This window comes from Podarcis gaigeae (genome assembly GCF_964106915.1).
Source record: "Podarcis gaigeae genome assembly, chromosome: 8".
Taxonomy (NCBI): Eukaryota; Metazoa; Chordata; class Lepidosauria; order Squamata; family Lacertidae; genus Podarcis; species Podarcis gaigeae.
Window position 1 is genome coordinate 79,977,894 of NC_139684.1, and position 570,821 is coordinate 80,548,714.

The 570,821-nt window shown below is 47.2% G+C and overlaps 15 protein-coding genes and 1 long non-coding RNA gene across 63 annotated transcripts in view; 6 read left to right on the plus strand and 10 right to left on the minus strand.

The window, feature by feature from the left end:
* The first annotated feature begins 1,483 nt into the window (after positions 1-1,483).
* ATP1A3 (ATPase Na+/K+ transporting subunit alpha 3) lies at positions 1,484-35,466 on the plus strand. Its single transcript, XM_083753668.1, has 23 exons — positions 1,484-1,723; positions 8,849-8,977; positions 9,185-9,244; positions 10,083-10,286; positions 10,412-10,525; positions 11,146-11,280; positions 12,196-12,313; positions 13,154-13,422; positions 13,620-13,818; positions 14,346-14,455; positions 15,030-15,164; positions 18,788-18,980; positions 19,925-20,100; positions 21,215-21,351; positions 22,395-22,545; positions 24,145-24,313; positions 25,408-25,562; positions 26,783-26,906; positions 28,311-28,456; positions 29,782-29,912; positions 31,585-31,686; positions 32,551-32,642; positions 33,877-35,466. Exons 1-23 carry the CDS (start codon positions 1,718-1,720, stop codon positions 33,903-33,905), a joined length of 3,084 nt encoding a protein of 1,027 aa, XP_083609794.1. The 5' UTR covers positions 1,484-1,717; the 3' UTR covers positions 33,906-35,466.
* Positions 35,467-39,114: 3,648 nt separating this feature from the next.
* Positions 39,115-49,762, minus strand: RABAC1 (Rab acceptor 1). 2 transcript variants are annotated; one of them, XM_083754399.1, is made up of 6 exons: positions 49,562-49,762; positions 46,731-46,841; positions 45,197-45,409; positions 44,440-44,537; positions 42,505-42,606; positions 39,115-40,306 (listed from the first exon to the last, which is right to left on the minus strand). In XM_083754399.1, exons 2-6 carry the CDS (start codon positions 46,808-46,810, stop codon positions 40,218-40,220), a joined length of 582 nt encoding a protein of 193 aa, XP_083610525.1. In that variant the 5' UTR covers positions 46,811-46,841; positions 49,562-49,762; the 3' UTR covers positions 39,115-40,217. The 2 variants fall into 2 exon arrangements, with proteins under 2 accessions (XP_083610525.1, XP_083610526.1); XM_083754400.1 differs by lacking the exon at positions 49,562-49,762 and adding an exon at positions 49,213-49,541.
* A 6,169-nt stretch (positions 49,763-55,931) lies between these two features.
* LOC310851792 (cornifelin homolog A-like) lies at positions 55,932-68,873 on the minus strand. Its single transcript, XM_083754476.1, has 4 exons — positions 68,852-68,873; positions 59,561-59,692; positions 57,638-57,774; positions 55,932-56,256 (listed from the first exon to the last, which is right to left on the minus strand). Exons 2-4 carry the CDS (start codon positions 59,682-59,684, stop codon positions 56,167-56,169), a joined length of 351 nt encoding a protein of 116 aa, XP_083610602.1. The 5' UTR covers positions 59,685-59,692; positions 68,852-68,873; the 3' UTR covers positions 55,932-56,166.
* Positions 68,874-79,388: 10,515 nt separating this feature from the next.
* ERFL (ETS repressor factor like) lies at positions 79,389-237,441 on the plus strand. Of its 5 annotated transcripts, none has more exons than XM_083754087.1 (6): positions 79,389-79,702; positions 215,368-215,449; positions 225,920-226,154; positions 233,897-234,086; positions 234,577-234,700; positions 235,228-237,441. In XM_083754087.1, the coding sequence occupies exons 2-6, from the start codon at positions 215,386-215,388 to the stop codon at positions 235,848-235,850; spliced, it is 1,236 nt and encodes a 411-aa protein (XP_083610213.1). In that variant the 5' UTR covers positions 79,389-79,702; positions 215,368-215,385; the 3' UTR covers positions 235,851-237,441. The 5 variants fall into 5 exon arrangements, with proteins under 5 accessions (XP_083610213.1, XP_083610212.1, XP_083610216.1 ...); XM_083754086.1 differs by lacking the exon at positions 79,389-79,702 and adding an exon at positions 156,580-156,817 and having other exon boundaries at positions 235,228-236,807; XM_083754090.1 differs by lacking the exon at positions 79,389-79,702 and adding an exon at positions 206,941-206,963 and having other exon boundaries at positions 235,228-236,807.
* LOC310851857 lies at positions 146,258-153,158 on the minus strand. The gene is made up of 3 exons (XR_014567887.1): positions 151,560-153,158; positions 147,212-147,271; positions 146,258-146,683 (listed from the first exon to the last, which is right to left on the minus strand). It is a non-coding gene; the product is annotated as an uncharacterized lncRNA (long non-coding RNA).
* Positions 237,442-238,101: 660 nt separating the features above from the next.
* On the minus strand, positions 238,102-308,465 carry ARHGEF1 (Rho guanine nucleotide exchange factor 1). 31 transcript variants are annotated; one of them, XM_083753655.1, is made up of 33 exons: positions 308,244-308,444; positions 289,120-289,225; positions 288,049-288,132; positions 287,459-287,578; positions 285,059-285,160; positions 284,060-284,102; positions 277,591-277,696; positions 276,719-276,859; positions 274,454-274,483; positions 273,210-273,312; positions 271,857-271,950; positions 271,146-271,181; positions 268,084-268,233; positions 267,847-267,949; positions 267,128-267,139; positions 266,114-266,302; positions 262,027-262,211; positions 260,318-260,464; positions 259,015-259,097; positions 257,044-257,169; positions 255,901-256,015; positions 255,330-255,430; positions 254,202-254,279; positions 252,771-252,843; positions 251,843-252,010; positions 248,451-248,538; positions 247,390-247,491; positions 246,464-246,531; positions 246,145-246,312; positions 245,009-245,179; positions 244,746-244,894; positions 242,910-243,007; positions 238,102-242,048 (listed from the first exon to the last, which is right to left on the minus strand). In XM_083753655.1, exons 2-32 carry the CDS (start codon positions 289,144-289,146, stop codon positions 242,930-242,932), a joined length of 3,240 nt encoding a protein of 1,079 aa, XP_083609781.1. In that variant the 5' UTR covers positions 289,147-289,225; positions 308,244-308,444; the 3' UTR covers positions 238,102-242,048; positions 242,910-242,929. The 31 variants fall into 31 exon arrangements, with proteins under 31 accessions (XP_083609781.1, XP_083609780.1, XP_083609779.1 ...); XM_083753654.1 differs by having other exon boundaries at positions 246,145-246,315; XM_083753653.1 differs by having other exon boundaries at positions 246,464-246,534.
* On the plus strand, positions 253,474-340,340 carry CD79A (CD79a molecule). 3 transcript variants are annotated; one of them, XM_083754214.1, is made up of 6 exons: positions 253,474-253,478; positions 321,251-321,309; positions 328,817-329,284; positions 335,463-335,581; positions 337,040-337,108; positions 338,711-340,340. In XM_083754214.1, the coding sequence occupies exons 2-6, from the start codon at positions 321,255-321,257 to the stop codon at positions 338,831-338,833; spliced, it is 834 nt and encodes a 277-aa protein (XP_083610340.1). In that variant the 5' UTR covers positions 253,474-253,478; positions 321,251-321,254; the 3' UTR covers positions 338,834-340,340. The 3 variants fall into 3 exon arrangements, with proteins under 3 accessions (XP_083610340.1, XP_083610341.1, XP_083610342.1); XM_083754215.1 differs by having other exon boundaries at positions 337,043-337,108; XM_083754216.1 differs by lacking the exons at positions 253,474-253,478; positions 321,251-321,309 and adding an exon at positions 308,444-308,528.
* A 2,105-nt stretch (positions 340,341-342,445) lies between these two features.
* PRDM9 (PR/SET domain 9) lies at positions 342,446-360,771 on the minus strand. Its single transcript, XM_083754695.1, has 10 exons — positions 359,997-360,771; positions 359,299-359,422; positions 358,350-358,454; positions 356,122-356,195; positions 354,300-354,417; positions 353,052-353,192; positions 350,698-350,969; positions 349,904-349,971; positions 348,747-348,928; positions 342,446-345,085 (listed from the first exon to the last, which is right to left on the minus strand). Exons 1-10 carry the CDS (start codon positions 360,480-360,482, stop codon positions 343,263-343,265), a joined length of 3,393 nt encoding a protein of 1,130 aa, XP_083610821.1. The 5' UTR covers positions 360,483-360,771; the 3' UTR covers positions 342,446-343,262.
* A 4,215-nt stretch (positions 360,772-364,986) lies between these two features.
* PRR19 (proline rich 19) lies at positions 364,987-376,242 on the plus strand. 2 transcript variants are annotated; one of them, XM_083752123.1, is made up of 4 exons: positions 364,987-365,345; positions 368,602-369,582; positions 372,427-372,596; positions 374,516-376,242. In XM_083752123.1, exons 2-4 carry the CDS (start codon positions 368,616-368,618, stop codon positions 375,692-375,694), a joined length of 2,316 nt encoding a protein of 771 aa, XP_083608249.1. In that variant the 5' UTR covers positions 364,987-365,345; positions 368,602-368,615; the 3' UTR covers positions 375,695-376,242. The 2 variants fall into 2 exon arrangements, with proteins under 2 accessions (XP_083608249.1, XP_083608248.1); XM_083752122.1 differs by lacking the exon at positions 364,987-365,345 and adding an exon at positions 367,246-367,916.
* A 9,581-nt stretch (positions 376,243-385,823) lies between these two features.
* LOC310851368 (uncharacterized protein) lies at positions 385,824-395,658 on the minus strand. 3 transcript variants are annotated; one of them, XM_083753689.1, is made up of 3 exons: positions 395,491-395,535; positions 390,121-390,190; positions 385,824-389,115 (listed from the first exon to the last, which is right to left on the minus strand). In XM_083753689.1, the coding sequence occupies exon 3, from the start codon at positions 389,073-389,075 to the stop codon at positions 386,178-386,180; it is 2,898 nt and encodes a 965-aa protein (XP_083609815.1). In that variant the 5' UTR covers positions 389,076-389,115; positions 390,121-390,190; positions 395,491-395,535; the 3' UTR covers positions 385,824-386,177. The 3 variants fall into 3 exon arrangements, with proteins under 3 accessions (XP_083609815.1, XP_083609816.1, XP_083609817.1); XM_083753690.1 differs by lacking the exon at positions 390,121-390,190 and adding an exon at positions 389,199-389,241 and having other exon boundaries at positions 395,491-395,513; XM_083753691.1 differs by lacking the exon at positions 390,121-390,190 and having other exon boundaries at positions 395,491-395,658.
* Positions 395,659-404,469: 8,811 nt separating this feature from the next.
* On the plus strand, positions 404,470-439,196 carry TMEM145 (transmembrane protein 145). Of its 2 annotated transcripts, none has more exons than XM_083753948.1 (15): positions 404,470-404,950; positions 417,368-417,442; positions 417,901-417,978; positions 421,810-421,896; positions 425,022-425,123; positions 425,211-425,295; positions 426,971-427,042; positions 428,251-428,319; positions 429,513-429,593; positions 429,912-429,990; positions 432,543-432,636; positions 434,450-434,622; positions 435,309-435,429; positions 436,535-436,735; positions 438,100-439,196. In XM_083753948.1, exons 1-15 carry the CDS (start codon positions 404,816-404,818, stop codon positions 438,319-438,321), a joined length of 1,674 nt encoding a protein of 557 aa, XP_083610074.1. In that variant the 5' UTR covers positions 404,470-404,815; the 3' UTR covers positions 438,322-439,196. The 2 variants fall into 2 exon arrangements, with proteins under 2 accessions (XP_083610074.1, XP_083610075.1); XM_083753949.1 differs by lacking the exon at positions 404,470-404,950 and adding an exon at positions 415,278-415,895.
* Positions 439,197-445,416: 6,220 nt separating this feature from the next.
* Positions 445,417-504,522, plus strand: MEGF8 (multiple EGF like domains 8). 2 transcript variants are annotated; one of them, XM_083753562.1, is made up of 43 exons: positions 445,417-445,514; positions 447,264-447,527; positions 448,794-448,957; positions 449,272-449,478; positions 450,693-450,873; positions 451,037-451,125; positions 452,301-452,523; positions 454,542-454,722; positions 456,272-456,417; positions 458,632-458,751; positions 459,253-459,419; positions 460,461-460,568; positions 461,122-461,269; positions 462,057-462,220; positions 463,581-463,772; positions 464,665-464,865; positions 466,304-466,543; positions 468,451-468,569; positions 470,407-470,538; positions 471,375-471,488; positions 472,986-473,234; positions 474,051-474,247; positions 475,532-475,742; positions 477,668-477,887; positions 478,589-478,721; positions 479,844-480,058; positions 480,689-480,799; positions 481,748-481,866; positions 481,955-482,159; positions 482,631-482,802; positions 483,103-483,266; positions 485,107-485,251; positions 486,458-486,692; positions 488,004-488,133; positions 489,575-489,785; positions 490,575-490,789; positions 490,947-491,154; positions 491,958-492,120; positions 493,735-493,927; positions 494,874-495,044; positions 496,471-496,601; positions 497,612-497,744; positions 498,976-504,522. In XM_083753562.1, the coding sequence occupies exons 2-43, from the start codon at positions 447,341-447,343 to the stop codon at positions 500,170-500,172; spliced, it is 8,211 nt and encodes a 2,736-aa protein (XP_083609688.1). In that variant the 5' UTR covers positions 445,417-445,514; positions 447,264-447,340; the 3' UTR covers positions 500,173-504,522. The 2 variants fall into 2 exon arrangements, with proteins under 2 accessions (XP_083609688.1, XP_083609689.1); XM_083753563.1 differs by having other exon boundaries at positions 486,461-486,692.
* LOC310851779 (cornifelin-like) lies at positions 501,290-503,060 on the minus strand. The gene is made up of 3 exons (XM_083754462.1): positions 502,930-503,060; positions 502,470-502,606; positions 501,290-501,786 (listed from the first exon to the last, which is right to left on the minus strand). The coding sequence occupies exons 1-3, from the start codon at positions 503,045-503,047 to the stop codon at positions 501,694-501,696; spliced, it is 348 nt and encodes a 115-aa protein (XP_083610588.1). The 5' UTR covers positions 503,048-503,060; the 3' UTR covers positions 501,290-501,693.
* A 22,833-nt stretch (positions 504,523-527,355) lies between the features above and the next one.
* Positions 527,356-532,312, minus strand: LOC310851559 (zinc finger and BTB domain-containing protein 26-like). 2 transcript variants are annotated; one of them, XM_083754101.1, is made up of 3 exons: positions 531,684-532,312; positions 529,257-529,381; positions 527,356-529,142 (listed from the first exon to the last, which is right to left on the minus strand). In XM_083754101.1, exons 2-3 carry the CDS (start codon positions 529,368-529,370, stop codon positions 528,189-528,191), a joined length of 1,068 nt encoding a protein of 355 aa, XP_083610227.1. In that variant the 5' UTR covers positions 529,371-529,381; positions 531,684-532,312; the 3' UTR covers positions 527,356-528,188. The 2 variants fall into 2 exon arrangements, with proteins under 2 accessions (XP_083610227.1, XP_083610226.1); XM_083754100.1 differs by having other exon boundaries at positions 527,356-529,381; positions 531,684-532,310.
* Positions 532,313-537,454: 5,142 nt separating this feature from the next.
* Positions 537,455-564,656, minus strand: LIPE (lipase E, hormone sensitive type). Of its 5 annotated transcripts, none has more exons than XM_083753723.1 (11): positions 563,978-564,064; positions 554,584-554,666; positions 553,882-554,414; positions 551,166-551,256; positions 549,861-550,006; positions 548,926-549,111; positions 547,031-547,325; positions 545,282-545,509; positions 543,626-543,796; positions 539,991-540,376; positions 537,455-538,784 (listed from the first exon to the last, which is right to left on the minus strand). In XM_083753723.1, the coding sequence occupies exons 2-11, from the start codon at positions 554,639-554,641 to the stop codon at positions 538,254-538,256; spliced, it is 2,625 nt and encodes an 874-aa protein (XP_083609849.1). In that variant the 5' UTR covers positions 554,642-554,666; positions 563,978-564,064; the 3' UTR covers positions 537,455-538,253. The 5 variants fall into 5 exon arrangements, with proteins under 5 accessions (XP_083609849.1, XP_083609848.1, XP_083609847.1 ...); XM_083753722.1 differs by lacking the exon at positions 563,978-564,064 and adding an exon at positions 555,677-555,894; XM_083753721.1 differs by lacking the exons at positions 554,584-554,666; positions 563,978-564,064 and adding an exon at positions 564,484-564,656.
* Positions 564,657-569,732: 5,076 nt separating this feature from the next.
* Positions 569,733-570,821, minus strand: part of LOC310851766 (uncharacterized protein) — a 9,898-nt gene continuing 8,809 nt past the window's right edge. The window contains exon 4 of the mRNA XM_083754445.1: positions 569,733-569,931. Coding sequence (XP_083610571.1) covers positions 569,816-569,931 — 116 coding nt within the window. The 3' untranslated portion in view covers positions 569,733-569,815. The remainder of the gene's footprint in view (positions 569,932-570,821) is intronic.

Genomic DNA, 570,821 nt, shown 5'->3' on the forward strand with positions numbered 1-570,821 from the left:
GAGCGGTACCTATTTATCTACTTGCACTTTGACGTGCTTTCGAACTGCTAGGTTGGCAGGAGCAGGGACCGAGCAACAGGAGCTCGCCCCGTCACGGGGATTAAAACCACCGACCTTCTGATCAGCAAGTCCTAGGCTCTGTGGTTTAATCCACAGCACTACCCATGTCCCTTTTGGAGGTTAAGAGGCTGTAAATCTCCCAGTCAGCAGCTATTTCCCCCCAGAGGGTCAGTTTGCAGGCTCTTCCTCTGTGAGTTTGGCCAGATTTGGGTCCTCGAGCACAGATTACATTCACTCTACACATGGCTTCCCTGCAAAGAATCCGGGGAACTGTGGTTTCTTAAGGGTGCTGGGAATTGTTGTTCTGCGGGGGGGGGGACTACAACTCCCAGGATTCTTTGGTGGGAGGAGCAATGTGCTTTAAATGGATGGTCTGGATGTGACCTCTGAATCTGAAGGGGTTACTGGTTTTATTTGTATAGCTGCCCTATACTAAATCAGAGGAATAGCCTCTCCAGCCGGGTGTGCTGCCTAATCTGACCTGCAGTGGCTCTCCAGGATTCCTGGAGAAGAGAAGGAGCTTTCCTCCCACGTGCTCCCTGATCCTTTTAACTGGAGAGGCCAGGGATTGAACCTGAGACCTTCAGGCCGGCAACGCGTGTGCTCAGCCACTGAGCTATGACCTCCCTCTCTCCCTTCTCCTCGAGTTTATTCCCCAGAAAATATATCTGAATGGCACTGGTTCCCATAGGGTTTGTTTGGGAGAGAGGGGGACACAGTGTGTTGGGGATCACGATTGTGTGTTCTTAGGATGTTTCGGCACATCGTGCATTGTTTTGAGGCGGTGTGGTGTGTGTACAGGTCGGGGAGGTGAATTGTGCTCCCGAGGGGTGGTGTGGAGCAATGCGGCGTCGGTCCTGGTGAGGGGGGGGTCCTCATTTCAGGGTGGCAGTAGCCCTCAGATATGAAAGGCCTCCGGTGCATGTTTGTCACCTGCTTTGAGAAGGGTTTGGGGATTCCGGCTGCCTCTGAGGGACTGGCAGATTGACACATTTGTGGGTCTCCGTATTCTGTTCAGTTCAGAAGATGCGTTGTGGTTTTGGCGTGTCGTGGGGGGTGGGGTGACACTTTGCCTTTGGGGGACAACTGGATGGGGTTTGAAGTGTGTGCCTACGGAGGCCTGTGGTGAACCGAGAGGCTGTGGGATTCTCCGGAGACTGTGATCCAGCAGAGTTTGGCATATTCCCAATAATTTGTGTGTGTGTGTGTGCTTTGATTTTGGGGGTCCCCATCAACCGGTTTGGTTTGGGGCAGATTGTGCAGGCCAGGCTTGGGGGATCCCCTGCCCCTTCTCTCCCCACCTTGGGCAAGGTGAATTCTGCAGTAAAAGGGGCGGGGCTTGCTGGTGGGTCGGGGTGGGTGCATGAGGGGGAGAGGAGCTGCTGATTGGCTGTTGTGCTGCCCCGGCTCAGACAGCAGCGGCAGGAGTGCGTCGAGTTCTGTCCTTCCGCGCCTGGCAGCCGTGGGCACAGCATCCCTGGCTGGGGCGCAGGCATCTCCCTCCTCTCCCCTCTGTCTGTCTCACTCTTTCTCTCTCCCTTTCTCTTTCGTTCTCTTTTTCCCATTCCATCCATCCATCCTCCTGCCTGCCTGCCTGCCTGCTAGACACCCCTAGGAGAGTCTGGGTCATCCAGACTGAGACGCCCAAGCCGCCAACATGGGGGTAAGTAGCGCATTCCTCTCTTTTTGTGTCTCTCTCTGTGTAGCGAAGCAATACCCCCTGATCAGCACACCTTTGGGTTTCTGTGCATCATTGCACCTGTGTATACCGATGGGCAGCCTTGCTGTGCCCTTGTGTTGCGTACTTGCGCTTCTAAACACGCCTCCGTGCCCGCATTGCATGCACGCGTGTGGCCGCGTGCGCACGACGCTGTACACCCGCATCTCTATCTCTCTCGCACACGCGCGCCATCCCTGTATCTGCCGCTGGCTTACCTCCCTCTCACCCACCTCCTGATGACACATACCTAGAATTCTGCTCGCTTGCGCCTTACATACACAGCAGGGAAATGTCTGTGCAATCCGCGCAGATGTGTCTATGCGCACTCGTGTACGGTGCCCGTGTGACTCCTTCATCCCGTGGATCGCTGTGGATCATGATTTTGTGCGGTGTGCCCCGGCATGTATTTGTATGTGTCTGCGCATGGGGGGAGCGCATGTGTCCCTCTGCAACGGAGGAGCTGGTACCCGTATGAAGCACCCTTCGCCCCCACCCTGCCGGTCACCTTCTTTTCCCCTCTGCCGGCTCCATGCTCACACGCAGCACATCTCTGTCCTTGTCCTTGGAGACAGCGAGGACTGCGAGACCATTTTTTCCCCTGCGTCCCTCCCTCTTTCCTTCTCCGCATCCGCTAGGATGTGCGGATCTCGTCCTGACAGTTCAGGGCATATTTTTAGCTGTGCTGCGATAAACAAAAAGCTTATCATTTATTGGAAAGTGGTGTCCGCGCAGCGAGATTCATGATTTGGTGATGATGATGTGAGATTCATGTCATAGGAACCGAGACTCTCCTTCCTGGGTGTATGTTTTTGGAGAGGGGTGTCTGGAATTTGGGGCGCTTTTTTTGACTTGGATTTCTTGGTGGGGGGCGGCGGAAGGGTATGATAAAACCTTGCAGAGGGAGGGAAAGGGGCTGGCAGGGAAATGGCAGGCAGATCTCTCCCTCCCCATGGGTGACAAGATGTCAGCGCCGGATGGAGAGATGAAGGAGAAAGGATGAGTCATTGGGCTGGAGGTGGGGGGGAGAAAGAGAGAGGGGGGGGAGGAATGGAGGATGAGAGATGATGAGCAAAGGAGAGGAAGAGGGGGAAAGGAGAGGCAGGTTTAGAGGAATGGAAAAAGATGGAGCGAAGAAAGGGAAAGCACAAGAAATGATCGCCAGGCACCCAAAGGCGGTGCTCGGAAGAGGAGGGCGCTGTTATTTCCCCCTCATTGATATTCAGGAGCTGTTCTCTCCTCTGGACGGGGGGGCAGGTGCTAGTGGGGGCTGCGGCATCAGAAGGCAGCAGCAGCAGCCCCCCTCTTTTTGTGTAGGTGGCGCCAGAGGGGGGGGGGCAAACAAGAAACTCACCCCCACCGGTCCCCCTATTTCTGAACTTTTATCATCAACATATGCTGTTGTTGTTGTTGTTGTTATTTAAATTTCTCACCCACCTAGAAATATACTTTGCCCATTTGGTGTCCTTTAGCAACACAGTCCTGGGAGCGTCCAGTGACAGAGAAATTCATTTAGGAAGGTCACCTTTCCTGTTCATTTTCGCCGCCCCCCGCAACTCCACCTTTCCTAGCCTTTGCAACACCCAGCAAAGGGATGTTGTTTGGGAACGGAGGAGGCCGGAGCAACGGAGCTGGGGTACTGTCTAGACCCCTTGCCGCTCCATCATCACCAGGAATGGGAGACATAAACGGGATAGGATTCCCTCTCTACGCGCAAATAAATTCTTGATGGTTCCCAGCGGGAGGAGAGTGGGGAATCTAGCATTAAACGTCCCTATCTTTGGCTGGGCTGGGGGCTGGGGAGAGAATGCAAGAGGAGAAAGGAACAGACTGGGGTCAGAGGAATGATGGCGCGGATTTCCAAAAGACAAGCACTCTTGTCTGTGTATGTGTGTGTGGCTGCGGGGAGCGGCGGGGGGGGGGAGAGGGAGGAGGGAAAGCATATGGGCAGAGAGCGGCTAATCCGCCTTCCTTTCTGGCAAGAGGGAGGGGGCACATCAAAGAGACGGGGAGAGAGAGGGCACCATTGCAGCAGCTGTAACCTTGCAAAGAGCAGGAAGGGGAGAGGTGGAACCGGGGGGGGGGGAGAGAGACAGGAGGGGGAGGGGGAAATGCATAGGACCATCGTGTGAGAACGGCGTTCTTTAGCTGGGGACGCACCATTATTAAGCTTTCTTTTCCCCCTGAAGAGAAAGCGAGGGGGAGGGATTGATGGCTTCTCAGCCTCCCCTTCTGTTTCCATTGCTTCCCCCTCCCACATGAGGTGTCCCCCCCCCCGCCGCCCTCGCTGCCTCCAGTCCCCTTTACAGGCTCCTATATTTGGTGTCTGCGGATAAGGAGAGGCAAGCTCTTGCTGCCAGCGTCTCTCTGCAGCAAAGATAGGAAGGGGTGGGTTTTTTTGTGGGGGTGGGTAGGAAATACTGGGAGAAAGAGAAGCTGGACACAGAGAGGGGGGGTGTTATTCTAGGCCTTGTTTAATATATTATGGGCCTTGGAAAAGGAAAAGGCAGCTGGATCCCTAGATCTGCTTCCTCACCTCTCATTTCTTGGCTGTGGGAGATTCAGGGCCTAGAGAGAAAGGGATTCCCAAGCCAGACCAATGTATTCCCTCTGATTTTTATAGGGGGGAGACACCCTCTTTCTTTCCTCTTCCTCCCCAGGCCAGCCTCTCCCCCCCTCTGCCTCCTCTTGCCTGGGTCACCCTGACCCAGTCACTCCCTCCCCAGGAATTCATTCTGGAGCCCTGCAAAGGCAGCCAGAGGGTGCGGAAGGTGCCTTGTCCCTTTGGCGGGGGATTTGCATTTGCTAGCCTTCTTCATCTGCCTCTTCCTCCTCCTCCTCCTCCTCCTCACTTGGCACAGGGCTCTGCGGCTGGTGAGCCTTGCTGCAGCGCTGGCACCACGCCAGGGATTTCTCCCTTCCTTCCGTCGCAGCGCCGCAGAATATGGGGGTGGCGGTCAGGCCTGATGGAGCTGGGGAGGCCGGCGGGCACCTTGCCAGGTGCTGGGTGCCCAGAGACCCTCCCCGCAAGCTAGGCACGCCCCTCCACAAAAGCCCCCTATCTCCAGCTCAGAGTAACCAATTGCCTTTAGTCATCTCCCAGAAATACATCAGCAGGTTTGGTCCACAGGGACATCCTCTTTTTATAACTAGTGTTATAGGAGGAAGGATGGGTTCCTCTTCTCTGTACTGCAGTATGCCACCCCCCACAAAAAAAAACCCCAAGGGGCAACTGTGGGAGCTTATAAACTCTCCTTTCTCAACCATTGAGCTTATCAAAGAGTAGGACATTTTGCTTGGGGAATACAGTATTGCATTCTAACCACATGCCCCACCAACTGCTTTCCAGGTCTCTTGGGGGGGGGGGGGGAAACACCTTGTGTGAGACTGCAGTATTCTCCACTGTAGGAAATCTGGTAGACATCAGTGTGTGCCACTCTCATGCACACAACTAGTCCGGAAATGGACATGTACCAGTATATGCAAACTGCATATATCTGCATACTGGGAAGGAAAGCACATTGGAAAAGCATTGAGGTGTTGGTGGTTTGGCGAGCATGCAGAGTGCATTCTTTTTCTTTCTCTGTGATTCTGTGCATATCTTGTTCATGGTTGCACATGCAAGAGAGAGACTTCTGTGGGCTTCTAAGTGTATCGCATGCCTGCCTTGGCCCTTGGTGGTTTGGGGCCTCAGTACATGTGAAAATCTGTAAATGTCAGCCTCGCCATTTTGTGTGTGTGTGTGTGGGATTCTACATGTGCATGTATACTGATTAGCATGTCTAAGGGTGTGCATGCTTCAGATACTCTTCTCTCAGGTTGTATACCGCTCTTTCCAAACATCTCAGCTTTCTGCCAACGCTTTGAATTGCAATGGGTGTTCTGACAGGGACATGGGTGAATGAGGACGTCTCTTGAGGTTCCCTCACCCTGAACGGTCATCTGATGACCGGCAGGAGGACAACCCCACTCTCAGTCACAAATCAAGGCCCAAGCTTTTTGCTCATCAGCACTTCTGGCAAAGGGCATCTCAAAGTCAGTCAAGGTCATGGAATATCCTCCTTGGGCCTTAGGAGCACATTTATTCCCTGCATCCTCCTCTTATGTGGATAATGGCCAGGCCAGACTTTAGAGATGAAACTGCATCACAAGCCTATAGATGCCCCTCCCTTTTTCAGAAAGCACACACCTTTTCTCTCACCCTGTTCAGTTCTTAGTGAATCATATTCTAGCATTGGGCCTGGAGAAGGAAGACAGTTTGGAGCTGCGTTCGGATAGAAGTTTTCAGAGATGTGTAAGGTGGAACGATGGGACCACCACTGTTGCTGGTGGTGGCCAGACTCCATCACCACCCTGTCCTGCCATGGTGCAGAGTCAAACAGGTTCTGCAGGTTTTTTGAAATGGGGAATCCTACAAAACCTGCTTCACTGAAGAATGCAGGTGGGCAGAAGAACTTTGGTCAAAAGAGTGTCAGGGGGCAAAAGTACAGTCTGCACACAACTGCAGGTCGCCTTCATTAAGTTCTGTCTCAGATGGGTCAAGGGCAGAGACAAGAAGCAAAGGGCGGAATAGGAGATCTCACAAATCTCAACCTGCTAGCAATGCCCTCGTGTGGGGAACTCCCTGGCAACTACCAATTCTGTTTGCTGAAGATATTGAAAGGATAGGATATTTATGTAGAAAGAGACCTTAGGCCTCAAGCTCTTCTTGTTGCTCCAAAAATCCATGTGCATTAGTTTCTATTCCCCAGTGAAGAAGGAAAGGCGCTTTGTGCATGCTCAGAAGCACCCAGTACTGCGCCTGTTCCAGAGGTGCACCAGGGCTTTTATTAAGCCAGAACTCTGTTCTGCCACCTCTTTCTAGCATACCAGAAGCTGTATATTGGCACAGCGGCCAGAGCTGTGTGACAGAGGCGATGTAATGTGGCTGCAGCGATGCCAGTGGTGGGGCGATCAGGTGGAGCTCCCCCCTAAAAATCTTGACATCTGGGTTGTCCGTCAAAAAAAGAGTGGGAGTTCCTGCACCTCTTTTTCTATATAAAAAAAGCACTGTCATGCATGTATGACAAGGTGCACAGGTTCTGCAGTTAAGGCTTACCATGAATTAAACCTGTGAAAAAGTGCATCTTTCTCAAGTGTTCAAAGCTCTCTGCATATAATATTTCAGTTATGCTCCTCTGTATTCTGTAAGGCAGGCTAGTCAGGCTAGTCGAAGATATGAGAGGTTGAGAGAACGTGTTTTGCCCAAGAGTACCCAGTGAGTTCAGTAGCTGAGATCTTTCCATCTCACAGCTCATTGCCATAGTCCTTGCATGACAACAGCATCAGACAAGCACGTGATGATCTGATCATGTGTATCCCCAGAAATGCATGCATGGAAACAGGCTCCTCTGATACACTGGGTTTGAAACCTGGCATGCAGCAGGTTACATTGTGTGCAGTTACCAAGGCACCTAACACGGGTGCGAATTCTGACACCGTCTTTGAGACCATGTGTGCAGGGCTCAACGGTTTGCCCTCAGAAAGCACAAACTAACCCCTGAGCGGGAACGCATGCGCAGCTCTGATTGCGCAGATCGGCATGATGCACAGCAGTGCGTATGTGGATCCTGGAGGGCCAAAGGGCTCAACGCTCATCAAATGCTGTTGTAGATGCAGTTGCAGTTGATCAGCAGGCAAAGCAGCATAATTCTGGGTCAGTTCATCCAGCCTAGTATTGTCTCAAGCAGAGGGCTTCCCCAGCTCTTTGTCCTGAGATAACCTTTAAGTGGAGGTGCCAAGAACTAACCATGAGGCCTTCTGCATGCCAAGCACATGCTCTGCCACTGAGCTTTGCCTTAGCCAGCTCCTTAGCAAGATGCCACCCTTCCGGGTCTCCTACTTCCCTTACAGGAGCCCCGCAGGGCTTCTTCCATCTTCTCCTGGTGGCAGAACTATGGCAGTCAAAATGTCTCGTCATTTCCCCCCCCCCGGGGGGGGGGAGAAAGCCACAAATTAAATGAGGAAGAAGGAATGGCTTCATTTAGTTAGCTGAATTTCTAGAGAGACAACAACACTAAAACCACAACCCAATAAAAACCAGTAAGTGGATTAAACAAAGGACAAAGATAAATATATAGTATTAATTGTTTTAGGCCAGTGTCTGCTTAAGCCCGTGAAGAATTGTGCTGCTGGAGCAGACCGTGGGAGCCGACTAATCCAGCATTTTGATCCACAGCCAGTGTGGTGTGGTGGTTAAGAGTGGTAGTCTTGTAATCTGGGGAACCGGGTTCGAGTCTCCGCTCCTCCACATGCAGCTGCTGGGTGACCTTGGGCCAGTCACACTTCTCTGAAGTCTCTCAGCCCCACTCACCTCACAGAGTGTTTGTTGTGGGGGAGGAAGGGAAAGGAGAATGTTAGCCGCTTTGAGACTCCTGAAGGGGAGTGAAAGGCGGGATATCAAATCCAAACTCTTCTTCTTCTTCTTCCTTAAAGCTCACGAGCAAAGCATGAAGGTGATAGCTTATTGTTTAGCTCTGGTATTTGAGAATCGGAGATATACTGTTCCTGAACACCAAAGTTCCATTTATCTGCCAGTGCTAACAGACCCCAATAGTTCTCTGTGAATTTCTCTAATCCTTCTGTTCAAGCTAGTGGAGATTACTGTGTTCCATAAACCAATTATGCTCTGTGTGAATTAGGTCTTGCAGAAGACCTTGTTGTTCTATGGACTCTTCCTATACAGCAGGGAGCCTATGGCGTGGTCAGTGGTCAGGGAAGATGGGAATTGTAGCCAAACCTACAGCTGGAAAGTCACAGGTCCCCCATCCTAACATATAGCCAGGAGAGATTTATTGGCTGGTCTCAGTGGTTGTGATGAAGCATAGGAGTCATTTCTTTTGATGATAAGGACTCTTGAACCTTTGGGTGCTAATGGGAGCTGCTTCCATACACAGATAGCTGGGGGTGGGATGCTTCTGCACTGCCGTCTACATGAAACAATTGTACCAATAATGGTGTTGGTTTAGGGGCTGACATTCTAGCGTGTGGCATTTCACCCCCTCGTCTCTGTTTCCTTCTTCCCTCAAACAGTACGGCCGCTCAGATAGCTACCGCGTGGCAACCACGCAAGACAAGCATGATGAGAACCCTTCGCCGAAGAAGACCAAAGCGCAGCAGAAGGTCCGAGATCTGGATGATCTTAAGAAGGAGGTGGCGATGGTAAGTTGATGGTCTGGCACAGCGTGGGGAGGCAGCGCAGATGTAGGAATGTGTGCGGCCTGCTCTTGACCAGTAGATGGTGCTGCAGAGGAGTTTGGGGCATCTAACATCACAGCAGTAGGGAGGACTTTTGTGGGGCAGAAGATCTGGGGCGGTCAGTGGAGACACCACCTAATTCTCTCTCTCTCTCTCTCTGGTGTTTTTCAGACCGAGCATAAAATGTCCATTGAAGAAGTGTGCCGGAAATACAACACAGACTGTGTGCAGGTGAAGGAAGCCATGGATTTCATCCAAGGCGTGATGTTCAACTTTGCTTCCTTAAGGGTTGGGTTGGCAAGTGTTGCCTCGCCCTCCTGGCTAGTGGGGTATTGACGTGGGGGAAACAGCTGGCTGGCAGAGGTGGCCAGCAAGGGACCTGGGCAGTAGCTACCTATGTGGAACAGAACGACCCTGCAGGATTGTGGGAGCTGATCTTTATTTTCTAGATAGAATTGAGGGGGCAGGATGAACAGAGCAGTATTAGGTGCTTTATCAATCATCCAGTCAGTCAGTCAGTCAATCAATCAATCAATCAATCAATCAATCAATCGCCAGCAGACAATAGCCAGTCAACAGCCAATAACAATAGCCGATTATTCAAAAGCTAATAATTTCAGAGGTGCTGCAGCCTCTAAAGCAGAACCTGACAGAAAAGTATGGGAAGCCCTATGCCAGGTATAGGCAAACTCAGCCCTCCAAATGTTTTGAGACTACAGTTCCCATCATCCCTGACCACTGGTCCTGTTAGCTAGGGATGATGGGAGTTGTAGTTCCAAAACATACGGAGGGCCGAGTTTGCCTATGCCTGCCCTATGCAGAATGAAGACAAGAAAAAGGATGCCTTTAAGGTACATGGCTTCTCCCAAAGAATCCTGGGAACTGTAGTTTACACCCCACAGAGCTATAATTCCGAGTAACCCTAACAAACTACAATTACCAGGATTCTCTGGAGGGAATTCATGTGCTTTTAATTTATGGTGGGTGTGCAGCAGGTGGCAGATGGGGGATCAGAGACACCTGTCCTCAAGGGAAGTGGAGATTTATTTTGTCTGTCTCCCCCTCTCAGGGTCTGACCCACAGCAAAGCCCAAGAGATCTTGGCCCGAGATGGCCCCAATGCACTCACCCCGCCCCCCACCACTCCCGAATGGGTTAAGTTTTGCCGCCAGCTCTTTGGGGGTTTCTCCATCCTCTTGTGGATCGGTGCCATCCTCTGCTTCTTGGCCTACGGCATCCAGGCAGGAACTGAGGACGACCCAGCGGGAGACAATGTAAGTTCTGGGGGAATGGCATCTGGGGTGGGGGCATGGAGGAAAGAACAGGGAGGCAAGGCAGAGAGGACGGGACCCCATGCAGCGTCTGAGACGCCAACATCCTGTTTCTGCCCATTGTACAGCTGTACCTGGGTATCGTCTTGGCTGCTGTTGTCATCATCACCGGCTGCTTCTCCTACTACCAAGAAGCCAAAAGTTCTAAGATCATGGAGTCGTTCAAGAACATGGTGCCCCAGGTATGAGAGGAGGAACAAAGAGTTGAGTGAATTGCATGGGCCCATCCTATGAGTCCTACCAACAGGTAACCAATAGCAGGGTGCGAAACCCTCTCTCCAACTGAACTCCAAACTTTGCCCATGGCCCATGAGATTTTGCCAGGATTGATGCATGAACTTCCAGCTGCAGTGATGGCTCCACCCTTTACACTCTAAGGTTCCATCCTGGCTCCACCACCCCTATCCCATCAGGCTTAGCCATGGCCCACCAGATTCCACTTTGTCTATGTCAAGTAGTGATAGCAGTATCTCACAATGAACTAGAAGATACACCTGCATTTTGGACATCGGGTCTCCCACCTGTGAAATGGTTAGAGAAGTAAACAAATAAACCTGCCCCAGTGTGAATAAAATGACACATTAATGACCCACTGCAGACTGGTGCTGTTTGTTACAGGCAGGGTCCTTTACAGGTTGCTACGTGTGTGATGAGTCTTAACGTCATGAGTGATAACCCTATTACTTCCATCTCTCTTGGAGACGATGCTCTAAGGTGGTGTGTTTTAGGGGATCTGTGTGCCAGTAGCCGAGAACCCAGAATGTCTGCCTACCTACCTGAGCCTGCCTCTCTCACCCTGCAGCAAGCCCTGGTCATCCGGGAAGGCGAGAAGATGCAGCTCAATGCCGAAGACGTGGTGGTTGGTGATCTGGTAGAGGTGAAAGGGGGAGACAGGGTCCCAGCGGATCTCAGGATCATCTCGGCTCATGGCTGTAAGGTGAGATCTCCCATACCCTCCACACCAGTGTCTCCAGCCCTCTGCTTCTCAACAGGCATCCGGGACCATCCTCACGGTGTCTTTTGCCATTGGTTTTCTCCCATTCTGAACCAAACATTACCCTGTTCTTGCACTTCCAGTGAGAGCTGTGCTGGTCCATTTAACAGCCTAGTCAATGAATTAATTCAATGAGCATAGATACGCATGAAGAAAAAGAAAAAGAAAACCCAAATGGTTCTGAAGAAAATTGCTTTATTTTAGATAATGCATGAGGCATCCTCTTAAAAAAGCACCCCCTTTTCTCCCTCTGTCTCTCTCCCTAAGGGGAATATCTGAAGCAGGCATCCCCAAACTCGGCCCACCAGATGTTTTGGGACTACCACTCCCATCATCCGTAGCTAACAGGACCAGTGGTCAGGGATGATGGGAACTGTAGTCCCAAAACAACTGGAGGGCTGAGTTTGGGGGTGCCTGATCTAAAACAACTGTGGCTCATCTTAGTTTGCATATGTATTTGCTGTAAAAATTATTTATTTATAAAAAATTTGCAACCTGCTTTAGTCAGTGGCACATATTTTGAGCCAATATTTTTAAATTGCTTAATCCACATTGCTACCCTAAAACCATGAAGGGAAGGTTTTTGGTTTGTTTGGGGTTTTTTTTTAAACATGAGAACTTCACAATGCATTGGGCTTTACCTTTGCCGGAATTTCATAATATATGAAGCAGCTGTGCTTCAGAGCCAAAACTTAATCTTAATCTTGAAAGTCAGACTTTGAGAGCCTTGAATTTATTACATACCACCTTTGAGAATTTGGAAATCTAACATGTGAATTTCCACATCGAAATTAGAACTGGATTTTTAGAACTTCCTTAGGGGGGAAAAGAACTAAATGTGCAGTGTTTTCTCTCCAGGTGGACAACTCCTCACTGACTGGTGAATCAGAGCCACAGACGCGATCTCCTGATTGCACCCATGACAACCCTCTGGAGACAAGGAACATCACTTTCTTCTCTACCAACTGTGTAGAAGGTACAGCCAGAGTTTTATCTGCAGATGTGAGTGTATATAGGAAGCATTTGGAGAAGAGCCTATGGAGAAACCAGCACAGGGTTACATTGCTATGATGGAGGGCATGTCCACATCGATAGCCCTCAATTAGCTTAATGGCCCCTCCTTTTCTCCAAGGAACCTTGGGAACTGTAGTTCTGCAAGGGGAAATAGGGATTTTTAACAGTACAGTTCCTGGTGGGAATGAGTCCTTGACTGGTTGCCCATCTGCTACTGGGCCAAGTTCAAGGTGTTAGTATATGGAGCCCTTAACAACTTGGGACCAGTTTACCTATGAGATCGCCTTGCGCTGCATGAACCCAAATCAGCTGCTTTGATCGGCAAAATGGGCACTACGACAGCTGCCACATTTGACCCCTTCCGCATTTGATCGCTGAGTGTGGCAGCACCTAACCTTGGGAACTCCTTGCCCACTGAGATCAACCAGGCGTCTTCACAGAACTCTTTTGGGCGCCTGCTAAAAGCGGTCTTGTTTAGACAAGCCTGGCCAGATGCTTAGTAGGTAGAGGCCATTTTAATCTGTTTTAGAATTTTAACTTTGGTACAGTTTAAAGCAGAGCTGCAATTTTTTCTTGTTTCAACTTTCTGGAAACTGTTTTGTGGTAGGGTTGTGTGTTTTTTTAACGATCAAGCAGGGTATAATTTTTTTGTTCTAACCAATTAACTCACTCTCTCCTGCCTAACAACAGTTCTCAAGATTCTTTTTTGGGGTGGTGGTGGTGTTGGTGGTAACAACTATTAAACTGGCAGAAACCTGGTAGGAATCCGTGGTGCCCATCGAGTTGTCTCTCATCTCACCAGGCACGGCACGCGGGGTCGTCATCGCCACAGGGGACCGCACCGTGATGGGCCGAATTGCCACACTCGCCTCAGGCTTGGAAGTTGGCAAGACCCCCATTGCAAGGGAGATTGAGCACTTCATCCAGCTGATCACCGGCGTGGCTGTCTTTTTGGGGGTTTCCTTCTTTGTCCTCTCTCTGATTCTGGGCTACACCTGGCTGGAAGCTGTCATCTTTCTCATTGGCATCATTGTGGCCAACGTCCCCGAGGGGCTCCTGGCTACAGTCACCGTAAGTAACTCGGGGCTGTAAATGTTCTATGGAGAAGGCAATCTAGGTCTGCAGCTGGAAATCTTGTGGGGAGAGAGATCTGGCAAGGGGTGACATTTTAAGTCCACGCAAAATGGCAAATCCCTACCTCCAGCTTGCCCTAGTATGTTTAAATCAAAGTGGTTTGACCACCTCTGACTCGTGTTTTTCCCCTCAAGGTATGTCTGACCTTGACAGCCAAACGCATGGCCCGCAAGAATTGCTTGGTGAAGAACTTGGAGGCCGTCGAGACCCTGGGCTCCACCTCCACCATTTGCTCGGACAAAACAGGGACCCTGACTCAGAACCGTATGACCGTTGCCCACATGTGGTTCGACAACCAGATCCATGAGGCTGATACTACTGAGGACCAGTCTGGTGAGGGCAGGAAGAGTACCCCTTGTTGGTCTTGGGGTGGGGTGTGCGATGAGAAGTTGGCACGATGCATCTTCATGTGTGAGGCATTGTGAAATGGGGCAGCTCCTCTCTCTCTAGATTTTTCTCCTCACCCCATTCTCCAGTTCTTCTCAGGCCACATCTGCACCATAAATTTAAAGCGCTATGAACGCTGCTTTCACAGTCATTCCCCAAAGAATTCTGGGAACTGTGTTTTGTTGTGGGTGCTAAGAGTTGTTAGGAGAGCCTCACAGAGCTACAATTCCCAGAGTTTCCTGTGAAGAGGGATTGACTGTTAATTCTGTAGCTCTGTGAGGGGAATATGGGGTGTCCTAACAACTCTCAGTACCCTTAACAGAATTCTTTGGGGTAAATCATGACTGTTGAAGTAGCATCGTCGTATTTTAATGGAGTGGATGTGGCCTTGGCTCTACAGCCCATTTCCATTTCCTCCCTCAGCTTAGAACGTCTCTGTTCAGTCCTTTCATCTGACTTCCCCTTCTTTGTAGGCACGGCCTTCGACAAGAGTTCTGCCACCTGGGTGGCTTTGTCCCACATCGCAGGGCTTTGCAACCGAGCTGTCTTCAAGGGAGGTCAGGAAAATGTGCCCATCCTCAAGGTGAGAGCAAGACACCGTGAGAGAATGTGAAGGACACCATAGTTGGGTCTCAACTGGGAGGTGAAAAGTCAGGTATTGGGGTGGCACTTGGACCTATGCTGAATATTATTTCAGACCAAGATGCCCTTGGTGTAGTTAGGTTTAAAGGTGGGTGCCCTCATTTCTCTCATCTCCTTACTTGAGTGATAATAATAGTAGTAGTAATAATTAATTCTACTATTATGTATCAGCTTCCACACACGTCTTAAGGTGATGTACGAGATTCGACAACAACACAGAAAATAACATCAGATAGATAAATTTAAAAACAATACAAAGCAGACACCCATGGCAGAGATCATTCAATTAGGAAAGCTTTTCAGAACAGAAATGTCTTTGGTTGTTCTGGAAAATAGCATCGTTCGTGGTTGACAGTTTGAAGTGTGTGAGATATGGAGGGTGGCCGTGAGGGAAAGAGATTACAAAAGATTGCTGTGACTTCTGCCAAGCAAAGGAATGTGGTAGATGAGGGGGGCACTGTGAGAGAGGGAAATGGCCGCCTCTCTGGTTTAAAAGAGCCTCCATTTCTTCACAGCGTGACGTGGCAGGAGATGCTTCTGAGTCTGCCCTGCTAAAGTGCATTGAGCTCTCATCTGGATCCGTCAAGCTGATGAGGGAGAAAAACAAGAAAGTGGCTGAGATCCCGTTCAACTCCACCAACAAATACCAGGTATAATGTCTCAGGGTGGCCCTGTCAACCTTCAAAATGGTGTCAGCCATGCTAAGAGGTCCAGGGCAAGGTGACATTCCACATTAACAGAATATCTCCCTGTACCAGGGCGCTTGAAAAAGCCAGTGGTATTCCTTGAGTGGGGAGCCGCAACATTAATAAAACTCCACAGCTGCTCTTCAAGATTTGATGGCATTTGCTAGAACCTTCTCTCCAATATTCTCTTCCTATTCATGTATAAATGCAAGTCATCCACACCCTAGAGCAGGCATAGGCAAATTCTGCCCTCCAGATGTTTTGGGACTACAACTCCCATCATTCCTAGCTAACAGGACCAGTGGTCAGGGATGATGGGAATTGTAGTCTCAAAAAATATTTGGCGGGCCAAGTTTGCCTATGCCTGCCCTAGAGCTTCATCTTCCCACGGTCCTGTCTTCTAGAATTTTCCTTCGTAGCTTTTCACCTCACTCCAAAATGACTGGTATAATACTTTCCCTCAGGCTCAGGCTCATTTTCTTTTGTCTTTGCTCATATTCAAAATTATCTCGTGACATTGCAAAACAGACCTTCACTTTTCATAACAATCCAAAAACTATTAAGTCAAATACAATAACATTCTATAACCTTCTCGTTTGTGGCAAGGCCGTGGCCATGTGACATTGAAGCCGGCGAACGCAGGATCTATCAGTGAGAACAACGATCAGATCTTAGCTTGTGAAAAGGGAGCTGCGTAAATGCATGGGACTTTGCCAGAGATTATAACTCTGGCTCCTCTTCAGCCGAAGGGAGGAAGTCTCTTCTCCTGTTCCCAGGAGTGATCACATAGCTGTGGTTGACATATGTATCTTCCAGCTCAGCAGAGCAGGAACTGCCCCACCTCATCCCACCCCTCCAAGATCTTAAAAGGCTATGATGACTCTTCCTAGCAACCTGACACTCCTCTGCAACGGGGAGTGAGGATCCCATTGTGGGTCTGGTTCTAGCCGCTAAATTGTGTTCCACAGTTCCCATGGAGAGGACTGAGTCAGTGTTCCCAATACAGTTCCTCATTCCAGGATTCTCAGGCCCATCAGCCTTAATCCTGCCTCTTTAAATGACAGCTGGAGAGGATTAATCAGGATTCCCTGTGGCCAGCAGTCCGGAATGATTGGCCTCACTGAACAAGTCCCTCTGGAGCCAGGAAGGTAAATTGAGGCCTGCCTCTGCCCAAGCCAAAAGTGGAACCAGCTATGCCCTGTGATGCATCTTACAGCCCATCACCATAATCTGATGCCCTACGTCATGTCGGCTGCCATGCCAGCAGGGCTTCATGTAAGCCTCGCTTACCCAGATCAGTTGAGTTTGGCCATTGACCGTCATGGTATCCAAATATAAATGAATGGTGGAAATCAAAGCACTTTCATCACCAAGTGCCTTGGGTGCCAAAGAGCAGTGGAAAACACGGACAGGTTTTTTATTATTATTATTACTTTTTTATTGATTTTCAAAAACAAAACAAAATTAAATAAAACTTTAACATTCAACCTTTTTTATCTTCTTATTTACCCTGCACAATTTCGCGCCCGAACTTTCCTCTTTCTCTGCTTCGGTTTTCCCAATTTACATCCATTCCTGCAGATTCTTAATTACATTCTATATACATCACAAGATTTATGTTAGCCCTGCTACAGTTTTTAAACTTCTACAGTTATTTCGTATATACACAACAAATTTACTCCACTCCTCCTCAAACTTTGTCACTTTTTGGTCTCAAATTTTATAACTCATTTTTGCCAATTCATTATACTCAAATAATTTCGTATGCCACTCCATTAGGGTTGGTAACTCTTGGGATTTCCACTTTTGAGCCACAATAATCCTTGCGGCAGTTGTGGCATACAAGAATAATTTGCAGTCTTCTTTTCTCACTTCATCTCCTATTATACCTAATAAAAAAGCCGCTGGTTTCTTTGGGTGGGAATGTATATTTGAAAATTTGAAAAACACGGACAGTTGAATGTTTGTTCCCCAAAATTTACATCATGGAATCACAGAACTGTAGAGTCGGAAGGGACCCCAAGGGTCATCTAGCCCAACCCTCTGCGATGCAGGAACATTTTGCCCAACGTGGGGCTTGAACCCACAACCAGCATTACCAGCAGAGCTATCCCAAGGATCATCAAACATGAAAGCTGTTTTGCTTCACACCGACCTAGTTCTCCTGCAGAAATTCGTAATGGATTCTAACCACACAGACAGGGTAAAAAAACCCAGCCACCGGTTGATGTATTGTTTCACAACCAGAATATTCCGAAATAAGAAAGGTCAGCTGGAGGCAGGTGGGCAACATTGGGCCCCAGGAGTGTTGTATGGGTAGGCTGAACAATTTATTAAAAAGAGCCACCATATATTTAAAGCTCTGTTATAACACTTTGGACAGCCATTACTTTCCCTGAAGAATCCCAGGAGCTATAGTTTGTGAAGGGTGCTGAGAGTTGCTTTGGAGACTCCTGTTCCTCTCAAAGAGCTTCAATTACTAGAGTTTCCTGTGGGGGGGGGGGGATTGATTGCTAAACCACTTTAGACTGTGGATGTAGGATTCAGTGTTCTCCCAATTTTAATTTTAATTTTAAATACAAAACCCTATCACTCCATTACTCACGGAAATATAGTACATAATTATAGAATTGTAGAGTTGGAAGGAGCACTGAGAATCATCTGGTCCAACTTCCTTCAATGCAAGAATCTTAACTAAAACACCCAGGACAGATGACCATCCCACCTCTGCTTAAAAGCCTCCAAGGAAGGAGAGGACACCATCTCCGGAGCGGGTCCGTTCACCATGAGAAAGTTCTTCCTGATGTTTAGTCGGAATGTCCTTTCTTGTAACTTGAATCCATTTGTTCGGGTCCTACCCTCCGGAGCAGGAGAAAACAAGCTTGCTCTGTTTCCCACATGGCAGCCCTTTAGATATTTGAAGATGGCTATCGTACCTCCTCTATCCAGTTTCTTCATAGCCCTTATTGCTGGAGGGACGCGGGTGGCGCTGTGGGCTAAACCACAGAGCCTAGGGCTTGCCGATCAGAAGATCGGCGGCTCAAATCCCCACGACTGGGTGAGCTCCCATTGCTCAGTCCCTGCTCCTGCCAACCTAGCAGTTCGAAAGCACATCAAAGTGCAAGTAGATAAATAGGTACCGTTCCAGCGGGAAGGTAAACGGCATTCCCGTGCGCTCTCTGTTTCGCCAGAAGCGGCTTAGTCATGCTGGCCACATGACCCAGAAGCTGTACGCCGGCTCCCTCGGCCAGTAAAGCGAGATGAGCGCCACAACCCCAGAGTCGTCCGCGACTGGACCTAACAGTCAGGGGTCCCTTTACCTTTACCTTTACCTTTACTGTACCTCCTCTCAGTCTCCTCTTATCCAGTTTCTCCATAGCCCTTATTGCTGGTGAACTAGCTTACTACATGCAGGGAACTTCTTTACACGGACGACAATTTAAAAACGTTTGAAGTGGTGCAGTCAATCATTTTGCACCTTACTTTGTGTTTAAGATACGGGCTGGTTCTACCTGGCGCACTGTCTTCAAATAGCACCTCGGGTAGGATCTGGGAATGCTACCGCTCTTTTTTCCTCTGTCCCACAGCTCTCGATTCACGAGACAGAAGACCCCAATGATAACCGCTACCTGCTGGTGATGAAGGGTGCACCTGAACGCATCCTGGACCGATGCTCCACCATCCTCTTCCAAGGCAAAGAACAGCCCCTTGACGAGGAGATGAAAGAAGCTTTCCAGAATGCCTACCTGGAGCTGGGAGGTCTTGGCGAGAGGGTGCTAGGTATGCATGGTTGCGGAGAGGTGTGGGGAATGGACTCCCTGGGTGAAGATGGGAAGAGGGCTGGAGAACGTGAGATGCAGGTGGACAGGGTGGGCTGCATGCCAAATTTCATTCGAGACCAAGAAGCCACTACAGTGCCAGTAAGAAGCCTGCTGAGCTCATCAGTAACCCAGAGTTTCCAAGCCCGGGTTTTCTGGGCACCAGTAGCTTTCAAGTACATAAAGAATTGTGCCCATGGATTTGGAAGTTTCAAGCTCCTTAAAAAAGAGACCGTATGTCATGGTCCAGTCTATGGGCGATCGAAGTCCCAGCTGAGGACGTTGGGACCGGGGGCAAGATGGCGTGGTGGGAGCAGGAATGAGAGTCCAGAAGCCAGGGGTCCGAGGGTCAGGAAGCAGGGAATCACAAAGTCAGGGGTCCGAGGGTTGAGAAGCAAGGAGTCTAGAAGCTGAGATCCGAGGATCAGGAAGCAAGAAACCCAAGGCAGGAAACGTGTCGCTGTGGCAAAGAGCCAAAGGGAAATGCTGACCTTATATCCCTTCCCGACTCTTGCCACCTGGTGCAGTGAGTTGCCAAGCGGCCTCACCTGTGCGGCCAAGCCTTGCCTCTCCAGAACAAACTTAGGAAGGCTCCAGTCCTGCGAAGCCCTACTGGTCACAGGGCCTGGCTCCTGCACGCACTCCTGACTCCATAAGAACATAGAAAATTGTCTTATACCGAGTCAGACTATTGGTCTATCTAGCTCAGCATTGCAGACTCCAATTGGCAGCAGCTCTCCAGGATTTCAGAAGGGGGGGGGTGTTTGCCAGCCCTTCCTGCAAATGACAGGGATTGAACCTGTGACTTTCTGCATGCAAAACACCTTCATTTCTCAAGTTAGCACCTGGCGACAGGGCATCCAAAGGGCATATTCCGAGAGGTTTTGCCTCCTTCTCACCCTCCAGGTTTCTGCCACTTCTTCATGCCCGAGGAACAGTACCCCAAAGGGTTTGCCTTCGACTGCGACGATGTCAACTTTACCACCGACAACCTCTGCTTTGTTGGGCTCATGTCCATGATTGATCCTCCCCGCGCTGCTGTGCCTGATGCCGTGGGCAAATGCCGAAGCGCTGGCATCAAGGTAATGCCGTGTCGCTTGCCTTGAAACTGAGTTGTGGGTGCCAGGCGCTAAAATTCAGCTACCCTTTGAGCAAACTGACTGGCTGCTGCGGGAAGGCGTCCTTGGCCCACCACGGAGTGCATCTCTGGAGTGCTGCAGCTCTTTTGAGATCCTTTTCTCTGTGGAGGGGAATCGTTAATATTAATATTATTATTATTATTATTAATAATAATAATAATAATAATAATAATAATAATAATATTTATACCCCACCCTCCCCGGCCAGAGCCGGGCTCAGGGAGCTAACACCAGTAAAATTACAGTAAAAACATAATAGGAAAATAAAAAAACCAATTTAAAATACAGGTTAAAATGCAATTTAAAATGCAGCTTCATTTTAAAAGTAGCCCATAGATCAAAACCATAAGTGTAGGGAAACATAAGGGTCAGACTGAGTCCAAACCAAAGGCCAGGTGGAACAGCTCTGTCCTACAGGCCCTGCAGAAAGATGTCAAGTCCCGCAGGGCCCTAGTCTCTTGTGACAGTGTTCCACCAAGTCGGGGCCAGTACTGAAAAGGCCCTGGCCCTAGCTGAGACCAATCTAACCACCTTGTGACCTGGGACCTCCAAAATGTTGTCATTTGTGGACCTTAAGGTCCTCTGCGGGGCATACCAGGAGAGGCGGTCCCATAGGTACGTGGGTCCTAGCCGCATAGGGCTTTAAAGGTCAAAACCAGCACCTTAAAGCTTAAAGCAGCTCATTCATTTCCCAAATCTCAAATTTGCCCGTAGGCTTCAGAATCAGAGCGCTTCCTTTGCCTCTGAGCAGTCACTTGATTAGCCTGAAGCCTTCCAGGCCTTTGGTGACGACAGAGCAGCTAATCCAAATGGCAGCCAGTGAGGCTGTGGCACCTTGGGTTTGTATCAGGGTTGAGATACATACTGAGAGAGGCACCAGGAAGGAACTGGTATCATGCTGGCAACCGCCCAGGCCTCCCCAGGGGCCCCTTGCTCTGCCCTGTAAACCCTTAAGATGGAATGGATTGGACCAGGTGAGTTTTGCTGGTTAGCTAGCCAGCCTCCTCCTTTGCCTACACTGGGACTCCTTTGATAACCATCACTCTTCCTCCACCAGGTGATCATGGTAACAGGTGACCATCCCATCACAGCCAAGGCCATTGCGAAAGGTGTGGGCATCATCTCTGAAGGTAACGAGACCGTGGAAGACATTGCTGCCCGGCTGAACATCCCCGTCAGCCAGGTCAACCCCAGGTGAGAGGGGTCAAGTTGTGTGGGGGTGTAGGGGAGGGGGCAGAGGCTGGAGCCAAACATAATGCGGCTGGGGAGATGGCGCAAGAAGCAGATAACTCTTCCAAGGCAGAGAGGAGGAGGGAGACTTGGAAGAACATTGGCTGGGGTGAGGGAGGAACAAAGGAAGCTGTGGTGGCCTTCCTTTGGCAGTTTTGCTGCCTATCGTGAGATGGTTCGCTCCATGAATTTAAGCAGATCTCGGCTTGGCAAATACCAGAATGAGAAGCCACATGGTATTAGGGAATCCAACTCTGTCTAGCTGCAATACAAATGTACCTTATTCAATTGTTATGGCTCTCTCCCCCTGCCCCCCTCCCTGTGCGAGGATTCTGGGACTTGCAGTTTGGTGGGAGTCCTCAGAGGACTACAGTTCCCAGGAGAGGAGTGACTGCTCAGCCAGATTAAGCCCGTAGTGGAGATATCTCACTGGAGCTGCTTGGAATGAGATCATAGCAAAATAATGCTAAATTGCTATCCCACAAGGGATCATACGCCAGCCTCCCCCAGCCCTTTTGGACTAAAACTCCCGTTGGCCCAAGCCAGCATGGCAAATGATTGGGTATGATGGGAGTTATAGTACAGGTCCCGGGCTGGCTAGTCACTTCTTACTTTTCCTATCCTGCCTGGTTTGTTGAGCTTCTATAGGATACAGTGGTACCTTGGGTTACATACGCTTCAGGTTACAGACTCTGCTAACCCAGAAATATTGCTTCAGGTTAAGAACTTTGCTCCAGGATGAGAACAGAAATTGTGCTCCGGTGGCGCGGCGGCAGCAGGAGGCCCCATTAGCTAAAGTGGTGCTTCAGGTTAAGAACAGTTTCAGGTTAAGTACGGGCCTCAGGAACGAATTAAGTACTTAACCCGAGGTACCACTGTATTCACATTTCTGTAACAGAAGGTTTCTGTCCAGGCGCTTTGGTTCCTCTCATGGTGAGGCCAGCCCTGAGTATGGATGACAAAGGTGCATCTTCTACCACCTTGACGCCGTCTTTTTGCCCACCCAGAGATGCCAAAGCCTGTGTGATCCATGGCACCGACTTGAAAGACATGGGCGCAGAGCAAATCGACGAGATTCTGCAGAACCACACAGAAATTGTCTTTGCCCGTACGTCCCCACAGCAGAAGCTCATCATTGTGGAAGGTTGCCAGAGACAGGTAAGGACATCCAGCGGTGTCCCAAACTGGCACCACAGAGCACAACCAACTAATCCGGCTGCAAGGTGTTGTTTGTTAAGATGCTAAGAGTTGTTAGGAGGTCACTATCCCCCTCACAGAGTTACGGTTCCCAGAGTGGTTTAACAATCCCTCTTCACAGAGAACTCTGGGAATTGTGACTCTGGGAGGAGACTAGAGGTCTCCTAACAATTCTCAGCGTTTTGGGCAAATTACAGCTCCCAGAATTCTTAGCGGGGAACCATGCGTTACCCAATCTCCCTGCGCATAGAAAGCTCAGGGAGAAGAGTTCTAGCCTAGCGTTTTCTTCTTTGGCTGGCTTGGTAATGTGGAGGGAGTTGCCACACGGGGAAGCTTTCAGCTCTATGATTGCCCCACCTGCCTCTATAAATCAGCACAATCCCAGGCATTTTAGCGCAGGGCTTGCCAACCTTTCTGAGCCACTGGGCACATTTGGAATTTTGAGGAAGGTGACATGGGCACCAGTCAAAAAATGGCTGCCATTGTGTGTGTGACATAACACAAAATGGCCGCCGCAGTCAGCATGTAGGAGAGGCCAAGCTGGCACAAACAGGGACTGAGCAGGAGTAGCGAATGGTCTCTCATGCCCTGTGTGTTTTTGAAGGGAAATTTGCGGGTGCCTTAAGAGATGCTGACACACACAGCAGGTGGCGCTGTGGGTTAAAGCCTCAGCGCCTAGGACTTGCCGATTGAAAGGTCAGCGGTTCGAATCCCTGCGGCGGGGTGCGCTCCCGCTGCTCGGTCCCAGCGCCTGCCAACCTAGCAGTTCGAAAGCACCTCCGGGTGCAAGTAGATAAATAGGGACCGCTTACCAGCGGGAAGGTAAACGGCATTTCCGTGTGCAGCTCTGGCTCGCCAGATGCAGCTTTGTCACGCTGGCCACGTGACCCGGAAGTGTCTCCGGACAGCGCTGGCCCCTGGCCTCTTAAGTGAGATGGGCGCACAACCCCAGAGTCTGTCAAGACTGGCCCGTACGGGCAGGGGTACCTTTACCTTTTACCTAAGAGATGCTGACACACACACAGAGGCTCCCATTAGTATCATTTTGGGAACGTCTGGAAGTTTGTGTGAACTTAAGGTTGCCAGACACCCTTCACCCCAAAACATCACCCAGCCTGCTCTTCTGCAAAAATCAGCAGGTAAAGCTTATATGACCAATTTTTAAAAGCCAGAAACCTGTCTGAGAAAGGCTTATGAAATACAGTGGTACCTCGGGTTACAGACTCTGCTAACCCATAAATAGTACCTCGGGTTAAGAACTTTGCTTCAGGATGAGAACAGAAATTGTGTGGCGGCAGCGGGAGGCCCCATTAGCTAAAGTGGTACCTCAGGTTAAGAACAGTTTCAGGTTAAGAACGGACCTCCAGAACGAGTTAAGTTCTTAAGCTGAGGTACCAGTATACCCCACTGCAGGCTCACAGGCAACACTTCCCTCTGCCATTATTTCCACAGAAATCATCCCTGGATGGAGAGGCTGGGTGATTGCCCATCTCTCTCTTCCCTTTTGGGCCTTCTTCTGGCTCTGAATGTGCATTTCTCTCTGTCTCCCCACACCAATAGGGTGCGATTGTGGCTGTAACAGGCGATGGCGTGAATGACTCCCCCGCCCTGAAGAAGGCCGACATCGGGGTGGCAATGGGCATTGCCGGTTCTGACGTCTCCAAGCAGGCTGCCGACATGATCCTCTTAGATGACAACTTTGCCTCTATTGTCACTGGAGTCGAAGAGGGTAAGCTCTGAGGATTGCCGGAAGCAGTGAAGAGGGGGACTGGATTCATAATCAGCGAGCGCTAAGGGTGTGAGCAGAACCTGGTTATATAGGCACAGCTTCCGTCTTGCTTCTGCTGTGGGTTGGCGGAGCCTCTAAAATGGCAGGGCTGTAAGCAGCTGAGCTTTACTCAGAGTAGAGCTGCTGGAATTCATGGAGGTAAGCTAGTCATGCCCATTCATTTCAACAGGTCTTCTCTGAGTAGAACTAGCATTGGCAGGATCCTATAAACAGGATTTTCATTACCTCAGCCAGGGGCAATGGCCCCCCAGGGGGTGTTGGACTATATAGGAAGCTTGACCATCTAGTTCAGTATTGTCTACACGGATTGGCAGCAACACTCTGGAATTTCAGCCAGCCAGTAATTCCAACAACAGTTGTTGTTGTTGTTTATTGTTAGAATTTATATACTGCCCTGCACCTGCAGATCTCATCCAGAAGGGACTGCATCTGTTATCCCTGATCTAAGCCATCCCCAATAAATGCCTGTGCAACTTTCATTTAAAATCTCCAGGAGGCAACTAGGGCAAATTTATTATTTAAATTGATTCAATAAATATTCTGTGCACATTACGTCCCTCTCGGTACCTAAAGGCAACACCTCTTAAACCGTTCTTAGTGGATTGGCTGAGGAATTGTTCCTTATTCTGCCTCTTCATTTCAAGATCCGTCTAAAGCAGAGCTTTCCTAACTGCGTGTCGCAGCACATCAGTGTGTCAGCTGCAATGTGTAGGTGTGTTGTGCAAATGGACCCCGTGCCCCTCCTGGGGCCGGAAAAGGGTTAGTTTAACCTTCCGGCTTGCTAGTAAAACTGAATTACCGTGTCGCGCAACGATGCATGTCTAAAAAGTGTGTCAGCAATGTGAAAGGTTTGGAAAGCACTGTTCCCAAAGGTGGAGAGGGCAGCAGCAGCAATTGAGTTGTGGGTGAGAGAGGGGAAGACGGGTGCAGAGATCTGGCTTGCTTTGACCTTTGGGAATCCCGTTCCCCTTGCCCCCCCCCCAGCTGTGCCCCCTGTCTCTCCCCCTTACGCCCATGTGTCTCCCTCTGGCCAGGACGCCTGATCTTTGACAATCTGAAGAAATCCATTGCCTACACCTTGACCAGCAACATCCCTGAGATCACCCCTTTCCTGCTGTTCATCATGGCCAACATCCCTCTGCCTCTGGGTACCATCACCATCCTCTGCATTGACTTGGGCACTGACATGGTGAGTCTCATCCCCCCATACACAGAAACACTTTTCTTCCAACTCAATCCAACCTGAGGGTCATCTAAGCCAGGGGTTGTCAACCTGGTCCTTACCGCCCACTAGTGGGCATTTCAGGATTCTAGGTTCTTAGGGGGTTCTACGGCACAAGCTGAATTCTCCTTCCATTGAGCACTGGTGGGCGGTAAGGAAATTTTACCATCAAGAAAGATGCATTAGTGGGTGGTGGATATAAAAGGTTGACTACCCCTTGCAATGCAGGAATCTCAACACGCTGGTCTCCCATCCAATTTGAAACCATACCAAACCCTGCTTAGCTTTGCAGATGTGCTAAGAGTTTTACTGCTGCACCATCAGGAAGGCATTAATCCAGTACCCAGATATTCCCAAATTCCCATTACTGCTGCTTCTTTGCAACCCATCTTCTGATTGGGCTCAGGCTCTGTGGAGGAGCCCTGGTTCACTTCTGTGTCAAAAGCCCAACTAAAGACTGGCATAAACCAAGTGTGAACTGCATGGTAGAAGTTACTCAACTGTGCTACTGTGTGTGAGGAAAGGTAGTATTTCTGAGTGCTCCTACCTGAAAGCAATACCTGCACACGGAAAACTAGTCAGGGAGAAGTTGAGATTCTAAACACTTGTCTAGAAATAGTCTCCTTTATAACTAGATTTCTGCATGCAGGGATTCCCCCCCCCCCAACTGAAATAGCTTTGAACCTGGGAAAGATTTTATCTTTCAGTGAATCCTGGGAGCTGTAGCTCTTACCAGAGTGCAGAGCATTCTGTCATTTCATTGCAGAACTACAGTCCCCAGCTTCCTTTGAGGTGAAGAAACCATGATGCTCAAACTGATTGATGTATCTAGGGAAGGCCTTCCTTAAAGCACTTTGTCTGCATGTTACTTTTTACAGTCTGAACATGGAGACAGAGGCTCAAATCTCCATGTTGCCAATTTGACAAAATGGCTGCCTCTGAACACCAGACTCATTCTGAGCAAAAGTACAGAGAAAAGTCATTCTGGAACTTCCCACGGTTCTGTCGCTGAATGCTATATCCCCAATGAGATGCTTGAACGGTTCTCATCATCCCTAACCATTGACCATTTTAGCCAGGGCTGATCTGTTAGCACAGGTTCCCCACCCCCTCACCTACACCCAAAAACTTCAGCCCCCAGCCCGGCGATCCTGCAATCCTGCTGACCCTCTCAATTCTTCCTCCAGGTGCCAGCCATCTCCTTGGCTTACGAAGCAGCTGAGAGTGACATCATGAAGCGACAGCCACGAAACCCCAGGACTGACAAGCTGGTGAATGAGAGGCTGATCAGCATGGCCTACGGGCAGATTGGTGAGCAAACGGGGGACAGCCATTGAGCAAGGCTGAGCACCCCCAGGTGCAGAAGGGAGTTGAGTGGGGATGAATTGGGCAGGTGTTGAAAATCAGGCCAACCTGCAGGTGCTTGGCTGCTGGTCCCAGTGGCGTAAGTGGGACCTGGGAATGCAAGCAACTTTGTCCAGTGGTATGTTCTTATTAAGTTTCACATGCAGCACACAGTACACAAGCAATACGTTTATTTACGTATCATCAGTTCAAGTATCGTCTCTACAGAGATTCTTGGGTTGTGGGTAGAGTCATATGTTGTTCTTGTATTTACATGAAAACCAATAAAAATTATTTGCACATTTAAAAAAAGGAATGCAAATAAGCTTTCGTCCCAAGGTAAGTCCTCTGTGGCAGAGACAGAAATATTTCTCAGAGTAGTGAGAATAGGACTTACTCACAAGTAACAGGATTGCAGCCTTATATAGAAAGCTGCCTTCTATTGAATCAGGTCACTGGTCCATCTAGGCAGCATTGTCTACACTGACCATGCAACCTGTAAATCTGGTTTATCCATCTTTATTTTATTATTACACATACGCCTCACCTTTCCTCCAAGGATCTCGAGGTAGCATACAGAATTACCCTGGCCCATTTTGCTCCCCACAACAACCCTGAGAGGTAGGCACAGCTGAGAAGGAGTTACAGGCCTAGTGAGCTTCATGGCCCAGTTGGAATCTGAACCCAGTGGTCTCCCAGGTCATTACCACACTTACATAAATGCCTCTTGCAATTCTGGTCAGCAGTTCACTACTCAAGGTGGATATTTAATTCCGGGTCAGATTCCAGATGACATGCTTGTGTTGCCAGAATTGTTAGGTCTGCGAATAGCTGCTCATCTGGTCTCCTGTGGTGAGTGAGGAGCAAACTGTGGCCAAGCAGACAGGGAAGCTTTGTAGCTGCTGTGGGTCTTGTGCGAAGGCATTTGTGTTGCGCATGCGGGCTAATGACCTGTGCCTTTATCCACAGGGCAAACGTGTAGGCTTAGACATGAGACTAAGGAGGATTAGAAGCGTTAAGGTGGCTGAAATGGGAACCATGTGATTGAAGGGCATGGACCAGCAGAGACTGGTATACTAGAGCAAGGGGGCATTGCCCCCCACCCAGCTTAGCCTGCCCCCAGGAAGCCCCCACCCTTCCTTATTACTTATTGCCACTCCAAGGGGTAGTGCTGTCTGACAGTTTGCTCCTCTTCAATCTCCGAGCTGTCCCTTGCAGAACCCAGCAGGGAGGAGGGTGGGGGAAAAGCCCGCCCCAACAATTAGTTGGCTCCGCCTGTCATTGGTTCTTGACTCCGCCTATCCAGGGCTCTGGCTCCACCCACTGTGGGTCTCCCTGCTTTCTGCCAACTCTTCACTTTTTTTTTTGCAGGAATGATTCAGGCGCTGGGCGGTTTCTTCTCCTACTTTGTGATCTTGGCCGAGAATGGGTTCCTTCCATCTATTCTCGTCGGCATCCGCCTCAACTGGGATGACCGGACATGCAACGATCTGGAAGATTCCTACGGGCAACAATGGGTAAGAAGAGGAAGCCCATTTTGCTTGCACAGCCGTGAGCGAGGCCGGGCATTTTGTGGAATTGCAGCAAATGAATGTTTCTGGCAGTGGGCAGATGCCAGAAATTCAACTAATATATAAAAGGGAGTGGGGTGGAGAATGATAAACTTTGGTCATTCAGGAAAATATGTTTTGTGACTCAGAACATTAGTCATAACTGGTCAGTGGCTGTGGTTGTGGGGAGGAGGAGCAGCTGCCACTCATGGCCTGATTTTTGGCTCTGGCTGGCAAACAAGCAGGTGGCAGGAATGACGTGGCAATGTGGGGCCCACACTGAGGGTCTTCTTGTTCTAAGGTCCCCACAAAGCCTGTTGCCACTGCAACACCACGGGGATGCCCTAGGCCATTTCCTCTTTCTCAAACTCAGTTCCATTTCTGTGAAATGGGAAGAAATGAGAGCCAGTGTGGTGTAGTGGTTAAGAGTGGTAGACTCGTAATCTGGTGAACCGGGTTCGAGTCTCCGCTCCTCCACATGCAGCTGCTGGGTGACCTTGGGCTGGTCACACTTCTCTGAAGTCTCTCAGCCCCACTCACCTCACAGAGTGTTTGTTGTGGGGGAGGAAGGGAAAGGAAAATGTTAACTGCTTTGAGACTCCTTCGGGTAGTGATAAAGCGGGATATCAAATCCAAACTCCTCCTCCTACACGGCAGAGTTTCTTGAGCAGTTGAAGATGAAAATGATGCCAAGCCCTTTAAACAATTCTTTAAACCCGGCTCAGACAGAGCAACCTTCAAATACTGTGCTCTGTCAAACAGGACTTATGGTGGTGCTGTAGAGCAGGCCTGTAGAATCCATGGCCCTCTAGTCTCCAACTCCCAGCAGCCCCAGCCAGCATGACCAATGGTCAGGGATGATGGGGGTTGGAATCTACCAGCACCTACCAGGCCACAGGTTCCCTTCCCACCCGTCAATCACCCGATGGCACAGTGGTGTCAGGTGACTGTTCTCCTTTGCCTGCGTGGTTTGAAATCAACCCACACAGGAAAAGGAGCAGCGCTTTGCAGTTGCTGACGATCAGCAACTTTGTAAATGGTGATGCCCCTGGTGGGCTTTGCAATCATTGCCGCAGTGCCTGCAAACCTCACTTTCAGCCAAGGTGCATTGTTTACCTGTCGCACACCTGCACCATTTATGATTTAATCCTAAATTTCAACAAGGCTGAGCGGGGATTGGTTTGGAGAGGCAGAGAGGCTGGCAGGTGAGAATGGTGGTGTTGCAGGTGAGAATGGTGGTGTTTCTGGTTTCCCCATGCTGCCCTATTGATTGCACCCCCTCTGCCCGCCAGACCTACGAGCAGCGCAAAGTGGTGGAGTTCACCTGCCACACAGCCTTCTTCGTCAGCATCGTGGTGGTGCAGTGGGCTGACTTGATCATCTGCAAAACCAGAAGGAATTCAGTCTTCCAGCAGGGCATGAGGTAAGGCTGCTTGATTTTCCATTTGCTCAAGGAAACCATAACTCTGTTTTGGAGCTAGAAAAAAAGGGGGGGGGGATTGTGGAAGAGAGACACATTTCAAAATTTAGTGCATGAAAGAGGGAAGAGTCTCAAATCCGCAGCTGAAAAATGAAGGCTTTGCTTGTTATGCATTTGTGATTCAAAGGCTGTGACCTCTGGGCAGGAACCCCTGGCATGCAAGGATTGAGGAATCCCTAGAGATTCCAACCCCCTCTGGTGGCTATAGGCTGCCCCACACATTACGTGGCAGCGAACTGGAACATGCCACAAAGAGTGACTTTGTTAGGAAGGTGCAGCCAAACTTGGCTCTGTGGTGATGACTGTACCTGCATGGCCAGTGTATTTTCTAATATGAGTTCATCTCAAGCATTTGTTATATTTTCTCATATATATATATGAGATATATATATCTCATGTTGAAGGACCTCTGTGCTGAACCTTGGATGTTGAACGGCTTAGTTGCTGAACGTTTCGGCTCCTGAACATCAAAAGCCCGGAAGTGTTTTTGGAAGCCAAATTTCTGACACGGCTTCTGTGGCTTCCGATTGGCTGCAGGAAGCTTCCTGCAGCCAATCGGAAGCCACACCTTGGTTTTCGAACGGTTCCGGGAGTCAAACAGACTCCTGGAACGGATTAAGTTTGATCACCAAGTTACAACTGTATGTCTGTTCCAGGACACAGTGAGCACTGCCCTCTGTAAGGTTGCCCGTGCTATTTTGGGCCTTACAACTTCATCCGTTATGAAAGCAGGAGGGTTACCACAGCGTGAGTCAGGATCTTACAGCTCTCCAGATGCTGCTGGATTGCAATACCCATAATCCCTGGGCTGGTGGGGACCCAACATCATCTGGGAGCCCACAGGATGTGAAAGGACCCTATGAGAATATGGAGTTGGTAGAGCATGAGACTTTTGATCTCAAGGTTGTGGGTTCGAGTCCCGTGTTGAACAACAGATTCCTGCATTGCAGGGGGTTGGACTAGATGACCCTCGGGGTCCCTTCCAAGTACAATTCTATGATTGGCTATTAGTGCATGACTCCTACATGTTTTAAGGATACAAGTTTTCCCTTCACACTGGATGAGTTTGCCATGTCTGGGTTTTGAAATATTGTATTTTTCATTTATTTAAATAAATTCCTCCAGGAAGAGCCCAGGAGAGCAAACATATCCATAATTATTGTGGGGGCTTTTGGCTAGATGACCCTCAGGCTCCCTTACACGCTGGTTTTTGTTTGTTTTTTAAATAAAATTTCTGAAAACACTTTAAAACTTTCTAAAAACATGGATCTCAGGGTTGCCAGGAACAGTGTTTTTTTAGTCATCTAGGTAAGTAGGATTGTTTTTAAATTTCTCCTGAGAGACAATAATGAGAGAACCAAGAGGTACCTCACGAGGGAAGGCACTCCACAAAATTGGGGCTGCTACTGGAAAGGCCCTGACGTGGGCCAACGCCAGCTGGGCAGCCCCCAGGGGGTGGCACTCACCTGCCAATCACAGCAGAGAAATGGGTTAGTTTCCAAAAACGGAGGTTCCAATGGCACCTCAGGGAGTTCTCCTTAAGCAAATGGGGGCGACAGGTGACTTATAACAAGAGTATTCCTCTCTTTCACGTTCTCTCTCTTTCCCCCTTCAGAAACAAGATCCTTATTTTTGGTCTCTTTGAGGAGACTGCCTTGGCCGCCTTCCTGTCCTACTGCCCCGGCATGGATGTGGCGCTGAGAATGTACCCCCTGAAGTGAGTACAGACGGGTGGCTCCGTGGCAGAGCATCTTGCTTGGCATGTAGAATGTCCCAGGTTCAATCCCTGCCTTAGGCCATGTTCACACCATACATTTTTAGAACTACGATACTGTGTTAGACAGGCATGGCTTCCCCCCCAAAGAATTCTGGGAGCTGTAGTTCGTTAAGGGTGCTGAGAGATTGCCAGGAGACCCCTATTTCCCTCACAGAGCTACAATTCCACAGAGTTCCCCGTGAAAGAGGATTGATTGTTAAACCACTTGGAGAATTGGAGAGCCAGTGTGGTGTAGTTGTTAAGAGCGGTGGACTCGTAATCTGGGGAACCGGGTTCGCGTCTCTGCTCCTCCACATGCAGCTGCTGGATGACCTTGGGCCAGTCACACTTCTCTGAAGTCTCTGAGCCCCACTCACCTCACAGAGTGTTTGTTGTGGGGGAGGAAGGGAAAGGAGAATGTGAGCCGCTTTGAGACTCCTTCGGGCAGTGATAAAGCGGGATATCAAATCCAAACTCCTCTTCTTCTTCTTCTCTCTGAGCACCCTTGGAGCAAACCTCAGCTCCCATAATCCTTTGGGGGATGCCATGACTATTTAAAGCAGTATCATAGTGCTTTAAATGTATGGTGCGGACGGGTTTCAGACAAGAGGGAGGAGTCCTTCCACCTCTGGCACAAGGACATTTCATTTGGGGGAGGCTTGATCACACCCAGGATGTCTGTTTCAGTCTTGGGAATCCTTGTGTGGGGGCACACGGACATACACACACACACACACACACACACACACACACACACACAGATGCACACTCACACCCAACCATCGTCTCTTCGGCTCTTGTGCTAATCTTTCCTTCTCTCCTCAGGCCCAGCTGGTGGTTCTGCGCCTTCCCTTACAGCTTCCTCATTTTTGTGTACGATGAAATCCGTAAACTTATACTGCGCCGTAACCCAGGAGGTGAGTGGGGCCGGGAGAGTCGGGAGTTCTCTGAGGAGCATGAGGAATATTTCAGGAGATGATGTTGAAGCGGGAAGCTCCCCTTCCCTGGGGCTGGGCCCACTATTAGCCTCACCCAGAATAGACCCACTGAAATGAGCGGGTATTACTAACTTCGATCCATTCATTTCCATGGGCCTGCTTTTGTGCAGAACTGAGTTGAGTTTGAAATAAGGGTTGTAGGCACCCTATTTTTATTTTAATAATATATTTATTTATAGACTTCACAACTTCATATAAACAAGACAGAGGTCCCCCCTCAAGGCGCTTACAATCTAAACTCAGCTTTCTCCCTTGCTGTCCTTTTTCATGCAGATGTCAAGGCAATAAACAACTATTTTACTTTTAAAAGGCAACTGTTTAGGGAAGTTTTTAACATCTGATGCTGCATTGTTTTTAATATTCGGTTGCAAGCCGCCCAGAGTGGTTGGGGAAACCCAGCCAGATGGGCGGGGTATAAATAAATTATTATTATTATTATTATTATTATTATTATTATTATTATTATTACTACTATGCCCCCCAGTTCCCACATCTCCCCTATGTCGATATTTTAGATTGTAAACCAGGCTTCATCAACCTTGGCCCTAAACTCCCATGATCCCTAGCTAGCAGGACCAGTGGTCAGGGATGATGGGAATTGTAGTCTCAAAACACCTGGAGGGCCGAGGTTGAGGAAGCCTGTAAACTATTTGGGACAGGGACTTCCTCAGTAAACACCATACCTATTGATAGAATAGCAACAACGATGAATAATACAGGTTGTACCCAATAATGGCATTGCACCATCAGGAACTTCTCATGTGGCACACTTAAATTTTCCTCTGATCCATCTCCTACCTTAATTCTTCACTGATCCATCTCCTGGCCAGTTCTGGAGATTCCCCAGACTTTATTAGAAAGAGCCTTTCAGAGAGTGCAGGGAGTTGCTGTGGCTTGGGGCAGGGAATGTGCAAAAATAAGGTGCCTTGCCTTGGAGCTTGAGAAGAGGAGCTTTGTGGGAGTCTAACACTAAGCCACCATTGAATGCGACTAATTATCCTAGTAATAAGGATTATCATCTTCTGGGTGAGGGGGAAAAGGGAGAGCGGGTGGGTGGGAGACCTGTGGATGGAGCCAGGGTTGGGGACGACGACAGGAGAACCGTGCCCTCCACTGCTGCCTGCTCATGTTGGTTTTTTATTTTGTTTTGCAGGATGGGTGGAGAAAGAAACCTACTACTGAGTCTCCTCCCTTGTCCGTGGCTGGTTGTCTCCCCTTAAGGGGGAGTGCTCTCCCCTCCAAAATTCTGCCTATCCTCCCCGCCTAATTATGAGAGAGAGAGAAAGAGCCTGATGCCAGGATCATAAGTTCGGACACAGAAACAACAAAACCACCTTCCCCGCCTTCATTTCCCCGGACCCCGGTGGCTGAGATAGGAACGCCATCCTGTCTCATCCTGCACCCATGTCCCAAGATGGAGGGGTGCGGTGGGGGAGGGAAAACCGCCACCCCACACACACCTCGACCTCTGCTCTCTGCCATATTCTTCCTTTAGTTTTTCGGAGCAGCCTGGTGGGGGGGGGGAGGGGGCATGGGTGCAAGACAGAGAGAGAAACGGGGTCATTGGGGCAATATTTATTTACCTCGGCAAAACCCATCTTCACCCACCAACTGTTGCCCCTGCATCAAATTTTCCCTTCCATAGCTGGGAATGAACCCGGGGACCAGCAGTACCCCCAAAAAACAACATGCCTCGGATTACGTGAGCCAAACGGGACAGGGTTTTGGGTGGGAGGGCACGGGGTTTACTGTTATCTGGTTAGCAGTAGTAAAGCTTTTGACCCCCCCAGGTTTGGGGAGGGAAACTCCTTTTGCTCCCCTACCCTTGTCATTTTCCATTTTCTCCCTCTCCCCTGCTCCTGTGGGGGATCTGTGTGTGTGTGTGTGTGTACATTTGTGTGTGTGTGTGTGTGTGTACGCACGAGAGGGGAGCAGAGGTCAGCCATGGGTGACCCTCAACTGCCCATCTACGCTTCCTTGGCCTCCCTCCTCCTATCAACTTTTTTTGGGTTGCGTGTGGCGAGTGTTGCAGCACAAAGGCGAACAACAACAACAACAAACCCTTCGAGAACAAAACGCGCCAGGGTTTCTCGTCCCCTTTCCTCCTGGCTCCCGCACCCCTCCCCTCTCGACTCGGACTCCCGCTAGATGTGTAAATGAAACCCAGGCGTCCGGAGTCCCTCTCCTCTGCATGTACAGATTTGCTCTCATAGGACCAAGACAGCAGCTTTCTCCTGCCCCCTCCTCTGTGTGTGTGTGTGTGTATATGCGGGGGCCAGGATGTTACCCTTCTGTCCCAAGGTAACCCATCAAGAGGAAGCGGGGACCCTCCTGGCAGTCATTCCCACTGGTGCTTAACACCACCCTCTCCTCTTGGGCAGCCGTTTTCCCATTTCCTTGGCCCACGACCCAGTACAGAGACCTCAGCCATAGCTCCCTTCCCAGGAAAAATTGTGCCCTTCCTCATCTACCCTGAGGTGGAAGGAGAGGGACCTCTCTGGCTTCTGACTGGGTGAGGGACTTCACCTCTGTGTGTCCCCACCCTCAATAAACTTTTATTTTCTTTGTGTTTTGGGTGGGGAGGGGAGTGGGGACACGAAGCGCCCGTGTTGGGGGGGAGATGTAGTCTGTCCTGTCCCATCTCCCCTTCCCGTTTTGGGATTGTGTTGTCGTGTGAACCAACAAAAACAAGGAGGAAAAAACAAACCGATTTAACAAATAAAAACAGAAGTGGAATATTTAATTATGAGATATAGCCGTCTCATTACATATATATATATATATCTGTGTGTGTCTGTGTTTCTGTCAGGAGAAATGGTGCACAATGAATAGCCCACCTACCCATTACGCAGAATGAAGTGGGGAGACCAAGGTGTTGAAATTCTGGGCTGTACCAATTCAGAGTGAAGGTGGAGACTGTGTTTGTTGTGTATTATTGCCCCTCTTACTAAGTACATGAACACATTGAAGAGCAGCGGCTCTCAAACTTTATTTGGGCCACACTTTCAAAATAAAAATGTGCTCGTGCCACACAATGAACAGAACTAGGGTTGCCCTCCGTATCGCTTGATGCTCCCGCTCTCATTTTGAAAAGGTATCTATCCATATAATGCAAAAAATATTTTGATACCATACCACTGCACCGCAATGTTTAAATGTTTCTTTAATTGTCTACCTGCCACCCTTGCCAACCAAATCAGTGTGGCAGAACCACTGCTGTAGAGAAAGTAGAGTAGCTCCATCCTTGCTCTGCTGGCTATAGCATTTATTTTATTTTTATTTTTTGCACGCACAAAGAACTGCCCCCTTCCCTCTGAAGCGATGCAGCCCAGAATTCTTCTACACTTAATGCCTCATAATGTGCCAATGAGCTCTGAGAAGAAAACCCAAGAGAAAGGAAAGGGAAATGTGGTTTATAGATGGTTTCAGCCAAAGCTTTTATAGGGCTGCTTATTAAGACGTCAGGCATTAAAGATCTCGCACGGTACATGGAGCAAAACGATCCATGCGCCACTGTTATTTGCATCTGACCCGCTGTGGCTTTGCTGATGGGGAGACAGCTACTCTCGCTTAGCAAATTAGGGTGGGGAGGAGCACACAGCTGGGCATCATGCTTGAATTAAATGTTGCCTACGTGGCTTCTGAGAATCAGCTGCAAAGGTGAGAGACAGAATTTAGACTCTAGCTAAGGGTGGATTTGTTGTTCTGCGTTTGGCCACAGGAGGGAGACAAGCAGCCTCTCCCAGCACTGCAGCAAACAGCTAAGTGAGGATGGCTGGTTGCAGGTGGCATTGCGGTGGGTTGGGTGGATAATAATATAGAGAGCGAGCCTTGGCCTGGGATGCCCTCCACTGCTCTTCCTCTCTTCCCCAAGTTCCCTTCTGAGGCTTCAGCTCTGTCCTGACCTCCTCCCCACTGTCTGGCACTGTCCTCTAACTCGAAAGATGCCTCTTGACGCAGCTAATTTAATCGGATTGCTTTTTCCATCTGGCTCCCATGGGGTGGGGAGTGGGGAGAGAGGAGGAGGTCATTGCCACAGCAACAGAAGGATGGAGAGAGAGAGAGAGCAGGGTATTGCCATGGTGACAAAGCAGGCTGAAGTTGCTGACGAAGGAAAGGTGGTGGCGAGGCAATCGGGAGACCCAGGTGCTTGGCTGGGCGGTGGCCCGTTTTCACAGAATTCGTAGAATTTTAGAGCCGGAAGGGACCTTGAGGGTCCTAGAACAACACCCTGCAGTGCAGGAATCTTGCACCAAACATGGGGCGTGAACCCACGACCCAGAAATCAAGGATCTCATGCTCTTTATCAACTGAGCTATAATTTCTTCCTCTCGTTTAAAAATTCTGCAGAGCATCGGAGAGGGCTTTTAGATGCTACTCTGCCACTGCCCCCTGGTTTATGGCTGCCAAATCTTTTAGCTGTCCTCTGCTCCTGTGCCTTTAACACCAGCAAATAGATAGATAGATAGATAGATAGATAGATAGATAGATAGATAGATAGATAGAGATTTAAGCATTCCCTCCCAGTGAAACCAAGCCATGGTGGTGAGAGGCAGCACTCTTTTGCTTAATCATCTTGGCATACAATGGCAGTCATTAAATGCAGCGGAGCCTCATCATCTAGAGATCTAGGGAACTGCTGGATAAAGGGGGCGGGGGAATCTGCCATTTGTGTTTCTTCATTCTAGCATCTTCAGGTGTGACCTGAAAACTACGTTAAGACCTAGGCGAGCTGCCCTAATTTATTAAGTCTGCTACCTCCTCTGAAAATCCATTTTAAGGCTGATGTCTGTTTGAGGCTTCAGCAAGAAAGCCAGTTTTAATCTCAGCAAACGCGACTTGAAACCAACAGCAGGGTATTTTGGGCTGCGTTGCATTTAGGGCAGGGAAGCAACTTTCATCCACGCAGTCCCATTTCTCAAAATAAAGACTTCGCAATCAACGTGTTTCGGGGCGACAACCTCTGGCAGCGAGCACATGGCAATGTTGTGGGGTGCAGTGAACAGGAACCGTCCTGCTGCATCAGTCCAAAGTTCCACTCAATTCACCCTCCTGCTTCCAGCTAAATCAGGGGTCAGCAACCTTTTTCAGCTGTGGGCTGGTCCACTGTCCCTCAGACCATATGGTGGGCCGGACTATATTTTTTGAGGGGGGGGGGGAATGAACGAATTCCTATGCCCCACAAATAACCCAGAGCTGCATTTTAAATAAAAGCACGCATTCTACTCATGTAAAAACACACTGATTCCCGGACCGTCCGCGGGCCGGATTGAGAAAGCAACTGGGCTGCATCCAGCCCACGGGCCTTAGATTGTCTAACCCTGAGCTAGATGGACCTAGGAATCCCAAAATGCAAGGTGTGGTAGCAGGAGTCCTTCCTTCCTGTTGCATGGCTGTAGCAACTGGTATACAATGGCTTCCGTTTCTATTTCAGTACTATGGCTAACAGGCAGGTGGCAAGGGAGTCCTGCAACAAAGTGTTGCAGCACTGAGTGTTCCTGCTCAAGGTCAAGTCACTCTATTCCAGCCAGGATGCTCAATTTTATCTCACCCTCCCGGTGTCAGGACTGAGCGTGCTTGCTTCGCAAGCTGCTTAGGTTTTCGTTTCCCCTCAAAAGATTTGCTTTTACTCCGCTGCAAACCTGGTGTTTTCGCAAGCCTGTGGATGCTTCCTTCTTGTGTGTAGAACGCACTTGGAAAGCTGATGTTACCATTAGCATGTATGAATGCAGACTCCCCCTTCTCTGTTAACTACTCCATTCCCCTTTAAAAGTCATTGGAAGTGATTGCCATTGCCACATCTTGTGGCAGTGAGTTCCAAAGTTATGCGGAAGCAGATTGTGTTTTCGTCCATCCTGAATTTACTGCCACTCGACTTCAGTAAGAGACCTGAAGTTCTAGTGTGACGTGAGAATCGGATAATTAGAAAGGACCTTAAAAGGCATCGAGTCCAACCCACTAAAGGTGGAGATGATATGCTGCTACAACATGTAGCCTTGCCTTGAAAATGTCTAATGAAATAGTCGTCACCACCACCTTCCAAGTCAGTCTGATCAGACTAGATTCAGACTAGTACTGAAACAGAAACTGGAGAGCATGTACCACTGGCTCAGGTGAAATCCCCTTGCAATTTAAGCTCGTTGCTCTGGGGCAGCTTTGGGCAACCTGCTGCCCTCCAGATTTTGCTGGGCTACAACTCCCACCTGAGTTGGAAGCTGTAGTCCATCAACATGTGGAGGGCCACCAGGTTGCCCAAGGCTGCTCTGGAGCAACAGAAAGTAAATTTGCTCCCTTGTCTCTGTGACCTAGAGAGACGCCCCCACCCCACCCCTGGGACCAGCTCCAATGCGAAATTCGGGAGAAGCCGGGCTGAAATGAACAGAATTAGCCGTCCATCTTAACCTGGAATTTATTAAGTGCTCCCAGAATATGAATCACTTGTAAATAGCATAGTATTAAGAGCCCTTGCAATTTCCAAATGGATGAATAATTGCTGGGGGGGGGGAGGGAGGACTTAAAATTGCACAGAACCTGTAACATTAAGAAAGGGTGTTGCCATTCCATTAGTCATTGGGGGATAAAATAGGATGCAAATACATAGAGAGACATGTAAAACTTTGCAATAATGTTGCATACTATGCTATCAGGCGCTAGGGGGCAAAAAAGGACAGGGCAACTCACATGCATTTTAAATTATCTTTGGCCACGTCAGGGCCACAATCAAACCAAATGAATTATTCTGACTGATCTGCCAGACCAAAGCACTCAAAAATGTGGAGAATCTGGATGATTCATGGTGCCACGTGTACGGAATTAGGTTCTGGAGTGTGGTTTTTTTTTGCCCTGACTGTAGACTCTGGAGTTTTGATTTTTTAAAAAAAAAAATTTTGGTGGTTAATCCAGCTCCGAGCAGCAATGACAAGAGGCCTCTCTGCTCGCATTTCCGACGGCCCGCTGACGGCCAGCCTCAAAGCAAGCAGGCGACCTTGAAAAAACGAAGGAACTGTCGTGTATCAACACACACTGTGTGTCCCTATGACCTCTTGGGCAGAGCAGAGTAGGCCCTTGGAGGACATTCCAATTAACACTTCTGCTTCTTTAATGTTACCGGCAGAAGATAAAAGGAGGCCGAACTAAAAGCTGTTCTGGAAGGCCTCCAAGGCCCGGCTACTGGGTGAAGTGTAATGGGAGTTAAATAATCTCACGAAGGCGGAGAGTGCTGGACACAGCCTTATCATGTGCCCGAGATGGGGAAATCCAAGGGCGAGGTCATTGGGAATTCAGGGCAGGGGGGGGGGTTCCTAAGGAATGGGGAGATGAGGGGTGGGAGGCATCCCGCACCCCCCAAAAGTAGGGAGAGCATCAAGGGTTTCTAAGATCTGGAGAGAGCTTCAAAGCCAGGACATGGCACATGGCAATGGAATGAAATAGCAGCGGTATTTACACAGGACAGGGTAACAGCGATATAGGGGGCGAAGGGCTGCCCCAGGCCATTCACACAGGCTCCATCTGCAGCTCATCGGTTTCGGCAGATTCCAATTCATGGAAGGCGGCATGTGAACCAATAACTACCAACGTGGCACCTGCAGGGGGCGACAGACCGGACAGGGAGAAAGCAAAAAGGTTAGGTTAGTTCTCTTTCCATAGTGCTGGGACTCTGACATGCTCTCTGTGTACGCTGCAGCTCCTCAGGGCACCTTGGGCTTGTGGGCAGGGAGAGAAAGGTGCCAAAGTAGAAAGGGAGTCACAACAGAGTGGGATGGAAGACCTGGAATCGCCACCTGGAAGTATTATTATTATTATTATTATTATTATTATTATTATTATTGGTTTGTACCCCACATATGTGACTGGGTTGCCACAGCCACTCTGGGCAGCTTCCAACAGAATGCAAAAATACAACGAAACAACATAACACCACCCACCCATTATGCCAGCACTATTCTCATTAATACAGTTTCCTTTTCAAACATTATTCACATAGCAGGCTTAACTCAAATAAGCCTTTTTCCTGTGCAAATGGCACTGAAAATGGCAAGGGTGGCATAGGAACGGCATGAGATGCTGTCGGAAAATGGAAATAGTTTGCAGAAGCAGATTTTCTGCAAGGTGGGAATAGTTTTGTTTTTTGCAAGTTTTGTATTTTGCGAGAACTAACTCAGGCAGAATGTGGTATGCCAACTTACAGTACTCTATTCCCTTCATATATTATTATTATTATTATTATTATTTGCTCTGATGGTTTAGGTGAGCCCACATCCCACAGAATTTAATTTTTTTTACTGTCCTCTTGCCTGGCGAACATAAGGTGAATTAGTTTTACACCTTATTAATTAGGTATACACCTCTTTCTCAAGAGAAAACCACACAGCTCCTGCTCATTTTTCATCCCCATCCCATGATCTGCGCCACAATGCAAAAAAAAAAAAAAAGAAAAGGACCAGGGTCACGTGCCAGGGCCCCTGAACTAGTGGAAGGCCACAACAATAATGGAGCAGCAAGTGAAGCTGAACTGTGCAACACTGTGGACTAAATTTGAGCAGGGCTGGGAGGGGCAACAGTAAGCAGAAGCTTAAATGCAGACCTTGCAAAATACCGTATGTGTCAGCTGAGAAGCACGAGAAGCAGACGGCCAATAATCAAGGCTTTGTGTATTCTGCAACTTGTAGGTGCAGGTAATGCACACACTCGGCTTCCTGAGAATCTCAGGTTGCACTTCTTAAAAACAAGTTTCCAGTAAGGACTATCACATCTAAGAAGTCAAACAGGGTGCTGAACAGGCGTTAGTGCCCTGAATTAGTGCCTTGCTGCAGCTAGACTGGTGGCTAGGAGCGACCGCCGAGACCACATAACACCGGTCCTGAAAGACTACATTGGCTCCCAGTACGTTTCCGAGCACAATTCAAAGTGTTGGTGTTGACCTTTAAAGCCCTAAACGGCCTCAGCCCAGTATATCTGAAGGAGCGTCTCCACCCCCATCGTTCTGCCCGGACACTGAGATTCAGCACCGAGGGCCTTCTGGCGGTTCCCTCACTGTGAGAAGTGAAGCTACAGGGAACCAGGCAGAGGGACTTCTCGGTAGTGGCACCTGCCCTGTAGAACGCCCTCCCACCAGATGTCAAGGAAATAAACAACTATCTGACTTTTAGAAGACATCTGTTTTAATGTATTTTTTATCTTTTGCTGGAAGCTGTCCAGAGTGCTGGTGGGAAACCCAGCCAGATGGGCGGGGTATAAATAAATAAATTGTTGTTGTTGTTGTTGTTATTTTCTGAAGGCAGCCCTGTTTAGGGAAGTTTTTAATGTTTGAGGTTTTATTGTGCTTTTAATTCTGTTGGGAGCTGCCCAGAGTGGTTTGGGGAAACCTAGCCAAATGGGTGGGGTATAAATAATAAATTATTACTATTATTATTATGCACAGCAACTCCTGACTAGCAAAAGCAGAATAAATTATGCAAACTACGAGGCTATTACGTAATGCAACCACATTTGCCTAAGTTATGCACATCACAAAATTTAGCTCTTCTTCCTGCAGGATTTATGCGTTTTAAAGAGAGTACGGGATACATTGTGGCACATGCAGTCATGAGCAGTGCAAGAGGGAAAGCTCTCCTCCCGAGTAACTCCACAGGAACACTTTTTACAACTTGCTGTTTGTGCAAGCTGTGGACTGTCTCCCAGATTTCCAGGAAACAAAAGACGACACACACCCCTTCTATTTTATTACCCAGAAATGGAAGGTGGTTTGTGTCTCACAGCTGGAATGCGGTTGTTCACTTACCCAGCACCCAGAAGACAGCGGAGCCGGCTCCCGCCAGCCAGAAGAATGGGAAGGAAACGCCCCCAGCCAGGCCGTATTGGTGGGCTGTGCTGAGCTCCCGCCCTAAAGAAAAAGAGGTTGAGTGAGAATACAGGGGGCAGGAATACCAGGCTCACGCTCTAACTCTCAGGGCCTTTCGAGACAAAGCTGGAAGCCCCGGTTGCCTGTGTAAATTGACCACCGGCCCAACAGCAGAGATTTGCCTGATTACTGCAAATGAACACAAGACACCTAGCGCTCTATGGTCTACTCTAGCTACAAACTACAGGGTTGAAGCCTAGCAAGAAAAGGGCATTCGCCAGTGATCTGCATCGTTCTTGTTGATGCACCGCCACCTGGTGGCTACTCTGGGAGCTGCAACCTTCGAGGACGCTTCAAGGCATGACAGAGCTTCAAGGAATGTCGTCCACGAAAGGGGCTGGGGTGTCCAAATCACATGGCCAAGAACTGCCCCCTCCCTTTTCATGACATGAGCACAGCAGCACTCCTCCTGCTGGAGATTCCCAGCAACCGGTAAAGATCCCTGGAAGATTGCCTTCTCCCCAACAGACCTACCCGAGTCCTATGATGGGATAGCTCATTCGGTAGAGACTTAATCTTGGGGTTGTGGGTGATTGTGTATTGCAGGGGGGTTGGACTAGATGACCCTCGTGGTCCCTTCCAACTCTACAATTCTATGAATCTAACCTCGGAGATCCTTTTCAGAGGCCCTACTCCAGATTGCGTTTGTTGTTGATTAGTCGTTTAGTCATGTCCGACTCTTCATGACCCCCTGGACCAGAGCATGCCAGGCACTTCTGTCTTCCCGCAATTTGGTCAAACTCATGCTGGTAGCCTCGAGAACACTGTCCAACCATCTCGTCCTCTGTCGTCCCCTTCTCCTTGTGCCCTCCATCTTTCCCAACATCAGGGTCTTTTCCAGGGAGTCTTCTCTTCTCATGAGGTGGCCAAAGTATTGGAGCCTCAGCTTCAGGATCTGTCCTTCCAGTGAGCACTCAGGGCTGATTTCCTTCAGTATGGAGAGGTTTGATCTTCTTGCAGTCCATGGGACTCTCAAGAGTCTCCTCCAGCACCATAATTCAAAAGCATCAATTCTTCAGCGATCAGCCTTCTTTATGGTCCAGCTCTCACTTCCATACATCACTACTGGGAAAACCATGGCTTTAACTATAAGGACCTTTGCTGGCAAGGTGATGTCTCTGCTTTTTAAGATGCTGTCTAGGTCTGTCATTGCTTTTCTCCCAAGAAGCAGGCGTCTTTTGATTTTGTGACTGCTGTCACCATCTGCAGTGATCATGGAGACCAAGAATGTAAAATCTCTCACTGCCTCCATTTCTTCTCCTTCTATTTGCCAGGAGGTGATGGGACCAGTGGCCATGATCTTTGTTTTTTTTATGTTGAGCTTCAGACCATATTTTGCGCTCTCCTCTTTCACCTTCATTAAAAGGTTATTTAATTCCTCCTCACTTTCTGCCATCAAGGTGCTAAATGAAGTGAAACAGGTGGCTACCAGAGACAGGGCCTTGCAGTGGTGGCCCCCCAGCTGTGGGAATGTCTACCTTATGGTTATTCTGGCATCAGGTGAAGACACTGTCATTTCTCAGGCTTCTCAGAAATCTGTGTTTTTAGCGTTCTGAAACACTGCTTTTATTCTGTCCTATGCTGCAGGTTTTTTACTTTATTTTATAATATTGTTTTGACTGTATGTCATCGTTTTATGCCGTAAGCCACTCCGAAAACAAGGTTAGTGGGTGGCTTTAGAGAAATATAGGAGTAAACGGGCAATGTTATGGCTTCAGTGATCGTGGTAGTTATGTAATCAGCATGCAATCTATGCACTGGTATGAATTTTCTCTATCACACACAGCTTGTCAATGCCAGCCTCCCTCTACGTACCAAAGACAACAAGTTGTGACTGCTGGGTCTTCAGGTAAATGATGTAACAGGCTCCAAAGAAGACAGCAAGCGCAATCAGGAGCAGTGGAGACGTGATGCTGCCAGGGCAGAGAGAGAGGGTTAGAAGCATCAAGAAAGATCACAGATCATCAACCCAACCCTCTCCCCAAATCACAGTAATAATCATAAAAGGGTTCCCAGCTTTGGGACATTACACAGTATTCCTCAGTGACCCTTAAGCAGCAAAAATCTGCATAAGAGCTAAAGCCAACCTGCTTGCAGATCCTCCTTGTTATTTGTCTGCTTATGAGAGCTACTGTTTCATATCGCAGGTGGCAGAACTGAATGTCTAAATGCCCCCCTGAAAAGTGAAATAAACGTTCTCGACTGAATGCTCTCCCCTCCAAAAAAAATCAAGGAAAATGATAACCTGAAACCTCCTGTCTGACATGCTAACTTTGACTATTTGTCTATCTCTGTTTGTATGTCATAAACATACAATCTACTGCTTCAGGGCAAACATGCAACTTCTTCGCTGCTCTCTCCATTCTTTCTTCCAGTGACACCTCAGTATCATAACAAACAAACATTGCTCTGTCAGAAGGGATATTTCCACATCTTGTGCCTAAAGCAGCCTTCCCCTGAGACCAGCTCTGTGGCTTATCCCAGCTGTGGGACAAAAGGCTCCTCAGTGCATGCTCAGTGATGCCCTCAAAGTTAAGAGGGTTCCTTCCCACGCCCTCAAAACCCCACTCACAGGCAATAGACGATGAGTCCCAGAAAGACAAAGACGTAGTTGCTCTGAAAATATTCCACGTTGCGCACCAGCCGCTTGCAGAGCTCCCCAAAGTTCCGAGGCTTCCCAAAGCGCCGCTGGTCGATGAAGTTGGCCCAGGGCCGGATGGTGGCCCGGCGCTGATCCAGCCACTCCTTGGCGGGTCCTTGGGGCAGGAGAGCTGGAATGTTGATCCTGGGGAGGGAGGGAGGGGAGGGGAGGGGAGGCCAAGAGAATGAGAAGAGGGCCAAGTCACAAGAGCCACATAATAATAATAATAATAATAATAATAATAATAATAACAACAACAACAACACGATCCCACCAGATGTCAAGGCAATAAGCAACTATTTTACTTTTAAAAGACAACTGAAGGTGGCCCTGTTTAGGGAAGTTTTTAATGTTTATTGCTGTATTGTTTTTAATATTCGGTTGAAAGCCACCCAGAGTGGCTGGGGTATAAGTAATAATAATAATAATAATAATACCTCACCCATCTGGCTGGGTTTCCCCAGCCACTCTGGGCGGCTTCCAACAAAATATTAAAATACAATAGTCTGTTAAACATTAAAAGCTTCCCTAAACAGGGCTGCCTTCAGATGTCTTCTAAAAGTCTGGTAGTTGTTTATTTCCATGACAACTGAGGGGAGGGCGTTCCACGGGGGGTGCCACTACCGAGAAGGCCCTCTGCCTGGTTCCCTGTAACTTGGCTTCTCGCAGCGAGGGAACCGCCAGAAGGACCCACGTAGAGCGCATTGCAGTAGTCCAAGCAAGAGATAACTAGAGCATTCACCACTCTGGCAAGACAGACTGCGGGTATATAGGGTCTCATCCCTATCTCAGCCCACATGCCCCCCCCCAAAAAAAACTCCAAAAGAAGAGGCCCTGGACTGAGCCAGCAGCCTTCTTTGCTGGAGCAGGGATGGGAGAACCTGCTCTCAAGACCAGGGCTACATTCCGTTGGAGCCAACTTTCCAAGGAACCAGATGCAGGCAGTGGGTGTGTCCAAAGGGTGCGTAGCTGCAGCTTGCAATGTTCCAATGATATATCAATATATCACCCACACCTAATAGGGAGGCCACCACACACCCTCATGTACACATGACCCTTACGTACAGCAGAAAACACAAACACAGCCTCCTCTTCACCACTGCTCAGCTGTTTCCAATTCGGTGGGCAGTAGGAGATGGGGAACGTGAGGAAGACTTATCTCTCTGCCCTGCTCAGCTGAGCGGCAGTCACAAGCTCATTGGGAAACTGCCACTTCTCCATTGCTTGCATGGCTCGGCCTACCTCCTGCTTCAGCTGGTGCCACAAGCAGCCATTTCAGAACGTGCTGCTGCTGTGGTTCTCTTTGGACCACCCCAAGGAGAGGCAAGGCCCAGGAGAGGCAGCAGGGCCTGTGCAAACAACTGGGCAAGATTTGGGCTGTGGGATGCCAGTTCCTCACCCCAATCTAAAAACTATAATGCTCCATCCCATTTAAGGGGCTTCCCACCCCCTCCCAGCTCCTTACTTGGTGCCCAACACGGTCCCTGCTGTCTCCATTTCAGTGGCAGGGTTGAAGAGATGCTCGGGTCCTGTTTTGTTTGCCATTGTGCTTCGGTCAATTACAGAGAAGGTAGCGCTACAGAGAGATGGGAGAAGAGGGAGAGAATCAGGCATAACACTCAGAAGCTGGTTTTATCACATGTGGTGGGAATGTAAAAAGGTGAAATGCTTCTGGGAGATGATATATAATGAGTTGAAAAAAATGTTGAAATATACATTTATAAAGAAACCAGAAGCATTTCTATTGGGCATTGTGGGGAGTGACATAAATAGAAAGGAATGTAAGCTCTTTTTATATGCCACAACAGCAGCAAGAATATTAATGGCCCAAAAATGGAAGAAAGAAGAGTTACCGTCGATTGAAGAATGGAGGATGAAGTTAATGGACTATGCAGAATTAGATAAAGTAACAGGAAGGATTCGAAACCGACGAGACCAGAAATTCACGGAAGACTGGAGTAAATTTACAGACTATTTGAAAAGTAATTGTGAAGAACAGATGACGTTTGTAGGGTTGCAAGAAGTTTTGTGAGGAGTATTATTAGAAGTATTGTAAAAATGGACAAGGGGGAGAATGATTTGTTAAGAGATGTAAAGGCAATATAAAGTTAAGAAATGAATAAGAAGTGGTTAAAATGGTGGATCATCAGTGGTGCTGATGGAAGTCTAAAAAGATTGTATAAGTGATAAGTTTTGTGGTACATTTTATAATTTATATGTTTAAATTAATAAAAAATATATATAAAAAAAATACCACTCAGAAGTTGGTGGCGGAGACAGGTGTGGAGATCAGAGTGCTGTCCGGAGAAAGCTAGGAAAGAAGACCATTGCTGGTTTAGGATGTAGAATCTAAGGGGCACTTCACACATTATAAACAGGCAAAATAAAATTTAATGATGCTCCTTTGGCTGCTTTCCAGTCCTCAAGTGTGGAGGCTAATCTTAGGGACATGTTACATGTGTCTGTTAAGAAGATCAGCAATTTCACATCTGATTTGTTTAAGAATCACATATGAGCATAGGAAGAGACTGCTGGATCAGGCTAATGGCCCATCTAGTCCAGGATCCTGTTCTCACAGTGGCCAACCAGATGTCTGTGGGAAACCTGAAAAGCAGGACCTGAGAACCCGCTGCTCCTGTGGCTTACGGCAACTGTTACTTCAGAAGTTAGCTTTAAACAAATATTTGCTGCCAGAGTGGCAAAGAGTTAGTGCAGACAGCCTCTGAGATGATCTCACCCACAATGCCTTGCTCAGAAGAAGGGCACTTTCCTGAAAGTGAGGGGTGGGTGTTTTGGAGAGCCTTCTTTGTGGGGAATGTACTCCAGCGAAAGTATAGAAATGAGGCACAGCATCCTGGACAAAAATACATCTGCTGTTCATCTGAACATGGCAGGGTTGCTTGTATTCAAAGCAAAAAAACTGCCCACAAGCTTTTCTGCAGAGGTACCCCAAATTCTAAAACACTAGCAATTCTGAGTCCTGGATAAAATCATGGAAGTTAACAATATTGCAGGACTTCTTCTCAATTTCTTTAACTTATTCAGCTTCTACTAGCCACTTATTCAGCTTCTACTAGCCACCAAGGGGGTGGCATAAGAGCATCTATGCAGTGTGTGGAAGTTCTACCCAGTGACTCCTGGAAATCTTAAAATCAGTAGCCCCTCCGATTTCAGTAATTTGATTAGACAGTGCACGAAGAACATTTATAAAGCCCCCAAAACAGAGAAAGATGATATTCTGAGCTTGTGAGGAATTGTGGGATACATACATCATTCCTAATTGGTTACTTCACTTGCATGTAGCCCCTCTAAATCCTGCTCCCCAATACAAGGAGCATTAGCCACCAGAATTTTTACAAATCATAGCTGCCCCTTGTATTTTGTTTTCGGCTGGTAACCCAACAATTATCTAGGCACCAAGGTGATGGTTCCAGACATCTTGTTTGCCTTTTTCTGCCCCTTTTGTTCTCCCATGCAAATTCCAAATAAAACCACTCAGCAGCAGAATCTGACCAGTTTTACTTTTCGGGAGGCAAATTGGCAGTTCTTACTTAGCCAGCAAGTGCCTTATAAAATCCACCCACAGCTCTGTAAACAAATATATCCTGTACAGAGGAGCCAGCTAGCACAAAAAAAGTGCCAAGCAGATCCAGAATAGTAAACTGGTTGGATTAGAAGAGTCACAACAGGAGGGTGATATATTACTGACAACATAATTAAATAACTAATTGGTTAATTATGCTTTTAATGTACACTGTGTTTAGGGAAGTTTTTAACGTTTGATGTTTTATCATGTTTTTAATATTCTGTTTGGGCAGTTCTCCTGCACAGGGTGCAGAGCCAAGAGGAAGCCTAATAATAACAATACCTATATTTATACGGATAAACAAGAAATATTGGGGGGGGGGGAGCGTCAAATTTTGTCCTCGCTCAGGGCGCCAGATTACCGAAGTCCGCCTCCTTATTAGCCAAGATACAAGGTTTAAGGAGAGAAGATAGGAGCAGTGTCCAATTTGGTTTACTACCGGCTCAGGGTGGTCACCTAATCCCCTGAGTACAGCTTGAGACGAGGCCTTCCCTCGCTAAATTCCTGATAGCGCAGGGTGTGTCTCACACATTTTAGCAGTTTTTGGCTGACTTGCAAGCGGGGAGGGGAGCTACAGGCTCAGCAAAAAAAAAATTAAGCCCCCTTCCAGGCGCCTCCGCCTGAGAGCGGCCCAGAGGATGCTCTGCGACCAAGACTCCCCCTGCATCCAGGGTTGCCCCTAGCAACAGCGGAACCCCACGCTCACTCACCTGCCTCCTTTGGAATCTGGACCAGCTCCTCGCCGGAAGCGGAGTGTGGCTGCGTGGCAGGGGGAGGAACGCGCGTTTACATTAGCAGGCGGCGGGGAGCATGCTGGGAAATGTAGTCTTCACGTGCTTGCAGCTCCCATAGCGAGTGAGGGCAAAGGAGAGTGCGGAAGCGCCACCTTCCCCGCATGGGCGTAACAAAGCAGCACTTGCCGCCCTCCCGCCCCCCTATTCTTGGACTGCAACTCCCATCAGCCCTAGCCAGCATGGCTGCATGCTGAGGCTGATGGGAGTTGTAGTCCAAAATCTCAAAGGCTGCAATAGAGTATCTGTTAACTGTGCGTGGTTAGCTCCTGTTTTCTGGCTGGCGCACCTCTCACCTTTTTCTCAATTGTTAGGGAACCTGTAAGCCTTCTGATAGATTCCTGCATTGCAAGGGATTGGGCTAGATGGCCATCAGGATCCCTCCAACTCTACGATATTGCTGGACTACAACCCCCAGCCTGGCCACACACACACACACACACACACACACACACAATATCTGGAGGGTGAGGGTAATAGTGGCTTTCTTGCTTATGCAGTCAACCAGATCTATAAGAATACTGTAGTATCTGATATGTTTGTGCTTTCTGCAGTATAAGTATTTCATTTTGTCCTTATTTGTATTACTTTTTTAAAAAGATATTTATAATTTTCATTTATAACAATAATAATTTACAACAATTATTTAACCAAGTTTTAACATTTTCAGTTTTGACTCCCTTCCCCCGCTTTTTCGTCCTTTCCTGCATGCTCCAGATTGCCTTAACTTACTCTTTTAATCATCTATTCTCATATACGGTATATATCTCATATATTTTTTAAGTTTTGAACTGCCCTGTGATCTTCAGATGGACAGTATACAAATTAAACAACAGCAGCAGCAACAACAACAACATATTTATATATATATATATATATATATACAGCCATCTTCTCAAGAAAACTCTTCACAAAGTTCAAGAGGTCAAGACACAAAGACTTTAGCAACTAATCCACACCTAATGACCCACCTAAGTGGTACTCAGGATATCACTCAAGAAATCACTCAAGGTATCTCTCAAGTAATTAAGGAACAAAAGAAGAAAAGGCACACTAGCCTGGGAACTTCCTCTCTGCCCAGAACATTGGAGGCTAGACACCACACCCCCTCTACAGTATTTATAGGAACTCAAACATTGAGATCCCGCTCTGTTCCAGTAACAAGAAGCCGAAAGCACCAGCCTGAAGATGACGAGTGAGACCTCCTCGAAACGTCGCCTAGACACCCCAACTTTTACACGGGAAGACACCCGAGGACACCAAAACCTGCATTCCTGTACCCGTGAAAATCTACGAAAGCAAATATCTTACCTCTACGGGGAGGAAACCTTCCAGCTGACAAGAACCTACGAGAAACTAGAAGTCCGAAGAGCCACCATCTTATGTGATCTCTTGTTCCTACGCAACTGCCGAGACAACAAATTAATTCCCACATGCTTCCAACTTAAATTCCATTCTAAAACCCCAGCCACCGAAAGGATCCTGAAACGAACTGAACTATCCCTAATCAGAAACGAACTACACAAGAAAAGATACCTACTAGACCAAACCAACAAAGATCTACTCACTCTTCACCTCAAACTCTGTAACAAAATCCACCCTGCACTCTGGGACAAATGCAAACAACTAGCCGTCTGGAGAGCTGAAACGGAGACCTCACATAAGACAGACACACACACCAACAAACTCCACAAACTAGAGAAACGCCAGAAGCCCGGCCACCCTCCACAGCAACCCATGAAACAAACAGTACATAACATATCAGACAGGATCCTCACCACAACTGAAACCAAAGTACTCTCCAAAGGTTTCAACTTTGCAGTCGCCCCGAGACGCATCCCCACGGAAAACATCATATGCGGAGTCGAAGCTAGCCTAACCAAATTCAACCCAGATGAAGCCAATAAAATCAGACTTGAAGTCACCAACATCCTCTGCTCCAGCAAACCACCCAGAAGCAATTTACACAAAGAAGAACAGAAAGCACTCACCAACCTGAGGAAAGACAACAACATAATCATTCTCCCAGCAGACAAAGGTAATGCCACAGTGGTGATGAACACATCGGACTACCAAGCAAAACTATCAAAGCTACTCCAAGATCCTGCCTACAAACCTATAAAAACAGATCCCACCACCTATCTGGAAAAAACCACCAAATCCAAAATAAAAGCCTCTCCTATCAGTGAAGAAATCCAGCTAAGAATCATCCCCAGAGAAAAATCATCCAGATGCCCCAAACTCTACGGCCTCCCCAAGATACACAAAGAAGGAACACCACTCAGACCAATAGTCAGCTCCATAGGCTCACCTCTACAAAATCTCGCTAAATTTCTCGCCAAGCAACTTCAGCCCTATGCAGAATCCATCTCTTCACACGTACCAAACTCCTTCCAGTTCATAGAAACAATAAAGAAGCAAAACCTACATCCTAATGACCTACTTGTGAGCTTCGATGTTGTATCTCTCTTCACACAAGTGCCCATTAATGAAGCCTTGACAGCTATTCAAAACAAATACAATCCCCCCGAATACATCTTGGACCTGACCAACCACTGCCTAACCAACACGTACTTCATCCACAATGGACAAAGATACAAACAGATAGAAGGAGCACCTATGGGATCACCCCTCTCACCGGTCATCGCAAACCTGTACATGGAACACTTTGAAACCAATGCTTTAGACAAGTCAGAACACAAACCCAAACTTTGGCTCAGATATGTTGACGACACCTTTGTAATTTGGCCACACGGGAAGGAAAAACTGGATAGCTTCCTCACACATCTCAACAACTTACACCCCAAAATACAATTCACTATGGAAATAGAAGCCAACAACCAACTTCCCTTCCTTGAGACGTCCTAATCTACAAAAAACCTGATGGCTCCCTAGGACACACTATCTACCGGAAAAAAACACACACCAACCGCTACTTACATGCACAATCACACCACCACCCTGCACAAATAAACTCCGTAGCCAAGACTCTCATCTCCAGAACCAAACGCCTGGCTGACAAAGACCACTTGACAACTGAGTTACAGAATCTCTCAAATGTGTTAATTGCCAATGGATACCAGCAAAACAGGATTACGAAGCTAATCCAAAAGGAAACACCCCCCAAAAACCAAGACACAGAAGAAAACAATGGCATGGCCCTCCTTCCTTATATCAAGGGCACTACAGATAAAATTAGCAAAATCCTCCATAAACACAATATCAAAACAGCCTTTTGCACCAACCAAAAAATAGCCAATATCCTCAGAAACCCCAAGGATAAAATCCAGTTGGAAAACCAAGGGATCTATGAAATACCCTGCAAAGTCTGCCCAGCCACGTACATTGGACAAACAAACAGACGAATAAATGCACGTATCGCAGAACACAAGAATGCCGTCAAAAAAGAAGAAAAAACTTCCTCTCTTTTCCAACACATGAAAGAAACAGGACACGAAATTAATTTTGCAGATTCCAAATTGCTCTTTAACACGGAACATCACCACAAGAGAATAATCATGGAAGCCATCGAGATAGAGAAACACCCTCACAACATGAACAAGCGTGACGACACATCCCGCTTGCCAGACATCTGGAAATTAGCCCTCCCCACAAAAACTGACACCAGATCCAGAGGCACACAGAACGCCAACACCAATCAACCACACCAGACCCAAACCCAGACCCTCTCCACAGATGAATTACTGACACCATCCAGTAGCCAATCCATGGTGGCACCTCCGGATGCTGCACCCCCCTGCAATCCCTACACAGATCTGGCTGACACAAGCCACAAAACCACAGCTCGCCCCTATACACGAAGCCAAGCCAAAGCACAACTAAGTGCAATACAGCCATCTTCTCAGGAAAACTCTTCACAAAGTTCAAGAGGTCAAGACACAAAGACTTTAGCAACTAATCCACACCTAATGACCCACCTAAGTGGTACTCAGGATATCACTCAAGAAATCACTCAAGGTATCTCTCAAGTAATTAAGGAACAAAAGAAGAAAAGGCACACTAGCCTGGGAACTTCCTCTCTGCCCAGAACATTGGAGGCTAGACACCACACCCCCTCTACAGTATTTATAGGAACTCAAACATTGAGATCCCGCTCTATTCCAGTAACAAGAAGCCGAAAGCACCAGCCTGAAGATGACGAGTGAGACCTCGTCGAAACGTCGCCTAGACACCCCAACTTTTACACGGGAAGACACCCGAGGACACCAAAACCTGCATTCCTGTACCCGTGAAAATCTACGAAAGCAAATACCCTATATATATATATATATATATATATATATAGGGTATTTGCTTTCGTAGATTTTCACGGGTACAGGAATGCAGGTTTTGGTGTCCTCGGGTGTCTTCCCGTGTAAAAGTTGGGGTGTCTAGGCGACGTTTCGACGAGGTCTCACTCGTCATCTTCAGGCTGGTGCTTTCGGCTTCTTGTTACTGGAGATCCCGCTCTGTTCCAGTAACAAGAAGCCGAAAGCACCAGCCTGAAGATGACGAGTGAGACCTCGTCGAAACGTCGCCTAGACACCCCAACTTTTACACGGGAAGACACCCGAGGACACCAAAACCTGCATATATAGGGTATATATATATATATATATATATATATATATATATATATAACGTTTTCAGGTTTTTACAATAATCCTGCCAATGTCTTGATCTGTTTACAGTTTGTTTGTAAATACTCAATAGACCACTTTCTATTCCTTTCTAAAAAGTTTATTATCTTGATTTCTTATTCTTCTAGTAACTTTCACCATATCTGAATACTCCATTAAGTTTCTGTATCCAATCTTCGTTCTTCGTGACCTCTTTGTCCTGCCACTTTGGGGCAAATAACATTCTTGCAGCTGTAGTCGCACACATGTATTTGTATTAATTGTTGGTGGATCGAGGATAAAGGACTAGATTTTTTTCTTGCTTATCTGACCAACACTTTGTTTTTAATGGGGTAGTTAATCTTCCCTCAGCTTTGCAAACCTTATCTGTTTATTTGTTATTTTATTTATATTTTAAACACCTTTTAGGGCACCCTGACCTCACATTGTGGCTGTAAGACACATGAAAATACAGTGGCGATAAACAAAGAGGTTCTGCTCTTATGCATGTTACCTCAGCCCAGCTGAACGCTGATGGACGTACTTCCAAGTATACGAACATAGGATTACACTGTCTCAGAAGGTAATATGGGATGGTTCAGTTGGGCCTGTTAATTTATAGCATTAAGTTCCTTTGTACTCAATTGAGATAATCATTTATTTATTTAGCTCCATCATTGTTGGTTTTCCTTGCCCCGAGGCGCCTGCGATCACCAGAGGTGAAGCAACAGAGGATAGGGAAGAAAGTGGCTGCATGGCTAAGCAGGCATGGAATGTGCAATTGTCTGTGTTTCACAAGTGCTTGCACTTGGTTGAGTTCAATCCTCAAAGCTGATCAAAGGATGCTTCCTTCTATCAGGCCAAACTATCTGTTCTTCCGGTTTAGCTCAGTAGGTCTGCTCTGATGGGCAGCAGCTCTCCTGGAGAGGTCTAGCCCATAGCTGTCACGCGTCCCTTATTTGGCAGGACAGTCCCTTATCCCAGCGCCATGTCCCGCTGCTGTCCCTTATTGATGATGTCCCTTAAATTTCCCAGGTTTCAAAGGAAGCAGCTCCTCTCCCTCCCTGCCGGCCAGGGAGGAGGGAGGCTCCAACTGTGTTGCTTGGCTGTGTTGCTCACCCAATAAGAAGTCTAAGAATGACTGGGGGGTGGAGCTTGCATGTCTTGTGTTGATCAAATCGGCTGCGTTGCCTGGGGACTTGCCTTTGCTCAGCGCTTCCCAACGGAGAGGTGACGGTGGTTTTCCTTGAGGCTTTGTTTGGCTGCTGGCTGGGCTTTCTGCCTTTGGCTCAGAGGGGCTCAGAAGTTGAACATACCTGTGCCCGGAAAATCCTTTATTTTGGCTGCTGATCCCTTATTTTTGAGGCTGCTGGTCCCTTATTTTCAAATCTGTAAACTGACAGCTATGCCTTAGCCCTAACCCTTTTAACTCAGGCTGTCAAGGATTGAACTTGAGAACTTCTGCCTCTCCCAGAAGTTTCCCTCCATGCCATAAAAAAAGCTTCATGGGCTGATTTCTGTATATGAGTCCTTGGTTAGACAGACAGGAGCAGGCCACGTTGTCTTTTCTTAACCCCCTGGCCAGTTAGCACCCCTAAGTCTTCTATCGGGCCAGGGGATCACACTCATTCTCACTTAACCCATTCTTCCAAAAAAACAAACTCATGCAGTTTGAGACAATGATTATTTTATTTTGACACAATTTTCAAGGTGGGATGACCGCAGGGGCTGAACAGAGGAGAGCTGTATCTTTTCCTCTTTCCTTGTGCAAGGACAATAGGTCTTTTGCTCTGCAGTTGATACGCTTCTGGGTTCAGAAGCTGGCCTCCGTCCCTCACTGCCATTGATCCAGCTACTTCGTTCTCCCTGCAGGAGTGAAAAATGTCTGCCAGCTTCCCTTCTGCTTCAGTTCTTGTTCTTCAGCTCTCGGGCGAGTTGACAGAGGCCGCAGAATGGACAGCAGGCCATGACCACCCAGTCCTCACAAATGGAGCCCTGGGTTTCGGAAACAAAGAGGCTGCGTTAAAATGGAAGGTCGGGGGCAAGTGAAGTTGTGTAGCTCCCAAGAGACAAAACTTGAGACAGAGGCTGAAATTCCTAACCATCTAGGGATTCATTTCAGCCAAACTCAGGCAAATCAGCCTTAGAGCTGGTTCAGCAAAGGCACACCGCCCACACATTGATTATTATAGCACTTTTAAAAAATTGCAAGAGCACTTTACTTTTGAATATTCAATTGTGTTTCCAGCTCTTATGAGCAAGGTTCATTTTCCCAATGAGTCCCAAAGCAATGATAAAAGTCAATTCAAAAGCAACATCCATCAGGAAAATAAAGGGCACTTAACTAGGGGCATAAGAGAAAACAACTTAAGTGCCAGGCAGGCCTCTCTGGGGATGATGGTATTCCAAATACAGGGGGCCACCACAGAAGAGGCCCTCCCTTCCTATTAATCTCTGCCATCAAATACTGCCAAATGACTAGAATAAAATGTCCCGGGATGTCCTCATGCATATAGTAGCAGCGTAATATGCTGAAGTCAGCAAATAAAGGTTTGAATGGAAAAGAAAAACATTGTGCCTGCACATCAAGCTGCTGCTAAAAGCCAGACTTTCAATGGTCATCTGAAAAGTTGGGCAGCCCTAAGGAACTCTAATCATGGTAAGAAAACCAGCAATGGGTAGATGATGATTTACTACTTATACCCAGCCCATCCACCCCGTTGTGTCTTCTTCCTTGGTAGGTTTCAGGTACATAACTAGCTTGATACCTACCAACATATTTTGAGTAAGGATGGGCAAATATGTCAATTTTGGTTTGTCTCATTTTTTAAACGTTCCCAGTCTTAATTTTTCCACATCAGTTTGCAGGGCTTTTGTTTTTTAAAGTTGCTATGAAACTAATTAGCATTTTGACGCAAATTTCTCTTAATATAGTTTGTATGCAGTTTTGCCTGATTTACACATTTTTTGCAAAGCAATATTCCCACACATAATGCATTTTTGTATGGCCTTTGCAGTAATATACGCATTTCAATTAACACCTTGCCCTAGTATTTGCATTTTTGTTCACATTGCTTGAACTGCGCTGCAACATTCAGAGAAGTGCAAATTTCAAAGGACGACTGCGTTTTGGTTCGTGCATTGTGTCAGAAAATGCAAATTGGTAAGGTTTGCTTTTAAACATGAGCTGAATCAGATTCCTCCTCCGTGCCTAATTTCGAACCTATAAAAAGGTATTCATTAAAACAGACTGGGCTTTTCTTTTGGAGCAGAACAGCAACTCCACCCCAGCTCCACGCCTGGCCAGCCCATCAGTTTAACTACCACCCCAACCCCTCTCCCCACACCCATCTTTATTTGACTCCCCACATCTCACCTCAATGTGGAATCTCTCGCGCACACTGGTCCGCAGAGCAACGATAGTACCAGGCAGGTACGGGAGGCAGCAGCACTCACCTGCCTGCTCTGACACACGGCAGGCAAGGATGCACGGAACGAAGGTACCACAGAGACCTGGAGGAAGGGAGACAGAAGCATTCTGCATGTATCCGGAGGAAGGCAAATGATTTCCAGTGAGGGCTCTGGAAACCAAGTCCTATAGGGGATATGGATATGTTTAGCTGGGAGAAAAGAAGGTTAAGGGGAGAGATTATAATCCAAAGAGGTTGTCAGGCAAAAGGTGGAGCAGATTTAAAACTATGGAACTTGCAATTGCAGGAGGTGGTGAAGGCCACCAATTTGGTTGACCACCGGTGCTTTCATAGAATCATGCATTACTTTAAGTACTGTATTTTTCCATGTACAAGACGATATTTCCCCCCCAAAATTTTTTAAGTTTAAAATTGGGGGTTGTCTTATACATGGAATGTTGCAGTTAATTATTTCTGAATTTTAGGCTCAAAAAATAGGGGGCATGGAAAAATCTTATACATGGAAAAATACAGTAAATGCATGTTTATGGGTTTTGTTGGCGGGCGGAATGGTCTGGGGGCTAGTTATTCAAAACATGTCTAGTTGCCGTACCGCTCTGACCAGTAGGTTGGGCCAGTTGAATTTAGAGAATTAAAAGGCTGTTTGGTGGAGACAGCGAGATAATAAAAACATCCACTTGGTGGCAGCAGTGAGGTTAAGTAGGAGGAGGGGTTAGCTAAGCTCATGGGCAGGCAAACTAAGGCCCGGGGGCCGGATGCGGCCCAATCGCCTTCTAAATCTGGCCCGCGGACGGTCCGGGAATCAGCATGTTTTTACATGAGTAGAATGTGTTCTTTTATTTAAAATGCATCTCTGGGTTATTTGTGGGGCATAGGAATTTGTTAATTTCTTTTTTTCCCAAAATATAGTCCGCCCCCCCAAAAAATGGTCTGAGGGACAGTGGACCGGCCTCCTGCTGAAAAGGTTTGCTGACCCCTGGCTAAGCTGGTTTGCTTGCCTCGCTTTCTTTGCACAGTGCAGGTCGCACTTGATCCTGTGCTGTTACACCCCAGTTGCAGTCTGTCACTCTGACCATTACACATCACTGTCTCCCAATGCCTAAGCTTCCTGCATAAGCCTAATGCAGAAGATTCCTTCCATCGGCCTGTTTCTTCCTAATGCTTCACCTCATTCTTCCTAATTACTTCTTCCCCTGTGTTTTCGTTTTCTCCCCCGTGCCACTCGCCATTACATTTAGATGCTGAATCTGATGGCAGGGCCCGTGCTATTCCTCATTTCTGCATTGCCCCAAGCAGTTTTAAGTAACAATATAAAAAAGGCACGCACTGTCCATGAGGGAGGCGCCATCTGTTTCGAAGGAACACCAAGTTTCATGGATATAGAAAAATCCTTGGGGGCAAGAGGGGGCCAAACAAACCAACAACAACTTAGTGCAGACGGTGCATGCTCAGTGGGAACAGAATGCTTTTTGACTAGTGGGCGGGAAACAGATCTTGGGAGAAATAGGTAATGGAGTATCCTGGGAAAGGGCGGGCCTGGCTGGGACTCTGTACAAGATCACTCCACACTGTAACGGTTTGCTGCAAGTGCCGGTAATAAAAATAGCCTCACGTATTAGCAACAACCGATCCCTCGCCCCTTCTAGGTTGGCTAACTTTTGATTTCAATAATCTTGCTCTTTTCAGGGAAGGCAGGCAGGGAAAGGGCTGCCCCGTGGATCGATCAGTGGCAAAATCTTGAGTTTCCTGGCTCTTCTGATTGCCTGACAGACAGCTCATTAGCCCTCCTTCCTTCTTCTCATGTACAGCCTACCACTTGAGTGGCAGAAAGGAACTGCTAGCTGCCAACACACACCCCAATTACTCACAGATGCCCATATCGGAACAGCAGTCACACAGGTCTGTATTCCAGGCCCCTTGGTTGCTCAAAGTGTAGCTGGCGCCAACAGCTTGTGGCTGGGCATCGATGATGAACTCCGTCTGATAGGCCATGTCAGCTCCTGGAAAGTGGAGAGGAGAGGCAGGAGAGCTCCTGTTATTCCGCACCATCAGACCCAGGCCCCAGCTGTGGGATTTAATGTGCTTTGGGTAATGGTGAGCCCTTGGAACCAACCCACTCACAGACCTTCCGGGTGTCCCCATTTTCCAGGGACAGTTCCAGATTTACAGAAGCCGTCCTGGTTAATGATTTGATCCTGAAATGTCCCGCTTTTCTTTAAAGGTAAAGGTAAAAGTACCCCTGACCATTGGGTCCAGTCACGGACGACTCTGGGGTTGTGGCACTCATCTTGCTCTATAAGCCAAGGGAGCCAGTGTTTGTCTGCAGACAGCTTCCAGGTCATGTGGCCAGCATGACTAAGCCGCTTCTGGTGAACCAGAGCAGCGCACAGAAACACCGTTTACCTTCCCGCCAGAATGGTACCTATTTATCTACTTGCACTTGACATACCTTCAAACTGCTAGGTGGGCAGGAGCTGGGGCCGAACAACAGCTCACTCCGTCGGGGGATTCAAACCGCCAACCTTCTGATCGGCTCTGTGGTTTAGACCACAGTGCCACCCGTGTCCCTATCGCTTTTCTTTAGGACGTCCCTATTTTCATTAGAGAGGGTATGGAGCTATGCGACCCCCAAGCCAAGGAGATAAGTAACTACACAACCTTTAGAAGACATGTGGAGGCAGCCTTGTACAGTATAGGGAAGTTTTTAAATGTTTAATGGTTTATTAAGTTTGTTGGAAGCTGGCCAGAGTGGCTGGGGCAACCCAGTCAGAGGGACAGGGTATAACTAATAAAATTATCATTATCATTATGGAACAGGACGTCCCTATTTTCTTTGGAGAAATGTTGTATGCACTCACCAATCCTGGCCTGTATTTTGAGGCTTTTTGCCAGCCCCCTCTCTTTATCTGCATTTAATTATAAACCATAGTTTAGCTTAATTGTGGTTGAAGTGTGAATATGAAGTTTGCTGGTCCATGGCGGCAGGGATAATGGTGGTTTCACTCCTTCCCTGCTGCTAAATGCACTGCATGGAGCTAAGCCATGGTTTGGTTTAGGATTACATGCAAACCCTGGCACATGGTTTGTTTTCCCCCAAACCATGAGCAGTAGGCCAAGAACAAACCATAGTTACAACTTGTGTTTTGCTTAAAGTGAGACATAAATCCCAGACCTGGGGTTCTGATGTAATACAGTGGTGCCTCGCAAGACGAAATTAATTCATTCTGCGAGTTGTTTCATCTTGCGATTTTTTCGTCTTGCGGAGTGCGGATTTCCTGGGTATTAACAAACTCGCAAGACGTTTTCGTCTTGCGAAGCAAGCCCATAGGGGAAATCGTCTTGCGAAGCAACTCAAAAAACGAAAAACCCTTTCGTCTTGCGCGTTTTTCGTCTTACGAGGCATTCGTCTTGCGAGGTACCACTGTACTAAGCTAAACCATCGCTTAGCACCCAGCAAGGGGAAGAATGAAGCAGCTACAATGTCTACTCTGTTTCCTACCCTTTAAATGATAGTTCAACGTAACTGTGGCTTTCAAATGCCATGCAAACCAGGCACTGCAACTGCGTACACACTCCTGTTTACTCTGCATCCGATTGGCACCCACTCCCACCACTTGGAAAGTGGTGTAAAGTCATGTCGTTCCTCAGGAAATGCTGCCTTTTGATGCATGCCCCCCCCAGAAACCACCTCCGATCCAAATTGAGAAAAAGTATGACCTAGCTGTGTTTTAAGCTGGTATTGTGTACACAGCCTGTCTTGCTGCACATCTCCCGCTCATTTTTGTGGGGTTTGGTCAAAGGGAGCCTTCCCCTGTGGACTGTGGTGGCTCGGTTCTATCCTGCTGCTATCTTTAATGGCCCTCAAAACGACTCCCTTTGCCTCATGGCATCTTGCTAGGGTGGAGGAAGATGGAGACCTGTTGGCATGGCAACAAGGTAGACTCGTGCTCAGATAGCCGATCTCTTGCGGAGATCCTTGTATGACCTCCTCAGGCTGTGTTCCTACAACCGCATCTGCTCAAACAGGCCCCAAACACCCGTTTTGTGCTCTTGTTTGAAGCCACGTTGAGATGGTCTTAGCTTTTCAGTTCTCCTTGAGGGTTGCATGGAGACATTTTAGGCAGAAATCTAGCTTGTTCCCAGACAATCTGAGTGAGCATTTTGGGCAAGGCCCCAAATACAAAGTGGAAGAACTATTTCCAAACAGTACAGGAAACGCCTTGAGAGGACAAGAAGCTCACACCCTCATAGCAAATATATATGCTCTGTGAAAGAATCTCTCTCTCTCTTTCTTTCTTTCTTTCTCTCTCCCTCTCTCTCTGCTGAAATCTGTGAAAGGAAGAGGTTGAGGATGAGGAAATTGTTCAGAGTCAACAGAGGATGCCTTCAGATTTTCACACAGAACCGCTGTGTACACACCATATATTTAAAACATATTTTTATCCCCCAAAGAATCCTTCTAAACCACTCTGAAAATTATAGCTCTGTGAGTGGAAGGGGTGTGTGTGTGTGTGTGTGTGTGTGTGTGTGTGTGTGTGTCCCCTAACAACTCTTAGCAAACTACAGTTTCCAGGAGTCTTTTGGAGATGTCGATTGTTTAAAGGGATATGAAAGTGTTTTAAATGTATGGTGTGGATGGGCCCTCTGAGTTAATTTGTAAGAAAAGCCACTAACAAATCCAATAAATAATAATAAATATGGGCTGCTTGCAAATAAACCAAAAGACTATGGCCACATTCAACCATACATTTAAAGCACTATGATGCCACTCGAAACAGACATGGTGTCACCCAAAGTATTCTGGGAGCTGTAGTTTGCTAAGGGTGCCGTTGGGTGAGACCCATTCCCCTCATAGAGCTACAATTTTCAGATTGAATTAACAATCCCTTTTCACGGGGAACTCTGATAGTTGTTGCTTTGTGAGAGGAATAGGGGTCTACTCAAAACTCCCAGCACCTTTAACACATTACAGCTCCCAGAATTCTTTGGGGGGAGAGCCATGTTTGTTTAAAGAAGCACCATAGTGCTTTCAATGCTGGGTATGAATGTGGCCCATGTCTCCAATGATCTTGCCTACAGGCGGCACATATACTTGGTAGTTCTAGCCCTGGGGAACATGTTACGCTGTCAGATAACGTGTGGTTTATCTGAAATGAAAAGGGACCAATGGCACTGGAGGAAAATTAAGGGTGGAACTATAGTGTGTACAATCCAAACATTATCAGGAGTTTCTGTCCACGCAGTTTAGATAACAGAACGGAACTTCCCTTTCATGAGAGCCGGATCGGCTTCGTTTGGGACTGGGCCCAGAACAAGAAAATTATGTGGGAGTTGTGGATATAGAAGTAATATACCCAACAGGACTGGCACGGAACACCATTTTTAATCTGCACGTCAGCAGTTTATACAGCAACACTTAGGGCATCTCCTCAAGTTACCTTTCTAAAAAGAAAGTGTTGGCTGGTGTCCCAAGCAAGGCAATGTGTCTAAATTATTTACTGTCACCAGAGTTTGCCCTGGCACAAAGGATATATTCAGGCCTGGAGTACTTTTTGTTTGTTTGTTTTCTGTTAAGGACAAAGCTTGTGATAGTTTCATCCCACAACTGACACTTTCTGAGAATCGCCGAAAAGCATATCCGTTTATATTTGCCAGAAGTTTTTGTATTTTAAACAAGGTTGCCAAATTTTGAGCAGGGTCTAGATGTAGCCATGCCTTTGACAGAGAAGTTTTATCACATTTAACTCCATGCTATTAAAAGCTACGGTTGCTGATCTCTACATGTCAAACCTCTGTTAAAAGGATAGTGGTGTTTCTGGCTGGATTTTTTTTTTATATTATTATTATTGCTCTGCTGGTAACCTCATTTTAAGAGATGTGGATTCATGAAGATGTATCTCCTTAGAGGAGGAAAAACCTCAGGCCACAATAAACTAGTTAGCTTCCAAGGTGCCACCGGATTTTATGGGAGAGAAAGTCCTGTTGAAATCAATGAGAATTAAGCACTTAACTGTGCTCAACTGCCACTGAAATCAATGAGCTTAAAAGTCCAATCCTAAAAACATTTACTTGAAAGTAAATCCCATTGATTTCAATGCAGCTTACTTCAAAGTATCTGTGCTTCAGCTCTGAACGCAGTTTAGATTTCTTGGGACTGTAGTGCAGTTCCTGACTTCTGTATGCTACAGGCAGACATGAATGTATGTGCTCCTGGCATTTCTCTTTCAGGGGCTAGTCTACATGACATTCATTTTATTTTTTAAAAAATAGCTTCTACTGCACAGTTTTAGCATGTATAAAGGTAAAGGTAAAGGTACCCCTGCCCGTACGGGCCAGTCTTGACAGACTCTGGGGTTGTGCGCCCATCTCACTTAAGAGGCCAGGGGCCAGCGCTGTCCGGAGACACTTCCGGGTCACGTGGCCAGCGTGACATTGCTGCTCTGGCGAGCCAGAGCCGCACACGGAAACGCCGTTTACCTTCCCACTGGTAAGCGGTCCCTATTTATCTACTTGCACCCGGAGGTGCTTTCGAACTGCTAGGTTGGCAGGCGCTGGGACCGAGCAGCGGGAGCGCACCCCGCCGCAGGGATTCGAACCGCCGACCTTTCAATCGGCAAGTCCTAGGTGCTGAGGCTTTAACCCACAGCGCCACAATCCCCCCCAAGCCTTTATTCTTTGCAATCAGGGCCAGATTTAGGTTTGATGAGGCCCTAAGCTACTGAAGGTAATAGTTTTATATGTCCAGCTGTCCTTTGTCAACAACAAATTGTCACTGTTTTTTGTGTTTAATATATGCTATATGGTAATTTATGGACCTAATAGGTATCTAAAGCCATTTGCACATGCAGAATGTAGGCACCCTATATATAGAGATGAGCAAACCAGTGATATTTTAGGGAGCAGGGTGGCAGGCGGGACCCGTTACTTACATCATAGGAGCCTAACACAACACAAAACAAAACACTGTTGCTGTATGTAGGTTTTATTTTATTTGTTTTTTATCTTATATTTTGGAAATGTACATCCAGTTTTTCCCCCTTTAAATTTTTGGGGGGACCCCCAAGAGAGTGGGAAGGGACGCAGGTGGCGCTGTGGTCTAAACCACAGAGCCTAGGGCTTGCCGATCAGAAGGTCGGCGGTTCGAATCCCCGCGATGGGGTGAGCTCCCGTTGCTTGGTCCCTGCTCCTGCTAACCTAGCAGTTCGAAAGCACCTCAAAGTGCAAGTAGATAAATAGGTACCGCTCCGGCAGGAAGGTAAATGGCGTTTCCATGCGCTGCTCTGGTTCACCAGAAGCGGCTTAGTCATGCTGGCCACATGACCAGGAAGCTGTACGCCGGCTCCGTCAGCCAATAAAGTGAGATGAGTGCCGCAACCCCAGAGTCGGCCACGACTGGACCTTTAAGAGAGTGGGACCCTAAGCTATAGGGCTTGTTTAGCTTATACATAAATATGGCACTGTTTGCAACCGTGTCAAGAAGGCTACACGCCCCCTTTTCAGATACCAAAAACTGAGAGGTTGTGCAAGGCACACCCAGTGATTCATTGGGTGGGTTACTAGCTTCACAAAGAAATTAAAGCAGTGACCTTTTCCCTCTGGGCATGCATTGGAATATTTCGCCTCCTTAGTTTGTGTGCCAGGCAGCCATTAACTGTGTAGGACCAGGGCCGGAAAAAGAGGTGGCAAACCTTTTCAATGGCTCAGCTGGGATTCAAACCCAGTTTTCAAGGAGTTCAGCTGCTGCACCCACCTTGGGGTGTTGTCCAGTATCCTTTCTATCTCACTGCACCCAATACAGCTGGGTGGCTGTTTAGCCATCATTTAAAAGGATATTCCAAGGGGGAAACAGGTGAAAATCTTGTAAATGGGGGGTCCACGGCACAAGACTGGGGGGCTACAGAGGGACGCGAGAAGTGGAGAAAAGAGAGAAGTGACCAAGAATCGAAAAGAAAACAGAATATCCTAAAAGTTTCCACAGCTTTGGGATAAAGTGAATTTGTTTTTCATGGCATTTCCTACTTCGTATTTGGTAGAATCAGGTTTCAGTCATGTGATTACCATATTTTTCCATGTATAAGACTAGGATTTTTTCCTAAAAAATAATGTCAAAAATTAGGGGGCATCTTATACACAAATGGCACATGGATGGCGCTGTGGGTTAAACCACAGAGCCTAGGACTTGCCAATCAGAAGGTCAGCGGTTCGAATCCCCACGACAGGGTGAGCTCCCATTGCTCGGTCCCTGCTCCTGTCAACCTAGCAGTTTGAAAGCATGTCAAAGTGCAAGTAGATAAATAGGTACTGCTCCAGCGGGAAGGTAAACAGTGTTTCCTTGCGCTGCTCTGATTCACCAAAAGTGGCTTAGTCATGCTGGCCACATGACCTGGAAGCTGGCTCCCTCGGCCAGTAAAGTGACATGAGCGCCGCAACTGCAGAGTCGTCCGCGAATGGACCTAATGGTCAGGGGTCCCTTTATACACAAATAGTGCTGAGGGTGGACTAGTGATTGGTTGTTGCTGCAAAAAATAGGGGGCGTCTTATACATGGGGGGTCTTATAGATGGAAAAATACGGTGTGTACTCAGTCTAACATGGAATTACCTTAACATAATGGACAGAGGTGGTATTTGGTTATCCCTCACAACAACAAAACTGGATATTTTAAAAAGCTTGTTTTTGGTCATCAAGCACAAGGGTCCCACTGATCAAGAAACTCTTAAAGTATACATTTTTATGTAATTGTGTATATTATAAAAATTATAAATAAAACATGTTCTATTTACAAACAAAACATTGAACTAGCTACCTTTCTACTGGTAGGACAGAGGGTTCACAGGAAGGAAACGAGGTCGGAAGGGAGACACAGTCGGAAAAGCATTGAGAAACACTGTTTTAAACAAAGGACAAAGCGGGCTGCAGATTCGCTTAAATTTTGCATATCCTAATATATTTGGATAAATGTAGCTGTAGAAATGGCTCCTCTAATTTAAGCAAATACAATGCATCTCTGACCTCCCCCCCCCCCCCGTCTTTCTTCTTTCCAGAGGCGGATTCAAGGTACCTGAAAGATGTTTTAAGAGCACTCTGGGGTCTAAATACCATCAGGAAGGAGACTGATTTGCGAAGTGGCCTTCACTAGGCAAAAAGAAGTGTGTCCTGGGGCAAAGTGTCCCAAAAGGGTGTCGTCATGGGAGGCCTAACGGTGCTTCCCAGACAGCCCACCTGAGTCACATTACATCTTCCTATGAAGAAGATAGCCTGAAGTCACTTCTGCAGGTGACTGGTCTCTGCCTAAATAGCCTGAGATAGCCGTGAGACTCCAGGAAACCCACAAAATATTCGTAGGACTTCCACCTTTACTAGAGCTGCTTTTTGGATTAACAACACAGGTGTGACTTGTCAGAGGAGCATTTTTCCTACTATTGCTTAGCTCTCAGCCTGCTATTTATTTATTTCTGTTCTTTTTCTATCTAAACCTTTCCCCATGGACTGCAAGAAGATCAAACCTATCCATTCTGAAGGAAATCAGCCCTGGGTGCTCACTGGAAGGACAGATCCTGAAGCTGAGGCTCCAAGACTTTGGCCACCTCATGAGAAGAGAAGACTCCCTGGAAAAGACCCTGATGTTGGGAAAGATGGAGGGCACAAGGAGAAAGGGACGACAGAGGACGAGATGGTTGGACAGTGTTCTCGAAGCTACCAGCATGAGTTTGACCAAATTGCGGGAGGCAATGGAAGACAGGAGTCCCTGGCGTGCTCTGGTCCAGGGGGTCATGAAGAGCCGGACATGACTAAACAACAACAAAACCTTTTCCCGAGCAGTCTTTTGGGGCTTGCAAGAACAGCTTCCTCCAAGGAAATAAGTTTGTTCTTATCTGCGGTTTCTTCAAGGAAGCCAGGAACAAAGATTCGTGCACTGCAGGGAGATGGACTAAATGACGCTCAGGATCCCTTCCAACACTATAATTCTATGATCTTGCCATAGTGGGGAAGACTAGCCAGTTCTTTGCCTGGGTGCCAGCTGTTGATGAGCAACAAAATTAAGATGTGATCTGGGCTGGACAGTTCTTCAGATAGAGGACTCCTTCATGTAAGAGGCATGGCTATTCCAAATGCAGTTCCACTGCTCTTTACCAGGCAATCCTGATCTCACCACTATTAATCCACTTTATGATACCTGAATCAGTTCCCACCCAGTTTTTCCAAGTGTCTTGAACTACAGCTCCCATCACTCCCAGCCGACACAGCTGAAGGCTGATCTACATGTTCAGGCTACACCAGGCACCTCTCAATAGTCCCTTTATATTCCCTTCCCTCAGGCACAGCAAACAACTGAGCAGTGCTTGACCAAACAGGAACATTGCCCTTCCACCCATACTGAAATGCACACATCTCCTCAATATTTGCTTGGCTCAGACATTTTGCAGAAAACAACAGGAGAGACCTGTTGGGTTGTGATCGCCTAGCAACTGCAGACAACAAGCAAGCAAGTGGGATTGTGGTTCCCAAATTGCATCCAGAATCAATCTCCAGAATCACCTTCCTTGGAACTTTCCCATGGCAGCTCAGCTTCCTCGGGAGATAGCTTGCTCACTGCTAGGACTCTTCTCCTGCAATATGTTCCAGGTGTCTGCAACTTTCATCCAATGTGGCAGTGATGCTCACTTAGCCAGCAGTCTGCATGCACCAAGTATGTGCCCTAAACCCACCCCTGCCACATACAAGGGTTACCTGGCAAGCCACACAGCACATATCAATGTGGAATCACAGAATTGTCACATTTGGAAGGGACCCACGAAGGTCCTCTAGTCCAGCCCCCTGCAGTGCAGGAATATTTTATCTCCCAACATGGGGCTCGAACCCACAACCATGAGATTAGGAGTCTCAAGCTCTACCGACTGAGCTATCCCAGCACTTCCCTCTTAAAGTAGAAAGTCAGAAAATGACTAGACTAGGGAAAGGGCATGTATGCATTTTCCATGTGCTTGGAAGCACATATAAGAAGTCTGGAGGGCAGCACAGAACGGTTTAATGCAAACCACCCCACCCCAAAAGCCATGCATTTGTCATTTAGGTCGCTAGCCTCCCCCCCACCCCAAACACCAGCCCGTCATGAATGGAAAGTTTGCTAATATTTCTGTGAAAGCTTTCCTTGCTCACCTGGTTTTTCCCCCCCTGGAACTTCAGGTTCTGTGTTGACCAGATGACTTTGGGTAAAGAAACAAGTTGGGTGGGGTTCTGTTGGCGCCTCTTATATATATATGTACTAGGTTGGAAGGGCGGGGAGTGGGGGGAGTAGCAATTTGCTGTGGGGAAGGAGCAGATAAGGGAGAAAACAGCAGCCTGCCTTGGAGCAAGTTATTTAAGGTGGAGGAGGGGACCTGGAAATTGGGACATCTGGGAGGTCGGATAAAGTAAGTGGGTGTGCTTTGGGAAATAACAGTCGCATACAACTTCACACTGGAAAGAGCTTTGGATATCATTTTCAATCGCAAAAAGAAAGTGAGAAAGCTGGAATCTCCCCCCAAATGTAGCGTAACAGGAGACCAACCTGAGAAGTACCAGGTTGCAAACCGTCGTGAACGTTAAAGCCCTTCCACCTTTAGTTCATCCAACTAGGCCTGCTAGCCCAATTTTAAAAAATAAAAATAACCAGGGAGTTCCTGATCTCTTCCATTCGCATCCCTTCTCTCTGAGTTGAGTCAACTAGCTAGTGTTAAGGAAAAAACTTCTCTAGGCCCAGCTCAAGGCCCAGCTCATCGGGGTGCAAGTCCCCCGCAGGTCTATGCAGTCAGTAAAAGTTCCAGCCAAGTAAAGGTGTAGCAGGAACACCCCCCCCAATCATTCAGCTTGTACAAACTTCACACACACTCACACTCACACACTACATACGCTACGCTTCTGTTATAAATTCATAGAAAATCAACCATACATCGGATTTGCACTGTTCCGCTTTTATTTTACTCCATGAAGGAAGGACTACAAAAGGAAGTTTTATTTTACTCCATGAAGGAAGGCCAGCCATAATCCCTTGAACATCCCAGCACATCCCAGCACATCCACATCCACAGGAGCCCTGCCCAGTTGCTATGCCAACCCTGATGGTCCTAGACAGAAGACAATCAAGATCACAAAGAACTTCCATATGGGAGTGGATTCAGCATGGACTGGAACAAAGAACAATGATCAGATCTCCCCCCAGGGGGCAGGAAAATGATTCATGGGGAGGGGGGAGAAGGGAATCAGCCAGGTGACAGGACACTCAGGTTACCACCACAACTCCTCCCTCAACCCCTCCTTTCTGTAATGTATGCATGATGTTTCTGGGGGTGGGCTTGACCTACAGGATGGGAATTTCAAAAGTTTTTATAAGGTCTTGCACATCATTTTTCTGTGTCTTTCCTCTCTCCTGCAAGTGAGGGGAGCACCCTGTTGCAACAGTTCAATAAAGGCCAAGCCTACAGGCTGCTGTTTTGCTCCAAGTTATCCTGGTTGGTTTCTTTGTTTTTGTCCAAGGGAGCCCTCGGATTTTTCCGGTAACAAAGGTAAAGGGACCCCTGACTGTTAGGTCCAGTCACGGACAACTCTGGCGTTGCGATGCTCATCTCGCTTTATTGGCCCAGGGAGCCGGCGTACAGCTTCCGGGTCATGTGGCCAGCATGACTAAGCCGCTTCTGGCGAACCAGAGCAGCGCACAAAAACGCCCTTTACCTTCCCGCCGGAAGATACTTATCTACTTGCACTTTGACGTGCTTTCAAACTGCTAGGTTGGCAGGAGCAGGGACCGAACAACGGGAGCTCACCCCGTCGCGGGGATTCGAACCACCGACCTTCTGATTGGCAAGCCCTAGGCTCTGCGGTTTAACCCACAGCGCCACGCCAAAACAGCAGTCAGTAGACCATGATCTTTATTGTTGCACAACAGGTCCCCACAGGAGTAAGAACCCTGAGCATGGGGTGACACCCTCTTTTAAAACTTCCCTCTTTGCCCCAGAATACACTTTGAGAGGCATCATTGATATATCATCACTAACATCACTAGCATGTCACAAATGGGGAGGGGTATATAAAGGTTACACAAGTTCAATATTAGGTCACTTGATCAGACACCTTTCCCAACACCAATTAAGTACCCATCACCAAAAGAACAATAAAACTCTTGACATATTCTTGCCCTCAGGACTTGTCTGGAGACGGGCTTGCAGAACACCTGACTCGCTAAAGTGCCTCTGCAGATGTCTAGTGTTGCCCCCTTGGTCACTTCCTGGGTAGGGTGCCGAGAATGTGATCTCACGCTTCAGGGGAATTGTGGCGGGATGCCCTGCTGCCCACGTGGCTTCCTGCTTCTTGGTTCAAGGAGGGAGGTGGAGCCCAAATTCACCTTTCTTTAAGGGTTAAAATGGCATTGGAATGAGGAGAGTCGGTTAAAGTATGGATTTTCTACGAATTTATAAAGCTAGGTATCTTCCCTGAGCTGTCAAGTCGAAAGGATACATTCAGGCATAATATTTAAAGATGTAAAAGGTAAAAGTAAAGGAACCCCTAACCATTAGGTCCAGTCGCTGACGACTCTGGGGTTGCGGCGCTCATCTCGCTTTACTGGCCGAGGGAGCCAGCGTACAGCTTCTGGGTCATGTGGCCAGCCTCTTCTGGCAAACCAGAGCAGTGCACGGAAATGCTGTTTACCTTCCCGCTGGAGCGGTACCTATTTATCTACTTGTACTTTGACGTGCTTTCGAACTGCTAGGTTGGCAGGAGCAGGGACCGAGCAACGGGAGCTCACCCCGTCATGGGGATTTGAACCGCCAACCTTCTGATGGGCAAGCCCTAGGCTCTGTGGTTTAACCCACAGCGCCACCCGCATCCCTATTTAAAGATGTGCCCCCCCCATGTCATTTCCGTAACACTAGCTTGTTTCAGATCCTGTTTTAAAATGAGCAGAACTTATTCTTAGGATGGAAGCACCTCTTCTCGCATCAGACTGTGGATCCTGGAATGTCAGGGGTGGAACTGTAGCTTAGCATTGGACCACAATGCCCAGTTTCACCCTCCAGGAAGTGTGGAAAAGTCTCCTCTCTGAAATTCAGGCCACCAGTGTTTCTGAAACTCGGCTCCCCAGCCATTGTTGGACCACAACTTCCATCATCCCTACCTAACAAGACCAGTGGTCAAGGGTGATGGGAGTTGTAGTCATAGAAACATAGAATTGCAGAGTTGGAAGGGACCCGTCTAAGACCCTGCAATGCAGGGATATTTTGCCCAACAACAGCTGGTGAGCCAAGTTTGAGAAACGCTGGTAGAGCAAGGATGGAGAACCCTTGCCCTCAGGTGTGGCTGGACAGGTAGGGGTGGGGCTTTCTGACCAGGCCTAGGCATTGAAGGTTATCAAGTCCTCACCATCTGTTTATGTTTCAGTGACTAATCTAACAAGCATGGCTATAGTCTGGAAAATGAATAAATAACATGCCCTACTTTTCCGTGTATAAGACTAAGGTTTTTTATTTAAAAATTACAATGGTACCTCAGGTTAAGTACCGTATTTTTCGCTCTATAAGACGCACCAGACCACAAGACGCACCTAGTTTTTGGAGTTTTTGGAGGAGGAAAACAAAAAAAATATTCTGAATCTTAGAAGCCAGAACAGCAAGAGGGATCGCTGCACAGTGAAAGCAGCAATCCCTCTTGCTGTTTTGGCTTCTGGGATAGCTGCGCAGCCTGCATTCGCTCCATAAGACGCGCACACATTTCCTCTTACTTTTTCGGAGGGAAAAAGTGAGTCTTATAGAGCAAAAAATACGGTACTTAATTTGTTCCGGAGGTCCGTACTTAACCTGAAACTGTTCTTAACCTGAAGCACCACTTTAGCTAATGGGGCCTCCTGCTGCCGCCGCGCCACCGGAGCACGATTTCTGTTCTCATCCTGAAGCAAAGTTCTTAACCTGAAGCACTGTTTCTGGGTTAGCAGAGTCTGTAACCTGAAGCATATGTAACCTGAGGTACCACTGTATGTCAAAAATTGGGGGTCGTCTTATACAGTGGTAACTTGAGTTACAAACACCTCAGGTTACAAATGCCTCAGGTTACAAACTCCGCTAACCTGGAACGAGTAACCTTGAGTTGAGAACTTTGCCCCAGGATGAGAATAGAAACCATGTGCCGGCAGCGCAGCAGCAGCAAGACGCCCCATTAGCTATTGTGTGTGTTATTGGTGGCTGTGGCAAGGGCTGTTGTTGATTGGCTGTCGCTGTGGCAATTGGGAGGGTGATTGGCAGCTTCTGTTGGGCGAGGGGACAGACGATAGCTGGCTTTTGCAACGCATGTGAGTGGCAGCGTAGGTCAGGCGGGTGAGCAAATTTCTGCAATTCCCCCTAAAAAAAGCGTAACAATTCTGGGCCACCCCCCTCCAAAAAAAAGCTCAACAACTCTGGACAATCTCCCCTCATTTTCTTAATTCAGAGTCGCCAGTAATAGGGGGCGTCTTATACATGGGAGCATGTTATACACAGAAAAATACAGTAGTTCTTAGTTTTCCCCTTTCGCACAACTCTCCCTTCTCACATTTCTCCCCCTGCCGTGAAATCATTTTGGTTTAAGTTTCCAATGTTAAATACTCTTCAACCACCCCTTTCTCTTTCCTTTATTTTAAAAGTGCATTTTTATTTTTATTTTACAAACCTGCAGAACTCTAGAACCCTTATTTGCTCTCGTCTCCCCATGGATTCCTGTGTTGCACCTACCTGAATGTTTCCTAGGAAAGTAATATGTTGGCAAAGTATAACAGCCTGGTATTTTGTGCCAATAAAATTGCCTTGGCAGAAATTGGAATGAGCTTGTCTAAATCCTGTCCTAAAACACTCCAGTTCACTCATTATCAAAGGGATGTCGCATGTAGCTGGCACCCACTTTTACCTCCTCCTTAAAACATGTGATTTCAGCCTAAGCCTGTGTACACACCTAGGCTGGATCTACACAGATATAAAAAAGTTATGAAAAACCTACTATAAAAATATAAATGCAATTTGCCATTGAGCTCTACAGCCTCATCTCGTTTCACATTTTTATAGCACACTTATAACATCATAATTGCAGTTGTGTAGCTGAGTCCCTACATTTAAAGCATGTGAATCCTAGGAGTTGCATTTTATTCATCACAGAGCTACAGTTCCATGCACTCCTAAACTGTGGGATAAATCAGCCTCATAAAACCAACATGCTTAACTCTTATTGACACATGAAGAGGTTAAGGCCATAGAGTAAGCTGACCTGCCAGGCTTAGCTAGGTCATAGCCCCTCACCTTGGGAGAAAGGGCTACCAGACTCTTTGTTCTCTCACTTCAACTATGCAAAGCCTACCAGTAAGGAGGTGTAAGCTGGATGCTCCAGGCTTCGACCACATGGCATAAGCAAACCATCTTTGTGCTTCTATACACACAATTTAGCAACTCTTTCTATTTTGGAACCTAATTTATAGTGCCTGTCTTTTCTTGCTGCTGTATGGACATGCACATGAACCTGACCTTTGAAGAGTTTGTAAGTAAACCAGTTTTAACTTACCAAACGTGTGGTCTGCTTCAATGCTAAGGGAAGTGAGGAACTTTGGAAGCAACTTAGAAGGGGATATTTTAAAGGTGCAACAGCTTATATTTCTACGCTTTACTTTGCTGCATGTTTTGTGATTTTAAATCTCTGATGGGGTTCTCTCACCAAAGAGTACTTGCCCTAAACCTGGATCTAGGCACTCAGGGAATTCTGCTTTTGTTCTTGAACCATATTAACCAACATAAATTACAATTCCCAGGATTCTTTGAAGGAGGTAAAGAGTTTTAAAGAAAAGGTTTGTACACAGCCTAAGAATTGAAAGGCCAGGGAAAGCCAAAGATAGATTTTGTCGAGGGTGCAGAGCACCCTGGGGCGGGTATTTTGTTGGGGCTGTGGTACTTGGGGAGGTGGTTGGGAATACTGTGGATAGCTCAGTCGGTAAATCATGAGACTCTTAATCTCAGGGTTGTGGGTTCAAGCCCCACGTTAGGCAAAAGATTCCTGCATCGCAGGGGGTTGGACTAGAGGACCCTCGTGGTCCCTTCCAGCTCTACAATTATATGATTCTATGATTCTCATGTGCTGAAGACTGGGTCATGGCCCTCCTTGAAAGTTTGTGTCCTCCTTCCAGGCATTCAGCTCCTCTCAGGAGGGTCCAATCCACAATTTGAGTGTCATGGGGCCTATCACTATCTCAGGGCAATTACAGATTTATTGAGAATGACCCCATCTGGAAGATGTAGCAAGGAAGTTCTGTGTCTCTGTGTTCCCTTGGAGATAAAAAAAATGTTTCTCTCCATGACCACCTACCCATCACCTCTAGATTTTGGATTTATGCACATGTTATGATGGCTGAATGGGGTGTTTACCCAAATGACGGAAGGAAAGAAAGAAAGAAAGAAAGAAAGAAAGAAAGAAAGAAAGAAAGAAGAAAGAAAGATGTGGGTGTTTGCTTCTCTTGGCTTTGTATATTGAATAAAAGAGCCGTATCAGAACGTACATTCAATTGAAAAATGACTTGCACACCTTCTGTTTTCTTGATCAATGATGGGAGCCGACTGTGAAGAGACCAAATGGTGTTGTTGGAGTTACTTGTGAAAACATAACTTATTCGGAGAATCTTTGGGTGAAAATGCTGACTTCTTACTGAAACTTTCCCCCCTTTCATCATCCCCAACCAAACGTACTACATCCACCATAGCCAAGTAAAATAAGTTTGAAAGAAAGAAAAGGCCTGTTGTTGCTACCAGAAGACTCAAGAAACATATGCACTATGTATTTCAAATTTAACACTGCTATTTTAAAACAAAAAAAAATCCTTCCAGTAGCACCTTAAAGACCAACTAAGTCAGTTCTTGGTATGAGCTTTCGTGTGCATGCACACTTCTTCAGATACACTGAAACAGAAGTTTCCAGACCCTTCTATATAGTGAGAAGGTGGGGAGGGGTATTACTCAGAAGGGTGGTGGGAATGGGTGATTGGCAGATAGCTGTGATGAGCCTGTTGACGACTCTTAACGACTGCAATAGGTCTTACAGGAAAAAGCAAGGGGTGAAAAGGTGAAAAATGGCTTTGTCATGTATAATGAGATAAGAATCCAAGGTCTTTGTTCAGACCAGGTTTCTCCATGGTTTTAAGTTTGGTGATAAGTTGCAATTCAGCAGCTTCTCTTTCCAGTCTATTTCTGAAATTCCTTTGTAGTAAAACAGCTACTTTGAGATCTTGTATAGAATGTCCTGGGAGATTGAAGTGTTCTCCTACTGGTTTCTCTGTCTTGTGATTCCTGATGTCCGATTTATGTCCGTTTATTCTTTGGCGTAAGGTCTGGCCTGTTTGTCCAATATAGAGAGCTGAAGGACACTGTTGGCATTTGATGGCATACACAATGTTAGACGATGAGCAATTAAATAGTCCCGAGATGGTATGTGTGATGTTGTTGGGGCCAGTAATGGTGTTGTCCGGGTGTATGTGGCAGCAAAGTTGGCATCTGGGTTTATTGCAGGCTCTGGTGCCAGTGTCCGTGTTAGGTCTGGTTGTAGTATTATTGTGGGTTAGGAGTTGTTTAAGACTGGGTGGCTGTCTGTAGGCAATGAAAGGTCTTCCTCCCAGAGCTTGAGAAAGAGAACTGTCATTGTCCAGGAGAGGTTGTAGATCTCTGATGATGCGTTGTACTGTTTTAACTTGGGAGCTGTATGTGATGACTAGAGGTGTTCTGTTATTTTCTTTTTTGGGTCTGTCTTGCAGCAAGTTCTCTCTGGGTATCAGTCTGGCTCTGTTGATCTGTTGTCTAACTTCATCTGTTGGGTATTTTAGTTCTAAAAAGGTTTGCTGTAGATCTCTTAGGTGAGAGTCTCTGTCTGTAGAATTGGAACAGATGCGGCTGTAACGTAGTGCCTGGCTATATACAATGGACTGTTTGGTATGTTTGGGATGGTAGCTAGAGGCATGTAGATATGTTTGTCGGTCAGTTGGTTTACAGTATAAGGTGGTGTCTATGTGCCCATCCTGTATTTTTATAGTAGTGTCCAACGTTTCCTAAACTCCTACCCACTCAAACCTCTCTTGTACCTGCGATACATTGACGATATTTTTATCATCTGGACACATGGTCAACAGACCCTGAACACCTTCCACCAGAAATTCAATGATTTTCACCCCACAATCAACCTAACTATGAATCAATCTATGCAAGAAATACATTTTTTGGACCAACGCATCATCAGAGATCTACAACCTCTCCTGGACAATGACAGTTCTCTTTCTCAAGCTCTGGGAGGAAGACCTTTCATTGCCTACAGACAGCGACCCAGTCTTAAACAACTCCTAACCCACAATAATACTACAACCAGACCTAACACGGAGACTGGCACCAGAGCCTGCAATAAACCCAGATGCCAACTTTGCTGCCACATACACCCGGACAACACCATTACTGGCCCCAACAACATCACACATACCATCTCGGGACTATTTAATTGCTCATCGTCTAACATTGTGTATGCCATCAAATGCCAACAGTGTCCTTCAGCTCTCTATATTGGACAAACAGGCCAGACCTTACGCCAAAGAATAAACGGACATAAATCGGACATCAGGAATCACAAGACAGAGAAACCAGTAGGAGAACACTTCAATCTCCCAGGACATTCTATACAAGATCTCAAAGTAGCTGTTTTACTACAAAGGAATTTCAGAAATAGACTGGAAAGAGAAGCTGCTGAATTGCAACTTATCACCAAACTTAAAACCATGGAGAAACCTGGTCTGAACAAAGACCTTGGATTCTTATCTCATTATACATGACAAAGCCATTTTTCACCTTTTCACCCCTTGCTTTTTCCTGTAAGACCTATTGCAGTCGTTAAGAGTCGTCAACAGGCTCATCACAGCTATCTGCCAATCACCCATTCCCACCACCCTTCTGAGTAATACCCCTCCCCACCTTCTCACTATATAGAAGGGTCTGGAAACTTCTGTTTCAGTGTATCTGAAGAAGTGTGCATGCACACGAAAGCTCATACCAAGAACTGACTTAGTTGGTCTTTAAGGTGCTACTGGAAGAATTTTTTTTGTTTTGACTATGGCAGACCAACACGGCTACCTATCTGTAACTGCTATTTTAACGCATGTGAAACTACACATTCTCTGTGACTATTTTATGGTTCCGTTTTTCATCCTTTAATTTTCGTCTGGTGTTATAATTGTTCTCTCTGTTTTATATACATTATAAAATGAAACAACAACAATAAACAACTTTTATTATTTATTATTGGTTTTAATAATAATAAAAAACCGAAATGACCACAAGATACTGATTGACTGGGGTGGTGTGGGGAGAGGGAGAACAGAAAACATGGGATGGAGTGAAAACGAAATGAAGTGGCTGCTGGACCCCAATACCTCAAGGACTGCCTCTCACCATAGGAACCAATCCAGGCCCTATATTCATCACTTAAGGTCCTTTTCTGTGTGACCTCTCGGAGGGACGTGTGGAGGGTGGCAACATGAGGTTGGGACTTTTTAGTGGTGGCTCCTTGCTTATGGAATTATTGAAAATCTAAATAATGTATACAAAACACTCCAAATGCTGTAAATAAACCCAGCCTGATACAATCTCACTTTACACAGCTTGCTTTTCAGAAAATAAGAACAAAAACAAATCAAATCAAAGAAAGGAAAATCCTAATAAGTCTTCCAACATAGTATGGTGAAGTTCAAATTTCAAATCATCATTAAAAAAATGTAATCTTACATACTTCCAAATACTTATATTTGTGGGCATTAAGGTGGACTGTCAGTTTAAAAGGTAAGCAACTAGTCTTAAGCTTGGTAGTTTTGAAAACTTATAACATTATTTGTTTCTTTTAACATTTATTTTCAACCAGGCTTTTGGCCTTTACCTTGAAGAGTTTTAGATCTTGTGGTTTCCTTTAGTGGGTGGGCTGGGTTGAGCTGCCCTTTACATATATGGATATGGATATTTTTTGTTTGTTTGTTTTAAATGTATGCTGATTTTAACATTTGTATTATATTAGGGTTGCCATATTTCAAAAAGTGACAATCAGGACAGAAAAGTGGTTGTTAAACATTTTTTGGCAAAGTTGTTGAGAATTTTTCTGTCTTGCCCCAAGTTGTTCAATTTTATTTATTTTTTTCAGAATCTTGGGAAAAATTTGAGGGGGAAAACCAGCAATTTCCACCCGGACACAGCTTCCGACGGCCGATTGCTGGCTTATGTCTGGGAAATTCCGGGTGTATGGCAATCCTAATTATACTGTAAGTCGCTTTCAGTTTACTTTTTTTTGGGGGGGGGACACCTAATAAGCACATTAATAATAATAATAATAATAATAATAATAATAATAATAATAATAATAATAATAATTTTGCAGTGCTCACGTGTACATGGCCTACTCTAGAAACTGGAGTATATTGTTGGATATCCTGTATTGCAAGATGCAGGTTGAGACCCTGTTTAAACCCCCTTGCAAGTACATTGATTTGGGGAGGGAGACAGTAGGAATAAGCAATCTTGCTCCTTCCTCTGAAAGAGTAGAACTGGGTTTGTGATTTGCATTTTCCGCAGTACAAGGAATGCAACAAGTGGAAGGACCCCCCAATGGTCAATTTCTCCTTGTGTTTAGTCATGCAATGTACATCACTTCCTTTTTCTTTTTTGTTATCCATTTTATTGCCAGTGCCCCCTGCTGGAGACAAAGTGAATGAGCGTTAGGAAGAATGCTGTCTCTCACTCAGAGCATGGATAGGTTACGAATTTAAAGTGCTGGTTTGTGCTGGACCGTCTTGGCTGTGAGTCCTGGAAGACCTGCTCCCTGGATTGGTTGGACAGAGCCCTGACTGACTCCAGCTGCAAAAGCTCAGGCTGCTGAAGAGGCCACAGACCACCTTGACTGTCTCTTAGGCCATTGAGCCTGAGCCGCCATTGGCAGAACTGGCAGCGACAGCGGCAGGTATGTTCTCTGCTTACAATAATATTCTATTCTGTTGTTAATTACACTGTTCTGAATGTGCATTTTATATTTGACTTCTTTTGGGAACGTTTTCTTTCGAAATGTTTTGATATTTCGTCGTCGTTAATTTTGCTGCGTTTAACGTGCATTCGATCATTGACCTTTGCAATGTTTTATTTTGAAATCTTTAATATATTTCAGCTTCTGGTTAATTAGGTTGCTTTGAATGTATACTTCATATTTTCATATTTTGTCTTTCTTTAACAGTGTTTTCTCCTGAATTGCTTTTTATGACGATTTCCTGCGTTGTCAACTGCTTTGAGATTTTTTTCTTGAAAATGTAAAGCGGTCTAGAGAGGAAACGAATGAATCAAAACATTCTTTTTCCTCGTGTCTGTAAAAGAGAGAGACAGACGCATTTCCGCCAGCGATAGCATACATTGCAAAAACTTCTGTCACAATGTGCTTGCTGGTCTTTTAAAGCACCTTGGGATTTTATGTTGCATTTGCAACAACAGACTTAGGCAGCCCACCCTGCTAGAAATCTGGAGCTGCTAATGGGAGATGGTGTTTGTGTACCTTATTAAACTTTCCAATGGGAGAATAGTTCCCAAAGAAGACACTGTGGAAGAGTGTAGACCAGGGGTCAGAAAACTTTTTCAGCAGGGGGCCGGTCCACTGTCCCTCAGACTTTGTGGGGGGGCGGGGCGGACTATATTTTGAAGGGAAAAAATGAACAAATTCCTATGCCCCACAAATAACCCAGAGATGCATTTTAAATAAAAGGACACGTTCTACTCATGTAAAAACGCTCTGATTCCCGGACCATCTGCGGGCCGGATTTAGAAGGCGAATGGGCCGCATCCAGCCCCCGGGCCTTAGTTTGCCTACCCCTTGTGTAGACTGTGGCTGTGGCGCTCTAAAAACACACACAACCCCTGTTAGATGCCCTGGCTTGTTGGACGGGACGGCGGATAAAGAGGCTTGGAGGATGGATGGGGAAGTAGGGCGGGGGGCTTTTGGTGGGAGCCAAAGGCATGTCAAGCTGTCAGAGATGCAAAAAGAGATAAATGAATGGCTGGGCTCCAGCATGAATAAATGAACTCTCCTTCTCTTGCTGGGCAAAAGGGTTATATGTGATCCAGAGAGAAAGAGAGCAACAGCCCCCACCTCCAACTCTCCCCATGGGTCCACAGAGTCGGGGGGGGGGGGTCTGAGTCTATTTGACAAGGGAAGAAGAAGAATGGTGGATGAAATGAACATGGAAGGCTCTGATGGAGGGGGGCCAGCAAACACCGCTTGAACCTGATGCTTGTGTGGAGGGGAGCCGTTGTGTGTTTGTGTATGAACTGATCACCTGCGCCCTCCGTTGTAGTTCCTTCTCCTTCTGAATCTGGCCTAGGCCTCTCCTTGCCCTGCGCATCCCATGGTGTTATCTATCCTCAGCGTCTAGCGAAGGATTAATTGTTGTTGTTGTTGATTACCAGCCCTCCACCTTAAGGTTGCAGTCAGGGCGGATTTCAATTAAGAAACAAAGACAGTCAAAAGCAACTTAAAAATCACAGAAATGAGGTGGGTCTTAAAATATAACCACGACCCTTTTTAACCCTTTCTCAGTGCATTACGGAGCAAAGTCTAGCCCACTCTCCCCACCTTGGTATAACTTGTATAAATTCCTCAACCAGAAGCCCTGTTTATTAACTAAGGAGAAGGGCTGCCCCTCAGTATTATTACTAATATTACTGTTTTTATGATTGCTGAGTCTGCTCAGCATCTTTCAATAGCAGACTAGTGTTTGGTGTTTCGTTTGGTGCAAAGGAGAAAAGGCGGCAGCGTGCTTTAGGCTGAGGCCTCCATCCTTTTGCGAACTCTGTGTGCTTTACTCCCAAGTAGACGTTACTGGATTGCCGTTGCTCTTTGAGGCGTATTGGATCTGTCATTCGGACTGTTCTCGAAAGTGAAGGATCAGGATCTGTAAGGTAAGAAGGTGGCCTTATAGCTCCTGGAGGTTCCTGATATCTGCAGCTTATAGGGGTGTTTTAATTCTCTCCAGAGCGATAGGTGAGGCAGCCCTCTCTCCCTGCCAACCACCCCCATAGTTAAATGGAAAATATCCATATTGGAGTCCAGAGGAGAAGGCACAGAACGCAGTGGCGGGCTTCCGGAAATCTTACGGACGAGAGCGGAGCTGGGGTCAGAGGTCGCCATGCTCAGGCATCCGCCAAGGGGCTGCCCCACTCCCACAGGGAGCCAACTAGCAAGAACTGTGGTGAGGAGGAGACGGGGGGTCTGATGGAGGCAGGGGAGGGGGGCACGGAGGGTGCCAATTTTGGCACCAACACTGGGCAAGAGCGAGGGTGTTTGTGTGAATGCATTTGCCTGGGCCCACCTTTGTGGATGCTGCGAGGGGAGGGGGAAGGTGGGATTGTGGGTTTGAAACCAATCTCCCCCCACTCTCCCCCAAGTCCTATCTATTTATCCTTCCATGTGCCTGCACATCTTTTATTTTTTTTCCACCCCTCCCTTTTCCTCTTTCTCCTCTTTTCTAATTCTTCCTCACTCACCCCCCCCCCTTCTCCCCTTAGCTCCCGGGCTCCCCCATGCATGAAAAGAGCCCTTATTTAATTTAGTCGCCACGAAAATCGATTCTGCCATTCGATACAAAATAAGAATCAAGCAGATTAAGGGACGGAAATTAACTCTGAAAATATTTTTGATGGAGTGCCTTGTAGTCTCCCCGCCAAATGGACTGCAAAGTGGAACAAATGACGGGCAGCTACTGCTGGCGACAGGAGCTTTCCATCTTCCCATTATCCACTAATGGGAAAGGTCCCGCTCTCGAGCCTTGGCCCACGGATTAATCACAACCCAGCCTTTATGAAGATTTATTTCTCCTTGCCGGCAGCCCGCGCCGGGATGAAGTCATAACGCTCGGGGGAGTGGAGCGCTCCCCGAAAGGAGGGGAGGAAGTGTTTAGAAAGGAAGAGGAGAGAGGGGAGCCGAAATAAATAAAAAATAAAAAGAGATGCTGGCTAAAAATAGAGGAGGAAGGGGAGGACGGAACAGAGTAGGCCCCGGAGGAGAGGGGAGGATGGACTGAAAGCCAGAAATTTATTTCATTTTAAACTTACATCCCGCTTTTCGTATAGACGTTTGCAAATCTCAGAGCGGCTCCCAACAGACAGCAAATGATTAAAAAAAAATTATCCATCAGTTAACACATCCACAATTTGAAGAGTTAAGAACCTTTATTGTAGTTCGCTTTGGAATGGCTTGGTTGTTCGGTTATTGTAATTTTTTAAAATCTGTTTTGATCATCGTGTATGATGTTGTTGTAACCGGCCCTGGGTGTTCATGCCGAAAGGTGGGCGAGAAATACTATAAATCAACAAACAACTGCAGGGGTTGAAATGGAAAAAAGAGGAAGAACTCTGTATTAGCCATCCGGGGGGGATTGAAAGGGGTTTAACTCAATGCAAAAGGAGCCCATCCTCAGAGCTCACAGGATCTCTGTGGGGAACTCATTCTGCAAAATGGAAGCCATGATGGAAAAGGCACTTCTCTCTGAACTCCAACCAACCAAACTTCAATAGATGGTGGTTGTCAGGAAGGCCCCCTGCCCCACATACTTAACAGTGACCAGGCCAGAGGGGCTGGGCTTGTATACACCCCATACATGGCTTCCCCCAAAGAATCCTGGCAGCTGTAATTTGTTAAGGGTGCTGGGAATCGTAGCTCTGTGGAGAGTGAACTACAGTTCCCAGAATTCTTTGGAGGAAACCACACGGTTTAAACATGTGTTGTTGATTCAGTTTGCTGGGGATTGAGACAGTGGCGAATGAGTTTCTTCAGGGTATTGTGGTGCTAGACACATCTTCCTCCTCAGACATGAGCAATTTCTTGACCTACCCCACTTTGTTTTGGAAAAACCCAGTGATATATTGGTGCAGTAGTAAAAGCAGGGCTGGGTGCCCACTTAGGCGTTGCCCCAAAGTGGACACACATCACCCAAAAAAAGATGTACCGGAATTGCAAAAAATGTGCATATGGTAATTTATTTGCCCATATGCAAATTTGGAAATATTTACTATTATTTAAATTGGAAACTAGCTAACCCTAGTGGGAAAGGCTGTGAACAGGTGAGGCCAGGTGTTGGGCCACTTGCTCTCAGTTCTCATCGTTCTTTATCTGTGGACCAAAGAGCCCATTTGCAAACAGAGGACTACCCTCTGTGAAGTAGGATATGGCCGCCCCAGGGTCAGGCAGTTGCAAGCACCTAGCCGTGAAAAGGACTTTACCTAGAGCAGGGGTGGGGGGCCTGTGACTTTCCATATGTCATTGAACTCCACCTCCCATCAGCCCCAGCCAGCATGGCCAAGGGTCAGGGATGATGGGAAGTGGAGTCAAGTAGGATGCTGCCCCCACATAAAACAACAACCTCTCTGCAGATGATTATTACTAATTTTTTGGAGGGGGCACACATTCAGGAGCAAGATTTTAGCCCAAGCCTCTCCCTGCTGTGCTGAATTTTTTAATGTAGGGGAGTAATAGAACAGTGAACCCCCATTTGTAGGCTATAGCAGCACAGTCTACTCTGTAATCACATAGCTCCTTTAGCTCATTTCTGCCCAATATTGAAGCTTGTGTAAACCAGGAGAGAGTTTGTGGTGGTGTTTCAAGGGCTGCCAGGAGTTTGCACTGCCTGCCTGGGCCTGGTTTGTGCATGGCTTGGTGGGACTGTTATGTTTTGTTTAACTTGCATGGAGTCCTGCAGTCCCAGTTCAGACAGCCTAATCAACTGTCTCAGAATCCCCATTCTGTTTCATATGTGTAGACCAGGCCCCACATAATACACACAATGAGGTGACGGAATTCTGCTTCCATCGCCAACACCTCCACCTCACCAAACCTCTTTCCCTCTAGGGAACCACTCTCCACTGACCTCATAGACTTTCCACCTCATGGTGCCTCTCATTATGCTATAGTTTGCAGCGCCACCTGCCTGTGGCTAAGCAAACTGCAGTGTGATGACGCGCTTACCATTTTATTATATGCAATAGATAGCATTTCTAACTGTGTATGTGTGAACGTGTTTGTATCGGCATATGCAAAATTTGTGCAGCTCTCTGTCTTTTTTTTGGGGGGGGGGGGTTGATACATGAGGAGCTATCTGATCTGTACCTGGGAAGTGTGTTGTTGCTGATTGGCCAGCAGTATTCTTCATGGGAAAAGGCCAACGATATAACTGGCCTACACAGGTCTCTGTGGGATGGTCAGCAGCCATATGGCAGCATGATGCTGATCTACTGCCTCCTGCGACATCTTCCAGTAAAGATGTGGGGTTTTCCCTGAGTCCTATCTGTTACATTACCTTGCAGACCTTTGGGGGCAAGGGAGGCAGATGAACCATAATCTCCAAATCCACAGCTTTCATTTAAAAAAAGAGTACGTTTCTGGCATTTGTAGAACCTGAGATATGAGGCAAAATGTACATTATTATTCTCATTCGGCTGCTTGTTTTACTATGCCCCCACCCCCCAAAAAATCCATGAGGACACCCATTCCCTCATTCTATGTAATGTTTTCAATTGCAGTTGCTTGCTCTGTTAGCAAATGCTTCCTCCCATTTTGCTGGAGAGTTAGGAGCATTCCCCCAGTTTTCACACCCCATTTCTCCGGAGGGGGGGTACTAAGACGAAAATAACTCTAGAATTAGAGGGCCCAAGCATTCCCGTACTCAGCTGATCTTGTTACCTACAACTGGGGCTTAGTTAATTTCTAAAACAAGGTGCTGAAACACATCTGGAATTCAGTGGTACCTCAGGTTACATACGCTTCAGATTACATATGCTTCAGGTTACAGACTCCGCTAACCCAGAAATAGTGCTTCAGGTTAAGAACTTTGCTTCAGGATAAGAACAGAAATCGGGCTCCAGCGGCGCGGTGGCAGCAGGAGGCCCCATTAGCTAAAGTGGTGCTTCAGGTTAAGAACAGTTTCAGGTTAAGTTCGGACCTCCGGAACAAATTAAATACTTAACCCGAGGTACCACTGTAAAGTACTTGGAACAAAAAGTCCTGCTCCTAATCTCATTACAGAGAACTGGTGCTGGTTACTTGAAGGTAAACTCTGCACATGCACAGGCTCACCCTTGGCTTGCTGTGCCTTTGAAAAGAGCTTGTTGTTCCTGCATTTTAACCCAGCCCTCCCTCCCAAGAAGCCAAGGGCACATGGATTCCGGCATGCAACAGTGTCCTTGCGAGGCAGGCCAGGCTGTGACCAGCCCAAGGTTACCCAGCGAGATTTCTGGGTGACTGGAGACTTGAACCTGGTTCTCCCCCATCCGAAGCGCAGTACCCTAACCACTATGCAAAACTACCTCTTGGTTTGCATGCGATCGCCTTGGTCTCGGCCCTTTTGCCTTTTTAAAGTCCTTCTTCACCTCCTCCCTCCTTTACCTGGTCAGAGCCTCTCCCCACTTTCCCTTCTGCTCTAAGAGCCTGTCTGCAGCCCGCCTGTAGCTGATCAATGGCTTATTGCTAGCTATTTGCTCCCCCTTCATTTCTCCATCCATCCCTCAAATCCCGCCAGGATCAGAGAAACGGATGGGTCTTTAAACAGATCCCGTAATGTACCAGATGTCCCCAGCCCTTGTTCCATACTCTATCATCCCTCTCTCCCCCTTCTTGCTCCAAGAACAACGGGTCATTTTTCTTGCAGGTGTCCTTCTAAATTTCCCCCTCTCCTGGACAGCGATTCCGCCCACTAGCTGTCTTCCAGGCTGAAACCTGCTAGGGCAGGGTTGCCACCTTTTCAAGCTGGTCCTGAGCTTCTGCCTTTTGCAGCCTGACACTCAGGGAGGCAGGGCTTGTGGTGCTTTCCTATCTCCTTGTCAGGAAAAACTTTGCCTTGCTTGTTATAATTTATTTAAAATACTTGGGCCAGGCCCTCCCAAGGCAGAATCCAAAATATAAATCCCTGATATGAAATCGATCGTGGTTTTAAAGTCATAGAACATCATAAGAACAGAATGGATAATACCAAGAAGCAGGAATAATATCAGGCTGCAACGAGGAGCCTGCCAGTGTGCGAAGATAACCTGCCCCCTTCCAGTTTATATACAGTGGTACCTCAGGTTACAAACACCTCGGGTTATAAACACTTTGGGTTACAGACTCCACTAACCTGGAAGTAGAGTGGTACCTCGGATTAAGAACTTAATTTGTTTTGGAGGTCCATTCTTAACCTGAAACTGTTCTTAACCTGAGGTACCACTTTAGCTAATGGGGCCTCCTGCTGCTGCCGCGCTGCCACCACACGATTTCTGTTTTCATCCTGAAGAAAAGTTATTAACCCGAGGTACTATTTCTGGGTTAGCAGAGTCTGTAACCTGAAGCATCTGTAACCCGAGGTACCACTGTAGTACTTCGGGTTAAGAACTTTACCTCAGGATGAGAACAGAAATCGTGCGGCGGCAGCGGGAGGCCCCATTAACTAAAGTGGTACCTCAGGTTAAGAATGGTTTCAGGTTAAGAACGGACCTCAGGTTCTCAGATGTGCAGAACCTCACTTCACTTCCAAGCCAGAGAAGAACTTCTGGAGGGGACTGTTTGTAATAGTAATAATAATAATAATAATAATAATAATAATAATAATAATAATAATAAAATTTATACCCCAGCCACTCTGGGCGGCTTCCAACCGAATACAGTGGTACCTCGGGTTAAGTACAGTACTTAATTCATTCCGGAGGTCCATTCTTAACCTGAAACTGTTCTTAACCTGAAGCACCACTTCAGCTAATGGGGCCTCCCGCTGCTGCCACGCCGCTGGAGCCCGATTTCTGTTCTTATCCTGAAGCAAAGTTCTTAACCTGAAGCACTATTTCTGGGTTAGCGGAGTGTGTAACCTGAAGTGTATGTAACCTGAAGTGTATGTAACCCGAGGTACCACTGTATTAAAAACACAATACAGCATCAAACATTAAAAACTTCCCTAAACAGGGCTGCCTTCAGATGTCTTCTGAAAGTCAGATAGTTGCTTATTGCCTTGACATCTGCTGGGAGGGCGTTCCACAAGGCGGGCGCCACAACCAAGAAAGCCCTCTTCCTGGTTCCCTGCTTCTCGCAGTGAGGGAACCGCCAGAAGACCATTGGCACTGGACCTCAGTGTCCGGGTAGAATGATGGGGGTGGAGACGCTCCTTCTTCTGACTAACAACTGAGGAAATTCATATTCTGAACCAAGTAATTACAAACTTCGTTGATGATCTCTACTTTCATTTCTGCTTAATGTGTTGAGGATCAAACCCACTAAGGCTATGTGTGTACTGTGATCAGGAGGGGGCCCAGATTGTGCCACTGGAGCAGAATTCAGATGTTTAAGAAACTCATTTTTCATTTTGCTTTAGCTGAGATTCCTGCATTGTTGGTGTTTGGACTAGATGACCCTTGGGGTCCCTTCCAACTCTATAATGCTATGATTCCATGATTATTTTTTTTAAAAAACCATGTTTTAAGACCTTATTGTTACAAATATACTCTTGAGGCTGTTTGAGCAACGTCGGATAAAATCTCACAATCCTGCATTTCTTCTTGCAGAATGGAATTTTTTGGATGGGTGGGTGTCATTTTGGGGTTTTTTAAGGGCACAACATTGAGTAAGTTTTCTACCCTGGAAACCTTAATTCCGAAACTCCATTGTGTTGGGAATAGCAGTGAGAGGTGGTGAAGAAAGTACTGTATTTTCTGGCGTATACGACTACTTTTTAACCCAGGAAAATCTTCTCAAAAGGGGGGGTCGTCTTATACGCTGGCTACAGCAGCAGCTCCTGCAGCAACTCCCCACCAAAGGAGAAAACGACAGCAAATTAAATCAGAGGACACCAAGCTCTCTAGATGAAGCAGAAATACGCTTGAAAATTGGCCCCAGAAGCCCCCGGCCACTTGGAAGTGGAGCGGATTTCCGAGTTGGACTGGAGACTGGGTTTTTTTAAAAAAATTATTTGGTGTGCGTTGGAAGAGGGGTAGTCTTATATGGCAAGTATATCCCAAACTCTATATTTTAATTGAAAAAGTTGGGGGGTCGTCTTATACGCCAGAAAATACGGTACTTGGAGAAATTCAGGGAGAAGAAGACTATTGAAAGCTATTACCATGATGGCTCTGCCTCCTCAGTTGAAGGCAGTAATGCTTATGAACATCAGTAGGGGAGGGGAAAGTGCTCTTGCACTCAGATCTTGGCTGCAGGTTTCCCATGGGCATCTAGCTGGCTGCTGTGAGAGCAGGATGCTGGACTTTAGATGGGCTATTGGTCTGATCCAGGAGGGCTCGTCTTAGGTTAACTCTGCAATGTTGAAGCAATGATTCTTCAACGTCAACTTCGTTGGACTGGTCATGTTGTGCAGATGCCTGATGATCGTCTTCCAAAGCAACTACTCTATTCCGAACTTAAAAATGGAAAGCGTAATGCTGGTGGCCAACAAAAGAGCTCCAAAGACTGTCTGAAGGCAAATTTTTAAAAATGTAGTATAAACACCAGCAATTGGGAAACACTTGCCTCCAATTGGAGAACAGCCTTTACCAAAGGTGTCATGGGCTTTGAAGACACTCGGACTCAGGACGCAAGGGAGAAATGTGCTAAGAGGAAGGCACGCTTGGCAAATCCACACAGTGATCGACTCCAGCCCGTAAACCAATGTCCCCACTGTGGAAGGATGTGTGGATCCAGAACTGGCCTCCACAGTCACTTATGGACTCATTGTTAAAACCGTGTTTATGGAACACAATCTTACTCAGCTGTGAGTGATCACCAAAGAAGAAAATATGCTCACACACACAAAAAACCTTTGCATATGCTCAACAGCATACTCATCTTTATTGTTTTGTTTTGTTCTTTGGCATCCGGTCAGGAGGCAAAGTTAACACACATACATAACCGAAAGCCATTTTATACAAAAGCGCTCCTTTTGAACTCCAGCCCTGGCAGAAGAATAAGGGAAAAAGCAACACCGCGCAGGTCATTAGCAAATAACTCCAACGGATATGTCTCCCAGAGATTGGGGCATAAGGAAGTGAGGAGCTGGTTTCAGAAGATGAAATAAGGAAAGCTGTAAAGAAAATCAGCATGTTAAAAAGAGAAGCCCCGGGGCCTGCTGGTTTTACAGCCAACTTCTATCGTGCGTTTTTTTATCTGAACCTCTGAAAAATATATAGAATAATGAAACATTTGGAAAGAGGGTGGTAATGGGGGGAGGGGAGAGAGAAGAAGAATAGGAACAGCAAATGCCCCCCAGGGTTGAAAGAGGGCAAGTGATATGAGAAGCTTCACTAGGGCTGCCAAGCGGCCAAAAGAGATCTGGGCTCGTCAGGATTTCTTTTTTCTTCGAGGCCAATGAATGGAAAAGAAAAGGCCAAGAATCTTTCATTTTTACTAAGCCACTTTTCTGTTGTTTTCCTGTATCGTAGACGAATAAGCAGCTGGGTGGGGGGCTGAGCATTGCCCACCCCACAATGAGATCTCTAGGCACCACGACAAGGCATGGCAAAAAGGCATGAGCCTGGGTAGAAAGGAACACATATCTGCACACGCTAATTCATCTGGAGAGGTACAGATTTGGAAATCGTCACTGTAACTTAAACAGTGTTCGAAACTCCCATTCTAGGCGCATTTTGTGACAGAGAATTTCATTAGTGCGTACAGTTTCTGAGCTATGGGCACCTAAGATTTCAGATTAAAACTGCAAAGTAGAAAGAAAGGAGGACCTTTTTCTGCCTCCCCACTTCCAGCTGTTCTCTGAAGACTGGAGAAGAGACCCTCAAGAATATTAGGGGGGTGGGCAGGGGAAGGACTAGACCAGGCACCCACAAACTTGGCCCTCCAGATGTTTTGGGACTACAGTTCCCATCATCCCTGACCACTGGTCCTGTTAGGGATGATGGGAGCTGTAGTCCCAAAACATCTGGAGGGCCAAGTTTGTGGATGCCGGGACTAGACCATGTGAAAAATGAACACAATATTTTAGCTGCCGTTCATTCATTTTCAGCTTTGTATTCTTGTTATAAAAAAAAAGTGCGCCTAGACATTCCGTTGTTGCGCTCATAACCTAGGCTTAAGGTGCCATTTAGTTCCTGGCTTTCATATCTCAGTGTCTAACATTGAACTTAAATAGAAACTCTGTGCTCGTCACTGTGGTGGGCAAGGCTGTGATCAGACGACCTATGTGCCTTCTCAAGTCTTCTGTCCAGAGACGAAGCATTGATGGATAACTTCAAGGCCCCTCCTGCTTTCCCCTTCTTATGGTTCCTTACCTTCAATAATAATATAATAATAATGATTTATTATTTATACCCCGCCCATCTGGCTGGGTTTTCCTAGCCACTCTGGGCGGCTTCCAACAGAACACTAAAATAAATAACCTATTAAACATTAAAGCTTCCCTAAACAGGGCTGCCTTCAGATGTCTTCTAAAAGTTTGGTAGTTATTTTTCTCATTGACATCTGGTGGGAGGGCGTTCCACAGGGCGGGTGCCACTACCGAAAAGGCCCTCTGTCTGGTTCCCTGTAACTTGGCTTCTTGCAGTGAGGGAACCGCCAGAAGGCCCTCAGCGCTGGACCTCAGTGTCCGGGCAGAACGATGGAGGTGGAGACACTCCTTCAGGTATACTGGACTGAGGCCGTTTAGGGCTTTAAAGGTCAGCACCAACACTTTGAATTGTGCTCGGAAACGTACTGGGATCCAGTGTAGGTCTTTCAAGAAGGACATCTGGTGAGAACAGAATGCTGGTCTAAGATGGGCCATTCGCCTGATTTGCCAGGCTCGCCTTAGATTCTCAGGATATCATCAAATAGAGAATTGTTCTCTGGCAGCTCTTCAAATAGAGGACTGGCCTCTGTAAAGCAGGGTGCATGGACACTGTACCCCAGACCCAATGCAAATGGCTGATATGTCCTTACACCAAGGGTGGATAACCAGTGGCCCGTCAGGTATTGCTGGACTACAATTCCCATCATCCCTAGCCATTGGTTGTACCAGCTAGGGCTGGTGGGGGCTGGAGTCCAATAACCTGGGACAGGTCTTAGACCCAGCCTAGACTCAGTGTTCCCAGGCCCTGCACATGCCTCAACTTTAAAAATAAATAAAAATCAGGTGTTAGCAGTCATAACTCTGTGCTTCAAGAAGACCTGTTTAAAACAAACAAAAGCAAGGATGAACATTGTAGCAAAAAATAAACACTGTAACAAAAAATAAAATAAAATAAAATACACATGAGGACCCCATACAGCCATACCTTGGTTCTCGAATGGCTTAGTTGACTAACAAATCGGTTCCCGGATGCCGAAAACCCAGAAGTATGTGTTCCGATTTTTGAACGTTTTTCGGAAGCCGAATGTCTGACGCGGCTTCTGCTTGAGTTCAGGAAGCTCCTGTAGCCAATTGGAAGCCACACCTTAATTTTTGAACAGTTTCGGGAGTTAAACGGACTTCCGGAATGGATTAAGTTCAAGAACCATGGTTCCACTGTATTTGCCAAATGTTAGGAATCAAAGAATGGGGTTAGATGATGAAGACTAGCATAAGGCTTAGACTAGGATTTGCCAGACTTGGGTCTCCAGCTGTTGTTGTACTACAACTCCCATCATCCCTAGCTAGCAGGACCAGTGGTCAGGGGTGATGGGAACTGTAGTCCAAAAACAGCCGGAGACCCAAGTTTGGGAAACTCTGGTTTAGACTGCAATCCTATACAAAAGCACACAAAAATGGGCACACGCACACACAAGATGCATGTATACCTGGGAGTAAAGACTCCCTGGAGGAAGCCCCAGAAAGCCACAGGTAAGCAGTGTAGACAATTCTGAGCTACATAGACCAGTGACCTGGCTCAGTATAACATTTCAATACTTAAATATGAATCCATGGCAGCGCTCAGAGCTGAAATCCAATCCTGTTAATGTATACTAAGAAGTAGGCACATCTCTGCTCACTTGGCCTTATTTCCAGGTAAGAATCTTGGGGACAATCAGTCAGGTCGTGTATCTGCAGCAGGGACCGGAGGAGGAATGACCGCTGGGAGGAGCACAGAAAGAAAAAACACCTGCTTCAGCATAACAGAACGGCTTCCTCTGCCCCAGCTGCAACAAAGCATGTCTCTCCTGTATTGGTCTCTACAGCCACGGCAGACGCTGTAACTCCCCAACCGTTTGACTTCACTCCTCCATTGTCTCTCGAGACAGACGGATGCCAACCAATTCCCAGGTAAGATCACAGCCTCACCCCTATCCCAATTAAAAATCAACTGTAAAAATCAAGAAACTATCAAAAATAGACTCTGTAGGCTGTTCATTTAAAAAAACAACTAGGGCCTAACCCTAACTCCCTAGAGCTATTTTTTCTTCCTACCCTGTGCAGCTACTAAGTCTGTTTTTCACCTTTCCAACCACATTTCTGAAGCCACTTCTCTCTCCAGTTTTTCAGACTGTCTTCATGGCCCTGCCAGCTTTTCACCAGCCACTATAAATGTGCCTTTAACTGAAGCTTTCTGTCTTGGCATTAGCAGGCATTTATCTCTTTGCCTTCTAAAGCTGCCTCTGCTTGACGATTTCTGCAGACTTCGTTGTTGTTGTTTAGTCATTTAATCGTGTCCAACTCTTCATGACCCCATGGACCAGAGCACGCCAGGTACTCCTGTCTTCCATTGCCTCCCGCAGTTTGGTCAAACTCATGCTGGTAGCTTCGAGAACACTATCCAACCATCTCGTCCTCTATCGTCCCCTTCTCCTTGTGCCCTCCATCTTTCCCAACATCAGGGTCTTTTCCAGGGAGTCTTCTCTTCTCATGAGGTGGCCAAAGTATTGGAGCCTCAGCTTCATGATCTGTCCTTCCAGTGAGCACTCAGGGCTGTTTTCCTTCAGAATGGAGAGGTTTGTTCTTCTTGCAGTCCATGGGAGTCTCAAGAGTCTCCCCCAGCACCATAATTCAAAAGCATCAATTCTTCGGCGATCAGCCTTCTTTATGGTCCAGCTCTCACTTCCATACATCACTCCTGGGAAGACTTAGGCTCCCCTTAAAGACTTGGTGATTTCCATTTGGCTAGTTAACAGTCTTGCCCTCTGGGGTAGCAGCCAGATAATACCTATTGGTCAAACATGGTCCCAGTTGCACCTTAGAGTTGCCATCATTTTTGCGTGTCATTTTGTGTGTCATTTTGTGTCTTTTAACAGCTCCCTGACAAACAGAAGCTGCTTAAGTTAAATGAAGGTTTCTGCTGTGCAGCTGCTGTTAAAGTCAGATATAGTTGTTGTTGTTGATGATGATGATGATGATGATTATCTGACTTTCACCAGCTTGCACAGCAGATTACAAAAAAAAAATCAGAATAAAAAAGATATATTTAAAACAGATTACATTCACAAGAATAAGGGTGGTCCTGGAAACACACATCTCAGATGCCAAAGGCTAGAGTAAAGGCTAGCATCATTCAGTGCCTTTGATGACAGTGGATTACTTGTTTTGTTCCTTTTCCACCTCCAATTAGTGCTATGCAGAGTCTGACCAGCTAGTGGCTGAGACAGTGTGATATGTTTTGGAAATATCCTCAGCGGAGAAAAGAAGAAGCCATACTTTTAAAATACACAGTCAAACCTCGGTTGTTGAACGTAATCCGTTCTGGAAGCCCGTCCGACTTCCAAAACTTTCAAAAACCAAGGCACAGCTTCCGATTGGTTGCACGAGCTTCCTGCACTCAAGCGGAAGCTGCGTCGGACGTTCGGCTTCCGAAAAACATTTGAAAACCGGAGCATTTACTTCCGGGTTTTTGGTTATATATGATCAGTAATATATCCAAAGCTCCTTGCTGGAAGACTATACAGCACTGAGCAAGTGTTTATATAGAGATCCTTTTGCCTAAGCATGAGGTGAGTTAGCTTTGGAGAAGGCGTGTTGCTGTCACACCCTGGGCTGACTACCTGTACACAGGTTAGGAAAACAAAGCAGAAATCTGCACAGGCTCACCAATTTTTTGTTTCAGGCCTTCGGGCCGAATAGGATAGTGTTGGGCTTTGCTTTCAGGAATTCCCCACCAGATATTCTTACAGGTTTGTTCTTACCGGTTGTTAAGGTCTCAAACAAAGACGCGCTCTTCCAAGCCCATATTCCCAGCAGGTTGACACTTCTGTCTTGGCGATGTATACACAGGCTTGGTCATATATACAGAATGGAAGATGGCAGGATCCTCAAGGATGTGCTGTACGGGGAGCTGGCTTCATGAGCCAGGCCCATTGGCGGACCAACTCTGCATGATAAAGATGCCTGCAAGTGTGACATGAAGGCCGGAAACATGAACCCGGCCTTGTGGGGTTAGAGACAACCAACAGTGCCTGAAGACAGTAGATCAAAGTTGTGTATCCACAGCTATGACCACATGCCTTCATCTACCCCAGATGCATCAAAACATATCTCTCCTGTACCATTCTCTGCAGCCACAGCAGGCGCCGTAACCCTCCAATGGTTTGACTTCACTTCCGAAGGCATACGCTTCCATTGTCTCCCGAGACAGATGGATGACAACAATTAAGGTCTCATGAGAATCAGAGAATCATAGAATCATAGAGTTAGAAGAGACCACAAGGGCCATCGAGTCCAACCCCCTGCCAAGCAGGAAACACCATCAGTGCACTCCTGACATATGGTTGTCAAGCCTCTGCTTAAAGACCTCCCAAGAAGGAGACTCCACCACACTCCTTGGCAGCAAATTCCACTGTCAAACAGCTCTTACTGTCAGGAAGTTCTTCCTAATGTTTAGGTGGAATCTTCTTTCTTGTAGTTTGGAACCATTGCTCCGTGTCCGCTTCTCTGGAGCAGCAGAAAACAACCTTTCTCCCTCCTCCATGTGACATCCTTTTATATATTTGAACATGGCCATCATATCACGCCTCAACCTCCTCTTCTCCAGGCTAAACATGCCCAGCTCCCTTAGCCGTTCCTCATAAGGCATTGTTTCCAGGCCTTTGACCATTTTGGTTGCCCTCCTCTGGACACGTTCCAGTTTGTCAGTGTCCTTCTTGAACTGTGGTGCCCAGAACTGGACACAGTACTCCAGGTGAGGTCTGACCAGAGCAGAATACAGTGGCACTATTACTTCCCTTGATCTAGATGCTATACTCCTATTGATGCAGCCCAGAATTGCATTGGCTTTTTTAGCTGCCGCGTCACACTGTTGGCTCATGTCAAGTTTGTGGTCAACCAAGACTCCTAGATCCTTTTCACATGTACTGCTCTCAAGCCAGGTGTCACCCATCTTGTATTTGTGCCTCTCATTTTTTTTGCCCAAGTGCAATACTTTACATTTCTCCCTGTTAAAATTCATCTTGTTTGTTTTGGCCCAGTTCTCTAATCTGTCAAGGTCGTTTTGAACCTGGGAGTGGAGGTGGAGCCTGGGAATTCAGGGGGTGCGTCCCGTGATTTATTTATTAAATTTGTATCCCCCTCCTTCTTCCCAAAGGAGCTCAGGGCGGCAAACATCGAAATATTAAATTAATACAATTTAAAATAAAAATGATAACTGGTACAAGCAAACATGGATTGCACCAGGCAGATCAGAGAGCAAAATTTGGCACAGGGGCATCTGAGGCGAACCACAAAATGGTGCCCCTCGCTCCCCACCAGGCAAGAATAGGTGAGTGAAGATTTACATCAGGAACAGGAGGGGAATGAAGATCTGCTGCCCCCGGGGATCCTGTTGCCTGAGGACAGGGCCTCACCTTGTCTCATGGGTGGGCTGGCTGTGGGCTGGCTATAGGTGTTGGGTTAAGAGAATGCTCACTAGGTGAGGACGCTAGTTAAGCTGTTAAGCAAAAGGGGTTTCAGCTTCCCCCACACAAATCAAACATGGGGGTCAGACCAGGAAGAAGCAGTTACTGCTACAGCATACAGGCTGTAGGTGAGATTCTATACATAGGTCATCCTATTCACTTCTGATAAAGACAGCCACTTTCTCTGTCAATAGTGGGACATGATTTATATCCTGGGTCACCAGGTTACTGGTTCCTCCACTTTTCAATGCCATAAAATGGAGTCTGCCAACTCCTTCCCTCCCCTGGCATTGCTGTAGTGCCTGTAACAGTTGCATGAAGCCAACGATATTCCTTTTACTTCATCTCCATACCGTGCCTCTGACGCCATGGCCAGCTGTACGACTGATAGAGCTCTGTCAAGACAAAGAAGCTGGCAATCCAAGATAAAAACATAACAATAAAGTTTAAAAAGAAGGCAGTCCCTCTGAGCATCTGCAAAGTGCCTTGTGCGTTTGAGATCAGAGAGAACAAATTCCGGAGGAAATGCTGTTGAGGCTGTGTGTCTTTAACAACTGCATGACAACAGGCCTAAATGCAGGAAGCATATTCCCCGAGGTGTAAGTTGCTTGACACTCAACCGAACCTCAGAGTAATCGTGCTTAAGTTTGGGCTACTGAGGGCCTTCTCGGTAGTTGTGCCCTCCCTGTGGAACGCCCTTCCATCAGATGTCAATGAAGTAAACAGCTATCTGACTTTTAGAAGACATCTGAAGGCAGCCCTGTTTAGGGAATTTTTTAACGTTTGATGTCTTACTGTGTTTAATTTGTTGGAAGTTGCCCAGAGTAGCTGTGGTAACCCAGTCAGGTGGGTGACATATAACAACAACAACAACAACAACAACAACAACAACAACAACAACAACAACTTATCCATGGAGAGTCTGATGCCTTATGTCAAAGAAGGTTCCATTCTGCTTGTTCTCTCTTTTTTTGACCCTGCTCCTGTACCTGAAAATTATGCAGGTGAATCATTTTTAAAATGGCATACAGATAAAGCAGGGGCACCATTAAGACCATGTTCATGGAAGACCAACTTACTCGGCTATGCGTGCTCTCCAAACAGAAGAAAGCAGGAACGGGGAACTTATGGCCCCTGAGATGTTTTTTGGGGGACCACAACTCCCATGAGCCCCACCCAGCTTGGCCAATGTTTAGGGAGTTGTAGTTAAGCAATGTCTGCAAGGCCTGTTCTTTGCATTGGGCTCAGAAACAATTTGGCAGCCCACGCAGTCAGGCCACGATTGGTGTGATGTGCTCAGACCGTCTTGCTCCAGCGAGCATGAGTACCAGGAGTAAGACTTAGGCAGCCGGATGCAAAAGGGGGCAGGACTGCCACTCCTTTAGTAGTTGTGTAGAAGAGAGGATTTTAGCAGGTGCAGCTTGCCAGATAAGCTACAGCAGCTGAAATCCTGCACAACTATTAATGTTCCCTTTGGTGCATCTGAGGACTTAACAGGAAGGAAGCCTGTGCATGGTGCGCCATCCTTGTGCAGTAACTATTAACAGGCACATAGTGGCGCTCCTCTCACAAGTATCAACCCTGGAAGCCCTCTGATTGAAGGAAGGCAAAAGGAGCTGGCTGTTAAACCAGGAGAGGATTAATGCCCCTTGCTGTCCCTGTAGAAATGTTGGTTTTGTAGAACAAAAAGATACAAAGGAAAGCAGGCTTTCCGTGGATCTCTGGAGCACGCTGACTTGCTAGCTTTTGAGCCAGCCTCTGCAGCAAACTGTCCCTTCCTCTGCAGCAATTAGTAGGTGATAGTATTTAGCTTAGTGACATTAAGAGTTTTCAGCTTAGCAAGCCTCTGTTAACTAGAAACAGGCCAGGCTGCTGTTCAAGGTTTTTTCACCTTGTCGGTAACACTAGGAGCAAGGCCCAAGTCTCTCTCGTTGCAATATAGGTTCTCATAGCAAGGGTGACTAGCTGCAAAAGGTTGTCCTCGTGCCTTTAACAGAGTTGGCAAACAGAAACCAGTGGTTTCATGGCATGGAGACAAGTGTGATTGCTTGGGAAGGTCTCCACCTCAAGCCGCCATGAAAGTCCACAGCAGTTGCAAGTAGGGGGGCAAAGGAGGACTGGGGCTCCTGCACCTTTAATAGTGCGTACAAGAAGGAATTTCAGTACATATGTACCTTGCATAACAAGCTTCCTGCTCCTTAGTTGCAGGGACAAGGGACATTTGCCTTTCATAGCTGTGCAGAAAACAAGGCAAACAGCAGCAGCTTTTCTCTCTTTTTCCTGTGTGACATTTTGGAGTGCCCTCTGCCACGTGCCAATTAAAGGTACAGTAGCTCCATTCCCCTTTTGCATCTGCTCATTCCAGCATTGAACAGGGGCTGGACTGGCTGAACTCTAGGGTGCCTTTCTAACCCCGAAACAATTAATCCCTAAAAGGTTAATTGACCAACAAACTGCAGCAAGATAGCACACTTAACATTAAACCTGTGCAACTGAGCAAAAACTAAAATAAGAAAACACTTCTTGATAGGCCGAGGAATCATTTTCAATCATGTTGAAAATACACCATAGATAGGGTTACCAGTTTTTGAACTGGCCTCTATAAACTGTTCCTTTAACACTGGTTTATATGGAGCAATTAACAGATTCTGATGTGTCTCTCTGCACTGGCTGATTTCAGTAGACTGGGCCTCTGCTACAGGCCCAGGAGTAAGCTGTGTTCCATCTAACCTTTTATGTGCCAGGAAATTTTACACAGCTAAGCGTCCAAAAATGGTATCCCCATGTGTTGAATGATATTCTTCTGCATGGATAGACCATGCCTTAGATATGCTATTGCAGAAGTCCAGAAAAGGTTTCTAGAGCCCATAAAATATGGCCCTGGTTTGCCTACATGTTAGTTATTTATGGCAATGAAAGGAAGTGGCGCCGAACGTTTTGCATATCTTCTCTGCTTGATCACTTGGGTGGGATTCTCACTCGCTACAGGTGACCAGATGAGGGCAGTGCGTTGGCAGCTGGGCAGGAAGCGGGGGTGCCTGGGGCAGAACAGTGTGGTCCGCTTCTGTACTCTGAAATGGAAGGCTGGTCAGCAGAAATCAGAGGCTTTTCATGGCATGGGACTGAAGGATAACATGCTGAATACTGTAGATGAGTTAGCCGCTTAAGGCACAGTTACAGGGACTGGTTCAAAAGTTGGCAACCCAAGACGGGCAGCTATGTATACACCCGTGCTAAACATGCCAGACAGCAACTAAGGGGTGTCTCCGAAGGGTTCCAATATCCTTTCTATACAATAAGCCAAGACTGGCATTTGAAAACAGTTTTGAACAAATGGAGATATGAATGGGGGCAATGGATTGTATGGAACAGTTGTGGTTTGGAAAAAAGGGTGTCTGTCCCATCCATTTCATGCCCTTAAACCAAGAGGGAGGATAAGGCTATCTAAGGTATCGAACTGTTGAAGATGCAACAGGGATAATGTTTCTCTAAAACAAACATTTTTTTTCATTGTCCTATATTGAAAGACTTTCGGCAGAAGGTAACTGTAACCATCAACAAAACTGTACGGAGCAACCCCACATTTACAGAGCAAAACATCCTCTTGAATTATATACCCAGCACATGGAACCTTACGAAAGGACAATATGAGTAGGCGCTCCATGCCCTTACTACAGCAAAAAGACGGATACTAATGAATTGGAAAAATAAAAATGTGGCTCCCTTCTATGATTGGATTGAAGACTTGTACAAACTCGCAACATATGAACAACTTGCATATAAATGCAGACTTGCCATGGACAAATTCAATGATATTTGGAATGCATTCTTACAAATACTGTAATAGGTTAAGATCTGGTGAAGTATAATATCAACCTTGTAAAATATACAGTTTTGGGTCCCGTCCCCCCTTTGTTTTCCCTTCTGCACGGGTTCTGCCTCTTTTTTCTTCCTTTTTTGTTTGTGTCTCACCATGTTTGGTGCATGTATGGTTATGTATTTTTTGAGCTTTCAATAAAAAAATCAAAACCAAAAATATTTTTTTTAAAAACCAAGAGGGAGGATGCATCTTGCTACAGCGTCACTACTCTCCTTTCCCCCATGCTTTCCCTTCTGACTAAGGCTTAATGTCTGCTCCTTCCTGCTGTCCTGCAATGTGAGGACCTTGCATGTTCCAGGAGATGGGAGAGAGAAATAGCAATGGAACCAGGCAGGAGCAGAGTGGGAAAAAATAAGGAACATCTTGCTGCAGGGATGCTGTTTGGGGTTCTTGGGGGAGACAGGAGTGCTCTCAGTGTCCGATTCAATGACATCTTAAGCAAGCAATGGTGCAAGGTCTCAGACTGAGGAGCCTCTAGCAGCACTTTTAAAAAATTAAATTTTCAAGTTGTACATAATCACACTGCTGTACATTACAGTAAGCTTAGGAAGAAGAGAAGTCATAAGGCATTTGCAGACAGGTTGCATCTTCACCTATGTACCTTATACATGCAAAGTTACATGGGAGGATAGCTCAGTAGAGCATGAGACTCTTAATCTCAGGGTCATGGGTCTGAGCCCCATGTTGGGCAAAGATTCCTGCATTTGCAAGGAGTTGGACTAGATGCCCTTTGGGTTCCGCTCCAACTCTGTGAAATATCATAGTGTATTATTTCTAAGCCCGTTGTCTTTTCTGTTAGAATGATGCATTTTTATTGGTAATGCAATGGGCCTCTTGACATATCTTAGGGTAAAAAAAAAAGGTAAAGGACCCCTGACAGTTAAGTCCAGTCACAGATGACCCTGGGGTTGCGGTGCTCATCTCGCTTTACAGGCCGAGGGAGCCAGCGTTTGTCTGCAGACAGTTTTTCCAGGTCATGTGGCCCTAGCATGACTAAGCTGCTTCTGGTGCAACAGAACACTGAAACCAGAGCAGTGCACAGAAACGCCGTTTACCTTCCCACCGGAGCAGTACTTATTTATCTACTTGCACTTTTGGCATGCTTTCAAACTGCTAGGTTGGCAGGAGCTGGGACAGAGCAACGGGAGCTCACCCCGTCGCGGGCATTCGAACCGCCAACCTTTTGATCGGCAAGCCCAAGAGGCTTAGTGGTTTAGACCACAGAGCCACCTATATCTTAGGGTAGGGAACGTTTTTAGCCCAGTGGGCCAGATCGTAATCCCTCTCCCCCAGCCAACTTTGACAAGAGGGTGGAGCCACCCACCTGTCAATCATCCAGCATCTTGATGACATTAGGTGACGGATAGCTGGGTGGTCCTGTACACTTGCAAAAGCTGAATTGTGGGGTGTGGGGAGGGGTCTGCCTTGCTAGTGCATTCGCTGCATTACCCCTTGCCTTCCTTGCAATTACTCCTGAAGTGAAACTGGCTGGTGGCGGGGGAAGCATGAGATACTTCCTTTTCAAACACTACTGCAGTGCGCTCTATGTGGGGCTACCTTTGAAGGTGACCCAGAAACTACAACTCATCCAGAATGCAGCCGCTAGACTGGTGACTGGGAGCGGCCGCCGAGACCACATAACATTGGTGCTGAAAGACCTACATTGTCTCCCAGTATGTTTCCCAGCACAATTCAAAGTGTTGGTGCTGACCTTTAAATCCCTAAACTGCCATGGCCCAGTATACCTGAAGGAGCGTCTCCACCCCCATCATTCTGCCCGGACACTGAGGTCCAGCTCCGAGGACCTTTTGGCAGTTCCCTCACTGCAAGAAGCCAAGTTACAGGGAACCAGGCAGAGGGCCTTCTTGGTAGTGGAGCCCTCCCATCAGATGTCAAAGAGATAAACAACTACCTGACATTGAAATACATCTGAAGGCAGCCTTGTTTAGGGAAGTTTTTAACATGTGACATTTTAATATATTTTTAATCTTTGTTGGAAGCTGCCCAGAGTGGCTGGGGAAACCCAGCCAGATGGGGAGGGGGTACAAATAAATAATAATAATAATAATAATAATAATAATAATAATAATAATTATTATTATTATTATCATCATCCAAGCAAGCTGGCTGGGGTTAATGGGAGTTGTAGTCCAAAATGACTGGAGGGCACCAGGTTGACCAAGGCTGGCCTAGGATAGTGGACAAGTAAAGTAATGGTAAAGGACCCCTGGACAGTTAAGTCCAGTCGAATTTGACTGTGGGATGTGGAGCTCGTCTCTGCTTTCAGGCCAAGGCAGCCGGTGTTTGTCCGCAGACAGCTTTTCCGGGTCATGTGGCCAACATGACAAAACCGCTTCTGGTGCAACTGAACACTGTGATGGAAGCCAGAGGGCACAGAAACACCGTTTACCTTCCCTGCCATAGCGGTACCTATTTATCTACTCGTGCTGGTATACTTTCGAACTGCTAGGTTGGCAGGAGCTGGGACAGAGCAACAGGTCATGCAGATTCGAATTGCCGACCTTCCAATCATCAAGTCCAGGAGGTTCAGTGGTTTGGAGCACAGCGCCACCTGCGTCCCGAGTGGACAAGCAGAGGAAGAGAGCTGGTATGTAGAGACAGGACACTGTGGGATTGTCATGTGGGCATGTTCTGAACTTCACACAGACCCCAGAGCTAGAGGAGAGCTTGTGGGAGTTCAAGGTTTGCAGGGGTGCCAGGGAAGGAGTCTAAATACACAAGAACAGCCAGATCGAATGCTTTATTGAAGAAGAGTATTAGGAACACAGGTGGCCAATACCTAAAACATGGCTGACGTTTCCCCTTTCTGTCCTCAGGACCCAGTATCTCAGACCCACAGATAAGGGTACCTTCAAGCCAAACTAATTCGCTTATATCAAGCAAATGTATGAAAGTATACGGGCTCATTGCTACAGCAACTACCAATTAATTGTGGGGTTATCTTGACTGCCAACATGCTTGCCCTCAATGCATTTTTTGGCAGCCCTTGGCAACATTTGATGCCTCCCTAGCCCTCGTGCTGCCTTACCAAAGCTGGGCAAGCGAGGCGCTGGACTATGGGAAGGAGGCATGAGGGCTCTGACAGGATCCTAGAGTCCTCTCTCCACCTCCCCAAAGCCTAGTTAGCACTTGCTCTGCTTTGGGATGGAGGTGGGAGGACTCCAGGACCTTGCCACAGCCTCACATCCATGCCACAGTCTCCTTCCATGTATGTATTTGCATACTATCAGCAATCTATCCCAGGGTTCCCCAAACTTGGGTCTCCAGCTGCTGTTGGACTACAACTCCCATCATCCCTAGCTAGCAGGACCAGAGGTCAGGGATGACGGGAACTGTAGTCCAAAAACGGCTGAAGACTCAAGTTTGGTAAACTCTGGCTTGGACCATTGGTCTTCAGCTATTTGGTTGGGACACGGTAGAGGGTCATCATGGCCGGATCCAAGATGGGTCACAGTGGGAGCAAAAGGTTAACAGAAATGGGTCCCCAAATACACATCTGTGTTAAACGTGGGTCTGAGAAGCTTGAAGACAACTGGCTTAGAGGAGCGGAGAGCACTGCCTCGCTAGAGGTTTCCAGGTTCGATCGCCGTAGGACTGAGCTGCTGGTGAACAAGATGAGGAAGCAGCATAGCTCCGACGTAGAGCATCTTTCTTGGAAGGGCCCAGGTTCCTCCCCCAGTATGTCCAGGTAGGGCTTGGACTCCTGGCTGAAACCCTGGAGAGATGCTGCTTAGATAATATTGGCCTAGGTGGGCAATGGTCTGTAAGGCATTCCTGTTGCTTCTGAGTTCTGCATGGCAACGGTCTGTTGTACTCCCCGAGCACAGAACAGAGGATGCTCTTTGATGCCTTCGCCACAGGCTGGGCAGGAAGGAAACTTTCTTCGTCGCCCTGCCTTAATGAGTGGAGACGATGTGCCGTCGTGGGAGGCTCGGTCGGCGCTGGCTGATTGATTCCTGTTTATTATCTATTAAGAACAGTCGGATAGTTTGCGTAACACATCAATTCATCAAATGGCACCATCATGCAAATTCCCTAATAAAAACATTTTACTCGTAAATGGTCCCGAACTAATTAACTAAAGTGTTAATTAAAGTGCGGCAGACAGGGATTGTAATCAAGACGTGCGGCTTTATCCATCTTCTGGGTTATTGATAACATCCTTGGCTCATTGATTGATTGGGACTTTCGGCTGTCGAGAAGCAAAGGGGGTGGGGAGGGGTGGGTGGGTGGGTGGGTGGGTGGGAGAGATGGAGGGAAATTGCAGGGGGGTAAAGGCAGATAGAGGGAGAGAGTGGAAAAGGAGAGGAAGAAGGCCTGAGGACTGGCAAAGTGAGAGGAAGTAAGTTTCAGGGATGGAGAAAAAAAGATGGCTATTATTTACTTGTTGCATTTATATCCCACCTTTTCCTCCAAGGAGCTCATGGTGGGATGTATGGTTCTTCCTCTACCCCATTTAAACCCCACAACAACCCTCTGAGGTAGGCTGAGAGGCAGTGAGCTTCAAGGCCACGTGGAGATTTGAACCCTGGCCTCCCAGGTCCTAGTCCAACACTCTAACGACTGCACCATCTCTGCTCACATGACAGAACATTGACAGAAGAGGGGAAATGGGAGCAGAGGGAACTGGATGTAATTTTGGAAAGATTTTGGGCCTATGAAAAAATAGAAGAAGTTGGTGAAAGAGTGAGAAACCAAAATCGGCAGGCGACGATGCTTTTCTCCTAAGCATATGCAAAAATCCAGGTGGCATTTCATTTCTATATCTTCTTCACCACCCCTGAGACTTCCTTGGGAAAATCCTTCTGCTTCATTAACTTTGGAGTGGCTCCATTTTCCCCTGCACCCTTTCAGTTTTATCCACTCCATCAGCTTTTCAGTTAAAGGCCCCCAGATGTTTTCACACTGAGGTGTTTGGCTGCACTGCATCAGGGATTTTGTAGTCTTAACACTGCATTAAGCAGCTGGCTTTTTTGTGCATAGGTAAGAATGGGGATGTTTTGGGTGAAAGAGTAAGAACATGACGACCATTGTAGAAGGATTAAAAAAACAACTCCATTGCTGGAGGTTGTGTGCCTTTGCATTACAGTGGTACCTCCGGTTACATACGCTTCAGGTTGCATACGCTTCAGGTTACAGACTCCGCTTACCCAGAAATAGTACCACGGGTTAAGAACTTTGCTTCAGGATGAGAACAGAAATCATGCTCTGGCGGCGCAGCAGCAGGTGGCCCCATTAGCTAAAGTGGTGCTTCAGGTTAAGAGCAGTTTCAGGTTAAGAACGGAACTCCAGAACAAATTAAGTACTTAACCCAAGGTACCACTGTACTAGCGATTTGCTCACTTGTAGATGAGTGTAGCATTGCAGCGTTGATCTTCGGGTTGGCAAGTTGATCTTTCGCTTCCCAATGCATTTCACAAATGTTCTCATTTCACAATGTTCTCATTTCACAATGCAAACTACTATTATTTCGCCTTAGGGTGTGTGGACCATTGCTCTAAAAAGAACCCAGCATGTTTTGCATACACAAGGATCAATCCATTTACATGTATTGGTTGGTTACTGTGGATGGAGACGTAACCATTGGCGATTGTTGGCTATGATATGAAACAGTTTTTTTTTTCAAGTTCTGTGTTTAATGCATGGAAATAGATTTGCTATGGGCCACCTTGACTTTAGCATTCAGAGGTTGTTGGTCAGAGAATATCTTGTTTGGGGCACGCTTTGGGACTGTGCTTGACATTACAGTGGTACCTCGCAAGACGAAATTAATTCGTTCTGTGAGTTTTTTCGTCTTGCGAATTTTTCGTCTTGCGAAGCACGGATTCCCATAGGAATGCATTGAAAATCAAACTTGCAAGACGTTTTTGTCTTGCGAAGCAAGCCCATAGGGAAATTCGTCTTGCGAAGCAATTCAAAAAATGAAAAACTCTTTCGTCTTGTGAGTTTTTCGTCTTACGAGGCATTCGTCTTGCAAGGTACCACTGTATCTCGCTATGGGGCTCCATGTGGGGAGGGGATACCAACAAAATCCTGATAAGCAAGGTTCAAACAATGGTGGGGTCCGTCCAGAAGCAGAGTTGGTGGATGGCGTTAAGGAGGCAAGGCCAAATCTTGACAGAGCCCAGAGGTAAAAGGACATTCCTCTCCAGATGCAATTAAAGCTGCTACTTGAGGAGGTGGAAACGTAACAGAAGAAATGATCAATTAACGCAGACAGATACTTAATTAAAAGAGTGGATTCAGGAGGGAGCAGAGAACAGATTGGCGAATGAGGTCTGGGGCCTTTCACTCTCTCTTTGCTATCACAGGTTTCAAGCTGAGGTCCCAGGCTGGTTCCTGATATGGAACATTCCCCTCTTTCCAAGAACCTCTAGGTATAAAGCTTTTTGGCTTAAATCTGACTATACAGTCATACCTTGGAAGTCAAACAGCCTAGTTCTCCAGCGTTTTGGCTCCCAAATGATTGAAACCCAGAAGTGACTGTTCTAGTTTTTGAACGTTCTTTTGGAAGCCGAACGTCCAATGGGGTTTCCGTGACTTCCGATTGGCTGCAGTAGCTTCCTGCAGCCAATCAGAAGCCGCACTTTGGTTTTCGAACGTTTTGGAAGTTGAACGGACTTCCAGAATGGATTCCGTTCGACTTCCAAAGGTACAACTGTATTAGCATTTGTCTAGCGAGAGTGGGGCACTTATTGTAGACTCAGTTTGGATGGAATTGTCAAATGAGCATCAAAGATATGTTAACAGCATTACTCCAACCATGTTAAATTATAAAATGTCCCCTCCCACATCATAGAATTGAAGAGCTAGAAGGGACCAAGGGCCATCCAATTTCAGCTTAAAAACCTCCAAGGAAGGAGAGTCTATGAGGGACTCTCAAAGGAGACTGCTCCATTGTCAAAAAAGCGCTTACTGTCAGAAAATTATTCCTGATGTTTAGTCAGACGCTCCTACCTTGCAACTTGAGGTCATTGGTTTGAGTCCTACTCTTCAGAGCAGGAGAAAACAAGTTTGTTCCCTCTTCCATGTGACAGCCCTTGAGATATTGGAAGATGGCTGTTATATCTCCTCTCAGTCTCCTCTTTTCCAGGCTAAACAAACCCAGCTCCTTAAGCCACTCCTCATAAGGCTTGGTTCCCAGACCCTTGATCATCTTGGTTCATCCCTGTGTTCAACGTAGGATTAGAACTGAGCTGGAAGAGCAAAAGGTGTTCAGTGGAGGCTTGGAACTGAGCTGGAAGAGCAAAAGCTTTTTCATGCAATGTGGATATCTGAGAAGATATTTATTGAGCCTCTTTGCAAGGTGCCACAAGAGGTACTGCCGGACATGCAGACACGCCCAGGCCCCAAAGCGGTGGCCCCTGTCTCAGAGTGTGGGCAGTGGCGTCGCAACGGGGGGTGGTGCAGCCTGGGTTCCATGTCTGTGGGGGTAACAAGAAGTCACCCTGCGGGGGCTTGCGGTGGTGCGAGCAGCCATCGCGCTGCCACAGCCACATGTGGAGGATCCTCCATTCGTGGCTACAGCTGCGAGCAGAGGATCCCGGCACCATCCATATGGCGCTGGAGCAGCGCCGGCAGCAAACCGCTATACAGCGCATGTGCGGCGTCACTACGTACTGCGCATGCATCATACTTAGTGATGCCGCGCATGCGCCCTATGTAGCGACGCCCACCCCGGGTGTCGCGACGCCTTCCTTCGCCCCTCAGTGCAGGGAGGAACCATGTAGCTCATTCCCACAGGAGGCAGCGACAGCCACCAACTTGGATGGCTTTAAAAGAGGGCTGGACAAATTCACAGAGGGTGAGACTTATCAACAGCTCCCAGCCACGATGGCTGTGCTCTGCCTCCGCAGTCAGAGGAAGTAATGCTTCTGGAGGCCAGTTTCTGGGAAACGCAGAAGGGGATAGCGCGGTTGCACTCAGTTCCTGCTTGTGGGATGTAATCCACTGAGAGCAGTCAAGTACAACATTCCTTGTTTTCCTAGAGTGGACATGCAAGAGAATGTTTGGTCCAGCCAGTCAAAAGTTCCTGTTCCTCCTGGCCTGGAGCATCCTTCCTTGCATGGGGCTAGTGGGTGGGCGTGACCTTTCTAGACCTGGTAAAAGGACAAGGCACTCTGCCCCCCTCTCTCTTTTCCATCTTCCTTTCGTCCTGCGAACTTCCCAGACTGCTAACTGCAGTCACTAGGTCACCCCCACATATGGGGCAAACCTGTTTGTATATGCTTGTAACTTTAAGCCTTGAGCCACACTGTGCTCTGCCTGATCGTGAGTAAACTTTCTTTTTATCGCTTACGAATAAGACTGTGGTGTCTTTATTCTTTTAGGAGGGATTTGAGGGGTCTTGCCAGGAAAATATTAGAACACATTTCAATCTGGACAATCTGGACAAGCCAGATTGAATTGCGTATTGTCTTAAGAAACTCACACGAGTTTGCAACTGGTTTTCTTCTGTGTAAAGGGGAATGCACTCTGCTAAGTAAAGGAACCTGCTAGCGCAAGTTAGGAAGGATATTAATAAACAATATATCCTCTCCTGCCACCCTGAACATTCCCACAGTGGGTTTTCCCCAGATTTGGGGAGAACAGAATGCTGGGCTCGAAAAGCCAATGGTCTACTCCAGCAGCCTCTTCTGTGGTTCCTGTGAACACTGATAAAGGAATAGGACAGGGATGGGGAGCCTCCAGATGTTGGAATACTCCAGATGTTCTTGATTGTTGGCCATGCTGCCTGGGAGTGACAGGAGGTTTCATCTAGAGGGCCTACGCTTCCTCCTTCCTGCATTGTGGTATGACATGCCTGTATATACACATCTCCTTGTACTGCCCATGCAGCTCCTGAGATTCCCAGATCTATACAAACTGAGGTACACAAAGCTGACCTCAAAACAGGAGCTGCAGTCACATTTCCCCGGTGAAAGAGGTGGTATTTGTGCTCTGAACCTAGCGCCGGGCTCCTGTGAGCAAACCTGTAGTTAAATTTAACTGAGGAAAGCGGTTACATGGAAGCATTGTACGCTTCGATTGATCAAGGCCAGGCGCATGTGAGGTTTGTAAGCAGGTTAATTAACCTGTATCGAAGGGGTGAATTTAATGTGGTTTTGTTAATCTGCGTTAAGCCCCCTGTGTAGACACGCTCTAAACAGATCAAAAGTGCCTTTTCTTTCCTATCCCTGCCACTCTTTTCAGGGTGCAGGGGGAGTTCGATTCCGAGAATTGCTTTCAGTCGGCATGGAGGAAGGCTTTAGAGTTTGCAGCTACATTCCTTGCCAACCTGTGGGTGAGTAGCCTGAATTATTTTCAGGAGTGAACTAGCTTTAAAAACCAGCGTTGTTAACCCACCTCACTATTGTCCACTTGGTGTCCCAGCAGAGTAGTGTACAAATTAGTACATAAGGTCTAGTTTTGTCCAGTATCTAAACAGAGTGCTTTGACTTCTGCTGCACACATGAATGGACCTCCCTTGAATCCTCTTTACTTGATTATAAATGCTTCATATAATCATTTGTATTGTATTTTAATATTTTGTTGGAAGCCGCCCAGAGTGGCTGGGGAAACCCAGCCAGATGGACAGGGTAAAAATTATTATTATTATTATTATTATTATTATTATTATTATTATTATTATTGCTTAAGAGTTGGAAGGGGCCCAAGGGCCATCTAGTCCAGGCTTCCTCAACCTTGGCCCTCCAGATGTTTTGAGACTACAATTCCCATCATCCCTGACCACTGGTCCTGCTAGCTAGGGATCATGGGAGTTGTAGGCCAAAAACACCTAGAGGGCCAAGGTTGAGGAAGCCTCATCTAGTCCAACCCCCTGTAATGCAGTGCTTCATGTAAATGGTCTCCATTGAAAAACATTGTGCTTGAGTTGATACGCCGATTTGAAAATTCCACCTTTGGTGATATATCCCTGATGGCATCATCATCATCATCATCATCATCATCATTATTATTTGCCCACCATTCACCATAAAGTTTCAAGGAAAGTTATAGCAATTTGAAAATCGTTATGAAAACCAGTTTAAAGCAAATTACAGTCTCAGGAATATACATCTCAGGTACATAAGAATTGCCTTCCAGTGGCCCATCTAGCCCGGCATCCTGCTCTCACTTTTCCCACATACAGTGGTATCTTGGAAGTCAAACAGAATCCGTTCCGGAAGTCCGTTCGACTTCCAAAATGTTCGGAAACCAAGGCGAGGCTTCTGATTGGCTGCAGAAAGCTCCTGCAGCCAATCAGAAGCCTCGTCAGACATTCAGGTTCCAAAGAACGTTTACAAAGCGGAACACTCACTTCCGGGTTTGCGGCGTTTGGGAGCCAAAATGTTCAACTTGAAGGTGTTTGGGATCCAAACTGTGTTTTCTCAGAGTGCGTGTGTGTATGTGCATACAGTAAAAACCACCTGATTATTGAACATTTGATGACCCTCAGCAGAAAGTGGGAATTGTCTCCACAGAAAAGCACTCCATGCTTCAGCTGATAGCATGTAATATGGAAGCTCTTTCTTCCAAGAATATGCTATGTTCAGTCATAGCCTAGGAAGCTCCTATATATTGAGTCAAAACACTGTGCCACTTAGTTTGGTGTCGTCTACTCTGACTGGCAACACCTGTTCAGGGTTTCAGATGGAGGCCTTTCCTGCCGTGTCTGGAGATGTCAAAGTATGAGCTCGGAACTTTCTGCAAACGCAACAAGAACTCTACAATTATTATTTTTTATTAAATCCGCCCCCCTTCATCCACAGATCTCAGCACTTGAGCTTTAGCCCTTGCACAATGGACATGGAAAGTTGCTGATTTGATGCTACCGTCATGAAAATTATTGAAATATACTGAATGAAAGCAGAAATATGTGAGCAAGTGAAGGTTGGAATGTGAAGGTTGTGTTTGCAAGAGGACCATGAGAGAAGGACGGCAGGACATGTTGCTACAACTGCTGAGGACAAAGAAAGGGGGGGGCGAGATAAGAGAGTTGCTTTGTGATTAAACCAGTAGAAACTATCAGAAGGAAGGGCAGCCTTATAGGGAATAGCTGCCCCTTCCCTTCCCTTTGTTTGTGTGTGTTTTTTCATATTTGGTGTGTCACCTCTCAACTATTTCCTGGCTGATGTTGTGTCACACCAGCCTTGTTTGACTGACAACGGGTGTCTGCATTTTATTGGCCATCCAGGCTGAAGCCACAGGATATTGAGTATTGAACCCCAATATTTCCCCAACACTGTGTTTAATGAGTGTTGGAAGCATATGCACAAACCAGTCCAGAGCTAAACCATAACCATGTTTTTAGTCGTACTGTCTGTGTAATGAAAAGCGTATGGGCAGAGAGGCACTGAGTATATACACTATTCCAGAGAATTGTTCATAGAACCATAGAATTGTAGAGTTGGAAGGGACCCCAAAGGAAGGGACCCCTGCAATGCAGGGATCTCAACTAAAGCATCCATGACAGATGGCCATCCAGCCTCTGCTTAAAAATCTCCAAGGAAGGAGAGTCCACAACTTCCCGAGGGAGTCCGTTCCACTGTCAAACAGCTCTTACTGTCAAAAAGTTCTTCCTGATGTTGGAATCTCCTTTCTTATAACTTGAATCCATTGGTTCAGGAGAAAACAAGCTTGCTCCATCCTCCATGTAACAGCCCTTTATATAGTTGAAGGTGGCTATCACATCTCTCAGTCTTCTGTTTTCCAGGCTTAACATACCCAACTCCTTCAACCATTCCTCATCAGGCCTTGATCATCGTGGTCGCCCTCCTCTGCACACGTTCCGGTTGTCAATATCCTTCTTAAATTGTGGCTTCCGATGAAGGGCACTGACCATCTGGGGCCTGGGGCTCTGTCACAATAGAGCGTTAAGGAGATTGGTGCAGGAGCAGCAAAATGGGGCACGCTGCCCCTGTTCACTGCCGGGATGGGAGACCTAAAAACCACATGTGTGCCACCTTGGCTGCCATGATGGAAGAAAGGGCAGAATAGAAAAGCAAGGGAGCTGACCTTTAAAGCCCTAAACGGCCTCGGCCCAGTATACCTGAAGGAGCGTCTCCACCCCCATCGTTCTGCCCGGACACTGAGGTCCAGTGCCGAGGGCCTTCTGGCTGTTTCCTCACTGCAAGAAGCCAGGTTACAGGCAACCAGGCAGAGGGCCTTGTCGGTGGTGACACCCGCCCAGTGGAACGCCCTCCCACCAGATGTCAAAGAGAACAACAACTACCAGACTTTTTAGAAGACATCTGAAGGCAGCCCTGTTTAGGGAAGCTTTTAATTTTTGATGCATTAGTGCATTTTAATATTTTGTTGGAGTTCGCCCAGAGTGGCTGGGGAAGCCCAGCCAGATGGGCGGGGTATAAATAATAAATTATTATTATTATAAGGGAGAGGAATAATTGTGTCAGGGCGGTGTTCAGCAAGACCCTCTATCTGCCCCTTGGGGTTCTCCTCAGGTCTCACCCCCTTCCCAGACACAACTGCTGCTGATCTTGTGCTCACCCTGAGAGTTTTTGCTTTGCTGCAATATGTCCTTGATCTCTGATCATGCCTCTTGCTTGCCTGGATGGAGGCCGTGTGAGTGCATGTACAAACTCACATGCCGCAGAAAGATAAAATTGGCGTCCAAATCTCCGCCCATTTTTGTCTCTGGCTCCACCCACCATTGGCCAGCGGTAGCCCCCCATAAGGCTGGCCAGGAGGGGGCCTTGTTTCCTCACCACATGGGGAACAGTAGTAATATAAGTAAACAAACAAACAAACAAAAATTAGCTCTTCGGTACTGCTGGCCCTCTGCTTCTCATTGCACCCATTTCATCTCCAACTTGCAGAAAGAAAATAGATAGGATGTAGTGGAATGCCTCTGAACACGTACAAAGTATTGTTCCCTTGTCAGTAGGCTGCGAGTGTTTCCTTCCATGTTTCCTTCCATGGGAGGTGATAGAGAAAGAGGGGAAGGAATTCTGGGTGGTTGAAGAAAGATTTATTTTAGTCCTGATGCATTTTGGAATATTCCTTCATCTGCACTGGGGGGGGGGGCACATTTTGACTAGCAGTTTTCGTCAAGTGCATAAACAGCTATCGTAGTTCATATTCCCCCGCTGTGAAAAACTGTGCTCCATTACCTCTTTCTAGAAGAGAATTACTGACCCCTATATCCCATTACAGGGCTTGAGAACACAGATCCCCATTCCACAAAGAAGTTTGGGATCTTTCAGAATTTGGAAGTGCTCCTTGCTAATATGTGCCCGTACCTGCTCACTTTCGCCACTGGCGAAAAGTATTTGATCCCATAGAATCATACTTCATAAAGTCCGGGTAGGCTGCAGCCTACACACAATTTGGCCCACACGGTCTGTATGATTTTTACCCATTATAAGAAAAATAAATAACAAGACAATCAGTGTTAATCAAGGCAATCAGTGCTAATCCAACCCTAACGTCTTCTTTTTTTACCATTCGAAACTATGCGTTCCACAGAACTCAAGTCGGTTCGCCTCCTGTGTTCTGGGGCTAAGATTTGGCCTTCAGAGTTCTGGGGTTCAGTCCCAGCTCTGCTTAAACCCCTGAAAATCCATTTTATCCTAGGAAGCTGGCTGCCAAGGCGGGCAGCCGTCGCTTAGCTCTCCTCCCGCAAGGCTAATGAAACCCCACTTGTATGATTAGAGCAGATTTTAATAGTAATTAAAACAAATTACTGGCGAGATTATATGCTACTATGTAAATCTCTCCCTCTCCCCCCTCCCCCTCCTCTTTTTGTTCTTTGAAGCTGCTTCCCTTCACTGGCTCTGATTGGAAACTGTCTGTTTATTTATTTTTGAAGAGTGGGGGTAGATTTATAGGTGGGGGGAAGATCCTTTCTTCCTAATTGCCTCTTTCCTTTTGGCATCTCTGCCGCTTTGACAGCCATCCTCCACCCTCTGCTTCCCCAAATCCATTTCACAAGGGGGGGGGCTTCTCTCGGCCCTCCTACTGTACCCCCATATTTTGCACGTCTTCAATTTATGACTAGAATAAGAATGTGCTCATTTGTATATGAAATGCAGGCTGGGGAGGACACACCAGTGCAAAAAATCACCGCCACCCAAAGCATCTCTCACACAATGGATCAATTGTACATTAATAACATTGTCCATTTTTTGCGGGGGGGGGGGAGACAGGAAGGAGGAGGCTCCCACCCCTCTATTCCCCCATCTTTGTGGGGATTTTTTTGGGTTAAAACAGTTACTGGACATCTTGGAATGACACATGCCGTGGTCACCCATCTGGGGGGTAGGGATGGAGAAGATGGAGAGGGTTGCAGCTTTCGATGTCCCTCTCTTTTAGGCACAATTTTTGAGGCCCCCCCCCCATTACCTGCCTGACACCAAGAGACAAACACCAAGGACAAAATCGTATCTGACCTAGGCCTACAGCTTAGCAAGGCAGCAGCACCGAAGGAGCCTCTTATCCACAGTATACTCCTTGGAGATTTCTTGCGACAAAATAGTTGCGGTGGGGGCTTAAAGTTGTTCTTGCTCCCCCTCCCCCGCTTTCATACCACCTTTCCACCCTCCGTTTCTCTCTTCCCCCCTCCAGTATTTCCCAAAGACTAACATCGCCACTGCCACCCACTGTTAGGACCAACCAACTCAGCAAATCAGGGTGGACTCTGACCTTTGAGAAAGGCGCATGGGTTGTGCGTTATTGTGTGATCATTACCTAGTTTTGCCCCCCATTCCTGTCCAGTCTTTCCCCACATCCTCCCATCCTCTTCGTCCCACCCCACCTTTCCTGGTTTTATTTTTTTACAAATTCTCACCCCAAACCGTCACCCCCAATTCCTTTGCCCGGGCGCTTCTCTAATGCAATGGAAAGGGGATTAAGTTGTCAAATCGGCGCTGGGTGGTTTGGGATGGCGTTCGGGTGGTTGGGGGGGGGGGGTTGGGGAGAGGAGGGCCAGGGCTTGATCAGCGCATCTCCCTCCCTCCCTCCCCACTCTTTCTTCCCCCACCCCACCCCTTTTCCCCGCGCCTTGTTGTCTCTCTCTCTCTCTCCTCTGTAGTGTTTGTTAAATTATCCAGCGGGTTGTTGTCATTCACGGGCCAAAGAGACATCACAAATAGACAACTCTTCACTTCATTCCTGGCCCCCCACCTCCCTGCGCGCCGCCACCCTTCCACCCCCCACCCACCTTCCCAGATCTCCGATCCCCCCCCCCCCGCGCGCGTCCAAAGTCCGAGCCCATAAATAATATTCAAGCGGCTCTATTGTTAACTTGCGGAGAAGGCTCTGGTTCCCGGCGACCCCCGCCGCCTCCCCCATACATCACCCGCTGACAGCTGCAGAAAAGCGGCGAATTAGCACCTAAATCGAATATTGATCAACTCCAGAGTCGGCTCCACTTCGCTGCCTGAGCCGGGGCGCACGGCTCGCTCGCCCCCCTTCTGCCCCCCACCCCGGCCGAGGTGGTGGTCACGCCAGCTGGAGACGAACCGGGGTCTCCCTCCCCCAACCCCCCAACCTGCCAGCGGGGTTCCTAGTCTGGGTCCCCCCCCATACCCCAATGTTTTAAGTTTCTTGCCCTTTTTTTAAGCTGGGAGGGTGAGTGGGACCCAGGATGTCTGGAAATGTCACCCTCTGGTCTGGAAGGCCTGACCCATCCGTAAGCATGTGAATTTAGTAACAGCTGTGTGTGTCTCTGAGCATGTGTGAAGCGCCTTATATTTACTACTGAGTAATTTCAACCCGGTGCCTGTCTGCACATCAGGTCTTTACAGGTTACAGGAGTTTGAGGAATTATGGAATTCTGCACTTTTTTTTTTTTGGACAGTTCCTCTGCACATGTGCTGAGTGTGCCCAGTGTAGTCGCAGATATTTGTTTTGTAATGCATGGCCGTCTTTATTACTGGGAAGGGAAAGACTTTGCATGTGTTAAAGGGAACCTTTCTTTTAAAAGTGCAGGGTTTGAAACTGTCTTGAAATGTCTGGTACTAAAGCCTCTTGCCCACTAATATTTATATGTCTGAGGAGACTGGTTGTAAGAAGGGAATGCACTCTGCACATTCTCAGAAGTGCTATATATATATATGTGTGTGTGTGTGTGTGTGTGTGTGTGTGTTCCGTTGCTGAGAATCAGTTTCCATAGTCCCTCTATTCCTCTACTCAGTGCTGTCAAAAATAAGTGGTGCAGAGACTAAAGACTGCTTGGAAGTCAACAATATGAAAGGCTTTCCTTCTAATCCCAGATGCATAGCCGATGGTTCCGCTCATCCAGGGATGAAGAAAAGGCTCCCCGTACAAATTTGGAAGCGTATTTCTAACGTCATTTCCATATTCCAGGAAAAGTGCATTTTTTTCTGCATTTGAAACAAATACCTGAACTCAGTCCTAGCAGGCCCTGGCTCAAAACCGAGACCTTGCTCTGTTGCTCGGCACTGATAGGGGTAAAGCAATATACATTTAGAGGTGATTGATATGTATATGTATAGGCAAGGACTGGCCTTTTTACTCCAGATTAAGTGAGGGTTCAACCTCACTTTTCTCCACAGAACCCTGGATAGCATGAAATGATCAAGTGGTTGAGGCCAGTTATACGGGGCTTTATTCAACATGAATCGTATTCAGAGTGGGACCATCAAAATTAATGGATGTGATGAACTTGGTTCCAGTAATTTCAGTGGGTCTACCCTGAGTCAGAGACAAAGAATGGTTCCTTCCTGTTCGAACAGCTTGGTGCCAGCTGTTGATGACATGGTTCAAATCCTCATTCACCCACAAAGCTCCCAGGCTGACCGTGGGGCGGTCATGGTGTCTCAACCTAACCTATCTCACAGGGTTGTTGTGAGGATAAAATGGGGAGCCAGGAGAGCCATGAAAGAAGCTCCCTGAAAGAAAAGGTGGCAAATCAAGAAATAAAAAACATAGCTCCCATCCAAGGGATGATGGGAATGTTAGTCTGATACATCTGGAGGGCACCAAATTGGGGAAGAACATTGTTTCAGCTGGAAAACCCATGATGCAATGCGACCGCAGCCAAAAACATACTCGCTGGGTGGGTGTGTGAAACATCTGGGAACTCTTGCTTAAAGCAAATTGATAATATTGAACAAACCGACATGGAGCTAGAACTAGTCGAAATACAGAGCAGCGGCCAGGTTTCTTTCCGGAAACCCCTCTGTTCGAAATGAGGAAATCCTCGAGTGGTTATGCAGCAAAAATGAGTGTTTCTGTACCCAGGACCAAACTACGCACAAAACCAATTGCCCAAGCACACTTTTCTGAACCCGGGTTGAGAAGAAAGGAGCTGTAAGCGGTGCCCTCGTGATCAGAAAAGTTGGTGGCAATTGGCCCTGACAGCGCTCATGAAGGGTGCTGGATCCAAGCTGACACCGGTGTTCGATTGCTTTGTGATGAGCACCAGATGGCTGGCCGGTGTGGCATCTTCAGCCATCCCACTCATGTATCTTGCACTGGTGTGATGGTCTGAAATCTTTGTTCATGGTGGGGGTGGAGGGAGACTGCAAAGACCACAAGAGCTGCCCCGCTGGAGGAAACCTAAAGTGAAGCTTGTTCTGGTGTGCATTGCCTTTCTCAACAGAAACCAATCTAATGCCTCTGGGACCACAAACAGAAACGGAAATGGTAGGTAAGGCGCTCGTATACTCAGAAGTAAAGGTAAAGGGGCCCTTGACCATTAGGTCCAGTCGTGGCTGACTCTGGGGTTGTGGCACTCATCTCACTTTCTTGGCTGCGGTGTACAGCTTCCAGGTCATGTGGCCAGCAGGACTAAGCCGCTTCTGGCGAAGAAGAAGAAGAAGAGTTTGGATCTGATATCCCGCCTTTCACTCCCTTTAAGGAGTCTCAAAGCGGCTAACATTCTCCTTTCCCTTCCTCCCCCACAACAAACACTCTGTGAGGTGAGTGGGGCTGAGAGACTTCAGAGAAGTGTGACTGGCCCAAGGTCACCCAGCAGCTGCATGTGGAGGAGCGGAGACGCGAACCCGGTTCCCCAGATTACGAGACTACCGCTCTTAACCACTACACCACACTGGCTCTGGCAAACCAGAGCAGTGCACGGAAATGCTGTTTACCTTCCCTCCTGAGCGGTACCTATTTATCTACTTGAACTTTGACGTGCTTTCGAACTGCTAGGTTGGCAGGAGCAGGGACCGAGCAACAGGAGCTCACCTTCTGATCGGCAAGTCCTAGGCTCTGTGGTTTAACCCACAGTGCCACCTGCATCAGAAGTAAGCAGCATGAAATTCAGTGGGACTTACTGGTACTCCCAGGTAAGTGTATGCAGGTCTGCAACCAGGAGATGCTCTAGGCAAGGAAAGGCAGCTGGGAAATCTTCCTTTGGCATGGCAAATTACAGGCACTGGGCAAGGGGGGGGGGTCTGGATTGGCAGTGCAGCAGGGGCAAAAGGTCTTGATCTGGACTGGGCATGCTGGCTGGCTGGCTGGCTGGCTGGCTGGGGGGAAAGGGAAGCCAGCACAGAAGTCAAGAGAGACTGGTTGGGGCCAGAGGCGGAGCCAGAGCAGCACACATGCTATGCACCCGGGGGCAGGGTGAGCTGTCCATGGGGGTGGGGTGGTGTCGCCCCCAGAGAGTGTCCCACAGGGGTGGGGGTGTCTGCGGCGCATGGTCCAGGAGGGTGCCATGGCAAGCGGCAAGCATTCCAGGGGGGCGCCACCTGCGCCGATGTCACCCCCCCTCAGCGATGACACCCGGGGCAGACCACACCCCCTGTACCCCCTTCCTCCGCCAGTGGTTGGGGCCAAGGAGGAGAGCCCCACTACAGAATTAAGTAGCCAAATCTGTACCCATAGGTCTCTCAAACAGTAGACACCTCTAGGAACAGATTTGACTACATAAAAATGACCATCTATAAAAAGTCCATCATTTCTAGCATCTTGGGGTCTCAAATTCCAGCACCCTTTGTGACGTAAAAATTCAGTGCCTGTCCGCCTCTCGCACTCCATTCTAATTCATAGTTGTGGTGCCACCCAAGGCTACGTGCCCAGTGTGACTGAGCTTTGTAGCCCTTCCAGAAACCACACTGAACTTAATAATAATAATAATAATAATAATAATAATAATAATAATAATAATTTATTACTTATACCCCGCCTATTTGGCTGGGTTTCCCCAGCCATTCTGGGCAGCTCCCAACAGAATATTAAAAGAACATCAAACACTAAAAACTTCCCTAAACAGGGCTGCCTTCAGATGTCTTCTAAAAGTCAAAACAAAATAAAAAAATTCCTTCCAGTAGCACCTTAGAGACTAAGTAAGTTTGTTATTGGTGTGAGCTTTTGTGTGCATGCACACTTCTTCAGATACACTGAAACAGAAGTCACCAGACCCTTCTATATAGTGAGAGGGTGGGGAGGGGTATTACTCAGAAGGGTGGTGGGAATGGGTGATTGGCTGATAGGTGTGGTAAACCTGTTGACAACTGTTAACGACTGCAGTTGGTCTTACAGGAAAAAGCAAGGGGTGAGATGTATAATGAGATAAGAATCCAATGTCTCTATTCAGACCAGGTCTCTCCATGGTTTTAAGTTTGGTAATAAGTTGCAATTCAGCAACTTCTCTTTCCAGTCTATTTCTGAAATTCTTTTGTAATAAGACAGCTACTTTGAGATCTTGTATAGAATGTCCTTGGAGATTGAAGTGGAATTCCTACTGGAATTTTAACAGGGAGAAATGTAAAGTATTGCACTTGGGCAAAAAAAATGAGAGGCACAAATACAAGATGGGTGACACCTGGCTTGAGAGCAGTACATGTGAAAAGGATCTAGGAGTCTTGGTTGACCACAAACTTGACATGAGCCAACAGTGTGATGCGGCAGCTAAAAAAGCCAATGCAATTCTGGGCTGCATCAATAGGAGTATAGCATCTAGATCAAGGGAAGTAATAGTGCCACTGTATTCTGCTCTGGTCAGACCTCACCTGGAGTACTGTGTCCAGTTCTGGGCACCACAGTTCAAGAAGGACACTGACAAACTGGAACGTGTCCAGAGGAGGGCAACCAAAATGGTCAAAGGCCTGGAAACAATGCCTTATGAGGAACGGCTAAGGGAGCTGGGCATGTTTAGCCTGGAGAAGAGGAGGGTGAGGGGTGATATGACAGCCATGTTCAAATATATAAAAGGATGTCGCATAGAGGAGGGAGAAAGGTTATTTTCTGCTGCTCCAGAGAAGTGGACACGGAGCAATGGATCCAAACTATAAGAAAGAAGATTCCATCTAAACATTAGGAAGAACTTCCTGACAGTAAGAGCTGTTCGACAGTGGAATTTGCTGCCAAGGAGTGTGGTGGAGTCTCCTTCTTTGGAGGTCTTTAAGCAGAGGCTTGACAACCATATGTCAGGAGTGCTCTGATGGTGTTTCCTGCTTGGCAGGGGGTTGGACTCGATGGCCCTTGTGGTCTCTTCCAACTCTATGATTCTATGATTCTTTTCTCTGTCTTGTGATTCCTGGTGTCAGATTTACATCCATTTATCCTCTGGTGTAGGGTTTGGCCTGTTTGTCCAACATAGTGAGCTGAAGGGCACTGTTGGCATTTGATGGCATACACAATGTTAGAAGATGAACAATTAAATAGTCCTGAGATGGTATGTTTGATGTTGTTGGGGCCAGTAATGGTGTTGTCCGGGTGTATGAGGCAGCAAAATTGGCATCTGGGTTTATTGCAGGCTCTGGTACCAGTGTCCATGTTAAGTCTGGTTGTTGTATTATTGTGGGTGAGGAGTTGTGTAAGACTAGGTGGTTGTCTGTAGGCAATGAAAGGTCTTCCTCCCAGAGCTTGAGAAAGAGAACTGTCATAGTCTAGGAGAGGTTGTAGATCTCATGATGCGTTGAACTGTTTTAACTTGGGAGCTGTATGTGATTACTAGTGTTGTTCAAGTTAGTTGTTTATTTCCTTGACATCTGATGGGAGGGCGTTCCACAGGACGGGTGCCACCACCGAGAAGGCCCTCTGCCTGGCTCCCTGTAACCTCACTTGTCACAGCGAGGGAACCTCCAGAAGGCCCTCAGAGCTGGACCTCAGTGTCTGGGCTGAACAGTGGGGATGGAGACCAGGTTAACTTGAGCATTCCTGAGTGCAAACAGGTCACACTTCCCTAAATGCGCCTCTGCTAGCATCTGATTCCAATAAATGCTTGTTCCCAAGAGCCAGTAGTTAAAAGATTGCAGCCTCTGAATATGGAGGGTCCAATCAGCCTTCGCTGAATATCTGTTGTCAGGGAACTGCCATCAGAGCCAGAGGGAGAGGGAGGGCTCCAGAGGGGTTCAGGAGAGCGTCCCGGGAGGGAAAGAAGCAGCCCATCTTCTGGGAAAGGAATTCAGCGTAGCACCAGTGGAGAAGGGGGGCAGATGGGGGAATTGGCTTGGTGGCTCCATGACTCCTCGCCGGAGACCAGCGGGGAGAGCACGGGTCCTCTGCTGCCCACACCCTCCCTGCGCAGAAGGCTTCCGCGCAGGGAGAGTAGGCGGCGACTAGGTGTCAAATAGCTTATTTGCTGCAAGAGGTTCAAGAAACGCCCACTGACAGATTCTGCCAGCGATTGAGACAGCCACGGGTGAGTGGCTGTCCGGACAGAAAGGGTTCACCCAGGTAACCCAGCCAGGTGTGACGTTGATTTACGCACGAGCAACCCCTAGAACCATTACATCTGTTGATAGACCTCTTCTCTTCCTCCTTTTCCAATCAACATTCATTATAGGATGGGTGTGATTCCTCTCTCTCCAGGTTTAGTCATCTTTTTGTCTGTTGGCCTTCCTCAGAGGGCAGCACTTCAAGCCCTGGGTGATTTTACAAAGCAGTGTGTGGGAGGAAGGTTGCAGGTACCCACCTTGATCAATTAGTAGGGTGCTCTTATCCATTATACCGCAACCCCCAAGGTTGTGCAAACCAACCTTCAGCTGGAATAGGAGCCTTTGGGAAGGGCCATGTTTCATACGCAGGAAGTTCCAGATTCAGCCTTTGGCATCTCTAGATAGACTAGGAAAGACTCCTCTCTTGATATCCTGGTGAGATGCTGCCTATCAGAATAGACATTACTGAGCCACATGGACCAATGGTGTGAGTTGGTATAAAATGGATCCACCAGATTCATCATCTGAGTTCGGACTCATCTGGGGACCTGTTTCCAGTCTCAAAGAGCCACACTAGAATCTGTGAAATGGTGGTAACAAAGAATAAGTGTGTTTGTGATTTTCCAAATGGATATATTTCTATGGACAATGAAATCACCCAAGGTACACTCAGCATTAGACCGGAATCTTACTGATTATTTTTTGTTGGTGTCAAATTGGATATTCATTGTTGCTGTTTTCACTTTCATTTTCACATTTGATTGCATTTGATAGCTGGCATGCAGTGGTAGTTAGTACATGACGGTGATGAAACTTGATATTTGATGCCTGTAAAAATCAGAACGTGAGTTGATGCCAACAAAACTTCTAAACACCCACATTTCAGACATGGAGGTTAGACATTCCAAATTGGTCTCAAATCTGGAATTTCCCATTCGTGCTTATGGCAACATTCAAAAAGTTCACAGATTTTTAAATACGGGTGAATACTTGGGATACAGGTGCAGTGTCATGGTTAGTGTCATGTCTGCACTAGTGCATCAACAAATCACAAATTTTGCCCTGGCCCGTGCATGGCCTGACCAGTGTTGGCTCCAGGTATTTTGGGTGGGTAGCTCAAGCAAGATGCCCTTGGTGGCCCACTTCCCCAGTGGCCTATCTCCATTCTACCAGGGATGCCCACTTGGTGTGGCTCCTCCTTGCCATCACTAACTGCTTGCTTGACAGCAAGAGAGCTGGAAGATGAGTGGATCAATAACAAGAAAATGTCTTCTTCTCTTCCTCCTTCACACTGACATTGCCCACTTCAAGGGTTTTAACAAGCTGTTTAGTTGGGGTGGGGGGTGATGTGTGCATTTGGGTAATGTGCAGTTTGAAAAATGGGTCAGGAGATCAGACATGTTAGGCGATTGTGTTTATTTTGCACTTATATGATGAGCAATATCAGTGACAACAGGCACACAAATTATGTAAGTTCCCATACTTAAATGAGTGGCTCCTGTCCAGGTTTGTTAATTGTCTTACTTTAAATGCTGTGAGGATCCTGTGCCCTTTTAAAAATGTTTTTTTTGGGGGGTGCGGGGGTTATTGGGTTGTGGTTTTTATTTTGATTATGTATTTTATGGTTTTATATTTTGATTTTGTTCTGTGAACCACCCGGGGACCTCTGGATATAGGGTGGTATATAATTTCAAATACTAATACTAATACTAATAATACTAATACTAATAATACTGCTACTAATAATAGAAAGTGTGCAAAGCATATTAAAACATCTTCTTTTTGGCTTGTACCTCCTCTTATTCACCTTCATATTTGGGAAGGTGATGTTTGGTAACATCCTTATAAATAGCCTTAAGATCAGGGGTCAGCAAACATTTTCAAGATGGGGCTGGTCCACTGTCCCTCAGACCTTGTTGGCGGCCAGACCCACCCTCTCCTGAAAGCACCTCCCCTCCTGAAAGGACCCGCCACCACTCACGCCGCCGCTGCCACCTCATCTTCGGCAGCGTCGTCGTCTGCCTCGGCCAGGGGTCCGCAGGGTGCAGAGCCCAAGACACTGGCCTGGGTGGCGGAGGCAGCCTCCCCACCGCCACTTCCTTCCACTTGGCTCTTGGCCATACGTGGACGCCTTAGCGGGAAGGAAGGGGTGTCGCCTAGAGGCGTCCGCACCTTTGGATTGGCTGCAGGAGCTTCCTGCGGCCAATCCGAAGCCGCACCAGTGTCGCCACCCACCCAGAGGTGTCTGCGGCTTTGGACTGCCTGCAGCCAATCCAAAGCCGCACCAGTGTCATGGAAGTCAGTCCCTACGCAGCAAGGCCTCCGCACCGTGCCAGTTTAGTGTGGGGACTGACTGAGCAGGCAGCAGGTTCCGCAAGGTTCGCAGGCCGGTTTAACGAGCCCAGGGGGCTTCATCCGGCCCCCGGGCCTTAGTTTGCCAACCCCTGCTTAAGATACTCCTGGTTTTCCACCTGTTGGTGTCCCATGAACTAATGCATAGATTCATAGAATCTTAGAGCTGGAAGGGACTCAAGAGTCATCTAGTCCAACCCACTGCAATGTAGGAATTTTGGCTAAAGCATCCATGACAGATGGCCATCCAGCCTCTGCTTAAAAATCTCCACCACCTCTCGTGGGAGTCTGTTCCACTGGCGAACAGCTCTTACTGTCAGAATGTGTGTGTTTTTATGTTTAGTCGGAATCTCCTTTCTTGTAACTTGATAAGAACTAGTGGCTCCTATGAGGAAACAGCCACTCATACAGAATCTAGCTACCAGGAAAAGTCCTAGAACAGATAATTTAACAGTTGGTCTGTGAGCACTTAGAAAAGGATGCTGGTGTTTCTCAAAAACAAGTCATGCCAGATGAATGCCATTTCTTTTTTTGATAGTATTGCAAAGCTTGGTAGATCAAGGGAATGCTATGGACATAGTGTATCTTGATTTCAGTAAGGCTTTTGACGATGTCCCCAATGATATTCTTGCAGAGAAGCTGGGGAAATGTGGGCTAGAAGAGGTAGCCGTTAAGTGGATCTGCATTTGGTTGACTGACCAAACCCAAAGAATGCTCGCTAACAGTTTCCCGTCATCCTGGAAAGAAATGACAAGTTGGGTGCCACAGGGTTCTGTCCTTGGCCCATTGTTGTTCAGCGTCTTCATAAACAACTTGGATGAAGGAATGGAGGGGGTGCTCATCAAATTTGCAGGTGACACCAAACTGGGAAGGGTATCTAATGCAGCAGAAGACAGAATCAATATTCAAAATGACCTTAACAGATTGGAGAATTGGGTCCAAACTAATGAAATGAATTTCAGTAGGGACTATTCAATTTCAATAGGGACAAATGTAAGGTTCTGCTTAGGCAGGACGAACCAAATGCACAAATATAGGATGGGGAACACCTGGCTTACTAGCAGTACATGTGAAAAGGATCTAGGGGTCTTGGTGGACCACAAACTTAACACAAGTCAACAGTGTGATGCAGCAGCAAAAAAAAAGCTAATGCTATAGAAGTACAGTGTCCATATTGGGGGAAGTAATAGTACCACTTTATTCTGCCTTGGTCAGACCACACCTGGAATACAGTTTCTAATTCTAGGCACCACAATTTAAGAAGGATGTGGACAAGCCAGAACATGTGCAGAGGAGGGCAACAAAGAAGATCAAGGGTCTGGAAACTAAGCCTTACAGGGAGCACTTGAAGGAGCTGGGTATGATTAGCCTGGAAAAGAGGAGACAGAGGAGATACGATTTTGTTGTTGATTAGTCATGTCCGATTCTTCGTGACCCCATGGACCAGAGCACGCCAGGCACTCCTGTCTTCCACTGCCTCCCGCAGTTTGGTCAAACTCATGTTTGTAGCTTCGAGAACACTGTCCGACCATCTGGTCCTCTGTCGTCCCCTTCTCCTTGTGCCCTCCATCTTTCCCAACATCAGGGTCTTTTCCAGGGAGTCTTCTCTTCTCATGAGGTGGCCAAAGTATTGGAGCCTCAGCTTCAGGATCTGTCCTTCCAGTGAGCACTCAGGGCTGATTTCCTTCAGAATGGAGAGGTTTGATCTTCTTGCAGTCCATGGGACTCTCAAGAGTCTCCTCCAGCACCATAATTCAAAAGCATCCATTCTTTGGCGATCAGCCTTCTTCAAATATCTTAAGGGTTGTCACATGGTAGGGGGAGCATGTTTGTTTTCTCCTGCTCTTGAGGGCAGGACTTGAACCAATGGCTTCAAGTTTCAAGAAAGATTCTGACTAAACATTTGGAAAAACTTTCTGACAGTCAGAGCTGTTCAGCAGTGGAACAGACTCCCATGGGAGGTGGTGAACTCTCCTTCCTTGGAGGTTTTTAAGCAGAGGTTGGGTGGCCATCTGCCATGGATGCTTTAGCTGAGATTCCTGCATTGCAGGGGATGGACTAGATGACTCTTGGGGTACCTTCCAGCTCTGCAATTCTATAATTCTATGTGTGATTCGAAACAGTTTCCATCAGATTAGAGAATGGAAGCCACAGTGAAGCTGAGGTGTGTACATTGGAGATAGCCATTGCACACCTGCAGGTGACCGTGCATGCACAGTTGACAGCTTCAGTGAATTTGAGCTCAGTGTGGGGAAGCAATTCAGGTAATAAGGTAAAAGGTAAAGGACCGCTGGACGGTTAAGTCCAGTCAAAGGCGACTATGGGGTTGCGGCGCTCATCTCCCTTTCAGGCCGAGGGAGCTGGCGTTTGTCCACAGACAGCTTTCCGGGTCATGTGGCCAACATGACTAAACCACTTCTGGCACAATGGAACACCAGAACGGAAACCATCTACCTTCCCGCCACAGTGGTACCTATTTATCTACTTGCACTAGCGTGCTTTCAAACTGCTAGATAGGCAGGAGCTGGGACAGAGCAACAGGAGCTCACCCCGTTGTGAGGATTTGAACCGCCAACCTTCTGATCAGCTAGCCCAAGAGGCTCAGTGGTTTAGACCACAGTGCCACCTGCATCCCTAGGAGAGCCCTGCATGATGCATGCACAAGCATTGTTGGAATGCCTTAAAATGCAGTGGGGCTGGGGAACAACCGTGTTGCGCTCCAGGCCACCAGTGTGTACATAGCCACTGTCATTTCCAGCTTATCCTGGCTGTGAGGAACCAAATGAGATTAGGATATATTGTAGACCAACTTGCGCCCTTGAGACAGGGCAGGAAAGAAGCCTAAATAATCAATCAACGATAATTACATTTGCAATCCATTGTGTTATGAGCTATTTGTTCGGGGCACAACAGGTGGCTGTGAGAGGAAACATAAACTCTCTCCCCCCCACCCCCACCCCCACCCCCGATCTGAGATGGAAGTGGGATCCAGCGAGGCCAGGATTGCTGACCTGTGGCTGAGAAGGGAAGGAGCGCCTAATTTGGGGAGGGCATCCCATTGGCTGTCAAAGAAGAGGCTGGAGCGGATATCATCTTACCTATTGCTACAGGCCTCAGGCCTTTCTATACAAAAGAGGCTTGACAAGCTCAACACACACACACACACATACACACACACCATGTACATAAACACCATGATCAATCTCTCCCTCTCTCCCACCCCTCCCTCTTCCTAAGCTCGTTAAGCACCCATGTAAATCAGCTGTCGTGGCTATGCTGGCAAATTGTAGTGCTAAATTTAATGAGGACGCACAGGATAAACAAAACGGGGACCATCGCTCAAATCCTTTCTGGTATTTACTACTACTGCTACTACGACACACAGACACACACAGAGCGCCTTTCTTTCTTTTTCCTTTTTCTTTTTTGTCCAATGCATCATTAAGTCTTGTCTGTAACTCCAAACGCAGCTCAAGGGGTTCGGCAATTACTTTTCTCCCCATCTTTTCCCATCCTGCTCCTATACCTTGCATGGGGAACAAGAAGGAAGGAGGCATCACCACCCAGACAGTTTTCTATCTTCTCCACCCCCCTGCCCCGCATTCGCCATCCTGTGCTTGTCAGAATTCCAGGTACATCTTCCTTCCTTACTCTGTGCCTGCAGTCTCATACCCGCCCAGATTTCTCCAATGAAAATAGGGATGTCCTATTCCGTTGCTCGGTCCCTGCTCCTGCCAGCCTAGCAGTTCGAAAGCACGTCAAAGTGCAAGTAGATAAATAGGTACCACTCCAGCGGGAAGGTGAACGGCATTTCCGTGCGCTGCTCTGGTTCGCCAGAAGCGGCTTAGTCATGCTGGCCACATGACCCAGAAGCTGTACGCCGGCTCCCTCGGCCAGTAAAGCGAGATGAGCACCGCAACCCGAGTCGGCCACGACTGGACCTAATGGTCAGGGGTCCCTTTACCTTTACCTTTATTCCAGAATAATAATAATTTTATTATTTATACCCCACTGACTGAGTTGCCTCAGCCACCCTGGGCGGCTTCCAACATATATAAAAACACACTAAAACATTTTTTTTAAAGGGCTGCCTTCAGATGTCTACTAAAGGTTGTATAGTTACTTATCTCCTGGGCTCGGGGGTCCCAGTCTGGCTAGTTCTCTCATGAGATCGGCCAAAGGTCATGGCCTCTCCCAAAGAATCCTGGGAACTGTAGTTCCTTAAGGGTGCTGAGAGTGGCTAGGAGACTTCCTGCTCTGCTCACAGATCTACAATTTTCAGAGTGGTTTAACAGTCCCTCTGGAATTTGTGGTTCTACAGGGGCAGTTGGGGCCATCTAACCACAGTCAGCACTCTTAGCACACTACAGCAGACAGGATTCTGCTCTCAGGCAGTTCTCAGTGTTTATTTGAAATCTTATTTCTTGTAACTTCAACCCTTTGACTCAGGTTCCCACCCACTGGTGCAACAGTAAACAAATCTGCTCTGTCCTCTGTGTGGACAGCTCTTCAGATATCTGGAGATGGCTAGCGTGGTTTCTTCTCCAGTCTAAACAAACCCAGCTTCTTCATTCTTTCCTCATACTGGCTTTGGGTGTGCATGCACATTTCATTATTATTATTTTTATTAAAATGGATATCCTCCCTAAAGAGCTCAGGGTGGTGAACAACAAGCAATAAAACAATAAAAACATATCACTATTGTTTCTAGAAAAAACAGGTTTTGCTGTAAAACTGTTTGGGTGGAGATGGAAGTAGGATGAATATACGCATAATGAACATCTATGGCTGTATCATACAATATTTGCTTTCACACCTTCGCAGGGAAGCAAATTAAATTATCATTTGTTTGCACCCTTAACTTCCTTTCAGAACGAGAGCTGGGATCCTGGATGTTCTGTTGTCCAGGTCACCTTTGCTTTTAAGAGTTACCCTCAATAGGCAAAGGAGAGTGTAGTGTAGTGGTTAGAGAGTCAGACAAGCACTGGGCAGAGAGGGCTTCACATCCCCCTACTCAGTCGCCAAGCTGAAGGTGGGCTGGTTATTTTGTTTTGTTTTATTTCTTACCTGCCCTTTCATGGTAAGCTTTCAGGGCAGGTTGCAGCAATGTAAAAACAAAATGTCCACCATATTAAAATAAGTTAAAGCAATTTATAGTGAGAGGAGGTATAGGGTTGGTCCTAAAAAAAACAAAAACAAACCCAGACGTATCTCAGGCATCAAAGGTCAGGACAGAGAGGTGCATCTTCAGCATGTGGTGAAAGCTATACAATGGTCCACCTCTGAGGGGAGGGAATTCGAAAGCTTGGGGTGCCACAGAAAATGTCCTCTCTGGGGATGCCACTCCCTGCACTTCAAAGGGTGCTGTGAAACTACCAAGAGGATGCTGTCTCTCTGTCTAACCTCCCTGATATGGTGGTTGTAATGGTAAAACTGGGAAACACACACACAGCAGATAGACACTGGATATAGCTCTTTAGATCACCCAAGTGGGAGATGAGTTGGTTGCAGCTTTTCCAGCTCTTCCCCTTCGTGTTTCTACCACTGTGGTGCCAGTGTGGTGTAGTGGTTAAGAGCGGTGGCCTTGTAATCTGGGGAACCGGGTTCGCGTCTCCGCTCCTCCACATGCAACTGCTGGGTGACCTTGGGCCAGTCACACTTCTCTGAAGTCTCTCAGCCCCACTCACCTCACAGAGTGTTTGTTGTGGGGGAGGAAGGGAAAGGAGAATGTTAGCCGCTTTGAGACTCCTTAGGGTAGTGATAAAGCGGGATATCAAATCCAAACTCTTCTTCTTCTTCTACCATCAACCCCACGTTTCGCCTGCCTCTGCAGCATACCTAGAGACCTGCCTATTCTTCCTTTCCGGCAGTGTGAAACTGATTCGGATTGATTGGCTAGCCAGGTTTGACGCCACAGCATGTTCACAAACATTCCGAACCCTCAGGGCACAATGTCATTGAGATATCCAGTGCACAATAAAAAGGACGTCCGGGGTGGGGGTCAACATGGGTTGGGTGGCACACCGTGGCCCCTAAAATGACACACTTTTGGTATCTGGATTCGTGAAGTGGCAACAACCCTCCATGAGAAGCAGCAGCTGAAAATGTTGTTAATTCTTTGGTGCGACTCCTATTGACCTTGACCTCTTTGCACACCTGCTCACCTTGTGCCAATTCAGGGGGCTATAAGCATTTGAGGCCTGATGAACTCAGCATTGCTTCTCTCCATCTCGTAGGTGACTTTCCCTACCTCCCACATTGGACAACAACTTCCAAGCCTCCCTCCCTCCTCGATCTTCCTTTCCGTTAAGGGAAAGGTACCCAATCCCTTTCGGTGACACATGCAAAAAAAGAGAGGTGCCGCTGGATCGCTGAGCGGTGCCTTCACCCAGCCGCTGCGGCCCCCTGGCGATATTGAGAGGGCCAAATTTGCAGCGGGGAGGATGCTGGGTGGCCCTGCTCCCTGCCTGGCAGGTGGGGAGGGAGGGGGGGAGGTGGAGTTTCCGCCGGTGGCTCCGGCCTATTTGTATATTCCGAGCTCATGAGATACATTATTCGGGAGAAAATGAATCTTTCATGACTGATTTGTCGCCGCCTCTTCTCCCTCCGTTGTTGTTTAATGTTTCAATTTGGAGGAAGCAAACATTCAATCAGGCGGATTAACTGTTTAATGTGTACCATCACTCAAGCTGTCTGCCGGAGGGCAACGCGCAGCGACACCAGAGCAGGCCGGGGCCTGCCACATTTAGGCGAGGAGTCAGCATTGATCCACCAGCTCCTTTGTTAAATGATACGCTCTGGGACAGGAGCGCACCCCCCCACACACCGCTTCCTTTCCTCAAGGGACGTGGGCAGTACGTTGGCATTAGCTGGGCAAAAAGGCGAGGCAGAATTGTGGGGGGTAGAGAGAGAACCTGGTACCTGGGAGACTTGGGTGGTCATCATCTATGGGATACCCCATGGGGAACCCATCTTTGATCGCTGTGGACCTGGGCGTTTAGGCCGATGTTTTCGAGCTCTTTCATGGGAGCCCACAATGCTATCTTAAACTGTGGGGGCTCCACCTCCGAATGTCCTCTTTATTGTGCACCCGTGATGATTTGTGCTTGTGGTGGTATCAGGGTGGTTTTAGGCGAACGTGGTTTCAATACTTTTCGCTCCTCCGGCAAAGGTTTTGGGGTTTTTCAATCAGTGCATCTTCCGTAGCTTCCCGCTGACACCCTTTAACTTTCCATGACATAAATGCTCCTGGGTTTTTTGGTGCGTATTTTGTTGCTCTTTAGTGCAAAAGTGCCCGTCTAGACAGCAGTAAGGCAGTAAAATTGGGGACGCATCGCAGAACAACTAATAACACAGAATGATGTGTGGACAGTCCACAATAAATCCGCCACTAAGGCGTGTTGTAGAATGCACCTGCAGAAACACTATTAGTCTGGAGTGGCCCTTAGCCAGAGCACTGATCCACTCCATATAAAGACCATGAATTATTATTATTATTATTATTACACACCACACATCTGACTGGGTTGCCCCAGCCACTCTGGGTGGCTTCCAGCAAAAAAGCACAATCAAAAAAGCAACAAACAAAAGCTTTAGGAGTACAGAATAATATTTAGGAAGGGTGAAATGTTAACATACACACACACACCCAGAAAAAACCTCCAAGAGCCCAAGGAGGACTGAGTATGCTTGATAGCCACAAAATCATTAATACTGATATTAATTAATAAATAATAATAATAATAATAATAATAATAATCTTAATTCAATTTATATACCACCCTTTGTCCAAAGATCCAAGGTGGTGTACAACATCAAGAACATAATTTATGCAGCATCATAATAACATAATACACATAATAATAAAATAAGCATAATAGCGGTTTGGTCCCGTCCCCGCCCCTCACATTTAACAGGTCATGGATTATTTAATGGCCAAAGGCCTAGGTAAAGAGGAATGTTTTTTCCTAGTGCCTAAAAGACATGCAATGACGGCACCAGGTGGGACTGTCTGGGGTTAGCAGGCCACAGACAGGGAGCCACCACAGAAAAGGCCCAATCCCATGTTGTTACCCTCTGGACATATTGGGGAGCAGAGACACAGATAAGAGCCTCCAATGATAAGCACAGGGTCCGAAGTGGTTCATATGAGGAGAGGTGGTCCTTGCGGTATTGCAGTCCTAAAATGCGTAAGGCTTTATAGGTCAGCTCCAGCCCTTTGAATTGGGCCTGGAAACTACCTGACAGCCAGTGCCAGGTTTGGCGCTATATGCTCAAACTGTTTCGTTCAGGTGGGCAACCTGACCATCAAATTTTCCACCAGCTGAAGTTTCTGAACCATCTCCAGAGGCAGCCCCACGTATAACGCATTGCAGTAATCCATGTGCACACTGACTGCTGGATGGGGAACTGGAAAACTGGGGAGGAGGGATGGAATGGAGGATCTTGGAAGCTGGCCTGGCTGGCAAGCTGGAGCCCCGAAGAGGAGCACTTCTGCAACATTTTGTCGCAAGTCCCACCTACCTGGTTTATTGCTATCTTGTCTGAAGGGCAAAGCTTCTCCAAGGGCTCAGGCCTATACCCAAATCTGATTTCCTAGCTCCTGCTCATCCCACAAGGTGGCAGTACAGAGAACCAGTAGAATTTGGCATCAGGTTCTTGTGCCTACCTGTGTCTCAGATGAGGAAGGCGGGGCCAGGAAGAAATCCCTAGGATACATTTTGAGATGCTGGGAGCCCCAGGGTGATGCTGGCTCCTCAACAGCCTTACATATTGACATCAAGGGGACTCCAACTGCAATCTTATGCCCACTTAAAGGTAAAGGTAAAGGGACCCCTGACCATTAGGTCCAGTTGTGACCGACTCTGGGGTTGCGTCGCTCATCTCGCTTTACTGGCCAAGGAAGCTGGCGTACAGCTTCCGGGTCATGTGGCCAGCATGACTAAGCCGCTTCTGGCGAACCAGAGCAGCACACGGAAACACCGTTCACCTTCCCGCCAGAGTGGTACCTATTTATCTACTTGCACTTTGACACTAGATATAGTGGGTCTTACTTCTGAGTAAACTTACAAGGGATTGCACAGGACAATAATCAAAGTGTTCAGTCATTCTACTACTTTTGCATTCAGTGACCAGCATAGTGGAAATCCATATTTTCTTTTATAAACTTCTTCATATATGTATATTTTTAAGAGACTTGCTTTAAAAACCCAGGGAAGGTGCCTAGAATATCTCTAATGCTGCTCTGCTACCCACACATCATTGGGGCTCTAAGCCCCATTGCAGAAAAAGATCTGGATATGGGGAAAGGTCCTATAATTAGCAAACAGAGTGCTTTACAGGGGAATATCCTGGGTGGGTTCCATATTCCTGGCGTCTCTGGCTAAAAGCAGGAGGCTGGTCCACCAGGGTAAATGGGGCAGTGCCCCACCAATCTCAGCCAGCTCCTGCCAGCCAGCCTTCTTATATTTTACAGTTTTTATTCATTCATGCATGCATGCATGCATTTCATAAAATGTATACACCGCTTGATTGTAAAAAGCCTCAAAATGGTTTCCAAAAAGATAAAACAAAGAATCGGGGGGGGGGGGATTCACAACCATACTTTAAAACATACACAAGTTATTTTTATTTCTGTTTTTTTGTTGTTGAGTTCCTTGCACACCGAGAAATTTGTGTTGTTGTTTTTTTAAAAAAACTAAAGTTGTATTATTATATTTTGTATATAATGCAAAGTCAAAAATGCAAAAAACAGAAAAGATCTTAATCCAAGTTGAGAGACATACGAGCAGTGCAAAGGTTATATTTTCCAAATAAATGAGATAGCGGGGGCGAGATTAAAAGCAGCAAACACATAATGAAAGCCAAATTTCATTATTTGGTAAGGGAAAGAGTTTTGCCTATCTGCATTTGACACATAAGAAATGAAATATTACAAAACACCATAGAAGTGTTCCAGGTCTTCCTTATCCTAGAAACACTTAACTTTTGAGTTAATTTCTCTGCAATAGACAGTCAAGTGATCTTTGTTTCCGTTGCATTAGGTTTCTTGTACACCATTAAGAAACAATTGTAACCAACCAATGTATAAATTGTCAAAACTTGCAAGTGTTGCCCTTGCAAGAGGGCAGCAGGGAGAAAGAGAAGAGACCAATTAATTGTCCTTAGCTGGCTATGCCGACATTGGCTCTGGCTCCACCTACTGTTTTGGTTGAAATTGTTTTATGTCTTTCACCAACCTGTGATTGTTTGATGAAGACCAAGCTCCAACAATGTAAATTGCTGCCATCGGGACTCAGAAGAATAGGAATGGCTAGGAAGTTAGGAGACTCAGGATGGCTAGTGGTAATGGAGCTGCTGTCACCACTTCCCTCTTACACCTGGTGGCTGAGGCAGCAGCCTCATTTTGCCTCATGGTAGGGCTGGCCCTGAGGGATGTGGGTGGCGCTGTGGGTTAAACCACAGAGCCTAGGACTTGCTGATCAGAAGGTCGGCGGTTCAAATCCCCATGACGGGGTGAGCTCCCGTTGCTCGGTCCCTGCTCCTGCCAACCTAGCAGTTTGAAAGCACATCAAAGTGCAAGTAGATAAATAGGTACCACTCCAGCAGGAAGGTAAACGGTGTTTCCGTGCGCTGCTCTGGTTCACCAGAAGCGGCTTAGTCATGCTGGCCACATGACCTGGAAGCTGTACACCAGCTCCCTTGGCCAATAAAGCGGGGTGAGTGCTGCAATCCCAGAGTCAGTCACAACTGGACCTAATGGTCAGGGATCCCTTTACCTTTACTAGGGCTGGCCCTGAGAGCTGATGTCAGGCAGAACTGATGATTCTGAGAGCTCATCCACACTTCTGCTGGCCCTGTGCTTTCTAGGTATGCGTCTGAGCGGTTTTCTGCTTGTCCCACACTTTCTAGACATGGGTCCGAGCGATCCAAGCAGTTTTGCCTTCGCTCTGCCACTTTCCTCCAGAAAACCAGCTCTTTAGCGCTAAATCAGAACAAATGGCAATCCATTGAAAACCCAATTGCTGTTTGTTCCAATTCAGTCCAAAAGAGCGGGTTTCCCTGGAGGAAAGAGGCAGGGCAAGCAAAGGTGTGGATAAGCCCTCAGTCAGATGCACGAAAAGTCAGTCCACATGTTTGTTCCATTTCCTTTGAGGTTGGTCAGCACAGGAGTGCACAACATTTGCTTATTAGCTTAATGTATATCTCTCTCTTTCCTATGAACTCAGAGGAACTTACAGCAATTTCCCCAAATGCAGATGCTTCTGTCCCTGAGGTGCTCACAGTCCCTTTAAGAGATTAAAAGGTTTGGAATGGAGAGTATAGAGGCTGAATGAATTAAGAATGACTTTTTAAGCAGAACATAGGCTATGTGCACACCATACATTGGTTTGTATCAGATGTTAGTCCTGCTCAGAGTAGACCCATTGAAATGGATGGGCTTGCCTAACTTTAGGTACATAAATTACACTCTTTGGAACTCAGTGCAGGATAACCAGCCTCATATAACCGTGCTTAAATCTAATTAATGCATGAAGGGGTTAAGACCATAGAGTAAGCTGTCCTGCCAGGCTTAGCTCACCCTGGGAGGAACTATGCAATCAAGACTTTGTTTCCCTTCAGTCTACCTGAGAAGTTCCGCTTGTGGAGAGGAGCTAGCTTAGCCACATGGCTCTCATAAACCACTCTTGAGTTCCTATACGAATAATTTAAGAACTTTCACAACTGTAACTAAGCCAAGTCTTACTACCTGTGCAACTTTTTCTGAATGCTGTATGGAAAAGCACATGAATCTGATCTTTGGAGAGTTTGTAAGTAAACCATTTTAACTTACCAAATGTCTGGTCTTTTTCTATGCTAGGGGAAGAGGGAAGTTTCAGAACTCTCAAGGGCATATTTTAAAGGTCTAACAAACTATATTTCCATGCTTTACTTTGCTGCATAATTTGTGATTTAAAATCTCTGCTGGGGATCTTGGCATCCAGGAATTTTCTTCTTACACCTATATTTTTTTTTTCATAGAACCAACACTTAATACAATACAAACCAGTTAAAGCACCCCTCCCCCAGGAATCCTGGAAATTTCTTAAGGATGTTGGGAACTGTAGCACTGTGAGGGATAAACTACAGCTCCCATGATTCTTGCAGGGGGCATGCCTTAAATTTGCTTCAAACATATGGTGTACCGTGGTACCTCAGGTTAAGAACTTAATTCGTTCCAGAGGTCCATTCTTAACCTGAAACTGTTCTTAACCTGAAGCACCACTTTAGTGAATGGGGCCTCCTGCTGCCGCTGCGCCGCTGGAGCACGATTTCCTGAAGCAAAGTTCTTAACCCGAGGTACTATTTCTGGGTTAGCAGAGTCTGTAACCTGAAGCATATGTAACCTGAAGTGTATGTAACCCGAGGTACCACTGTATACACAGCCTCAGGGCCGATCCATTTAAAGCATGTGACTCTCCCTTCCCACATCCTGGGATTTGTAATTGGTTAAGAGTGTTGGGAATTGCATCTCTGTCAAACTACAATTCCCAGGATTCTTAAGGGGCAAGTCATATGTCCCAGGTATGATGGCGATGGTGTCTCTGGAGCTCTACCCAGGAGTTAGGCAGTTCTTTACTTCCGGACTTCTCCTTTCCAGCACCAGCTGTCAACAGCAACGTATGCAAAGACAGGAACATACATTGACACAGACACATATAGATCTCCCCTGTGCTCATGCAGCTCAAACAGATGCAACAGGAAAGAAGACCGTATTGCAATTTGAGTTTCTGTTTCTTGATGCTGCCTGTATGTCCTACATCCAGTGGGGCAAAGAGACAAGTTTCTGCTTGCATGATCTCCACCTGCATCCACATGGAGTAGGCTGTTTAGTGTGCATTTATTTTTATTTTTTGATAATAATTTTTATTAGTTTTCAGTTACAATAATCCAATAGAGCGTGCATTATCTGAGTAGGCTCCACCCATGTAATCCTCCTCCTGCCCTTTTTTTTTTTTTGCAATAGGTTAATTGGCTTGGCAAGGCCTACTCTTACTAGCAATGGATGTGCCAAACCCAGGGTCTGACTGAGGCAGATATTCTCCTGTGCAGCTTTAACCCCTGCCAGGTACAACAGAGAGGTACAGAAGAGTCTGTGCAGACTACCGGCTAGACTTGCAGGGGTCAGCAACCTTTTTCAGCTGTGGGCCGGTCCACTGTCCCTCAGACCATGTGGTGGGCCGGACTATATTTTGAAAAAATATATGAATGAATTCCTATGCCCCACAAATAACCCAGAGATGCATTTTAAATACAGTGGTACCTCGGGTTACATACGCTTCAGGTTACAGACTCCGCTAACCCAGAAATAGTACCTCAGGTTAAGAACTTCAGGATGAGAACAGAAATCGTGCTCCGGTGGCGTGGCGGCAGCAGGAGGCCCCATTAGCTAAAGTGGTGCTTCAGGTTAAAAACAGTTTCATGTTAAGTACAGAACTCCGGAATGAATTAAGTACTTAACCTGAGGTACCACTGTAAAAGCACACATTCTACTCATGTAAAAACACCAGGCAGGCCCCACAAATAACCCAGAGATGCATTTTAAATGAAAGGACACCTTCTACTCATGTAAAAACATGCTGATTCCCAGACCATCCGTGGGCCGGATTGAGAAGGCAATTGGGCCACAGGTTGCCTACCGCTGGGTTAGAGTGCTGGAATAAGATGTGGAGAGCTGGGGTTCAAATCCCGACTCAACCACGAAGCCCACATGGGGGCAGTCCAGTGGCATAGCTAGGCGCTCGGGCTCCCGTGCACCCGGGGGCGGGGTGAGCCATTCATGGGGGCGGGGCAAGCAGGGCAGGGCACTCTGGGCAGAGCCTGCATGAAGTCTGCCCGCCCCTCCCCCTCAACCACAGGCCTTGTGGTAATGCTGCCCCCTGGGTAAGTGGTACCCAGTGTGCCCTGCCCACCCCCTAGCCACACTGCTGGGCCAGTCACTGCCTCTCAGCCTATCCTACTTCAAAGGATCGTTGTGATGAAAAAGTGGAGAGAGGGAGGATATAAATGTGACAATTAATGAATTAACCCGCACACTCGGTTGAGCATGTGGACCCAGTGCTCATCCCGGGCTGTGAGTTTTAAGAGCACAGATAACACAGTCTTTGGTAGCTGCTCACACCTGCATGCACATTGTTTATGTTCTTCTATGCGTTTGTATGCGTCAGGTGTGTGGAACGGCCTCATTTGCCCTTCCTGAGATGTTCTCCAGCGCTGCCCCCAACCAGTATGAACCTGCAACTAGAACTTGCAGCATGCACACGTTTTGTACGCCAGCATGGTTTCAGGACCGCATTTCCAAAGATTGGGCTGGACACACAGGCCAAAAATAGAAAAAGACGGGGAAGCAATGAAACTTCATCCCAATTGAAACATGTCAAGTTCTGGACAGGTAGGAAGAATTTTCGATGAAGAAATGCATTTGTTTCGTTGGAAAACAGGTCATAAAACCACTAATTGAGTCACGAGCTTTAACAGGGGAACTTTTTTTTTCTGTCCAGGCAAGGGCCACATTGCTTTGCAGATCATCTGTTGTGGGTCATCTGCCTGTAGTGAGCAGCACCTGACACAAAACCCCACTTCTCTCCCTTTCTGTCAATCTGTTCTATGCTACTGCTTCTCTCTCTCTCTCTCTCTCTCTCTCTCTCTCTCTCTCTCTCTCTCTCTCTCTCTCTCTTCCTCCCTCCCTCTCTGCCACCCCTTCCTCCTCTTCCTTCACACCCATCTGCAGGTTCCACACACCTACTTTTTGCCCATCCCTAATTCCCAGCATAAGGGACGCGGGTGGCGCTGTGGGTTAAAACACAGAGCCTAAGGACTTGCCGATCAGAAGGTCAGCAGTTTGAATCCCCACGGCGGGGTGAGCGCCCGTTGCTCGGTCCCAGCTCCTGCCAACCTAGCTTTACGAAAGCACGCCAGTGCAAGTAGATAAATAGATACCGCTCCGGCGGGAAGGAAAACGGCGTTTCCATGCGCTGCTCTGGTTTGCCAGAAGTGGCTTAGTCATGCTGGCCACATGACCCGGAAGCTTTACGCTGGTTCCCTCAGCCAATAAAGCAAGATGAGTGCCTCAACCCCAGAGTCGGCCACGACTGGACCTAACTGTCAGGGGTCCCTTTACCTAATTCCCAGCATGCACCTTGGCCCTGTGCAAAGGCTCGGAGATGCTAAAGGGCTGGATAATGTTTCAAGCATGTTTCTTCCTAGTGGCCCTGCTTCAAATCCTGAGCTTGATGACTGATCTCAGGTCTCCTTCCTTCTGCATCAGTAAAGGCCTGTGAGGGTAAGGGGAACAAGGTGCTGAGAGGCATTGCTAAGACTGTGGGAGTGCCATTGATAGCTGCATAAACTCTAGACTAGCCTTGATAACAGGCATCTGCCTTCAGTCACTTGCTGTTAGCATAGACAACAACCTCTGCTGGACGAATCTAGATCTGTGTTGACGGATATGTCAGCTGTTAAGGAAGAGTAGGTCACTTCACTGTAGGGGGGAAATCCTGCAAGGCCTAATGGCTAGTTTATGCGATTCAAGATACCTAGCGGTAAGCTTTTTGCTGGATACAACTTCAAGCTTCATATCTGAATTATCTCCTCATGAAAGAGAAGAAAATCCCTGAACATAGAAAGGTAACATGTCAGGGTAAAAACTGTGTTCTCTGCTTATGGGATGGATGGGGAACCTAGGGTCTTCCGGATTAATTTTGGACTACAATTCCCATCAGCCCCAGACAGCATGGCAAATGGTCAGGGATGATGGGAGTTGTAGTCCTGCAACATAGAGAGGGTAACAAGTTCCCTAACTCTGGCATAGGGAGTCTCCCCACCTAAAATGTACACCAGCCCATTTTAGCTGCCGCCAAAAATGGTATCGCCCGAGAAAATGGTGCCACTTGATAAGCACATATGATAAGCCTGCTGGATCACGCCAATGGCCCATCTAATCCAGTATCCTGTTCTCACAGTGGCCAACCAGGTGCCCCTGGGGGAAACCAGGAATCAGGATCTGAGCACAAGAGCCCTCTCCCCTCCTACAGCTTTCAGCAACCATTCAGAAGCCTTGCTGCCTTTAAACCGGATCACAACCATTCGTAACTTGTGCTGGCACTGATTCTTGGTGCCGGATTTCCTCTGGCAAATACATCATCATTGGTCTGTGCAGGTAGGTAGCAGGTAGTTTTGGAACACGTCTTATGTGTTTGTGTGCGAGTCTTCTCTCTCCCCGGTCCCCCGCCCCCTTCACCCTGAGCCTATTCCCTTGCCCCTGCCCCATGGGCACATCATGCCCAATTGAAAAGGGGAGGCAGGCAGAATTGTCACAGCTGATAGAGAGAAAGACACGGGAGACATGCTGGTGGATGGAATTATGGCACCCGGGAGACAGAGTGAAGGGAAGAAGGATTGGGGAGGGGGATCGGAGAAGAAAAGAAGGGGGGGAAATGGAGCGATATGGAAACATAGAGACAGAGAAAGGCAATTGCCGTGTTGATAGCCGGGCTTGATGGCCATGGTGACAGGCAAATAGCGTGGTGATTGCAGTCTGAGATATTGCAAAGTCCTCTGACCCCTCTAGCGCAACCGGTTAGAGAGGCAACGGCTGTGGGCCCTTGTTTCCAGCCTTCTCTAACACCCTCGCGCCCCTGGGAATGACCCCAAACCTCGGCATGCTGATGGAGCTGGGGGTGCCAGAGGAAATCTCCCAGCCATCCTTCCCTCCCGCCCCGCAAGGGCAGCAATGTCTTTGTCAGGAAAGGGCTGCTTTGCAAACAAAACACCCATTGGCTTTTTATGTGTACACCAAACCATGGGGGCTGCTTGGGGGTGGCCATGGGGAGAAGTTTCCCCTGTCTTCATCTGGTCATTCCCTAGAGCCGTTCTCTGCCTCTAGCCAGCTCATGGGCCCTAGATGTTGAAAGCCCCCTCCCCACAAGCTGTGGTTTTTATTGTGCATTCACGATGGTTTGTGCACAAGGTGATTTTGGGGTAGTTATACGTGATCCTCCTTTCAAGGTGGTTCACTCCTGGAAAAGTTTTGGGGTGGTCATACTGCCTTGTTTACAATCAGCGCTTGTCCTCTAACTTCCTGCCGTAACATTTTATGAAAGAAATGCTCCCATTTATGTTTTGTCCCTCTTTAAAAAATATAAGAACTCTGCCGAATCAAGCTGAAGGCCCATCATCTTGGACCTCTACCTAAAAACGCTCAGTGCGGTTATCGGAAGTTTTGGAGTACGTTGTCTGCAACAGGCTGGTAATACACAGCTTTTCGTCTCCTTTACAACTGCAGGTGAAGCAGTGGATGTGCTGGACTGTTGTATTGGGCCAGCACATACACCTTTACATAATTCTAGAGCTCAACAATGCTCGGTTCATGTGGAACAATGGTGCAACCCAACAGGAGGGCTTAGAATCAGCACCCAGCACCCTTGCTCAACCTTGCCTTAGGCTCTCTGTGCTGAGCAATGGAGTCTATGAGCCACCATTTTAATTCTGTACACTGCTCCCCATTGTGACAAGAGCACTGTAGGCAATCTAAATGGTGGCTCTCACAGCTGTCTGTTGTTGCTCCTGTGACAAGGCAAGTCCACAGATGGAGACCTACCAACAGAGTGGGGTCTCCACTAGAGAGAACTTTGCCGAGGGACCCCTCAAACTTGGAGTAGGCCCTACCAGTAGGCCTAACTGATGACCCGAATGAACTGTGTACACTCTGTGTATCACCCCAGATCCTCTGCAAGGCATTGTGGTTCTACGACAAATGCACACAAGTCGTTCAGCAGAGAAGCAGGGAAGTCCATGCAGAAAGCTTGAGAAGCGCTGTTATGAACTACAGTGGTACCTCGGGTTACATACGCTTCAGGTTACATTCGCTTCAGGTTACAGACTCCACTAACCCAGAAATAGTACCTCGGGTTAAGAACTTTGCTTCAGGATGAGAACAGAAATCGTACTCCAGCAGCACAGCGGCAGTGGGAGGCTCCATTAGCTAAAGTGGTGCTTCAGGTTAAGAACAGTTTCAGGTTAAGCACGGACCTCCGGAACAAATTAAGTACTTAACCCGAGGTACCCCTGTATTAGCAACCAAGACATACCGTATGTTGGTGTTTGGTGTTAAATTTGGAAGCTTAAATGAACATCATTGTTCAGCACTCTTTACCCAGAATATAATCACACTGAGTCCCAAAGTTTGGAGAATAATAAAACTAAGTTTATTAAAGGAAATACAAATTTGATAGGCAAGATCCTGTTGTTGTTGTTGTTTAGTCGTCGTAGTCATGTTCGACTCTCTGTGACCCCATGAACCAGAGCATGTCTTGGAAACTCACTTTCTTCTCAAAGCTTCTCCATTTTTATGTCCATGGAGTTTTCTTGGCAAAATACTGGAGTGGTTTGCCAGTTCCTTCTCCAGGTGGATCACATTTAGTCTAAACTCCCGGCTATGACCTGTCCGTCTTGGGTGGCCCTGCATGGCATAGCTCATAGCTTCATGGAGTTATTCAAGCCCCTTCACCACAAGGCAGTGATCCATGAAGGGGGGCAAGATCCTAGCTTTAGCTTATTAAGGTGGAGATTCTAAGAGCCTCCTTGCTCTTTGTCCTCAGCAGGAAAGGGATGCAAATATGTCTCCACTCCCAGTGTAAGTAGGAAATGAGGACAGCAACCCTAGGAAAGACCAATATGTCAGCACAAGGACAGTCTAGGAAGCTTGGAGGTTCCTCTTTATCTACCCTTGCCATACAGGTCCCACCAAGTTAAATAGGAGTAGCTCCCAGGTAGTGATGAGGGAGAAATTTCGTTCAGTTCATATATAAAGGCAAACTTACAGAACTCTCACTTTCTGAAGCAGTATGTGAACTGAAGCAACACCCCTTCTTTGAAATTTACTCTTCTCCAGCCAAGTAATGTGCACAAAAATGCATATATTAGGGGAATAAAAATGCATATATCCACATCTATAACATTAAAGAATACATTAGATTAGGAGCATTCATTTTGCGAAAATATGCATACATACAGGTACGTTTATTAAGACAAATTTGCACTAAAGTGCTGATAAATTTGCCTGAGGATTTTCCCTTTTAAAAAAATGCTGCAGAAATGTGGCAAAGCTGTATTTAAGATCAGAGAAATGAGACACTGAGAGAACTCACAGGTAGGTGTGCTTAGAATAGCAGCCTTTGTTCCTTAAAAATTATTTGGGCACCTCTTTTTCCTGACCCTATCCTCCTAGCAAAAATTACATTGCCAGTCACCCACCATTCTTAATTTGCCCAGAAGCCCTCAATAAATTTAAGCAAATCTGTACTGTGAGCTCGTACCCCCAAACCTTTATGTACTCAGAAATACCCCTGCAGCCCAGAAATCCTTCTTCCTCTCACTAGCTACCCACCTTCCAGCTTTAACCTCTGGAAACTATTCCTCCACTCCCCTTGCGAAACGAAAACAAAAGCAAACCCTAAGAACTGAATCCGGGTGGTTGGACTCCATGGGGCGGAGGAGGAGTTTGGAGGGCAGCAGCGATCCATTTTTCCTACTGCTCCTTTCTAAGAACCAGGCAATACCCAAGAGACCTTGAGGAACTGTATTAACTCTAATGGGAGAGCCTCATGCAGTGAACCACCCAGACCTCTCTTTAGCAGCTGTAGCTTCTTCACCCAAGCATCGATCCTGCCAGACCCTGCTTAGCAGACGGGCGGAATTCGACAGAGGCTGGAGGGCATGAATTGCCGGAGCTGGAGGATGCTCTGCACATTTTAAAGAGGTCCTTCCATCCACCTCTGCTGGACTCACACCACCTGGAACCCTGCAGCCCAAACGATGGCAGGCAGCAACGTCCTATTTCATTGGTACATGTATCTTGAAATATCTGGACTCTTACCAGTTTCTGTTTACACGTGTTACCAAGTGGTGAGAAGTGCTTGGGGAGACCCCAAGCCTTTTCATGACCACTTCATAATCCTCTCTTTGACCTTCCCTTCCCCACCCCCAACTGAAGTTATCTGGAATATCTTTTAGGGGTAGTCACTGTAAATGAGACATGTGGCTCTCCAGTCGTTGGGCTCCAGGTCCCATCAGTCCCAATGGTTGGGGGTGATGGGAGTTGTAGTCAAATGATATCTGGAGCACCACAAATCCCTTTCCGTCCTCTAGATTGTATCCAGCGTGACGACAGCTTTTCCTTTCTGACTTATGGCTGAGCTGCCACACAGTGTCAACAATGGTGTCAGAAGTGGACTGGTTATGGACAACGGACTTTAGGTTGCTAGCCTCTGCTCCTAACTCTTTTGTTGTGCCAATGGTCAGCTTAAAAGGTAAAGGGACCTCTGACCATTAGGTCCAGTCGTGGCCAACTCTGGGGTTGCTTCTCTCATCTCGCTTTATTGGCCGAGGGAGCCAGTGTACAGCTTCCGGGTCATGTGGCCAGCATGACTAAGCCACTTCTGGCAAACCAGAGCAGCACACGGAAATGCCGTTTACCTTCCTGCCAGAGCGGTACCTATTTATCTATGTGCACTTTGACGTGCTTTCAAACTGCTAGGTTGGCAGGAGCAGGGACCAAGCAACGGGCGCTCACCCCGTTGTGGAGATTCAAACTGCCGACCTTCTGATCGGCAAGTCCTAGGCTCTGTGGTTTAACCCACAGCGCCACCCGCATCCCACAATGGTCAGCTTAGATAATTCTGAACTCTGAATTTATCAGTCTTGCAGCAGCAACAACAGCACACAAACCCAATGTGGTAATTTGTATTACTCTGCAAATCTCAAAATGTGGCAAGCCAGCTCTGCTGACTTTGGGGTCCCCCTTCTGGAACTTCTGGCCTAAATTCCTACCCTAACAATACCACTCTGTGCCAGAGGATACCAATTGCAAATAGGGGAATGTCTCCAATATTCATGTTCTTGCATTTCTGGTTAAAGGAGCTCAGCTAGCGAGAATGAGAAAGATTTCTGCCCGAAAGCTTGGAACAGCTGTTTCAAGTTAGAGCAGATACACCTAGTTTACATGGGCCAGCGGTCTAGCTGAAAAAAAAATTGATTATACCTAATTTGATTTTGGCAATTGATTACATCTAAAGTATTGATTAGGAAGCTGGGGGTGAGGTGGTCACAATAAGTGGATTCCAATTTTGGGGGGAAACTCTGTGGCTGACCTGAATGTACAACAGGATTGACCAAGGCAAGCACCTTTGAGCTTATGAGTAAGTAAAGGTAAGGTACCCCTGCCCGTACGGGCCAGTCTTGACAGACTCTGGGGTTGTGCGCCCATCTCACTCAAGAGGCCAGGGGCCAGCGCTGTCCGGAGACACTTCCGGGTCACGTGGCCAGCGTGACAAAGCTGCATCTGGCGAGCCAGAGCCGCACACGGAAACGCCGTTTACCTTCCCGCTGGTAAGCGGTCCCTATTTATCTACTTGCACCCGGAGGTGCTTTCGAACTGCTAGGTTGGCAGGCGCTGGGACCGAGCAGCGGGAGCGCACCCCGCCACAGGGATTCGAACCGCCGACCTTTCGATCGGTAAGTCCTAGGCGCTGAGGCTTTAACCCACAGCACCACCTGTGAGTACTGCTCTGTAAAAAGAGTTATGTCTTTGATGGCATCAACCATGCACAATGCCCCCCCCCCAAAGGATTCTCTTGAACGACTTCTCTCCACTCTTTTTGGAACCATTGTGTTCCTTCCTGGAAGATATAAACTCCAATCAGTGTTGTAGTGGTAAATTTTGATGTGCAGGAGCTTCTAATTGCAGCCTTCATAGCCATGCCCCCAGTGATGGTCCAGAAACATGCTGGGGGGGCCAGAACTAGGATGTCATTCTTTATCACTTATTTAGCATGATTTCAATCCTACACAGTTGCCTGGAAATAAACTGCGTTGAACTCAGTGCTTACTTTTGACAGCATAGGTTCAACTGATTAAACACATTGAGCATTAGCAAAAGATCTTCAGGCATCTGAAATACAACATTTTGCTTCTAATCAGAAATGCAAACCATCTTGCAAATAAGTGTTGCTGGCATGAGGTAGGAACCCCGTCAAAGGAAAGAAGAAGCCGGCATCTTCTTTATTACAGTACTTGACTCATTTTCCATCTTCCTTTATTCTAATCTGTCACAAACAGTAAAAACTTGAAAGCTCAGTATACTTGTCAGAGCAAGGAAACGTCATCAGTTTCCTCTGCCAGACGATGTTGCTGCCCTTGCTCTTTAAAAGCCTTTGAACTATTCTCACACAAACACCCAGTTGCTGCTCCACTTCACCACTGGTCCTCATATCCTTTCTTTCCAACATGATCTAGCCAGTTCTCTCCAACCTGAGGAAGACATTTAGCCCATATTCACAGAAAGAAATGGGAACCTATACGAGTAATACTATCATTTGTTTTTGATATTTTCCCTTTTTCTTCTTTCTAGTTTCCTGTGGTGCAGACTGGTTTTCCCTCTCTTTCTGGGAACCTCAGTGAACCAAGATTAAGCATTCCACACCTCCTTACGTGCATGTGTGGAAGAATGAAGGTGGGACGTAATTTGAGCTAGGGCTCAGCCCCCTAGACCAGTTCTCAGTGCCTAGAATATATGAGAACATGATAAACATAGGCAGCGTCAGTGGAGGCTGGACCCTTAGGGCAGGCTTCCTCAACCTTGGGCCTCCAGATGTTTTTGGCCTACAACTCCCATGATCCCTAGCTAGCAGGACCAGTGGCCAGGAATGATGGGAACTGTAGTCTCAAAACATCTGGAGGCCAAAGGTTGAGGAAGCCTGCCTTAGGGGAAATGGGGCACTGCCCCACCAACCTCAGTCAGCCCAAAGTTAGCCCCCACCTGTCTGCCTGCCTACTTACGATCAGTCCAGTGGGTGAGTCCAGGCTTTCTGCTTCCTCCGTGTTGCACCTTGTGGGATTCTGTAAAAAGGAAAGTAGCAATGAATCTAGCATTAGTATCTTTCAGCCTCCCAGTGCGCCACCCTACACGTGCACCAACTTGCCCACCACAATGAGGGGGCCCAGCGCCATGTGACGCATCCCCCCCCTGCCTGGCACACCAGCACTCACCTGGTGAGGGCTGGGGAGTGGGGAGGGTGATCTTCACCCTCCATGCATCCTGCCCAGTGCATGAGAGCTCTGCCAGCAGCAGCGGGGGATTGCAACCCTCTCAACTTTTGGGGAGCTCAGCCCCTTCCCCACAAACATTGAGGGGGCCGAAGCCCCTTCCGCCCCTTAGAGTTGGCACCCCTGCCACCCTACCAACTTCAGTAGGCACCAGCCATCACTGGGCAGGCATGTTCTGGGCTAAGTAGTTGCAACCTGCTCTTCAAAAGCAGAATAGGGGATTGTGAAAATTTCAGCTTCCTGAAAACTGCACCATTCATTTAAACAAAAAAAACATGTTTCTAGTTCTCATGGCTGCAAAGATAGGCCTGGCAGTGTGCGAGCTATACTTGATGAATCTAGCAGTCGAAGTTTTATCTTGGTGCTGGCCAAGAGGCGAGGCCGCAGTGCTCTGCATAGCTCTTTGCCCTTCCCACTGAATGGTGCAATCTGAATAAACCATGCAAAATCATTCTGTCAATTCGTGAAGTTTGCAACCTGGTTTTTGTTCTGCACAGAACTTGAGCTACCTCGACATAGAATCGACGTATAAAATGTTTGCAGAGCGTACACAGCTTGGAGTGTGATTTTTCTCACCAGCTAAGCCTGGCAACTACATCATATCCAGAAGGCAACCCAACAGGATTCTGATAGGCCTGGAAAAATGGGCTGTTTCTAAAACTATGCATAGAGAATTATGTCTACAGCTCCCTGGAAACAGAACTTCAGGGTGTTAGCAATGTCTCTTACTTCAGTGGTCTTCAAGCTGGAGGTTGCTCTGACCTTCCAAAGACACTGGAAGGTGCCTTATTCAGACTGGTGCTCCATCAACTTAGTATTGCGTCCACAGTACACTGGCAGCAGCTCTCCAAGGTTCTGGAAAATCTTTTCCAGTACCCTATTTTTTGCTCTATAAGACTCACTTTTCCCCTCCTAAAAAGTAAGGGGAAATGTGTGTGCGTCTTACGGAGCGAATGCAGGCTGCACAGCTATCCCAGAAGCCAGAACAGCAAGAGGGATCGCTGCTTTTGCTGCGCAGCGATCCCTCTTGCTGTTCTTGATTCTGAGATTCAGAATATTTTGTTTCTTGTTTTCCTCCTCCAAAAACTAGATGCGTCTTGTGGTCTGGTGCGTCTTATAGAGCGAAAAATACGGTACTTCCTGGGAATGCCAGAGGTGGAACTTGGCACCTTCTGTATGCAGAAGATGTGCTGGTGTCAGATGTGGTGGACCTACCTTTTGGGGGTCCTGAAGCTTGGACTGTTATGGGGACCCCTTCACGACCAGCAACGAAGTCTGGGGTAACCACTGTTATCTTTTTGAGTGGGGCTGTTTACAGCATCTGTGCTACCGACTCAAAAAAAAAAAAAACACACCCTTGTGATTGTTGAAATATATGCAACAACAAAATTAATCAATTTTGAGTCTCAGATTGGATCTGCTAGACCCGATTTTTTAAGTGATGTGGGCTAAAGTTTCTTCTGGGAGCCTCCTGGGTTTGGAAGAGTTTCCAACTAAGTTCTGCCTCCAGCTGTGGCCAGTAGCCATTGATAGCCCTCTCCGCCAGTGTTGGGCATGGCCAAAGTATAAGTGGGATTTCCTACCCTTAAGGTGAGCAGAACATCAAGCAGCAGCCATAACCCTATAGCTGTATGAGCAAGGGGTTGCCCTAGCAGCTATGTCTTTCTGTTCTTGAACACCCGGTGTGTGTGTGTGTGTGTGTGTGTGTGTGTGTGTGTGTGTGTGACCAGATGCATCATGCCCCCCCTCCCCCAGTGGGGTTAAATAGCCTTCCTCCCACATTGTGGCTGGGGAAAGCTTATGTAGCATGACTTGTCCCTGTGATAAATGGGGAGGTTTCCTATTGCACGCCTGGCTAGCTGTGAGTAGATCCAGAGAGAATTCTTACAATGATCCCTATGGACAAAGCCACCAAACGACAACAACCCACTCTTGTCTGTGTGTGCACACTCCTGCACACACACTCTTTGTATTCTCTCTCTCCCTCTCTCATATAAGACCAGAGGCGATATTCAATAGCAACAGACTTTGTTGTGTCCGTGCTTACACTTACGTCCTGCACAATACAGTTACAGATAAGTAGCCGTGTTGGTCTGCCATAGTCAAAACAAAAAAATTCCTTCCAGTAGCACCTTAAAGACCAACTAAGTCAGTTCTTGGTATGAGCTTTCGTGTGCATCTGAAGAAGTGTGCATGCACACGAAAGCTCATACCAAGAACTGACTTAGTTGGTCTTTAAGGTGCTACTGGAAGGAATTTTTTTGTCCTGCACAAGCTGTCCTTCGTAGGGATAGGTAAGTACCCGGCAGATAGACATCAGCGCCTGAACGCACACTCAGAGCTTTGATAACAAATATACTCATACCATTAATCACATCCACCACAATATTTCCACAACATTGCATGTTCATATGCGCATTCCATTCTGTGCGCACTTTCTCATGTATGGGCTCTTATAGTCACTCACATATTTCCCCATTTATACTGCACATTTTCTATACAAATGCACATTTTTGCAGCTCCTATGTATTGTGCACAAAACAAAGGCCTGTGTAAATGTACTCTTGCACATAGTTAGGTGTTATTGTTTTTAAATCTGCCCATCTGTCTATATATCTTACTCTATGCACAAATCACTTTTAACAAGCAGAAGCACATCATGATAAATGCTGTTTACTAGACCTCTTTATAACCAGTGTGCTCTACCACCCCATCCCACTGGGGTACAGCATGGTGAACATTGTGGTGTACAAACTCTGTGAATCTCATCCTTTTCCATTTCAACACACATTGTGCCAAATCAACTGTGTTCACCCATCAAGGCCATGTACACATCCCATCCGTCACAAATTCCTGCATAAATCTCTGCCTCACACATTCATACCGAGGGGGGGGCAACAAGGTGCCCTACGGGTGTTCAGGACTACAAATCCCATCATCCTTGAATATTGGGGGTGGTAGGAGATGATCTGGAGGGTACAACATAGGCCACCCCTGCTCCACACTCTTGAGTGCCACTTCATGTTAACTTTTCCCAACATGAGTACTACTAATGCTTGTTTAGGAAGAGTCAGAGGCAGCCCACAAACAGTTCTGCTACACAGCTGGATTTCACATTCTCACACTCCTGCCTTCCTTTCTGTTTCCCCCCAAAGGGTCCTTGAAGAGAAATGTTGAATTCTCCCTTGTTGAATTAAGTCCCTTGTTTCTTCCTTTTCCAGCCTGAGGCATGCACACACACACACACACACACACACCGCTCACATTTATTTCATCCAGTGTTTATGCTGGCGTGAGAAAACAGTGGCCCTCCAGATGTTGCAGCTCCCATCTTCCCTGATCACTGGCCATGCTTGCCAAGGCTGTTGGGAGTTGTGTTTCAGCAATAACTGGAGGAGGTTCACAGATTCCCCATCCTTTCTTCATGCAAAGGGAATGGTAGGCAGGAAATTTATTGAGAGAAATAAGGAGAAGGTGAGCTGGGCTTTGGAAAAGTGTGGGGTAGTAACCTCCTCCCCTCCAGGATAGGGTAGGCATGGAACATTGCTCCCACATCTGATTCGCCAAGTCTCTGGATGGAGTCAGATTTCAAAAGTCGGGTGTTGATGGGACTAATAACTCTGATCCTGCATGCTCTGAAGCATGGCAGACCTGCTGTGGTCAATTCACTACCTCTTATCTCTCAGTGCACCATTCAGAAGGATCCCAACATCTGTAGAGCTCTGAAAGAGCATTCACACAAATGCTCGCACCACCAAATGCTTGTCTTGGTTTCTGGTGGCCTTTGTCAGAGATGGGGAACCTGTCACCTTCCCCATGTTGCTGGACTACAACTCGCAGAGTCCCTGGCCAATGACCACATTGGCTGGGGCTGATGGGAGTTGTAGTCCAGTAGCATCTGGCGGCCACCCATTCCCCTCCACCAGCTTTGGATACACTTCCTGTCACAAAAGAAACAAGAGCTGGGCCATTGCCAGATGTTTTGGGGAGGGCTTCTGGAGATGAATCTGTGAGGGAGATGACTCTCTTTCAGAGTTGGCAGGAGATATTGGTAACGGCGCAGAATTACCTCCCTACACACCTCTTTATTCTGCTTTCTTCTTTTTTAGGACCCACCCTATTCTCCTGATTATAATCTCTTTTCAGTGCTATATTCTTAAATTGTTGCAAACCACCCTGAGCCCTCATGGTGAAGGGCGGATAAGAAATTTGATAAATAATAATGAAATAGAAAAATACTCGTTACTAGTTGCCGCTCCTCTGTCCTAGTTGTTGACACACTTTCTCCCATTCCAAAGCCCTTGACCCCTTATGCTCTTAGCACCCTCTGAAACATCTCATCAATTGCTTTCATTGTTACCCTTCTTTTCCCATGTAGTCCATCCTTTCATTCATCTGATATTCAGTGTTTCTATCCTACCATTCCATCCTTCTTTCAGCCCACCCTATAGGTATAGACTATATAGTATTCACCAAGACCATCAGAGCCTTTCTTTCTTTCTTTCTTTCTTTCTTTCTTTCTTTCTTTCTTTCTTTCTTTCTTTCTCTTATCCCCCAAATTCAGCTGTTCTGCCCATCCATCCATATCCATCCACGTTATGCAGCATCTTTTATTCCTCTCATCCTTCCTTCCTTTCTTTTCCTCCACTCTGCCTGTCTATCTTGCCACTCATCCCAATGTCCACCTCTCTCCTCTCTCTCTCTCCTTTCCTCCTTCTAGCCTTTCTCCCCATGGTTATCCCCCCTTCCCTCCCGCCTTCTCTTCCTTTGTCTCTCTCTCTTCTCTCTCTCTTTTCTCTCTCAAGTGTTTTCAATTTTATTCTGAGTGGAATTAACTACCCCTGATGTCAAATTGCCGCCGAAATCGATAATAATATCTTTACAAAAGAGGATATTCTTCTCTCTCGGAACGGCCCCTGAAAAATGGAAAATTTAGTCGAAATTGATTCATTACTTGACACTTTATAGGACGGGCCTGCTATTGATCGGAGCCTGTCATGTCCTATCTGCCTTAATCGAAGTTGAAGTCCAGTGTCGATGGTGGGTATTTTTCATAATTCCAGGAGACCAGACAGATACAAAAACACACACACGGACTCCGTTCCCCACCACCCTCTGCAGTCTCTCCGGGTGGAAAGGGGGGGCGAGATCTTCCTGAACCCCCCACCCCAAACAGATCGCCCTGGAGAAGGAAAGATCTTTCTTGAAACACACAAACCATCCCCTGCACACTCGCAAATCAGGGAACTTCAGCACAATAACCCAGATCCAAAATGAATCGTTTGTGTGTGTGTGTGTTGGTGTTGCTTCTCACACACACATCCAACCTTCTCCACCGCCCCAGTTCAGCTGGTGTGTGTGTGTGTGTGTGTGTGTGTGTGAGAGAGAGAGAGAGAGAGAGAGAGAGAGAGAGAGAGAGAGAGAGAGAGAGAAGGCTTTTTTTGTTTATTAAGGCGGTTTGTGGCTTGGTAAAGAAAACCTATGAATCAGCCAACATTCTCTCTCTCTCTCTCTCTCTCTCTCTCTCTCTCTCTCTCTCTCTCTCTCTCTCTCTGTGTGTGTGTGTGTGTGTGTGTGTGTGTGTGTGTGTGTGTGTGTGTAAACCCTAGCTGAGTGTGTGTACCTACACAACACACACCAACAGTGGTAGAACTTATGCAGTCTTCCCTAACCACCTGCCCTCAAACATTTTCACCCTGGCTCCCTCTTATACACACGCTCACGCGCGCGCGATCTTCCATTCACACGTCCTTTGCCCCCGCACATATTTATTGCCTCCCGTACTGCCCCCATCTCTTACACGCGCGCGCAGTTTCCCTCACACAATACTTTCTCAGCTACGCACCGGTCGCGACCCTCCCGCCCTTTCCTCTGGCAGGCGCCACAGCTTGGGCTTCTTGCACGCGCAGCGCGGCCCTTCGAGAGGCCTCCCCCCCCCCCACCAGCCCGACTGGCTTCAGTATCTTCCCCCAACACGCTCCTTTCCCCTCAGGACGCCTTCTTCACTCACTCTCACCTATTTACACACGCGCAATTTCCCCCCCTCTCACATATATGGCATCCCTCCGCCTCTGGCACACTTCTAACACACTCCTCTCAAATGGACGTTTCCCCCTGGCACACACACACTCCCTCTGACCGGGACTTCTCCTTATTCCTAACCTCTCTAACAGTTCCTCTCTCTCTCTCTCTCTCTCTCTCTCACACACACACACACGTTCTCTGGTGCGCGCGCGCGCAGACACACACACGTGTCCTGTCACCGACGAATTTTCCTCACACGGCGTCCTCTCTTCATACTACCACACCATAACTGTCAACTTTTCCCTTTTCTTGCGAGGAATCCTATTCGGAATAAGGGAATTTCCCTTAAAAAGGGGGAAACGTTGACAGCTATGTACCACACACGCCTCTTAAAAACAGTCCCTATGCTTTCTCCGACGCGCATCGCCACAAAACTCTCTCACACTAGCGCGGCTGGCGCTCGCGCATCCGTTCGTGTTTCTCTCACACGGCGGCGTGCCCTCGGACGTTAATGCACGCCTCTCTCTCACACACACACACACGAACATTGCTCCACAGCCACGTCCTTTTCTCTGGCGCGGACCCTTTTCCCGCGCAATTTCCCTCTCACACGCGCGACCCCCTCCTTCCTCCCTAGCGCGCTCTCCCTCTCCCTCGCGCGCAGACTCACTTTCCCGCGCTCGCGCCTGCCCACGCGCTCTGAGGGCTTAACTAGACTTTAATTGGACTTTTCTCGACTTTCTTTTCCCGCCACCTCCTTCCTTCCTTCCTTTCCTTTCCTTCTATGGTCCCCTCACGGCTCCTTCCTCACCCAAAGACTCGAACCTTCTGCCTATGGGACGGTTACTCTTTTGTTTCTCCTCCACCCTCTCTATCCCCTGCGAAGGATTTTCTTCTTCTCCTCCCCAACCCCGCTCTCTCTCACACACACATTTGACGCTTGCTTTGCTATCTTGGAAAGCTTTTGCACATAAATTTCCCCTCAGCCTTCCTCCCTTAGATTCCCACCAATTTAGCCAAGCCCAGGTCTTTAAAAAAAGGAAAGGAGGTGTGTGTGTTTGTGTGTGTGTGTGTATATATATATATATATATATATATAGGCGCACAGCGCGAGAGAAAATACCTTGGGTGCAGTTGGCAGTTTCTCCAGCACCCTCTGGAGTGGGAAAGCGGTCGATATTTAATTGTTATTGCAAGCAGGGAGTGCAAAAAAAAAGAGAAGGGGGAAAAAAGGAGAGAGAGAACCTACTACTCTGGACTATTTGTATTGTGAGAGTGTGTATTGCTGCTTGTTGGTGCTGATGTGGGACGTGTGCCACAACGTGCGCGCGTGTGCACACACACAAACACACACACACAGCCTCACTGAGGGAACCTTCCCAGTTCAAAAGAGGGAGGTTAAATATATTGGGTCTGGGTGTCCAAGAGACACTTGGAAAGAGCTTCCTGCACATATGCCGTGGAGGCGAGCAGAGGGACTGGGCCAATTTCGCCATCCTAACTTCTGCAGCAGCGCTGCCCCCAGAGGTCAATCCCATTGAGCTCCATGCGGCTTTTGCTCCCTGGTTAGGTGGGCCTAGGTTTGCAGACACGTGCTCCATTTCCTGAAGAAGTCATCCCTATTGAACCCAGTGGGATTTACTTCCGAGTAAACAGGCATGGGATTGGGCTCTTAAAGGGGAGAGAGAGAGGAGGCTTGATTTCTTTAAAAAATAAAATAAAAAGAGACAGAGGGGGGGGTTGAAATCTGACTCAAAGCCAAGCCAGGAAGGCCTGCTACTTAAGAAACAAGCTGTGGTTTGGTGGGGGGGGGCAGGCACTCTGCACATGCCCAGGAACACTTTTATGCAGCATCGCTTCGGAAAAGCTTAGGTATTTAATACAGATGTCAGGCTTCAGCTCTGCTACCGTTTGGGAACTTTCTGTCACCAAGGTCTTTGGTGAATCGGTGTCACTGACAGCGCTGTGTTTAAATATCGTGGGGGGGGGGGGGGAGAGAGAGGCTTGTGCCATTTCTTGATGGAAACAGAGGACCCCTCAACCACCCCCCAGCCGCCCAATTCTGGGGTGTGTAGGAAAGTGCTGAGGCCTGGGGGGGGGGGGGCTAAAACGCCTACAAAAGGCTACACAAATCTGCCTGTGTCTCAACTGGGACTTTTCTAACACAACTACCCTCTGGAGGAAGGGGCGCATGCTCGGGTCCCTAAAGCCATCCATCAAAATTTGAGGGAAAAGGAGGAGAGGGAGAGGGGGGTCAGAATTGGAAAAGGGGGGTGTGATACACACACACACACACACACGCACGCACACGCACACACACAAATCCCATTTTCTGCAAACAGGTTGGTGGCTCCCAGCCCCTCTCTCTGTCTAAATGAAATCAGTCATTTTCATCAAGTGCCCGGCCAAATATTATCCACAGTCCATTCAGAAGGATCGAATCTTATTTAGAGTCGCGATTCGACATCTGTTTTCAAATTTGATCAGCTATGAACTTTATTTTCCGAGTTTGAGGAAAATTATATTCCATCGATCCGAAGCACTGGCGTAGCCTACATATATTTTCCCTCTCGCTTCTGCCTCGGCTCTCTCTCTCCCTCCCCTGCTATCGACGGGGAAAGACGCGTTTGTAAGAGACACACCAGCAGCAGCAGCAGCAGCAGCAACACACCACCAGCGAGACTCTTCGCAGTTTCCCCGATCGCACAGCCACCTTCCCTCTTGCCCGCCTGCTCCCTTCTTTCCTTCCCTCGGCCACCCTCCATTTCTCCCTTCCTCCTTCCTCCCTTCTCCCGACACACCTCGCCACTTTCTGATTCATCCCTTGGCTTTCTCTGCTTCTCAGTCACACACATAGAGGCTTCACATCCTCCTGTCTCTTCAATTCCTTCTCTTCATCCCACATCCCACGCTCTCTCTCTCTCTCTTTCCCCCTTTTCTTTTCCCCGTCTCGTCTCTCCTCTCCCTGCCAGGCTCCTTCCCTTCTTCCAAAAGGCGATCTTCTTCCCTTTTCTCTTCTTTCTTTCTTTCTTTCTTTCTTTCTCTCTCTCTCCTTCCTTCCTTCCTTCCTTCCTCTACACACTTTTATCTCTTTCCCCCCAACCCCCCTCCAAAACTCTTGATTCACCCTCTCCAGAAAAAGCTAACTATTCTGATTTCATTTTCAAGAAGCAAATCTCCCCCACCCCGGGCAAAAAACAACAACCCCCCCAAAGCCCTCACCACCTCAATTCCCCGGCGCGCCCCCTCGCAGCCAAGCCAACCTCCCAAAGAACTTCAACTTGGAGACTGCCTGAATGGTGACGGGAGAGAACAGTGAGTAACAAATTCTTGGGAAAGTTTCTTGGGAAAGTGGTCTGAGGAGAGCGGGGGAAGTTAAGCCATTGTGGGTGCTTCTATGGGGAGGTGGGAGCGGGGGGGGGGGCTCTTATATGACAGGGAGTTATGGTCCCACTTCTAAAAGTGGAGGAAATGAGGTCTGTGATATCTGTCCATCTATCCATTTGTCCTTCTTCCTTTCCTTTCTTCTTTCATCCCTTCCCTACTTACACACCCTCCACCCAATCATTCCTCTCCCAACTCGTTTTTCTTTCTCACACCCTTTCGTGCTCCGACCCTCCCCTCCTTCTTGCTTCTTCTCTCATCCCTTCTTCCTCTCTCTCTCTCTCTCTCTCTCTCTCTCTCTCTCTCTCTCTCTCTCTCTCTCTCCTCCCATCTCTCTCTCTCCCTGTCCTTTCCCATTCTCCTCTCGCTCACTCACCCTCCCCTTTTCCCCTCTCCACCCTCCCCTACTCGCTCCCCAGCTAACTGGAAGCCGGTTTCCGTTTAGATTAAGGCAGGGAACCTAATTCCAGGGCAGGGGATCGAAATTTCTGGCAACAAAGGGAAATAGCGTATTGATCAGAGGCTCCGGAGATTAAGAGACAAGTGTGTGTATCCATCAGCGCTAAACTGCCTCCCTGCGCCTGAGAGCCGGCCGGGCTGCGGACGCGCCTGGCATGGCAAACACGCGCCCCTCTGGGAGGGCAGGAGCGGGAGCCTCGGGGCAGCTGGGCCGACCGGGGTGGGGTGGGGGGTTGGCGGAGGATGGGGGAGAAGGGCTGGCCGAACCTCCCTCTCCCCCACCCCGGAGGGAATGGAAGAGGGCAGGAGATCAGGGAGGAAGACCCCCAAAGGGAATCTTTGGAAAGAGGAGACCGTGCAGCCCGTGCAATGTAGTGGTTAAGAGACTGAGCTGTGAGCCGCCCAGGTCCCCGATTGCAATTCCACCTCTGCCTCGAAGTCAATGAATGGCCTTAGGCAAACCGTTCTTGCTGAAACTCAAACCCCCCCCCCCAACACATCCCTCTCTCACACACACAACAAAATTCTGCAGATTGGGTGATAATAACAGGGAACTGCGTTCCCCAGGCGTTGAAACCAGCAAGTCCCAGGTGCAAATTTCTCCACTGCCGTGTGAGCACTAAGTGGCCAGGGGTAAGTCGCTCATTCTTAGCCTCCACCCCCGCCATCCAAGGTAATAAACACGGAACTACCTACCTTACAGGGCCGTTGTGAAGATCACTGAGGTAACGTATGCGAAACACTTTAAGCGCCCTAATGGGGCAATCGCGTTCCAGCAGAAAGCCCTATTGAATTCAGTGGGATTTACTCCCAGGTAAGTGCGTCAGCATAAGTTTGCAGCCTAAGGCTGCAATCGTGTGCTTACACCTTTTTGGGAGCAAGTCCCTTTGAGTGTAGAGGCGCTTCCTTCTGAGTAAACATGCAGAGACTTGCGCTGCAAGCGCCCTGTATAAATGCTAAGTAGTATTTGGGGGTTGCGGGTGTCCTGGAATTTGGAACTCGAAGTTCCAAGAGCGAAACAATACTTTTGCTCAAGATTATTATTATTATTAGTAGTAGTACAATAGTAGTAATCGTCGTCTTATGCAAAAGGTGGAACAGTAGAACACCATCCTGTGGAGCAGAGGTTGCATCTGAAGATCTCAGGAGTGAAAGCTCTTCCTCTCCCTTCCCCATGGATCCAAGGGTGTGGCTGTGGGGCATAGGCCCCCGAAACTCCATCTATGCATATTATTGGGCTGTGCGCGGGGTGAAACCAGAAGCGTATGGAACTGGAGGGAGTTCAGGGACCCGGGCATTTGGGGAAGTGGTACCCCGGAAAAGCAGAGACGAGCAGCTGTGCTGGTGGGAGAGGGGGATCATTGAGATCACACCGAAGTTTCTGGGGTCATCATCATGACCCCACTTGCCTTTCAGCCACTAGTTCCTTAAGCCTGACCTATAAATTGCCAAGTCTGGCTGCCGCCAACACCGCAAATCACGGGTGGCTCACCTTCAGCTGTGATTATTTTTCCCTACCAATAATGTCATGAGGTTGGCTGGCAGGATGGTATGAGAAGGAGGCGGCCGCCTGAGGTTCAGGAGAAATGCTTCTCCACCTTTCACATTACCAAGCGTGTGTGATGTGGCTTCCACAGATACTATCCACCCTCAACCCCACCAAGCAAGCGAGCGTTGGCTGGATGGATGTGGAGGACTTGAGTTTAACTTGGCGAAACTTCTTCCATCTCGAGATTGCGCGTTAAGCAAATACGTATCAGAAGAAAAGGAGTTCAGTAGGTTAGGGGTCTTGAACCCGGGACCTCTTGTTTTAGAAACTGAACACTGGCTGAGGAGAAGCGAATTTCCAGGGCTTGGCGGGGGGTGTGTGTGCTTGACTCAAGCGCCGGGGGGGGGGGGGAGACCCCGAACTTAGTCCTCTCCCCCAAAGGAGCTGACCCTTCTTGAAATGTGTGCTTGAGTGTGTGTAACGGAAATATCTCTTAGGGAAGGTTAGATGTAGCGAGATATGTGGCGCAGTTTCCGAATAACAATAGCAGAAAATCTACATCGCGCAGTAGGGGACAGCGAGCGAGAGGTCTCCGTCCCAAAGAACTTACAATCTAGGGCTGCAAATCCTAAAGCACACTAGCTTGAAATCAGCAGGGTTTTACTTCCGAGTAAGCACAAAATAGCATTCCTCTGCTCGCTGGACCCTGGGGGGGGGGGTGCGGCGGCGGAGAACCGTTCCGACAAACATGGGGATGAATATAAGGGCTGCGGTGGCTCACACGTACACGTGTGCACCCCTCAAAGTGTGGATATCTGCGCCCTCTTCTTACACGGCCAGATCCATCCGCCAGTTAAACCGAATGGGTTGGATCTGCAGCCGGACAATCCTCACTGAAATGACTGGAACCAAACTGTCTCTACTTCTTAGCGGCGTGGTGAATGGATCATCAGATTCCCACCTCTCTATCTGTCTCTCCTTTCACACAGGCACACCATCCCCCTGCGGATTAATTCTATGCAAGCCCCCCCCCCCCCAAATCCTTCTCATTCAGGGCTAAAGCTATAATTGTTGTCTAAAGTTCTGCTACCTTCCACCGAATGTGAGTTAATCATTCCACTAGTCCTCACGCGTTTTGCCATCAGGTTCCATGCCTATTCTAACCGAGAGGGAAGAAGGAAGGGAGACATAGAACCAACGTTCAATGCCACTCCTGTAAACACTGGTGGGCAGACGGTAATTCAGGTTTTTTTCATTGCCTTTAATACAACCTAGCTCCTTTTAAAAACCCCGGGGAAAGGTCTGTAAGCCATTCGTTATGCAAACTATACATGCAATATACCCAAAGTGCTTAATTTATCTCGGGGGGGGGGGAGAAAGAAAGCTGTATTATTAATTGGTGGGCTTGTCAGGAAGATATCTATCTCCTTGTCCACACGTTACAGTTAGCGTTGCCCTAGAAAGGCTAGCGTGTCAGACTGGCTTCAGTGCAGATTGGTTTTTTGGAAGAGAGCGGTGCCGAGGTTCCAGGAAGCCTGGAAGCCAAACTCTTTGACCCTCTAATAATGTTAAGGCATCAAAGGCACCCAAAGAGGCCTTCTCCTTGGCTGGCTGGTCACCCATCAGTTTTGGAATAATCATCCCTGGGAGACTCACCAAAGCCAGAGCCCTCTTAGAAGTGTAGCAGAATCCAGTGAGTGGCAGTGGGCTGACCCACTTCAGACAACAGGTGGTGTGGTGGGTTGCAAAAAAATTTTTGAAGGTGGGGGGAAAGGGAGGCATACCTCAGTCCAGCACAAGACAGAAAGGTCATAGCCTCAGCCTCTTTGTCTGTGCAAGTGCCCGAATAATTTTTTTAAGCATTTATTTATGTTTCCATTTTTTTTACCCGCTTGTCAGCCACAAGGTCCCCAGAGCAGCTTACACAGAGCAGTAACATGACAGAATTTGCCCTCAGGCTTAAGTCTAAATGTAGGGGAGCAGCCAGAGGGGTGTGTCCCATCCCGTCCCGTCCCCCCACCCCACCCCACTCCCATCCACCTATGCATTCTTGAAGCAGTATAGCCCTCTCTCTTCCACACCTCAGGACCATGCCACCTTATTATTCTGCTGCTGCAGGTGCAGATCCAACCTTGCCCGTCCTAGAAAAGGGGTGTAATACATTTTGGTACTTAAAATGGCTGTTGAAGTAGCCAAGGGTAGGGTAGGATAACTGTCACCCACTAACTAACTGTTACCCACTAACTAATCCAGAATGCAGCAGCTAGACTGGTGACTGGGGGCAGCCGCCGAGACCATATAACACCAGTCCTGAAAGAGCTACATTGGCTCTCAGTACATTTCCAAGCACAGTTCAAAGTGTTGGTGTTGACCTTTAAAGCCCTAAACGGCCTTGGCCCAGTATACCTGAAGGAGCATCTCCACCCCCATTGTTCTGCCCGGACACTGAGGTCCAGCGCCCAGGGCCTTCTGGCGGTTCCCTCACTGCGAGAAGCAATGAGACAGGGAACCAGACAGAGGGCCTTCTCAGTAGTGGCGCCCGCCTTGTGGAACGCCCTCCGATCAGATGTCAAAGAGATAAGCAACTACCTGACATTTAGAAGACATCTGAAGGCAGCCCTGTTCAGGGAAGGTTTTAATGTGTGACATTTTAATGTATTTTTAATTTTAGTTGGAAGCTGCCCAGAGTGGCTGGGGAAGCCCAGCCAGATGGGCGGGGTACAAATAATAAATTATTATTATTATTACTTGCGCCTTTCAGATGTGGTGAATTAATCCGTTGATGTGCAGGGCGTGATTGTGGTTAATTGTGAAGGAAAGGCTCTGAAGACATTGCAAGTAGCGTTTTCTTGCCTTTACTGAACTGCTTCCAGAGCTTAGGCCCAGCATTTGGGAATCAAGTTGAGCTCTGTCTCCTAGCTCAGCAATGGAGCCCTTGGATGGTCTTGAGCAGTGCAACCTTCAGCCACAGTTTGCTTTCTGCAAAATGGGCATGATAGCAATTTTCCTTACAGAGTACTTTGATGTAAATGTGTTGTCATCAGTGCTCTTTGAGATTCAGGGACAGGATGGACTTGAAACTTATAAAAATGGTTCTGACTTCTGAACTCCCCTGAACCACGACAGGTTTCTATGTCTGGATCATATCAAGGGTTAGTCCTGCTCAGAGGAAAGCCTTTTGAAACAAAAGGGCAATTTGGATGGGTCTACTCTGAGTAGGATGAATGTTAGCTACAATCCTCTTTTATCATAGAATTGGAATAGAGTTGGAAGGGAACATGAGGGTCATCCCTGCACAGCAGAAATGTTTTGCCCAATGTGGGGCTTGAACCCCACGACCCTGAGATTAAAAGTCTCACGTTTTATAGGATGTCATTTCTGGGTTCGTCTTATTACACATTCCCACCTACTTTAAGAACAAAAAAAGAGGAGAGCCTGCTGGATGAGGCCAATGGTACATCTACCCCAGCATGCTGTTCTCACAGTGGCCAACCAGGTGCCCCCCACCCCCCAGACGTGGGAAACCATCAAGCAGGGCCTGAGCACAAATCACTATCCCTCCTCCCCCTCCCCCAGTTTTCAGCAACAAGGAGTTTTGTGGCATCTTAAATATTGACGCATTTATTTTTCATGGACTATAGTCCGCATCATTAGATGTTCCTGTGCACATTTACTTCGTAAAGAAGTCACCTTTTGAGTGCAATGCAATGGAGCGATGTATGTATGGGAATATAGCTTTCAAAGGTAAAGGGACCCCTGACCATTAGGTCCAGTCGTGGCTGACCATGGGGTTGCAGCACTCATCTCGCTTTATTGGCCGAGGGAGCCGGCGTACGGCTTCTGGGTCATGTGGCCAGCATGACTAAGCCACTTCTGGCGAACCAGAGCAGCGCACAGAAATGCCGTTTACCTTCCCGCTGGAGCGGTACCTATTTATCTACTTGCACTTTGATGTGCTTTCGAAGTGCTAGGTTGGCAGGAGCAGGGACCGAGCAACGGGAGCTCACCCCGTCACGGGAATTCGAACCACCGACCTTCTGATTGGCAAGCCCTAGTCTCAGTGGTTTAACCGACAGCGTCACCCGCATCCCTTGAAAAGCCTTACTTTTAGGTAAATGTCCTCAGGGGCTGAGGGCATCATTTGTGAATATAAGCAACAGCCCATCCCTCACCTACAGCGTGCATAATTTGGTTCTCTTGGAGGTGTTGCAACCCTTCAATCTATAAGTAAGCTTCATTCGGGTAAATTATTACATATTAAACAAGTGAGAGAATGAATGTGTTGGTGTTGTGAGCTGCCTTGAGATCTACAGATGACGGGCAGTATACAAATTGAATTAATTAATTAATAATACTTTTCTAAACACTGTTCCTCAACAGTTGGAGATTAACAATGGGAAGCATGTGGAGTTTACATCCCACCAGTGGAAGTCTGAACTGTGCCCTGACACAGATATACCTTGACAGGAACACACCTATGCTTGGAAGCAACCATACAGAGACGTTTAGTATGGGGAAAATAAGAAAGCTTCATTTATTTTACAAAACACATGCTTGACGGTAAAAGAGTCCCTAGTTCTGTCTAACAAAGTTTGAGATGTCAGGGGTCTCGCTTGGTCTTTGATCTCAAAAGTCACACAATATGTTTCCTATCTTGTGGTGGGATGAAGGGGGAAGGGAGGAGTAGGAAATGAGATCAGGATCTCTAAGAGGTATCAGAGGCAAGTTAGGTCAGAAACTTGGGGGTCCCCCCTCTCTACTATCTACCTTCCCTCCAATCCACGCAAACCACCCCAGTCTTACTAAAAGCTGAGTCGAACCCCAACGCTTCCAACAGAAACAGCTTTCAAAAATAGAACTGGACCCAAACTTATAAGACAATGGTGGTGGTGTTGTTTTTTTAAAAAAAGATTCTGTGAATATTATTTTTCAGACTTGACAGTTGGAGAATTTCAGCCTGTTTGCTGCTCACAGATAGGGTGGAGAATCTCAGGCACTGCTGTGGATCGTGCTTTGATATACATGTGCTATAATTTAGTATTGTTGAAGGAAGCAAGGGGCTTGCTCCCTTCCTCCTTCCAGCTCTTTCTTCTTTGGTCATTGCTTCCTTCATCAACTAGTATGAACTAGTGGTAGGGTTTCAATTCTGTATTGAGCTTGAATTTTTCAGAAGATCATTTTCTTTTACACACACACACACACACACACACACACACACACACACACAAACAAACAAACACACATACCCAAGGTACTACTGGTAGAGGAAATTAGCTCCACACCATTGATGAAATGCTTCCCCCCCCCCCCCCCAATTTCACTGTTCACTAGCAAGGTGGAAAATTTTGGGAGGCCATTTTTGCCCTGCCCTTAACAGCTATTGACATACCCCACACACTAAATGCGAACTAGCTGCACACCTGTCCAGTTGGGAATTGTCTTCCCCTAACCCACATGCCTGTATCCTTATAGACTATTTAGTGATGTAATAATTGCTGAAGTCTCCAGAGAATCTGTCACGAAATCTCTGCTCCTGCTACTGGTGGTGGTGGTGGTCTTGATAGTGCTGCTGTTGCTACACCTGCGGTGGTACTTTCAGTAAAATAAGCATAATCAGGGTGATTAGAAAAGTCCCCTGACTGGCAACTGGAGGAAGAATCAGGTGTCAGTAAAAGTTTGGGCAATGGAACATGAAGGAGGAACTGGGCCTGGAGGAAAGGTTTGAAGGAGAGAGAAATGGCTTGAGAAATATGAGCAAACGTTGTACATAGGACTCTTCTCAGCTGGTGCTCCCAAAGGAACGCTGGCTTTGAGAGAGGATGGGTGAGCAGGGGTGGCATCATATAGGCAGTGGTGCCATGGTTAAGGGGCAGGGGTTGAATGCAGCAAGTTCCCTGCAGAGTGCCTATCTCCATTGCCCTTTGTTGTTTAGTTATTTAGTCGTGTCCGACTCTTCGTGACCCCATGAACCAGAGCACACCAGGCGCTCCTGTCTTCCACTGCCTCCCGCAGTTTGGTCAAACTCATGCTGGTAGCTTCGAGAACACTATCCAACCATCTCGTTCTCTGCCGTCCCCTTCTCCTTGTGCCCTCCATCTTTCCCAACCTCAGGGTCTTTTCCAGGGAGTCATCTCTTCTCATGCCCTAGTGCCACCCAATCAGCATGAAAGGGGAGCTGTCTGACCACTGTACGCTCCAAAGCTAAGCATTTAGGAAAGCTGAAAACACAAAGTGCTTCAGTTTCCAGAGAAGAGTGTGCAGGTTCTGTTACGTACGATGGAACTTCATGGTGGTGGTGGTGGGGGGAAACATCTTAAATCAGAAGAGGACATTGGAGCATTCCATATCGTTTGCCCATGTATGTGCATAGAAAATAGAAAAGCAAGCTGAGAGACAATACATGGAGATCTGCAATGCATCCCTTATTATTATTATTGTATAATTATAAGCTTACTGTATAATCTTAGAAGCGGTGTGGCTGTGAAGGGGCATGGCTGTGGCTTTCGTGAAGGGGCCGTGCGCTTCTGAATTTGCCACTACATACAACTATTGCATATAAGTATGCTGGGGTGGAACTCCTGGCCTAGTGGGCAGCTCAGAAGGATGGATGATGTCCTTGAAGAAAGTAAGGAGCCTTGCTGTGGCCAAGGGTGGTAAAATTAGAGGAGCAAAGGTCATAGGAAAGAGATACAACAGGAAAATAAGAGCTGAAAAGGACGGAGGGCTTTAAACATTAAGACTCGACGTTGAAACGGGGATTTTGCGAGCTGTGTGACAGCAAGTCTCCAGAAACCAAAGCAGGGAGTGTGTGTTCAATGATCCTCAAGTGAAAAACAGATCAAATTAAAGGAAGCATATTGATTTGAGAAAAATCAGGGCTCTTTTGGCCTATGATGTTGAGACAAAAATATGACCCTCAGCATCTAAGGTGTGGGAAAGCCTGCATACAAAGCAGTCTTATGCAGTCTTTTGCTTAAAATACTTTAAATAAACAAAAAGCAAACAGTTCAAATAATATTTTAAAGTCAAAAATGCTTTGCAACCACCCAAGTATCTTCACATTCATTGGTCAGTACCATGGAAGGTGGGAGATTTATTTCAGTGGTTAAAGTCTGCACACTTTCCCTTTCATCTCTTTAAATGGTGTGCTTCCAAAGTCCATGTTTATTCCCAGTGGTCCTATATTTTCTGGTGCAGCCCCTTATTTTTGTCTTCTAGGAATGTCTTATTAAAAGTTGCCATTGTGCAGGGTTCAGCCACCTCCCCGAGCTCTTCAGACAGTAATGCTGCTGCCCTATATCCACTCAGCTAGGAGTGTGGAGCATAGGGGCCTAGGATTGCGCTATAAATTTCTGAGTGAGAAATAGCCGCGTGACATTGTGACTGTGGCAGATATAAACATAAAGGCAATGCATGGACATGGACACTAAGGGAGCAATTCTATACACAAGAATCCGGCTTAAAGCAAGCCACTGTAGGTTAAGCTGGCATAAAGTTACACCGGATCCAAACTCTGTTCAGCTGGCAGAGGGAGAACAAGCCTTTAAAATAGTGACTGAGTTACACCAACTTTTTTGCCAGGTCATGTGACCAAGCTGAATGGGCTAAAGATCAGACTAAGCCTCTCCTCTCTGGGGTCTTGCCACTGCCATGCCCCAGAATTCCCTTTTCCCAGGGCTTACATTGTCTTAAGATCTGCTGAGCTTGACTCAGCCAGCTGGGTCTCAGCTGAGCTGGGATAAGAAAAATATACTGATATATATCTGAATGAATGTAGGTTGAGGGAGTTAAGACAGCTCAGCCAGAGATGCGCTGGATCCTAACCCAGCTCACCCTAGTGGATCTTCTTCTAGGATTGCTCCCTAAGGCATACTAAGGCACATTTATTATTATTATTATTATTATTATTATTATTATTATTATTATTATTACTACTACTACTTATGCTACTACCCCACCTTTTCCCCTGACGGGATTCAGATAAAAAATGAACTACTAGGAACCTAGGGGTGGGGAAAAACAGTCCTTAAAAGCATTTAAACATTGGTAGAATTAAAACAAAATACATATATAAAATCTGTTTAAAGAATACACATAATTGCAATAAAAACAGCACGACACCAACCCTTTAATTAAAAGCAGTAAATTCCCAAAATTTCTTGTTGGAACAAGAAAGTCTTCAGCTGCCAGCTGATGGACAACAAGGAAGGAGCCATCTCTAGGGAGGGAGACCCAGTGAGCACCCACTGAGAAGGGCACATGATCACTAAGGCAGAGCCTGCTATTTTATACACTGCAGCTGCTGTATAATTTAAACGGGGGATAGAATACTGCATGTTTTTCACATAGGTCTTAAACTAGAAGAACAGACTTTCCATTAGCTTTTACATTAACGGGGGCGGGGCTAAACGCCATTGGTGGCATTCAGCAATGTGTCGTTGTGTGTGGTGGGGTCTTGGGCTGGGACCAGGATATAAGAATTCGGGTGCTAACCAAGCATATTCGTGTTTCTAATCTGTGTAGCATTGGAGAGAATAATAAGCTAAAGGTTTGCAGCAGGGGTCGCCAATTCAATGCCTTCCAGACAGTGCTTTTTTCCTAGAAAAATAGGTCCCAGTACTCACCATGAAGTTATTACAGTAAGTGCCACACTTTTTAGCAGCAGCAGCAGCAACCACAACAACAACAAAACAAAGGTGCCGGTACTGCATACGTTTGAGTATCCTCAGAAAAAAAGCACTGCTTCCAGGTGCTGTTGGACTCCAACTCCCATCAGCCCCAGCCAGCATGCACAAAGTGCGAGGGATGATGGGAGATGTAGTCCTACAACATCAGGAGAGCACTACATTGGCTGTCTATCGGTTACAGGTAGATATGGTTGGATCACAAAGTGCTATTGATTTCAGTGGGTCGTGGATGGCGCTGTGGGTTAAACCACAGAGCCTAGGACTTGCCGATCAGAAGGTTGGCGGTTCAAATCCCCGTGACGGGGTGAGCTCCTGTTGCTCGGTCCCAGCTCCTGCCAACCTAGCAGTTTGAAAGCACGTCAAAGTGCAAGTAGATAAATAGGTACCACTCCAGCGGGAAGGTAAATGGTGTTTCTGTGCGCTGCTCTGGTTCACCAGAAGCGGCTTAGTCATGCTAGCCACATGACCCGGAAGCTGTACGCCGGCTCCCTCGGCCAATAAAGCGAGATGAGCACCGCAACCCCAGAGTCGGCCACAACTAGACCTAATGGTCAGGGGTCCCTTTACCTTTAAGTAGGACTAGTATGCAAATCCCACATAATGCTTCCTGCCAAAGAGCTCTGTGTAAACTGGAAAGCTTGCATGCCTCTACATCTGGTGACAGGGAAACTTCAGGTTGAGGGGACAAATGCAGCCATCCAGGCCTCTGGGCCTTGGAACTCTGTGACCCGAGGCCACATGCCTCACCAATCCCTGCTTCAACATTCTGAGTATTTCTGCCCAAGTGCAATTTATTTATTTATTTGTTGCGTTTATATCCCAACTTCTCCAAAGAGCTGAAGGTGGTGTACGTGGCTCTCTCCCTCTTCATTCTATCCCCCACAACAACCCTGTGAGGCGGGTTAGGCTGAGTGGAAGTGACTGGCCCAATGTCACCCAGGGAGCTTCATGGCCGAATGGAGACTTGAATGTCCAGGTCCTAGTACAGCACTCTAACCACTACACCACATGGCTCTCTGGAATGCGTCCTTGAACTCTCATAATACTTTTGTCTTGTGCGGCTGGAGGATGGACTGAGGGTATATGAGTGTTTCTGAATACTTGAAGGACCTTTCCACCCGCATCATTCTGCCCAGACACTGAGGTCCAGCTTTGAGGGCCTTCTGGCGGTTCCCTCGCTGCAAGAAGTGAGGTTACAGAGAACCAGGCAGAGGGCCTTCTCAGTAGTGGCACCCGCCCTGTGGAACGCCCTCTCATCAGATGTCAAGGAAATAAACAACTGTCTAACTTTTAGAAGACATCTGAAGGTAACCCTGTTTAGGGAAGTTTTCAATGTTTGATTGTGTTTTTAATATTCTGTTGAGAGCTGCCCAGCCAGATGGGTGGGGTATAATTAATAAAATTCTTATTCTTATTTCTAGAAATTAGACTACTGGGCCAAGGTGACATTTACATTTATTGCCCCACCCACTCTTACATCTGGCCCCGCCCACCAATGGCATGTGGACTTTGGAAGGTTGCCTGGAAGCAAATGCGGCCCTCGGTTCCCCACCCCGTCCTACATAAACAGAAGCAGACCTGTTTTTTAAGAAACAAAAACAAAGCAAAAACCCGCATTGCATTACCTGGTTTGTATCTCACCTTCCCTGGGACCAGAAGGGAGACAAACATCTTCACCTGTTTCCCGATTTAGCCAATGCCATTTATGCATCCTTTGCCCTCTCTCCGGGAATGACGGTGAGGAGGGAGGGCCGTGACGCTCGCTGCAGAAAGGCGGGGAGTAGAGTTGTGGGCTATATGGCTGAAATAGGCCAGGATGTTGTACTTGAGAACCAATCTCCTCTTTGACGGGTTCCATCCCTCTTCTTTACAACCTTCATTACTGCTGACTCAGGCAGGTGTGGAAGGGGTGGGGGGAGCAGGCAGGAGCAAGCTGGCTGGTATGCCTTGCACCCTTCTGGTTTCTCATCTTTGCGTGCGTTTGTGGCCTGCCCGTATTTCTTTCTGTGTCAGTCTTTTCCCCGCTCCTGTGATGCATGCTTTGGGCAGTTTATTTTCCTGCGTGGGAACCCTCCCTGCTGGTTAGGGATGTGGCTGCTTCGGCGGTAACAAACCAGCCCATGCCATAACGGCAACGAAAAGCCACCGAAGGGAATCCAACACCCGAAACTAATTCAGCTTAGTTAGGAGGTTGCAATGCATGTTACTATGTCCGTTAGCACGGCCATACAAACCAGTGCAACCCTATCATGAGCTAACCACACAGGCAGTGGATTTGGGGCACCACTATGGATTTTACTTATTTATTATATGCATATCCTGCTTTTTTCAACAAGGTTGCTCAAGCAAGCACATACAGTTCTCTCCTCTTCCCAATAACCATAATCTATGGTAGATTAAGCTGAGAAGTAGTGGCTGTACCCCTAGTTAGAGGTGGATTCTGAGAAGTGCGGATGGTTCGGCCACACTGGGAGCCAAGCCTAGGGGTTGCCACAGAGCGTTGCAACTACAACATAATGAATTGAGCAGAACAGAAGGCAAAAGGTTGGGTGTGTGCACCAAATTTTGGCCTTGCATAGCGTGCCGCTGAAATTTGAAAGACCCTGTTGATGGCCAAGCAGGGATTTGACTGGGTCTTCCTTCCTCCTGGTTCAAGACTCTATTACACCACTCTGGCGGAACATTGACAGCTATGTCCCATGAGACACCGGCATCCACCAGAAAACTGCTCTCATGCAGCTGTTGTTCACTTCAATAAAGCTTGCGCAGAAGGAACACCTGGTGGAATCACCCATTGTTCATTAGCAGGAAAGGGGTGCCGCGTCTCGGGCTGGCCCTGAGGAGGAGATCATAGGAAGCAGCCTTATACTAAGTGAGAGTATTAGTCCCTCCAGATCAGTACTGAGCTACCACCCTGGGCTGCTGCAGGAGGAAGGGTGGGATATCACCTATGTGTGATTGACACATGATAATATATAGACACACGCATATATATACGCATACATGCACATATATATATGCACACAAACTGTTTAACTCAGCCTTTATCAACTTTATCCCTTCCAGATCTTTTGGACTACATCTTCCAGCAGTGCTTCCTTATCCTGAGTCAGGCCATTGTCTATCCAGCTCAATACTGTCTGCACAGACTGCCAGCAGCTTTCCACTGTTTCAGACTAGGGAAGCTCCCAGTCCTGCCTAGAGTTACCAGCAGTTGCACCTGGAATAACAATTTATAATAATAGTAATTTATTATTTATACCCCGCCTATCTGGCTGGGTTTCCCCAGCCACTCTCAGCGGCTCCCAACAAAATATTAAAAGCACAATAAAACATCAAACATGAAAATCTTCCCTTAACAGGATTGCCTTCAGATGTCTTCTAAAAGTCAGATAGTTGTTTATTTCCTTGACATCTGATAGGAGGGCGTTCCACAGGGCGGGTGCCACCACCGAGAAGGCCCCTCTGCCTGGTTCCCTGTAGCCTCACTTCTCTCAGTGAGGGAATCTCCAGAAGGCCCTCGGAGCTGGACCTCAGTGTCCGGGCTGAATGATGGGGGTGAAGATGCTCCTTCAGGTATACTGGTCCGAGGCCGTTTAGGGCTTTAAAGATCAGCACCAACACTTTGAATTGTGCTAGGAAACGTACTGGGAGCCAATGAAGGTCTTTCAGGATCAATATTATGTGGTCTCGGTGGCCACTCCCAGTCACCAGTCTAGCTGCCGCATTCTGGATTAGTTGTAGTTTCTGGGTCACCTTCAAAGGTAGCCCCACGTAGAGCGCATTACAGTAGTCCAAGCGGGAATCTTCTGCATGCAAAGCAAGTGCTCTTCCATTGAGTTGTTTCCCTCCCCCCCCCAAAAAAAATCTGGAACCTATCCTAGTAGAATCATTGGAAGCTGCCTTATGCTGAGTCAATCAATCTAGCTCAGCATTATTTACATTGATTGGCAGTGGCTATCCAGGGTTTCAGATAGGGGGCATCCCCAGCCCTACCTTAAGATGATAGAGATTGATGTTGAGACCATCCACCACGGAGCTATAAGCCTTCCCTGAAGTGTTCTGCTCTGAATCTAATCCCTCAAAAAACTTAATTGGGTGACTGCTGGGTGTAGTCTTATAAGAGAGGGGGGCATGAGTTTTCCCTCTTTCCATTGCAGGTATAATCTCCAGTTGGGCTGAAAACTGTGTGCTCCAGACGCCAGCAGGAACATGTATCCAGAATCCAGACATTATTTGTCATGCAACCTCCCTATTTCAGTTACCCTCCAAATCCACATGTAGGTTTGGAGACAGGCACTCAAGAGAAGGCGTAATCTCCTTCTAATTCCAATGCATGCAAACTAAAATAGAAGTGCTCATGGGCGGGAAATGGTCATGAGAATCTGGAGAAAGGCTGTATTTCAGTGGCAGAGAACATGCTTTCGCGTACGGGAGGTCTCAGGTTCAGTCCCTGACCGGCTCAGGTAAAGACTCCTGCCTGAAACCCTTAGAGACTGGTGCCAGGCTGCGTAGAGTGACAATACTTAGTTCTATGCACCTTCTTTTTAAACAATAGCTTTTATTTAAGTTTGAAAGAAAGATATACAAAGGTTAATATAAAATACCCAATGTCTTTTTAGAATATCAGTGATATGAAAAAACCAATCTAAATAAAAACACAAGCCAAAAAGAGGAAAAGGAAACATAGGAGAACTTCTTCATCTGTCAGCTGTATATAGAAAATTATTAAAAACACCCATTCCAAGGTAACTCCCAACTATTCCACTTCTTAGTTCCCATATTTTGGCTCCATGGACCAATGATTTAATGGACCCATGGACCTATGCCAGGGGTCAGCAAACTTTTTCAGCAGGGGGCCGGTCCACTGTCCCTCAGACCTTGTGGGGGGCAGGACTATATTCTGGAAGAAAAAAATGAACAAATCCCTATGCCCCACAAATAACCCAGAGATGCATTTTAAATAAAAGCACACATTCTACCCATGTAAAAACACGCTGATTCCCGGACCGTCCGCGGGCCAGATTTAGAAGGCAATTGGGCCAGATCTGGCCCCTGGGCCTTAGTTTGCCTACCCATGACCTAGTTTAATGAGGCTTCCTGTACCCTTAGTCACATAAACTGCAACAGCAAGAGACCCACTGATTTATTTGTTTATTGCATTTAGATCCCACTTTTCTTTCTCCAAGGAGCTCAGGATAATAATAATAATAATAATAATAATAATAAATAAATAAATAAATAAATAAATAATTTATATCCCGCCCTCCCCAGCCAAAGCCGGGCTCAGGGCGGCTAACAACAATAAAACAGTACAAAAGTGCATGTGCTGGACCCAGGGGTAAGGTACCGTGGGCGTAAGCAGAGTCCACACGAAGAGGGGCGAGGTCCGAGGCGGAGAGCCGGGCGAGGGGACAGGAACGCTGGAACAGAAGGCCGAGCAGGGAACAGGAGCACCGGATGGTCAGGAACAGGAGGCCGAGCAGGGGTCAGGAACACAGGAAGGTCCGAAGCCAACAACGACGTTGCTCCCGCAACCTGGGGCCGGGCTGACTGGCCTTTATCTTCTTCTAAGGCCAGGGGCGGTCCCGGCCCCCAGGAGCCCCGCCTCCCTTGGCCTTAAGGCGAGCACTCCTCCTGGGAGCAACCAGTTCTCTTCGCCTCTCTGCCCTAAGCCTCTGCAGTTCAGGAGAGGCCGAAGGGTTACTGGGCCCCGGAGGAGGCTCACCTGTAGACACTGAGTCCTCCAGCACCTCTGGGGCCAGAAGGGTTTCACCTGGTGCCTGCTCCTGAGGATCTGACACAGGTGCAGGCTCCTCAGAATCTAGGCCTTGCCCCAGTTCAGCCGGCCCTGGAGGCGGGGACTCCTGTGCAGGCTGGGATTCCTCTGGTTCGTCCTCTGAATCGGAATCTCAGGCCATCACAGTACAGCACAAACAACATTCTAAAATCATTCCTTATAAAATTAATTAAATTCAAGCCACTGGCCACCATTGGGCCAGAGCTCCGTGAAGATTGCCGAGGGAGGGAGTCAGACTGTGCCTTGGCCAAAGGCCTGGCGGAACAGCTCTGTCTTGCAGGCCCAGCAGAAAGAAGTCAAGTCCTGCAGGGCCCTAGTCTCTTGTGACAGAGTGTTCCACCAGGTCGGAGCCACAGCCGAAAAAGCCCTGGCTCTAGTTGAGGCCAGCCTAACTTCTCTGTGGCCTGGGGCCTTCAAGATGTTTTTATTTGAAGACTGTAAGTTTCTCTGTGGTGTGCATGGTTCTCCCCCTCCTCAGTTAACCCCCACAACAGCCCTGTGGGGCATGTAAGGCAGGGAGGCAGTGACTGGCTAAAAGGTCAGCCAGTGCGAATGGGGATTTGAACCCTGGCTTCAAAGGTCATCATCCCATACTCTAACCCCTGCATCATGCTGCCTCTCGCTGATGCAGATACGCTTCGCTTCAGGCAGGCAGTTGGGCCCAGGACATTACAGGAAGCAACAGTACAAGTGCCTCACATTCCTAATTTTTGGAGCCATTCATTGTGGTATGTAGTCATTAGTTTCAAAAGAAGTCTGTGCCTCACTTGTCTCCTCCACAAAGGAGCTGCTCTAAGCGACCTGTAAATACAAAATCAACAGTAACCCAACCATTAAACCACAAATGACCAAGCTAAAAGCAGCAGCAAAAAAAGGAATATATTGACAACCAGTATATTAAACAGCAACAGAACCAAAAGCTTGTTTAAAAAGGAACGGGTGGTAATCCCTTAGGGCGGTATATAAATTCAATTAATAATAATAATAATTACTCAGAGTAGACCCATTGAAATTAATGAACACAACTAAGTTAAGTCCATTGACTTCAATAGGTCCACTTATAGTAAAATTAGTTGAATACCACACAATGTCCTAAATTGCCTAAGGTAAAGGCAAAGGTACCCCTGCCCGTACGGGCCAGTCTTGACAGACTCTGGGGTTGTGCGCCCATCTCACTTAAGAGGCCAGGGGCCAGCGCTGTCCGGAGACACTTCCGGGTCACGTGGCCAGCGTGACATCGCTGCTCTGGCGAGCCAGAGCCGCACACGGAAACGCCGTTTACCTTCCCGCTGGTAAGCGGTCCCTATTTATCTACTTGCACCCGGAGGTGCTTTCGAACTGCTAGGTTGGCAGGCGCTGGGACCGAGCAGCGGGAGCGCACCCCGTCGCAGGGATTCGAACCGCCGACCTTTCGATCCGCAAGTCCTAGGCGCTGAGGCTTTAACCCACAGCGCCAAGAGAGAGATAGCCAAAACCCTTTGGAACAAGCAGTCCCATAGATGAGGCACTGCTGGCACAGAAAAAGCCCTCTCTTCCATAGAGAAAATTACATAGAAAATATTATTTGGCCCTCACTCAGTGGACAAAGGCTAAGGAAGGCAGCTCATTTTCTGAGAAGGGTGGGGGTGGAGGCATAACTCATGTGGAGTGGAGAGGTTTGCAGCATGAGATCCCAAAGGACACCACCAATATATGGGACTGAGGAGCAATCACTCACTTTGTTTGGGATCCAGTAAAGACACAGTGTCTTCAAGCAAGAGATAAAATGGCAATGGAGTTCCCAGGTCTGCAGGGCCCTATTGTGGGAACTGGGCAGCTCCCAGACCCCATGACTTCTGTCCGCTGACCGCAGCTATGTGTTTCTTATCACTTCAGTATTCAATGACTCATAATTGACTGATTCCACTGTAATGCGTTGTGCCTGAAGTCATGTGCAAACCTTGCTGTGCTATGTGATCTCTAAGACAGATCATTCACAAATGCAAGTCATCAGCTGACATTGCAGTCATAAAGCAATGAATGTTTATCTGTGAACAGCAACGTGCAGAAGTAAGGTTTACTTATTCAAATTCGGGCTGGCTTCTTGTTGCATGTTGTTCAGATGACGGCTGAGTTCTAATACTTGTCGGGGTTTTGCATTTTCAACATGTTGGCCTTATCTACACATCCTATTGAATAAGGTAGCAATGAGCTGGGAGGTTAGGTTGAACCACCTCAAACTACAGAGAGATAATCGTGTATTAAGTAAAAATTGAGCGTAGAGAACATTTCTCCTGGGTGACCTGGTTTTCTTCTTGCAGCAGGACCAGCTCTACCATTTGGCAAAGTGGGGCAACTGCCTCAAGTGGCATATACTTGTGCCCTCCAGTTGTTCCAGGTTGCTGAAGCCTGTGCTAGTGGAACAGGGACCAGCAGCAAGGTGTTGGAGAACAGAGCTCTATTAGCCGTAGGCCTGACCCCAAAGAAAGCCTGTTACTTTCAGGTGTAGCCAAGGATGCTATCCCATTGCCAACACTGAAGTTAAGATCCAGCTGCTACTTGGGCTGGTTTTCGTACATGGAATGGGAGGTGAGGCACCTCTTGTCCTTTGCCAAAGGTCTTGACTTGCAGGGAGTCTGTTTGACTTGGGAGAGCATTGGAAACTATGCTGTCGGCCCATTACCAGCCCATTACACTGGCACCTCAAGATTTAACCACCTCCTTCTGCTGTCTTTGTAGATCCAGCAATAGGAGCCAACTCCTAGGGGCCAAGGTCCCTTCAACCCCCTCTAAAATATTTGAGGAGACTGGGGCCCCCCAAAATTCATGAGAATTGCCATTCAAATGCTGTGCATGCACCATGTCTTGTGATAGATTATGTGGGGCAAGACTTAACTCGCCCCCACAAAAAATATTTTATTCCAGTTGGCATCCTGCTGTAGTTACCTGCCTTAGGAATGGGTGTGGTCTCCGAATCAAATCAATGAATCAATCAATCAAGCAGTGACCTGTCATTTAAAGCCTCAATGCACTTGCCTTTGAGGTCCTTCTTAGGAGCAAAGTTAGCTCTAAAACTCTTTTTTTCTAAGAGAGGTCAGCTCCAAATTCCTCTCTCTTTCAATCGTCTTGCAGATAACATAGAATACATTGGCAGGTTTGATGCCTTTGTGATAGGACTCATTCAGGATATGTGTGCGTGGTTTTATCACTTAAAAAAAGTAGCCTCTTATTTCTTCTCTACTGGCACCTTTGCAGATGGAACACTCTGATAAGTGTTACGCTTGTCCATGCCTATTACTGGAAGTTGCAGTTGTCCGGTGATGAACATGCATGAGTAAAATGTAAGGTAAAAAGGTAAAGGTACCCCTGCCCGTACGGGCCAGTCTTGACAGACTCTGGGGTTGTGCGCCCATCTCACTCAAGAGGCCGGGGGCCAGCGCTGTCCGGAGACACTTCCGGGTCACGTGGCCAGTGTGACATCGCTGCTCTGGCGAGCCAGAGCTGCACACGGAAACGCCGTTTACCTTCCCGCTAGAAAGCGGTCCCTATTTATCTACTTGCACCCGGAGGTGCTTTCGAACTGCTAGGTTGGCAGGCGCTGGGACCGAGCAGCGGGAGCGCACCCCGCCGCAGGGATTCGAACCGCCGACCTTTCGATCCGCAAGCCCTAGGCGCTGAGGCTTTAACCCACAGCGCCACCTGCGTTCCCGAGTAAAATGTATCCAGGTGCAAATTAAAGGAAGGGAAATCTAAGGAAGGAGGAGAGCACAGGTCTTTCAAGAACTGGAAGTTTTAGAGTCCCTGGTTGTTCAGAAGTACATTGGTACAGAAGTCAGGGGAGGGAAGGCTGAAGAGGGGGAGAGGAACAAAACACAGGGCAAAGGAAGAAAAGAACAGCCATGGAGAATAAGAAGCAAAGAAGCGGGAGGGGGGCAGCCTAGAAAGAAGTCAGGAGACCCTTAAGGTGCATTGTGTCCCAAAGGAATCCTGGGAACTGTATTTTGTTAAGGGTGCCGGGAATTGTAGTTGTGGGTAAACTACAGTTCCCAAGATGTGGTGTGGATGTGTCCCATGAAAGAGAAGAGGACGATGGGTGCAGGGTCTCTGGAGGAGGCGATAGGCTGGAGAGATAGTGGGAGAGCACTAGGGTGCTGGTTCTTGGGAGGGAGAGAAAACAGAGACTGAGAAGATGTTGGAAATGCAGAATGAGAAAAAGGATTTAGGATGGACAGGGAGGTGGAGGTGGGGTTCCGTGGTGTTGTGAGGTGCTGGTGGTGAGACCTCATTCACTGGGAGTCCAACAAAGAGGGCCGGGAGACCCTCAGGGGCAAGAAGAGCCGGGAGTGGCAGAGAATGATGTGTGCGACAGGGCACTCCGGACAGGGTGCAGGAAGCAGAAGGTTTTTTTTTTTTTTTTTGTGTGTGTGTGTGTGTGTGTGTGTGTGTGTGTGTGTGTGTGTAAAAGAGAAAGAGGGAGAGAAACTGCGACTCATTCATAGGGGAGCTGGAGAAAGAGAGGGAAGTGAATCTGAAAGACCCCCAAGGGGTGAGGGAATGGACGGGGTGAGGGAATGGGTGGTAGCAGGGCGCCGCCCAGAGGCGAGTAATGGGCGCAGGCCGCGGCTGCTGAGGGCTTGGGCAGCGCTGTCTGCAGGCAGGGGAGGGCGCAGGGAGCCGGGCCGGGCCGCATGGATCGATGGAGGCAGAGGCGCCCGGCGCGAGGATTGCATCTTGTCACAATAATTTATTGCTCTCATCCCCGCCTGATCGATGGTTTGAATTAGCGAAGCGCCCGGCTTTAATATTTACCCTCAGCGCTGCGCGTCCAATCTCAATTCTAATTGATTCGGACACGGGCAAGCGCTGGGCTGGACGACGGTGGTGGGGATGGTGCTGGGGAGGGGGGGCGGTCTGGGGAGCGAGCTTGGCAGGACCATGAGGGACCCACTGCGCGGGAAGGGCTCTGGGGGATCGGGAGAGGGTTGCGAGGGGCCGGGGTGAAAGATCTGGGGACTGAGCCGGTGGTACTCGCGGCGGGGGCGTGTCAAACAGGATCACAGAGGCTGGGAGGAATCGGCCATGGCAGAGGAGTGCAGGAGGGGAAAGCGGTGGAGGGGGGCCTTGAAGAGGAAGCAGAGACTGGCAGGGAATCAGGAACCCGGAGTTTGGAAGAATATTTGGAAGAAGTTTGGGGAATATTTGCAAATATTCTAAGGAGAACAAGCAAGATCGGGAGTTGGGTGTCTAGAGGTTTGTGAAATATGGGGAGGTCTTTAGGAAGTTGTGAAGGTGAGGATAAGGAAACAAGTGTAGTACAAGATCCTGGGGATCCACAACTTAAGAGGGACCCACTTTGGGACCCCTTGTGTTGCAGGGTGGGGTGTATTTCACCCGTTAACTGAGAGCAAAGGTGTGAAATTGAATTCACTCGGAACTAGCAGACAGCCTGATGCCTCTACCAGTTTATCTGAGGATTCTACTCTGCTAAATATGTGGTATGCTTTTAAGGCTGACCTGGATATATGTGGATGTGCAGCATGGGTGTGTATATGCACAGCTAAACAAACATATATTTGCGCCCACAGGCCCAGGGATAAAATTATACTCACTAATACAGGCTTCAAATCTGTTGGCCATATATGCTGCTCCCCCTCCCCCCCCCCCCCACACACACTGCAACTTTATGTCTTAAGAATCCTTCCCCATCTTGCAAACCAAGGGGACATTATATATCTCCCTGTCCGTCCATTATACGGTCTAGGCCTGTCTCTAATAGGTATAGACTATTTTTAGACAGATTGCTCTGAATTCTCATCTCCTCCAAGACTGCCTCAGACAGCTGGCTATATGACAGGGCCTTCAAGTGGCTAGAATTTACTTCCATGTATTCTTTCAGGCCTTGTGTCCTCACCGAAGAATTGTGATGGACCTTGAGCTTACTACAGATCCTTAGACATCCAATAATCTGTTTCTCAAATTACCTAGGAAGATAATTTCCACTTGCAACGAGGCTAATATAAGCCTTGAGTTGTTGCTGAGAATTGTTTGGGGGAAATAGAACACATGCATTATTTTTCTTAAGAGGATGCATGTCATGACTTTAAGCAATTTTGAATCCACACCTGCCCATTCATTGGGTAGATGGAATATTTGTCCCAAATAGCGACAAATAGCAGTACACAGCCATTTCCCATGGGTAGCGCTGGTAAATGCCCATTCCACACAAAGTAAACACAGTAAACAGAGAGTAAATGAGTCAGCAATCAGCAGCCCACAAACGCCTGGGTGAACAGAAATGTTTTTAATTGCCAGCAGAAACACATTACTAAAGGAGCCCACCAGATCTCTAAGGGGAACCTTTTTCACAGTGCAGGAACCGCAGCAGATAATTCTCTTTCCCTGATTGATGTGAGATGAGTTAAGGAAGGCCATGGCACCACCAGCTGGACCTCTTCTGGAGATATTTGTGGAGGCGTATAGGAGAAGGTGATCTCTCAGATAACTGGGTCTCAAGTTGCATAGGGCCTGGTGTTGTTAGCATCCATCTGTCTCGAGAGACAATGGAGTACACCTCCAAGGATGAAGTCAAACTGCTGTGCTATCAGCACCGAAGTGACTTCCATGGGGTGCAAGCCTGGGCAGGGTGTATGGAGGTCCAGGGCTGCCCAGACAACAAGACCCTGATTCTTGGCCTCACTGATGTGGTCCAAAGGAAAGCAGAGCAATGTGTTTGGCACCAGCTTGGCTGCAGGAGTTGCCAGAAGGAAGCGTACAAGGGGCTTGGGGACTCCACTGCAGATTTGTGTAGGGTTTACTCCTTAGCCTTTTCTTCTCCCGGAGGATGTCCCACAAGGCAGTGGAGTTTTAGGATCAGAGTTTTCCTTCTCCTAGGTGGGCTCATTTCCCAGGTCAGCAAGCCCCACCTGCCCCTCACTTCCTTATGCAGAAACCGCCTTCATGACTGTTGGGCCCACTGTTGCTCTCTGCTCAATCCACTAGAGCTTGTCTTTGAATGCTGGGGAGGTCTGTGCACAGCGCCCAGTAACAACAGTGCCTTCACCTAGGCTCAACAGCAGATTAGTAACCCTTGGGATTCCGTCATGAGAGATGTTGCGTGTGTTCAGTAGGATATACCAGTAAACAGCCTAGCCTCAGCATTCCACACTACTTGCAGTTTCTGAACCAGTGGAGGGTGGTTCATTAGGGTCCCATTAACCACAGCAAGCCCCCACCTGCTTTCTTTCTTTCTTAGAACTGTCAGCTTCCTCCTCCTCCTCCTCTTTATTCTTAGTGGTGGACCCTTGTAGATCTCATCAGGGAGAAGGGAAGGGCCAAAACTAGGCTTAGTTGGATCTGCCTGTCATTGGCTCTCTGCCGCCACCTACTGTTGGGCTCCCTGCCTTTCACACCAGCAAACCCCAGGGTTCCAAACCAAGCTTAAGGGCAGTCCGACATGGAGCACTTACGGTAGCCCAGGTTTTAGGCTACCAGCACATAGGTCGCTGTTATCCCAATCCAGAAATGGTCATGGTGGGTTTACCAGCAGACTGGAATTGGCTGGTGTGCCAGTTGTACTTGGATGATTCATCTTGGCTTCTTGCTTCCTATGTGCAAGGGATGCTTTTGCAGGATAGTTTGTTTTTAATAGGGGGCACTCGGTTGTGCAGTCCCTCACCTTTCATCTGAAGTTCTGCCATTGCAGAACAGCCTCACCATGTGATCAGTTATTTTTTATTGGAGCAGAAGGGAAGGAGTGGGCTGTTAAAGAAGAGTAAAATGGAGGGGGTCCGTGTTTGGGCCAACAGAAAATGTGGTGGGGGAAATCCCTAATTTCTCACTAGAGCAGGCAGGTTTGTGAAGGAGTGTCCTGGCTGTTATATGCTGGTGTATACAGTAGAGCTGCAGTGCAATGGCAGAACACATGTTTTGCATGCAGAAAATCTTGGGTTTAATCCCTGGCATCTCCCGTGAAGAGGAGCAGGGAGCAGATGATGTGAAAGATGCTTGCCCAAGAGCTCCTGACAGTTAGTGTAGGCTTAGAATCATATAGTTGTAGAATTAGAAGGAACCCTAAGGATCTTCTCGTCCAACAAACACCCTACAATCCAGGAATATTTTGCCCAACTTGGGGCTTGAACTCATGACCCTGTGATTAAGAGTCTCATGCTCTACCAACTGAGCTATCTCCATTGCACTAGGCTGGATAGGCAAATGGTCTGATCTAGTCTATCAGTGGTGGCTGGTGCCCAGGGGCGAATGTAGGCGTCGTGACACCCAGGGCGGGGCGTCACTATGTAGGGTGCATGTGCAGCGTTGCTATGTACGACGCATACGCTGTACGTAGTGACGTTGCACATGCGCTGTACATAGCGGTTTGCTGGTGGTGCCACTCCAGCGCTGTACAGATGGTGCCGGGATCCCTCCATCACCGCTACAGCCATGAACAGAGGGTCCTCTACATGTGGCTGTAGCGGCAACAGAGGGATCCCACTGCCGTCCATACAGTGCTTGAGCGGCGCACCGCTATGTACAGTGCATGTGCGGCATTTTTACATACAGTGCATGCGTGCGATGCTGCACATGTGCTGTACATAGTGGTTTGCTGCTGGCACCGGGATCCTCTGCTCGTGGCTACAGCTGCGAGTGGAAGGTCCTCCAAATGCGGCTGCGGTGGCGCGATGGCTGCTTGAGCCCCCAGGGGGTGCCTTCTTGTCACCCCGCAGACATGGTGCCTGGGGTGCACCGCTCCCTCGCCTCCCCCGTTGCGGCGCCACTGCACTGGTGCCCCCCTGGGAATGGTAGAGCAGAATACAGAAAGACCAATGGCAGGGGGAGCCAGAACTAATGGCAGACAGAGCTGGAGCCAATAAGAGACAAAGCAAACTTAATTCTAGTTCTCTCCCTCTTTCCTCTTCTCCTCCTCCTCTCCCTCTGGAGGTAGTGGACCCTCCTTCCTTAAGAGGTTGTAAAGCTTTAGTTGAGCTCTTTAGCTGAGATCCCTGCATTGCAGGGGGTTGGACTGCATGACCCTGGGGGGTCCCTTCCAGCTCTACAATTCTATGATTCTCCCTCTTGATCTCTGTAATGGAAACACTGAGACTATGGAAGAGGAAGCTGGGTGTAAGAAGGCAAGCAGTTGGGGACTGGCTGAAGGCAGAACAAAGTTGGAGGTTTGCTCAGTTTTGCCCACAGGGTAGTTTCATTTTGTTCTGACGATGCTTGCTCTTGGTTTTTGGGTTTGTTTTTTTCTGTTTCATAATTTCATTCAAACATACCTCGTTCAAAACTGTTCAACTATATCCAGTAAAGGTGTTTCTAAAACTAAGGTGAGGAAGCAACTGCTTGAGCATCCCCAAGCATATAAACCATTTCTTGTTTTGCATCCCCCGTCCCCTCTGCCCACATTTTAACTTGAACTTCCATATCTGCGGATGTGTTAAGGGGGGAGGTTCATCAATAAAATAAATAAATAAGAAAACAGAGGCAGTTGGCTTGGAAGACCTCGCAGGGAATAAATACAGTGGTACCTCGGGTTAAGTACTTAATTCATTCTGGAGGTCCGTTCTTAACCTGAAACTCTTCTTAACCTGAAGCACCACTTTAGCTAATGGGGCCTCCTGCTGCTGCCGCACCGCCGAAGCCCGATTTCTGTTCTTATCCTGAAGCAAAGTTCTTAACCTGAAGTACTATTTCTGGGTTAGCAGAGTCTGTAACCTGAAGCGTATGTAACCTGAAGCGTATGTAACCCGAGGTACCACTGTATTAGAACGGGGGGGAAGGTGCAAAAAGGTTGCCTATGAGCTCACTGCATGTTTCAAGAACTCAGTAGGCAGGAATCAGGAAAAAAATGCTGAAATAAATAATAATAATAATTAATATAATAATAATAATAATAATAATAATAATAATAATAATAATAATAATAATAATAATAATTTTTGTCCCACCCTCCCCGGCCAAAGCTGGGCTCAGAGCGGCTAACATCATATAAATCAGACAATAGGCATAATATAATATGCAATATGCAAATAAAATATCATTCAACGTTCATCAAAATAGTATAGAATATTAAATATCAGCATTTCAATATTAAATAGAAATTCACTCTTAACAGTTACAATAAGTAATTTCTAAACTCCATTCAATAAAACAACTGCAAGCCACAGTGCACAACATAATGCAATACAAAATGAGAAGCAGATGCTGGAGGGTGGGGCAAGGCAGGGGGAAAGGGGCCTTGCCTGGTGGAGTCTCTCCCCTCACAGTTCTTCCTCCAGGACCAGCTTCCTTATGAGGAGTCCCAGGGCCTGAGGGTGGGGCAAGGCAGGTGGAAAGAGGCCTTGCCTGATGATTGTCATGTAAAGAAGGTGAGGAATGTCAGTTATCATAATGGATGAGGTGTGCAGTCTCCAGAGCTGCAGCATTTTTCAGAGGAGGATATTGGGGGCAGGATCCAGCAGGGGCATTGCTAGATACTCAGAAGATTAAGAGAACAGGCCCATGCCACAAATTTGCATTAAATCTGCATTTGCTAATACATGTGCTTAGATGCAAATCTAGTTCTCTGAGCAAATAAATATGGATTATTATTAGGATGTATGTCCCCACTACTCCTCCCGAAGGAGTCCAGGGCAGTTGCTGAGGTCACGTCAGTACTGTGCTTTGCAGCGTACTCAGAAGCCCCCATAAGCAAAGCAATAAATAAATAAATAAACAAGCTAAAGCTTACAAAGTAGGGAGAGGAGGCAGGAGAGCCTGAGCCCAGAGTAAACAGCCTAGGAGGGCTTGGGTCCACTCAGCCACAGCATTAGTCAGGGATAAGCGGTCTTCATCCTAGTTCAATCCTGAAGCAACAAACATGGGGAATGCATGGCCTTCCAGATTGTGTTGGGCTCCAACACCCATCATTTCTAATCATTGGCCATGCTGGCTGGGGCTGATGGGAGTTGGAGTCCAATGATGTCTACAGGGAGCCAAGTTGGCAAAGGCTGCAGCTCCACTTCCCATGGACTTTAAGCTTTCTAGAGATACTGGATGTACTCTCTCTCTCTCTCTCTCTCTTTCTTTCTCTCTCTCTCTCTCTCTCTCTCTCTCTCTCTCCCTCCCTCCCTCCCTCTCTCTCTCTCTCTCTCCCCCCCCCCGTGTGTGTGTGTGTGTGTGTGTGTGTGTGTGTGTGTGTGTGTGTGTGTAAACTAAATTCCACTCCTGTAATGTGCAGGAAACTATCTATCTGCCCTTCCATCCCACTGTAAGATCTCTCTGTTTGACTTGGTTTATGAAGGCAGCCAGCATTAAGCCAGCACAGAGCTGAAGGGAGTTTAAGATCTGTTACATTCTTATGTGTTTTAATTGATTTTTAACAGGATATTTCTATTTGCTTTTTACCTCCTCTGAGCCTTTGGGATGGAGCAGGCTATAAATTTAAATACATATAAAAATCTATTCGCTCTCACTCTCTGGCATGCTGAGTTGTCCTTGGATTCTAACAGATGTTCATTGACTTTCTAGAAAGGAAGGAAGGAAGGAAGGAAGGAAGGAAGGAAGGAAGGAAGGAAGGAAGAAAGAAAGAAAGAAAGAAAGAAAGAAAGAAAGAAAGACCTTTGAAAGTGTTTTTAGGAGGCCTAGAAATTTGTTCTGCTTCTAATTGGCCCCTTAAAGTCTGCTTCGGCCCTTTGCTAGGATGCACCAGTTTTCACACTCAGGATTGTGGTTTTGTTGTCATAGTTACTAATCAAAGCAGAGTTTTCCAAACGCTGCTCCTTTCACTGGCAAAAGGACACCATCCACCACATTCAAGAGGGAGGGTATCAGCAGTCCTGGAGAAGACTGTAAGGTTTGAAAATTGTAAATAAAAAATTAGGAGGAATGTAAGAGCTTTTCAGAAGGTCAGCAGTTCGAATCCCTGCGACGGGGTGAGCTCCCGTTGCTCGGTCCCTGCTCCTGCCGACCTAGCAGTTCGAAAGCACATCAAAGTGCAAGTAGATAAATAGGTACCACTCCGGCGGGAAGGTAAATGGCGTTTCCGTGCACTGCTCTGGTTCGCCAGAAGCAGGTTAATCATGCTGGCCACATGTACGTCGGCTCCCTCGGCCAATAAAGCGAGATGAGCGCCGCAACCCCAGAGTTGGTCACGACTGGACCTAATGGTCAGGGGTCCCTTTACCTTTTAAGAGCATGATAAGAGCCTGATGAGTCAAGCCATCACCCCAGCTAGCCAAGCAGCCCTGTTCTCCTAGCAGCTAGCCAGGTGCCTTTGGGAAAGCTGAAGGATCCAAGCGCAAGAGCATCTGTCCCCTCCTGTTGTTTCCAGCAACTGGTATTCAGAAGCATCGCTGCCTTTGACTATGAAGGCAGAGCACAGTTATAATTGCCTAGTCCTCATGGATTGCATTATCCTCCAGGAATTTGCCAAATCCTCTTTTAAAGCCATCACTGCCTCCTGCAGGGGATAGTTCCATAGTTTAACTATGTGCTAGATTAAAAAGTACTTACTTTTCTCTCTCTCTTTTTTGAAGTTTTATTCGAGTTCGGGATTTTTACATACATTACATTATCTCATTCCAATTTTAAATTTCCCGTACAATTTTTTCCTTTCCCTCCCTCCCCACCCCATATCCATTGGAAGGGTTCAAACTATTATCCTCAGTCACGCGTCTTTAGTTTCCACCGAATGTCTTTTGTTCCAGTAGTTTTTATCCATTGAAGATGGGGTTCCATCTGTTCCTTATCATGGTGGACTTGACCTTCCACGTTGTTTCCTGTGACATAACCATGACAATGTCCGACTGAATAAGTTCAAACAAATAACTATTCCATGCCTCTACTGTCCATTTAAGAAGTACTTACTTTTATCCGTTGGGACGTGGGTGGCGCTGTGGGTTAAACCACAGAGCCTAGGACTTGCCGATCAGAAGGTTGGTGGTTCGAATCCCCGCGAAGGGGTGAGCTCCTGTTGCTCGGTCCCTGCTCCTGCCAACCTAGCAGTTCGAAAGCACATCAAAGTGCAAGTAGATAAATAGGTACCACTCTGGCGGGAAGGTAAACGGCGTTTCCGTGTGCTCCTGTGGTTCGCCAGAAGCGGCTTAGTCATGCTGGCCACATGACCCGGAAGCTGTACGCCGGCTCCCTTGGCCAATAAAGCGAGATGAGCACTGCAACCCCAGAGTCGGTCACGACTGGACTTAATGGTCAGGGGTCCCTTTACCTTTACTTTTATCTTCCTGTGTTCAACTTCACTGGATGCCCTGTGTTATGAGGGAGAAAAGCTTTCCTCTGTCCACTTCAGGCTGTGCATGTTTTTTAGAAACTTCTTACCTGCCTTCTCTCTAAACTGGAAAATCCCAAACACTGCAGCCTTTCTTCATAGGAGAACCTCTCCATCTCCTTGATTATTTTGGCTGCTCTTTTCTGAACAGCTTCTGACTCCTTTCTGAGCTGAGGGAACCAGAACTGTACACAGAATCCCAAATGCAGTCATGCCATAGATTTTGTATATTAGCATTATGATATCAGCAGTTTGGGAGGAGGACACCCCCAAAAAACAGTATGATGAAGACTGTACCTGCTTCCAATCCCACACCGAAAAGTTATGGTTCCCTTTGAACCCAGGCTGGACTAGAGGAAATGGTAGGAGTTGTGCTGGGACAATGGGCAGCTCCTATCTGTCAGGCAATGTTTCCCATCCTGCAATATCCTTCCAGTCTTCTCTTCCTCCTCCCTGTATGGCGGTGAAAAAATAACGTGCAAAAATAAACAAAAGGCATGTCTCTGCAGAAATGCTAAATGTTGAGGGAAATTCCGTACCAGAGCTGCATGGGGTAAGGAACAGAATGGAGCTTCCTTGAGGGGCATGGCTTGGCTGGCTGGAAACCTGAAGCCCTTAATCTGCAGCATTCTGTTGCAGGTCACACTTGCATGTTTGTGTCTTTCCCCCACGTACAAGACTCCCTGATCCTTCAAAAGTAGGAGGGGAGTATAAAAGGGGCAATGCCAGAGTGTGTGGAGGTTTGCATATGTTTTAAAGTGGGAGGGGCACATTCAAGCATTTTATTTTTTTCACCACCTGCGCTCTGAAGTGGTGGAGCCAGCAACAAATATGTCACTTGAGGTCACTGACAGCGTAGTTTCATCTGAAAATAGTCAGGAAGAAGATGAAAGAGAAAGGTTGAGTTAGGAAGGATGTGCTCCTGAGGCAGCTGCCTCACTCTGCCTAATGGTCAGACCGGCTCCAAACCTGTACCCTCACACAGCAGTCTCATTCATTCATTCATTCATTCATTATTTGTATACTGCCCTACTTCTGAAGATCACAGGGCAGTTCAGAACATAATTTACTCCAGCGGTAGGTAAATAAATAATTCTCCTTCTCTCATAATATTGGAGCTCAGGATCATGTCAGGGGAACCGATTGCTAGTAGATTCATGACAGGCCAAAGATTGGGGCTTCTTCACACAGCGTCCAATTAACTTATGGAAATCGGTGCATGAGATTTGGTGATGTCTATGGGCCCAAATTACTTTAATTAACAGGGGATTAGGCAAATTCATGGAGGATGTGTCTCCAATGGCTGCCAGACACATCAGCTGAATAGAGCCTCCAGGTTCAGATTCAATATACCTCTAAATGCCAGCTGCTCAGGGGCAAGCAGCTGAGGAAAGCTATTCCATCCACACCCTCCATGTGGGCTTCCTGGAAATCTCTTCTTGTCGGGAACAGAATGCTTCATTAAGCTGATCTAGCAGCCTGGTTCTTACAGTGTTAGCTCATGCAGTAATGCCCTTCTCTTCTGTATTGTCTACCCTTACTCACCAGTGCATTGCAATATAGCAATACAGGAATGAAGGACTTTACTCCTGGACTAAACCACTGCTGTTTAAGAATGCGTGGGTGAAAACCCATCCTTAGAATCATAGAACCAGAGCTGGGAGGTGGCAAAGACCATTTTGTCTCCCCCCACCCACAAACATTCCCCGTTAACTCTGTTTCATACATGCACAAACAATTGTTTATCACTGTGTACTTGGTTCAAATCTTCCCTCAGCCACAAACCCTTGAGAAGCCATGATCCCTGAACTCCCGTCCCTCAGATCTGTAATATCCACATACATAAAATGCTCTGAGTGTTTAGGGAAAGTAATTCTAAATATTAAAATTTTAAATATTATGATAACAGAGGCAACGAAAAGAGGAGATCCTGGAACAGAAAGGATTAGCAATGTTTATTTACCGAACAACATTGGGCAGACTTAAGCAATGATCAGGTAGGATCACAGTCAGTGGATCTCAGATATTCTCTTACTTTATATGCTTGCTCCCTCACCGACCAAAAAAATGATACGTATGGAATAAAGCAACATAATTTAGGATCAGTTCACATACCGGTAGTTATTTGCAGTGGCAATGTTAATTTAGGGGTGTGGTTTTAAAACCAGGTCAGTGAATTGTTTGCTCCCATCCACTCTTCCGTGCTCCTGTAAAATACTGAAAACTTTAAAGGCACTGTAACCCCTTAATGGGCATATTTAACTGTACAGCGTTTGTTAACACTTTGAATAATACAGTATTCCTAGCAGTAACTGTTATAATATTAATGCACCCGTTAACAAGCTAAACTGCTAAAGGCACACAGAAGCCCAGAACGACACAACCTGCTTCGGCTGCATAGCATAGCTGTATTTACCACAGCGCCGTAGATTAATTAGCGCATATTAATTAATGTCAACTCAAGCAGGGGAAACAAATGTGAGGAGGTTCTATTATTTATGGGGCGATGGACTGGGGAATATTTGCTAAAGCCTAGTCTCAGGGGTTTGGGGTGTTTCTCCCAGGGATTCCAGATTTTAGTTGCAAGTGTCAATAAACCACTGTGGATTTATTTTCCCTGGATCCAGAATTGGCTTCCTTGACCAGACTGTGGGTGGTGGTGGCATTGGAGTTGCTCCTGTTTTAGGTACTAAGGTACTAGTACTAAGGTACTAGTAAGGGCCTAAGGAAGGGACGTGGGTGGCACTGTGGATTAAACCACAGAGCCTAGGACTTGCCAATCAGAAGGTCACGGTTCGAATCCCCGTGATGGGGTGAGCTCCCGTTGCTCGGTCCCTGCTCCTGCCAGCCTAGCAGTTTGAAAGCACGTCAAAGTGCAAGTAGATAAATAGGCACCACTCCGGCGGGAAGGTAAACGTGCGCTGCTCTGGTTCGCCAGAAGCGGCCTAGTCATGCTAGCCACATGACCCAGAAGCTGTACGCCGGCTCCCTCGGCCAATAAAGCTAGATGAGCTCCGCAACCCCAGAGTCGGTCACGACTGGACCTAATGGTCAGGGGTCCCTTTACTTTTAAAGTACTACGGTAAGGTTACCAGATTTTTTTTCATTGAATCCGGGGTCACTTTTCAACTTCAATGGATTTTGTATGGGGACCGATTTGTAAATCCGGGGACTGTCCCCAGAAACGGGGATGTCTGGTAACCTTATAACTAAGGGCCTCTTTTTAAATAAATAAGCTAAATAGGTTTTTGCAACACACCCAGTGCCTGGTTGTAGGCCATCAAACCAAATATTTGTTAGTGCTGGGTGACCGGCAACTTAGCAAGATCTGGGTTCCTTCTTAACCAAGGGCCATTTCATCCATTACACGGCAACAGAACTGGGTTTGCCACTGACCTTCCATGCAGCAGCAAACCACAGCCAATCACATTTGCCCACCAAGTGCATCAGTATGAAACACGTACGTCAACAAATACATCTATATTGCATTCACACTTTGAATTTAAAAAAATAAAATAAAAAAATGGATGTACACCTAAAACTAATATATATATATATATATATATATATATGGGAATGTACAAAAGTAGTGAAGTTAGCTATTCAATGCTTAACATGAGTCTTATGAACTTAAATAACAGGTCATGTTTTAGGGAAGTTATGTTTTTTGGGGAAAGTCAAAGCTCAAATGTGACAACGCTCTGAAAAGTTAATTCTGACATTCTGAAGTTGTGCAAGTTTTTTATCCCCAGTTCTTTGGTGATAAATAGCTATTATCTACTGTGTTGATAAAGGGACGCAGGTGGCACTGTGGGTTAAACCACAGAACCTAGGACATGCCGATCAGAAGGTCGGTGGTTCGAATCCCTGCCACGGGGTGAGCTCCCATTGCTCAGTCCCTGCTCCTGCCAACCTAGCAGTTTGAAAGCACGTCAAAGTGCAAGTAGATAAATAGGTACGACTCCAGCGGGAAGGTAACCTGCATTTTCGTGCGCTGCTCTGGTTCGCTTAGTCATGCTAGCCACATGACCCGGAAACTGTACACCGGCTCCCTCGGCCAATAAAGCGAGATGAGTGCCGCAACCCCAGAGTTCTTCACAACTGGACCTAATGGTCAGGGGTCCCTTTACCTTTATCTTCACTGTATCAATATACTATTGCTATTGTTATTATTAGAGTAAGTCTCAAAAATAAGGCTCTGTATTAGGGGACACATAGATAGCCTGGTAGGATAGAGGATGGTGCCAAGGTGGCAGATTCAATCTCTGAATGGGACAGCTGTATATGCCTTCATTGCAGGCGGTTCGACTAGATGATCCTTAGGGTCTCTTCCAACCCCAGGATCAGGGGCGCTGACTTATAAAAAATATTGGGGGGCGGGGGCCCATACCGACTTATAAAAAATATTGGGGGGGCCCAAGACCTCCAAACCGCTGCTGCTGGGGGAACGAAATGGGCGAGCCCCGGGCTGCCCTGACCTTAAGTGAACCTGTGAGGGCCCGCCCTTTGCGGCAGCCGATTGGCTGCCGCCGTGGGCGGTGAATATTAATGAGCTAGGGGGAATCCCCGCTTCTCACGACGCCAGCCCCGCGAGATTGTTGATGGGTCGAGAGCCCGCAACCCCACCCCCTCTCTAGATCGGGAGTGGCTTTGTTTTAACTCATTACTGAATGTATTTTAAAAGGTAACTATCGTCAAACAAGGAAAATAAAAAATACCAACATAATTTTGTGATTTTACAAAGCATAATATAACTAATAAATTTCTTAAATTATTGGGGGGGCAGAGCCCCCCCCAAACGAATTTTTGAGGGGGCTCGGGCCCCCTCAGGCCCCATGGAGTCGGCGCCTATGCCCAGGATTCTATGATCCACCTTTGATCCAAGGCAAAGGTTTCCTGGGGCAACCGCCCCCTCTCCTAGTGAGATCAAGAACTACAGCCAAAACACTCCCACCAGGGTAATAACAGCCACAAAGTTCCCAATAAGAACAAGCTCCAAATTGCATTAAGCTGAACTGACGGCAACCACGAACCACCAGCAGCCTTTCTGCTGTGCTGTTCTGTTTGGAGCAGTTAAAGAAACTGGCTGAAGCTAAGGAGGGTCAGAGAACAGGAGCAGATGAGAGACACTGAGTGAGTGGCTGATCTGGTGCAAGAGAGAAATTCACCTAAAGCATAGGAACTTTTTTAGATCCATGCTTATCCCTTACCCGAAACACACCTACAAAGCTACAGAAACTGTGTGTGGTTTTGTTTTTTGTTTGTCAGAAGAAGCGAAACCAGAAGGGACACTGAGAGTTGTTTGTAGGGCTCTTGTTATTTCAATAGCCTGCCGTCCCCTCTGATCTTATCCAAGCCCTGCTGAGGTACAGCTCCCGGCCAAGTAGCGCTAGGAAGTGTTGCCTCTTCAAAGGACATGAACAACTGCAACAGCCCCTTCAGTGCAAGTCCTCGTGTATATAAGGATTAGGGATGGTGGAGAAATTCTACTCAGTTTGCATTTAAAGGCAAATCTAACTAATCTGAAGTATCTGAAACCATATGCATACCGAGACTGCAGCTACCCTTAAACCTTTGAATTTTGCAGTGCCGTTCTCCAGCAAAACCAAATGCACCTAGAAGTGAAAATAACATTCAATCATTTTATATATCTGCAAATCCTGCATTGCAGGGAGTTGAACTAGATGACCTTTGGAGTCCCTTGCAACTCTACAATTCTATGATTCAAAGTCAGGGGAAAATATGCTTTGTAAATACTGTATGTGTGTATCGGGCAAAATTGACAGATTCGCCCATCCCCGATAAGGATCATCAACCCGCTGGCTGGGTTCAAATGGGTGGTCATGGGTGATGGCAAGGAGAGACAAAATCCAGTCTTAAGAGCGCCTGAGCTCACCAAGGACACATTTTGCCTATTCATAAAGTATTCACTTAGCTTGTGGAACTCTCCGTCACAAGATAAGATGATGGCCGTTAGCTTTAACAGCTTTTTGAAAGGATCAGGCACACCGATCATCTGTCAATGGCTATTAATTATGAAGATGAATTGAAGCCTGCATATTCCGAGGCAGTCTATACCTCTTGGCAACACCAATTGCTGAGGGAAAACTCCAGTGGGGTTAGCTACCTTGTGTAAGGGATTGCTCGATTGGTAGAGCATGAGACCCTTAATCTCAGGGTTGTGGGTTTGAGCCTCACGTCGGGCAAAAAAATTCCAGCATTGCAGGGAAGTTGGGGCCACTTCCAGCTCTATGATTCTATGATTCTATTATTATCTTGGAGGTCTGCTTATGAGCTTCCAAGGGTTGTGTAATTGAAAGCAGAATCCTGGACTAGATAAAAGGCCCACCCCCACCATACATTTAAGGCACTGGTTCCCAGGATTATTTGGAGAGGAATGTTTTAAATGTATGGCATGGGTGTCAACTGCAGTCTGATCCAACTGCAGTCTTAAATATACTAGAGGCCTACAGCAAGGCTCATCTATCAGTGCTTCTCCAACTTGTGCCTCCACCTGTTCTTGGACTACAACTCCCATCATTCCTGACCACTGGTCCTGCTAGCTAGGGATGATGGGAGTTGTAGTCCAACAGCTGCTGGAGGCACAAGTTTGAGAAACACTGCTAGCTGGTTGCATTCACAGATGGGAGCAGGCCCACCCACCCACCGTGGCAGAGCGTGCTGTTGAAATCTTGATATTCCCACAAGGCAAGAGGAGTCTCACAAGTGAGAAGCTTGTTGGGGGCAGCAGGATCTTGTTAGGACATCTCCCTTTGCTTCCGTTCAGTTCTGAACTTCTTGCCCTGCTCCTGAACTCCTCCTGAACTGATTCTAGAAATTTGGTTGCCCTTTTCTGAACCTTTTCCAACTGTACTCTATCCTTCTCCAGGTGAGGCAACCAGAACTTCACATAGTATTCCAAATGTGGTAGCACCATAGATTTGTATAATGGTGATGTGATGTTGGCTGTTTTGTTTTCAGTTCTTTTCCCAATGATTCTTAGCATGGGATTTGCGTTTTTCACCACTGCCACACACTGGTTGGATGTCTTCATCAAGCTGTCTGCTACAACCCAAGGTCTTGTTCCTGGACAGTCACCACCAGTTCAGACCCCAGGAGCATATAGGGAGTTGTAGTCCTTTTTTTGCCCTGACATGCATCACTTTACACTTGTTTACATTGAACTGCATTTTCCATTTTACCTCCCATTCCCTCAATTTGGAGAGGTCTTTTAGAAGTTCTTCACAATCCTTTTTTTGTTTGTTTGTTTTAATGACCCTGAGCAAAGAATTTAACAACTTGGTGGCATTGAATATTTTCTTCATTTTTAAAAAGCATTTTTGAGCATTTATAAACTGTTTCATATTTTACATTTTTTAATCATTTTAAAATATTGAGAAACTGGGATGGGGCAGAGTCTAGCAACTGGGTAGAAGAGGGAAATAAAATGTTGTGTGAGCGATAGGTGGAAAGCTTGATAACTAGGTGGGAAGGGGAATTATACATTGTGACTGGAATAGGAGGACAAAGACATCTGTATCTATATATCTATCAGGCAGGGAACCTTCTTGGCGTAGTGGGCCAGATCCTTACTGGTCCCCACCCCTGTGGGCCAACTTTGACAGGTGGGTGGGACATCCCACCTGTCAATCAATCGACATCATGGTAAACAGCAGGCTAGGTCACTTCCTGGAAGTTGTGGCTGATGTTCATTGGTGCTGATGGGGCGGAAGACAAGGACCCCTAATTTTGCCAATGAAAGACTAGTTTGTCCCTATCCTCTTCTCTGCTGAGTCCTAAGAGGGCAACACTGAGACTAAGGAAGCAGATGGTCAGGGCTATCCCTTGGACTGGATATGAGTCAGAAGGCAGGAAAGTGGGGACTGCCAGAATGAGGTTGGTGGAGCTGTGCCCCATTCGTCCTAATGGACCAGCCCCCACTGCTTCCTGGTTCACGCTGAGAATATACAACCACAGCATGGCTGGCTGATGTTTGGAGGGTACGGGGTGGGAAATGGGGCCAGGGATGAGAAATGGAAGTCCCAGAACTCTGATCCAGAGCATTCTGTGCTGCAATGATGTTGTTACAGCACTCCACTGTTTTTCTGTATACAGTGGATAGTAACATATGAATGCCGGTGTAATTAGATATGTTGCTTGTGCCAGCACAACCTGCATGCTTGATTTGTAAATGAGTGTATGTAGTGACTTCACTGAAAAACATTGAGTTGTACATGATGTGAACTGCTGCCAAAGTTCAGTGTATGATTTTGGATCAGCTTTGCTCCTGTTGGAAGTTTGGGTGCAACTTAAATTGCAGAAGGGTGTACAGGAGGTTAAGGCAGACAGAGTGAGGGATCTCCACATTCCCAGGTTATCCCTGTACCTATAAACTGCCTTCTCTATCTCTTTGATGTTTATATTGATAATCTCTGGTGTGTCCTGTTTGCAACTTCCTCCTCCTCTTTCTCTGCCTCCTCCTCTCTCAGTATGAGAGATTACCCTGGATCTGAGAGGACAATGGAGCAAGCACAATTGCTTTTCTATCCAACTTGTGTACTTCCTACAATTAAGCACTTTGTTGCTGTTCTCACTCCACAAGCATCTCTCTGTGTGATTAGAAACAGGTAAAGTCTACTCTCCAACCAAGATTAACTAGCCAAACACTGCTCACTCTACATACTAAAGGATTTCAATAGGCAGTGGGACCCTGTTATCCCAATACTCTCATTCACACATGCAAATCACCACTTGAATTGAGGTAATTAAGTGCTGGACTTATGTGGGCTGTCATACAGATGCATGTTTGCCACAAGAGTTGACCTGGATGTGTGATAACATTACTGGGAAACCTCAAAACATGTTGATAGCAGCTTGAATGTGTGAACAGATGCCATCAATAAGCATTGTGTTTGAGGAAATATGAACAATGTGTGTATGGTATTATATCTATGGCATAGCTGTCAATGTTTCCCTTTTTTTAAGGGAAATTCCCTTATTCCGAATAGGATTCCTCACAAGAAAAGGGAAAAGTTGACAGCTATGAATGGTGGCCCCATTCACACATGCAAATCACCACTCCATGCCACAGGTGTAGGAGATGGATTGAGGATTAAATCTGTAGATTAAAATTTAAACCACATATCCCATATGTGTGGGAGAAATGCAAAAGTAAGTGAAGCCTTTTTAGCAAAGTAGAACACTTACGCCTTTTGCAACTTGCTGAAGTTTAGGAATAAGGCAAGTACACATTTTTAAATCCTTTTTATTTGTAGTCTGCTGACCTCCCCCTCTTCACTCACATTGCAGAGAATGAACCACATGCTTTAGCATGGGCATGGCCAGGATTTATGTTAGGGGGGCAGAACCGAGCTATCTGCAACTCGATTGGTCAGTTAGTTAAGTATTTTCATTTATTTGCTTGATTTCGGGGGGGGGGGCAGCTGTCCCCCTGGCTATGCCCATGCATTTTAGTAAGATAAACAAAAAAGGTTTACTTACATCTCAATGCAGGCAGCAACTACAATACAGGTAAGAAAAACTTCTCAGGTACAAAATGCCAAAGTTGGCTGCAAAATAGAGTGCATGTGTGTGGAGCCCCCAGGCACATGTCTGATCAGTGTGGAAGCATGGTGGAAAAAGAGACTCCTCAGAGGCAGGAGGAAGTATAACAGGTTACAGTGGTACCTCGGGTTACAGATGCTTCAGGTTACAGACTCCGCTAACACAGAAATAGTACCTCGGGTTAAGAACTTTGCTTCAGGATGAGAACAGAAAGCGCACGGCGGCGGCAGCCGAAGGCCCCATTAGCTAAAGTACGGCAGTACCTCAGGTTAAGATCAGTTTCAGGTTAAGAACGGACCTCCAGAACAAATTAAGTTCTTAACCCGAGGTACCACTGTATTTCCTTTGTTACAGAATTTCTTCCCAGAGAAGACAGGGGAAGTGACCACACAGTGGGTCCTTTCTAGGAACTTTAAGAACTCGCTGTACACTAGTCCTGTGCTTGTCTAGCAAAACATGCATTTGTGATTTGGCTGCAAACCCCACAACAGGTATCAAGTTGTGGCTGAAACTCATTGGGGATGGGAGGGCAGAAGGCCAGGAGTGTAACAGTAGGAGGCGCCAGAGCCAATGATAGGCAGAGAGAACTAATTCTCCTACTTGCTGAGTTCTACAGGGGGCAGCTGTGAGGCGGCAGGCAAAGAGGAGACAGTGCCACCCTCTGGCCTGGTCGTAAGGCAATTGGTGGACTGACAGAAGGCAGGCTAGTCAGGGCACTGAGCTGTAGCTCAGTGGTAGATTATCAGTTCTGCATGCAGAAGTTCAATCTCCAGGTAGGACTTGGAGAAACTCCCATCTGAACCTCTGGAGAGCCACTGCCAATCAGTGCAGACGTTCTGTGATGGATGGATCAGTGGTCCGACTCCATATAAGGCCTGATGTGTGGCAGGTCAGTGATGAACTGACTTTATTGAGAAATAAGGCATTTCAGTTAATGATGAATGCTTGAGATGTTATATCTGCCAAACCACATTCACACATGCCTGCCATCGCTTGAGTTCACACTCCTCAAGTGAGGAGCATGCTGGTATGAAGCTGATCTGGTGGACTTGCTGATCAGAAGTTCGGCAGTTTGAATCCCCATGACGGGGTGAGCTCCTGTTGCTCGGTCCCTGCTCCTGCCAACCTAGCAGTTTGAAAGCATGTCCAAGTGCAAGTAGATAAATAGGTACCACTCTGGCAGGAAGGTAAACAGTTATTTCCGTGTGCTGCTCTGGTTTGTCAGAAGTGGCTTAGTCATGCTGGCCACATGACCCAGAAGCTGTACGCCGGCTCCCGTGGCCAATAAAGTGAGATGAGCGCCACAACCCCAGAGTCGGTCACGACTGGACCTAATGGTCAGGGGTCCCTTTACCTTTTACTACTCCCCCCTTCCTTCAAACCTCCCCATCACCCTAAACACTTGGGAGGGTCATAAGCAAGACATGCCCCCACATCACCCCTTCTATCCTGCCAACATTGAGGTGGTGATAATTTGGCTCCGTTACTGAGATAATAGAAGCCTTATTGGCACTCCACAGAGTGAAATATAAATGCTAAGCGTTGTTGCTGTTACAGATATACACACATGTGTAAACCACCCTTAGTCTGGGCTTTGGGGCAGTCTGTGTGTACACTCACAGTATGGGTGCGCATGATAGGCCTAGGCATTCACAGCTAGGCAAGAGAAGCACTGATTCTTTAAGAGAACAGTACCTGGAAGAGTCCAGGAACGGGCTTGCTTGCTTTTTGTTGTTTAACCCTTTGCTGGTATTTCAGATTTCTCTCTCTCTGTTTCGCTGGCATTTATCTCTCCCCACGCCCAATCCAACACGCGCGTGCCCGCGCGCTGCAAAGCTCCTTTCCTCCTCGTCTCCCCGTGGCTGCCAGAGGCGCCCCTGACAAATTGGGTGTGCGATTGGGAGCCTAGAGTTCAATTAGCAAACACACTGAGCGAGCCATCGGCGTAAGTGACCTTACAAGTTTAATTAACGTCCCATCATTATGAGAGATTGAGATCAAACCGCCGTCACTTTGATAAATTAACAAATTATCATCCTCGAGTCCCCGCGCCCGCTCCCAATCCGGAGAGCGTGCTAGGATCCACTCCCGCTGGCCGGATTAGTGGCAGTGCTTGATCCGAGAGCTCGCTCCGTTCTCCGGCTCCCCAGCCCTGCAAGCTCCATTCCTAAACACACATATAAAAGCTGCCAGCCTGCCTACCTTGACAGGGTGGGAGGAAGAAGTCCTATACGTACTTGACGGTACGACCTTTCAGTCGAGCTCATTGCTCTCTCGCTCCACTGCGCCCCGATTCTGAAATGACCTAGAAGAAAGATCCATTGACTTTAATGGGACAATTCTCAGTGAATGGATTTGAGGTGCTTCTTTGGAGGTGGGAGCCGGGGGGGAAGGAGTAACGCACAACCACACTTCTGGCATGTCTCCAGAGACTTCAGACACAAGCAAAGTTGCTAGCGGGAAAACCTTGGCAACAATGCAGCGGGAAGGTCTCCTGCGCAAAGCACCACGGAAATAAAAGGGAGGGAAGGCAGCGGAAGGCCCTTATTCTCAGCCCTAGTCGGTCACTTGGCCCCGCCCGCTACCAAAGATGAGGACCGGGCGACGCATCTTTAAGTACTTAGGTACGCGTACCTGATTCCCCCTTCCCAACAGGTGTTTGAGACAGGTACGTGTACCACTCAGGTGCGTCTCTCAGAGAAAAAGCTGAAATGGGGGCACTGCTCTCCTTGGGCGACACACCCGAGTTGGTTTCTGCGTCGTGCGCGAAATCTCCCTGAAAATCGGGCTGATAAAAATGATAGGGTTTGTTTTTTTACTTGTTTGTTTTATATAATAATATATATATATATACCGCTACGTCACAAAAAAGATCAAAGCGGTTTACAGCAATAAAAAGCATAAAACGTAAACATTAGTTTTACTCTGCCTTGAGTTGACCAGGACTGAGGGGAGATAGCTGGAGTTGGGGAGAAGGTACTTGCTGCGCCCAGCCTTGCTGCTCGTGGGAAGGAGATCCAGGAAGTAACGTTTCTCGTTCTCAAAGTCCCGGGAACCTTACGAATATCGTTGTGACTTTAATAAGGGCGGACACACATATGCCTGTTCACATGGGCGTAGCTAGGAGGGTGCGGGGAGGGGATAGCTGCCCTCCCCTAAATCAAGTAAATAAATAAAAATACTTAACTAACTGACCAATTGCGTCACAGATAACTCGGTTCTGCCCCCCCCAATAACTTAAAGCCTCCCCCCCCAAAAAAAATAAATATTGGCCACTCCCGTGCCTGCTGAACACGTGATGGTTTAGTGTTTCCCTACTCAGCATTGGACAACAGGCACACTGAGCTTGTCGATGGCTCCACAATGGCTCCATCCAGGTCACCCACTTGATGCTGCCAGAGTCTTTATGAAATGCTCGGTGTCCCACCCTGGAGAAGGAATGAGATTCTTTCATTCATTCTCCCTTTCTCCCTTTCTTCCTCTAGCCTCCAGATTTCACATCCTATTTGTTTTGCAACCCGGCTCTTCAGTCCTCTCTCTCTTCCCCCATCCCCCAACCTCCTTTCGCAGCTTAAGGCCAATCCACCCGCTTCTTTCCCAAAGCTCTCTCCCTAACATCCGCCCGCCTCCTCTTCCCCTTTCCCTCTGGGATCACGAACAGCACAAACAGCCCCGCAGCCGCCTAGATGCTAACGAAAAGGGGGAGAATTTAAAACGACGCGCAATTGAATCATTAAAAAAAAACAAAATCCACACTGGGAGTTTTAAAAAGAATGGGGGATCTTTTCTTTTAGAAGGAACAAACTTGTTTTTATTTGGGCAGGGGGTCGATCTCAGAAGCATGTGAGAGAGGGGGGAGGGAGAAAGAGACCCCACCCCTACGTGGAAATAAATGAGGGGAACAGTAAAGAAAGGTCACCTAAGGATAGGAGGCGCCGTCAAGGGGATCTTTGCTTTGGGTTTTTATCTCGCCTGTAGCGCACCGTCTTTTGCTCGGAGCTGGGTGGGGAGAGTCGCTTTGATGTGACTGAAGATTTCTCCAGTCTCCCCTCTCCACTTCCCGGCCCCCCTTTTGCGTCCTTGCCATAATCTGGCGCGTATTAGAGCGGCCTAATTGCAAATCGATGCCGTTCGCAGCCCGCTGGGTGTTTGCAAAGTGGTTGTGGATGTTAATACCAATACAACACCCCCTCCTCCCCAAGTTCGCCAAACCAGTGGCCTTGAGGATCTCCCGCACCGCCCAGATCCATCAGCGCGGAGCCGCCTGACCAAGATAGGCCCCTGCGCACCGTGGATCCCCCACCACCCGGTCTGCGTTACCTGCTGTCTTTCCAGTCCAATTCTTGGATACATCACCCGGGAGAGAAGCGGTTTCTCCTGATCTGCGCTTCTCTCCGTCAAGGGTTTCTCGGTTTTCACAATTCTTTGGTAAAGGCGTCCGAAAGGTATCGAATCAAAACGAGGTGCCTGGAGGATTGAGACCTCCTTTCTCAGTTCGCGTTGGTCGTCTACTTACGCGAAAAGAAGCACTTTCCCGTGCGCTCTGGCGTAAATCGCGCACAGCAGACGACAGGGATGCTTAGGGTGCCAAACTAAATACACTTATTCGAGAGTATGTCCCACTGAACTTATGTCTGGGTAACCCTAATCAATCTTTGTACTTCTAACACACACACACAGAGCAAAGCATGGGAAGTAATCAACGCTGCGTGGAAGGTGACTGAGATTTCCCTTCCCAGGCACCGAGTATTTCCAGGCTGACCTTGGCCTCAGTGCGCCAGTAAACCCCAAGCAAAGGGTTGGTTCAGACGTGCGTGTCCGTTACCTGGTGACTACCGCACCAAGGGATTACCTCCATGACTGAATGGGTCGAGACAAATCTAATGTCACTTCCGCAATTACTGGGTTACTGGCAGATCAGCAGGTGGCGTGAACCGATTTCTGTTAAGTGCTTGAAAACTTGGGTTTCCCGCTGGCACCTTCACACGTGCATCTTATCATTTAATGCTTGAACCAGGCGGTTTGCGCAGTGGCAGACCGAGAGCCTGCGTCACCTGGCGCCACCTCAAACTCGTCGTTTTTCCATAAGTGAAAGCAGTTCACACGTTCAGCAGCCTCTGGAAGCGAGTTGTCAATGGAAGTGTGTGCGTGTGTGAATCATTGCCCTTCAAGTCACTGTGTTACAGAACTTATTCCCACTTCCACATCGCCTGGCGTTTGTGGGGGTACGCGATCCATCACCCCCACGCCAACTCCTCCTCTCTTCAGTGGCTTTAAAAAAAAAAAAACACTTACCCCCTTTGCACATTTTGCTAAACTGCGCCCCTGCTTTCAATTTCACGCGCCCCATTTAAGGCAGCGTCTCGCTCCTCCGACCCGACGCTACTTGGTAGGCAGAGCGCCTGGGCGCTGCAGCAGAGCCCGGCGGCCGCTCGCTGAGCAGCCCCCCCTGAGGATTCGTCGCTCCGCAGCCGGCCACGTCCCCCCCACCCCGCACCCTCCGCTGACAAAAGGGCGTCTCGGTTGGTTTTTACATTTTCTTGTCATGGTGGAGAGTACCCCTGTCAGGCTATTCCAGTCCCTGAGTGGGAGGTGTGCTCAAAAGCTGAATATTCAGGGAGAGATGGCGACCCGGGCCAAGAGGAGAAAGGATGGGATGAGGCCCTTCCCGACAGCCTCCATTTGCGGGGGGGGGTGGCGGTGTAAGGAGAAAATGAAGGAAAAAGAGATTTGACGGATAGATAGACAATGCATACATGGAAAGCGGAGATAAAAGATATGCATAGATACAGAGAAAGAAAGGAGGAGAAAGATGGATGGATAAACAGATACATTCGTCAGAAAGGGATGGAAAGACTGAAGAGATTGTCGATGGATTGTGGGAACTGATGGAGAGGATGCGAGGCTTTTTGTGTGTGGTTGCTTTTTATATATATATATATAAAGGCTGAAAATCTCTGCAATGACCTGGAATCTCTAATCCCAGATGTCTGTGCTGGTTAGCTGTAGTTACTCAGTGGTGCTGCGGAGCGCACTCTGTACATACCCAGAGGCACTCTCCTTATTTATTACTGCCTCCAATTATGATGAGGCTGAACCTTCCGAACAGGTTGCGGTGGTGAACTCTTGCTCAAATTAATCCCAGGGTGGTTCGACATGTGGATATGGATGGTTGTAGGGAACGGCTTTGTGTGGACTGGTATGCACCAGAAAGAAGGAAAAGAAGAAGGGGAAAAAAAGATTAGGAAGTAATATAGGAGACACAGTTCAGTTGGGAATGGATCCATGAACATATAAGTAGTTAGGCAAAAGATATATATATATTCACACAGAGAGACTTTATCATATTATGAATACCTGCAATTTGGGGGGACGACGACTTAGGCAGAATATATATATAGCTATATTATATAGAGAAAGAGGGGGGAGGGGGGACGGAGGGGGGTTGTGGTGCCCCCCCCACCTTTGGAACTCCCATCCTTTAGGAGATCTGTACTGTTGTAGTTTTTTGTTTGTTTCTGCGTTACTGTTTTTAGTGTAAACCACTCTAATATTCTAAGGAAAGGAAGGGTGGGATGGAAATTATTTTAAAATAAATAAATGATGTGCTCCTTGAGTATTCAAAGCACCTCACCTACATTGCCTAATAACACATAAGGCTGCACATATTATTATTATTATTATTATTATTATTATTATTATTAAATTTTGTATACCGTCCTTCATCCAAAGACTGCAGGACAGTTCATAACATAAAAATACAAAATGAGAACAAAAAATACAGGTTTTAAAAACAAAAACCAATAACAGCCTCCCCCCCCAAAAAAAACACATTTAAAAGGCCATATAATGTTTAATGAGCCAAAGGCCTGCTTATAGAGAAACGTTCTCGCCTGGTGCCTAAAGATATGTAATGAAGGCACCTGGTAAGAATCCCTAGGAGAGCATTCCACAAAAGAGGAGCCACCAGAAAAAAGGCCCACCCTCGTGCTGCCACCCTCTGCACCTCTGGTGGGGTGGGCACACGAAGAAGGGCCTCAGATGGTAATCTCAGGCCAGGGTCCAGGCTGGTTCATATGGGGAGAGGAAACCACCGCCTTGAAGGGCTCTATGGGACAGAGACTGAGACTTAGCTGCTTCCCCTCAAGGCCGCCCAATGAGTTCATGTCTGCCTGCCTGCCGCGGAGGAGTCCCTGCGAAGAGCCTGCTTGCTGGTTCTGGCCAGAGAACGGCATTGAAAGGGCGCAAGGAAGCTCCGCGCGGCCGCAAGGAGTCTCCTCGTTTTTTCCTTGGTGGCAACGCTGCTCTCTTGCGCCCTCCAGGGGCGAAGGCCACTTCAGCGTCGCGCAGCTCTAACCAAGCGCAGATTCTGGAGGAGTTTGCTGAGTGAGCTTCGTGGGGGACCGGGGGGGGCGCTTCCTGCCACTACCCCCCCCCCCGCAGCTGTCACCTCTTTCCTCTGAATCCAAAATGGGTGCAAAGTTTCTCGAAGCTTTGCTAGGGACGAGGGAAGCAGGCTTTTCTTAGCTTTGGGCACAGCGATGGCGGGAGGTGACGGGGAGCGGGGGAGTTTGATTTCATCTTCCCGGATCCAGAGTGTATATATTTATTTATGATACTCTAGTGCTCCGGGAGATGTTCATTAAGGGGGAGATTTCAAAGGGAAACCAAGCAGCCGGGAGGGCTTTCTCGGTGTGTTATGCGTCTCCAAAGCAGCGATGGGGAGGGGGATAAGGGGGCGGGTGGGTGGAAGAGGTGGGTGTTGGGATTTATCAGCATTTTAACTTCTCACGGTTCCCCTTGGTTCTTTATTTTTTTTCTTCCTTAAACAAACAAACAATAAATAAAAAATCAGCCACTCAGTCTTCTCTACTTTCATGCGCTTTCATTTTTGCTCTTGTTTATCACACACACACACACACACACACACACGTGTTCTTTCTTACCCCAGTCTCTTATTTTCACAGTCAGTTTTAACCTCCTTTCCCCATTACTTGATTCTTTCCTTCTTCCCCTTCTCCTTAATACTTTCCTTTCTTTTCCTATGAGAAATTACTTTCCATCAGCATTCTTCCCCCAATGCGTATCCATTCCCTTCTAAGTCACCTCTTCCTCTAATCTTTGGAAAGGGAAGGGGGTCCTTTTCCTTTACTCCTGATTACCAGTTCATACACGATCCCGCTCGCGCCCCCAAAAATGTGGTCTATCGCATTATTCTAGAATAATTCACCATTAAATCTATAGGAAGGAAGGGACTTGTTTTAAAGTTGGTCAAAGTGTGGTTGACTAGGTAAGCTGCGGTACCTGGATGAGACTGACTGAGAATTTGTGTGTGTGCGCGCGATAAAAGCATACACTACGTTACAATTTTATTTTTTATTATTTTTTTTTAAAAAAAACCTTTTAGAAATTGAAAGGCGAAATGTATGGGAAAAGTTAAGGGACCACAGCAGTGCAAACCTTCGGAATTCAGAAGAGTGAATACAGAAAAAAAAGTCAGGACCTTTCTATAAAATCTCCACTGCAATCTCTTCTTGAAGGGAATAGAAAATGTTGCAATATAGAGCCATACAGGTTTGGCCATCACCGCCCCCCCCCCCAAAAAAACCCATGCATTTGTTTCTTTTCACTGGCGACACGCGATTTTTGGGGTGGGTTTTTTTTTTTACTTTTTCAGATTGTGCCCAATGCCTTCCACTCTCGTGAACAAATAATCGTCGGATCGCCATAACTGTCTGGATAGGAAAACTTTCACAGCCATTGGAGAAAAAAGAAAAAGAGATGGGGGGGACGACGACGACACCCACCTATCTCTCACCCCAAGTGACAGAGAGTGACATTGTTTTTGTCCTCTCCCCCCCCCTCCCTCTCTTGCTCCCTTGCTCTTTATTTTAGAAAGATCAGAGAAAATATGAATTCTTTTTAAAGGGAAAAAAGAAAAATCAATTTTAATTTCAGTTTAGAAGATTGTGTTAACAGGGGAGCTTGGATGGTCCGTATCACTTTAGTCTCTCTCCCCCCCCCCCCGCTCTCTTTCTCTCTGTCTCTCTCTCTGTCTCCTATTCAGCGTGGACGCTTTTCTATGCATTGTTCTGACTTTCGAGAAAAAGCAGTTGCAACACCCGCCTCCCCGCGCATCCTTCCTTTCTCGAGCCAATTCATGAAGCCAAGCGGGTTCTCTCTTTTTCCCCCCATTTCTGAAACATATGCTTCATTATCCTTGGATATTTGCTGCGCGCGGGGCGGGTGGGGGGTGGCGGTGGCGGCGGAGGTGGTTGAAGAGAGAAACACAGTAATTTGTCAAGACGAGCATCTCAAGCCGGACGACGAACGCTGTGGTCTTTAAACACACATTTCAGCAAAGTAGCCTCTTTGTCCAACTCGGCACCCCGCCTCAAAAGAATAAAAGGCAGGAATGTCTTTGCTGAGGCTTCTCCCACCCACCCCCCCACCTCCCTGTAGTTTGAGCAGAGAGGAAGATGGAAGCTATTTAAAGTGGAAGGGCTGTTACTCTTAGAAGACCTCGCTGCAGACGTTAATGGCCTTTGACACACTTGAGCCTGAGCTTCTCCCGAGCAAAATGAGACTTTATTCCGACGAAGCACGCCTGGGATCGCGCTGCCAGGGCCAGTGGTCATCGCTCTTCTCCCCGCTCTTCTTTTGGAATGCATGTTGCATATAATACGTCTGCCTGGCCAGACGCCTGTCTCTGTCACATTTGGCTTTTATCCCCATCTCATCTTTCTCCTCTTGTGTCCGTCGTTGTCGATATTTAAGGGTGCGATTCTCCAGGCCACGTTCCCATCTCGCTGCTTTCAATGGCAGAGTGAAGGCTGCCTTCCTAGTCACGCTTGCCCTAATAAGCCCCGTTGTACTTGCCGAGGCTTCGCCAACCGGGCGCCCTCGAGAAGTTGCTGGACTACAACTTCCATCAGTGCTGGCTGGGGCTGATGGGAGCTGTTGTCAATAACATCCGGAGGGCACCGGGTTGGCAAACGCTGTGCTATTGTATGCACGCCTAGCCAGAGGCTCAGATTTCTTCTCTCTCTCTCTCTGGGAATTAAGAGTGGTTCACTTTTGGGCTGACTCTGTTAAGACTTTACGCTGTAATAGCCTTGAGGGCTGGATTATGGGACTATGCAGAGCGCCCTGTACCTTAAATGGTGACGCTAATGAAAACAGCTGGCTCTAGCAAGTGAGCCAAATCACACACTGGCATGCGGCCAGTCTCAACAGAGCCACCCTGTGCTTGCGTACTTAGAAACAAGCACGTGCAATAGGCCCCTGGGTAAATGTGCATATCACCACAGTCTAAATCTTTCTGCATCTGTTGTTCGGCATCCGCCTCCTGATAACCCACAAACTCTGGGCTAGAGTAGATTTCACTTTCTGTCTGCACATCCACTTCCCCTTACGACTGTACTGTTTCTCTCTTTCAGGAAATGCTCTGCAATTCCTCTCCCTCTCCCTCTCTCCTACAGCCTCCCTAATGCAATCATTATGGATATGAGATATGTAGAGCGCTTTGAACGCTTAGTGGGAAAGCGATAGACAAGTAACAGAAGCCTTGAAGCATCTTGACGACTTTTTAGCCTGTACAATCATGGCTTAAGCTTTCCCTACTGCACCAGATATAATCGGGGTTCTCATGATTGGCATCGGTATCATTACGGATTCTATCCTTTCCACGACTCCTATTCATGCACATTTATTATTATTATTATTATTATTATTATTATTATTATTATTATTATTATTATTATTATTCCCTGGGTGACTGCCGGTACGATTGCTCAGAAAAAGAGTCCGCGGAGCTTAACGAGCCTTACGCTCAAGTAAGTAACGTGGAAAACTTTTCCTCCAATTGACACATGCACACACCTCTAACACACACACGCTATATGAGGAATTGTTACAGAAGCGGTACCAATAAATCCAGAGGCGGCAGGATCCAACCAGTCTATGTGTTTTTAAATGTTTAACTGTAATGTTATCCTTGCGTTGATACTGTTGGTCACCTTGAGTTTCTATTGGGAAAGAGAAGCGGGATATAAGTGGAAACGAATCACGAAACGAGTGCAAGAACTGGTGCATATACACAATATAGATATATTGCCATTTCCTTGGGGCCGGGTTCCCTTCTCCTCCACCCTCTATGAAATATTTGAGGGGGCTGCTCTCTCCCAAAGTTGATGCGCATTGCCATTCAAATGGTGTGAGTGTGCCCGTCTTGTGATCGATGATGTGAAGCGGGGCTTACCTGCCCGCCCCCAATGTTTTATTCAAGTTGGCACCCCCTATATATTCTCCCTATAGGGTTGCATTTCGTCCATTTAGTGCATAAACAAAGCATTAGAGCAGTTTTATCAAATAGCATACAGCCCGATTTAAGCACGTTGAAAACCTCGTTGATTTTGATAGGCGAGGCCACAATCAAGTGTCGAGCTCACACGTGGAAAAAACGGGGCATTAAAGACACGTCATTGCGATAAGATGGCACCCACCGCAATCTGTCTCAGAACGTATCATTAATATATTTTATCAGTATATTATATGTACTGGCTATGTGCACTGGTCACCATTAAGTACATCTGTTTACCCTCTGTAAAAACAAAACAAAAAAACCAGACCTGTACACGCAACAGAAACGATAAGTTGCTATATTATTAGCATGAACTATTTATATGGCGCCATCCCTTCTACCTCACGGTCTGCGAGCAGAAGGCGGGTCTCTCTGCCCCGGATAACTTGCAATATATCTATGTTGGGAAGTTTGCAAACTCGCAAGCGATGGGCGAGGCTTTAGCTTCATACACCTGGGGAGCTGAAGTTCCTCTTCTCCTCTTGCTCCTCTAATTAGTAAGTTATTATCAAAATTGTGATTGCTCCCACGAGGCATTTGTTCCGGCGTCGGTGGGTGGGAGTTTCCAAAAGGGACATGTACGCAACAGTGATGAGTTTGAGCAAACTGCGGGAGGCAGTGGAGGACAGAAGTGCCTGGCGTTCTCTGGTCCATGGGGTCACGAAGAGTCGGACACGACTAAACGACTAAACAACAACAACAACGCAACAGTGAGGTTGGATTCAGATTTACGCACCAGAGATCTAAGGAATAATTTTTTTGGTGTTCGGACTGCCAGTGCCAGCCTCCCTCCTGGGATAGCTGGGGTGGTCGTGGAGGAGGAGGGCAAAGGAATCTCTCCAAAAACTCTGATATTCGGGGTGTTGGTGGTGGGGAGAACGCCAAACAAACAAAGTGTTGTTCTGAGAACTTCTAAGGACATTAAAAATAATCAAACGAGGCAGCACAAGGCGTGGGGACCGGAGCAGCCCTATTAGACTGTTAAAAAAAATAATTATTAATTACTTTACTTAATAAATTGCAAGCTCGCTTTCCCGGAGGGCTGCTGGATGTGACCGTAGAGACGTGGGCAGTATAATAAGCGGTGTAGTCCTGCTCTGTTGGTCATTGCCCACTCCGCTCCCCGTCTTCGCGAGCAACTCACAACCCCCTGCTCTTTCTTGTTCCCACCTCGCCTCCCAGAAAACCAGCGATCCTGCCCTTGCTCTTGCCCCAACCTCAAGGGGGCGCCCTTCTCCGTTTCCCGTTCTGCTTCCTGTGTGTGTATCCAGCGCCTCCCACCCACTCCAAAATCCCTCCATTTAGGGAGTCAGACATTTCCCTTTCTTCCCCCTGAAACTCGGGCGATCCTCGGTTGTTAAACTTGCAACCTGTATGTTTAAATATTTGTCGGGTATTTAAAGCTCGCCGGCTCCCTCGTCTTCCCCGGCCCCCTGCCCGCCTCGCCTCTCCTCTCCCTCCCCTCGCCTCCCTTCTCTGTCTTGTTAGAAGCAGGTATTCGAGTTTTGATCTGAGATTTCAGATCAAAGAGGCTTCGCTGGCTATTAGTTTCATGCCTCCGCATTGATCCCCCATTGATCGAGCGGAGTTTGCCCTAACATGTGTATAGGGGCTGCTTAGAACAGGCCTGGTGGATTGGGTTGGGGGGAAGGGGGTGTGAGGGGGGGTGTCTTCCAGCTCTGGCTTCTTTCGCCGGAGGTTATGGAACAATGAGGGGAGAAGGAAGAAACCTTTTCATCCTCCAAACGCCGCTGCTAGATACCCAAATCGATAATTAATGACAATGAATAATTTACAGTATCGATTCCCCAAAAAAAGAAAGGAGGGGGCAGGTCGGCAAACACATCCTTTAAGATTAAAAAGAGAGAAGCGGTACAAACACCGAATTCCCCCCCCTCCCAAACCCCATATAACGAGGAAAAAAACCCCAGATTATTATTATTTTTTGCATCGGAAAGTTAGATGCTATTAGCATTTCAAACCTTGCGCGAATGAATACGTGCCCCCCTCCCCTCCTGGCTTGTGTTTGTATATGTGCGGTGTATACGTGATAGAAACAGGCTTGTGTTGCAGCTTGTGCACAAGTGTCACTTCTGTGCTTTATTCCGGTAACAACCCATAGGGAGGGAGTGCGTGTATGGATCCAGGCTACAACCTTTCATCGGTGGATTAATCAACTGGCGCTTTAGTTGATTAATCGGCGAAGACCAATTTGTATCCGCGGGGTTGCCAGTTCAGAGCACACCTGTTTGTTTTTTGAGACTGCACGTTCTGAAATAATCAAGGTTAGATTGTGGCTTTTTCTTCCACGGTTACTGGAGATTTCGCTTTACTGTATTAAGGTGCCAGTTTCCCCTTCCTTTTCCTCAGCGTCAAGGCACCCATACCGAGGTTTTGGTAACCCGCGAATTTATCATCAGTTGAATCGGTTTAAAAAGGCAGAGGCGTATTAACTTAAATTACTTACTCGGTTGACAAAACACCCACCCACAAAATGCAGCGCCATCCTTTCGATGCGCACTGATAAGTAAGCTCCATGGACTTTCTCTCAGGTAAGCACAGCCCTGGTAAACAGGCGCGGGTGCTTCCTCACCTGCCCACCTGTCTTCCAGTGTGCTCCACAAAGCGTGTTCATAGGTGGGCTTTTCAGACAGGTATGGCAGCTTTAGGCAGGAGGCGGGTGTGCGCGCCTGAATATGTGCATGTCGCTTATGTGAGTCTTACAAGTGAGGAAACCAATGCAGGCGTGACTCTGCAGTGCGTTTGCGGGTTTTCGTCCGAGGCTGTAATCCTGCACACACTTCCCTGGGCTTAAATCCCACTGCACTCAACTGGGCTTGCCAGAAAGTAAGTCCTGTTGAACCCAGTAGGGCTTGCTTCCACAAGCAAGCAGTTTTCGGGTAGGGCTGGAAATTCTGCTGAACCGAACATGGACGGAATACTCTAGCTGTCCTCTCCCCTGAATGATCACAGCGACGTGCAGAGGAGGCACATTTACAGCAAACATTTAATCCTAACCAAAAATAACACCAGACCCCACCCAAAATAAAAATAGAAAACCTGGGTGTCTTGATTTTATAATACCTCTGACCTAAAACGCTAACTTTTAAAAAATATGTTTGGATCTCTCGAAAAGACCGCGTGGGGAAAATTTGTGGGAAGAGAGTGAATAAATATATAAATAAGAAAGTGGGGGTCTCATAGGGGTGGGGGCGGCGTGGGGGGGGGGGCGTCCTGGGTGCCTCGTGTCTCTCCTGCGTCCTTCTTTTCGGTTTTGGACGGCTGCTTTACGCCCTCCTCGCTTTAGAAATATGCAGAGATGAGACCGAGCGAGAAAGCGAAGGGGAGGGGGCAGAAATGGAGGGAGGGAGGGAGGGAGGGAAGGAGTGGGGAAGCAAAGAAGGGAAAATTCCCTCGGCTACTTGTTATAACATTTCTCCAGGAGGTTGGAGGGAAGTTGAAAGCCTCGGTAACCGAAATCAAAACTAACAAGGAAATGATCTGCGCCTCTCATCTGGGCCCCGGCTCCTGGGGGCCTGCGGGGGGATCTGCTAGCTTCCTCTTTGATTTGTAAAAAATGCATTACCTCCCAAATCAAACGGAAAATTACTGCAACCAAGGACAAGAGGCTGGGAGCTGGCGGCGGGGGGGCGCGCAGAGAGGAAGACGGGGGCTTCGGTGACATCCTTGGAGCTCGGGAAGGGGGGGCAGGTGAGGGGATACTGCATGAAATAAGGTGGCAAGGGGGTGACACTGGGTGGAAGTTATGTCTATCCGTATTGCGTTCTATTACGCGGAGCTGTCCCCGGTGCTGAACGCGGGGACAAAGCTGCGATGTCCCTGTTATCTATCGGCGTTTTTGAACACCCCGATCTCTTCGATTTCAGTTGCTAATGTGTCTTGCTAAACTGGTCTTAAACCGACTCTGTTTCAGATAAGATGTCTAAATACACCTCTCTGTGGAGCGTCTCCCCATCACTCCACCTGCCTCTCTATCTTCTCTCGCTCCTCAATTTCCGGTCATTCATGTTTCTTCCTCCGCTGTCTCCCTGCTAAGGCCGGGTCACCAGATCTCTGGAGTTTGATCTTATGTCCCTGCGCCTATGTAGGAAGTATTAAACCCCCGCCTTTGTAAATACAGAGATAGACGGACATAACCTGCACAGGGAAGATGGGCATAAGCAGCTGCGCGGCTGGAGAGCAACTGGTCGAAGGCCGGTGGAGGCTTCTATTTGTCCACCTGCATCCCAGTCTGAAAACACATTACCCCACCTCCAAACTGGTAGCATCCGCTTGAGAAGACGCACACACAAGTGGTTCTTGTCAGAGGAGAGCCGGACGCCACTCCTCGTCCACACTATACCGCTTGAATCAAAGTTTTGGGCCATTCCGCCGCCAATACTTTTAACTCCCTCTTGCCTTGGGAAAGATCTCTTGTTCAAACATGTTTGCGTTTACAATTGCGGAAGGGAGGGAGGGTGTTGACTTTTTGCTCCCTGTTCCTCCTCTCTCTCTGACACACAAACACAACAACAACAGTCAGTTGTGTGGCAGGGAGACGGGGTGGTGGTGAGCGCAAATGCTCCTTCCTCGTCTCTTCCGGCTGTTTTTCTATTTACTTTCGCTTCTCGCAGCGAGAGTCTCTTTCATCGCCGCCCCCCTCCGCCTCCCCCACGCACACCCCCGCCACTCCAGCCCGCCTTATGCCGGCGGTGGAGCTGTTGTGGGGAAGTGAGGAGTAGTTACAAGCAAACACCCGCCCCTAATGAAGACAAACGGAGCCGAGCGCTGAGCTCAGGCGCCGTCACCCTTGGAGCGGCTTCTGCCGCCGCTGCCGCGCCCGGACACCTCAGGAGGCGGCTGGAGCTCGGACCCTCTCCCCACCCGCCCCATCTCATCGCCCCATCGCCATCACCCTCCCTCCTCGTTTCTAGCGCTCCTCGGGTGGAGGGATAGAGAGAGAGAGAAGGGAGAGAGGGAGGGCAGGATAGTGGAAGAGTAGAGTGCGAAAGCTCGGGAAGAGGAGAAAGAGAAGGATCTCAACACGGGATAAGGAGCGGGCGTGGAAGGGGGAAGAAAAGGAGGGAACGCGAAAGAGGCCCTGAAAAGGAGGAGGAGAGTGTGGAGGTGGAAGGAGGTGAAAAAAGAAGAAGAAGGGAGCGAGGCTGAAGAGGAGAGGGAAGGAGAGCGCGAGAGGGAAGGAGGGAATGTGAATAGGACGGGAGAAGATAAAGAAAAGGGTTGCGTGGTTGTCTGTGTGAAAGGAGGAAGGAAGGAGAATGAAGGGCTCTCGGGGAGGGAAGCGGGAGAGAAGTTAAGAGAAGAAGGGACGGAGCGGGGAGAAGAAGGGAGAGAAAAAGAGCGGTGCGGAAAAGGGGAATGTGCAAAGGACAGAAGGGAAGAAGGAACGAGCGTGTAAGGGGCAGGCGAGGAAGACAGGTGCGCGTTCCCTCTCTCTATCTCTCTCTCCTTCTCTTCCTCTCCTTCTTTCGTGTCCGGGGGGCGAATCCATAAATGATGCGGCTCTCCGGGCCGCGTGTCACTCGCCAGGCGCCGAGCGGAGTCGCCCAGGGCACCGGCTCCTCCGCCGCCGCGGTAATTATCTGACAGCCCGGCCAGCCGCGCGCTCGGCCCCGGGGTGGCTGGAGGGGGAGTGCGGGTGGGGGTGAGTGAGGGGGAGGAGGCGCGTTTCAGCCGCCAAATAAGCCGGCTGAGGGTGGCTGATCTGGGGCGCGGGGGGGGGGGGGGTTGGCGGAATGCTTGGCGATGCTTCTTGAAGAACCAGGGAGGACACTGCCCCCGCTCTGGGCACCCAAAAAAAATCCCTCAGATGGACGCGTCGCGCGGGAAAGAGGTAAGGATGGGCTTTAAACCGTTGTGGGGCGCAAATGGGGCAATCCGTGGGGAGAAAGGAAGCAGGGGACAAGAAAGGGCGCGGCGGGGTGGGGGTGGGAAGCTAATGCAACTTAATAGGAATATGCATCTACATGCGGGGAAACCGCAAGTATAGACCCTTCCTCGGTTATTCTGCTGCCTTTCCTCCTCCTCCCTTCGTAGTTTGTAAGTTCCTTGCGGGCAGAGACTTGTCCTTTTCCATTTCCTCTTTCTTTTCGCTTCCCTGCTTGCTACCATGTAAAGCGCGCTGGTGGTATGACATGGAAATAACATTTGCTGTTATTTATTATTGCTGTTGTGAATCTGAAGTTTTGGCGGGGAGAATCGGACATTCCGAGTGTGATTTTTGGGGAGAGGCGAGCGAAAGAGCTGCGATGAGGTCGTGCTTCGGAAAGACCTGGCTCGGTCATGAGTATCTGCAGATAGAAAAAATGCCTGGGGAGCTTTTGCCGGTCGGTGTAGGCAGGGCTGAGCTAACTGGGCCAGATTCCTAAGAGGGCGGCTGGGCCCAACAAACCCTATTCTGCTAGCTGGCGTGGAGGATGCAGGTGAGTATTTTGCGGAAACTGCCCTGCCCTCGTGCAAGGCTGCACTCCAAGGGTGTGCAATATTTGTGTGTGTGAAGAAGACCCCTCTCCAATTAAAGGGGAGCCCTTCTCGGGCACTGAGGGGGCTTGGTGCTAGGCCTCGATCCTATGCCTCCTTTGGGGGGAGAAAGTTCCATCAAATGCCGCGTGGGACGAACTTTCAAGGAGCTGTGTTTAGGATCGCGGTCCGTTTTTTGTTCTAATTGAATGAGCGCATTCTAATTGAATGAGGGCTACCTGTTGCGCTCTCTCTTTCCCTGTGGCTCTTCGGTTGGAAGGGGTTGGGTAAAATAAGAATGTGCAGGTTACGAAAAGAAACTTTACCCTTCCCTCCCTCAATATTCGCTTTGTTGGGTGGGCTGCTGCGGATATTTTGGGGGTAGACTTGTGGGGCGTTATACAACTGGGCGGAGGCTTCTCGGCATGCGAGATGGCGCCAAAGAAGCAGCTGGCGGCGGCGACCAGCCTCCCACTCAGACGTATTTAATAAGTAATACAATATACAGATTTAATAAATAACAATTCTATGGAAATCAGTACCCAAGGGCCAAATGGATCTACACAAGTACACACACAGGGTCACGCAGAGGTATATGTGCAGGGCAGCACCGTTAATTTAAATGTGCACACGCTCTTGGGACGTGTTCACACAACCACCGGCACACAGCGTTCCTTAATGCACGCAGACGCAATTGCCCAGGCCGACATAACACCAGCAGCCCAACTCGCTACAAAGCCCACGATGCCTCGGGGTTGAAGCCAACAAGTTTAATTGGAAGGAAATGCCAATTAATTCGACCGTTCCCACATTCCAGGGGAGCAGACCCACAACTAGTAACTCGTGAGTCCGGCTTACTTCCGAGTTCGGATCGTCCCATTCCGAGTACTTCAACTGGAAAGCGGCTTGTGGGGAGAGGGCCAAACCTCTGGGGAATACAGCGGCAGGCACCCCAAAAGAGAGGCGAATAATTCGCGGGTTCAGCGGGTCCAAGGCGCGGGGCTCTTTCTCCCTCTTCGCGCGGAGCTGACCTTTTTACGCAACGACGGGCGCAGGGAATGGAGCTCGGGTCGGCACTGAGTGTTGGGCTGGCTGGCGACTTCGGTCTTAGTCCGTGAGGGCTCGTAGTCCTTCGGATGCAGCAGGAGGCCCGTCGCCCTCTGGGAGCGCCGCGAGAAGCTGGGCAGAACTTTACCTCCTCCACTGTCTCCTGAAAAAAACACCAACCACTTCCCCTCTACTCCACGCCATTTTTTTGGAACTCGTTTCCTCGCTGTTCTAATGCATTCATCCAGTTGTCTCTCTCAAACGGTGCAAACCCTGCTTTTCCTTGTGCTTCCTCTCCCAATCCACCCAACCAATCTCACGACCCTCCCTCCCCTTCTCCGCCTCTGCAGGTGTAACCTTCTCGCGCCATGGACTGTAACTGCGTCTCGGACCTGCTGCTCACCTCGCCGGTTCCTGCTCTCTGGACTCCAGGTAAAATTGCCTTCGCTTTACCAACACACACACACACACACACACACACACAGAGAGAGAGAGAGAGAGAGAGAGAGAGAGAGAGAGAGATCAGTAGGGGGGGGGGGTTAATTTCAGGGTAGATCCGGCCATAGACCAAACCGGCCCAGCACTTTCCCAGGTGAGACCCCAGCGCATCCACCACTTTTAAAAGTTTATGTTTCTTTATGTAGAGATTTATATCTCAGTCTTCCAGTTCCTATAAGCACCCAGGGTGATCTCACTTGGCCAGTGCTGCTCCCCCTCCCCCATTGGGAAATCATAGAACTGCAGAGTTGGAAAGGACTTGTAGAATTGTAGTGTTTCCCAACCTTGTGCCTCCAGCTGTTTTTGAACTACAACTCCCATCATCCCTGACTAGCAAGACCAGTGGCAAGGGATGATGGGAATTGTAGTCCAAAAACAGCTGGAGGCACAAGGTTGGGAAACAACCCCCTGCAATGCAGGAAAATGCAGCTGCCCCATACAGGAGTCAAGCCTTGATTCCTGCATCGCACGGGGTTGGACTAGATGACCCTTGGGGTACCTCCCAGCTCTACTATTCTATTATTCTATGACCTTGGGGCTATCAACACTGGGATATAACCAACTGAGCTACCTCAATTTTTAAATGAAAAGATACAACATTTTTTTCCTTTGCCTTACTTCCTGCTTTTTTATTGTGCCGTATTTATTTATTTATTTATTTATTGCATTTATACCTCATCTATTTTCCCACCCTCCAAGAAGCTTAAGATGGCCCACCACACTGCTATGCACCTTCAACAGGTTGGGGATGTACCCAAGAAGTCAAAACAAATTTAATCACCACCATAATACCCACCTACAAACTCACACAGATGGCGCTGTTTGAGATGTTGTCTTTCCCAAATCAGGAAGTCAAGGATTTAGCAAAAATATTAATAATATATATATATATATATATATATATATATATTTGCTTTCGTAGATTTTCACGGGTACAGGAATGCAGGTTTTGGTGTCCTCGGGTGTCTTCCCGTGTAAAAGTTGGGGTGTCTAGGCGACGTTTCGACGAGGTCTCACTCGTCATCTTCATTGAAGATGACGAGTGAGACCTCGTCGAAACGTCGCCTAGACACCCCAACTTTTACACGGGAAGACACCCGAGGACACCAAAACCTGCATTCCTGTACCCGTGAAAATCTACGAAAGCAAATATCTTACCTCTACGGGGAGGAAACCTTCCAGAGCTCTGTTCCAGTAACAAGAAGCCGAAAGCACCAGCTTGAAGATGACGAGTGAGACCTCGTCGAAACGTCGCCTAGACACCCCAACTTTTACACGGGAAGACACCCGAGGACACCAAAACCTGCATATATATATATATATATATAAAATCTTCCCAAGGGCTCTATCCAACTCAGAGTAGAACCAAAGAAATCAATGGCTCTAAGTTAGTCATGTATATTGACTTTAATGGGTCTACTCTGTGGAGGACTAGCTTTGGAAACAACCGCAAGTCCTTATTATTGTCACTTTAGCTGAGCCTTCAAGGAGAGGTCCAATTGCCAGACTCTGTTTTGCGGTTTCTGGAGCCCAGTGGCCCTATCCTAATAATTCTTAAACTTTCTTTCTTTTAAAACACGTGTTTCTTTTTAAACATGTGTTTGAGCTCAGCTAGCTATGAACTCCAACAGTGGGCAACTTGATGTTTTTATTTATTTATTATTTCACTGTTATCCTACCTTTCATCCAGTGAGTTTAACACAGCGTACAAATCCCCACCACCACCACACTTTATACTTAGAACAACAACCCTGTGAGGTAGGTTAGGCTACTGGCTGAATGTCACTCTGTGGCTGAGTGAAGGCTTGAACCCGCATCCCAGACAAATGCTTTAAATCATGCTGCACAGGCAGAACAGCAAGAAGTAGTCATTCATACGCACACATTTCACACCATGTGTGAATGGGCATCAAGAATGCCTTCATTTCTGCCCTGTACCCTGATTCCATGCAGGGGCTTGGGTGAACATATTGTCTTCCCCAATCCCATGAAAATAAATGCAATTAAAATAAGTCTGTAGCAATCATTCCTTATTGCCTGAGCTGGGATAGCTCAGTTGGTAAAGCATGAGACTCTTAAGCTCAGGGTTGTGGGTTTGAGCCCCATGTTAGGTGAAAGGGGGTTGGACTAGATGACCCTCGTGGTCCCTTCCAACTCTACAAATCTATGATTCTATGAAACACTGTTCTTCCAAATGACCACGAGTGCAGTCTGTCCACATGCAGTGGTGAATAAGCTCAGCAATTCCTGAGAGGCACAGTGTTCTTGTATATTATTAGTTTGATTAGCTCAGGTAAAAACAATTTCTAGGACCTGGTGACAAATGGCTCAAAAGAAACTTTGGGAAAAGCTGAGCTAACTTATTCCTTGCAACATGGACACACTGAAAAGAAAATAATGGATACTACTGTTCTGTTTCCCATTCATTTTAATAGGTAAAGGTAAAGGTAAAGGTACCCCTGCCCGTACGGGCCAGTCGTGTCCGACTCTAGGGTTGTGCGCCCATCTCACTTAAGAGGCCGGGGGCCAGCGCTGTCCGAAGACACTTCCGGGTCACGTGGCCAGCGTGACAAAGCTGCATCTGGCGAGCCAGCGCAGCACACGGAAACACCGTTTACCTTCCCACCAGTAAACGGTCCCTATTTATCTACTTGCACCCGGGGGTGCTTTCGAACTGCTAGGTTGGCAGGCGCTGGGACCGAGCAGCGGGAGCGCACCCTGCCGCGGGGATTCGAACCGCTGACCTTTCGATTGGCAAGTCCTAGGCACTGAGGCTTTTACCCACAGCGCCACCCGCGCCCCACATTCATTTTAATAGAACTTGGCAAAATGTTCTGGTGCAATCTGCTCCTTTCGGTTAGTAGAAATGGGTGTGTCATTTGGTCGGTTTTTAATGCTAGCCACACAATATGTAAATAATAGGGGACCTCTGAGCATGTGCAGAATTTCCTTCTCTCTTTCACTAGCTCCTGCACAGATAAGGTGAAGTGTTCAGACCATTATTTATCGCATGCCCAACATCAAACCTGGTCTGATTGGATACCTATGTACATACATACTACTGCTATTGTGCAAAAGACTGCTGCTGACATATACAATTACTGCTGCTGACATATACAATAACGCTGAAATCAACATTCACAAATATTTGAAATCTGCTGTTCTCTCACTTTTTCGGCATGCAAAAATTTCATTTTCAGAATTCCAATTCAACATTGTAGGTGGAACCATTATCTCAAGGGCTTTAGACCTGTTGATATCTCTTGATTGTTTTGATACTGACAGGTGTCAAATGTCAAAAAGCACTACATACTATTGCATGTCAACTATCAAATGCTACATACCATTGCATGCAACATGGGAAAAAATGAAGTTATTTGTTTTTAAAATGTATGCCTAACTTTTATTCAATGAATTCATAGCAACAAAATAAATTAAAAATGAAGATTTTTTTTTTAAAAATGTGAGTGCAGCTGAGAATTATAAAAAGCAACCACCAGAAAACAGGGGGCTGAAGAAAGGAAGGGAAGATACATTATCATATGTAAAATATTCAGCGGTTCACTCGCAAATATTTGAATCGTCAGTGGATATCTGGTAAATATAAAACATTAGAATTTGAAGAGGAGATTTTTCTGCAAATGGATCCAGTTTAGAGACCATTCAACGAATAAATGCAAATCCAGCCACATGCAGTGTATGAGACACAGCCATCATGGCTTCTACGTTCACCCTCTCCCAGTTAGAAACAAACAAACACACAATACCATACCCACTCATTTCACACAGCTAATAACTGCACCCTCCCCCTCTCTCACAGCAAAATCTCCCCCAAGGGTCTAGACTGCTGTGGAGTTTGTAGCTCCAAGCTGAAGGCTGGGGGGCAATAGTGACAATCAAAGGAGCTGGTTTTAACCGCAGGGCACTCTTTTCCATGCTGGGCCTCTGAGGACAGAAGCCTTGCATGTTTCATTAGCCAGCTGATTCTATTTTTCCCCATACACTGAGGCTAAAAACATGGCAGGGCAGTCAAAGGAAGAATCTTAGCAGTCTGGTGTTGGCGGGGGAGGAAAAGTCTCGCTGTATGTATTTTTTTTTCTGCATCCACATCTCACCTTCTTCCAAGAAGCACAAGACAGGTTTTCCCATGCCCCTATTTAAGATTCACAACAACCCTGGGAGGTAGGCCAGTGGTGACCCTGTGAGCATCACGGCTATGCAGCTTTTGAACCTAGTTTCCCCCGTTGTGAATCCAACACATTAACTACACCACCTGGCTCTCCCTTGAAAAAAGGGGAGCAACTTCACCTATTTTTGCAGCGTCAATGCATGTCAACTTAACAGTCAGTCACATTGTCACTCTAGCGACAGCAGTGGAAAACTGTGTTTTCCTTAACCTCTCTGCGGTTGTGTATCACACGCCTAGTTCGCTGGTTCATTTGTTTGCAAGGGTGAACTACCTGAAAGAGTTTAAATGCATGGCATGGAAGTTTATTCAGCCTGGGGACCCACATTCCCTCATAGGCAACTTTCTAAAGGGTGGGTGGAGCCACTTGCCAGGGGTGGGTGGGGCCAGAGGCAAAGGTGGGCGGAGCTTGGGATGTGACCCTTACTTCTTAAAAAGTAGGCTACATTTCAGCAACACACAGCCTTGAGGTTTCTGCAGTGCTATAACCACATCTCTCCACCTTCCACTGAGGCAAGCAAGAGGCGTAATCAAGGACACGTTTTAGCCAGTCAGGGACTCCAGGAAGTGTGCTGCAAGGCCAGTGAGAGGCATGGGCTGGGCAGAGACCAAAGAGCCAGATAAACAGGACTAGGAGGCCCAGGTTTTAATCAAGGCTCATTTTGACTTAACTGGCCGGTACACGTGCCCTTTCGAAGTGTCTGGACCGAGCAAACTTATTCCTGTTCCTGCCAATCTAAATCCAGACACTCCATGTCAATTTGGCAGAAGCTGTAATTTACTAAGCGGTCCTAAAAATAAAGGACAGGGTGATTAATAGGGTGTAGTCTCCTTAAAAACAATTGGCCTTCGAGCATGTACAGACTGCCATTCATTCACCACTAAGTAACCCAACCCCCTACTGATCAGGTCTTGTCCCTGGGGGAGTTGTGAGCTGGTGCTTCCCTTTCAAAAAGTAATGGGAGTGGTTGGTGCAGAATGAACCTGCCAATTTCCACCTACAACAGGGGTTTTTGAATGCTAGGGAAACGTTCCTGTGTGAAGCTGTCCGCTGCTGAGGAACTCTCGCACGCTGTGTAGGATTATTGGGAGACACACCCCAAGCCTATGTGGTTTGTTGCTCCGCACCATTGCTCCATGTGAACTGCAAATGTGCTTTGGGAACAAACAGATCATCCAGCAGCGACAGCAAGGGCTCCATCCAGGATTGTTTCTGCTCTGTGAAGTAGTTAGAACCATGGTGAACCCACTCTTGCTGCTTTGCAAATAGAGCAGGAAATGCCAAGAGCAGGCTGTACAAATAAAAAGCAAATTTCTTTCAGCCTCCCATGCTATAATAATAATAATAATAATAATTCATATATATATATATATATATATATATATATATATATATATATCGTATTTTTTGCTCTATAAGACTCACTTTTTCCCTCCTAAAAAGTAAGGGGAAATGTGTATGCATCTTATGGAGTGAATGCAGGCTGTGCAGCTATCTCAGACGCCAAAACAGCAAGAGGGATTGCTGCTTTCACTGCGCAGCGATCCCTCTTGCTGTTCTGTCTTCTGGGATTCAGAATATATTTTTTCTTGTTTTCCTCCTCCAAAAACTACTTGCATCTTATGGTCTGGTGCGTCTTATAGAGCGAAAAATACGGTGTGTGTGTGTGTGTGTGTGTGTGTGTATACAGCTGTCTTGCTATTTCAAAAACCCCAAGGAAAACATTCCCGTGTTCAAGATGGGAAATGGAAACTGGGAAGCGTCCCGAAATCTCCTTGGGTGACTTGAACCAAACCTTTGAGACAAAATTGTCTATCTGTTTAGGCTGCTGGCTGTTTTTCTTATGGTAAAATAAAAGGAAAACTGTGTAGGGAGAATGAAAAGCTAGTGTTCCTGCTCCAGTCTCCCACTATAAAATGGACGGACAACCATGTGGTACTTATTCTCCCTTTGTGATAAATTAAATTTTGCTTCATCAAAATAAAGCACTGAGCAAGTTAAGTAGTGTTCATATTTGAAGGGTACTGGACACAGACAGACAGACCACTGCTTTATCCTAGGGCTTATAAACACCTTAATATTCCAGGCTGTGGGCCTGCAGGTAAACTGCACATATTTTAGAGCTGATGTAGAAACTCTGTGGGCATTACAGTACAGTCCTGCTACGATCCCATTGGCCAAGAGAGCTTTGCCCTTGGTGCCTCATGCCTTCAATTAATGCAAGGGGGAGAGGAATGTGACAGGTATCCCCTTTGCACTTTGAGAGGCATCAGTAGTGCCCAGGACTTCCCAGCAAAGTATTTGTGCCTCTGCTGAGAGGCTGATCTCACACTTCGAGGGCCCTGGCATCTGAGAGAGAGGCCTTTGGGAGAGTGAATGTAATTTACTGCAGGGGTGCCAAAGGTGCTCTGTGTAACTGAAAATCAAGGCATTGATCAGCAGTTCATTAGGCCTGTTAATGATAGATTCATAGATAGAGGCACAGATCTGAAGAGGCCGGCCTGACCTCTCCTGCACGGAAGAGGCCAGAGTGTGTCCCTCAGCACCTTCTGCTTGAAGTCCGTTCCCTCCTGAGCTGCAGAGAGAGCTCAGCTTTTAGCCATGATTAATTAGTCGGGGTGGAGGTGACCGAGCTGGCTATCCCTGCTCCTTGGAGATGCCTGCTTTTAAACACAGTGTCAGGTTGTTATTCAAGCCCACTGCGGAATTAAGATCTGAAAGTGGAAATAACTACAAGGCGGAGAGCATCTCAACTTCAAGGGAGAGATCTCGGAGGACTTCGGGAACATTTTATAAGTAGTGTAAGAGGAAACTCACTAGCAAAGGTCTTGCCATGTGCACAAACATTTGGGTTTATTTGGCATGTGCCTGCGTGCAACGATCTGCTCATGAATGTTCATGTGTTGTAGAGTTAGATACTAAAAATAAAATATTGTAAAGAGGCACAGCCACTAAAAAAGAAGAGGCGAAGGGGCCAATAAAAAGAGATCAAATATTTTTGACATCTATGGGAAAGTAATGTCAACGTTTGCATGCAGTAAAATAACAATATGGAGTCTTATGCACCTCGGGCACAAACAATTTATTTTGGCACAAGCTTTCATGGACTAGAGATTTCCTAAGATGGCACACGTATACTCACCAAAATGTGGGGAGAAAACAAATGTTGGCAATGAAAGCAGTGGGAAATGAAATGCATGAATACAGACTGTGCTAATTGTGCTAATGCTTAAATGTATGTGAAATGATTATAGTGGCTGTTCACAAAGCCGTGTTGATTCTAAAGCAAGCATCCCTGCGCTGCTGTGCTAATTAATACATGCAGTGGGATAGAAAACCATTATCTCGATTCAGGCCACAAGTGACAGAGCTGAACCTCTTGATAAGTGAATGAACATTCAGCAGTTTTATGCAGGAGAAACACCGTATGAAAAATACTCATTGCTGACAGAATAGGGGATTTTTTTTTAAAAAAAAGCAACCTCAGAAAGGTAGTATAAAAAGTCAACCCAACCATTCCAAATTCAATAATAAACACAATGATTGGGGTCTTAATCATGAAGATTAATGATGTAACAAATAATTACCCCTGACTTATAACATACAAAAATATTTCCTAGCTTTAATTGGAACCAGGTTTAACCGAACCATTTCAAATTCACTTCGAATTTCACTTGATTTTTAGGAATGTCCCATATCATACAATATCTTAAAAAAACAAAAACTACTCAGGAATACCACTTTGTATGGTATAGCAACTTTTAAAATCCATATGAAAACAATACAATACAGTGGCACCTTAAAGACTAACAAATTTACTGTGGCAATGAAATATTACTGGCTTTTTTTTTTAGCGGGGGGGGGGGTCACTGTATACTATTTTTTGCCCTTTGTCCGCCATCTGAGGATACCTGTTCATACATTGGACAAACTGGCTGCATCCCACAAACACTCGTACAAGAATCCAGTTAATCTTTGCAGTGCCATACTTTGACCATGACAAACACAGCAACCCTCTGGAACTAATCTGCACTGTAACCTATCTGCATAAAGTACAGTGGTACCTCGGGTTAAGTACTTAATTCGTTCAGGAGGTCCGTTCTTAACCTGAAGCACTACTTTAGTTAATGGGGCCTCCTGCTGCCTCTGCGCCGCCGAAGCACGATTTCTGTTCTCATCCTGAAGCAAAGTTCTTAACCCAAGGTACTATTTCTGGGTTAGCGGAGTCTGTAACCTGAAGCGTATGTAACCTGAAGTGTATGTAACCCGAGGTACCACTGTACTGCAAAAAAATTCACAGCCAAGCTGAAATCGACTTTTATACATTCAGGAAAATCTATTCTCAAGACCGCTTCTTACTTAAGGTGTTTCTTTTGCATTGTTTTCAAACCAATCTTCAGTTGTTGTTTTCGCACTGTCTTAAAAATTATTTTTAGCAGTTTTTGTGGTGGGTTCATATATTGCCTTGAGAAACATGTGAAATGCAATTAACTAACTAACTAACTAACTAACTAACTAACTAACCGTGGCCATTTTTAAACCGATGATATTCTTAGCATAAGTTGCTATCACAGCCTGATCCATGCAATTTAATGAAAAATAAGTCCCACAGAGTTCACTTGACTTAGTCCCAAGTAAGTGTTTATAGCACTTTAACTCAACAAAACAGCATGACCCTAAACCATTCAGGCTGTGTTTTAAGAGTTTTAGGGGAGGCACTTCTCGTAGCCCTGTTGCTGAGTGAGACATGTCGTGTCAGCACAAGAGAGGGCCTTTTTGGTGGCGGCACCTTCTCTTGATTGTGGAATGTCCTGCTCTCCGTTGTCACTGCATAAGCTGAAGACACATGTCTTTATCCAGACTTCTGCAGCCACTTTCACAGGGTTTTGAATCAACCGGATGTAATTTTGTAATCATTCTGTTGCTCTGTTAATATCTCAATTGGGGTTTTAATATGGCTGTTTAGTTATATTTCAGTTCTCATGCATTTCACTGAAGCTTTATTTTTTCTGTAACCCACCCTGGGATCATACATGGATGAAGAGAGGGATAGAAGCTGAGTAAATGAATAAATAGAACCAGAAACAGTGGAATGCCCTCTGACCCCACAACAAGCAACTGTTCTGTAAAAACATGACAACCTTCACTTTTCATTTCAAACCAGAACAAGCTTCTAGACCTCTTTGTTCTAACACACACACACACACAAACACACAGACAATTAGTGCTAAAATCTGAGAAACTGACAGCCTGAATCTGTCCATGATTAGTCAGAAGCAAGTCCCGCAGGTCTCAGCAGGATTTAGTTCCAAATATGTGTGCGAACGCAGCCTCTGGAAGGACTGGGGGAAGCCTGAAGTTAAATCAGTTATTCACAATCCCAGTCCACCCCTTTGCCATCCTCAAGTTCCTCCCCCCCCCCCTTATTATAAATCTCTTTTGAAGTTTTTCCCCTTTTTATTTATTTTATGAAATAAATAAAAATATATGAGCAACCCCCCCCTAAAAAAAGGCAATGCACATTTGGTTTCAGAATGATTTTTTTTTAAAAATCGTATACAAGCATGTGTAGATTTAGCTAGTGACTAATCAATTAATCAAGCAAAGCTCATTTAATCAATTGACTTTTAAATCAGGTGACAGCGCCGCAATGCATCAGTTTCCTGGGAGGTCGCTGCATTTTGGACATTTAACCCCCTTTCCTTTGCATGCTGCGGGGGGGGGGGATTGCCATGTTCTGGGACATGGGCAGCCTCTTTTTGCATCCACACAGATAGGTACGTGGCTTGCGCCAGAGAGTGTTAGATCCTGATGCTTTTCTCAACAGGGGTACCAGCTTGAATAAAATATTGGGGGGCCCAGGTAAGCCCCAGCCCTCAAAATCGATCACATGACACAGTGCACGCACATCATTTGAATGGCAATGCCCATCATGTTGTGGGCAGGGCTGCTTCCTCAAATATTTTTTATTTTTTTTGGGGGGAGAAGACCCCTTGGCCCCTAAGAGTTGGCTCCTATGCTTCACGAGGTTCCAGAATTTGTGAGCCCCAGCAGACAAGTACCTGCAGAGGAGAGAGAGAGAGAGAGAGAGAGAGATCGAGATCCAGCAACCTTATGATCTCTAGAAACATAAGTGATTCTCCTGGCTTGTCTAGAGCAACCCACCCCCCCTTTCTAGACCCCCGCCGTTTTATACTTTCCACCTCTCCCCCGGCAGGGTTCGCCTTCCCAGACTGGGCCTACAAGCCAGAGTCGAGCCCCGGCTCTCGCCAGATCCAGCTGTGGCATTTCATCCTGGAGCTTCTGCAAAAAGAAGAATACCAGAACGTCATCGCCTGGCAAGGGGACTACGGCGAGTTTGTCATCAAGGACCCGGACGAGGTGGCCAGGCTGTGGGGAATCCGTAAATGCAAGCCCCATATGAACTACGACAAGCTGAGCAGGGCCTTGAGGTGAGGCACTGGGTGGGCACTGGGAGGAACTGGGACGCCCTGCGGCGCCGGACCCGGACAGTTTCAGCACTTTCGCTGCAGGACAGCGCCTCGGGCGGCAGGATCCGCGGGCTTCTGCGCTGTAGCGCCACAGCGCCCTCTAGCCCTGCGCTGCAGCATTGCCGCCTATTCTGGTTGAACGGGGGTTTTGAAACCTGTCTAGTTCTCCAACTGCTTTGGAAAACCACTTCCAGGGTGAATTTATGTTTTTATATTTCTTTATTCCTTCATACTTACAGTGCGATAATGTTCAATCAGGGCAGGCATTTGAGTGGGGGCCAGGTGGGGGAACTTCCCCGAGTCCTTTAAATAAAACCACTAGAGTTACCTATTGGTTAAAAAGTTTGAAACTGATTAATTTTATAACTAACTGATTGGTTATTGATTAAATTTAAGGAGTCATACATGACCTAAAGAAACAGTTACATGTCTTGCTGCTTTGGAGATTCTAAAGGAAGGAGATAGTTTCAATTAAATGTATGATAAGTTATAATTTAACCGTTGTACTTACAGGTAGGTAGCCGTATTGGTCTGCCGTAGTCAAAACAAATTAAAAAATTCCTTCCAGTAGCACCTTAGAGACCAACTAAGTTTGTTACTGGTATGAGCTTTCATGCGCATGCACATGTATCTGAAGAAGTGTGCATGCACATGAAAGCTCATACCAATAACAAACTTAGTTGGTCTCTAAGGTGCTACTGGAAGGAATTTTTTTATTTTGTTTAGAATTTAACAGATCCAGGAAGCCAATTGCACCATTCATGCCCCATTTCTCTGCAGGAGGTGGAGGGGCTGGCCATAACTTGAGATGGAGGGCCTAGTGGGATTGTCTTTCTATATCTCCTCCTTCTTCAGTGACAGAAATCTCCAGGTTGACCAAGTTGGACCATAGAAGAATTACGTACAGAGCTATTTGATTTCTCCCAGTCTGCCGACAGCCCTGGTGTAAAAGGAACCCATTAAAGGGTGTGTGAAAATGTACACGAGCAAAATTAAAGGGGATTTGTTGCCTCTTAACATGCTTTAGTTAATCTCCAGTATTCACAGAGTAGGTTAATTAAAGAATGGTGAGAGGATGCCCCCTACCTGCGCATGATTATGCATGAAGTAGGAAGTCTAATCCATAGAAGATATTGGGCAGTGTTCAACCAAGTTTCACTGAGAGTAGTGCCACATAGCAAGCCCACTGTGAAACTGAAGGGATTTTAGGTCTCTGTGTGTTCTTTCCATTTGATGCTTTAAAAAGTTGAACACTCCACCATTCCTGCCTGACCCAAGCAAAGCTTGTGATCCTGCTCAGAGGGTACAGAAGGCAACCTTCTGCATGCAGTGGCTTTCAGCATTGCCAGTAATGTGATGGGTATGTCAGGCAGTGGGCAAGAAGGAGTGAGTGAGTCATTTGTTCAAATCCCACCTCAGCCATAATCGCCCTGGGTGGGCAAAGGCACACTCCTTTGTTGTCTCCAGACAGATGCCAACCAAAATGGCACCATCACTCAGCCTCACATCTGTGATGTGGACAGGATAATACAGGCCTGCTTTTCAGGTCTGTGGTCTGTGGTAAGGGGAACTGAGATAACAGAGCTGCGGTTGTCTTGGAATGCCCTATATTAATGCTAAGTTCTAACACCACACACACACACACTGCAACATACCCTGATTAATTCTGCAACATCTTTCTTTATTTTATTTGTTTGGAAGTTATTTTTCAGTTTTCAAAATAACAGCGGATATAAACTGCTGGTGGCAAAGCATCATCTATAAAAAGAGGCATTCTCCCCGTGCAGGAAAGGGGTGCTTACGAAAGACATACACATTTATATCATTTAGAAACAAAGAAAGTACTATTAGTTTGCTCACTGGCAAACTTAATCCATCAGCTGATTATTAAAACTGATACGATTCATCAGTTAGATTTCTGCAACATAGGCAACTGGACTAAGGCTGCAGTTTCAACACATCCCTACCTGGAAGTAAGCCCCATTGAAAACAACGCGACTTACTTCTGAGTAGACATGTATAGGATTGCACTTTGTAAGTATTTTTTACTATGTGTAATACTGCTTTCACATGCAGTCATGCAACATACCCAGTTCCTTACATTATTCCCAGGACTTTATCAAATTATTGAGATGAGAAGGGGTGCTTTTTATTCCCTGTTCCTTCACCTACCTCTCCTAAACACTACTAAAACCCACAAGAGCTTTGCTATCATCCTCTCCCAGTAGCCTCTCTGTGTAATTGATCGACAGCGATATTTGTTATTGCTTATTAATTAACTGCACCTCTCTGGCCACTTGAGATTCCACCTCCCTAATTAATATTTATGAGGAGCTAAGTGCTATTGACGCTTCCTATTAACTGAGCCCAGGAATTCGTCTCTGCTCTGCCCAGTAAATAAATGCTGAAGACTCCCTGATAACCCACGCTCCCTCCCCAGGGCACCAGTTTAAGGAACGCTCCGAGATTTATTGCTAGCATAGAGCTGGGTGACATGTTACATCTCACCAGGGGGCGCTCTTTGCTTGGAAGTGGAGCCAGTCCAATTCCCCCTAATAGGCCACTAAGGGGATGAAATTTGTTGTTGCCTGCAGAGGGCGCTGATTCCTAAGTCAGGGCAGATGCCAATGTCACAAGTTGGCGCCAAGAGCATTTGTGATGTGATTTAATATAGTACAGTTTTTCATTAAAAATAAAATAAAAACTTCTCTCGAATTCTGGAGAGGACGCTTGAAATCTTGGAAGGTGATGCACCTCGGGTTCTTTTGAAAGGACAACAATATTTTTTGCATAATAAACCCCTGTGTAGATGGTCCTGCAGCTCAGCTGTTCTTCAATGGATTTTTCACCAACTCCACAGCAATGTTCTATATTGTGCTAATCCTCATCCTCCTCTTGACCAGCACTAGCAGAAAAATTAAACAATGAAGTAAACACTGCAAGTCATAGAATAGAGAAACAGCGCACGTGTGCTCTATTTGCATAATTTCTGCAGGTTGCAGAATTCATCATTTTGGGGTGCAGAATTCAGATTGCTTAGAGGATTATTTTTATTATTATTTCATTTTTGCATTGACTGCACACAGTCCTGGTTACCACTAAAGTGGTACCTCGGGTTACATACGCTTCAGGTTACAGACTCCACAAACCCAGAAATAGTACCTCGGGTTAAGAACTTTGCTTCAGGATGAGAACAGAAATCATGCAGCAGTGGGAGGCCTGTGGAACCTGAGGTTAAGATCAGTTTCAGGTTAAGTCGGTGGAAGAAGATGGGAAGAAATTTAAAGACTACTTAGAGAAACATTGTAAAATTAATGAATGTTAGAAAGATGTTGGAATGAACTTATGTGGTTTGAGCAGAAATGTTATAAAGGATTAGGAAAAAATAGACTGTTAATTGGTGAAACGAGGGAAAGTAAAGTTATATTATATTAAGATAAATTACAGGACAAAAATTGGAAAAGATGGAAAGGATTTGCTGAAATAGTTAACTGAACTAGAATACAAAAAAGGGAGGTGTGAGGAGGTCAGGGAAACAAGCTAACGAAAGATAAGTTATGGGAAGATTCGATGTGTTGGTTTTTTTTTGTTTTTTTCAAATGATATTTATTGAATTTTTTTTTTAAAACACACACACATAAAAAACAGTAAAAACATAAACAAACAAACAAACAAAAACAAAAACAAGTATAAATTCAAACCATAATTTCTAATCCTAATTTCACCGAGCTCCTCACACCTCTCCCTTCTGTATTTTAATCTCATTTATTTTATCAGCAAATCCATTCCCACATTTCCCATAATTTTCATTAATTTCGTTCTTTTCTCCCTAAATCAATTCCCCTGTAAACCCCTAATTTTTAAACCCATATCTTTTTAGCCTTCATTAATTTTATAATATTTATTAAGATAGTCTTTAAACTTCTTCCAATCCTCTTCCACTGTCTCTTTGTCCTGATCTCGGATTCTGCCCGTCATCTCTGCCAGTCCCATATATTCCGTCATCTTCATCTGCCATCTGCTGTGGTAGCATACATTAAAAAAAATCTGTCCTTCTTTGACACCACGTGGCTTACCATACCCAGGAGAAAGGCTTCTGGTTTCTTCAGAAAAGTATACTTAAATACCTTTTTCATTTCATTATATATCATTTCCCAGAAAGCCTTAATCCTTGGGCATGTCCACCAGAGGTGAAAGAATGTACCTTCATTTTCTTTACATTTCCAACATTTATTATCTGATAAGTGGTATATTTTTGCAAGCTTGACTGGGGTCATGTACCACCTATAGATCATTTTCATAATATTCTCTCTCAAGGCGTTACATGCCGTGAATTTCATGCCGGTGGTCCACAACCTTTCCCAGTCAGCAAACAAAATATTATGACCAATGTCTTGAGCCCACTTAATCATAGCTGATTTCACTGTTTCATCCTGCGTATTCCACTTCAACAGCAAGTTATACATTTCTGACAAATTCTTAGTATTGGGTTCTAGCAACTCTGTTTCCAGTTTTGATTTTTCCACCTGAAAGCCCATTTTCCTATCCAGTTTATAGACCTCCAATATCTGATAATAATGAAGCCAATCTCGGACTTTGTCTTTTAGATTCTCAAAACTCTGCAACTTCCATTTGTCACCCTCCTGTTCTAAGATTTCACAATATTTTGGCCAGTTAGCCTCCATATTAAGTTTTTTCAAAGCTTTTGCCTCCATTGGTGACAGCCACCTTGGAGTTTTATTCTCCAGCAAATCTTTATATTTCATCCAAACATTATATAATGCTTTCCTAACAATATGGTTTTTAAAACCTTTATGCGCCTTAACCTTGTCATACCACAAATATGCATGCCACCCAAAAGAATTATTGAATCCTTCCAAGTCCAAAATGTCTGTGTTCTCGAGAAGCAGCCAGTCTTTTAACCAGCAAAAAGCTGCTGATTCATAATAAAGTTTCAAATCCGGCAGGGCAAATCCCCCTCTTTCCTTTGCATCAGTTAAAATCTTAAATTTTATCCTGGGTTTTTTGCCCTGCCAGATAAATTTAGAAATGTCTTGCTGCCAACCCTTAAAACAGTCCATCTTGTCCACAATTTGCAAAGTTTGAAACAAAAACAACATTCTAGGCAATACATTCATCTTTATAACCGCTATTCGACCAGACAAGGAAAGCTTTAAGTTTGACCAAATTTCTAAGTCTTTTTTCACTTGTTTCCAACATTTCTCATAATTATCTTTAAATAAGTTGATATTTCTAGCTGTCATGTTGATCCCCAAATATTTTACACTCTTAACCACAGTTAAGCCTGTCTCGTTCTGAAACTTCTCTTTCTCAGTATCTGTTAAATTTTTCTCTAATACCTTAGTTTTTAACTTGTTTAATTTAAACCCTGCCAGTTGACCAAATTCTTGCATCAGTTCCAAAACTCTTTTAGTACTAGATTCTGGCTCTTGTAATGTAAGTACCAAATCATCTGCAAAAGCCCTCAATTTATATTGTTTCGCTCCGACCTGAACCCCTTTAACCAACTGGTCCTTTCTTATCATATTTAACAAAACCTCCAGGACCGAAATAAAAAGTAGCGATGTGTTGTTTTTTTAATGGATTTTAATTTTCTGTTTTTGTATTTTCTTTCCCCCCTTTTTTTTCTTATTATGATGTGTTGTTTTTGATGTTGTTTAATATGATGTTATTACTTTTTCTTTTTGTAACCTTTAAAACCTTAATAAATATTATTATTATTTTTTTAAAAAGAACAGTTTCAGGTTAAGAACGGACCTCCAGAACAAATTAAGTTCTTAATCCGAGGTACCACTGTATTTAGTTGTTGGGACTCATGTTTCCTACTGAGTGTGAGGACTGGCACAACACCAAATCCTTTCACGCTCTGCTTCATGTTTGACTAATTGGAACAAAAAAACCTCTTCTCCCTTTGATTCTCTCTTCGTTCCACATGTTGGGTGCTGCCATACATTGCTTCACAACTGCAACGCGCAGTGTGGAATTTGGTATCGGGTAGTGCAGAATCCAGCTTCCTGGAATTCTTAAGATTTATTCCTCTTCTCCTTTTAAAACTGCAAGTTTCTAGTCCTCATGGCCTTTGTCGTGTGTGTGAAGCCATGTTTGGCAAAATATCAGAAGCTCTTCTTGCGGGTTGCAGATGCTGAGCAGGCCTGTCCGTTAACTGGGTTTGTGATTTCACTCTCTGCAAAACTCAGCTCTTGCCTTTCCCTTCCCCTCCCCGCCCCCCCGGCTAATAAGAAAACTAATACTTATAATACTACTGCAGCTAATAATAATAATATCCAAGGAGCTCAAGGTTGTGCACCTCTTTCTTTGCCTCTTTTATCCCTACAACAATACTGAGACATAGGTTAGACTGAGAGATAGGTAAAGGTAAAGGGACCCCTGATCATTAGGTCCAGTCGTGGCCGACTCTGGGGTTGCGGCGCTCATCTCGCTTTATTGGCTGAGGGAGCTGGCATACAGCTTCCGGGTCATGTGGCCAGCATGACTAAGCCGCTTCTGGTGAACCAGAGCAGTGCACGGAAATGCTGTTTACCTTCCCGCTGGAGCGGTACCTATTTATCTACTTGCACTTTGACGTGCTTTTGAACTGCTAGGTTGGCAGGAGCAGGGACCGAGCAACGGAAGCTCACTCTGTCGCGGGGATCCAAACCACCCACCTTCTGATCGGCAAGTCCTAGGCTCTGTGGTTTTAACCCATAGCGCCACCCGCATCCCTAGACTGAGAGATGGTGGCTTGCAAACTGTTCCTCGTTGGGTATAATGGTTAAGTGGGGATTTGAACCTGGATTTCTCCAGTCTTTGCAAAACAAATGGTTCCATTGTATGAAAACAAACCACATAAAATTTCACTGGCTTTTGATTTGGCCTGGCTATCTATTCACTGGACTAGTCTTCGTTTTAACCACAGAATATTTGCAGGCCTTTGTTGTAAGGTAGCCTCTCCTGGTTCTGGTCAGCAGCTGCCAACGCAGATTTGCACATTGTGGGAATGTTCTGGGGTGCAGGAGAGGATATATTGACTAATTATATCCTTATCCAACTTGTACTAACAAGTTCCCAAAATATCAGCAGAGTTTATAGACATTCCCCTTTAAGTTCGCAACGGTAACGCTTGCACAGGTTCGCTAGAACCTCTATAATAATTACTCTGGTAATTTCCCCTTTGTTCCCTCTTAAAATACAAGACACGACACAGTCTTTATAAAAGTATAAAAGAGTTTACTCACGTTCTGTTCACAATATGATCCCAGAAGGTAGGCAGGCTTAAAAAGGTTACATACACTTAGAAACTATCTTATAGGAAGATAGTACTGTCCTCTCTTGGCTGAGAGCCAAGAGGGCATGTTGCTCCTTCAGAAGATGAAGATGGCAGAGAGGCAAGAGGCAAGAGAGAGAATGGCTGCCTGCCCTGTGCTTTTATCATTACCTGCACAGGTGAGGCCACACCCACCTCTGGTCACATGCGGAGGAAGTCCGTCCCCAGGAAGTTTACCTGCTTTCTGGACAGACATCCCTCCCCATGTTCTAATATGTACACTCTAGGAATGTTGTCATTGACTGCTCCTGTGTTTACATCCCACACACATCCCACAATGACGCTTTAGCGGCCTGGGGATTTGTAGCCACCCTGCTCGCTCCTGGCTCACCTGGCCCCTTGCTTCTTTCCCTGCCAGGTACTATTACAACAAACGGATCTTGCACAAGACTAAGGGCAAACGCTTCACCTACAAGTTCAACTTCAGCAAAGTGGTCCTGGTGAACTACCCTCTCTTGGACATGGCTGCCAACTCCCCGTTTCTGCTGGCTCAGAACCCTTTCAATGGGAGCAACCATGGGGCAGATTGTGCCCCTCTGACCCCTGAGGTATGATGCGGGAAAGAGGGAACCACGTCTGTTTTTAAAGAGGGTATGTGTTGAGGGTGTATCACGCCGTTTACTCCCCTTCAGAGCACATTTCAGCTCAGTCGTGAGCAGTGGTGTAGCGTGGGGGGTGCAGGGGGGGCCGGCCGCACCGGACGTAACATCTGGGGGTTAGGATTAGGGGGCGCAAATCCACGGGATAGGGGGCGCAAATCCACGGGTTAGGGGGTGCAAAATTACTTGCCTTGCCCCGGGTGCTGACAACCCACGCTACGCCACTGGTCGTGAGCAGGGCTTCTGATGTCAGAATGTTGTGCTGCAATAGCACCAAGGAGCATGTGCAGAGTGGCCATTTCTACCCCACTTTTTCCTTTTTTAATATTTCAGCCCACAGGGCCAGGATGGTCAGATCAGGAGGCAGCGAGATCAGCCACTTACCATTTGAGCCCATGCATCTACGTAGCTTATTCATTCCCTTTTCTCTCCCCCCTAGACCCTGCAAAGCCTCTTCTCCAGCCCCCGTTTGGGGGACCCGGCAACCCGCACCCCACTCTTCGAACGCCAAACTGAGACAGAGAAGCTCAGACTGGACGCGACCTTCCCTTTTCTGGGGTCAGGTGAGAGCAAGCGGTTTATCCTCTACCTTTCCAAAATAATAAAAATTAAAATGTGGGAAAGCTATGCTTTAAAGGGCCCCCTGACTGTTAGGTCCAGTCGCAGACAACTCTGGGGTTGCTGCGCTCATCTTGCTTTATTGGCCAAAGGAGCCGGCGTACAGCTTCCGGGTCATGTGGCCAGCATGACTAAGCCGCTTCTGGCAAACCAGAGGAGCACACAGAAACGCCGTTTACCTTCCCACTGAAGTGGTACCTATTTATCTACTTGCACTTTGATGTGCTTTCAAACTGCTAGGTTGGCAGGAGATGCTTTCAAGGTAGGGATCCCTAATTATTATTTTTGCTGCTTCTTTATTTTGGTGTTTTTTTTAAAGAACTCCCCAAAAAGGTGATTGCCTCTCTTTCCATATTGCTATGATTCACACCAAAAGGGTAATATGAAAATATCACAACAATGAATTGGGATTTCAGCAAACCCAACATGGACTGGTTGCTCACACCTCTTCCCCCCCCCTTCTCCCCCACAGGTGTTGCCGGATATACAAAGCCCCCCAGTTTGCTGACTCCATATGGCAGGAACGCTTCCTTCCCAGATTACCCCTGGAATTTTAACCCTTACCTGTCCAGCTCTTTCCCCCTGAACAGCTCCAAATTGCCCGCCTCCCTGTACTCCCCACACTTCTACCCCAACCCCCTGTCTGGGTCATTAGCCCAGCTTCCAGCACCCATTTCACTACTGCCGGGAGATAGCACAGAGCGGGCTGCAGCCCTGGGGGGCGGCTCCGTCCCTCGCCTCTGTCTCCCTCCCCATGGCATGACCCTGCCCCTCCGCGGCGCTGGGAATGCGGCTGGCGAGCGTGAGAAGGAGCTGCTGGGTCCCAGGGCCCAGAGCCCTTCAGGGGGGCGGGGGGCCAAAGAGGACCCTGGCTCTGATTCCGAGTTGGAGATCACAGATCTAAGTGAATGCAGCTCAGAGAACGAAGGCTGTGATTTCAGCCCCGACAGCTTGGAGGCGATAGAGAGCCAGGTGCAGAATTACAAGCGGCTGCAGACAGAGCGGACGGCAGGGGCAACAGCCAGCAAGCCGGAAGGGGTGGCAGAGGCCAGCCTGGGCACTGCCAAGGAAGCGAAAAGTCTGCCAGGCAGCTGAACGCAAACATCATTCGGAGCCCCAACTGCTGGTCCCTCTCCAGTGTAGCCAGATTCTTAAGGAGAGTTTAAAGCAAAGGAAAGAAAACGAAACCTACCCCCATTTGTTTGATGTCTCTATTTTTATAGGAAAATTTTATTCATTGATTATACTGAGTCTAATTCCCCAAAGCACCCTCACTTTCTGCTCCCCGTTCCCTTCACCCTGGGCTGGAATACTCATCCCTTCCCTTCTCAACTTCATCAATGGAGGGCCTTGTCTTCACATTCCTGGGGAGGCCCAGATTGGGGCAAAAAGTCTTTCTGGAAGAAAGGGACGAAGGCTCAGGGCAGGCAGCCGTGGCAGAGATTGGGGGGGGGGGGCTGTGAAACTCCAGATCTTCTTGGACTCCCAGCTCACAGCAGCCCATATGACCGATGGTCAGGGATGATGGGATTTGCAGTCCAGCAACACTTAAGACTTGAGAGCTGAAAGTGTCCTCTTCATCACCTCTTCCAATACCTAGGGAAGAGATACCTCCATGCACTTTTGATCACAATCTGCCTCAGCTCTCCCTCCCTAGACCAGTCCCATTAAACCTCCTGGACCGGCCAGCTCCACACATCTCTGAAAATTCCCACAGGCTACGTTCATCCCTTTCAGTGCACCTGCCACCCCATGAAATTCTTTTGACCTATTTATCAGCCAGGTTTCTAGAGACAACCAGCTTGCCGCTGTGGCTGGCACAAGACATTCTGGTGCTTCAGCAAAGAACTCTCAAACGCCCCTCCTCACGCCGGGAAGTTCTCCTGCACAAGCCTTGTTGATATGAAGTGCAGGATCTTTTCTCACCCGACATAATTTCTTGGATCAGATTTCTGCCTGCTTCCCACCATTACCGATGCCTTTAATTGGCTGGTCACAATCTGGGGCTGCCCCAAGTGTGCTGTGAAGGTGTCTTCAAAAAGGTCCAGCCAGAAAACATCCCTTCTGAAGTCCAAGTAGTCCAAATACCACCATTCCTGTGTTGCTGCTCTACACCTGATAGTTTAAGGTGCAAATGTAGGTCGTTGCAAACTGGAATGCAGCAAAACGTGTTTATTGACAGGGTCCTCGCAGCTAGGTTGAGAGCGCTCCTGCAAGCCAACACGGTTCCAAGTTTCCGGTGTTCTCCAGAACCTACCAACCTGATTTCCAGGTCCCAAAATTGTGGGGAGGAACTTGAAAATCCAGGCCCACTCCAAAATACAGGGAGTTGTATGATGGGAGACGGACTGAAACCCTTTTTTACCCACCCCTGACTTTCGAAGTGCAATATTGTCTTGTCATGCTCTGGTGTGACCCTCTGTAAAAAAAACAAAAACAAAAAAATTCCCCCTCCCACGCCTCACCTGTGTGCTCGTGTCCCCGTGTTTTAAAAGAAGAAAAAAACAACTGTATTTGTGTGGTTGATATGAAGACGCTGTTTAACCCGACCCCTATGTTTTCTCTTTCCTTTTTGTAAATACTATATTAATTTATGGAGTGTGTAAAGAAAAGAAAAAAACAGATGGGAAAGAATTTTACCCCAGCACATCGCTGGCCTCTAAAGCAATAAAATATCTATTCGTCACTTGAGTCTCTGCTCACAGGCAAAAGGGAATGGATGAATAAAGGGGGTGGCTCATGGATGAGAGGCCAGGAACCAACAAGGTGGCAGTTTGAAGCCTGACAAGTAGATCACTTAACAAAGGAGCAAAGGAAGAGATTTAACAGTATAGGCACCTGCGTCCCATTCAGCTCAGTGGCATTTACTCTCAGGTAAGTGGGAAGGGATGAGTGACTCTTTCAATCCCGAGGGCTACATTTCTTCATGAGAAACTGTCCAGGGCCGGCACAGGCAAACTCGGCCCTCCAGATGTTTTGGGACTACAACTCCCATCATCCCTAGCTAACAGGACCAATGGTCGTGGATGATGGGAATCGTAGTCTCGAAAACATCTGGAGGGCCGAGTTTGCCAGTGCCTGGTCTAGGAGCTGCCTGCAACTGAAGGGGAACGATTTAAGTTCTTCCTTCTGCGCAGCAGGCTATAATTTCAAGTTACACAAGAGTCACGTGTTCCATGTGTGCACAAAACAAAGGCAAGCAAAACGCACCATCATAACTGAAGGGCACATTGCGTCCAGGCAAAATCGTAAGAGTCAGAAGGGATCCCCCCTTAATTGGCCAACCCAATGCAATAAATGAGACACGAAATGCAAATACACGCTGTATTCCAACCACAAAGGCCGCTGCGATTAATATAGCTTTTAATTTGGCATCTTTTACAAAAGTTATCTTTGGTTCAGTCTCTTCTTCGCCTCTCCTGCACGTACCTGTAACCCTCTTGTAACATACAAAAAGCCTCCGATTTCTCTCTACGTAAGGTGCGGGAAGGAGGGGCCCACGACTCCTGTGCTCAGATAAGCAGGAGGGTTGTGGAACCCAGGATCCCTGCTCTTCCCTTCTACCCCGTCCTTATACAGAGTGGAAACTCACCTGATCTCCCCCACCCTCTGGCGAGGAAACATTTCTCTCTTCTTCCTTCTTCTGGCTAGTATTTTCACTGCAAACCTCATATAAAACCGTTGCCAGGCAGAGGGAACCACACAGAGCTCAATCCTCAACTGAACTCTAGGAAAGCAACCTCCGAGCTCAAGTTGAGAGCATTCTCAAGACAGCTGACCACCGATTAGCTACCCCGTGGTTAATTCACATGATTCAGAGGAAGATCAAGCAACAACAGCAGAAGTTCCCATTTGTGCCCCAGGCCAACCGCGAGTCTATAGACCCAAACTGCTCTTGAAATCCAGTTCGTGACGGAGGCGGCACTCCAGGTCATGAATCCAGAATGCTAAAAAGGCACAGATTGTAAGAATTGCACTCATAAGCATTGGCTGTTTTTTTTTTTTGGGGGGGGGGGTTGAAGAGGGGATTTTATGCTGCCTGGAAAAAAAAGTTTAGGAAGTCAAGCTTCTTCCTTAAATTTTCCTTAACTAGTTGTGCCCCAGACAGGGCAGTGCAGAACTTGCGTTTCTCATCTTTCCTAGGTGGGGGTGGATGGGTTACGACAGCAGGGCAGTGGCCAATACAGAATCCTTCAGATGTTGCTGGACTCTAGCTCCCATCATCTCCAGCTGAGGCTGCTGGGAACTGGGAGTCCAAAATGGAGGGCGCCACACTGCAGGGAAAAGCCATAAGTAAGTGCGGCACTTTTGCATGTGTGGTACAGCAGCAGCAGGTGAACTAATCCATAGCGCACCATCTTGAGAATGTCTCACGAAAGTACAAAACAGCGATGGTAAAAGACGTGAAAGCAGATCCCGGGGGATTTTATCCCCCCACCCCACCCAGCCAATGCTTTGACATTTTGCACTTTAGAATTTTTATTCCATTTTCTTTCTTTCTTTTAAGTGTGACTTTAAAAAAAACACCTCATCTGACTGCAACGGGTTTGGCAGGGGCTATTATACATTCCATAATACTGGGAAGCTGAGAAGGTCACACTCTTTCTTCTCCGAATATACTGGGTTAGGCTCTTTGTACAGTAATAAGACAAAACCCCCTAAAGACTAATATATATAATATCACTCTATATAAAAAAAAAACAACCTCTGGGTTCTTCTTTGCTTTTAGCCCCAGCTGGAGGAGTTAAGACTACTCCCTTATGTTCGTATATATATATATATATATAATATCCCAGCAAAATATTGAGTTTTCTTAAACATACAAGCACATTATGAACAAAAAGTATAAAAGGCACTTGGAAGAACTGGAACGTGTGCAATATCTGTGTAGGTCCGTCTCTGAGGACATCAAGTGGGGAGTGGGGGGGGCGCGGCGGCAGGTTTCACTTGACTTTTCCCCCTCACCTCAACCCTTAGGTCTGCTACCTATCCTCTGGATAAAAGCACCACCTGTGTTTATCCCCCTTGACTAGTTTCGGCAGATGGAATTCTCCCAACCGGAGGTCGGAAACACGCCACAGTTGCTTAGGGAGGACCCACTCCAACCCTCCAGCTGGGCAAAAGGTCCTACAAATAGGAGGTGTCTTGGCTGGGGAGAGTGAGCAGAGTTGCCAGAAGCAGCAGCAAACCCCGACTCTGGGTGCTCAGCAGCCTTCTATAGGTCCAGAGCCCTCTTGCTCCATGCGACAGACCAGCTTTGAGGACAAGTCCCTTCCATACACAGCCAAAGGGGGATCAGGGGTAGGAGGAGGAACGGGCACACACCTCACCAGTCCACACTCAATTCCTGCAAAATACTGCAAAAGGCCAATAACCCCAACACTTGAAGAGGCCCCCACTGACTTACTGATATGGCTCCACCTGCTGTCGCTTCCATAAAACAGCATGTCACAGAAGGGCAGCCAAGGGATTGTGCATTAATTACATTTATGGCAGATGAGACCCCCAACCCAGGACCTTGTGGTTTCACTTTCATATTCTACATCTGTAGCACCCTGTGGCTAAAAGCAGCTTTTATAATGCTACACGGTGCTGGGAATAACCTGGTCAGCAACACCGAGTGAAAGGCAACCCCGATTCCAGATAACGTGTGGGCAAATGCGATCTAACTGCTCAGCTGATCCTTGGTATATACATTGTTGGGTATCGAACCCCGAGATTTCTCAGGAATTCCTAAAGAAAGCAGGGATGTGGTGAGAAAGAAGCTTTGTGGAGGAGGTTGGCTGGGATTTTGCTTTGCTGGCAGGAGCTTGCGTTTTAATAATAAAGTAAATCTTTCCACCCCTGCAATGGCGTTTCTGCACACAGCCAAGTGAAGGAGGTTGCTGGCCAAGTCTTCCGGGTCTCCCTTGAGTTGGGACAAGGGCAGGCTAGAAGGCTCACATGAAACTGCACCCGGCTAGGTTAAGATCAAGCGGCGTTTCCAGGGAGCTTGCCTGGCACTACTGATCTCGTTGGGGGAAATCTCTTGAGAAGCATTTCCAGGGAACACCAGGGGTCTCCCTTGATCCACCGCTGGAACGCTACCTTCAGACTTCAAGCTCATCTCATAACACAAGACCCATTTTCCCCTGCCTTCTCCTCTCTTCAGAAGGTGGTTATGGCACTGACGTTGTAGCTGGCCTTCTGTTAGGTTGTGAATCCAGCTGTGAGGGGTCACCCTGCAAGGAGAGACCAGTCTTCTGGTGGCTGGGTTTGTGTCGGGGAGAGAACCAGCTCAAGTTTCAGGGCAGCTGATGCAGTTTGCATGCAAACCCAAAGCTTTTCTGCTGTGTGCTTGTGAGTGTGTGTGTCTCAGCTGAATTGGTGCCAAAACGAAAACACTGTGTGGAATGGCAAGGTAGCAAGGGGCCAAGGGATGGAGGGAGACAGCTTGGGCAGGGCTGCAGATGTGAATAAATGAGGCAGGAAAAGGATAAAAACGCATTCCAGAAAAGAGGGGCGTTTCTGGGGACAGGGAGATGAGTAAAGGCAAGGGAAACCAAGTGAAGTGAGTTAAAGATTTGCCTCCCCATGAAACCGCAGTGATTGCTGCTGCTGCTGGCGCCAAGCGCTTCCTTTTTAAAAGGATCAGATGCCTATCTGGAGGGTTAGATCCACGTGTGAGGATATACTGTAAGGCAAGCTTATACCACCAGGATGATTGACAATTTGAGGAGGGGCTCGATATTGCTATCGTCATACCCTCCTTGCAAACCTTCCCTGAGATTATTTGGCTGGTCACTTTTGGCAGAAAGGAGGTCAAGTTTGATGTCTCCAGCAGTTATGTTCTGAATAGGTCCGTGGAGCCCAGAAGCCTACAAGCGCCTTGCACCCAACCCCAACCCCATCATCTTTGGTCCACTAGACAGCTGCCACAGGGACCCGATTCCTTAATTCGCCTCTCTTTGGAACAGACACCACAAATTACTCCCATAGCTAAAGAAAAAGCTGACCCCCCCAAGAGACCTTTATGGCCTGATGACATAGCTAACCCCACCCCTCAGGAAGGGTTTGACCCCTTACTCACATGCAGTTCCGCAGCCTCTAAATATGGCCCCCTATAGCGTGGTCTAGGTAGAATATATATAAAATATATATTTATAACCCTGGAATCTTTCCCTGCATTATAAATCCTCTATACAAAAAGCAGTGTAGGCCGCACTTGGTTGCTGGTGTTGTTTGAGGAGGAACATCTGGCTGGAGAGAGCGGTTGGCAAAAAAGATCCCTTTTCCTCCCTGTGAAAGACAGGCCTGGAGAGGGGGGAGAAGACACAGAAAGCCATTAAGACGACAGTGAGAATGGGGCAGCAGAAAGCAGCGGTGTCAGCTCGAGTTTGAAACCGGAGCGGGTGGGGCGGTTTTAAGAAATGGACTTTCCTGGTTTGGAGCCAGAGCTGAAACCCAGACTAAAATTCAGGCCCCGCTCATAACACTTGGCAAAACGCCTGCTTACTTGTTCTCCTGCACCTTCTCTGCCCCTTCCCACCCAAGTCTGCCTGGCGGTGGCAGGGAGGAATCGCACAGAGCCCCCCCCCCAAGGCCCTAGAGGCATCCTGGACTGCCAGGAGCCATGGGAAAGACAGTTCCCGTGGCCCCCAATATTCCTAACTACGTTTCACTGGTTCCTGGTTGCTATGGATACATGCCGGGCCTACTAGAGCCTTCCCCCCCTCCTGCCATTCCACTCACAGGCCCCCAACTGCCAGGTACATCTGAGCAAAAAAGGATGGGAAAGGTTAGCAGTTCGGAGAGCAGAGTTTTCTCCTGGTGGGCTGATTCAAAACTGGCTCAACAGGCAGCGAGACCTCCAACAAGCTAAAAACACAGCATTTAAAATAAAAAACACCAAATGGGTAGGATTTACATAAAAGTGGCTTGAGCGATTCCTAAACTCCCCTCAGCGGAGGCACTGTTTTGTCTTTTAAATTAAATCTTGAGGCGCAAACACTTATTTCAAAAACCTGCTTGCTCAGCCATGAAGATCCCAGGCTCATCCTGAGCCAATCGCTGTCTTATCAGCCTAACCAAAGGACACAGGGTGGTGAGAGGAAGCCGGTCAGTCATGCACCGAGTTTTTGGGATACCCCGGACCGAGCCTGTTTCTTCCATTACCTTCTCTGCTTGGCCAAGCCTCATGTGAAACTGGGCGGCTGAGATGGCGTGAGTTTTCCTATCAGCTGCTGCAGGTGCCAATAATCCGCTTCAATTTCCTAGTACGACAGGCAGACAAACAGATTGAGGAAAATATTCATCGAGAGGGCGAAGGAGGGATGTGGGGACAAGCATCCTTCTGGACACTCCCAACTCTCAAGGGTGAGAGGCTTCAACCTTGGCAACCCAGTCGCTCTAGATCGGCCAACGTGGCGCCCTCTGGGTGTTGCTGGACTGCACAGGGACACAGGAAGAGCTGTCTTATACAGAGTCAGACCATTGGGTCCATCTATCTCAGTACTGTCTGCACTGACTCGCAGCAGCTCTCCAGGGTTTAGATTAGGGTCTTTGCTACCCCTCTCCCCAGAATTGCTGGGAAATGAAACCTTCTGTATGCAAAGCAGATGTTCTAACCCACTGAGCTGCAGCCCTTCCCCTCAGGGCAACAGCCCCCTCTCAGACCACTGGGCATGCTGGCTTGGACGGCTGGGAGCTGGAGTCGAAGGACACCTGGAGGGCCACGGGCTCCCCGTTCCTTCTTCATAATAATAATAAATAATAATAATAAATAAATTTTATTTATACCCCGCCCTCCCCAGCCGAGACCGGGCTCAGGGCGGCTAACAACCAATAATAAAAACAAGTTGATTGAAATACAACTTGAAAACAAGATCAAAACACAACATCAAAACACTAAAACATAAAAATGCAGCCTCGTCACGGGAGGAGAAAGGAAAAAGAAAGAAAGAGGGGGAGGGAGTCAAATTGGCTCCAAGCCAAAGGCCAGGTGAAACAACTCTGTCTTACAGACCCTGCGGAAAAAATCAGATCCTGCAGGGCCCTGGTCCCATGAGGCAGAGTATACCACCAGGCCGGAGCCAGTGTTGAAAAGGCCTTGGCTCTGGTTGAGGCTAATCTAACTTCCTTAGGGCCCGGGACCTCTAGGGTGTTGCTATTCATGGACCTTAAGGTCCTCCACGGGGCATAGCGTGAAGGGCTTTAAAGGTCAAAACCAGCACTTCAGTGGCAAGCCCCCTTCTAAAGGTGACCTGGAGCATAAGCTAGGGCTTGCAAGGAATAAATTCTAAAAAGAAGTCCTTCTAGCAGGAGTGTGATGCTGTTAAGAGGGTGGCAGACTAGGACCGGGGAGAGCAGGGCACTGGGTGACCTCAGGTTAAGCCGACGGAAAGCAGCAGCCCTAACTCACAGGGTTGTTGTGGGGGTGAGGTAAAGGGGGAGAGAACCATGTTTGCTGCCTGGAGAAAATGTTGGGACCTAAGTGCAGTGAAATATAACAAAGCAAATCATGTACAGGCATGAAGAGAGACACACACCCCGGCTCTTTGCTTTGTCTAGTGAATAGAACGGGCTCAGCAGATAAGTCTGCAGGCTTCCCATTCATCTCAGCCTGCGTTAAGTTTCTAGTCCTCATGGCTATAGTCCTGGTCTTTCTTCTTTATTTAAAAAGCGGCCAATGGACGAGGGAGAGAGCCATCAAAGGGCGGGCTTCACACCTTCACACACTCCTTCCCTCATTCTCAACACGAGGGCCCATCTCTCTGCCCCTCTTCCCTTTCAAACCCACTGCTTGGAAAAAACACTCAGGCGTTTGCTCCCGCACCTCCCTCCCTCCCTCCCCCATCTTCTGCGCTTTCCAAACGATCTTGGAAATTAATATTCCAGGGCTCGGGTTTAGCTCTGCAAGGAAAGCAAACGGGTGCAAAACTACACAGTAAATTCTGAGCGTGCCACACTGGTGTGTGTGAGTGTGTGTGTGTCTTTGCAACCCTCTCTCACCTTCAGACCCTGGATGGCATCTTCTAGAAGCCGCAGGTGATGCTTCACCCCGTCAGATTGTTGGTGGGTCAGAATTATGGAACTGGATCCTTCCCTATCCAGGTGCTCGGAGCCCCACTCTGGCTCCAAGGGGCCATTAGGCAGACCACCTGCCAAGAGGGAGGGAGGGGAATATATGATTCTATGAAATACTCCCAGCATGCCCCTCTCTCGTCAAGTCCTGGCTGACTTTCCCAGCATCCACCTGGCTCTCAGACCCCCACCTGGATGCCGTCGGCTGCCGTCTGCCTTCGTCCCGTGACCCGCCTCCCATTCCTCTTCCTCTTCTCCCTCGCGGGGGTTCCCGTTCTCCGGCGGATGGTCCACAGGTTCTGCTGCTGGGAAGGCAACTTCGCCTTCTTCCGATACTTGAAGTAGCCTCCTCAGGGCTGATACTGTGAAGGACACAAGACTGGGGTGAGATTCATCTCCTTTGCGAGCCTTGGGGCTGGCGGGGCAGAAGGAATCTCCACAGAGGGGAGGGGAAAGAATGGAGGAGTGGAGGGGGGAATCCTCCGGCGCTCCAGATACTGTTGGACTACAACTCCCATCATCCTTTGCTACCAGCCGTGCTGGCTAGAGGCTGAAATCCAACAGTATCTTGGAGGGCCGCCGATTTCTGCCAGCCCTGGGTTATCTATTTGCTTCATGCAATTTACATACTGCTTTACTGTAAAGACAAACAAACCTCAATGTCGTTTTTTTAAAAAACCCAAAATCAATGATACGCTTAAATCCAGATTAAAACACACGTCAACATTCGACATCAGCCTTCTGCAGCCCTGGCTGGGGCCAATGAGAGTTGCAGCTCCAAATCTCTGGACAGCAGCAATTTTGGGGAGGCTTCTCTACGTGTCTAGATAAGCTTAAAGGTAAAGGTAAAAGTAAAGGTAAAGGTAAAGGGACCCCATACCATTTAGGTCCAGTCACAGACGACTCTGGGGTTGTGGCGCTCATCTCGCTTTATTGTCCGAGGAAGCCAGCGTACAGCTTCTGGGTGATGTGGCCAGCATGACAAAGCCGCTTCTGGCGAACCAGAGCAGTGCACAGAAACGCCGTTTACCTTCCCGCCGGAGCGGCACTTATTTATCTACTTGCACTGCGTGCTTTCGAATTGCTAGGTTGGCAGGAGCAGGGACTGAGCAACAGGAGCTCACCCCGTCGCAGGGATTCGAGCTGCTAACCTTCTGATTGGCAAGTCCTAGGCTCTGTGGTTTAACCCACAGTGCCACCTGCACCCCCTAGATAGGCTTGCCTATGCGTAAATGTTCTTAAGCAGACCCTGGAAAATGCAGAGTTGAAGGTGCCTGCCTGCCTACCATCAAAAGGCAGGGAGTTCCGAAGGAGTAGCGTTACATACTTCTGTCCTGTGCGGCGGATGACAGGGCCCCCTGGCCTACGGGCCGGTGCTTGTGCAAGTTCAGCATGTCGTCCAAGATCTCCTCCGTTGCCTTGCCCAGCTTCGGTCCGCTCACAGGGCTGCGCCCCTCGAATTCAGCCCCTTCCAGCATCCCGTCCTTCTCTCGCTCTGCTTCAGAGTACCAAAAGACCAATCGGACCCCTGCTCTCAAAGAGCCCCTGGATTCCCCTGGCTCTGAGCTCGGTAAGAACCCAGAACTCTTGCTTTGCCCGCTCCAGCTCCTCCTACTGCCTTCCAAACCGCCTGGCCGCAAACTCACCCTCCGAATGCAGGGTCTCCTTGTGGGAGCTGCCGTTCTCCGCCCCGCCCAGCAACCCCTCTGAGTAGCTGCTGAGGGAAAAAGAAGAAGTTGTGAGTGCAGATCTATGCCGGCGGTGGGGAAATGGGTTGCACTGGCAGGCTGGATCCTTCCTTCCCCCCGCACACCCCACGAGACAGCCCTTCCAGTGTCAGGGAGCCAGCCAGCAATAAATCACACTGAGTAAGTGAAGTTAACTCTTTATAAGAAGAAACAAGGCCTGGTCAGAGGAGCCAGGCCTCATGAGCACAGCAACTCTTCTTGGTGGGTCTTGCCCCTATGAGGAGCTGCCAAAGGCTCCTCCGCCCCCGCCCTCCCCCCCCCCGGTCCTTCCCAAGCAATCTGAGACTGTCCCAGCATGCCTGTCTTTGCTCCTCCCGCTTCATACTTCTTCTGCTCCTGGGAGACCAGCAGCGAGGGGAGCTAGTTGCAGCAGGAGGGGGAGACACCTCTGCCTCTTCCCCAGCTGGACTCCTCTCTGCCTCCCTCCTCTTCTGCTTCAGCTTCTGATTCTGCACTTGTCTCTGCCACAGGCTCTCCCTGCTCACTAAACCCTGTTACCTCTTCAGTTTCTGACACCTCCTCCTCCTCTCAGTCTTCTCCTTCGGCCCCCTCCCTAAAATTCTTCTGCCCGGATGGGACCTTTCTTTGAACTGTGATATTGCCTCTCATGGAGAGACGCTGCGTGGAGGTTATGTTTGCAAAAACTCCTGGGTTTTGCATGGCTGGAACGCACAAAAGAAAACGTCCCGTCTGCTACCCTCCTCATTTTTGCCTCTGACTTTGCCCCACTTGCTTCTGGCAAGCAGGCCCCACAAAATGCCCCACATGGCCTTTGGTACGAGAAAGGTTTAGACATTTTCCTTCCCCAGGAACTCCAGGCTTACAAGCTGGGGCTGTGTGGCGAAGACCGACTGTTTGGCACTGAAAGCCGTGGTTTAATGGGGACCTTCAGAGAGCCGGCCGTGTCGCTGATCATACTGCACCAGCTAGAAAAGAACAAAAGAAGGGAATCGGGTAAAACAAAAACTGACTGGTTGATTTGACAACAGTTAGAGGTGCTGGGGCTCACGCTGGCCTGGAATCTCCAAATCTGGAAGCCTGGCCCCTTAAATGCCAAATGTACTGCTTATGGCGGAGGCACTTGGAACATGCTCAGAGACACCCACCACTATAAGCCCAGGGAGGAGCCCCAGCACAAATTAAGGAATGGCATCTGTGAGTATAGTGTGGTATACAAATTCAATTAATAATAATAATAATAAGCTTAAAGACCTTAGGTAAAGGTAAAGGGACCCCTGACCATTAGATCCAGTCGTGGACGACTCTGGGGTTGCAGCGCTCATCTCGTTTTATTGGCCAAGGGAGCCGGCGTACAGCTTCCGGGTCATGTGGCCAGCATGACTAAGCTGCTTCTGGTGAACCAGAACAGCACACGGAAATGCTGTTTACCTTCCCGCTGGAGCGGTACCTATTTATCTACTGGCACTTTGATGTGCTTTCGAACTGCTAGGTTGGCAGGAGAAGGGACCGAGCAACAGGAGCTCACCCCGTCGCGGGGATTCGAACTGCCGACCTTCTGATCGGCAAGACCTAGGCTCTGTGGTTTAACCCACAGCGTCACCCGCGTCCCTTGGTGCTAGGCAAAGTCATATTTTGAAAATTGACCTTGGATCGAAGCTGAGAAAACTGAACCACCCTCACCTCCAAAACTACCACCCCTCTGTTTCTGCCACCCACTCCAGCTCACAGACTAAACCCAGCCTTCCCCAAACTGGTGCCTTCTAGATGCTTTGGGCTACAACTCCCATCAGCCAGCAAGCCAAAACCTGGAGGGCATCAAGCTGAGGTGATGGCTGGACCAACCCATTTGGTACTCCAGCGGTGAATGCCCACCTTCCCCCCCCCCAGCCAGCAGCATCTCAATCTCGCCTCCTCCGTTTCTTACTTTTTCCTTTCCAACACCGTCTGCGCAACCAGCTCATAGATCTGAGCTCCGTCCTCCCAGCTGAAAATCACGTAGAAAGCCTTGATATCTAAGAGGAAAGAAGGAAACGGCAGGTTCAGAATCAAAAAAGAGGAGGAGGACCTATCTCAGAACTTGCACCCAGTGCCCAGTCGAGGTTTGCCCGATAGGACGTTTCCAGCCAACCTTCTGGGGGGCCGCATGCCAGGGGTGGGCAGGGCCAGAGGTGAAACGGGATGAGTGTAAATGCTACCTTTGTACAGTAGGCTACACACTTTCTCTCCAGTCAGGCAGAAACATTTTAAGGCAAAATAAAAAAATCCCTTCCAGTAGCCCCTTAGAGACCAACTAAGTTAGTTATTGGTATGAGCTTTCATGTGCAAGCACACTTCTTCAGATATCTTAGTTGGTCTCTAAGGTGCTACTGGAAGGAATTTTTTAATTTTGTTTTGACTACAGCAGACCAACAAGGCTACCTACCTGTAACATTTTAAGGCAGACGCACTCAGCTGGTACAGCACAAGGGTTGTGGGTTTGAGCCCCACGTTGGGCAAAAGACTGCTACATTGCAGGGGGTTGGACTAGAAAACCCTTGAGGTCCCTTTCCAATGCTATGTTTCTATGGGTGAAGCAGGGCCGGTGATGGGCATGGTCTAGGGCAGGGGTCAGCAAACTTCTTCAGCAGGGGGCCGGTCCACTGTCCCTCAGACCTTGTGGGGGGCTGGACTATATTTTGGAAAAAATAATAACGAACGAATTCCTATGCCCCGCAAATAACCCAGAGATGCATTTCAAATAAAAGCACACATTCTACTCATGTAAAAACACGCTGATTCCCAGACCGTCCGCGGGCCGGATTGAGAAGGTGATTGGGCCGGATCCGGCCCCCGAGCCTTAGTTTGCCTCCCCATGGCCTAAGGCAGCGGTTCTCAACCTGCGGGTCCCCATATGTTGTTGGACTACAACTCCCATCATCCCCGAGTTCTAGCTAGGGGTGATGGGAGTTGTAGTTCAACAACATATGGGGACCCACGGGTTGAGAAAGGCTGGTTTAGGGAGAGTGCTGAGGGCAAGGCAGAGAGGCCTGGAGAGATCCCTGGGGACTGGCACCAGTAAGGTTTTTGTTGGCACTGCCACTGGCACTGGAGGTTCTGTGGCATCCTATTGTGTGTGAGCAGGGTGTGTGGCAGGGGCGTGTTCTTGTTGCCATGAGTTCATTGGCTGCCTCTATGTGCAGGCAGGAAGTCAGTGCAGTGGGAGGTGAGGGCCTCTGATCAGTAGGATGTGGCAACTTTCCTAAGGACTCAAGGAGCTTGTCTGTTGTTTTTTATACCATTTTTGCATCTTCTGGTTGCATGATTCCCCCAAACCCCTTAGCCTGAGCCTGTGTGGGCTACCTTGCCCACAGCACCAGCAGCATATCTTGTGTCCCAGTGTATCAGGAATAGAGAGGAATGCTGTCAATTCACACCAAATTAAGAAGGGAAAAAAACTGCCCGACCTGCATTTAAGTTTGTGCAGGTTGCAGAATTCCGCATTCCTGGCACAGAATTAATGCTGCCTGGGTGCGGATGATGCACGGCCAAGAATACAGAGACCGTCTGCAGTCAGAGCTGTGCTTGCAGCAGAATTTTAGATTATTCAAGGTAACAGGCAGGATCTAGGCTGTTTATGGCTACCGTCCCAATCTTTTATTTAAAAACAGCATAGGAGACGAGAATGGCCCTGAGCCTTACGCTAAACTATTAATAGCTGCTGCAAGGTTTGGGTTTTTTAATTTAGCTCATACTGCCTGTTCTGTTTCAAGGTTTCCTTTTCTTCCACAACCAAAGAAACGTAATCGTCATACAAAGTTTCCTCGCTGCCAGGAAACTATCCCGGCCTAAGAAAAGCCTGCTAGGCCTTGTAGGTGCCCACAATCTTGTTCCTGGAGTTCCTTCATTCACCAAAGAGAGCCAGCCTGGGGTCTCCCCAAATGCAAAGCACATGCTCTACCACCAAACCATATTCCTCCTCCACTTAAAAGCTTCCTGGGGGGGACAACGACACCCACATTCTTAATCTAGTGCTGTGTGACTTAACTTTGCTGCTTCGGTTCCAATCAGTAGCACAGGGTTCCCCCCTCACAGCCATTTCCCCTCATAGCCACACCCCCTTCAATACTATACAGTCATAGAGTCACAGAATTGTAGAGTTGGAAGGGACCCCCAACGGTCATCTAGCCCAACCCCCTGCAATGCAGGAATCTCAACCAAAGCATCCATGACAGGTGGCCGTCCAACCTCTGCTTAAAAACCCTGCAATGACTGCTTCTAGTATTATACAATAATTTTACAATTTAATAATAATAATAATAACAATAATGGAACCATTGCAGCTATCATTGCAGATCTCCACGTATTGCCTTTGAGCCAGATCTACTATTTTCTGTGCAAAAGACCTGGAGAGCTCTAGTATCTTCCGAGGGACCTAAGCTGTGCCTTCCTTGAAGTTCCATTGCATGTAAAAGAACTTGAATACCATTCTCTTCAGCCTGAGAAGCCCCTTGTGTTCCCCGTGTCCCTAAATGCTTAGCTTTGAAGCATACAGAACAACAACTCCTATGCCCTTTTTAAAATGAGTTTTCTGTGGTGGTGGTTGGGGGGGGGCTATTGGGTTGTTGTTTTTATTTTTATTAGATATTTTGTGGTTTTCTATCTTGATTTTATTCTAGGAACCGCCATGAGACCCCCCAGATATAGGGCGGTATGTAAATTCAATAAAAAATAAATAAAAAGCAAGCAAATGCCTCAGCGTTGCTCCTCTGTCCTCGGCGGCAGAGTCGCCTCCCTTTCACTCCGACTGGTTACAATCAGCATGAAGGATGAGAATAATTCTTCTCAGTGGCTAAAAAGCTACCCCTTTCACGCTAGCCGGGCAGCTCTAAGATACTGGAGATGGGAACCCGGCTGCAGAAATAGTAAGGTATCTTTGACCCCACTGTAACCCCAGACCACTACACCTCTGGTTCTAATGTTGATTTTTTTATTGAAATTTTTGAAATACTTTATTGTGACTTGTACAACTTGTATACGGTAAGATTACACGAGCACCCCCCACTCAGCTCTCTCAGTAAAAATTTCTTAATTCGCACTCTCACCAAACCCGAAAGTCAGTTGCCCTGTTGTTATCATTTCATTCAGGAGCCTAACAGCCCACGGATAGAAGCTGTTCTTTACCCTGTTGGTGCGACTAATCATGCTTCTATATCTTCTGCCTGAGGGCAGGAGATCAAGAAAGTGCTGGCCAGGGTGTGAATCAATCTGAGAATTTTCCTCACTCTCACTCAAAGTGGAGGTGCTTCCGCCTCACCCACCCACCACCACAGCACCCACCTGTGGCCACTTCGCGTGTCATGGCCGAATTGAGCCTGATGATGGGGCTCAACATCTGCTTCCCGTCAGGGGTTGGGTTGATGGTGCGGCTGTGGCACTTGAGGACCAAGCGCTCCTCCTGCTTCTGCAGAAGCACCAAGATGTCGTCCAGCAGGAGAACGTGGACATCTTTGGGGGGGGGGTAAGAGAGAGAAGGTCAAAGGTCTGACGTACGCTTCTGAGCCTTGCTGGGAAACCCAGCCCCCCCCCCCCCACCAAAGCTGAGCTTATAGAAAGGGGAGCTCTGAGGGGGTGGAGCCATTGAAAGCCCCACCCCTTCGACTCAGAAGCCACACCCACAAATCTCAAACGTAGTCATCGTCAACAAGGTTGCATAGGGGCCCCAGGGCCCATGCAAGGCTGAAAGGCCTACCAAGCGCAGTTCCCTTGGGCTGACCTCCCCACTAGTCTCCCAGCATTCAAGTGAAGAATTGTAACAATACGTAAATAAAACAATTGCTTGGAGGACAGCAAGCCCATTATTCAGCAAGACTGGTGGGGAAATTGCCCACAAGGTCAGCCCCAGGGTGGGGATTGTTCTTCAGTGAAGGAAACCCGCTCCTCCTCTCCTTGAAATAATGCCATTCCAGCTGGTCAGTGCAAGAACTCTGTAACGGTGCCTGAGCTTTCTTTTTTCCTCCTCCCTACCAATCCCTTTTCCTCTCGTGCCATGCCTACAGGCAAGACCTGTAGGGGTCCCATTCAAATCATTTTTGGGGCTGAAGAGTGGGATGAGAAGGATTTAAATAAATAAATCCCCTCAAATCTTATTTCAATTGTGTCAGCATGCTGCCCCTGGCATCAAGAAGAAGTTCTTGAATCAAAGCCCTGTCCCAGAGTTTAAGCCGAAGAAGGCTCCCAAGGATGAGTGAGCCTGAGCTCAACTTACCTACTGATTTATCCTTGGTGATACGCCAAGTCAGAGGTCCCTCGTAGACAAGGTTTTTCTTGGTGATGTCGTTCTGTGGGAAAGAGCTGGTTACAGCCTGAAGTTTTGCATACGCTATCATTTCACACACAAAAAGTTGCATTAAGAAGCAGGAGCGTGGAGATAAAACCTGAGGCCCTGGGGAAACCAGAGCTCATGGAAGACCACACTTTTCACTCCAAATCAAAGAAACACTCTTATAATTTTACAAACCTCATTACGTAAATTGAGAGCACCAGACCAGTTGCTCAGAGCAGCCTTAAAGATTTCAAGAGAGAGGCCACTTGCCCCTTGATAGCAGCCATGTGACGGGCAGAAACTCAACAGGGCTGAAACCCCTGAATGACCAGGTGTGCAGCCTGGGAGTCATTTTGGACTCACAGCTGTCCATGGAGGCGCAGGTCAATTCTGTGTCCAAGGCAGCTGTTTACCAGCTCCATCTGGTACGCAGGATGAGACCCTACCTGCCCATAGACTGTCTCGCCAGAGTGGTGCATGCTCTAGTTATCTCCCGTTTGGACTACTGCAATGCGCTCTACGTGGGGCTACCTTTGAAGGTGACCCGAAAACTGCAATTAATCCAGAATGCGACAGCTAGACTGGTGACTGGGAGTGGCCACTGAGACCACATAACACCAGTCCTGAGAGATCTGCATTGGCTCCGAGTACGTTTCCGAGCACAATTCAAAGTGTTGGGTGCTGGCCTTTAAAGCCCTAAACAGCCTCGGTCCAGTATACCTGAAGGAGCGTCTCCACCCCCATCATTCAGCCCAGACACTGAGATCCAGCGCCAAGAGCCTTCTGGCGGTTCCCTCATTGCGAGAAGTGAGTTTACAGGGAACCAGACAGAGGGCCTTCTCAGCAGTGGCGCCCGCCCTGTGGAACACCCTCCCTTCAGATGTGAAGGAAATAAGCAGCTATCCTATCTTCAAAAGACATCTGAAGGCAGCCCTGTTCAGGGAATTTTTAAATATTTAATGCTGTATTGTTTTTAACACTTGATTGGGAGCCGCCCAGAGTGGCTGGGGAAACTCAGCCAGACGGGCGGGGTATAAATAATAATAATAATAATAATAATAATAATAATAATAATAATTATTATTATTACAGGTGCAGCCTAAGCATGGAGAGACATGCTACCTACTGCGAAGTTCTTTAAAAGGGGGCAGGCTCCCTCGAGGAAACAGGTGGAAATTTTGTTAGAGAATTTGCTCCTCACCCCATACCCCACCCCACTAAAAAGGTGGCCCTCCAGATGTTGCTAGACTACAACTCCCATCAGCCCCAACCAGCAGGGTCCAAAGTCAGGGATGATGGAGAATATTTGGGTGCTCACAAGTTCCCGACTCCCCAGTCTGCAACCAGGGAGGAAATACTAGGCCAGAAACTCACCCTAAAGTCACTAAGCAGTGGATCAGTACTTTGCTTCAGGTTGGAGAGGTCCAGGCGACGCTGATAATCTTTCAGTTTCTGAAAAACGCAGAGAGGACACACAGAGAGAGAGAGAGAGAGAGAGAGAGAGAGAGAGGGTGGGGCAAGGGAGGATTAGAAAGAGCAACTGCCCAACAGAGAGGTATTTATTCATTTATCAAACTTATTAGTCACTTAAAAAAAAAAAAGCTAACTCAAAGTGACATGCCGACAATAAATACCCAATTTATTGTGGGTACAGAAATTCATATGAATGATAAAAAAAAGTTTTTATATGCAATAACTGCAGCAAGGATATTGTTTGCCCTAAAGATGGAAGTAAGAAGAAATGCCAACTAAAGAAAGTGGCAAGAGAAATTGATGAACCATGCTGAGATGGTGAGATTAACAGGGAAAATTTGGAACCAGCAGCACCAGACTTTCCTAAAGGAATGGAAGAAGTTTTCGACAACTGTAACCAACTGATATCACTTGTAGGGTTAAAAGAAGTTTTGTAAGGAGTAATATATAAATTATTGTGAAAAGAATTAAGAATAGTTATTAAGATTTGAATTTGAAGCAATAACTATAGTAGCAAAATGCATAATTAGAAACGATTTTAGAAAACCATCAGTTGAGGCTGAAGGGCTGTGATAGCCAAAGATTTTGAAATGATGTTTGAAAGAATGATATGTTGGAAAATGTGTAAATACCAATAAAAATTATTATAATAAACAATAAATAAATAATAACACATGCCTTAAAACCAGCATAAAGGAAAACATAAGAGAACTCTAAAACTCATTCAGGTATTTTTAAAGACAGGATGAAAACGTCCCACAGATAAATAAAAGCCGAAGGACTGGGCGAAAACAAACGTTCTGATTGGTGCCTAAATTTAAGAAATGATGGCACCAGGTGAGCTTCCCTGGGGAGAGCACACTCCACAAAAGGAGGTGGCCACCGCTGAAAAGGCCTGTTCTAGTGTTGGCGTACAGGAAAGGACCTTGGGTGACAATCGCAAGGTTCTGATTGGTTCGTATGGGGAGAGGCGGCCCTTGAGGCATGATGCTGTCAGGCAGCAAGAAGAAGAAGAAGAAGAAGACTTACCAGCAAGTTCTCCATGTCGCGCACCTCCTGATTGACGTGGTTGAGGATCTGCCGACAGCAGTTGGCCGCCTTCTGGACTTTCTCCCGTTCCTCGGCCTCCTCTGCAGCACAGATCAAAAAAGGTGGAAGTGATTTTTCAAAAGGCACCCCGTTAAATACAGCCCCAGTGTTTCCCTATCTAGAATTCAGTTCAGATCTAGATTCAGGGTTGGTTTTTCCCCCAGGAGGGAGGAAAATACTGTGAGTCCCTTCCTCACCACAGCAAAATCAAGACTCAGACAATCTCCCAGAGTGGCTTTAACAACCAATCCCTCTTCATAGGGAACTCAGGGAATCGTAGCTTTGGGAGGAGGACAGAGGGCCTACCAAGAACTCTGAACCCCAACTCCTAACAAAACCACAGCTCCCAGAATTCTTTGGGGGAAGCCATGCATATTTAAAGCGGCTATCTCAGCACTTTAAATGTACAGTATGTCGTCTGTTCCGCCCTTGGCTTAGCTGTCCCTGTGCAATTGTCTCACCTCTCCTGCTCAAGCCACAGCGACCTCCATCCTACCCCACCTCTGCTCACCTGTGCATTTGGCAATGTTGTGAAGGAGCAGCGGATATTTGGTAAGCCTCTGCATCTCGATGGGGATGATGTCCTTCAGTTGCAACCGCCGGCAACGAGGCTGACTTTCTGCTTCCTGCCGGGATGAGAGGGAAAGAAGAAGAGGAGTTTGGATTTGATATCCCGCTTTATCACTACCCGAAGGAGTCTCAAAGCGGCTAACATTCTCCTTTCCCTTCCTCCCCCACAACAAACACTCGAGGTGAGTGGGGCTGAGAGACTTCAGAGGAGTGTGACTAGCCCAAGGTCACCCAGCAACTGCATGTGGAGGAGCAGGGAAGCGAACCCGGTTCCCCAGATTACGAGTCTACCGCTCTTAACCACTACACCACGCTGGCTCTCACAGTGTGGTTGCTCACAGAGTCTGGGTAACTGGAGGAGGTACAGTGGGAAAAGCCTCCCCGGGGTTGTTTTTTTGGATCGGTATCCAAGCTCAGTGTTTGCAAAAACCACAACTTTTCCCCCTTCTTAATGGCATATACTTTTGATTAATGAAAGAATATCACCTGACTCTAACAGGGAAATATTTCACTGGGAGAAAGGGAGTAGGAACCTAGGGCTGTCTTCAACCAAGTTCTACTTAGAGTAGACCCACTGGGCCTAGCATTGAATACCACCCTTAACCAGGCCTGCTAGGTTTCTTTTATTAAAAAAAACTCATCCACAAAAAGCCAAATAAAGTTACCCAAGATAATTTTTAACTGGGCACATGCTTTACGAAAATTTATTCTGTGTATGCTTAAGTCTCATGGAGCTACGGAATTTACACTAAAAAGAGAAGTGCCTCAGAATTACCTCACAGCCTTTAAGAACTGGAAACTTAATTCATGATTTTTGTGCAACATAAAAGGTTTCTTGGGATGCCGAACTGTACAGCCTATGCCAAATTTTTTCACCGGAAAGGTACATGGCCCTACCGTAGAAGGAGAGGCGATTTCATAGAATCACAGAATTGCAGAGTCGGAAGGGACCATGAGAGTCATCTAGTCTAACCCGCTGCAATGGAGGCACTTTTTGCCCCACGTGTGCTCAAACCCACGACCCTGACATTAAGAGTCTCGTGCTCTACTGACTGAGCTACACCCAGTCTCCAGCAGCGATTACCTGGATGAACTGGTTGAAACGCGGCTCCTTCTTCTGCTTGGCTTTCAGCTGCTCCAGAGCAAACGACTGGCGGCTGCAGAAACGGGCCGAGATCTTCTGGAACCAGGCTCCTTCAGGACCATCAAACTGGGGATGGGGGGGGGGGGAGAAGGTTGGCGAGTTGATCACATAGAGGGATCTTGCAAACCTTCGGTCCCTTTCTGATAGCCAAGATAACCTCTGCCTTGCCCCCCAAGGTTGCCTCTTCATATCATTTTTGGCTACTCAAGAATCACTGTGATGTACCTGGGCTGATTCACCTGCGTGGCCATTAAATGATGAGTTGCTATCCTGCCCCCCCCCCCAACACCTCTGGGGATCTCAGGGGGAAAAGCTCTTTCTGACAGGCCCCATTCCCAGCCTTTGCCTTCACTGTACAGTTTAAACCATGAGTCGAGAAGCTTTGTCCCTCCAGATGTAGCTGAACTACAACTCCCATCAGCCCTAGCAATCATGGCCAATAGCCAGGGGTGTTTGGAGCTGTAGTTCTCCTACCTCTGGGCGGACAAAGGTTCCCCACATCTATTAGAAACCATTCCTTCCCTGCCTCCAGTATTTTCCCCCAGAAGAGAGAAACCGAGATACGTACAGTAACAGAGACATAATAAGATATATTTCACACATGGGCAAGAGGGCAAAGATTCCACAGGGATCATTTAGGAGCTGTTTGAGATGTTCTTTAGTTCTAATTTTATTTTTTTAAAGACCTTACGGCCCCACCCCTTGCAATATTTTTATGCTCCACCTGCCGGCTCACGGGCTACGCTTTGAGTATCATAGAGTGGGATGGAGACAGCTCAAGCCTTATCTATTGATTCATTATTTTTTTCAAAATGCGTATTTTTATTGCAAATGTAACAGAATTTTTTTAAAAAAGTAACAGAGTGAGCTCAGGTTAACAATAAGAACAACCCATCAATCCTAATCAAAACAGATGTATTAATAGAAGCAGTAGAAAAATGACAGCAAAATGAAATGGTAGATCGTAAGATATATGTCTGGCCACAGAGCATAACCTGTGCCTTGATTAAGGTCAAATAGGGCATTCATGGATTGATTGATTGATTGATTGATTGATTGATTGATGGGTTGCATATGCCTCCCACCTTTCCTCCAAGAAGCCCCAGGAGCCATAGGGTGCACCTAGTGGGGTTTTTTTTGGGGGGGGGAATAAAGAAAAAAAATTATTCCCCCCCCCCCAGTTGCGGAGAGTTGCCCGAAGCCCGTGGCGCGCTCCGCTGCGCTCCGCAGGTTTTGGGCTGCAGGCTGCTGTCCGCAAGCCTTGGGAGCCCGGAGGGAACTCCTGCGGGCTCCCAAAGCTTGCGGATAGCTTCCTGAAGCCTGGAGAGCAAGAGGGGTTGATGCGCACCGACCCCTCTCGCTCTCCAGGCTTCAGTGAAAGCCTGCATTCGCCCCATAGGACGCACACACATTTCCCCTTCATTTTTGGAGGGGAAAAAGTGCATCCTATAGGGCGAAAAATACAGTAATTCTCCTCCTCCTCCCCATTTTATCCTCACAACAACCCTTTGAGGGTGACTGATTGGCCCAAGATCACCCAGGGAGCTCCCTGACAGATTGGGGATTTGTACCCCAATCTCCCTGATCTTGACTACTCTAACAACCACACCATCTTGCTGAACCGGAGGAGAGCTTTGAGCTTACATAGCTCGTACCCAATACGCTACATCAGCTCCTTAGGCGGCAAGCATCCCATTTCATCAAAACGAAGCTCTGATCTGACCTCATGCTCTTCATTATTCCCTCAGCCGACATGCTTCAGTCTGTTCCACTCCTCATCCATGGACCACGGCCCTGCCTGAACTTTTGATCCCTGCTCCAAAGCCTTTTAATTTCTTAGGACGATCCCGCCCCCCCCCCCGCAACGCTGCCCTCCGTCCCTCAAAATACTGGTCCAAGCTGGCCCCTTACCCGAGCCAGCAGAGTGTTCCCAATTTCAGAAACAAGGGAATTGTTTTCCTCCCTCAGCTTCTTCAAGCTCTCCAGAAACACCTCTGAGAAGAGAAAAAGACACACACAGAGAGACACTGGTTATGAAAAAAAAAAAACAGTGCAACGACCTCCTCTCCTCAAGGAAATTCTCATTTACTGAGTGTGCACCAGTTCATACGCTGAAGGAACCAGCACAAGCTGGACGTCCCTGCAGGCTCAAAGACCCTTCTCCACTCGCCTGGGCCTTGTTCCTTGTTCCACGGTATGTGGGTGCTCACGATTGAAACACATAGCCAAGGAACTGCAAGCTCTACTTTAAAAGAGAATGTAATGAAAATGGTCTATCGCTGGTATCTAACACCTGTCAAACTAGCAAAAATGTATAGGACAAGCAGTAAAATCTGTTGGAAATGTAAAGAAAAGGATGGTGATTTTTACCACATGTGGTGGACATGTGATAAAATGAAAGAGTTTTGGGAATTGATCTATAATGAATTAAAAAAGATGCTTAAATATACATCCCCCCAAAAGCCTGAAGACTATTGCTAGGTTTGATAGGAGAGGATATTAAGAAGATGGACAAAAGATTATATATGTATGCTACGACAGCTGCCAGAGTTTTGATAGCCCCAAAATGGAAAACACATGAGATACCAACTGTGAGGGAGTACGCGGAATTAGCAAAACTGACCCATAGGAATCGTAGTCAGGAGGAAACAAAGTACCAAAAAGAATGGAGTAAATTTATGGTCTATATAAGTGAGAACTGTAGAAATTTGAAGACGTTAGCAGGACTGACGTCATGGTTTCGTTATTATTAAGGAACTGTGGATTAGGGATTGGAATAAGAAAACCTGTGGAAGGTAAGGAGGGAAGTCAACTGCTCTACGGAGCGTAAAGCAAGACAGATGTAAAAAGATTTGAAATATTTGTGTATTTTGTTGTTGGTGGTGTATTTGAAATGAAAACTTAATAAAAAGCATTTTAAAAAGAAAGAAACACATAGCCAAGGAACTGCAGCCAGTGGCGTAGCGTGGGGGGTGCAGGGGGGGCCGGCCGCACCGGGCGCAACACCTGGGGGTTAGGGTTAGGGTTAGGGGGTGCAAATCCATGGGTTAGGGGGCGCAAATTACTTGTCTTGCCCCAGGTGCTGACAACCCACGCTACGCCACTGACTGCAGCTATTGCAGGAAAATAAACCTGGCCTGTGTGTGTGTTTCTGGTAGATTGCCTCGGCTGTGCCTCTTCATTCCACACCCCACTTCCTCTCCCATGCACTCACTGTGTTCATCGATCAAGTCCTCCAAGCTGGGGAAGATGTTGGCCAGCTCCTTGTAAATGAAGTGCTCCTCAGCCAGCAGAGGTTGGTAGAAGACCTCCAGCAGCACCCGTAACATGCGCAGGTGGGCATGTTCGGTGATGAACAGCTCTGCGGGAGAAAAGGCAGAGGAATGTCAGGACAGGTGTCCTCTCCCTGCAGCGCAGGTGTGTGGGGAAACCTTTCCAACCTTGGGCAGAATAACGAATATAAAGCAGTTTTCACTCTCACGCAAACCTCTTTCTAGCCTTTGCCCAAGCAAGTCAGCCTTTTTATTTCATTTTAATTAACACACCGCCCTTCATCCAAGGATCACAGTATTCGAGGGCATATTCCAGCAAGGCAAAAGCACTTGAGGAGGGGGCGTGGCCTAGGGAGATTCCCAGGGGCCAGACAGAGATGCCTTGAGGGCCATATTTGATCCCCCCCAGGCCTGAGGTTCCCCATCCATGCTGTAGGGTCTATTCTGCTTGGACACTGAGGTCTAGCGCCGAGGGCCTTCTGGCGGTTCCCTCGCTGCGAGAAGCCAAGTTACAGGGAACCAGGCAGAGGGCCTTCTCGGTAGTGGCGCCCGCCCTGTGGAACGCCCTCCTGGCAGATGTCAAAGAGATAAACAACTACCAGACTTTTAGAAGACATCTGAAGGCAGCCCACTTTGGGGAAGCTTTTAATGTTTAACAGACTACTGTATTTTAATACTTTGTTGGAAGCCGCCCAGAGTGGCTGGGGAATAAATAAATAAATTATTATTATTACTATTGTTATTATTATTACAATTTAGATATTAATGCGCATGAGAGATAAACGGGAGGCATGTCAAAGAAAAGCAAACAGGGGTTGCAAGTACCACACTGGTGTCGATGGGGTGTGTGTGTCACACTTATCATTTCTTTTGAAAGGAATAAAGCAAGTTTCTAGTCCTGCTGCAACAGGGACAAGTCAGTTATTCAAAATATCTGCATCCCGCCCTCCACCCACAAGGAACGGCGCAGCTTACAACTAAAACAGCAAATCCGTTAAGGCAAAGCCTAGTGCAGAAAAAATTTACAGTTAACACCCATCACAAAACTGCAGAACAACGTCTATAAAGACCCCGGGGCTGAACGCTAACAACTGAGTGAGTAAGCAACTGTTTTTAAAGTTATGTGGCATAACTGAAATTGGACTGGAAGTGCATATTAAGTGGCAACCTTTCCTCATAGGGAGAATTCCCCATCGTAGCTAAAGAAAAGCGTACCGTATTTTTCGCTCTATAAGACGCACTAGACCATAAGACACACCCAGTTTTTGGAGGAAAACAAGGGGGAAAAAATTCTGAATCCCAGAAGCCAGAACAGCAAGAGGGATCGCTGCGCAGCAATCCCTCTTGCTGTTCTGGCTTCTGGGATAGCTGCGCAGCCTGCATTTGCTCCATAAGACGCACACACATTTCCCCTTACTTTTTAGGAGGGTAAAAGTGTGTCTTATAGAGTGAAAAATACGGTATATCACTCTTAGACTCATAGAATTGTGGCGCTGCAAGACACCCCAAGGGTGATCTAGTCCAACCCCCAATGTTTTGCTTTGGGCTCAGTTCCACCCTGCTCCCATCTTCCCTTGGCTTGTCTGTTTTCCCAGCCCCAACTGATGCTGTTCTGAAGTGGGAAACCCAGGGGTGAGAGCGAGCTGCGTACCATTGATGACCTCTTGCCGCTTCACTTCGCTTTTCTTCAGCCTGAGGAGGGTGTCGTTGGGGACGAGCTCCCGCCAGTTGGGCGGGTCCAGCTCCAGTTCCGAAACACGCGGCTCAGTCTCCTCAGACTGGGGATGCAGAAAGGACGGCGGGGGCTCCCCTCCCCCAGCCCCTCCCGGCTCCAGACTGCAGAGAGAGAGAGGAAGACACAGAAAGTGAGGGCAGGCCGACGCAAAAACAGAGAAACAAGTTAAGCATTGTCCCGGGCCCATCCCAAAGCACTCTGGCAACTTGTAGCTCAACATTGCTGCTGGAAAAGCGGAATACAAAATTAAATAAAACCACCAGCCCAAGGAATTGCTATTAATATTTTCCATAAAGGTAAAAGGTAAAGGTACCCCTGTCCGTATGGGCCAGTCGTGTCCGACTCTAGGGTTGCGCACTCATCTCGCTCAAGAGGCCAGGAGCCGGCGCTGTCCGGAGACACTTCCGGGTCACGTGGCCAGCGTGACAAAGCTGCAGCTGGCGAGCCAGCACCAGCGCAGCACACGGAAACGCCGTTTACCTTCCCGCTATATAGCGGTCCCTATTTATCTACTTGCACTTAAGAGTGCTTTCGAACTGCTAGGTGGGCAGGAGCTGGGACCGAACGATGGGAACTCACCCCGCCGCGGGGATTCGAACTGCCGACCATACGATCGGCAAGTCCTAGGCACTGAGGTTTTACCCACAGTGCCACCCGTGTCCCTATTTTCCATAGACACCTTCAATTCACCAAATGCTTCTTTATTCTTTTGGCATTTTATCACTGGGCAAACTAGCAAGAGAATTTGCTACAAAACATGGAATCATACAATTGTAGAGCTGGAAGGGACCAAATGTTTTGTTTGTTGTGTTGCCAAAATTTGTTTGTTTCTTTTTTTAAAGTTAGAAGTAGTCTCCACCAGTGGCTGTTAGTTATGTTGGTTAAATCAAATCTCTCCAGACAGAACTGTATTTACCTCTCGTAAGCACGAGTTGGGAAGTGGTAGTTTCTGGTTAAATTACAGCTGTAAAAACCAGTTATAGTTTACAATTTCCCATGGGAAGCTTGAAAAAGAAAGTGTGGATTATTCGGGAGAATAGAACTATTTTGGTCCTCCTGGGCAGAAGACATAGCTGGCTAGAGTGGCAGTTTCAAAGTCTACATCCTCCCTCGCTCAGAGGTTCTTAAAGTGTGGGTGATGGGTGATCCACAAGCTCTGCGCAGATGGCCCACAGAAATATTGTGGAAAAGTTGAGAATCTCTCCATTTGTCTCTGTGCTTGAGTAATTCTTTCCCCAACAATGGAAACAGAGGCCATTTTGATCTACTACTGAACAGACCAACAAAGTGGCCTATGATTTTCATAATATGGCACAGCACTGGCGTAGCCAATTAATTAATTAAAAAAAACACCACAGTTAAAGGGGGCTTTCCTAGCAGCCTAGCCTAGAGACCACAATAAAGAACTGGTTTCAAGTGTGAAGCTGGTATTGATGAAGAAGTCTTATAAAAATATGAGTTCTGTGTGTGCTTGGATTTTTCGAAAAAACAAGTTTATTAAGTGGTCCCAGAAATTTTCAAGTAGTTAAAAGAAAAAGAAAAAGAAAAATTGATACCCTCTGCCCTAGTTCAACAGCAGGGGATATAGGATGAAGATACTTCTTGCCCTCTTGGAACTGTGGCAAAGGGAGAAGGACAAACAGCTGTAGTTTACTGTTTTCTGAAGCAGTCCATGTGTGGAGCTGGAGTACTTCATCCCTGCGGTTAGTGCTCGAAATTCCCTGGGCGCCAGCTGCGTTTTGCTAGTGGTGCGGGTCCAATTGCGACCACGTGGAGATTTCTGGGCGCCAGGTTGGCGACTGACGCCTCCATCGAGCCAGCTGACTCGTGTGCTGCAAAAGACACGGGTCTTGTGCTGCTGCGTGAATCATGGGCTGGGCATCTTAGTCCTCCATCATCACATGGAGGAAAGTAAGGGCCAGGCTGAGTACAGATATATCTGAATGTGCCGCAGCCTTGCCGCAAACGGAACTCACAGACCACAGTTTAAAAACCTCTGCCTTAGTCCACAGTTAACGCCATTTGCATTTCCACAGTGTGCAATTCTCCTTCTTGCATACTGGGACCAGCAAACTACTGTAATTGTAAGCTACAGTCAAGCGATGTAACCGAGATTAAATAGAATCATAGGAGCCCAACCCTCTGGCGAATAGACACATACTGATGTGGCGAAGGTTACCGTATTTTTCGCCCTATAAGACGCACTTTTCCCCCTCCAAAAATGAAGGGGAAATGTGTGTGCGTCCTATGGGGCGAATGCAGGCTTTCGCTGAAGCCTGGAGAGCGAGAGGCGTCAGTGCACACCGACGTCTCTCGCTCTCCAGGCTCCAGGAAGCTATCCGCAAGCCTTGCACGCCCAGAGGGAGTTCCCGCGGGCGCGCAAGGCTTGCGGGCGGCAGCCTGCAGCACGGAGCGCCCTCCGGAGGACGCCCAGTGCTTCGCGCAGGTGTCCGCTAGCCTTGCGCACCCGGGGGATCTCCCGAAGATCCTCCGAAGGGCGCCCCGTGGTCCGTGCTGCCGGCTGCCGCCCGCAAGCCTTGCGCTCACGGGGGTCTCCCCCCGAGAGCGCACGGCTTGCGGGCAGCAGCCGGCAGCACGGACCACGGGGCGCCCTTCGGAGGCCGCCCCGTGCTCCGCGCTGGTGTTGGCCAGCCTTGCGCACCCGGGGGATCTCCCCCCGGGAGCGCAAGGCTTGCGGGTGGCAGCTGGCAGCACGGAGCACGGGGCGCCCTTCGGAGGCCGCCCCGTGCTCCGCGCTGGTGTTGGCCAGCCTTGCGCACCCGGGGGATCTCCCCCCGGGAGCGCAAGGCTTGCGGGCGGCAGCTGGCAGCACGGATCACGGGGCGCCCTTCGGAGGCCACCCCGTGCTCCGCGCTGGTGTTGGCCAGCCTTGCGCACCCGGGGGATCTCCCCCCGAGAGCGCAAGGCTTGCGGGCGGCAGCTGGCAGCGTGGAGCACGGGGCGCCCTTTGGAGGACGCCGCATGCTCCGCGCTGGTGTTGGCAAGCCTTGCGCACCCGGGGGGGTGCGTGGGGCGCCCTGAAACAGAGGGTTCCCCATGCTGCGGACTGTAGCTTGCCGCCCAACGCGCGGGGCGCCCTGAAGCAGAGCGCCCCTCGCGCCAGGCAGACATGGGCCAGCCCCACAAGCTCGGGGGACAGCGGGGAGGCGCAGCACCGCCATCCCACTGTTCCCCGACCTGGTTTTGGGGGGGGAATAAAGGGAAAAATTTTTTCCTTTATTTCCCCCCCCAAAAAAGTAGGTGCGTCCTATGGGACGGAGCGTCCTATGGGACGAAAAATACGGTAATTAGGTTTAGGGTGCCATTCAGCTGATCTACCTGAGTTTCCTTTTTATTTTATTTATTATAATTTTTTATTAGTTTTTTTTAAAAAACATATCATTTTCAACAGTAATTAAACATACTTTTACATCTTATTCAAATTTTTGACTTCCATCAATCCTGTCTGGAAATTTTCCAATCTAATCTCTCAGTATGCATTTCTTATCTTCCATATTACATTTCAAACTCATAACCAATATCTCTATCTTTTTCTACTTTGTAACACTTTGTATATTTCTCCTTACAAAACTTCGTGTAGTCCTACTAGCGTAATTTGTTGATTACAGTTGCTCTTCAAATAATTCATATACTTCTTCCAATCTTCTGTAAATCTCTGGTCCCGCAGGTTTCGAATCCTTCCTGTCATTTTGTCTAATTCTACCTGAGTTTCCAACAATGGTTAGCGGGGCGGGTGATGGTAGTTTTCTCCACCGCTAACCATTGTTGGAAACTCAGGTAGAATTGATCTACCTGAGTTTCCAACACTGGTTAGCGGGGGAGAAAACTACCATCACCCCAGAATTTAGTGCAGGCGGTAAACAAGACCAACCCTGGAATGGGGTTTGCAAAGGCTTGAAACCTGGTTCCTAGTGTGGGCGCCCCATTTCCATCCCCTCCTGGGGGGGGGGGCTCTCCAGAGGGGGAGCATCTCTTCACCTACTTGCGACTCCCCTGCTTCTGCCGAGCCTGTTCTAGGGACTGCTTCTCCTCCATCTCATTGGCACGGGCAGCGGCCTCGACGTCCACGTCGCTCCGCGATCGTGGCTGCTTGCCCTTGGCTGAGCCGCGCAGAGACCGCTTCCGTTCGTATACCCGCAGGCTCTCGGAGCGGCCCAGCTTTGCTGACAGCCTAGCGAGGGGGTGGGCAAGGCAGAGCCGGGGGCCACAGACACACACCAAAAAGACGCGGACGGGGGAGAGCCGTTGGGTTGGACGAGCCAAATTTGGAGAGGAAGGAGGGCGGTGGAATGAGCCACGGGACACGGAGGGCCACGGACCAATCACGAGAGACGGCGGGGCAGGGCGTAGGGCGCCGTACACCAGTGGGAAAGGAGACAGCGGAGGGTCACAACCAATAGGTGAACGAGCCAAGCAAGGACCCAATTGGGTGGGGTAGCAAAGGAAAACAAACACCAGCACATGCGGCAGTGGAAAGACAAGGGAAGAGAAAGGGGGGAAAGTGAGAATCCCAGAACCAGTAAGAGATCCATGCACCAGAACAGGGGAGAGTGGGGAGACGCTCCGGGCACAGGCAGAATACCCCGTGCTGCCATGCAAAGTCTTGATACAATGCCTCAGAGAACAGGGGAAGCCCCCAAAGAAGGTACAACTTCAAAAGGAACCCTGTTTCTTGTGAGGGCCAACACCCCACACCGCTAGCGTTACTGGGGCCAGGGAAGAGGGCTCAGAACCTGCTGCAATGACCCCCAAGTTCACCGCTGTGTGCCCACAAGGGAGGGGTCACTGAGCCAATCGGCCCCCCTCCCAGCCACCCCTAAGCAAACATCGTACGGCGCCCCGCTTCGCAAGAAACGGACTTGGCGAGAGGGGCACCACCGTTCTAACCAGGCAGCTTTGGATAACAAGGTCATACTTAACTCGGCTCGCGTGTCGTTCCCTGAGGAAGGAATTCATGCAAAGGGTGAGGGAGTGTGTGTGAGAAGAAGCCACCAACCTTTTTCGCCTTCTAGAAGGGAAGAACAGAATATAGAAGGGTGATTTGGTTAACACTGAAAGGAGAGACAGAGAGAGAGAGAAAAGAGAGACAGAGAGAAATAGAGGGAAGGAACGCAATCCTCATTTTATTTTATTTTTTAAATGGAAGCTATGAGAGAAGAGGGTCTTTTTAAAAAACAAAACAAGAAACACTCCTCTTTACATACAAACACCAGAGAACCTGGATGAGAGCGAATGAAGGAATACTGTTCCCTGAGAAGGGAAGAATCAAGTGACAGCAGGACTCTGGAGATATCATGGGATTTCCCCCTCTGTGCTTATGCAAGACCCCCGTATCTTTACTCCAGATTAAACAGACTAGAGCAGGGAATCGGCAAATTCATGGCTTCTCAGATGTCGCTGGACCCCAACTCCCATCAGCCTGAGCCAGCAGTATGGCTATGCCCAGGGTATAAATTATTATTATTATTATTATTATTATTATTATTATTATTATTATTATTATTCTTGCTGCAGTCCAAGTCATCTGGAAGGGCAGAGCTTTCCCCAGCCTTAGACTAGCACAGCCACCAACTGTCTGCGTACTCAGGCAGAGCACCACCAAACCACACATAAATAAGCATTCAAAAGAGGGGAGAGGGTGTGGGATTGCTTATCTCTCTCCTCTCCTTCCCCCAAATCTTCCCTTGAGGTTCCCAAAACGGTGCCCGCTCTCACCTTTCGTTTTCTGTGCCATCTTCAGCTGGGGGCTGCTCCCCAGCCAGGGGCTGTTCTGTAACCGGGGAGTCTGAGGCATCGGTTGAAGCCTGACTGTCGGCACCTAGAGATTGCAAAGGGAGGACAGGAGACATCAGGGGGGTGGGAATGGCCCAAACACCTTCGCCTGCCCCCTTTTTAGAGCTCTCTCCCCCCCCCCGGCTCCTCCACCCTCAGCCTCACCCGGTGATCTCTCACCCTGCTCTCTGTCATTGCCCTCCCCAGGAGGGGGGTGAACAGTGACGGACACTCCCGCAGGATCCGACCCCGAAAAGCTTCCCTTGATCCTCCCTGGGCCTCCCTCCAATAGCTTTCCTTTCCTGTCCGAGGCCTGCGCCTTATCAGCTGCTGTAAAGGAGACAAAAACACAGGGGGGGGAATAAGCTTTAGAAGACACAGAGTCCTTGCATATAGCGCCCCCAACCACTTTAAACGCACGGTTCTCCTCCCTGGACTTCCCCCGCTTCTGAAGGCTTGTGCACATACCAAACCTCTCCCCATTTCAGATGCTGGATGGAGAAGCAAGGGTGCCATTTAAGCTCTGGGTAGTTTCCCATAAGGCACCAGGGCCATAGCTCAGTGGGAGGGCATCTGACTTGCGGAAGGTGCCCTGTTCAATCCCTTGAGAGCCACTGCCAGTGATAGCCTATTTCAGTGGGATGGTACAGTAAATACCTTAAATCAGGGTTTCCCCAAACTTGGGTCTTCAGCTGTTTTTGGACTACAATCCCCATCATCCCTGACCACTGGTCCTGCTAGCTAGGGATGATGGGAGTTGTGGTCCAAAAACAGCTGGAGACCCAAGTTTGGGAGACACTGGTGTAGACGATACTGCGTTGGCCGGGTCAAAGGCCTGACTCACAGTTGGGACCTACAAGTGTCATCTGGTCCAACCCCCTGCAATCTTTCACCCAATGTGGGGCTCAGACCCATGACTCTGTGGTTAAGAGTCTTATGCTCTACCGACTGAGCTATCCTACCACAAATGTTACTGGGCAGAGAGCCTGATGTTTTGCGGGTGATCAAGCAAACCAGGCCATTATCAGCTTTTTGTTTCTTCAAGGCCCACCCCCGATAATCCTCAATAATAGCTGGCATTATTCGCTAAATGTATGAATTTGGTCGAATCTTAACCCTTCACTGAATGCAGAGGTTATGAGGGTCTGCTCCCATAGCTGTCAACGTTTCCCTTTTTTAAAGGGAAACTCCCTTATTCCGAATAGGATTCCTCGCAAGAAAAGGGAAAAGTTGACAGCTATGGTCTGCCCCCGTGAATTTATTATTATTATTATTATTATTATTATTATTATTATTATTATTATTAATTCTTATTTATACGCTGCCCATCTGGCTGGATTTCCCCAGCCACTCTGGGTGGTTCCCAACAGAATATTAAAAACACGATAAAACATCAAACATTAAAAACTTCCCTAAACAGGGCTGCCTTCAGATGTCTTATAAAAGTCAGAGGCTTTTTAGGTTAATTTGCTTTTGTGGCTGTGTGGAACCCAGTTCAGCTACTGACTAATTCTGTGACTGCGGAAATGGATAAAAGCCCCCCATCCAAACAATGACTATCATAAGCACAGGTAAGGGGGGAAAATAATTTTGATTTTTATCATCTGCAATACTGTTTTATTTATTATATAGTACAGTACACTGATTATTACTTCCATTTTACAGATCAATGGTCTCGTTAGATAATAAAATTCATGTTAAATTGCTGTTTTAGGGATTGTTTTTTAAAAGTCTGGAACGAATTAATCCGTTTCGCATTACTTTCTATGGGTAAGCGCACCTTGATTTTGGAACGCTTTGGTTTTGAAACAGACTTCCGGAATGGATTAAGTTTAAGAACCAAGGTACTACCACTGAACAGTAATTACCAAACAAAACATGAGCATGAAGATTGAGCGTTATTGAGCCTGTATCATCTGAATGACAGAATAGGGTATCGTGGACTTAGTACAGTGGTACCTCGGGTTAAGAACTTAATTCGTTCCGGAGGCTCGTTCTTAACCTGAAACTGCTCTTAACCTGAAGCACCACTTTAACTAATGGGACCTCCTGCTGCCGCCACGCAATTTCTGTTCTCATCCTGAAGCAAAGTTCTTAAAATGAGGTACTACAGTGGTACCTCGGGTTACATACGCTTCAGGTTACATACGCTTCAGGTTACAGACTCCGCTAACCCAGAAATAGTACCTCGGGTTAAGAACTTTGCTTCAGGATGAGAACAGAAATTGTGCTCCGGCAGCGCAGTGGCAGTGGGAGGCCCCATTAGCTAAAGTGGTGCTTCAGGTTAAGAACAGTTTCAGGTTAAGAACAGACCTCCGGAATGAATTGAGTACTTAACCCGAGGTACCACTGTATTTCTGGGTTAGTGGAGTCTGTAAACTGAAGCGTCTGTAACCTGAAGCGTCTGTAACCTGATGGCTTGGGCCGATGGGGGTTGGAATCCAGCCACTCCTCCTTCCCCAATAATTTAAGTGTCCGTGACAAGGAAGAAGAGGAGTTTGGATTTGATATCCCGCCTTTCACTCCCTTTAAGGAGTCTCAAAGCGGCTAACATTCTCCTTTCCCTTCCTCCCCCACAACAAACACTCTGTGAGGTGAGTGGGGCTGAGAGACTTCAGAGGAGTGTGACTGGCCCAAGGTCACTCAGCAGCTGCATGTGGAGGAGCGGAGACCCGAACCCGGTTCCCCAGATTACGTGACTACTGCTCTTAACCACTGCACCACACTGGCTCTCTAGAAAAGCTAATTGATTTTTTTTTTTGGGGGGGGGTGCATGTAAAATGTGTAAGGGCAGTATTTTGTAAGTGCATAGGCCTTCAGAGAAGAGGGAGGAGCCCAATATTCCTCTCCCACTTAACTTGCCCAATTTTAAGCCAATACAGACACGGTTCCCACAGACAGACACACAGATGGAGACATAGCGAGCAGCCACAGCATGCCAAAGGAAGTTGTCCAATAACGTTGACAAGTATGATGGGCTTGTACAGGAACGTGTGTGATATGTTAGTAATATAGTATGATCAGGAGGGTGGGGCAGCGGGGAGGGGGAACGTCGTTATGTGAAAGGGGACGTTGTTATGTGAAACCATGAATACAAAAAGTTAGTGCCTGAGGTTACGAGGGAGTGCATTAGTTTAATGCGGACCCCTCCGCAAAGAGAGGGACAAGGTGACACATGGGGCGTCATGCGTTATTGGGGTGGGGGAGAAGAAGAGGAGGAGGAGGACGAGGGGCGCTGGTACCTTCACCCTCTGGTTTGGGTTGTCTGTAATCAGAATCTACAAAAAATGCAGGAAAAAGAAGAGGAAGAGAAATGGAGGAGGGAAGGCAAAACGGGCCAGGGGAAGAGAAAGGTATAAAACCAAACCCCACCCAGGGACAACAGCGCCTACCTGCGTTAAATAATAATAATAATCCTCCATTATTATTATTATTTAAAAATATGTATGGGCAAAGAGCATGCCAGACTCACCACTCAAGCTGGCCTGGCGCATGCAAACTGGACAGTAGGAGGGAAAACCCCCACTATAAACTTATCTGTAAAAGGTCAACCCCTGATCTTCAGATTCTAAGATACAATTACTAGCTAGAGGAGAACGTGCTCCAGAAAGGTCAGCCCTAGGCATTTCCAGAGAAGGGATGTTGTTCAGCGGAAAACCATCTGCCCTGCGTGCAAGAAACCTGCCAGTTGGTGCAGGCTATACTGACCTAACTCAGAAGAGGGCAGCTTTTCTATGCAGCCTCAACCCTCCCTTGTCCCTGTTATGTCCTGCTGTTTCCAGGATGGGGGCAACAGTGGGCACAGCCACTTCTGGGAAGACCCTTGGCTCTTTTCCCTTCGCTTAAGGGTTTGTTTTTTTAATGACCAGGGAGGTTGTGGACTACTGAGCTGAGTACAGGGAGAGCAGCCTCCTGAACCAGGTTTCTGCTCCTGCCCACAAATGCATACTTACAGTGGGAGTCTCCCCGGTTCCAGCGGGCTGGGTCCAAAATGCTGAAGGTCTTCTTTGATCTGGGAGCTTCCTCGGGCTTCTTGGTCCCCGAAATCTGGGTGAGCAGGAAACAAGGAGGAGGAGAGAGAAAGAATGAGTAAGAGCTGCGGCTCAATGGAAAATCTGTTTTGCATCTCCAAGTAGGGCTGGGAGCTTCCCGTGTCTTAAATGCTACCAGTCAGTGTAAGCAATTTGGAGCTAGATGGTCCCAATGGTCTCACTAATTATTATTATTATTATTATTATTATTATTATTATTATTATTATACCCCACCCATCTGTCTGGGTTTCCCCAGCCACTCTGGGCGGCTCCCAACAAAATATTAAAATATGATAAAACTTCAAACATTAAAAACTTCCCTAAACAGGGCTGCCTTCAGATGTCTTCTAAAAGTCAGATACAGTGGTACCTCGGGTTACAGACTTCGCTAACCCAGAAATAGTACCTCAGATTAGGAACTTTGCTTCAGGATGAGAACAGAAATTGTGCGGTGGCAGCGGGAGGCCCCATTAGCTAAAGTGATACCTCAGGTTAAGAACAGTTTCAGGTTAAGAACGGACCTACAGAACAAATTAAGTTCTTAACCCTAGGTACCACTGTAGTTGTTTATTTTCTTGACATCTGATGGGAGGGCGTTCCACAGGGCGAGTGTCACTACCGAGAAGGCCCTCTGCCTGGTTCCCTGTAACCTCACTTCTCGCAGGGAGGGAACCGCCAGAAGGCCCTCGGAGCTGGACCTCAGTGTCCAGGCTGAATGATGGGGGTGGAGACGCTCCTTCAGGTATACAGGACCGAGGCTGTTTAGGGATTTAAAGCTCAGCACCAACACTTTGAATTGTGCTCAGAAACGTACTGGGAGCCAGTGCAGGTATTTCAAGACCAGTGTTATATGGTCTCAGCAGCCACTCCCAGTCACCAGTCTAGCTACCACATTTTGGATTAATTGTAATTTCCGGGTCACCTTCAAAGGTAGGGATGAAGAAGCTCCCTAATCCCAACTCTGCCCAAATATGGACTCTCTGGGATGTGTTCTAGATTTATCAAATTCTCACAAAGGTGAAGCTCTTTTGTTGAAAGGCAAGAGCTAGGACTTTAGTAAACCAGTTTGTTCAAGTTCTCATCATTTGGGGGTGGCAGGGTACGGGACAGGCACCCAGGTCCCAGATTATTATTCTTCATTACATTTATTCATTGCTTTCCACGAAAAGAGGTCGCTTGCAAATCCACAAAATGCAAAACAACCTTGGTAATCAAGCTGAAGCAAATACTCAGGGGGGAAATGACGCCATTCTGGGTTTCAGGCTTCTCCATACCTTCTTGCGGAAGAAGTTGGCTTTCGACTTCTTGTTATCGGCAGCTTTCGTCTTAACCCCCAGGGACTTCATATATGTCACAACGGCAGCAAAAATGGCAGAACTAAGGGACCAGAGGAGAGATAAGGGAAAATGAAAAGTTGTTGAGTGGTTGCAGACAGCAGAGGGAGGCATACAACTTGGGGAAGGCAGAACTGAGCCGACTGTTCTGTTTTCAATTTTGGTATTTTCTAGCCAATTCTCTAGTGACATCAACCGGAACATTTATATGATGCCCCCTGATGGCACAAGTCAAGGTCACCAGCAACTGAATTGCCATTCACTTCTGTGCCATGCTCTTCTCATGTTGTTATGGTATGTGTTTATAGGAGGAAAGCCTATTTTGGTGCAACATTCCTATATATGCCCGCTCCTGAAGCAGTATTCCAAATTCTCTACAAAGTGCTTACGTACACACACATGCACACAGGGTATGATTCATTGGTACAGCTCCAAAATTGCCTGTGCCGGGGGCGGGGGGGCAGAGGTCACTAAGCAGCTACAATGGGCCTTCATAAAAGACACTTGCCCACACTGTACATTAAAGCATGTTTACAGCTCATGGCTCTGCCCCGCCCCTCCAGCAAAGAATCCTGGGAACTGTAGTTTTCACAGAGCTAATGATTCCCAGCACCCTTAGCGAAAGACCGTTCCCAAGATTCTAGGGGGAAAGCCCTGCGATTTAAATGTATGGCACGGATCTGGTCCAAGATGCAGGCAGGCACCAGAAGGGACGGCAAGGGGCCCTTAGACCCAATGGAAATGCATAAACTCTTGCCTGAGAAAAGACCTCAGGTGAAAAGATCTCGGGTGCTCCCAGGTAACAAGCAAGCAGGGCTGAAAAGGACCTTTTGCTCCAGAGCTTGGAGACTGGCTACCATTTTTTTGCAGACAGTGCTGGTTTTGGTGGGCAAGTGGCCTGACTCTGGGATAAGTCAGCTTCTTCTGCCTTCTGCAGGCTGCTGCCTTTCGTCACTGTCAAAAGCTCAAAGGTTTAAAGGATGGCCTACCTCCCCACCCCACCCCTACACACACACATCACCACACACAACTTCCTGAGCAGCGGCGGAGCTAAATTTGCTGCAGGTCGCATCCGGTAGTACGTGTGTCATAGAACTCTGCAGGGGCTGCACTGTGGAAATAAAACCATTGAACCCCCCCCCCCAGCCAAAACAATGGTCTCCACAGCCCTGCCTGTTATGTACCTTTTCTCCTCGTCGACAGAAATGGTGGGGCTGGAATCGACAATGAAAAAGGAGGAGAAAGAGAAATTATTATTATTATTAACTTCATTTCTATAGTCAAAACAAAAAAATTCCTTCCAGTAGCACCAACTAAGTTAGTTCTTGGTATGAGCTTTCGTGTGCATGCACACTTCTTCAGATACTTCTTCTTCATTTCTATACTGCTTTATATTTTTAAGAAAAATCTCAAATCGGTTTACAGCATATTGAAACATCGATAAAACAATCCAGAACTCAACATTTCTGAAGGAACTCAAATATAGAGTATACAGCCAAAGCAACATAATTAACAGGAAACTAAAATATTCAAAATAAAACATTACAAAGGAGGTCAACTACAGAATACATATTTAACACAAAGTTAACACCCTTAAACATTTAAAAAAACAAACAAGCCATTGCTAAGTGAAGCCAAATATAAAAATGCACATTTAAAAGAGCATAACTAACAAGAGCATAAAATAAAATATTATTGTAAGTATGGCAGGGATTGGTTTGTGAAATCCACATTTGTTCACCTACTCAATCTGTGCCCCCTTTGCTTCTGCCAAGCAGCTCAGGGTGGGCACTCTCCCAGTTTACCCTCACCCAAAGCAACCCCGAGGGACCCTGAATGGTAGCAAGGTCTGGCCAAAGTTTAAGAAGAGGCAGGATCCCTAGCCTCGTAAGGATTTGAACGCAGCTCTCCCTGATCCCGGTCCAACATGCTGGCAGCTTTGACTCTCAATAACTGAAGGGAAGACACAAGCACAGACAGATAGCTTGGACGGCTCAGTTGGTTGCAGCATGGTGCTGATAACATCAAGGTTGCAGGTTCGATCCGCAACAGCTGCATTTCCCTGCATTGCAGGGGGTTGAACCAGATGATTCTCAGGGTCCCTTTCCAACCCTTATGATTCTATGTCTGTGCCAAATCCCTAAAGCAGGGGCTGCACCCCCAGACTCACAGCACCAACCCCAGAGGCAGCTGCAACTCAGGAGCAACTCCCCATCTTCTCCCCCCTGGCTCCTTGCAAGTTTAAACTCACCCGTACAACAGCCCCATATTTGCGCGGTAAGAGAATAAAAGTTGAAAGGCATATACACATGTTCTGAGATGCGGGGGTGCTCTCGAGAGGCGCTCACAGCTGAAACGGAGCTGCTGGGTTGAGTTGGGTGCAAGGACTGAGATGGGGATAGGGGGGCTGAGAGGGGAGTTTATACACCCTGCCTTGGATGATGCAACAGGAGGCAATATCCCGGCCTGGGCGGGGGATGTCTCCCTCTCTCTTTCTTCCCCTGCTTGACAGATGGTTTCTATTATCTGGAAGGAACTTGGCAGCGAAGGGGTGGCGGCCGAGGGAGGCCGTAATCAGCATGCCTTGGCCACATCCTCAGGGATGAGACATCAGAGGCCAGTTTCTGGCGCTGCGCCCGGTGCAAACGGGACGGGTGCCAAGGACCAGAAGCTCGGTTCCTGGGAAAAAGAGGCAAGGTCTGCACGAGAGAGGCGCCAGTCTGGGTGAATCCATTTTCCCTGGGAGAAGTGGGAAGTGTGGGTGGGACCAGCACAGCCTGGGGTGGAGAGGTAGGGGGGTTGCTTAAAATTAATAACAACCTGAGTAGGTCCACTAAGCCTCAATAAGAAGTAGGAGGTTTTAAGAAGCTGCAGAGACCATTTTGTTTTGCCGACCAGGCATTTAAAAAGGGGGGGGGGCAGGGAAGATATTGGTATGGAAAAAGGAAATATATTACCAGAAGTGGCTTAGTCATGCTAGCCACATGACCCGGCCAGTAAAGCGAGATGAGCGCCGCAACCCCAGAGTCAGCCACAACTGGACCTAATGGTCAGGGGTCCCTTTACCTTTTTATACTTTCCCCCCTACCAATATATTCCCTGGCCTTTAAAAAAAAAAGATTTTTTTCACTTCTTTTTATCATTTTTTGTCTTTGTTTTAAAAAAATTCTTTTTTTCCTTTTTTTGTATTTAAATCTGAAATACTTACCTTTGTTGTATGTTTGTATCTTTGTATTTTAAACCAATAAAGATTTAATAATAAAATAAAATAAAGATTGTAGAGCTTGAGACTCTTAATCTCAGGGTCATGGGTTTGAGCCCCATGTTGGGCGAAAGACCCCTGCGTTGCAGGGGGTTGGACTAGATGACCCTTGGGGTTCCCCTGCAATTCTATTGTCAGGGAAGGCTCACTGATGAGGCGCTGGGTGAACAGAGAGACATTCACTCACTGCATCTCCTCCAGCTTCACCATCAGCAACTCGGCCAGCTGCTTCTCCTTGGCCTCGCGGATGCCTTTGTCCTTCGTCCGATAGCCTTCCAACTCAAAGAGCTCAGACTCCCCCGGGGTCATTCCCATCTTCCTCTTTTCTCTGCGGGAAACAAAGAAGTGAGGGCTCTTTCGAGCCGCAAATGCATGCCCTGAGCCAAAACAGCCTCTGCTCCCCAACCCCAGTGAACTAGGATAGCTCAGTCAGTAGGTCTTGAGACTCTTAATCTCATGGTTGTGGGTTCATGTCCCATGTTGGGGCAAAGGATTCTTGCACTGAAGGGGGTTGGACTAGAGGACTCTCGTGGTCCCTTCCAACTCTACAAGACGATGATTCTATTGGAAGGTAAAGAGCTGTAGCTCACCGGTAGAGCATGTGCATTGCATGGGGAAGGCTCTAGGTTCGATTTCCAGCACCCCCAAACAGGACTGGAAAGGCCCTTTGCCCGACACCCTGGAGAGCTGCTGCCAGACAGTGCCGACAATACTGAACTAGATGCACCAATTGTCTGAATCAGCACAATGCAATGTGCTGGGGAAGGGCTGCAGCTGAGCAGAAGGGCATCTGTTCTGCACACAGAATATCCTTGGATCAAACCTCTGCATCTTCAGGTAGGCTGGGAATAAACCCCTGTTGGAAACTTTGCACAGCTGCTGCTGCTGCCAATCAGTGTAGGCGATACTGGGTGGGCCAATGGGCCCTATAGATCCTCTCAGTGGTCTGGATTGCCAGAGGGCGGCACTCTGGTTAGTTTCACCACCATCAGAGGATGCCCAGCCCTCCGCAATCCTCTCTGCCACAACCTCCGTGCCCGACGGCTGCAGGGTCTGTACCTGAAGTCCTCCAGCTGCCGAGCAATCTCTGGTTCTTGGAAAGCCTGGATGTCCTGCAAGTGTTTTCGCTGCTGGTCATCAGGCAGAAGCTCGGGTCGGTTACGATCTGCGGGAAGGAGAGAGGAGGGTCCCAAAATTTTAGCCATGCTGCAAAACTGGTTGCAGGGGGTACTGAGAGGCTCAAAACAAGTCTGGAGGCCCATTGCCAAGGTATCATTTTTAAGGCAGGGGAATTCTCCCCAAACCTCAAGACAGTTTTGTACCGCTCCAAAATACCTTCTCGCCAGCAAATGCTCAGAAGCATTCAAGTTTCCCTCCTACAGGGAAACAGTAACTGAAAGATCCCTTGTACTGCAGAACTTCTGCAGTAAGATGGACAACTGAATTTGCATATTGCAATCTGCATAGTTCTGTGCAAAGTTTTAAAAAGGATTTTGGAGGTTGATTTTTTTTTTAAACTAATTGGAAACATGTTAAGAAGCTGCTGGGCAAGAAGAGAATCTGAGGAGGAAGAAGTTTGCCCTCTTTGTTATCATTCAGTAATAATTCAGCACTTCTTGGAGTCCAGTGCTGCAGCATGCTTCACATACATGATCTCAGTCACCCTAGCAAAAATCCCGTAAGGTACATCGGTATTCCTGCTCCCAGCTTGCAGATCTGGGGTGCGCTACAATTTGATGTTGCCTAAATGAGTGTGCAGCAGAGATAGGATTGAGATCTGGAACCTCCTGACTCACGGCACACAGCCATTGCACGACTTCAGCTCATCGGGCCGACTGAATCTTCATGCCACATTCAGAACGCAATGCATGTATTAGTACGAACTCAAAAGAATGCGGATGTTTTTGTTGCTTTTCAGAAACATGACAGAGGTGGAAGGGGATGGACTCCTCCGAATGGACGGCCTAGGAGTGTGCTTGCTGTAAGAGGTCATGAGAACTGGAATCCTGAGAATTCTGGCAGGTTCAACACACAGATCTCCAGCCCTCGACATACGGCAAGGCTGCAACTCTGCAAACTTTAAGCATTCCACCCCCCACTTCCCCTGACAGCACCATGACGAAGATCTATGGCTGCTGCTGGCAACATCAATGCCATATTTGTTCCTGCTACAAGGGTGTCCTAGAAACTTTCCCAAGTCCACGTCGCTTCCTTTCACGGTCCGTATCCTTAAAGTCCAGAGGGGTATTCTTGCTGCTATATTTGTACAAGAGCAATTAAAAAAAATAAAAAATAAACAAATCCTCAAACCGAACTAGAAACAACCGCAGAGACTCAGAAAATAAGCCCTTCAAAGCTCTCCCAGCTGTCCTGGCAGCCGGCCTGCGGAATAAACAAAAAGTGATCAGCCTGCAGGACTGACTGGAGAACTGCCCTGGGATTCGGAGATCGCTCCGAGGGGAGGCATCTCCTCTGTGATTTTGTGCAAACATAGCATCGTCAAGGCAAATCGCTTGCAGCTGTTTGGATGCCACTGTCTCTGGCGTGCCGCCAACATGGAAGCTGCCTCTGGAGCAGAGCAAGCTGTCCTAGGACGGTAATGCAGTCATCTCTGGGGTGGAGCAGCTGTTTGTTTATTTGTGGCCCCCTTTCAATGAGGGGAGGAGAAGAGAGTCACCTCTGCTTCTGTGCAGCTGTGCTCTCATGACGCAAGGGCGTATTTGCTTTCAGGATTCCCCGAGTATATCTAATAAAAATGCTGTGGGATTAGAAAAGCTGGGGGAAAAGAGGATTCAGAGCCTGAGATTTGGAGACCTACAATGACAATTGGAGGCGTCTATATAAGGGACGCAGGTGGCGCTGTGGGTTAAAGCACAGAGCCTAGGACTTGCCGATCAGAAGGTCAACGGTTCGAATCCCCGTGACGGGGTGAGCTCCCATTGCTCAGCCAACCTAGCAGTTTAAAAGCACGTCAAAGTGCAATTAGAGAAATAGGTACTACTCTGGCGGGAAGGTAAACGGCATTTCCGTGCGCTGCTCTGGTTCGCCAGAAGCAGCTTAGTCATGCTGGCCACATGACCCGGAAGCTGTACACCGGCTCCCTCGGCCAATAAAGTGAGATGAGCGCCACAACCCCAGAGTCGGCTACGACTGGACCCAATGGTCAGGGGTCCCTTTACCTTTATACAAGGAGAGGTGAATTAACCATCTGCAAAAACTTGAGGCTGATTAAGTGGCAGCAGGGGGAATGGGGCTGCCAGAAGCATGAACATGCATAATCTAATCCCCAAAAAATCATTAGGTTGGGCATCATGGAAGGGGCTAGTCCCTCTGGCAGCATGTGGGCTTCATGTAAAGGTAAAGGACCCCTGGACGGTTAAGTCCATTCAAAGGCGACTAGGGGGTTGTGGAGCTCATCTCGCTTTCAGGCCGAAGGAGCTGGCATTTGTCCACAGACAGCTTTCCATGTCATGTGGCCAGCAGGACTAAACAGCTTCGGGCACAACGGAACACCGTGAGCACACGGAAATGCTGTTTACCTTCCTGCCGGAGCGGTACCTATTTATCTACTTGCACTTCGACGTGCTTTCAAACTGCTAGGTTGGCAGGAGCAGGGACCGAACAACGGGAGCTCACCCCGTCGTGGGGATTCGAACCGCCGACCTTCTGATCGGCAAGCCCAAGAGGCTCAGTGGTTTAGACCACAGCGCCACCCGTGTCCTGGTAGGGCTTCATGTACCTAGCACATCTATGATTGCACACAATTACTATCACTTTCCCCTCCCTCTACTTTATATATAAAAAAAGGTTTCTAGTCCTTTCGACTGTGGAGATAAATATTGGTATCTGTGAGCACTGTTGGGTGAAATCTCAGAAATATGGGGGAACTGGGTGGCTGAATTGGATTCTCAGACATCACAAGGGGGGCCACTGATCTTGGAACCTGGGTTATGCAAGAAATAATGTATTCTTCTGTTTTAAGAACAAAGTATAGAGATCTCTCCCAGGTATTTAAAATATTTTTTTTAAGTCATCTTATTCAGTCTTTTTTAAAAAAACAAACAAACAAACAAAACAACCCTCTTTATTTCCCCTTGCCTTGTTGCATTATGTCACATTTATTTCCTGGCTTCAAGTTATATTTTTTTTTACTGTTGCTTGGTTTCGTTCGCACTTTAGCAAGCCAGCCTAGACTTTTTTGATGAGGGGGTGGTTCAGAAATAATTCTCTCATATCTATCTATCTATCTATCTATCTATCTATCTATCTATGTATCTATCTATCTATCAATCTATCAAAAGACAGTATCTCTGGTGATTATGATGATTCCTTTTCCCCCAGCCATTTCTAAGGCCACATTCACGCAGCACATTTAAAGAGCCACAACTTCCCTTTTTAAACCAGGCATAGGCAAACTCGGCCCTCCAAATGTTTTGAGACCACAATTCCCATCATCCCTGACCACTGGTCCTGCTGGCTAGGGATGATGGGAGTTGTAGTCCCAAAACATCTGGAGGGCCGAGTTTGCCTACGCCTGCTTTAAACAGTCATGGCTCCTTCCCCCCAAGAATCCTGGGAGCTGTAGTTTGTTAAGGCCGCTGAGAGGAAACACCCTCCCACTATCCCCTTCTCAAAGCTACAGTTTCCAGAAGGGATTAAAAACCAATCCCTCGTCACAAGGAACTCTGAGAATGGTAGTTTTGCAATATCTGCTTCAAATGAATGGTGCGAATGTGGTCCAAATCAAAAGGTTCGCCTGCGTTTGCACCCCTGCCTTCTCTCTGTGCAATATACAGTGGTACCTCGGGTAACATACGCTTCAGGTTACAGACTCCGCTAACCCAGAAATATTACCTCAGGTTAAGAACTTTGCTTCAGGATGAGAACAGAAATCGTGCTCCGGCGGCAAGGCAGCAGCAGAAGGCCCCATTAGCTAAAGTGGTGCTTCAGGTTAAGAACAGTTTCAGGCTAAGAACGGACCTCCAGAACGAATTAAGTACTTAACCTGAGGTACCACTGTATATAAAAACACATTTGCTCACTCATTCACAGGAAGCAGAGACAGGGGGTGGCCCTGCGCGCCCCCCCACGACCCCCTTTCAGTATTCTAGGGGGTAGTGAATGGTGCTTCTCCCCCTATCTCTTCACTCCTCTTGCATACACCCCCCAGTGCAAAAGTCTTGTCTCCTACAAGTTCCTCCCCCTTACACTTACACACACGCACACTCTGCCTGTAGAGATCTTCCCAAATGCTTAACCACCATGTGGCACCACAGTCGTGTGGCACCGCAGCACATTTTTCATATCAGAAATTCCTTTCCGAGGCTGGGTGCTCTCCAGAGTGTGTGGCAGTCAGCTGCAATTAGCAGGCAAGCCCACTAGATGGTGCCACGAAGCCGCGGCACCCCTTGCCTGGCTGCACTCAGATTTCTGAAAAAAAAAAACCCCAACCCCCAGCGTGGCAGGAGGAATGGGCAGGGCCAGTCGTGGCTCCAGATGAGCTCATCAATTGGCCAGGGCAGCGGGGGAGAGCAGTAGCTCTCCCCACCCCCAAGCCCTCCAACTTCCTGCCTTTCACAGAGTTTCACAGAGTTTCACCAGCTGGGTGGGGCTCCCCGACAGCTGCAAGCTACAAAGCCAGGAGGGGGAGCAAGCCGCAGAGACTGTTGTGGGGGGGGGGGGAGGCAGGGAGGAGGGAGAACAGTTTAGGGGCTGCAGATCGGAGGGAGGGGCGGGGACGACAATATCGGGAAAGGGAGCAGAACGGGAACAGGAACCAGGCAAGCGATCTTGCTGCACCACCGGAGACCCAACGCGGTTAAACATTATGTCACAAGTTTTCGTGCAACACAGCAACAAGTGTTAAGTCAACTCCCGGCTCCTCTTTGCCGTGAGCTTAAAACGTCATTTTGCAACACGTCTGCTGTGTGGCAACCAGTATCGCCATCTCCAGAGTGGGCAGAGGGATTTAAATTCAGCCCCGCAGCTCTTTTCCCTAAGTATCTCCTGCGTTTGTTATGTTTATATACAGTGGTACCTCGGGTTACATACGCTTCAGGTTACATACGCTTCAGGTTACACACTCCACTAAGCCAGAAATAGTGCTTCAGGAGAAGAACAGAAATTGGGCTCCAGCAGCGCGGTGGCGGCAGGACGCCCCATTAGCTAAAGTGGTGCTTCAGGTTAAGAACAGATTCAGGTTAAGTACGGACCTCCGGAATGAATTAAGTACTTAACCCGAGGTACCACTGTACAGTCATACCTCGGGTTGAAGTTGCTTCAGGTTAAGCGGTTTCGGGTTGTGTTCCACGGCGGCCCGGAAGTAACTGAAGGCGTTACTTCCGGGTTTCGTCACTCGCGAATGCGCAGATGGTCAAAATGACGTCACACGCATGCGCAGAAGCGGCAAATCGCGACACGCAGAAACGGGTTGCATTCGCTTCTGGATGCGAACGGGGCTCCGGAACGGATCCTGTTCGTATCCAGAGGTACCACTATACTGCCTTTCCGTCCAAGGAGCTCAAGGCAGGGGGCGTGGTTCTCCCCGCCTTGCTTTTTATCTTCTCAACACCCCTGCAAGGGAGGCCAGGCAAGTGACTGCCCCAAGGTCATCTAGTGAACTTCATAGCTGGGTAGGGGGATTCGAACCGTGGTCTTGCAGTTCAACACTCTAACCATTAGACCACCAACTGCAAGGAGCGGAGGGTGGGGTGTGGAACAGCTCATAGGCCTTAGGAGTTACTGTGCCATAAAAGCCTCTTCAGTTTTGGACCGGGAGGGGCCATCCCTGCCCAAGGCAGCTGATGAAACTCACTTGCCGTGCCTCCAACCAATTTGCAAAACTTTCTGCCTTCTGTGCAACTTCCCCTCTGGCTCCAATTACCTGGTCCTGCAGCTCTTCCACAAACTTTGCACTTAATATGAAAATGCTTCACATACAAACAAAAACTGACTCCTGCATAAACTAAGCAACCTTGCATAATTTTATTCCTGCCCTTGCCAGCCAGGGAGAAAAGTCTCAGCTACTGAGACCACCTTCTGGTAAGCCTGTCCAATGAAAATCCTGGTAAATCCTGGTAAAAAAAACAACAACACACCCCCCACACACCTGGCTTCCCCTATTGCTCCAGAGCTGCCATCAGGCAATGCTCACACACTTTGCACATCCACAAGGACTACTAACTTGACTTTTAGCCAGTGTTTTCAGGATGCTGGACTTTGCTACCAGTGGCAAAATTCCATGGCTCTCCTGCAATTACGTAGAACTACACAAGACCCATAACTGTATTTGCTTCGCTCGCCACAGTCTGCCAGGAATTTCGTAAAAGGATCTATGGCGTTTCTGAATATATGTAAATTACTATGCAAAAAAAATAATAATTTGCAAATAATAATAATACCGCCAGGGGGTTGACTTTGCATAAAACATATTCTTTCTGCAAAATTCCTCAGTGCAAAAGAGATGAAAGCTCTGTTTCCCTACTGCATACTCACACACAACAAGCACATCATTCACTTTGGGTCTTACCCAGTTCAAACTGGACAGAGGATGGAACAGGGACCCTCAGCAGCTGCCAAAAAGATAAGGGATAATGATTAGAACAAGCACCCCCTCATTCTGCCACGTGTGGTGGACCAGGCTGAACCTGAATTGTGGTAAATGTGGATCCCTGACATCATTGAGGCAGCATGTGAGATTCCCAAAACCCTTGAATGGGCCTGTGAGGGAATCGCCCGACAGCTACTAAACCACTCGAGTTGTAGAAGGAGTGGAATAATTGCAGGAGCTTTCGAATCTTGGTTATGAGAGAACGCTGGTTAAAGCCAGCTGGAGAAAGTGGTGCTGGAGGAGAGGAAGGGAGTGTCTCAAGGCTCTCCATTTTCTATCCCATTTTCTGCTTTTAAAACTGCTGCTAGTTTGTTTTCAACTGCTGTTTGTCACTGCAATGTACCTCCGTATGGTGTCCATCTTATGTATGCTGCCTGATGTACTTTTGTGGACAGAGAGGGTGGTAAGTCAACATACATTTAAAGCGCTATGACACCACTTCAAACACGGCTCTCCCCCCCCTCCAAATGACTTTGGGAGCTGCAGTTTTTTAAAAAAAGGTGCCAGGAGGCCCCATATTTCCCCTCACAGCGCTACAATTCCTGGGGCTGCTGAAGAGGCATTGACTGTTAAACCACTTTGGGAACTGTAGCTCTGTTGAGGGGCATAAAAGGGAGGGGGAGGTGTCACCTGATAACTCTCGGCACCCATAACAGACTACAACTCCCAGGATCCTTTGGGGGGAGGCAAGCAACAACTTTCTGATTTTTATCACAGCTCTTTAAACCTATGGTGTGAATGCAGCCTATATGTTTTACTTAGAGGAGACCCTTTGAAATAAATAAATGGGACAAAGTGAGGTCCAGTAATGTCCACAGGTCTACTCTGAGTACAATTATCAGAACACCACCCGTAGGGTATAGATTCCTAAAGATCACCATCGTCACCGTGAAGCGCTTTCCCGCAGAGTTGGCTTACCCCGGCTTTGTCTAGGAACGTATGACAGAATTCCACAAACTGCTTCTTCGCCTCCTTGGCCCCGAGGTGGTTCAGTATGAGGTCCACGTGAAGGTAACAGAGCTGAAAAAAAGGGAGGCAGTTAGGAAAGAAGCAGCTGGCAGCCGGCCGAGGAAAGGCGGGGCCGGATTCCTTCTCACCTGGCCCTCCTGTGCCAATTCAAGATGGCGACTCCCCAAAACTCCCAGATGATGGATGGGCATGTGTGTTTTAATGAACTGAACAGAGCGAAAGATTATGAGTCATTGAGAGAAGGTGTTTGCGTGTGTGTGAGAGAACTTAATAGCTTATTTTTAGTTGCTGTCTTGTTTAATATCGTTCTATAGATTATAAATGCCCCATTGATTTGGTAATCGTATAATATGACTTAGGCCGTAATTGCGAGCGTTAGCTTATTTCTTAGTTGCTGGTTTGTTAAGAGGGTTTTATAGACTGCAATTGTTTTGCTGATGATTTGTTAATTATGTGATCTATGCTGTGCTTGTGATGCTCTTATTATGCCATTGCTATTTATGGTTTATAAGTCACTTTGGGGTTCATTCGAAAGGAAAGTGGCACAGAAATGCAAAATAAAATCAACAACCAAAACAACACTCCAGGCCTAATCAATGCAACATTAAATGAGAGAAGGAAGGGCAGTTCAGAAAGGCCCTTCCCTGCTCCCCTCTGCATTGGTCCATACATGTAAAACAGGGAACTAAAGCCAGGTTATCATTGCTTCCACTAACTGTCAATCATCCTGCCTGCCTGCATGAGAGGGCAAGGTAACACCATGGAACGCCCTCCATTGGCTTGGCTGGGACCAACCACCATTTGAGTCTACACCATCCATAACTGCTTCCTGCACTGACCTCATGGTCATGATGTCAGAATTTATCAGTGTTGATATATTACGTTAACTTTTATAAGACTCGGAGCCTTAATTTGCTTATTTTCCCATGCCCTCCTCATTCCACTTTCCTTTTGTGTCATGTCTATCAGACTGCAGACCTGCAGTAGAGACCGTCTTGCTTACTGATCTTTATCCAGCCCAACGCTAAATGAAAACACGGTTGGTATCCGAATGGGCTTTTCCCTTCCCTTCGCTACCCACACCTCCTCCTTTTGCTATTGTGCCTATAAGACTGCAAGCCACTGGGTGCAGGTCTATCCTACTGTTTGTACAGCACTTAAAAAAAATATTCTTGAGTGCTTCGTAAATAATCTCAGTGCCCTTGCCTGCAGGGCCCGGGACAGTGGGTGACTGGCGAAGGTTTGCTTCCTACTGAGCAATGAGCTAAGAATGCCTACCTGCCCCCAGGTTTTTCCTTAAATTTCACTTAATAAAAGGGACTAGAAACTTGCTGGGTGGAAACAACAGCTGACAATACAAGGACGAAATAGCTACAGGGTCCTGAGCTTCTGCCAAGAACCTCTCACATACTGAGAACTATGCCACACAACAGGTATAAGCCCATAGATAGGAGGGTGTTTTAGCAACACTGAAAGCTGGGATAGAGCCTTTTCTCCCGAGCAGGCTAGTTTTGTATATTCTTGTATACGTATATTTTAGGCTGTATTTAACATGCAATTCCATCATCTGTTGGCGAAACTGGTGCAGCCCAGAAAAACCTGCACAATGCGATTCCATTAAAAAATAAATAAATGTATTTATCATTTTCATTTTGCAATTAAAACAATAAATAAGAATCCAAATACCAAATACACATTTCGTTTAGACTTCCCCCTGCCCTTTCCATGGTTCGCTTCATTATTTTCTTTTCCACTACATATTCTAATTAACCCCTCTCTTTTCATTTTCTCATTTTTATATCTCAGCAATTGTTACTGCAGAATTTACTCTGTTACTGTTAACTTTTTAATAGGCTTACAGTAATTTTCCAAATAATCCACAAAACATTTCCAGTCTTCTTTAAAAAAAAAAAATTCATCTTGATCTCTTATTCCATTTGTCAATCTTGCCATTCCAGCAAAGAATTAAAGCATGTCAAAAGTCTTGTTACGTGGGAAGTTCACTATTGAAGCTGATAATTGGTGCAAATTATGTCTAAATCAGGGGTCAGCAAACTTTTTCAGCAGACCTTGTGGGGGGTTGGACTATATTTTTTTTGGGGGGGGGGGATGAACGAATTCCTATGCTCCACAAATAACCCAGAGATGCATTTTAAATAAAGCACACATTCTACTCATGTAGAAACACGCTGATTCCCGGACCATCCGTGGGCTGGATTTAGAAGGTGATTGGGCTGGATTCGGCCCCCCAGGCCTTAGTTTGCCTACCCATTGTCTAAATCGTCTCAAGAGGGTGGTTTAGAAGGTGATTAATAAATCAACAACGACAAAAATAAATGCAAGGCTTACCACAGGGCTGGAGTCGAACTGCAGTACCACATGCTGCAGAAAAACCATCAAGTAGGCGGGATGCCGTGTTAAGAGGTCCAGGCTCTGGAACATGCTGGTTTGAGCATCCGGGTTCTGGAACTGAGAGGAGGAACGAAAGAGTGTGTGTGTGTTGTTAAATCAGGATTTCCCCCACTCTACCTTCTCCACCCCACCCTCTCCTCACTGCCTCCTTTCAACACAGTTCCTTCCAGCTCACACTCGGTGTTTGTTCACAACAAGTTTCCTTCTAACAAGCCCCCCCAGCTCAGCACTGTCTACCTCACGTGTGGAGAACCTCCGGCCCTCCTGTTCTTGCTGAAGTATGACCTCTCGTCAGCTCCAACAAGCGTGGCCAATTGGCAGGGAGGATGGGGACAGTAGTTTAGCAACTTTTAGAGGCCAAAGGTTCGTCTGATCAACACAGACCGGCAGCAGGGACTCAGGGAAGGGGCTCTCCCAGCCCCACCTGGAGATGCCCATGATTCAACCTTCTGCATGCCAGGCAAGTGTTCTGCCACTGAGCTATGGTGCTGTCGTGCCCTTGCTCCTGCTGTTAGAACCCCACTTACTGGCTCGATGTCGTTTTCGAAGTCCTCATCTTCCGCTCCGATGATCGCCATGGCCGACCCACTGCGGGCACCCAGTGCCGGGTTCTGGTAAGGAAGAAGCGAGACCTTCTCAGTGGCAGCATCAAGAAGCCTTACCCTGCTTGAGGTCCCAACCGGGCACCCTGGAAACTCCCCGCACTCTCAAAACAGACCTTTCTCTCCACCCACAAAACCCCTCATATAACAAGAGCGTTTTGCGTAGAAACCACCAACGGCAGCTGCCAATCAGTGAATCTGATTTATAAAAAAGGAGCGCCGCAACCCCAGAGTTTATAAAATGGAGAAGGGAGCCTTCCAGAGGTTGCCAGTCTCCAACTCCCATCAGCCCTTGCAATTGGATCTGCTGGCAGGGGATGATGGGAGTTGGAGTCCAACAATGTCTGGAGCGCCACAGATTCCCTATCTTTGCTCTGTGGTAAAGGGACTCCTGACCATTAGGTCCAGTCATGGCCGACTCTGGGTTTGCGGTACTCATCTCGCTTTATTGGCTGAGGGAGCTGGCGTACAGCTTCCAGGTCATGTGGCCAGCATGACTAAGCCGCTTCTGGCGAACCAGAACAGCGCATGGAAACGCTGTTTACCTTCCCGCCAGAGTGGTACCTATTTATCTACTTGGCATGCTTTCAAACTGCTAGGTTGGCAGGAGCAGGGACCGAGCAATGGGAGCTCACCCTGTGGCGGGGATTCGAACCGCTGACCTTCTGATCGGCAAGTCCTAGGCTCTGTGGTTTAACCCACAGCGCCACCCGCGTCCCAACAATGTCTGGAGCGCCACATGCTCCCTATCTTTGCTCTGTGGTGGGGTTCCCCAAACTTGGGTTTCCAGCAGTTTTTGGACTACAACTCCCATCATCCCTGACCACTGGTCCTGCTAACTAAGGATGATGGGAGTTGTAGTCCAACAACTGGAGACCTAAATTTGTGAAACACTGTTTTTCTGGGGGGTGGGCAGGTTAGAACTTTGTCTGTCCTACCCCCTCACTGTACAGAAGCCCATCTCCTTCCCCTCCCCTCCCCATGCCAATCACTCACCCCATTGTATCCTTCCTCCAACTCCATTCTGCCCCTGTGGGGCAGGTGGGGATAAGGTCCCCAGCAGCTGAGTCAAGGGGTCCAAGTGTTCAGGGTCAGCATCTACCTTTAGGGGGGGCACAGAAAAATGAAAAATTCACAAACTGGACAGTGGAGGAGAAGCACATAGATTTGGGAGTTCGGTTTATAACACATTCCCCATCGCTGCTCTAAGACCCACATCCAACGCGCTTTCAAACCGCATGACAATCATGGGAACTGTAGTTTGTTAAGGGTGCTGGGGAATCGTAGCTCGGGGGGGGGGGTCAAACTACAGTTTGAAGGATTCTTTGGTGGGAAATCACGTGCACTGAATGAGCTTAGAAAAACCATGGCACGGATTTCCCCTAAATGATTGCTCTCTTTAAATAAAGCCCAACTTTGCAAGGATTCGGTTTTTCAGGAAAAATACACACCCGTGCTCAGGAAGAATATGGGAGATGCCGGGGGGGGGGGGGAGGGAGAAGAGATGGAATGGAAAGCAAGTTGGAGCAGGGGGGAGGCCTTCATACACAGAGAGGTATTCAAGCTACCAAGGCCACCCCACCTCTCTTTCTCTCCCCCCCCCATTACTCAGAAATTCCTGCACTAGGTGGAGGTGAATGCTGCATGAATACTGCCTCTGTCACCTACAAAGAGGCCTCAGAGAAAGAGAGTCAAGCAGGAGGAAAACTCCACACCCCACAGACAGCCTGACTCATAAAGGGCACCTTTCCAAACGGCTGGCAGTAGTGGCCAGGGAGGAGCTCGGTTTGGGGAAAAATATGGGTCAGAATCAAAACAGCACATTGCAAAACTCTGAAGAGTGCTGGGCCTGGATTGCCTTCATACACACTGTCCCAGGGTGGGGTGGGGGGGACAGAATAACCTGATTATTGAGGTTTCCCAGCCTGATTATTGAGGTTTAGCCCCAGATACCCATCTCTAGGGCATTGCCTATCTATTTTCCCACAGGCATTATTTGTCTCATTTTGCGGAACAGGTAAAAAAATCCTAATCAGTGATGACAACCTTGGGGTCCCCTAGTGGTGGCACAAAGGAAGGATAAAAATAATTGCCCACAGGGTGGTTAGCATTCTGGGGCATTCCCCTAATGGGGAACAGTAAGGTAAAGGTAAAGGGACCCCTGACCATTAGGTCCAGTCGTGGCCGATTCTGGAGTTGCAGCGCTCATCTCGCTTTACTGGCCGAGGGAACCGGCGTACATCTTCCGGATCATGTGGCCAGCATGACTAAGCCACTTCTGGCAAACCAGAACAGCGCATGGAAACACCATTTCCCTTCCCGCCAGAGTGGTACCTATTTATCTACTTGCCCTTTGACGTGCTTTCAAACTGCTAGGTTGGCAGGAGCAGGGACCGAGCAACGGGAGCTCACCCCATTGTGGGGATTCAAACCACTGACCTTCTGATCGGCAAGCCCTAGGCTCTGTGGTTTAACCCACAGCGCCACCCGCGTCCCTTATGGGGAACAGTACAACTTGCAATTTAGAAGTCAACTTCGGCACCTAAATGGACTAGATCAGGGTTTCCCAAACTTGGGTCTACAGCTTTTTTTTAGGCTATAGTTCCCATCATCCCTGACCACTGGTCCTGCTAGCTAGGGATGATGGGAGTTGTAGTCCAACAATAGCTGGCGGCCTAAGTTTGGGAAACCCTGGGCTAGATAGATCAGGCTTCCTCAAGCTCAGCCTTTCAGATGGTTTGAGGCTACAATTCCCATCATCCCTGACCACTGGTCCTGCTAGCTAGGGATCATGGGACATGTAGGCCAAAAACATCTGGCGGGCCGAGTTTGAGGAAGCCTGAGATAGATGATCTTCGTGGTCCCTTTCCAAATCTGCAATGCTATGGTTCTATGCCCCCATCTTTGGACCATCAGCAAAATCACACACACACAAACACACACACACACAAAATAACCAGCTTGCAAAGCAATTTCAGGACATGTTTACAGAAGACTCATAAATGGCCGCTCTGGTAGTCAAGAAGGAATTGCTTCTTTGTGTGGTCTCCCAGAGGATTAGCAGAAAACGCCCCCCCCTTTTTTTTCACCCTTTGAGACCACAAAACGGCCAACCAGATGAAGTATAGGGAGAAGCACAACTTTCTGAGAATTAGTAGCTTTTATGGACATATATATATATATATATACACACACACACACACACGCAATGCAATGAATTACATCAAGCGTCAAACTGCTTTAGCAGGCAAGGCTTCCCAGCCATAGCTACATTTTTCTCTGACCAATGGCTCTGTGGCTTTTTGGCAACCGCAAAAGGAACAGAAATTAAAAGCAAACATCCACATTTCTCTGTCAAGCTGCACTATTGTTGAAGTTCTGCCGGTGATGTGTATGTTAAAAAAGACAGAGAAGCTTGTCTGGAAAAGGGTGACAAACCTTTCAGAGTAGACTGTGACCCAGCTTTCATCCACATTCTTTATTGCTCTGCATGCTTTTAAGAGATTCATGCAGAAGTGGCCTCACACCTTAGAAACTGAGAGCCTAATTCAGTGCCATGGTGCAGTAAATACCTTAAATCAGGGTTTCCTAAACTTGGGTCTCCAGCTGTTTTTTGGACTACAATTCCCATCATCCCTGGATACTGGGTCCTGCAAGGTCAGGGTGATGGGAGTTGTAGTCTGAAAACAGCTAGAGACCCAAGTTTGGGAAACCCTTCCTTAAATTAAGGTAGGAAATTTTGAAAATTTTAGAGGGTCTTGGTGGACCACTTAAATGATTATTCTGCCTGTTGTAGCAATTGCAATGTACTGTGCTAGAGGCTGTATGATTTTAAAACTTCATTTTTTTATTGCTTCTTTCATTTCTTATGTTGTATTTTATTGTATTACAAGCTGAATTCTTTGGAGTTCGAACCATCATTCAACGGAATACAATATGAGAAACAACAGAAGCCATACAAATACAATTAAAAATCAAGGTGGATATTTAATGTGGACACACAATGGACCACCTGAATAAACCTCAAGGACCACAATTTTGGGAATGTGGCCTGTTGCCCGGAGGAGAGGTGAGAAGAAGGAAACTTGAGGATTTGTCACCATCTAACTCCCATAACGTCCCCTCTCCTCAAACTGCCACAGGGTTCATTTATTTCCTTAAGTAAACAAGTTGCCTTTTGTATTCTACTGAATATTTTCTTTTTTCAATCGATGCTTATTGGCGTAATAATACGACAATATTAGTATAGTATAGTATGGAAATACTGCAAAGAAACATGCAAGCAAAGCCCTGCCTTAAATAAAACAAGCCATTACACAAATTAATTATGTGAGAGAAACCACAGAACCGTCAAGAGAACACATGTATTTCACACACTCAAGGGTGTGCAATGTGAAAAACCCACTTCCTTTGCTTAGCCACAAAGTTTGTTACGGCACCCAGAGAAGTGTCAAACCGGGCCTTCGCCCGGCCCACTGCGAGAACGAGAAAGAAACGCTTTGCAAAGGCATTTTGCAAAAGACAATAATAAAGGCTGCATCAGCTGCGCCGAGGATTAAGGGACAAGTGAGGGACGAGGCAGAAATGGCAGGCGCAAGAAAACCGCTGAACAAGATGGAATGGATTGCAACAAGATGGACTCCGAGGCTGCAGATGCAGGACCACTGATGCAAGGTGCTTTGAAGGATATGGGAGAGGCACAAAATGGTCTTAGCCCCTTAATATACACCCATTCCCCATCTGCCCTCGCGACGGTCGCTACCTGCAGCCAAGCAGGCAAAAGATTCGAGCTAGGAAGTGAGTCACACCATCGCCCTTGTCTCTGTTTCTTGAGCAATGCAAAGAGTTGGGGGTTAAGATCCGCATGCACCAGGACACCTGTGCCCCTCAGGGACTCCCCCTTTCCTCCGAGCCCGAAGGAGCAGCCGCATCTGCTGCAGCCGGGCTCGATAACAAAAGGAGCAGCTCGGCGAATTTACAGAGAGAGCCGATTTCCTGCAAGGGGAAGTGATATAAGAACAGCCACCTCTCAGCGGGGTGGAAAAAAGGAGGTCAGCCCCGTCTGGGAATTGAACTCAGATAAGGAACAGTAAACTTACGATTTTACCTACAGCGGAAATATAAACTTTAATAGAAGCAGACTGTATATAAAAAGGGTGAAAACCTCTTACTTTGGATATTCTTCTTTGGCCCCAGGATCTCTGAGAAAGCAGAAGGAGAACTTCCTTTTACCTTCGTTTATGCGGAACTGCCTAGTCAAAATTAGGAAACTTCGTACTTCTTATTTTATTCTTTTTAGTTTTTACTAATGCCAGAGGGCAGTGTGTAGGGAGAAAGCTACTAAGCCCAAGCAGGAATTGATTTGGACTTGGAGATTGTATATTTTTATTTTGAGGAGGAGCGGAGTGGGAAAAGGACGCTGAACTACGCCCCTCCCCCTTATTTTTTTTTTTTTTTTGGTGTGGACTGTTAGCAAACTGGTGGATTGGTTTCTATCTTGATTTCATTTTTGTATCTGTTCTTATTTTTTGGATAGTGGGATTTCAAAGTGGCTGAAGAATTGGTTTGATTTTTATTTGGGGGTTTTTATTAGGACACTTGAAGGCTTGTGGTGGTTTTTATTTTTTTATTTTTCTTCCTCGATATTAAAGAATTTGTGATTTTGTGTTCACTATGTTAGGAAAGCTTTGTGGTGGATTAGCCAAGCAAGTGGCAGAAGAAGTTTAATTTTAATGATTTGAGTTACAGATAGGTAGCCGTGTTGGTCTGCCATAGTCAAAACAAAACAAAATTCCTTCCAGTAGCACCTTAAAGACCAACTAAGTTAGTTCTTGGTATGAGCTTTCGTGTGCATGCAGACTTCTTCAGATAGTGTGCATGCACACGAAAGCTCATACCAAGAACTAACTTAGTTGGTCTTTAAGGTGCTACTGGAAGGAATTTTTTTTTGTTTTAATGATTTGAGTTTGTTTTTTGGGGGTGAATTTAACTTTGCTGTTCCGGAAAGGTGGATTAGCCAAACCAGAGGTGGAAAATTTTGAATTAAAGTTTTCTTGTTTCATCAATTTCTTTCTTTGACTGCTTAACACTGGAGGGTGACATTTCAGAGAGTGAAAAAACATTTAAAATGGACAATGTGAAGAGGGTCTGGGAGAGATATAAAGACTTAATAGAACAAAAGACTCCTTGGTGGCTCTCACCAACTGAAGCTCTGTTGCTCAAGCCACTTGAGAAAAACGGGAAATGGCTTACATACAGTGATTTGCTAATACAGTGGTACCTCAGGTTACATACGCTTCAGGTAACAGACTTTGCTAACCCAGAAATAATACCTCGGGTTAAGAACTTTGCTTCAGAATGAGAATAGAAATCGTGCTCCAATGGCACAGCAGCAGGAGGAGGCACCATTAGCTAAAGTGGTGCTTCAGTTTAAGAACAGTTTCAGGTTAAGAACAGACCTCCGGAACGAATTAAGTACTTAACCCGAGGTACCACTGTAGATCAAGAAGGAAAATGGAAATTAAAAGAGTATGAGGAAATAAAAGATCGTTTTCAGAGTTGGTTACATTACAGGCAATTACATGAGATATACAAAGAAGACAACAAGAAAGGATTTAGTTATACCACTTCTAGATTTCAAAACGAAGTTATAGAAGGAAAAGTGAAGTTGCTGAAGGGTGCATATAGTATCCTGTTAAAATGGAAACAAAAGATGAGGAGGTCAAATCGGTCATGATCAAATGGGCGCAAGATATAGGACATAATATACAATTTGAGGATTGGGAAAAACTGTGGAAAACAGATTTAAAATTTACAGATTGTGCTCTTTTGAAATAAAATTTTAAGAAAATGATGTATAGCTGGTATATAACACCAGTACAGATAGCAAAAATATATAAAACCGGGTCAAACATATGTTGGAAATTTAAAAAAAAGGAAGGGACTTTTTATCACATGCAGTGGGAATGTAGAAAAAATTTTAAAATTTGGGAAATGATATACAATGAATTGAAGAAAATGTTTAGAATGACATTTGTTAAAAAAAAACAGAAGCATTTCTGTTAGGGTAGGACAAGACCTGCCAAGGATAATAAAGAATATATTTTTGTACGCAACAACAGCGACAAGAGTCTTGATAGCACAAGGATGGAAGAATGAGGAAACTCCAACAAAAGAAAAGTGGCAAGAGAAATTGATGAACTATGCAGAACTGGCTAAACTAACATATAAACTGCGAGATAAGGACAACTGTGCCTTCAAAGAAGAATGGGAACTTTATACAAATTATTTAAAATGAATTGGCAGGTTTTGAATAAACATACACAAATTTTTTGGTTGATAACATAGCAGATAGATAATATAAGGATTTATACAAATTTACAGTTTGCAGAGAATAATATGTGTTGAAAAATCAGAAACAGGAGCTGAGGAAAGTCTCGGGGGGGAGGGTTTGATGGGGAGGTGGGGGAAAGGGAAAAAATAATGAATATGATTATGTTTTGATACTTTGATATGTCAAAATTGTTAATACATATTTTTTAAAAAAAAGAATGTCAGCACAGAAAAAGGCAGAAGAAGGAACACCATTGGAGAGGAGGTGAAGGAGTGAGGACCAGGGGTCCACCTGGGTCCACTTTGGAGAGCCAGGCTGGAGCCATTTTATAGACTGAAGCCATTTTATAAGAAGCAAGCTAAAAGCTAAAAAACTATTTCTCTCCTCTGCCTGCACACAGCATTTTTGTAAATGCAGCAAATGTGGCCAGAGCCCTTCACACCTGCTCTAGCGGTTGACCCAGTTCCAGTAAACAGACCGAGGAAAGAGCGAACAACAGGAAGATGTAGCCCACCACAAGAACGGTGGAAACACAGATGGTCAGGATGTGGTTTTACGAGGAATTGTAAGTAGGTCAGATAATATATGAGCTTGCAGCACCACCTAGTGGATAACGCAGCTTTGAACCAAAGGCCGCCACCAATTTTTCTATTGGTAGAGCTTTTAATGAATATGTATAAAGGGGAATGTTTGGGGGGTGGGTTGACAGGCTGAACTATGCTTCTGCCAAAAGGTATAAAAGATGCCTGCATCTGATTGACAGGGGGCATTCTCTCATTTTTGCTGAATGTACCCACTTTGCTTTGCTTGTCTGACAAATAAACCAAAGTCAATAAAACTTCTTTTAAAAATATTGCTGCCTGGATTTTTTTTCCATTCTGGTCTGCATTCTGAAGTCTCCAACATTTCGGATCAAAACAAGAAAGTGAAAATAAAGGAGAGATTTTAAAAATGTTTGCAGAAATAAAAAAGGACATAAAACAGAGTGAAAAGAATTTGGAGACAAGGCTGCAGCAGATGGATAAAAAAAATTGATATGACTTTTTCTGAGGGGCCAAATGAAAGAGATAACCAAAAGAACACAAAGCTTGGAAGAAGGGGTGAAGCAAATAAAGCAAGAAGTAAGAGATATGAAAAAAGAGGAAGAAAAAGTTAAAGGAGAAGTCTCAGAAAAGAATAAAACACAGGAGGAGCTGTGGGACGCAATTGCTATGAATGAACTGAGGCAAAGAGAAATGAATTTGAGGTTTAGATCGGTTCCAGAATCACAAGGAGAAAATATTTTGTAAAAATTGACAACGGAAATTGCACAATGGTTAAATATGGAGGTAGAGGAAATGGCAAAAACAATACAAAATGCGTTTAGGATTAAAAGGGCAAAAAAATTCCCAGGAGATTGTCTGATTATCTTTATGGATAGAGAAATGAGAAATTTGATTTTGCATAAAAATAGAGAAAAGAGATTATGTACTGATGGAATATTCACAATCATCTTTAAAGACGTGCCACTTTGCTTGCTGAAAAAACACGACCAATATAAGCCATTGACACAGATATTGAGGAAAAATGGAATTGAATTTAAATGGGAATTTCCAGAAGGAGTCTCATTTTATTATAAAGAGAAGAAATTCAAATTTAAAAGTGTGGATGAAGCATATAAATTTTTGAGGAGATATAAAGAGTTGGGAAGAGAAGCAGCAGCAGCAGCAGCAGTGACGCCGGAAGGAGAAGATACTGATAATTTGGAAGAAGAAGAGGAGGAAGAGGGACAGGTTTTAAGAACTTTTATAGTCTTACATATTAAAAGAAACCAAAATGGAATTAAAATTATGGACCTGGAATGTGAATGGCATAAGTAATAAAAATAAAAAGAACAAAACTGAACACTTTTTGTTAAAAAATAATTTGGATATCATTTATTTACAAGAGACTCATATAGCCAGGAAACGTAGAAGAGTATTGATTAATAAAAAATTAGGAAATGAATTTATGTCGTCAGAAGTAAGAAGAGGGGAGTGGTGATGTATATAAAAAACAAATTTGAAGCTTAGCAAATCTTCAAAGATGAAGAGGGCAGGGTAACTGAAGTACAAGTCACTTGGCAAGGCGAAAAATTGATAATCGTCAGAATTTATGCACCAAATGGTAGTAAGACGGAATTTTATAAAGATTTGGAAGAAAAACTATTTGAATTTGTGGATCAAAAAAGTATAATAATGGGGGGCATCAATGGTGTGGTGTCACTGAAAATGAATAGATCAAGAAGAAAAGAAAGATCGAAGGAAGGGAAGCTACCAAAGATATTTTTCTCTATGATAGAGAATTGTAATTTGATAGACGTTTGGAGACCGAGACACCCATTAGAAAAACAATTTACTCATTTTTCAGAACCAAATCAATCAGCTTCGAGAATAGAATATGTGTGGACATCTAGTGAGTTAAAACCTAGAGTCACAAAGATTGAAATACAACCAAAGATACATTTGGATCATAATGCAATTAAGTGTGAAATAAAAGAATTAGAGGAAAAGACCTTTCGATGGAGATCAAATGAAAATTTATTGGATAACCAGAAATTAATTGAGAAAGCACAGAAGATGCTAACAGAATACTTTGTAAATAATTGTAATAAAGAAACCAATATGAATGTGCTGTGGGATGCTAGCAAAACTGTCTTTATACAATAGAATAGCATCAAGAAAAAATTCAAAGAGAAAGGAAAAAAGGAAATTTTAAATCAGATAATGGAGAATGAGAAAAAGTTAATTTAAAAACCTAATGATGTTAAAATTAATCAAAACACTAAGATGCTGCAAAGCCAATTTGCAATGATAATTAATCAAGAAGTGGAATGGAATATAAAAAGAGTGAGACAGAAGAATTTTGAATATGCAAACAAATCAGATAAATGGCTGGCTTGGCAAATAAAAAAAAGAAAGGCACAAAATACAATAAACAAAATACTGGATGGAAAAGAAATAGAAAATCCGAAAGAAATTAGAAAAGGATTTGTGAACTTTTATAGACAATTGTATAAAAAAAACTGGAAAAGAAGGTGTAAATAGGATAGAGGAATTTTTGAAACAGAAAGGAGTGCAACAAATTCCGACAGAAAAGAAAGAGACATTGAATAAACTAATATAGATTGAAGAAATCAAGAGTGCAATAAAAGAATTAAAAAGTGGAAAGGCCCCAGGACCGGATGGATTTACAGCAAAATGTTATAAAGAACTAAAGCACACCCTACTTGTACCATTGAAAGAAGTGATGAATAATATATTAAAAGAAGGAGAATTACCAGATACATGGAAGGAAGCATATATCACATTAATACCAAAACCAGACTCTGATTTATTACAAGTGAAGAATTACAGGCCAATTTCGCTGTTAAATAATGATTATAAACTGTTTGCAAGAATATTGGCAAATAGATTGAAAAAAGTAATGAACGATATAATATACAAGGACCAAGCAGGCATTCTCCCTGGTCGACAGATGAAAGATAATATAAGAAATATTGTGAATATAATTGAACATTTATCACATGTGGTGGGAATGTAAGAAAGTGAAAAACTTCTGGGAAATGATATATAATGAGATGAAAAAGATGTTGAAATATACATTTTTTTAAAAACCAGAAGCATATTCACTTGGTATTGTAAGAGAAGATATTAATAGACAGGATAACAAACTGTTTTTATATGCAATAACAGCAGCAAGAGTATTATTCTGGAAACAAGAAGAATTACCGATGAAAGAAGAATGGCAGATGAAATTAATGGACTATGCAGAATTAGATAAGATGACAGGAAGGATTCAAAATCTGCGAGACCAGAGATTTACAGAAGATTGGAAGAAGCATATGAATTATTTGAAAAGCAATAGTAATCAACAGATTACGCTAGTAGGATTACAAGAGGTTTTGTAAGGAGAAATATATGAAATATTGCAAGGAAGATTATGAAGAAAGCTATTAGTTAGGATAATTAAAAGTAATAGTGAAATTAAGAAATGTAAATTAAGTGAAAAAGATTGGAAATTTTTCAGACGTGATTGTTGGAAGTCAAGAAATTGTATAAGATATGAAATTGTGTTAAATGGTTGCTGAAAATGGTATGTTAAAAAATTAATATAAAAATAATAAAAATAAAAAGCCACCTCACACTCCTGCAAGTGCAGAGAAAGAGAGAGATCCACTATCTCAGCAGGCAGAAGGAGGCAGTTGTGTCACCTTTAGCGCGGGGAGGGGAGCAAATCTCATGGGTTATGGAGGCAATGCAATCGCGCGAAAAGAAGAAGAAGAGGGGTTTGGATTTGATATCCCGCCTTTCACTCCCTTTAAGGAGTCTCAAAGCGGCTAACATTCTCCTTTCCCTTCCTCCCCCACAACAAACACTCTGTGAGGTGAGTGGGGCTGAGAGACTTCAAAGAAGTGTGACTGGCCCAAGGTCACCCAGCAGCTGCATGTGGAGGAGAGGGGAAGCGAACCCGGTTCCCCAGATTACGAGTCTACTGCTCTTAACCACTACACCACACTGGCTCTCAAAATAGCCACTGGGTTATCTAGCACAGCTTTCTGCTTCCAACAGGAAGTGTCGCAGTAGGAAGCCGCCTCGCGCCCAAGTGAAACCACTGGCCCATCTATTTCAGTATTGTCCACGCCGACAGACACGGTACGAAGTTGCAGACACAGGGGCATTCCCAGTCCTATCTGGAGATGCCAGGTTTCTAACCTTCAAGGTGCCATGTAGATGCTCTATCTGCCCCCGTCGCCCGATATTCAGAGCTAGGCAAAATTCACAGCATGTATTTTAAGCACCACACAACGCCATTTTGAACAGTCATGGCTTCCCTGCAAAGAATTCCTGGAGCTCCCAAGGTGCTGTGAGTTGTTAAGAGCTCCATTATCCCCTGCACAGAGCTACAGTTCCCAGAGCTCCCTATGAAGAGGTATTGACTATATATAGATGGTACATGACACCAGGGCAGTTAGCAAAAATGTATAAAACCAGTTCAAATATGTGTTGGAATTGTAAAGGAAAAGGGGGGGACGTTTTACCATATGTGGTGGGATTGTAATGAAATCAAAAAGGTTTTGGGAAATGATTTACAATGAATTGAAGAAAATGTTCCATCTAACATTTGTTAAGAAACCTGAAGCATTTTTGTTAGGGGTTGCAGGAAAAGAAACTGCCAAAGAAACTGAAAAATATCTTCATGTATGCGACAACGGCGGCAAGAGTCTTAATAGCTCAAGGATGGAAGAATGAGGAAATCCCGACTAAAGAACAGTGGCAGGAGAAGCTGATGGACTACACAGAACTGGCAAAACTGACACATAAACTACAGGACAAGAATAACTGTGATTTTAAAGATGAATGGGAACCTTTTACAAAGTACTTAAAGAAACAGCAAAATGCATTGGACTCCTTGGCAGGTTTCGAATAAACACTCACAAACCTTTTATTAACAATATTCAGTTAGACAAACTAAGGATCTATACAATTTTGTAACATGCAGAGAACACCACTTGCAGATAAGCCAGAGAGTGGAGCTGAGGGAAGTCAGGGGGGAGGGGAGGGGGGTTACTTTATGGGGAAGGGGGAAATGGGGGGGAATCAAGGATGATATGCTATATGATAAAATGTTTTGTTGAAATTCATAATAAAAAAATATTTTTTTAAAAAAGAGATATTGATTATAAACCATTGCAAACACTGTAGCTCTGTGAAGGGAACAGGGGGTCTCCTTTAAATAGCCATGGCTCCCGCCCAAAGAATTCTGGGAGCTGTAGTTTGTTAAAGGTGCTGAGAGCTGCTAGGAGACCCCCCCCAACTCCCATTCCCCTCAGAGAGTTCATAGCATGGTGTAACAATAAATCCCTCTTCATGGGAAAATTTGAGAATTGTGGGTCTGTAAGGGGAATGGTCTGTATAGTTAAAGCTCTGGTTTTCCCAGTAGTGATGTATGGAAGTGAGAGCTGAACCATAAAGAAGGCTGATTGCCGAAGAATGGATGCTTTTGAATTATGATGCTGGAGGAGACTCTTGAGAATCCCATGGACTGCAAGAAGATCAAACCTCTCCATTCTGAAGGAAATCAGCCCTGAGTGCTCACTGGAAGGACAGATCCTGAAGCTGAGGCTCCAATACTTTGGCCACCTCATGAGAAGAGAAGACTCCCTGGAAAAGACCCTGATGTTGGGAAAGACTGAGGGCACAAGAAGAAGGGGACGACAGAGGACGAGATGGTTGGACAGTGTTCTCGAAGCTACCAGCATGAGTTTGACCAAACTGCGGGAGGCAGTGGAAGACAGGAGTGCCCGGCGTGTTCTGGTCCAGGGGGTCACGAAGAGTCGGACACGACTAAACAACAACAAGGAGAATGGGGGCATCCTAATGACTCTCAGCACCCTTAACAAACAACAGCTCCCAGAATTCTTTGGGAGGAAGCCATGATTGTTTGAAGTGGTATCAAAGCACTTTACACGAATGGCGCGGATGTCCAGCAACAGCTGGAAGTCCAGGAAAGGCTAGCTTAAATGACTTTGCCTACGTTAATTTTGCACTGCGCAAAGATTCCCCAATTGTTTTAGTAGTCTCAGCTCCACACTCCTGGTTATACCAGTCCACACGCCTCTCTCTCAACCCCCTCTCAGTTGCAGCATGGATCTGGTTCCCAGCTCCAGGCTCTGCTGATGTCCCCCCAGTCCCAAGACACAACCTTCCTCGCAGTCTTCTGAGAATTGCTGGGACAGTCACTCCTCCTGCTGTGATATCCTGCCCCCCTGGCACCCCCCCCCCTGAGATTCCTCTCCCAGCTGTTTAGCAGAGGCATGGGGGAGAAGGAGGAGAAGGCCTAAGATCTCATCAGAGTGAGGAATCTTTTTGCACGGGGGGCGGGGGGGGGGCGGAAAGGGTTCCTGCGTACAAAGTTTGTGTTCTGCAAAGCATGTCTTCATCCATGTTGCCTTCATGTTAACATTAGTGCTGTGCTTGTCGTCTCCACCTCACCAAAAAAACCCCACAAAAACCCCACAATGCATCCTGCTCTGATCTTTTCAAAGATGTGCAAATCAGCACAGGATTTCGTACCGTTTCTAGAATCCCACACAATATCCTCTTCTACAGTCATCTAAGTTACTAATCATACTATCTTCACCATCAATCTATGAACTGCCTTCTAAAACACTGTCTGAAGGCGATTTACATATAGGAAACAGGTTTATTTAAAAAAACAACACCAAATACATTTAGAAGATGACTAAAACCCTAAGAAATGGACACTTGTGATCAAGGCCCATTTATCCGGCTGAGAAAACCTGCCGGAAAACAAAAACAACTCCAATTGTTTTCCCAAAATGCAGATAGTGGGTCCCCGTTATCTCTCAGCAGAAATGTTATTTCACACAGAACAGGGTCAGCCACACACTAAAAGACCCACATCTGACAGACCACAGGAATTTGCTGGGGGCATAAGTGGGTGGCCTTTACTGCATATTCTGGGAGCGAATTTCAAGGTTAACTATGCACTGTGTAAAGGCACCTGGTTGACTGTGGCGAGAACCAAGAGGGACCACTGAGCCTGCTCACCAACACTAAATGTTTTTAGATGGGTTGAGGGAAGCTGGTAGTTCGGTGGGTTAGAGCAGGGATGGAGAGTCTCTGGCCCTCCAGATGCTGCTAAAACTACAACTCCCATCATTCCCAGCAGACATGGCCAATGGTCAGAGGTGATGGAAGTTGTAGTTCAACAACATCTGATGCCCCACCGCATACAGAAGATCCACACCATCTCCAGCAGGGAGAGATTCCCTGCCTGTAATGATGAAGATCCGCAGCCAGCCGGTGTAGACAATATTTACTTATTAAATTTGAACTGGATGGACCCATGGTCTGACTCAGTAGAAGACAGCTCCCTATGTTGCTCTCAGCATTCAAAATTAGCCAGGTGCCAGGCACATTTTGCACCTGGCTAACGGTCACTTGCGACCAAGTAAAGATTTCGGGGGGGGGCAGGGGGCACCTGACATCTCCACACCTCTGGAGGTGTGTGCCTGGATATCCTTGAATCCGTCCTGTTTTCACACACTACCAACACATCCTGTAGAATTCTATCCGTTATATTATCTGCACAATCAGAGCACAATTTCAAGAACCAAAAAGTCGTACAGTGGTACCTCTGGATGCGAACGGGATCCGTTCCAGAGCCCCGTTCGCATCCTGAAGTGAATGTAACACTCGACTGTGCGTCTGCGCGTGTCGCTGCTTCCGCGCATGCGCGTGACGTCATTTTGAGCATCTGCACATGCGGCGAAACCCAGAAGTAATGCACTCCGTTACTTCCAGGTCGCCACGGAGCGCAACCCGAAAATATTCATCCCGTAGCTACTTCAAGCCGAGGTATGACTGTATTGAAAAATATAACTTTTGAGCTGCTTGGCCCCAAAATGGCAACTAGGCATTCTGTTTTGGCGACTGTAACCCTGGTTTAAGGAGCCATTTGGCACCTAGCTAATATATCCGGGTTTCTAACACTGGGTCCTATTCAAACAGGAGTTCTGTTTTCCCCCCAAGAGGTCTTCGTCACAGCTTTGCTTCCCTACATGTGCCTCCATTTTGTTGTTTTGTCTGGTTCAGCCTTCCCCAACCGAGGACTCCCAACCATCTGGAAGGCACCAGATTGGCAAAATCAGGCCTGCTTATACAGTCCCGTTTTCCATTTGTATTTTCTACATTGCTTTGGTACAGCTATGGCTTTATTGTTCTAAGCCGCTCTGATTTCTGTCTGAAAAAGAGTGGAGTGAGACGGAGGGAAAGAAAACCACACAAAAACAGTCCAATAAGCAATGAGAGTAACAACACTAGGGTCACTTCCTGTGGTCCTCTGAGCACGTTGCAGGCACATGCAAAGTCGCCCCTGTTGTTTTCCAATTGTTTCAGCCTGTGGGGTGCCCCCAGCGCCAGACACGAGGATTTGGTTTTGGGGCCCACTACAGCGAGCCCTCCAAAAAAAACCCCAAACACACATTTGCTGGTTTGTGCCACGCATGGCATCCTGTGCATAGACTGAACATGAACTAGCATGCCTCCGTTGAGAGCAGGCCACGAGCCAACGCAGGCAAAGCGATTTCCTGCTGCAATCACACGGGCTTGTCATTAACCGTCAGTTGAACTTGCTCCTTTGTCCTCCTCGCGTTTCCCTCGGTTGTCTGCTTCAACTGTCAGAATTCTAACTGGAAGCTCCTTGGGGCAGGGAGTGCCGCCACAGTGCACATTTAAAGCAGTATTCTGCGAAGTGCAGTTTGTCAGAAACACCTTGTCCTTCACACAGAGCTACAATATCCAGAGCGGGTAAGCGATCAATCCATCTTCCCAGGGAAGTCTGGGAATTGTAGCTCTGTGAGCAGGGGGAGAAACGGTCTTTCAACATCTGAAATGGAGGGTGGGGACGAAAGTGGGGGTGCAATGCACAAAACACACTAAATTGCCACCTTCCACTCACAAATACAGGATCCTTTCAAAAATGCAACCCCTTCATCCTGATGCACACACACAACAGCATCCTTTTGAGTAAAACAGTGACGAGTTGTCCTAAGAATAATTTTGGGTACCGCTCTTTCAAGCTAGGCAGAGTCTGCTAACCCCACGACCAGTCGCCAGCAGCAACACATGAACCAACCCATGGGGAACTAGTTGAACATATGTGGAGAGCAGCAGCTTCGTACACTGTAGTGGGAAACAGATTCACACTATTGGCTGCAGGAATATTCATTCCATGCCAAGCAAACAGCACGGAACACACTGAGGGGTCCTTTACAAAGCAAAACGAAATGAAGGGAGCCTTTAACTCGTGCGTAGGCAAACTAAGGCCCAGGGGCCGGATCCGGCCCAGCTGCCTTCTAGAACCGGCCCACGGACGGTCCGGGAATCAGTGTCTTTTTACATGAGTAGAATGTGTCCTTTTCTTTAAAATGCATCTCTGGGTTATTTGTGGGGCCTGCCTGGTGTTTTTACATGAGTAGAATGTGTGCTTTTATTTAAAATGCATCTCTTTGTGGGGAATAGGAATTCGTTCTTTTTTCAAAATATAGTCCGGCCCCCCACAAGGTCTGAGGGACAGTGGACCGGCCCCCTGTTGAAAAAGTTTGCTGACCCCTGCTTTAACTGGTAGGGTGATGGAGGAGGAGGAGGAGGAAGAAAAAGATGGGGCAGAGAGGGGGCTTTTGGAGCCTGCTGAGAAACCTCTCCCAAGCAGCAGCCTAGCCCCTTCCCCCCCCAAACCACCAGGCCCCTGGCATGCGCTCTGCAACTGACCTCACAGGCTCAAGATGCCTCCCTGGCTAGCAAAAAATGTCTGGCATGCAAAAACTGCGGTCCCAGGGCAGCTGGAGCGAAGAGAGGCTAGAGGTGGCAAGGGGAGGGCGGATCAACATGCCTCTAGAGTGGGTAGGCAACCAGTTCCCAGTTCAGTTCCAGGTAAAGCTGGCTGTTGTGCCCCTGAATGCAAAACAAAAAAGGCATGCAGCTTCTTAGGAATTCAGCTGCAGGGAAATATTTCCCATATTTCAAACACTATCGCTTCAAGAGAGGGGGGGTCTTGATTTTATTCTTATTTACCTCCCTAATGCCAGTTCTAGGTCACAGGAAATGGACTCGATCAGGAATAGATAAAAAAAAAGACTTGCCCACAGATATGTGTGTTTCATATATGAACAGATGGAATGGGTGTGGGTGGGTGCCAAGCCATGCTGCTCTCAGTCTGAACTCAGCGTTGCCCACACTAGCCTTAGCCCACTTGGTGCCCTTCAAATATTTTGGACTACAACTCACATCAGTCCCAGCTGCCAGTCCCTGCTGGCAAGGAAAGCACTTGCTCCAACAATGGACTATGGACTTTCCTTTAATGGTGGTTGTAAACATGCAGAGGTTTTTTGTTTTAATGCACAAAAAAACAGCGTAGCCCTTTTCCTGCAAAATGCTCAAGCGGCACGCACTCCCTTTACACAAAGCATTCCCTATTTTTAGAAAACAAACAAACGCTCTTCCCCAACCCACACACACACCAAAAAGAGTTTCTACACCTACATCAAAACACTAATAGCTCATCTATTATTATTAAATTCATTGCCCTTCCTCCACCAGCGGGCACCAGGGCGGGGTAACAATAATTTGATACCGAAAATTTAAAAACAATTAAAACAGGCACAGGAAGAGGCTGGGCCCTGAAAACACACCTCTTGGGTGTCAAAGGACAGCGTAATGATGGCCTTAAAAATCCTATCTATGAAACAAACCACCCCTTCGAAACACAGCCTCCATGGGTCACAGAGCAAGGATGGGAAAGCTATAGTCTTCCAGAAGTCGTTGGACTACAAATCCCATCAGCCTTGGTCACTGAAGATTGATGACTCTCATGGTGCCTTCCGACTCTATGAGGCTATGAATAAATAGGCCCCAAAATGTGTGTTTAGGTAGAAGGTGGTGCCTGGGTCTGGAAAGGGAGAAGACACCTGCTGTAAAACTAGCCTGAAAAAGAGGGGAGGAGAGAGGGGAGGACGGTGCCAGAGTAGCCTTACATCTGTCCTACCTCTGGAGGAAGGGTGCCAGGTTTGTGAAGGCTGTGTGAGGGCCTTTTAGCCTTAAACACAAAACCATGTTTCTAATTCCAGAAAGCCGTATCAACGCCACATGCCACCCCATAAACACACCCTACTAACAGGCCTTCCCAGTTTCCATCTCTCTAAAACCTGAAATCCATCCTTTTGGATATTCCTTTTTAGGGACAAAATCATTTGAACGTCAGCCACCCTCCCTCCCTGCTAACATAATACAAACTTTCAATGCATCCTCGTCCAGCTTCCAACTTAAGCATTATCCCTTCCTCTCTTGAACGTATGTATTTTTGTTTTTATATCCCCATGTCTTATCCGAGGAGCTGAAATACGTGGTTCCCCACTCTTCCTCATTTAATCTTCACAACAATCCTGTGAGATAGGTTAGGCTGTGAGGCAGTGACAGGCCCAAGGTCACCCAGCCAGGGATTTGAACCCTGGTCCAACACTCTTAACCTCTTTTTACTTTCAGTTTCAATTCAATTAATTTGAGTTCCAGTTCCAGGTGTTAGCCTTAGCTCCCCCAGCCACTTTCTGCCACGGAATAATCTAAGGGCTGCCACACATCCTGTGGTCAAAGTCCAGGCTCAATCCTGGAATAACCACAGCCAAGAGTTACCCGGAGCATGTGCAGAATACAGTTACCTCCAAAAGAAAAGAAAGAAACTCCAGGAATCCACGTCTCTTCCAGCGCCGATTTAAGGGAATGGGCTCTAAGGTTACCCAGTGACGGGAGGGAAATATACTTGGCAGCTAACTCGGATCACTCCGCTTCGCCCGCTTATTGACTACTCCTCCATATTTTCCAGGGGCACAGCCCTGGAAAAACACGTCGCGAGGGTGGCGTTTTCACGAGGCTGGCCACGAACACCAGAGCCTGCTCCCACGCGAGACGCGATTCCGCCTGCAACCCACTTACTCGGGAGTAAGCCCCGTTTGAATCCAACTGGGCGCCTGCTCCCCAGTGTAAACAGGCACGGACAGGGGCTTGCGCTGCAACGCCCCAAAAACTCCCAGCTCTTAAAATCTTCTTTTTTTGTTTGTTTGGAACGAGCAAAGCGCTAAGAACGCTTCAAACCGGAAAGGTCCCCTTTCTGTCCACACGGACCCCCCTTCCCCCTTCGATCCGAATCGACGCCGTGCACACGCGCGCAGCACCTTGAAGCTCCTCACCTGGATCGAACTTGAGTTTGGCTCCCGCTGCCTCCCGACGCAAGGCCCCGGCGGGGTTTCCTGTTGCAGAGGGCGGCTTGTGGGGAGGGGCTGGCCGGGGATGTGGGGCGGTGTGGAGGGGGGGAGCAGGAAGCCGCTCGTAGCTTTCTGGATCCCGCCCCGCCGGTCTCCTCCTCCTCCTCCTGCCCGCAGCGCCTCCCCTTTCTGGCTTTCTCGGCGGCGCCTCCTCCTCTTCCGACGCCGGCTGGCCTCTTTGTGCTGGAATGCCGCGCGCGCAGCTTGCAGGTAGACGGGGCTCGGGGAGGGATGCACGTGTGAACGCGCTGGGTGAAGGGTCGGAGGCTGCAAGGCAGGGGGACGAACGCCATTCTTACCTGTTTCTCGGGCTGGGATGGCCGCATAAGGAAATCGAAACAGACCTCTAGCCCACCCGTGTTCACTCAGAAGTAGACCCAATCAGTTATATAGACAGTGGAGCATCGAAACCGCGCAAGCGGGATCCTGAGCACGTGCACCGAAAAGCAAGCTCCGTTCAGCTCAGCGGGACATTGGCTGCGCGATCCTAAAGCCACTTACCTGGACTCGACGGGATTTGTTTCACTGAGTAGTAGGCATGTTGTACGCCGCCTTTCCAAGGAAAGAACCATGCCCAAAGCGGCTCACAGCAAAGGAAACAAGAATACCTCTAAAAAAACGACCATACAATTTCATAATAGCGTCAATAAAACAGCAGTGTTAAGTATGAAGGCAGTGTGGCATAGTGGTTAGAGTGTTGGGCTGGAATATGGGAGAACAGGGTTCAAATCCTCATTCAGCCAGGAAGCTGGCTGGGTGACCTTGGATTCAGTCATTGTTTCTCAGCCTCACCTACCTCACAGGGTTGTTGTGAGGATAAAATGGGGAGGAGAACCACTATGCCACTTTGAGGTCCTTGGAAGAAAGGCTGTGAAGTAGCTCACCAGGAAGTGCCAACAGCAGAAATTTATCCATCTTTGCTTGGAAGCAGATTTGCAATCCTAAACACACCTAAAGCCCATTGATTTCAACAGTCATATGCCAGAAGTGGTGCTGTTGTAAAGGAAAAGGAAGACCCAGGCTCTGCTATTAGGCTTATAAATGTGGGCTGCAATCCTGCGCATACTTACCGCAGCCTATTGAACACTGTGGGAGTTACTTCTGAGTAAATCTGTGTAGCCACTGTGAGAACAGGGTACTGGACTACATGGGCCATTGGCCTGATCCAGTTCAGCCGCCTTTTCTTAAATTATTAGATTAGGATTGTATTTATGGCACGTGGGGGAAGTCGATTCAGTTCAGATTTAAAGTTGAATCTTCCAAATTCACATGAAAGAAAGGAGAAAGCAAGCCCTTTTCTTCTTTTCCTTTTTTGAAAAAAAAGCATCAGTTCTTCGGCGATCAGCCTTCTTTATTGCCCAGCTCTCACTTCCATACATCACTAATGGGAAAACCCTGGCTTTAACTATACGGACCTTTGTTGGCAAGGTGATGTCTCTACTTTTTAAGATGCTGTCTAGGTCCAGTGATGTTAGAGAAGTCTATTAGCTGCTGTTCACCATTAACAGCTGGATGAAACCTCCACATTCAGAGGCACTATGCTACTGAAAAACGTAAGAGGAGCCATCCTGGATCAGACGAAAGTTTATCAAGCCCAGCATTCTGTTTCCACAGCGGTCAACAAGAAGCCCAGAATCAGGAAGTGAGGAAAATAGCAGCAACTTGTATTCAGAGGCATAGTAAAATGAGAGTTTGGGACATACTCTCGCACACAAACATACGCAGGATCTGGGCTGGAGATCCTGTAACAAGCAAAAATAGTGGGGTTGGTGTAAGGTTAGTGGACATTAATTGCCTCTATAGATTTCTGCTGCTAAAGTCTTCTCTGAATTGTAATCCATTTGCCAGCTGGCTTCTTCCAACTGTCCACAAAGTGGCCAAACTTTTGCACTGCTGATTCCACAAAACAATTAAAAACCCCTTTTTATATAATCCTTTCCATTCCCATTTGGCCAATGCCGCCCTGCTATTTTACCCGGTTATTTATACATTTAGTCAGTCTGGCTGAGAAATGATGTACTTCAACAGGAAGGTGAGCTCTGCCGCATACACAAAGTAGTATCTAAAACCATTCTGTGGAAATATATTTGTGCCCAAATGTTGATTCCTACCTCCCATGTTTAAAAACAAAGAATCAACTTATTTTGGCCATTGTGTGTTGTGAATTGAATGTAAATTCCAAGTGTTGTGTATCAGTTTGAAGCTTTAGGTCTTCTTTTTCAGATGGTGTTGGATTCCTTTATCTTTCTCTGTTATTTCAAGAGATGTTGAATCACACGTGGAAGAGAGTGAAAAGATATTTTAAAAGCCATAAATAGTGGTGTGGGCAATTTTCCTGGCAGGCGATGATGGAATACTTTTTTCGTTTGTTATAGGGCTCATCTTCCTGAGCATTCTGATAAGATATGCTTTTGTTGCAATAAAGTGTGAGATTTAACCATAGATAGGGTCGTCTATTGTGCAGAATACAGTTTTAGTAGTAGTGGGTTCCCTCTGCTGGTGAAATGTGGACATTACACAGTCTGATCAAGTTTCATCCTAAACCCTCAAATCATATACTTGTAGAATTGGAGGGGATCCCAAAGGTCATCTAGCCCAACCCCCTGCAATGCAGGAATCACAACTAAAGAATCTCTCACAGACAACCATTCAACCTGTGTTTAAAAACCTCCAAGGAAGGAGAGCCCACCACCTTCCAAGTTTTCCATAGTCGACAGCTCGTACCAACACAAAGTTCTTCCTAATTTTGTCTGAATCCCCTTGGTTGTAATTTGAATCCACTGGTGTGGGTCCTTCCCTCTGGAGCAGCAGAAAACAAGCTTGCTCCATCTTCCATGTGACAGCCCTTCAGATATTTTGTATCCCTCTTGGATAGTCAAAGCAAAATTTGTTGCAGTTTTGTTTGTACAGAAATCCATTTAGGATCACAGATCCAGTTGTCCAGATTAAAAGCAACTGTCTACCTTCCAGCTCCATCTGGTACGCAGGCTGAGACCCTACCTGCTTGCACACTGTCTCGCCAGAGTGGTGCATGCTCTGGTTGAGCTCTTGGTACAGCAAACTAAATATGACATAATAGGCATCACTGAAACCTGGTGGGATAAGTCCCACGATTGGAATGTAAAAATGGAGGGATACAATTTATTTCAGAGAAACAGACCAGACAAGAAAAGAGGAGGAGTGGCGTTATATGTCAGGGATGCGTATACCTGTGAAGAGATCCAAGATTTAGAACCTCAAAGCCAAAGTGAGAGCATTTGGGTCAAAATTAAGGGAGAGAAGAATAACAGGGACCTCATTGTGGGAGTTTACTATAGATCCCCAAGCCAAACAGAGGACATAGATGATGCCTTCCTGGAACAGATGGCCAAGCATGCAAAAGGAAGGGAGATAGTAGTAATGGGGGACTTCAATTACCCGGATATTTGTTGGATGTCAAACTCAGCCAAGAGCATAAGGTCAAACAGATTCCTCACTGGTCTTGCAGACAACTTCATTGTCCAGAAAGTGGGAGAAGCAACAAGAGGAACAGCCATGTTAGATCTGGTCCTAACCAATGTTGATGACCTGGTTAGTGGGGTAGAAGTGGAAGGATCATTAGGCGCGAGTGATCATGCTCTTCTGAAGTTTACTATACAGCGGAAAGGAGCAGCCAAGCATACTAGGACTCAATTTCTTGACTTTAAGAAAGCCGACTTCATAAAACTTAGGGAAGTGCTGGGTGAGATCCCATGGACAGTAATACTGAAAGGAAAGGGAGTTCATGATGGCTGGGAGTTTGTTAAGAGGGAGATAGTAAAAGCACAACTTCAGGCAATACCAATGAGACGGAAACATAGAAGGTGCCTAAAGAAGCCAGGGTGGCTACCTAAAGAACTTTTAACTGAGTTAAGATTAAAAAAGGATGTGTACAAAAAATGGAAAAGGGGGGGGGGAACCACCAAAGAGGAATTCAAACAAATAGCCAGCACGTGTAGACACAAAGTCAGGAAAGCTAAAGCACAGAATGAACTCAGGCTTGCTAGAGAGGTTAAAAGCAACAAAAAAGGCTTTTATGGGTATGTTCGTAGCAAAAGGAAGAATAAAGAAACAGTGGGGTCACTCAGAGGAGAAGATGGTGAAATGCAAACAGGGGACACGGAAAGGGCTGAACTCCTCAATGCCTTCTTTGCCTCAGTCTTCTCCGATAAAGAAAACAATGCCCGACCTGAAGAATTTGGAGCAAATGATTCAGCAGAGGAAACGCAGCCCAGAATAACTAAGGAGATAGTACAAGAATACTTGGCTAGTCTAGATGTATTCAAGTCTCCAGGGCCAGATGAACTGCATCCAAGAGTATTAAAAGAACTGGCAGATGTGATCTCAGAACCACTGGCAGTCATCTTCGAGAATTCCTGGAGAACAGGCGAAGTCCCGGCAGACTGGAGGAGGGCAAATGTTGTCCCTATTTTCAAAAAGGGGAAAAGAGAGGACCCAAATAATTACCGCCCAGTCAGTCTGACATCAATACCAGGGAAGATTCTGGAGCAGATCATTAAGCAAACAGTCTGTGAGCACCTAGAAAGGAATGCTGTGATCACCAATAGTCAGCATGGATTTCTGAAAAATAAGTCATGTCAGACTAACCTGATCTCGTTTTTTGACAGAATTACAAGCCTGGTAGATGAAGGGAACGCAGTGGATGTAGCCTACCTTGATTTCAGCAAGGCATTTGACAAGGTGCCCCATGATATTCTTGTAAAGAAGCTGGTAAAATGCGGTCTTGACTATGCTACCACTCAGTGGATTTGTAACTGGCTGACTGACTGAACCCAAAGGGTGCTCATCAATGGTTCCTCTTCATCCTGGAGAAGAGTGACTAGTGGGGTGCCACAGGGTTCTGTCTTGGGCCCGGTCTTATTCAACATCTTTATCAACGACTTGGATGATGGACTCAAGGGCATCCTGATCAAATTTGCAGATGACACCAAACTGGGAGGGGTGGCTAACACCCCAGAGGACAGGATCACACTTCAAAACGACCTTGATAGATTAGAGAACTGGGCCAAAACAAACAAGATGAATTTTAACAGGGAGAAATGTAAAGTATTGCGCTTGGGCAAAAAAATTGAGAGGCACAAATACAAGATGGGTGACACCTGGCTTGAAAGCAGTACATGTGAAAAGGATCTAGGAGTCTTGGTTGACCACAAACTTGACATGAGCCAACAGTGTGACGCGGCAGCTAAAAAAGCCCATGCAATTCTGGGCTGCATCAATAGGAGTAAAGCATCTAGATCGGGGGTCGGCAACCTGCGGCTCCAGAGCCGCATGCGGCTCTTTAACTCCTTTGCTGCGGCTCCGGGGCGGAGGCGAGGGGAGGAGGCGCATTTTCTGGGCGGAAACACGCAAAAAGCCGCTTATGATTGGATCAGTCCCTCGGGCGCCCCTCCAGCAGAGCGCCCAGCAGGGCGCCCTCCAATAATCTCGGGCGCCCCTCCAGCAGAGCGCCGCTGGCAGCCAGGGACAAGAAGTTGATAGCTGTGTTGCTTGGTAACCAGGAAGTTGCGGTCGCCATTTTGAGCTAACCACGTGGTTTGGCCCGGCGGCCATTTTAGGTGAGGCACTCTGTTGTGGGAATTGGATACTCAGGCTTTATAAGTGACAATATAGCTCAATTGGTGGATTGGAAGAGAACAAGTTATTTAAGTTAAGCATTTTAAGAGCTCATAGAGGTTTGACTCTGAGTGTTATTATATTAAAGCGCTTTAATTAGGGCTTTAGCGCTCCAAGGATATATATGCAACCCTGAAATATAATTAATTTGATTGCTTTAATAAGTGCTTGCAGTAGTCAACTTATTGCTTGATTCCAATTGTATTTAAACTTATCGAGTGTGGATTCATTTTGGTAATTTAATTCATTTGGTTGGAACTTTAAATTCATTTTGGTTGACTAAGAGAAAGGGCAGATCAATTGCTGCTGGATTCTGATTGTATATCAATTTAATTTAATTGATTAGATTCATTTGGTTGATTTAAGTCCTTTGGTTAGTTAATTAAGAAACAGTATTTTTTTTTTCTAATAATTTTTTATTGTTTTTACAAAAAAAAAAAAAAACAGGGAACAAGGGTATAGGAAAAACAAACAAATCACAAACAAATACATAAAACATGACTTCCCCATACCTCCCCTTCTCTGCATCATTATTTTATAATGTGTCAGCAACCCTTCAGTCAATTTCTCTATATATTCTCATTAAGTTTCCCCCTTTAATTTACGATTTACAGCTGTAGTTCTTTGTTTCTAGCCTCTCGACATCTTAACCGTCCAATATTTTACAGTAGTTCTTAAGGTATACTTTAAATTTTCTCCAATCTTCCTCCACCGCCTCCTTCCTCTGGTCACGGATTCTGCCGGTCATCTCTGCCAGCCCCATATATTCGATCACCTTCGTCTGCCATTCCTCCAGAGTGGGTAGTTCTTGCATCTTCCAATACTTTGCTAAAAGAATTCTTGCTGCCGTGGTTGCATAAAGAAACAGTATTTATTATTGCAGGCCAATTTAATTACTTAATTCCGTTTAAATTAATTGGAAGTTGGTTCATTAGGCCAACTCATTTTATTTAGTGGTTACTTTAAATTTATTTGCTTGATCAGGAGCAAGGGCAGTTACTGCCCCCTGCCTACAGTGCCCACCCCTTCTGTTTAAAAAACAGTTGAACGCATTATATATATATATATAATAATAATAATATTCAAAATAAGATAAAATAAATAAATAATAATAATAAAAAAAAACTTTGTCGTCCCGCCTTTGCAAGCAGGCTGCATTGAAAGGAGGCATATACACTGGTCACTGTTTTGAAGGGGAGTGAAGAACACACACTCAAAAAAAGGTAACTTGTTAATGTAATGTTTATTTCTATGAGGAGGAGTAATTCTGAGGGGTCAAACACAGAAATAATAAAAAGTGTCAAAAAAGGTATTTTTATAATGATGAGGATGACATTGGACCCTCATTATTAATTATTATTTACATCAGGCACTGATTATGATTTATGGTACACTGGGGCCCTGATTAATTTTCTATGGCATTTTGGGCATTGATTATTGGGCATAGCAAGTCGCGGTCGCGTGGAATTTGTGCTTTGTGACCGTTTGAAGTGGGGGTTTTTTCTTGGGAGGCTGGGCGGCGGGAAGAGAGGGAGGCTTGTGGTAGCGTCAGGGCTTGTCTCTAGCAAAGTAAGTCCTCGCTATTTGGTCACATGCGCAGCATTCTCCTTGTGGGGGTTAGGTGGCATATATACAGTGTTATATTTGTTTTAAATGTTGCAATGTTTTTGCGGCTCCCAGTTGTTGTTTTTCTTCGGAAACGGGTCCAAGTGGCTCTTTTTGTCTTAAAGGTTGCAGACCCCTGATCTAGATCAAGGGAAGTAATAGTGCCACTGTATTCTGCTCTGGTTAGACCTCACCTGGAGTACTGTGTCCAGTTCTGGGCACCACAGTTGAAGAAGGACACTGACAAACTGGAACGTGTCCAGAGGAGGGCAACCAAAATGGTCAAAGGCCTGGAAACGATGCCTTATGAGGAACGGCTAAGGGAGCTGGGCATGTTTAGCCTGGAGAAGAGGAGGTTAAGGGGTGATATGATAGCCATGTTCAAATATATAAAAGGATGTCACATAGAGGAGGGAGAAAGGTTGTTTTCTGCTGCTCCAGAGAAGCGGACACGGAGCAATGGATCCAAACTACAAGAAAGAAGATTCCACCTAAACATTAGGAAGAACTTCCTGACAGTAAGAGCTGTTTGACAGTGGAATTTGCTGCCAAGGAGTGTGGTGGAGTCTCCTCCTTTGGAGGTCTTTAAGCAGAGGCTTGACAACCATATGTCAGGAGTGCTCTGATGGTGTTTCCTGCTTGGCAGGGGGTTGGACTCGATGGCCCTTGTTGTCTCTTCCAACTCTATGATTCTATGATTCTGTGGTTATCTCCCGCTTAGACTACTCCAATGCGCTCTACGTGGGGCTACCTTTGAAGGTGACTCAGAAACTACAACTAATCCAGAAAGAAGCAGCTAGACTGGTTATTGGGAGTGGCTGCTGAGACCATATAACATTGGTCCTGAAAGACCTACATTGGCTCCCAGTACGTTTCTGAGAATAATTCGAATAATTCAAATTGTTGGTGCTGACCTCGGCCCAGTACACCTGAAGGAGCATCTCCACCCCATCGTTCTACCTGGACACCGAGGTCCAGTGCCGAGGGCCTTCTGGCAGTTCCCTCACTGCGAGAAGTCAGGTTACAGGGAACCAGGTAGTGGCACTTGCCCTGTGGAATGCCCTCCCTTCAGATGTCAAGGAAATAAACAACTATCTGACTTTTAGAAAACATCAGAAGGCAGCCCTGTATTGGGAATACATGACAACCTATTTCATAATACAGTGGTACCTTGGTTTACGAACTTAATCCATTCCGGAAGTGCATTCTTAAACCAAAGCATTCTTGAACCAAGGGATGCTTTCCCATAGCAGCGGGGGACTCAATTTACAAACGGAACACACTCAACATGTTCTGCTTCCAAGGCAAAGTTCACAAACCAAAACACCTCCTTCCAGGTACGTACCTTGGTTTAAGAACAGCTTAGTTTATGAACAACTTGGATTAAGAACACGGCAAACCTGGAAGGAGGTGTTTTGGTTTATGAACTTTGCCTTGGAAGCAGAACATGTTGAGTGTGTTGACTGTACAGTGACTGTACATGTTGACTGTACAGTGGTACCTTGGGTTAAGTACTTAATTCGTTCCAGAGGTCTGTTCTTAACCTGAAACTGTTCTTAACCTGAAGCACCACTTTAGCTAATGGGGCCTCCCACTGCCGCCGCACCGCCGGAGCACAATTTCTGTCTCATCCTGAAGCAAAATTCTTAACCCGAGGTACTATTTCTGGGTTAGCGGAGTCTGTAACCTGAAGTGTATGTAACCCGAGGTACCACTGTACTTTCTTTCCATTTTTGTAGAAGATTCAGCCACCTGGTGCCAGCACTATTCAGAGTAGACACACTGAAACTGATGAACGCGGCTCAGTTAGCTCTATCAATTTTAGTGTGGGGCTTCTGTGAGTTCTATGCAACCGATTGCTTTGTGATTCATCCTCAGGGGTCCTGCCATATGCCCTGAGCGATGTCCCACCCAGAAATAGCAATCCTGGGTTTTGGTCCCTTGCCTCTGTTTGCTAGCTCTGACCTTCCATGGGGATACACAAGGACTCCTTTTGTTGCTTCTTGCCATGTTGCAGTCGTAGGTACCCTCCCCTCCCCCTTGTTCTTCTGACAAGATGAATTTAGTGACCCAGTTTAGTCGTTTGCATGGTATTTGCATTATTTTACCACACGCACACCCCTATCTATAGAAAGGAGAGGAAATGTGTGGCAAAGGCTGGAGGAGGGAAAAGGGAACCTTGAACTTCACATTCAAATATACTTATCAGGCCTGCAAATTTTTCAAGTGTTGCTGGAGTTGGCAAGGGGGGTGGGGGTGGGGGGGAGTGGATTCATCTGACAGCCAAATTGTTAACACGGTGAGCCACCCACCTGTCAATTACCTGGCATCACGCTGACATCAGAAGATCTATTTTTATCTGTGCTGCTTGAAATCAAACCAAGCAGGCCAAAGGCGCAACTCAGAAAGTGGCAAACATCAGCTGATCGTTGGGACTCTCAAAGCCCCGGGCACTGTATCCCGCAAGCCACAACAGCCAGCTGATTGTCGAAGTTCACAAAGCCCTGTGCGTGGCACTTTGCAGGATCTGAGAGTCAACTGATTCCCAGAACTCACCTGAACAGCATTGTCTGAAAACTCCTTTTCAGCAGAGCCCTGTTTTTACCAGTGTGGTGTAGTGGTTAAGAGCGGTGGACTCGTAATCTGCTGAACAGGGTTCACGTCTCCACTCCTCCACATGCAGCTGCTGGGTGACCTTGGGCCAGTCACACTTCTCTGAAGTCTCTCAGCCCCACTCACCCCACAGTTTGTTGTGGGGGAGGAAGGGGAAGGAGAATGTTAGCCCCTTTGAGACTCCTTCAAGTAGTAATAAAGCGGGATATCAAATCCAAACTCCTCCTCTTCTTCTTCTTCTTCTTGTTCTTCTTGTTCTTCTTCCCTGCCCTACACCTGACACCAGGTGGGTGTAGCTTGGCCAAATTGGTCTTGTGGGCCAGTCAGGTTGGCATGATAAGCCTAAGGCTTCCTACTGCTGATATAAAAGAACGATCTGTATGGGCAGTTGTACAAGGGGAAGTTCTTTTGTGTAGTCGTGGTGGCGGTGAGGGGATAATCACTATAGGTTGTGTCAAACTAAGCTTTACATAGATTAGTCCCATTGAAATTAATGGAGCTAACTTTGTCATAGAATCATAGAATTGTAGAGTTGGAAGGAACCCTGATGTAGCTCTCTTGTCTGGTGTATTTTTAGGAATTTTAGCAGGTGGAGATTGGAAACAAATTAAAACAGGCAGGCTGCTGATTATTTAGTTTTGCAGCTGCCATGAATATGGCTTCCGCTGTTTCCCTTTAAACAGGTAAATTCCGGTTTCTATTTTGTCTCTTTGGGGTGTGCCCTTTAAAATTATTGCTAGCATAGATTACCAGAAGTGCTGTGTTTCATATTTCAGCTTTCAAAAAGAGCCCAGCCTCTGTGTCTAGCCTCTAACCCAGGGGTTCCCAAGCTTCCCCCCGCCCTCCCCTGGACTACTTGAAAACTGCTAAGACTTAATGATATTTCTTCCTGCTGTAGCTGTAATAATGTACTCTGCTAGATGCTGTATATATTTTACCATATTTTTCACCCCATAGGACGCACCGGCCCATAGGACGCACCTAGTTTTTTGGGGGGGGATAAAGAAAAAAATATATATATTTCCCCCCCAGGTGCAGGGCTGGGGCAGGGGAAGATTGAGCTTCCCCTGACCCCAGCCCCCAGAACAGGCTGATATCTGCAAGCCATGGGAGAGCTGCTGCAACTTCGTGCAGCTCTCCCATGGCTAGCGGAGGGCTGTGCCAAGCCCGAAGCTTGGGGTGTGCTAAGCTCAGCACGCCCCAAGCTCTTGGGTGCCAGCAAGCTCTCCGCTAGCCGTGGGAGAGCTGCATCTCCCAAGGCTTGCAGATTGCTTCCTGAAGCCTGGAGAGCGAGAGGAGTCAGTGCGCACCGACCCCCCTCGCTCTCCAGGCTTCAGCGAAAGCCTTCATTCGCCCCATAGGATGCACACACATTTCCCCTTCATTTTTGGAGGGGGGAAAGTGCGCCCTATAGGGCGAAAAATACAGTAATTATATCCGTATTGCTTTGTTTTTTCCTTACATACTGTATTTATTGTATTAAAATTTGAGTTTTATAGTATTCATATTGTTATGTGGCAAAATACAACAGAAAGCACAAAAGCAGCAATAGAAATATAATTAAAAGTCAATATGAATATTCAGTACAATGGACTGGCTGAAGCTCATGGAGGATTGGCAGTCTGTGGACCATAGTTTGGGTACCACTGCTCTAGTATACAAGAATGTAGATGTCATTAAAAAAAAGTCAAAACTTTACCATGAAATTAAAATAACAGTCCAGGAAGAGATAGAAAGTGCAACAAAATAACAGCAAGGGAGAAAACAAAAACTATACAAGACCAAAAAAACACACACCTGGGTTCACAAGCCATTGACACATAAAGTATATGCCCAAGAGGGTACACAATAAATTAGATATTAAAACAAAAACTGTCCTGATATTAAACAAATGAATACCAGATAAAGCTATATTTCATCGAGACTTACCAGTCATAATATACTTGTCATATAAATAACAAATGGCAGCAAAGTCCATAGGTTTAGCTGCCCCTAAGATATCCGTAATTTATGAGTCAATTTTTTCAGGAAGAAGGATAAACATTCCTTTATTAAACAGAATATTTAAACTAAAACTCGTGGGCTCCTTCGAGCAGCTACTAACAGAAAAATTATAAGCAGTCCATATTTGACGTATCAAAAATTGATAAAAGGCACGATCTGTGGTATAAAGGCACTGGTGTACACCTATTGTTCGGAAATATCCCTCATCGCCTCTTCCCAAGATTTATGTATAGTGGATGCTCGGGTTGCGACCATGCTCTGTGCAGGAGGCACGTTCGCAACCCACAACCCGCGCATCAGCACACATGCGGGTTGCGATTCGGTGCTTCTGCACATGCGCAAGTGCCAAAACCCGGAGTAACCCGTTCCAGTACTTCCAGGTTCGGAATTGTGCGCAACCCGAAATCGCACAACCCAAAGCATCTGTAACCCGAGGTATGACTGTACAGTGTTACCTCTGGTTATGTACTTAATTTGTTCTGGAGGTCTGCTGCTGCCGCCACACAATTTCTGTTCTCAGCCTGAAGCAAAGCTCTTAACCCGAGGTACTATTTCTGGGTTAGCGGAGTCTGTAACCTGAAGCGTATGTAACCCAAGGTACTACTGTACATGTTTACATGACCACCACATGTGCCAATACATTTCTTTTTTGTTACAGATCCTACAATGCAATGGGTAACCAACCCCAGTTAGATTTGTTCTTCTTTTGTTCTGATGCCCTTACAGAAGCAGAGGGGCACCAATAAACCATCGCCTCTGCTCTCCTCAGAATCACAAGACACTCTGCTACACCCTCCGAATTAAAAATACATTTCTAGTGAAAACTGAAGCTTCAGTGCACAGCCAGAAAATAAAAAGGGGGGGGGAGGGAAGCCCTCATAAGTTTAGTTGGGTGGAGCTACGAAGCAACCAGCCGCATCTCCTGGTGTCTGCTGAAAAGTGGGTTGGGGAAAATAAGCCTGCGAGCAAAAACAACGCCAAGTCCGTCAGACTCAGCCGCAAGTTGTTGTATGCAGGTCTAAGAACAAGTAGCTCCGAGGAAGTGATAAAAATAGCAGGATGAAAGGTGGTCCGAATCAGCTGTATTTCCTGGTTCTACTGGGTCTCTTTACAGGTAAGCACTCACTGGAGACCTTTTGGGCTGGCGGTTCTTAACACGTTTGGAGATCTTTGGAACTGGGCTGGCATAGGGAGGGCAATGGCAATGCACAGGGCTTTGGTAGCAGTCTGATATGCGGCAGTTTGACAGGTGAATTGTGTTCGTCCTTGCCAGGGGTGCAGGAAAATCACCTGATTCATTTGTGCCAGGTTCAAAGCAGAGGTCACGGGCACTAAAGGTATCTGTAATTCTGAAGGATTAGACGGTGCATCCTTCTGCATGTTTTACTCAGAAGCAAAGATGTGCAGTTTTGTTTCTCATTTTTTCCTGTCTTCAGTTCTACATGAAAATTCACCAGACCCCATGAAAGTTCATGAGGTTTTAGTGCGAATTTCTCCCAGCGTACGTATTTTTGTAGGCAATTTTGCCTCGTATGCACATTTTTTGCAAAGCTATTTTCACAAAGATAATGCATTTTACATGCTATTTTCAGTAATGTGCAGATTTTTATGCACACTTTGCATGCATTTTTGTACATATTGCTTAGCTGCAGAGCTGCACTGCAACATTCAGAGAGGTGTGAATTTTGAAGGCTGGCTGTTTCGGTTTGCATATTGTTTCTGAAAGTGTGAATTAGGTAGGTTTGCCTTCAAGTGCAAATTGAATTTAATCCCCCCATCCCTACTCAGAAGCCCCATTGAGTTCATTAGCTGTGTATAGCAGGGATAGGCAGGCATATAGATGTTTAGGGTCCCTGGCCATTAAATGTCCAACATCACCTGGAGGCAACCACATTGGCTGGTTGTGGGGTATAGAGCTGCGGCATAAAATGTGAGCTCTGTGACTGAATTTAGAAGAGGCATTTTTTTAAAAAATGTCTATCCCACCCTTTCTTCCAAAGGAATCCAAGGTGGAAGACAATAAGGCTTTTTAAAATAAAATAAAGAAAAGCATTCATAAACGTTAATTATACCTAAGCACCTTAAGAACATCCAAAAACATTTCAAAACAATCACAGCTAATAATTTCCAGGGTTGCTGGGAACAGTCCCTTTCAGCCATCAAATATCTGGGTGAACTAATAATGTTTTTACACTTCCCATTGCCTGCAATGATTTTCTGCTTTTGTTTAAAAGCAATAAAAAGTACTTCACCAAAACAACAACAACAACCCTAGGCGAAGAGGAATGTTTTAAAATTCGTCTCAGATGTTAATAATGAGGGAGAGAAATGTACCTTACCAGAGAGGTCACTCCTCAAATGGGGAACCACCACTGAAAAGGCCCTGCCTTGAACCTGATGGTGCCATAGGTTACAGAGCAAACTTTCATCGGAGGCCAATTTTAGTAGTGAGGCTGTAAATTTAAAAATAAATTAAATTTAAAGATTAAAAATTTAGGTAGGTAGTCATGTTGGTCTGACGCAGTCGAAATAAAAAACAAAATGTCCAGTAGCACCTTAGAAACCAACTAAGTTGTTCTGGGTCTGCATGCACATGAAAGCTTATACCCAGAACAAACTTAGTTGGTCTCTAAGGTGCTACTGGACAATTTTTTAATTAAAAATTTAATTAAATAAAACCTTAAAAGATGAGCAAACATCAAAATACGTTTTAGTCAGCTGACAACCTTAACCTTAACTATAACCTACCATGTTTTCTTAGGATAGAGGGGCCCTTATTCATGGAATAGGATGATGGTTCTTTGTTTTGAAACACTTTTAATCAACCGACTTTTGGTATATTCACCAGTGTCACTTGTGGTATTTTCCATCAATAAAGGGATCCATTGTTCAATTGTCTTGTACCACCAACAGGGTCAGGTAGGCTCAAATTAAAGAAATTGGGTGGGGAAATGAATAATTTCCAATCTTATGCATGCCTACTCATCGGTAAGCCCTATTAAGTTCAATGGGGCTTGCTCCTAGGTAAGTGGGTAAGAAGAGCCGGCTGGGTCACACCAGTGGTGGGTCTGCTAGCATCCTGTTCTCACAATCACATAGCTGTCAACTTTTCCCTTTTCTTGCGAGGAATCCTATTCGGAATAAGGGAATTTCCCTTAAAAAAAGGGAAACGTTGACAGCTATGCAATCGCCAACCAGATGCCCATGGGAAGCCTACAAGCAAGACCTGAGCCAAACAACACTCTCCCTTTCCTACAGTTTCCAGAAAGGGTTTTCTAAAGTATACTGTGTTAAACAGTGGAGGCAAGGCATAGCCATCTAGGTTGGTAGCTGTAGACAGCCTTTCCCCTGTCTAATCCTCTTTTAGAAACTGTCCAAGAGAGAGAGCCCCTGTCTCAAATCCTCGAGAGCCACTGCCTGTCATTGCAAACCAGATGTCTGGAGTCTTCCAGCTGTTACTGAATCTCAATGCCCATCATCTCCAGCCAGCACAGCCAATAGCCAAAGGTTCCCCGCACCTGGTGTGAGACAAAACTGAGCTACGTAGACCAATAGTCTGACCTGACTCCCATTACACCAGACATTGAAAGCACTGAGATACCGCTTTAAGAGCCAGTGTGGTGTGGTGGTTAAGAGTGGTGGACCCGTAATCTGGTGAACCGGGTTTGCTTCCCCGCTCCTCCACATGCAGCTGCTGGGTGACCTTGGACTAGTCACCACTCACCTCACAGAGTGTTTGTTGTTGGGGAGGAAGGGAAAGGAGAATGTTAGCCGCTTTGAGACTCCTTCGGGTAGTGATAAAGCGGGATATCAAATCCAAACTCTTCTTCTTCTTCTTAAACAGTCATGGCTTCCCCCAAAGAATTCTGGGAGCTGTCATGAGATAAGGGTGCCATTCCCCTCCCAGATCTACAATTATCAGTGAGAAGTGAGCTCTGTGAGAGGACTAGGGGCCTCCTAACAATTCCCATCACCCTTAAGAAACTGCAGATCCCAGAATTCATTGTGGGGAGCCATGACTGTGGTACAATAGTGCTTTCAATGTATACAGACCCTCCAACTGTTCCTATTTTTCAGGGGGTAGTCCTGAATTTACAGAAGCCGTCCCATTTTCTGACTTGACCCTGGAATGCCCTGCTTTTCCTTGTTGTTGTTGTTTAGTCGTTTAGTCGTGTCCGACTCTTCGTGACCCCATGGACCAGAGCACGCCAGGCACTTCTCTCTTCCACTGCCTCCCACAGTTAGGTCAAACTCATGCTGGTAGCTTCGAGAACACTATCTTGTCCTCTACCATCCCCTTCTCCTTGTACCCTCCATCTTTCCCAACATCAGGGTCTTTTCCAGAGAGTCTTCTCTTCTTGTGAGGTGGCCAAAGTATTGGAGCCTCAGCTTCAGGATCTGTCCTTCCAGTGAGCACTCAGGGCTGATTTCCTTCAGAATGGATAGGATTGATCTTCTTGCAGTCCATGGGACTCTCAAGAGTCTCCTCCAGCACCATAATTCAAAAGCATCAATTCTTCGGTGATCAGCCTTCTTGATGGTCCAGCTCTCACTTCCATACATCACTACTGGGAAAACCATAGCTTGAACTATACGGACCTTTGTTGGCAAAGTGATGTCTCTGCTTTCCCTATTTTCATCAGGGAACAGTTGGAGGATACATGTATGTTCCTAACTCCTTTTCGTGGGCTAGCAGCTTTTTGTATACTTACCTGTCCTACTAACCTCCTGCCCATTTTTGTCAGACTCTGCTAGACCCAGAGGTAACCACAGCCTATTTTAGAATGATCCCCAGGAGAGGAAGAGTCTGTCATGTAAGGTTCCACCCCACCCTACAAGGCCCACTTACCTGCAAAGTTCCCTTTTTGAAAATAAAATAAAAAACTAATCTTCTGTTTCCTGTCAACAGGGGCAGGAAAAGGGAACTAAAACTAGCCTGGTACCCCTTGAGAGATGGCCGGGGAGGGGGTGTCATCATAAAGTGGAGATGTGGTTCAGTGAAAGGGAAGGAACAGGGGAGAGAAAATTACACAGCTTGTTACTGGAACGGCAATTCAAAATGGGGGTCGGTGGTTGAGTGCTCCCCCCCCCCCAATTTTTGTTCTTAACAAACCCAGGAGCTTGGATGCCGTGCAAGAAATTCAGCAGGTGACCACTTCACATCACGAAAATGGTCGCCTGCTAAATATCTAGGTTTCTGTAAAAACACAGGGGGCATTTTCCTGTCAGTGACAGGCCACTCTCTGCTTTTCCACGACGTCCAGGCAAAAGTCTGATCTGCTAAAATTATAATAGATTTTACATGGTGTCCTTCATGTAACCACAATTAAATTAAAGATTGTATTAATATGTGTATTCTGCTTTTCTGGTAACAATGTTGAGCTCAAATCAGCTCATAATAATAATGATGATGATGATGATGATAATTAAAAATTAGCAAACATTACAATCATAAATGCAATCCCATATAAATAAGGCAAAAATGAGTAAATTCTATACAAACTCATAATAATTCAATGACAGCCCTTAGCATCAGGTAGGTAGCCGTGTTGTTCTGACACAATATCTATCTTTCATCTTTCTTTCTTTCTTTCTTTCTTTCTTTCTTTCTTTCTTTCTTTCTATCTATCTATCATCTATCTATCTATCTCCAGTAGCACCTTAGAGACAAACTAAGTTTGTTCTGGGTATAAGCTTTCATGTGCATGCACACTTCTTCAGATACACTGAAACCAGCCCTTAGCAGTTCTTTTTTCTTTTTTCTTTTTCCTATTATTAACACTGTTTTAAAAGTACTGTACAGAACAATCCATTCCTCATCTCATACAGGAGACAAGCGGAGTCTAAAGTAATATAAACAAAACAAAACAAAAACATTAACTGGTCAGTACAACCCACCAAGAAGTACCCAAATTCAAGCCCACAATGTTCAAAGCAACTGTAAAGTTTTGTATGCTGCTGGGATATGTCTTTGTAGTCCATCTTTGCTTGCATAAGAAACAAAACTGTGTCAATCTGACTCAAATGGATCTTTAAATTTTATTCCTTTAGCCAAACATAGATTTTAAATTAATTTTTCCACCAAAGCATCTGGCCAAACCATCTTATAACTGAGCCTCTTGGGTTTGCTGATCAGAAGGTTGGCGGTTCAAATCCCCGGGATGAAGTGAGCTCCTGTTGCTCTGTCCCAGCTCTTGCCAACTTAGCAGTTCAAAAACACGCCAGTGCAAGTATATAAACAGGTATCGCTGTGGCGAAAAGGTAAACGGTGTTTCCGTGCGCTCTGGTTTCCATCACGGTGTTCCGTTGCGCCAGAAGTGGTTTAGTCATGTTGGCCACATGACTCGGAAAGCTGTCTGTGGACAAACGCCGGCTCCCTTGGCCTGAAAGCAAGATGAGTGCCTCAACCCCATAGTTGCCTTTGACTGGACTTAACCATCCAGGGGTCCTTTACCTTTACTTTACTTTACCTTACCTATACCAGTTAGCTAACACAGCATCCTTTTGGAGGTCCTTCCAATATTGAGCAACAGCTGGCTGGGCAGCTGCAAGAAGATAGCCAATTCAAGGTTTCAAGTGACAATCCTCATTGTTCTGAAACATGTTTAACAGGACTAATGACTGCTGTCCAGTCATTTTAGTAATTTCTGAAAAGATCACAGTCCAAAACCGAAAATCTTTTTTACAAGCCCCCCACATATGCTGGAAAGATGTGTGTCTCTTAGTTCTGGTCCTACGGCTGCATTTACCTGAACACACTGTTAGTTCACAATCAACTTGTGACAGGATCTTTTCAGTGTTGGTTCCCCATTTATGGAATGCCCTCTGTAGTGAGAGGTATCAATCTCCATCAATTGATAAAAATAAACCATGACTTATGGTGGCATATACCGTATTTTTCGCTCTATACAACACACCAGACCACAAGACGCAACTAGTTTTTGGAGGAGGAAAACAAGAAAAAAAATATCTGAATCTCAGAAGCCAGAACAGCAAGAGGAATCGCTGCACAGTGAAAGCAGCAATCCCTCTTGCTGTTCTGGCTTCTGGGATAGCTGCACAGCCTGCATTCACTCCATAAGATGCACACACATTTCCCCTTACTTTTTAGGAGGGGAAAAGTGAGTCTTATAGAGCAAAAAATATGGTAAATGCAACCATTTAATCAAGACTGTTTGAAGCTAGCAGCTAGAAACTGCCTTACTTTGAGCCCAAACACTGGTTTGTCTAGGTCAGGGCTGGGGAACCTTTGGTCATCCCTGCTGCCACTAGACCACAACTCCCATCATCCCTGACCATTGGCCATGCTAGCAGGGGCTGATGGGAGTTGGAGTCCAACAAAGCATCTGGTGGGCCAAAAGGTCTTTCACTCCTGCTTCCAGGTCAGCTCTGTGTCCACATATGTATTCTATGATTGGTTTGTGGTTTTGTTGACATCCTATGAAAAAATAAAGAGGATTCATCAGGATCAATGTTTTCATGGTGACAACAAGCAGATCTGATATTTTTACTGTGCAGCGTAAGCTTTAATTTAATGGAGTGTTAGGTGGGGTACCACAACTACTGTGTCTGGAGCAACAAGTAATATATTATTACTACTATTATTGTTGTTGTTGTTGTTTAGTTGTTTAGTCATGTCCGACTCTCCGTGACCACATGGACCAGAGCACGCCAGGCACTCCTGCCTCCCGCAGTTGGGTCAAACTCATGCTGGTAGCTTCGAGAACACTGTCCAACCATCTCGTCCTCTATCGTCCCCTTCTCCTTGTCCCCTTCTCCTCCATCTTTCCCAACATCAGGGTCTTTTCCAGGGAGTCTTCTCTTCTCATGAGGTGGCCAAAGTATTGGAGCCTAAGCTTCAGGATCTGTCCTTCCAGTGAGCACTCAGGGCTGATTTCCTTAAGAATGGATGGTTTGATCTTCTTGCAGTCCATGGGACTCTCAAGAGTCTCCTCCAGCACCATAATTCAAAAGCATCCATTCTTTGGTGATCAGCCTTCTTGATGGTCCAGCTCTCACTTCCATACATCACTGCTGGGAATGTTGAAACTAGCTCTCTTTCATTCTGTTTGCAAACTCATTTCAAGCCACTGCTACTCACCTAATAAAATCCTTTTTGACTTATGACTTCAGTGCCCATACGTTAACAACATCTTTTTACGCCCTGATCTGTGCTCCTCTGTCTTCATAGAAGAGATCCCAGAGATCTGTGGATGAAAGGCCAGTACACAAATTTTAATAAAAAATAATAGTACATGGAGTGAGAGCATTTTTGATAGTGACAGTCCATTTGTGGAACGCCTTTTCCAGTCGATACCAATGCTGGCATCCTTTAGGTGCAATGCAGAGATTCTAAAAAGATAAATATCCCAGGCCTTTAAAACTTCTAAAATATTTCAGAGGAGGGAAGGAAGGAAGGAAGGAAGGAAGGAAGGAAGGAAGGAAGGAAGGGGGATGAGGCCAGTGTTGCCCATGGCACACCTGACCCAGGGTACCATAGCACACTGGTTGAAAACCACTGCCCTAAATAAAACAAAAGGAGATTTCCACATAAAAAGAAAGAAAAGAAGATGGCTCTTTCTACAACTTGTAGACATCAAAACTTCTTCTCCCTTCTCCAGGTTATGCTTGTGGGAACCAGACCACAGTTGACAAGTCCATTTCACCATCAGACACACTAAATGCCAGCAGCTCTGGAACAACAGAAGCCACTCTGTCTCCTACGACTGAGAAAAAATCCCCCAAAGCAGCCCCTCTGCCTACACCAGTGGGCTATGTGTCCATGACGGTGGAGCCTGGACGCCCCTCTTACATAACCACCGAAGGGTCTTCTGCCACTCTGGAGTGCAAGTTCAAGGCCCCCAGTGGGGCCAAAGTCATTTGGAAAAAGACTTGCTCTTCTAACTGCAGTCAAAGCTTTGCTGTCAATGAGACTGACAGCCGGAAGATCACGGAAGACATTTCTCAAGGGTTGTCAACGCTCAGCTTCCATGCAGTCCAAAGGGAAGACACAGGCATGTACTATTGCTGTGTGTCTGCTCCATCGGCCAGCCAACGCCAGTCTTGTGGCACGTACCTCTGGGTTCGGAGTAAGTATGAACCTTGTGACTCCATAGGGTTGGGGTGGTATCTGTAAAACTGGAGTGGGTAAGTTTGTGGGTATGCTGTATTGTTTTTAACACTCGATTGGGAGCCACCCAGAGTGGCTGGGGAAACTCAACCAGATGGGCGGGGTATAAATATTATTATTATTATTATTATTATTATTATTATTATTATTATTAGCCGTTATGTACTGAAGTTCTCACCCTGGGCCAGCAGGGGGATACTGTAGATAGTTTTCACTCAGGTCCACATATGCAAATAAGGAATTGAAAGTGACGTTCAGTGATTGGATAGTTACAGAAAGTTGTTACTGTTGCTTTGTAGTGGAGCTCTATATAAGCAGGTTGGCTGAACCCTTCAGTTCTGTTCTGTTCTGGCCTGTGAATAAACAAGAGCTGTTTGAAGAATCACTGTGTCGTCTGATATGTTCACCCACAACTTAACAATGGCACACTTAATCATGACCAAAAATATCCACATACCTCCCCTTGTGTGGCAATTAGGCTTAGTAGCTAGTGAGAGAAACCCCCCGCCCACACACAATGCTTACTGCCATGCCTTTGGGGGAGTGCAATTCTCATTGGAACTGTGGTTGGAGAAAGCAGAGATAACTCCCTGTATTCTGTGGTCCTAACTAAAATGGCTCCCCCCCACCACCACCCAAAATGGGCAACAATTAGACTTAGGGGGAAAGTGCCCATTGGTGCCAATGGGATTTTTACACACACACACAAGCTGTCTCGGGATCAGCAGGCAAGCTGAGGGAAGGGTGTACAGTGGTACCTCGGGCTACATACGCTTCAGGTTACAGACTCCACTAACCCAGAAATATTACCTCGGGTTAAGAACTTTGCTTAAGGATGAGAACAGAAATCGTGCTCTGGCAGCGCGGCAGCAGCAGGAAGCCCCATTAGCTAAAGTGGTGCTTCAGGTTAAGAACAGTTTCAGGTTAAGAACAGACCTCCAGAACGAATTAAGTACTTAACTTGAGGTACCACTGTATAAAAAATCCTCTAAGGACAGCTTTGCTGGCATCCCAAACGATCTTTAAGACATTCTCCTTATTTAAATTGAAATCGAAAAATTCTTTTAAAGTTTTCATTTTATGGATCAATGGTCTAGTTAGACAGTAAAATTTGTGTTAAATTGCTGTTTTAGGGGGTGTTTTTCATCATCTGGAATGGATCGATCCACTTTTCATTACTTTCAATAGGAAAGTCCGCTTCAGGTTAAGAATGCTTCAGGTTAAGAACGGACTTCCGGAACCAATTAAGTACTTAACCTGAGGTACCACTGTATAGGCTGCATCAGAAGTTACATTTGCCTGTTAATTTGGGGTTTGTTTGTTTTTTTTAAAAAAATGCCTTAGGAAAAACAATTTGTAATTGGCCAATGCACATCCTGAAATAAATACAGTCTGAAAATCAGAAATATCTCAGGATGTTCATTGTTGTTTTATGTTTAATTTTCAACATTGGCCTTGAAATGTTGTTTTATATCTGATTCTGAATCCTGACACAAGTCTCTGTCTTCTCAGCGTAGTCTAACTTGTAGATGTGAGGATAAAATGAGAGACAGCCCCCGCATACTCAACTCAGAGCTCCATGGTGAAATAATAGGATTATGGAAACAAGATAAATAAAACAAATCTTACTATTGAAACCTGTGAATAGCGATTTGGGCGTAAGGACCACTGTGTTCAATGAGCTTCCTCTGAATTGCGTAAGATTTCAGCCTTGGGTTGAGAGATATTTCTTTGAGAGCCACCTTGAGTCCCATCAGGGGAAAAGGTGGGGTATACATAAATTTTAAGTGTTGGTATTAATATTAGTACTGGTGGGGTGGTCTTTTTAAAAATGAAAAAAATGAAGTCTTGCTGATAAGAGTCTTGAGGAAGTAGAGAAAACTATAACTTGCTGTGTTCAATAGCTATACATCTTAGTGCTGTCCTTCAAAAATCCTTCAGCTCCTAGATTTGGGAGAGTTGGAGGGAAGGGGGCTGGTTAGGAGATGATGAATTCAAATGTTTGCTAGAATGCATCAGATACGAGAAGTTTCTTGGCACATCCCTCCCCCCCCCCAAAAAAAATAAGTTTCAACTCTGATCTTGTAATAATAGTCATAATATTGGTCTTTGGCCATTTCCTGACCACCTTCCTTCAAATCACCATTTGGAAAATATCAGAAGCTTAAGTTCAGACAGTCCAGAAAGACATAATCAGGTTGAAGTGGAAGAGGACGACGACAACGGTGCTGGCAAACTGGCAGAGTCAACTGCAGGGTTTTAATTAGGGAGGAAATCTATCTCAGCCCTAAAGGAAATGCCAGAGAGGCAGATGTCCTAGCACTGAGCTACAGCTGTTCCCCCTTGTCTACAGCAGGGTTTCCCAAACTTGGGTTTCCAGCTGTTTTTGGACTACAATTCCCATCATCCCTGACCACTGGCCTTGCTAGATAGGGATGATGGGAGTTGTAGCCCAACAGCAGCTGGAGACCCAAGTTTGGGAAACCCTGGTAGAGCAGCAGACTTCAGGGCCCACCTTTAAGTCAAACAGACATTTGGGGACCCATTTCTTATTTATTTATTTTTCTACCATCTATTTGTATGGTGTTGCTGCCACGGTCCATCTCTGATCTTTTCTCAACCCACCAGTTGAAAACCACTGGTCTAGAGCCAGCAAAAAAAAACAAGTTGTGGTTGTTACAATGTTAGGGAGTTATCCCCCTTTCCCCTGTAAGTGATGGCAGATTAAATGCTGCTCATCATTTTGTCAAGTGGTAATTTTCTATGTTGGGTGTGCAATGTGTGCATGCATTCAGATGAAAAAGGCTTCCAGAGCAATAGAAACAAGACAGCTCCTGCCCTCAGGGTTATAATTTAGATATAATAATAATAATAATAATAATAATAATAATAATAATAATAATAATAATAATTTGTTTATACCCTGCCCTTCCCGGTTTAAAAACCGGGCTCAGGGCAGAGAACAGAAAATATAAAACATTGATTAAAATGCGACTTTAAAACAGCATAAAATGCAACATAAAAATGCAGCATCAATATCAATAAACTTCAAAAAATCAGGGGTCATTTGGGGAAGGGGGGGGAAACCCTGTCAGTAGACATCAAATGATCACCAGGGCTAACTGACCAAGTTGGTGCCACTAGGGCCAGCAAGGAGGCCAGTAAAAAAATTAAATGTGGGATCCCAGAAAGGGTTTCTTCATAGAAGAGAAAAGGGAAAAGGGAATAGAGGATCCGGCTAATTCAAATTGAAGGCCAGGTGGAATAGCTCTGTCTTACAGGCCCTGCAGAAGGAGATCAAGTCCTGCAGGGTTCTAGTCTCGTGGGACAAAGCATTCCACCAGGTTGGAGCCATCACTGAAAAGGCCCTGGCCCTGGTGGAGGATAGTCTAACTTCCTTAGGGCCTGGGACCTCTAAACTATTATTATTCATGGACCTTAGGGTCCTCTGTGGGACATACCAGGAGAGGCGGTCCCGTAAGTACGAGGGTCCTAGGTCATATAGGGCTTTAAAGGTCAAAACCAGCACCTTAAGCCTGACCCTGTAGTCCACCGGGAGCCAGTGCAGCTTCAAAAGCACTGGGTGAATATGCTCCCATGGCAGAGACCCCGTGAGGAGCCTCGCTGCAGCATTCTGCACCTGCTGGAGTTTCTGGGACAGTTTCAAGGGGAGCCCCGCGTAGAATGAGTTACAGTAGTCAAGCCTGGAGGTGACCGTCGCATGGATCACTGTGGCCAGGTCAGGGTGGGAAAGGTAAGGGACCAACTGCTTGATATGGCGAAGTTGGGAAAATGTCGCCTTGGCTGTTGCTGCAACCTGCACCTCCATGGAAAGGGAGGCGTCAAGAATGATGACACAAAAGACAAATGGATGAGGCAGGAGGAGGAAACTAGAACTCAAGACAGGAGTTCTTAGTTCCTGCTGTGGTAGAAAACTTCAAAGAGAGGAGAAACCAAGAAATAAATGCCAGTCTCTCAGCTGTGTTGATGGAGTCTTCTCTTCTACCTTCTGATTAAACAGCTGCTGCCAGGTGACACTTGATAGCTTCTCAACACTAGGCATGGGCCAATATAAGTTTCAGTTTCTTATTTTTTCTAGTCTTTAAGTCCTGCCCTCCCCATTTCCACATTTTAGAAAAGGGCCTCATGAATTTCACCAGTGTTTTGGTGCAACTTTCTTCCAATATACACACTTTATGTGTGGTTTTTTCCCATTTTTGCAAAGTAATTTTCCGGAGTATACTGCATCTTTGTCATTATACAAGCATTCTTATGTGCACATTATCTTAGTAGGTGCATTTTTAAAACACTGCTTGGCTGGAAAACGACATTGCAGAATTCAGAGAGGTGCATTTTTCCTCTTCCACTCTCTGCTGTAGCCTAGTGAAGACAATATGATTATTTCCCTGCTTCCCCAGATTTCTGTTTAGGTGTGCTTGGATTTTCCTCATCACTTGGCAGAGGGGATACAAGTTAACCACTTGCAAAGTTACCACTTGGTTAAATAGATATATACCTGGTGCCAGATGTAGAAGGAAAAGAACATGGGGTTGTATTTAACTTAAATTCTGCACAGAATAGTCTCAATGAAATTAATGGACCTAAGTTAGTCATCCCCATTAATTTCAGTGGGTGTGCTCTGAGTAGCTGTACTCATGGGTTATAGTGAAGCAGCTTCGCTTTTCGGACTGGGGATTTTCTAGAGACTTAAGCCAGGCTGGTAATATCCCTAGAGGATTCCTGCACTTCATTCTTAAAGTTAATGGTTCTTCCAGAGAGATGGGAGTGCCAGGTAGAAGATCAGAGGGAATAGGGACTGATACAGGTGAGTTCTGGGTTATGAGAATATTGATATTGTTTATCTTCCTGCCAATTTGATTCCCTTCCCTCCCCCTCTTTCTTTTTTCTTTTTCCTTTCTCCTCCTGTGATGAGGCTGCATTTTAATATTTTAATGTTTCAATATTTTAATGTTGTATTTTAATCTTGTTTTTAAGTTGTATTCATTCAACTTGTTTTTATTATTGCTTGTTAGCCGCCCTGAGCCCGGCCTTGGCTGGGGAGGGTGGGGTATAAATAAAAATATATTTTTATTATTATTCCCAACCACATTTTATCATTACAACAACTTTGTTAGGTAGGTTTCATTGTGAAGTAAACTAGGTGTTACAACTAGTGTTGCTCCCAAACACCCAGTGAGTTATAAGTCAGAGCAGAATTCATATTTCTGCCAGACAGTATCTTGATCAGGGTTTTTGTAAATATGCTCCACAACCTTGTTTTGTCAATAAGAACTTTCATTTCCTTTCTGAAATTGCCACTGGCCTGTGAAATGACGTATTATCAGCCCGCACAACACAACATTTAACCTGAAGCTTCAAAATGGGGAAATGTTTTCTGCAGAATGTGTGAAGGGGCACAGAAGCCCCCACCCAAAAATTTATCTTAAGGAGAAATCCAGAGAGTAGGTTTGGCACTGTAATGTACAAACAGAACCATTGTGGAGAAGCAGCACTGGCATCGATGCCAATTTCATAGCGAGTACTTGCCCAAAATTGGTGCTAGTGCCAGTGCTGCTTCTCTGCCAGTGGCAGAGGTGGCAGGGCAGGCAGAGTAAGGTAAAGGTAAAGGGACCCCTGACCATTAGGTGCAGTCGCGGATGACTCTGGCGTTGCGGTGCTCATCTCGCTTTATTGGCCGAGGGAGCTGGCATACAGCTTCCGGGTCATGTGGCCAGCATGATGAAGCCACTTTTGGCGAACCAGAGCAGCACACAGAAACGCCATTTACCTTCCCGCCAGAGCGGTACCTATTTATCTACTTGCACTTCATGCTTTTGAACTGCTAGGTTGGCAGGAGCAAGGACCGAGCAACAGGAGCTCACCCCGTCACAGGGATTCAAACTGCCGACCTTCTGATTGGCAAGACCTAGGCTCTGTGGTTTAACCCACAGCACCACCTGTGGCAGGGCAGGCAGAGTAAATCAATACAAACAAAGACACTTAATGCAATAATACCTGGGGTGACTATTTTTCTTTGCGTACTTGTAGTTTTACCTGGGATTGCAAGAGAGTGATAAAATAGTTAAGGATGCTGTGGGGTTTCTGGATCAAACACTCTCCTGCTTGCTGTCTTCTAGGGCCTCGACCAGCCTCTTTCCTGAACATGACAGAAGGCGTCAAAAATAAGATCATCACAGCTGAGGGTTTCCTGCTACTCATCTGTGCCATTGGTCCTGGTCTTTTTTTGCTCTTCAGGGTGAGCTGTTATTTCCCTCTGACTATTCTTTGTACGCATGGTGACAGACAGGGAGAGCATGGTGCATAATGAATCTGCCAGCCTACAGTTTCCAGTCACCAGATCTTGTTCTGCTTTTTTTCTATTTTTAAAGAGTAGATTGTTACCCCAAAGAGGCAAACTGTCCTTTTATCAGCATGTACACCAGCAACAGGCACAGCATCTAGATCATCGCCTAATACAAGAGTTTTCCCCCAAATGGCAGTTCACTGGAATCACATGGGTCAGTTATAGCAAAGTACCAAGGGTATTGTCTGAGAACAATAAGTGGATGGCTCTGAAATACAAAATGCTTTTTGCTGTGTTCCTTTAGTAAAAGGCTTGTGTGACATGTTTATCACATCAATATCCCACTTCTCCGCTGTCATGAAACTTAAGGAAGCACACAGAGGGGTCTCAGGTAGGTTCCCATCCAGGGACTGACAAGAACAAGATGGCTGTGTCATGCACCTTTAGACCATGTCCTGGCCCCTGGTACTTATCTGAGACGTGTTGTTTTATCTACACAGCTAACTGAAGACTAGTTCACATAAGCTAGAATTGTCCATCTACAAATGCTGTCTGAATTACAGCTGGGCATTTAGTGAAATGGCCTCTTTATTTCTCTGTCACACACAGCTACCCAGAATGTAGGTTTTCACCTATGCACCCCAATCATGCATGACAGAAAGTTCATGCAACTACTTTTCCATATGGCCAGACAGAATGTCATAACATGTGTTCAGTTTTATCATGTGCTGATCAGCTGAGGACCAGTTTTTGTTTGTATGAAATGGCCCTTAAACTAAAATTGATTTAATTGTTATGCTCTTCTGTGATCAACTCGTTAGTTACCATTAACTGTGACCAACGTATTGAGAACCTATGAAATCTAAGCAGTTAATGGCTACCAAGATTATGAGCCTCTCAATACTGGAAATTGTCATTTAGCAAGAAGTGGTAATCAACAATTCGCTATAACTCACCTCTCACTTCCTCAGAGAATCCCAACTGTGAATGGGGGAAGGACAGTTAAACTGGTTTAGGGTTATATCCACAACATTTGGGAGAAGCCATGGCTGTTAAAGTGACAGAAGAGTGCTCTAAATGTATGGTGTGTGTGTGTGGCCTGAGTTTGTGGCCTAAAAGCATGTAAAATGCACCGAAAACTGATGCAGCTAAGCAAAGAACCATCTCCAATTTGGTGGAGCCCAGGAAGCCCAGCCACTTGGAGGAAAAGCACATAGAGACTATGTCTCCATTATCTCGTTCTTATGTTTGCACACTTAGAGGGCAGGTGAGCAGACAGCATCACTGAGGAGCAGCTCCAGAGAATGGCATTGGGCTCACTACTGGGCTGCAGGCTTCGGCAGGCCCAGTGATGCCTACCCTGGTGTACCACACTTGTTTTCATAGTGTTTTGCTTCTCTTTTTTTGCAGAAGAGATGGGAAAATGAGCGCCTTTTACAAGCCAAGAAGAAGGCTTATGAAGAGGAGAACATATATGAGGTAATTCCAGGAGACTGGGCATGGGGAAGGGATTGGCAGCTGTCCCTCCCCCATAAATAAAAGTTAAGAAAAATCCTGGCTACGCCCATGCTTCTGTACAGCAGAATGTGGGAAAATTCCAAAGCTGAAGGAGACGGACACCATGGTGTATTCATATGATACTGGGAATAGGAAGCCCAGCCAGTATTGTGCAGCAGCATAATGAGTTTTCAGGTTGCGTCCCGCGGCGACCCGGAAGTACCGGAAAGGGTTACTTCTGGGTTTCGCCACATGCACAGACGTGCAAAACGATGTCACGAGCATGCGCAAAAGCAGCGAATCACGACCCACGCAGGCACGGGTTGTGTTCTGCTCATGTTGCAAACGGGCCTCTGGAACGGATACCAGAGGTACCACTGTATATATATTTTTTATTTCATAACATTTATACACCGCTTGATTGTAAAAACAAAACAAAACCTCAAAGCGGTTTACAAAGAGATAAAACAGTGAAATCACGGGAAAAAATTACAACCTGGCTTTAAAGCAGGCTTCCTCAAACTCAGCCCTCCAGATGTTTTTTGGCCTACAACTCCCATGATCCCTAGCTAGCAGGACCAGTGGTCAGGGATGGTGGGAATTGTAGTCTCAAAACATCTGGAGGGTCGAGTTTGCGGAAGCCTGCTTTAAAGCATACAAAAGTTAAAATGCTAAAACAGATTTACCGTAAATCACCTCAAAGTTCTAAGCTTCTGGGCAGACTTGTCTAAAGAGGAATGTTTTTAGCAGATGCTAAAAAGAGTACAGGGAAGTCATGCGCTTGATCTCAATAGGCAGGGAGTTCCAAAGTCTAGGCACTGCCTACAGATTTATGAGTGAGGATCCTTGCCAAAGATCGGTGAATTAAAACATGAGAACGCTTTAATTCCAGTAGGAAGGAAAGTAGTCAAAAGCTTTACTATTTATTATTTTTATGTATTTTATTTTATATGCTTATGTACATTTTCCTGTTGCTCAAGATGAGTTCATTACGTTACTGTGAAAGTATGTTTTGCCATTATCCTAAAAAAAACAGACCCAATGACGACCATATGTCAGGAGTACTCTGATGGCGTTTCCTGCTTGGCAGGGGGTTGGACTCGATGGCCCTTGTGGTCTCTTCCAACTCTATGATTCTATGATTCTATGATTCATTTCCTGTGGTGAGGCCTGTGGAAAAAGAAGAGCGTCGTCTCCCCCTTCAGTTCAATCTCAATATCCTACTTAGTGGGATTTACTTCCTAATAAACTTGTTTAGGGTTGCAGCCAAAGGGTTGTATCAAGTTATACCTAGTGACAGGAAGTCCTCCTGGCTGGAACATCATCCCCGTGAGTCCACTCTGGGCAAACTGGAAATGTTGTATTTGACTGCTACAGTGATGTCACATCCCACAGAGCAGACCCTTTGAAATGAATGCACCGAAATTTGTAATGTCCATTGTTTTTAACGGGTCTGCTCTGAATAAGACTAACCTTGGCTATCACCCTAAAACTCAATGCATCTTCAGAATAATAGTGTATTAGTATTTATGCTTATAGACTTATCTTTCAGAAATTGACCCTTTTTTTGTTTTCCCTTCCTAGGGACTGAATCTGGATGACTGTTCCATGTACGAGGACATTTCACGGGGGCTGCAGGCCACCTACCAGGACATAGGGAACGTGAAAGTGATTGATCTGCAGCTGGAGAAGCCAGAGAAACCGTGATAGAAAAGGACTTTGCTTTGCATTCACTTTCCAGGCAGACAGTATAAACAGCCCAATTTGAATCCTGAATATTCTCCCTCACTTCATCCTGCTGAAGAGAATTGAGGGCAGGGGTGGAAGGATTCTATATTCTCCTGTCTCCAGGATACTCACACTTGTTTAACTATGTCAGGTTTACAATAAGAAGGCTGAGAAGAACTTATTGATTCTACTTTGTGAAAGTTCTGGTTTTGGCAGGAGGGTAAACAACACAGGTTTCCTGGCATTTTCGTTTTCCTGACAAAATATTCTGACAAGTACTAACTTTATTTTCACTTGACATCTTCCTAGTCACTTTTCCATTCTTGGTCTTCTTGGGAAGAGATGCTTCCCTCCCTTTTTCTAGGAAAATTTGTTCCAAGATGTAAAGAACACGTCAGTGATATTCACCAAATGGTGCACAACTGAGTTTATAGGATTAATTCATTTAGAATGTGTGCCTGCTCCTACTTTCCTTTCTGAAATTGGGGTTTAAGAGAGACCTATTTATAGTGCAGCGGATTTGGAAGCGTGCTCACTGTGTTCAGTTCAAATGTATATTTTTTCCCCATTGTTGAATGCCGAAGGAAATTGGGCTATAGGTTTGCAGCAAAATCCAGCTATATATGGTGCTGATTGGACAATGCTTCAAGACACACATGAACAAGAAAGAAATAGTACATAGACTGCCTCAATCACAAGATAGGATAAAAAACAGAGCTTATCCAACATTTGCTTTGGTAGAAGCCAGGAAAAGGCTGAAATCATATCATGGGTGAAAAACCTATGCAACTTTTGTTTCAATATTATATTTGTCTTCATCTTTGATCTGCTACTTGTATGCTTTCCCACTCTTGTATAGGAAAAAGTTGTAACATTGTTAATATTGTAGGATTTTAATTTTTTTGATAGATTGCACTATGAACTTCCCCGGCTTTCTTCAAATACCAAAGGAAAGCTGGAGAGAGCTAATGAGACTTGGGCCTGACTTGTGGCTAAAAGTAACAGGGTTAACCAATGTGATACTCTCTAGATGTTTTGGCCTATAACTCCCATTATCCCCTACTGTTGTCTTTGTTGGCTGGATTGATGGGAGTTCTAGTCCAAAAACATATGGAGGACACTATGTTGAGTATCTCTCCATTAGAAGAACCAATGAGTTTTAAGTTTTCATGGAGACAATGAAAAAACCCCCAGACATTTCACAGTGTTTGGTTATTTCCCTAAAGTAATAGACTGACCCTCTCTTCTTACCATGACATACAAAGCTCTGGTTGTGCATTACAGAAGATTGCCAAAGGTGGGTGAGTCGAAGCAGTGCCCAGGGAAATGGATAGTTGACCCCAATAATACTCTTGATCCAAGCCCTAGCATGGGAGACGGTTTGTAATCCTATTTCGATTTAATGACAGACTAAATTTCCTTATTTTTTCATGTTTTGTCATCTGGGATGTTAATAAAATAAACGTTTCACTATTATGAAATGAGATTGTTTTGAAACAACATGTTTCATTTATTTAGAAAATGTCCTACTTGCTTTATATTCAAAACAACATCAAAGTGATATATTCTATTATTCACTTAGGAGAACAACTTATTTCTAACCCTAGCCTCATGATAACAGGGTTAGTTTGGATCAGTGCTTTTGTAATACCGAGCAGTACAGGAAAGTCAGGTCTGTCTTGATGCTTGTCTGATCAGATGCAATACAGTACACATTTTCACACTACAAGTGGCCAGCTGGCCACCTTTGCACAAGGAAACATGCATTGGCTATCTTCATGATGGATAGTTTTATATACTTCAGCCAGTGCTCTTTCCTACAACCCATATGCCTTGTAAAACTAAACCTTAATGCACCATCTGTGCCTGGGAACAATTTGTTTTTTGTCTGGTACCATCTCTGGTGAAACAGAGTATGTCTTTTAAATTATTCTAAAAAGTGTCTGTATTATCCTTACAAAACCAGAGCAATTCACAACCATGGGCAGGCAACAGAGTTGGTGGCACAGACTGTTCAGATAATACTCTATATTGCAGTTGCCGTAAGGGCCTTTTAGCAGTTTTCTCTACCCTTAAACAGTGTTAGCTCCCTTCAGCAGCACTCACCATCTAGAACAGGGGTAGGCAACCTAAGGCCCACAAGCCAGATGCAGCCCAATCGCCTTCTTAATCCAGCCCATGGACGGTCCGGGAATCAGCGTGTTTTTACATGAGTAGAATGTGTCCTTTTCTTTAAAATGCTTCTCTGGGTTATTTGTGGGGCATAGGAATTCGTTCATTTCCTCCCGCAAAATATAATCCAACCCACCATATGGTCTGAGGGATGATGGACCGGCCCCCTGCTGAAAAAGGTTGCTGACCCCTGATCTAGAAGCTGTACTACAATGTCACCATGTGGAAGATATGCTTGCAAAGGGATGGGGATTCATGAAGGCTTTCTACCCTGTCCATTTTATGCATGAACGACCTATGTAAGTGTTATCATTATGGCATGGAGCATCAATATGCAATATCTATTGAATTTCTCTCGGTCATCTTAAAAGAATGATATGAATCAGCCGTTACTACACATAACATACACAAAGAGCTTGTGATCCTCTGTTCACTTACTTAGAAGGCCTAATAAAGTCAGTAAGACTTCCAAGGTAAAGTTGCTTAGGATGGAGTGGCTGTCTTCAGGATCAGGAAGGGTAAATGTTTTTGATACTGCCCCATGTCATTTCTCCTAAACCAAATTGCATCCCTAGAGCTAGTACTTGCCTTGTGGAGCAACACATACGGTATTATATGTATGGCTTTGCCTTGAAGTTAAATAGCATCAGCAGGGCAGTTCTCTGAGGGAAATAGCATGGAGAAAAGGATTAATCAATTAGCCATGCTCCCTTCCACGGCACTGGAGTCTCAATCCACATCAGCTCTTCTAGTGCCATTACTAACTCTTACAACAACAACAACAACAACAACAACAACACAGGATATCTTATTCACAGCTATCCTGTGACAAGTAGGATTCAGTCCTGATACTTTGCTCTACTTTTGTCTGCAGATGGAACTACTGTATATTATTTGGCAAATATAACAGTTTTGAGAAGTTGCAAGGCTAACACATACGTGGCATGCAAAAGCGTGTAATACAAATCCATGTGGTTGTTTGTTTTAGGCAAAGAAGCTTTGGTGGTTGAAATCTGAAATAGGGGAGGGGGGGAGAGGAAGGAATTTCATCCTTGTGCATAGACATCTGCATGGCATTTCCCAACTAACTCCTCCTGAAGCTACTTTTCTCCTTGCAGGGTTCCAAATAATGTATTTTGCAAGTTTAAACAGGCACCCCTGGAGGAGAGTGGCTTGAGGGAAAGCTGTGGAAGAAAAAGGGGGGAAAGCTAAATAAAGAATTAAACATCTTACTCCCCTCCTGCTTCCATTTCTGACTGCTTCCCTCACAAAACTACTTTGGCTAGAAGAAGCAGGCATTGCATTTCATAATATGTGTTTATATACAGTGTGTTATTTGGACCAGAGTTTCAGATTAATGTAAAAAGTATATGACAGTTACATTGAACGCTATTTCTTAATTTATGACAGTAACAGCAGTCACTTTTGAAAAAGCCATTTATTAAGATAACATGGGCAGAATATGATTGGCCATTGAAATAAAGCCCAAGAGCTGCACAGTATAAGTGCAAGCACAGTTCAACTGAATTATGGAATCTTGGGGTTTCATTGTTAGATGGAAATGTGGCAGAGTCTAGTAGTCAGGGCTGAATCTTTTTCTTCACATTAGAGCTCCTGAACCTCACTGTAACATTGGCTCATTTTGGAAATAATATTTAAGGAGCTTAGTGAAGATTCATCAGGTATAGCATCAGAAAACAGTTTCAGCAAAACATAAAAAGATGCTAGCAGGAGATAATGTAAATGTAGCTTTGTAAATTACATCAGGTAACTCCACAAGTAGTATAGCACCCTATGCTTTTTCATGTTGGCCCTCAAGAAGAAATGCTTATTACAAAACTTCAACATTTAAAACATAGGCACTTCTTTCATTTTAAATCTGATTGTGGAGCATTAAAAAGCATAAGGCTGAAAAAATGTTCACCAAATAAACTTCTAGGGCTTGGCACACAAAAACTCACTTCTAAGGTCATATACCCAAAATTGTGTCTTTAAGAGCTGTAAAACAATGAGGTGGTATGAGCGGTGGTGCTGGCTTTAGAAAAAGTCACGTGATGAAGTTTCCTACAGAGTAGACAGCAAATGATTAGAGCCCTGTTTATTACAGCAGATGGCGAAATGCACCAAAACTGCTACATGAGCAGAAATGCAGAGTTACTTACTTTATGTTTAAAAACATTCAAAATACAGCACCATACTCTGTACTGGAACTGGTAGCTCTATCAACTATGTTACACTAAGGTGGCTTCTCTCCTGTGTGCGTTCGCTTGTGCTTGGCCAGGTGTCCTGAACAGCTGAAGCTTTTCCCGCACTCTCCACATGAATATGGCTTCTCTCCTGTGTGCGTTCGCTTGTGGACGGCCAGGTTTCCTGGCTGGCTGAAGCTTTTCCCGCACTCTCCACATGAATATGGCTTCTCTCCTGTGTGTGTTCGCTTGTGCTTGGCCAGGTCTCCTGACTGGCTAAAGCTTTTTCCACACTCTCCACATGAATATGGCTTCTCTCCTGTGTGCGTTCGCTTGTGGATGGCCAGGTGTCCTGAACAGCTGAAGCTTTTCCCGCACTCTCCACATGAATATGGCTTCTCTCCTGTGTGCATTCGCTTGTGGACAGCCAGGTTTCCTGGCTGGCTGAAGCTTTTCCTGCACTCTCCACATGAATATGGCTTCTCGCCTGTGTGCGTTCGCTTGTGGGCAGCCAGGGTTCCTGAACAGCTGAAGCTTTTCCCACACTCTCCACATGAATACGGCTTCTCTCCTGTGTGTGTTCGCTTGTGGATGGCCAGGTGTCCTGAACAGCTGAAGCTTTTCCCGCACTCTCCACATGAATATGGCTTCTCTCCTGTGTGCGTTCGCTTGTGGATGGCCAGGTGTCCTGAACAGCTGAAGCTTTTCCCACACTCTCCACATGAATATGGCTTCTCGCCTGTGTGCGTTCGCTTGTGGGCAGCCAGGGTTCCTGAACAGCTGAAGCTTTTCCCACACTCTCCACATGAATACGGCTTCTCTCCTGTGTGTGTTCGCTTGTGGATGGCCAGGTGTCCTGAACAGCTGAAGCTTTTCCCGCACTCTCCACATGAATATGGCTTCTCTCCTGTGTGTGTTCGCTTGTGCTTGGCCAGGTCTCCTGAACAGCTGAAGCTTTTCCCACACTCTCCACATGAATATGGCTTCTCTCCTGTGTGCATTCGCTTGTGCTTGGCCAGGTCTCCTGAACAGCTGAAGCTTTTCCCGCACTCTCCACATGAATATGGCTTCTCTCCTGTGTGCGTTCGGTTGTGGATGGCCAGGTGTCCTGAACAGCTGAAGCTTTTCCCACACTCTCCACATGAATATGGCTTCTCTCCTGTGTGCGTTCGCTTGTGGACAGCCAGGTGTCCTGAACAGCTGAAGCTTTTCCCGCACTCTCCACATGAATATGGCTTCTCTCCTGTGTGCATTCGCTTGTGCTTGGCCAGGTCTCCTGAACAGCTGAAGCTTTTCCCACACTCTCCACATGAATATGGCTTCTCTCCTGTGTGCATTCGCTTGTGGATGGCCAGGACTCCTGATTGGCTAAAGCTTTTCCCACACTCCCTACATGAATATGGATTCTCTCTTGTGTGTGTTTGCATGTGAGTGACCAGCAGTGATGAGTAGCCGAAGCTTGTCTCACACTTTCTAAATGAACATGGCCTCTCTCCTATACATAATTGTTGGGCTGGGTGTGACAACTGCTTTAAAGTTGCCCCACTTTCATTGCATCTAGAAAGCTGAGTTTTACTCTGTGTCTCTTTGTTTATATCTTTTAAAAACAGTGTCTCGTCATCTTTATTTTTGTCAACACAACTTGGCACTAGGTGCTGCAGCATAGTTCTGTTTGAAGCACTATTTGTGATTTTGAATGGAGATTTCTCTGCTAGGACATTTTCAGGTACTTCAGGCTGTATTCCATATCCTGAATGCCTCCATTTCATATGTTTGTGAAGGTAATCTTTGAAAGTGAAAGCCAATTTGCAGCAGGGACACTGATGACAAGTGATACCTCGCTCCTGTATCAAACGTGAATTCTGCCTGTGTGCTATTTGAGAACAAACAAGATTTGAGTTTTAGTAGCTATTTTCAATCATGCATGACAAATGGGCATATGGGACTACATTATTTAGTAAACTACAGCACCCAAAAAACTCACTGAGAGCCAAGGGAAAAGACACATGCCAAAACAGAGGGTTGTCCTGAAGGAGCAAACGGCAATAAGAAGACCAAGGCCAGCCACAGCATTCAGAAAGGTCTTATTGCATACAGTGGTCAAAACAGCATGATTGACCATATTACATGTATGGGAAACAAAATAGCTTTGACCATATCATTGCAGAAGTGTTTTACACAATAAAATGAACAAGGGCTCTAAGACGTATTTTGTTTTTATGAAATAATCAATTAAACTTAATTTTAACTATTCTCACAAATGTGTGAGTTATTTCAGGCTCAAAGAGACCTTAAACCTGTCCAAAAAGGTAATTTTTTTGTAAAAAAATTACTTAAAAATCAATTTATTTTATAACCACAAAAAACACCCTCCTTATGGTCAGCCCATTCTACAACAAAAGTATGATACACGTGTTAGTTGTGGTTTGCGCGCTATGGCTTATGGAACCTACCGGGAATAAAATGACTAAAATTCACTTTGAATGGTTGGTGACCCTTTTCTGTGGCACTTAATGCCATTTTTATACCTTATTTTGAAAGAGACCACAATTAGCTTTATTTTGATACCAAAATAAGCACAATTGGTTTTTAAAAAAAGCAAAACAGGAGGTTTTTTCTAAACAGACTTAGAAATTGCATTAGTTTAAATCGCGCGAAAATTGAAATTTTCAAAAAATTCTCCTTCACCCAATTTTGAACCAAAAAAATCTTTAAAAAATAAATTGAAGTTCTTTCTAAACTGACTCAGAAATTGCATTAGCCTAAATTGTGCAAAAATCAAATTTTTCAAAAAATTATCCTGCGCCCAATTTTGGACCAAAAAATCTTTACAAATTAATTTGAAGTTATTTCATAGGTATATACACATTTTAAAAATTGAAGAAAAGCTCAGTTGTGAGAGCACATGGCACCAGGTGATTTGGCATGGAATGGCCCAAAATCTGGAGGTGTATTAAAATACTGCAATATTATTGAAGGAAAATAAAGTCTAAATTTTGGTGCTTTAACTATATTAAAATAGTTCTGAGAGAGTATTTCTTCTATGCCAAATGCATTTCTTATTTTTTAAGATAACACCTGCATACAGGGGAAATGAGATATTTGCACAAGAGACAACTATATGATGAAATTCTTCATAATATTACAACAACTTCAGTACTGTTGTGACCTGGGAGGGGAAGTGTCAGCCTGTATGATGCTGGAGTCTCTTCTAATTCCATTGTTGAACTAGCCAGCCAAGTTCCTTGGTGAGTTAATGGCCCTAAGTATGGTCAATAATATAACAAAGCAAGTTGTTCTGTGCCGGAGGACAAATGGGTAGCCCACCCCCATGGGTAGTTAGACTACCCCCCTATGGGTAATTAGAAGGACAATAGCCAGAGTTGTGTGTGACACCTGGGCTAGAAGCAGGCAGAAGCCAGAAAGTGAGAGCCATGCTTGATTTTTATTTGAATCAAAGGCTGTGATGACTATGGAAGTAGCAATGTATTTTGGGGTGTTGATTCTGAAAGTCTCTCCATCATAGGCTCAGGTTATATATTTGTATAAATAATAAATCCTAAAGACACCACAGACTCTGAGGTCCCTCGAATCCCTGGAATTTCACACAGCTCAGAGAGTGGGGTGGTGTTCAACAATATGTTGGCATGATATGTGAGGGGGTCTACCATGAGCCAAGGTGTGGCAACCTCCCAGCTGATGGATTTTGACTGAGGGGGAAAGCCAGATCTAACCCATGTGGGACAACCCCTGGGATGTTGTCCTGCACAAGCTCCCATTGAAATAAATAGGAGAGGCATAACAATACTTGTATGAGGCCTCCATTCAAAGGCGTTCCTTTCAAAGAGACATACACAGAATAATATCCTGGTGGACTATGTCTCATATTACTGGCAGATGTGTTGTTACTTCACTTTCCTGTGGCAGGCAGCAATATTACTTGTGCCAGCCTGCTCAAGGCTGGCACCACTCCCATGCTCTATGATGGAATTACTTTATACTTTATGTACTTTAAAAAAAAAAAAAAAAAAGTTCTCTTCTGCTGTACCACAAGTTAAGAGTTCTATTTTGCCCTTAAAATAAAGAGTAGTCATGTTTCACTGTCTAACATACTGTAATTTTACAATCATTTGTCCTCTCTCTTTTATTATTTAGTGCTTTCCAGTCTCTGCACCACCCTTTCCAGAGCTGGAGTGTATGTTCCTTAGAGAGCAAACAAGCTATTTCTTCATGCAGAAGACTTTCTCCGACCCCATTCCATGCACTCTGTGCGTAGGGAATATTACATCACTGCTCCTAAACTAGAGATAGCAAGTATTAAAAACAAAATATATTTCTCATATGGAAAAGCAGCCATATTTTCCACAACCATGCTGAGTAGATGAAACAGAAATGATATAGTTTACTTGAGCTACTTGAAAAATGCTACACAGGTTGTTTACATATATATGCTTTCATAAAACAACAGAAAAAGCCCAGTAAGGCTATCCTTCAATGCAGTATTACTATATTTTCAATACAGAGTGGTCACATCATATACACATTAAACTTGCAAAAATTCAACAATACGCGCTCAGCTGCAAGAACCAGTGGGGAAGCTGCAATGGGGTGAGGCAGCCTTCTGGACGAGGGTTGCAGCAGAGGGGGGGGAGAGATACAGGCAGAATAAAAAGGCTAGAATGGATCTGCAGCTTTTGTCTGTGTCTCTCTCTATCTACCCTCCTCCTCCTTCCCTCTGCTTTCATCTCTCCCCCACCACTGTTTCCTCACTGGTCACTGCAGCCAAGGGAGCCAGGTCGCCATTCTGCACTCTCTCTTCCTTACCATTATCCTCCAAAGAGGAGGGGAAACAGTCTGCTGCTGCCATCTCAATGCTGCCACCATGTATGCAAGGGTGAGCGAAGGCATTCAAGGCACGGGGAGGACCTGAGACTTCCCCTACCCCTTGCCAATCAGCAGTCAGATAAATTTTGGCTATATGTGATTTTGCATATACATGCTGCCTCAGGAATGGAATTATCTGAGAGCAAATTCATACAACCATATTGACAGAGCTCAATTTTTGGATGTGTTGACAGTGGCCATGTGTTTGCTTCAGAATATGCCCAAATTGCAACTCACCCCTAACTACTGTTCCATTTAAAAACCTGAAATTGGGATGTTTTAACTGGAGTGTGGTACATATGAGATGACTTAAGAACTGGAGTAATGTTCAAAAGTCATACAACCACTACCATTATGTCAAAAACTCAGAACCAGACTTTTCAGCTCACATATTCACCATACGAAATTAATCCTAATCCTTATGCATTATGCATTTCTCTGAAACATGAAAACTTTCCCCCAGCTGTCCTACATTTCTCTTACCTCAAACCACCCTTCTAGCTCTACAATTCTATGATTCTATGAACTAGTCCTTTAGAAATATGAAGTTATCCTTAGATGCATCTAGTAGAATGCTGTCTAAGGCAAACAAAACAAGCAACAACAGACCAGTGTTAGGGAAGATTTAAAACAATGCATGATTATTATACCTTTTCTTGATTTCCATCTAGAGCCCCACTTGATGCCAAGCTCCTTTCCATATTCTTCTCCGTACCAAACCAGAAGCTCAGAATGAAAAAGGATTATTTTACATGCTCTGTAGTAGATTTTCCCATGATACTGGAAGGCAACAAGATTTTGCTCTTCCTCATTCCGGGCACAGTTAACATACCTGAAAGTTCATTGTTAAGAGGGTAACTAAAAGTACTCAGTCAGGGAAGTTGGAAATTAGAGAAGTACTATGAAGCATAACAATTGCATTACTTTCTTCTATTATTCCAGTAATGAAATGCGCAGCTGAAATATTTTAAATTTGTTGAACACTGGGCATATTATACACTGGCGCTTACAACCCACAACAGAATTTTGTAAAATAAACTTTTGTCTTCTTACCTGTGGTAACTTCACTTTCTTTTTTTATGGTGGTAGAAGAATATCTTTGTCTGGGTTGCTCCTCCCATTCATTTCAGAAGGCAAGACTTATGCAGACCACCAGGCATTTGCTCTACTAGGAATGATGAACCCATAGCTTTGACTGATCCCACTAAGCAGTTTAGGGGCCCACCACTCTATTTCCAAACCAATATATTCTTTTTACCTTTGAAAGGTGCCACCTCTCCCTCTAGTACTGGCACTACTGAACTTTGGTATATAGTGCACAATTTGCACAGCAGTATGCAGAAAAAAATACCCTGGTAAGACTGTTGTTGAAAGGACAAAAAAACCTTAACATTTATTACTCATGGAGGAGAAACCATTCTATGTATAGATTTTACATGTGGTCAAGATGCAGTCAAGATGTTGACACTAGCACAAGCTAACTCATACTGATTACCTGGAGAAGCAGAAAAGAATTAGTCTGAAAGGAAGTGATCTACTTTACCAACAAGCATTTACTAAAAGAGAAGGAATCAGTGAAGAAGGAAGAACAGATTGCATTTCTGTCTATTCCTCACCACAGTTCAAGCAGGTTATTGCAATTGTTGTGCTTTACTCCCAACAGTTAAAAGATCTTAAGAGCATGGATGGCTAAGCTGTAGCCACCCAGAATGACATGTAAGTCATTCTGTTCTATTGGCCTTTCCAGGTGTATGAAGACCCTTGTTTTAAAAGTCTCTCTTCATTTAGTTTGATCAAGGATGTTTACCTCATCCAGTTGGAATTAGTTTCATCCTTTCCATCAATGTAAACATAGCAGTTTTGCCCTCTAGTAATCTGTAATTAAAATAGACACGAAACACATGCATCAATATGGTAACACTACAACAATATGTAGAATGTTAAGGGGCTCTGCTCCCCTGCTTGCTTTGCTCATCATCCTCTCCCCCTCCCCCACATTAACCCCTTAGAGTTTCCCCTTCCCACCACATGCAACTTCTAATCCCTTTTCACCCTCTCAACCCTAAGTTTGAAAGCACTACTCTCATTTCTGCAGCCTTGCTTTGCACCCGTTTTCACCTCCACCTCCATGTCTTCCCCTTCTTTTGTGCAACCCCAGCAGGCACACAGACCATTCCCATGGTAATCTCCTGCATCTTCTTCTTCCCACATATTGCAACTACTAAGAACCCTTTTCACCTTTTGCCTAATTATGAAGTCACCCTCCCCACCTATTCTGTAGCTCTGTTTCCTGGCAGGCTTGTTTCCTGGATTCTCATCATTTTCTTTCTAGGAGTTTTCCTGGAGTTTTTAAACTTTGTGTTTAAATAATCTAGAATAGTCTAGGTGGGGAAATATACTTTTTATTTTAATAATACAATTTACTTTGAATAAACAAATAAGCAGAAGCAACAAAATATTGGAACAAAATATTGGTTTGGGTGAGAAATACATTTTAAGAACTTCCCTGGCTTTTTTGCTTGAGGTATATTTCATTCATTCAGAAAGGTGGTACTCTACACGAAAAGTTCTTAAAATAAAAGTGCTGTGTGTAAATCATACCAGCCAAGAATAACCACTGTTGGCTGCTTCTTCTTCCTCTGTGATTTTCCCTTCGTAGGGCCCAAAATGAATTCCTGGAGGCAGAATTTCTCCTTCATTCCAGACTCCAAAGCCAGCTTTGGGGATACCTGAAGGGCCAATTCTCAAACCTGGAGGTAAAGTGAGGGTGGCCCTCTCTTCCAGTCCTATTTCTACTGCTGTATCCTTGATGAAAACTGGAGAACCATGAACTGAACATTCATCAATAAAGAATAGCAGGCAGTATTCACAAACTAGGAAGGGAAAGAAAGTTAACTGAGACATGATGCTGCAGGACTTTTTTCACCATCAATTAGTTTATTCCTTTTTTTCAGATATCTACAGCTATGAATGGCAATCTATATAAATATTTAAAGTTGTAAAACTTGGGGAATTTGTGTCAATGTGCAATAATTATTACAATGAATTTTGTGGTTGGCTCTCCAACTGAGGCTCTGGTCTTGTTGGGAAATGGTGATATGGACATGGCTATTGTACTGCTTCAGGGGATAAGGATGCCAGGGGTGGGAGTCTACTTATGGGACAGTCCAGAGAGCAAGGTTAGGTTCACAACCTAAGGTCACATTGAGGGGGTGGTCAATAAGAGAAGCAAAGTCCAGTCACAGGCCAAAGACACAAACAAAAAGAACACAGGTTCTCAGCAAGGCAGCACAGAGTACCAAGAAGCTGGTTAATGGAAGTTGTTCCAAGAAACTTCCCCAAGGACTGAATACATTTTTCCATGAGCCTGCTAAGCCCCACCTTAGACATAGCATATGGTCAGCAGATAATCTAATTGCAGCAGACAGGATTCTGTCTGGTTCTAGTCATAGTCAGCCTGATAGTTGTTGTTGTTATTTTGTTTTTTAAATAATATTTATTAAATATTTCTTAGTTTACAAAAATATGTGCATTGTCTCTTTTTCAAGTTGTGTTTTCTACAGATCAGTTTCATTTGTTGTGAGATGTTAGTGTTGCAAACAATATGAGGTTGGGAAGAAAAGATGGGGAAAGTGGGGGAGGGGTGATGGTGTGCGGGATAGTTTTACAAACCCTGATAGTTCCATTTAACAATAGTTCTAGCACCATAGGGTGCTCCAAGGCTTCATGGTACAGTTGGATGAATTCAGGGGAAATGTTTCATTATTTCTCATGTTTGTCATTGCCCATAAATGTTAAGAAGGATTATTTCCCCTGCTATGCAACCTTCGCATTCCCTATCAGAATGTTGAGTGGTATTGACATGTTTCCCATTGATTCTCATTGGAGAAGGAAGGATTTCCTCCCTAAACTAGTTTAGCCACTAACATTTGGTTGGTTGGTTTTCCTTTTCTTATAGTGTGTAACCATACTTTAATTGCACAAATTCCATCAAGCTATTACTGACTGTATCTGCTGACTCCGTGTGGCACACTGTGGTCCACAGATGACAGCTGCACACTAGGAGTGGTTATGGGTAGATGGACTGTCTATTCTTATTCTAAGGGATTGGTCTACATAGCCTTTGGATACGTTCATCTCTATGAGTCTATGAAATATGTGTTTGTTGTTGGCACTTCTATAGCATGTGTAGACCTTTCAAAAACCTCTGTGTTGTGTCCAATTAATTATTACTCAGAGGAGTCCTATTCAAATCAAATGATCTAATTTAGTAATATTAAATATTAAATTAATTACAATGGGTCTAAACTGAGTAGGCCTAGCATTGGCTTTAACCCTTTATCACAATCTGCCAGTTTTTGACAAATCAATAAGAGCATTAGTTCAGTTCAACTACCACAGATTACTTGTACAGATTCTGATAACATTAAGACCACCTCCTGTTTAGAGAAGGGGTAGGGTAACTGCAGACCTTCTGTACATCACCCATCATACATGAATATAATCAAATTGTGAGTCTATTGTGAATGAATGGCCCATGGCAAATTTATAGGAAATTTATTTTCTTTTTAAAATGTGGTTGGGAATACTGATTATAGCCCAGGAACTTTTTATGTGAAAGTCTGAAGTACTTTCTTACAAAATGGACCAGTGTCACAAAAAGAGAGTTTAATAGTGCCAGTGGTTTGGCCGTATAGAATTGCTCTTCCTTTTCCTATTTTGGACAATTGTTACAAGCCTGATACAGGCATTTTAATTAACATAATTTTGATTAAGCACTTTTTAAAATATAAGCATAAAGGGAGAGTTTCTTAGCATTATTAGCATTAGAATTATGAATAAACCTGAACCTGAAAAATATGTAATAGAATATCTAAAAGCACTGTTTTATACAGTAAATATTTTTCCAAGGCAACATAAGAATTGAAGATGGAAACTGCTGATTATAAACTTACACAAGTAATCATCATCATTTGGCTCATTTATTTCCATATATGTTTTTCTCTCCCTCTTCCGCAAACTATATGTACTAACTTCTTTCTCCTGATCTCTTTTCCTATTCTTTGTTTTCCTCGACAAAGCTTTCTTCTCAATATCTGAAGTATATAATATGATTTTGTAACGCATAAACTCATGGAAAGCAAAAGTACATGGAATACAAGAACTTGAATCACATTAGGTATGTTTAGGTGTTCACATTAGTCCCTGCTTGTCTTGCTCATGTGTAGGATTTACATATAAGCAGAATGCCTGAATATACCTACTTTTGTTTCTGCAAGATGTGTGTAGAACACTGTGGGATATTCTATTCTGGAATGGCATTGTCTCCTTATAATAAAATCTTCTATTGTTTCAGCATTTCTAACAAATCACATAAGAATAGCTGGACATGAAGTGACAGATACAGTGTGCTGAGAATTAAAATGTTCTCTATTTCCTCCTGAAGATTTTGCTTGACTGTGCTCCAAAATGTTTCACTAGACATCTAACAGAATTAGTTGTGCTCTTTACTAGCGAGGCTTAATTACCTAGATTGGCTGAGAGCCTGTATATGTGACAATGTGGCTCACAGGCAGCAAAATATTAACCAATCATGCTCCGACCTAGAAATACCATACTAAACTATAGCCCTTTTCATAATGAGACAAAACCACCTAAAAAATCCCCAACTTTCATAAAGCACAATGAATATCTTTTAACATGGACATATCTGCATTTAAGTGCAGCTTATCAATGTTAGAAATTTAATTCTGAGTCAATTTTCATATTTCATGGTTGTAGGAATGCCTGGTCCTGTTAACATGGATAAGCTCACACCTAAACATCACTACAGTATTACCACACCCTGTCACTTTCATGCCCCATCTCCTTCCATATTTGACTCATGTAAAGTCTTTCACAGTGTAATTGGCTAGGTTGAGCAGCTGCACAGTATAAGCTCTCTGTCATTTTGCTGCACTGGACTTGAAAACAACATGCAATATTGTTTTTGCTCTTACATACAATTACATCAAAATAATTTGTCTTACACAGATCATAAGATCAGATCATTAGAAAAAGTTCCAGTTCCAGTTTTGGAGAGTGCCCTTTACAATTAAATGTCAAAAAGTTTTATAAGCAGCTGTAAAGAACACAGTGGGCAGAGTAATTATTATTTAAAGTTGTTAAGAAAATAAATTAATGGCTTTCTACCAAGCACTTACCAGCCTTTGATTCTGCTGCAATGCCTGTAGTATGAACATCTGCACATGTATTTTTGTCAGTTTTCTTTATATGTTCTTGGTCTTTGGAAGTAAGTCCCATAGTGTTTATTTGCTTATTCTGCAACAAAAAGTTGTTTTCTATTAAATCTTAACACCTCAAATAACACTCATAAAGAATTAAGAGGGGGCTTGTGAATCATGTGTATTTACTGAGTGGTAAAAGTGATCATAAGGGACGCAGGTGGTGCTGTGAGTTAAACCACAGGTCGGCGGTTCGAATCCCCATGACGGGGTGAGCTCCCATTGCTCAGTCCCTGCTCCTGCCAACCTAGCAGTTCGAAAGCACAAAGTGCAAGTAGATAAATAGGTACTGCTCCGGTGGGAAGGTAAACGGCATTTCCGTGTGCTGCTCTGGTTCGCCAGAAGCAGCTTAGTCATGCTGTCTGCGGACAAACGCTGGCTCCCTTGGCCTATAGAGCGAGATGAGCGCGTAACCCCAGAGGTGGTCACGACTGGACCTAATGGTCAGGGGTCCCTTTACCTTTTGAAAGTGATCATATTAATTTAGATCTTCTTAAATATTTCCACAATGGCAGTTATCATTTAGACAAATTACCAGTTAGTATATTCAGTTACGAGACAGTCCCAAGGCATGCTTAATTATTTATTTTTCTCAGGAATCTCTCCTTTGGCTATAGAGTACAATGTTTAGCAAAAGTACGGTGCATGGAAATAACTTTGAACATGTGCCTATTATTGCTAACACCCAGAAAGACCTTCAAACGTGAACAGAAAATGAATTGCTACAGCAATCATGACTTAAATGTATGAACATATTATATATTTGACTTTCAATCCAATGAAATAGCTACATAGTGTCCTCATGTCAAAAAGGTTGTGTTGTCTGGGGCTGACTAGAATTCAAAACACCTAGAGAAGGGTTGTCAACCTGGTCCCTACTGCCCACTTCTAGGCATTTCAGGATTCTAGGTGGGCGGTTGGGGGTTCTACAGCACAAGCTGAATTATCCTTCCATTGAACACTGGTGGGTGGTAAGGAATTTTTTCCATTAAGAAAGATGCATTAGTGGGCAGTAGGTATAAAACGGTTGACTACCCTTGACCTAGAGGGAATCAGACCGGTGAAGGTTGGTCTATTAGGCTGTGTCCACATAAAGCTTTTGAAACACACATGGGCTACTATTTCACAGTGTGCTTTCGTACATAGCAGTTTCCTGTGTACAGTAGTACACACCTTCACGATCTAAAGCAGCAGCTACTAACTATGTTGGCTGTATACATGGATAATGTGCAAGCTAGTGTCCAGCTGTGTTCTGTTCCCCTCCCCTCAATTAGTGTTTCCACATACTTTTTTTAAAAAAAGAAAAGAAAATGTTTTCCACAGTCTTTCAGTGTGTCTGCAAATAGTGTGGGTTTTGTGAACTACAGGTCACCCTGTCAGATGGGTAGCTTATCCTCAGTCTCCTACACATTTGATTCCAGAGTTTGTGTTGATTCCGGAGTTTGTTTCTTTGTTTCAGTTGTTTGTTTTGGTTCTTCCTTTGTTTGAATGTGTAATGTTATGATCACTGACTACAAATGTCAAATTGTTTCTCTGGAAGCTAATGATCGTGAACAATAAATTTCCACTCAAATAAAAAGTATGCCCCTTCAAACCCTGGTATTATTAATATCTTTATTTCCATATTAGGGCAAACACATGAAATATTTCTCCAAACTATTTTGATTCGATGTTTGCTAGAATCATCAGACAAACAAAAAAACAGAAATTGCAAATCACTTGAAATATCCAAATATCTTACTTGATCAAGAGGGTACGTTTTTTTCTTTTCCTCTTTCCAGCTATTCAGGTTACATGGTGTCCTAAAAGATTTTACTGGAAATAAGAAGCAAACTAATATTTTAGAAATTAAAATATTATCACTGAACATATAAACCCGAGAGAGAGAGAGAGAGAGAGAGAGAGAGAGAGAGAGAGAGAGGGTGTATTGTGCAATATATACACAAACTTTGGTATTTGTACCAGTCAGTCATTTGGAGAAAGCTATAGCTCCAAACCATCCACTAAATTTCTCCAGTACCTGCCAGCCAGTTCTCCATGGTAATTTCCAGGAGTATATTTGCAAAAATATGTTATAATAAAAAAAAAATATTATTTATACCCCACCCATCTGGCTGGGTTTCCCCAGCCACTGTTTCACCAATAGAAAGACATTTGGTAGCATGAATTTAAATAAATAAAAACTGAAAAGGTAGGTGGTTCTCCTTCAGTTTATGGAATGATAAAAACAGTAATGCCTCAATAATAATAATAATAATAATAATAATAATAATAATAATTTATTATTTATACCCTGCCCATCTGGCTGGGCTTCCCCAGACACTCTGGGCGGCTTCCAAAAAAATATTAAAATTCTGTAATACATCAAACATTCTTTAGGGAAGTTTTTAATGTCTAATGCGGTATTGTTTTTAATACTCAGTTGGAAGCCGCGCAGAGTGGCTGGAGAAACCCAACCAGATGGGCAGGGTATAAATTATTATTATTATTATTATTATTATTATTATTATTATTATTATTAGCTTCCCTAAACAGGGCTTCCTTCAGATGTCTTCTAAAATTCTCGGTAGGGCGCCACTTCCGAAAAGGCCCTCTGTCTGGTTCCCTGTAACTTGGCTTCTCGCAGTGAGGGAACCGCCAGAAGGCCCTCGGTGCTGGACCTCAGTGTCCGGGTAGAACGATGGGGGTGAAGACGCTCCTTCAAATATACTGGACTGAGGCCATTTAGGGCTTTAAAGGTCAGCACCAACACTTTGAATTGTGCTCGGAAACGTACTGGGATAAATGTCTCTTGATTGATTGATGTTTAGAATATTTTCTCTGCATCTTCACTTTTATCTTGACTATGAATGCATCATCACAGGAATGTATCCCATGATATTACACACTGTGTTGCCAAGAAAAAGGAGTGAACATAGGAAACTGTATATACGAAGTCAGACCACTGGTCCATCCATCTCAGTATTGTTGGCACGGTCCAGCAGTGGCCCTCCAGGGGTCCAGACAAAAGACTTTTCCAGCTCTACCTGGAAATACCAGTGACTAAACCTGAGAGTTTTTCTGCACAAAACACATGCTGTACCACTGAGCTTCAGACTTTCCTTATATGATAGGAATGATTGTATATACATGGAATGAATGGAAATATAGGGGCAATATGGCAGTAACCTCATTGCTGATACAGTATTGAATTAATGAAACATCATTAGGTGCTCAGCTTTAGAATGAATATAAAACCATTCTAATGCAAAAGATTAATATTCAGTAAAAAGAATACAGCAAAATTGCAACCTGATCTGCACCAGATCTGCATCAGAGTACACAGTATAGCAAGAGAACAGAGGTGGGGAACCAGTGACCCTCCAATTGTTGTTTGACTCCATCTCCCATTAGTCCCAGCCAGCATGGCTAATGGTGAAGGATTACAGGAGTCATATCTGGAGGGCCACTCATTCCCCATCATTGCAACAGAATATTCATATAGGTAGAGCAAAGGAAAATCAAGTATGAGACATAAGGGCCATTAGTAGTAATGAGCAAAATGAACCAATGTAGATGAGTTGGGTCACATACATAAACTACATTTTGTTACATTCATCAGCTGCATCTCACAAAATTAAGTAACTAAAGTAATAGATATGTCATTCACCAGAAAGAGACAAATGCAGTCAATCATAGAGCATTTATCTTTCAATTAGCTATGATGGCTAAATGGAATGCCCATGTTCAGATATATGCTAAGTTGATTGAAGGGACAACAGAAAGGGGGAGCATTGCCTTCATGCCCTGCTTATGGGCTTCCCAGAAGTATCTGGCTGGGCACTGTGGGAAACAAGATGGTCTGTTCCAGCAGGATTTTTCTTAGACTTTACTGCTGGTGAGGGGTGTGGCCTGCAAAGAGTTCTATGGCCAGTATAGAAAAGCCTGGAGGGCTGCATGTATTCAGGAATGACTATAGTAATCATTTACCTATAGATTTCGGTGTCCATTCCTCATCGGACTCAGAGGACTCATTCATAGTTTTGGGAGGTTGCCGTGCGTGATACATAAATGTTGGTTTAGGTGTAGGAAGACCTAATAAAATATATCAGGTATAATATACTATAAAAGTTGTTGTCTGCAAACATCTTATTGAAAGAATGCTTCCAGAAATTTGTCTCTGTTCAACTGATGTCAAATGCCAATAAAAGACAAAATAATCAATGATATGGTATTGTGCTATGGGAAAACCAGACCCTTCCCCCCCTCCCCAGAATCTGTATCCAATGTGAGAGGCTTCAGATCACTTGCCACATAGTATACCTAGCTACAAGTTTTTGTTAAAAAGAAAAAGTACTGTATCAGTGAAAGACCAATCAATCCTCTGCAGTCCACAACATGGAGGAGGTGTGGGAAAAGGAGACAAATGTTTCAATGGTATCTTACAGAGCAATTCTAAGAAACTCAAAAGTAAGCCCTATTGCTTTCAGTTGGGATCTACAACCAGGAAAGTGGATTGGATTGCAGCCAATGTGCAACTTAACTGATGCAACCCAGTAACTTAACCAAGCATATCAAGTGAAGACATGCTTGGAAAAGAATTTGAATCCAGATCTCCCAGGTACAATTTCAGCATTATTTCTAGTTTCATACTTCTTTCATTAATCTCTCTTTGCCTTCTCTACTGGTCCTAATTCTACCTACAGAGTTCTAAATTTTAACCTTTTTACAAACATAATTAATATATGGTGTAATTGAGCTGAGCTTCAGGCTGTAATCATTGAGAACCCTTGAAAGCCTGACAGTTATACTTTTAAATACACACTAAAATATATGCTTTGCTAACTTTAACATGTCACATAGATGAACCCTTTGAATGTTACTATTTGATAAAGGTAAAATAAGGTGCTAGAGTGAACAATTCTTCAATTTCTCTCACCTAATTGAGTCATAAACTCATAGTTCTCTTTCATATTCTTATAACGAATTTTTTCCCATTCTCCCATTTCAGCCCATTGCTCTTTAGGGAAGTAGATGGCCAGCCCTTTAAAAGTATCTTCAGCCTAGTACACAGGAAGAAAGTGGGTACAGACACATAATATCATGCGTTTAAATGTTTTACTTGGAAACAAGCACTTTACAAGTAAAGTGAAATCACTCAGTGAAATTACACACTTTGATCACACGTTTAAATTTGCACACCAATTAATTGATGGGTCTAACAACAAGCTAAGTTGCTGAGACTGATCTTGAAAGTCCAGTTGTTGTACAAGCTGAGCAGCTGCCATACTTTACCATGTCCCTGAACCAGATCTATGCCAACTTTAAATGACTGCTGCATGATATCAGGCATGGGCAACTACAGATAAAGTGTCATGTGACTGTAGCATGATTGTCAATCTTCCCATCTTTATGGACCTCTCCAGCAAGAACTGAGTTACACATGAAATCTTATTATTTACACCCCTTAAATTGTATATTATTTCCCCATTATTTTTATTTAATTAAAACATTTATGTGTGACTTCCCCAAGCCTGCAAAATTGCTAAAAGCAGCAAGTCTCCACCTGCAGAAGCTTGCCACATTTTAGGATGGAAGGTCTCTTTAGGGGATATTTGCTTACTCCAAATTCCTCACCTTGGGCTTCTGCCCCCTTTTCTTATGGCTCGGCTTTTTGACCCTCTCTGTAGAACCCCTGTCTAAGCAACTATTTTTGGGGCTACCTGACCCCGTCCTCCCCACCTCAACACTTTTTGTAAGAAGAGAATCAGATGCCCCACTGGCTCCTTTCTCCAAGGGCTCTCCTCTCAGATCCCTGGGATCTTTCTCCATGAGATCTCCCCCACTGGGAACAGGCCATTCAGCCTCAGTTGCCCTCTCCCCTGGGGTTTCATTCTTGTCAGACACCTCTCTCCTCATCCCTCCAGCTTCTCCCCTACTGAAACTGCCCCTGCCCTCCTGCCCTTGACATTCATCATCCCTGACCATCTCTTGCCCCAACCCCTGAGCTTCTGCCCCAGGAGGTATTTCTTCCCACATTCCCTGGGCTCCTGCCCCAGCTGGCATTTTCTGCCCTTTTTCCTGGGCTTCTGTCCCAGTGGGCATCTCACCTCCAGATGCCATTCCCCTCCCTCAGTCCCCAAATTTCAGCCCAGTTTAATCATCTCTCCCTGCTCAGTCTCCGTCCATCCCAGCCAACTTTCTTTGTCCCCTTTTCTCCCTCAGCCTTTATTCTTTGGGGAGGGGGTTCAGCCCTAAACTTTGGGCTTCCCTGCTCTACACGCAGCGAGGGAACTGTTTAAACTTCGCCCCTCTCTGAAATCCTCCCTGCCACAGCCCAGCCTTTTCGCTCAGCCCCACAGAGCCATCTCCTTCCCTCAGCGAGAGGGAAAAGGCGCCAAAAATCGCGCGAGCCAATGAGCGACAGAAGCTGGTGAGCTGCAGCCAATCATCGGGCAGCGCGGGAAATTTCTCTCTCTTTTTGTACAGGTGTCTCACCGCCAGGGCGCTGCGTTCGTTGGTGGTGGGTTTTTTGGTTTTACCTCAGGCAAGAGGGTGGGGGAGGGGCAAGTGTAGAAAAGCGGAGAATCTTCTATCCCGAGGAAAATGTTTCCTTGCAAGGAAGGGAATCCACGATTTCATGGGGAATGAATACCAGTCGCAGTAGTACTGGAGGAGGAGGGTGGTCTTCAGAAAGAGCTGGTGGAGGAAAACCAGAGTTTGAAGGGCATGCCTCTGAGCACGTGCAAAGTACCTTTCCCCCTTGCCATTAAGTAGCCACCACAGGCAGCGCCCCTGCCCGGCAGTGGAACTCGTGCCCCCTTCTCCCACTGCCCCCTGCATCTCAGAGCACAGAGGGGCCTCCAGAACCTCGCAGCAAGGCTCCGTATTTGTCTGGGACTGAGGAAAAGCTGGAATAATAATAATAATAATAATAATAATAATAATAATAATAATAATAATAATAATAATAATAATAATGGCTTGAAGCCCATCCATTGGACTGGGTTGCCCCAGCCCCTTTGGGCAGCTTCCAACAAAATATAAAAACACATAGAAACATCAGACATTTAAAAACTTCCCCATACAGGGCTTCTTTTTCCAGATGTCTGCAGGAAGTCCCATGGTTGTTTGACATCTAATGGGAAGGTGTTCCATAAGAATACTATATTCCCCTGACTATGAGGGGAACAGGGAAAGTGGGCAGGAAAAAGGACTTCAATGATGTGGTTGATTTTAAGCTTTTGGAGCTGTTTCCGCTGTTTTTTCCTCTCTCTTTTTAAAATTCGTCTTTATTGATTTAAAATATCATTACGTATATATTACAAATTGTTGCATCAAAATTAAACAAAAAATATAATAGAAAGAAGATAAAGGAAATAAAAATAAAAAGCAAAAAAGAGTTAACAATAAGAAATGAATATTGGTTATAACATCCTGTCTTTTCTAATAAAGTCTTCTGAAAGAAACTTCCAATCGTTCTCGTTGTACTTTTTCTATTGTCTTAATTTTATTGCACAGTTTGTTTTACAACTTCCTGTATATTCATCTAGTATATCTATTCCATTTGTTTATTATATACAAGTATCATTCAGTTCTGCTAGGATAACATCATTATTACAATATAATCTTATATATTCTCTGAATTTTTTTTTATTTGGGGCTCCTCTGACTTTTCCGGTCAGCTTTGCTAACTGAAAGTACTCTAGCATGAGTTATTGCCAATCTATTATTGTAGTTGTTGTTTCACATTTCCAACTTCTGGCTATCAGTATTCTTGCAGCTGTAATAGAATACATAAGCAGTGGTCTTGTATTTTGCTTTATTTCTATTGGCAGTATTCCTAGAATGAAAATCTCTGGCCTTTTTAAAAAAATAAGTTTAAATAATTTCTTAAATTCATCATATATTTTATTGCAAAACTCGCTTATAGCCATACAAGTCCACAACATATAATAGTACGATCCTATTTCCTTTTTACAATGCCAACATATATGGGTGAACTTCCCTTATACATTTTGGCGAGTTTTGCCGGGGTGTGGTGCCATCAATAAAGCATCTTCATGGTATTTTCCCTCAAATTATAACATGAGGTAAATTTAATGTCTTGCTCCCATAGCATTCCCCACTGTTCCATATTAATATTGTAGCCAAAGTCCTGCGCCCATTTTATCACAGATGTTTTAACTTGCTCCTCTTTCACTTCCCACTCTAAAAGATGTTCATACATTCTTGATATATATTTTCCCTTGTTATATATTAACTCTTTTTCAAAGGCGGAAGTGTCTTTGGCAAGACCTTCTCTTTTATCTGTGCTCAGTTTTTGGTTTAGTTGGAATTACTGTAGCCAACCAGACAGGTGATGTTTAATATCCTCATTTTTTTAGGATTGGCATTTCTTTGTTTGGTTCTAATAACATCCTGTAAGTGGGCCAGTCTCCCTTCATGTTTTTCCTTTTGATTGCTATCACTTCTACTGGTGTCGTCCACAAAGGTATATTGGATTCCAAAATTCCTCTGTATTTACTCCAGATTTTATAGAGTGATCTTCTTACTACATGGCCCAAGAAACCTTTGTGCACTTTCACCTTTTCATATATCAGATAGACATGCCACCCAAACCGGTTGTCGTGCCCCTCAAGATCTAATACACTTGTATCTTTTAGTGTAATCCATTTCTTTAACCAAACTAGCCAGCTGCGGCATGGTATAATTCTAAATCTGGTAATCCAAATCCACCTCTTTCTCTTTTATCTATTAATACCTGGTGTTTGATTCTCGGCTTATTGCCATTCCAGACAAATCTGGCTAGCTCCTTTTTCCATTCCTAGAAACATTTCATTCCTCCCAAAATTGGAAGTGTTTGAAACAAAAAAAAGTTTGCACTGCTTTTTCCATTGCGTTGCCATACATCCGGTGCCATTTTTACACCTGGAAACCAGGACATGTCAGGAATTTTCCAGACGTATGACAAGCCTACACTGAAGCTATAACCCATGTGCTTTGCTTCCCCCCTTTTTTTCAGAACAGGAGCAAGGAGTTGTAATGACTGAAGCACTCTTTGATAGGAGGCCAATAAAAACACATGGCTCTTCTGTCTTTAATAGTTAGGTAGAAGGAAAAGCTTCAGCAGGTGCAAGGCTGCTCAAGCTTGCGGCATCATGAAGTGACCATCTGGACCATCTGAAATTCCTCTCCATCACACAACTCTTAAAGGCACATATTTCCAGAAGCGTGAGATGGAAACCTTTAGCATTATCTCAAAAGGCCACTGGGTGCCATTGCAGCTCCACCAACCAAACAGAGGAAACAGTTGGGGAAGGTTTTCCCTTCATCTGTGGCCCATCCAAAGATGGGTAGGAAAAAGTCCCCTTCCAAGGTGCTTTTTAAAGTCACCACTTTGTAGTGAAAACCAACTAATGACTTCAGTTCCAGCACTGATATAGCATTCATCCAGCAATTTGCAATGACCAGTACGTCCCACTTAAGGGAACTGGTTTGCCCCCTCTACCAATTACAGTACCAACAACAACAAGAAGTTTTAATTTGTGACATGACTACCTCTGGTTAAAATAACTAGATCCCCCTTTTAAGAATAGGAATATTTATGGGTAGTTGCATTTTTAAATCGGTAGCAGTTGATATTGCTCAAAAACAGTAGTGATCTGAAGCCAAGCCACCTGCCTCACAATATTTCCTGTTTTTCAGGGTGCAATTTTCAAGGTCACTGTCACCCTTATACATAAGGAATAAAAATCTTAAAACCTCCCTTTAGAAACTGTGACAGTGAGCATGGCAATGGGGGCAATAAAGACAGTGTTATGCAAGGGGGTTAATTGCAAATGATCACAGATAAACTATTCCACTCAGTGCAGTGAGCATAATGGGGAGTGATTTCAACACTTCAGCTGTTGGGGTGAAGGAAGATACTACTATTAGCTAGGAAAAGAAGGGGGTGCTCATAAAAAAACATGATTTCCTTATGACTTTGTATGCTCCAGGGTGGGATAGCAAAGCTGAAGGCTACACAAAGCTGCTTCTAGCAGTCAACAAAGCTTTGCAAAATCTGAACTTTTTCTAAGGCTAGACCCCAAATGAATTCATTGAAATAATCACAGTACTTTTGGAAATAAGTCATTAAATGTTTAAAGGACATTGCTAACGTAGTACTGCATGATTGTCTGTAAGAAGGAACTGATGAGGGCACTGTGATTTCAGAAATTGGTTTGGAGCATTATCAGGCAAAGACTGAGCTATGGCCATAAAAAGAGAAAGAACAGAAGCTAAACAGGCCCACTGAAATATTAATGGGTCTGAAAATTAATCTCAGCATTATAACCCTTTGTGGTCTCTTGAATAAAATATTTATTAAATACCCTGGATGGAGGCTCTGAGTTTTTATTACTATAGTGATAATAAATTATATTCATCATTATATGTAAACAAGGCTTCCATTGTTCAAATATTGATATCTAAAGATTAAACCCACTAGACAGTGATGTTCAATGTTATTAGTATAGTTGGACAACTCATCTTAGCAACAGCCAAGCATGAAACATTTTTTTTAAAAGTTCAGATCATTCTGGAAATAAATTACTAAGGAGTATACATATCTGGTATGAGGAATTATCAAAACCCTAAATACTAAAAACTTTTTCAATACTATGATATACACAGGGCTAGATTTTTTTAAAAAAATTAAACAGTGATTGTTGCAAAATCAGATAATGGATTGGCTCAAACCTTGCTTCCAGTGTCCTGCATACCAATATGAGATGCATCATAAACCAAGGAGGTGGTTTTTTTTAATAGTTTATTATAAATATTTCCATCTTGCCAATCCAAACATAATTGTGCTGTAACAGTAACAGCAACACAAGAGCCCATATTTTCACAGTCTGATAACCTAAGTAATTTTCCTTCTCTGCCTCTCTTTCAGTTCACTACGAGCAAGAATAATATGTGCTCTGGAATGACTTTTTCCAGGTGATTGCATTTGAATTAGGGTGCTTTCACAAACTGCTCCAAAAGCACCTTTTAGCCTCTCTCACCTGCTATCTATGTGCATGTGTACAAGATTGCAATGCACACTGCAAGTAAAAAAGCAACACAGACAAAAAATATGGTTCACAGGACACAGGGAAAGTGTTTTAAGAAATCTCATTCTTTCCCACACCTTAGATCAAATTCCCAACCTTTTCCTAGTGGGGAAGCATTTTCAGCCAGAAGGCCACCTTCCTTTCTGGGGCAAATTCCAAGGGCTACATGCCACTGGTAAAGGTAAAGGTACCCCTGACCATTAGGTCCAGTCGTGACCAATTCTGGGGTTGTGCGCTCATCTCACTCTATAGGCTGAGGGAGCCGGCATTTGTCCGCAGACAGCTTCCGGGTCATGTGGCCAGCATGACTAAGCCGCTTCTGGCGAACCAGAGCAGCACACGGAAATGCCGTTTACCTTCCCGCCAGTGCTTTCGAACTGCTAGGTTGGCAGGAGCAGGGACTGAGCAACGGGAGCACACCCCGTCGCGGGGATTTGAACTGCTGACCTTCTGATCGGCAAGTCCTAGGCTCTGTGGTTTAACCCACAGCGCTACCAGCGTCCCCACATTCCACTGGTGGGTCAGGCCAAAAGCCAAAGTGGAAAAGCAATGACTGTATGTAAATTTTACATTTTTACAGCAAGCTTATTTCTACACACACTCGGACACGCCTCTCTCTGTCCTCCACCCAGACAAGCAAGGAGCATCACCAGAGTGCAAAAACAAATTCTAGCCAGGCAAAAATACTCAGGGATGTAAAGCAGAGCTGGTGAGGGTTGTGACCTGGGCAGAGAGGATATCGCAAGGCAGGGTGTGTGTGGCCTGGGGACAGTCCCAAGGGCCAGATAGATGCTTGGGAGTGAGGGGCTGCATTTTACCCCAGGTTCTCTGCCTGAGTTAGAATTTAAGCATAGATAGGAGAGTCTAGTATATGCAAAGTTATTTAACTGTATTAATAAAATATTTGCAGCATGGGTGTAGCCAGGGGCAGCTGCCCCCCCCCAGATCAAGTAAAACAATAGAAATAGCTAACTGATGGATCACATTGGTTCTGCCCCCTAACAAAAATCCTGCCGCCCCAACAAAAATCCTGGCTACGCTCATGTTTTGCAGTGCTTGCCAGTTATTCAGTACCTTGCCATTCAGTGGGCAGAAAACCAAATGATGCAAACAGGTTTACTGCTTAGCGAACAGTTGGGCAGACTACTGCCTGCACACTTTTCTCCACATGTAATCTCTAACCATGAGTTGAAGGTTTCAGCATGGGTCTCCCAACCCGTTTTTTATTATTTTAAAAAAAGAAAAGTTTGAGGAAAGGGGGCAGACTGCTACAAGCCCCCAGCTATAATTACAATGCAAAGAGGGTATGTCAGAAGATGCACAACTAGGAGGTGGGGGGACAGCTGTAACTGTTGAAATTCCCATTGTTTATGGAGCAGAGAGGCCACGTCCTGTTTTGCTAGACAATATTAAATTCACGAGGCAGAGTGATAAATAATGAGGCTTGGTGCATTGTGAATCAAGTTCGAGAAATGGTTTGTTTTGTCATTTGGCAGAAAAGAAGCGCGCTTAAAAAAAAATAAAATAAGGGAAGGGGCTCTCATAGGTGTAGCCAAGGGGGGCAGTGCTCCCCCCCCCCATAAAGCAAAACAATAGAAATATTTAACTGACTGACCAATCACGTCGGTTCTGCCCCCCTAACGAAAGTCCTGCCACCCCTAACAAACTCCTGGCTACACCCATGGGGGCTCTGATTTTAGTCGGCATTTATTATTATTATATTTATTTGTATCCTGCCTTTTCCCCCTGATGGGGAAAATGATGTAAAAATGAGAACTGCTAAATGCATGGGCGGGGGAGAGGGGCATCGTTAAGAATAAAAGTGTAAAGCTAAACATATACCATACAAATAATTACAATAAATAACAGTATCTGGAGAATCTGATTCATTTGCTTTTAAGGCGGAGGTGGGTAGCAATGGGATGAGCTATCTGGATGACTGGAATGCGCGCCTAATAATTGCAGAACAGCCCTTCGCGCTCCCAGCCCCTCAAAAGCGCATCTTCACCTGTCCCACCCAGGTGGTACAGGAACGTAGCGACCGATAGCTTCCTGTCAGCCAATCAGCACATAACTGTGCCGCATTACGACCAATCCACGCCAAGCGGGGCGGGGCGCGGCTAAGCCCAAGGGCGGGAGTGGAACGTGGGCTTCCGTAGTAGCTCGGGAAGCGCGGGAAAAGAGGCTGAGAGTCGCCTGGGCGCCTCTCGCGCTTCGGGCAGCCGCATCGGGACAACCGCCTCTGCACGAGGGGAGGCAGGGTGCTTGCTCCGCCCATCCGCGTGAGTGAGGCTGTTAGGCGGTTGGAGGAAAGAGGTTGTTGGGGGCAAGATGGAGGGTTGGAAAAATCAGGGTTTAAAGTGTGGGGAGGGGGAGATGCCATAAGAGGAGAGGTCTCTCTTCGCTATTATCCGTTTCCCTTGTTGAGATGCAGCAGGGCCCTTGATCAGCCCCACTGGTGAGTAAAAAGGGCATTGTACTTCTCAGAGGCACAATTGTTATTCGACATTTTTTTTTTAAAAAAAGAATGGGCCTTGGGTGGTTGCAGCCAGCTAAGTTCTACCCAACATTGTGTTCATTGAGATGAGCGGCCCCAACTTTTGCCCATTAATTGCAGTGGGTCTGCTCTGAAGTAGGTCTAATACTGGACCCGGCCCACATACTCTAGGGCTGCATTCCAGCAAGCCCATGTTCATTTCTGAAACCCTACAGTTGGTAGGTGTTAGTTTTTTATATTAAAAAAAAATCTGCTGGCTATTGCTGCAATTGTGTACATATTTAAAATTGCATATTGCCTGGTGCTGAAGTTGAGATGGACAAAAATATATTAATAGTTTGCCAAGAAAAAAAAGGAAAGAAAACACCACCCACCCAAGGGCACAGCAGAATGACCAGCACACCATGATTTGTTGGAAGTCCTCTCTGCCTGGAATTGTCTTATTCTGAATTTATTTTTGACACTGGGTGGGCTGGTTAGTATGTAGTGTTAAAACCGCAAAGGATTTTGTAGCATCTTAAAGGCTAGCAGCTTTATTGTGTTATAAGTTTGCATCAGTTTCATGTCTGTTACTTTCCCAGGTGAGAATAAGAATCTAAACCTAGCATCTTGGGTGCTGTTTCCCATTGTATCTGCTTATTCTCAGGAGCTCCTTTCAGTATGAATCCTGGTGGCAAGGGAGAAGAAAGAAAGGAGACTTTAGCCAGCTCTGGCTTACCCTGTTCTTCCCATCACCTGAGAGCATCCCCAACAGAGCAGCATAGCATTGAGGAGAAATCTGTCAGGGTCAAACGCCGCCGAACAAGACGAGAGCGCAACTATGTCAAGTTTGGCAGAAATGCTACCGATAGGATCCCAGAACAAAGGCCCAACCGCAGGATGCTACAGAAGACGCTGCCCCCTTTCTGGAGCTCCCAGTTTAACACCTGTGCTAAGTCAACTCCCATCAGACCCATCAAAGGCAGCTGTGTTGCCAAACCTCTGATTATAACGCAGAACAGACTCTCTCAGCCCTTTGGCATGTTTAACAGGGAGGTGAAATCACTTAACATAGAGAGATTGTTGAGCCCCAGAGCTGAGCAAGAGGTCCTGGAGATCACTCCTATACAAAGAGACAGTGGCATGGAGATGTTGCTGGAAGAAGAGATCCAGTCCTGTGACGCTGATCAGAAATCTATTCCCAGTGATCAGTTGAGATCCAGTGGAAAGGACCCATGTGGAGTGAATAAGGACTCTACATCGATTACACAGCATCCTGTGGCCACTCCAGGTGCATCCCAGCCTTTAGCTGCACCTGCGGTTGTGGAGTTCAATCAAGAGGATTTGGAAACTGAGCCTTTTCAGAACAATGCCTTGATGGATTTGAATGAAAAGGAAAACGTCCCTCCCGTCCCCACAGCAGAAACGGAGTCAGGCAAAGGCAAATCTCCAGTAAGGGAATTAGCCCAGGACCTGCAAAAACTCTTGGACCTCAAGGCAATATTCCCTGGGCGTAACTTAATCAGGGAAACACGTCAGGCTGTTATCAATATCCTGCTGGAACAGAAGAAAACACTCCCAGATTTATCTGCCTTGGCGCTGCTCAAGAAGTCTGCAGGTGGTTGTAACACTGAGACGGCCCATGCAGGTAAGGGGCTTGCTGAGGCTACAGCATAAGTATGAACTGTGTCAAGCAGCTTGGCTCAAGCTAAGCAGCTGTTTGGCATGCAGCATTTGCCATAAATATTATTGAAAACGAGCAGTTTTGTGAAATATTGCAATAGTGGGGGGGGGGGGGAGTGTAGAAGTCCTGCTTTTTCTTTTGGCCACCATTCTTTAAAGACCACACAAGCAAGTGAGGAATGGACTTTTAAAAAAATCCTGCACTTTCTCAGATGTTTTTCTTCACAGGCTTCTCATCGTCTTTCATATTCGGGGCTGGGCTGGGGAGCTTTTCCTATTAAGGGCTTATTTCACATGGAAAAGGTTATATGGTGGGTGGAGTCAGATCCTATGATGGTAGAAATCTGAACCCAAATTGAGCACATTGTAGGATTGCATAGCACATTTTCCTTTTCTTTGCCCAATCTCTCCCATTTTGGGGGGCTTTTTCTTGTTCACCCCTCCACCTCCATTAGCACAGGGTTGAACTGACACTAACAGAGGCCTCAACTGATAGTTGCAGAAGACTGCACTAAATTAGGCCACAGCTTTAAAACTTTTCATGGTGGCCTGACCTCCTTCACTGCTGAAGGCAACCTGAACCCTCCTTTACTGTTCAGGGAGCTAAATGCAGCATTATTCCAGATTCGTAGGTAGCCGTGTTGGTCTGATGCAGTCTAAATTATATATAAAATCCAGTAGCACCTTAGAGACCAACTAAGTTTGTTCTTAGTACAGTGGTACCTCGGGTTAAGAACTTAATTCATTCCGGGGGTCCATTCTTAACCTGAAACTGTTCTTAACCTGAAGCACCACTTTAGCTAATGGGGCCTCCTGTTGCTGTCGCTACACGATTTCTGTTCTCATCCTGAAGTAAAGTTCTTAACCAGAAGTACTGTTTCTGGGTTAGCTGAGTCTGTAACCTGAAGCGTCTGTAACCCAAGATACCGCTGTATTAGCTTTCATGTGCATGCACACTTCTTCAGATACACTGAAACAGAGGTCACCAAACCCTTATATATAGTGTGAGGGTGGGATGGAGTTTTTTTCAGGAGGCTAGTAGGAGATGGGTGATTGACTCAATGGGTATGGTAAACCTATTGATGACTGTTAACGACTGCAATTAGTTCTAGAGGAAAAAGCAAGGGATTGTATGCAGATAATTAGCATATGTAATGGGACAGGAATCCAATATCTCTATTAAGACCAGGTCTCTTCATAGTTTTCAGTTTAGTGATAAGTTGTAATTCAGCAACTTCTCTTTCAAGTCTGTTTCTGAAATTCTTTTGTAATAAGACAGCTGCTTTGAGATCCTGTATTGAATGTCCTGGAAGATTGTTCTCCTACGGGCTTCTCTGTCTTGGGATTCCTGATATCAGATTTATGTCCATTTATCCTTTGGCGTTAAGGGACGCAGGTGGACTTGCCAATCAGAAGGTCAGCGGTTCAAATCCCTGCGATGGGGTGAGCTCCTGTTGCTCGGTCTCTGCTCCTGCCAACCTAGCAGTTCAAAAGCACGTCAAAGTGCAAGTAGATAAATAGGTACCGCTCCTGCGGGAAGGTAAATGGCATTTCCGTGTGCTGCTCTGGTTCGCCAGAAGCTGCTTAGTCATGCTGGCCACATGACCCGGAAGCTGTACGCCTGCTCTCTCAGCCAATAAAGCGAGATAAGCGCTGCAACCGCTTATCTCCAAATGGTATGGGGTCCCTTTACCTTTATCCTCTGGCATTACAGGATCTCATCCCCACCCTCCCACTGTGTATAAGGGTTTGGTGACTTCTGTTTCAGTGTATCCGAAGAAGTGTGCATGCACATGAAAGCTTATACCAAGAACAAACTTAGTTGGTTTCTAATGTGCTACTGGACAATTTTAATATATTTTGCAGCATTATTGGCAGTGCCACACAGGGCAATAGTGTTGCTCTGGAAATCTGGGTCTCGTTTTACAGTGGTACCTCAGGTTACAGATGCTTCAGATTACAGATGCTTCTGGTTACAGACTCCGCTAACCTCTGGTTAAGAACTTTGCTTCAGGATGAGAACAGAATTTGTGCAGCAGCGGGAGACCCCATTAGCTAAAGTGGTATCTCAGGTTAAGAACAGTTTCAGTTGAAGAACGGACCTCCAGAACGAATTATGTTCTTAACCAGAGGTACCACTGTACTTGAAAAGGTTCATTGGATCTTTGTGCATTATCAAAACTCATTACGCAACGTTCTAGAGTAGTAGGGGCATAATGACAAAAAGATCATTTTGAGAAAGTGAGGTTTCCCTTTCTCAGCTATGTCAACAGAAACTTACAACTTGTCAGCTCCCCACCCCCCCCACCCCATGTTACACTGTGGAGGGAGCTGGTTCACTTGAACCTCATTTCTGGTATTTTGTGGGGGATTAGGCTACAGTCAGTGAAAATCCTTGGAACGTACTTGATTTACTTACTACGTTGTATTTTGTCAATAAATCAATTTTTAAAACTGGGGGGGTGAATCCTAGCATAGCCCCATCCTTTATCCCTTTTTGCTTTTACTTCCTGATATATCCTTGCCTGTGACCATCGTTTCACCACTACCCTCAGCCACTCCAAAGTTCATTCGTCCCCTGGATTTCTACCTCTTCTCCCTCACTGTCAAAATATAGACAGTAAGCTTCTCGCTGCAGGGACTTGTCTTGTTTTACTGCCTCTCCCTGCCCTGCTGCATTGCTTTGCACAGCTTAATGGACTTGTATGTCATCCTCCCGAAGGACAAATTAACTTTGCCCTTACTCACATTTGTAAGCTTTTGATTCCACATGGGATTTTGTGTGTTCATTTGTTCTGTCCTCCTTCAGATTTCAAGAGCCCACCTGACAGGGACCAGAAAGAGTTGCTATTGGAACAGGTGTCTAGCAATGGCAGCAGAAACTCTGACCAGGAGATTTCTCTGAAAAAGCGGAGGGGACAAGCACAATTCTTCCCAAGTAGTTTTTCTCCCTGTCCTGTACATACAGTTATAAGAATGGTGAGCATTAGAATGTGTTAGGATAGTTTGAAAGGTCAGGTTGGTTTGAAAAGAATGTGTTTAAACACTGGGAAGGTATTATTATTATTTTCATCATCATCATCATTACTATTAAATTTATTGTCAGTTTTTCTCTGCCACGGCAATTCAAGGTGACTTCCAGAAAGACACAAAACCAAACCCACATAAATACATTGAAAGCAAGTGGGGGAAATACATTAAAACATCCCACATTATAGATGTATTTGAGCTGTAAAAAAATATTTTTATTTATTTTCTTACATATACAGGGTGAGTCTTTTAAAAGAGGCCCCGTGGAACATGTGTACTCTGTATCCACGGGGCCTCTTTTAAAGGACTCACCCTGTATATCCTGCCTTCCTTCTGTGGAAGGAAGGAAACAAAGGTAGTGTACATGTAGTAATCATAGAGTTGTAGAGTTGGAAGGTACCTCAAGGGTCATCTAGTAGGAATCTAGAGTAGATCATTCATGACAGATGGCCTTCCAACCTCCGTTTACTAACCTTCAAGGAAGGAGAGTCCACTGCCCTTGGTGGACCTGTCAAACAGCTCTTACTGTCAGAAAGTTCTTCCTGATGTTTAGTCAGAATCTCATTTCTTGGAACTTGAGGCCATTGGTTTGAGTCCTACCCTCCAGAGTGGGAGAGAACAAGCTCGCTCCATTCTCCATGTGACAGCCCTTTAGATATTTGAGGATAGCTATCATATCTCATTATTTACCAGGCTAAACATGCCCAATTCCCTCCACTGTTCCTCATAAGGCTTGGTTTCCCTTTATCATCTTGGTCACCCTCTTGTACACATCCAGCCCATATTTTACCAGCTTCTCTGCAAGAATATCATGGGGGACTTTGTCAAAAGCCTTACCTGAAATCAAGATACACTACGTCCACACCATTCCCTTGATCCCCAAAGCTTGTAACTCTATCAGAATAAAAGAAATTAAATTCATCTGCCATGATTTGTTTTTGAGAAACCCATACTAGGTCTTAGTAATCACGGCATCCTTTTCTAAGTGCTCACAGACTGACTTTAATTTTTCTGTTCTTGGACCATTCCTGGTATCGATATCAAGTCACTCAAATCTGCTTGTCCCCAGGAGGATGGTGGCCTCTTGTGCCTTCCAGGTTTAAGTGTCCATTTAAGAATGGCTTCAAGACCACATCCCAGCTTTTATGCCCATGTGAACATGCAGTGTGTGAAGCAGCCCTCAGGTTGCCGCAAGTGGACAGCTGGAAACATCACATTCCCTTAAGCACTTTGGGCTGATTGTCCTAGGAGTGTGATTACAAATAAATCCATTGACAGTAGACAAACCCAAGGAGGATGCTCAGTTGCCCTCTCACCAAATCCTTTGCCAAAGAACATTGCATGTCAGACTACCAGGCTGTTATGAGCACTATTTGTTCTAGGATGGGAGGTTAATGGTACCGAGATTAACTTCAAAACTTGCCAAATACCTAAGCCGATTTCATCCAGTTGTTCCCATGGCATTTACAAAAGGTCACATTGCATCAGTAGTTTTTATTTGGGGGCCCCACAGCAGGTCATTTTCATCTTCTGATCCAGAGATCCTACTCTGTTTGACTCCTTTTATGCAGCAATATTCTTGCTAGCTACCAAAAGTACAAGAGCCGCAAAGCTCTACTGGGTTCCAACCCACCATCAGGAAGATGTTGATCTAGCCTTGATCTGTTGTTGTTTTTTTACTTATCCCAGAAGCCTTTAGAATTGGCTTAGTGTGGGATGAATCAAAATTAGCCTTAGAAGTTGAAATGGAACATTTGTAAGAGCATGTCAGAAGTATATACATTCCACTGAGAAGCAGAGATAATCTGTCCCTATCTAATCATGCTCTTTCCTTTATCTTGCCTACTTCTGGTTGTTTCCCTATGCAGGCAGAAGAGAAGACCACCCAAAGAGAAGACTTCAGATCCTTTGTTGAGCCACAGGCATTTAGCCAGCACAGCTTTCACTTGACAGCAGTTCAGCCACACTCCCATCTTTCATCTGCACCTTCCCAGCATGTGAATTTAGCCAGGAGCTCCTTTGCTGCAGAGGAACAACATCTTTTGCATGATGCTTTATTCAGAACTGCTCGGCGTTGGGAACAAGGACTAGGGGAAGCCTTCTGTGAGTCCAGAAGCAGGCAAGAGAGGTCTGAAGTAGGCAGTAGACTACACACAAAGAAGAGTGCTTCCAAAAGGCATTGCCTGCCTTTTGCTACCTATGATTGCTTGGGTTCAGTCAATCTGAGCGTGGATGGCAAAGGCGCCAGCCATTACTTCTTGACTGATCCCCAGCAACATTCCTGTGTCTATGAATTAAGCCCAGATCAATGGAATTTACTAGAGATGGAGCCCGCTCCATTCCACAGCCCGCATCCTTCTCAGGAGCCGTGCAGTTGCCAGCCTCTGGATTTGGGGCTCAGGCCCACGGAGAGAGCTGCCTCTGAGTCTCAGACGTCCTTTGATGTCTTAAGAAGCATCTGGAGCCCTAAAGCGCCCAGTAAGGGAGCCAAACTCCCTGTGTCCCAAGCTCTGGGCTACCCTTGTCTGGCTCACCAACCAGCCGCTTCCAGAGAGCTGAATTCGGAACAAGGGCAGCCAAATGAGTTTCTTCAGCTGTACAGCATCGTCCCACAGCAGCACTGCTCTTCCTACAGGCAAAACCCTCAGCAAGACAGATATAGGCTCAGTACACACCCACCACACGGGACTGGGTTGTTCTCTGTACTGGCAAAACCCAGAGCCTTCTGCCAGAAAGTCTCTGTAGAGCAAGGGAGAACCTCAAATAGTTACCACTTCTGCGGACTGGCAGAGGCCTCCGAAAGAATGCAAAGAAACAGAGACAAAGGGTGCTCCAGATCCGGGAGCCAGACTCGTGACCTGAAGCGGCTGCTTCAAATGGAAGAAGCCCAGCAGCAGCTGCAGTTTTTCCAGCAGCTGCCTATGTCGTATTTCCCCCCCTCCGAGGCTCTAGAGAACAGGAACTCCCCTGACTGTGCCTTGCAAGGCCATCTGTTGGGACAGTCCACCCCGGAGCCCTGGGCTTTCCCCCGAATGAAGTTGTACTGAAAGGGTGTGAGGAGCCAAATTTCTGAATGAGAGAGGCTTGGAAAATGAGTGGATGCTTGATTGGTATGAAAAGGAAAGCCAAGGTGATCGCTTGGAAAGGGCCATTTGCTACTTCTTACCTAAAATCACAACACACCTCCCCAAGAATCCAGAGAACTGTAGTTCACCCCTCACAGAGCTTCCATTTCCGACACTTTTAACAAGCTACAGTTCTCAGCATTCTGTGTGGCATGTGTGCAACCACACACTCGCATAGTTCTGTGATTTCTTTTTATTTAAAGCACATTTGTTTTGGGCCACTTAGAAGGCACAAAACTTTTCTCTTTCTATTCCGGGTGTGACAGCCCATCCTTTACAAACATGATGCGTGGGTTTGTTGTCTCAGTGTACCCAACAAGACACACGGGATGAAGTCACCTGTTTCCATTAGATATTTCAAGAGAGTAAAACTGTTCCTTCACTTATTTTTTTTATGAGAGAGAAGGGAATTAAATGAGATCTCAAATGTTTTGCTAGTGTAGGAATAAAAATAAATCTGAATCATAAAAGTTGAATGTGAAGTTCTTTACTACCCCTCTGTGCTAACTTTACATTTTTGCTTTGGATTATGCCTGTGATGCTATTCACATAGTTCCTTCTCTACATGAGCTGCATCCTCTTGGGATCACAAACTGTTCTTTGGCATACGTTGTTTTGCTTCTGTTTGGTTACACTGATAACATTGCTGAAAACATTATTGGGAGGGAGAAGGGCCTACCAGAAAGTTCATACTATAATGAAACGAAAGACATTGCAGTAGTTGGTACCTGCTTAGTTACTAACCTCCATACGAAGAATCCTGGAGGCGAATGGCCATTTGTGAAGTACCGTCTTATTTTACTGACCCTTTAGAGTTCTCTGAGAATGCCAGCAAACGTTAGAGGTGATCTGGTCAACACCGTGTATGTAGACTTCTAAAAGGCTTTTGACAAAGTTACTTCACCAAACACTCATCCTGAGTAAGCTTAGCAATCAAATAATGGGATAAAAGGAGAGGTCTCTTACAGATCCTGTTTAAGAAAAAAGAAGCAGAAAGTAGGAATGGACAATTCTTCTAATGGAGGGATGTAGAAAGTGGAATGTCGTCCCCACCAAGGATTCTTATTGCCACCTGCGCTTTTTAACTTGTTCATGAATGGTCTAGAGCTAGAGGGCAACAGTGAGATAGACAAGCTTGCTGATGATCCCAAATTGTTCAGGGTGGTTAAAACAAAAAGAGACCGTGAAGAGCTCCCAACTGATCTCTCCAAACTGAGTGAATGAGCAGTAAAATGGTAAATGAAAATTCAGCGCAAGCAAGCGTAAAGCGATGCACATTGGGGCAAAAAAATCCTAATTTCATATGTACACTAATGAGGTCTGAATGGGCAGTGACTGCGCAGGAATGAGACCTTGGGGTTTTAGTGGATAGCTCAGTGAAGATGTCAACCCCAGCGTGCAGCAGCTGGGAGAAAGGCAAATTCCATGTTAGGGATCACTAGGAAAAGGGATCAAAATGAAAACTGTCAATATAGCACCGTTCTGAAAACCAATGTTGTGAAGCTGAATTTTGGAAAAATTGGAACAGGCAAAAGAAAGTACTTCACAGAGCTCATAGTGAAAACTATTAAATTTGTCCCCCTCAGGTTGGTGGATATACCTCTGCTCTGCCTCCATGGTTGAAAATAATATGTCACTGCATAACCATTGCTGGAAATCTCAGATGGGAAGTGTATTGTTGCACTCGGGTCCTGTTTGAATGCATCAGGTTGATCCTGGTGAGAACAAGTTTCTGGAATAAATGGGCCTTTGGTTTGACCCAGCAGAACTCTTCTCATGTTTTAACTGATATTGGGAATATGCATATTCCCAATATTTCCAAAAACCAATGACCCGAAACGAATTGGTGCAGATACACCTAGATAATAGAGATTATTGTCAAGCCCCTGTCAATATTAGCAAAAGGAATGTGACATTTTTGTCCCTGATTGCTTTGCTTTCACGGATGATTGGATGTTGTTCTTCCAAATGCACATTCTGAGTCTCTGTGCTATCATATTAGCAGATTCTGCCTGTAGGTGGTTGCTGTTCCTTTAGCTTGGCTTTCTTTGCATAGTAAGCAAACATTTTCTAATTCATCTTTGGTAGGCCCACCCCCATTCCTCTACACCAGTGTGCAACTTGGAACAGATTATTTCCTAAATTATGCTGAAAGCACAGACCTTCACAGCAATAACTTTGGAGGGGAGGGGAAATTGCTAAGAGGACAATTGATGCAAAATACTAGCCCAAACAAAGGAAATTGCAGGAGTTAGTCCTTACTCATTTCCATGCCAAGAAAATTGAGCACCTAGTCTCATTGCTTTTGGAACTTTAGTCGTCTTAGTACAGCGTGTTTTTCAGCTGCAAAAGATCACACACCACTGCTTTAATCCAGTGAAACTAATGCTACTCAATTCTTAGGTTCCAGGTTCAAATCTCACTTAAGTCACAAATTCACTAGCTGGCATAAGTTACAGTTCACCTCATTCTCAGCATCCCCATGCCCATCTGTAAGATGGATCTAATATTAATAGCCCTCCTTCCAGGATGTCATAAAGATTATCAAAACATTCATCAGTGATGGCTTGGAAGGGGGAGAGATACAGAACATTATATCATCGGTGATTGGATAAGTTGTCAGAGATGTCTCAGAGGAGGGAATTAAATGTTAGTTTCACAATTACCATGGTGTATTGTATTCACAGGGACGCAGGTGGCGCTGTGGATTAAACCACAGAGCCTAGGACTTGCCGATCAGAAGGTCGGCGGTTCGAATCCCCGTGATGGGGTGAGCTCCCGTTGCTCAGTCCCTGCTCCTGCCAACCTAGCAGTTTGAAAGCACGTCAAAGTGCAAGTAGATAAATAGGTACCGCTCCGGCGGGAAGGTAAACGGCGTTTCCGTGCGCTGCTCTGGTTTGCCAGAAGCGGCTTAGTCATGCTGGCCACATGACCCGGAAGCTGTACGCCGGCTCCCTCGGCCAATAAAGCGAGATGAGTGCCGCAACCCCAGAGTCGGTCACGACTGGACCTAATGGTCAGGGGTCCCTTTACCTTACTATGGTATTCAGTCATAGAGTTAGTGACTATTATCCCTTTTTGCTAGGTTGTTACAAAGTTAAAATGGAATACATGTGTATAGTAGCCCTGAGCTCTTTGAAGTAAAGGCTGAGATGCTAATTTGTTCAAGTCAATTAAACACTGCTTAGTGAGTGTCCATGCTTCTTTACAGAAGCCTTCCCTACAAACGTAGACGTCATTGGTTTGGATTAGTTTGTCTTTTCTCGGCCACTGCTAGATTTTGTTGTATTATCGTTACATATATAGATTTATCAGTTGTCTGAGCTCAGCCTTATGCATGAGTTCAGCAACACACAAAAGAGTCATCATCTGCCTGGGGTATACAGTGTCCAGAGCTGGTGACTACATTTTATCCTCATGGTTTTGCTGATCCTTCTCCTATGCCCAGGAAATTTCAGACAGAGGTAAGTAAGCTAGAATCACTCTGCTTTTCCTCTCTGGAAAAATAAGCCTGGAAAGCCATGTGTTAATATAATTCAGTTGGGAATGCCCAGTTCACTCCTTGAAAATCCCAATTCAACCCTTTCTCCAGCCCCGCCATCTATTTTCACTTTAACAAACCAGATCAGATTCGTTGTATAATATCAGCCGTTCCCTGTAGAGGTTACATTCCCAGCTAGGCTATCCAAACCCAGAAATAGCCAGCATTAGCATGCCTAGAATAATCTAGTTTCCTTAGGCTTGATCATGTGTGAGGCTTCCTGTACCACAATGTCTCCGATTGCAGCCATTTCACTGTTAACAACAGCTCGGAAAAATACAATTGCACGCAGCTCAGTAATAATAAGAGTATCCCAGAGCATGTGTAGAATATATTTATATATATGGACTTCCTAACCTATCCTTCCCTAACATTGTATTTCACATTCTTTGTTTTGTTACATTTCCTTTCCCATCCTTTCTTATCCTTTGTCTTGTCTTTTGCTCATCCTATTACCAGTTTATCTTGATGCCATCTTTCTTTAAATATTCTTCAAGGCATTCCCACTCGTTTCTTTTCCTCTCCCCCGCCCCCATATTTCATCTTTTGGCCGTCAGACTCACTTATGACAAAATGATGAATGTACGTAAAATATAATCCGAAAAATGCATAATACAGTGGTACCTCGGGTTTCAGACGCTTCAGGTTACAGACTCCATTAACCCAGAAATAGTACCTCGGGTTAAGAACTTTGCTTCAGGATGAGAACAGAAATCTCACGGCAGCAACAACGGGAAGCCCCATTAGCTAAAGTGGTGCGTCGGGTTAAGAATAGTTTCAGGTTAAGAACGGACTTCCAGAATGAATTAAGTTCTTAGCCATTGTATTATTATTATTATTATTATTATTATTATTATTATTATTACCTTGCCCATCTGGCTGGGTTTCCCCAGGCACCCTGGGCAGCCCTAACCCTAACCCAAAAGAAGACTAAAGACCAAATAAAACTTCAAACATTAAAAAACTTCCCTAAACTGACGAGGAAGAAGCTGGCAGGCAGTTCTGTTCCCATTATTGGCTGTAAGAAAGAAGGGTGAGGGCCAGCTGAAGGCAGAATGAGATTGGTAGTGCAGTACCCCATTAGCCTTACTGGACTAGCTTCTCTACTCTCAACTGGTAGATACTCTCCAAGATGTCAGGCACATCAAGGTCTCTCCAAGCATCGCTCGCCACCTGATCCCTTTTCGCAGGTGATGCTGGGGACCTTCTGCATGCAAGCCATGATACTCTCGCTATTGTTGTTGTTGGCATTCGTCTCAAGAGAGACAGCAGCACCAAAATGACCTCTGTGGGGCTCACGTGGGTATTGTGTATTGGACCACCTAGACGACAAGACCCTGCTTCTTGCCCCCCCCCCCGATGTGGTCCAAAGGAAGGCAGAGCATTTGGCACCAGTTTGGCTGCAGGAGGTGTCAGAAGGAGGCGCACATCTTAGGGACTCCACTTAGGGACCATCTTAGGGACTCCACTCCAATTTTGTGTAGGGTTTACTCCTTAACCTTTTCTTCTTCTGAAGATATTCCGCAAGGCAGTGGAGGTTTAGAGTCACACGTTTTCCTTTTCTTAGATGGGCTATCTTCCCAGGTGGAAGAGTCCCACGGGCCCCTCACTTCCCTCTACAGCATGTGTAGCCTTCCTGCATGTGTACCGCCTTCCTGTCCATTGGACCCAATATTGGTCTCATCCACTCAATCCACCAGAGCCTGCCTTTGCATGCAGGTGAAGTACCTAACCAAGGTTTGAGACCCATCAGCTACTCTCTTCTGGCTTAGCTGGCCAGTCAAAGCCACTCGGAGGGTGTGGCTGCTATCACATGTAGACAGCTTCAATGAGCAACAGATGAGAGTTGATTCTTTCACTATAAGATCACATCTACACCATGCATTTAAAATGCAGGTCTACCCCCCCCCAACAAACCTAGACAGTATCTTAAAAAGCAGAGACATCACCTTGCCAACAAAGGTCTGTATAGTTAAAGCTATGGTTTTGCCAGTAGTATGGAAATGAGAGCTGGAACATAAAGAAAGCTGATCACCGAAGAATTGATGCTTTTGAATTATGGTGCTGGAGGAGACTCTTGAGAGACCCATGGACTGCAAGAAGATCAAACCTATCCATTCTGAAGGAAATCAGCCCTGAGTGCTCACTGGAAGGACAGATCCTGAAGCTGAGGCTCCAATACTTTGGCCACCTCATGAGAAGAGAAGACTCCCCGGAAAATACCCTGATGTTGGGAAAGATGGAAGGCACAAGGAGAAGGGGACGACAGACGACGAGATGGTTGGATAGTGTTCTTGAAGCTACCAGCATGAGTTTGACCAAACTGCAGGAGGCAGTGGAAGACAGGAGTGCCTGGCGTGCTCTGGTCCATGAGTTCAAGAAGAGTCGCACACGACAAAATGACTAAACAACAACACCCCCCCCCAAAAAAAATCCTGAGGATTGTAGTTTGTTAAGGATGCTAAGATTTGTAACTTTATGAGGGGTGAACTAGGATTCGTTGGGAAAAAGAGCTGCGCTTTAGATGTCTGGTGTATGTGAGAGCTAAGCTACAGCCTCTCTCTTTCCCTACACCATTGAATAAACACAGAAGGCTTTAAAACATCTGGAACTAAGGTCATGGCTTCATGCATGCTTGAGATCTGCCAACAGAAGGGCTGCCTACTGCTAAAGAGGCCCCAAAGGCAATACTATTAACAGTGGTTTGATCTACACAGAATTTCTTTTGTTACCATCCTGTGAAAAGCTTCATCTGATCTCGGCAGATCAAGCTATTGTTAAAAGCACAAAGAACACAACCCATTTCTCCCTGATCAGCTGGCAACCCTAAACAAGAGATTAGGAGGTAGTTTAGGGTTCCAGTCAGAATTGCTGCGTGCATCCGGTTTTCCCGTTTGCTCACCAAATGTCCCCTAGAGCAGGGATTATTGCCAAGTCTTGGGGGCTGGTGGGCACACTTGGAATTCTGAGGAAGTGCCATGGGAACCAGTAATACAAAATGGCTGCTTTGGGGATGTAACATAACAAAATGGCTGCCACAGCCAGAAGAGCAGAAAAACAGACAGTGCCCCATCTATGAGGGAAAAGGCACCTACACCAGCCACCATCGTGCTCAGTCACAGACAGAAGCTCTTTGCATAACTCTTGTTCTCAACAAAAGCTGGGTGTCCATTCCTGGTATCCAATTAAATGTAGGCATTAAACGAGAGGCCATGTTCAATGCAGGAGGGGCTGAGCCACTGTCTAAAGAGGATATGAAGAGAAAGAGCAAGCATTCTCTTACACAGCATGGATTTTTGAGGGGATATTTACAGAGACCTTTCACCAGTAGCATAGCATTCACAGGCACCATGTTGGCAACCCATGCCTTATGGTGACTGTTGTATGGAAGAGACAGACATATATGATGACATGTAGTGCTTGTGACAGTAGAAGGGCAAATGAGGATATTATTATAGGTCTTTTGGGGGTGGGGGTCAGTTTGAATGATACCTGTGGATCCCTTCCAAACCTGTGATCCTGTATCTGTGAGGTTAGAATCTCTAAAAGGAAACCAGGCAAGCTGTTCCTTTTGTGAAGGTGATGGCCTTAGCTAGCCAGTTAAGTACCCTCATTTACATGTCCAAATAAAATTCTCTGGTGCCTTTGCAAAAATGGACTGACTTTTTCTCACCTGACTTGGCTGGATGCCAAATCGTCTTAGGATAGAGAACAAGAGGCCAATCCCTAAATAAAGATGATACAGTCTCCATTGGCCTTCATTCCAAGGAAACCACACTCTGGGTAAGCGCAGGAGCCCCTAGAGTTTCTCGCCGCTGGGAGATTAGAGTTGTGTGCAACAATATATTTGAGAGGGTTCTGGAAAGTAGGGTGTTTGAGGGAGCAGGGAATCAGTATTTTGGGCAGCCCTGTTGGCAGATGAACAAAAGAAAAAGGCAATCAGGAGTTCTGCCCCTCTAGAGACTGGCCTTGCGACCTTGTGCGAAGATCCTTATAGGATCATTACCCTCTCTTTCCCACAGAGCACTGAAGGTTAATTAGTTAATGGCTTTGGGCCTTCTTAGAAATCTTGAGTGCCATTCTCACAACCGCCATCGGCAGACCCTGTAACTAATACTCCTGCAAGGGTTAAGTATTCATCGGGGCGAATTCTGTTCCCTGCTCTCGCATTCTGAAATCCTCCGAGCAGCATTGTCTGTGTGGCTGATGACATCTCTAAAGCCAACCTGAGCTTGCAGAGAACGCCAGAGTTCCCCTTCAGAGCAGAGAATGACCTTCTGCTTGGCAGAATGAGGAGTGTCGGTAAAAAATGATGTGTGCTTTGCTAGGCAGCTTCAGTGAGCTATGCATTTTATCCGTTCATAAATATTTATTCATTAATATAAAATATTCACAGCAAAAGCTTCAGTGTTTGAATTATTTCATGCATTGGCCACATTACGCTGTGTTTATGCTTTGAGGTTTTTTTCATGGACTTGAAATCAATAGAGATACAGTCATACCTCAGGCTGAAGTAGCTTCGGGATAAGTATTTTTGGGGTTGCACACTGCGGTGAGCTGGAAGTAACGGAGCACGTTACATCCGGGTTTTGCCGCTTGTGCATGTGAAGATGGTCAAAATGACGTCACGGGCATGCGCAGAAGCGGCGAATTGCAACCTGCGCACACACTGATTGTGTTTGCGGGTTGCGTTCGCTTCTGGATGCGAACGGGGCTCTGGAACGGATCCCGTTTGCATCCAGAGGTACCACTGGATGTAAAAGTGGGGCCTTCGAGCAAATGTTGTAAGGTTGAGAACGCCTGTTCACTATGCCAGCTGTACCATTTTTTCATGGCATAGCTGGGAAGTCTTTGATGTATGGGATTGCTTTTAACTGTTTTAACATGGGGCTGTTTTTAGTGTTGATGTTTTCATTGTGAAAGCACTCCAGTGTATTTTGTAGGAAGGTAAAGGTAAAGGTACCCCTGCCCGTACGGGCCAGTCTTGCCAGACTCTGGGGTTGTGCGCCCATCTCACTTAAGAGGCCAGGGGCCAGCGCTGTCCGGAGACACTTCCGGGTCACGTGGCCAACGTGACATCGCTGCCCTGGCCAGAGCCAGAGCCAGAGCCAGAGCCGCAAACGGAAACGCCGTTTACCTTCCCGCTGGTAAGCGGTCCCTATTTATCTACTTGCACCCGGAGGTGCTTTCGAACTGCTAGGTTGGCAGGCGCTGGGACCGAACGACGGGAGCGCACCCCGCCGCAGGGATTCGAACCGCCGACCTTTCGATCGGCAAGCCCTAGGCGCTGAGGCTTTTACCCACAGCGCCACCTGCATCCCTATTTTGTAGGAAGTAATTAATAAATGGAATAATTATAATAAATAATGCGGAGGAGCATTCTGAACCAGAGTATACCCCCCCTGCAACAACTTCAAGTGGTGCAGTCCCTTCTGCCACTACCACATTCTACTGCTCAAACCTCTCACACATGCAGAGAAGGACGCTATTTCAGTGAGGGCAAAATGTGCCTTCTACCAGCTTTCATGGATAGAGAACTTTCTGGGTGTTGGTGTGCGGTGCATACATGCCCTGAACATATAACACCCTCCAACATTTATCTGATAAAAATAGGGATGTCCTATATAATACTAATACTAATAATTTTATTATTTATACCCCACCCATCTGACTGGGTTGCCGCAGCCGCTGTGGGAGGCTTCCACCACACATAAAAACATAATAAAACATTAAAAAATGAAAAAACTTCCCTAGACAGGGCTGCTTTTAGATGTCTTCTAAAGGTTGTATAGTGACCTAGCCCCTTGGCTCGGGGTGTGTTTGCATAACTCCATACCCTCCAAAATTTCTCTGATGAAAACAAGTAGGGACTTCCTAAAGGAAAAGCAGGGTGTTCCAGGATCAAATCAGAAACCAGGGCGGCTTCTGTAAATCCGGGACTGTCCCTGGAAAATAGGGGCACTTGGAGGCTCTGCCCATTTTGTATTTTCTTCTTACAAATATATGCATTTTTAAATGCACATTTTAATGCACCTTGTCAGCACATCTTTGTACCCATTCCTTGTCAGGGGAACTGCACTGTGAAATTTGCAGAAGTGCAAATGGGGTGTTTTGCTAGTAAAGAGGGGAAAAGAGGAAGTGATGATAATTAAAAACAGAAACTGTTTCTCTCCTTTACCAAAGGAGTTCCTGGTAAAACAAAGGCACATTTTTCATATGTTGTGGACACGTAAAGTAGTAAAAGAATTTTGGGAAATGATTTATAACAAGTTGAAAAAAAAAATGTTTAAAGTAACTTTTCCCCTAAAAAACCTGAAGCTTTTCTTTTAGGAATTCTAGGTGCTGAAATCCTAAGGGAGCAGAAAAGACTACCGTATTTATGCATGCGACCAAGGCTGCATGGATGTTATTGGCCCAGAGATGGAAAGAAGATAAAGTTCCTACCAGAGAAGAACGGCAGATTAAGTTGATGGATTATGCCAAATTGGCAAAAATGACCAGAAGAAATCAGGAAGACCAGAATTTTAATAAGGAATGGGAGAAATTTATAATTTATTTTAAAAACCATTGTAAACAGTTAAAACTGTTAGTAAGACTGGAATAACACTTGTAGTTTAATGGTGAATTTGGGATATAATGGAGATGTAAAAGATTTGGATTATCGTAAAGGATGCAGGAGGAAATGATTAACAACAGGACCCACAAAGGGGAGGAGGGAAGTCTGAGAGATCCTTTGGAATCTTGTCTTTATGTTGTATATGGATATGTGATTGTAAAACTTTGATCTGAAAACCAAAAAATATTTTCTAAACAACAACAACAACAGAGTTCCAGGTAAACTAGCGTTTCAGAGTAGTCACCTTTCTACGCCACCTTGAAGGCTGATTCCACCACGGGTTTGCCTTCGTTATCAAACCAAGAAATGCTTTCCTCCTTTTCCTCTGAGTGCCCTCCCTTTAAAGCCACTCGCATTTTAGCCCAGAATAGCTTCTGAGCCTCGGGTTCTGCGGGCCAAGAAATATAGGTCTTCTTTAGCATCACTTTCCGCATGCGGTGATAGGCAGAGAGCTCCCGCTCTGGGATGTCCTCCAGGAAAACAGGGATAAGGACATCCTTGAGTTCATCAAAGAGCCGGTAGCTGGCCAGCTGTATCTCCATGGAGCACCACTCGCTTCGCAGGTACCTCCGGCTAATCACGCAGATGGTATGCCGACTGTTGTGGATGCTGTCGACTATATTGTCTATAATATATTTCCCGGGCTGGAAGTCCCGGTGGTGGAGGCAGAGACGGAAGACAGGACCCCCTCCTTTTTCGAGACTGGGCACCAAGTGCTCCAGCACCCAGCTCTCGTCGGTGGAGTTGTAGGAGACAAAGGCATCAAATTTGTAGTGGTCGTCCTTGCCGTGCCTCCAGCGATCACTGACCCATGCCCGAAGGACGTAGAAGTGGTATTTCAGGCGCCAGTAGGTGCGGTGGTAGAGGAACGGCAGCGCCATGTGCAGCAAGAGAGCCGGGAAGGTGAAAAAGAAGAGGTACACGCCCACATCTTGGAAGCAGACATGGGTATCAAAGCTATAGACATAGCTATTCGGCTGCCCAGAATTGCAGGAGTAGTTGTACAGGTAAACCACCTGCACCTGGCTGTTATTCAGCCACAACTGGAACCAAATGTTATCGCAGGTGCAAGACAAGGGACACTTGCGTAGGTCCAGGTTTCTCAGGGAGGTCAGCTTTTCCATCACGCTGCTATTGATCGTCTGAAGCTCGTTCTTCCCCATTTGCAGGTCGCGCAGCCTGCTGAGGTTGCCAAAGACCTCCAGGGTCAACGTGCGGAGGCCAGCGTTCTCCAGGTTCAGACTAGTCAAGTTTCTAAGGTTCTTGAATATGCCAGGTGGAAGGTTCCCCATGCCGTTACTGCTATCAGCCAGGCTTAGATACCTCAGCTGCCCTAGGTCATCAAAGACGTCAGGTGCAATGGAGAGAATTTTGTTTTCTGACAGGTAGAGATAGAGCAAGGACCTCAGGCCCTGGAAGAACTTGGCAGGGATGATTTTCAAGCCATAAGGTTGCTGTCCTTGGAGCTTGAGGTCATAGAGTTTGTGCAGGTTCAAGAAGGGAGGCTGGCTGTGTTGCTTCATGCTGATGTAGTTTATCTTGTTGGCTTTCAGGTCCAGAACCTGGAGAGTGCTCTGCACGGGTTTAAAAAACCAGTGACTAATGTATTCAATATGATTGCCGTCCAGATAGAGATTGGAGAGATTTCTCAGTCCCTCAAACGATGTGTTGGTCAATCTACGGATGTTGTTCCCCCCGAGGTCTAAAATATAAAGGCTTCCAAGGTTCTTGAAGACACCGGGGAAGAGGACAGAAACATGGTTGTTTCGGAGATTGAGGGTCTTGAGGCTCTTCAAGTCGTCAAAACTAGTTACGTAGAGATCTGTTAGAAGGTTGTTATCCAAGCGCAGCTCCCTGAGGTGTTGCAATCCTTTCAAGGCATTTCTGTCCAGGACGGCAATGCTGTTGATATTGAGGTGGAGCGTCTCCAGATTAGGGGCATAGCAGAATGCCTGAGCAGATACCGAAAGGATACGATTGAAGCGGAAAGAGATGGTTGTCAGCTCATTTAAGGGAGCGGTCTTGGAGCAGGACTTTAATTTGTCCAGCAAGTTGTGTTCCACAATCAAAGTCTTCAGCTGGTTTTGTACCACCCAACCCATCTTCTCCCTTACACATCCCAGTGACCTGAGATGGTTCCTTGAAAGGTCCAGCAGCAGGATGGGAGGGCATGCCCCAAAGGTGCCGCTATTCACATTCCTGATGTTGTTGCTCTGAAGATGGAGAGACAAGGAATGATTGGATGCATTGAGATGCTCACACAACTTGAGCAGCTGATATGATTGACTTAAATGCAACCCAGAGTAATTTAGGGTCCACGGCCGCAAGTCAGAAACTTTTAAGACCCGGAAAATGTCTAGGCCATTCCCCATCAGCTCCAGGCTGCTGAGGTTTCGGAGGTGGACCGTGGCAAAAGAAGATGCATTGGAGATCCTGTTGTAAGAAAGATCCAGTTTTTTTACATTTCTCAGGAACTCTGGGTCCTTAACGTCCACCCTATGCAGGGAATTGTTACATAGCAGGAGAGTAGACAAGGAAGTAGGCAGTCTTGGTTCAGACTTCAGGGAGGTCAGGTTATTGTTACACAGATTCAGCACCTTCAGGCTTGTCAGTCTCACTAAGCTCAGAACAACTTCTTCAAAGTTCTCCAACTTGTTGAAATGGAGCTGCAGTGCCAGGAGGTTCTGAAATGGACTAAATGTATCCTCTTGGATTTTGCTCAATTGGTTATGGCGCAAGATGAGGGAGGTGAGGTTTGGCAAACCCAGGAAGACATCTTTGGATAGATTCACAAGGCTGTTGCAGGAAAGGTTGAGGATCTTCAAGTCTGTGAGGTTCTCGAAGGCCCCGCCTTCTATCACTTCCATTTTGTTGAAGCTCAGTTGCAGGTCCTTCAGCTTTGGGAGGTGTTGGAAGCTCCCGTAAGGCAAGAACCGAATGAAATTATGGGATGCATTGACCACTGTAGCATTGTTGGGAAGGTCCTTCACGGCGCTGGAGATATCTTTCAGGAAGCGCTGCATGCACTTGAAATAACCTGGATCCCACTCGGAATGGTAGCAGTTCCTGAAACCGTAAGCAGCTGCCCATTGGGTGTGAAGTAGAATGAAACCCAGGAAAGGAAGCAGGAGACCCATTCGGCCCATCTCTGATTTGGGATGCTCAGCCTTGGGTCACCAGAAAAACCTGGAACCAAAGAACATTAACTGTGAGACTTCTTTGAACTTCTGTGAAAGACAATGTGAGAGTTTGAAAGTTAGGAGTATTACCGTATTTTTCGCTCCATAAGACGCACCAGACCATAAGAAGCACCTAGTTTTTGGAGGAAGAAAACAAGAAAAAAAAAATTTGAATCCCAGAAGCCAGAACAGCAAGAGGGATTGCTGTGCAGTGAAAGCAGCGATGCCTCTTGCTGTTCTGGCTTCTGAAATAGCTGCATAGCCTGCATTCGCTCCATAAGACGCACACACATTTCCCCTTTTTAGGAAGGAAAAAGTGTGTCATAGAGCAAAAAATATGGTATTTGACATCTTTCCGCAGGACCTGCAAGACAAAGCTGTTCCACCTGGCCTTTATGTTTCCCTCCCCTTATGGTCTTGATTCATCGGCTACTTTTAAAATGAGGCTGCATTTTAAATTGCATTTTAACTTGTATTTTAAATTGGTCTTTTTCTTTTCCCCCTATTATGTTTTTACCGTGATTTTATTGGTGTTAGCTGCCCTGAGCCAGGGAGGGAGAGAGGGCGGGGTATAAATAAAAATTATTATTATTATTATTATTATTATTATTATTATTATTATTCCATTTATGGATGTTTTTTGACAAGGCATCCTAAGGTGATTATAATTTAATAGGCAGTGACATATATAAAAATAGAATAAGTGTTTATGACAATATTTTATATACACACACAAACAATTCAAAAGAAGAACAACCCATACATAAAACCAATACAAATCCAAGGCAGGTCCCAACTGGGATAAACATCTCAATTTAGGATGTTTGCTGAAAGAGGGAAGCTTTTAGCAAGTCCTGACAATGGACAAAGACATCTCATGAGCTCTGCATAAAATGCACCAATCAAGCCCCAGCAACTTTTACTGCATAGGGCTGTCATCTGATTAAAGGAATCTTAAGTGATTCATTGATGGAATTCGTTGTATGTATCTCCATTTGAGTAAAAACAGTGCCATGGTTCAGAAGCAAGACATGCTTTCTTTCTTTTTAGATGATGTACGCATGTGTCCTGTCAAGATTTATCTAAGATGAGAAGGAAAAAAATGTCATGCCTCATTTCAAATACCGTAGTCCTTTTTCATTCAATTTACGTTTCTAGCATTACTGAGGATATGGGGTGGGCTGAATGAAGATGGTTTAGATGAAGAATTGATTTGGTATATTTATTCTATATTTATTGTTAGGTGCCAGGATGCTTATCGTAGGAAAATGAAAATATTTAGAGGAATGAAAGAAAGATTTATGGTATAGTCAAGTTGGTAGATAGTTACTGCTGAAAAAGTAACTAAGAAATTAAGGTATTACTAAACGGCAATCAAAAAATTGTCAACAATGTGGCAAAAAATTATTTAGAGTTTGGAGTTTAGAGTTTGGATTTGATATCGCGCTTTATCACTACTGTACCCTAAGGAGTCTCAAAGTGGCTAACAATCTCCTTTCCCTTCCTCCCCCACAACAAACACTCTGATTTTATATATTAATGATGACAATTATGTTAAATTGCCTCTTGTGAAATATGCTACTATTTGGAATTCTTATTAAATTTCAGCTTTGAGTGAGGATATAAAACCTTGACGACAGTACCCTGATATATCTAAATAAAACAATTTTTTATTTTAAAATGTTACTAACCCACCCAACAACATTGCTTCCCCAGAAAATGAGAATGAAACAACCCAAATTTCTACGTTGTGTGTGTTTAATTCTAGTTTTCATTCAAATGCCTTCACCTCGCCTAAGGCACGGACCACCCCTGGAGCCACTGGAACACCCCCCCCCAATTTTTTTGGGTGACTTTTGCTATATAAAGGTAAAGGGACCCCTGACCATTAGGCCCAGTCATGACTGAATACCATAGTAAGGTAAAGGGACCCCTGATCATTAGGTTGTCGTGACCGACTCTGGGGTTGCGGCGCTCATCTCGCTTTATTGGCCGAGGGAGCCAGTGTACAGCTTCCAGGTCATGTGGCCAGCATGACTAAGCTGCTTCTGGCGAACCAGAGCAGCACACGGAAACGCCGTTTACCTTCCCGCTGGAGTGGTACCTATTTATCTACTTGCACCTTGATGTGCTTTTGAACTGCTAGGTTGGCAGGAGCAGGGACCGAGCAACGGGAGCTCACCCCGTCGCGGGGATTCGAACCGTCGACCTTCTGATCAGCAAGCCCTAGGCTCTGTGGTTTAACCCATATACATTGGCATTTATTTGCATGGGGGGGACGACAGGTTAGTGCTCCTCGCCCCTGACTTTTTAATGGACTTCTATTCTTTTGCTTCTGCCACCAACCACAGCTCATTCTCCAGCCCCAAGAAGGAAAGAAGGAAGGAAGAGGCGGCGTGATCGGAGAATGTCACCAGTGCAAAATTAGAGCTTTGGGGTGCTCTGCAGCTGCTAAGCTGGGAAAAGCAGAACCTTTTAAGTGAAAAGAGGCCCCTCCATTCCTCTCCCCCACGCCATCCGGACCTATTAGAACTGTGTTTTTTGCCTGAGGAGGAAGTGAGAAGCAGCGAGGTCTGGTGCAGCAACAACAGTGGTGCTATTTTTCATGAAAAAGAGGTGCCAGAACTCACTATGAATGCCTCCCTTGTTCTCTTGTAATGGCAATGGCGCCCACCTGAGAGGTGTCAGAATTGAGTTCCAGTGAGTTCCGGCTGGGGGAAAAAGCCCTGCTTTATTTTAGAATAGGAAGATCCCTGATCTTTGTGCACCTTTCCAGACACCACCACTACTCTGTTGGGAAGGTAGCACAGTTGGAGGAAGCACAGGTGATGCATTTTTATCTTTTATTTCAACTGTGTATTAAGTCCCCCCCAAAAAAACTTTATAAGCAAGCATTGCAACAATGCTTTATAAAAACGATAGGGTAAGTCAACATGTGTTATATTGGGGGAGGGTCAGTCTGAATGGAACCCCATGCACCTTCCAGACCTGTGATCTGGGGCAGGGGGACCACGTAGAATGTATGAAAGCAAGCTAGCCAAACCAGCTCATTTGTCTGGATAGTGCATTTGTCTGGCAAGTTAAGCACCACAATTAGCATAACCAAGTAAGTTGCTCTGTGCCGTAAAACAAATGCCATCAGGCATGGGTAGGCAAACTAAGGCCCGGGGACCAGTGGCGTAGCGTGGGTTGTCAGCACCCGAGGCAAGGCAAGTAATTTGCACCCCCTAACCCGTGGATTTGCGCCTCCTAACCCTAACCCCCAGATGTTGCGCCCGGTGCGGCCGGCCCCCCCTGCACCCCCCACGCTACGCCACTGCCGGGGGCCGGATCCGGCCCAATCGCCTTCTAAATCCGGCCCACGAATGGTCCAGGAATCAGCATGTTTTTACACGAGTAGAATGTGTCCTTTTATTTAAAGTGCATCTCTGGGTTATTTGTGGGGCCTGCCTGGTGTTTTTACATGAGTAGAATGTGTCCTTTTATTTAAAATGCATCTCTGCGTTATTTGTGGGGCATAGGAATTCGTTCATTTTTCCTTCAAAATATAGTCTGGCCCCCCACAAGGTCTGAGGGACAGTGGACCGGCCCCCCACTGCAAAAGTTTGCTGACCCCTGCCATAAGGGGGTGCTCTTAGGACTCGATCCCTCCCAGTTCCAGTGCTTTTTTTTTCTAAAAACAATGTTTAGGGGGTACTCTCATTTTCCTACTCATATTGAAATACTGCCCCTCAAGGAGGCCAAATTTAGATTCACAAAATGTTTAGGGGTATGTGTGCCCCTGCATCCCCCCAGGAAAAAAGCACTGTCCAGTTCCATTATATGAAATTGCCTTAAAACTGAATTAGGTTATTTATGGGTCCATCTAGCACGGAATCTACCCTGACCAGCAGCAACTGTACAGTGGGGAGCAGCGAATGCCCCCCCACATTTTCTGGGAGTTGTAGTTTGGTAAGGAGCTATTATGACAGGGTGGTCCAATGTGCGACCCAACCCTGAGGCCTTTTTCGGCGGCCCTCAGCAACGTTTGACACACCCACCCACCTATCGCAGGCCTCATGCTGCCTTCCCAAAGCTGGGTAAGCAAGCCACTAGGCTTTGGAAAGAAGGTATGAGGCCTCTGACAAAGGGACGCGGGTGGCGCTGTGGGTTAAACCACAGAGCCTAGGACTTGCCGTTCAGATGGTTGGCGGTTCGAATCCCCGTGACGGGGTGAGCTCCCGTTGCTTGGTCCCTGCTCCTGCCCACCTAGCAGTTCGAAAGCATGAAGTCCAAGCAGATAAATAGGTACCGCTCTGGCGGGAAGGTAAACGGCGTTTCCGTGCGCTGCTCTGGTTCGCCAGAAGCGGCTTAGTCATGCCAAATATTCTTAAGACCTCCTGCATGCAAATCTTGTATCCTACCACCAGGGATAGGCAAATCTGTCAATTATAGTTCCTGTCGGTTTCAATTCCCCATTTTTTTTCTTTTTTTAAGTGATCACAAACATTCATCAGTGAATTTCTCATGGCACACACGTTTATATGAAATGTTGCCTAATATACACATTCTTTGCTAAGCGACTCCCCCTGATATCATGGGTTTTGATGTTATTTTCACTAATATATGCACAATTTTTAATGCACCATTGAAAATGCACAATTTACCTTCGTGTATGCATTTTGATACGTGTTAGCTGGACAGAGAACTTCATTGCAAAATTCGGAGAAGTGCAAATTTAGAAGTGCGGTTGTGCTTTGGTTCACATATTTTTTTCCAGAAAGTGCACATTAGCTAGGTTTGCCTTTAAATATAAACTGAATTGAATTTCTGTTCTATCCCTACCTGGGAGTAAGTCCCATTTAACTTTGCTGGGCTTTAAATGCCTGGTGTACATTTTGAGTAGTAGTCCTCTTCATCTATTTTAAGACAATTTGTTGTGGTTACATTTTAGTATCTCAAAATAATTGTGGCAATGCAGTCACCTCCACCTTTTAAAGGGAATAGACTGCATGCACACCTAGTATACAGAGTTGGAATCAACGGGATGCAACTCATCTGTCCCTGCAGATTGACATACAGTGGTACCTTGGTTCTCAAACTTAATCCATTCCAGGGGTCAGTTCAACTCCCAAAACAGTTTGAAAACCACCAAGGCACAGCTTCCGATTGGCTGCAGGAACTTCCTGCACTCAATCGGAAGCCATAGAAGCCACGTTGGATGTTCGGCTTCCGAAAAACGTTTGCAAACCGGAACACTCACTTCCAGGTTTGCGGCATAGGGAGCCAAGCTGTTTTACTACCAAGGTACGGCGCTGTGGGTTAAACCACAGAGCCTAGGACTTGCCGATCAGAAGGTCGGCGGTTCAAATCCCTGTGACGGGGTGAGCTCCCGTTGCTCGGTCCCTGCTCCTGCCAATCTAGCAGTTCAAAAGCACGTCAAAGTGCAAGTAGATAAATAGGTACCGCTCGGGTGGGAAGGTAAATGAGTTTCTGTGCGCTGCTGTGGTTCACCAGAATTCATGCTGGCCATGTATGCCAGCTCCCTCAGCCAATAAAGCGAGATGAGAGCCGCAACCCCAGAGTCGGCCACGACTGGACCTAATGATCAGGGGTCCCTTTACCTTTACCTTTACCACAGTACCTGCATGGAAAGGGCAGATAGAGAGGAACCTCCAGTCTTCCTAGACTGTCCTTTTTGTGCTGACCCTTTAATCTTCCTTCCACATTAGACCAATGCTCTTAGGGTTGCTAACCTCATTTCCCCTACAAATGAAAACCAAATTGAATTTATCTCCCCTGACCTACTTACTCCAGAGCTATGTGGCCCCCTCCTATACGAAAGCCTATAAAGTTGATCCTGGCTGGGGTTAGATTGCAGTGCTATAGCTTAGGGCCCCACTCTCTTGGGGGCCCCCCAAAAAAGTAAAGGAAAAAAACTTGGATGTACATTTCCAAAATATAAGATAAAAAACAAATAAAATAAATCCTACATACAGAAACAGTGTTTTGTGTTGTGTAGGCTCTTATTTGTTATGTGCAAATGACTTATATACCTATTAGGTCCATAAATTACCATATAACATATATTCAACACGAAAAACAGTGACAATCTGTTGTTGACAAAGGACAGCTGGACATATAAAGGACCCCATTACCTTCAGTAGCTTAGGGCCTCATCAAACCTAAATCTGGCCCGGTATATAAAGTTGATGCTGGCTGGGGTTAGATTGCAACAGTGGCTCATTTCTCTCACTCCAACCACAGTGAGCAAAATGTGACGTAAAAATCCCATTACATACTGCCTACAATTTTTAAATTGCATGGTGGGAAATTATTCCCAGGAATATTTATAGGATCCCATAAATACACACAACACAAGCAAGACTTGGGAAGTTCCTACCTGATTCCGCCAGCGATTTAGATCTTCATGTTCTCCTTGGCACCGGGGCAGCTAGTTCTGCTTTCAGACAGTCACTGATCTAGTATGAGTTGCTCTCTTTCTTTCTAACTTGTTTGAGAGAGTTGGGTGTTGCATGATTTAAATTTAAGGGGGAAGTGAGCTGGACTGTCGTCTTTCAGTTTTCTTTCTGACAGATGGAAACACTGTCTTCTCCTTTTACGGTGACGGGTGACTGGAGGAAGGTGACAAAAGAGGGCATCTGGGCCTGGGTGGCAAGGGAGCAGGGCACAGCAGTGGATCGGGACAATATTCTACTTGAAAATAAGGATATTCCATTGCCATGCCAGCTGGGGTTCTTGGCAGTTGTCACCTGACTTCTCCTGCAAGCAGAGCAATAAAAAAGTGTTCCCAAGCTGATTGGTTAAAGAGTGCTTTCACCAACCCTATATCCCCACATACTTAGGGATTAGAAGCTTGAAAAAACGAGGAATACAATCAGAAATCAAGTCTATCTCCCTTCCTTCCTGAACTTAAGATTGGAAAAATGAAAAACTGAAACAAACAGATCCACTCGTTCTTAGTGGTAAGGTAAAAAGGTAAAGGGACCCCTGACCATTAGGTCCAGTCGTGGCCGACTCTGGGGTTGCGGCGCTCATCTCGCTTTACTGGCCGAGGGAGCTGGTGTACAGCTTGCGGGTCACGTGGCCAGCATGACTAAGGCACTTCTGGCGAACCAGAGCAGCGTACGGAAACGCTGTTTACCTTCCCGCCGGAGCAGTACCTACTTATCTACTTGCACTTTGACGTGCTTTCGAACTGCTAGGTTGGCAGGAGCAGGGACCGAACCGCCGACCTTCTGATTGGCTAGTCCTAGGCTCTGTGGTTTAACCCACAGCGCCACCCACGTCCCTCAGTGGTAAGGTAGCACAACTGAAATCTGGTTTTCGTGAACTATTATCACAACTCTTCTTAAAATCCATTGCTTCTACAAGTGGGATGGGTTTAAGATCTCCCAAGACCAGGTTTTCCTGCAAATTTCTGCTACTCTCCCATTCTCTTAGCTCTTGCCTCTTCCAGCCCTGAAATAATAATAATAATAATAAATAGCACTTTTCTCGTTCCACTCTTCTCAGAACAATACAATTACACGTCATAATTTGTGAGAGAAAGAATATATGCTTTTTCATTTAAAAAATGATAACAAATTGAATATTTTGGCCACATTCAACACTCTTTCTTGTTATAGTGGTTGTGCTTTTACTCAAGAGGAAACAATTCCATGCCCCTGAGTATTGCAGCTGGCCAGTGAGAGTGATCATATGACTCATTTTAAAACATGCTTTACATTTTGATTATTCAGCATAGCATAACCATTATAGTTTACAGCACAGATTCAATATTCACAAGTGCACAAGTGCTTTGGGTTCATTTATTTCACTGCAATCCCGCAGCTCCTCCAGATGTCCTGCGTTGATCATTCATCCTGATTTGCTTACGCAGAGGTTAGATTAAATCCAGTCTCTACTTGGCCTTTGTCCCGATTTCTTTGCGGGGTGTTTATGCAACAAGCGTGCATAAATCCTGATTTGCTTGAGGGTGTTTTTAGGTCTCCCCACAAATCATTGGCTTATTCTGCACTTCCCAACGCATTTCCCCATCTCCTTTCTAACTGCAAAAGTGACACTCCTTTTTAAAAAATTGATTTGTTGTGTTGGGGCAAGAGAGGGGAATCTTTTACTGCCTTCCTTTCTAGTTGTGGGTAGGTGGGGTCAGAGGCTAAAGTCAAAGGTGTGGAGCAATGCGCATATATCAGTGGCGGAATTGGGGCTTTCAGAGTTCAGCAGTGCTCTATGTGGTACCAATCTTGACCCTCCCCCTCCGCCCGCCTCTCACCTTCTGAACTACATCATTGTTGCGGTGACCCCCGCAATGCCTTCTTGGCTCAGCACCGAGGGCAGGCAAACCTGTCATGCTCCCCTAAACGTGGCACTTCATCAGGGCTGGGTTTAGGTTTGATGAGGCCCTCAGCTACTGAAGGTAATGGGGCCCTTTATATGTCCAGCTGTCCTTTGTCAACAACAAATTGTTGCTGTTTTTGGTGTTGAATAGATGCTATATAGTAATTTAAGGACCTAATAGATATCTAAAGCCATTTGCACATGTTGCCATGCAACCGGTCCATGCAGAATGTAAAGGTAATGGTAAAGGGACCCCTGACCATTACATCCATTCGTGGACAACTCTGGGGTTGTGGCGCTCATCTCGCTTTACTGGCCGAGGGAGCCGGTGTACAGCTTCCGGGTCAGGTGGCCAGCATGACTAAGCCTCTTCTGGCGAACCAGAGCAGCGCATGGAACGCCGTTTACCTCCCCGTCGCAGCAGTACCTATTTATCTACTTGCACCTTGATGTGCTTTCGAACTGCTAGGTTGGCAGGAGCAGGGACAGAGCAACGGGAGTTCACCCCATCTCGGGGATTCAAACTGCCGACCTTCTGATCGGCAAGTCCTAGGCTCTGTGGTTTAACCCACAGTGCCACCTGTGTCCCATTTGCACATGTTGCCATGCAACTAGTCCATGCAGAATGTAGGCACCCTATATATAGAAATGAGCAAACCAGTGATATTTTAGGGAGCAGGCTAGCAGGCAGGGCCCATTACTTACACCATAGGAGCCTACACAACACAAAGCACTGGTACTGTATATAGGTTCTATTTCATTTGTTTTTTTATCTTAGATTTTGGAATTGTACATCCAGTCCCCCCCCCTTTACATTGGGGGGGGGCAAGAAAGTGGGGTCCTAAGCTATAGCATGTTTAGCTTATACTAGGTAAATCTGGCACTGTACTGCATACATTCCATGTTTATATTTCTATACTCTCCATCCAGGCGAACAAGAAGCATTATCCGAGTTCAAGGAGATTATCAGAGTTCCAAGGAGCTCAAGGGAACTTTCTTCTGAGTAGATGTGAACATTGAACAGGGTTCTGAGGCATCGCAGATACGCCTGCAAAGCTTGTTTGTCTCGGCATGGTAGCAAGCATTAACAAATTAAGCATGCCCGCTGCGAGCATCAATGGCACAGTCTGCCACCTTCATCTCTCCCCGACAAGGTTTTTATTTTAGTGTGCTGTTGGACACAAAATGCAGAACAGCTGGAAAGGTGCTAATGTGCAGTTTGGGAAACAGGAGGGGGAGGCAATCAGACACGTGTGTGTGTGTGTGTGTGTGTGTGTGTGTGTGTGTTTATTACAGGCAATGCCAGGGACAGCAGGGACGCAGGTTTTAGAAGGCTAGGGTGAGCTCATTTTCCATACTTAAAACAAACTGCCCAAACCACATTAAAACATCTTTTTGGCTTGTACTTCCTCTTCTTCACCTTCATCTGTGGGCAGGTGATGTTTCGTTGCATCCTTGTGAATAGCTTTAAGGTGCTTCTGTTTTTGTGCCTGTTACACATTTATTTTTATTTATTTCACAAAATTTATACATGTTTTTTAGTCGTGTCCAACTCTTTGTGACCCCATGGACCAGAGCACGCCAGGCACTCCTGTCTTCCACTGCCTCCCGCAGTTTGGTCAAACTCATGCTGGTAGCTTTGAGAACACTATCCAACCATCTCGTCCTCAGTCGTCCCTTTCTCCTTGTAAAACAAACAAACAAACAAACAAACAAACAAACAAACAAACCTCAAGCAGTTTTCAGAAAGATAAAGACAATACAGTGGTACCTCGGGTTACATACGCTTCAGGTTACATACACTTCAGATTACAGACTCCGCTAACCCAGAAATCGTGCTTCAGGTTAAGAACTTTGCTTCAGGATGAGAACAGAAATTGTGCTCCGGCGGCGCAGCAGCAGGAGGCCCCATTAGCTAAAGTGGTGCTTCAGGTTAAGAAGAGTTTCAGGTTAAGTACGGACCTCCGGAACGAATTAAGTACTTAACCCGAGGTACCACTGTAAATAGAATCAAGAAAAGAAAAATCACAACCCTACTTTAAAACACACAAAAGTTCAAATACTAAAACAGGTTAAGATTTCTTATGTATGCAGTGACTGATTTCATAATTCAATATATTGGTTGATTGTGACAAAACGACCCTCCAAGTGGTGGCAAAAAGATTAAAATGATTAAGTTATCAGTTAAAAACAACAACTATTTAAAACATTTAAAAATTGCTAAAATTGACAATAAGCTAAAGAGCAGATTGAAACACACGGCAACATTTTATATATCTGGTTGCGCTAGCCTAAACAAAAATGGGTTTAGAAGGAATACAGCGAAGGTGTCTGTTTGACGTCAATAGGCAAGCAGTGTGCACTCATTTCCCTCCTGGTCCCTCTTCCATGATCAATGAACAGCAGCACAAATGCTCTTAATGCTACTGAAAAGCTCTGGCTTCATCTTGAGAAACGCCCCTGCAAGGAGCGAGCCTTGCAATAACCCCTTGCCCTTACGCCAACCCTGCAAGTTCCTGCCACTGTCATTTATTAATCGCTTTTGGTCCTGAAAATGCACAGTAATAGAAAAGAAAAATCGTTTGCTTAGGATGCACATTGATTTTCCAATAACTTTGCCGTTTTTTTAAAAAAGATGGCGGTACAACGCACAGTGTGCACGGATATCAAGCTGTCGACACCTGCCTCTGAATACTCTGTAAAAACAATTCATGGGACCCTTTCTCGTAGGTCACGGTGTGCTGCTTTCTCCCATGCGTCAACAGCTAAGTGGGCGCAAGAGGTTCAGCTAGCTATGGCTGAGGTTTCGTCTACAATCAAGCGGCCTATAAATTTTATGAAATAAGAAAAATAAATTACAACATCAGATTGGGGGCGGGGAATCCACTCTTCTTAGTGATCTGGGGAAGTAGATATCTCTGGGTTTCCTGAGACTCCATCAGCTGATATGAGAATGTGACGATTCGAGGATGTGGCGAATTTTGGAAAGTGATGTGGTATGTGCGCATGGGTGAGTGGGCTTTCATGTGGGCTAAGGTTGCCAGCAGACCAGAGAAAGTACTGTCCAGCTGCTATTTTTGCTTCCTGAACAGTTGTCAGAAGGCAGATTCCTCCAGGACTAGTTTTCATAACGCCCATGTGAATAGCAACAACCATTTTAATGCAGTAATAATAATAATAATAATAATAATAATAATAATAATAATAATAATTGGTATTTGCTTTTGTGTGCACGCACACAAAAGCTCATACCAATAACGAACTTTGTTGGTCTCTAAGGTGCTACTGGGAGGAATTTTTTTATTTTATTTATTTTGTTTTGTTTTGTTTCGACTACAGCAGACCAACACGGCTACCTACCTGTAAGTAGTAATAATAATAATAATAATAATAATAATAATAATAATAATGGTAGAATGGTTACATTGTTGCATGCATTGCAATCTCTGAGTGGCAAGAGATTATAGGAGTGCCTGCACTTATCCAGGTTTTCTTGGAATGAAGAACTGTGTTGTTGTTGTTGTTAATTGCCCACCTAAGCTGGGCTGCAACATCAAAACACAATATTCTTCTTCTTTGGCAATCCCTCGTAACTGAGTAAGATTGTCTTCCATAAACATGGTTTTAACAATGAGTCTGTCAGTGACTGTGGAGGCCAGTTCTGGATCCACACGTCCTTCCACAGTGGGGACATTGGTTTCTGGGAGGGAGATGATCACGGTGTGGATTTGCCAAGTGGCTTGAGCAAAGTGTCTGGGCCGTTCTAGCTTCTCCTGATTGCTTCGGCCACGGAACCTTTCAAACACTTCTCTGCACATCCGCAAGCAGAGGCAATGCTGCTTCTGAATGCCAGTTGGTGAGAGCCACAGGAGAGGAAAGTGCTGTTGCGATCAGGTCCTGTTCGTGGGCTTCCTGCCTGTACGTTTCTGAGCACAATTCAAAGTGTTGGTGTTGACCTTTCAAACCCTAAATGGCCTAGGCCCAGTATACCTGAAGGAGCGTCTCCACCCCCATCGTTCTGCCCAGACGCTGAGGTCCAGTGCCGAGGGCCTTCTGGCGGTTCCCTCACTGCGAGAAGCAAAGCTACAGGGAACCAGGCAGAGGGCCTTCTTGGTAGTGGCACCCACCCTGAGGAACACCCTCCCATCAGATGTCACAGAGATAAACAACTACCTGACATTTAGAAGACATCTGAAAGCAGCTCTGTTCAGGGAAGTTTTTAATGTGTGACATTTTAATGTATTTTTAATCTTTGTTGGAAGCCACCCAGAGGGCTGGGGAAACCCAGCCAGATGGGCGGGGTACAAATAAATTATTATTATTATTATTATTATTATTATTATTATTATTCCTGCAGGCATCTGGGTGGCCACTGGGAGAACAAGATGCTGGATCTGATGAACCACTAGCCTGATCCAGCATCTCTCCTTATGTTCTTACTTCTATATTTGTTGTGCCAAGCACAGCTGTTATTTTGTGCATTAGTTAAATCATTCAGGTGGGACCATCAGGTTGTTTCAAACCATTTGCTTGGCCCCAGAACTGTTTTATATTAAGAATTGTCGATCCCAGCATATCCAGGGATATGCACTGACGCTAGTTACCAGAGTCAAAGAGAACAGCTGGGAACAGCTGTATTCTTGACAATAGAAAAAAAGGATTGACAGATAAACTTGTTTTCGTTTTTTAAAAATCTGCATAGCAAAATGCTCACACGGGTGAGATCTGAGGACTGTCAACTGACAAAGGAATTAACCACTGGCATGGGCATTTTAACCAACGGGTGAGCTGGTTACAGTGGCGTAGCGTGGGGGGTGCAGGGGGCGCCGGCCGCACCGGGCGCAACATCTGGGGGTTAGGGTTAGGGGGCGCAAATCCACGGGTTAGGGAGCGCAAATCCACGGGTTAGGGGGCGCAAATTACTTGCCTTGCCCTGGGTGCTGACAACCCACTCTACTCCACTGGCTGGTTACATTTCAAAGCATTTAGTCAACGTAGATATAGATACCGTTTTGAGGTATTGAAGAAAATGTACCTAACGGTTTAATCAATGCTTACTCTTAAAAAGCAAATTCCTCTTTCATATTTCCTCTGTTACGGTTAGCACATGGGTAGGCAAACTAAGGCCCGGGGGCCGGATCCAGCCCAATTGCCTTCTAAATCCGGCCTGAGGACGGTCTGGAAATCAGCGTGTTTATACATGAGTAGAATGTGTCCTTTTATTTAAAATGCACCTCTGGGTTATTTGTGGGGCCTGCCTGGTGTTTTTACATGAGTAGAATGTGTGCTTTTATTTAAAATGCTTCTCTGGGTTCATTCCCCCCCCCAAAAAAATATAGTCCAGCCCCCCCCCCCCCAAGGTCTGAGGGACAGTGGACCGGCCCCCTGCTGAAAAAGTTTGCTGACCCCTGGGTTAGCATATTAGAACCATCGGGTGGGGGGGAAGTGAACCCACACACTTCGTTTCACCCACTAAAGAGGAAATTTATGGTGTGGAAGAACTTATGCTTCATCCTGAGGGTTTTTTTGGTCCCGCTGGAATGTGTCGAACTCTGATCATGCCTTTTGCTTGTTTGGATAAAGGGTAGAAAGAGAGGTGTTTGCATGTGTGTGGAAATGAGCCTACTGCACATAGGAAGAAAGTTATTCGTGTTGCTCTGCCCAGTTCTGCCTCTGGCTCTGCCCACTAGCAGCTTATGGCCATTGGAAGGTTCATAGAATCATAGAATCATGGAGTTGGAAGAGACCCCGAGGGTCATCTAGTCCAACCCCCTGCAATGTAAGAATCTCAGCTAGAGCATAATAATAATAATAATAATAATAATAATAATAATAATAATAATTTATTATTTATACCCCGCCCATCTAGCTGGGTTTCCCCAGCTACTCTGGGCGGCTTCCAGCAAAACACTAAAATGCAATAACCTATTAAACATTAAAAGCTTCCCTAAACAGGTCTGCTTTCAGATGTCTTCTAAAAGTTTGGTAGTTATTTTTCTCTTTGACATCTGGTGGGAGGGCGTTCCACAGGGCGGGTGCCACTACCGAGAAGGCCCTCTGCCTAGTTCCCTGTAACTTGGCTTCTCGCAGCGAGGGAACCGCCAGAAGGCCCTCGGAGCTGGACCCCAGTGCCTGGGCAGAATGATGAGGGTAGAGACGCTGCTTCAGGTATACTGGACCGAGGCCGTTTAGGGCTTTCAAGGTCAACATTTTGAATTGTGCTCGGAAATGTGGATGGCAGTGGATGTTCCCCAGAAGGAAATGCAGCCCACAGTCTGGGGGAAAAATCTGCACCCTTTCTCTAATCTAGGGTGTGACAGAATAGTAAGAGCTGCAGGTAAAGTGGAAGGAGAGAGAGAGATCTATGTTATCAATGAAACTTATTTGCTGGTTCCTGTGTTTATTTCTACCTTGGCCATCAGTGATGGAAATCATTCTGCTACAATGCCTCCTGTGAAATCAAAGGCTACTCCATGTACAACACTCAAGGGCCTTTTGCAGGAATGTGTGTGTGTGTGGGGGGGTCATTTAAAAATATTTTCTGAGCCCCTCCAGCATATCTCTCTCTCTCTCTCTCTCTCTCTCTCTTTTCAATGAAAGGGTGCAGGTAGCAAACTTGACACATATAAACAAACAAACAAACAAACATCTCCTAGGGGCCCAACTCCTAGGGGCCCGAGGTCCCTTTGACACCCTCCTAAAATACATAACGGGCCGGTCTCCATGCGAATTGAGGGGACATTGCCATTCAAATGGTGTGTGCTGACACAGATTGTGATTGATTATGCGGGGCAGGGCTTACCTGGGTCCCCCCCTCCCCCCAATATTTTATATTGGGATCTCCGGTGCTTGGAACGTTACAAAACAAGGCAGTCTGGGAACTGACAGGTCCCTGCCCCGAGTAGCATACATACGCAGTCTTAAAAGCTGAGAACCTACTGGGGAAACGTGAGGACGCGAAGGACGCCTCCAAGCCGGTTTCTGCGAGCTTTCCCCCCCAACAGATCCGTGACGGCACCGCCCAGTCTGCTTGAGCCCTGTGATATTTCTCTCCGTGCAGACGAAACTGGTCGCAGGAAGTCGTGCGTCTTCATAACACCAGCACACACAATCCGCGCCCAAAAATAAATAGCGGTGTGGTTTTTTGCGATATATATTTTTTAATCCATTCTCTGCACAGCGCCTCCATCTCTTGCAACGAGGAGACACAGCCCCGATGCACAGGATTTGGCAGTGGAGGAGGAAGAAGAAGGTGGCTGCTGTGTTGTGGGGTGTGCATTTTTTGGAGGGGTTAGGGGGAGGCGTTGAGCTCGTGTCTCTTTAAGCGGGAGCGCGCAGGGAGCCGAGCCCGGCTGCTGGAGCCGGCCATGGGGTTGAGGATGGAGCTGCCCGGGGCTGCGAGGCTCCTCGCCGTCTCCTTCCACCTCCTCCTGCTGCTCCTGCTCCAGGCGCCCCAGACCTGCTGGGGCAAGTACGTGAAAGGGAACATCAGCACCAAGGAGGTGAGTGCGCATCTGGGGAGATTTGGGGTGGGGGCGGGAAGAAGGAGCTGCTCTGCCTTCTATCGGCGCTTGCAGAACCGAGCCGGGCCGCCCCACTCGGGGGCCCCACGCGGCGCAGGCCTCCCGGGGCTCCCTTGCGCCCATCCCCGCTTCCTTCCTCCCCAAAGCCCCTGCGCGCCGGCTTCTGATGCGCTTGCTGCGGTAGCGCTGGCGGGGCATTGCTGCGCGCTCTCAAATGTGACCTCTCTCCCCCACCCCCCTTCTGCCAGCACTGGAGCCTTCTACCTTCAAAAAAAAGACCCCCCCCCCCATTCATTTAGGAAATTTGCAATGGCCTTTTTCCTCCTGGGGGAGCCCAAGAGGGATCAGATAATGCCCCCCTCCAACCCCCCACCCCCAGAAGATTTATTTGGATTCTCCCCCATGATGGGCTTTGGACGGGGCGAGATGGTTGCTAAGGCAGCTCCCTCTTCTGCCTTGACGCCTTGGAGAAGCCGCTGGATAGGGAGGTTATTCCAGGATGTAGCTGGAATTTGGGATGGTGGGTTATTTGGGGGGGGGGGGACGTTACAGATGCCTTCCTTCACCCCCCCCCCATGACAAACCGGGGCTTTGTTCTCTACCAAGAAAGGCCAGCCTGCTTTCTTCTCTTTTTTTAAGTGTTTGGATCCATTTCACGGTGCTGTAACTTTTGCACCCTGGAGCTTCCTCTGCCAGGCCTGCCTCACAGGGTGCAGGCTCAAGGCCATGCAATAGGTCACTTGTCGTTTAGCACACGGTCAGCAGCCTTGGCTGTTTGGAGTGGAGCAGATAGAAGCGAGGTGGGTGGCTGTTTCTATCGCCCGTTCAATGCATACATAGATGTGGAATAAAAAAACCAGGAGCAGGCCTGGTGTGTCAATAACTAGGGGAGCTAGTTATTCTGGAAGAACTAACCTGATATCAGTGGGGAGGGTCTTGGCTCAGTGGCAGATCAATTGCTTTGCATGTAGAAGGTTCATTCCTTGACATTTCCATCTAGGGATGGGAAAAGCCACTGTCTGAAGCCCTACAGAGCTGCTGCCAGATCAGTAGCCTTCAACCTTTTCAGACCCAAAACCCACTTTTAACCGAAATGTGCTTTTGGGGTCCCACTGCTTACTCTTTTACCAGACATTTGGTGGGGGTGGGGTTAGGGGAGGGGTGGTACCCCTGGTAGGGACACGGGTGGCGCTGTGGGTTAAACCACAGAGCCTAGGACTTGCCGATCAGAAGGTCTGCAGTTCGAATCCCCGCCACGGGGTGAGCTCCCGTTGCTCGGTCCCTGCTCCTGCCAACCTAGCAGTTCGAAAGCACGTCAAAGTGCAAGTAGATAAATAGGTACTGCTCCGGCGGGAAGGTAAATGGCGTTTTCGTGTGCTGCTCTGGTTCGCCAGAAGTGGCTTAGTCATGCTGGCCACATGACCCGGAAGCTGTACGCTGGCTCCCTCGGCCAGTAAAGCGAGATGAGCGCCGCAACCCCAGAGTCGGCCACGACTGGACCTAATGGTCAGGGGTCCCTTTACCTTTACCTTTAGTACCCCTGGTAGGGGACACATCATGCTCCTTCTGGGGTAGTTTGTCCACCTTTGGTCCTCACCCTGCAATGGACTCTCACCTGTGGCTCCTGAAAACTGTCAGCATGTGACAATGGCTACACCCCAGGAACAGCTTCGACTGGCTGGCTAAACCAGGTGAGGGTAGCTGATGGGTCTCAAACCCTCAGTGAGTTAGGGACTTGCCCTGCAGGAGAAGACAGGTTCTGTTGGATTGAGTGGAGGAAGCCAAAATAGGTCCAGCGGTCAAGAAAGCAGTTTCTTCATATGCTATAGAGGGAAGTGAGGGGCAAATGGAGAAGGAAAACTCAGATCTTAAACCTCTGTTGGCTTGTGGGATATCTTCAGGAGAAGAAAAGGCTAAGGAGTAATCCCTACTCATACATTTGTATGGTGGTAGTGCTCCTGTTGCAATTCACCTTGGATCAGGCCATGACCCATGAATGTGTCCCAAACCACCAGTTGAAGACCAGTGAGCTAGATGGACCAGTGCCCTGGCTCACTATAGAGTGGCTTTCTAAGCTTTTGCTGTTTTGCTTCTTTGCTGTGTGGGAGAACATGACTATGGGCCCTTCCAGGCTGTCACTGTTTTGGGGTGGGATTCACATCTCATACCAACAAATTCACACCGCAAAATTGTAGTTGATAGGGAGGGAGGTCTTGTGCAACAAAAACCTCATTTCCCAACAGATCTGTTGTGGTTTTTTTTGGTTTTGCAGTAAGGAAAGTGAAAGGAGAATGCCCTGGAAAGTGTGGGATAACACTTGCTTTGATGCAACATCGTCTAACCTCCCAGCAAACACATCACAATGAATACTCATGGAATAGCCAAAATCCTCTAATCTCTAATCTCAGGCTAAGTGTGAAATAAGCAGGTTGTCTGTAAGTGCCTTATGCCACTGAACCAACTTTTAGAGGGGTAGCTGTGGAGTCATCTAGACTTCCCTTTGCATTGCTCTTTCTAGGGCACAGGTCTGGACTTTAAAGCTCTCTGCCTGAGTGTCCCTCTATTTGATTTTTTGTCGCTGAAGTATGCTACAGGATCCTGCCCTTGCTGGAAACCCTCAGAGATGAGGCAGATTGCTCGCCTCTTCTGCCCTTTGGCGGGTGACTGTGCCCTTGGGGTGGCGACGAGATCGCACTGGCCTATCTATTTTAAATGTATTCTGAATGTTCTTATGGGATGCCAATAAAGGTTACTTGACTTTCTGCAGGAAACCCCGTGGTTTACCACTGAATCGGAGCAAACGGAAACCCACAGAAAACCCAGTTGCCATTTGCTCTGATTTGGCGGTAAAACACCCTGAGGAAAGCGCTGTGACAACAAATTAAAAGAGGCTTTCAGACATGGAGCTTTAAAGCTCGGACCTGTGACACCAAAGGAAGTCTGGAGGATGAGCCCTTCGTCTCTTGCACACACACAAAACCCAACAAAGAGTCTCATGTCACCTTAAAAGACTAGCATACTAACATGATCCAGAGTCTGCAATATCGGACGCAGAAAGCGTTATCGTAAGTTGGCGGGTTTGTGTGTATAATATACTTTCCATGTAGATGAACACACACAGGAAGAAGGGAAATGGGACTGCATCATCTTCTGTGACAGTATTGTATAAAACCAAGATCTCACCCTAACACATCACTGTGGCTCAGTAGTAGAGCATGCAGAAGGTCTCTGTTTCATCCCTGGCATCTCCAGGTATGGCTGGTAGGGTCCCATTCCAAATCCTGGAGAGCAGCTGCCAGTCAGTGTAGACAGTACTAAGCCAGATGGACTATTTGGTCTGATTCAGTATAAGGCAGTTCCCTAGGGCTGCTGTCCGTCCTGATTTTCCAGCGCATGTCCTGCAATCCGCCTCTGAAAATGGTGTCCTGGATTACTTTTCGGGAATCGGGCAAATGTTCTGGAAAACCAGCAACGGGTTAAATCGTGCCGAAAATGCCTTAAAAAGCTCCAAAACGTAAAAAAAAATAAAAAATTATTGTAGTTTTTACTGCAACTTTTGGGTTTTTCTGTAAAAAGCTCAACAATTTGGGGAGTTTCCTTAAAAAACAACAACAACAACTTTCAGGGTGTCCTGGTTTTTACTTTTTGAAATATGGCAACCCTACAGTTCCCTATGTTATAAACCACAATAAATATTCTTTCTATGTATTTACAGTCAGCAATGCAGCATAACTGCTGTTGTAAACGATCGCTTTACTTCCTCTATAGCTATATACAACATTGCCACAAACTATATATACTTTTTGCGCTTCGTTATTGTTTGGCCTCATTTTACTTCCTCTGCCCTTCCAATCTCTATATATACTGCATGCTAGCTCAATAAACCTTACTACGCAATAAATTTGCCTGCATTGGAGGTACCACCACATATTTTTTCTTAGGCCATAGAAAGGGTAGGTGGGTGTACTAGAGGCAGTTAGCATTGGGATCACGGTATCTCCTTTGTGACTGAAGATTCTGAGAGCAGGGAATGAGCCAGTGATTTAGGGTGCAATCGCCAAATACCCTGGGTTATTTGATCCAAAGCACATATTTGAGTTTTTAATGTCAACTAATTGACCCACTTTAGCCCATCTGCTAATAAATTGGGTAAAGGACAGTTAAATCCTGTAATTGGCTATTTTGCAGTAGAATGAAGATTCTAATCCACTTTACATGTGATGGTCACACTGTACATTTAAAGCATATTTAAAGTGCATGGTGCCGCCCCCACAAAGAATTCCGGGAACTGTAGTTTGCCCCTCACAGAGCCACACTTTGTTGTTGTTGTTTAGTCATGTCCAACTATTTGTGACCCCATGGACCAGAGCACGCCAGGCACTCCTGTCTTCCACTGCCTCCTGCAGTTTGGTCAAGCTCATGTTGGTAGCTTCGAGAACACTGTCCCACCATCTCGTCCTGTTGTCCCCTTCTCCTTGTGCCCTCAATCTTTCCCAACATCAGGGTCTTTTCCAGGGAGTCTTCTCTTCTCATGAGGTGGCCAAAGTATTGGAGCCTCAGCTTCAGGATCTGTCCTTCCAGTGAGCACTCAGGGCTGATTTCCTTCAAAATGGATAGCAAACTGCAATTCTTTGGATGAAGGCCTTGTGCTTTAAATGTATGCGAAAGTGCAGAATGAGGGACAGTATTTAATCCAGGTTAATTCATCTGATGTTAAAGCACAGAAATATAAGGGCATAAGAGTTGTGTTGCATCAGACTAAGGGCCTAACACATCTTTCCACAGGTGTGACATGAACACAATAACCCTGCCCAGTTGTTGTTTTCTAATACTAGAGATAACATATGGCCATTGTGACTCGTAGTAGCCAATGATGGCAGGAATTTTCTATTTTTGTGTGTTTGGCCACCAGAATAACCAGCACCTCTTTTTATATATATACAACCACTATTAACACATTACAACAATCGCTTTGTGCGGAGCCACCCCCAAAGAATCCTGGGTACTGTAGTTTGAAAATGTGCTGGGAGTTGTAGCTCTGTGAGAAGAGAAACTACGCTTCCCAAGGTTCTTTGGGGGGACAACTTGAGTTTTAAATGTGTGCTGAATATGCTTTAAATCAGGTATAGGCAAACTCAGCCCTCCTGATGTTTTGGGACTACAACTCCCATCAAATCTAGCTAACAGGACCAGTGGTTAGGGATGATGGGAATTGTAGTCTCAAAACATCTGGAGGGCCGAGTTTGCCTATGCCTGATTTAAATCTATGGGGCGGATGTGTCTTCCGTAAATGAAATATGCTTTAAAAACGAGGATTAGCTCAGTCGGCAGAGAGTAAGACGCTTACAGTGTGATTCTATGAATCTGTCCTCTTCCCTAGCCCACACCTAACAGACCACTCTGAAGTTGCATGTACAAGAGGTTGGTTAGGTAAAGGCAAAGGGACCCCTGACCATTAGGTCCAGTTGTGACCGACTCTGGGGTTGCGGTGCTCATCTCGCTTTATTGGCCAAGGGAGCCGGCGTACAGCTTCTAGGCCATGTGGCCAGCATAACTAAGCCACTTCTGGTGAACCAGAGCAGCACACGGAAACGCCGTTTACCTTCCCGCTAGAGCGATACCTATTTATCTATTTATCTACTTGCACTTTGACGTGCTTTCGAACTGCTAGGTTGGCAGGAGCAGGGACCGAGCAACGGGAGCTCACCCTGTTGTAGGGATTCGAACCACCGACCTTCTGATCGGCAAGCCCTAGGCTCTGTGGTTTAACCCACGGTGCCACCCGTGTCCCAAGAGGTTGGTTAACCTAGGGGCACTAGTCACCACTGGTAACCACTACACCCCTGCAGGGGGGGGCTGCTGTCACCCCCCAGAGTCTCCTTAACTGCCTGATGCGACTACTCAGAGTCGGCCAGCCAGTTCTCTGCTTGCGTTTGGCATCCCTCTGGGTGTTTGGGAAGATTGGGTCCTGAGGCAGAGGGCAAGGGTATAACATGGGCCACGGGGACATCAGTTAAGATGGAGATGCAGTCACTAATGCCCTCCAATCCTGGAGCTGGCATTGCAGAAGTGATCTGCCAGAGGCTGGGGCAGGGAGAAGGAAAACTGACCACTTGACCCCACACAGAGGACAAAAGGGCTCTAGGTTTGGGGCGCAGAAATGGGAGCCCTGGAGAAGAGAGAGCTTCAGAAAAGGATTTGAAACATGGGAATTGTGCTGGATATTGTGTTGGACCACATTTGCACCATACAGTGGTACTTAATTCGTTCTGGAGGTCCGTTCTTAACCTGAAACTGTTCTTAACCTGAAGCACCACTTAGCTAATGGGGCCTCCTGCTGCCGCTGCGCCACCAGAGCACGATTTCTGTTCTCACCCTGAATCAAAGTTCTTAACCTGAGGTAATATTTCTGGGTTAGCGGAGTATGTAACCTGAAGCGTATGTAACCCGAGGTACCACTGTATATTTAAAGTGCTACAATACCATGTCAAACAGTGATGGCTCCCCCCCCCCCCCAAGACTTCTTGGAGCTGCAGTTGTTAGGAGACACCCCTCTGGGAGCTACAATTCCCACTGTGGTTTAACAATCAATCCTCCTCCATCGGGAACTCTGGGAATTGTAGCTCTCTGAGGGGAGTAGTGGTCTCTGGATGACTCTCAGCTCCTTTAACAAACTACAGCTCCCAGAATTCTTTGGGGGAAAGCCATGGCTGTTTAAAGTGGTACCATAGTACTTTAAGCGTTTGGTGTGAATGCAGACTGTTGACCCATTTAGCTCAGTACCGCCTGCTGATAAACAGCAGCAGGTTTTCAGAAAGGGGGGCATTCCCTACCTGGAGAAGCCAGGATTCGAACCTGGAACCTTCTGCCTGAAAAGCAGGTGCTTCACCTGAGCTTTGCCCCTTCTCACAACTTTAACACAGCGCCTGTTCATTGCTGCTTGTTTGCAAGATGCAGCCGCTGAGGCAGCAGGCCTCACCAAAAAACAGTATTTTTTGAGGCAATGCGCCCCCAGGGGTTTATTTGGGGGGTGTTTCGAAGAGACCTGCGGCAGGCAGATAAAGCTCAGGAGGCTGCTTGAAATCCAGGGAGGGGTGTGTGCAATCTGACCCCCCCCCTCTTTTTTTGGATCCTTCCCTCTGCCTTTGCCCCAGTTCTCGGATTTTGCTTGTTTCCTCTGCCTTCTTCAGCCTCGGGTACGGTTTCCGTGGAAACCTTGAGCATGGGTTGTTGCCATGGGAACGCGAAGGGGATTTTAAGGGGAGGGAGGTAGGCCCGAGAGTCGGACAGAGGAGAAAGAGGGAGGAGGAAAGAGGCTTGTTTCCTTAGATATCCATTTCCCCAGGGAGATTTTATATACCTCCACCTGATATTATATACATACATTTCTAGATCTGGCAGATATGGTCTAGCTTACAATATCCTTCCCTGCCTGTTCTCCAAACCCTTCGATCTGCCTCTCTTGCCTTCTCCCCTGACCCGAATTATTTCAGCCCCTCCTCTTGAGACTTTTGTCTGTCTCAGCTGTGTCTATCAGTGGCTGTTGTCTAGTGGCAGCGGGGATGGCATTGACCCAGGAAACTGCGGTGGTACGGTGACTTGACACCGTCTGTGGTGTCAGGTGCCTGAGAAGCAACCGCACGGTATTTCGCTGCGCTGTTTCGGCCGTTTAGAGGGAAGGGGAAAGGAGGTGGATGCAATTCCTGGAAGAACGGGGGTTCCCGATGGTCGGATCACAGACACAAACCCCTTCCCTATCGGCATTGAACTGGAATAAACAGGGTTATTCCTGCCGCACTCAACGTCGTGCATTTAAGTGCTATGATGACACTTTAAACAGCCGTGGCTACCCCTGCAAAGAATTACAAGACCTGTCATCTGTTAAAAGTGCCAAGCGTCCCCCTTGTTCCCGTCACAGAGCTACAATTTCCAGAGTGGTTTAACAATCAAATCCCTCTGGGAACTGTAGCTCTGTGAGGGGAATAGGGGCCTCCAAGCAACTATCTGCACCCTTAGCAAACTACAGCTCCCGGAATTCTTTGGGGGAAGAAGCCACGACTGTTCAAAGCAGTTTCATAGGGTGGCGTGAATGTAGTTTCTCTGGCATTTGCAATCAGCAAGGCAGATTAGAGTTTGTGCCAGAAGGAAACTGAGAGAATGCTGTCAAGGGGGATAGGATCTGACCTTTTTTTAGTACCCTTTGCTCCATTTGATTAGTGTGAACTGTCACGTAGCTGCCTTTTGGAGGATGCTGTGGGCAAAGGGAGCTTACGGTTTATGACCCAGGTATCTAATTTGCTGTGGCTCTTTGTTACTCCCTAAGGAAGGTCACTTCTGACTTTGAAGTTTTTGCCCTGAAGTCAATAAAGAGCTGAGCTCAAAAAGCAAAAAGTATCCATGGAAGCTGACAAACAGGACATCAGATCACCAACCTCAGTCTGCCTTCAGGCATCTCCTACCTGTCTAACTTCCTACTTGCAAGTAGTCAGGCACCCCCTAATGTTGACCTCCCTGCCCTTCACCCTATAAACACCAACGGGCACCAGCCACCACTAAATAATAATAATAATAATAATAATAATAATAATAATAATATTTTTATTTATACCCCGTTCTCCCCAGCCAGGGCGGCTAACAACCACCAATAATAAAAACAAGTTGATTGGAATACAACTTATAAAACAAGGTTAAATACAACATTAAAACATTAAAATGCAGCCTCATCACAGGAGGAGAAAGGAAAAAGAAAGAAAGAGGGGGAAGGAGTCAAATTGATTCCAAGCCAAAGGCCAGGCGGAACAACTCTTTCTTACAGGCCCTGCGGAAAGAAATCAGATCCTGCAGGGCCCTGGTCTCATGAGACAGAGCATTCCACCAGGCTGGGGCCAGTGTTGAAAAGGCCCTGGCTCTGGTTGAGGCTAATCTAGCTTCCTTAGGGCCTGGGACCTCTTGGGTGTTGCTATTTATGGACCTTATGGTCCTCCATGGGGCATACCAGGAGAGGCGGTCCCATAGGTACGAGGGTCCTAGGCCACAAGTCATGTGCGAATAGGAGGCATGGGAATGGGGGCGAAAATGAATAATAAAAGAATAGAACTGTATAGCTGGAAGGGATCCTGAGGGTCATCTCGCCCAACCCCCTGTAATGCAGGAATCCTGCCCCCAGCCGTCCCTGGGGGGGGGCTCGAACCACCAACCTTCTGGTTAACAGCCAGACACACTGACCCATTACACCACTAAGCAGAGGCACGAAAGGGTTTGCAGAATAGAAAGAGATGGTGGCTCCAAGGTTTTTGCGGAAGGTGAAAAAGCTGCTTCGTAGTTGCCATATTTGGGAGGAGTGAGGTGTAGGAGGTTATCATTGGGGGGGGGGGTTGTGTGCAAGGGGAGGGGGTAATCACCACCACCATCACCATCATTTACATATTTATACCCCCGCCCATCCGGCTGGATTTCCCCAGCCGCTCTGGACGACTGCCAACAGATTAAAAACAGAATAAAACATCACACATTAAAAACTTCCCTAAACAGGGTCTTGGCGGCCACTCCCAGTCACCAGTCTAGCTGCCGCATTCTGAATTAGTTGTACAAAAAGGAGGGGAAGGCATGGACGTGGTGGTGAAGGTGAGAACAAGGCTACAAAATAGGGCCGCAGAATAGAAAAGTGGTTTCAGGACTGGGATTGGGAAGGTGAAAAGAGCTTAGGAGTTGCACAGGGTGGAAGCTGTAGGGGGTTAATGGTGCAATGGTCAGGTTTGGGTGATTGGCACAATTAGGGTTACAGCCCTGTTTGTGTTTGTGTGTGTATCCCCACCACTCTTTTCTCACTCTTCTCATTCTCTCTGGTGGCCAGGATTTTAAGCAGAGGTTGGACGGCCATCTGCCATGGATGCTTTAGCTGAGATTCCTGCATTGCAGTGGCCTGGACATAGATGGCCCTTGGGTTCCCTTCTAACTCTACCATTCTAGGAATCTATAAGCAGAGCCTGTGTTTCATAACCTGTAAGAAAGGGCTGCAGGAGGTAGACCATAGCTTCAGTATTTAAATCAGGGTGGGGAACCTGCAGTCCTGAGTCTAATTTTGTGTGATCCAGAGCATCAACTGGCTCTCTGGACATTGTAGGGCCATTCTCCTCCTCCAGACCACCGCCTCTGAGAATCTCTTCCTCTTTGGCACTGTGCGAGAGAGAGAGAGAGAAATAGACAGAATAGACCCAAAGAACTATGCAATCCTGCAAACTCCACCCTCTTTTGGCTCTGGTCCCACCTACCACCATATCCAGCCCCTCATCTCCGCCCACTTGTGGTTACACCCCCAATAGACTTTTTCTGTGTGTCAATGGCCCTCCATCGGGAAATGTTCTCAAGTTTTGCGTAAAAACCTTTGAGTCGAGTGACTCACTTCCCGGGAAACCATGACAACGCTGTTAACAAATGTGGAGTGGCACATAATCTGCATTGAGAGTGCATCTTGAGACTCAAGTAGCCAACACTTTTGGATCCTGTTCCCAGATCTGGAAGAGGTCCAATGGTTGGAGAGGTCGGGCCTTTGAATATGCACTGTAAGGGAGGATATCTGCTTCGTAGATGAAAAGGAAAGTTGGTTCTAGGAGTCTGTACACATCTCTGCCAAGTCCATATCTATACTAAAAACCTACAAAAATTCTGTGCTAAAACTGGTAAACAGGAGATCAACACCTATAGGTTCCCCCAAAGAATCAAAGTTTTATATTAGCTGAGGAAACCAAGCCTTATGAGGAATGGTTGAAGGAGTTGGGTAAAGAGGAGACTGAGAGGAGATATGATAGCCATGGAAGATGGAGCAAGCTTGTTTTCTCCTGCTCTGGAGGGTAGGATCCAAACCAATGGCTTCAAGTTAAAAGAAAGGAGATTCTGACTAAACATCAGGAAGAACTTTCTGACGGTAAGAGCTCTTTGACAGTGGAACAGTCCCCCACTGGAGGTTGTGGATTCTCCTTCCTTGGAGGTTTCTAAGCAAAGGTTGGATGGCCATCTGTCATGGATGCTTTAGCTGAGATTTCTGCACATTGCAGGGGGTTGAACTAGATGATTCTTGGGGTGCCTTCAATCTCTACAATTCTATGATATTGAGAATTCTTTATAAGAAATCCCATGTCAACCCCACTTCTGCCACCCAGAACCTGCGGTCTGGGGTCACAGGACCCATTAATGTTTGTGCAGTAAGATCCTGGTCTCCTAAAATGGAGCCCAAATTGTGAAATAGCCTCCTGCCCTTGACTAAAAAAAGAATTCTGCTGCTTTCAGAACCAATTCCTGAAGCAGGCCACTTCACCAGGCCACAGGACAGGGTCTGCCTGTGCCCCTCTTCATTTAGGGGTCTACACACCTAGCAACAAGCCGTTGGTACAGATTGGCCTGCCCTCTCTAGTTGGTGCACTGCGCTCTATTAAATTAATGACTATGACGTTAACCGCCTAATAGATTTCATTTTATGGGGATTGTTTGGGATGTTATTTATCCTTCCTACAGCCAAGCCGTAAAAATTTTATGGTAACTGGTTGGAGCCGTGTTTGGGCTGCTGACACTTGAATAATTTTCAGGCTGGGTTGGGCTTACGCTAATCTCTCCTGAAATATAATGTTCTAATCGTATTTGGATGCTTTCCACAGCGCCCTTCCATTGGGTTGGGTTTGCAAAGGGCTGGGAGAAGACCCTCATGCAAGAAGACCCTAAACATTTCAAGAGGAACATGGAAGCTGCTATATACAATTTCAGACCATCATACTCCCCAACTGTCCCAGAAAACCCAGACATCCCATTTCACCCTGTGAGAGTACAGTGGCCATTTTGGGCGCCTTGCTCTTGCGTGATTTTTGGTCGAGATCTCACTCCGAAAAAAGTGTCCCCCCCCCCCCCCGAATATGCTATCTTGTGCGGGTCATGTGACTTGTGCAGGATTTCAGACCCAGAAGATGGTGTCCTGGGTTTGGATTTAGGAATCTTCTAAAAACTGTTTTATTCTGGCAGGACTTTCAAATGTGAGATTCTTTGCCAAGCAGCTCTTACTGATGGGTTTAATAATAATAATAATAATAATAATAAATTTTATTTATACCCCGCCCTCCCCAACCAAGACTGGACTCAGGGCGACTAACACCAGGTTAAAAAAAATTGATTAAAATACAACTTAAAAACAAGATTAAGTACAACATTAAAATGCAGCCTCATTTCAGTAGGAACTCAAACCTTTTTTTTTATGTGTTCATGGTGATATTGTATGTTTAGTCTGTATACCACCTTGGGATATATTATATATGAAAGTGAGGTTCATAAATATATTAAACAAAAAAAAAAAAGAAAATGGTGGAGCTGGTATGATAAGAAATAACACATACACGTACTCCTTCTTCCCAGGACTGGGTCTTCTTGACTCGATTCTGCTTCCTTTCTGACTATGGGCGCCTGGACTTCAGGTTCCGCTACCCAGAGGTAATATTTTTATCTTTCAATCATATTCCTTTTTTTGGTTTTTTTGCCACCTCTTTTACCATCTCAAAAAATTTGGTGCCTGCATAAAACTTTTTTAAGACAAGCCTCCCCAACTTCATATATATTGACATGCTCTAATATTCTTTTTTGTTTGCTATTTTATTTTTAATGGCATTGAACTGCTTTTATTGACATATTTCATCCAATAAGCAAAATAAATAAAAAGCCTAACCTTTTTTCATATATGGTGGGAAAAAGCCCTCCAGGTGTGGAGGGACTCCAACTCCCATCATCCCACAGCCAGCATGGCCTGTGCTCAGGGTGATGGGATGTGGAGTCTGGCCCCATCTGGAAGACCACAGGTCCACCATCCCTGTCGTTGTACACAATGTGTTTGTCATGTTGGGCCTATGTTGCTGTTGCTATCCTTAAAGCTGTACTTCTGCTTCCCTTTAAAGGCCAAATGCTGCGAGAATATCCTTCTTTATTTTGATGATCCTTCCCAGTGGCCCGCCGTCTACAAGAAGGGAAACAAGGTCAGTTTGGATGGTCATTCAGCTGCAGTTAGACTTCCCTTCAAGAGGTGAATATGTCCCAGTGGGTTAGCTGCTTCTCTGCAGGTTATGCACAGTTGCCACCGAGGCAGAAGGAGAGAAATTCGATTTAGGCCTCTTTGGAAGCCAAATCTTATCAAAGCCACGCTTTTCAAAGCTATATGTGAACCAAAAACACATCTGTCCTTGGAAATTCGCACTTATCAAAATTTTGCTTAGCAACGTTTACAAAGAATGCATCTATGAGGAGAAAGTTTGCATAAGGATGGATACATTCGTGGAAAAAACAAAACAAGAAGGCATTTGTATATGGGGAAACAGCTTTCAGAAACGTGTCCATTAGCTAAAACTGCATTTTAAAAAATGTGTTTATTAGGAGAAATCTGTAGTAAAATGCTGGTGAACCAATGTCCTTAGTGATGTGGAACTCCTGCTTCCATCACCCCAGCCAGCATGGTCAGTTTTTGGGGGTGATGGGAGTTGTAGTCCCGCAATAGACTAGCACTTGTTTTATACTTGTTACGCTGTCATAGCTTCTTCCCGAGGATCGGGGGAACTGTCCTTTGGTGACTGGACTGAGAATCGTCGGCTAGAGTTCCCCTGTTGCTTCCCCTCACAGATCAGCAGTTCCAGGGGTCACGAGTCTTGTGGAGATGTTGTGGGGAGGGTTTTTGGAGGATGAGGAGGAATGGAAGGAGCTTTTGAGAACTGGAAGGTCCTAGCGGGGTTAGGAGATGAGAACTTGAGACGCCGAGTAGAGTCTGACCTGGGTGAGGATCCCAGTGAATTCCACTCATTCTTCTCTGACTGATAATGAACTTAGGGGATGGAGGGGCACTGTGATGGCCATTAAACCCAGTTTAAGTTCATTCTGCATAAATCTTTGTGTTTGGATCTCAGCTCATGTGCGATATTGCTTCAGTCCTATCCACATTAGTTGAGAGGAAGTCCTGTTTACCGTATTTTTTCTCTATAGGACGCACTTTTTCCCCTCCAAAAATTAAGGGGAAATGTGTGTGCGTCCTATGGAGCAAATGCTGGCTCCTTGGCTTCAGCGATAGCAATGCGAAGCCTCCGAAGCGCAGAGGGAGCGCTCCCTCCGCACTCCGGAGGCTACGCGTTGGTTTCGCTGAAGCCTGGAGAGCGAGAGGGGTCGGTGCGCACCGACCCCTCTCGCTCTCCAGGCTTCCGGGATAGCCGCCTGAAGCCTTTGGAGTGCAGCGGGAACTTGTGCTGTGCTCCAAAGGCTTCAGGTTCCTTTTGCTGAAGCCGGGAGAGCAAGACTCTCCTGGCTTCAGCAGAGAGGGAGAGCTGCGCAGCGTCCCTTCAGCGAAGCAGGAGGAGAAATGGAAGGGGCTCCGTTTCTCCTGCCGCTTCGCTGAAGGGGCGCTGAGCAGAGAGGGGGAGAATTTTTCCCCCTTGTTCTCCCCCTCTAAAACAAGGTGCGTCCTATGGTCAGGTGCGTCCTATAGAGCGAAAAATACGGTAAGTCAGTAAGACTTGCTTGTTTCTGAATAAGAATTGGGTTGTGTGTTGGCTTAGGGAAGCTGCTATCTTTCAACGTGGCACCTTCCCGCCCCCCCCCTCCACCTCTGCAGTATTGTGGCCCAAAGTGCCCCTGACATTAGGGAAAAATTGCAGAAGCATATAATGGCCATATATCAAGCCTTACCCCCGGTCCCAGAAGAACATGATTATGCCAGATTAGTTCATGAGACTCCCTCTGAGGAGATTCCCCTGAAATAGATCGTTGTCTATACTGGAGTTCAACATGAGGGTCAAGCTGAAGAAACAAATGTTTGAATTGTTTCTAAGCTTGAAAGGGGGGAATGTGACAACCTGAGAAAGGCATACGGGTACACCATTATGCCTTATGAGTTCTTTTCATAGTGCCTAATTACTAAGGCTAAAAGTGCCTAAATTCTAAAAACCAAATGCTCTCTCTCTTCCTCTCTTCCTTGCTGCTATGTTTGCAGAAAACAGAAATATATTTAGCCGCGCTCGCAATCTGTAAGGAACATATTCCTCCTGCTCATAGTCACCTTGACCTGACGAAGGAGGATGTCTGAGGTTAGGTATTTTCCACATTGTGCAGATGGCCAATAGAATAGGGATAAGAATGATGACCTACTTTGCAGGGTTGTTGTACAGATTACCCAGGTAATTTATGTAAAGCGATTTGAGCTCTCAGAAAGCTCTGCATGAAAAAAGCGCAAAGTATTCTGGTACGCAGGTTGGTGGAATGACATAATAATCCTCTATTTTCTATAGCCAGCAGTTTCTTCTGCTCAGCAGTCCCTTAGTAACAGAAGCTGCTCTTCAATTGGAACGGGTCAAGAATTTTGAGGTTTCTCTTCCAAGGTGGTTTAAGTCAGAAGGGGCAGGGGTGAGCACTTGCAATTTCTTCAGCGCTGAGGGAAGCTGGAGAAGGGGAACCATTATTAGGTGCTACGAAGCTGCAGCACATTTGCATATTTCAGCTGTACATAATTGACATAATTTCCATGATGACAGTGGGTGTCAGGGAGCAGCTGGGTGCCTTTCTTGTGCGATGTAATTTGCACGCTTTCTGGTGTGAGATTAGATGTGGCAGTTTCCGGAGATATGAGCATCGGCTATCAGCGGAGGCTCGTTAAGGCTTGGCGATGAGAAGTGTTTGCTCACAAAACCTTCGTGCTGCCAGAGGAGCCACACTAAGGCCTGGTTCTCCATGTGTGCAAGGAAAGACACTGGGAGGAGGTGGGGTTGCATGGTTGCTAGGGGAGACAACAGATTGCTCCCCTATCCTCTTCTGCCATCTACTTCTTCTTTGGCAATCCCTCGTAGCTGAGTAAGATTGTCTTCCATAAACACAGTTTTAACACTGAGTCCGTAAGTGACTGTGGAGGCCAATTCTGGATCTACACGTCCTTCCACAGTGGGGACATTGGTTTCCGGGCGGGAGTTGATCAGGGTGTGGAATTGCCAAGCGAGCCTTTTAAGCACAGAGCTTAAAAATTAATATGCAAAAGTTTAAAAGGCTCAAGGAGATAGGCTAATAATATATTAAGGATGGAATAACAAATAAAGTGAATGACGCAAGAATAACAAAAATAATAGTGGGGAAAGAAGATTGCACACAGGTGGAGGGAGGTACTGGGCTGTGGGGGAGGGAGGTGAAGGGATTAATTGAAACTGTTAAAGATTGGTATAGGATTTAAGATATTTAAATTTTCATAAAGATTCCTTAAGGAAAGCAGAAAGCAGCAAGAAATATCAAGTAAAGGTATCGGAGAGGAGATCAGTGTAAATGAAAACATGAGACTTATGGTTTTGTTACATATGATTTTATTTTGGAGTTGTCTGTTTATTTAGGAGTTGTTTGTTGTGAAGAATGTATATTATGTGAATAAAATAATAAAGGCCGAATAACAAAAAGAAAGGAAGGAAAGGAAATACCACTTCTGAATGAACAGTACCACGGTCCCCTTTTGCATGTGGTCATCCTGCTCAGGGTGATGTTGGTTTGAGGCTCCTACTATTTCCCTTTTACCTCCTCTTTCATCTAGAGCCAGTGTGGTGTAGTGGTTAAGAGCGGTGGACTCATAATCTGGGGAACCGGGTTCGCGTCTCCGCTCCTCCGTATGCAGCTGCGGGGTGACCTTGGGCCAGTCACACTTCTCTGAAGTCTCTCAGCCCCACTCACCTCACAGAGTGTTTGTTGTGGGGGAGGAAGGGAAAGGAGAATGTTAGCTGCTTTGAGACTCCTGAAAGGGAGTGAAAGGCGGGATAACAAATCCAAACTCTTCTTCTTCTACTCTTTCCTCTTCCTAGGATTGTTTGATGAAGGAGTCCGTGATCCGTCCAGAGAACAATCAGGTGATCAACCTCACCACCCAGTATGCCTGGTCTGGATGCCAGGTAAGCGTCTCTGGGACTTGAAAGGGGCTGTAGGGTTCTGCTCACCATTTCCCCCATACCCAAAAACTCGGGATGTTGGTCATAGTAAGATCAGACAAACAGACAGTCAAACAGATTTGGGAGGTGCTAAATTAGATACAAGAGACGCGGGTGGCGCTGTGGGTTAAACCACAGAGCCTAGGACTTGCCGATCAGAAGGTCGGCGGTTCGAATCCCCGCTACGGGGTGAGCTCCCATTGCTCGGTCCCTGCTCCTGCCAACCTAGCAGTTTGAAAGCACATCAAAGTGCAAGTAGATAAATAGGTACCACTCCGGCGGGAAGGTAAACGGCGTTTCCATGAGCTTCTCGCCAGAAGCAGCTTAGTCATGCTGGCCACATGACCCGGAAGCTGTAGGCCGGCCCCCTCGGTCAATAAAGCAAGATGAGCGCCACAACCCCAGAGTCGGCCACGATTGGACCTAATGGTCAGGGGTCCCTTTACCTTTACTTTAAATTAGATACAGGATGTTCTGGAGCAAAAAGGCTTGTGAATGCTATTTGCACTTTCCAGAAACAACCGAAGACTTTTTTTTGTTCCGACAAGCTCTCTCAGCTGGATGCATAGATCTCTGCCATGGAAAGAAACATGGGTGTTTTAAATGTTACCTGCTGTAACTTTCTGTGATGTGTGCAACTGCTTTTTAGCTGATTTTCTTGAATTTTGTATATTGCGTGGAAGGTGTAAATGAGAATCATAGAATTGTAGAGTTGGAAGGTACTACGGGAACAATGCAGGAATCTTTCGTCCAATGTGGGGCTTGAACCCCCAGCCCTGAGATTAAGAGTCTGATGCTGTATTGACTGAGCCTATCATGAAACAAGCAGGCCAGCCCTCTTTTTCAGCATTCCTTATGACACAAAAGAAGACACTTGCAGTGAGAGGAATAGGTTCTGACTGGGAGTCCAGCAAAGATGGGGCCTTTGTCCTCTATTTCATCTTGTCTCTCAGTGTGGAGAAAGACAGAGAAAGCAGGATGGCGGGGTGTGTGTGTGTGTGTGTGTGTGTGTGCGCGTGCGCATGCATCTAAGGCTGTGTGCAGACCATTCTAAAACAAAACAAACCGAGTGCCCAGGGAATCCTGATTTATTCACCAAGGAAAGTTTGATTCAGCAACCTAAACGACTTATGCAATTGGAGCAAATTTGCATGTATCATCTTACTCAGCACATTTTTTTCTGCAGTATGATTTGAATTTTTGAATTTCTCTCTTTTGACCAGTTGTGGGACAAAGACACTGACTGATACCTCTTCTCCACTTATAGAATATCTTATTTAGACATCTCTGACCTTTGAATTTTATTTCATTATTTTTAAAAATACATTTTTATTTCTTTTTGCATATATTTCCCAAACAGAACGTATCATCTCATCTTGTACATCATTTGGGTATTTTAGCGTAAGACTTCCATCAACCACGCCTAATTATTTTCAAACCTCCTCTTTTAATCTTACATTTATTGCCCTATTACTTTTAATAGTCAACAACTTATAATCCCTTCTCATAAGTCTTTTCTGTAATATTTCATATAGTTCTCCTTACAAAACTTCTTGTCCTACAAGCGTAGTAAGTTGGGCCTTTGAAATTTCAGCCAGTGTTGCCCATATGCAGTTAAACCTCTCTGTGCAGCTGCAGGCTCTTTTTACTCTAACAAGGGCTACGATTCTGGTTTATTTCTCCGCTAAGATGCTTCCCCCCCCTCCACAAAATTCATAGCAAACTCACATACACGGGCAGGGCTTGGGGTCCCACAAACTATGGCCGATATTATTCCATGTAGAATGTGGAGCTCACATTTGCTTCCTGAGCAGGTCTTTGGTTCAGCTACATCAGGGCTGGGGAATTTTCAGGGCTGCGTGCCAGAGGCAGGCAGAGTTGGAAGCAAAATTAGGCTGAGCATCAAATGCAAATGTAACCTTTGTACAGTAGGATAGTTTTTACATGCACTCGAACACCCCTCTTTATCCTCCATCCCGACAAGCAACAGGCATGATCAGAATTCAAGGAAATATTCCAGTCAGGCAAAGACCCTTGGGGAAAACAGGGACAGTGAGAGGTTTGTGTGTCTTGGGGAGAAATTCAAGGGCCTAAGCTATAGACTCCTGTGATATTCCTATAGCTCCTCCTTCAGTTTTACCTGATTGCCATATCACAAATCTTCTTGTCTGCCCTGTATACCCGAAGGAACATCTCCATCTCTGTCATTTAGCCTGGACATTGAGATCCAGCTCCGAGGGCCTTCTGGTGGTTCCCTCACTGTGAAAAGTGAGGTGACAGGGAACCAGGCAGAGGGCCTTCTCGGTAGTGGTGCCCTCCCTGTGGAACGCCCTCCCATCAGATGTCAAACAGATGTCACCTTCAAAGGGGCTACCTGTAAAGGTGACCCAAAAACTGCAATTAATCCAGAATGCTTTAGCTAGACTGGTGACTGGGAGTGGCTGCCCGGACCACATAACACCAGTCCTGAGAGATCTGCATTGGCTCCCAATACGTTTCCGAGCACAATTCAAAGTGTTGGTGCTGACCTTTAAAGCCCTAAACGGCCTTGGTCCTGTATACCTGAAGGAGTGTCTCCACCCCCATTGTTCAGCCTGGACACTGAGATCCAGCGCTGAGGGCCTTCTGGTGGTTCCCTCATTGTGAGAAATGAGGTTACAGGGAACCAGGCAGAGGGCCTTCTCAGTAGTGGCACCTGCCCTGTGGAACGCCCTCCCTTCAGATGTCAAGGAAATAAGCAGCTATCCTATTTTTAAAAGACACCCGAAGGCAGCTCTGTTTAGGGAAGTTTTTAATATTTAATGCTGTATTGTTTTTAGCACTCAATTGGGAGCCGCCCAGAGTGGCTGGGGAAACTCAGCCAGATGGGCTGGGTATAAATAATAAATTATTATTATAAACAGATAAACAACTGTTTGACTTTTAGGGGGGGGGGACATCTGAAGGCAGCCCCGTATTGGGAAGTTTTTAATGTTTAATATTTTATTATGTTTTTATATATGCTGGAAGCTGTCCAGAGCGGCTGGGGCAACTCAGCCAGATAGGCAGGGTACAAATGATAAAATTATTCGTGTTATTATTCTTTCCAGTTGGTGACAGAAAATTCGGTGCGGTACTTGAGCTGCGCCAGCGGCAGGAGTTTCCGCTCGGTTCGTGAGCGCTGGTGGTATGTGGCCCTCAGCAAGTGTGGGGTGAGTCTCATGACACCCGCCCACTTGGGTTTGTGGCTCTGTCTTAGTTCCCTAAGATCAGAATGACTTTTGACTGCTCTCTCACAGGGCGATGGGCTGGAACTGGAGTATGAGATGATCCTCACCAACGGCAAATCGCTTTGGACGCGGCACTTCTCGGCTGATGAGTTTGGTGAGTTCCCTGCTAGTTCACGTCAGGTTTGCGAAGTTCAGATTCTAGGAATCTGAATTCCTACAGCACGTTTGCCGAGGCTTGACAGAGAGAGAGTGTGTCAGAGTGGTTAGACTACTGGGCTAGGAACTTAGAGACCAGAGTTTGGTTTTGCACGCAGGTATGAAAGCAGGTATGATCGCCGAAGAATTGATGGTTTTGAATTCTGGTGCTGGAGGAGACTCTTGAGAGTCCCATGGACTGCAAGAAGATCAAACCTCTCCATTCTGAAGGAAATCAGCCCTGAGTGCTCACTGGAAGGACAGATCCTGAAGCTGAGGCTCTAATACTTTGGCCACCTCATGAGAAGAGAAGACTCCCTGGAAAAGACCCTGATGTTGAGAAAGATGGAGGGCACAAGGAGAAGGGGATGACAGAGGACGAGATGGTTGGACAGTGTTCTCGAAGCTACCAGCATGAGTTTGACCAAACTGCGGGAGGCAGTGGAAGACAGGAGTCCCTGGCGTGCTCCGGTCCATGGGGTCACGAAGAGTCGGACACGACTAAACAACAACAACAACAACAACAACATGAAACAGCATTAGCTTGCGCCTGTCAGGCATCTCTCAGCCTAAACTACCTGATGTTGAGCAGCTGACAACAGCCATCAGGCACCCAGACAGGCAATTCTAGTTCCTCAGCAGCAGCAGCAGCAGCCCTCACACAAGAGCGATAACCTTGAAGCTTCAGACTGGAGTGGTACAAGTCAATTTCTTTCATCTCACAAATTCCTTTGATCCACAAACTTGCCAAGGAACTGGTAAGTTTCATTACTGAGTCACCTGCAGTTCAACAGATCACTCTTCTTCCCAGGCTGAGAGGGAAAAGGGTAAAACAGGTTATTTATTGGGACAGGGTGATTTTCGCAGCTGTTGTTAAAGTTGCAAAACAACAAAGCCAGGGATGGAGTGGTGGAGAAATTTATGAAACCACAATAGGATATCAGCTCCTCCCAAGGCATGATGGAGAATGGCAACAGCCGGGAAAAGATAGATAAGAAGAAGAGTTTGGATTTGATATTCCGCTTTATCACTACCCGAAGGAGTCTCAAAGCGGCTAACATTCTCCTTTCCCTCCCTCCCCCCAACAAACACTCTGTGAGGTGAGTGGGGCTGAGAGACTTCAGAGAAGTGTGACTAGCCCACGGTCATCCAGCAGCTGCATGTGGAGGAGCAGAGACGCGAACCCGGTTCACCAGATTACTAGTCCACCGCTCTCATATAACGTTTTACAAGGACAGAATAATTGCCACACACAGGAAGAACAAGGGTATAGTCTGAGTGCCTCACTTGTAGTTCTGTAAATCATTTAATGCGTCAACACGAATGCAAGTTATTAATACTGCAGTTGTTGTATAAGGGATTATTGTTTTGGCCGGAATGCAATTGAAATGAATAAGATTTTGGAACGCAAAAATAAAGAAAATCATCAAACAATCAAATGTAGCACACAGGAGGGGCGCACCTAAATTATATAATTTGGTATTTGAACGATTGGTCTTTGTAATTGTATTATAATTTGGTATTGTTGTAATGAAGCTATTATTGGATTATAATTAAAATTAATAAAAATTATTATAAAAAAATAAGGCAATTCCCATGTCCGCTGCTGAATCTGCTGTCTCCTTTCTTCTCAGGCATCCTGGAGACAGACATAACTTTCCTGCTTATCTTCATCCTAATCCTCATCATCTCCTGCTACTTTGGCTGTGAGTACCAAAGAGTCCCAAGGGACGCAGGTGGCGCTGTGGGTTAAAGCCTCAGCGCCTAGGACTTGCCGATCGAAAGGTTGGCGGTTCGAATCCCTGCGGCGGGGTGCGCTCCCGCTGCTCGGTCCCAGCGCCTGCCAACCTAGCAGTTCGAAAGCACCTCCGGGTGCAAGTAGATAAATAGGGACCGCTTACCAGCGGGAAGGTAAACGGTGTTTCCGTGTGTGGCTCTGGCTCGCCAGAGCAGCGATGTCACGCTGGCCACGTGACCCGGAAGTGTCTCCGGACAGCGCTGGCCTCTTGAGTGAGATGGGCGCACAACCCCAGAGTCTGTCAAGACTGGCCCGTACGGGCAGGGGTACCTTTACCTTTACCTTTTACCAAAGAGTCCCAGTCCAGATGCAGTTGGGTCAACGCTTCCTGTTTCTCATGCAGTGTGACTTATTTTGGGAGTCCCCAGTGCCCAGGCAGGGACGTGGGTGGCGCTGTGGGTTAAACCACAGAGCCTAGGACTTGCTGATCAGGAGGTCGGCGGTTCGAATCCCCGCGATGGGGTGAGCTCCCATTGCTCGTTCCCTGCTCCTGCCAACTTAGCAGTTTGAAAGCACATCAAAGTGCAAGTAGATAAATAGGTACCACTCTGGCGGGAAGGTAAACGGTGTTTCTGTGGGCAGCTCTGGTTCGTCAGAAGCGGCTTAGTCATGCTGGCCCCATGACCCGGAAGCTATACGCCGGCTCCCTCGGCCAATAAACCGAGATGAGCGCCGCAACCCCAGAGTCGGTCACAACTGGACCTAATGGTCAGGGGTCCCTTTACCTTTATCTTTACAGTGTCCAGGCAAACGGGGCGTCGCTCTGTAGAGAGGCAGGGGGGAGTAGCTCCTCCAATCGGTGTTGTGACGGAAAGGCTTGACAGCGAGGAGGGGGAGCTGCGGGGTCAGGTATCTCCAGAGAATAATGGGACGGCGGGCCTTCGCAGAAATATGGGCCATGGTAGGTTCCCAATAGTACCTACCCCTGGCTCTGGAAGAAGAATTTCTAAGAGAAACCCAATCTCCAATGTGTCTTGGGCAATGAAGTGAGGGAGAGAGGCCTCGTTGCTGTGTTCCGGTGGGCAGAGAAAAGCCAACGATACTTTTGCCAACGGCCCCCTGCTCTCTGTGTCTCTCTGTCTCCATGACCCTCTCTGTCTCTTCGTTCCCTCCTAGATCTTTTGAAGGGACGGCAACTTCTCCACACCACTTACAAGATGTTCATGACGGCGGCTGGGGTGGAGGGTGAGTCCTAGGCAGGGAGGGCACATTATTGGGAGGAAAGCAACCCACCAAGTTGCTGACACCAGTGTCTGGGCTTTGTTTCTGTTTTCACTTGCTTATTGATTTGGCATTTATTATAGCCCACCCCTTATTGTGTAGTTCCAAAGGTGGTTTAATATACAGTGGTGCCTCGCAAGACGAAATTAATCCGTTCCGTGAGGCTCTTCGTATAGCGGTTTTTTTGTCTTGCGAAGCAAGCCCATTGACAGCTTAGCGGATTAGCGCTACAGCTGTCAAGCAGCTTCCAGCGATCAGCTGTTAAGCGGCTTATCAGCGGAACAGCTGATAAGCGGCTTAGCGGCTTAAGAAAAGGGCGAAAAAAGCGGGAAAAAACCCGTGGGGGGATGCAAGATTTTTTTCGTCTTGCGAAGCAACCCCATAGGGGAATTCGTTTTGCGAAGCGCCTCCAAAACGGAAAACCCTTTCGTCTAGCGGGTTTTTCGTCTTGCGAGGCGTTCGTCTTGCGGGGCACCACTGTACATAGGGTGCGTTCCAGTTAAACTGTGTACTGTCTCCTGCCCCCAAAGGCTTAGGGTTGTGCATTCAGGTTCGGAGTTCACTGAAATGCTTTTGGCAGGGAAAAGGGGTGTCAGAAGGGATGGAAGGAGGGGCCAAAAGATGGGGATTGGGATTAGATGGCTGATACAGTTGGAGGGGACGCGGGTGGTGCTGTGGGTTAAACCACAGAGCCTAGGACTTGCAGATCAGAAGGTCGGCGGTTCAAATCCCCGCTACAGGGTGAGCTCCTCTTGCTTGGTCCCTGCTCCTGCCAACCTAGCAGTTCAAAGCATGTCAAAGTACAAGTAGATAAATAGGTACCACTCTGGCGGGAAAGTAAACTGCCTTTCCGTGTGCTGCTCTGGTTTGCCATAAGTGGCTTAGTTATGCTGGCCACATGACCCGGAAACTGTACGCGGCTCCCTCGGCCAATAAAGTGAGATGAGCGCCACAACCTCAGAGTCGTCCGCGACTGGACCTAATGGTCAGGGGCCCCTTTACCCTTTACCTTTACAGTTGGAGGACAAAGAACAGTTGCCAGGGATCAGGAAAGAGACCCTGCAGGAAAGAGACCCCTTCATCCTCTTTCTGCCTTTGCAATTGCACAACACTTGCCACCTGCTGCATTCCCCTCCCTCCCTTTTTCTTCTCCTCAGTGCTCAGCCTGATGTTCTTCTGCATATATTGGGGCCAGTATGCGAGCGACGGCATTGGAAACGGCAGCCTCAAGATCTTGGGTAGGTATGAAGGGGGAATACAGAGTGAGCAGGGCCACATAAAAGTTGCCATCTTGGGCGTTGCTTATCAATTACAGTCCTGCAGCCGTTCATAAGGGAAACAATGAATGTTGTTGGCCATTCAGTATCATTCTTTCTAGTATGTATCCTAGTGTGTATCCCTTGCCCCTTCCTCGCTGATCCATTATTTAAAGGCCATATAAAAATCCTGGGCCACTTGGACCGTTTTGATTCTCATATTCCAGAAGAACCCTGTTAATGGCCTGGGCTTAACTCCATTTCTCCCTCCCTCTCTTTCTCCTTCCTTCCTCCCTCTAGCCAAGCTCCTTTTCTCCGTCAGTTTCCTGATCTTCCTCCTGATGCTTATCCTGCTGGGGAAAGGATTCACTGTCACCAGGTACCAGCATGACTAAAGGGGGACAGACCTTCCAATGAGTCAGGGTGGGATGGGGCTGTATTGCCTAGTGGTGAATAATTGGTGGGAGGGTGTGGGGGTCCATAAAGGCTGTGATTGACGGTTGAGTTGCTTCACTTGCAAACACGGATAACTGAGACTCGGTGCCATGTCTTCCAAAAAATGAAAAGCAACTTTGTGAGAGGGTCGTTCGGTGTGGAGAAACATCCTGCAGTCAAGATGCTTCTAGTCATAGAATTGTAGAATTAGAAGTAACCATGAAGGTCCAATGCAGGTATCTTTCGCCACACATGGGACTCAAACCCATGACTCCAAGAGCAAGAGTCTTGTGCTCTGCCAACTGAGCTATCCCAGTTCCTATTTGTTCTCGGATCCCAAATTCAGATGCAGTTCAGTCACACATTGGCAAACTCCGGGTTTGAAACCTCCGGGTATAGGGTGGTATATAAATTCAATCAACCAACAGACAGACAGACAGACAGACGGACAGACAGACAGACAGGAAGACAAACTCTGGTTGCAAAGTTATAGTGGATTAGGAGGTCTTGCGTTACAAACCCACTTCCCCAAACTACTGGTGGCAGCTGATGGAAAAGTGCACAGGAATAACACTTCTCTGACACAACATTGCCTAACCTCCCAGCAAGCAAACCAGAGGTCCCATTCATTTCATACATTTAAGGTGTCATAATACCACTTTAAGCTAAGAATTCTGGGACCTGTAGTTGGTTAAGGGTGCTGGGCATTGTTAGGAGACTCCTGTTCTCTTCCCAGAGCTACAGTTCCCAGAGTTCCCTGAGAAGAGGGATTGATGGTTAAATCTCTCTGAGAATTGTAGCCTTGCAAGGGGGACGGAGGGTCTCCCAGAAATCCTCAGCACCCTTAACAAACTACAGCTCCCAGAATTCGTTGGAGGGAGCATGGCTTTTAAAAGTGGTATCAGGGTGCTTTAAATGTACGTTAAATAGCTGGTGTCATCTAATCTCTCTGCAAACAAATCAGGATGAAAGCTCAGTTAAACAGCTTGTCTGCAAGTGGCCCAAAACATTAAAAACAAAATTAAATAGACTGCACCACAGAGACAGCCGCTAGATTTCTGCAGGCTACACATGCCCCCTACTGGTAAAGCCCTTGAAATGACAAGCTAAGTTCTGTGTACACACCTCCTGTACGCTCTGCGTTCAAAGTGCTCCTGCTGCGGGTCAGGGAAGTGATGTACACACCATGTTAGCAGCAGTGCACAAAGCACATGTATCTTGTCTCATACTTTATTGAGTCTCTCTAGTCCAAGGGTGCCTGGTCCCCGATAAGGTCAGAAATGGGGAGTGCTTCTGTTTGTGCCCACGTCGTGATGTGATGTTCAAAGGGAAGGCAATAGAGGTTGCAATGGGACACAGAGGAAGAGAAGCAAACTATTTCGATGTGCCTTGCCCATTTAGAGCCCAAGGGGTATTTTGAGGGGCAGAGAGGGCAGGACAGGCCTAAAACAGTCCAGGCCTGTGACACAAATTAGCATCTGGACAAATTGTGATGCTGGTCAGAGAATCATTGACATTGCACTTGGCTTATAAGTGACATGGGTTTGTTGACTGGGGGAAGAAAGAGGAATGTTGGAAAACTGAGCAGTCAAAAGATTTGCAGTTGAAACTTTAGGAATGAGATGAGTACATTTAGTGCGGATAACATTTACAGGGGAGATTAACAACAACAACAACAACAACAACTTATTATTTATAACAACAACAACAACTTATTATTTATAACAACAACAACAACTTATTATTTACAACAACAACAACAACAACAACAACAACAACAACAACAACAACAACAACAACTTATTATTTATACCCCATCCATCTGACTGGGTTTCCCCAGCCACTCTGGGCGGCTTCTAACAAAAGTTCAAAAGTACATTAGAACATCAGTCATTAAACACTTCCCTAAACAGGGCTGCCTTCAGGTGTCTTCTAAACGTCAGATAGTTGTTTATTTCTTTAACATCTGATGGGAGGGCGTTCCACAGGGTGGGTGCCATTACCGAGAAGGCCCTCTGCCTGGTTCCCTATAACTTCGCTTCTCGCAGTGAGGGAACTGCCAGAACGCCCTTGGAGCTGGACCTCAGTGTCTGGGCAGAACGATGGAGGTGGAGACATTCCTTCAGGTATACTGGACTGAGGCCGTTTAGGGCTTTAAAGGTCAGCACCAACACTTTGAATTGTGCTCGGAAACATACTGGGAGCCAAGATCGGTGTTATGTGATCTCGGTGGTTGCTCCCAGTCACCAGTCTAGCTGCCGCATTCTGGATTAGTTGTAGTCTCTGCATCACCTTCAAAGGTAGCCCCACATAGAGCGTGTTGCAGTAGTCCAAGCGGGAGATAACTAGAGCATGCACCACTCTGGTGAGACTGTCCGTGGGCTGGTAGGGTCTCAGCCTGCGTACCAGATGGATAAAGGGTATTGGGAGATTTGGGGTGTGGGGCAGTCATTCCTTCTTCCCCCATATCCTGGCTCATGGCTCCCTGTTTTGCAGGGGTCGGATCAGCCACACCGGCTCTATCAAGCTTTCTGTGTACATGACGCTCTACACTATCACTCATGTCGTGCTCTTCATCTACGAGGCTGAGGTGAGTGTCTGTTTACTCTTGTAGCAGCTTAGATGGAGCCAGTGTGGTGTAGTGGTTAAGAGTGGTGGACTCGTAATCTGGTGAACCGGGTTCATTTCCCCGCTCCTCCACCTGCAGCTGCTGGGTGGCCTTGGGCTAGTCACACTTCTCTGAAGTCTCAAGTGCAATATTAATAGCTTCCATTCGTGTTGACGCATTAAATGATTTACAGAACTACAAGTGAGGCACTCAGACTATATCCTTGTTCTTCCTGTGTGTGGCAATTATTCTGTCCTTGTAAAACATTATATGAGAGCCAGTGTGGTCTAGTGGTTAAGAGCGGTAGTCTCATAATCTGGGGAACCAGGTTCGCGTCTCTGCTCCTCCACATGCAGCTGCTGGGCGACCTTGGGCCACTCACACTTCTCTGAAGTCTCAAGTGCAATATTAATAGCTTCCATTCGTGTTGACGCATTAAATGATTTACAGAACTACAAGTGAGGCACTCAGACTATATCCTTGTTCTTCCTGTGTGTGGCAATTATTCTGTCCTTGTAAAACATTATATGAGAGCCAGTGTGGTCTAGTGGTTAAGAGCGGTAGTCTCATAATCTGGGGAACCGGGTTCGCATCTCTGCTCCTCCACCTGCAGCTGCTGGGTGACCTTGGGCCAGTCACACTTCTCTGAATCTCTCAGCCCCACTCACCTCACAGAGTGTTTATTGTGGGGCAGGAAGGGAAAGGAGAATGTTAGCCACTTTGAGACTCCTTCGGGTAGTGATAAAGCGGGATATCAAATCCAAACTCTTCTTCTTATCTATTTGAGAACCTCGCTAATCTAGGCCACATCTACACCATGTATTTAAAGTGCTATGATGCCACTTTAAACAGTCATGGCTTCTTCCCCCAAAGGATCCTGGGTGCTGTAGTTTGTTAAACATGCTGCCCCAATTCCCCTCATGGAACTATAGTTCCCAGAGTGGTTTAACAGTCAATCCCTCTCCACAGGGACCTCTGGGAATTAGTTGAATACATCCCTCCTGTTACGATATCGTCAGAGGGGTCCACATCCAAACACCATCCCAAAATAGGTCGCAGGTGTGATGAGAATCACGAGAAGAGTAGGGCTCGGCGATATCTGGTTTTCAACATCAAGATCTATCCCCATCTCAACATCATGATATACCGATATATGACAATGTCTGAAATAAGGGTGGAGCTACGTTAGAGGCATTGGCTGGCTTCATGGTTTTTCCTGCATCATGATTTTTGCATTGTGGACATACACACACACACACACACACACACACACAGAGAGAGAGAGAGAGAGAGAGATTAGCAATACAGTGGTATCTCTGGTTGAGAACCGGATCCATTCCAGAGGCCCATTCGCAACATGAAAAGCCCGCAACCTGAAGCGCCATATCTGCGCAGATGCGCGGTGTGATTTGGCACTTGTGCGCATCCGCAAAGCGCGATTTAGCGCTATTGCACACGCAGCGAAACCCGGAAGTAACCCTTTCTGGTACTTCTGGGTCGCCGCGGGACGCAACCTGAAAAAACGTAACATGAAGCAAACGTAACATGAGGTATGACTATATCACTATATTGGCAGGTCAAAAATTACGAAACCGATATCACAATACGGACTTCAAACCGGTTTTGGATGATGTATTGATATCTCGCCCAGGCCTAGAGAAGAGGGCGTTGCAAGCCTCCGTGTGCTTAGAGGCATGTGGTTCACATCCCCAGCTGTGAATTTTGTTGAGGCCTGTGCAACTCTAGCAATCGCATCTCCCAACCACTCAACCGCTTCCTTCCTTTTCGGCCCCAGTTCTTTGATCAAGCACAGGTGCTGTACACTTACGAGTCGCCGGCTGGATATGGCCTGATCGCCTTGCAGTTTGTGGCTTACATCTGGTTCTGCTACGCCATTCTGATCACTCTCAAGCAGTTCCCGGAGAAACAGCCCTTCTATGTGCCATTTTTCGCCGCTTACACCCTCTGGTGAGTGGATGTAGAGGACGTTAAGGAGGAAGGAATCTAACTTGGGGGGGGGGGGATGGACCTCCTTTTCAACCCGAGGGCCACTTCCCCTTTTGGACAGCGTTCCAGGGGCCACCTGCTATTGGTGGTTGGGGTCAGAGGCAAAAGAGGGAGGAGCAATGGATGGAAATTTTACATTTCTACATTTGGCTGGTTGCTAAATACACTCACAACACCCATCTCTTACCTTGTGCCCAGACAAACAAGAGGCATTATTGGAGTTCATGGGAACATACTAGCCAGGCAAAGACACTCAGGGAAGGGACAGTGAGGGGTGTGGCCAGGGAAGAGTTCAGAGGACCACATAAAGAGGCCTTGAGGGCCAGATTCAACCCCTGGGTTTGAAGTTCCCCACCCCGGTCTAAGGGAATGTAACTGATCACCCCGAATGGTCCCTCACTCTCAGCTGGCCAAAGTCAGGACAGATGTTTGCCCCTCGTCCAATGAGTGGGCCGGCCATGCTACATAGGTGAGATTTGAAGAAGGAAGACAAGGGGGTATCCTGGGCACAATGCAAATGTCTGGCTGCTTTTCCAAGGGGTAAGAAAAGCTCTGTAGAAGCTACAGTTAAACAGAGTATTGTTGGAGGCAGTGGGGAGAAAATGTGTGGGGAGCACGTCCTAAGCAGCCCTCTTTGTCTCTCGCAGGTTCTTTGCTGTCCCAGTCACTGCACTTATTGCCAACTTTGGCATCCCCAAGTGGGCACGGGAGAAGATAGTCAACGGGATCCAGTTGGGCATCCACCTTTATGCCCATGCCGTATTTCTGGTAAGAAACTGCCAGCAGCCTAGAGGATTCCCCCATTATCCTGGCAGTCGCTAAACTCTTGGGGCCAAATGACGCATTAAGACACCATTGACCGGGTCTCCTGACTTCTTACTTTGATATACTGAAATGCAATCTGGGGGTGAGGGGAGGATAGGGATGACCTTTGAATCTGATCCTGTTCTGTGAGCCCTTTTTTGCAATTGAAGCCACCCCCTGCAAGCTGTTTTGCTGCCTGCAGATGGAAAAATACAGGGACCCACGCCTCATACATTTTTCTCCAGGGTTGGGTGCAAGGAAAGATCATACTTGCAGGCCTCTTGGCATTGATGGGTTCTGTTTTTGGTGTTTGTTTTAGGTTCAGAAACCAGTTGTAACTCCCTTGCATAACATGCACTCACGATATCTACTAGTACAGCCTTTGCCAGGTTGGTGCCCTCCGGACCTTTTGGACTACAACTCCCATCAGTCCCAGCCAATATGGCCAACCACCAGGGATGATTGGGAGCTGGAGTCTAACAACCTCTGGAGAGTGCCCGTGGATTCCCCATTCCTGCTGATACAATCAGCAGTCAATTCTGCCTTCTGTTATAGAATGCTTCCATTTGGGGGTCAATTCTTGACGGAGCCTCTTTCATGGACCAGTTTTTTGGAGGTGTCCTCCTACATTAAGTGTGGGTGGAGATGGAGATGAGTATCCCTGCTGAACTCTACCTCTCAGCTACTCATAATGTATCTACAAGTGTGAGGACTAGAAGTTCGCTTCTCTCTCTCTGTTTTAAAAAGGGGGCAATGCTAGAGAAATTAAGAGAGGAAACAGATGTGTTTTGCCTAGAGCAGGTGTGTCCAACTCCTAAGAGACTGTGATCTACTCCCAGTAGAAAAAAAACTGGAAGTGATCTACCCATTGTCATTGGAGAGAGGAGTGTGGGGGGTGGGTGGGTGGATTGCCCAGAGTTCTTTAGTTTTTATTTGTTAACTTTCAGTAAACCTTTTTTAATCCTGTTAAGTTGTGGGTGAACATATCAGACGGGCTTAGAGGAAATGCATGCATTTGAGCTTCTGGGTCCATGCAGGCCTTGGTCCTCCACTCTCGTTGCTTCCTCAGATCATGACACGGCCCTCAGCAGCCAATAAGAACTTCCCATACCACGTGCGGACATCGCAGATCGGGATTGTGGAGGAGGTGGCGTCCGGGGCCAAGTTCCCGCACCACGTCTACGGCAACGTGACGTTCATCAGCGACTCGGTGCCCAACTTCACGGAACTCTTTTCCATCCCGCAGAGTACCGGGAGCAGCTCAAGCAATGTGAGTGCTGAGGCAGTTCCCTGCTTCCTAACCTTCCCTTGGTCTCCCTGGTTTTCCCTTCCAGCACTTCTGCTAATGTCCTCCATGGAATCTCTGGAGAGGATGCATCTCTCCTCTGGATGGCAGCTGGATTCTGGAGGCAGAGGTCACTCAATCTCTGTAGAAATCCCCCACTCTTTTGGGAGGTGCAGGCTCTGCTTCCCTGGGCTCTGCACATTGCTCTTATATCCCACACTGGTTTTTTCCTCCAAGGAGCCCAGGGAAAGTGCGTGGATTTCCCCTTCCTCTTTGAATCCCCACAACCACCCATCTGGTGAGGGGCTCCAGGAAGGTTCTCCTGCTGTTTTCTCCTCTACAGGCCCCTGCCCAGCTGGGGCACCAGGCCTCGGGCAAAGAAGCCTGTCTCACTGCACAAGAAATCCCAAGCTTGCCACCTGATGGAGCAGCCTCCCTGTTGCCTCTGCTTCAAAGCATTTTGCCCCCAGTTACACCCCCCAAATTTCCCATCAGATGATGGTCCTAAAATCCTGCCCACCCTACTTCACACCCTTAAACTACCTGGCCTCCGTACTTCCTCCATGCATCTGGTTTACAAAGGCTTACAGATCTGACAGATCAGGTTTACTCCCTTCCTCTTGCACGAGGCTAGGTCTGTGCTACTCATGAACCGCCATGCTGAGTGCAGCTCCCCAGCTGTGCATTGTGGCTGGCCAAGAACTTGCCCATCCTGATTCTTTTCCCCCATTTTATTTGCTGTACTAGAGAAGTGGCGAAAAAACAGGAGGCTTCTAAATCTCACCGTGGGCTGCTTTATGTGGCTTGGGTTGCTGTACAGTTAAGGAAGCGAGAGGAATTGGATTCTTTTTGCACGTAAAGGCGAATTTATCGAATTCTCACTCTCAGGCCACAATACACAAACATAAATGCAGCCATGCTTCGAAATCCACACGTCTGCTAATTCTGCAGTGCTGTTCTCCAGCCAAGTAGTGTGTCTAAAAATGTAGTGTGGAGGGGAAATACAAGAAGACATTATATTAGGGGAAATTGCTTTGCCAAAAATATGTATATTGGAAGAAATTCAAACTAATATGCGGATGAATTTTCAGGAGTACTTTTTAATTTTTATATATAAATAGGCAAACTGATGTAGAAATGATGAGAGCTGAACTTCAGATGAGAAAGCAGAGAAATCAGAATTGACTTGTTTGCCAGTCCCTTCGCATGTGCCTGCGCTAAGTCTTGTAAACCCTGAATACCTCCTTGCCCTCGTGATTCAGTTGCTTCTGGTTTGTTTGGGGTCCTTTATTTCTGTGGTCCACCCCGTCCGCTCTCACATGGCTCTCCTTCTGCCTTTTCCCATCCAGCCCCGCAAACAGGTGGAGGAGACGTCATCCGCCGACCATAACCTGACCCCCAGCTGCGTGGTCACCACCTCGGAGCTCAGCGGTGCCCCTGTGCTGTTGAAACCGTCCCTGGGGGGCGAGACCCAGCCGCCCCCCTATCAGCTCCATGCGCCCCAACTCCACCAGCACAATGGCTACACCGAGTATTTTAGCATGCACACGACGGGCGCCCGGCCCGTCTAGGCTTCTCCTTGACTGTCCTGATCCTTTGTGGCTTCCTACGCTTCCTTTCTCAACATTTTTCGGGGGGGGGGGGCCTGCCTCAACCCCCAACCCCGGTTTCTCCTCTGGGCCCCCTCCTCCTCGCTCCATCTTCTGCCATCTACTATTCCAATTTGTGTCCTACCATATCAGAGGGCTATTTTATCCTGTTGTCTCTCTGGAATGCCAGAGTTTAGTGAGAGTACAGGGACACTGGATGCTGGCATGGGGTAGAATTGGGGTTCCCCCCACTCCCCCCATCTTCCTGACCCCCCACCTCGGTACGACAGAGGGCGTGACTCCCCTCCTCGCCTAATTAATTGCCTAAAAGACATCTATCTGTACGATACATCCCTGTCCTTCCCCAAGCTATGGTTGTACGCTGCCTGCCACTGGGGGAAGCCAGGAACTGGATTAACGTGACCGGCGCGTGATTTTCTTCCACCCCTATTTCTGTCAGAGCGACAGGCCAATCTTTGGCTGCCTTCTCCCCTGTAGACAGTCTGACCCCAAAGGGAGGTCACCATAGCCTTCTCACAGCCGCCATTGTGGTTGAACGACTCTCCTGCCTGGATGCAGATGGGAGGGACTGCAGACATCCCGGCTCAGGCTGGCCTTGTAACAATGTTCTCCTGTATTATTGCTCCCTCCTGATGCTACCCTTTTCCTGCTACTGTACAGTGGTAGCAGGCATCCCCTATTTCCCGTTTCCTTGACACCCCGCCCCCGGGTGGCGTTTGCCCTCCTCCCCTTCCCCGTGACGGTGCTGTGGGTTCTGCTCCCTGATGACGGTGAATTTCTGAAATCCACCAGAGTGGGCTTTTTTTGCCAAAATAAAGAGGATTCTTGTGTTTTTATCTCACTGTGAAGGCATGTGGCTCCTTTGGGGAAACAGGTGGCCATGAAAGGAGGAAGAGGAAACTGGGCATGGAAAACTTTAATCATTGCCGTGTATACAAAAAGGCTGATGGTCACATTAAACTCTTTGCTCTCTCAGGGCACATCTGCAGTACTGCCAGTCCCAAACATGTTTTTTTTTGAAGTGACATGGCTTCTGAAGAAGGAACCCTAGGAACTCGAGCTCTTTGAAAGGACTAGGGAATACAGTTCATGTTGGTTTAAAGTAGGTTGGAATTTGTGGCTTAGATGTGCTGTTTAGACTGCATCTACAGCACTTTTTTCATCGTGGGGCTGCTAACTTTGGAACTACAGTGGTGCCCCGCAAGACGAACGCCTCGCAAGACGGAAAACCCGCTAGACGAAAGGGTTTTCCGTTTTGGAGGCGCTTCGCAAAACGAATTTCCCTATGGGCTTCCTTTGCAAGACGAAAGCCCATAGGGAAATCTCCGGGACAGCCGGGAAGCGCAGCGCGTCTTCCCCACTGTCCTCGGACCTCCTCTGAAGGCTGGCGGTGGGGCGGAGAGACCTCCTCCCCCCGCCAGCCTTCGGAAGGCTCCTCCGAAGGCTGGCGAAGAAGAAGAAGAAGAAGAAGAAGAGTTTGGATTTGATATCCCGCCTTTCACTCCCTTTAAGGAGTCTCAAAGCGGCTAACATTCTCCTTTCCCTTCCTCCCCCACAACAAACACTCTGTGAGGTGAGTGGGGCTGAGAGACTTCAAGGAAGTGTGACTGGCCCAAGGTCACCCAGCAGCTGCATGTGGAGGAGCGGAGACGCGAACCCGGTTACCCAGGATTATGAGACTACCGCTCTTAACCACTACACCACACTGGCTCTCAGGCTCCTCCGAAGGCTGGCGATGGGGCGGAGAGCCCTCCTCCCCCCGCCAGGCTTCGGAAGGCTCCTCTGAAGGCTGGCGGCAGGAGGAGGTCTCTCCGCCCCACCAGCAGCCTTCGGAAGGCTGCTCCGAAGGCTGGCGGCGGGAGGAGGGTTTTCCTTCCCACCGCCAACATTCAGAATGCTGTTCTGAATGTTGGCGGTGGGGAGGAAAAACCCTCCTCCCACCACAAGCCCCGGGAACAGAGGAGAAGCGCTGTGCGCCTTCCCCTCTATTCCCGTACCTGTGCTGAAGGCTTGCGGTGGGGAGAAAAGCCCTTCTCCGCACCGCCAGCCTGGCAAGCAGTCTCCATAGGAACGCATTAATTGATTTTTAATGCATTCCTATGGGAAACCGTGCTTTGCAAGACGAAAAACTCGCAAGAAGAAAAAAACTTGCGGAACGAATTAATTTCGTCTTGCGAGGCACCACTGTAGGTTGTGGACACAAACTCTACCTTTAAAGTACACCTGGTGCACCTTTCCCCCCTTGAAGTATCATAGGCACTGTAGTCTGTTAAGGATTGCTAAAGACTGTAACTCCTTGAGAAGTAAACTACAGTGCCCAAAATTTGTTGAGGGAAAGAAGGTGCTTCAAAGGTGCTTTAAAGATAGAGCACATTCACAACATATCCCTTGTAGCTGATCCTTCAACAGGAACAGATTCTGCTTATCCCCATGCTGTGAAAGGCTTCTGCAGATCAAGCTGCTTTTAAAGGTGCATGAGCAGCCAAACTATTTTTTTCCTGGTCTGCTGGCAACTGTATATAATCCATAGCTATGCCTAGTGAGGGACAGGGATAGGATGTATTTACCGTATTTTTCGCTCTATAACACGCATCTGACCATAACACGCACGTAGTTTTTAGAGGAGGAAAACAAGAAAAAAATATTCTGAACAAAACAGTGGGTGCATGATTTTTATGGTTCATGCTGTGGCCACAGACATGTGATCTGATGGTGAGTTTGGGGTAGCCCAATGCAAAAATCCTGAGGATCCATGTGGATCCGTGCTTTGTAACCACGTTTTAAGTGGGGAGGGAAGGAAAAGCACTCAAGGGACAAGGAGCACGCGTGGAGAAGGAGCTTTTCGGTGAGCTGAGCGGGGAGGAGGGAGGGAAAGAGCACTGTTGCTTTAAAGGTATACTTAAGGTACTTGCCCTGTGCCTGGGTTTTTTTTTCCATTTAACAGTTTGCAGCCTTTTCCTTCCGCTCCTTGTTTTGAGGCAGAATAGATTTGAGCAAGTGAGGAGGACTTGGATTGCAGGGGATTCACCATTAGCTGTGTAAAAGCGCTCCTCCTTGCAGCCTGAGTGATAAGCAGCCACCAGCAGCAATAGAATGGAGCACAAAAAAGTGCTAGGGGCACTAGGACCCAGACAATGCTCGAATCTATCCTGCCTGAAAACAAGCTGCTCCCTCCCAGCGGATCAGCTGAGACGCGGGGATTTGCGAAGTTTTCCCCTCTCCCTCATCCCCAGCCTTTTTTCTTTAACTTCCTGGTTTTCACTGCGTGGCTCAGAGCTCGAGGTTGGTTTTATTTTGCTGCTGGTTGCTTAAATTTTATCTTTCCTGCCGTCCCTCTGCAGCCTCATTGCTCTGTTTAGAGAGCGCACGGACCTTTGCTAGCGTCTGTCCCTCCTCCGTGTAAGCGGCTGCTGTCCGCTTTGCTGCCATGGCTCTCCTTCCCTCCCTCCTCCCCGGCTCCAGGTCGCTTTAAAGCAAGCAAAGCGAGAGAGCCTCGTAGAGTGTGTAAGCGGCTCCGCTCTGCTTGACTGACGGCAGCCATGGCTCCGATCCGTGCATTCGCTCCTTAACACGCACAGGCATTTTCCCTTACTTTCTAGGAGCAAAAAAGTGCGTGTTTTGGAGCGAAAACTACGGTAACTCTTTTCTTCAGGGTTCCCTCAAAATTCAACACAACAATCTTTCTCTTTCTTTCTTTGGTGATCACTCGTAGCCGAGTAAGATTGTCTTCCATAAACACGGATTTAACAATGAGTCCTTAAGTGACTGTGGAAGCCAATTCTGGAACTACACGTCCTTCCACAGTTCCACATTTGCTTCTTTTTCTCTGCCCTTGGTTCCAACAAGTCCATGATTGTATGAAGGTTCCTCCACACCCTGTATTTGTGGCTGGGCAAACATTGCCATCCCAAAGTGGCTCGACCACCATCTAATCTCCACGGTGTAAGCTTCATCCCTCCACTACATTATGAGCAAAATCCAACACAGGCTGGGGAGGGGGCGAGTTAAGAGACCCACCAAGCTGAACACATCCTGCCAACCACTAGTGAAGGTTCCACCAGAAGCACTTGTCTGTGAAACCTCCTCCTCTTTGGAGTGACTTTCCAGGCCGACAAAACACAGGGAGTGGGGTGTCAATCACTTGGGTGGCAGCCACTGTGTGTGACTGGTGCCCTTCATTCATCTTGGTGAGTCACAATGGCGCGGATCTCTGTTGAGTGAAACGGGAACTGACTTGTCTGTTTTGACTGTCGGACCCATCTTCAGAAAATGCAATGGCGCCCAACGCGTTCTCTGCACGGTGCTGAGTCATTCCGCTTCTCCCAGCTACAGCGGAGTTTCTTCAGCAGTCGTGTGCCTGTGTGTAAGGATTTATCATCACTGCAGTAAAACTCTCGTACACAGCTTCTTCTATTCTACGAAGCTTTAAACAATAAATCAGCCATGAGAGAGCAACGACATGTTGCCTCTCCTTTGCAGCCAAAATGGAAAGTAAAAGTAAGTTCACATTCATAAGTGGAACACACGGGGGGGGGGGGGACTGGATGTCATTTCCCTGTAAGCTCTGGGACTCCTCACAATCTCAAGTGTGACTGCAATTGTCCCAGTTATTGTGAGTGCCTCCTCTTGGGTGTGGAAGATGCAGAAGAAGCCAGATTCCTGCAGGCAGCACACGTAGTTTCCGTCATTCTTGTTGAAAATGCATTGAAGCATCCAGGTCTAGAACAAACTCCTTCAAACTTCAACAAGACCCGTAGTTCTGCACTGCTTGCAACTGAACAGCATCTTGAACAGGAGGCAGTTACCACTGCTATCGGCAAATCTGTTGTGGGGGGAAATCCCCTGGGAGCTGGTTTGCAGCAATAAATAGAAATGTATCTGTTGAGACTTGGGCACAAATAGCTCCCCTTCTCAAGTTGAGCTGCTTTTTATTGCATCTGTTCGATTCGTTATCCACACTTGGATTCTCGCAACTTTTGTCAAGCACTGGGCTTGTGGGTTGAATGTTGCAGGGAGCTCTGCAGTGATTGCATCAAGGTAAGGAATGGTCCTCTTAGTGGTACAGCTCATGTTTTGCTTGTAGAAGGTAAGGTCCCAGGTTCAATTTCCCACATCTTCACCTAGAAAGATCTTGAGTAGTTGAGCTGGAAATGGCTCAACTACTATCTGGATATTTGAAAGGTTTCTTCCAGTAACAATTCTGTGACAGGCTGACCAGTGTTCCGACTTGGTGTAAGTCAGATTTGTGTGTTCTTTCATGGTTGGGTGGGATGGGGGTGAAAAGCATTGGGAGGGTTGAGTAGCAGAGAGTTTGGTTGCTAAATCCCTGCAGTTTATATTGACTTGGATAGCAGAGGAATAGTTTTAATGTTGTGGTAGCCAACGTCTGAAGAGTACTACATTTGTAATGGGTGCACTGCACACGACTAGCAGTAAATTCCAGAGTCATCCACCCACCCACCCACCCACCCACCCACCACCGTAGACAAAGGATGGTGAATGGAAACATGTTTTAAAAATATTATTAGTATATAGAGAAAACAGACATTCCTAGGAGAAGGCATTCTGCAGCAGATGTTCCAATACCGGAAAATGGATTCTTGCCTTTTTACCTTTCAGAGTTACTCTGTTCCATATATGTGCCAAGCCCATCAGCTTGTCCATTGCATTAATCAACCATACAGTTTTTCTTGTGGTGGGTGGAGACACCTGTTCGAAATAAAGGGTTGTTGTTTCCTCTATTTCCAAAAATAAGTATCCCCAGATTCCTGAATTCCTGAAGAGCATTCAGAAGCATAACAACCCACAAGCCTGTTAATATCAGTCTATTTCATTCAGCCATTAATAAACAGCAATACAATGACCAATAGCTAACCACACATTTGTGGATCAACGGTCTAGCGCAAGAGTGCGTTGCTTAACTACAACTCCCAACCATCTCTGGCTATTGGCCATGCTTGCTGGGGCTGTTGGGAGTTGTAGCTCAGCAACATCCAGAGGGCCAAAGGTTCCCTTCTCACCGTACACACACACACACACACACACACACACACAAGCTCACATGGGCATTCAATCTGTATGTGAACATGGATCACAAAAAAATAATTTTGCACATGTTCATGTGCCATCTTTGCATTGGTAGTGCGGGATGCAGAATCTCTGAGGAGACAGAGAGGCATTCTTGGTAAGCTCCTTCCAACCAAAGGATTAGCAAATATTGTGTCCCCCTGCCCAACAGCCGTTTGGTAGGGTGGGTGGGTGTGTTGCTCCATCCCTTCCGCGTAGGCTTTGGGAGGAGCCTCCTTGCTGCCTTCGCAGAAGTCTGTGCCGGCGTCTGCGCGTCTGCCACTGTCCGCGAGGCCTCTGATCCCCCTTGGGACACGCACAGGCAACCTTCCCCCTAAGGCATGGCCAAACTTGGCCTTGCAGCTGTTTTGGGACTACAACTCCCATCATCCCTAGCTAACAAGACCAGTGGCCAGGGATGATGGGAATTGTAGTCCCAAAACAGCTGGAGGGCCAAGTTTGGCCATACCTTGCGCCTACGCTGTCCACGCGCTAAATAATGAGCTTCACAAGCCTTTGCGGGTGCGGGTGAAAAACCTACAAAATTCACACCCCCCACCCAAATTCAGGAGAACGGCACTCTGCACATGTTCGGTGGTGCTGCTCTCGGAAGACAGGACTGCCTGAATCTAACAACAGCAGCAATCCCAACTCGCTATTCTCATTGTAAACGGGATTTTTTTTTCATTATTAAAAACAACTATTATAAAAATAGCAATGATTAATCACTAGACATAATCAAATGAGCGGGTGTATTAGATTTCATGGTAATAAAGAAACATCCCGCCTCCGGTCCCTCCAGTTGCCATGACAACGGTCCTCGGCGGCCTCCACACACTCACATCGGCCTAGAACTCGCCGCTCTAGCCTCTCGCTTCCCCTGCGTCCTCTATGGTTCTTCAATCGCCCGTTGCCTTTCCATAGAAATCAGGGAACGTCCGTGTTCCGGTTCCCCTCTATCCCTCTCCCCCATTCTCTATGCGCCGCGCTCCTCCCGCGGGCCGCTCTGGCCCCGTCGTCTTGCTGCGCCTCATCGGTCCCGGGCTGCGCCTCTCTATGGGCCGCGGGGGCAGCGGAGTCGGCGGCAGGTGGGTCTTCGCGGGGGGGATGGGGAGGTGGGTCTTCCCCTTTCCCGCATTCCCCCCCTCATTGCACGCTCGCGCATGGTCCCCCCTTCGTAGGCCCCCCTAATAGACCTCACCTGATAGACACCCCCCCCCCTTGACCCTCACCTTCCTCCTCCAGAGAGTCCCCTGGCTGCAAAGTCACCCGTTTGCAGGATTTATCCCTTTCCCAGCCCCCACGTTCGCCCCACTCATCATTTGTTATTGTTATTATTAATTATGTATACCGCCCTGAGATTTACTGGTGAAGGGTGACAGTATAGAAATACAAGATAAAAAACCCCCACGAAATTCACAATAAGTGGAAGGACAAAACAGAAACAATAAGCCCTCTCCTCTCCCACAAACACACGTCGCCTCCTGGGCTCTCCTCGTGAACCTCCCTTTCTATATATACACACACAGTGTAGGCGCATTTCTGTTCCATGCTGCAGCCCCTCTGGGCATCTCGAAGGTATGATTCTCACAACCCCAAAGACTTAGCAGGGACTCCCCTCTCCCTTTAGGGTCTCCTCCTTTTCAAAGACCTGTAACTCCAGAAGTAATGCTTAAAAGGAAAAAGGGGGGGGGGGGAATTCTGCTCTGGACCTAAGTTTCCTCCTAGGAAACTTGTTTTGATTCCCCAGCTGGGACCAGTTCCAGGGAATTTCTTCCCTTCTGTTTTGGGTTTCTCTTCCTTTTCCCATAAAGCATTTTTTTGGGTGGGTGGGAGGATACCAAACACACATGTGACACCTACACAGTGCTTTTAAAAAAAAATGTTTAGGGGTACTGTCATTTTGACGCAAGAAAATCACCATTTTATAATTCAAATCGGGGGAAATACAGTAAATGGACAGAAGTACAAAGATTCACAAAATGTTTAGGGGTTTACGTATCCCTGCATCCCCCCAGAAAAACAGCACTGCATGTACACACCCGGTTTGCTTTATGGGGAGTGGGTTTGTTATTGGTGTAAGGCAGCCTTCGCCAAGCCGGTGCCCTCCGTGGGAGTTGTCCGAACATCTGGAGGGCACTGGCTTGGCAATCGCTGCTTTAAGGCCTGAAATTTAAGCTGCTTGTGAGAAAGGATTGGAAAGCCCTGACTGCAGTTTGGAGGCACTGTCCCCTTTACGCCACATCTCTCTTTATTCTGTCTACATCCTGTCCTGTCCTATACCTATTACTCGAATTCAGCATTTGTAACAAGTTGTGGATCTGAGCCATGTCTACGTTCTGGGAATGGGAGGTTTGTCAAAAGTTACCTTTCGCTGACTTGGTGCCTTCCAGATGCTGGAGCTGGGGCTGATGGGAGTTGTAGTCCAAAAAACACCTGGAGAGAAATGAGCTGGTGAAGGCTGTTCTATTGTGCTAAACAACTCCTTGCCTTTCTCCTTGTGCCCCAAAATCTCTCTGGGCCATCTTGACTGTTCCACTGCCCTCAAAAGCTTTGGTGGGATGGCGGTTCGGGAGAGGGAGTTTTCTCCAGCAGCCCCTAAGTTGTGGAACTCCCCACAGAGATGCACCTGACACCCAGTCAGATGGGCAGGGTATAAATAATATAATTATATTTATTTTTTTTATTATTTTGGCACTTGAGATGTATGTTTTTAGGATGCACCTAATTTTTTGTGATTTTAAGTTGCAACGGGCAGTGCGGATGATGGCGATGATGAAAATGAAAATAAACAGTATACTCTGCCCGACCTCCGAAGTTCTTCTCTGCTCTTTCAGGCTGGATTATGGCATTCCCTTCACCTTTTGGACTGTGCTGAGCAGCCTCCAAATTGTGGGGAGATCCAAAGCCCATCATGGACTCCTTATTGGACGGCTGCCTGAGGTTGCTGGTAACGCTGCTTTTAGCCCTGTGTGGGATCCACTGGGCCAACGGTGGCGACTGTAAGGGGCATCGCCAGGTCCTGCGCAGTGCGTCAGGCTATGTGACGGACGGGCCAGGCAACTATTCTGTCAACGGCAACTGCGAGTGGCTAGTGGAAGGTAGGAATTTGGGGAGGCTTCTTTATTTATTATTGGAAGTATATAAATCTACCTCCTTTATCCGAAAGTCCTATGGTGGCTGTCTGCAACAACCTAAACTAAAAATAAAAAGTAGGATAGAACAGAGACTTTAATTACAAACAAAACCAGCAACCAAAGTCCTGGACCCTGAGATCATCTTCTGAGGCCCTTCTTCCTGTGCCTCCTCCATGAGAGCCTGGAGGGTGGCAACATGAGAACAGGGCCTTTTCTGCAGTGGCTCCCCATTTGTGGAATTCTCTCCCCAGGGAGGCTTGCCTGGCGCCTTCATTGAACACCACTAGGCGCCAGGCAAAAACATTCCTCTTCAACCAGGCCTTTAGCTGATTAATATTCTATAGCCTTTTAAACGTGTCTGTGGGAAGAAAGTGTTTTTATTTTGCTGTTTTGTTTTACTTACAGTGGTACCTCTGGATGCAAACGGGATCCATTCCGGAGCCCCGTTCACATCCTGAAGTGAACACAACCTGCACGGGTTGCGATTCGCATGCACGTGACGTTATTTTGACCGTCTGCGCATGCGCGAGCGGTGAAACCCGGAAGTAACACGTTTCATTACTTCTGGGTCGCCATGGAGCGTAATCTGAAAACGCTCAACCTGAAGCATATTTAACCCGAGGTATGACTATTTACTTGTTTTTATCTTGCATTTTATTCAGTGAACTTCCTTGAGATTTTACGATGAAGGGTGGTATATAAATCTAATAACTAAATAAAGATAATAAAAAAAGTTTTCCCCACCCATTTGTTTCTACCTTTAAATATAGATCAGCCAGTTAATGATACATTTGAGAAGTTCTGCTAAATATATCAGACGTGTGATCAGAAGAAGGGTGATGGAGGGGTTCTGTGCCTCCCAGCAGTTAGATGGAGCACAGAAATTCCGCAAGTGCCCACTTTTCCTGCTGCAGAAATGGGAATTGTCCCTTCTTGAATACCTATCTAGCACACAGCTGTTGGCGATGCAGAACCTTGTCCCCATAGAGGTGAAAGAGGAAGTGAGAAAAGTTCTGTGCACTTTTCACAGGACAAAAGGTGACCCCACTCAGTGCCTCTTGGACCAAGGGGGCTAAGAAGCTTAGTGGGCTCTAGGGGAAGACCCTCCAGGGCTCATGGGAACCATGTTGGTACCCCCTGCCTTACAGGAGTTAGGAAATGATGAAAATGCACTCTTGGTCCTGTGCCTGGTATTCTAACCCTCCCGCCCCACTTTTCCACCCTGTTCAGCTCCCAGCAGCAGCTACCGCATCCTCTTGACGTTCATGTTCATGGACACTGAATGCACCTATGACTACCTGTTCATCTACGATGGAGATTCTCCCAGCAGCCCTTTGCTGGCCAGCCTCAGTGGCAGCACCCTGCCCCCCACCATTGAGGCCACCTCTGGCAAGGTACTGACCCCAGAGGTTGGATGGGCTCAAGTTGCAACCAATAGACATAGGCCTGGACCCGTGGGCATGGAAGGGCTCCGTGGCCTGGAGGTTTTGCTCTGGGGTTTGGGAGGTGGCCACTCACGAGTGGTTGTTGAGATGAGGTTGGAGATTACTGCATCCTGGGGAGAGGAGTGGAGACTCTGAGGGGCACACGGGGCACGTAGCTGTGGTCTCTTAAGGGACACGCGAATCGTGTAATTGTGATCTTGGGTTACATGTGGGGCTTGTAGCTGCGATCTTGGCACCATCCCGCCCTCTTAACTCCTTGGCAGATGCTGCTGCACCTGTTCAGTGATGCCAACTACAACCTCCTGGGCTTCAATGCCACCTACACGGTCTCGCTGTGCCCAATGGGCTGCTCGGGACATGGGATCTGCGACAACGATGGGCACTGCACATGCTTCCAAGGTTGGGGCGGCGAGGGCTGCTCCATGCCTGACTGCGTCACCTACTGCCAGAGCCATGGCAGCTGCAGCCAGGTAAGACTTGAGACTTTCCAGATCTCACCATGCTTGCCCCATAAAGAGTATTTGTAGCAGCCAAGAGTGTGTGTGTGGTAAGGGGTGGTCACCCCAAACCTCTTGCCCTAGACACAGCTTTCTCCTGTCTTTCTCCTGTAGCCTCCATCTTGTATTTCTCGAGTGGGGGCATGCTTTTTGCAAAATAAAAAAAACAGAGAGACAATTCGAATTCAGTTCCAGGAACAACTGAGTTCTACACAGCTCTCTGTTCTGGACTGTCTTGCAAGAGTGGTCCATGCTCTGGTTATCTCCCGCTTGGACTTCAATGCACTCTGCGTGGGGCTACCTTTGAAGGTGACCCGGAAACTACAACTAATCCAGAATGCGGCAGCTAGACTGGTGACTGAGAGTAGCTGCCGAGACCATATAATGCCAGTCCTGAAAGACCTACATTGGCTCCCAGTATGTTTCCAAGCACAATTCAAAGCCCTAAACGGCCTCGGTCCTGTATACCTTTAGGAGCGTCTCCACCTCCATTGTTCAGCCCGGACACTGAGGTCCAGCTGCAAGGGCCTTCTGGTGGTTCCCTCACTGTGAGAAGCGAAGTTACAGGGAACTAGGCAGAAGGCCTTCTTGGCAGTGGCACCCACCCTGTGGAATCCCCTCCTACCAGATGTTAAAAAACAACTATCTGACTTTTAGAAGACATCTGAAGGCAGACTTGTTTAGGGAAGCTTTTAATATTTGATGTTTTATTGTATTTTAATATTTTGCTGGAAGCCGCCCAGAGTGGCTGAGGAAACCCAGCCAGATGAGCGGGGAATAATAATAATAATAATAATAATAATAATAATAATAATAATAATAATAATAACAACAACAACAACAACAACAATAACAATAACAACAACAACATTGCCTAATCTCTGCTACTTTGTGTAATCTTATTCTGCAGTTTTTGTTATTTTGCCTCATTTCCCCCCTGGTTTTTGCTTCTCTTGGGGAACTCTTTGCAAGCACCAGATCTTGGCCTGCTCCGTGTCTCTAATCTTGGAAATCTCATTTGGACGTCTCTCGGATACCTGCAGTTTTGCTTTCAAGCCTAGACCCCTAGGCACAAGGGCTACCTTTCCCCCTTGAGATGAGTTTCTCCTCCCTGCCTGCGGGCCAGTGGCGCTTTGCAGGGAGCCTTAGGTTTTGTTGTCCTGACAGGGTTCACTGCTTCTCCACAGGGCTCAGATCATTGCCGGTGCGAACCTGGCTTTGTGGGCCGGGCCTGTGACTTAGCCCTGAGCGAGAACCAAGGAGCCGGCAAGTGGTACAACGTCAGCGCCCAGGATCCTAGTTTCCGGCCCCGCACAGCAGCGGCTGGTGCCTTCTTGCCCTCCACTGGAGGACTGTACATCTTTGGAGGTCAGAAATTAATCCAGTTATCCACTCCTGTGGGGTGGAAGGAAGGGAGCTGCTCTGGGGATTTGGGGTCTGCAGTCCTGGGGTGCTTCCTTTCCCTCCTGCAGTCCCTAGGGGCGCTTCCTTCCTGTTCTGTAGCCCCATGGCTTTTCTTCTTCCTCTCCAGGTTTGGATCTGAACACGGCCCTGGGGGACCTCGTCTTCTATAACTTCACCACTAACGTCTGGCATCGGCGAGTGCTCAGCCCCTCTCCGGTAAGCGTCTTCTTTCCTTTGTCGCCCAGCAGCGATTTATGCGGCACTTTAAAATTCTGTTTATTTAGAAAATATATAAACCACTTGGTCAGGGGGGGGAAATATCAAGCAGTGTATAAATGAAATGATAACTAAAACATGACTAAAATCCATAAACCAATTAAAAACAAGTACAGTACAGTGGAACCTCGTGTTACGTACCACCCCCCTTATGGATGCTTTGGGTAACGTGCTCTGCTTAGCCGGAAGTAGATTCCCCTAGATGTGACTTGCCCCAGGTTGTGAGAGGAAGTGGCACGGCAGCAGCGGGAGGCTCCATTAGCGAAAGCGTGCCTCATGTTAAGAATGGTTTTGGCTTAAGAACAGACCTCCGGAACGAATTAAGTTCGTAACCAGAGGTACCACTGTATATATAAAATTGGCATCATTCTTTTTAAAATATGAAGGTTTTTTTTTAAAAAAAAACACTATTAAAAATAAGTATAGATTAAAAAAATCTAAACAAGGCCCTTTAGGGCCCATGAACCTGAGATGTTTATAGCATCCTCATAAAAATGTAATGTGTGACTGCATCATCATTAATGTGTGTCTGCACACATCCGACTTGGTGGAATGCTCTGTCCCATGAGACCAGGGCCCTGCAGGATTTAACTTCCTTCTGCAGGCCCTGTAAGACAGAGCTATTCCGCCTGCCTTTCAATTTGATCTTAGCCCGATCTTTTATTCCCCTTCCTTTCCTTCCCCTCCGCTTTTTATGAAGATTACCCCCTCTGGGATTCCACAGCTAACTCTCCCCTGGTCTCCTCGCTGGCCCAAATAGGCCTAATTTAGACAGCTAGCCCTGGTGATCATCTAATGTGTATTGGATGGATTTCCCCCCTAAATTGATTTTTGAATTCTGAATTTATTGTTATTCACATTTTATACTGTATTTTATGTAGTTTTTTGTTGCATCAGTTAAGTGTTTTAAATTTGTTGTTAGCCACCCTGAGCCTGGTAAGGACGGGGTATAAATAAAAAAAGTATTATTTTTATCTCAGAGCCAGGAGGCTGCCCCTTGAGCCTTCCTTGCAGCTGTTTCATGTGTGAAATGGCCCTGGGGGGAAATCTGCCCCACTGTGCCTTGATCCCCTACCTCCCACTTGTCTAACTCCTTTGTCCTCCCCCTTTTACAGTCGGCCCGCCACTCCCACGTCGCCGTGGCATGGGAGGGATTCCTGGTCCTCTTTGGGGGTGAGCTGGCCAGCGGCTTTCTTACAAACGACGTCTGGATGTACCTGCCCTGGGAAGGCCGTTGGCAGGAGCTGGTGCCCCTCAACACCACCTGGTTTCCTCCACCTCCCGGGCTGGCCGGCCACGCCTCTGCCGTGGTGAATGAATGGCTTTACGTATTTGGAGGTGAGAGCAAGAATCACAGAATCATAGTCCAGCCTCCCTGCAATGCAAAAATCTCAACTAAAGCACCCATAGTCATCCAACCTCTGCCTAAAAGCCTCCAATAACCTGAAGGGCAGCGACTTGAACGGGACATGAAAAAGTAGAGTACTGGAATACTTTGCCTCACCCACTACTACTACTACAGTGGTGCCTCGCAAGACGAAATTAATTCGTTCCGCAAGTTTTTTCGTCTTGCGAGTTTTTCGTCTTGCGAAGCACGGTTTCCCATAGGAATGCATTGAAAATCAATCAATGCGTTCCTAAGGAAACCGCCTTCAGTCCAGGTCCGGGGACAGTCTGTCCCCCGACCTCTTCTGAAGGCTGGGGGGGGGACAAGGGCTTTTCTTCCCACCCCCAGCATTTTAAAAAACCCCGGGACAGCGGAGGACTTCTCCGCTGTCCCGGGGTTTTTAAAAATGCTGGCGGGCGGCAGCGCTGCCGTCTGGGAAAGCGGAGAAAGCGCTGCGTTTCTCCGATCTCCCGGGAAGGCAGGCAGGGGGGAGCAAAGACTTTTGCCCCCCGCCGGCGTTCAGAAGAGGTCCAGGACCTGGACCTGGTCCTGGACCTCTTCTGAAGGCCGGTGGGGGGCGAAAGTCTTTGCTCCCCCCCCCCCCCGCCGCCTGCCTTCAAAAGCCGTCCGGGAAAGCAGAGAAAGCGCTGCGTTTCTCCGCTCTCCCGGGAAGGCAGGCAGGGGGGAGCAAAGACTTTTGCCCCCCGCCGGTGTTCAGAAGAGGTCCTGGACCTCTTCTGAAGGCCGGTGGGGGGCGAAAGTCTTTGCTCCCCCCCCCCCGCTGCCTGCCTTCAAAAGCCGTCCGGGATAGCGGGAAGCGCTTCCCTGCTATCCCGGTCTGCTTTTAAAATGCTGGCGGTGGGAAGCAAAGCCTTTTGGCCCCCGCCGGCCTTCCTGGACCTCTTCTGAAGGCCGGAGGGGGGGGGAAGGCTTTGCTCCCCACCAGCAGCATTTAAAAGAGGTCCCCGGAGATTTCCCTATGGGCTTTCTTCTTGCGAAGCAAGCCCATAGGGAAATTCGTCTTGCGAAGCCTCAAAAAACAGAAAACCCTTTCGTCTAGCGGGTTTTTCGTCTTGCGAGGCATTCGTCTTGCGGGGCACCACTGTACTACTAATAATAATAGGATTCCTTAGCTGCCTGTCACCATAAATTTCCAGGTGGGTGGCAACAGTATAAAAACACAGGATTAAAATCAGTCAAAATAATCTAAAACCAGAAGACTAGGGTGGGTCCTGAAAGTATCTATCTGGGTTGTCAGAAGCCAGAGGTAAATAAGTGCAGCTTCAACACGTGACAGAAATGGTACAATGGAAGTGCCTGTTACGGCTGTGGGGAGGGACTTAGGCAGGCATAGGCAAACTCCGGCCCTCCAGATGTTTGGGACTACAATCCCCATCATCCCTGACCATTGGTCCTGTTAGCTAGGGATGATGGGAATTGTAGTCCCAAACATCTGGAGGGCTGGAGTTTGCCTATGACTGGTTTAGGGGCTGTTACAGAGATGGCCCTCTCCCGGGCTGCCACCCCCTGAGCTTCTGAGGGCAGCAAAACTACCAGGGGATTGGCCCCCTCTGCCAATCTTAACACCCGAGAGGGTATGTAGGAAAGGATCTGATTGCCCAGATATTCGCGTGTTAAGTCATTCAGGGCTCTAACCACTCACATGAACCCCCTGAATTGGACTTGGACACAAACTGGTGACCGGTTCAGCTGTTTTAGAGCAGATTGCTGTGTGAATTCTATATGGAACCCCAGTCAGGTAACCTGGCTGCTGCGTTACGGACCGGAGATGTCTTCAAGGGCAGCCCCATGCGGAGCACATTGCAGCAGTCCAGCCCGGCAGTCACATGAGCGTGGAGCATGGTTGCCGAGTCACTTCTTTCCAAAAGGGGGCTGTAGCCAGTGAACCAGCCAGAGCTGGAAATAGGCGCTCTTAGCCCTGTTAACTTGTTTCCCTTCCTTTATGCAGGCCGCACCTCGGTGGATGTCTTTTCCTCACAGATGTACCGCTTCCATCTGAGGATGTGGCGCTGGGAGTTGGTGGTTCCCTCAGGCGGCAAGGCTCCCGCAGCCGCAGGCCACTCCATGGTGTTCCACGCAGCCTCCCGCACTCTCCTGGTTTACGGCGGGCACCGACCCTCAACTGCTCGGTAAAGAGAAAACTGGGAGTACTGTGGGCATACATACCAGGGGCTGCCACCCCTGCTCACTCCACCAACCAACCCCACCTATCTGCCCTACAACTGGCCAAACCCTCCTCCCTTTACACCTCACCCACCTCTGTGAAACACTCCTCTGTGAAACGTCCTGCATCCTGCTCCTTTGAACAGCTTCCCTTGGCTGCCTGCTACCCAGTTGTAGCTTTCTATTGGTGGCCATTCAGACTGCAGCAAGACGGCAGCCTTACAATTTTATGTACATAGGAAGATATGTATATAGCAGAAGTACCGTATTTTTTGCCCTATAAGACGCACTTTTTCCCCTCCAAAAATGAAGGGAAAATGTGTGTGCATCCTATGGGGCGAATGCAGGCTTTCGCTGAAGCCTGGAGAGCGAGGGGGGTCGGTGCACACCGACCCCTCTCGCTCTCCAGGCTTCAGGAAGCGATCCACTAGCCGTGGGAGACCCAGCTCTCCCAAGGCTAGCGGATAGCTTGCCTGCACCCAGAAGCTTGGGGCGCGCTGAGCTCTGCACGCCCCAAGCTTCGGGATTAGTGCAGCGCTCCGCTAGCCGTGGGAGAGCCGCGCGAAGTTGCGAGTCCGTTCTACTGTCAAACAGCTCTTACTGTCAGAAAGATCTTCCTGATGTTTAGTCAGAATCTCCTTCTGTACCTTCAGTCCATTGGTTTGGGTCCTGGCCTCTGGAGCCGGAGAAACCAAGTTTGCTCCATCCTCTGTGTGACAACTCTTTAGATGTTTGAAGGTGCCTATCGTATCTCCTCTCAGCCTCCAGGCTAAACATACCCAGCTCCCTCAACCATTCCTCATAAGGCTTTGTTTCCAGACCCTTGATCACCTTGGTTGCCCTCCTCTGCACATGTTTCTGCTTGTCACTATCCTCCTTCATTTGTGGTGCCCAGAACTGGACACAGGATTCCATAATAATAATATAATAACAATTTATTATTTATACCCCGCCCATCTGGCTGGGTTTCCCGAGCCACTCTGGGCAGCTTCCAACAGAATATTAAAATACAATAACCTATTAAATATTAAAAGCTTCCTTAAACAGGGCTGCCTTCAGATGTCTTCTAAAAGTCTGGTAGTTGTTTTTCTCTTTGTCATCTGGTGGGAGGGCGTTCCACAGGGCGGGTGCCACTACCGAGAAGGCCCTCTGCCTGGTTCCCTGTAACTTCACTTCTCACAGTGAGGGAACCGCCAGAAGGCCCTTGGCGCCGGACCTCAGTGTCCGGGCAGAAAGATGGGGGTGGAGACGCTCCTTCAGGTATACAGGACCGAGGCTGTTTAGGGCTTTAAAGGTCAGCGCCAACACTTTGAATTGTGCTCAGAAACGTACTTGAAGCCAGTGTTGGTCTTTCAAGACTGGTGTTATGTGGTCTCGGCGGCCGGTCCCAGTCACCAGTCTAGCTGCCGCATTCTGGATTAGTTGTAGTTTCCAGGTCACCTTCAAAGGTAGCCCCACAGGTGTGGTCTGACCAAGGCAGGAAGAAAAGCTTACCTGAAACTCTCCTGCCCTCAGCTTCAGCGTGCGAGTGAACACCACCGACCTCTTCCACGTGGACCTGCGCTATTGGAGCACGTTGCGCGCGAAGGAGTCGCACCGGGGCCCTCGAGAGCGGGCCTTTCACTCTGCCACAGTCATTGGCAACTACATGGTTGTGTATGGTGAGTATGGCCTCTTCAGCCAGAGGGTAGGGGTGTGTGGAGGAATGTGAGAATTGGGGTGGGGGTCAGATCTTTCCTTCCTCTTCCAATACTGAATATTTGGGAATTTGGGGGAGGGCTGTAGGTTAGTGGCACAGCATCTGCCTGACATGCAGAAGTTCTCAGGTTCAGTCCCCATCAATATCTCCAGGTAAGGCTGGCAGACAATCCTGTCTGAAATCCTTGAGAGCCGCTGCCAGTCTGTGCAGACACTATTGAGCTAAATGGATTCATGTTCTGACTCAGTATAAGGCAGCTTCCTCTTTTCCTAATCATTTCTGGTGCAGATAATACAAACCAGTTTTCTACCATTCCCCAAACCCCTGCCCTCCTCGCATTGACCCTTTTCCTCCGACAACCTGAGACACAGAACCTTGGCTCCCCAGGCCGTTTTATTTACATGCCAGGCAAAGTTTCATGTGCTAAATTGCTGCATATCCAGGTTGGTGCTAAAGGTGCAGGAGCAGAGCCAGGAAAAAGAACTGGCGACCCTGTTCCCAAGTTTAGTACGGTATTGTTAAATTAATATTGCCAAAGCTTCCATTTCCTGTAAAAATTTCTGTTGTCTCAGTAAGGGAAAAGCCTGTGTTGAAGAAAGGGAATAAGTACAGCCGTACCTTGGTTTTCAAACAGCTTAGTTCTTGAACATTGTGGCTCCCAAATGCCACAAACCAGGAAGTGAGTGTTGCGGTTTGCGAACTGTTTTTGGAAGCCGAATGACTGACGGGGGTTCCGTGGCTTCCGTGGCTTCCGATTGTCTGCATGAGCTTCCTGCAGCCAATCAGAAACCACGCTTTGATTTCTGAACGTTTTGGAAGTCAAATGGACTTCCGGAACGGATTCCATTCGACTTCCAAGGTACGACTGTAATTGCCCCCACCCACCCACCGGTCCCCATATCCCCTATCAGTTGCTATCAGTGGCTACTAGACATAATGGCTATGTACTGCCTCCGCAATCAGGCAGCAATGCTTTTGAATGGCAGTTCCTGGAAACCACAGGAAGGGAGAGGGCTCTTGGGCACGAATCCTGTTTCCCCATTTCCCACAGACATCTGGTTGGAGAACAGGACTAGATGGGCCATTGGCCTGATCCAGCAGACTTTCCTTGTGTTCTTAGGCACTGGAAATAGCTGGACATTTTATTGCACCATTGTATATATGTATTTTTCATCATCGTCATCAAACCTTTTATCGGCATCACATACAAACTTCCATAGCAAATTAATACAGAATTCCCGCCTTCCCAGTGACACAAAACATTTGTCAAATGAAAGAGGCAAAGCAGTCTAACATTACATCTCTAGGTCTCCAGGAAGATCAGACATCTGCAATGCGTTTCGACGACAAAAAAACCAGATAAAGATATTTAGCCACTAACTTGGTGAGCTCCTGATTATTCCCCAATAATAGAAAATGTATGACCTCTAGCTGTGGTTTCCATTTGGGGATGCAGGGTTGATCTAGGAACTGCTGGCGGAGATCAACATATAGTTTACATTTAAGAAACATTTGTGTAAGAGTTTCCACCTGATGGTCTTCACATGGGCAAATTCTTTCTCCTTCCACCATTCCCAAGAACCTTCCCCATAGGAGGTTTGAAGGATTTGTATTAAACCTGGCCAGCGAAAATGCCCTTCTTTCTTGAGGATTAAAAATTCAAGATAATTGTGGTTAATTTCATATGCCCAAGAAAGTTGAAAGTTAAGAGGGGAACATGTTTTCTCTGCTGCTGCTTTTAGTTCCCGGCATTCAATATCCCACAATCTAGTTTTTATTATAATATATATTTTTGCTGATAGGACATGGGTAGCGCTGTGGGTTAAACCACAGAGCCTAGGACTTGCCGATTAGAAGCAGTTCGAATCCCTGCGACGGGGTGAGCTCCCGTTGCTCGGTCCCAGCTCCTGCCAACCTAGCAGTTCGAAAACATGCCAGTGCAAGTAGATAAATAGGTACCGCTCCGGCGGGAAGGTAAACGGCGTTTCCGTGTGCTGCTCTGGTTCACCAGAAGCAGCTTTGTCATGCTGGCCACATGACCCGGAAGCTGTACACTGGCTCCCTCGACCAATAAAGCGAGATGAGCGCCGCAACCCCAGAGTTGGCCACGACTGGACCTAATGGTCAGGGGTCCCTTTACCTTTATATTTTTGCTTTGCTTCCTTTTCCTCTCCAGGGGGAAATGTCCACATCCACTACCACGAGGAGAAATGTTATGAGGACGAAATCTTCTTCTACCACCTTGGCTGCCATCAGTGGGTCTCCAGTCATGATCTGGCGCCTCCACTCTCCCACGGTGAGGGAAGGGTCTGATTCTAGGAAATTGCACTCGCCCTCTTAGTTTGCTGCAGGGTCCTGATGGTGCCATGAACTCACAGCATCTCCAGTGGTCAACTTCCCTATAGAAAGAGCAGTTCTGTATCAAGTACTCTGGGGAGGAGAGAAGTTCCACAGGAACTCTCATGCCGTGTTTGGTGATGATATCTCAAGAGATGGACGAACTTACACCAAAAAACAGGCAAGGTCATGCCAAAGTCGCATTTTGGTCCACCAACGTGTAACCCGGTGACCAGTTGGTGACAAAGACTACTGCCCCCACCTCAGAACACTCACGCCAAGTTTGTCAACGATATCTTGAGAGGTGGCTAAACCCATGGAGAACAGATAGACAGACAAGCCCTTTCCCAAAATGTATAGTTTTATACGGCACCCTATTTCTCCTGGGCCCCAATTCCTGCGCTTTGTTGTGACACCGCAATAGGCTGCCCTTGACCTGGTCTCTTTCTCCTTCCCTCAGAACACGAGGCCAAGACTCAGGCCCAGGCGCGAGGCCGCTACTCCCATGTGGCCGCGGTCATGAATGGGAACGTGCTGGTTGTGGCTGGTGGCTACAGCGGGGTGCCGCGGGGAGACCTCCTGGCGTACAAGGTGCCTACTTTTGTCTTCCAGGTGCCTTCTCAGATGGTAAGTGACTCTGCCACCTTTAACCCCTTCCCTTTGCCTGCTTCTGATGGGCTGGCCTGACCCCTGGGCCCATCGAAACCTCTGCGTCCTAAGAGCTGGCCTGTCATCTGTGCTCAAGCAGAGGGCCTTCTGGTCTTAACCAGGCCAACCACGTACACCCCAACTAGGGTCTCTCAGGTGTGTCCTTTTAACTGTAAAATCGTAAAACTGGGGAATTTTACAAATAAATGGGGCAGCATGAGACTTGGGGTTCATTAGAGAATTAGGCTGGTTAACTTGCTCCAGGAAGTAATGGTCTCTCCTGAGGTGTTCATGTACGCAATTCCTTTCTTCCCTCTGTTCTGTGCTTTATACACCGGTTGAAAACCCTTATTTTTCTCCAGCCTTTCTCCAGATGAACTGTTGTTTCAGTTTGCAACTGATACTCTAAGCAATGGAGGAATTTTAATTAGGCTTTGAAATTTTGTTTTATGATTTACATGTTATGTTCCCCTCCCTCAGTACTCTTATTCACCACTTAAGATTATTTTATTTTATTTATTTATTGCTTTATTTATAACCAGCGGGGGTGCCTGGTGATTTGTGGAAACAAACAAAAAAACCAAAAAAACTGCTTTTAAAATGGACAGCGCAGTTTGTGATTTTGGACCCGCTTCCCAAAAATCAGGAGAAGTCATGCCAAAAGTGTTAGTCCGCCATCTTGATTCAAAATGGTGCCTGGTGCCCCAAACATCAACAGAGTCTGTTAGCCCCCATGTTGGAAACCCCCATGCCAAGTTTGGAAACGTGCTTATCATTGTCACTTTATTCTATATCAAGCTGTCTGTAACACCTTAAAATGGATACATTAAAAAATAAAGAATGTGTGTTGTTGCAGAGACAGTCTTTGCATTCTGCTGGGGGGCAGGGTGTGGGGGGCAGGAGCTGCACACCCTCCCTTTGTGTGGGGCACTTTGTAAGGCAGCTGAGTTCCTTTCTGGATGCAGGACTGACTTGAGGGGTTACTGACCCACACCTTTGCTTCTCCCCCCACGGCCTCAGTACCACTTGGACTACTGCTCCATTTACACTGAAAAAACCACGTGTGCCAAGGACCCAGAATGTGCCTGGTGTATGAGAGGCTGCCAGAGTACCCAGCCCCACAGCACTGTGAGTAACTCTGGGGGTTCAGCGGTTTAGACCACAGCAGCGTCTCTTGGGCTTGGGTTGGTGGTTCAAATCCCCGTTGCTCTGTCCCAGCTCCTGCCAACCTAGCATTTTGAAAGCACACCAGTGCAAGTAGATAAATAGGTATCACTGTGGCAGGAAGGCAAACGGCACTTCCGTGCGCTCTGGTTTCCGTCACGGTGTTCCATTGCACCAGAAACGGTTTAGTCCTGCTGGCCACATGACCCAGAAAGCTGTTTGTGGACAAATGCCGGCTCCCCCGGCCTGAAAGCGAGATGAGTGTCGCAACCCCATATTCACCTTTGACTGGACTTAACCGTCCAGGGGTCTTTATTTATTTTTACCTTTGGGGGTGTGGGGTGTGTGACGATCTGGAGATGAGTAGCTGCGCCTGGACACGAGTGGAAATCTCACTGGTTGTCCACTGTGAGATGGTGGGAGTTGTAATTTGACAATATCTGTAGCACACCACACTGGCTACTTGGAGTGCAAGATTTTAGGGCTCATTAGTTTCTTCCCCCCTCCTTCCCCTCAGTGCCCCAATACTGGCTGCCTGGGCTTGGCCCGCCTCTTAGTTGACTGCCAGTCCTGCCTGGCTTTCGGCGGCACCAACGCTTCTCTGCCTCGTGCCCCGGGACCCTTTGGCTGGTGTGTGCAGAACGAGACCTGCATGCCTCTCTCAGGTAAGTGAGCCAAGCCAGGCCTTTCTGCCTGTTGCCACAAACCCGTGTTTACGAGGCACGCTTCTTAAAGTGACATTACAAATACTGCTCTTTTGGGGATACAGGCTCGCCACAAGCTTGGGAGCAAGTTGACAGGAATGAACACTGTATTCTTCATTGTTGTTTTTAAAGAGATTAAAAATAATGATAAATGATAGAAGTTGTGTACCACCATTGATTTCAAGAAGGAAAACCAAGGCAGTTCACTGCCTCCGTGAGGGAGAATGGGAAGCAGGGACTCACTTCATCTGCTTTGCTGACTGGAGCTCCATTAGGCAGCTCCTCTGAACTGTGGCAGCTGGGCATTATAAGAACCTCTGTTTAAGAGCTGGGGCGCTTGAGTTTTATTTTTTCCTCTTCCCTCCCTTTCTTTTCCCCTTGTGTGCTTTACTTTAAAGGACCGTAAGCTTGCAGGCAGGAACCGCCTTCTCTTAACTGAGTGCATGTGAGGCACTTTGAGACTCTTTTTGGCTGAAGAATGGGTTGCAAATGCTCTTAATAATAATATTTAAATACACCCTGAAGCAATTTATTCAAAACGCTGAAACGTCTGTAATTGAAATGCATAATAAACAAGCCCATTAAAGCAGCATAGCAGTGAAAATCAAAAATAAACAGGAGATTCAGATCAGGAGAATGCTTGTCCAAACAGGTGTGTCGTAAGGAGCCGGCGCCTTTCATATTTCAACAGAAACCGTGTGCTGAAGAAATCCACTCTCTGACACTCCTGTTTCCTTTTCCTCCACAGAGCAGGGCAGGTGCCAGGTGGGGAAAATCTCTGGGACGTATGGCTGGTGGGGTCCTCAGCCCTTCTTTGTCACTTCCTTGGCGCAATGTCAGCATGAAAACTTCCTCCCCGGCCTTCACCTCATCACCTACCAGCAGCCACGCAATGATTCCCAGCCTGATAAGGTAAAGGAGCGGCGTGGCGAGAGTGGGTCTCCAGATTTATAAACACAATTGATTGATTGATTGATCGATTGCATTTCTTTGCTGCTTTCCAGTCAAATGAATCCCAAAGCAATAAATAACAAAAAGCATAACATCACAAGTACAGCATAAATCATATAATATAATTAACAAATCGTCTGTAAACCAATTGCAGTGTATAAAACACAATTAACAAACAGGCAAATGAGAATATAAGCTAAACATCACAATTGCAGCGTAAGTCGTACCATGCGATTAACAAATCAACAAGGCATTTATAATCTGTAAAACGATATTAACAAGATAGCAACTAAAAAGTAAGCTAAACACTATTAAGTTCATACACAACACCCCCCTCCCTCCCTGCAATGACTCATAACATTTCACTCTGCTGTGTTCATTAAAAGACACACGCATCCATCACACCGAAGGGCCGTGATCTGAATACAGTGCAATGTGGAATTTAATTTAACTCAACTCAACTCCATAATAGGTTATCTGTAATTAAAACATTCAGAAAAGTAACCTATTCAAAATATGGTTTTTTTAATTAAAAAAATTATGATACACTTGGGAAGAAAAAATATGAAATAAAATAATGTCCAATTTGTTGACTGACTGACTGATTGATTGATTGATTGATTTACACATCTTTCCTCACAATTCTTCAGGAAGTTGGATGCCACAGATATTTTATTTTTCATTTATGACTGCGTTTATATTCCCTCTTTCCTTCAAGGAGATCAAGGTGTCATATATGGTTCACCCATTTTATCCTAACACAACCCTGCGAGGTAGGTGAGACTGAGAGGCAGCGGCAGGCCCAAGGTTACCCTGTGAACATCACGGCTGAGAGAGGATTTGAACCCTGGTCTCCCGGGTCCTAGTCCAACGCTCTTAACCATCATGCTAAGTCTCTTAATGTCATTAAGTCTCTGGCAGATTACATAAAGCTGGGAGCTGGGCAGGGACAGTGTTGGTTCCTCTGGACCTCTCAGCAGCTTTCGATAACATCGACTACAGTAACCCTTCTTAACTGCCTGGTCTAGATGGGACTCTGGGGCACTGTTTTGCCTTTTCTCTTGCCCTATCTGAAGAGCAAACCCTCTTATTTCTTTCCCCGAAACAGTAATTTAATAACGCCCTAATTTGCCATTTCTCCCAACTTTCTCTGAGTATGCAGTGGCTATTGAACTGATGGCCTGAGTGGTGCCAGGTGGGCAATGCCACCCAGCTCTGGACAATGGAGAGAAGCGGCAGGGAGACCAGCCGTCTCAAGGTGGTCTTGCCCTGCCCTGGACTCTGCAGGAGATCAGCCTGTGACAACTGTCCCTCTGCCTAGGTCTCCATCGTCCGCAGCACCACAATCACCCTCAACCCCAGCACGGAGATGGACGTCTCCCTGGTCTACAAGGGCTTCATTCACCCGCTGGTCAGCAGCTCCGGACCTGCCGAAGACATCTCAATATGGGCACGCATCCAGCGCCTCTTTGTGATTGCCAGGCTGGCCCGGGCCCCTGGAGCGTCTGAGCTGGTAAGGGTACAACAGTCCGGGGGCAGAACTCGGGTTTGAAGCATACAACAGGGAGATAAGGTGCCGCAGGGTACGGAATATATATATCTTAATATCAGCAAGACAAAGGAGATGGTGTTGGACTTTCGGAGAAAGAGAGGAGAACTAGCCCCGCTGTACAACGGGGAGGGCCGTGTGGAGAGAGTCTCTTCCTTTAAATTCCTAGGAGTTTATCTCAGTGGAGCCCTTACTTGGAAAATCAATACAACCAAGGTGGTTAAGAAAGCCCAAAAGAGACTCCATCTCCTCAGAGTATTGCGAAAGAATGATGTCAATCGACATTTGATGATCTCCTTCTACTGGTCCACAATAGAAAGTGTCCTTTCATACTGCATCACGGTGTGGTACGTTTGACATCAACTGATAGGAAGTGCCTACAGAGGGTGGTGAATACAGCACAAGATATTATGGGCTGTCCCGTGAATCCACTGGATGATCGCGGAAGAACGTTGCCTCAGGAGAGTGAGGAAAATTCTCAGGGATGATTCACACCCTGGCCGGCACTTTCTTGATCTCCTGTCCTCAGGCAGAAGATATAGAAGCACCAACAGGGTAAAGAACAGCTTCTGTCCGTGGGCTGTTCCGATTCATAGCATTTGGTGACCATAATCAAACATAGGCAGCGGCCCAGTCACCAGAAACCCCCTTTTTTAAAAGAAGAGTAAAGGGGGGCTGGTGGGGGGACCAGCTCACCTGCAGGAGACTCTTACACTTAAAGGCAGACAAGCAAATAAGTAAGTAAGTGGATCTTTGTAAAGCTGCCTTGGCTTTACAAGTTAACTTCTGACTCACTTAGAAGGCCACTCTAGGCTGCAGAACTTGCTCTTCCTAGCCCTCCCGCCTTCCCTTTCAGGAGGAGGTGGGCCGCTGGGCAGTGCAGCAGGAAAAAGAGAAGCGGCTACTGCAGCGCCCCGGGGCCGAGCGCCTCTTCCCCAGCACTGAGAGGGGCAATAAGTACACCGTCCTGGTCGAAGGCCACCTCAACAACTCCGGCAACGGGCAGACGAGCGAGCTGACCCTCACGTGGGATCGCACAGGAGTGCCTGGGGGCAGCGTGAGTATCTCACCCTCTCCGTGAGAGAGCCAGTGTGGTGTAGTGGTTAAGAGCGGTAGTCTCGTGATCTGGGGAACCGGGTTCGCGTCTCCGCTCCTCCACATGCAGCTGCTGGGTGACCTTGGGCCAGTCACACTTCTTTGAAGTCTCTCAGCCCCACTCACCTCACAGAGTGTTTATTTTGGGGGAGGAAGGGAAAGGAGAATGTTAGCCACTTTGAGACTCCTTCGGGTAGTGATAAAGCGGGATATCAAATCCAAACTCTTCTTCTTCCGTGGGGAGAGGTCCGCAGCCTCGCTCGTCTTCAGGGACATCGAGCGCAAAACCCACTGCTTTCTGGTTCACGTTGCTGCGAGCGCAGACTGCTGCCATTGCAGACAGCAGCTTTTGAGGAATATTCAGGATCTGAGAGGAACAGAATGCGAGGGAGCGAAGGATATCTGCAGGCTGGGGCAGTCGTGCTTCTGAACACCAGTTGTTGGGGAGGAACAGGAGGAGTTGGGAGGAACAGGAAGGCTCTTGTGCTTTTGGGCTTCCCATGGGCTTTTTTTTTAGTGTGGCACTTTGGAACTCCCTGCCAATTGACACAAGCTGTGCTCTTTCCTGCACCTGCCGAAACATTTTTGTCTATGCAGACATGTAGAATGTTGACATTTTTTTTAGTATATCGCTGATATTAGTTAATTTTAATCATATTTTTATTAAGTTTTCCAAAAATTGAACACATACATTTCAGTACATAGTAAAACATTTTTTCTTTGTTATTTTTTTGTCAACTTCCCACCCACTTTTCCACCGTGTTTTTATTACTCTCCCTCTGTTGCGCCCTGTCTTGTGTCTCTTTTATCATAACAACACTGTATAATCTTCAAGTTCTTCTGTTGCTCATAGTTCAAATCCTGCTCACGTATTCATCATGTAATAATATTTCTTTAAATTGTCCAAAAAAGATGTTAATTATTATCTTTTCTATATTTTTTATTAAATTTTCTATTTTACGTTTTAAAATATTCATTTAAACAACCTTAAAATATTAATGACTTCCCTTCTTCTCTTTCCATGGTTCATTTTGCATAACATAAATCCCTGCATATTTTGTATAAACTAAACCATTCAGTATTCCATTATTACATCCATTAAAGCATTATTTACACTGTTGAATTTATCTTAATGCCAACATCAAGATGTTAATTATTTTTTGAAGCTTTACAATTGTTGTTTTTTACTGGTTATTTCCATGTGTTCTTCTTGTAAGCTGCTTTAGGGTTGGTTGGTTTCTTAAACAATCAAGTGGTATATAAATTTTAAGGAATGAAATAGAGATAAAGGAAGCGAACCTCGCTCGCTGCATCCCCTCCGACACAGAGAGATGCAGTGATGTTTATACCAGGTGATGCTTATCTTTGTTTCTCTTCTCACACCTGTCTTTACCTGCCAGGAGATCTCTTACTTCTTCCTGGAGCCTTATCGCTCAGAGCTGTGCGCCACCTACCGCTCCTGCCTGGCTTGCCTGGCCGACCAGGGTTGTGGCTGGTGCCCGGTCAGTGCCACCTGCCACCGCCGGCTGGCGCATAAGGACGATGCCGGCGGCTGTGGCGCTGGCAGCGTGCGCCTCATCCTGGCCCCCGGCAACTGCATCCTGTGCGAGGACTACCGTGACTGCCACGCCTGCAGCAAGGTGAGAGGGATATGGCTTGTGGGTTTGTGTGTTCCTTGGGGCAGAGTCTTTTTTGGAGGGGGGAGGCAGGCGCAGTTCAGTGCAGCGGGCAGGACCATTGTATTTTCAACAATATCTGTGCACGGAGAACGATGGGTCTGATCTGTCTGGGGTAGGTTGTTGTCAATGAAACCCATTTCTCTGCTGAGGGATAAAATCTTAAAGGCATAGGAGCGATGGAGATGGATTGTCGACACTGCATTGTAGCGGTTACATCAGAGACTCATCCTTCCTTCCTTCCTTCCTTCCTTCCTTCCTTCCTTCCTTCCTTCCTTCCTTTCTTTCTCCCCCCCCCCCCCCATTTATATTTTATTAAATTTCACATATACACCCCAATACATAAAAATCTATCTTTACTTCTGTTGACTTCCCACTCTGTTTTCCATGGTGTGTTTTTTTATCCACGGCCGTTCCTGCTCCCTATCTTCTCTCTTTTATATCATAATGACAATCTCTTAATTCCTTCTGTTGCTCATAATTCAAACAGGGTGGATTTGATTTAAATCAAATTGATTTAAATCACGAAAGACTCATTCTTTCTGGTATAATCTTTAATATTTGCAACCAGATGAAGGTTTCATTTTTGGAATAATGAATTTTCAGAGTAGGTTTTACAATTATATCAAAAATTACTGATTTGGTTACACTATTAGAAATACGTAGACAGATAATTATAACATTATTGTGAAGTTTAATAAGTTAACTTTATATTTGGACAACTTTTCTGCTATACTTTATTGGAAGGAGAAAAACAATCATTTCCTTAATAACAGTTTAAACAATTTATTTAACTAAAACAATAACATTATAGCATATATATTCATGTTTGTTAACTGATGTGGTTAAACTTTTTTTTTTTAAAAAAAAAACACCTTAGGCTGAGTTGTGGCACACAGCACGCATGAAAAAACATAAAACAAATCCTTATTTCCTGATGAATAGCTTTTGGACTATAATGTAACTTAAATAGAAAACTATCTTTAGAAAGATTTTTTCTCCAAAAGCATTTTATTTTAAAAAATCTAATTTAAATATTAAAAATCCGATTTTCTTGATTTTAGAATTAGAATGGGGGAGAGTTCTCTTGCACCAGTGTAAATCCTTGCATTTACAGAATGAGAGATTTAAAATAATAATAATAATAATAATAATAATAATCATCATCATTTTTTCGATACAAACAACAACCGCAAAAGACACTACAACAAAAACCATAATAACAATAATAACACAATTTGACAATTCAGATTTAAATACACTGATATACCTCTGACTGCACCTTTTAAACAATATTTCCCCGCCTCTCTCTCCTCCCCTCACTTCCCACCACTATCCGCCTTATCGCTTAAATATTCATTCCAGATTTCTTCATACTGTATTTATCCATTCTTAATTTGCGTTGACATGCAATTCGTTCATATGTAGCTAATCTGTCCATATTATCAATCCATGTGCTCAATTGGAATCCCTTCTAATTCATCAAAATAATTTTTTTTGCTTCTAATATAGCATGGTACATCCATTTTTTTTTACCCCTTGAAATCTCCCATGTTTCCGGAATATAATTTAGAATTAAATTCAGTTCCCCTAAATAACTATTTCTTTTTATTACTCTTACTATAAATATCCTCACCTCACACCAAAATGATCTTATCATCAGGCAGTTAATCATCATATGTACCAACTTCACATTTTTACTCCTACATCTCCAGCAGTTGTCTGCACTTGTTATTTTCTTCTGGTATAGTTTTGCTGGAGTCCAGTGGACTCTGAATATTATTTTCTGTTGAATAAGTCTCTCGGAACGAGAGACTTGGCACTCGTTTGGATGCGAGCCCCATGCTTCCTCTTTCATTCCCCTGCTCCAGGACCCGTTCTGCGAGTGGCAAGTGAACAGCAGCAAGAAGGGGGACTTCCTCTGCAGCCGCCGGGGCCGCCTCCCCAGTGCGATCCGCTCTCCGAAGGACTGCCCCAAACTCTGCAACCAGTGAGTGAGCCAGGGGGGCGGCGGGAAGGTTTGGGATAAAGCTGTGGTGGAAAGGAACCTCGGTCAGACTCTGCCCTCCCGAGCACGAAGGCCACAAACAGAAGTGGATGAGAGCCAGGTCAGGAGAGCGAGGGGCAGTCCGTGGCTGGGGCTGAGGGGCCAGCCAGCAGATGGGAGACGTGTGGCCTTGCAGGGAAGAAGGCAGCAGGGAAAACTAGAAAAGGGAAGCTTGGAAGTATTTGGGGAGTCCTCTGGGACGCGAGGGGACGCAGGTGGCGCTGTGGGTTAAAGCCTCAGCACCTAGGACTTGCCGATCGAAAGGTCGGCGGTTCGAATCCCTGCGGCGGGGTGCGCTCCCGCTGCTCGGTCCCAGCGCCTGCCAACCTAGCAGTTCGAAAGCACCTCCGGGTGCAAGTAGATAAATAGGGACCGCTTACCAGCGGGAAGGTAAACGGCGTTTCCGTGTGCGGCTCTGGCTTACCAGAACAGCGATGTCACGCTGGCCACGTGACCCGGAAGTGTCTCCGGACAGCGCTGGCCCCTGGCCTCTTAAGTGAGATGGGCGCACAACCCCAGAGTCTGTCAAGACTGGCCTATACGGGCAGGGGTACCTTTACTTTACCTTTACCTGGGACGCGAGTGGCGCTGTAGGTTAAACCACAGAGCCTAGGACTTGCTAATCAGAAGGTCGGCGGTTCGAATCCCTGTGATGGGGTGAGCTCCTGTTGCTCGGTCCCTGCTCCTGCCAACCTAGCAGTTCAAAAGCATGTCAAAGTGCAAGTAGATAAATAGGTACCACTCTGGCGGGAAGGTAAATGGCGTTTCCGTGCGCTGCTCTGGTTCACCAGAAGCGGCTTAGTCATGCTGGCCACATGACCCGGAAGCTGTACGCCGGCTCCCTTGGCCAATAAAGCAAGATGAGCGCCGCAACCCCAGAGTCGGCCACGACTGGACCTAATGGTCAGGGGTCCCTTTCCCTTTCCCTTTCCCTTTACTGGTTGCTCAGGTCAGAAAACTCACTCTGATCCAGCATCTAATGCCCGCTCTTTGCCAGTGGGGAAGCAGCAGCAGTGTCTTATCCTCAAGAAGCCTGAGATCATGGAATTGTAGAAGTGGAAGGGACCCTGATGGTCATCTAGTCTGACCCCTTGCAATGCAGGAATCAAAGATGCTGGATTCCTAGCACAACCTGGACCTGGGATGCCCTGGTTCAAGCAGCAGCGGCACCAGGGGGAAAAATTCAGGAGGTGGGGGGCACTAGGACTGGATTAACCATTAGGCAAAGTAAGCACGACATCACATGCTTATAACTTATACGGTTTTATAATTTAATACCAGGTTCTTCACAAAGGGCATCAAGGAAACACCGCAGAAATTTTCCATTGTTGGATTTCTAACATTAATGGTCACAAATTGCTCGTTTTCTCAGTTGGAGCATATTAAAAATGCCAACCGAACAACTATGCAACAAGACAGGCTGGATTCCTTATCTCTACCTAGTATAGAAGCAGATGTGTTATGTAAGATTAGTTTTGAGGATCTGATCCAGGACTTTGCAATTAGAAAAAAGCAGGAGTGGAAAAAATCGGATATAAAGCAGAAGTATACAAAAATAAACATTCATTTTCCATCGTACCTCAGGTTTTGTTTCATTTTGAGTTTTATTTTACGGTTTATTGTTGTTTATAGTTTGAATTAGATATATTTGGGGGCACCAAAGTATTTTAAAGTGTTTAGGACCTCTAAAGGTCTTAATCCGGCCCTGGAAGGTGCAGAAGGGGCAATGTAGTTCTGAGATCCGGTCTTGAAAGCGTTGGTTTCTCCTCTCGTCTTCCAGGCGCAATACCTGCTCCGAGTGCCTCTCCAACTCCAGCCAGTGTGCTTGGTGCCAGTCCACACGTAGCTGCTTCTTCTTCGCTGCCTACCTGGCCAAATACCCCTATGGAGACTGCCGCGGTTGGTATGACAGGTACGTTGGGCATGCAGCAGGAAGACTCGGGGCATGAGGAAGTCACGGTCTCCTTCGTGGTTGTTCGGCAGAAAGAAGAAAGGCAGAATCTGCACAGGCTCAGAGGAGCTTCCCTCTACTAGCAGGCTGCAGTTTGGAAGAGCAACACTCCTGGCTCATAAAAATGCTAGTTACAAACTCCCCTAACCCGGAAGTAGTACCTCGGGTTGAGAACTTTGCCCCAGGATGAGAATGGAAATCCAGCGGCAGGCCCCATTAGTGAAAGGGCGCCTCAGGTTAAGAATGGTTTCAGGTTAAGAATGGACCTCTAGAACGAATTAAGTTCATAACCCGAGGTACCACTGTAATAGGTTTCCAGAAGGAATGATCAAATATGGGCGAGCCCCAGCCCAGGTTAAGCACCGCGTGAGGGGAAGTGGTAGTGGAAAAGGAGATGGCGATTTATTCATTCATTCATTCCACAAGATGCATATAAGCATCCCATTTATGCAGGAGTTATGCTCCGAGGCACCACACCCCTCAGTGAAATCGCGTATATTTGAAACACCATTGAAAGAGCCTGCAAAGGCCCCTTTCCGCCTTGCCCCAGAAAAATATTTTTGTAGCTGGTTCCAAGTTCCTGAGAAAGAAGATGTTCAGAGGGCTAGTAACTTGACTACTTAAATTTCAAAACAATTTATTTACAGCAAAACCAGAGTCGTCCAACTGACAAATTAAGTTGCTAGGCATCAGGTTACTAGCCCTCTGGACCCCTCTTCCCTCTTTTCCTCCTTTCTCGAACCCAGTGCATGCAGGAGCTGCTCACCAACCTCTTTCCCCCCCTCCCCTCCCCCCAGCGTGCACTCTGTGCCCCAGTGCCTGGACTGCACCCGGTTCAACACCTGCCGGGAATGCCTGCAGAACTTTGAATGCGGTTGGTGCGGCAACTCGGACAACCCCACCTTGGGAAGGTAAGACTCATGTTTACAATGGTTCTTTTTGTCAGGAGCTCGTCCTACACTCGAGTAGGACCCTGGCAGAGACACATGCCCAACTGGCATGTTCCCTCCTTCCTGGTCGATCGTTCAGGAGCTTCAAAAGCTTTCTTCAGCCCGAACATCACAGGGACCGATGCCAACAGACATCGGCACACTTAGGGATCTGCAGAGTCTTTGCAGCTTGCGTAACAGACCTCAGCAACTCAGCATTTTGGCTAATCTACTTTATTTACATATAAACACACACGGAGCACTACAACATGGCTCCCTCTCTCTCTAGCATCAGACAGCAGAGAAAAAGAACAAAGGACAATAGTCCCACTTCACGGGGACACAGTCACACAAACATCCTGTCTCCGTCACTTCCCACTCTGTGGAGTCAAAACATATACCGTCATGTGATAGACAACAATCCCATGACTGCAATTATGGAGCACGAATTCTAACACTTCTTCCCCACCTCATAAACAAGGTGCCTGCTTTAGCCTGGCCACGGATGAGTAACTATATCACCTTTAGAAGACATCTGAAGGCAGTCCTGTATAGGGAAGCCTTTCAATGTGTAATGCTTTATTATGTTTTTATATATGTTGGAAGACTGGGGGCAGCCCAGTCAGATGGGTGGGGTACAAATAATAAAATTATTATTGTTATTATTATTAAGCTTACTCCCAGGGGGTGAGTAGAACAAGGGGGCAGGGCGGTCAATCCACCATTTAGTGCGTCGTGCCAAATTAGGAACCTCAGGTTTGACTTCAGTTTCACCATTTTAACTTCAGTTATGGTTGGGCTCAGGACTGCAATATCTGAAGGACCACCTCTAGCCACATGAACCTGCCCAGATCCTGAGATCATCCTCTGAGGCCCTTCTTTGTGTGCCTCCTTTGCGAGAGGGTGGCAACACAACAATGGCCTTTTCTGTGGTGGCTCCCTATTGGTGGAATGCTCTCCCCAGGGCGGCTCTCCTGGCGCCTTCATTAAACAACTTTTCGCCCCAGACAAAAGTGTTCCTTTTTCATTAGACAGTGCCCTTTTAAACAGCTTGTGGGAGAGGGCGGGGATCATTGTTTTGTTGTGGTTCTTATTTTTATCATGTATTCTGTGTTTTTTAATGTGGTGCTTTCGTGTTGCGAACCACCCTGAGATCTATAGATGTAGGGTGGTATGCAAATTTAATAAATAAAATGAGTAATGTTTTGAAGGAAGAAATTACAATCTGCTGTGTTTGTGCTGGAAAGGTTGCCAAGTCTTTTCCATGAGGTTGTTGTTTTTCTTTGAGTGACAGCAAAAAAAAAATCAACAGCCAGAGGTTTTTCCCATCGGTGGAGGGTCAGCAGAGGGAAATACGGCGCTTGTTGAATTTCTCTTTGCCATACAGGTGTTATAGGCAGGGAACCCTTTGAAAGCAAAGGTGGTTTCAGCCCTGGGACTGTTGTGAGGTGAATAACTTCTTCCTTGTTCCCTCTGCAGGTGCCTCCCCGGGGATTTCTCAGGCCTGAACACCTTCCTGAACTGCTCTGTGGCCCTTTGGGAATCTCACGGGCTGCTTCCCACCCACCCGGCTCAGTGGTCCTACAGGCAGTGTCCAGATGTGGACGAGTGCCGCCTGGGCCTGGCTAACTGTCATCCCTTTGCCAGCTGCAAGAACACACCCAACTCCTTCGAATGCCACTGCAACCGAGGCTATGCGGGGGACGGGGTGGCATACTGCAACCAGACGTGAGTAGGGTGGGCACGAGGGGCGGGCAAAACGCTTTCGGCAGGTTTGGGGTGAGGTGGGGGGTTTCCTTGAACTTGGTTCTGGTTACAGGAACCAGAGACTGTCAGCAAGCAGGCAGAGATTTCTCCCCAGTGTTCACAAACAATGAAATCTGCTCCCACAATATTTAGTGGTGGCCACCAGCCTGGCTTTAGAAGGTCATACAGATTCATGGAGAGTAAGGTTCTCAGTGGCTACGAACCAGGATGGCCATCTGCCATGAATGCTATAGTTGAGATTCCTTCATTGCAGGAGGTTGGACCAGAGGAACCTTGGAGATAACTTCTATGATTCTGTGATTCCATAATTCCCTCCACTGCCAGAGGCACTATGTTGCGTATCCTAAGCAGGGAAGAATGCTCAAGTGCAGACTTCCCATAGGCATCTGCTTGGCCACTGTGAGAACAGGATTAGATGGGCCTGTGGCAAGATCCTGCAGGGCTTTTTCTGACGACCTTATGATGCCAGGAAACCCCCTTGCAGAACGTGTTTGTGAGCCTAGGTTGTCTGATGGGGTTGGTGGTGACGGTCCTGTGACCCCAGACACTCATCTTTCTGAAACTTCTGAGTCAGTTTGGCTGCGCCTTCTCTATTAATCCAGTCCCTCTGAAGGATCTGTACCATACATTGAAAGCACTTTCAACACGCATTTTAAACTTGTGAGTCCCCCCCAGAGAATCCTGGGAACTGCACTTTGTGGAGGGCATGGGCCCTGTAGCTCTGGGAAGAGCTTTCTCCAGGACTTTCTCCATCTCCCCCTCTCTGTTTTCACACAGCTGCTACGACGAATGCGCACACGGCGAATGCAGCGGGGCCCCCAACTTCACCTGCGTGTGCGACTTGGGCTGGACCTCCGAGACTATCATGGGGGCCACCCCACCGCCAAGCGGGGTGCAGTGCAATGTGGACTGCGGGTGCCACTTCCACAGCAGCTGTGGGCTCAGCGGGCCTGGTGTTTGCGACGAATGCCAGAGTGAGCCAAATGCTACTTGTCTCTTGCTTTTCTAATTTACGGTTTTGTTGCATCGCTGTTCTTTGGGCAGTAAAGCACCGTCAGTGTGCACCTCGGAGGGTATAAGACGGTTTTCGGACTACAACTCCCATCAGCTGTGCTGGTTCGGGCTGATGGAAGTTGTAGTCCAAAACCTGTGGAGGGCCTGAGGTTGGTGAAGGTTTGGTATAAGTGGACAGGTCCTCAGTTCTTGCCTCCTCCTTCTCTCCCCCTAGGAAAGGGCCATAGGTCAAGAGGCACACATCTGCCTTGCATGCAGAAGCTCCCAGATACCACCCCTGCCCTCCGCAGGTAGGGCTGGGAGAGATTTCCTGTCAGAAGCCCTGGAGAGCAACTGCCAGTCCGTGCAGTCAATACAGTGGTACCTCGGGTTACAGACACTTCAGGTTACAGTCTCTGCTAACCCAGAAATAGTACCTCGGGTTAAGAACTTTGCTTCAGGATGAGAACAGAAATCGCGCAGCACAGCAGCAGTGGGAGGCCCCATTAGCTAAAGTGGTGCTTCAGGCTAAGAACAGTTTCAGGTTAAGAATGGACCTCCAGAATGAATTAAGTTCTTAACCTGAGGTACCACTGTACTGAGCTAGACGGACCCAACTGCCTGACTCAGTGTAATTGTCAGGAGCGAGCCAGCAGTAAATCACACCATGCAAGTTGGGGTTAACTCTTTATTAGCAAAAGCACGCTTGATACAGAGGTGTCATGCTGAACTCATCTCTGGCAGGTCTTGCCCCCATGAAGCTGTTACTGAGACTGGAGGTCCCCACCTCCCCACAGCCATCTAAGTCCCCTCCTTTCCAGGGTGTTTTCCAAGCTGTCTAAGACTACACCTGCCTGCAGCCAACCTCTGCCCTGCCCTTTTCATGCCTCTTCTGGTTCTGGGAGACAAGTGGGGAGGGCAGCTGGTCACAGCAGGAGGGGGAGACACCCTTGACTCTTCACCAGACTGACTCATCTCTGCCCCTTGGCCTCTCACCTCCTGCCCTTCTGCTTCTGCCTCTGGTCTTGGACTTTTCTCTGCCACATATTCTCCCTGCTCACTAAACCTTGTTGCCTCTTCAGCTTTCGATACCACCTCACAGTCTTCTCCTTCTCCCTCTGACCACTCATTGTCATGCCACCTCCACTTCCCGGGCTCTGAGCCTTCTTCCCTTGCCCACCATTCCTGTGCATCTGTGACTGAATGCACTTTCCTCTGTTCCTTGTCCACATCGATCTCATCCTCTTTTTGCTCCTCCTCTGCAGACTGGACCCATGGTGAGCGCTGCCACCTTTGCCGACCTGGCAGCTACGGGAACGCCACAAATCAGAGCGGCTGCCAGGAGTGTGCCTGCAATGGGCATGGCCTGGAGGAGATGGGCTATTGCCATGGGGCCACAGGAGCCTGTTACTGCGCCCCACCCACCGAAGGGCTTCACTGTGAGCGCTGTGCCCCCGGCTACTACGGGGACCCCAGGTGAGAGAAGCTGGTTGATTTGACTGCTGTTGCATCCCCTGGATTACGTCAATACTACCTAAGTTGCACAAATAAGCAACTTCTATGGAAGGCTATTAACCTGAAGAGCTAAGCTGAGCTGCCATGTTCAAGAGCAGTCTATATTACTGACTACCAACTGCTAGATACAAGCGATAGGATTGGCCGCTATAGTCATTGATGCACCTCTGGTTGGCAGCTGTTGTCTGACACAGCAAAGCAGTTCCTCATTTGGTCTGTGCAAAACTTTGCCCACCTTTTCTAGTTCTCCCACTTTTTGAAATTTCGCCTGGTGGTTGCTGAGGACTGCCGGGGCACTTGCCAAGCACACAGTAAAAGCGGTCGTGTTGAACTGCTTTTTCCACAGCCTGCAGCTCCCCAACTGTAATGGTTCTAGGGGTTGCTCGTGCGTAAGTTGTCGCCACACCTGGCTGGGTTACCTGGGTGAACCCTTTCTGTCTGGACAGCCACCCATCCGTGGCTGTCTCAATCGCTGGCAGAATCCGTCAGTGGGCCTTTCTTGAATTTCTTCCAGCAAAGAAGTTCTTTGACGCCTAGTCTCTTCCTACTCTCCCTGCGCGGAAGTCTTCTGCGCAGGGAGGGTGTGGGCAGCGGAGGACCCGTGCTCTCCCCGCTGGTCTCCGGCGAGGAGTCCTGGAGCCCCCTCGCCGATTCCCCCATCTGCCCCCCTTCTCCACTGGTGCTACGCTGATTCCCTTCCCCAGCAGATGGGCTGCCTCTCTCCCTACTGGGACCCTCTCCAGCATCCCTCTGGAGCATTCCCTCCGCCTCTGGCTCCGATGGCAGTTCCCTGACACCGACTTTCCAAAGACTCGCCTCCTGAAAAACAAAGAAACACAGAGCTTTTCCAACATACATGCTATGGGAACCATCAAACTTTCTATTAATGTTTAGTGTCGTTAGAGTCTTTATTTTAAAGGTCTTTTGTTCCTGGCTGCCCTTCATTTGGGCCCAAACTGCATATTTTTAATGCAAAACTCTCGCACGTCATTAAAGAGGTGCAAAATGGATCGAACTGCTCCCTGATGTGTGCCGTGTACTGGCAAAAACCCAAAGACTGACATACGCACACATGCTTCTAGTTTCCTGGAACAGGAAGTATTTGTGTAGGGCTGTGTGCATGCCTTGGGTCCATTGCAAAAGTGCCAGCTCACAGAACATGACTGGGAGCAGAATTCAGCCTCCTTTAAGAGGAAAAGTAACAGAAGCTTTCAGGTCATTACGATGGTGTAATGGTATACCTGAAAGGGTGCTGTTCCCTGCTGCCACTGCTGGCTTTAGTACCTTCCATGCCTGCTTTTCTCTCTCACTGACTTGCAAAACCAGAATAAGTTATAAAGGAAAACTTGTGCACAATTGCGTAGGTTATACACTTTTGCATAGAATTCTGCAGAATTCTCTGTCATGGAGAATGCTGACCTGCAGTGAGCCACTCTTCCTCCTTACTCCAATAGGGCGGGGGTTAGGCAAATTAGCTTTACAATCTTCATCCCTGACATTTGGAGGAGTAATTGCCATCTCCGTTTTTTTTTCCCCTGCTTCTGCTTACCTCCAAGACAGACTGGCGCCTGCGGAAGCTAATTATGGGCTATCTTTTCCTTCCCCGTCCTAAGTTAGCAGGGTGGGAAGAGAGTTGGTGGTTTTTAAAAATAAACACGCTGCAAAATCACCAAAATGAAACGCTCTTTAAGCCTCCTGGCCGATTCCTCAAAAGACCAAGGCGATGCCAAGTGGCCATGCTGTCTTTTCAGAATTTCTGTTAGGTTGGGCCAGACTTCACAGTTCTTTAAAGGGCAGGGTGACTTCGCGCAGCCCTGCATGACAAAACCAAAAGGATTTTGGTCTGCTTTATTTTTATTACGGTCTGCTTTATTTTTTTCCACCAGAAACGAGGGCATTTGCTACCAGGAGTGTGTGGGGCGCTCCTTGCTTGCCAACCTCTCTTCCTCTTCCTCGTTGAGCTCTCAGCGGGCTGGGGGGCCCCCGCAGGGCGGACTCTCCTACTGCGTCTGGGTCTTGTCGACCACTGAGGACATGCAGCCCTGCCGGCCAGAGCAGATCTGCCCTACGATCACCCTTACTATCCAACCCGATACCCTCTGTATGGTGAGCACAGGGGTGGGCACAATGGGGGCCAGGGGGCTGATTCTGTAGGCAAGTGATATCTTCCAGAGGCAGATGCTTGTCATTTAATACATTAGTAATGTCAGAAATCAGCAGGAGGAGATGGACATGACTAAAGCTTCCTCATTCTTCTGTCTTCTGTGGCATTTGGCATATTTTGCCTAAAAACATAGAAGCATGTAGCCCCCCCCCCTTTTTAAGGGGGAGGCAGTTTCTTGGGGCGCTGGAAGTTTGAAATATTTTCCCCATTTCTTACCATGAGATATTGGTGCAAAAGATTAGAGTGGCATTGTAAGAATTTTCACCACTCTCCTTTATCCCTCCCAGTTTATTTAACGGAGCCCAGTCGTGAATGAAACAAAATCCAAACTGGGCAAATACCTCCCCCCCCCCCACATTTCATGCCACTGAATCACCCACCAAATCTCGCCACGAAAATGCATGCATATTTCTCTAAGCATATCTTTGTTGTGAACTTGCTTTTAGTAATGGGATGATGGGATTTGTAGTCCAACAGCACCTGGAAACCCAAGTCTGGGAAACCCTGATTTAGAGTCCCTGTTGGAAGTCACAAAACAGAAACCAGAGGGCTGTATTTGAAAAACTGAGCGTCTCTTTGATGAATAGCAAGTTAAATCCAATGCTGATGACTCATGCTTGCTTCCCCTTTGCTTTCTCCTTAGAATAACTATGTCTATGCCTTTGATGGACTTCCTGACTTCCTGGACACGGGCCTGATCCAATTGGATCGCACTCTCATTGGGGCTTTCTGCGGCCAGGGTCGTCCACATCCCATCACTGTGGAGGCTGTATCAGGTAGGAAGGAGGAAGGAGGTTGGATTCAAGAGTTTTGATGCGGGGTGTGAAGTTAGTGAATTTGTTTGCTAGTCAGATCCACTTAGCTCCACATTACGACTCTTGGCTATGGAGAATCACATACCTTTATTTGAAAGGCAGGGTTCCTTTCCCACTAGTGAGAGGCAATGAAAGCTTACGAAAGGCCAGTGGCCTCTTAGGCATCAGCATCACCACTCATGAACCAGAGCATCTCTTTGGCTGTGTGTTGTGAAGCAGCCCGTCTAATAACAGGCAAGCTGACTCTCACAGAAGGGACCTCTGGATGCCCTTAGAAGCAGCAAAATATAAATTCCTGCTTCGTTCCTCCACACTCTTGCCCTGATAAAGGAAATCTGAATCCTTCTACGGAATGCTGGATAGTTCAGTTAGTTAGACTTGTGGTATAGGGACACGGGTGGCGCTGTGGTGTAAACCACTGAGTCTCTTGTGCTTGCTGATCAGAAGGTCGGCGGTTCAAATCCGCACAACAGAGTGAGCTCCTGTTGCTCTGTCCCAGCTCCTGCCAACCTAGCAGTTCGAAAGCACACCAGTGCAAGTAGATAAATAGGTACCGCTCCGGCAGGAAGGTAAACGGCGTTTCCGTGCGCTCTGGTTTCCATCACGGTGTTCCGTTGCACCAGAAGCAATTTAGTCATGCTGGCCACATGACCCGGAAAGCTGTCTGTGGACAAACGCCGGCTCCCTTGGCCTGAAAGCGAGATGAGCACTGCAACCCCCTAGTCGCCTTTGACTGGACTTAACTGTCTAGGAGTCCTTTACCTTTACCTTTTTGCCTAGACTTGTGGTGCTGATAACGTTGCAGGTTCAATCTCTGTACGGGACAACTGCATGTTCCTGCATACAGGCTAGATCAGCGGCTCTCAACCTGTGGGTCCCCAGATGTTGTTGGGACTACTACTGCCATTGTCCCTGAGCTCAGGCCTTACTAGCTAAGGTGATGGGACTTGTAGTTCGACAACATCTGGGGACCCACAGGTTGAGAAAGGTTGGGCTAGATGACCCTTGGGGCTAGATGACCCTCGGCAGTTCCACGATCTAGGAATGCTGCTCCTCCGATTCTCTCCCTCCCTGTACTTGCAGGCCTTCTGGTCATCTACTACGAGGCCAACTCCACCGAGGCTTCGGGCTTCAACGCTACCTACACGGTGCACCGCTGCCGCCCCAGCTGCCACCCCAACCAGGAGTGCCAGGAGGGGAGCTGCATCTGCAGAAACGGCTACACGGGGCCCAGCTGCCAGTTTCAGATCTGCCCGGGCAACTGCAGCGCTCATGTGGGGCAGGGGGTTTGCAACAGGGTGAGCCCCGGGGGTTTGGTTGGTGTGTGTGCATGAAGGGCAGGAATATTTCAGAAAGGTCCAGGGACAAGGGTGGCCTCAATGGCAAAGGGGAAAGGCAGTTGGTTTCTGCCCAGGGAGTTTAGGAGCTGACATGGGTGCCCAGTCAAAAAGCATTCACAAGCTAGGAAGGCATTAAGTTCCAGGCCTGGTCTGCAGTGATACAGGTATGTCCAAAGGGCCTTGCACGACAGAATGACAAAAGCAGTGCTTGGATACAGGTAGGGTTGGCTGCATTCTGCTGAGCAGAATGGCTGCAGGGTGGGTAACTGAACATAGGTGAGGTGGTCTTGAGTCTACACCTTAGGGAAAATGCAGGCAAGCAGACTATGGGTAGAAGTGCAGGAATCATATATAGCTGCTCATCGACATATGAAAACCTCCAGAAAGTACAGGAGTTACCTGGGTACTTTGTTTGTGAGAGCCATTGCAAGTTGCCTCTCATGAGCCTCAGGTGGTTTGACGGTGGCCTTTGAGTATTGTGATGGCAGTGCAGAGCCAGTTTCCAAAATTTGTGTGCGTCCTCGTGTGGGTCTCATTGTCTTCCCACCCTTCTTTGTCTCTCTGCCTACCCCCCCATCTCTTCCCTAGAGCCTGGGTCTGTGTGTTTGCAGCGATCGGTTTGCCGGCAAAGATTGTTCCATCCCTCTAGATGCTGGCAAGATCATTTGGGAAACCTTGATCGACACCCAGCTGACAGCTGTAAGTGAACCCCCACATCCCTTGAAGGCTCCCTCTGACATTAGCTTTTTGGTTCATTTTCTCTGTCAGCCGGCCTGGGGCCTCTTTGAGCCATGAGAATGGGTAATTTATCACTGAGAGCATACTGCATTAATTTTTTTTAAAAAAGTTCTTGCTGCTCTGAGCAATGTCACTCTTGAAAATAGCTGTGCTTTGGGCTTCTTGCACACTCAGGGCATCTAATCAGTTTGTCCTCTATCTGAGGAGGAGGGCAACTGACATGATCAAGGATCTGGAAACCGAGCCTTATGAGGAACGGTTGAAGGAGCTGGGTTTGTTTAGCCTAGTAAAGAGGAGAGGGAGAGGAGATATGATCGCCATCTTCAAATATCTCAAGGGCTGTCACATGGAAGAGGGAACAAGCTTGCTTTCTCCTGCTCTGGAGGGGAGGACTCAAACCAGTGGCTTCAAGTTACGACAAGAGATCTTCTGACGAAACATCAGGAAGAACTTTCTGACTGTAAGAGTCTTTTGACAGTGGAATGGTCTCCCTCGGAAGGTTGTGGGCTCTCCTTCCTTGGAGGTTTTTAAGGAGAGGTTGGATGGCCATCTGCCATGGATGCTTTAGCCAGTGGCGTAGCATGGGTTGTCAGCACCCGGGGCAAGGCAAGTAATTTGCGCCCCCTAACCCGTGGATTTTAGCAGGGGGCAGAGAGCTGCGAGTGCGAGCGCCCCCCCCCAGATGATGCGGCCGGCCCCCCCTGCACCCCCCACGCTACGCCACTGGCTTTAGCTGAGATTCCTGCATTGCAGGGGGTTGGACTAGATGACCCCTGGGGTCCCTCCAGCTCTACAAGTCTAAGATTCTACGCACTCAGGGTCTCTGAGGCAGCCTGACTGGCCACTAAGTGGGCATAGATGCAGAAAGACCAACACTATAATCTAACCCTCACCTGTGCATTTTCCAAGGACACAGCCAGCCGGTTTCTTCACCGCCTGGGCCACACCATGGTGGAGGGACCGGACACCACGCTTTGGATGTTTGGGGGCATGTCGCTGCGAGAGGGGATGCTGGGCAACGTGTACAGGTAAGAGACCCTCCCCTCCCCAGGCTTATTCCAATGGGCCGCCCCTGCCTTTCCCATCCTGGCCATAGAGGGCGCTGTCTCTCCGCAGATACTCCATTGCCGAGCGCCGCTGGACCCAGATGCTGGCAGGGACGGAGGACAGAGGCCCAGGGCCCAACCCCCGGTACTTTCACGCGGCCGCCTACATCCCCTCCTGCAAGGCGATGTATGTGCTTGGTGGACTGACGACCGACGGGGTGGCCAACGACTTCTGGCTGCTCAACCTCACCACTTTGCAATGGAGGCTCGTGCAGGTAAGCCCCCTCATTTAGACTGCGAGCGGTTGGCAGGTCCCTGTTAACCGGATCAGGCCAGTCCACTTCCAACCGCAGGCAACCAGATGCTTCCAGGACACTCCCAAGCTGGGCATGTACCTTCTCCTGATCCGAAACTGTGGGTGTTGGCAGCAGATTATTACATGACCGATAGAGGAATGAGGAGAGGACCTGAGTGCGGGAGGTCTCAGCGCAAAGGCCTGGGGTTAATGCACAGAGCATATGCTCCTCTGTTTCCACGATGCAGCCTACTGGGTTCTTCTGGTGGAGGGGAAAGAATCCATCTTAGCCTATAAACTGCCCCCTCACATTCCACCAGTGTTGCTGCAGATGAATCCACATTGGTGGAAAGAGAAAGGAATGCTGTGCCCCACACCCCTACCCTGTGCCCTCCTCTTTCATATGCCCTGGATCCTGACATGTTCCCTGTTCCCTTCCCGACTTCTCCAGGATCCTCTCATCCCAGCCGTGGCCGGTCACACACTCACGGCTCGGCGTGGCTCTTCCCTGCTCCTTATTGGTGGCTACTCTCCTGAGAACGGCTTCAACAAGAAACTGCTGGAATATAACGTCGTGTCGGAGAGCTGGCGTGCCGGGAGCCAGGCTGGAACGCCCCCTACGGGTAGGGGATCCTTTCGACCCGCTGTGGGGCCCTGGGATTGACTAGGTGGTTACAGAGCCAAAATATGCTCCTCTTGAGAAGGCAAGGTTGCCTTGATTTGAGACAGTTGCCTCTTCTGAAAACCTCTAAGGGAATCCCATAAATCCTTCGTGCCACAGTTGCAAGGTGTGCAGGCTGGGAAACGTTACAAATGTCCCACGGTGCCTGACTCTGTATTTCCACTAGTGAGATCAAACACAGACCCTGCCCCCCCAGTCCCACCCAGCAAACAAAACACCTGGTATTGAATTTACTTTTCAGGTCTGTACGGACACTCAGCTGTGTACCACGAGGGCACAGATGCCATCTATGTCTTTGGCGGCCATCGCTTCCACGTGGAGATGGTTTCTGCTTCCCCTGAGCTCTACAGCCTTTATTATCCCAACCTGACCTGGAGCTTGCTGGCTCCGTCTCAGGGGCCAAAGGTGAGATGCTGCCAGGGCAGAAATGTAACAGTTGCGGCCAGGGTGCAGTTAAGTACCAGCCTTCCCAAAAAGACACAGGGCTTCAGGTACGGAGAAACCACCAAAGAGTTTCCCAGTGTAGAGATTCTCCCCATCTTTGGTGCCGCTATTGCAAAGCCCTGAGGCCCAGAATGATTTATGAGGTCTGCTTAGCACTGTCTGTGAGATTCCTGCATCGGGAGATGACCCTCTTGGTCTCTTCCAGCTCCACAAGTCCATGTGTTGCAGGGAAATGTAGGATAGCATAAGTGAGAAAAGATTCATTTTCGAGGACAGCACGGTTGTGTGTGTGTGTGTGTGTATGCGTGGTGTGTGTGTGCCTGCACCTGTGTCATGTGTGCCCTCTTGCATATACATGCTAGGAGAGGCGAGATCACGTAGAACGTAGGCAAGCTCAGTGCAAGAAGTTTGGGTGTTGGAGGTAGACAATCCCAATGACATTGCTGCTTCACACAAAGTACAATTAAGCAGGAAGTTTAAATACGTAGCATGGAGATCGGAAGATAGGAATCTAGGAAGCTGCCACCTTATGCAGAATTAGAGCTATCCAGCTCAATACTGACTGGCGGTAGATCTCCAGGGTTTCTGGCAAAGGTCTTTCTAAATCCTATCTGAAGTTGGTCCATGACAGAACCTGGGATCTTCAGCATGAAAAGCAGATCTTCTGCCCCCAATCTACTGCCCTTCCCCAGTGATTTCATGGCCAGGATCTCACCCCCCCCCCCCCCGATACGGGAGGAGCGAGCTGCCTTGAGCGAAACCTTTGCACAGAACAATGTAATGCACGCTTAGCCTTGTCATCTCCTGGGTGTGAGTCAAGCTGATAAGGACATCAGCTGAAGCCTTAAATCACTCTCGGCAATTTGTCTTCCCTTTCCTGCGGAAGATTTCGTTGTTCCTCCCGAGCGAGTTATCTGCTGTCTGGTATAGGTTGGCCATGATGAGCACATGATCCTGCAAACACTTGACAGAGCCATCATTTCCCCAGGGAGGGTGCTTGTCCTCCTTGCAATTTCAGCGATGGTGCAATTTAACATTTTCTTTCTTTCCCTCCTTCCCTTGCCCTTACTGTGGGATGGGAGTCCAAACCCACCCAGCCCAGCTCTTTCTTGCATTAACCATAAGGCTTTTGTTATTGGGGTCCTAAGCCGTGAAGAGCTTTAAAGGTCAAAACCAGTGCTGTTCGATGGTTAGTGCAGGCAGCCAGTATATTTGGAACAGAACTGTTTCCCCAGCCACTCTGGGCGACTTCCACTGAATATTAAAAACAAGACAGCATCAGAGATTAACAAATTCCCTAAAGTTGTCTTTTAAAAGTAAAATAGTTGTTTATTGCCTTGACATCTGCTGGGAGGGCGTTCCACAGGGCGGGTGCCACTACCGAGAAGGCCCTCTGCCTGGTTCCCTGTAACTTGGCTTCTCACAGCGAGGGAACCGCCAGAAGACCCTCGCTGCTGGACCTCAGTGTCCGGGCAGAACAATGGGGGTGGAGACGCTCCTTCAGGTATACTGGGCTGAGGCTCTTTAGGGCTTTAAAGGTCAGCACCAACACTTTGAATTGTGCTCGGAAACGTACTGGGAGCCAATGAAGACTATATATTGTTATAATATAGTCTGCCCTGGAGAGCCAGAGCTTAGCAATCTCTGTCTTTCGGGTGAGCAGAGCATCTGGGGGAAGAATGGGCTTGAGAAGGGGCCCCGTGGAGTACGAGGCTCGTATTGGGGGGAATTGTGATATGCTATTACTAAACGGCTCTTTCCTGTCTTTCCTCAATCCCTTGTTCCCTACTACCCTCACCAGCCGCTGGCTCACTTCTTCCACGTCGCAGCAGTACTGAAGGACACCATGGTGGTGATCGGGGGGCGCACAGAACGTGAGAATTTCACCAACCACCTTTTCTTCTACCAGCTAAACTGCAACACCTGGATCCTACCCAACAGCACAGGTCAGGGCTGGGATGGATTTTTTGGCAAGATCGGAGGTATAGGATTTGACATCAGCCTGTGGCCCAACAATCTGAGCTTCCTTACAAATAATACTCCCTGGTCCCTATTTGACATGCAGAAAAAATGATGCAAGTCATTTGAATTTGCAACGAAACAATACCTTACCGGTTCAGAATTTGAGTTGATTGCCACAGATCGCTAGGGCTTCAAGTCCTCCATGTTTGCACATGTGATGAAGGAGAGTGGGTGAGCCTCCCACAATGAGGACTGACTGTAGACATGTGCCCACCTGTTATCCATGGTTAGGTAGCGGAGGGCACCCCGTAAGGAGTTCCTGCTGCCTAGTGTGCGTATTTCTCTATCCCTCCATTTCAGCTAGCTGTGCTTAGCGTTACGTTGACACCAGAGTTTTTGCCAAACAAAGCTAGTGCCAAATCCATTTCTGAAGCTGCTTGCACGCTCTCACTTGGCATCAACCATGGTTAGCAGTTCATTGTACAGTGGTACCTCGGGTTAAGTACTTAATTCGTTCCAGAGGTCCACTCTTAACCTGAAACGGTTCTTAACCTGAAGCACCACTTTAGCTAATGGGGCCTCCCGCTGCCGCCGCACTGCCGGGGTACGATTTCTGTTCTCATCCTGAAGCAAAGTTCTTAACCTGTGGTACTATTTCTGGGTTAGCAAAGTCTGTTACCTGAAGCGTATGTAACCTGAAGTGTATGTAACCTGATGTACCACTGTAGACAGAAAGCTAACCATGGTTAACTCTGAACTCGAAAAGGGAGCCTTTGTGAGTGGAGGGCAGAGAGTGTGGCCTGCAAGCTGCTTTCAGTTGTCTAGAAGACTGCCCAGTGTTACGTCGGCGCTGGGCCCTTGTAGAAATTATATTCATTTATCTAGTGAAGCGAGGGGGAACCTCTGGCCCTCCGGACGTCAGCAGATTTCAGTTCGCATCATTCCTGTCCACTGGCCAAGCTGGAGGATGAGATCCCCTTCCCATCTGCTGCTTTATAGGTTCCCTAGTGCTTCCTCATCTTCTGTGTTTGCCTTGCAAATCGTTTCCTTCCATACTTTTCTGAAAGAACACCTTCAGTTGTTTGATTTGGCTGCATAGGTGCATTTATGTGCTTCCGGCCGCTGTCCTTAGCCCTGTGTGTTCTCTCTCCAGTTTTGCTCAGCTGTGCATTTCTTTTTCCCATCTTCAGCAGAAGCAGTAGTGGGAGAGCCCATCATGGAGTCCATTGCCCATGCTGTGGCTGCTGTCGGAGGACGCATCTACCTCTCTGGGGGCTTCAACGGGGTGGCGCTGGGGCGCATGGTGGCCCTCTCCGTGCCCTCTGACCCTTGCCTCATCTTCAGCAGTCCGGAAGCCTGCAACAGGTCCAACGCCAGCTGCACCTGGTGCCACGCCAGCTGCCTCTCTGCGGATGCTGCCGAGAGGTGAGGAGGGGCAGAGTCTGGGCAAACGGCAAAGATGAGAGTGGCCGGACCGTGCTTCTTGTTAGGAAACAGGACGGTGCGGTTAGCAGTTGGGGTGGGACTAGGCAAGAGCAGAGAGAAGAACTGGGGGCTGGAGCTGTTTGGGAGGAGCTCATTGGTGGCAGGAGAGGCACAAGTAGTCAAAGGAGTTAAAATGAGGCATTGCCAAAGCTCCATCAGGTGCCTTCAGGTTATTGTAATGTAGCCATTCCAGGGAGCGCACAATTGTTAGCACATGGATTTCACATTTGTGCTGCGTAGTTTCATAAAGTTCTAAACAGAAGAGAGACTGAATCCTCTACCCCCCAAAATCACATTGTACTCCTAGATCCATAATTTCCCATAAAGTACAGACGAGTGCTCCCCTTCTTGTTTCTCCCTTGCTAATTTGTTTTCCAGGTTCTTCAACTTTGCCAAAAACTCTCTTGAGCCTAACCAAACCACCATAGATACACCAATTTCCATAACCAAACTGATTAACTTTTGAATCTCATCTAATAGATGGTTGAATCGTTTATTGGGAACACCTGTTCTTACGTCTTTCATTGTGAAAATTGCTTTAAGACCCTTAATTTGGTTGTCCTCTTCCATCCTTATTTTCCTCTCATTGTTTCCACGCAAGCCAATTTTGTTTGCTCTCATCCCATAAACTTTTTTTCATCCTCTTCCTCCATTTGTTTAGAGCAGGGATGGGGGAGCCTGTAGCCCTCCAGATGTAGTTGACCTCCGGTTCCCATCAGCCCCAGCCAGCAGGTGAGGAATGATGGGAGTTGTAGTCCTCTGGAGGCCTACAGGAAGATGGATGTGGCCTCCTTTAACAATGTGATTCATTGTGCTATCCTCTCATTTTAGAGAATTTCACTCCCTTTTAAAAAATAAATAAATCTGGGGGGTGCAGATCACGCATTGAGAAGGTTGAGAGCCAGTGTGGTGTAGTGGTTAAGAGCAGTAGTCTCGTAATCTGGGGAACCGGGTTTGTGTCTCCGCTCCTCCACATGCAGCTGCTGGGTGACCTTGGGCTAGACACACTTTTTTGAAGTCTCTCAGCCTCACTCACCTCACAGAGTGTTTGTTGTGGGGGAGGAAGGGAAAGGAGAATGTTAGCCGCTTTGAGACTCCTTAAAGGGAGTGAAAGGCGGGATATCAAATCCAAACTCTTCTTCTTCTTCTTCTTCTTGAGCAAATAGGGTTGGTCCTATAGGTATAGGAGGAGAGTTTGGAAGAGTTTTTTCCCCACTGAGCTTCCTCGTTGCTCTCCTTTCCTTCCTGCAGGCAGGGCTGTTCTGGTGGGACCTCCTGCTTCCCCACCCCAAGGTCCGCAGATGAGTGCCGCCGGCTGAGGACCTGCAGCGAGTGCCTTGCCCAGCACCCTCGTGCCATGGCCCACAGCCTGGGCATTCCAGTGAGTAGCCCCCAGCCCTCCTTCTGGCAGCTGGCCCACTGCCTGGGGAGACCTCTTCTTCCTTCTGTGTTGGAGGTTGCGGGGCTTCCAAACTCGGCACTCACTTTTTAGGGAGCGCTGAAGGCAGGTGGTGGCCTTCGGCTCACACTGTAGTAGCACGTAATACCCACCTCTCCAGTTCCCGACGCTCCCCGAATTGGGTGCAGGGGAATGATAGGGAAGTACGGAATTCGAAACGTGGCTTCCAGGTATTCCAGCGTGTCCCAAGGGAGTGGGTTCTGAGAACAGGGAGGGGGAAATGGCAAAAAGGATTGAGGACATAATTGGGGTTCAGGATGACCCTAACAGATTGGAGAAGTAGGCCCAAAATAACAAAATGAACTTCAGTGGGGACAAATGAGAGGTTCTGCACTTAGGCAGCAAGAACCAGCTGCACAAATATAGGATGGGGAACACCTGGCTTACTAACAGTACATGTGAAAAGGATCTAGGGGTCTTGGTGGACCACAAGCTGAACATTAGTCAACGGTATGATGTAGCAGGGGAAAAGGGCTAATGCTCTTCTAGGCTGCATCAACAGAAGTAGTCCAGATCAAGGGAAGTAATAGCACCACTCCATTCTGCCTTGGGCAGATCACACGTGGAGTAATGTGTCCAGTTCGGGGTACCACAATTTAAGATGGATATTGAAAAGCTGGAACGTGTGCAGAGGAGGGCGACCAAGATGATCAAGGGTCTGGAAACCAAAGCCTTATGAGGAACGGTTGTAGGAATTGGGTATGTGTAGCATGGGAAAGAGGAGAATGAGAGGAGATAGGATAGCCATCTTCAGATATCTAAAGGGCTGCCACTTCGAGGATGGAACAAACTTGTTTTCTTCTGCTCTGGAGGCTACGACCCAAACCAATGAAAGGAGATTCTGACCAAACATCAGGAAGCCCTTTCTAACAGTATGAGGTGTTCAAAAGTGGAACGGACTCCCTTGGAAGGTTGTGGACTCTCCTTTCTTGGAGCTTTTTAGCCACCTGCTGTGTATGATCTAGTTGAGATTCCTGCATTGCCGGGGCTTCGACTCGGTGACACTCAGAGCCCCTTCCAACTCTACAGTTCTATGATGGAAAGTGATCTGATTGCAACCCCTAATTTCCACCTGCAAATCAGCATCAATGCTACTCAGAACACACTGAGCGCCAGAAAGGTTACAGTGCCAGTTTATTTATTAAAACATTTGCATATTGCTGCCTTACTTTAAAAAACCAAAGTGGTTTATGACAGCCATACAATCAAAACCATATGAAAATGTAAATTTGTGAAATAGGCTTATATAAGCCAAGGGGTTCTACGGGGTTGGGGCTTGAAGCATTGTCGCCAGCCTTTGGTTTGTAGTGACTGCCCCCAGTCGGGGAGGCTTTGACCTTGTATTCTGAACCCCGCCCCCCAGGCCTTACCCCAGTGCAAGTGGTGCACCAACTGCCCCGAGGGCGCCTGCATCGGCAGCACCGGCAGCTGCACCTCGGAGAACGACTGCCGCATTAACCAGCGCGAGATCTTCGTCGCCAGCAACTGTTCGGAGATCTCGTGCGAGGCCTCGGACTGCGCCAAGTGCACGGCTTCTGGGAAGTGCATGTGGACGCGGCAGTTCAAGCGCACAGGTGAGGGGCAAGAGGTGGGTGGCGGGGAGGGAACCGTTGATGGGCCTTGCAGGCAGAGGGAAGGGGCTGCACAGGAGTGCAAGGGGGAGGCAAATGGGGATTTTGTGGCTGGAAGCCCCAGGAGGGGAGACTGCTCTTGGGCACGGGACCTGCCTGAGGGTTTGCCAGGGGCATCTCGTTGTCCACTGTGAGAACAGGGGGTTCTGGATTAGGAGGCCCAATGGCCTGATCTTATGTTATTGGGTTCTTCAGGACAGAACACCACACTAAGTCAGATAGTGGTCAGACAGCCACTAGCGAATCAAAGGCAGATTTGGGGGAGTGGTTCGGCCGCAGAGGTTCAGGGATGCTGTGACTATGATGTAGAATGGAAGGTGAGAGGCCAAATTTGAGGCACCAAGATCTGCCACTGGTGGAATGAAGGGTGAACGGAAGCGTTTGGGGGGAGCTGATGAAAAGAGCAAGGTGAATTGGTAGTTACTTGGCTTGGGAGGGGATCCCCGAGATGAAGAAATCCAAGCAGCTTTCCTTACAGCAGCATGTTGCGCAGTTCACCATGGCTTTCTCCTGCCCCAGCTGCATGGAGCTCCTCTTTATTTCTGTGGGGGGCTGTGCACACGTCCCACAAGTCAGGCCCCTGGGTGCTTAAGTGGCCCTTGGGAATCATCCGAGAAACAGCTGACGCGCCTCCTGGTATGTGAGGAAAAGGAAGAGGCGTTTCGGACACCACAAAGGCCACCATCTCTGACTCTTCTCCTCCTCCTCCTCCTCCTCCCGCTTCTGGCCCAGGGGAGACAAGGCGTATCCTGAGCGTTCAGCCCACCTACGACTGGACCTGCTTCAGCCACTCTCTCCTCAACGTGTCCCCCATGCCGGTGGAGTCGTCGCCTCCGCTGGCCTGCCCCACGCCGTGCCACAACCACAGCACCTGTGGGGAGTGCCTGAGCTCCAAGGGGGCCGACGGGGGCTGGCAGCAGTGTGTCTGGAGCGTCAGCTTGCAGCAGGTAATCCCCGGGGGCAGCAGGGGAGCTTGGGATTGCGGAAATTCCGCTAAAAACGGGCTCCTCTGCGTCATTTATTCACGGTGCAGGATTTTGATTGGGAAAAGTGCGCCCACGTGAGCTCTAACAGGCACCCTCTTCCGCCCCTGTCTCCCCGCAGTGCATGAGCCCCACGTACCTGCCCATGCGCTGCGCGGCCGGGATGTGCGGCCGAGTGCTGAGCGGGGCCGAGAGCTGCACCCCGTCCTGCTCCCGTTTCCAGCAGTGCGCCCTCTGCATTCAGCAGCCCCGGTGCGGCTGGTGCGGCCTCCGTGGCGAGAACGGCAAAGGGCGGTGCATGGAGGGAGGGAGGAGCGGTCCTCACCACGGTAGGTACCGAGCAGAACCGGGGGGTGGGGGTGGATGGGTCAATGGCACCTTCTCAGGGAGTGTGGATAGCAGCACGGGACAAGGCATGGAAAGTGGCAGCCTGGCAGTAATGCGCACAAATCCTAGTTGCAAACAAGGCATTTCTCCGAGAGGTCCAGAGGGTGGCAACACGAGAACGGGGCCTTCTCTGCAGTGGCTCCTCCTCTGTGGAATGCTCTCCCCAGGGAAGTTTGCCTGGCGCCTTCATTATAGATCTTTAGGCGCCAGACAGAAACGTTCCTTTTTAACCAGGCCTTCTGTTGATCCAATTTACATCCTTGTTTAGGGAAGTTTTTAATGACTGATGTTTTAACGTACTTTTAATCTTGTGTAGGAAACCCGCCCAGAGTGGCCAGATGGGTGGGATGTTGTTGTTATTGTTGTTGTTGTTGTTGTTATTATTATGCCATTTTAAAATGTGTTATTTTGTGTGGGGGGGCTATTGGGTTGTTTTTGTTTTTATTAGGTATTTTGTGATTTTATATCTTGATTTTATTCTGTGAACTTCCCTGAGACCCCCAGGTATAGGGCGATTAATAATACTAATACTAATACTAATAATAATAATACTAATACTAATCAGAAATATTTCCTTTTATTTGTGGTCTGGGGAAGCTCTTTGCCCAGGATTAAGTGGTTGCTCCTGGAGAGCCTGATACAAGCCGGTTGCGAGATGCAGCCCAGAAGAGCTTGAGGGCACTAGGTTGGGGGCAGCTGCTCTTAAGGTTTGCCAGCAGCTCTTGTCCCTCTCGCCTCCCTGCAGGACTGGTCGAGTCGTGTGGCCTGAAAGCAGACTGGGCCTTCATGGCCTGCCCTCCCGAGAACGAGTGCCTGAACGGGCACCACGACTGCAACGAGACCCAGAACTGCAACGACCTGCCCCACGGCTACAAGTGCACCTGCAAGAACGGCTACACGCTGGACAAGTGAGTGCCGTGGGAGGGGGGCGGAGATGAAGCTGTAAGCCTGTGCTGTCGGCGGTGGCTGCCTCAGCTTCACTAAGAACCATTGCATTTCAGACAACTGAGCTGCGAAATCCCTTCTGTCTTCCCTGGTCTCTTTAGATATTGTGCACGAACCGGCCGCTTTTCTCTATTGATGGAGGATGGCATTTGCCGCAGCCTCACTCTCCCAAACTGAGAGGAACCCTTGTCCCTTCAGCACCCCTTCCTCCTCCAGGGTAAACCCACGTAGGTTATGTCTGTACATCACAGCAGACTGTTGCTGATGGCGTGCTGAGAATGCAGAGATCCTTGCTTCGCTCTCCTCCCTGCATAAGCAACAAAGCAAGCACAATCTCTGCTTCCTGTTAAGCCTGAGCTAGAGTGCTTATGGTTTGTTTTGCCCAAGCAAACCAAGATGCGAAGCTAAGGATTGTCCCTCTCGGAACCTCAACTTTGGGTCCCTAGCTGTGGTTGGACTACAACTCCCATCATTCCTAGCCAGACTGGCCAGAAGTCAGGGATGATGGGAGTTGTGGTTTGAGCACATCTGGGGACTCAGGGCTGAGAAAGGCTTCTCAAAGCTATCAACATCCTATAAACTATGGGTAGGCAAACTAAGGCCCAGGGGGCCAGATCCTGCCCAATGGCCTTCTAAATCTGGCCTGCGGATGGTCCGGGAATCAGCGTGTTTTTACATGAGTAGAATGTGCCCTTTTATTTAAAATGCATCTCTGGGTTATTTGTGGGGCCTGCCTGGTGTTTTGACACGAGTAGAATGTTTGCTTTTATTTAAAATGAATCTCTGGGTTATTTGTGGGGCATCGGAATTCGTTCATCCCCCCCCCCCCCAAATATAGTCCAGCCCCCTACAAGGTCTGAGGGACAGTGGACCAGCCCCCAGCTGAAAATGTTTGCTGACCCCTGCTATAAACTCACAGGTTCTTGTTGGGCAGGTTTTGTGGGTTTTAAAAAATATCTCATTACAGTGGTGCCTGGCAAGACGAACGCCTCGCAAGACGAAAAACCCGCTAGACGAAAGGGTTTTCCGTTTTGGAGGCGCTTCGCAAAACGAATTTCCCTAAGGGGTTGCTTCGCAAGACGAAAAAAATCTTGCATCCCCCCACGGGTTTTTTTCGCTTTTTTCGCCCTTTTCTTAAGCCGCTAAGCCGCTTATCAGCTGTTCCACTGATAAGCCACTTAACAGCTGATCACTGGAAGCCGCTTGACAGCTGTAGCGCTAATCTGCTAAGCTGTCAATGGGCTTGCTTCGCAAGACGAAAAAACCGCTAGACGAAGAGAATCGCGGAACGAATTCTTTTCATCTAGCGAGGCACCACTGTAATTTAAAAATCCTTTTAATATAAGTCTGCGTACCTCTGTCTCCCACTCCCATATTTTTTTTGTGGCTGTCTTTCACTTCCATACCGATGCACAGTACACCACTCAAGTTTGCTATTAGGCGGAGCAATTTCTAGCCACTCTTTTTAGGTGGGCAACACCAGCGTGTGGGGAAACCTTTGCAGAATTTCCACTGGGGGTGGGGATCGCACACGCTGTGTACCAATTGTTCTGCGCCTCCTCCTTTCTCCCTTGCAGCGTGACGGGGCTGTGCAAGCCGGTGTGTGAGCAGGGCTGCGTGAACGGGACCTGCGTGGAGCCCAACGCCTGCCAGTGCCACTTTGGCTACGTGGGGCAGAACTGCTCCGTGGAGTGCCAGTGCAACAAGCACAGCAACTGCCAGGGGGTGGAGGCCCAGGACCAGTGTTTGCAGTGCTTCAACAACACCATGGTGAGGGCAGAGGGCGGCTGAGAGGGTCCGAGTGGTGCAGGGAAAGGGCGGAAGCTGGGGGGTTCAAGCGGAGGCCAGTTGGAAGAGAAGACCTGCAGCTGGGTTCACACTGGGCTGTGATGGGAGAGCATCTGCCCTGAATGCAGAAGCACCCAGGTTCAATCTCCAGCAACATCTGCAGGCAGAGCTGGGAGACACTTCCTACCTGACACCCTGGGGAGCTGTTGTCAGTCAGTGTAGACAAGGCTGAGTTAGGTGGACCAATGGTCGGACTCAGTAGAAAGCAGCCTGGGGTGCTGCTGCCAGTCAGTGTAGACAAGACTAGTTAGGTGGACCAACGGTCAGACTCAATAGAAAGCAGCCTGGGGTGCTGCTGCCAGCCAGTGTAGACAAGACTAGTTAGGTGGACCAATGGTCAGACTCAATAGAAAGCAGCCTGGGGCGCTGCTGCCAGCCAGTGTAGACAAGACTAGTTAGGTGGACCAATGGTCAGACTCAATAGAAAGCAGCCTGGGGCGCTACTACCAGCCAGTGTGGACAAGACTAGTTAGGTGGACCAATGGTCAGACTCAATAGAAAGCAGCCTGGGGTGCTGCTGCCAGGCAGTGTAGACAGGACTAGTTAGGTGGACCAATGGTCGGACTCAGTAGAAAGCCAGCCTGGAGAGCTGCTGCCAGCCAGTGTAGACAAGACGAGTTAGGTGGACCAATGGTCGGACTCAGTAGAAAGCCAGCCTGGAGAGCTGCTGCCAGCCAGTGTAGACAAGACGAGTTAGATGGACCAGTGGTCGGACTCAGTAGAAAGCAACTTCCCAAATCCCCGTGCTGCTGTGTTCTTGCACGGACTTGCCTCCCTCTAAAGGCCTTCCGGGAGGCCGAAAAGGCAAACTGTCGCTCGCTGTGCGTGCCTGCGACCAACTCTGCCCCCTCGCCTCTTTTCCCCTCAGGGGCAGCACTGTGAAAAATGCCAGCCGCTCTTTGTGGGGTCGGCGCTGAGCGGCGGCTCCTGTCGCCCCTGCAACACTTTCTGCCGGGGAAACAGCAACGTCTGCATCACGCGGGAGGAGTACGAGAGAGCCCGCCGGGATCCTGCCCGCTTCCCGCTGGAGCCGGCCTTGGTGAGTGCCAGTGGTGGGGGGCGGGGAGCCGGGCCTGCTAGCAGCTCTTGTGGTGGAAGGAGACCTGCCAGGTCCAAAGCGTGGCACCCATATTCTTCAGAGAATCCAATGCATATTGGCACCTTCCTTTTGTGCCATCGTGTGTAGAACTCCTGTGCTTACTGCATCATAGCCACACCTTTGAACAGGTACTTTCCTGAGTGGTGCATGCTCTGGTTATCTCCTGCTTGGACTACTGCAATGTGCTCTGCGTGGGGCTACCTTTGAAGGTGACCCGGAAACTACAACTAATCCAGAATGGGGCCGCTAGACTGGTGACTGGGAGCAGCCGCCAAGACCATATAACATCGGTCTTGAAAGACCTACACTGGCTCCCAGTATAAACAATCCAAGCACAATTCAAAGTGTTGGTGCTGACCTTGAAAGCCCTAAACGGCCTCGGTCCAGTATACCTGAAGGAGCATCTCCACCCCCATCGTTCTGCCCGGACACTGAGGTCCAGCTCCAAGGCCTTCTGGCGGTTCCCTCCCTGCGAGAAGCCAAGTTACAGGGAACCAGGCAGAGGGCCTTCTTGGTAGTGGCACCTGCCCTGTGGAACTCCCTCCCATCAGATGTCAAAGAGAAAAACAACCACCAGCCTTTTAGAAGACATCTGAAGGCAGCCCTGTTTAGGGAAGCTTTTAATGTTTAATAGACTATTGTATTTTAATATTCTGTTGGAAGCCGCCCAGAGTGGCTGGGGAAATCCAGCCAGATGGGTGGGGCATAGATAATAAATTATTATTATTATTATTATTATTTGTCACTCCTCTGTGTACCTGTAAAATAGACGAATGAGCACTTGTCGCTAGTGCCGGCATACTCATGGGGTGCTTTTCAACTAAGTTGCTCAGCACAGACCTGCTAAAATTAATGGGCCCAATTTAGCCATGCTCATTTATTTCAACGAGGCTCCCCTAAGTAAAACATAGTTTTAAGTGTTGCATTTCTATCCCTCCTTTTCTCCAAGGAGCTCGAGGTGACCTACGGGGTTTTCTTCTTCCCTGTTTTATCCTCATAGCAACCCTGTGAGGTAGTTCGGTGCCACCCACGCTGTGCACTTCTCTCTGCATGAGAAATAAATCACCTTTCTTGAGAAAAGGCAGTGATTTAAGGCTCCTTGCCTCCCTCGAAATATATATTTCCCAGTTGCATTTTGAAGCTGGCCTTTGCGCCCACGAATACACAAAACACTTGCTGCTGGGTCTAATGAAAACGCGTGAAGCCCGATTCCACTGTAACCAGCTGCCTTTCAGAGAGAGAGAATGGGTTTGCGTCATGTTTCAGGATCAGCATTTGTGTCAGAGGATTGTGAGCCTAGTCTGCTGCCAGGGGAAAATGCACGAGTGGGAAGTCACATTTCGCTCGTCTCCCTGCCTCCCCACAGATCCCCAAATGGGTGGCAGAAGGGCCAGCTGAGGATGCCGCCGTGTGCGTGAACTGTCAGAACAACAGCTTTGGGGAGAAATGCGAGAGCTGCCTGCACGGCTACTTCCTGCTGGAGGGAAAGTGTACCAAGTAAGGAGCTGGGAGACCAAGGCTGAGTCTCATTCTTATTTATATTTTTAAAAACCAAACATATGCTGCATTCTAGGTCAAAACCTATCCCAGGGCTTCTTCCCATCATATGTGGTATCAATAAAACCACAATATCAAACCGAAACATCATGATGCTACAACGGCAGCAGTAAAAACAACAGAGAACACCATATATTAAAAGCACTTAGAAACAGGTTTCCCGCAATATCTGGTTGGCTGGGATCCTGGACACAGATGTGCCACTGGCTGGATCCTTTCATGACCGTTCTTATACAGTGGTACCTCAGGTTACATACGCTTCAGGTTACAGACTCCGCTAACCCAGAAATAGTACCTCGGGTTAAGAACTTTGCTTCAGGATAAGAACAGAAATCGTGCTCCGGCAGCGTGGCAGCAGCAGGAGGCCCCATTAGCTAAAGTGGTGTTTCAGGTTAAGAACAGACCTCCGGAACGAATTAAGTTCTTAACCTGAAGTACCACTGTAGTTTTATGTTCAGGGTCCATTTAAAAACCAGTGGAATTCGGAATGGGTGAGCCATGCATATACCGTATTTCTCACTCTATAAGATGCACCCGGCCATAAGACACACCTAGTTTTTAGAGGAGGAAAACAAGAAAAAAAAAATTCTGAATCAAATGTTGTTGAAGAGGCTTTGCGCGGCTATCCCTAAAGCCAGAACAGCAAGAGGGATCACTGCGCAGCCTGCATTCGCTCCGTAAGACGCACACACATTTCCCCTTACTTTTTAGGAGGAAAAAAGTGCATCTTATAGATCGAAAAATACGGTATCTCCCTAGAGGCAGTAACGCTTCTGAATACTGGTTTCTGGAAGTCACAGGCGGGGAGAGGGCTCTTGTGCTTGGGGGCTTTCAATAGACATCTGGCCGGCCATTGTGAGATCAGGATGCCGGACTGGCTGGGCCGTTGCCCTGATCCAGGAGGGCTCTTCTCATGTTCTTGTGTCTCCCCGTGACCCCTCTCCTCCCAGGTGCCAGTGCAACGGCCACGCTGACTCGTGCAACGAGCTGGATGGGACCGGCTGCCCCTGCCAGAACAACACGGAGACGGGAGGCTGCCAGAACAGTGCCCAGTCAGACAAAAAGGACTGCTATAAGCAACAGGTGAGGGGCGGGGCTGCGGCCGCAGGAGGCGGGTCCTTGGCAGGGATGAAAGAAGCTTGCGGAATAAGGCGCAGTCCATCCAGAGGTTTCCCCCCACAATCCCCACTGTGATAACTCGGAGCCGTGCAAGATCGTTTATGGGGCAGGAGACAGAATCATTTCTCTCCCAAGCACAGTATCTCCAGGCAGAGGTGTACCTAGGCTCCCTTGCCCTCAGCTGGGAGAGATCATGTAGCAGAAATGGAAAAAGTTTGCTTTTTGTCACCTTTCGTGTTCTGCCGGTAACTTCCTCTGCAGCCATCAGGGTTGGGTCTGCTCTGTTCTGCTTGCTGCTTTCCCTTCTGGCTTCTCCCTCCCTCCCTTTTTCCTCCTCCTCCAGCTCTCACCTGCTTTCTTCTCTCCAAACCCTACTGGGCTCTCCACACATACTCCTAATAGCGGCATCGGCCAAATGGGGCTGCCGTGATTGCCCACATCAGCAACCACATTCCTCCGCCAAGGCACCCAGGGGAGCTTTCATACCTTGCCCAGCCATGCAGAGCAGCAGAGGAGCAGCTCTGGGAGTGCATAGTTGGGCAGGCAGAGTGGGGAGGGGCATTTTTTGTGCCCCCCCCCGGGCCTGTGTCCTTGGCAGCAGCCAACCCCTAGGTACATCCCTGTCTCCAGGCCATGCAGGAGAACTTCCACGAAACCAAAAGAAAGGTTTGTGTGCACAGCACATAATTAACCCATGGAGCTCCTTGCCACATGATTTTGTGCTGGGCTGGGATTGCATAAACCTACGTAGCCTCTAGATAGCGACCTGCCGTGATAGCCAGAACATCATTCTCTGTTCAGAATTTGCATACCTCTGCTAGGAGATAAAAAGAGTGTAGGTGACGTCCTTTTTGACACCTCCTCTGTGGCATTTGGACGACTGATTTTGGCAGGAAGACCAATAGGGACCGTTTTGTGTTGTAAATCTGTGCAGGGACAGCAAAAGCGCACAATGTGGTGGTTATGGGCCATTACTAAGACCTGCAGAACACCTTGTGCCACCCTTCGACTGGGAGAAGCAAAGTGAATTTAGCAAAGTGGTGAAGGTTTTGGAATAAGAAGCAACAGTACAGCGTCATTTCATTTGCACCCCTTTCACAGAGTGAAGAATTTGGGTAGGATGGGCATGAGACTGCTCGCGTGACCCCCCCAATCCCACTAATCTGATCTGCCTTTTCGCCCTTGTCCCCAACAGTGCGCCAAGTGCCGCGAGTTTTTCCACGGCAACCCGGTGGGCGGCCACCAGTGCTACCGGCTGATCATCGTGGACCAAGAGAGCTGCTTTGACCCGACGTCGCAGCTCAACTGCTTCCACGAGCCCAACATCAAGAACCTGCTGCTCGGCCGCTCCGTCTTCTTCGGTGTCCAGCCCAAATTCACCAACGTGGACATCCGCATCACCATCGACGTGACCTTTGGTGGGGTGGACGTCTACATCTCCACCTCCTACGAGATGTTTGTGGTGGACGTGGACCGGGCCACGGGCTTCCACTCGGTGCGTGTCGTGCCGCCAGGGGAAGAAGCAGGCGGGCGCAGCGGCCTCGGCAACGGGAGCCAGCCCTCTCCGGCCGTTCGAGAGGCGCGGACCCACGGGCTCATCACCTACATCACCGTGCGGGAGCAGCAAGCGGTGCTGGTCGTGCGAGCCGTCCGGGACCGAGTGGTCATCACCTACCCGCACGAGATCCACGCCCTGAAATCCAGCCGTTTCTACGTCATCTTGCTGGGCATCGGGGGCACCAGCCCCAACGTCACCGAGTCCCAGGGGCTGCTCTTCTTCCGCCAAGACCAGGCCCACATCGACCTCTTCGTCTTCTTCTCCGTCTTCTTCTCCTGCTTCTTCCTCTTCCTCTCCGTCTGCGTCCTGCTCTGGAAGGTCAAGCAGTTCCTGGACCTGCGGCATGAGCAGCGGCGCCACCTGCAGGAGATGACCAAGATGGCCAGCCGGCCTTTCGCTAAAGTGACCATCTATTTCGAGCCAGATGCACTGGGAGCTGCGGCCGAGCTGGTCTTCCTCCCCGCGCGGCCCCACAAGCACCCAGCGCTGACCGCTGCCCAGCCCAGCCGGCTGAAGCCGTACCACGAGGTACCCTACCCTGTGGCCCACTTCCGACGCTCTGAGCCCTTCCTCTCCCACCTGATGGGCTACTCCTACTCCAGCTTCCGGGTGGGACCCATCACCCTAGAGCCGACGGACGACGGGATGGCCGGGGTGGCCACGGTCCTCTTCCAGCTGCCCGGAGGACTGCAGGCCCCCAACCGTGCCTGCCTGGGCTCTGCCCTCGTCACCCTGCGCCACAATCTCCAGGACTACTGCAGCAGCAGCCACGGAGTCAGCAGCTCCCGCAAAGGACTCCTCAGCCACGAGAACCTCACAAGCATGTCCCTCTGAGCCGACGGGGGAGCCCTGCCGGGCTTCGGAAGGGATGGGACTCGTTGCCTGCGTCGCCCGCTCAGCAGCCCTTCTTCGCCTCGGAGAGGCTGCCGAGAAGGGGTGCGCAGGAGAAGCGCCTTTGCGGGTGGAAGGCAAGGGAAGCATCTCCCATTATCATGTCATGGAACACAGACCGTGCCACCAGAGGGCGCCTGCAGCTCCAAAGTGTTGGTGTGGGGAGGGAGGGGTCCTCTCTAGCGCAGGCTCCCTCCCAGTCTTCCTTGCGCAGCTGCCCAGGAGGGAATGGGCAGCAAGTGGCCGCCAGCCCAACTTTTCTTCTGCATTAAAAGTCAGGGACAGGTTTGTCGGAAGGAAACTCCATGTGTTTGTTTGCAGAGGGGATTTGACATCCCCTCTCTTGATTTTTCTCAGTGTTGTTTTCCCTTTTTTGCATTTTAACCCCTTCCTTCCCTCCCACCTACTTTTGTTACGGTCCTTTGGCCACCACTGCCTGCCCACCCACCCCCTTCACACAGACACCAAAAGCCCTCAGAAGTTCATAGAGTTTCCCTGACACTGTTTCCTTCCTTGGCAAAATAGCCGAGCTGGAGGTGGTTTTGTGGAGTCAACACAATCAAGTGCTGAATGGGCCATTGCCAAACCTGGTGCCGGCTGGATGTTGTTGGACTACAACTCCCATCAGCCATCAGCCCACACACCAGATTGCCAAAGAGACGGCTTACGTATGTATTGTACAACCTCAGACTGGGGGGGGGGGGGAGTTGGGGTTCGGGTTTGAGAAACACTCGCTGCACCTGCGACACTAAGGCACCAGGGCCAAGCCTTTCCGCATGTGTCACATGGCTTCAAATGGCACAGCCTAAGAAAAACTTTAGCCCCTCGATTCCTGCATTGCAGGGGGTTGGACTAGATGACCCTTGGGGTCCCTTCCAACTCTACAGTTCTGTGACTGAAGTCAACTGGCCCTTCTGTTTTGCTCAGCATTTTGAGAACCGCAGCTTCAGTTCCCAGGGATGTTTCATCACAGTTCTGAATCAACTGCCTTTTGTGTATGCAGCTCCTGGACCCAACCCCTGGAAGCTGAAGAATCGAGATGCTTTGCTGCCAAATCGATTGCAGGAGGAGAGCTGTATTCCCCCCCCCCTATTTATTTACAACGCCAGCAACTTCCTATGTGCCCCCAGTGTAATATTAACAGGGGAGAGAGGGTGATGTGGCTCTTCCCCCCCCACACACACACACTGGAGAAGCAGGTTGTGACTGTCCTTAGTGAAGCAACACCTGAAGTCCATTGAGAGGCACAAGCCACGACAGTCCAAAGCTTGCAGTTCTCCTATGCCTGCGCTTCATCAGTCGGCTGGAAACCAACTTGGCAGCGCTTTGCAACTCAGCTTCAAAGCTTCTCTGAGTGGTTCGGTTCAGTTCATTCCAGGCACCTGAGCCCCGCAGCACCCCCAACGCAGTAGGGGACGGGGCTGACCAGCAAGGGGGCTCCAGAGTGTCCAGCTCAGGATGAGGCTAACAACATGGGCTCTTCAGCTCTCGTGCCATCTGGCACAGAGCGCAGGGGCAGCAGAAACAGAAAGCGCACCAATCGCAGCACACACAGCCCTGTGGAAGAGGGGAGGACCATCAGTCGGGCAAAGCCTTGTCTCCGCTCCTACCTCCAAGCGCCTCCCCGCTGCCCCGGATTAAACACCGAACATAGCCTGTGTAGATTGCCTGCTTTAAACCCAGTCTAACAGCCATTCCATCTTTTGTTCCGTGGAGGGGTTTTCGGCAGAATTCTCGGCACCAGAATTCTCGGCACTCAAACCAGTTCCCACGAATAGCAGGGACGGCGTGATGGGAACTATCTACTGATAGGATGTGCTCTCAAGATGAGACCCCCTGGATCTGCATAGCAGCCTGCGTCTCCCCCAAACTCTGTCCTCTGGCCAAACTGCACCAATCCGGCAACCTCTCCCCTTTCTCCACATTGGACTTTTGTATGTCGCGGTCAAGAGGAAGAGCTGCGAGCTTCCGTCTGATCAGTAGCAAGAGCTAATTCCTTGACTCTACCAGACGATGGGCTACAGCCCGACAAAGAATGTGGGCTGCTGCGGTGGGATAGAGCTCTGGCGTCCATTGTGCAAAAGGCTGCAGAGCTCTGTGCATTTTCTCCCCGCCTGCCTGCCTGCACCTCCCTCCTTCACCCTGGCTATAACTCCCGTGTGCCAACCGGAGAGCTTGCTTCTGTGCCTCCTGGCAATCACCTGCTGGAACTTTCCCAGAAGTCCCCCCAGTGATGGTACCTTGATGCGCAGCTGTTCTCGCAGGCCCGTCCGCATGGCCACAAGAGCCCCTGGCAGGAAGGGGACGCAGCAGCACTCGCCGTACTGCGTGGCCACCTTGCACATGAGGCAGGGAAGGCAGAAGATCCCGCAGAAACCTGGGGGAGGGGACAGAGAGGGCTTCAATTTGACATGGAGATTGCCAGGTTGAGACCTGGACAGTTTTCTGCAACGCTAACACTCTGCACTGGACCCTGAAGCCGAGCGCCTTTGATCCGAATACCTGTAAATCAGCAAACGGGTACGGAAGACCAGAGCCTCCGTTGGGGAAAGACATGCCTTTGAGGCAGGCTTGAGCCCTGCACCTAAGAGGTGCCAGGCAGCAGTAGGGTGGCTTTGCTGCAAGATGGGGAGGAAAGCAACTGTGCCCAGGGTGCCCTCCTCCCTGCCCCCAGCATGGTCAGTCCTCAGCAACACTCACATATCGATTGGTCCGAGCTGCAGTCCGTCAATCCCGATTTCCAATCCCTGTATGGACACGGGCAGTTGCTGTTGATAGCCGCTGGCTGAGTGACCACAGGGCAAGGCTGGAAAGCCATGAAGGTGAATGATGCCAGGAAGAGAAGGCACTCCGAGGATCGAAAGGAGGTGGTCGCCCAGCACCCAGCTCGTAAACAGCTATCAGCTCCCAGTCACAGGGATCCAGTTTTCAGCTACTTTCCCAGTTAGATATCATCCGGCGGGAGCGCTTCCTTTGAATTACCGAGACTCGTGTCTTATGGGGCAGTTTGGAGGAATTTGCAAAGGCTTGCAGCTGGAACACAGCACACCTGCGATGATGGGAGGCTGTGGGTGTGAGTCTTGGCACACAGAAGAGAAGGTGGTTGCAGGTTGCACAGAATCCAAAAGCTCATTTTGCTACTGTTCCTGCCACTCCAAACTGGCGGCAGGGGAAAGATTATAATTTCAAAAGGAGGCTGAGCGTGCAACACAGCTGGAGAAGGAAGGTGCGTGGGTGTCAAACCACTGACTCAGAAATGCCTTCAGCTGCACTCAGTGGCCAGGCTTTTAAAGGGAGGGGCGTCCCCAGGTGTGAAATGGCTTGAAAGCCCTGCCCCCGACCCAAAATGCACAGTGGCAAGCTGTGCTGTTTGAACAGCGATGAGAAAAGTGCATTCAACGGTCTGCCACATGCCAGCCTTGTAGGTGGCACTAGATTATTCAGGAAGGTAAAATCTGCACAGAACTGTCCAGGAACTCTTCTAAATGGGGTGGCTGGGAAATGGTATGGATGTTGTTCAGCGTAAGTGCGGAGAAGCCCGGGTGGGGGTGAATCCTGACTTGATGTGCATGCCATTGGGGCTCAAGATTGGCTGCAACGTAACCGCTGATGATGGGTTTGTCTTCGGGTGGGTGGAACAAGCACTTCTTCAAAAAGCAAACAAGCCAGGCCTCAGGGTGTTCTGTGTTGTGCAAGTGCAATAAGCTTTGCGCAGGTGCACCAAAGTGCAAAAAGGTTACTTGTGTATTTTGAAGAAGCAGTAGTATAGGATGGCGGGGTGGTGGATCGTGGGCCTCATTCGGCCCCACCCTGGCAACTTGGAAGTGGCACCTAAAAACAGGAACACCCCTCGGGAACTGCTCTGCACAGTTAGCAGCAGTTGTTTTCAGGGATTTAAGGAGGAGCACCAATTTCCAGGGAGTTTGGGACTGTGGCAGCAGACCCCCCCCCCCCCCCAGTTCTGCTGCCTCCAGGTTATCAAGCATTTCAGCTCAGTAACATGGGAGCGTTTCAGTCAATAGTCATCACAGTGCTTCATGGGATTGTAACAGACCTAGACTGAACCTGGTGCACTCCAAGAGCTCTCCCCACAAATTGGGTCAAAGCAGTGGGGATCGTTTCCCCCTGCAGAGTTGGCAGCTGCCCCCTTGCTCACATAGCCGAGCTCACCAAGCAGCCCATCTGCATGCCAGTTGCTTCATCGTTAAGAACGACACGAGCCAATAAGTAAATTATTGACGGATTTGACACATGAGTACATGATGGTTTTTTTCAATAAAATCTTATAAATTATTTGAGCGCCTCTTTATGGCAGGGGGTGTGTTTATCTGTTTTCAAACGATAGGATGACCACTTTTAATAAAGTAAGATCAGTTTTTATAGTGCGTAGGTCAGGCATAGGCAAACTTGGCCCTCCAGCTGTTTTGGGACCACAACTCCCATGATCGCTAGCTAACAGGACCAGTGGTCAGGGATGATGGGAATTGTAGTCCCAAAACATCTGGAGGGCCACGTTTGCCTATGCCTGGCATAGGTCTATCAATGGCTAATAGTCATGCTGTATTTGCTCCCGGAGAGATCTAATTAATCTTTACACTCCTAGTTCCCAAGAGGTTGTGTTGACCCTCTGCAGCTGAGTATAGGGACCCACCCACACCTCAGCTTAACGTGGCCTGTGAGTCTCGCCTGCTTCCTCTCATTCCTCCTCATCCATGTGCAGGCCCAGACAGAGGGGGGGCCATATGGGCCACTTGGCCCGGGCCTCTGATTCCAAAGGGGGCCTCAGCCAACATAGTCACAATCGCAGGGGATGCACTGGGGTGAACGCAGAAGCGCAAAGGCGGCGGTGGGCGGATTCCCTGGGGCCATGGCTGGCAGAGCAAGAGAAAAGCTTCCCTGGCATCCGCATAACGTTTGTGAAAATTATTTATTTATATACTTATTTATAAGACTTCAGTTATCCCCAGGGTAAAAAAAAAAGGCGGGGGCACATTATCTACCTGGCCTGGGCCTCGGCCTGGCTCTGCAAGGTCCTGTTCAGGTGGCATTCTCCAAGTGCTGCCGACCCATACTTTATCCCTAAATCCAGATATTCCCTAGTAATACTAGCACATCGGCGAGTGTTCTACATGGTATTGTTGGCACCCGTCTTGTCTCTAGAGCTAATGGAGTGTGCCTCTGGAGGGTAAAATCAAACCGCTGCGTTACCAGCACCAAAGTTTTTCCTCCTGATCTTAAAGATCTGGTTTTTTAAACAAACAAACGGGAGGATTAAAGTTCTGTATCATGTTACAGCCCCAATACATCAAGGTGCAGACCCTCTCACGGCTTCATTTCTATATACTACAGTGGTACCTCGGGTTACAGATGCTTCAGGTTACAGACTGCTAACCCAAAAACAGTACCTTGGGTTAAGAACTTTGCTTCAGGATGAGAACAGAAATCATGTGGCAGTGGCGCAGCAACAGGAGGCCCCATTAGCTAAAGTGGTGCTTCAGGTTAAGAACAGTTTCAGGTTAAGAACGGACTTCCGGAACGAATTAAGTACTTAAACTGAGGTGCCACTGTACTGGCAAAGTCGGCACCCTGACAAGCCCCAAAGGGATACCAAGGCTTAAAACAGTGAAAAAAAGTCCACACCCAGATTAGTTTTTAATTAACAACTTCTATGAAGAGGAGTTTGGGTTTAAATTTAAAAGGGCAAAGGGAGCTTCGTTTGCTGGGAAATTAGGCAGTCTTAGATGCTTCGTGAGCCGTCACTCCCGATTTGTTTCTGGGACGGCTTAGCAACATTTCATAAAAGCAAGGGGTTGTCTCGCACTTTGCAGCGCCCGTCCTTTATTGAAACAAAAAGCCCAGTCCTTCCAATGAGCTCCTGATTTAGCTGCTCGAATTGCCTGCTGCATGGTGAAATCCCACTTGAAATGAGCAGCAGTCAAGAAGCAAAGCCGGAACACCCCATTATTGGAACAAGAGTCCTTTGATGGTGCATCTGCATTTATTAGCCAAGTTGCACAAACTGATAACATAGATAGATGCCTGATTAAATCTTAATTAAACCATTGACTAATCAGGGGTGTTTCACACAAAACAGAATTAATTGTCTTTTTGTTTGTCACCTAAGATAAAGGCATGCGGCAGGGGCAGTGTCCACCTCTGGTGACCTACTTCTGCAAGTGACAGGTAGCCGTGTTGGTCTGCCATAGTCAAAACAAAAAATTTCCTTCCAGTAGCACCTTAAAGACCAACTAAGTTGGTCTTTAAGGTGCTACTGGAAGGAATTTTTTTGTTCTGCAAGTGACTTCCACTTGTGCAAATGGTGTGTACAAGAATTCAATAGGGTATAAATATTAGCTTGGCAGAGGAACATAGTTTGACTTTCCTGCTTCACTCTGCAGAGGAGTTCTGTGTAACCTGGAAACGCACTAGAATTTTAAACACAAGCCGTTTCAAAGGCAATGCCTTACTGGGTCTGTTTCTGCATCAGGCAGAGCAATCCTAAATCCAGGAAGCTGGTGGAACTTAATGCCGGTTTAAAGGTAAAGGGACCCCTGACCATTAGGTCCAGCCGTGGCAGACTCTGGGGTTGCAGCGCTCATCTCGCTTTATTGGCCGAGGGAGCCGGCATACAGCTTCCGGGTCATGTGGCCAGCATGACTAAGCCGCTTCTGGAGAACCAGAGCAGCGCACAGAAACACCGTTTACCTTCCCGCTGGAGTGGTACCTATTTATCTACTTGTACTTTGACATGTTTTCGAACTGCTAGGTTGGCAGGAGCAGGGACCGAGCACCGGGAGCTCACCTCGTCGTGGGGATTCGAACCACCGACCTTCTGATAGGCAAATCCTAGGCCCTGTGGTTTAAGTTACCCTTATTCCAGATTCCAATCGGGACAAGGCTATACTGCTTACTCGAGTCATCCCAAGCCTGCTGGAGGGAAAACAAGCCTTGAAAGGAGAATTTCACTTATGCCACACTTCTGCGCGGTGTAAGCTGTGCCAGCTTGCCAGTTCCATGATTGAGCTGGAAGGGGTTTGGCATAGCTGTAAATCTCTCCTTGCCCAGTCCTGCCATGCTGCTTTTGGGGAACAGGCCAGCTTAAGTTTGGGCGGTTTAAGTGGGGATGAGGGAGTTACACTTGCAAGACCTCCAAACTCTCATTCAGGTGGATCCTGCGTTCAGATTACACTGTAAGTAGAAAAGCAAGATTCTAGCAGAGTTAAATGCTTAGCATGGGAGGAGTCGCTCTGGAGTTACTGCTGCAAAACCAATAGAGAGTCTTGCAGCACCAAAATGTAATTCTGGCAGCTTTTCACTCCACAAAAAAAGCTTAATGAAACTGCTAATCCTGAAGGCGCTACAAAACGGCTGCAACAGATTAATACGGCTACCCTTCTGGAAAGTGCTGCAGAAACATTTCTTGCAGCTGATCTGTGCAGCTTCCAGCAAATAGGGAGACAGGAGGTGGTGCAAGCCATGGTGCTCGCTCTCTTCAGCCTCCTGTTTGAAGTGCCGACTGACCAGAAGCCAGAGAATGTGATCAAGGTAAGGCAACCAAAAGATTATGGAAGCCACACCTCAGGCTCACCAAAAGCAGCTTATGTGCAGCCCAACCTGCTGAGCAGGACTTGGAAGTGGACCGCAGCTCCTGTTGCTGCTACTGAGGCTGAACATCAGCTGTAGATCTCTATCCCCTTCCACAAGTTTGCCCAATCCATCTTGTGTTCTAACAGCTCCTAAACTTGTCGCCGTCCCCTTTTCTTGTGGCAAGGTGTTCCGTAAGGCAGCTAATGCACTGAGCGAAATTTTATCGTTGCTACGGCAGTAACACCAATGGTCCTCGTTCCTCCAAAACCACAGGGTAGTCAGATGAGATGACTGAGAAGCTCACAGGCAGAGCAGTGAGGCAACCACTTCCCCTTTCACCTGGAAATTGGGTGTATGGCCTTCAAAGCTTTTCAAGGCGGTTCCTGGATGCCAAGAGCGATTCTGCCTTCTTCCCCTCCAATTTATTGCCGGCTCATTAGCTAGGGCAGTTCCCTCAGATAAGAGATGCATGAGTTTCAGATATAAACCCAGTCACCTCCAAAATAAAACAGCATCATCTCTCTGCGGCTGCACATACTCCAACCTGCCAGATATACATATTTTACTTTTCTGTTGGATAAATTTTGGCCGATACCTGAGGATCAGGGCGACTGATAATGTATTTCAAATAGCAGCTGAAACCAGTGATGTGGGGTACACCCCCCCAATTTGGAAATTCAATATTTTTTGCAACTATATTTTTCAGTGGAAACCCCCCCCCCATTTTTAGAACAGCGGTTTCCTATAACATTTTAATTAGTTACACAATGAATTCATTCCAGTTAAAAATTGGCAATGGGGATGCTTTTCCCAGGAAGGCTGGCATCTTTGTTGCTTATCTTTAGGCGCCTGGCAAAAACATTCCTCTTCTCCCAGGCCTTTGGCTAATTAAACAAGCTATGGCTTTTTAAGCTGCGCATGTGTGTACGTGACAGGGGTACTGTTTTCGCTTGTGACTGTGTTTTTATACTGTCAACTGCCCCGTGATCCTTGGATGTAGGGCAGTACAGAAATGTAAGAAAGAAAAATAAATACAGGAAAAAGAAACACCACAAATCAGCATTGGCACAATCATATTGTCGTGCCCACTCCAATCTCCAAGTGGCAAGAAGCTCCAGTGGTCCCAGGGCTTCCGTTTCTTTGGAATAAACATCGATGGAGAATGTGATGTTCTTGGGATATTTGGTTTTATTTACACATGTCTACAACCTTCTCACAGGATGGAGGGGTGCACAGCAGGAGCCCCCCAACAGTTTTTGCTTCCCCATTAGAGTTCAAGGAAAGCCCCAAAACACAACTCTCTCTGAGTCCAGCACAGAGCAAAACATACCTCTGTCTTCCCAGCTTTCAGAATCAGACTGGTTTGCCCTGTTTTATCTTGCAGATTCTAACCTCAGTCACAGGATCACAGGTCTGAAAGGGACCCGCTGGTATCATCCAGACTGACCCCTGCCAAACCTATAACAATGTAAAAATAAATTGCACTAGTCTGCCATCCTGTACTCATCAGTGGCCAACCAGACCTCTATAGGTAAGCCAGCAAGCAGGACCTGAGAGCAAGAGTGCTCTTGTGATTCCCAGAAACTGGATAGCAGAGAAGCGCCTTGCCTCCAACAGTGGAAACAGAAGCCACTGAAGTCACATCCCAGTTTAGTTCAGGACCGTGGATATTTTTCTAATCCAAAGTTTTCCAGAAAACCCACTTTCATTTTAATTTAGTAGTGGATTTATCTTTCATTTTAATTTAGTACAGTGGTACCTTGGGTTAAGTACTTAATTCGTTCCAGAGGTCCGTACTTAACCTGAAACTGTTCTTAACCTGAAGCACCACTTTAGCTAATGGGGCTTCCCACTGCTGCCGCTGCACGATTTCTGTTCTCGTCCTGAAGCAAAGTTCTTAACCCGAGGTACTATTTCTGGGTTAGCGGAGTCTGTAACCTGAAGTGTATGTAACCCGAGGTACTACTGTAGTGGATTTATCGCTCACTTTACTCCCATCATGGAAGTCACATTTCCACGGTGGGTTTCCCGTTCAGGCACTGAGCAGAGCCAGACCTACTTTGTTTCGGCAAAATGGACGTTTCAAACAAGCTGAAATCACTGGCTAACTCTCAAGTCGAAAAGAGCTCAGTGGATGTGCTGCAATCTAACCCTCAAAACACAACCCTCTTGTTTTGAAACCTCTTTGGGACAAAGGCCAAGGGATGGGATGAAAAGTGCCAACACCGCCCAAGTCTTCAACTATGGCAGGCGAAAATCTGGCAGGCTGAAGACCTGGGTTCTATTCCTGGCTCGGAAGCAGATAATCCATTTGTTAGGCTCAACTGGCAAGCACACTCTCCAAGGTTGTACTGCTTCAAGTTTACAACTATGTGTGGGAGTTACACATTTGACTCAAGGCCCGCACAGTGTAGTATTTGTCATTAGAACTTGCCTGAGGCCCAGGGTAGCAGTCCTTGGTTGGGAGGCACAGAGTGTTGTGTTGATCATCCGTTTTGGCTGCAAAACGACGACAGTCGTTGAGGTCTATCCCGATGCCACCTTGCCGTAGGTTCCTATCGTTGGAAATACCTCACAGAGAAAACTTGTGGTTTCGCTTTACCCACTAAACTGTATGTTAGGTTAGTGGGATAAAACTTCAAGACAGCAAATTCTTGGGTACTTGCAGCTCTCACTGTGTGAAATTGAGCATTAAGAAATGTCTGTCTGTCTGCAGAAAAAAAAAACAAAAAACGACAACAGTCTCCATGTCTCAATTCTCCAGAGGAACATTGACCCTGGGTGAGTGCCTGGAACCCCCTGGGATCTTGCAGAGAGTGGAGATGGCACACGACTTTTGTAGCACTATTAATACAGTGGCTTAAAAATAACCATATAAGCTCCAGCTGCTGAAATTCCATCTTCTGTGTGACTCCTAAAGGTGCAGAGCTGTGTTCTCTGTGAACGAGGTCTGTAGCATCACCTTGCAGGCTGTCCAACAAATCACACCCTGATCCTTTATGAGCCCTGCTATCAATCTTCAGTAACCTGCAGGATGGCACATTTCAAAAAAGTTCATTTTAATGATTCTGACTGCAGTCAGCTTAGAAACTGTGACCTGCTGGAAGACACCTGCAGGCGATATCTCAGGTTGGTTTGCACGAATTTCACAAGCTGTTCTGCCAAAAAGCTAACACGCCAAAATAGAATAGCAAAGGATATGATAAAATATGATTGCTCTGTTGAAATACGGTTTCATCTTATTGCACATGTAAGCAAGAAATCCATCCTTGCAATATGCTTTTTTGGAAGGACCATTTATATATGTCCTTAATTATTACCTGAGAAGAAAACGTAATATATGGCATATACTGCACTTGTCTCCTTGACTGAAAGATGCCTCCCATAATCTCGTTCACCTCGATTTTCCAGTTTCTTACTATAGTTATCTGCTTATGGTTTTTTATCCTAACTGAAAACTCAAACAAACATCATTTTAAATACCCAACCCAGCCCAACCTTCAAGCCACCTAATCTTTTCTAAAGAGTGTACATCAACTACCATCAACCACAAAACACAAAGCATGCATTTGTTCTTAAGAAGAGACACACCATTCTCATGGGATAGACACTTGTTACTCGTATTTTAATATCAAATGATAGCAATACTGAACATCCCAGTTAAGTGGTATAAATGCAGCCTTAATGTCCCTATCAAGTGAGTGAGGCTTCAGGACAGAAGCAGATGTACTCCTGGGCCCCCGTTGGTCCTCACACCATTCATTTTTAGACCCATAGCTCACCCCATCTCCAAGGGCTCAAGGGCAGGTAACTAAGGCAACACGGATTAAGTATGACGGATTAAGACTTCCCGCTGCTTCTTGACAAAACACTGAACCACCAGATGACGAGGCGGCCAAAGTAGCAGGAGTCTTTTGATATTGGCAGAGAGGTGCGTCCTCATTCGGGGTTGTGGACAGGTACAGCTGGATTGAGACTAGGGGAGCCAAGCGCCCGAGTCCGCTTTAAAGATAAAAGAATATAAGAAGGAAGAGCCATGCGGGAGAAGGGAAGAACTTGAAGTTGCCCTCTCACTGTTAGTAACAGGACAGCAGATGGAGCAAGAAACACCCACAGGTCAGCGTTTTTCCCACTATGGTGAGAAAAAGACCAGCACCGGTATTGAATTTGGCATGGGAGTCATTCTGGACTCACAGCTGTCCATGGAGGCGCAGGTTAATTCTGTGTCCAGGGCGGCTGTGTACCAGCTCCACCTGGTACGCAGGCTGAGACCCTACCTGCCCGCAGACTGTCTTGCCAGAGTGGTGCATGCTCTGGTTATCTCTCGCTTGGACTACTGCAATGCACTATATGTGGGGCTACCTTTGAAGGTGACCCGGAAACTGCAATTAATCCAGAATGCGGCAGCTAGACTGGGGACTGGGAGTTGCCGCCGAAACCACATAACACCGGTCCTGAGAGATCTGCATTGACTCCCAGTACATTTCCGAGCACAATTCAAAGTGTTGGTGCTGACCTTTAAAGCCCTAAACGGCCTCAGTCCTGTATACCTGAAGGAGCATCTCCACCCCCATAATTCTGCCCGGACACTGAGATCCAGCGCCGAGGGCCTTCTGGTGGTCCCCTCATTGCAAGAAGTCAGGCCACCAGGGGGCGCATTGGAAGATGGCCGACAATAACATCTCTCCAACCCACACGGGGTGATTAAGAGGCTGATATGGGAGTATGCAGCCTCCCTTGCCCCCCCCCAAGGGGATGGGGGGACTGCCTTGCCAGCTGTGTCCATAATTCACCCCGGATTCGAAAGAAGGGGGTGAGGGCACTTGGCACGAAGCCCTCGAGTGAGGTCGGCTCTCCCGGACGCTGTCTCTAATCGCGCACTGGTTCGCATTAGCTGGAAATATATAATTGGAAATATATAATTGGAAAGAAGCTAATGCACATACATCAAGTGAAGATCGGGAGTAAAGACTGCTGATTAATGGGATCTCTGTGAGCGGAGTGACGGGCTGGACAATAAATCAAGTGAAGAACCATCATTAAGACTGGTATGTTGGAGTGAAACGGAAAGGGGGGGAGGAAAAAACTTTTCTTCTTTTTGTTTTATGTGAGTACCCAATAACCCTCCCCTCCAGAGAGAAGAATCGTTGCAAATTACTAATCACAAGCAGGAGATTAAGAACTGTGTGGATGAATTATTTATCAAAGAGAGGACTGGTGGAAACATCGGGGAATGGAAAGAAAGTTTTATGACACAGTTACAAATGGAGTTTTGTTAAGACAGGCTTGCCCATAGGAGAACGAGGGGGAGGAGGACCAGAGTCATCGGAATGTGAATGTATGGTTATCAGAATGTGATCTTGACCTGGCAGGGCCCCCTGAGATATAGATTGGCAAGCCTGTGGAAATCAATGGACAGACTGTGGGAATGTTCTTTACGGAGGTGTGGAAATGACGTCTGTTCTTTATATGATATGACTCTTGGAGAGTGTAAAACCCACACAGGAATGTTTGTTTTCAACCCGCTTGTGAAGATTATCAGAGATCACAAAGAAAGGAATATATGATAACAACAAGATGATGAGGAAATAACCAAAGAGACTATCTGGACAGAACTGGATAGAACTGTTTAATTAAAGCAGCAGCAAGAGTGATGTTTGGATCCCTTTCGGAACTTGAAGTATGGGTACCCCCTAATTATTATTTTTTAAATCTGGCTGTATAATTTGGAACTAATGTGATTTGGAATTAATGTGATTTGATTGGCCTGTTAATAAAAATTGTATTTTTTAAAAAAGGAGTGAGGTTACAGGGAACCAGACAGAGGGCCTTCTCGGTAGTGGCACCCACCCTGTGGAAAGCCCTCCCTTCAGATGTGAAGGAAATAAGTAGATATCCTATCTTTAAAAGACATCTGAAGGCAGCCCTGTTTAGGGAAGTTTTTAATATTTAATGCTGTATTGTTTTTAACACTTGATTGGGAGCCGCCCAGAGTGGCTGGGAAAACTCAGCCAGATGGGTGGGGTATAAATAAATCATCATCATCATCATCATCATCATCATCATCTATCTGTCTCAGGAGACAATGGAGAAGTCAAACTGTTGGAGAGTTCCAGCACCTGCAGATACCGATTTGGGCGAGACATGTTTTTTCGCAGCTGGGGGAGATGAAGGCATACAGTTGTGCTGCTGCAGATGCACCATGGCGTTTCTTCTTCTCTGCGCTCCTCCCAGCTGTCATTCCTCCTCTAGTCACTGCTGTGGATGCACAACCTGTCTGTCTGTCTCCAAGGACTGCAGCTGTCTGCAAGGGATTCCCACCCAGCAGAGCTGATGCTGCCAGCCATCGCATCTCATTTGCAGACATCATTTTATAACACAGATGGGACGTGGGTGGCACTGTGGGTTAAACCACAGGTTCTAGGACTTGCCGATCAGAAGGTCGGCGGTTCGAATCCCTGCAACGGGGTGAGCTCCCGTTGCTCGGTCCCTGCTCCTGCCAACCTAGCAGTTCGAAAGCACGTCAAAGTGCAAGTAGATAAATAGGTACCGCTCTGGCGGGAAGGTAAACGGCGTTTCCGTGCACTGCTCTGGTTCACCAGAAGTGGCTTAGTCATGCTGGCCCCATGACCCGGAAGCTGTACGCCGGCTCCCTCGGCCAGTAAAGCAAGATGAGTGCCACAACCCCAGAGTCGGTCACGACTGGATCTAATGGTCAGGGGCCCCTTTACCTTTACTTTATAACACAGAGTTTGTCTGCCAATTGGCCTGTTGCCAGAGGCCATCTCCCTGTAGAGCGCGTCCTTGGGAGATCCTGCCACCTTCCGTTCTGTGGACATGACCAAGCCAGTGTAGACTTCACTGAGACAGGAGTGTGGACATGCTGGGAATGTGCACATCTTTGAGACTCCATCCTGCCATGCGATGCCCAAAATCTTCCTGACGGGGCCCATGTGGAAGGTGTTGAGGCATCGCTCTTGGAGGGTGCAAGCTGCCTACGTCTCACTCTCGTAAAGCAGCGCACTCAATTAAATCATAGAATTTTAGAGTTGGAAACCTCCTTAAATGCTAGCCATACATCTCTCTTACATTTACATCTCACCTTTCTTCCAAGGTGCTCCAGGTTGCCATACAGGGACATGAGGCAGGTTATATGTAGAAATCAGCATATGCAAATATAATGCAAATCCTCCCTTTTTGATGATGCATTGCCTCTTTTTTCGTGGTGGGCTGATGTGGAAGCAGCCACCCTAATTGGAGCCCTGCATCTTGCCCCTTCTTTAGTTCTTCATTCAGATACCATGTCAATGGGACTCGGCTCAACCCCAAATTTCCAAAGGTTTAATAGCCAGGCTCTGAGAAACAGGTTTCTCTCCAGTGCAAAATATACCATCTTGGCCATACGAAGCAGCTGCACTGCATAATCTGAGATCAGTTTCCAGGCTTTTTTGGAGACTTTTCAAGGGCTGCACCTTCTGGATAAAAGGTTGCTTCATTTCTAGTCGTAAAAATATTGCTGTCCCGGGCGGTTTCTGGAGCCGCTGATTTTGTGGCAAGATTGCAAATGGAATCATTATCAGTGGATCTGGGTTGTTCCAATGACCGCTGTGGGTGTTCTTTGATGTGGCGACTGCTTCAGCTTCATGTGGCTATCTTCAAAAGCAAGCAGCTTTCAAAATACCACAATGAAGGAGAACAAATTGCTTCCAAAGCAAGCAAAAACAATTCTTTTAAAAATTAAACTAAATTAGTTTCCAGGCTTGCGCCCAATGGTCTGTGCATGTCAGCAGGTTTACTGGCCTGGCATTAAATGAATGTGTGGCCAAATGTAAAACTTGAGCCCTGATGGTATTCTCCTACCCTGCAGTGATTAGAAATATGTCCGACTGGGCAGAAACCGTGCTGTACAAACAGCAGAATTATGTATTAATAAAGTACCGCATTTTTTGCTCTATATAAGACTCACTTTTTCCCTCCTAAAAAGTAAGGGGAAATGTGTGTGCATCTTATGGAGTGAATGCAGGCTGTGCAGCTATCCCAGAAGCCAGAACAGCAAGAGGGATTGCTGCTTTCACTGCGCAGTGATCCCTCTTGCTGTTCTGGCTTCTGAGATTCAGAATATTTTTTTTCTTGTTTTCCTCCAAAAACTAGGTGCGTCTTGTGGTCTGGTGCGTCTTATAGAGCGAAAAATACGGTATTTTATGGCGCTTAACGTAATAAAACATTTCTAAGCACTTTATTAAAAAAACTACACAAAATTCAACACCATTTACTAAAAACGAGAAGACAACAAAACACAACTGCATCTCGCAGATAAAACTCCTTTACGGGAAATGAGAATGGGGTGGGTGCTCCTGGAGTTTCGTCTACGGGTGACAAAACACTGCATTTTTAGTGTTAACTTTCAAATAACCAAGGCAGGTCACTGATGGATCTTTGAATGGTTTGCAGTAGGTTGCAAAGTATTTCAACAGCGTCAGCGGCAGCAAACTGGCATTTCCCACATTGTTGAGTAGGCTGCTGAAACGAAGAAACCTAACCAGGCAAAAGGGCTGGGAGCTCAGCTCTGTTCTGGGTCAGAAAGCAGTTCCTAGGCTGAGGGCAAGCAGCGCAATGTTCTTTAATGCTGACCGTACGACTTTTGCACTTAGCTCTGGTTGGTAGATCTTGGAAGGTCTAGTGGAAGATGAAGTAGAAATCTGAAATCTGCCCACCTCTGATTTAGAGGATGGGCCAGCCCAGATCAAAGCAGAAAAGATTTGTGGTTAATCCAAATAGGATAGCGGCAGAGATGGGGAACTACCTGTGACTGCTGTTCTGCCTGTGACAGAAGTGAGCCAGCTTCTGTCACAGTAAATCACACTGAGGAAGCTGGAGTTAACCCTTTATTAGCAGAACCGGATCTGCACAGGAGTCTCACGCCTAATGAGCACAGCAGCTCATCTCTGGCAGGTCTGTCCAGAGTTGCCAAGTTGAAGCAGCTGACAAGAATAAAGGTACCCCTCCCACAGCTTCCCGAGTGCCCTCCTCTCCAGGGCTTTCCCCAAGCAATTTGAGACTGCGCCTGCACAAAGCTAACTTCTCCTCCGCCATTTTCATGCCTCTCCTGGTTTGTGGGAGACCAGTTTGTTGCAGCAGGAGGGGGATAAACTTTACTACTGCAATTTTCCAGGCTAATGGCCTGCAAACATTTTCTTCCCCTGGAATCAAATAACATGGACCACTAAATATGTTCTGTGAGTTTTTCAAAAAAGGGTTTTTATGTTGTGTGAAAACTCAAACATAATGTGGAAGATGGGATGTCAGGCAAATGGAATGATCTGCCTTGTGAAGGCACCCTAGTCCTTGTATGTATTACTGTTTCTGCACATAGTTAATCTAACTCAGTCCTGTTGATCCACTCCTGGGTTTCAAACAGGTGTTTTTATCAGGTCTCCTGAAAATTATCACCAGTGAATCTTTATCTGGGCAAATCGCGTTTCCTACTGCCTTATAACAGCCAATTCAACTCAAGTGAGCCGAGTTGCAACATCCCTGCATTGTTGAGCTCTGGTTTAGAGCCACACTTACGCAAGTAAGGCAGTCATGAGAGGGTTTCTAATACAACAAAACACGATTAAGAAAAGGCTCTGGAATGAAAAGAAGGAGAAGATATTGGAGAGAATAAGAGAAGGTGAGAAAAAATTAAGATCTAGGCCTAAGTCGAAGGACGTGTTAAGAGAAGTGAAATTCTTCCAGGCGCAATATTCAAAACTGATAAACCAAGAGGTGGAATGGAAAATTAAACAAATGAAACAAAGATCCTTCGAATCGGCGAATAAGTGTGGGAAACTGCTAGCTTGGCAGTTGAAAAAGAGACAAAAGCTTAATACGGTTACAAATCTAGAGATCGAAGGGAGAATGGTTCAGAAACCCGAGGAAATCAGAAAGTGCTTCCAGAGGTACTTCAAAGAACTTTATACACAAGGGCCGCAAAAAGCTTCAGAGGTGGATCAATTTCTAAAAACTAATGGATTACAAAAAATACCCCTGGAAATGAGAACAAACCTGAACTGTAATATTACACAGCAAGAAATTGAAAGTGCCATTCAAAATCTTCAACTTGGCAAGTCCCCAGGCCCGGACGGCTTAACCTCCAAATATTATAAAGTTTTAAAGGACTATTTGATACAACCTTTGATGGAGGTTTGCAACCAGATAATGGAGGGAGGGAGGGCACCGGAAACGTGGAAAGAAGCTTTCATCACATTGGTACCTAAATCAGAGACTGAAAAGACCCAACTTAAGAACTACTTAAGAACTACCGCCCCATCTCACTCCTAAATGCGGATTATAAAATTTTTGCAGATATTTTGGCAAATAGACTTAAAAAAGTACTAAATGAAGTGATTCACAAAGACCAGGCTGGCTTTCTCCCTGGTAGGCATTTGTTTGACAACACAAGAAACATTATTGACATTTTGGAACTTCTACAAACAAATCTGAATACCAGAGCGGTTTTGATTTTTGTTGATGCAGAGAAGGCCTTTGATAATATTTCTTGGATGTTTATGAAGAAAAATTTGGAAGGGATGGGAGTGGGGCGGGGGTTCGAAAATGGTATAGAAGCAATCTACACAGAACAAAAAGCTAAATTGATAGTAAACAATGTGGTGACAGAGGAGTTTAAAATTGAAAAGGGGACACGCCAGGGGTGCCCCCTATCCCCCCTATTGTTTATTTCAGTCCTGGAGGTGTTGCTAAATATGATTAGAAAGGACCGGTTGGTCCAGGGAATTGAGGTCGGAGTGAAACAATATAAATTGAAAGCATTTGCAGATGACTTGGTATTAACACTTCAGGAACCAGTCTCCAGCACTAAAAGAGTGTTAGAATTAATTTCTGATTTTGGTCGGGTGGCGGGGTTTAAGTTAAATAAGCAAAAAACCAAGGTTTTAGCAAAAAATTTGACAGTTACAGAAACAGATGAGTTCTCTAAAGAAACGGAGCTGAATGTGGTTAAAAAAGTAAAATACCTAGGGGTGTACTTGACCTCCAAAAACTTGAATTTGTTTAAAGATAATTATGAGAAATGCTGGTCAGAAATCAAAAGAGACTTGGATATATGGTCAAGATTGAAACTTTCCTTGTTAGGCCGAATAGCAGCTGTAAAGATGAATGTATTGCCGAAAATGTTATTTCTGTTTCAGGCCCTACAGATCGTGGACAAGGTGGAATGTTTTGGAAAGTGGCAGAAGGATATTTCTAAGTTTGTTTGGCAGGGCAAAAAGCCCCGAATAAAGTTTAAAATATTAACTGATGCGAAAGAAAGAGGGGGATTTGCCCTGCCAGACTTGAGGCTATATTATGAATCTGCAGCCTTCTGCTGGTTGAAAGATTGGATTTTATTGGAGAACACTGATGTCCTGGATCTGGAAGGGTTTGACAATGCGTTTGGGTGGCATGCATATTTGTGGTATGACAAGGCCAAAGTGCACAAATTGTTTAAAAACCATATTGTCAGAAGAGCAATTTGGAGGGTCTGGATAAAATACAAAGATTTATCGGAGAGTAAAACTCCGAGGTGGCTCTCACCGGTGGAGGCCAAGGCACGTAAGAGACCCAACATGGAGGCCCATTGGCCTAAATATTGGGAAATAATTGAAAAAACTGGAGACAATTGGAGGTTGCTAAGTTTGGAGAAATTGAAAACTAAGGTACGAGATTGGTTGCACTATGCGCAAATTCAAGAGGTATTTAAAATAGATAAAAAAGTTGGATTCCAGGTGGAAAAATCGAAACTAGAGACTGAATTGTTAGAGCCAAAAAGTAAACTACTTTCGAGAATGTATAACTTGCTGCTTAAGTGGAATACACAGGATGAGACAGTCAAATCCGCAATGATAAAATGGGCTCAGGATGTGGGGCATAACATTATGTTTGCAGACTGGGAAAGGTTATGGAACACCGGTTTGAAATTCACGGCATGTACTGCCTTGAAGGAAAATATTATGAAAATGGTATACCGGTGGTACATGACCCCAGTCAAGTTAGCCAAGATATATCATCTGTCTGACAACAAATGTTGGAAATGTGGAGAGGCGGAAGGGACATTCTTCCATCTCTGGTGGACCTGCCCGAAAGTGAAGGCCTTCTGGGAAATGATCCATAATGAACTAAAAAAGGTATTGAGATTTACCTTACCTAAAAAACCAGAGGCCTTCCTTCTGGGCATGGTGGACCAGAGAGTGCTTAAGAAGGACAGAACCTTTTTTATGTATGCTACCACAGCAGCAAGGATCCTGATTGCAAAATACTGGAAGATACAAGATTTACCCACGCTGGAGGAATGGCAATCGCAGTTGATGGACTATATGGAACTGGCTGAAATGACTGGCAGAATCCGAGACGTGGGAGAAGAAACAACTGAGGAGGATTGGGAAAAGTTTAAGGACTATTTGAAATAACACTATAAGTTGTATGAATGTTAAAAAAAAATGCACCTTTCAGGAAATTCTAGCTTCAGCAAATGTAAGTTATTGGAATGAAAATTAAGACACAAGAATTCAGAGGTAAAATAATGAAATAACTTTATTGTGTTTAATATAAAACATATAAGAATTGAGCGACAGTAAAATTGAAAATAGGGAACATGATAAAATGGAAGTTACAATAAGTTTTGAAATAAGTTAACAAATTGCTGATGCTTTATAAGACTGAGAACGCAGGGTTCGGAGGATGTGAGGAAGTCCTATAGGTTAGATGGAAAAAGAATATGGAAATTTGCTATTTATATTTCTCTTTCTTATAACCACTCTATATTCTTTTTTCTGTATTTCTGTACCTTTAAAAAAGCAATTAAAAAATGTTTAAAAAAAAAAAAATAGAGCCACACTTTCTGATGAGTAATCTTTCTTTGTCTGTGGCAGCTGCCACCTAGGCAGGTGTCAAAACTATGCCACCACTTTATCTGCTTCCTGTGCTTTTCTTCTGGCTGCCCTTCCCCTCTTCCTCCTCCCAGGTGCTCCTGGCTGTTTCCTGCTTCCAGCTCTTTCCCTTCACCTGCTCATAAACGCTTTCCACTCACAGTGAACAAAAGAACCCAGTACTAGATGTAGAATAGGGATGGGCGGTGTTCATTTCCACCTCCAGGAAGTGGTGAAAAGGAAGAATAGAAGGAATTGTACAGTTGGAAGGGACCTCGGGGGGTCATCTAGTCCAACCCCCTGCAATGCAGGAATCTCAACTAGATCATACATGAATGGTAACAACTTCCATACAAGAGATCCCCAAACGAGATAGGACTCTATCTGTTCTAAATCTGTAATTAGTTTCCGAGAACAGCACTTGGGTATAAAGGATCCAACTTTGATTGAGCAGGTCCAACGAGATTAGCTCCAGGGTCCTCCCAGACCTGCGGTGTAATGAATTATATAGAGAATGAATAACTGCAGCCACATACCCATTTCTCAGAATGCAGGAGGAAACCCAAAGATCCTAAATTCTGACTCCTCCTCCTAGCATCAGCAGAGATGTCTCGGGTTTCCGCTTGCACTGCTCTAACCACTATTCTCCACTTCCTAGTGGACACACAACCAATTCAGGCTGGATACACCCACCCACCCTGCAGTAGTAAAATCTGGTTTGTGCCACTCCAGACTAAAATGCTGACAGTGGTAATCTGTGGTTGAATATTCCATTTTAAAAGCATCCCTCCCCAACTCCTTGCACATGGAAAATCAGATGTCGGAGAGGATCCTAGTCTTCTCTGTGACACAAGGAAAACTAAGCTGGGTCAGATCAGAGCTATCTAGTTAAGCATCCTGGTTGCAAGTGTGCCTCCACCAAGCCCACAAGCAGGTCATGAAAGGAACAACAGTCGTCCTCTGCTGATTGTCTCCCACAATTGGAATTCTGAGATACACTGCTACTGGAATTGGAGGTTTTGTTTGGCCATTGTGGCCAGCAGCCATTGAAAGGTCTGTCCTCTATAAATCATCCCGATCTTGCTTGAAAGCTCTTGAAGCTTGGGCCATCACAACTTGTGGTAGCGCATCCCATAGATGTACCCTTGTTATCAATGAGAGAGTTCAACCATGTGATCTTCTACCTTCTGTCACAAGTAGCACAGGGCAGGAGTACGGTTTTGCCACCTCACTGTGCTGTTTCTATAAACCAATCAGGTCTCGGGCCTTCCCAGTGTGGCACAGTCAGCCTCTTGCACCGACACCTCAGCTCCACAGCAGGAGACAAGGGTGCAAGGCAGCTCCCATAACGAAAAATTAATCCTGGTGACTTATGGCTTCAAAGAGACGCTTTCAGTGCCAGTGCAGTCTGTGGCTGGCTTTCTGTTTCTCTCTGCATGGGGGCCGTTTCGCACAGACGGCTCCCCATGCGGCTGTGCGGAGTTTTGAGTCCACTGCAGAACATATTATTAGTCCTCCGTGCCCCTGGCAATGCAGAACAATAATTTCGCTGCCTCATATGCTCCTTTCATGCCTGCTGGCTCTCCCACCCACCTTCCCACTTCAAAGGCTCAAACAAGCTTCTATATAATGAACTTGGGTGTTGTCAGTACCTGGAGGGCCAGTAATACAAAGCTGGCAAGAAAGGGACAGTGCGATAATACCTACCAAGAGCTCCACTGACACCCCAGTCACACCTGGAGAAACCACTCTCTCTCTTACAGACAAACATACTTCCCCACAATTCCCAGATCCTTGTGGCAAACCATGTAGTATAGAAGCTTAGCATAAGGTAAAGCCAAAGTATTTTATTTCCTACCAGCTGCATAATGCCGGAACCTGTATGCATACAGAAGTTTGCATATTGTCCGGGAAACAATAGAATCACATAATTGTAGAGTTGGAAGGGGTCCTCTAGTTCAACCCCCTGCAATGCAGGAATCTGTTGCCCATGACCGGGATCAAGAGGCTCATGCTCTACCGACTGAGTTGTCTCAGACCTCTTAAAAGCCTGTTTGGCACATTTATTTAATATTTCCAAAAATATTTGTATATGAGCATCCACAGAAAAGTATCAGAGCGGTTTACAATTGGATAGAAACCCATAAAATAAAAACCACATGAAAATGTTAAAATAAGAAATTGGCTAACTATTGTGGAATTATGTGTTCTTAATTGACTGCACAAGTCTGATGGAATAAAAAAGGCTTTTAAAAGTTGAAACAGAAGGCATCTGTGGTATCTAAGTGGCAATAATAATAATAATAATAATAATAATAATAATAATACATTTGCATAGCTTTGTGAAAGGCCCCATCAAACTTGGGATTGAGAGTCATTGTGGTACAGTGGTGCCCCGCAAGATGAATGCCTCGCAAGACGGAAAACTCGCTAGACGAAAGAGTTTTCTGTTTTGGAGGTGCTTCGCAAAACAAATTTCCTATGGGCTTGCTTCGCAAGATGAAAATGTCTTGCGAGTTCCTGCGGGTTTTTTTCCCTCCCCCCCTTTTTCTAAGCCGCTAAGCCGCTTATCCGCTAAAAGCCGCTAATAGCGCTAAGCCGCTAAGCGTCAATGGGCTTGCTTCACAAGACAAAAAAACCACTAGACGAAGAGACTCGCAGAACGGATTCTTTTCGTCTTGTGAGGCACCACTGTATAATGGTTCAAGTGTTGAATTGGGACCTGTGAGACCCAGGTTCAAATTCCTACTTAGCCATGAAGCTAGCCAGTCTAGTCACAGCCTCTCAGTTTAACCTACCCTGCAGGGTTCTTGTGTGCATAAAATGGACAACCATGTTTGCCACCTTGATCTCCTTGGAGGAAAGATGAGGTGCGCTTTAAAAATAAATATTTGCCACACCGAACATCGAGAAGACTGCTGCATGGATTAGACAGTCACATCGCCGATGGCTTCATTTCCATAGCCCTTGTTGTGTGACATTGTGGAATTTCCTTAAAATGGGAAATGCTGCATGTACGAAGACATGACATGAATTCCAAAACTGTTGCATGGGGTTCTTTTAGAAAGTGATGAATGCAAGCAAGTTAAGAAAGCAACCTCTGCAAACCAAGTATGGGCAAGTGTTTGTGAGCCATACAGTATATGGGTTAATCAGTGAGCTGACCCAACTACACATTGTTGTTTTGAGCTTGGATTTAAAGCAGCCTCCTTCAACCTTGGGTCCCCAGACATTGCACAACGCCCATCATCCTGCACTACAGGGGAAGAAGGCTGGGGAAGATGGGAGGTGTAGTCCAACAACATCTGGAGACCCAAGGTGGAAGAACAGAGAATGCACCTGAAGAACGTTTTTGGAATCCGTTCAAAGTCATTGGGTCAATAAAGTTGGTAGAGCACTCAGCGATCTCTCTAGTCGGTGCAGCAAAGACACATCTGATGGCTGTCCAAATCTTGCAGCCTCTTAAGAGCTATTCCAATGCAAACTTACTCAGGCATGCAATACCAGTGTCTGCAGAGTCTATGGGATTTTCATCTTCCCTACGCAAATAACTTCCACCTACATTGTATAGCTAGTAAGCTCTAGACTCTTGTATTGGCAGATTCTCTGGGGCCCATGCAACACCAGGAAGAGCCAAAGCAAGAACTGCTTCACTGACGTGGCTCCATTCAACTTGCTGGCTATTGCACCAGTAGCAAAGGGATTCCCAGAGGACTCAGGAAAGGGCAGAAAGGGGTGGCACACATGTGTACCAGCTGCTACCCAGGGAGCCTGTTGCATCTGTTCAGCAGCTACGGAGAATGGTTGCATTGAGAACTCCAGGGTTTTATAAACACATTTCAATTTCATGGAAGAAACAAAATAAAATAAAAATTCCTTCCAGTAGCACCTTAGAGACCAGCTAAGTTTGTTGTTGGTATGAGCTTTTGTGTGCATGCACACTTCTTCAGATATCTGAGCATGTTGGGGGCACCAGCAGCGGAAGACTGGCTGGCCCAGTTGTTGCATCCACAAGGTCAAATAGGCCAGGAGGAGCAGCTGGCAGATGGGACCAGCAGGTGCTATTTGAGGATTTGACCCTGTCCCCTGCTCTGCGGTCTCTACTCATTCCACATCAACAGCAGCACAAGCAACAGAAGCTCCACAAGCTTTAAAGTGGAAATATATTTTTATGTGTGTGGACGTGTTGCGAGTCTATAAAATCAGATTACATTGCAGGTAGCCTCGAGGCAGGGGATGCTAACAATTCTCAGGCACATCCCTCACCTAAATCACATTGGTGAAGGAGCCAAGGCTGGAGACAGTCCTGGATAATTGATGGTTTTAATCTTTTCAAAAAAGGGGTATAGGCTATCACTTGTTTTTTCATCCCAGCATCCCTAAATGTAACGTGATATCTGAACAGCATCTAGGACAACCTAATTAAATTAAGTATGTTTCCTCATCTTATGTTCCCTCTAAAGACAAAGACCAATGCAGACTTAGCCAATCTGATGACGACTCAAAACCTTGCTTGCTATTTTGTGCCTTTTACTTTGACCCAAGTAAAGTTAATGAACTACTGTGGATATTACAGGTAGGTAGCCGTGTTGGTCTGCCGTAGTCAAAACAAAATAAAAAAAATTCCTTCCAGTAGCACCTTAGAGACCAACTAAGTTTGCTATTGGTAAGAGCTTTTGTGTGCATGCACACTTCTTCAGATATTTTTATTATTGGGTAACTTTACTTTCTAGGATTACCCCCCCCCATCACTCTGGTTCTAGAAACTGGGGCTTTCAGGATCTTCCACTCTATTTCCTGGACCCAAGAGATCAGGACACAAACCTGAAGCCGTGATCTCTTGCATGAAATTAACTCCACATTATTATTCCCGGGGCATCTTGAGTCATTTCCAAATTTGGTTTCCAAATTCGTTTGTTGACAGGTTAAGTCAGGCTGTCAGTGCTTAAGGACAAAAGAGCACATGTCCTCGCGACAGCAGATGTGAGGCAACAGGAAAAATAAGTCATATGAGAGGCAATGGGTTACACAAGTGCTGGGAAGGAAAAGTTTGTCCTAGAACTAAGGTTCTCAGAACTTGAGCAATAATTCCTCAGCGAGATGCAGGAAGCTGAAAGCGTTTCTCAAGCATCTTCTTTTTGTCCACCTCTCACGAATCCATCTTAATTGGGTTAAGAATAAAAAATGAGCATTGTACTGATTTATCACACAAGGGCTTTTGGGTTTTCTTGATATTAATGTGGTCAATGGTGCTACTCAAGAGGTGTGTGTTTGTAATTATAACCTGCATGGCAGCACATCTGTGAGCTTTTGACAATTCAGCACACCCGAGGTATTTTAACAATTTAACTAATTAGCAGGGGGAGCTTACCTACTGCACCAAGTGCAGCAATGTGATAGGGTAATTATTTGAAAACTGTATTAAAGTTGATCAAGCGGTGTAGTGTGTAGTTATAGAATACTGTTAGGCAATGCTGTTGAGGAAAAGTGGTGAGAAGGGGTGTTTTGCAGCTGTTTGATTATTATTTAAAAATAAAGATAAGCAAAGATATTGCAGGCAAGCTTTTATTCCGTCACCCCAGTGGCTGTGCAAACTCGGTTGGCGCAGATGTCCAACAAGGGCCTACTAGGATCACAGGTGATTCCTACCCCAGAGAAAGTAGAGGATGAAAGAGAATGTTGTAAATAATCCTACGAAAGCTAGTAGCCTACAAAATAAATAAATAAATAATTTTAAAAAGTAGTAGTAGTAGTAGTCTGCTGGGGGCTGGCTCCATCTCTCCTGCAGTGGGTCACCTCATTTCAATGCTGGGCACAGAGGAAGAGGCTCCTCTCTCTGGGAAGCCCAACTGGTTTCTATGCTGGGTATGGAGGAGGGACAGAAGTCTCCACCCCTTCTCTGCCAAACTACTTGCTTGCCAGCATACAATTTCTGGTTGCTTACACCAGCCAGGCTAGTGCTTAAATGCAGTGGCGTAGCGTGGGGGGTGCAGGGGGGCCGGCCGCACCGGGCGCAACATCTGGGAGGGGGCCGTGCTCGCACTCGCAGCTCTCTGCTCGAGTGCTAAAATCCACAGGTTAGGGGGCGCAAATTACTTGCCTTGCCCCGGGTGCTGACAACCCACGCTACGCCACTGCTTAAATGCAAGGCTGATGTACAAACCTGAGAAATGAGACTAGAGGTCCATCTAGTCCACTATCTATTTTCCATCAGCGACCAGCAAGATGCCTCCAAAAAGTCCACCAACACAGCCTTAAGCAGAAAAAAATTTTTCAATAGACTCCCTTGCTGTTACACCCCAGCAACTGGTACCCAGTGGCACACTTCCTCTGAACAAGAAGAAATCTTCATATAGGCGTCAAGGCTAATAGCTTACATGGAGTTGTAGACACTCTCAAAGATCTAAAGAAGGCAGGTCAGGCAGGACTTCCCTCCGAAGAAGCCATGTTGATAGTAAGCAAGACTGACTTCTTTAGTGTGCTCCAGACATCTATCATCAACAACGTAGTCCCTCAATTTTCCAGAGGCAGACCTTAGGCCAAGTGGCCTGTTAAATTTCTTGCTTGTCCCCTTTCGGAAAAAAACAGCAGCAAAATGTTGACCACTTTCCAAACATCTTGGTAAGGAGACCGATTTTAGTGACATGTAGTATATTTTATTATGAGATTAGCAATCATTTCAAGAATTACTGGGTGTCTGCCACCCGAACCCAATGACGTTAATTTTAATCCATCAATCAACTGTAAACTTCCATCTCCTGTCATCCCTATTTGATTAAGTTCTTCTGGTGTTGAGTCAGATGGCTAATTCTGCAGCGGCCACACCGGGGCCAGAGCAAACACTGACACGTGTGAGGTAGGAAATCTAAATCGCAATCCCATTATACACTAATCCACCATGATGGTCTTTTGCACATGCGCGTGCGCGCGCACACACACACACTGAAAGGGAGCTATACCAAAGCACCATCACATTCTTGCAGGGCTCCCCTTCATCTCACTGGGGCTTGCCCAGTGGATTGTGCCCCATGAGCCAGCTCTCTCGTCTCCCCACTGCTGCCGTTAAGGGCACCCAAAATCCACTGTCCGAGGCAGTGGCTTCCCCTCACGTGAACCCATTTATAAAACGGGCCTAGACATCCTCAGGCAGCATCCAAACTCAACAGCCTCTCCTTGCTGTGGGGCAATTTTGTCTCCTATCCAGATCACGGTTCAGTCCTTGTCCTCTGTGCTCTTCTACAGTAAACACTCTATAGCCACAGCACTTCCCTTACTACCTGAAAAGCAACGAGTGTGGCCTGCGGCACCCCTGCGCCGACTGCTTCTGTCTGCCGTGTGCCCCTTACCCAGTTCACGCAGCCCATCTTTCGCTGAAGGGAATTTTGGACTGACTGAAGACTCTGTCTGGCCTGACGGAAGACTATCTACCGCTCAGTTTGCAGCCTCCCCTCCCGCCCTCCTCTCGCATCAATCAAAGTCAATGGTGACCTCTTCAATCTCTTCGTGGCTGTTCTGGACGGTGCTCTTGCCGTGCATCTCCTTGAGGTGGCGCCGCAGGCCCGGCTTGTGGGTGAAGTGCATTTCGCAGTAGTTGCACTTGTGGGGCTTGATGCCGCTGTGGAGGTTGAGGTGGTCCTGCAGGGTGGCGTTCTGGGTGAAGCACTTGCGGCAGACGGGGCACTGGAAGGGCTTGAAGCCGGTGTGGACGCGGATGTGGCGCGTCAGGTTGCTCTTCTGCGAGAAGACTTTGCCGCAGCGGAGGCACAGGAAGAGCTTGTGCTCCTGCACGTGGCTCACAAAGTTCCCCAGCTGCTGGAACACACTGTTGCAGCGGGGGCAACGGTACGGACGCTCCAGCCCCGGCACCTTCCACGATGCCACCCCGCCACCCGCCCGCCAGTCCCTGTACGCCATGGCCGTGCCGTGCCGGTGACGATGCAGCGGGTAGTTCCTCCACTGAGGGGCAGGGGCAGGAGCTGCTGGAGGGAAAGTGAGTCCTTCGCTGCTTGCTTCGTCGTCATAGCAACCCTGCAGGTAGCTGCGCGTGATCTCCACAGCGGAGTTGATGAGGGAGAGGGAGATTGCAGGAGAAGAGGGGCCGTGGGAGTCGCGTGGGGTGAACTCAGGCACCTCCACTTTGACATCCTCGGAATCTGTCTCCCCCGTGGGTGAAGGAGGTTGCTTCTCCTCCCCGTCTTCTTCCCCATCCTGCTGGGAATAGCTCCCCTCCGCCTGCTCCTCCCGCAGCAGGGTGTCTGCCTTGGGGACTAGGTAGTGGGAGACTGCCTGCGCACAGCGCTCCACCACGTGGCCCATCTGCAAGAAGGAAGCAGCTGTCAGGTAGTTGACCAGTTCCTTGATGGGCACCTCGAGGCATCCTGTGTAGCAAGAGAGAAGAAGCTGGCGCCCAATCTCCGGACTCTGGAAGAGTGAGACGGACACCTCCTGTGAGTCATTGAGCAGGAACTGGTCGCGCAAGAAAGGGGAGCAAGCGGCAAAGACCACACGGTGCCCGGGAACCCGCAGATCGTTCACCTGCACTGTCACGTCACAGAAGCGCCTCTGCTGCCGCAGCTGGTCCATACGGTGCAGCACCCCATCGCCATAGCCAGGAAATCGAAACTGCAACCGTTCGCAGGCTGGGGCCATTTTTGATGTGCCTGGGAAGGGGGGACAAGACATGGGAGGAGGGGACAACTGAATTATATGCAACACACTAAAAGGGAATCCAGACACCTGGATATCCATGTATGTGAACTGGGAGGCACCTGCTCCTTGTTTCAGACTAGGAGTGACTAGGATGAAGAGAAGTTTCAGTTTCATTGGGTGGAGGGGAATAAAAAGACTTGCCCTTAAGAAAACTCACACAGGTGCTATTTCCATGTTGAAAATAATGTTACTACAAACTGCATCAAGCAGCTGTGCAATCTCATCAAGTATTGAAGTAGTTATAAGATTCTTTAATACCAAGGGTGAAATTTCATGTCTTCATTCATGTGCCCAAAGAGATTTTACAGATTTAACGAATACTTTACTGCCTTGTAAAAAAGTTTAGCAAGTTTACAACTCTCTTTCTTTTGTCATAAAATGGTCAAGAACACAACAGCAAGGCAGTTAACTAGGGTTCACCATGGGATCATATTTCTTTGGTGCTTTAAATGTTTCCAGGCGCAATTCAGAGTTAGTTTTAACTTAAAGCTCTAATCAACCTTCTCCTATATAAGGCTGTTCACCAGCTACAATCTTCATTGTAGTTCCTTCTCTGGAACTCCCCCCACCCCTGAGATTAAGCAGATGGCTGGGGGGCAGGCAGTGTTCTTTCATGGCATCTGGTTTGTGGAATTCATTTTCCAGAATACTTGCTTGGAATAGTTTTTATTATTTTTAGTAGGCTAAGGTGGTGGTTAATCTGTGGCCCTCCAGACGATGCAGGACAAAATCTCCCATCATCCCTGGCATTGGCCCTGCTGGCTGATGAGTTGGGTTCTTACAACACCTAGAGGTTAGCCACTTCCACAAGTTGTATCAAATACAGTGGGACTTAATTTCATCCTGTTTACTGGAGCGTCTAATAAACTACAATAACCTTGATGGTTAATCAGAGATGGCCAGGAAGAGAAAATTGAGAGTAACCGACCCAGAATTTCTAAATAATTCCAAACTTGGAAAACTTTGCTTACTTTAAAATATGGTCTGTTAACAAAAAGGATTACAAACCATTACCTGATCCTGGTTTGTTTGAACAAACCACTGTTTAAATTCACAACATGGAACTCTGGTTTATTTGAAACCAAACACAGATAAAAAAAGTCTCCAATCTTCTATTTCCAGTCTCCCAAGTGAACAGCATACTATTACTGTACTATGATCTGTTTTAACTGTTTTTAATTTTAAATCACTGTAACCTTTCCTGGGACCCGCTAGTGATGGGCAGGTAGTAAATGTAATAATAGTAGTAACACTTGATGGAAGCATATAGTTTAGCGTCACAAACAAATTGGCCCATGGTATTTAACTAGCCTTGTAAGCTGCCACAAGAGCTGCTTAGGCAACTTTTAAAATAAACCTACAAAAGTGAGTAGCCTGCAAATGATGCTACTAGCCCATTCATTTACTTTCACACACTTTTTTGCTGCTCGCGGCTATGTAAGGATTGTTTACATAGGGCAGGCAAGGTAATAAATTATATAAACAGAAGAAAGAATTTCAAGTTAAGTAACACTAACATCTATAAAGCTGGGTACTGTACCTGTAAGATCCGATTCGGCACAACTCCTCTTGGCTAACTGCACCCCCCAAAAAAACATTTCCATCAAAATGGTACATAATGTTTTGTGAACTTGACAGCTGAAGCGCCACTATAGCTAAAATCCAGCAGGCACAGACAGGAAATGATTGCCGAATAACATGTGATCCCTGCTTATTCCACCAGATCACCTCTTTGTGCATCGAATGCTAGTACCCTTTTATGAATGAAATTATTTATTTTTCCTCACTTTGGAAGGATATCGACTGGGAAAGGAATGTAAAAAAAAGACTATTTATCCTGATGTTTAGAATGCACGGGAATGCTTATTAGTTTTAAATGGGCATTTTACGCATCGTTTGTTTAAAGCTGTTTTCTCCGAGAACACAATGAAAACCTCAGCGAAACATTGCGCCTCCCACCGGCGCACATGTGCCTCCTTACTACTATTCTCGAAAGCATTCTACTCCGCTTGCGTAAAGCGCCTCACTACGCCCACCCTCGCCCATCTGCGCCTTTTCGAACTCCGAAGCTGCGCGCGCAGCGACCCCTGCCGGGCGCCCGGATCTCCCCGCAGCGCTGTTCGCGTAGCTCCTCGCTCTCTCCCCATCCCAGCGAGCTATTCACAGACGCCTGATACGCTCTTCCCGCACCGTACGCCCCTGCGTTCCTGTTCGCAGACGGACGCAAGTTACGTGAGATGCGCCGCTCCTCACCCGTAACCGCGGCCCGCTCGCCGGCCCCACCACCGGCGCCTTGTCGTCTCGCTTCGGGCGTGGGGAGGGGACCGCTGCCGCTTCTCAGGGCTTCCAAGGCGGTCGCTTCACACCGGCTCCGTCAAGGCCACTCGCGGCAACCCGGCCGCGCCGCCATCTTGGAATCCGCCCTCTCGGAGGGTCCGGGACTTTTTCCCCCAGGCGGGCAAGGGCAGGGATTGCTCCGCGGAGGGACCCGCCGCTGGGGCTCGTTGCGAGGGGACGGGGGGGAGTGAAGGGGTCGTGCGAGTAGAAGCGGAACCGTATCCCTCCGCCTGGAAAGAGTCCGATGCCTGGGGACAACGAGGCATCGCCCCACCTCACACTGAACCCCACAGGAGCCTCTGGCCCATGGCAGGAGCCTCCTGAAAGCAGCCAGCCCCACCTCCATGCCACCTTCCACACCACTGCCTCCTTCCACAGAAATTTCCTCACACTGTCATTTATGAAATTCCTATGCTGCCCTTCATCCGGGGGTCCCAGGGCGGCTTACAATACAGTGGTACCTCGGGTTACAGACGCTTCAGGTTACAGACTCTGCTAACCTAGAAATAGTACCTCAGGTTAAGAACTTTGCTTCAGGATGAGAATAGAAATCGCGTGGCGGAGCAGCAGGAGACCCCATTAGCTAAAGTGGTGCTTCAGGTTAAGAACAGTTTCAGGTTAAGAATGGACCTCCAGAACGAATTAAGTTCTTAACCCGAGGTACCACTGTATATAAAACACAGCAGTAACACGCAAAAGCAGTGCCCCAATGTGTCTTCTCCACCTCCCCATTTGGCACTTCTATTTCCCATTCCTACAACCAGGGACAGGCTTGGGTAATAGGGCATCCTGAATGAGGACAATATGTGGCGCCCCTACTCACTTTTGAGTAGATATGCATCATGCATATAGATTAAGGTTACCAGACTTCTTTCAATGAATCTGGGGACACTTTAAATGAATAAATACTACACGCTCGGAACATTGATGTTGCAGCGATGGCGGTGGCAGAGGGGTGGCCACCACTTTGACCTCAACTGCCACGTTTCCCATTCCTCCAAGGCTTCTACAGTGGTACCTCGGGTTAAGTACTTAATTCGTTCCAGAGGTCCGTTCTTAACCTGAAACTGTTCTTAACCTGAAGCACCACTTTAGCTAATGGGGCCTCCTGCTGCCGCCGCACCGCCGGAGCACAATTTCTGTTCTCATCCTGAAGCAAGTTCTTAACCTGAAGCACTATTTCTGGGTTAGCAGAGTCTGTAACCTGAAGCGTATGTAACCTGAGGTACCACTGTATCTCCTTTCTCCATGAGCATGGGCAGCCCTTGAGTTGTTGGCTTCTTCGGTGGTGGTGGGGGGAGCGGTGTGCGGTGGGTCAGGCATGGAAGGCGGAGAAGGAAGGTCGGGAGTGGCAGCAGCGAGGCTCCGGCAGCACGATGCCTGCCTTTCGCCCAACTCTTACTTGAGTGCAAGCAAGAGGGGGCAGGGATCTCTTAGGCAGCGTAATGCCTCCCTTCCCATTGGAGCAGCCCCAATCCCATTTCTACTTGTGTGCAAGCAGAAGGGGGTGGGGACCCCTCAGCTGCAAAGGGAAGCTTCCCCTTGCCTAACTGAGAGATCCCTGCCCCCTCCTGCTTGCTTTCAAGCTTTGATAGGCAGTGTGAAGCCTCCCTTCACAGCTGAGAGATCCCTGCCTGCTCCTGCTTGCACGCAAGTAGGAGATGGGAGGCTGCTCCGATAGGCAGCATGAAGCTTCCTTTCACAGCTTAGTTGCTGGGGTCAGGGAAGGTGGAGGCAGCCTGGAAGCTGCATCTTAAGAGCCCCTGCACCACCATCATATGGGGACTTTCGAGCAGCTCCTGAAGCCAGCCAGAGCCAACTGCTCCAGGCTGCTGAGACTGCTGCTGCTGCGTCTCCCGGGGACATTAGATGATATCCGGGGACACTCCGGGGATGGAATTTGTCCGGGGACTTATTCGCAAATCTGGGGACTGTCTCCGGGAAACGGGGATGTCTGGTAACCCTAAATAGGTGGCATTATTACTACTACTACTACTACTACTATTTTGCACCTCTTCAGTTTGACGCCCTGTGTAGGGAACCGCCTGCACCCCCCTAAATCTGTTGCAACATGTTTTTGTTTTGTTTTTAAAGGATTTTTTTAAAAAAACTTTGAAACGATCGAAGGACAGCAATGATGACATCAAATCAGATTTCTTTAAAGGAAAATGCGAAAGAATAAAACTGTACAAATTACGTGCTAAGAAATAGTACAGTTAATATATGGGGAGACAAAAAGATCAAAACTAGATCCCGTCTCAGGAAAAGCAGGGCAACATGTTATTTCCACACACACACACGTGTGTGTCCAGGGGAAGACTTTGGTAATCTCTCCATCATATGGCGTCTTGCGTAAGGCCAAAGTTTGGTGCTCCCAAATGGATTTTCTCGGTTATGCGTCTTCTCCATTTGGTGCCCCCTCAACTGTGCGGGGGAAATCTGGCACTGCTGTGTCAATGGTTCTTTAAAATACCATTTCCTTGCTTTTCCCTTTGCTCCATGCACTAGCTGCCAAACAGTTGGACCCATCTTTTGCATGCCAGGAGTACAGGACCTCTACCAGCAAATATATGCAGCAGCCTGGAAAGCTTAGTTGGTTAGTGTGGTGCTGATAATGCCAAAGATGTAGGTTCAATCCTTGTATGGGGCAGCTGCATTTTCCTGCATTGCAGGGGGTTGGACTAATAGATGATCCTCAGGATACCTTCCAACTCTCCAATTCTATGACTCTACCGGTAATTTAAGGAGAGGGGGATATTAAAAACACTAATGAGGCTCTCAGGATAAAAAGCAGGTTGTGTGGGCGGGGAGAGTTTTGTAATTAGCAAAATACAAAGACTAATCTTCCCATTAAAATAAGGTTTTTGCTTTGCCTTGCCTACTAAAGTATAATAACCTTGCTTGTAGAAGATTTTTCTGAGCACAACAGAAGACCCCAACAGGCAGAGAGGAAGGAAGGAAGGAAAGGACATTGCAACACACCGATCTTGAGCTAACATGACCTCTGACAGGGAGAATTAATCATCAGAGCCCAGTGTCCTTATGCCAACACATTGCTTATTATTTTAATCCTGGATTTGATACAACTAGGACAAAAGCCGTTCTGGACCCTGCAATCTATTTTTGTTGCAATGCAAGAGGACGGACACCTGGCAAGCTAAGCAATATATATATGTGTGCACAACATGTGTTAACACCAGTCAAATCCCTTACAGGGACTTCTGCACTCGTAAGATGTTTATAGACCCCTAACACATTTTGAGCTTTGTTATTTGTTATTCCAGGCGGTGGCTGCGTTCCAGGAGAAAATAATGTGGTATTATTTGGGGCTAGGGCAAAAACGGTCTCCCCTCTTGACTAGAAGTCTGCCTATCGCCAAATACCTAACTACACTGCTGCACAGAATTGAGAGAATGACAGGTGATTGTGGCTGCATTGTTAAGACTATTTCCCTAGGGCTTGAGAGATGAGGCTCAAATCGCCACTCAGCTGCGTAGGTCGCTGGGGGACCTTTGGCCAATGACAACATTTCGGATCAACCTACCACAGGTAGGTTGTACTGCATGGCAGCTGGCTCTAGGATTTTATAGGTCTCTCTCCCCCCCCCCCGTCCCTCCTCCCATTCCGTCTCCCCACTGAGATCTCTTTCTAGCCTATTCTTACAAGTGTTTGCAGGGTATGTGTAAAACACAAGACTTGGGTCACATTCACACATACATCTAAAGCACATTGCTCCCCCCCCCCGAGAATTCTGGGAACTGTTGTTTATGAAGCATTGCTCCCATGATTCTTTGGGGGCAGCCATGTTAGGAGAGCCAAAGATGCCCTCTGGTGGGGCTCAGCTGGCAGCACTCCAGCACAAATGATGAAGAAGTCGTCTGGCTTTTATAGAGGACCCAACCCAAGGGACCCAGAAGTTGCTGCAGACTTGTGCACACTATGCTCTGTGGTTGAGAACTGGCTGAATTCTGCAGTGCCTTGTGAAAACCCATCCTCTTTTCTCAATTGCTGGAACTGGGTGTTCCTGCACCTCCCCTTGCCCAAAAAGCCTGTTGATTCCTCTCCCCCCTCCCCCCCCCGCGCTCCAGTTGCTCTCAGTCCACTATTGCAAAACAAACCCTCGAATTGACGGTTGCAGCCCTTCTGCAAGGCAGAAGTCGCTTGTGCAATTCCTTAGGGGGCTGCAAACCCTCCATTCTGTTCCAGTTGGGAGAAAAGCATGTGGCAGATGCCAGCTTCGATCCCTGACACATCTCCCCGGCCCTAGGCAAGACCTTTGCTTGAAATGCGAAGGAGAGCTTTAGCCTAGAAGGAATCATAGGCTTGACTCAGTTGGAAAGGGCTTTTTTACAGCCTATACCACCCTTGTAAGTTGCATCACTGCTGGGCAAGTGATCCTTTCAGGCAACTAGGCATGGAAGTTTTATATATCCAGTTCCTCCTCCTCCCCTCCATCTTTCAGGTCACACAGATATGCCCATACCCAAGGGAAAGGGTTGTAGCTCAGTGGCAGAGAATCCACTTTGCAAGAAGAAGATCCCCAAAATCTCCAGGTTGAAATGGGATCAATACCCACTGCCTGAAATCTTGGCAGTGCTGCAGCTAGTCAGTGGAGATGACAGTGGGCTAGATGCTTCTAGGGGGACGTGGGTGGCGCTGTGGGTTAAACCACAGAGCATAGGGCTTGCTGATCAGAAGGTTGGCGGTTCGAATCCCCGCGACGGGGTGAGCTCCCATTGCTTGGTCCCTGCTCCTGCCAACCTAGCAGTTCGAAAGCACTTCAAAGTGCAAGCAGATAAATAGGTACCGCTCTGGCGGGAAGGTAAACAGCGTTTCCATGCGCTGCTCTGGTTTGCCAGAAGCGGCTTAGTCATGCTGGCCACATGACCCGGAAGCTGTACGCCGGCTCCCTCGGCCAATAAAGCGAGACGAGCACCGCAACCCCAGAGTCGGCCACGACTGGACCTAATGGTCAGGGGTCCCTTTACCTTTAGATGCTTCTAGACAAAATGCTATAGGCTAGTTGCTTTTTGTAGAAACGTAGGGTTAGGAGGAACTCTCAAGGGTCATTTAGCCCACCCTACCCCCAAAATGCAGGAATCTCATATCCCAGGTGCCATGCAGAATAACTTTTGGCCCCCCAGCTGCTGCTGCACAACTCCCAGTACCCCCTGGACCATGGGGCCAACTTACTGGGGCTGATGGGAGTTGTAGTTCAGTGACAACAGGATGGGCAAAGGTTCCTCACTCTCTGTACACACTGCCTGTGCTACTGCTGCCTTGATTAGCACAATATCGCTGTGGCCAAGAGCAACAGGTGGGGTAGAAGAGCCAGTGTGGTGTAGTGGTTAAGAGCGGTGGACTCATAATCTGGGGAACCAGGTTCGCGTCTCCGCTCCTCCGTATGCAGCAGCTGGGTGACCTTGGGCCAGTCACACTTCATTGAAGTCTCTCAGCCCCACTCACCTCACAGAGTGTTTGTTGTGGGGGAGGAAGGGAAAGGAGAATGTTAGCCGCTTTGAGACTCCTGAAGGGGAGTGAAAGGCAGGATATCAAATCCAAACTCCTCTTCTTCTTCTTCTAGAAGGTTTATTCCGCCCGCAGCCGTTTATTCTGCCTCTCTCAGCCTTACCAGGACTGCTTGAAGGGACATGGACACACACATCCAAAGGACAGAGAACGAGTCGTTCAAAATCGAACCAGCTTTTATTTACAAAAATAGTTCCCCCGCCCCCCGCCGCATCCCTTGCAGGTGGGGAGGGAACACCACAGCCCTTTTTTCAGGAGGGTAGAAGCACCTTCTCTCCCCCCCCCCCCCCCGGTTTGGTTCGTAGCAGCAGCAACAACAGTGAAAGGCAAGTGGGGGGAGCTTGTTGAGTTTGGAGGACAGGAAGGTCACAGTGTGGTGGAATGCGTCCCCCGAGAACAAAAGTGAATACTGAGAAGTGGCAGCCGGGACTGGGCACTGGCTGATTTTATGCTTATTGTGCAAGGGAGAGGAGGGGGCTGGGCAGCCCTGCCAGAACCGGGAAGCTGCCCTGCTCCCCCGTTTCCTCCCAAGAAGGAGAAGGGAAGTCAGTGCTTGTGCTCATCTGTGCCAAGTCGCACCCCCAGCACAGATCGTCCTTGGGGGTGCTCGGGCGGCAGTGGGGTGTTATGTGCACAGGAATGGGGGGGGGGCTGCTGGTGTGCGAAGAAAGGAGCAGGATTGTGGAAGGGGCCGTGGGCAAGAAGGAGGCGCACAGACTCCAGGACTGCCAGGATCCATTGGCAGCGGGGTTCTGCCCTTTTAAAAACACTCCAACATGTATAAAAACGGAGAATACGGGGCAACTGGCCCCCGGGTTTTGGAAGCAACGGGACATTTGCCTCCTGCAACCCACCAATGGCAGGAGTGAGAAAAAAAGCACCAAGAGGGATTTCCACTGCAAAATGAAGCCACGCCACACCTTCTCAAACAAAGCGGTTCCAGTGATGCAGGAGGGCTCAGGCCCCCACACCCCTGCCCACCGTGCCGTCGGAGGGGCCGGGACCCGAGGCGGGTGTGGACCTGTCTGTGGCCCCACTTTGCTGGCCTTCAGGGGACCTGCTGCCCTCCTGGTGTTCCTGGGCTGCTCTGGCCTGGGCGTCGGGCGTTGCACCGCTCCCCACCGCCGCGCCGTTTGGCCCCTCCTGTTCGGCGGCCGTCGCCGCGCTGTTCTCCTGGGCGAGAGTGTGGTTGGTGGCTCGGCTGGCGGCAGCCCCGGTGCTGTGGGAGGTCCTCTCCAGCTTCCGGTGCTTCCGGTGGGAGGCAGTGGCCGCGGGCTGCTGCGTGGCTGGATCCTGGGGGACCAGGATGTCCCGGATGAGCTCCGTGCATAGGGCAGAGGCCTGGCGCGTTTCGCGGCACAGCTGGGAGAGGCTCAGGAAGCCGTGGGGGAGGTCCTGCACCACCCGCAGAGTCACCGGCTGCCCCAGCGCTCGGAGCCGCCGTGCAAACATCACCGAGTCGTCCAGCATGGGGTCGAGGGCGCAAGCCTAGGGAGAGGCAGGGAAGGGAGGCAGAGTGAATGCATGGCTCTGGGCTGCTACCTGTAAACCAGGGGGTGGAGAACTTGCAACAATCCTGCCCAATTGCCGTGTGGGTGGGGTGGGAGATGTGGGGGTTCAGAGGAGGGTGGGGCAAAGGAAAGTCAAAAGGACAGGGTGAGAGATAGGAGACTCCTGCAGAGGGTTTGCCTTCCCATCTGATGAATGGAAGGATATTCCCATCATGCCAAGGGGCAACTCTCCCCCTAAGGCATCCGGTAGGCTGTTTTCTGGAGAAGAGATGCTGAAATGCCCAACATAGCCTCTCCCTTGCTTCTCTCCCCATCCCATGCCGCCCTAGAGAACTCCCCACCACCTCAGCCTCTTCCCTTAAGAAAGCCTTTGCCAACTTGGTGACTTTTAGGTGTTTTGGACCCCAACTCCCATCAGCCCCTAGCCGGGACTGTGGCTGATGGGAGTCCCTGGCAAAGACGTCCTTAACACGTGCTGCTGAAACCTGTTCCCCCACACCCTGCCAACCAACTGCGCAGTTCTGTGAAGCCCGAGGGAGGTCGGCCTGCTAGCTTTTGTATCCTGTTGTCATGGACTGGCTGGATGCAGAAGGCATCATTTGGGGAATGCCCCCAAGGGCACCCCCAGGGGAAGAAGATTCAGAGCCTGGGGATTGGTAGTGGGACGACAATGAGTGGTCAGAGGGGGAAGAAGGAGAAGACTGGGAGAAGGAGGTGTCCGAAGCTGGAGAGGTAACAAGGTTTAGTGAGCAGGGAGAGTCTGTGGCAGAGAGCAGTCTAGAATCAGAGGCAGGAGAGGAAGGGGGCCACTAGGCAGAGATGAGACCGGCTACTGAAGAATCCAGGGAGTCCCCAACTCCTGCTGCGACCAGCTCCCCAATCCCTCCAGATTGCGAGGGAAGGACCTGGGGGAGGAGGAGACTTAGAGAGCAGTGCAAACCCTTTGCAAGTGCCTCATTGGGACAAGACCTACTAGGGAAAATTACCGGGATCACCAGGCTTGAGCTGTTTTGTTTCTTTGAATCAACTCTGAACTTCGCTGACACCTTGTGAGTTATTGCTGACTTGACCCTAGTACCCGCCTCTGAAACCTGTTCATCTCCCGAATCCCGTGAGCCCCAAACCAGCCCAGCCACTGTCCAGGGGGCCAAGACTGGCGCCGTTACCCCGCAGCCTCACTCACCACAATGTGGATGGGCGGCAGCCCCTTCAGCATCGCGTCCGGCGCCAGCAGCGGCGACATGAACGGGTTCTTGACGATGGGCGACAGCTCCAGGGGCATGCAGGTGGCCGGCTGGTCGGAGCGCAGAGGCTGGAAGCCGTCGGGGAAGGTCAGGGTGCCGTCGTAGCTGGGGGGCACCACTTCGTGCTCGCCATCGCTCATGAAGAAGCTGGCCGCCGGAGGGTCCGGGTCTGGGGCCGGGGCGGGGCTTTGGGCAGGGCTTTGGGCCGGAGAGGCATCTGAGGCACTGGAAAGATTCTGATAGGTCTGGCTCTTGCGGGATTCTTTGCTGCTGGCGAGCGACTTGGATTTGAGGCCAACCTCGGAGATGCTCTTCCTCACAGGCTCTGTGTGCCGGGTGGGGAGTGACTGGTTAGTGTGTGCCTCACAGTGCAGTTTCGACCACAGTGAGACCCGTCGTTGCCCCTCTCAGCACAAATCCCAGCGTTCACTGTTTCCCTAGAGCCAATGTTCACTCAATAACTCTTCCCTCCCTCTCTGCGCACACACATTAGCAGCTTCTGGGTTTGGGGAGAGGTGGTTATTGGGTTGTTGTTTTTATTTTGGTTATATATTTTGTGGTTTTATATTTTGATTTTGTTCTGTGAACCTCCCTGAGACCTCCAGGTATAAGACAGTAGAGTGGTACCTCGGGTTACAGACGCTTCAGTTTACAGACGCTTCAGGTTACAGACTCTGCTAACCCAGAAATAGTACTTTGGGTTAAGAACTTTGCTTCGGGATGACAACACAAATCGCGTGGCGGCAGTGGGAGGCCCCATTAGCTAAAGTGGTACCTCGGGTTAAGAACAGTTTCAGGTTAAGAACCGGGCCTCCAGAACGAATTAAGTTCTTAACCCGAGTTACCATTGTATAGAAATTCAAATAATAATATTAATAATAATAACTACTATAGGGCGAATGAGGATAAACCTGCTCCTTTCCCCTCCATGGTCACAGTCCACAGCTGCTTTTGTTTCCTGTTTCTTGCTGCAAAACCCGATACGGAGGAGAGAAAGTGACACCTGATCTAGGAAGCACCCCTGGGGACTGCGGTAAAATGCTCCAGTTTACAAAGGGGGTAGAATGTCCTCTTGTTGCAGGGAGGACACAGCCCTACCTGTCCACGCCACACATCTCCCCATACCTTCCCTGGCTAGGACCCCCCCCCCCCAAATGCTCCCCGCCACTGCCTCCTCCTTGCTATCACATGGTTCTTTGCTCTTTTGTAAACAAACCACAATACCTCAAGGACAGCCTCTTCCCATATAAACCAACCCAGACTCTGCAATCATCATCTGAGGCCCTTCTGTGTGTCCATGAGAGGTCCAGAGAGCGGCAACATGAGAAAAGGCCTTTTCTGTGGTGGCTCCCCATTTGTGAAATGCTCTTCCCAGGGAGGCTCACTTGGCGCCTTCATTGCATATCTTTAGGCGCTAGGCAAAAACATTCCTCTTCTCCCTAGTCTTTGTTTAATTAGCTAATCCATGTCCTTTTAAATGTGTTTTTGGGAGGATAATTTGTTTTATTTTGGAAGAAGAAGAAGAAGAAGAAGAAGAAGAAGAAGAAGAAGAAGAAGAAGAAGACTGGAGACTGGGTGCGGCCGCCGAGACCACATAACACCAGTCTTGAAAGAACTACACTGGCTCCCAGTACGTTTCCGAGCACAATTCAAAGTGTTGGTGCTGACCTTTAAAGCCCTAAATGGCCTCAGCCCAGTATACCTGAAGGAGCGTCTCCACCCCCATCCACTGAGGTCCAGTGCTGAGGGCCTTCTGGCGGTTCCCTCGCTGCGAGAAGCCAAGTTACAGGGAACCAAGCAGAGGGCCTTCTCGGTAGTGGCTCCCGCCCTGTGGAACGCCCTCCCACCAGATGTCAATGAGAAAAATAACTACCAAATTTTTAGAAGACATCTGAAGGCAGCCCTGTTTAGGGAAGCTTTTAATGTTTAATAGGTTATTGTATTTTAGTGTTTTATTGGAAGTCGCCCAGAGTGGCTGGGGAAACCCAGCCAGATGGGCGGGGTATAAATAAATTATTATTATTATTATTATTATTATTATTATTATTATTATTATTATTATTAAACTCTGCCCATCTGACTGGGTTTCCCCAGCCACTCTGGCCAGCTTCCAGCAAGTTATAAAACCATTATTATAATAATAAATTATCACATTTATTATCTTCTTTGTGGTTTTACTCTGTATTTCATGCTGTGAACTGCCCTGAGATCTTCGCATGAGAGGCTGATACACAAATTTAAATCACCATCATCTACCACAGTGGTATACAAACTTTTTTCAAAGAGGGCCAGATTTGATGAAGTGAAGGGCCGTGAGGGCCAACCAAAAGGCCAACCGAAGTTGTTAACCTTTTTTTAGGGTTGAAGTTGTTGAGGGTTTTTTAGGATTTCCCCCCGGATAATAAACTGCCACAACAGACTTTGAACATGATCTAACGCCTCCAAAAATCCAAAATAAAGCACAAAAGTGGGTGTCCCTGTGCAAAACAAGGGCACAGCTTGCTTTGTGGGTAGAAGAACAGAAGAGCCAATCTGGTCCAGCACCCTGTTCTTACAGGGACTCAGCCTGGGGAGTCGGGGAAGTCACCCAACAATGTAAAGAAAAATGGAATTATTACATTTAAGATTTATGTTTGTTTATTTGTTTAAATACATGGAAAAATCAATAAAAAATTTTTTGGGGAAAAGAGTGAAATGCAGAGAGAAAAGCTGAGATTTCTGCATGCAAACATGCCAGAATCAATACTGCAGAATAAAGGTAAAGGGACCCCTGACCATTAGGTCCAGTCGTGACCGACTGGGGTTGCGGCCAGCATGACTAAGCTGCTTCTGGCGAACCAGAGCAGTGCACGGAAATGCCGTTTACCTTCCCACTGGAGTGGTACCTATTTATCTACTTGAACTTTTATGTGCTTTCAAACTGCTAGGTTGGCAGGAGCAGCAACGGGAGCTCACCCCGTCATGGGGATTCGAACCGCTGACCTTCTGATTGGCAAGTCCTAGGCTCTGTGGTTTAACCCACAGCACCACCCGCATCCCTAAGCGCCACCCGCATCCCTAGCAGAATGAGAATAGAGCAGTGAGAAATCTGAGGTTCCCTGTCTCCAAAGCCTTATCTAGCTCTTTCCCACAAATGCCATGCCGAGCCAGCAGCAGCAGCAGCAGCAGCAGCAGCAACAACACCCCAAGCCAGCCAGCCAGCTCTGTACCCTGTTCAGATGATGCCAATGCACATGCCACCCTGTGCCAGCCGCAGAAGCCTCCCCTGGGGCTGGCCAGCAAGGGCGTTGATGCAGCCCTGCCCCCTTCTCCTTGCCTCAAGCAGCGCTGCATGCCGTTAGGGGCAGGAGACGGCTCCTACCAGCTGCCAGGTTAGTAAGAGTCGGGCCCTGCGATCGGAAGACCAGGGACAGCATCGCCAGCAGCTGGGCCAGGGGGCACCGGCAGGAGCCCTGCAGGCCCCAGGAGAAGGGGCAGCGCCCTGCAGAGACAAGATGGGTCAGAGGACGGCGGGGAATGAGGAGCAAGAAAAGATGGCGAGGCAGAGGAGCGATGGGGGAGGGCTGATTCTTACCTATCGGTGCATCAGCCCCATTGATCTTGCCTGTGTTCTCCAGCAAGGAACCAAACAAGGAGGAGGCTCCCAGGCGCAAGTCTCGGAAGAGCATGGTGGTGTCTCGGCGCACCATGTTCACGGGGCTCAGTTTCTCCAGGGGGGGAGACTCGCACTGTTCTGGCTCCATCCCTTGGAATGGAAAGGGGGGGAAAGAAACCCACAGTCAGGCCGAGACGTGTTCCCTAAAACCGTACAAACACACCCTGATTTTTGCCATGCCCTTATAACCTTCCGGCTCCCTTTCCTACACCTCTCACGGTACTCTTCACCACATCTTTCATGTTCTGGATTTATTCGGGGTACAAGTATTATACGAGTTTTAGTATATGCGCTGCCTACTGGTGAGGCTTACTGACCTCCCGGAAAAGCAAAAAGTCAACCTTTTCCTGTTAGGCAAAGATCAGAAGACGACCCGGATGGTCGCCAGATTCTGTGTACAGATCTGTAGGCGCAGACCATCTCCCGACTCAAACTAGTTTGTTAAGAAAATCTCCAAACTTGGTTCCATGGGTGAATCTGGGTCAGCTCCCTGCGGTAGTTTATCTTAAAGTTTCAAGTGTCTATATGCTTATTGCATTTGTTAATTTTTAATTTATTGTTGTAAGGTAAAGGTAAAGGGGACCCCTCCCCTGACCATTAGGTCCAGTTGTGAACGACTCTGGGGTTGCAGCGCTCATCTCGCTTTATTGGCCGAGGGAGCCGGTGTACAGCTTCCGGGTCATGTGGCCAGCATGACTAAGCCGCTTCTGGCGAACCAGAGCAGCGCACGGAAACGCCGTTTACCTTCCCGCCAGAGTGGTACCTATTTATCTACTTGCACTTTGACGTGCTTTCGAACTGCTAGGTTGGCAGGAGCAGGGACTGAGCAATGGGAGCTCACCCCGTTGCAGGGATTCGAACCGCCGACCTTCTGATCAGCAAGCCCTAGGCTCTGTGGTTTAACCCACAGCGCCACCCACGTTCCTAATTTATTGTTGTACATTGTTTTAATTGTTTGTTTTCCTTCTGTGACTGTACCCCCAAGTGTGTTTTATAAGCTGACCGTAATAAATTATCTATCTTATACAAGGATTGACAGCTGCTTTACGGGGCTGCGGTGAAATAAAGAGAAAACAGTTTTGTGTTTTAAAAGCAGCAGCCGAAACGCCACAGTGCATCTGAAGCAGCACAGCCAAACACCTTCAACTCTGTATTTCAAAGATGTCTGCAAATGAGACAGGAAGACTGGCAATGCCAACTCTGCCACGTGGGAATCCCTTGCAGACGTGCCTGGAGACAAGCAGTCAGGTCGTGCATCCACAGTGACCAGAGCAGAAATGACCGCTGGGAGGAGTGCAGTGAGAATAAGCATGCAGCCACACAACCGGACACCTTCCTCTGCCCCAGCTGCAACAAAACATGTCTCTCCCTTATCAGTCTCAACAGCCACAGCAGGCGCTGTAACTCTCCAATGGTTTGACTTCACTCCCAAAGGCGCACTCCTCCGTGGTCTCCCGAGACAGACCAACCAACCACACAGCCAAGCTTAACCAACCCTACGACCTTCAACTGCCACTTCCCTTTGCCCACCAGGAGTGATACCCCTCTTGCCCCCCGAGCACCCCCTGCCCTCACCGGCATAGGCACTGAGGCACTTGCACAGCACGCTCAGAGGCAGGAGCGGGTCGAGCAAGGTGAGGAGGCGGGAGGGCGAGGCCGAGACCTGCATGAGGGTGGCCGGGTATGCCGCCATGATCCCGTCTGGCATCTTGATCCCGAAGGCGGCCGCCCGCATGGAGACCGTGATGCACAGGTTTCCGCCAGCGCTGTCTCCCGCCAGGCACACCGTCTGGGCTGTGGAACCTGCCAAGCGGCGGGGGAGAGAAAAGAGGTCAGAACCACTCGGGGCAAGCAGGGCAGAGGACTCTTTTTCAAAACCCAGCAGCAGAACCCTCTCTGAATGCCAGACACCGCAGGCAGTGGCAGTGCCCGCACTTCGGAACTCCCTGTCTATTGACACTAGGCAGGCATCTTCGCTGTATTCTTTTCAGCACCTTCTATAAACCTTTTTCTTTAGGCCCATGTAGATCAGTGGTTCCCAACTGGTGGTCTGCGGACCCCAGGGATTCCGTGGGACATAACAAAAAACTACTAGAGGTATCAACATTTTTCAAAAGTGGGGGGTGGGGTGGGGTCCCTGGCTTGGCTTTTGAAAAAATAGGAGGTTCACAGTACTTAGCTAATTGGGAACCACTGATGCAGACTGTTGATATGTGTTTTAATCTGTTTCTCATTGACCATGATTTTTAATTATTATTATTTTTCAAAAATGCTTTAATTAGCAGCTTTTGACTGCTCGCAACAGTAATTTGATTGCTTCCTTCTTTCTGTAAACAGCTTTGAGATTTAATTTTTACTTTTACAGCCCGGTGGTGCATAAATTTCATGAAATAATAAGTCAATGAACAAAGCAACATGGGACGCCCTGGCTGTGAGCCCCAAGAGAAGCCTGGCTGGGTAGCTGGCGCTGGAAACCTGTTGTGCGCCGGACGCAGGGCAAAAGCTGGTAGAAGGCCTTCATTATTATTATTTTTAGCTCTATGCAAATAAGGCATTTACACAGAGTAGACCTTACACTGAATATGACCCCCCCCCCATGTTGCTTGCTGGAGCCATGCTTGCTGGGGCGCTAGTGGGAGATGCCGTTCAGATCTGGAGGTCTCCAGCTCTGCATGCGAAATGTCCCTCCTACCATCTCTGGAAGGACGCCTGGGAAACCGAGCTCTGTCTGAGATTTGGGCACAGGGCAAGGATGGGGGGAACCTGGGTCCCTGCCCCAAAGGCTCCTTGACTCTCTGTTCCCAACCAGTATGGCCAATGGTCAGGGTCATTCCTAGGAAAGCTCAGTTGGCAGAAAGTGAGACAATTAATCTCAGGGTCGTGGGTGAGAGTCCCTAGTAGGGAGACAAGATTCCTGCATTGCAGGGACTAGAGGATCGACGTGGTCCCTTCCAACTCTACCATTCTATAATTTTAAGATGCTAGGGTTGCCATATTTTAAAGAGCAAAAAAGAGAACAGGCTGAAAAACCCGGACCCTTCCTTTAAAATTGAAAAATCTGCCCAAATGGGCATGTTGGCCCCGCAAAAGAGGACATGTCCTGGTTTTCCCGGATGTATGGCAACCCTAAAGATGGGAGCTGTGGTGCATGCCTGGCATAGGGACACACTGATCTAGGCAGACAAACAGTCAGAACCAGCACAGCACAGCTTCCTGTGATCTTCCGAGGAGGATCTTAGCAGCTGGTTCCTTCTCAGGCCACTGTGGCCAAAGCCCAGTTCTGGCCCCCACCTCCTTCCTTCCCCCCAGCCCTCCTTTTCTCACCCAACAGGTGGCAGTTCTTGATGGCCCAGCAGTAGGCATAGAAACACTCTTCCAAGGCCCGAGGAAAGGGAGCCTCCGGCGCCAGCGAGTAGTCGATGGAGAGGATGGGGGCGCCCAGTTCCTGAGCCCAGGATTTCAGGTAGGGCTCGTGCGACTTGGAGGTCTGGGCCACAAAGCCGCCGCCGTGGAAATGCACCACTAGGTAAGGCGAGCGAGGCAGCGGCTTGGTCCTCCAGCGCAGCTCCAGGGCCAGGGGGCCTTCGGGGCGCATGAGGTTGCAGAGCTCTTCACTGTCCTAGAAAAGGGAAAAGCCAAGCGGTTGAGGGTGCAGTGCCAGGCCCCGAGAGGCAAGAGGCACCCAGCTGGCATCCACCTGCCGCCGCCCGGCGGTGCCAGTCCCCGGGGCCGTCAAAATCTCAAAGGGCTCTCTTGACAAACAAGACTGCTGTGACGCATTCCTGGAATCTGTTGCTCCAGATTGCAAGCAGGGAATTGGATGGTTGAATGATCCTCCGTTTAAATAAAAAATGAATTTTGCATTTGGGTAACCCTCAACCGTTGCAGAACATGGAATTTGCCCTCCCCCCTGCCCCAGGTTCCTGATCTGAGGCAAACCACAGTTCTCCTTGTCGTCTGCAGCAAACCCTGGTTTGCTCTTGTCCTGCAAGCCAGGATCAAACCCCGGAGGAAGGTAACAGGTATGTGAGGGGGGAAAGGGGGAGGAGGAAGGACAGAAGTCTGAGTTCCAGGGTAACCTTGGAACCGGAGCACTGAAAACGAGGTGCTTATTTTAAATGTGTACAGTGGTACCTTGGTAGTTGAACGGCTTGGCTCCTGAACAAATCGGCTTCCGAATGCCGCAAACCCGGAATTGAACGTTCCGGTTTGCAAACGTTTTTCAGAAGCCAAACATCAGGCGTGGCTTCCGCTTGAGTGCAGGAAGCTCCTGCAGCCAATCGGAAGCCGCGCCTTGGTTTTCGAACTGTTTCAGGAGTCAAACGGACTCCTGGAATGGATTAAATTTGAGAACCAAGGTACAACTGTATATGCTGCTTTTTCTGCTTAAAAAAAGCCTCAAGCAGCTAACAATGAAAGCCATACAATTAAACGCACCACCAGCAACAAAGACAATGACCAAAACAACATTTGCTGGAAACCAGAGGAAAGGAGAGCGCTCCTGTGTTTGGGTCTGCTTCTCAGAGGCATCTGGTCTGCCAGTATGAGAACAGGGTGCTGGGCAGGATGGGCTGCTGGCCTGATCCAGCAGTCTCCTATGTTCTGAATGGCAGCAGAGTGGTTAAAAAGCTGTACGTCAGAGAGAAGGACAGACCAGCTCCCTTGTCCTTGACTCCTGGTTTCCTGCAGTCAGGGAAACTGGCATGTGGGACGGCATCCAATTACAGAGCAGTCCCGCTCAGCCAGGGTCCTGCCCGGGAACGGTTTGGCCTCGTGATGAGACCGTACGCCTGGAGAAGCTTTTTCAGCCTGCGGAACAAGTTCCCTTGCAGGCAATCCTCTCAGGGCACAGGTGGCTGCGATCGGATGCAAAAGCGGCGCGTGTGATTGTTTGTGCCATGGATGTCACGATACATTCCAGCCATGCAAAATGACAGACCCCAACCACTACCACCCCCACCACTTTCCATCCAGGCAGGCGAGAGGCAGCAGTGCTGCTGAAGGACAAATTCCAGCAAGGCAAAAGCCTTTGAGGGGGCGGGGCAGGGCTGGTGAAGGGCGTGGCTTGGGAGAGCCCCAAGGGCCAGGGAGAGAGGTCTGAGGGGCCGCAACCAGAGGCTAAATAAAGCCCAGGATTCCATATGCCTCGAAGCTACGAGGTCTGACCCTGCGCATCCACCCTAGCTCAAGCCAACCTGCGGCTGCTCCCAGCTGCTTACCTGTCCCTCCCGCAGCTCGTGGGAGATGAGTCTCATCTGCACGGCTCCTGGTCCGGTGTGGGCAACTGGAGGGGTGATGGTGACTGTCAGCTGGGGGTCAGCAACCAGAGGCAGGTCGAAGGAGTGTGGTGGCACCAGCAGCGCCCGGGATAACCGGACCTGGGAGGAGGCCATGCTGGCGAGGGACTGTGGAGAGGGCAGAAGCTGTGTGAGCGCCCTAGGAGTGAATTATCCAAAGAGCAGTTCCCCACAGAAATATCCAGGGCAGAGGTGGCCCGCCAGGGACCAGGTACGCAGCATGCATGGCAGCAACAGTGCTGCATCACTAATAATAATAATAATAATAATAATAAACAAACAAACAAACAAATTATTCATACCCCGTCCATCTGGCTGGGTTTCCCCAGCCACTCTGGGTGGCTTCCAACAGAATATTAAAAACACGATAGAACATCAAACATTAAAAACTTCCATAAACAGGGATGCCTTTAGATGTCTTGTAAAGGTCAGGTAGTTGTTTATTTCCTTGACATCTGATGGGAGGGCGTTCCACGGGGCGGGCGCCACCACCGAGAAGGCCCTCTACCTGGTTCCCTGTAACCTCACGTCTCGCAGCGAGGGAACTGCCAAAAGGCCCTCAAAGCTGGACCTAGGTGTCCGGACTGAGTGATGGGGGTGGAGATGCTCCTTCAGGTATACATACAATTTGGACAGCCCATTTTGTTGCTATAGGTGCCCCCAACCCGCTAAACCTGTCCCTCTGTCCATCTTTCAGTTCCCACAACCTCTGCCTCGCCTCACGCTCCCTGCCATCTGATCATGCCTCTTCCAAGCCTCCCCCTCCGACCCAGGCAGAGTCTCTCTCCCATCCAAGGTCCCTTCTCCCCCCCCCCCCCCCGTAGGTCCGACCTCCTGTCATCTGAGGCAGGACTCACAGCCAGCAGCTCCATCTCGGTTAGGTTCCAGAAGCTCTTCCAAAAGTGCACGTCCAGGTTCTGAGTGATGCGCTCAAACTCTGTCCCACGGAGCTCGGGGTCAATAGCAAACTTCCCGCTGGTGAAGAGAGAGCTGGCGGCCACGCCTGAATGGGGGGGGGGCACAAGAGAGAGAAAGAGGAAGAAGAGGGAGAGAGATCAAAGTGGTTGGGTGACGGCTATGGGGAAAACCTCTGCTTCGAATTTCAAGAAAGGGGCTGCCCACATTACTATATACCCCTGTGCGTCTGGTGCAGGAGAGAGAAAAATCAAAATATGTGGTATCATGAAGCTCATTGCTGGTAGCAGAGAGTGAGGTCAAATGTTGACACGTTTTCCAGAGACACTGGACTTCCTACGCATAGTGGGGATGTGCCTGTGGCACTTATGCGCTGCAAAAAACGCGCTTGTTCTATCGCTTCTGCAGCGATTGGAATCCTTCCTGACTTGAGACAACCTTTTCTGCCCTTGGGAGACGTTTGGCCTATACTTTAAAATACAGTGGTACCTCTGGTTGCGAACAGGATCCATTCCAGAGGCCCAGCCATATCCCGAAGTTTTCGCAACCGGAGAGATCGCTTCTGTGCATGTGCGCACGGCAAAACACTTCTGGGTTTGCTGCTTTCGCAACTCGAAGTTACCCCAAGGATAACGTAACCCGAGGTTCCACTGTAAATGCCCTATTTTTCCGTCTTATAAGACACCCCCATGTATAAGATGCCCCCTATTTTAGGGGACTCAGATTTAAGAAAATGGGGGGAGATGTATTCGTGTATAAGACACCTCCTAATTTTTTACATTATTTTAAAGGGGGGAAAACCTAGTCTTATACACAGGAAAATACGATATTTATTTGTTTATAGCCCTTGTCTTCAAGGTGCTCTTGTCTTCAAGGTGCTCAAGGCAGTATACATGGATCTCTTCTCACCCCACCCTCATTTAATCCCAACGACAACCTTGTGAGGCAGGTTAGGCTGAGAGACAGTGACTGGACCAAGGTCACCCAGTGAACTTCATCCATGGCCTAGGCGGGACTGGAACCCCGGTCTCTCCCAGGTTCCTAGTCCAACATGACACCACACGGTCAAAATAATACAAATAACATGAGAGGAACAGCATTTTGACCCACTGGCCTGGGAAAAGGAGGCACCTATGCATTACAGGGAAGGGGAAACAAGCGTTTTGGTGTTCAGGGGGACATGATGGGGAGAGGAACACAGTTCCCATGTTGTTGATGTGCCTGCCATTCCCCCCACTGCCACTCACCAATGCCGGACACATGGCGCTTGTAATTTTCCCCAAAGGAGACGAGGCTGATGGCAATGGTCTGCAGGAAAGGCCGGATCGAGGGAGCGAACTGGGAAGGAAAAGGTCAACATTAAGGCTGGGCAGAAGCTCTTAATGAATTAAATAATCACATTTGTTTCTTGCTTTTTCTTGCCCAGGGCAACCCAAATTGGAGCGGGGGGGGGGGGGAGAAATATCCTAAAAACACCCCACCCACTTCTAAAAGGCTACAGATAGTTTAATAAGCAAAAGGCTTATTATATGGCTGTAGAGGAATGTTTTTGACGGGTGCCTAAAGCTGTATGATGATGGTGCCAGAAAAGCCTCCTTGGGGAGAGCATTCCACAAATGGGGAGCCACTACAGAAAAGACCCTGTTCTCAAGTTGCCACCCTTTGGACCTCAAAGAAGGGCCTCAGATGATCACAGGATCCTGGTAGGTTCATATGGAGAGAGGCAGTCCTTGAGGCACAGTGGTCCTGAGCTCTTCAAGACTTTATAGGTTACAACCAGCACTTTGTATTGGGCCCAGAAACTAATTGGCAGCCAATGCAGTCGGGCCAGGATTGGTGCAATATGCATAAACTGTCTTGCCCCAGTAAGCAGCCTGCCTGCTGAATTCTGCACCAGCTGAAGCTTCTGAACCGTTTTCAGAGGCAGCCCCACGTATGACGCATCAAACTATCCTAGAGGTTACAGAGCACAGACGGCAGAAGTTAGGTTATCCCCGTCCAGACTGGGGCAGAGCTGGGCCACCAGCCAAAGCTGATGGTAGGCACTCTGCAACGCCAAAGGCCACCTGAGCCTCAAGCAACATCAATGGAGAGGGAGGGTAACCCCACCAGGAGCAGGCAACCTCCCACCCATCCAGTCTAGAGAACCACGCACTAACAGCCTTGTCTGGAGTAAGCTTCGGTTTGTTGACCCTAATCCAGTCCATTACCGAATCCGGTCCGGCACATCCATGGCCACACCATGCTTCCTAAACACGGCTGCTGGCTCCAAGCCCGAGAAAAGCAAGTTGAGAAATCTATAGCCAGAGGACCAAACTGTGAGAGACGGGGAACAGGATGTTGCATTTGGGGAACTGGTTGCTCGCAGGCAGAGGCTTGGCTGGGCCTGGTTCTCATAGCCTGAGCCAAACATGTGAGAAAAGGATGAGGAGGAGGAGGAGGAGGAGGAGGAGGAGGAGGAGAAGAAGAGGAAGAAGAAGAAGAGGAAGAAGAAGAAGAGGAAGAAGAAAGGCTGGATCTCCCTTGCAAAGTCCTGCCAGGGTTCCTGGCTGCATGGACCCTCTGGGTGGTCAGAGAGTCAGGGAAGCTCCGCAATGGAGATCCAAACTCAGCCGTGAAACTTTGTCTCCTGTGAGACAGAGCAATGACTGGCAAGTATGTTGGGGTGGAGGAGGGAGAGAGCCAGAGGGACTTGCATGACCCATGGCTCAGGGCCACGCAGCCAAGGCTGCCGCCTGCGTGGAAAAGAAGAGGGAAGGAAAGGGGAAGGCCAGAGCTGGCTTTCCGTGACGGGGAGGCCCTGACTCCGCTGTGTGGCAGGCAGCTCTTGCCACAGTGGCTCCTTCGGGACAAACACGGAGGGCTCTGTGTTGGGCAAATCAGATTAAGGGAGCTGATGGGGACCGGCGTGAGCTCTGCAGAGAGCAAGGTGAACTTCTTGGGAGGAGTACAGAGGTCTCATGAGGAAAGGGCATCCTGGGATGAAGTGGGCTTTCCTGGCAATTATTACTATGGCAGTATGAGATGGCCGCTACGTAAAAATCAATAACAAAAAACACAGAGCAAACACTGGGGGTGGGGTGGGGACGATGACAGGTCCCTGCCCCCAGGAGAATACAGCTGAATGCAGCCAGTGGTGGAGGAACAACAGAGGGAGAAGTCAGGCCAGGCCAACAAGGGATGAATGCAAGAAAACAAAGCTGTGGCAAATTCAGGTAAGCTGTAGCTGGGGTTGGAGAGGGCAGTCAGCAACTTCACAGTGTTTGGGCTGAGGGGAAGGAGGAGGAGGGCTGCAGCTCCGTTGCCTTACATGCAGAAGGTCCCAGGATAAGTCTCTGACACCTCTAAGTGGAGCTAACGTCCCCCCGCCCTCCTCTGAAACCCTGGAGAGCTGCTGCCAGTCAGTGAGGCGATACTGCGCTAGCTCCGAGGGCTTTCTGGTGGTTGCCTCACTGTGAGAAATGAAGTTACAGGGAACCAGACAGAGGGCATTCTTGGTAGTGGCACCCGCTCTGTGGAATGTTCTCCCTTCAGATGCCAAAGAGGTAAACAACTTTGAGAAGACATCTGAAGGCAGCACTGTATGGAGACGTTTTTAATGCCTGATGTTTGGCTGTGTTTTTTATATTATTTTGGAAGCCACCCAGAGTGGCCGAGACAACCCATTCAAGATGAGCAGAGTATAAGTAATTAACTGTAATTATAATTTTTATCATTGATGGAGCAATTGTCTGACTCAGTCCAAAGCAGCTCATGCCCCCAGGCACTGTGCAGATAGATGTCCCACTGCGAGGACATCTAGGGGGAAAGACCAAACCTAAAAGGAATTCTAAAAGAACAGGAGACCACAGAAATAATGACAGGTAGGAACGTGGGGCTTCACTGATGCCTGCAACGGGTCAACGGCCACCTCCCCAAAGCCTAGCACCTCCATGCAGGCCGAGCGCCTCCCCTTCGCCTCACCTGGAAGCCCATGCAGCGCCCGTAGAAACAGCCCTTGTGCATGGTGATGTACTCCTGCAGGAACTGCTCTGAGAGCCCTCGGTCCTCGTGGTTGAAGAGGTGGCCAGGCCGGTTCTGGATGAGAAGGCGCTGGGCCAGGTAGACGAGGGCTCGCAGCTGCGTCAAGGCGGTGCAGTAGGCCTCCAGCTCGGCGCAGTTGTGGCTGGTGCGGAAGAAGATGCTGCGCCGGTTGGTGGCAACGTAGCGGCTCTTGTGGACGATGTGGGCCAGGCAGCAGCGCACCGTCTGCGCCAGGCTCCGGTAGCCGTTGGCCGGCGTGTGCTCGTCCAGGTCGAAGATGTGGTAGATGGTGGCAAAGTGGCTCAGCACTGGCTCCAGGCATCGGGCGTGCTCCCGGATGGTGGTGAAGGCCGCCACAAAGCGCCGGCCCGTCTCGCTGGTGCTCTCCTGGAAGAAGTTGACGTTGTCTTCCGCCAGCGCATGCAGGGTCTGGAACAGAGGCCGAGGATCCATGGTGTCGGCGACGGGGGGGCCTGGAAGAGGAAAGGAGAGCCGTGAGGGGGTGTCCCCCAGAGAGAGGCGGGTACGAAGGGAGCCGGGTGGAGAAATTATGCTGCTGCGACTGAGCGCAAGGAGCCTCTCACCAAGAGAAGAGGTGACGTCCTGCCCCTTACTTCGCCGGACGTCCTGCCCCTTACTTACACTCCCCCGTCACTGCCTCAGCTACATACTCCACATTCCCTGATTCCTCGGCTTCCATGTCTCCTCCGCGCAGGCCGGAAGCCCTGTGAGCAGAGCGGGCATCGCTTACTAAGACAATATCAATGTACGGAAGAACCCATTTCCAGAGGGCTCCACCCCACTCTCTCTCAACGGTTCTGGCACCCAGGAATAACACCCGACAGGTGTTGTGCAGGTGAGAACCAAGCCCACTCCACGTAAACATGTAAAAAATGCAGGCAGGATTTGAATGAAGAGCAGCAGTGCGGAATATTTATAATATGCAGCAAATTTAGAAATTATGGGGGAACTACGGTGGGGTGAAGCTGTATGGGAAATGGATGTCTACTTGGAAGCATGTATCAATTTGTAAACTTTTGAAATTTGGAAATAAAACTTTAAAAAAACCCAAAAAAGAGTATGAAGCCTACAACTAATGGATGGAGCAGGCAGATGTTGTCCGCATCTCACTGGGGGCCCCAAGTTCCCTCTTTTATCCCCCCCCCCCGCCATTGCAGCTCACTTCTAAGAGCAGGTAGGGGTTAAGGTGAGCGCACAACTTAAGCTGTTGACCCTGGTGAGGTACAGGCAAAAACCTGCTCCCTTTCAAGTGGAGCGATGGGACATGCCTCTGACTGCTGGTGGTTTCAGCCTGCCCAGAGATGGCTGTGTATTGCAGGGAGTTGGACCAGGAGACCGGGGGGGGGGGGTCCCCTTCCAAAACTCTAATTCTGTGACTGGCAAGCCCTCGACCCTCACCGAGAGGTGCCCAAAGCACTCCCCACAGGCACAGCCCACCCACATTTAATAAATAACCATCATCCTATCAACAGGCCTTCCAAATAGTTAGGAGCAGCCTCCAGCACTTCAAAGATGTCCAAAGCTCTTTGCATCCTCAAAAATCCTGACAACAACCCTGCCAGGGAGGCCAGCGGTGGCAGCAGAGGTCTCGGATCACTGAGGAGGCAGAGCCTGGTCTCAGGCTACCAGGGGACGGGAGGCAGCTGACACCCCAGCCGGTTCTTGGAGACGCTCAGCACAGGAAGAGAGAGGGGCTTCTGTCGAGGGTACTCACCCACCGCTGCCCACCAAGGACCAGGGCTTCCTGATGCCGCCTGGAGTTGCCTTTCAGCCACTGGCTGCCTGCCCAGCCAGCCGGCTTAAAAGAGGGCTGGGGAAGTCAACAGGCTGGCCCCGCCTCGGAGGAGGGGACGAGGGAGGGAGAGTTTGGGATTGACTGGGAAGGGGAAGGAGGGCCAAGCTGCCGTCTCAGCCCATCTCTCTGTTTCCCCCTCGGCAGCGTTCTGGAATGCTCAGGCGCTGCATCAAAATTCCAACATTCCAGTTCCGCTGCCAGTTCCCGCAAACCCATGGCTGGAATAAACTAGGCACAGAGTGGTTGGTGTGCATGAATTGTTTTCTTCACCGGATATATTTGGTGCCTGCAGCAAAGCTGCGGGGAGGGTGGAAGGTGCTGGCTTTGGATTATTATTATTATTATTATTATTATTATTATTATTATTAGGTACTGTTTTCTGAGAGTGCAAATGACCCCAATGGGGAAGATGCTTCACGAGAGAAGCTGGGCTAGGAAAACTGGGGAGAGAGCAACAGGTGGGAGTGGGGAGACAAGAGGAAAATGAGGAGCACGAGGCAGAAATTTAGGGGTTGTGGGGAATGGTGGTCTCAGTCCTCGGATGCTTGTCCCTCCAGCTGGAAGTACCTATGTAATTACCACTTTTCAAGTCACACTTGCATGTTGTTGTACACACCAGAGAGCAGGGGGAGATATTTTTACCCAAAGTGCATTGCCTGTTGGGCTTTCCTGTGGTTGCAAGAACCCCTCCAATTGTGGGGGGGGGGGAGCTGCCCCCCATAAAGTGTAAAAGGGACCCCTGACAGTTAAGTCCAGTTGCTGACAACTCTGGGGCTGTGCTGCTCATCTCGCTTTACAGGCTGAGGCAGCCGGCATTTGTCCGCAGACAGTTTTTCCAGGTCATGTGGCCAGCATGACTAAGCCGCTTCTGGCGCAACGGAACACTGAAGCCAGAGCAGCGCACGGAAACACCGTTTACCTTCCCGCCGGAGCGGTACCTATTTATCTACTTGCACTTTTGGGTGTGCTTTCAAACTGCTAGGTTGACAGGAGCTGGGACCGAGCAATGAGAGCTCACCCTGTTGCGTGGATTCGAACTGCCAACCTTCTGATCAGCAAGCCCAAGGGGCTCAGTGGTTTAGACCACAGCGCCACCCGTTTCCCAGCTGCCCCCCCCTAAATCAAGTAAATAAATAAAAATACTTAACTGACCAACTGCATCACAGATAGCTCTCTTCTGCTCCCTTTTAACAAAAGTCCTGCTCCCCCTAACATCATTCCTAGCTACGCCCATGCCTCCAACTCCTATTCCTGAAGCTGTCATCTGAGCATGTGCAGCGGCTGCCTCAAATGTACACACCTCAGCTTAATTGCAAAGGGAACATGGCATATACGGTATTTCTGAACTGGATGGAAGCTGGTTCGAGGGGAAACACAACAAATAGCGTCATTTCCCAAGAAACTACAGGATAGATATGGATTGGCGCTAATGCCATGCACACTACAGCTTCAAACACCGGAGCCAGAATAAGCAGCACTGTGTACACAGCCGCTGCCTGTTTCTTCCTCTGCAATCAATGAGGACCAGAAACCTAGTGCTTCCCCCCCCCCTAAAAGGACGCAGAGAGTCTAGCAGTTCTTATTATTATACTCTACACCACATGATATATTTCTGCACTGGAGGGCAGGACCCGAACCAATGGATTCAAGTTGCAAGAAAGGAGATTCCAGCTAAACATCAGGAAGACCTTTCTGAGAGTAAGAGCTGTTCAACAGTTGGGACTCTCCTTCCTTGGAGGTTTTTAAGCAGAGATTGGACGGCCATCTGTCATGGAGTTGAGATTCCTGCATTGCAGGGGGTTGGACTAGATGACCCTCGGGTCCCTTCCAACCCTGTGAAATAGTGTGGCAACAAAGATTCCAAAACCTCAGCAACCACAGACCTATTATATTCTTTTGCATTTAATACTGTAGGAACTGAGTTGGTTGATTCTGTAACAGAAGAATGACGCTATTTGCATCAGAAGAACAGAACAGGCCCCTGCTCTTCCTCACACAGGGCAGGGAGCCAGGGCTGTTTATGGGGCTCCCGTGACCATGTTTTCAAGAGCGGTGCCAATTAGACCAACTTTTTCCAGGAGGGCCACATGCTCCCCATGCGCAGACAGGTCCCATGGGGCTCCTTGAAGCTCATCTGAGCTTGGGCTGCTGTAGAGCAACAGCCTTTGTGCAGAGCGCTAAGGGCAAGAAAGGGGCATTGCACTCGTCGAGCCAGATCAGAAAAAACTAATAGGGATCATAGACTCGCTAGCAAATGGTCCTGAGACTTCTATTTAAATCAGACAACGTGGGGCACTATTTGAAATGGTCAGACTTCAGCCCCATTCTTAAAGCGGCCCATGCCAACTTTTCATGCAGGGGCTGGAATATCTTTATTTATTCGAATACCAAATGAAATATTGCTCCTCACTACAAAATACCTGTCGTTGCTGCCCTCTGACTCTTTCCCTTCCGATTAACAGGAATTTGCAATTCTGCTCTGTTTCTGACCTTTGTTATGCCTTCCCCACAAACACACTTTCCCAATTCCTTCCTCACATCTTGCTCCCTCCTCCACTCTGATTCCACAAAAAACAATCCCAGATTCATCATAAGCACACACCACGCTTCAAAAACACATGTGCTCGTAAGGTGTCCATAGTGCAGGCAAATGCACCTCTGCAAAGGTTTTTACGCACTTTTCTCTCTCACACACAAACTGAGCCTATCCTGCCTCCACTCTTTTGACAATCTGTCAGAGGGACAGGCCTATCAGCAATCTGAATGCCAACTGAATTATCTCACCTTGCCCATTCCACAACGCCTTTTTAATTTATTTATTCTTTTCTTGGGGCTAGGCTGCCGAGTTATTCACGTCGGCATCTGTCATCGCTTCCAAGATCGCCTTTTTAAACATAAAAGGTGGTGAAACCTCCCAGGTGTGGGATTGTAACGTCACGGGCACTAGCCAAACAGCACTGTGCACAGTCAGCTTCTGCTGCAAAGTGGCAGAACCAGTTTTCATCATCCTGGATCTTGGAAAGAAATAAGTATCTTTCTATGCAGTGCAGCAGGGGCACCTCAACCGCTGAAGTTAACTTATTTATTTGAAGTATTTACAGTATTTTTTGCCCTATAGGACGCACTTTTTCCCCTCCAAAAATGGGGCGAATGCAGGCTTTTGCTGAAGCCTGGAGAGCGAGAGGCGTCGGTGTGCACCGACATCTCTCACTCTCCAGGCTCCAGGAAGCTATCCGCAAGCCTTGCACGCCCAGGCGGCAGCCTGCAGCGCGGAGCACAGGGCGCCCTCCAGGTGCGCAAGGCTTGCGGACACCTGCGCGGAGCACGGGGTGTCTTCCGGAGGAGGGGGGCTCTCCCACCGGGAGCGCAAGGCTTGCGGGCGGCAGCCTGCCACGTGGAGCACGGGGCGCCCTCCAGAGGACGCCCCATGGTCCGCCCTCCAGAGGACGCCCGTGGTCCGCACAGGTGTCCACAAGCCTTGCGCACCCGGGGGATCTCCCACTGGGCGCGCATGGCTTGCTGGCGGCAGCCGGCAGCGCGGAGCACGGGGCGGCCTTCGGAAGACGCCCCGTGCTCCGCGCAGGTGTCGGCAAGCCTTGCGCAGTAGCCTGCCACCCGACGCCTGAAGCAGAGCGCCCCTCGCGCCAGGCAGACATCGGCCAGCCCCACAAGCTCGGGGGACAGCGGGGAGGCACAGCACCGCCATCCCACTGTTCCCCGACCTGGTTTTGGGGGGGAAATAAAGGAATTTACCCCCCTTTATTCCCCCCCCCCAAAAGTAGGTGCGTCCTATGGGACGGAGAGTCCTATGGGACGAAAAATACAGTATACCTCTCTTAGCAGCCAAAATCTTGAGGCAGCTTGCAACAAAATGGACAATAACTCCATAGTTACAAAAGTGAGCTATGAGGCATATTATATATATCAGTTTCCCCTTTGTCCTCCCATGTTCCAACCACAAGTCTGCAGCTGGCCTGGATCCCGCTTTCAAAGCCACCAGATGTTGTTGATGTCATCATTCTTATTACTAATTACTGAATTTATATCTTACCCTTCCTCCTGAAGAAGCCCAGGGTGGCAAACAAATACACATCTTTTTTTAAAAAAGCGTTTTAAGACAGCTAAAACATTCTAAAATCAGTTTAAAGCATTATTTTATCCAGTGATCTCAGGATTGCCAGGAACAGCACCCCTTCATCCACCAAATGCCAAAGAGGAATGTTCTCAAATGCATCCTGAAAGTTAATCATGATGGAGACAGACGTACCTCACTAGGAAGGTTATTCCATGAATGAGGATCCACCACAAAAAAGGCCCTGTCACAGGCGAGCCGCCAATGGTGCCACTACCAACAAGGCCCTACTTGCCAATCATACGGTCCGAGACGGTTGATACTGGGGAAGGGGCTCATTTAAGTACTTGGGTCCCAAGGAATTTAGCAACCCACAAGCCAGGGCCTCCTCACTGCCCTGTCACTGCTGTATTCCCAGCCCCTGGTGGCAGATGCAGGAGATCCAGGAGCAGCAAAGGTGTTACAAGTTTTCCCCAACTTTCAGGTTTATAGTGGGCCTCACCCTAAGAGACACGCAGCATCCTTTTAAACAACAAAGGGTCAAATCCTTTTTATCATTAACTTGAGTTTCCTTCCTAGGAGAGATCGGAAACCGCCCCTTCTGTTTTATTGCACCAGCTGCAGAAGAATCGAGTGGCCCTCCAGATGTGGTTGTAGTCCAGCTCCCGTCAGTCCCCAGTTGGGATGGTGAGAATTGCAGTCCCACAACATCTGGAGGGCCACAGACTCCCCATCCACGTTCTACTGCGGCATGGAGTTCCAAAGATGGGATAGAGATGCAGAAGGCAAAACTTTGTTTTGAGCTGCCGGGAGATGCCCAGGCTTTCACCATTCCCTCCCAGGACGTGGAGTTTGAGACTTGCCCAGCTGAGTCACCACTTTGGCATCTGTTGGGGAAGAAATGTTTCTGGGTAAACTAGGAAATACATGGGGGAAGGATGAGAGCAAGGGGCACAGGCAGCAAAGGGGGCCCATGTCAAATGCCAAAAACATGGAAAACAGGGGACTGGGAGAGAGGGCAGGGAACAGCCTCGCAGCTGGAACTGGACAGGGATTGGGGAGGGAGGAAGTCAACTATCTCCCTTTTCTTTCCTCCTCTCGGCAGGGTGTGAAACCTTTGCCCTTTAACCTCTGCTGTGCAGGGGGGAGAGAAGGGGGGCTAGCTTAAGGAATGACGACCTGCGGTGAAAGCCGAGCTTCCTCAGTGTCACACCATGTCCACGTGGCTCTCGGATTGGCGGACGACAGACCCGCACCCTTTCCTGGCTTTCCCCTCCCCTCGCCACCTCCTCACCCCAGGTGCTCCACTGCCAGAGTTTCTAGCAAAAACACAAACCAGCGAGAAACAGCATCTCACGCGGCTCTGCCAGGGCTAATGCCCGCATCAGCTAAGATCATCAGGTGACCTCTGGGGCACAGGCGCAAGCTGTGCCAGGCGCGCTCAACACAAATCTCCCTTTGTGGCCGCCAGCTGAGCTGCCGGCCTCCTCCCTGCCCCTTGGCGTGACCATGAGGGCAGAGAAAAGGCTGGTCGGAGATTCTGCCAGGAGCAAAAGGGTGCCCGCTTCGGCAACGCTCATAGATTGGGAATGTGGCGCCTCAGGCAACGCATTCGCAGGCCTCAACAAGTTCTGCAAACCAATCACGCTGCCATTACCGAGGAAGAAGAACAACTGTAATAACAGCGGTACCAACTCAGCATGACATGTTAGAAGCTAATTCACTGACTAGACAAAAAGTGACAAAACGAGTTCTGCGAAACTGCTCAGGGGCTGGAGGGTAGGGTGCCAGGGAAATATGCAAAAACATTACTAAACCTTGAAACGAATCCTTGCCATTAAGGACAGGCATTGGTTCGAGAAACCAATTTTGCAGATATATCTTTCTTTAAAGATTGTCATCTGGGCAGCGCAGGACCTCCATACACACTGCCCAAGCTTGCGCCCCGGAGAGGTCACTTTGGGTCTGTTTAACGCAACAGAAAAAACACGGCCTGGCTTCACCCCCAGAGGCGCACTCCATTGTCTCTTGAGACAAACAGATGCCAACAATGTTTGTGGGGCAGGGGGTCTCCAGGGCAGTAAGAAATCACCAGAACTCCTTGCTGAGAGGAATGTAATATCGTGAACTTTGAAGCAATCTGAACATATACCCAGTCACTCAGTGTACAACTTTAAAAATAAAATAAACCTTGTTAGTATTGCTGTTTTATCAGGGCTCGCAGGGATGTGGTACGGTGGTTCATTAAAAAGTAATTGGAAGACACAGCCAAGAGAGGATGGAATCACAAGGTACAGTAACAGAAGAGAATGTGGCACAGTTTAATCATTCTTGGGCCTTTACTGACAGAAGGAACCAATCTTGACAACTTCTACAAGAAGCTGTCATCCAAAATTCATCCCAGCAAGGGAAAAGTGCAAAAACATTTTGTATTTAAGAGCAGAGATGTGGGACATTTGCAGTGGAATTCTACGCATGTCTACCCAGAAGTAAGTCCAATTGGTTATACAGGACTTATTCCCAGGTAACAGTGTCTAGGATGGCAGACTAAGAGTTCAGAAATTACTTTGGGTAGGACTCTGAAACTAGTGCTTATCATCTAGACTGCTGCACACAGATGGTCAGCAGCTTAAATCTATATCAGAACCTGAAAGCTTACATAATTCTTCCTAAAGCCCCAATATCAAATTTTTAATTCACCTCCATCTCATAGAATTTTCAGATATATGCAGCTGGTATCTGAGAATCTCACTGAGAATTTCCACAGGCAAACATAGGATACACAGAAACAACATTCTTACCCAGAAGCCCAGGTGCCACCCAATTATGGGGCACAGAGCAGAACACACAGAGAACACACACACAAAACAAACACACAAAAACACACTTGGAAGGTATGCTAAGAAATTCCCTTCCCACATCTTGGCATCAGGGTTGCAAAGATTTCACTACTGATCAATAACATATAAGAACTTCTAGAGGCAGAATATCTAGTACACACACTCTGCTTAATATGCTAAATAGAAAAGCCATAATTTAGTAAACATTTTAATTAAAGTAAATCTGACACTCTCTTACACTGTATTCAAAAGGACCCAACAACCACTGAGCTCTAGAGCCCACTCCCATCTTCCAAAGGACCATCACAGTCGATCACACAGTTAATTTCTAGCAGATGTCGCTGAGGGGCAATGTGATATAGTAGCTAGAATTGGGGAGACCCGAGTTCAAATCCCGACTCAGCCACTAAGGTCACTGGATGACCTTGGTCAGCCACTATCTTCCAGCCTAATCTCTCTCACAAGGATGTTGTGATGATAAAATGGTAAGAGAACCATGTACATTGCCTTCAGGTCCTTAAGCTATAACATAATAAATACAAATCCTGTCAAGATACCATGGATCATACTTTCAGCAACATAAGCCCCATAAAGGACTTGATTGCAACAACTTCCAGAGGGTGTAGCTACATTAGCTTGCCCCAGCAAAAAACACCCCCCCCCCAATTCTTATGGCACCTTAAAAACTAACATTTTAAAATTTACTTAACAATATTTATTTACCGATTATAAAAAGAACTTCTAAGCAGTTTACAAGTCATTTATTATAGCATAAGATCCCACGGTCTACAATTGACTTCATCACTTGCATGATAAGTAATCCTGCATATACCCATAACTCAGAACGTTTTATTCATGTCGACGAAGTTGGGACTAAAGTCCACAAAAGCTTAAACCAAATTGAACGTGTTGATCTTTATAGTGGCACAAGAACCTGCTGGGCATTTATTAAAAAATAGTTTGGGACCACCCCTTTGCTATTTTCAGCTGGGCCTCAAGCTCTGCACCTATGAATCACCACAGATCCTTCAGAAGACTTGAGGCACCCCTGAGGACCATCCCTGGGAAAAAGGATCCACCAGCTGGGATTTTCACAGGATCTACTATCCTAGCCGTGTGTGAGAGAGAGTATTAGTCTATTACCCTTGGATTCCTTCACATACACACCCTAACATTACCAAGCTGACTGTTTGATCTCCTACCGCTGCTCCTTATCTATGTTATTATTGTTTTTTTTACTGCAAAGGGGTTTGTCGTAACAGGTCAAAGCGTTAATTTCTGCATGCATTCCTGCTCCAAACTACATACCTCCACCTGCGATTCTTGCGTGAGATTTTCCTCTGACAATCCACCCCTTGCAACCCCTACATATGTGTGTGTAGATTTGCCTCCAGGGGGGATAGCCCCCCATGCCCCTGACCTGCAGAGGTTAAGGGCGCCAGACTGACTGGGAGACCTGGGTTCAAATCCTCCCACGCCCTCATTAAGTGACTTTGGCTGCAGCCACCCTCTCTCAGCCTTCAACAATCACACAACACGGCCCATGGAACTGTCACAAACGCCACCATAAAGTGAGCTGGCCTTTAAGGGACAACGTTATTTGAAAACCTCCCCCCCCCAACAATAACTGTCTACCGCCTAATGTTCCCACCGCCTCCCCCCCACTTCCCTAATGGAAGCGCCCTCCCACAGAACGAGGAAGAGCGGACTCAGACCCCACCATTACAACTTTGAGGGGGGGAGCAGACCGCGGCGGGACGTGCCAACGCCTCAAAAGGCAAGCCCGCCTCCCCCTTGATTGGCCCTTTACTTACCCAACGGGGTTCCGTCTCCTGCCCCCGCCGGCCCCCTGTGAGCCCCCTTCCAGACCGGCTTCCGCCTCGGAGCGAACGTTCGGTAGCGCCACATGACGGGCGCTCACCAATGAGTCGTGGGCGGGGACGGAGGGGCGGGCGGTTGCGACGTCACTCGAGCCGGTTCCCACGGCAACGGCGTCCCGGCTCCTGCTTCCGCATTCCCCGAGCGAGCCCGGCCTTAAAGGGGCCGGGCGCGCCGAAGTGCGGACGCCAGGGGATCGATACGGATTAAGCTCGGGACGCTTTCTAATGTCCCACGCCGCCATTCTTTTTTCCCCTGCAAATGCACGGTTTTTTGTTGTTGCTTACTGTATTTGCAGCATAGCTGTCAACGTTTCCCTTTTTTAAAAAAAGGGAAATTCCCTTATTCCGAATAGGATTCCTCGCAAGAAAAGGGAAAAGTTGACAACTATGATCTGCAGTGCAATCGTACGCGTAAATTACTCTAAAGTAAGTCCCCACTGGATTCAATGGGGCTCCCTGTCGGCAATAAGTGCGGGCGGATCCACGGCACGTGACCCATTATTATTATTATTTATTAAATTTACATACTAGCCTTCATCTGAAAAACACAAGGCAGTTTGCAAAGAATTCTGGGAACTGTGGGTCTCCGCTCACACAGCTCTAATTTTCAGCATTCTTAACAAATTACAGTCCTCTGGGATTCTCTGGGGGGGGGGGGAGTCATATGCTTTACATGTGCTGCCCTGATTCCTCTGAGCCAAAATCCAGGGCACACTGCACATTAAAAAAATATACAGTTACAATTGCAAAAAATCAGTGAACAAGATCCCCACTGTTGTTGTTGTTTAGTCGTTTAGTCATGTCCGACTCCTCGTGACCCCATGGGCCAGAGCACGCCAGGCACTCCTGTCTTCCACTGACAGTTTGGTCAGACTCATGTTTGTGGCTTCGAGAACACTATCCAACCATCTCGTCCTCTGTCGTCCCCTTCTCCTTGTGCCCTCCATCTTTCCCAACATCAGGGTCTTTTCCAGGGAGTCTTCTCATGAGGTGGCCAAAGTATTGGAGCCTCAGCTTCAGGATCTGTCCTTCCAGTGACCACTCAGGGCTGATTTCCTTAAGAATGGAAAGGTTTGATCTTCTTGCAGTCCATGGGACTTTCAAGAGTCTCCTCCAGCACCATAATTCAAAAGCATCAATTCTTCGGCGATCAGCCTTCTTTATGGTCCAGCTCTCACTTCCATACATCACTACTGGGAAAACCATGGCTTTTACTATACGGACCTTTGTTGGCAAGGTGATGTCTCTGTTTTTTAAGATGTTGTCTAGGTTTGCCATCGCCTTTCTCCCAAGGAGCAGGCGTCTTTTAATTTCGTGACTGCTGTCACCATCTGCAGTGATCATGGTGCCCAAGAAAGTAAAATCTCTCACTGCCTCCATTTCTTCCCCAGGAGGTGATGGGCCCAGTGGCCATGATCTTCGTTTTTTTGATGTTGAGCTTCAGACCATATTTTGCGCTAGACTGTGTACCTGGTCCTTCAGAAGGGGCGTGATCCCATCCAGGATGTGGCCTAAACTTTTATCCTGAGCTATAGCAATTCCATTTTATTGGGATTAAGTCCCCCTGCAACACACAGCCAAGGATGGAGAATTAGCCTCTGACTGTTCCCTAAAAGATAAATTAGTGGTCCAAAAACAGATTGCCCACATTTTTATCAAATCTCTCTCTCTTCCTCAACTTTTAAAAGATGCTTCCTCAGAATTCTAGGCTCTAGAGCAGGATGTTCTTTGGAGGTCTTTAAGCAGAGGCTTGACAACCATATGTCAGGAGTGCTCTGATGGTGTTTCCTGCTTGGCAGGGGGTTGGACTCGATGGCCCTTGTGGTCTCTTCCAACTCTATGATTCTATGATGTTGCAGGATCCCCAAGTCCCTTCAGCTCCGGCTGTCATGACCAATATGTTGGGATGATGAGAGTTGTAGCCTGTGACCATCCAGAGGTTTCCATGTCGCCCACGCCTGAGTTTGACGTTTACCGTATTTTTCACTCTATAGGACGCACTTTCCAAAAATTAAGGGGAAATGTGTGTGTGTCCTATAGAGCGAATACAGGCTGCGCGGCTAAGCGCAAAGCCAGAACAGGGAGAAAGGAGCGCTACGGAGCGCTCTGTCTCACTGTTCTAGCTTGGGGATGGCTGCGCAAAGCCTCCGCAGGGCAGCGGGATGCCTTCACCCCGCTGCCCTGCGGAGGCTACAAAGGCTGTCCCCGAAGCCTCAAGCCTTTGGAGCGCAGCAGGAGGTCCCGCTGCGCTGCAAAGGCTTCAGGGATCTTTGAGGCTGGCGGTGGGGGAAAGCAGCGCTTCCTCCCACCGCCAGCCCCACAGGCTTGGGGGGCAGCGGCAAGGCTGCGCGCAGCCTTTGCCCTGTTCCCCGACCTGCTCTTTGGGGCTGGCGGTGGAGGAAAGCAGCACTTCCCCCCACCGCCAGCCCCACAAGCTCGGGGGGCAGCGGCAAGGCTGTGCGCAACCTTGCCACTGCTCTCCGACCTGGTCTTTGAGGCTGGAGGTGGGGGAAAGCAGTGCTTCCCCCTGATAGCCCCAAAGAGCAAGTCGAAAGGAACCTGAAGCTTCCGGAGCCCAGCGGGAACTCCCGCCACGCTCCAGAGGCTTCGGGTTGCTTTCAGTGAAGCCTGGAGAGCGAGAGGTGTCAGTGCGCACAGACCCCTCTCGCTCTCCAGGCTTCCAAGCTAGCCGCCTGAAGCCTCCGGAGCGCAGCGGGAACTCCTGCTGCACTTCGGAGGCTTTGAGTGAATGCACCTTGAACGCACCTTGTTTTAGAGGGGGAGAACAAGAAATTTTTTTTCCCCTCCTCCTATGGTCCAGTGCATCCTAGAGAGCGAAAAATACGGTACCTCTTTTTGCCCACCATTCTGTTAATCAACCAACAAAATCACCTAAAGCTTGCAGCTCATTTTACGACTTCACAATTTCCTGTGGTTAAGTCACGTGGTTGTGGTTTGCAAACCTAAGTTGTAACCTTTGCTTTTTTTGTGGGCCGAGGACAACTTTTAATCATTTGTGAGCTGTCCTTAACGCAAAATGCTTTGCTGCCAGATTTTATCATGTTGCCCCTCAGATGACACACATCTGCCACGCAGCACAGAAGGGAAGCCTTTCTGGGTCAGAGTAAACAGTCTGCATGCTGGTTTGCTGGGAATCACAAGTGCTCAGGCCCCGCTTCGGGGCTTCTTGCAAGCCACTGGCACCAACTCCAGGGAGCCATGGGGGCACGAACACCCACAAATTTTTTGCTACAGGACTCTGTTTTTGTGCCTCCACATGCACACACGCACACAAACACACAGCAAACACTCTTGTTTCCAAAAGGGACAGGAGCTGGGTGGTCTGATCTTTCTGCCACTTTAAATTGCTCTTCAAGATGTGGAGGCAGTTTCAGATTTATGTATAAGCTAAACAAGCCCTACAGCTTAGGGCCACACTCTCTTGGGGGCCCCAATTTTTTTAAAAGGAAAATAAAACTGGATGTCCATTTCCAAAATATAAGATAAAAAACAAATAAAATAAAACCTACATACAGCAACAGTGCTTTGTGTTGTGTAGGCTCCTGTGATGTAAGTCATGGGCCCCACCTGCTAACCTGCTCCCTAAAATATCACTGGTTTGCTCATTTCTATATATAGGGTGCCTACATTCTGCATGGATTGGTTGCTTGGCAACATGTGCAAATGGCTTTAGATACCTATTAGGTCCATAAATTACCTTATAGCATATACAGTGGTACCTCTGGATGCAAACGGGATTCATTCTGGAGCCCCGTTCGCATCCTGAAGCGAACGCAATCCGTGTCTGCATGTGCGTGGGTCGCCACTTCCGCACATGCGCGTGACATCATTCTGACCGTCTGTGCATGCGCGAGCGGCGAGACCTGGAAGTAACGCACTCCGTTACTCCTGGGTCGCCGTGGAGCGCAACCCAAAAATACTTAACCTGAAGCTAATTCAACCTGAGGTATGACTGTATTCAACACAAAAACCAGCAACAATTTGTTGTTGACAAAGGACAGCTGGACATATAAAAGGGCCCAATTACCTTCAGTAGCTGAGAGCCTCATCAAACCAAAATAAGGCCCTGTGTGGAGGAGAGGAAAAGGGGAAAACCAGGACATTTTGGGATCAAATCAGAAACTGGGATGGCTTCTGTAATTCACGAACCCGTCCCTGGGGAATCAGGATACTTGGAGGGTATGGTAGTGGTTGTTGTGTTGGATTAGGACCTGCAAGACCAGGGTTCAATCCCCTTCTTGGCTATGAAGCTCCCTGGGTAAACATAGGCCGCTCGCTGCCTCTCAGCCTCACCTACCTCGCAGGACCGTTGTGGGGAAACGAACAAAGTAAAGACAGCCAGATTTGTTTTATGGTTAACACAAAGAATTAAGCTGTGTGCTTGTCAGGGCAGAGAAAGCTACAAGGGTATTTCATATTTCAAATATACATTCTTAAAAAAACCAGAAGCATTTTACTTGGTATTATAGGCCAAGACATTAATAGACAAGATGTCAAACTGTTCTTATATGCAACAACAGCGGCAAGAGTATTGTTCGCCCAGAAATGGAAGCAAGAAGAAATTCCGACGAAAGAAGAATGGCAGACAAAATTGATGGACTATGCAGAGTTGGACAAAATGACAGGAAGGAATCAAAACCTGCGGGACCAGAGATTTACAGAAGATTGGAAGAAGTATATGAATTATTTGAAGAGCAACTGTCATCAACAAATTACGCTAGTAGGACTACAAGACGTTTTGTAAGGAGAAATATACGAAGCGTTTCAGAGTAGAAAAAGATAGAGATATTGGTTATGAGTTCGAAATGTAATAGAAGAAGAAGAAGAAGAAGAAGAGGAGGAGGAGGAGGAGGAGTTTGGATTTGATATCCCGCCTTTCGCTCCCTTTAAGGAGTCTCAAAGCGGCTAACATACTCCTTTCCCTTCCTCCCCCACAACAAACACTCTGTGAGGTGAGTGGGGCTGAGAGACTTCAGAGAAGTGTGACTGGCCCAAGGTCACCCAGCAGCTGCATGTGGAGGAGCGGAGACGCGAACCGGTTCCCCAGATTACGAGACTACCGCTCTTAACCACTACACCACACTGGGAAAATAAGAAATGCATACTAAGAGATTAGATTGGAAAATTTTCAGACAGGACTGATGGAAGTCAAAAAAATTGAATAAGATGTAAAAGTATGTTTAATTACTGTTGAAAATGATATGTTAAAAAACGAATAAAAATGTACGTTAAAAAAAAGAGAAAGCTACAAGGGTATGGCCACCCGCATCATGTGGCACTTATTCACAAACGCCTGGCACCGATGTCTTCTCTGGTGCAAATGCCGCTTGGCCAGGCCACGGTGGTGGCGATGGTGCTGCTCTGCAAAAAAAGAAGAAGGGGGGGCAGCTTATATCTTCCCTTCTGATGCTCTTGCTAAGTGATCAAGCATCTGCTTTGCATAATTCAGCTGCTCAGTTCAACATCTGGCATCTGCAAGGAGGGTTGGGAATGACCCGTCTCTGGAAACCTGGAGAGCTGTAGTTTTTGGACTACAATTCCCATCATCCCTGACCACTGGTCCTGCTAGCTAGGGATGATGGGAGTTGTAGTCCCCCCCAACAGCTGGAGACCCAATTTTGAGAAACACTGAGCTAGATAGACCAGTGGACAGTATAAGGCACATTCCTATGTTCCTGCCCCTTTTACACAGATTACCCCACTTCAACTGCTATGCGCTCTGTGTGGGGCTTCCCTTGCATTTGATCTGGACACTGCAGCTAGCGCAGAATGCTGCTGAGACCCTGGGTTGATCTAAACTTCCTCTTGTCCCACTGCTTTCCTCTGGGGGAAAACCACTCTTTAGTGCTCAATGGGAGCAAAAGGCAATTCGGGTTTTCTCCAAATTGACGTTTGCTCCGATCTAGCTGTAAAGAGCAGGTTTTCCCTGGATCAAGGGAGAAACCATTCAGACACTTGTCTTATAGGCAAGTGGAAGTGTGTACGAGGCACCCCCCCCCCCCCGCATAAAACACCTCTGCTCAGAGATCTGAATTGCTGAATTGCTACTGGGGCAAAATCAAGGTGTTACTATTAGTATATTAATCCCTTAACAATTCGGGAGCAGTTGACTTCCGAGATCACCTTACCTGATGCAGTGCTGTAGCTAGGGGAGGGGGCCAGCTGGTTCCCCCCCCCCCATGAAGCCTCCAGAGGGGCGCCCTCGAGGCTCCCAGCCTCGTGTGTGTGTGTGTGTGTGTGTTTACACAAAT

Excerpts from the sequence above, each read along its gene's own strand:
- RABAC1 (XM_083754399.1), bottom strand. The coding sequence starts at position 46,810 with ATGGCAAACAAAACAGGACCCGAGCATCTCTTCAACCCTGCCACTGAA. Across the intron at positions 44,538-45,196 it reads GGACTCATCGTCTATTGCCT|CATCACGTCTCCACTGCTCC; the intron begins GTGAGTGGGGTT and ends CTGCCCTGGCAG. Across the intron at positions 42,607-44,439 it reads GTCACAACTTGTTGTCTTTG|GGCGGGAGCTCAGCACAGCC; the intron begins GTACGTAGAGGG and ends CTTTTTCTTTAG.
- TMEM145 (XM_083753948.1), top strand. The coding sequence starts at position 404,816 with ATGGGGTTGAGGATGGAGCTGCCCGGGGCTGCGAGGCTCCTCGCCGTC. Across the intron at positions 404,951-417,367 it reads GGAACATCAGCACCAAGGAG|GACTGGGTCTTCTTGACTCG; the intron begins GTGAGTGCGCAT and ends CCTTCTTCCCAG. Across the intron at positions 436,736-438,099 it reads CCGGGAGCAGCTCAAGCAAT|CCCCGCAAACAGGTGGAGGA; the intron begins GTGAGTGCTGAG and ends TTTCCCATCCAG.
- CD79A (XM_083754214.1), top strand. The coding sequence starts at position 321,255 with ATGAAAGGTGGTCCGAATCAGCTGTATTTCCTGGTTCTACTGGGTCTC. Across the intron at positions 321,310-328,816 it reads TCTACTGGGTCTCTTTACAG|GTTATGCTTGTGGGAACCAG; the intron begins GTAAGCACTCAC and ends TCCCTTCTCCAG. Across the intron at positions 329,285-335,462 it reads CACGTACCTCTGGGTTCGGA|GGCCTCGACCAGCCTCTTTC; the intron begins GTAAGTATGAAC and ends GCTGTCTTCTAG.
- ERFL (XM_083754087.1), top strand. The coding sequence starts at position 215,386 with ATGGACTGTAACTGCGTCTCGGACCTGCTGCTCACCTCGCCGGTTCCT. Across the intron at positions 226,155-233,896 it reads AAGCTGAGCAGGGCCTTGAG|GTACTATTACAACAAACGGA; the intron begins GTGAGGCACTGG and ends TTTCCCTGCCAG. Across the intron at positions 234,087-234,576 it reads GTGCCCCTCTGACCCCTGAG|ACCCTGCAAAGCCTCTTCTC; the intron begins GTATGATGCGGG and ends TCTCCCCCCTAG.
- LOC310851792 (XM_083754476.1), bottom strand. The coding sequence starts at position 59,684 with ATGGCCTATCAGACGGAGTTCATCATCGATGCCCAGCCACAAGCTGTT. Across the intron at positions 57,775-59,560 it reads CTGTTCCGATATGGGCATCT|GTCTCTGTGGTACCTTCGTT; the intron begins GTGAGTAATTGG and ends CCCTTCCTCCAG. Across the intron at positions 56,257-57,637 it reads GCGAGAGATTCCACATTGAG|GGCTCCATTTGTGAGGACTG; the intron begins GTGAGATGTGGG and ends TCCGAAACCCAG.
- LOC310851368 (XM_083753691.1), bottom strand. The coding sequence starts at position 389,075 with ATGGGCCGAATGGGTCTCCTGCTTCCTTTCCTGGGTTTCATTCTACTT.
- MEGF8 (XM_083753562.1), top strand. The coding sequence starts at position 447,341 with ATGGACTCCTTATTGGACGGCTGCCTGAGGTTGCTGGTAACGCTGCTT. Across the intron at positions 474,248-475,531 it reads TGTTTGCGACGAATGCCAGA|ACTGGACCCATGGTGAGCGC; the intron begins GTGAGCCAAATG and ends CCTCCTCTGCAG. Across the intron at positions 477,888-478,588 it reads AACCCGATACCCTCTGTATG|AATAACTATGTCTATGCCTT; the intron begins GTGAGCACAGGG and ends CTTTCTCCTTAG.
- PRR19 (XM_083752123.1), top strand. The coding sequence starts at position 368,616 with ATGAATCCTGGTGGCAAGGGAGAAGAAAGAAAGGAGACTTTAGCCAGC. Across the intron at positions 369,583-372,426 it reads CACTGAGACGGCCCATGCAG|ATTTCAAGAGCCCACCTGAC; the intron begins GTAAGGGGCTTG and ends GTCCTCCTTCAG. Across the intron at positions 372,597-374,515 it reads TACATACAGTTATAAGAATG|GCAGAAGAGAAGACCACCCA; the intron begins GTGAGCATTAGA and ends TTCCCTATGCAG.
- LOC310851559 (XM_083754100.1), bottom strand. The coding sequence starts at position 529,370 with ATGGCCCCAGCCTGCGAACGGTTGCAGTTTCGATTTCCTGGCTATGGC.
- PRDM9 (XM_083754695.1), bottom strand. The coding sequence starts at position 360,482 with ATGGCATCTGGAGGTGAGATGCCCACTGGGACAGAAGCCCAGGAAAAA. Across the intron at positions 350,970-353,051 it reads AAATGATGATGATTACTTGT|TTTGTGAATACTGCCTGCTA; the intron begins GTAAGTTTATAA and ends TTCCCTTCCTAG. Across the intron at positions 345,086-348,746 it reads TAGATGGAAATCAAGAAAAG|CACACAGGCAGAATTCACGT; the intron begins GTATAATAATCA and ends GTTCTCAAATAG.
- LOC310851779 (XM_083754462.1), bottom strand. The coding sequence starts at position 503,047 with ATGGCTTTCCAGCCTTGCCCTGTGGTCACTCAGCCAGCGGCTATCAAC. Across the intron at positions 502,607-502,929 it reads CAGCTCGGACCAATCGATAT|GTTTCTGCGGGATCTTCTGC; the intron begins GTGAGTGTTGCT and ends CCCCTCCCCCAG. Across the intron at positions 501,787-502,469 it reads GAGAACAGCTGCGCATCAAG|GGCTGTGTGTGCTGCGATTG; the intron begins GTACCATCACTG and ends CCTCTTCCACAG.
- ARHGEF1 (XM_083753628.1), bottom strand. The coding sequence starts at position 289,146 with ATGGAGTTGGAGGAAGGATACAATGGG. Across the intron at positions 287,579-288,048 it reads TCGAAAACGACATCGAGCCA|TTCCAGAACCCGGATGCTCA; the intron begins GTAAGTGGGGTT and ends TCCTCCTCTCAG. Across the intron at positions 271,182-271,856 it reads GAACCGGGGAGACTCCCACT|ATTCTGATTACAGACAACCC; the intron begins GTAAGTATGCAT and ends CATTTTTTGTAG.
- LIPE (XM_083753720.1), bottom strand. The coding sequence starts at position 564,080 with ATGGGGGGCTATCCCCCCTGGAGGCAAATCTACACACACATATGTAGG. Across the intron at positions 551,257-553,881 it reads GGCGCTGCATGGGCTTCCAG|TTCGCTCCCTCGATCCGGCC; the intron begins GTGAGGCGAAGG and ends TTTCCTTCCCAG. Across the intron at positions 545,510-547,030 it reads CAAGAACTGCCACCTGTTGG|GTTCCACAGCCCAGACGGTG; the intron begins GTGAGAAAAGGA and ends GCCGCTTGGCAG.
- ATP1A3 (XM_083753668.1), top strand. Across the intron at positions 9,245-10,082 it reads ACAACACAGACTGTGTGCAG|GGTCTGACCCACAGCAAAGC; the intron begins GTGAAGGAAGCC and ends TCCCCCTCTCAG. Across the intron at positions 26,907-28,310 it reads CATGGCCTACGGGCAGATTG|GAATGATTCAGGCGCTGGGC; the intron begins GTGAGCAAACGG and ends TTTTTTTTGCAG.